Consider the following 576,716-nt stretch of genomic DNA (forward strand, 5'->3'; position numbering starts at 1 on the left):
CAACTTTGACTACTTCAATCACGACCTCAATTTTTTTATATTCAAGAAATAGCGCACTGTGCATACACGTTTTCATTTGTTTCCGGTATTGCGCTTTTTACCATTTTTTCTATTCACAATTGTTTTCTCACGTCAACTGTTCTAAAAATCTTCAAGATCATAATTACGTATTCAATTATATTGAATCGTATTACAAGTATATATATATATATAGGTACATTTTCGTGAACTAAGCAAATACTTGATCATTAATCTATCCTTCAATCTCTGTCAGCATATGAAACTACAGCACTTGACGTTGTAAACACCGCGCCGATCTTCTGGAGCTTGCAAGTTACTTCGGTTGAGCTGCTCGTCTTCGGCCTCTTCATGACTTTAGATCTTCATATTTGGATTGTGTTGTGACTTTGTGCCTGACGGTGTATGCAGTCTGGCTCATTTAACTGTTCTCTGCTTTTCGTGAACATTGTGAGACAGTGCCAAACATTGCGTGTGCCGTGTTGATGCTCGGAAGATTACGCATTACTTCTTTTAAGTGACTTACATTCCACTTCGTCTAAATTTTACAGTGCCTACCCCCGTCATTTTTATATCACCTCTTCAACTGATATTGTGTGGACTTGACCATTAACTTCTTTCTTACTTATGCATTGTTTTTCGAGTTATAATCGACTGATGATGACCCAGACTGGGGTTGAAACCGGTACCATTTCCACTTTTAATTAAATAAGAATGTAATCTCTACATCTCTTATTTACTTGTATTGAATAGGTTGAACTACCATATTTATTATTTCAATTTAACTGTGATACTTTTCAATACGGAACAATGAAATTTTTACCTTTAAAAGAAGAGATAGAATGATAGGACATATCTTTAGACATCAGGACTTGTTTGGTTAGTTTTTGAGGGAAGTATAGGTGGTAAGAATGGTAGGCATAGACCAAGGTATGAATATGGCAAGCAAATTAGATCAGATGTAGGATGTAGTAGTTACGTAGAAATGGAAAGGTTAGCACAGGATATGGTGGCATGGAAAGCTGCATCAAACCAATCTATGGACTGCTGACTCAAACAACAGCAAGCAACTGTAAGTTAATGTAACATGGTTTTATGCTGTCAGTATAAGTTTGCAAAAGCCATTGTTGAATTCTCTTGCAGCCCAACTCTAGGTGTGACCTCTTATGAAATATTTTGTGCTCCTGAATCCTCACAAATTGAGAGGAATGGTGAACAAGGACTAGAATAAGAAAAATAAGATCCTTTCATACAATTTATTATAAAATATACAGTTTTACAATGTAAACATGTTGGTTAATATAATGAAAATGATGTATTAAATTGTTTGTACCAGTAATTGGATGTTAAAAGTTTGCCATCCAACTTTATATACAAATAACAATATTTCAAGGATTATAAAATAGACTGTAATAATTTAAGCATAACTTATCTTCCTCTCCCTTTCTTCATTACATTTTTACTTGTATCTCAACACATTTAGGCTGTGTAATATGTAGTGTGTATAGAGTACACAGTGACTTAATTCAAACATCATGTGTTGCTTTTGTCACGTCTTAAAGGTAGGTGGCATTATTCATAATTGTTTCCAGCCTAGATTGCTTGCTAGTCTGATTAGTTCCACCGTAATTTGCAGGGAACTGTTAAGTTCTCAAAATTTGCTGTAATGCATTTAAGGTATTTTTACTCCTTTCTTGCCTCTGGCACATTTGAATTTGTAGCTGTTAAAATTTCCTTAACCGTCTCGTGCATGAAGATCTCATAGTTGGTCATTGGAGTTCTCATATATTTTTATGCATTATTTTTTATTTTTAATCTCAGTAGTACCTATCACCTATTCAACTTCACAGTCAGTCAAACACATACATAACTGATGCCGTGTTATTTTGTTTCATAACAGATGGCAAAATACCCCTACATCCAAAGGTACTCCTTCCACCCCATCAACATTCACGCGTACAAACCACCATTTATTTTTTCTGTGGACCACCCCTTATACAGTTGCCACAGACTTTAGGAGTACCTCTGGCATCAACCTCAAAGGCATTACAGACCTACAGTCATGTAAGTATGATGATCGATCTTTGAATGTTAAAAGCTTATAAAGGTATTCACTAAAAGTTATTTATATATTTCATTATGGTAAACCACATTATGTAAGAGTGTTTTTCATCACCAAACACAAACAAAAAATAATTCATGCACGAGAGGGTTAATAACTTTACATGCAATTATGTTGCATATTGTACTTCATTTGACTATGAAATTGAATGAGGTCTTCTTGCTTAAACTGGCAATGTTTGAATCTATATCAATATTCCTCTCAATTAATTTATACATTAATGCAAACTACCTCATGATTTATTGAGGCTAGGAATGAGAATAAAAATCAATATCATTGTGTAACATATAACAATGATACCTACCATCGGTCTTATCCATGTATTAATAGGTAAGATGGCACAGTATTGCCAAATACAATTTAAAATAGAACTCTTTAAAAATATTTCCTGTCAGCATGATAAGACTTTTTATCCATATAAGCAAAACAAGCTTTCAGCTTAATAACAATATAATAAAAATTTCCTGTTTTCAGAATGTTTTGTAAAAGTAATTAATGTTAACAGAATCTTATTCTTGAAGATGGAAGGTATATGGCAGTTTCAGTATAAGTGAGTTTTTTAGCTTCATTCAGAGGTACTTTCATGGTGCAAACCCAAGTTATTTAATTTATCATAATTATGTATAGTTTACAGTCATTAAAGCCATTTCTTTCATTAAATATTTGTCATTTTAGCCTAGTTCCATGAGAAGATGGGGAAGCTTGTTTGGAGTTGTTTGATCATTAGTTGTATTACTTGCTGAAAATGCAAAGGTATTCAGTGGTCCCTCAGCCAAGACTGGTAGATCTTCCTAGTGACTTATCTTACTTGCTCACATAAATACAAACTTCTGACTAATGGGTCTGTTTGTATTAATTATTAGTCTGCATACATCCTGGCCTAATCACACCCAGGTGACTGGAGTGGGACATTGATGATGATGATGATGATGATGATGATGATGATGATGATGATGATGATGATGATATAATATCCTGGCCAATGATGAAACTCTAACACATTGGGGGTGCATAGCATCAATAGCCTCTCAAAGGGAGTGTGTTTTGTGCCAGATTATTGTCCTAATACCAAATGAGCTTCTATAGCTCAGTAGTAGGTAATGAAGTGAATTCTGGGAGTGATGCCATATTTGATCAATTTCAACCAATGGCAATGGCTCTTCAGTAGGGATGTATGGAAATGTCAGATGATTTCTGATACTGTATTTTGTTCTGAAAATAAATATATTGGCAATGAAGATATCTCTCTCCTACATGTTATACGAGGTAAGATTTCTACCATCCACATTCCTAAAATGTGTTCTTTATTCTGAGAGAATATTGTATACCTTCACTGCTGAAATAACCTGAGTGAAGATTTTCCCTGAGGTTTACCAAAAACATCCTTGCAAATGGCTGGGATTGCTAGATAGTGCCTCATTTCAGGTCCCCTGAGTGAATGGTTGTTTTATTTTTTCCTACTCATTACTCATTCCATGCATGGGGTAGGTAGTACCTAATTTTGGGACCCAGGACACCTTTCCTAACTTGAGCCCCAACTGATTAGATATGTAGTCATTATGACAGTACATGAACATTTAAAGCATGAAGCTGATGACTGGTGTCCCCAGTGCATAAGTGAAACAATAGGTATTTCAATATATATAATTTAAAATAAAGTCTAGTAATTATAGAAGATGTGTGATCTCATAATGTAAAATCTGTCTCCCTTTCTTATATTTTTATTGCCTAAAACATTCTAGCAAATTAGCATTCAAAAACAAACAAGAAACAGTCTGAATGGCCTCAATTCCCATGTTGTTACAGACAATTTAGTTTACATCATTTAGGCTGCCTGGGTGTCAATTTTGACATTGTATTTTACTCTACCAGATGGCAAAGGAACAGTTCTCTGAGCTGTGGCTGAGTTTTAATTCATTTTGTTGGGTAAACACTAAATGTGTTACCAGAGATCTTTTACTTGTCAACATCCTATGACATAGAGTATCGAATGGACTTTCTTTCCCCCTTCAAAAATCCTCTCTGTTGGGTTTGAACATACAATCTTGGAATCCAGAGGCATTGAAGAAAGTATACCAACTTTCATTGTCAAATAATTACACTCATCTGGTAATAAGTACAGAAAAGCTATTATTATAAAACTAAAACCGAGCAAGTGGGCTTGCGGTTAGCATAATGTAGCTGTGAGCTTTCAAACCCAAGTGTCGGCAGTCCTGAAGATGGTGTTCCATCTTTTCCCATTTTCACACCAGGCAAATGCTGGGGCTGTACCTTAATTAAGGCCATGGCCACTTTCTTCCCACTCCTAGTCCTTTCTTATCCCATCAGCGCCATAAGAGCTATCTGTGTTAGTGCGATGTAAAACAAATTGTAAAAAGACATTTTTAAAGAAAAAAGACTAAAAATATGACAAGTCAGATCAAAAGCAACATCATATGATTGGTAAGTAAGGGTGATAAATCACAATTACTTGACTGGAGTTCAACGTTTCTTTATCCTTATAGACATATGGTTTTTTAACACTATTGTTACTGTAATGTGCAGGCTGTACTTAAAGTTCTCACATTGAGAACTGTAAAGAATCTTATGTTACATTGAAACAAGTTAAAATTCAAACACTGTTGCTTGTTCAGAAGTGCACTATGCTGATCTTAGGAAATCAAATATCCTAACATAATAATTATTTAATTTTGATCTATAATTAGCTACTTTACAATGTGTCTTTTGGTTTGTGTATAGTCTCTTCAGTTTTGTGAAAATATATTTTCCACTTCTTCATACAAAGTTGCCTTCTTACCTATTAGAATATATAAATCTAGGCTCTAATTTTTAATACCATTCAGTTTGAAAAATGTCGATCATGTTTACTATGACAACCATTGTATGTACCGGTATTTAGCTGCCATCATGGCAGTGTGGACATCATATTTCAAAGAATAAGAGAAATTATCTATTCTTTGGGCAAGGCACTATCACTCTTTCCTCGAGAATAAGCCCTAATAGCTGCATTTTTATTTCCCAACATTCGCTCCAGCAGCGATTGCTTGTTTTTCCTCCGCACACTCAACACTTCCCGGCACAGTTCATGGAAGGCTTCGGCAACCTGAGTCACTTGCTCTGCAGCAGCTACCTCACTGAACCAACATTCATAATCTTTGGCAAGTATTTCTCCTGGAACAAAATTAATACAAATTGAATTATTTATGGTATATGCTTAAGTGAGAAAACTGGCAATTGAAGCAAACTTTCAACGTATTAGGTCGTGTTACGTACATGTAGTACGTGTTGAAGAGATGTTAAGTACAGAACAAAAATGGCCAGCCGGACACCAGTGGGATCCAAACCCACAACCTCCTGATTTCGCGTACTACATGTACGTAACACGACCTAATACGTTGAAAGTCTGTTTCGATTACAATGCGGTCGTGAAAATTCAATATTCATTGAGAAAACTGGCATTGAAATTTACTGAATAGTGTTACCAGAGTGACGTGATTGAAGTTAACTTTAAGTGCTTACATATTTCTATGAGTAGAATGGAACTAAAGGGAAATTTTTAGCATTTCTCAATTTCTTAGACATAGTGCTTAGACATGGTTTACAGCAATAGTAGACACATAACAGAGTACCTAGGTCATGAAAGATACTGCCATGACCAAGAAATCATCAGATGCACAGTTTAAGATTCCTAAATGAAATTGCTTTGCAAAGATTACACTTCTAGCATTTATGTTTTCATGTCCAGAATACTAGACATGATTGCTGTGTGAAATTAGACAAAGTGCTGGAAAGACCTTGCTTTACTATCTCACAAGAAACCACAAATGTTAATAAAATACAGAACAATTTGAATCAAATTTCACTCCTGTTTTTTTTTTTTTTTTTTTTTTTTAAATAAAAAGATATCCTCATCCATCACAGGTCTGACACTATGTGGAGTTATACACTAGGAAGTAGTTCCTGATGCCATATTATACAGAAGTCTGCAGTATTCTCAGCAGTGAAATAGGCAGATGGACAGAGTTAAATAATAATAATATTAATATGATGATGATGATGCTTACTGAGTAAATATCTGAATTTCATAATTCCAATAATAATAATAATAATAATAATAATAATAATAATAATAATAATAATAATAATAATAATAATAATCATCATCATCATCATCATCATCATCATCATCATCATCATCAATCTACTGGGTCCTCCATCTTCTATCCAACCACTATTACTGCTCTTTAACTGTGTTCCAATCCATATTCTTTCTTATTAGACTGTTCATTATAGAGTTCAACCAGCATTGTCTTGATCTTCTTCTTGTTCTCCTTCCTTCAGTCTTAGCCTCCATCATCAACTTTGGTATCCTTCCCTCTTCCGTCCTCTTAACATGACTGTCCAAACCACCTCAATTTATTTATCTATATTCTATTGGAAAGGTTTCTAATCTGATTTCCTTCCTGACATCCTTATTTGTTACTGTGTGCTTTCTTGTCTTTCCTATTAACTTAAAAATGTCATCTTACAAGCCTGGATTTTACTCTGTTGTCCTTTTGTCAGTGTCCAGGTTTCTGTTGCATATTTCAATAACAGTGCCCTTCTTTTTCTTCTCTAGTCAACACCATTGTCTTGTTTTTCTACACACTTATTTTCATTCCATAATTACCATTATAAGTTCGCTTCTATGGTGTAGTGGTTAGTGTGATTGGCTGCCACCCCCGGAGGTCTGGGTTCGATTTCCGGCTCTGCCACGAAATTTGAAAAGTGGTACGAGGGCTGGAACAGGGTCCACTCAGCCTCGGGAGGTCAACTGAGTAGAGGTAGGTTCGATTCCCACCTCAGCCATCCTGGAAGTGGTTTTCTGTGGTTTCCCACTTCTCCTCCAGGCAAATGCCAGGATGGTACCTAACTTAAGGCCATGGCTGCTTCCTTCCCTTTTCCTTGTCTATCCTTTCCAATCTTCCCATCCCCCCACAAGGTCCCTGTTCAGCATAGCAGGTGAGGCCGCTTGGGCGAGGTACTGGTCATCCTCCCCAGTGGTTTCCCCCGACCCAGAGTCTGAAGCTCCAGGACACTGGCCTTGAGGCTGTCAAGGTTGGATCCCGCGCTGAGTCGAAGGGAAAAAATCGACCCTGGAGGGTAAACAGATAAAGGAGGAGAAGAAGAAGAAGAAGAAGAAGAAGAAGAAGAAGAAGAAGAAGAAGAAGAAGAAGAAGAAGAAGAAGAAGAATTACCATTATACTCACTCCATATCATCATCAAAAAGTTTTCATACCCATCCCTGAAGGGGAGGGGCAGTCCATCTAGAAGGTTACGCCTAATCTCTGGCCTCACTCAACATGTCTAACTGACCTTGTACATTCTCTTTGTTTTCTCTCCACATCACAATGTCACCTGCAAACAACATCACCTTCAGTTCCTTGTCCCCATATTTTTCCATTGTCTCCTTCACTATTTCATCCATTACCATTATGCACAATTGTCTGTGTAGTAAACTGTACAGCTGGTGTCTCAATGACATGGATTGTGTGGTGGTAAATAATCTTCACTTGAAATGCAATGTAATGGTACATGTAAGGGGGTTTGTTTAGAAGGGAGTGTAAGGAAGATACATTCAGGAAACAGAATGGGCTAGGGAGCAGTGATGAGAATACAGGGAGCTGGAAGTCAAGTAAGGATGTTGTAAAGTTGTACATTTTGTGGTGATATTTGTTTGCACCGGGGTTCGATGGTACGAGGCATTGTAAATTTTATGGGAATTACGGTTTGATGTGTATTTCAGTAGATATTCGTTTTTCTAGAATTCGTTACTTATACTATTGTAACATGCTTGTTACAGCACAGCTGTTTTCGTGAAGGCAGTGAACTGGTTGTCATCGGCTCGACGTTATTTTACCCAATCATTTTGAAAGCTCTTTCATTCAATGGCATCTCTTGTGCCTTTCTCCTTTTCTGAAGTCAAATTGGTCTTCTCATCTCTTTTCTCATATCTTCTTTTCTATCTATTTGGGCAATACCTTGATATGAGTAAAGGAGTGGAATCGGAGGTAAGGCTTTTTGCGGATGATGTTATTATCTATAGAGTGATAAATAAGTTACAAGATTGTGAGCAACTGCAACGTGACCTCGAAAATATTGTGAGATGGACAGCAGGCAATGGTATGTTGATAAACGGGGCTAAAAGTCAGGTTGTGAGTTTCACAAATAGGAAAAGTCCTCTCAGTTTTAATTGCTGTGTTGTAGAAATATTGTACAGAAGGGAATAGAGTTCATTGCTAAGTTAATAGCTATGTATTTAAAATGGAACAAGTTTTACAGGTAGATGGCCAGACGACTTCCTTAAAATAATAATGGTGCCTGTTCCGAAAAAAAAAAAAGTAATGCTAAAAATGTGAAGATTATCTGACTATTAGGATCATTACTCATATAACAATCAATCAATCAATCAATCAATCAATCAATCAATATCAATCAATACTGATCTGCATTTAGGGTAGTCGCCCAGGTGGCAGATTCCCTATCTGTTGCTTTCCTAGCCTTTTCCGAAATGATTTCAAAGAAATTGGAAATTTATTGAACATCTCCCTTGGTAAGTTATTCCAATCCCTAACTCCCCTTCCTATAAATGAATATTTGCCCCAGTTTGTCCTCTTGAATTCCAACTTTATCTTCATATTGTGATCTTTCCTACTTTTATAGACGCCATTCAAACCTATTCGTCTACTAATGTCATTCCACGCCATCTCTCCGCTGACAGCTCGGAACATACCACTTAGTCGAGCAGCTCTTCTTCTTTCTCTCAATTCTTCCCAACCCAAACATTGCAACATTTTTGTAACGCTACTCTTTTGTCGGAAATCACCCAGAACAAATCGAGCTGCTTTTCTTTGGATTTTTTCCAGTTCTTGAATCAGGTAATCCTGGTGAGGGTCCCATACACTGGAACCATACTCTAGTTGGGGTCTTACCAGAGACTTATATGCACTCTCCTTTACATCCTTACAACAACCCCTAAACACCCTCATAACCATGTGCAGAGATCGGTACCCTTTATTTACAATCCCATTTATGTGATTACCCCAGTGAAGATCTTTCCTTATATTAATACCTAGATACTTACAATGATCCCCAAAAGGAACTTTCACCCCATCAACGCAGTAATTAAAACTGAGAGGACTTTTCCTATTTGTGAAACTCACAACCTGACTTTTAGCCCCGTTTATCAACATACCATTGCCTGCTGTCCATCTCACAATATTTTCGAGGTCACGTTGCAGTTGCTCACAATCTTGTAACTTATTTATCACTCTATAGATAATAACATCATCCGCAAAAAGCCTTACCTCCGATTCCACTCCTTTACTCATATCAAGGTATTGCCCAAATAGATAGAAAAGAAGATATGAGAAAAGAGATGAGAAGACCAATTTGACTTCAGAAAAGGAGAAAGGCACAAGAGATGCCATTGAATGTATGAAGATCCTAATGGAAAGGGGACTAGAAGTTAACAGAGAAATGTATGTGTGCTTTGTGGACTGAAAAAAGGCTTTTGATAGAGTGATCTGGAAAAGTTATTACACATACTGAAAGACATTGGAGTAGACTAGAGGGACAAGTGCTGCATCAGAGAATTATACAAAGAACAGAAGATAGTAGTGAGAATGGGGAATGTGAGGAGATTCACATTGGCAGAAAAGCGAGGCAAGGTTGTTTATCTCCATCACTATTCAATTTATATACAGGGTGAAGCAAAATTCGCACACTCAGGCATCGCAGCGCGACTCCTCACATGCCAGCAATAAAAAAATGTCTCTCACAAAAGTTCGTCCTTCGAGTATATCCGGCAGAAAAAGGGCATTGGAGAGTGGTAATCTGGCAACACTGTAACCACATGTAGGGTAACTACCTCTGTCAGCACGTATTCTTTGTGCTGTACAGTTGGTGCAGTGGATACAGTTTTGGGTTAGCATTCAGGAGGTCGAGGGGTCGATCCTGGGTTGAAGCATATGCTTTTTATTTCATAAATGTAGTCCAGGTGGTACGGTATCTGGCAACTTAATCATCAACAGCGATTGCAGCGGGTCCTCTAGAAAACATTTGCACTTACATACTACGATCCTACAAATGGACGAACAATTGTTTTTATTGGTTAGCTTTGAAAGACGCCCTTTGAACGTCGTGGGCGTGAATTTATTCGCACCACTTCATATACTAAATGTGAAACCTGTTTTCTTTGTACCCTCCTCCAATGATCTCATAGATTAGTAGCAACTATTATTCTTGCCTCGTTCAGGTCCATTACATTTCGTTACGGTTTACGTTACCAGTAGGCCTAGCAAAGTATTTGTTGTGTTCAGCGTTACAAAATGTTGTAAATGTAGGATACATGTGACCTAAGGTACGGTGTCTTACTGTATTACAGTATGTAATGTCCGATGGAAATTAGTAAATAAAAAATTGCGCCTCAACCTAGGATCGAACCCTCGACCTCCTGCATGCCAACCCAAAACTCTATCCACTGCACCAACTGTACAGCACGGATAAGTATTGCTGACAGAGGTACTTACCGTACATGTGGTTACAGTGTTGCCAGATTGCCACTATTCAGCATCCTTTTTCTGCCTGATATACTCGCAGGACGAACTTTTGTGAGAGACATTTTTTTATTGCTGCCATGTGAGAAGTCGCACTGCGACGCCCGAGTGCGCGGATTTCACTTCAGTCTGTATAGATGTTATGAGGAAAGGAGTGCTAATACAAAGTAAGGGCAGAGTAATAGTTGTAGGGGAAAGTGAAGTATGTAGATGACCAGGCAATCACTGCAGAGAATGACAGAAAAAATCGTAAGAGTTGGAAAAGAGTTTGGCATTTCAATAAACATCAAAAAGACAAAACTAATGAAAGCAGGTAAGGATGAAAGTACAATGAATATTGGAGGTCAAAACCTAGAGGAGGTTCATTTACTCAAATATCTTGTAAGTGTGGACTCCAGGAGAATAGAGGAAAGGCAATGCCAGGTTGATGCATGTTTCAATGCTAACAGAGGGTATATAAAATATTTCATGTAAGAAAGAATTTCATGTGGTATGCTGGTACGTTCTATTCCTATGTCCTCCCCACTATGGCAAACTAGTGAAAGTGCTGCTGAATTCTTGTTACCATGGTGAGATAGAGGATCTAAATGAAAGAAAAATCCTAAGAAAGATCCTCAGCCCAAGTCAAAATTCTGAGGGTGATTATTGCCAGAGGTCAAATGCAGAGTTGTTCTCAAAATTTGAAAAGCTCTCACTTGTTACGGGGAAGCACTATCTTAGGTTTTACGGTCATCTGTCTCGAATGCCTAACACTAGAATATCTCAAAGAACTCTTGATCTTCCCATGATTTGGAAATGTACCACTCCATGGGCAACTGCAGTGAAGGAGAATCTGGCTCAGGTAACTGAGACACTGGTTCAAGAAGGAAGTATGTTCAGGACCTGGGTCTTCCAGGAAGAGTGGGAAGACGACCTGATGTAAAGAGGTCCAAAGAGTGCACTATTTTAATTAAGTTGTTTCCTTTTCAGGTATTTTAATTTTGTTCCTTTTTCAGGTATAATTCTATTACCATATGTTTCCCTTTTCAGGTAATTTATGAATTTATTTATTCAAAATTAATTTCAGCAGACTGAAGAATCTAACAGTTATAAATTAGATGAGTCAAAGCTGAAAATAGATGGTTTCAGATATCACAAAAAAAAAAAAAATCAAGTGTAGCATATGGTTTCATCTGATATGATCAAGGCATGGAACTCCCACAATCAATCTCATGACTCCATTGCCTGATGAATCTACTTGTATCTGTTTCTGATTAGTATTCTGTCCCATGGAGTAGCAACAGATGGATGACCATGTAGAAGATCTTTGACTTGGAGCATAAGAGGTTCTTTCAGTCACAGAAGATACTTGTAACTTGGTGCCACTTCATGAGTTTGAGTGTCCAGGACGTTATTGCCTTCGGTTCTCAATCAATCACTAATGATCTGCATTTAGGGCAATCACCCAGGTGGCAGATTCCCTATCTGTTGTTTTCCTAGCCTTTTCTTAAGTGATTGCAAAGAAATTGGAAATTTATTGAACATCTGCCTTGGTAAGTTATTCCAATCCCTAACTCCCTTTCCTATAAACAAATATTTGCCCCAATTCGTCCTCTTGAATTCCAACTTTATCTTCATATTGTGATCTTTCCTACTTTTAAAGACACCGCTCATGCTTATTCGTCTACTGATGTCCTCCCACACCATCTCTCCACTGACAGCTTGGAACATACCACTTAGTCAAGCAGCTCGTCTCCTTTCTCCCAAGTCTTCCCAGCCCAAACTTCGCAACATTTTTGTAACGTTACTCTTCTGTCAGAAATCGCCCAGAACAAATCGAGCTGCTTTTCTTTGGATTTTTTCCAGTTCCTGAATCAAGTAATCCTGGTGAGAGTCCCATACACTGGAACCATACTCTAGCTGGGGTTTCACCAGAGACAAATATGCTCTCTCCTTTACATCCTTACTGAAATGAAATGAAATGTCGTATGGCTTTTAGTGCCGGGATATCCCAGGACGGGTTCGGCTCGCCAGGTGCAGGTCTTTCTATTTGACACCCGTAGGTGACCTGCGCGTCGTGATGAGGATGAAATGATGATGAAGACAACACATACACCCAGCCCCCGTGCCATTGGAATTAACCAATTAAGGTTAAAATCCCCGACGCGGCCGGGAATCGAACCCGGGACCCTCTGAACCGAAGGCCAGTACGCTGACCGTTCAGCCAACGAGTCGGACACATCCTTACTACAACCCCTAAATACCCTCATAACCATGTACAGAGATCTGTACCCTTTATTTACAATCATATTTATGTGATTACCCCAATGAAGATCTTTCCTTTTATTAACACCTAGATACTTACAATGATCCCCAAAAGGAACTTTCACCCCATCAACGCAGTAATTAAAACTGAGAGGACTTTTTCTATTTGTGAAACTCACAACTTGACTTTCATCCCCGTTTATCGTCATACCATTGCCTACTGTCCATCTCACAACATTATCGAGGTCATTTTGCAGTTGCTCACAATCTTGTAACTTATTTCTTTCTCTGTACAGAATAACATCTGCAAAAAGCCTTATCTCTGATTCCACATTTTTACACATATAATTGATATATATAAGGAAACATAAAGGTCCAATAATACTGCCTTGAGGAATTCCCCCTCTTAATTATTACAGGGACAGATAAAGCTTCACCTACTCTAATTCTCTGAGTTCTATTTTCTAGAAACAGAGCCACCCATTCAGTCACTTTTTTTGTCAAGTCCAATTGCACTCATTTTTGCCAGTAGTCTCCCATGATCTACCCTATCAAATGCCTTAGACAGGTCAATCGCGATACAGTCCAATTGACCTCTTGAATCCAGGATATCTGCTATATCTTTCTGGAATCCTACAAGTTGAGCTTCAGTAGAATAACCTTTTGTTAAGTGGAAGCCAAGATAACATAAGTCAGAAGTATTGACAAGTGGGATCTGATCAGCCACAATAGTACCACACCAACTGTATGGATTACACTCTCTAAGTAGATTGAGTAGAGTAGCTTTGGCTAACAATGGCTATGTCTTTATCGCGGCTTTACAGCTCTGCACTTGGGACGTGGTGGGCTAGTCCCATTGTTGGCTGTCTTGAGAAGTTTTCCCATTACTCTCCAAGGCAAATATCGGGGGCAGCTCCTTTTATAGGCCATGGCTGCTCACCTTCTTGGCACCTCAAATCAACGCAGCACATCTCGTGGCCTGAGAAAGGGCATCACCTAGGAAATGTAGACATGTAGTAGTAGTAGTAGTAGTAGTAGTAGTAGTAGTAGTAGTAGTAGTAGTAGTAGTAGTAGTAGTTTTTTTTTTTTTTTTTTTTTTGTTTTGGCAGGGGAAAATCTTTTAAAGACACCACTCTGTGTGGGAGTTGGATTTCCACCAACTAAAAACCCCTGCCCTCTTCACTCAAACCATTCTGGAACTGCTTGTCGGCATGACATCAGAATGGAGTGATGTATGTTATTAAGTTCTTCCTTTCTCTTCTTTCTCCTTCATCCCCATAATGCTTGTCGCCATTGCCTTTACTGTGTTCCAGGCAAACGGGCTCTCTAACATAATCTGAACCAGATTCCCTGGCGTGAGTTGTCGGCCAAGTTGTTGGCAGGCTTTTCTTCGTTCTTCTTCCCATCGAACACAGTAGAAAAAGGTGTGTTCTACTGTATCCCTTTCAGAACAGTACCAACAACCATCTCCCTGCGTCTTTCCCATCTTCATGGCGTATACGCCGAATCTTCCATGTCCTGTCAGGATCTGCGACAGATAGTAATCTACCTGCCGATGTCTACATTTAAGCCAGTCTCCTATGTTGGGTATTAGCTTTTTTGTCCATTGGCCAACATCGGTTGTGCCATCCCATCGGTCTTGCCAGTCTAGTAAGAGTTGGTTCCTCGAGGCTTTCTTTTCCTCAGCAGATATAGTTGCACCCCTTTCATGCCAAAGTTTTCTCTCTGCAACGAAGAGGTCAATGGGAATACTGGTAGCTACAACTTGTAAAGCTGCTGTCGAAACAGTTCGATATGCACAGGTAACTCTGAGCAGCATTTTCCTCTGTACTCTTTCCATAGCTCTTCGGTGAATCTTCCTCCTGAGTGCATTGTGCCAGATAGGTGCAGCATAAAGTAAAATGGAATATACTGCAGAGCACATAATCTGTCTCTTAACTGTTCTTGGTCCCCCGATGTTAGGCATAAGTCTGGCTAATGCCGATGCCTTCTTCTCTGCCTTTTGGGTTACTGCCTTCACATGTGCACCAAATGTGCAATTCCTGTCAATAAGAACCCCAAGGTATCGTACAGACTTTCCTGGGATAATCACTGTATCATTTAATAAGAAACGGACATTTTTCCAATTCCTGGAACCTTTCAAAATTACAGCCTCAGTCTTATGTGGAGCCAATCTCAACTTATTATTTACCATCCAAAGGTTAACTCGTCTCAGTGATTCATTTACTCGGAAGGTCAGTTCTTCTACATTCTCTGCTATTACCACTATTGCAAGGTCATCTGCATAACCAATAGATGTTGTCCCTTTTGTCAGCTGCAGGCGTAAGACACCATCATATAGAATGTTCCACAAGGTGGGTCCTAGGACAGATCCCTGTGGAACGCCAGCACTCATTTCAAGATCTTCTAAATCATGAAATCGTATTCTTCGTCCTTTGAAGTACTTAACGATTATTTGTTGTAGATACTGAGAAATGTTCATCCTACGAAGTTCTCTCAAAATAATGCTCCAAGAAGCAGTGTTAAAAGCATTTTTGACATCTAGCGTTATCAAGGCAGCCCATTTCTCACTGCTTTCTGCCTGTATTTGAATCACCCTCTCAATAGCTTGGGTTGTGGTTCTACCCGTTCTAAATCCAAACTGGTTCGAAGAAAGTCCTCCCTGTTGTTCAAGTTCTTTCTCCAGTCTAGTTTTAATCAATCCTTCGTAAAGTTTGCTCAAGGTGTTTAATAAGCACAGTGGCCTGTATGCTGATGGATCTAATGATAGTTTCCCTGCCTTCAATAACAGCACTAGCTTGGCTACTTTCCACTCATCGGGGAATTCACGCTTTTTTAATAAATCATTGAAGACTGATAAGATCCAACCAGGTGCCACCTCAACTGCATACTTGATGGCTTCTGGTGGGATTCCATCTACACCTGGTGCCTTACCAGTCTTCATATTGCGTGCTACCTCTTGTAACTCAACCACAGTGAACGGTTCTGCAACACAAAAATCTGATTCCGTTTCAAGTCTGTCATTAGTACAAGGGAACAACTCCATTGCTATGGCTTTCCTTCTATCAGCTGGGAGCTGAACTGGTACCCTGTTGATTATTCGACCGGTCACTATCTTATATCCCGCTCCCCAGATATCACTGTCTAGATCTTCGCATAGCTTTTGCCAGAGATTTCTCTTAGAATCCTTTATTAGCTTCATTAGTTGCCTCTTTGATGCCTTATAGTCAGCTTCTAATGGTATTAAGTTGACCTGGCTGATTTTTTTCCTAGATCTTGTAAGAATTCGTCTCTTGCGATTGCAGTCTTTCCTTTGCATGTCTATTTCATTGTTCCACCAGTAAGGGACTCGTGTTTTATATTTTGTTGATCCCCTCAATCGGCTGGTCCTACAAGCATCTTTAAGAGCAGTAGTTACATCTTTTAGAGTATGTTGCACTGTATCTACAGTTTGTGACATCCACTCGATTGCAATTTTAAAGGTTTCCCAATTATAGTTCCACACCGTTTTCGTGATATCATTAAGCTTCTTCGATCCCTTAACTTGAAAGTAAATAAAACGATGGTCGCTGAGAGATTCATCTTCCATAACTTCCCAGTCAACAATGAATGATGCTATACCCTGCGTTGAGCAGGTGACGTCTATGAAAGACTCTGAGTTCCCTCTGGAAAAAGTTGGTAAGATTCCAGTGTTATGAACCACCAAGTCTAGGGTCGCTATCCATTCTGCCCAATATTCTCCCCTACGATCTGCAGTTGGTGCCCCCCACAGAGGCGACTTGACATTTAGGTCTCCGAGAATGATAGATTCAATACCTGACGCCATGCAGTCCTGAACTATTGCATCTACTTCAGCTTTGAAAATATCAAAAGGGATGTTAGGAGAGATATAGCAACAATAAATCTGATATTGCTGAAGTTGAATACACAAATATCCTTCTTCTGCCCTTATGCTTAGCACCTCCAACTTATCATTTAAAAAATATGCAGCTACATCACATCTTTTGTCCGTGAACCAACCACCTTCGGCTACTCGCCTTCTGTTTGGCTCGCTAACAAGCACTAAGTCTACTTTCTTTTCCAAGGCTGTCGCATACATGATGTCATGACTGTCGGATTTCCTCATGAGATTCGCCTGTAGTAGTAGTAGTAGTAGTAGTAGTAGTAGTAGTAGTAGTAGTAGTAGTAGTAGTAGTAGTAGTAGTAGTAGTAGTAGTAGTAGTAGTAGTAGTAGTAGTAGTAGTAGTAGTAGTAGTAGTAGTAGTAGTAGTAGTAGTAGTAGTAGTAGTAGTAGTAGTAGTAGTAGTAGTAGTAGTAGTAGTAGTAGTAGTAGTAGTAGTAGTAGTAGTAGTAGTAGTAGTAGTAGTAGTAGTAGTAGTAGTAGTAGTAGTAGTAGTAGTAGTAGTAGTAGTAGTAGTAGTAGTAGTAGTAGTAGTAGTAGTAGTAGTAGTAGTAGTAGTAGTAGTAGTAGTAGTAGTAGTAGTAGTAGTAGTAGTAGTAGTAGTAGTTTTTTTTTTTTTTTTTTTTTTGTTATGGCAGGGGAAAATCTTTTAAAGACACCACTCTGTGTGGGAGTTGGATTTCCACCAACTAAAAACCCCTGCCCTCTTCACTCAAACCATTCTGGAACTGCTTGTCGGCATGACATCAGAATGGAGTGATGTATGTTATTAAGTTCTTCCTTTCTCTTCTTTCTCCTTCATCCCCATAATGCTTGTCGCCATTGCCTTTACTGTGTTCCAGGCAAACGGGCTCTCTAACATAATCTGAACCAGATTCCCTGGCGTGAGTTGTCGGCCAAGTTGTTGGCAGGCTTTTCTTCGTTCTTCTTCCCATCGAACACAGTAGAAAAAGGTGTGTTCTGCTGTATCCCTTTCAGAACAGTACCAACAACCATCTCCCTGCGTCTTTCCCATCTTCATGGCGTATACGCCGAATCTTCCATGTCCTGTCAGGATCTGCGACAGATAGTAATCTACCTGCCGATGTCTACATTTAAGCCAGTCTCCTATGTTGGGTATTAGCTTTTTTGTCCATTGGCCAACATCGGTTGTGCCATCCCATCGGTCTTGCCACTCTAGTAAGAGTTGGTTCCTCGAGGCTTTCTTTTCCTCAGCAGATATAGTTGCACCCCTTTCATGCCAAAGTTTTCTCTCTGCAACGAGGAGGTCAATGGGAATACTGGCAGCTACAACTTGTAAAGCTGCTGTCGAAACGGTTCGATATGCACAGGTAACTCTGAGCAGCATTTTCCTCTGTACTCTTTCCATAGCTCTTCGGTGAATCTTCCTCCTGAGTGCATTGTGCCAGATAGGTGCAGCATAAAGTAAAATGGAATATACTGCAGAGCACATAATCTGTCTCTTAACTGTTCTTGGTCCCCCGATGTTAGGCATAAGTCTGGCTAATGCCGATGCCTTCTTCTCTGCCTTTTGGGTTACTGCCTTCACATGTGCACCAAATGTGCAATTCCTGTCAATAAGAACCCCAAGGTATAGTACAGACTTTCCTGGGATAATCACTGTATCATTTAATAAGAAACGGACATTTTTCCAATTCCTGGAACCTTTCAAAATTACAGCCTCAGTCTTATGTGGAGCCAATCTCAACTTATTATTTACCATCCAAAGGTTAACTCGTCTCAGTGATTCATTTACTCGGAAGGTCAGTTCTTCTACATTCTCTGCTATTACCACTATTGCAAGGTCATCTGCATAACCAATAGATGTTGTCCCTTTTGTCAGCTGCAGGCGTAAGACACCATCATATAGAATGTTCCACAAGGTGGGTCCTAGGACAGATCCCTGTGGAACGCCAGCACTCATTTCAAGATCTTCTACATCGTGAAATCGTATTCTTCGTCCTTTGAAGTACTTAACGATTATTTGTTGTAGATACTGAGAAATGTTCATCCTACGAAGTTCTCTCAAAATAATGCTCCAAGAAGCAGTGTTAAAAGCATTTTTGACATCTAGCGTTATCAAGGCAGCCCATTTCTCACTGCTTTCTGCCTGTATTTGAATCACCCTCTCAATAGCTTGGGTTGTGGTTCTACCCTTTCTAAATCCAAACTGGTTCGAAGAAAGTCCTCCCTGTTGTTCAAGTTCTTTCTCCAGTCTAGTTTTAATCAATCCTTCGTAAAGTTTGCTCAAGGTGTTTAATAAGCACAGTGGCCTGTATGCTGATGGATCTAATGATAGTTTCCCTGCCTTCAATAACAGCACTAGCTTGGCTACTTTCCACTCATCGGGGAATTCACGCTTTTTTAATAAATCATTGAAGACTGATAAGATCCAACCAGGTGCCACCTCAACTGCATACTTGATGGCTTCTGGTGGGATTCCATCTACACCTGGTGCCTTACCAGTCTTCATATTGCGTGCTACCTCTTGTAACTCAACCACAGTGAACGGTTCTGCAACACAAAAATCTGATTCCGTTTCAAGTCTGTCATTAGTACAAGGGAACAACTCCATTGCTATAGCTTTCCTTCTATCAGCTGGGAGCTGAACTGGTACCCTGTTGATTATTCGACCGGTCACTATCTTATATCCCGCTCCCCAGATATCACTGTCTAGATCTTCGCATAGCTTTTGCCAGAGATTTCTCTTAGAATCCTTTATTAGCTTCATTAGTTGCCTCTTTGATGCCTTATAGTCAGCTTCTAATGGTATTAAGTTGACCTGGCTGATTTTTTTCCTAGATCTTGTAAGAATTCGTCTCTTGCGATTGCAGTCTTTCCTTTGCATGTCTATTTCATTGTTCCACCAGTAAGGGACTCGTGTTTTATATTTTGTTGATCCCCTCAATCGGCTGGTCCTACAAGCATCTTTAAGAGCAGTAGTTACATCTTTTAGAGTATGTTGCACTGTATCTACAGTTTGTGACATCCACTCGATTGCAATTTTAAAGGTTTCCCAATTATAGTTCCACACCGTTTTCGTGATATCATTAAGCTTCTTCGATCCCTTAACTTGAAAGTAAATAAAACGATGGTCGCTGAGAGATTCATCTTCCATAACTTCCCAGTCAACAATGAATGATGCTATACCCTGCGTTGAGCAGGTGACGTCTATGAAAGACTCTGAGTTCCCTCTGGAAAAAGTTGGTAAGATTCCAGTGTTATGAACCACCAAGTCTAGGGTCGCTATCCATTCTGCCCAATATTCTCCCCTACGATCTGCAGTTGGTGCCCCCCACAGAGGCGACTTGACATTTAGGTCTCCGAGAATGATAGATTCAATACCTGACGCCATGCAGTCCTGAACTATTGCATCTACTTCAGCTTTGAAAATATCAAAAGGGATGTTAGGAGAGATATAGCAACAATAAATCTGATATTGCTGAAGTTGAATACACAAATATCCTTCTTCTGCCCTTATGCTTAGCACCTCCAACTTATCATTTAAAAAATATGCAGCTACATCACATCTTTTGTCCGTGAACCAACCACCTTCGGCTACTCGCCTTCTGTTTGGCTCGCTAACAAGCACTAAGTCTACTTTCTTTTCCAAGGCTGTCGCATACATGATGTCATGACTGTCGGATTTCCTCATGAGATTCGCCTGCAGTATGTCCATTATTGGTCGTTTAAATTCAACTTCCTTGCCTCTAATATTAGCTTCCTGTAAGTAGGGCATTTCATTTGATCTGAGCGGTGGCCCTCCACTTGGCACATGGTGCAAAACGAAATGTTCCCACAATCCTTCGCCAAATGGCCTTCTTGTCCACAATTTAGACAGCTCCGTGACCGGTCATCCTTAACGTCGCAGTGTGGCGCTTTATGTCCAAATCCAAGACATTTAAAACACCTTGCAACTGTAACTTTTTCCTTCACCATACAGGTTGCCCATCCCACATTTATTTTCTTTTTCTTTAACAGTATTTTCGATGGTTCCGTTGGCAATATTACGGTAGCATTCAGATTTCCGAACCTCCCCGGTCTTACGGACGTAATATTGATCTGAGATTCTTCGACAGCAGCTTCTAAGGAGAGTGCTGCTCTGAGATAGTTTTCATTTAAATCCGGATCCATACCGTACACTAGAATTGTTGTCTCCTTCCTTTTTGTTGAAACCTCTATTTCCTTGACGTTTTTAGTTATCTCACGTTGTAATACGTCAGCCTTTCCTTTGCCTTCTACAGTAAGTATAAGGTCATCCTTTGCTGTTTTCCTTATTCGTTTTATTTTAACACCAATTTTTTCGATGTTTACACCTTCCTTTACTGTTTTAAGCAATTCGGCGTACGTTTTTCCCGCAGCTTTGCACGTAACTGTTTCCTGAGTATTGTCATTTAAGGATTTCTTTTTCGATGTTAATCCCACAGAAACAGCCTGTTTTACCTGCGTTTTACCCGATTCCAAGCACCCTATTTCAATATCACTCTTACGAAACATCCATTCCAAGATTTTCCTTATATAATTCCGATCAAGGGTATCCGGGATAGTTATCAGCACCTTCTTTCTTGCATGAGTCTCAATTATCTCTTTCCAGTGGGTGAGACATGAATACAGGCTCTGCAGGTCATTTACTCCATCTTGATTAAATGAATATGGTATTACATATACATATCGCAGCTTCTCCCGCTCTCCTCCTCGACTCGTGTAGGTTTGCGTAACAGTGCGCAGGAATTCCGTCTTACCTTCCTCCAGATTAGAGTTCAGCAAGTCAGAGATTTCTGTATGCATATTCTTCATGCTTCTCATAATTCCATCCTCCTCTGTAAGATGTTTGGGATTTACAACCATTGATATATCCCAATCAGTCAATTTCCCTATATTTCCGGAGATGACGTGCGTGTTACTGTAAACACAGTCAGGCCATTCCTTATCCAATAGCTTCGCAAACTCGTCAAAGCACGTAGCTTCCAAAAGGGTCTGCTCTATATCTAGCACTCTATCACTGAATTGCGCCTGTGTCCCAACATCACGGGTTATTTTCTTACTGGAGGTAGTGCCCTGTTCCAAATCACTCCTAGCCTTTGGATCTTCATTCACATCAAATTGTTCCCATTCCCACGAACGACTACGGATTATTTCTGCCATTTGTCCCATTTCTTTAATACCTTTCTTTATCTCCGCTTTCGTATTGGGAGTCATCTTAACTAATGCTAATAAGTCTTCACTATGCTTGACTAACTTATCAATTTCTAGTCGCATCTCTTCTAATCCTACTCTTTGGTTTATAGTCTTCGTACTCTGTAGTTTCATGGTTACGTCCAGCTCCTCATCCGACATAGTATCTCTTTGGTTTTCTACGTCTATTTCAACCTCTTTGGATTTGACATTTCTATTCTCAGTACCTCTACTCTCTTTTCTCTTTGAAAACATAACCTTAAATCATTTAAAGCAATATAAATGGCCTATTTACCTTGTCAGAAAAGGGATGCCTCTTTAGCTCATCAAAGAGAGATAATACCGCGTTCTGAAGGGCAGCACTTCCACTTATAATCGCAATATATTTTAACCATACACAGCCTTTAAAACACCACTTAATGAAGCAAATACGCGGAGCACTAAACAACACCAGCCATTCAATAGTAGTAGTAGTAGTAGTAGTAGTAGTAGTAGTAGTAGTAGTAGTAGTAGTAGTAGTAGTAGTAGTAGTAGTAGTAGTAGTAGTAGTAGTAGTAGTAGTAGTAGTAGTAGTAGTAGTAGTAGTAGTAGTAGTAGTAGTAGTAGTAGTTTTTTTTTTTTTTTTTTTGTTATGGCAGGGGAAAATCTTTTAAAGACACCACTCTGTGTGGGAGTTGGATTTCCACCAACTAAAAACCCCTGCCCTCTTCACTCAAACCATTCTGGAACTGCTTGTCGGCATGACATCAGAATGGAGTGATGTATGTTATTAAGTTCTTCCTTTCTCTTCTTTCTCCTTCATCCCCATAATGCTTGTCGCCATTGCCTTTACTGTGTTCCAGGCAAACGGGCTCTCTAACATAATCTGAACCAGATTCCCTGGCGTGAGTTGTCGGCCAAGTTGTTGGCAGGCTTTTCTTCGTTCTTCTTCCCATCGAATACAGTAGAAAAAGGTGTGTTCTACTGTATCCCTTTCAGAACAGTACCAACAACCATCTCCCTGCGTCTTTCCCATCTTCATGGCGTATACGCCGAATCTTCCATGTCCTGTCAGGATCTGCGACAGATAGTAATCTACCTGCCGATGTCTACATTTAAGCCAGTCTCCTATGTTGGGTATTAGCTTTTTTGTCCATTGGCCAACATCGGTTGTGCCATCCCATCGGTCTTGCCACTCTAGTAAGAGTTGGTTTCTCGAGGCTTTCTTTTCCTCAGCAGATATAGTTGCACCCCTTTCATGCCAAAGTTTTCTCTCTGCAACGAGGAGGTCAATGGGAATACTGGCAGCTACAACTTGTAAAGCTGCTGTCGAAACAGTTCGATATGCACAGGTAACTCTGAGCAGCATTTTCCTCTGTACTCTTTCCATAGCTCTTCGGTGAATCTTCCTCCTGAGTGCATTGTGCCAGATAGGTGCAGCATAAAGTAAAATGGAATATACTGCAGAGCACATAATCTGTCTCTTAACTGTTCTTGGTCCCCCGATGTTAGGCATAAGTCTGGCTAATGCCGATGCCTTCTTCTCTGCCTTTTGGGTTACTGCCTTCACATGTGCACCAAATGTGCAATTCCTGTCAATAAGAACCCCAAGGTATCGTACAGACTTTCCTGGGATAATCACTGTATCATTTAATAAGAAATGGACATTTTTCCAATTCCTGGAACCTTTCAAAATTACAGCCTCAGTCTTATGTGGAGCCAATCTCAACTTATTATTTACCATCCAAAGGTTAACTCGTCTCAGTGATTCATTTACTCGGAAGGTCAGTTCTTCTACATTCTCTGCTATTACCACTATTGCAAGGTCATCTGCATAACCAATAGATGTTGTCCCTTTTGTCAGCTGCAGGCGTAAGACACCATCATATAGAATGTTCCACAAGGTGGGTCCTAGGACAGATCCCTGTGGAACGCCAGCACTCATTTCAAGATCTTCTAAATCATGAAATCGTATTCTTCGTCCTTTGAAGTACTTAACGATTATTTGTTGTAGATACTGAGAAATGTTCATCCTACGAAGTTCTCTCAAAATAATGCTCCAAGAAGCAGTGTTAAAAGCATTTTTGACATCTAGCGTTATCAAGGCAGCCCATTTCTCACTGCTTTCTGCCTGTATTTGAATCACCCTCTCAATAGCTTGGGTTGTGGTTCTACCCTTTCTAAATCCAAACTGGTTCGAAGAAAGTCCTCCCTGTTGTTCAAGTTCTTTCTCCAGTCTAGTTTTAATCAATCCTTCGTAAAGTTTGCTCAAGGTGTTTAATAAGCACAGTGGCCTGTATGCTGATGGATCTAATGATAGTTTCCCTGCCTTCAATAACAGCACTAGCTTGGCTACTTTCCACTCATCGGGGAATTCACGCTTTTTTAATAAATCATTGAAAACTGATAAGATCCAACCAGGTGCCACCTCAACTGCATACTTGATGGCTTCTGGTGGGATTCCATCTACACCTGGTGCCTTACCAGTCTTCATATTGCGTGCTACCTCTTGTAACTCAACCACAGTGAACGGTTCTGCAACACAAAAATCTGATTCCGTTTCAAGTCTGTCATTAGTACAAGGGAACAACTCCATTGCTATGGCTTTCCTTCTATCAGCTGGGAGCTGAACTGGTACCCTGTTGATTATTCGACCGGTCACTATCTTATATCCCGCTCCCCAGATATCACTGTCTAGATCTTCGCATAGCTTTTGCCAGAGATTTCTCTTAGAATCCTTTATTAGCTTCATTAGTTGCCTCTTTGATGCCTTATAGTCAGCTTCTAATGGTATTAAGTTGACCTGGCTGATTTTTTTCCTAGATCTTGTAAGAATTCGTCTCTTGCGATTGCAGTCTTTCCTTTGCATGTCTATTTCATTGTTCCACCAGTAAGGGACTCGTGTTTTATATTTTGTTGATCCCCTCAATCGGCTAGTCCTACAAGCATCTTTAAGAGCAGTAGTTACATCTTTTAGAGTATGTTGCACTGTATCTACAGTTTGTGACATCCACTCGATTGCAATTTTAAAGGTTTCCCAATTATAGTTCCACACCGTTTTCGTGATATCATTAAGCTTCTTCGATCCCTTAACTTGAAAGTAAATAAAACGATGGTCGCTGAGAGATTCATCTTCCATAACTTCCCAGTCAACAATGAATGATGCTATACCCTGCGTTGAGCAGGTGACGTCTATGAAAGACTCTGAGTTCCCTCTGGAAAAAGTTGGTAAGATTCCAGTGTTATGAACCACCAAGTCTAGGGTCGCTATCCATTCTGCCCAATATTCTCCCCTACGATCTGCAGTTGGTGCCCCCCACAGAGGCGACTTGACATTTAGGTCTCCGAGAATGATAGATTCAATACCTGACGCCATGCAGTCCTGAACTATTGCATCTACTTCAGCTTTGAAAATATCAAAAGGGATGTTAGGAGAGATATAGCAACAATAAATCTGATATTGCTGAAGTTGAATACACAAATATCCTTCTTCTGCCCTTATGCTTAGCACCTCCAACTTATCATTTAAAAAATATGCAGCTACATCACATCTTTTGTCCGTGAACCAACCACCTTCGGCTACTCGCCTTCTGTTTGGCTCGCTAACAAGCACTAAGTCTACTTTCTTTTCCAAGGCTGTCGCATACATGATGTCATGACTGTCGGATTTCCTCATGAGATTCGCCTGTAGTAGTAGTAGTAGTAGTAGTAGTAGTAGTAGTAGTAGTAGTAGTAGTAGTAGTAGTAGTAGTAGTAGTAGTAGTAGTAGTAGTAGTAGTAGTAGTAGTAGTAGTAGTAGTAGTAGTAGTAGTAGTAGTAGTAGTAGTAGTAGTAGTAGTAGTAGTAGTAGTAGTAGTAGTAGTTTTTTTTTTTTTTTTTTTGTTATGGCAGGGGAAAATCTTTTAAAGACACCACTCTGTGTGGGAGTTGGATTTCCACCAACTAAAAACCCCTGCCCTCTTCACTCAAACCATTCTGGAACTGCTTGTCGGCATGACATCAGAATGGAGTGATGTATGTTATTAAGTTCTTCCTTTCTCTTCTTTCTCCTTCATCCCCATAATGCTTGTCGCCATTGCCTTTACTGTGTTCCAGGCAAACGGGCTCTCTAACATAATCTGAACCAGATTCCCTGGCGTGAGTTGTCGGCCAAGTTGTTGGCAGGCTTTTCTTCGTTCTTCTTCCCATCGAACACAGTAGAAAAAGGTGTGTTCTGCTGTATCCCTTTCAGAACAGTACCAACAACCATCTCCCTGCGTCTTTCCCATCTTCATGGCGTATACGCCGAATCTTCCATGTCCTGTCAGGATCTGCGACAGATAGTAATCTACCTGCCGATGTCTACATTTAAGCCAGTCTCCTATGTTGGGTATTAGCTTTTTTGTCCATTGGCCAACATCGGTTGTGCCATCCCATCGGTCTTGCCACTCTAGTAAGAGTTGGTTCCTCGAGGCTTTCTTTTCCTCAGCAGATATAGTTGCACCCCTTTCATGCCAAAGTTTTCTCTCTGCAACGAGGAGGTCAATGGGAATACTGGCAGCTACAACTTGTAAAGCTGCTGTCGAAACGGTTCGATATGCACAGGTAACTCTGAGCAGCATTTTCCTCTGTACTCTTTCCATAGCTCTTCGGTGAATCTTCCTCCTGAGTGCATTGTGCCAGATAGGTGCAGCATAAAGTAAAATGGAATATACTGCAGAGCACATAATCTGTCTCTTAACTGTTCTTGGTCCCCCGATGTTAGGCATAAGTCTGGCTAATGCCGATGCCTTCTTCTCTGCCTTTTGGGTTACTGCCTTCACATGTGCACCAAATGTGCAATTCCTGTCAATAAGAACCCCAAGGTATAGTACAGACTTTCCTGGGATAATCACTGTATCATTTAATAAGAAACGGACATTTTTCCAATTCCTGGAACCTTTCAAAATTACAGCCTCAGTCTTATGTGGAGCCAATCTCAACTTATTATTTACCATCCAAAGGTTAACTCGTCTCAGTGATTCATTTACTCGGAAGGTCAGTTCTTCTACATTCTCTGCTATTACCACTATTGCAAGGTCATCTGCATAACCAATAGATGTTGTCCCTTTTGTCAGCTGCAGGCGTAAGACACCATCATATAGAATGTTCCACAAGGTGGGTCCTAGGACAGATCCCTGTGGAACGCCAGCACTCATTTCAAGATCTTCTACATCGTGAAATCGTATTCTTCGTCCTTTGAAGTACTTAACGATTATTTGTTGTAGATACTGAGAAATGTTCATCCTACGAAGTTCTCTCAAAATAATGCTCCAAGAAGCAGTGTTAAAAGCATTTTTGACATCTAGCGTTATCAAGGCAGCCCATTTCTCACTGCTTTCTGCCTGTATTTGAATCACCCTCTCAATAGCTTGGGTTGTGGTTCTACCCTTTCTAAATCCAAACTGGTTCGAAGAAAGTCCTCCCTGTTGTTCAAGTTCTTTCTCCAGTCTAGTTTTAATCAATCCTTCGTAAAGTTTGCTCAAGGTGTTTAATAAGCACAGTGGCCTGTATGCTGATGGATCTAATGATAGTTTCCCTGCCTTCAATAACAGCACTAGCTTGGCTACTTTCCACTCATCGGGGAATTCACGCTTTTTTAATAAATCATTGAAGACTGATAAGATCCAACCAGGTGCCACCTCAACTGCATACTTGATGGCTTCTGGTGGGATTCCATCTACACCTGGTGCCTTACCAGTCTTCATATTGCGTGCTACCTCTTGTAACTCAACCACAGTGAACGGTTCTGCAACACAAAAATCTGATTCCGTTTCAAGTCTGTCATTAGTACAAGGGAACAACTCCATTGCTATAGCTTTCCTTCTATCAGCTGGGAGCTGAACTGGTACCCTGTTGATTATTCGACCGGTCACTATCTTATATCCCGCTCCCCAGATATCACTGTCTAGATCTTCGCATAGCTTTTGCCAGAGATTTCTCTTAGAATCCTTTATTAGCTTCATTAGTTGCCTCTTTGATGCCTTATAGTCAGCTTCTAATGGTATTAAGTTGACCTGGCTGATTTTTTTCCTAGATCTTGTAAGAATTCGTCTCTTGCGATTGCAGTCTTTCCTTTGCATGTCTATTTCATTGTTCCACCAGTAAGGGACTCGTGTTTTATATTTTGTTGATCCCCTCAATCGGCTGGTCCTACAAGCATCTTTAAGAGCAGTAGTTACATCTTTTAGAGTATGTTGCACTGTATCTACAGTTTGTGACATCCACTCGATTGCAATTTTAAAGGTTTCCCAATTATAGTTCCACACCGTTTTCGTGATATCATTAAGCTTCTTCGATCCCTTAACTTGAAAGTAAATAAAACGATGGTCGCTGAGAGATTCATCTTCCATAACTTCCCAGTCAACAATGAATGATGCTATACCCTGCGTTGAGCAGGTGACGTCTATGAAAGACTCTGAGTTCCCTCTGGAAAAAGTTGGTAAGATTCCAGTGTTATGAACCACCAAGTCTAGGGTCGCTATCCATTCTGCCCAATATTCTCCCCTACGATCTGCAGTTGGTGCCCCCCACAGAGGCGACTTGACATTTAGGTCTCCGAGAATGATAGATTCAATACCTGACGCCATGCAGTCCTGAACTATTGCATCTACTTCAGCTTTGAAAATATCAAAAGGGATGTTAGGAGAGATATAGCAACAATAAATCTGATATTGCTGAAGTTGAATACACAAATATCCTTCTTCTGCCCTTATGCTTAGCACCTCCAACTTATCATTTAAAAAATATGCAGCTACATCACATCTTTTGTCCGTGAACCAACCACCTTCGGCTACTCGCCTTCTGTTTGGCTCGCTAACAAGCACTAAGTCTACTTTCTTTTCCAAGGCTGTCGCATACATGATGTCATGACTGTCGGATTTCCTCATGAGATTCGCCTGCAGTATGTCCATTATTGGTCGTTTAAATTCAACTTCCTTGCCTCTAATATTAGCTTCCTGTAAGTAGGGCATTTCATTTGATCTGAGCGGTGGCCCTCCACTTGGCACATGGTGCAAAACGAAATGTTCCCACAATCCTTCGCCAAATGGCCTTCTTGTCCACAATTTAGACAGCTCCGTGACCGGTCATCCTTAACGTCGCAGTGTGGCGCTTTATGTCCAAATCCAAGACATTTAAAACACCTTGCAACTGTAACTTTTTCCTTCACCATACAGGTTGCCCATCCCACATTTATTTTCTTTTTCTTTAACAGTATTTTCGATGGTTCCGTTGGCAATATTACGGTAGCATTCAGATTTCCGAACCTCCCCGGTCTTACGGACGTAATATTGATCTGAGATTCTTCGACAGCAGCTTCTAAGGAGAGTGCTGCTCTGAGATAGTTTTCATTTAAATCCGGATCCATACCGTACACTAGAATTGTTGTCTCCTTCCTTTTTGTTGAAACCTCTATTTCCTTGACGTTTTTAGTTATCTCACGTTGTAATACGTCAGCCTTTCCTTTGCCTTCTACAGTAAGTATAAGGTCATCCTTTGCTGTTTTCCTTATTCGTTTTATTTTAACACCAATTTTTTCGATGTTTACACCTTCCTTTACTGTTTTAAGCAATTCGGCGTACGTTTTTCCCGCAGCTTTGCACGTAACTGTTTCCTGAGTATTGTCATTTAAGGATTTCTTTTTCGATGTTAATCCCACAGAAACAGCCTGTTTTACCTGCGTTTTACCCGATTCCAAGCACCCTATTTCAATATCACTCTTACGAAACATCCATTCCAAGATTTTCCTTATATAATTCCGATCAAGGGTATCCGGGATAGTTATCAGCACCTTCTTTCTTGCATGAGTCTCAATTATCTCTTTCCAGTGGGTGAGACATGAATACAGGCTCTGCAGGTCATTTACTCCATCTTGATTAAATGAATATGGTATTACATATACATATCGCAGCTTCTCCCGCTCTCCTCCTCGACTCGTGTAGGTTTGCGTAACAGTGCGCAGGAATTCCGTCTTACCTTCCTCCAGATTAGAGTTCAGCAAGTCAGAGATTTCTGTATGCATATTCTTCATGCTTCTCATAATTCCATCCTCCTCTGTAAGATGTTTGGGATTTACAACCATTGATATATCCCAATCAGTCAATTTCCCTATATTTCCGGAGATGACGTGCGTGTTACTGTAAACACAGTCAGGCCATTCCTTATCCAATAGCTTCGCAAACTCGTCAAAGCACGTAGCTTCCAAAAGGGTCTGCTCTATATCTAGCACTCTATCACTGAATTGCGCCTGTGTCCCAACATCACGGGTTATTTTCTTACTGGAGGTAGTGCCCTGTTCCAAATCACTCCTAGCCTTTGGATCTTCATTCACATCAAATTGTTCCCATTCCCACGAACGACTACGGATTATTTCTGCCATTTGTCCCATTTCTTTAATACCTTTCTTTATCTCCGCTTTCGTATTGGGAGTCATCTTAACTAATGCTAATAAGTCTTCACTATGCTTGACTAACTTATCAATTTCTAGTCGCATCTCTTCTAATCCTACTCTTTGGTTTATAGTCTTCGTACTCTGTAGTTTCATGGTTACGTCCAGCTCCTCATCCGACATAGTATCTCTTTGGTTTTCTACGTCTATTTCAACCTCTTTGGATTTGACATTTCTATTCTCAGTACCTCTACTCTCTTTTCTCTTTGAAAACATAACCTTAAATCATTTAAAGCAATATAAATGGCCTATTTACCTTGTCAGAAAAGGGATGCCTCTTTAGCTCATCAAAGAGAGATAATACCGCGTTCTGAAGGGCAGCACTTCCACTTATAATCGCAATATATTTTAACCATACACAGCCTTTAAAACACCACTTAATGAAGCAAATACGCGGAGCACTAAACAACACCAGCCATTCAATAGTAGTAGTAGTAGTAGTAGTAGTAGTAGTAGTAGTAGTAGTAGTAGTAGTAGTAGTAGTAGTAGTAGTAGTAGTAGTAGTAGTAGTAGTAGTAGTAGTAGTAGTAGTAGTAGTAGTAGTAGTAGTAGTAGTAGTAGTAGTAGTAGTAGTAGTAGTAGTAGTAGTTTTTTTTTTTTTTTTTTGTTATGGCAGGGGAAAATCTTTTAAAGACACCACTCTGTGTGGGAGTTGGATTTCCACCAACTAAAAACCCCTGCCCTCTTCACTCAAACCATTCTGGAACTGCTTGTCGGCATGACATCAGAATGGAGTGATGTATGTTATTAAGTTCTTCCTTTCTCTTCTTTCTCCTTCATCCCCATAATGCTTGTCGCCATTGCCTTTACTGTGTTCCAGGCAAACGGGCTCTCTAACATAATCTGAACCAGATTCCCTGGCGTGAGTTGTCGGCCAAGTTGTTGGCAGGCTTTTCTTCGTTCTTCTTCCCATCGAATACAGTAGAAAAAGGTGTGTTCTACTGTATCCCTTTCAGAACAGTACCAACAACCATCTCCCTGCGTCTTTCCCATCTTCATGGCGTATACGCCGAATCTTCCATGTCCTGTCAGGATCTGCGACAGATAGTAATCTACCTGCCGATGTCTACATTTAAGCCAGTCTCCTATGTTGGGTATTAGCTTTTTTGTCCATTGGCCAACATCGGTTGTGCCATCCCATCGGTCTTGCCACTCTAGTAAGAGTTGGTTTCTCGAGGCTTTCTTTTCCTCAGCAGATATAGTTGCACCCCTTTCATGCCAAAGTTTTCTCTCTGCAACGAGGAGGTCAATGGGAATACTGGCAGCTACAACTTGTAAAGCTGCTGTCGAAACAGTTCGATATGCACAGGTAACTCTGAGCAGCATTTTCCTCTGTACTCTTTCCATAGCTCTTCGGTGAATCTTCCTCCTGAGTGCATTGTGCCAGATAGGTGCAGCATAAAGTAAAATGGAATATACTGCAGAGCACATAATCTGTCTCTTAACTGTTCTTGGTCCCCCGATGTTAGGCATAAGTCTGGCTAATGCCGATGCCTTCTTCTCTGCCTTTTGGGTTACTGCCTTCACATGTGCACCAAATGTGCAATTCCTGTCAATAAGAACCCCAAGGTATCGTACAGACTTTCCTGGGATAATCACTGTATCATTTAATAAGAAATGGACATTTTTCCAATTCCTGGAACCTTTCAAAATTACAGCCTCAGTCTTATGTGGAGCCAATCTCAACTTATTATTTACCATCCAAAGGTTAACTCGTCTCAGTGATTCATTTACTCGGAAGGTCAGTTCTTCTACATTCTCTGCTATTACCACTATTGCAAGGTCATCTGCATAACCAATAGATGTTGTCCCTTTTGTCAGCTGCAGGCGTAAGACACCATCATATAGAATGTTCCACAAGGTGGGTCCTAGGACAGATCCCTGTGGAACGCCAGCACTCATTTCAAGATCTTCTAAATCATGAAATCGTATTCTTCGTCCTTTGAAGTACTTAACGATTATTTGTTGTAGATACTGAGAAATGTTCATCCTACGAAGTTCTCTCAAAATAATGCTCCAAGAAGCAGTGTTAAAAGCATTTTTGACATCTAGCGTTATCAAGGCAGCCCATTTCTCACTGCTTTCTGCCTGTATTTGAATCACCCTCTCAATAGCTTGGGTTGTGGTTCTACCCTTTCTAAATCCAAACTGGTTCGAAGAAAGTCCTCCCTGTTGTTCAAGTTCTTTCTCCAGTCTAGTTTTAATCAATCCTTCGTAAAGTTTGCTCAAGGTGTTTAATAAGCACAGTGGCCTGTATGCTGATGGATCTAATGATAGTTTCCCTGCCTTCAATAACAGCACTAGCTTGGCTACTTTCCACTCATCGGGGAATTCACGCTTTTTTAATAAATCATTGAAAACTGATAAGATCCAACCAGGTGCCACCTCAACTGCATACTTGATGGCTTCTGGTGGGATTCCATCTACACCTGGTGCCTTACCAGTCTTCATATTGCGTGCTACCTCTTGTAACTCAACCACAGTGAACGGTTCTGCAACACAAAAATCTGATTCCGTTTCAAGTCTGTCATTAGTACAAGGGAACAACTCCATTGCTATGGCTTTCCTTCTATCAGCTGGGAGCTGAACTGGTACCCTGTTGATTATTCGACCGGTCACTATCTTATATCCCGCTCCCCAGATATCACTGTCTAGATCTTCGCATAGCTTTTGCCAGAGATTTCTCTTAGAATCCTTTATTAGCTTCATTAGTTGCCTCTTTGATGCCTTATAGTCAGCTTCTAATGGTATTAAGTTGACCTGGCTGATTTTTTTCCTAGATCTTGTAAGAATTCGTCTCTTGCGATTGCAGTCTTTCCTTTGCATGTCTATTTCATTGTTCCACCAGTAAGGGACTCGTGTTTTATATTTTGTTGATCCCCTCAATCGGCTAGTCCTACAAGCATCTTTAAGAGCAGTAGTTACATCTTTTAGAGTATGTTGCACTGTATCTACAGTTTGTGACATCCACTCGATTGCAATTTTAAAGGTTTCCCAATTATAGTTCCACACCGTTTTCGTGATATCATTAAGCTTCTTCGATCCCTTAACTTGAAAGTAAATAAAACGATGGTCGCTGAGAGATTCATCTTCCATAACTTCCCAGTCAACAATGAATGATGCTATACCCTGCGTTGAGCAGGTGACGTCTATGAAAGACTCTGAGTTCCCTCTGGAAAAAGTTGGTAAGATTCCAGTGTTATGAACCACCAAGTCTAGGGTCGCTATCCATTCTGCCCAATATTCTCCCCTACGATCTGCAGTTGGTGCCCCCCACAGAGGCGACTTGACATTTAGGTCTCCGAGAATGATAGATTCAATACCTGACGCCATGCAGTCCTGAACTATTGCATCTACTTCAGCTTTGAAAATATCAAAAGGGATGTTAGGAGAGATATAGCAACAATAAATCTGATATTGCTGAAGTTGAATACACAAATATCCTTCTTCTGCCCTTATGCTTAGCACCTCCAACTTATCATTTAAAAAATATGCAGCTACATCACATCTTTTGTCCGTGAACCAACCACCTTCGGCTACTCGCCTTCTGTTTGGCTCGCTAACAAGCACTAAGTCTACTTTCTTTTCCAAGGCTGTCGCATACATGATGTCATGACTGTCGGATTTCCTCATGAGATTCGCCTGCAGTATGTCCATTATTGGTCGTTTAAATTCAACTTCCTTGCCTCTAATATTAGCTTCCTGTAAGTAGGGCATTTCATTTGATCTGAGCGGTGGCCCTCCACTTGGCACATGGTGCAAAACGAAATGTTCCCACAATCCTTCGCCAAATGGCCTTCTTGTCCACAATTTAGACAGCTCCGTGACCGGTCATCCTTAACGTCGCAGTGTGGCGCTTTATGTCCAAATCCAAGACATTTAAAACACCTTGCAACTGTAACTTTTTCCTTCACCATACAGGTTGCCCATCCCACATTTATTTTCTTTTTCTTTAACAGTATTTTCGATGGTTCCGTTGGCAATATTACGGTAGCATTCAGATTTCCGAACCTCCCCGGTCTTACGGACGTAATATTGATCTGAGATTCTTCGACAGCAGCTTCTAAGGAGAGTGCTGCTCTGAGATAGTTTTCATTTAAATCCGGATCCATACCGTACACTAGAATTGTTGTCTCCTTCCTTTTTGTTGAAACCTCTATTTCCTTGACGTTTTTAGTTATCTCACGTCGTAATACGTCAGCCTTTCCTTTGCCTTCTACAGTAAGTATAAGGTCATCCTTTGCTGTTTTCCTTATTCGTTTTATTTTAACACCAATTTTTTCGATGTTTACTCCTTCCTTTACTGTTTTAAGCAATTCGGCGTACGTTTTTCCCGCAGCTTTGCACGTAACTGTTTCCTGAGTATTGTCATTTAAGGATTTCTTTTTCGATGTTAATCCCACAGAAACAGCCTGTTTAACCTGCGTTTTACCCGATTCCAAGCACCCTATTTCAATATCACTCTTACGAAACATCCATTCCAAGATTTTCCTTATATAATTCCGATCAAGGGTATCCGGGATAGTTATCAGCACCTTCTTTCTTGCATGAGTCTCAATTATCTCTTTCCAGTGGGTGAGACATGAATACAGGCTCTGCAGGTCATTTACTCCATCTTGATTAAATGAATATGGTATTACATATACATATCGCAGCTTCTCCCGCTCTCCTCCTCGACTCGTGTAGGTTTGCGTAACAGTGCGCAGGAATTCCGTCTTACCTTCCTCCAGATTAGAGTTCAGCAAGTCAGAGATTTCTGTATGCATATTCTTCATGCTTCTCATAATTCCATCCTCCTCTGTAAGATGTTTGGGATTTACAACCATTGATATATCCCAATCAGTCAATTTCCCTATATTTCCGGAGATGACGTGCGTGTTACTGTAAACACAGTCAGGCCATTCCTTATCCAATAGCTTCGCAAACTCGTCAAAGCACGTAGCTTCCAAAAGGGTCTGCTCTATATCTAGCACTCTGTCACTGAATTGCGCCTGTGTCCCAACATCACGGGTTATTTTCTTACTGGAGGTAGTGCCCTGTTCCAAATCACTCCTAGCCTTTGGATCTTCATTCACATCAAATTGTTCCCATTCCCACGAACGACTACGGATTATTTCTGCCATTTGTCCCATTTCTTTAATACCTTTCTTTATCTCCGCTTTCGTATTGGGAGTCATCTTAACTAATGCTAATAAGTCTTCACTGTGCTTGACTAACTTATCAATTTCTAGTCGCATCTCTTCTAATCCTACTCTTTGGTTTATAGTCTTCGTACTCTGTAGTTCCATGGTTACGTCCTGCTCCTCATCCGACATAGTATCTCTTTGGTTTTCTACGTCTATTTCAACCTCTTTGGATTTGACATTTCTATTCTCAGTACCTCTACTCTCTTTTCTCTTTGAAAACATAACCTTAAATCATTTAAAGCAATATAAATGGTCTATTTACCTTGTCAGAAAAGGGATGCCTCTTTAGCTCATCAAAGAGAGATAATACCGCGTTCTGAAGAGCAGCACTTCCACTTATAATCGCAATATATTTTAACCATACACAGCCTTTAAAACACCACTTAATTATGCAAATACGCGGAGCACTAAACAACACCAGCCATTCAATAGCAGCACGCGAGTAGTAGTAGTAGTAGTAGTAGTAGTAGTAGTAGTAGTAGTAGTAGTAGTAGTAGTAGTAGTAGTAGTAGTAGTAGTAGTAGTAGTAGTAGTAGTAGTAGTAGTAGTAGTAGTAGTAGTAGTAGTAGTAGTAGTAGTAGTAGTAGTAGTAGTAGTAGTAGTAGTAGTAGTAGTAGTAGTAGTAGTAGTAGTAGTAGTAGTAGTAGTAGTAGTAGTAGTAGTAGTAGTAGTAGTAGTAGTAGTAGTAGTAGTAGTAGTAGTAGTAGTAGTAGTAGTAGTAGTAGTAGTAGTAGTAGTAGTAGTAGTAGTAGTAGTAGTAGTAGTAGTAGTAGTAGTAGTAGTAGTAGTAGTAGTAGTAGTAGTAGTAGTAGTAGTAGTAGTAGTAGTAGTAGTAGTAGTAGTAGTAGTAGTAGTAGTAGTAGTAGTAGTAGTAGTAGTAGTAGTAGTAGTAGTAGTAGTAGTAGTAGTAGTAGTAGTAGTAGTAGTAGTAGTAGTAGTAGTAGTAGTAGTAGTAGTAGTAGTAGTAGTAGTAGTAGTAGTAGTAGTAGTAGTAGTAGTAGTAGATCATGTTAAGCTGCAGACTGGAGTCATCATGCTCTCTCTTCTATTGGTTGACCAGTCACTATAGTCCTGCCTGACTCTAGTCAGCATGACTGTGTCAGAGATTACATTTTGTGAGATATGTCTCGCAACAACAAGGCTCACCTGAGCTTGCCATTGCTACGGCTTGCTAGGCTATTATCTCTCATACCCAACTCTTATTCCTTTCTGGCCACAGTGGTACTCTATGTACTAAATTTTACAAGCCCAAGGGAGTATTTTATGGCCTTTATTTTTCCTTAAATGATTCTCTGATTTCTCAAGGATAAGAAATATTCCTCTTCAACTCTTTCTTTCTTTTTTATTTTTACAAGTTGCTTTATGTCTCACTGACATAGGTAGGTCTTATTGGTGACAATGGTATAGGAAAGGGCTAGGGGTGGGAAGGAAGCAGCCATGGCCTTAATTAAGTTACAACCTGGTGTGAAAATGGGAAACCACGAAAAACCATCTTCAGGGCTGCCAACAGCAGGATTCGAACCCACCATCTCTCGAATAACGGATACTGGCCACACTGAAGCGACCGCAGCTACCGACTCACTCTTCAGCTCTTATGAGAGGCTGATAAGATTATTGTTTTGTCTCCTAACACAAAGTCTACTTTTATCAATTCTGACCTTTGACTAAAAAATGACAAGAGTTAAATAAAATCAGTGAAAATAAAATTCTTCACATCAAACATTAAAGAAAACCATCAATCAATCAATACTGATTTGCATTTAGGGCAGTTGCCCAGGTGACAGATTCCCTATCTGTTGTTTTCCTAGCCTTTTCTTAAATGTTTTCAAAGAAATTGGAAATTTATTGAACATCTCCCTTGGTAAGTTATTCCAATCCCTAACTCCCCTGCCTAAAAAATAAATCAAGCAAAATGAAGAACAATTATACCCTCCTACCTCTGGAAAGTAGGCTGTGCTTGACATAGTGTTTTGCTCATACTTGTATAATATGAACGGTTCCAATAAAAACACCTAAGGTCTGCTTGGGTATAAGAGAAAGAAGACAAGGAAGAAGATATATGTATAACTGTATAGAACAAAGTAAGATCTGATGAACATAAGCCTTGAGTGAGGATACTGAAGGAGGATTACTTGTTTCAAGAACTGGAGGAAATCAAAAGAAAAGCAGCTCAATTTGTTCTGGGTGATTTCTGGCAAAAGAGTAGCGTTACAAAAATATTACAAACTTTGGGCTGGGAAGACTTGGAAGAAAGGAGATGAGCTGCTCAACTAAGTGGTATGTAATATCAATATAGTTGGTCCATTATTGGACATTATAAATTTTCCAGCTAACTCATTCCTGGTTGCAAGCATTTCGCCCCAGTGTGCTTAGTTGGGCTCATCAGTTGGTAAATAGCACAACTACCAAGTCGCATGACCAGTGCATACCATGGAGGCATGCGTGCGTGCGTGCGTGCGTGCGTGCGTGCGTGCGTGCATGCGTGCGTGCGTGCGTTTATGAAAAGTTTTCATTCCCCACCCTGAAGGGGTGGGGCGGGCCACCTGGGTTACGCCCTCCCTCTGGCTGAGAGCTTGGACGGGGAGGAGGAGATGTGTGGAAATTTGGAGTTGGGCAAAGGCGATGTGAAGAAGGCTGGATGGAAAAGGAAAGGCCTCGTCGCTAAGGGGGCTTTAGTATTATGATGAGTTTTTTATTGTGTCCATTAAATTAAAATACAGAGATGCAATATGAATGATACAGAGCAGAGATATAGCCTAATGATTTATGAGAGTGGGCTAGGGACAAGGTGTAAGGCAAAGGTATTGTAGAATGAGGAGAAGTTGGTGAGGGAAGTAAGAAGAAGGCGGAGTAGATCAAGGGTTGGTGGAGTGGGGGTGGGATAGGGTGGCAGAGGTGGGACAGTAGGTGATCGAAGATGTGGACGAGGTGAGATAGGAGGAGGGTCAGGCCTGGGACGACGGCGGGGTGTGTTAGGACGACGCAGGGGTTGTGGGGGAGAATGCGAAGGTTCCACACGATGATGGCGACCATAGATGTGAATTCCGGAAGCGATGAGGAGCTAGACGGCGTCTGAAGTGGGTAGTTGAATCCGCACCAGGAAAGTAGGTCCGTCTGAATTGTAGATGCGGAAGGTTCGCTGTACAGAGATGTCTGCCTGACGGAGGTCATGAGCAAGAACGGCAGGCGCTATGCTGGGGTCGATCCCTCGGATGACACAACTGTAGATAGATGGTGGTGAGTGCTGAGGTAGGCGTACCACGTTCTCTGGAGAAGCGACGGTATGTCCCTTGGCAGATGGCTGTGTAGAAGGAGGGTGAGATGTTTGAGCAGCAATGGGAGGGAGGGGGAGAGAAGCTTGCGAGAGGAGGAAAGGATGAGACATAGTCAGAGTAGTAAGAGAAGCAGAGGTATGAGCGACATTGGTCGTAGTGGTGGTGGTAGTCATAGTAGTGGTGGTGACAGATACGATACAAAAAGTAGTAAGGGAAGCTGGAGTAGATACGGTGATGGTAGTAGTAGGAGGAGGGGAAGGGCAGGAAGACAAGGTAAAAGGGGTGGTGGGGACTGGGGAGGCATAATGCCAGCACTAGCAGCCAGTTCTTCGTCTGCTTCAATCTCAGCTTGGATGTGAGCCGGTGTAGAAACCACGGAGTAGAGGCAGTGATGGATGAGAGCACCGGTTTTCTGGACTGAGAGACAGGCAGCGGCAGATGTGTAGTAGAGCAGGACCTCTGGTGCTGGATCGGCGCCTTGGTCGATGCGGTGAACAAAGTAGACACCGGTCGAGAGAAGGGCTTCACAGATGTCCTTTTCCGGGATATCGGGATCAATATCCTGGATGATGCAAGTGGATAACATTGCTGGGGAAGGCCGTCAACCTTCTTAGGGACAGCCAATTATGCTATTTGGCCTGGCGAGGTGAGATGTATAGTTGAGGCATCACCCCAGCCGCACAAAAATATAGGATATGTGAGAGAATATCTGAGTCCATCTGAGACTTCGACGAAAAGCCACCCATGGAGGCCACTGCGTAGGCTACTTGGAGCCACCAGCAGTGCCAATGCACTATGAGAGACTTTGTCTCATTTTCAAAAATTGATGCCTGCATGGCCTTCCAAATGAGTAAATTTATAATATCAATATAGTTGGAAAATTTATAACTTCCAATAACGGACTATACTGATATTATAAATTTCCCATTCAGAACAAATATTTCAGGTTTCCTATGGGAATCAACATCTTTGTCATAAGTGGTATGTTCCGAGCTGTCAGTGGAGAGATGGCGTGGAATGACATTAATAGATGAATAAATGTGAGTGGTGTCTTTAAAATTAGGAAAGATCACAATATGAAGATAAAGCCGGAACTCAAGAGGACAAATTGGAGCAGATGTTCATTTGTAGGAAGGGAAGTTAGGGATTGGAGTAACTTACCAAGGGAGGTGTTCAATAAATTTCCAATTTCTTTGCAATCATTTGAGAAAAGGCTAGGAAAGCAACAGATAGGGAATCTGCCACTTGGGCGACTGCCCTAAATGTAGATCAGTGTTGATTGATTTGATAGATTTATGGTATGACAGGCTTGTTTAATTCCTATATTCCAGTCGTTTGAAAGGAAAAATTGAGAGGCGTGATGATGATGATGATGATAACGATGATAGGTGAAGAGGAATAATCACAGTATGGCCCCTTGCAAGAAAAAAATGGTAACCATCTTTATATCTGAACATTGCTTGGCCTTCACAGGGGAATCGAAATTTGGGAAGATTCAGACTGCCAACTCCCTATTTGATTCTAAACTGATAATGTATATGAATACATCATAACCTGTGACAATGTTGTACAATATCGGAAGCCCCCATTATTATGATGGATCACTTCCTGACACCATTCTTACCTCCATTACCTTACATTCTGTGTTGTTATGGAGCAACGGTGGATCGTGTAGAAGAGTACAATTGCATATGAACACCCAGAATCTAGAACTGGGATCCATGTTACTCTTTAATTACTCGGTATCTAACTAATAAATTAGAATTTTGATCTGCCACATTTTAAATTTGCCGGGTTCTACACTTAAAACTTCCAGCATTGCATACATGTGCTATTGCTGTGGCATGTTTCGCACATGCCTTACGGAGTTGTTACTGTATGGAATGTGCGCACATCCAATGTGCTCTTCAGAACTCCAGCAATCAAACCTTACTGGCCTGTGCTGCCATCTCTACAGATTTTGTTTTAGACTTCAGTCTCCTGCAATATCATACTCTTTAGTATCCTGCAGCCTTTAAGCTGGTGAAGACTAGTTTGAGTTACTGTTATTGTGTAGTGTGTCATTGTGAATGTACTGGCTGCATAAAAGTGCAGAGTAATCTTGTTTGTCAAATGAGTTTTCATACAGATATATTTTTGATCAGGCAAGGCAATCATGAACTCTGTAGATTCAGTATTACATACCCACACCTCAGTTAGGCAAGTGACAAGCATTTTACTTAATACTTAATACATTATCTTCGCCTCTGTGGTGTAGTGGTTAGTGTGATTAGCTACCACCCCCCCAGAGTCCCAGGTTCAATTCCCGGCTCTGCCACAAAATTTGAAAAGTGGTAGGAGGGCTGGAAACGGGTCCGCTCAGCCTTGGGAGGTCAACTGAGAAGAGCAGAGTTTGATTCCTACCTCAGCCATCCTCAAAGTGGTTTTTCGTGGCTTCCCCACTTATCCTCTAGGCAAATGCCGGGATAGTACCTAAGTCCATGGCCACTTCCTTCCCTCTTCCTCGTCTATCCCTTCCAATCTTCCCATCCCCCCATAAGGCCCCTATTCAGCATAACAGCCTGGGTGAGGTACTGGTCCTCCTTTCCAGTTTTATCCCACGACCCAAAGTCTCATGCTCCAGGACACTGCCCTTGAGGCGGTAGAGGTGGGATCCCTCACTGGGTCCAATGGAAAACCAACCCTAGAGGGTAAACGGATTAAGAAAGAAAGACATTATTATTATTATTATTAAATTTTGTGAACACCCAATTTTCTATTTGATGAGAGTCACTCTTATGGAAATTTAGAAGTAGGAAACATCATAATATGAAGATAAAGCTGGAATTCAAGAGGACAAATTGGAGCAAATATTATTTTGTAGGGAGAGGAAATAGGGATTGGAATAATTTATCAAGGGAAATGTTCAATGCATCTCCAACTTCTTTGAAATCATTTAAGAAAAGGCCAGGTAAACAATTGACTTGCATTTTGCCACCTGGGCAACAGTCCTAAAAGCAGATCAGTGGTGATGGATACTGATATTGGTTATGGAATACACATCTGGAACAAAGCTTCCTCCCATGAACAAATTGAGTTGGGTTTCAAAGTCTTAGTCAGACTGACTACTGTTATTGGATATTCTGTGTGTTTCTCAATTTACAGAGGTGTTTTTCTTTATCAAAACTCTGCAAACCAATAGCAAGCTGCAGTAAATGAAAGAACAGAATCTGGAATTGCTTCCTATAATCTTTCCAGGCATTCCAGTTCACTGAGCATTCAGAATTATAGCACAAAATTCCTCTGTAGTTATCTTCAGATGGTAAGAGCATAACAACAAATGTTTGATTGCAGCTGCAACGATGAGAGCCATGTGCTCTGTACTTTCTACAGTTGCGAACAAGAACTTTTCATTATTTCTTCAAACTTGGAAAATTAAATAGTCACGTTAATAATTGGTAAGAGTATAACTACATAAAAAACATAAAAAACATAAATAATAATAATAATAATAATAATAATAATAATAATAATAATAATAATAATAATAATAATAACTGACCCACTGGAAACCACAAGGACTTCATATAGATAAAAGATCAACACCCACAAGTTTGCACCCAAGAAACTGATGGCAAGAAATTTGAAAATAAAAAACATGTAGACACAAGAAAGACGACAGGCCCATAGTAAAAGGACAAAGAAGTTTTGGGAAGATAAGAAGAACAAGAAGATCAAGAATACCAATGCTAAATAATGGTTCTACATGCTCCTTAGAGGGCCAAACGCATGTATATATATAATGATAATAATAATAATGTCGGTACCTAATACAGTACACAATATACCGTAATTAATTTTGTTTTAGCATGTAATAGAATATTAACAAAATGCCTGACAACTGTTTAATTATTGTTCTGTATTCATTATATTTTTAACCATTAGATAAACTGTATATTCTTGTACCAAAATCAATCATGTTGCATTTTTTTCTTTTGTCTTTTGGAGCACTGTCGCAGAGAACTTTATCAGCATTCTTTGTCAATTTTTGGCAATCTTAAGAGTTTGATAAGAATAATGAAATTCAATTATTATTATTAATATTATTATTATTATTATTATTATTATTATTATTATTATTATTATTATTATTTTAGTTCCGTTTGGGCCTGCTATGGACCACGTGGTTCTTATCTCTAGCAGCTTTCTTCTTTGACCAGTACTCCTTCATTCTTGCACTGTGAATGTCTTTTCGCTCCTGAGTCCATTTCACACCTCCTCCCGGACGTACTGTTTTTTTTGTTACTGACTGGAGAGAGTTTGATGTTCTGATCAACGTTCTGTACCTATTCCTCTCATAAATTTCACTGGGAGCAATGTCCAATTCTTGAAGGTCTTTTCTGACGAGTCTTGCCCACTTGGCATTAGTTGCTTTCCCTCTAGAGATGGTGTGGAAGATTCTGGAGGTGAGCCTCTGATTGTTCATTCTCATGACATGACCGTAGAAGTTCAATCTCCTCTTCCTCATAGATGTTGTAATGCTCTCCAATTGTTGGTACAGTTCGTTGTTGTGCCTGATTCTGTACTTGCCTTCTTCTTTAATAGGGCCATGATTTTTCTCAGGATCTTCCTTTCCTTCAGCTCCAGTTTTCTAAGTTGCCCTTTTCTTACCATGTTTAGGCATTCTGAGGCGTATAGTACTGACAGTCTCACTACAGTAGTGTAATGCCTGATTTTGAGGTTAAGGGAGAGGGATTTGGATTTGTACATGCTCTTACATAGGTGGTAGGCATTTTCCAATTTGATGTATCTGCTGTTCATGGCCTGATCTTCATTCATGTTTGGGGTTATCCATTCTCCTAGGTACTTGAAGGAGTTAGTCCTTTGTACTGTTTTGTCCCCCAGTGGGATTGATTTGGGTGCTTCTTTGATGTTGGTGATAAACTGTGTTTTGTTGATGGCGATCTTCAGCCCTACTTTAGCTGCTATGTGGTCGAGAGAGGATAGTTGATGGATAGCTTCCTCCACACTGGATGCCAGGAGTGTAAGGTCATCTGCGAAGGCTAAACAGTTGACTGTTAACTTGTCTTTCTTGTAGCCTATTCTCAATCCAGAGTCATCCTTTAGCATTATCGTCCACTCACGGAATGACTTATTATTATTATTATTATTATTATTATTATTATTATTATTATTATTATTATTATTATTATTATTATTATTATTTTGATAATTAAAAACATGTGGATGCAATTCAATCAGTTATTCACCACTGATCCACATTTAGGGCTGTCGCCTATATAATAGGTTCCCTACTGCTTGTTTCTTTTTTTTTTTTTTTTATGATATTTGTTCGTGGCGTTGTCCTCTGTAGATCTTTTGTCACTACTTGCACCATATCATAGGAACCTGCATGTAAGTGGAATTTCGGAAGTGTAGAGTGTTGAATGTGAGGCAAGGAATGTTAAGGACGACACAAACACCCAGTCCCCAGACCAGGGATATTAATCATTTACAACTCAAATCCCCTGACCCGGCTGGGAATCGAACCCGGGGCCGCTGGGTGACAGGCAGACATGTTGCCCCCTACACCACAGGGCCGGACGTTTGCTTACCTAGTCTTTTCTTAAATACTTTAACTAATTCAGTAGTTAGGATGCATAATTACTGTAGTGAAAAGAAAATAAATAATGGTACAGTAAATAAACAAATAGCGTCTGAAGAAGTACTGGGAGGACCGCAAAGCCCGAACAATCCCTTCAAAGAGACCTGAACGACGGACTGACTAAAGTGATCCTATGTGGTCATAAAAGAAGAAGAAGAAGAAGAAATAAACAAATTAAATATTCATAAGAAATTACTGTAATCTCTGGTACAGGAGACTCACCAGAAAGAATATTTACAGAGTTATGTGATGTTTGAAAAAATTATGTCACATTTAATTCATATCATGATATCAGTTTATTCATACCTTCCTCTGTGCTGACTTGACGAAGATGAACCATATCTCCCTTATTGCCCACAAGTGCAAGCGGTGCATCACAGCACAGCATCTGCTTGACACGACGTACAAAATTGAAAGAACACCTGTCGGTGATAGCATACACGAGGAGGAAGCCATCTGCCCAATGTATTGTTTCACTGGAGGGAAGGTCATCATCAGACTGAAAAACACAAATTTTACATAAAAAATAAAAGTCTGCAACTAAATGAGTTATATATTACATGAGAGAGAATAATTAAGAATATCTTTCAATACATTAAGGCAGTAGTAACTGAGTTTCAGGTGATAAAAATCATTTTTCACTTTTTTCATAGTTTGAATACTCTGTATATTGAAGAATGATTTGTTAGGAGTAAAAGTATTAATATATTTTTTAAGATAAGGTCAATTAGTCTTTAAATCATGCAAAGGGCATTCAGTTCATTTCTTTCAGTTCTCTCTTCTATGCTCATGAACCTTTCAAATTGAGGCTACTTGGCAAGACACAAAATTCAAATGAGGCTCTTCAGTTCTTAGGAAGATGCTCCAAATAATTCCTACCATAGGTGTTACATTCTTCAATCGATGAGTACATATACACTTTATTCTATGAAAACTGGAGACATTGAGACAAAAGGTAGGTTCAGGTTGCCATGCTACTGTAGATTTTTATTCTTTTATCAATGAGATAAAATGAGATAAGAGGGGTAGAAGGTGTGGGAGAGTGGGTAGTTAGAAGTAGGTAGGCAAAAAGAATGAAGAAAGTGCCCAAGATTATGTTTATAAACAGTTTTAATAGTTAACGAAAAAAAAAAAATTAAAAATTTTGCTTTACATAGCACCGACACAGATAGGTCTTACGGCTACAACGGGATAGGAAAGGGCTAGGAGTGGGAAGGAAGCAACCATGGTCTTAATGAAGGTACAGCCCCACCATTTGTGTGGTGTGAAAATGTGAAACCACAGAAAACCATCTTCAGGACTGCCAACAGTGGGGTTTGAACCCACTATCTCCTGTATGTAAGCTCACAGCTAAATGACCCTAACCACACAGCCAACTTGCTAAGTAAGGACAATTTTTTTTGAGGCAGGAGTAGAAGTACCTGTTTCAAGTACCTAGGGAATGATTTAATCCAGAATACAAGGCTGGACATGGAGATTAGCGAGAGAGTGCAACAGGTCTTATGGTGATGATAGGGTAGTACAGGACGGACTATCTATCTATCTATCTATCTATCTATCTATCTATCTATCTATCTATCTATCTATCTATCTATCTATCTATCTATCTATCAGTCAATCAATCAGTCAGTCAATCAATCAATTAATCAATCAATCCTGATCTGCATTTAGGGCAGTCGCCCAGCTGGCAGATTCCCTATCTGTTGTTTTCCTAGCCTTTTCTTAAATGATTGCAAAGAAATTGGAAAATTATTGAACATTTCCCTTGGTAAGTTATTCCAATCCCTAACTCCCCTTCCTATAAATGAATATTTACCCCAATTTGTCCTTTTGAATTCCAACTTTATCTTCATATTGTGATCTTTCCTACTTTTAAAGACACCACTCAAACTTATTCATCTACTGATGTCCTCCCACGCCATCTCTCCACTGACAGCTCGGAACTTACCACTTAGGGGATGATCTGGCAGTACCGGACGCGGACGGCGTGCAGTATCAGACAGTGTCACTTTCTGGGAATCGCCGCAAGATTGCAGCACCCTTCAGTAAGTGCTTACAAGCTTGTTGTGATGGAAGCGTGTGGTCGCCATTTTGAGGTGGTTACTTAAGAAGTGTACTTGTAGTGTGAGATTTCGTGATTTTGTGCTCAGTGTCACTGTACGAAGATAACTTTCTTGGCTAATAACGTCAGCATAGGTAAGTGCAATATCAATTAACATACGGTTCATCAATTACTATTGGTTAGTGCATGATTGAGTGGTATAATATCCTTGTGGCTTTAATACATTCAGTTTCCTGATGCATAAACTTTAAACGACTGGGTTGGGCAATATCGGACAGACGATTGGCGGGCAGTATCAGACATGAAGCTTGTAAGTTTTCTCGCCGACTATAAGAATTTTCTATTTTGTTTCAGCTCAAAATGGAGAAGAAACGTGGAAAATAGACAGAGGAAAATATGAAAATGGCCATTAATGAAGTAAAAAGTGGAAACAGAAATATCAGGGAAGCAAGTGAACTCTTTTCTGTTCCCAAAAGCACATTAGGCGACAGGGTAAAATTAATTTCTTCCGGAAATGAGCTTACTTTGAAACCTGACTTGGGTAAATTCAAATCTGCTTTTAATGAAGAACAGGAGGACACACTGTACATACTTACTAACTTACTGGTCAGCGCTACAGTCCTTGTAGGTCCTTGGCCTCCTTTATCACCTGCCTCCATCCATCTTGGTCCTCAGCTTTTCTTCTCTAACGTTTAACTCCTAACTTTCTAAGGTCATCCTCAACATCATCAATCCATCTTTTCCTGGGTCTTCCTCTCCTCCTCCTTCCATCAAGTTTTCCTATAAACACCTTTTTAACGGTGCAGGTTTCTGCCATTCTCTGAACATGACTGGCCCACCTAATTCTTCCCTGCTTAATTTTAGTAACAATGTCTGGCTGGCCAAACAGTCCTTGCAGCTCTACATTTGTCCTCATTCTCGACCCATCCTGATCTCTTACTGCACCAAATATCTTTCTCAATATCTTCCTTTCCCATGGACACACTGTACATGCATGTCAAAATGCTGGACAACCAACTAATGCCTCTCAGTAGAAGCAAATTTCTAAGATTAGCTTATCAATTTGCTGAACAATTACAAATTAATCACCAGTTCGATAAAGAAAAGTGAAGAGCTGGAAAAGACTTTTACTACTCATCTATGAAGAGACATCCTGACTTGAGTTTGAGGTTCGCAGAATCCACGAGTTTGCAACACGCTACCGGATTTAATGAACAACAGGTGAAACGATTTTTCGACAAACTCATTGAACTGATGGAAAAATATTCATTCAAACCATCGATGATTTTTAATGCTGATGAAACTGTGGTATCTGTAGTGCATGAAAATCAGTTGAGGGTCATTTCAGTGAAAGGTAAAAAACAAGTAGGAAAGTTGACTTCTGGCGAACGGGGAAAGAACTTCACCGTTCTGTAGTGCATTAATGCTTCGGGGGACCAGTTTGTTCCTCCCTTATTTGTTTTTCCACGGGTAAGAATGAACAGTGAACTAACAAAAAATGCTCCCCAAGGTAGTGTGTTTGATGCGCAACTGAGTGGCTGGATAACGAAAGATTGATTCCTTAAGAGGATGAGAGCTTTTTCTGAAAGAGTGAATCCAAGTGAAGAGAACCCGGTGCTGTTGATTGTTGATGGCCACTGTAGTCATAAAGATTTAGAGGTGATGTTGTTTTCTCGCTCCAGAAACATCCACATCTTGAGTCTTCCAGCACACACTACCCACAGACTGCAGCCCTTCAAAACTGCATACAATGAGGCGTGCTCTTTGTGGATGAGGAAGTACAGTAATTTGAAAATCTCGCTGAGAGACATTTCTGGGCTGGTAAATGCTGCATTTACCAAAGTGTTTCATATGGATCTGGCTCAGTCGGCATTCGCTTGTACTGGTATCTATCCGTTGAATCCCAATATTTTCAGTGACTTGGACTTTAACTCACCTCCCACTGAACTGACACCATGTTCGTCTGAAGTTGCCCGTACATGACAACGTTCTACCTTAGAAACATCACCCGAACCACAACCATCAACTTCAAAACATGCTGTAACTTTCGATTCCACGCCTTCCTCTTCAAGACCCGTCTTGTCAGTACCAAAGGCCACCACATCTTTAGAGATAGGCCTACATAGCTCCTCCTTGTCCCCAAGTGAAAACCTAATTCACAACATCTGTCCACTTCCAAGTGCTAAGAGTGTAAATTTCAACATATGGAAACAGCGTGGGGACCAAAGTGAAATTCTCATTTCAAGCCCTTACAAAGTTGTCTTCGAAGAAAGGCAATGAATAAAAGGTACCCATTCAGTGCAGACGACCATCAAGTCCAATATTAAATCCAGGAGAGAATTAGAAGGAAATATTCAGCGCAGTAAAACCGCAAGGAAAGCCCTGAAATTTCACACTGGAGACGACGAAACTGATTGCATCATCTGCGGGGAAAATTTTGCTGAGGACTGGATCCAGTGCAGTTTATGCAAGGGTTGGGCTCATGAAAAGTGTACAAATCTTGAAGGGAATGAACTTTATTATAAATGTGACATGTGCAGTGTGAAATAATGTAACAATATATAAGAAAGTAAGAACACTCCTTTGAAAGCAGACTGTCTGATACTGTACACCATGTTTTCAAATATTTAAGATTGTTATGTTTCCTAAATTACTGATAAATTGCTTTTGTTTAATGTTAGTATGTAAGAGTTCAATAGCAGTCATAAGGTGAATAATAAGGTTCCTGAAAATTGGTTATTTCTTTAATTCCACACTAGTCTACCTTTTTAACTTGAGCATTTGCTTAGGTGTCCGGTATTGCCAGACCTTCCACTAATCGAGCAGCTCGTCTCCTTTCTCCCAAGTCTTCCCAGCTCAAACTTTGCAACATTTTTGTAACGCTACTCTTTTATCAGAAATCACCCAGAACAAATCGAGCTGCTTTTCTTTGGATTTTTTCCAGTTCTTGAATCAAGTAATCCTGGTAAGGGTGCCCATACACTGGAACCACTCTAGTTGGGGTCCTACCAGAGACTTATATACCCTCTTCTTTACATCTTTACTACAACCCCTAAATACTCTCATAACCATGTGCAGAGATATGTACCCTTTATTAACAATCATATTTATGTGATTACCTCAATGAAGGTCTTTTCTTATATTAACACCTAGGTACCGGTACTTACAATGATCCCCAAAAGGAACTTTCACCCCGTCAACACAGCAATTAAAACTGAGAGGACTTTTCCTATTTGTAAAACTCACAACCTGACTTTTAACCCCATTTATCATCATACCATTGCCCACCGTCCATCTCACAACACTATCGAGGTCACCCTGCAGCCGTTCACAATCTTGTAACTTATTTATTACTCTGTACAAAATAACATCATCTGCAAACAGCCTTATCTCTGATTCCACTTCTTTACACATATCATTGATATATATAAGAAAACATAAAGGTCCAATAATACTGCCTTGAGGAATTCCCCTCTTAATTATTACTGGGTCAGTTAAAGCTTCGCCTACTAGGATTGGGAAAGAAGCGACCATGGCTGTAACTAAGGTAGAGCCCCAGCATTTACCTGGTGTAGAAATGGGAAATCACAGGAAACCATCTTCAGTGGTGCCAACAGTCAGCCTTGAACCCACTATCTCTCAAGTGGAAGGACACGGCGACATGACCCAAACAGTGTAGCCAAATCGCTTGGTATGTGACAGTTTAAATATTAGTAATTGATCAAATGAAGATGAGATTAAAATCATACTCTGCGAATAGGTTGTATTTTTATATTTACTGCATGCAGTTGTGTAGATGGGAATGATTATGTGCTGATTTGCAGGGCTAATTCATTTTGGGTAATACTATTTGCTCAGTTTTCATGTCATGCCTCTTCCATTGAAAGATTTATGCTGTTTGTTCAGATACCATGAATTTTGTTTTTGAAACATTAATTATCTTGCCAAATTTTTCTGCTGCAGATCTTGACATCTTTGACAATAAAACTGAGTTCTATTCATTATTTCTTTCAGAAATTGGGATACTTCAGTTAATGTTCTTTTCATTCTCACTTAAGCCTTTGACCGGTATAAAGTTATTCAGTTCAAATGCACTCTATACCATGTAATAAAATTGATGAACATACAGTTGTATCCTACCTTTGGGCATGTGTCAAGGATCTCGAACAGGACAGGTTCCCCATCCACCAACACTTCATGTTTATAGCGGTTATCTGAAAAATAACAGATTTTTAAGTTGATAAGTTTTGTAAAACCATAGGGCTTTATATGAAAGACCAATTAATTATCTTACTTTAGATGCACTGAATCTTTTGTATGATTAAATGCCATATACAGTAATACTAGGAAAGATCTTGTGAGTTGGTCATAGAAAAGAAAATCATGCAGCTATCTTAATTTAATGTAACAGTATTTCTATGTCAATGGCATTGTTCTATCCTGAAGATTCTAAAAATTCTTGTGTCCTATGAATTTGCCAACAACTTTCAGCAAGTTTCAACGTAAAGTATATCTTTCACCTGGTAGCGGATATTGTGTAATTGTTCAGTGAATCTAACACTGAGCTGGTTTCAAAAGTTTAAGGTACAGTCCCAGCATTTGTCTGGTATGAAAATGGGAAAACACCAAAAACCATCTTCAGGGCTGCTGACAGTGGGATTTGAACCCACTATCTCCCGGATGCAAGCTCACAGCCTCGCGCCTCTAACCGCACGGTCAACTCGCCCAGTGGATGTAAAGGAGAGTGCATATAAGTCACTGGTAAGACCCCCAATTAAAGTACGGTTCCAATGTGATTGAATCTCACCAGGATTACTTGATTCAAGAACCAAAGCAAAGAAAAAAGTTGCAAACTTTGAGCCGGGAAGTTTAATCAGTATGTTTTGAGCTGTCAGCTGAGATATGGCATGTAATGACTTCAGTAGACAAATAAGTTGAATGGAGTTTTTTAATGCAGGAAAGAACATATGAAGGTAAAGTTGGAATTCAAGGGGACAAATTTGCACAAATATTACTATTTAAACAGTCACTTATTGAGTGAGTTGGCTACACTGTTTGGGTCAGGTAGCTGGGAGTTTATAGGAAAAGGAATTAGGGATTGGAATAATTTACCAAGGGTACCAACTTTTGTGAAATTGCTGTAGAAAAAATAGGTAAGCAATTGATAGAGCATCTGCCACCTGGACGACAGGCTTAAATGCATCAGTGGTGATTGATTGATTGATTGATTGATTGATTGATTGATTGATTGATTGATTGATTTCCGGGATTACCTGTGGAACGCAGAGGTGAAAGAAGGTGCCGGGATGAATGGGTCTAACTACAATGTCAAGAATAGAATTTAAAATTTAAGGTGAAGGTTATATTTTCAAACACCAAAATTGACAATTTTTACAAGTAGCAAACATTAAATAAGATTGGTAAAAAGTCCAAGATTCAGAATCTTAACACCTTGGGGTTTAAGCCCCTAGCTTTACATTTTCTGAGCTACCCGCTCAAATTTACAAACCTCATGAATTTACACAAGGGCAGAAATCCCCTGATATATGGAGCACTTGCTCCTTAAACTACAATATCAGGCCTCCCAGAGGCACTTTTACAACACTCGAAAAGGCAACATAACATGAAAACCTAATAATCACTGGCCTTACAAGGCACTATTTACAATTAGAAATCTTATTACACAGAGGTATCTAGTACCCAACCTACAGGGCCTTAGTGAAAAAGAACAGGTAAAATAAACGGCCCGAGTACAACATGAATGGAGTCGAAGATTGAGCTCCAAAAAATTCTATGACCTATAGGGCACTTGGCCGATGAAACAGGGGCTAATCCCAAACTACTGAGGTTGCACGCATGGAAATAACTTTAATACATTGCAGAAACAAATGTGGCACCTCAAACCAAGATGAAGGGGAGCTCGAGAGGAACTCTCTATCCCCGATGTACAGTTTAAGATTTTATGAAGTTTTACATTAGCCGGCAGAAAGTTACATTTTTAGGAAAACTAGGTTACATAGTTAATGTTTCAGACCTTTCCCTCAGGTGAAACTGTGGAGCTAGCAAGAAATAAAGATGTTAAGTGGCCATTACCTTGTCGAAGAACTGCTGCCTGATGAAAGAGGCCTCCCGCCTCCTGCTTTGACACAAGATGTCGATCAAGTGGCCAAGAGACGAGAAAACCCGCAGTTTATAAACCCTCGGAGAAGGTTCGAGACCTTTCACGAATAAACCACCCTCTCAATTTATTGGTCAATTTAAAAGTTACACTGAAAACCGAAGAAGAAGACTATGATTGGTAGAAAATTAATTACAGAAATTAGGGATTGGCTGGATTCAAAACTGGCAGAAATAAAAGATAAATATTGCCAACCCAAAAATAAATGAACATCAATTAGTAAAAAAACCTTATGAATACAAAACTTCTTTAAATCAAAAGTTCTTTCACTTCACACCAGGGTGCATGATCATAGTTTTTGTAGTGACATCTCTGGAAGGAAGTCCAAACTTCTTGATGAATGGCAAACAAAACAAGTAGAAATACAGTCAGTTCAGGAAACTTCACAATCAGAAAATTACATTAGATTTCTGTGGTGACATCTTCTGAGTAAATTTATAAGTTGGTCTAGTTTCAATTTCATTGTTTCTCCACTAGAGGAGTTCTTTTAGGCGCTAGATTTAAATGCGCGGCGTTGGGGTGTACCTCCCGGTACAGATTGATTGATTGATTGGTTGGTTGATTGATTGATTGATTGGTTGATTGATTGATTGATTGATTGATTGATTGATTGATTGATTGATTGATTGATTGATTGATTGATTGATTGATTGATTGATTGATTGATTGATTGATTGATTGTACACAGGGTTGCCATCCTTTGCCAAATCAAATAAAAGACATGCCACAGAAAACATTCTATGGGAGTAATGGACACTGCTGCTTTGAGAACAGACTTAAATTACCTTACAAATATTTATTTCAACTGTATATGCTATTTGACTTTGCTGCCTTTAAAATTTCAGTATAAAATTTTATCACAGTATGGAATTCTTGACATGATATTTTCATAGTATTGTTGAAATTAGTTCACCTCTTATTGGAGACACTGAGTATCTACCATATGTGGCAAAACAAATGGCAATGAAATGTTATTTAATTGTGTTGGTACAGTACATTTTTAAAATATAAGGACTTCTTGTGTTCAAAATGTTTACCATCATGAGCTGCACATTATTCATAATGTTTCTGAAGATTATTAAACATGTTCCTGAACAAAGGACACAAAAAATTAAGTTATCTTTTAGCATAATTCAGAAATATTTGTAGGTAGGTCATCTGTCTTGAAAACCAATTCTTTCAACATGCTCCGTATGTAGGCATCTGGGACCTTGAGATTCAGGGAGCAGGAGTTCCATGAGAAATTCGGTAATCTCCAAAGTGTGTTTGCAGAAGGGTACGTGACTCTCCAGCAGTGTTGTCTGTAGCTCCATCTTTTTGCATCCATTGTTGTTGGAGGAGTAATCTGACATTTATGCATTTAATTATCACAGCATATCATATAAGATATTTTATTCAATAAGTTACACTCCTTTTTATGTCTTTCCAGTGCTGATGATGGCTTAGCTGAGCCCAAAACATCTACAGTTTTAAAATATAATTTTAATTAAATAATCTATAATATTATAATGTGTAGTATTGGATAGGTGGAAATTTTATACTTTAATTTAGATAACCCCTAAATGTCTCATACATACCCTTAGTGGTATAGGTACTGCAGTTTGAGAACAACTAAATTTGTTTACAATAAACACATTAATTTCTAAAAATTAATAAACTAAAGTAGACTAACATATTCATAACTAATAAAAGATCGCAAATTTATATGTTTAATTTTAAAATCAAAGAACAAATTTGAGTTTCTGTGTGGGAATCAATCGTTGCTTTGCTCGTTACCAATTTCTTTTCATACGAGCCACTTAGCAGAGAGTTGCGTTCGAGGTTTCAGTTAGCTAATTTGAAACCTTTGTCCTGTGATATACACTTTGTGACAATTATTATTGTAGGCCTACCATTTCAAAATGAGCAAGTAAATGTAGCTGGCCCCACACTCTAGTGGTTGTGAGCCTGCCTTTTACCTGGATGCCCCAGATTGGATTCCAGGTGAGATCAAAGATTTCCACATGGACCCCAGGGTTAGTTCAACGTCCACTCAGCCTATGTGAGAACAATTGAGGAGCTGTCTGGTTGTGAGATAGTGGCCCTGGTATAAATAATCAGTAATAACTACAGAGAGAATTTGCCATGTTGACCATGCGTCACCTCAATCTGTAGCCTTTCGGGCTGAGCAGCAATCGCTCGGTAGGCCAATTTCAATCTGGGCTGTAGCACCATGGCCAGTAAGGTGTAGTTACTAAATATGGATACATTTGTAACATAATTAAATAATCTGACAAAGGAACCATCCAGGCGCCAGAAAGGAGAATGAGTTCATTGACGAGAATTCAGTGCGCTAAAAAACTTCTGCTGTATTGTCAAAAGAATTAGATCACTGTGGCCATAATCGAAAGGTGTCAGGTCTTTATGGTCTGACACCGTGGTTAGCTGGTTCAATCAATATCAATCAATCAGTCACTACTGATCTACATTGAGGGCAGTCGCCCAGGTGGCAGATTCCCTATCTGTTGTCTTCCTAGCCTTTCCTTAAATGTTTGCAAAGAAATTGGAAATTTATTGAACATCTCCCTTGGTAAGTTATTCCAATCCCTAACTCTCCTACCTATAAACGAATATTTGCCCCAACTTGTCCTATTGAATTCCAGCTTTATCTTCATATTGTGATCTTTCCTACTTTTAAAGACATCACTCAAACGTGTTCGTCTACTGATGTCATGCCACGCCATCTCTCCACTGACAGCTCGGAACATACCACTTAAAGTCAAATAAGAATACTAGATTATAAATTCCACCTCTTCAATACATAAGAGCTTTTTATTTAAATTTAAGAAATAGTTCTTAACATATTAGACATAGGGACATGTTTCGCCCATAATGGGGCATCATCAGCCTAAAAATCCCATACCTGAAAGAAAGATAGATCAGGATCCTGATTGTTCTTATACATAGTTTTTAATGAAGGTTTAAAATATAAATAAGTATATAAATATAAGTCAAGCAGCTCGTCTCCTTTCTCCCAAGTCTTCCCAGCCCAAACTTCGCAACATTTTTGTAACGCTACTCTTTTGTCAGAAATCACCCAGAACAAATCGAGCTGCTTTTCTTTGGATTTTTCCAGTTCTTGAATCAAGTAATCTTGGTGAGGGTCCCATACACTGGAACCAATGCTCTAGTTGGGATCTTACCAGAGACTTATATGCCCTCTCCTTTACATCCTTACTACAACCCCTAAATACCCTCATAATTCATAACCATGTGCAGAGATCTGTACCCTTTATTAACAATTATATTTATGTGATCACCCCAATGAAGATCTTTCCTTATATTAACACCTAAGTACCTAAGTACTTACAATGATCCCCAAAAGGAACTTTCACCCCATCAATGCAGGAAGCCCCATTGGTGAAAAAAAAATAAATATAGCCATCAGAGTGTTGGCTGGCAGGGTAAGAGAGGTTGTGATATACAATTTTTAATCACTGGTTTGCATGCCAAAAGCCTGGATTAAATTCCGAATCTCTCTAGGGTGTTCATATGGAGTGAGGGCATATGACGCCTTGTTGATGATGATTCGTCCATCGGATGGAGACATTAAGCCTCGAGCAGACCCCTTAGTATTTTCCACTAGAGTAGGCTATGTGCCAACACCAGAGTTTACCCTCTCCCTACCTTATCATAATCATACATCCAGACGCCCAGGTCGCCCATCTATAGACCTAGACCAGGCCTCTCCGATGCAGATCAGTATTGATTGATTGATTGATTGATTGATTGATTGATTGATTGATTGATTGATTGATTGATTGATTGAGGTCACACATTACATTATTGTTCTGAACTTCAATTCACAAGTTTTCTCTTTCTTTCCTGGCCTTTTCCCGATCATTTGGGGTAGTTGTTAATGTGGATGAAGTCCAGTTTTATGGCCGGATGTCCTCCCTGATGCCAAACCTATGTTTTTTTATAGTCTGCTTTATGTCACACCAATACAAATAGGTCTTATAACCATGATGGGATAGAAAAGGTCTAGGAGTGGGAAGCAAGTGACCGTGGCCTTAATTAGGGTTACAGCCCCAACATTTGCCTGCTGTGAAAATGGGAAACTACGGAAAACCACCCACTATCTCCCGAATGCAAGCTGATGGCTACGTGACCCAAACCACACAGTCGCATGCTCGGTCCAACCCTACGTGGAAGGTTATATTTACTATTGCGTATTTCTATAGTGATTTGTAGCGTTGTATGTGGATGAAGATGTGTATTAAGACGATAATAATAATTGTACCGGGCGGTACACCTCCACGACGCAAATTCAAATATTGCGCCAGTCGAAACTCCTCTACAGGAGAACGCCTGAACTTTAACAAACTATATTAATTCAATGGTTTCTCGAAAGATGTCACCACAGTAAATTTGGTAATTTTGAAGTGTCTGAACGGTGTCTATTTCGACTTGTGTTTGTTTCCTCCGGATCAAGAAATTTGGACGTTCTCTAATAGATGTCTCTACAAAAACTATAATAATGCACTCTGGTGTTAAGGAATGAACTGTCCTGAAGAAATTTAACATTCATAAGTTTCGTTTTTGCTAAATTTTGTTCTGTGGTTTGAGAGTTGGCAATGTTAATCCTTTCTTCCGCCAGTTTTGAAATTAGCCAATCCCGAATTTCTTAAATTAATTTTCGGCCAATCGGGGCTTTCTTCCCCAACCTGCTTTGTAACTGATTTCTGTAACCAATAAAATTTTGTGGGCGGGTTGTAATCATTCATGAAACGTCTCGAATTTTCCACGAGGGTATATAAACTGCTGATTTTCTGGTCTCCTGGCCACTTCAGTAACATCTCTCCTAGTGTGATTATGTAGCAGGGGGCGGGAAGCGCCTCTTTCTTCGGGCAGCAGTTCATCTATAAGGTAATGGCCAGTTAATAACTTCATTTCTCGCTAGCTCAGCAGTTTAACCCTCGGGGCAGGTTCGAAACCTTTCTCATGTAACCTACCTTTAATATGTAAAAGACATTTGGTAAAATTCTGTCTCTTTAAGTACAAATTGGGATAGAGAGTGCTAAACCCTCTCGAGCTCCCACTCCTATTGTTTTGAGGTGACTTTGATTTCACAACCGTTTCCTTCTTTCTTAATGTAATAAAGTCTTCTTATACAAGTCACCTCTTTAGTATGGGATTAGCCCTTGTGTATGCGGCCTAGTGCCAAGTAGGTTTTAAAAGTGTATTAGGAGTGCAAGTTACGCCTCCAGTCAAGTTGGTATTTTGGGCCATGTAATTAACCTGCTTCTTTACTGAATAGGCTCAGTAGGTTGGGTATCATTATCCCTGTTCTTGTGTGCCCGGAGGGCAGCTTGAAGGTGGAGTTTGGTGTGGCCTTTGAATAGGCTTGAACTTTGAGAGCGGGTTGCTCTTTCTTAAAAATGTATTTTCTGTGTGCCTCGAGCAGGCTTAACTGGGTAATTGGGAGCAAGTGCTCCTTGGCATGATTGGGGTTTTCTGCCCCTTTGTTGAACTTTGTACATAGGTAAAGTTGGGCTCATTGCTCAAGGATTGCGTGTCTGGGGGCTCGAAGCCCAAATCCATTAACAAATTGCAATTGTACTTTCTTAATTTGTTGATCTGCTACTTGGTACCTGTTATATTCTGTTATTTGTTTATCTTGAAAAGAAAATATAACCTTTGTTAAAGTTTTTAATTAACTTTAATTTCGGTAGTTGAGACCTATTCCCGCCCGCACCTTCTTTCACCTCTGCTGGTCCACGGGTAACCCCGTAATAATAATAATAATAATAATAATAATAATAATTGTACCGGGCGGTACACCTCCACTCCGCTAATTTAAAATGTGCGCCAGTTGAAACTCCTCTGCTGGAGGAAGTCTGAACTTTATCTACGCTATTAATTCTCTACCTTCTCAGAAGATGTCACCACGTGGAAAAGTTTGAGTTTTTGAACTGTGTCATTTTTGATGTGGTTTTGTTTCGCTTGAAGTAAGCAGTGTGAACTTTCTCTTCTAGAGGACACTACTGAAGATCAACAATAGTGCAACCTAGTGCGGAGTCAAAGAACTATTTTGTTGGAGAAATTTTTATTTCAAATGTTTGTCCTTGCTAAAAAATTTTTCAGTTATTGTTTAAGTTGGCTGTATACCCCTCTCTTTCCCCTTGTTTTGCATTTAACCAATCCTGAATTTCTTTGAGTTATTTCCGACCAATCCGATGTATCTTCCCCCAACTTGGATATGTTTCTGTACCCAAGCCAATAAAAAGTTTGTGGGAGGGTGTTTTCATTCCCCTAACGCCTAGAACCTTCCGCGAGAGGATATAAACTGCTGATTTTAGGGTCTCCGGGCCACTTCTGTTCCATCTTTCAGTGTATAAAGTACATAGCAGGAGGCGGGAAGCACCTCTTTCCTCGGCAGCGGTCATCAATAAGGTAATGGCCGATTAATAAATTCTTTCTTTGCTAGCTCAGCAGTTTAACTCTCGGGGCGGGTGCGAAGCGTTCCTCCATGTAACCTTTTCCTAAAATGTAACGATCTTTTCTTCTATTCTCTTTTAAGCTACATACTGGGATAGAGAGTGCTAACCCTCTCGAGCTCCTACTCTTATTGTTTTGAGGTGAACTTATTTTTCTCAACCTATTCTTCGATAACGTAAAACAAATTGTTCTTTTCTTAAGTCACCTCTTTAGCATGGGATTAGCCCTTGTATTAACGGCCTAGTGCCAAGTAGGTCTTAATCAAAGTGTATTAGGAGTGCAAGCTCGCCTCCTCTCAAATTGTTATTTTAGAGGTCATTTAATTAACCTGCTTTTCATTTAATAGACCTCAGTAGATTGGGTATTTTACCCCTGTGTTTATGTCCGTTGAGGACAACTTGAAGGTGGAGTTTGGTTTAAATTTTGAGAGCGAGTGGCTCTTTTGAAAATTGAATGTTGTATGCCTCGTGGAGGCTTTTCTGTGTAATTTGGAGCAAGGGCTCCTAGGTATGAATGGGGTTTTCTGCCCCTCTGTTAAAACTCGTGTTTGGGGTAAAACTGAGCTGATTGCCCAAGCAGTGTAAAATCTGGGCGAGAAGCCCAATCCCTGTACATATTGTAACTACCCTTTTTGATTTGCTACTTTGTACCTGCCATGCTTGTTATTTCTTTGTTTTTGAAAAGAAAATATAACCTTGTTAAATTTTAAATTAATTTTGCTTTCGTAGCTGGAGACCTATTCACACCCGCACCTTCTTTCACCTCTACCTACCACGGAAAACTCCGTAACAAGTGGTAGCAGAGCGTGGTTGAATGGGTCTCAATTTAGCCCCTTTTGACGGCTAAATATTGTTTGTTCCGAACTCTAACTATTTTCCCAGTTGCTGGAATTTTTTGAGTTTTTCAAAATTGTTCTGTCACCATGCCCGGCCCTCGCGATGTTCTCCATCTTAACTATTTGCGCAAGGAGGAGTTGATCTATGAATTGACTATTAGAAATGTACAATCTGGAGGCACGGTTGCAGTAGACACAAACAAGCTTAGAGAGTCCCTAGATTTGCCCATTTCCATCCCCAATTTGGGAGAGAAAGAAATTGACGACTCTCTTTCCACGATCACGGAGAATATTACTGGGCTAGCTTCTGTAGTTAGTTTTTTGATGAAAATGATCCTTCTCCTAATCAAATTAAGCGTGTGCAAGCTAGGCTATATCATTTTTCGAATAGGGTTAACGATCTGTTGTCTCTAAAGTTGAATGACGTTCAGAAGAAGGAAGCTAGTACGCTGCTTGAAAATATGTCTGAATTATCTAGCAAGGTCACTCAATTGTTAACAGGGGAGGTTCCTCCCAACAGCGATCTACCCACCACAGTGAATGCAGGTAGTGAGGAAGCGCCTCCCAAGGGAGAAGTGAATAGGATAACCGTTGCTGCTCAAACTATCCCTGCCCCATTGGACAACGAATCTGAACGTCGTGCATCATTGAGTAACATCCGTTCTGAATTAACTTCTTTGCCATTGAAACCTTTACCTACTATGTCACCCGGGTTTAGCAGCTTGCCTCATCCATTGGCAATGTTGCTCAGAGGTATCTCTAAGTTTTCCGTTAATACCACCAGTGATGTAATTTCTTTTTTAAGATTTCTAGTTGAATTTCAGGATCATGCCCTTGTGTTTTCTCTTTCTCCATGTCAAATTTTGCAAATTATCTATCCGTATGCTATTGGTATTCTCTCAGATAAAATAGTAAGAGCCATTGCCGAGCAATCATCTATTGAGGATTTCCATGCCCATTTGCTAGCTAACTTCATCCCGGCTAGGGCCAGGTCCTCCCTTATTCAGAAGTACTATTACCGTGTACAACGCTTGGATGAAAACTTGGCTGATTTCATTCAGGACATTAAGTTTTATACTAGGGTGTTTGCTCTTCATTTCCCTGAGGATCAGATTGTACAAGCTATTGTGGAAGGGATTTCACCACCCTACAGGTCATATTTGTGTTTCGCGGCGTGCCCGCAAACTTTCTCTGAACTTGAAGCATTGGCCGTCTCAGCGGAAGGAGTTAGATACGCCGATTCTTTGCGTGTCGCGAAAGAACCCCCGCCTTCCTTTAGTAATACTCGGCCTCCACCTCGCCGACCAGTCAATCCCCGTAAATGTTATGCTTGCGGGTCGCCTGACCATCTGCGCAACAAGTGCCCACTGATCAAGTCAAGTGGGACAAGGAATGGAGCCGGGTCATCACAAGGCTGTTTTAAATGTGGGGCTTTCTCACATATCGCCAAGAATTGTCCCAATTCGAATAGCACCCCTTCCTGCTCAACTTCTGGTGCAAATTCCACCTATGCCAATAACAAAAAGTGACTAGTGGCTTCGGCTGAGTCGACTAATCCATCTTCCCGAGACTCAGCCCCGGGTAAACAGGTTGTAAATTCAGGGAACGAGCAATTTTCAAATTCATCTTTTGAAGGTCCCAAAGAGTGTCTTAGGATTGCGGCGGATTCCCCCGCACCGGTCCCCTTTCTCAAAATTGAGTTAAATAACGAGCCTATAACAGCTCTCTTAGATTCAGGTAGTGTTTGTTCTATTATTTAGGCTGATTGGTATTCAAAATTGAAATCTGTTTGCAAGCTTCCTAACTATTGTTTGTCGGCGATCCAATACATTGCGGCTAATTCCTCTCCATTAGAAATTCTCGGTTCCTTATATGTCAAAATTCGTATTTTTCAATTCACATGGAAAGTTAAATTGTTTGTGGCCAAGCATTTGTCTTGCCCCATTATATTGGGAGCGTACTTTATTTCCCACACTGGTCTTGTGCTCGATCTTCAGAGTAGGTCTTGCACTTTCAAATTTGCCTCTAATTGTAATATCCCTCTATTAAAGTGTAATTCTGCATCATGTTCTTCTATTTCGCCTACCCAGGATGAGATGTTGTTAGACCTTAGACATCTACCTGAGGAGCAGGCTGATAGTATTCGCAAATTGTGTCAGTCGTTTCCCGAGGTGTTCTCTGATACTCTTGGTGTTACTGACCTTATTGAATACAAAATTGAGGTCACGGATTCGATTCCTGTCCGTTTTCCACCTTATAGGCTATCTCCACCTAAAATGAAGGCTCTAAAAGAAATCATCGATCAGATGTTGAAGGACGGTATTATTAGGCCCTCTAAGTCAGCGTATTCTTCGCCTATTTTTTTAGTCCCGAAACCCCAAGGAGGCTTCAGGCCTGTCATTGATTACAGGGCTCTCAATCGGAAGGTGGTGTTACAATCTGTGCCCCTTCCCGACCTTCATTCTTGTTTTTCATGGTTTCGTAAGGCCAAGTTCTTTACTATCTTGGACTTGAATCAGGCCTATAATCAAATTCCCCTTGCCGAAGAGTCTAAACATCTTACAGCGTTTGCCACGGACTGGAATTTATACGAATACAACCGCGTGCCTTTCGGGCTCCCCACCGGAGCAGCTGTACTCACTAGGCTACTAGATAGGGTCTTCTCCGACATCAAATTTGAGTACTTATATCACTACTTGGATGATGTCGTCGTATTTTCAGAGACTTTTGAAGAACATCTAGATCATCTGCGAGAGGTTCTCGATCGCCTTCGTAAGGCTGGGTTAACTGTTAAGTTGTCCAAGGTTGCCTTTGCTAAGCCCTCTATGTCTTTCCTAGGGCATATTGTGTCACCTGATGGTGTAGCAGTCGATCATTCTAGAACACAGGCCATCCGTGATTTCAAACCTCCCAAGGACATTAAAGGTATCGCCAGGTTCATTGGTATGGTGAATTTCTTCAGGAAGTTTATTCCTAACTTCGCTAATAGAGCGGCGCCCTTAAACCTTCTTCGTAGGAAAGGCATCAAATTCGAGTGGGGACCTTCTCAACAAGCCGCTTTTGAAGACCTTAAATTAGCACTTTGTAATGCCCCTGTACTTGCTATGCCTGATTTCTCGAAGAAATTCATCGTCCAAACCGACGCGTCGTCGTCAGCGGTAGCTGCAGTCCTTCTTCAAGAGACTGAACTAGGGAGGCGCCCCATCGCCTATGCGTCTAGAACATTGTCGGCTCAAGAAGCCAAGTATTCCATCTATGAGCTCGAAGGTTTGGCAGTCTTATTCGCCTTAGAGAAGTTCCGTCTCTATCTGGAACATGTTAAATTCGACCTGGAGACAGATAATCAAGCCTTAAGCTGGGTCTTAGGTAGGCCGCGTCGTACTGGTCGTATAGCCCGCTGGGCCATCCGTATTTCTGCCTTCCAGTTTGATGTTAGACATATCAGAGGTACCGAAAATATTGTCGCTGATGGACTCAGCCGTATGTTTTCTAACGACGTCGAGACCCACGAACCGGTCGACAGTTCATCACCTTCCGAGTCCATACTATCTAAGGTTAATGCCATCCTAACAGATGCTCCCATGCTCTTTAGGGATATCGAGAAATACCAACGTGAAGATCCGACGCTGGCTCCGATAATGGAAACCCTTTCTTCTGGGGAACATGTTGTCCCTTATGTTCTGAGGAATGGTGTTCTATGTTGCCCTTCGAGGCATGATAAGATGATGAAGGTTGTTGTTCCAGCGGTTCTTGTACCTATGATCTTCAAGTATTATCATGAGACCCCATTAGGAGGGCATCTTGGTATCTTTAAAACTCGTGAAAAGATTCGTGAAATGTTCATCTGGAAAGGTATGGACGGTGAAATCCGTGAACTAGTAAAGGCTTGTAAATCTTGTTTGCTCAGTAAACCCACCATGTCCACCAAGGTAGGCCTTTTGTCTTCGCATCAAGCATCGCGCCCCATGGAACGCCCGTATATTGATTATGTAGGACCCTTCCCCCAGTCGAAGGGAAATGCCAACAAATTCATCTTTGTATGTGTAGATGGTTTTACCAGATTTTCCTGGTTATTTCCGACTAAGCTGGCTACCGCTCAGTCTACCATTACTTGCTTAAATTCTATTTTTGCTTCTTTTGGTCCGTGCCAATATATTGTATCTGATAATGCTAAGGCTTTTACATCTAATTTATTTCGTAAATTCTGTTTTGACTTATCCATCTCTCATGTAACTACTTCTGCTTATTACCCTCAACCATCTCTGGCTGAACGGGTTAATCGTAATCTCAGGTCCGCACTTATTGCCTATCATCATGAAGATCATTCCAGGTGGGACACGTCCCTGCATTGGTTAGCTTTTGCTTTGAATTCGGCGGTTCATGAATCTCATAAGTTCACTCCAGCTTCCTTGATGTTCAAGTTTGTTCCCAACACGCCGCTCTCTAACCTTTGGTCTCTGAGTGACATTCTACCCGAGACAATAGATCCGGATAATATTAAAGATCTTTGGAAGAAGGCTAAAGCCAATCTTAAGGTATCTCATGAAAAGGTTAGAGAAAAGTATGATCGTGGACGGAGACCCACCACTTTGAAGGTAGGTGACCAGGTGATGGTCAAGAATTTTGTTCCCGCGGGCAAGCTTGCCCCCAGATTTCATGGGCCATGCATCATTCTCGATTTTCTTACTCCGGTTACATTGTTAGTAAGCAATCCAGCCACCGAGAGGATATTTAGGGTTCACCTGTCCCAGGTGAAACCGGTGTAAATTTTGTTTCAACTTGCTTCATATAATTTGATAGGAATATGAAGGTTATATTTTTTTTGTGAGTTCCACTCTTAAGGCTTTCTGCTCCTTCTATTATATTTCTCTATATTTAAGCATTTCTTGTAAACCTCCCCCGATTTGCTAAACTGCCATCCTGTCCTTGCCACGGCCATTACCACGCTCCCGTCTCCTGCTCCACTACACACAGTGGCTGGCTTAGATGAAATGCCATGGATATCTGCACGCCGATGGCCCCTCAATCTCTCTACATGCCTGTGCCCTCAAAAAGATGATGGTCCAACACAATTCTGCCGCCTAGCTTTAATGTTTCAGTGCCCCCGCAGCTGCGCGGCGCCGTGCAGCAACTGGGGCAGAGGACGGGCCCCCTCTTCTCCAGCGAGTACGTCAGGTGCACGGCGAGCCGGAGCTGTCCTCCCGGCCGAGGCTGATGCGCGGCGCACGACCTGCTACTTGCCCGCAGCCTGTATATGTTCACCGCGGGTGCGGCGTGTTTCAACACCTCTGCTCCCCTCATAGTGCGGGCGAGCGGTATCTCAGGGTACTTGAGGGGTCCGAGCGGCCTCCTTTGGACGCAAGCTGCAACGGCCGGTCTGGCCATCCAACTTCATCAACATCAACTACATGGACAGTTACGATAAGCAATGACTACACTTGGGAATTCAACAGCAATATTTGGTGGACATTGCAAAATTTTTCATCACTTTTAAGTATTAAAAGTTTATCCTCAGAATTCTACTTCTACAAACTTAAAAACTATTCTTCATCTGCAACAACAAAATTTTGAAACTGAATCAAACCAAATTAAGAAAATCTTATAAATATTTTTTTTTTGGCAATTAATCTCCATATCTACATCAAAACTTGGACCTTGTTTTCAAACAATTTCATGTGTCACCCCGGGAGGAACTTTTGGGGGGGAAGGTCTGTATCGGGCGGTACACCTCCACTCCGCTAATTTAAAATGTGCGCCAGTTGAAACTCCTCTGCTGGAGGAAGTCTGAACTTTATCTACGCTATTAATTCTCTACCTTCTCAGAAGATGTCACCACGTGGAAAATTTTGAGTTTTTGAACTGTGTCATTTTTGATGTGGTTTTGTTTCGCTTGAAGTAAGCAGTGTGAACTTTCTCTTCTAGAGGACACTACTGAAGATCAACAATAGTGCAACCTAGTGCGGAGTCAAAGAACTATTTTGTTGGAGAAATTTTTATTTCAAATGTTTGTCCTTGCTAAATTTTTTTTCAGTTATTGTTTAAGTTGGCTGTATACCCCTCTCTTTCCCCTTGTTTTGCATTTAACCAATCCTGAATTTCTTTGAGTTATTTCCGACCAATCCGATGTATCTTCCCCCAACTTGGATATGTTTCTGTACCCGAGCCAATAAAAAGTTTGTGGGAGGGTGTTTTCATTCCCCTAACGCCTAGAACCTTCCGCGAGAGGATATAAACTGCTGATTTTAGGGTCTCCGGGCCACTTCTGTTCCATCTTTCAGTGTATAAAGTACATAGCAGGAGGCGGGAAGCGCCTCTTTCCTCGGCAGCGGTCATCAATAAGGTAATGGCCGATTAATAAATTCTTTCTTTGCTAGCTCAGCAGTTTAACTCTCGGGGCGGGTGCGAAGCGTTCCTCCATGTAACCTTTTCCTAAAATGTAACGATCTTTTCTTCTATTCTCTTTTAAGCTACATACTGGGATAGAGAGTGCTAACCCTCTCGAGCTCCCACTCTTATTGTTTTGAGGTGAACTTATTTTTCTCAACCTATTCTTCGATAACGTAAAACAAATTGTTCTTTTCTTAAGTCACCTCTTTAGCATGGGATTAGCCCTTGTATTAACGGCCTAGTGCCAAGTAGGTCTTAATCAAAGTGTATTAGGAGTGCAAGCTCGCCTCCTCTCAAATTGTTATTTTAGAGGTCATTTAATTAACCTGCTTTTCATTTAATAGACCTCAGTAGATTGGGTATTTTACCCCTGTGTTTATGTCCGTTGAGGACAACTTGAAGGTGGAGTTTGGTTTAAATTTTGAGAGCGAGTGGCTCTTTTGAAAATTGAATGTTGTATGCCTCGTGGAGGCTTTTCTGTGTAATTTGGAGCAAGGGCTCCTAGGTATGAATGGGGTTTTCTGCCCCTCTGTTAAAACTCGTGTTTGGGGTAAAACTGAGCTGATTGCCCAAGCAGTGTAAAATCTGGGCGCGAAGCCCAATCCCTGTAAATATTGTAACTACCCTTTTTGATTTGCTACTTTGTACCTGCCATGCTTGTTATTTCTTTGTTTTTGAAAAGAAAATATAACCTTGTTAAATTTTAAATTAATTTTGCTTTCGTAGCTGGAGACCTATTCACACCCGCACCTTCTTTCACCTCTACCTACCACGGAAAAATCCGTAACAATAATAATAATAATAATAATAATAATAATAATAATAATAATAATAATAATAATAATAATAATAATAATAATAATAATAATAATGTTGATGATGTCGTGTTTGGGCAGAGGCCTGATGCAGGTCAGTGGAATTGATGCGTATAGGTGACCTATGAGTCTATGCGGATAGAACCGTAGCTGTGATAAATTCTAACTCTGAAAGTGGCACCCACACCCAACTCCTAGCGATCAGACTCAAACAGTTAAGGTTAAAATCCCCGACCCGGCCGGGAATCAAACCCGGTACCGCTTGAACCGAAGGCCAGTACGCTGACCATTCAGCCAAGGAGCAGGACCGGTCAACTTCAATTCGTAAGCTAAAATGGTAAGGTTGTATGTGTCCAGAACGCAACTTTATCGTTTGTTTGAATTTATACGGCATGTTTTTACGGAAACCACCTCTGTGGTGTAGTGGTTAGCGTGATTAGCTGCCACCCCCAGAGGCCCGGGTTCGATTCCCGGCTCTGCCACGAAATTTGAAAAGTGGTACGAGGGCTGGAACGGGGTCCACTCAGCCTCGGGAGGTCAACTGAGTAGAGGTGGGTTCGATTCCCACCTCAGCCATCCTCGAAGTGGTTTTCCGTGGTTTCCCACTTCACCTCCAGGCGAATGCCGGGATGGTACCTAACTTAAGGCCACGGCCGCTTCCTTCCCTCATCCTTGCCTATCCCTTCCAATCTTCCCATCCCCCTACAAGGCCCCTGTTCACCATAGCAGGTGAGGCCGCCTGGGCGAGGTACTGGTCATATTCCCCAGTTGTATCCACCGACCAAGAGTCTGATGCTCCAGGACACTGCCCTTGTGGCGGTAGAGGTGGGATCCCTCGCTGAGTCCGAGGGAAAAGCCGAACCTGGAGGGTAAACAGATGATGATGATGTTGATGATGATGATGTTTTTACGGGCGGATGCCCTCTTTGAAGCCAACCTCAGTTGAGGAGTTAATGAAGATTGAATGAATGACGAAGAATTAAATTGGCTAAGGAGGTGGAAGTCCGCCTCTGTGGTGTAGTGGTTTGTGTGATTGGCTGCCACCCTCGGAGGTGCGGGATCGATTTCCGGCTCTGCGACGAAATTTGAAAAGTGGTACAAGGGCTGGTACGGGGTCCACTCATCCTCGGGAGGTCGACGGAGTAGAGGTGGATTGGATTCCCACCTCAGCCATCCTGGAAGTGGTTTTCCGTGGTTTCCCCACTTCTCCTCCAAGAAAATGCTGGGATAGTACCTAACTTAAGGATACGGCCGCTTCCTTCCCTCTTCTTTGTCTATGCCTCCCAATCTTCTCATCCCTCACTAAGGCCCCTGTTCAGCATAGCAGGTGAGGCCGCCTGGGCGAGGTACTAGTCCTCCTTCCCAGTTGTATCCCCGGGCCAATGTCTCGGACTCGAAGACACTGCCCTTGAGGCGGTAGAGGTGGGATCCCTCGTTGAGTCGGAGGGAAAAACCAACCCTGGAGGGTAAACAGATTAAGAAAGAAAGAAAGAAAGAAAGAAAGAAAGAAAGAAAGAAAGAAAGAAAGAAATGAGGGTTAGGAATCGGCTGTGAGCCATGAATTGGAACTGTCCCGGCATTTGCCTGGAAGTGAAAATGGGAAACCACAGAAAACCATTCTCAGGACAGCCGACGGTGGAGTTCGAACCCACCTGTCTCCCGAATGCAGAATTTGACTCCATAGCCGTAATGCGTTAACTGGCGCGGTCACTTCGCTCGGTCAGAACCAGAACATAAGTTCAGGCTACCATGGCTAAATGGTTAGCGTGCTGGCCTTTGGTCACAGGAATCCCGGGTTCGATTCTCGGCAGGGTCGGTAATTTTAAGCATAATTGGTTAATTCCACTGGCACGGGGGCTGGGTGTATGTGTCGTCTTCATCATCATTTCATTCTCATCACAATGCGCAGGTCCACTATGGGCGTCAAATCAAAAGACCTGCAATGGTGGGCCGAACTTATCCTTGGACACCCGGCACTAAAAGCCATATGCCATTTCATTTTCACTAACTACTATTTAAAAAGCTACAGTATTATATTGAAGTACTGTATGTTCCATCGCGCATTCAATAATTTTTGTTATGAGATTAGTGCTCACAAGGAACGGCCTTCAACTATTCATAACCTCGGACTACGTGGGATAGAGTGGTTAGCTCTTTGCTCGGCCACAGCTACTTCTGCCGTCAGGAATTTACCTGATGACTTACTCATTTCTAGTATAGTGTGAGTGAACTCCACTCTCCGGAAGTGGAGGTCTGAATTCTATTTTTTTTTTTTATTTTCTGACGGGGTATTGACCCCATGTTTTTCCAGGCGAACCGAGCACGTCGACCGACCTCAAATAGGCAGTCCCCTTTTCCGTACAATAATGAGAAATGAGCAAAAAATGTTAATTGTCCCTTTTCATGTGAACTGATCACTCTCAATTGAAGTCCTGGCTTGGAATACCGGTATGTTACAATGTGAATAAAATGTTAATAACAAGACGGGGGATCGGAAACTTCTTGAACCATCAGTTTTATTAATCTGTTAAATGACAATTTATATCTTCCAGAAATACTGGCATTGTTTTCCTGTTCCTCCATCAGCGCTGGTTTAGGCAAGGAAACAATGTTGATACATTCTCACAGCGTTTCTATTATATCAGCACAAAAATAAAGTTACAAAGAGTAGTCGGTTTATTTCAAGGCTCGCCAACAGCTTAAGCCATATGCTAGAAGCTAGAAGAATACAGATGCTCGATGACAGAGATGCTAGGCCTCTTCCAACTTTCAGATGGTATCCTAAAATAAACCGTGTTAGCCTTGTATATAAGACAGCTTTCTTTACATGTTTGAGAATACATTTGTAAAAAAGTAAAAATAAAAATGCTAAATCTTGTCAGTGGTCGCTACAGTAGCATAGAAGGTTCAGTATTCATTAAAGGGTGGTCTGACAAAGTAAAGTTATGGTCTCCGTCTGTTTCCAGCCAACACGTACCGTAATAGCTGCCGTGGTGGGTCAGTGTTAGAGTATCCGACTTATGACACCAGTTTACGGGTTCTATCCCGGCTGATGCAGTCGATTTTTGAAGAATGGTAAAATAATTCACTCTATATCGTTGTTGACGTGTTAAAGGTCTCTGGTGGTGCAGTCTGCGTTCCATTTCAGTAGAATTCCACTTACGTTGCTACATAGCATCACAATCACAATGTCGAAATTGGTAGGCAAGAACCTAAGTGGAACCGCTTCAGCAGCGTGCACCACGGTAGCTGAGTTCATACGTTTATTATTATTATTATTATTATTATTATTATTATTATTATTATTATTATTATTATTATTATTATTATTATTATTATTATTATTATTATTATTATTATTTGTTAACCCGATTCATTATTATTATTATTTCTTCAATTTTGGCCAGCTGTGAACCACGTGATATAACTTCATGATTTTCTTTTCCTTCCTGCCTTTCCGACTTTTCATTATTTCTTCATTCTTTCACTATGTTCCTTCCTCCCTTCCTCCGTCCAGACAGATTCCTCTTGGAACCCTCCAAACTCCTTAATGCTTTTTCTGAATATAGCTCTATTTAATATCTCATTTCTTATGATACCCAGCTCACCCATATCCTGTTTAACTTCGATTAACCATCAGATTTGGGTTTTTGCCGTGTCAAGAAAACGGGGTGAAATTCTTTACGCTTCGCAAAGAACTTTGCTTCCCATCCTCAGAAGAAAATCTCATCTGTTCATGAGTAAGACTTCTCTAATAACGAAGTTTTGAATTTAAGAATGCTTTACCGTTGGTCTGCAGTAAGTAGTATTTTCGTTCATCACTGGACGGCTCCAATAATTAAGTTATTTCTTGTACCATCGTATATGTGTGCGAAGTAAGGTCATTAGACGAATCAGGGACGAATTTGTAGAAGAAACTCGTTGCAGTACGTTCTTCTCCTCCCCCCCTTCCCCGCCTTCTCGCCTGACTCTCACTCATTTTTGTCGGGTTTTTTCTGGTACACCCTTTTCTTTCCATCTCAACTCTATTCTTCTACCCTGTTAGTCTTTCGTTGCATTTTATTTTATTTATTAATTTGATTTAATTTACTTTTTTCTACGCATTCGTCCCTGATTCGTCTAAAGACCTTGCTGTTTACTTCGCATACACATACCAAGACCGACTCCAATCCTCAGACCGTAATATTAAAAAAAAAAAAACATGGCGGCCCAAGTAGCCGGATTGCTGGTATTGGCTTACACGAAAATATCACGTACATATTATATAAACGGCCGTAAATTAACATGATAAATGTAACATCACAGGGAAAATCACTTTTACACGTATGAAAACGCTTCGCCGACAAGAATCACCTATATCCTACTAGAAAAGAGACCAACAAGCTGATTATTTAGAAATTTAAATTCGTCAAATAACGGTTTGTCTTAGATTTCACTTCGCTGCATAGATGAAAATACATGATAAAACTGTTAAAATGATACTTCTAACATCATTTTGAATGTTCCAAAATAAATTAAGGTACGGAATTCCTCTATTTATTCGCTTTCATCAGAACTGTGAAACACAATGTGTTGCCTTAGTTTTGAAGTGGTGGACAATTTCTTAAATTCAGCACCCAACGAATAGGAAGTACTCCCGAAATAATAATGTTATTGGCTTTACGTCCCACTAACTACATTTGTTACGGTTTTCGGAGACGTCGAAGTGCCGAAACTTAGTCCTGCAGTAGTTCTTTTACATGCCAGTAAATACCGACACAAGGCTGACGTAGTCTATTTGAGCACCTTCAAATACCAACGGACTGAGCCAGGATTGAATCTGCCAACTTGGGGTCAGAAGGCCAGCGCCTTAACCGTCTGAGTCACTCAGCCCAAGTACACCCTAAATGATTATGTTAACCCAATGAACGGCCCTGGTAATGTTAACATAATGTTGACATATGGCATAACAGCACTACACACAATGAGAGTAACCTTAGTAATGAAACGTTCAGACACTAAAGATATAACAGGTTTTTACCCATTAGAGAACACGGGTGCAAAAACTCTATTGACTAAACATTGATATTTAACCACATGCACGAGCTTCAGTTCGGCGCAGTCTACTTGTTAACAGATAACCACAGCATGAATCGGACGGTGTTGGTAGTGTAAAACCCTACGTTACAAACCCAGCTAATCCCTCTAAATCACTATTTCTTCTGTGCAACAGTATACAGATTGCTCCAACTGTCACACTTATAATTTTTGTTATACTCCAAGATCCAGCCAAACATTTCCGCAGGCAAAGCACGGATTATTGTAAAATAAACTTGCATCTAAATCACTCGACACTTTGAAGCACATAGACACTGATGGAATAACACAATATCAATTATATTCTATCTAAATTAATATTTTTCTAGGAACAAGAATAGTTTGGAAGTAGAGAAATGGCTTCCCTAACCTCAGACTTATTCTCAAAATGATGTATGCACGCTACAGTTTTGTCATGGACTTCAAAATAATCACGATGTATATTCCTAATCCATTTCTACCTTAATGTTCTATTCCGTAGGAAACTTAAGAATAGTTGTGTGAGAGGCATTGCCATAGACTGAAACCTGGTCCACCTAGTGCACTCATGTTCTTGAATGGGAAAAAACACGATAAAAACAAGCATATTCTCACATTACTGCGTATAATTACAGATCGTATGTGTCCACTGACTCATATAAATACACTCGTACACCTATATTCTACAAAGAAACTAACATTTATCGTCAACTTTTATAAAATTACACAGACTACATACGATAACAACAAACCACAACAACCCCAGATTTCCAACAATTCCGGCTACTCTATTCGCCATCTTTGAACGATCGAGAGTAGCATTAAGGTCTGAGGATTGGAGTCGGTCTTGCACATACAATGGAACAAGAAATATCTTAATTGGAACTTGCGCACAGTAAGCCATCTAGTGACGAAAGGAAGCAACACCTACTATAGACCGACGCTAGAGCATTCTTAAATTCAAACCTTCGTTATTAGAGAAGTCTTGCTCGTGAACAGACGAGGTATCTTCTGACGACGCGGAGCAAAATTCTCTGCTAAACGGGAAGAATTTTGCCGTATTTTCTGACACGGTAAAAGCCCAAAAGCTTATTTTCATGTCTGCAATTACGGGCCGTAAAAACATCGATCTGAAGATCAGATTTGTGTTTTGGGATTTTTATCGAATTATCAATTATTCTGTCCGTTAGGCTTGCTGGTCAGTCCGAACAAAATGGCCATCAAATGTAATAATTATCCTTTTGCAGACACTGTCTGAAAAGTTTTCTTAAAAAAAAAGTTCTTTATTGTCCGTTTTCCTTCATTCATTTTAATTTTTCTTTGGACCAATACTTTTACTTAGTACTTTCCTTTCCTTCTTTTCTGATTCATCAATTCCTCCCTTTGTTTTATTACTTTTAAGACGAAGCATTCAGTGGCATACAGGCACTTCAGTTTTATGAAGGTACTGTAGGCTAATGATGAAGTTTCGCTTTTATTGACCTTGATATTTTATTGTAAATATCTTAGTTAATTGGTGAGCTAGTTCCATTCTTTATCAAGACCATTAGGCTGAACTATTTTTCGAACTACTGGAACTTGTGTACTTCCTTAATTTTTCTTATTTCGAGCATCTGTGTTGTTTATCATACCGTCTTGTCAAAAACAACTTGTAGCCCTTCGTTTTCTGCTTTTCTCTTTCAAAATGTTGATTTGTTCCGTTACAGTACCTATATTGTCTGTCAGATATATATATATTTTTTATTTGCTAAGTTAGTGGTTTAACGCCACACTAACACATTGAAGGTTTTAAGCTACGCAAGGACAGAAAAGGGAAGAAAGCAGCCGTGGCCTTAATTATGGTACAGCTCCAGCGTTTACCTGGTATGAAAATGGGAAACCACGGAAAACCATATTCAGGGCTGGGATTTTAACCCACCATCTCCCTAATGCATTATTATCATTATTATTATTATGTCAATCTTTGTCCCGTTTCTCTACGGGGTCCGGTGTGAATTGGGATGAAATGCGTAGTTAATTTTTAAGACCGGGTGCCCTTCCTGACGTCAACCTCACCAGAGTAGTTAATGAGATGAAATATCTTACGTGATATATGACAGTATGAAGGAAGAGGGTGAAACCCGGTGCTGGCACATACTCTACTCCTGTCGAATAGCACCAGGGGGTCTGCTAAAGGCTTTACGTCGCCGTCTGACGGACGAATCACTATCAACAGCGTCATATGCCCTCACTCCAGATGAGCACTGCGGAGAGATTTGGAATTTAATCCAGGCTTTTGGCACGCAATCGAGTGATTAGACATTGTATACCACCACCGCTCTTATCCTGTGTGGTTGTCTAACCTGAGACATACAGACTTTCAGGACGTGCAATAACCCTTAAAACACTCCAACTACACTTTATATCACATTTGGGACACCTTCCCGACTTTTAACCCGATATATTGTAACAGTGGTGGTGGTGATGGGGATTTTTGTGCTAAGGAAAAGTACTGTATAGCTAGACAACTGTCCCCTAGATTGAAATACTGGTAAGTATGTTTAGTCATCAGCCCAAAGACTGGCTGGATCCTCAACAGCTCCGCCATCAGCTGCCATAGATGGCCTAAGCATCACTGAAGAGGCTTACTAGGGAAATGAGGAGTGAGGTAGTTTCAGGTTGCTTTCCTCACCGACCCAGAAGTCGCTATTACATATCAGTCTGCCAAGCCCACTAAAATGCCTGCACAACCGACCCTATGAGCAAAAGTTTCTCACCATTTATAGCAGGGACTGGCTGTATAAGGAATGGCATTACTAGCATCACTCATATCTCAGTCACTTTCATATTGTCAAAGCCAAGTATAAGACAGAGACAGATCAATGAAAGTAACAAAATTACTGTAGCCTATACCAGAAGACATAGTGCTCTGTAAACACTAGGTCCCGCTAGCAAAGGTATCGCTATGTAATTGGGAAATACTCATAGATCATGTTTATGTGATTAATGTTTGCTACATCCCAACATCAACAAGCACCATTATAACGACCTCCTAGGCATCATACAGGAATTACAAGATATTCACCAATTTCGCCATATAATGTTTCGCTGCATTGTAGATTGTTATGTAGGAATCACAGTATATCAGTTGTTAGTCGAAGAGAATCCTCAGCTTAGTTTACTGTTATGTTTAAGTAAACACAAGATTCGCATACCTGCTTGATGGTCGTACTCTCCAATGTAACGCCGGGTCAAGAAACGGACGGTTAAAGCTGCAACAGAAAGAGAAAATTTACAGTTAATGAATAAACTGGTCTATTGATTCATATTTGCAAACACAATTTAGAAGTTCTTTGTAACACTAGCTGTGTTTAATCATTAATGGCATTTTTGAAGTGACCGGGTTGAGTGGCTCAGACGTTCTGACCCCATCTTGGAAGGTTCGATCCTGGCTCAGTCCGTTGGTATTTGAAGGTGCTCACATACGTCAGTCTCGCGTCGATAGATTTCCTGGCACGCAAAAGAACTGCGGTACGAAATTCCGGCACCTCGGCGTTTCCAAAAACCGTAGAAAGAGTTAATGGAAAGTAAAAACATTATTATTATTATTATTATTATTATTATTATTATTATTATTATTATTATTATTATTATTATTATTATTATTGAAGTGACAGAAGTCAGATACACATTATCAAACATGTTTGCATCACCTTTGAAATACAATAGTTTATGATCATGACACTCAGCACAAAATGGAACTGATTCATTAAATAGGCTACATTTACATTAATACGTATTCACTAGTCCGCCTCTGTGGTGTAGTGGTTAGCGTGATTAGCTGCCACCCCCGGAGGTCCGGGTTCGATTCCCGGCTCTGCCACGAAATTTGAAAAGTGGTTCGAGGGCTGGAACGGGGTCCACTCAGCCTCGGGAGGTCAACTGAGTAGAGGTGGGTTCGATTCCCACCTCAGCCATCCTCGAAGTGGTTTTCCGTGGTTTCCCACTTCACCTCCAGGCGAATGCCGGGATGGTACCTAACTTAAGGCCACGGCCGCTTCCTTCCCTCATCCTTGCCTATCCCTTCCAATCTTCCCATCCCCCTACAAGGCCCCTGTTCACCATAGCAGGTGAGGCCGCCTGGGCGAGGTACTGGTCATATTCCCCAGTTGTATCCACCGACCAAGAGTCTGATGCTCCAGGACACTGCCCTTGTGGCGGTAGAGGTGGGATCCCTCGCTGAGTCCGAGGGAAAAGCCGAACCTGGAGGGTAAACAGATGATGATGATGATGATGATGATTCCTGTTCAACACACCCACAGCAAAAACATTCCTGAATAAGATCAAATCATTAGTTTCTCAGAGATTTTCACATCAGTCTTGACAACATTAATATTGGATAGCAAGTCCAACTTCCTCATATACAGAACATCCTTGAATCAGTCTTGGCATACCGTCCACAGAGCCAATATCCCATTTGACTTACTCATGACTGGAGATCCTACGTAAGCCTACAGTTCAATAATGATAATGTTATTAAGTACTTTTACGGTTTCCGAAGATGCCGAGGTGCCGGAATTTAGTCCCGCAGGAGTTCTTTTTACGTGCCAGTAAATCTACCGGCACGAGGCTGACGTATTTGAGCACCTTGAAATACCACCGGACTGAGCCAGGTTCGAACCTGCCAAGGTGGGGTCAGAAGGCCAGCGCCTGTCTGAACCACTCAACCCACCTAACGATAATGTTAACTAAATCATGAACACGGGAGTTATAACCTGTTAAGATGAAGTCTCTGGAAGACACTATTAGCTGGAGAATGCGTTCCAGTACTTAAGCTCGTCATACACCCGGCGATTTGGTTGACCACCGACGGCAATGTGGTCGACGGACGTTCAGATTGTCGGTCGAAAGGGGGTTTCTTGTCCCAGCGCTCAAGTAGGCAATCTCTGCGGCAATCTTTACTTCCTCAGTTGTGACTTACTGTTTATAGCGACAATATGGTTGACGGAGAGGAGGTAGCTGCCGCCATTCCGGTGGACTGACAAACATTTCTGTAATTAAATTCTGGGACCTTATTTCGAGTACTGAGAGACCAGACATCATTTGAGAGTGATACTGTTTATAGCGACAATATGGTTGACGGAGAGGAGGTAGCTGCCGCCATTCCGGTGGACTGACAAACATTTCTGTAATTAAATTCTGGGACCTTATTTCGAGTACTGAGAGACCAGACATCATTTGAGAGTGATGAGCACCTTACACCTATTCCTATAAAATGTAGCAGAAGTAATAGCAAGAAGAGCAACCATATTATTTTCCGTAATTACTTGTATGTCCGCCCCTGTGGTGTAGTGGTTAGCGTGATTAGCTGCCACCCCCGGAGGTCCGGGTTCGATTCCCGGCTCTGCCACGAAATTTGAAAAGTGGTACGAGGGCTGGAACGGGGTCCACTCAGCCTCGGGAGGTTAACTGAGTAGAGGTGGGTTCGATTCCCACCTCAGCCATCCTGGAAGTGGTTTTCCGTGGTTTCCCACTTCTCCTCCAGGCAAATGCCGGGATGGTACCTCACTTAAGGCCACGGCCGCTTCCTTCCCTCTTCCTTGTCTATCCCTTCCAATCTTCCCATCCCTCCACAAGGCCCCTGTTCAGCATAGCAGGTGAGGCCGCCTGGGCGAGGTACTGGTCATTCTCCCCAGTTGTATCCCAGACCCACATCTGAAACTCCAGGACACTGTCCTTGAGGCGGTAGAGGTGGGATCCCTTGCCGAGTCCGAGGGAAAAGCCAACCCTGGAGGGTAAACAGATTAAGATAAGATCAGAATCACTTGTATAATACAATCAATAAATGCTGCGTTTTCCACATTCATGATAAAGGACTATACAACGAAAAACCAAAGTTTTCTCCGACACTGCAACATTCATTAAGGGGCTGCCTGGCCGAGGCGGTAAAGGCGTGCTCGGTTCGCACGGAAGGACGTGGGTTCGAATCCCCGTAAGGAAGTCGTAAAATTTAAGAAACGAGATTTCCACTTCCGGAGGTGCATATGGCCCTGTGGTTCACTCGGCCTACACCAAAAATGAGTACCAGGTTAATTCCTGGGGGCAAAGGCGGCCGGGCGTAGAGCTAACCACTCTACCCCATCACGTGTCGAGGTTAACAATGGTGGAACCCTTTACCTTCCACTCCTCTAAGGGCCTTCATGGCCTGTACGGAGGTGACTTTGCTTTTTGCTTTGCACCATACATTGTCTCTGAACACTATAATTTTCAGTCCTACTGTCGAGTTTGAGTTGTGCTTATGAGTATACTGGATGGACTGATGAATCTTGGATTCTTCTCTACTCAAATTGAATAGTTCATTTTCCAGGTGAAATATTCCAAAAGACTAAGGACAGGACTCCCAAAAGATTGGTTTGCAATAACTCGAATCATTTGTAGCTCTTTGTATAAATGTACGAACACTCATACTTCTGCAAACACAGGGAGGGTTGTCTGTGAACAACATTCCGGGCCGCCACATTTCAGAAAGACACATTAATCTGGAGGGAAATGAGACATGGCGACAGAAATAAACTGTTCCCACTTTCTACGACATTGTGCGCATCTTGGCAAGAGCTCTTCACCACGTAGTTTCATGTTATCCTATGACCTGCTTTCTTCATCAAGGACTGTGATTGTTAATTCTCTGTTCTTTGTGGAGGAGCATATTCTTGGCATGTCTGAAGAGGCAAGCGAGGAACGTTATCTACACGGTTATGGGATGGGTAAGATGGCTCGTAGTGGTACCGACTTCTCACACAACCATCCTATTAAATATAAAATTTATATTAAATTTTTTACGACTATGATCACCCAGTAATGAGAAAAGTTGTTTCACACAATTTACAAGAAACTTTTTCACAAGTATCAGATGAAACTGAAACTTGGTATACAGATCAACAAGAGAGCCTCCGTGGCTCAGGCGGCAGCGCACCTGCCTCTCACTGCTGGTTTCGTGCTTCAAATCCCGGTCACTCCATGTCAGATTTGTGCTGGACAAAGTGAAAGTTCAACAGGATTTTCTTTGGGTACTCCGGCTTTCCTTGCCATCTTTCATTCAAGCAACACTATCCAATATTATTTCACTTCATTTCATCTGTCAGTCATTAATGATTGCCCCAGAGGATAGCAACGGGCTACAGCAGGCGGCACAATTCCTATCCTAGCCGCTAGATGGGGCTTCATTCATTCCATTCCTGATCCGGTCGAATGACTGTAAACAGGCTGTGGATTTTATACGGATCAGCAATAAGTTCCTTTAAGTCGTATTAAAGTTAGGTAACGATCAGATCAATACTTTTACAGTTATGAAGTGGAAATGAAAAGAAAAAAAATACAGGCACTTTTTTGTTCAACCTGCATTACAATTTTAACTGGGCAAGATAAAATTCTCTACTCCGCATTAATAAAATAAGCTAAATTTTGGTGTAGCTTGTTTCTATGTGGGACAAAGGATAAGCATTTTATTAACGTATTAATTCGGCTGCCTATACAATTTTCCACGACACAATCTATCGCCGAGACATTTATTTCACAGTTCTGTACTCCCTGAACATACATAAGCAGATAGGGTTCCCATATTTCAACGTCCCTCTATGAATCAGAGGTCCATTATCGGCCTGCGGATAACAAGATTGTGGGTTAAAACCCGCCAGAGCTAGTCGGAATTTTGAAGGGTGGAAACATGTCCAATCGGCAAAGTGCCGTATGATGTCAGCATGGAAAATATCACTAGTGACACATTTAGTGTTTATGGTACCCGACAAAATTAAAATTCAGCCACAGATCACACAACAGAGATACGTTTCCCTGGCATATGGCAGAGTAAAATGGAACGTCGGAATTGATACACAGGCAGCGTAAGTAGTGACAAAATGCATGCACATACTAGTGAGGCTATATTATTATTATTATTATTATTATTATTATTATTATTATTATTATTATTATTATTATTATAGAGCGAGTTGGCCGCGAGGTTAGGGGAGCGCAGCTACGAGTTTGCATTCGGGAGATAGTGTGTTCGAACCCCACTGTCGTCATCCTTGAAGATGGTTTTGCGTAGTTTCCCATTTCACATCAGGCAAATGCTGGGACTTACCTTAATTAAGGCCACGGCCTCTTCCTTCCCACTCCTAGCCCTTTCCTATCCCATAGTAGCCATAAGACCTATCTGTGTCGGTATGACGTAAAGCAACTTGTAAAAAAATATTATTATAGTTTTACAAAAATTACAAAAAAATATAAAAATATAATTATTATTTTACAATCAGCTTCTGGTAGAAACTTTTTTTTTTGCCATTTGCTTAACGTCGCACCGACGGGATAGGAAAGGCCTAGGAATTGGAAGGAAGCGGCCGTGTCCTTAATTAGGGTACAGCCCCAGCATTTGCCTGGTGTGAAAATTGAAAACCACGGAAAACCATCTTCATGGCTGCCGACAGTGGGGTTCGAACCCACTATCTCCCGGATGCGACCTCACAGCTGCACGCTTCTAACCACACGGCCAACTCGCCCGGTTTGGTAGAAACTAGTTCATAATGAAGTATGTTATATATGAACTCATTGAAGGAAGCTGTGCACTTGGTTTAGCTTCCAGGATGTGAAATGTGGTGGAGGATAGATTACCTAGGAGAATAATAGACTACTCGGCTATGGAGAGTAAAAGAAGCAGAAAGTGAGTTAGAGGTTTATAGTTATGGGCAGTCCGACTCGTTGGCTGGACGGTCAGCGTACTGGCCTTCGGTTCAGAGGGTCCCGGGTTGGATTCCCGGCCGGGTCGGGGATTTTAACCTTAATTGGTTAATCCCAATGACACGGGGGCTGGGTGTATGTGTTGTCTTCATCATCATTTCATCCTTATCACGACGCGCAGGTCGCCTGGCGAGCCGAACCCATCCTGGGATATCCCGGCACTAAAAGCCATACGACATTTCAGTTATGGCAGGAGGTGATTTAAAAAAGAAAGGTGAAATACCAGAGATACATAGAGTACATATACAAGATGAAGCTTCATGGAGTATGCTGCGAGTGAAGTGCGAGAGTTACAAGGAAAGCTCAACAAATGGCAGGATGCGTTAGAAATGGGCTTACGAAGATGAAGAGGTGACTTGAAGACAATTGTCCGTTCAGCTGGCCTATATCACTCTGACTGCTGGGCTACAAAGGAAACGGACGAATAGACGCGGAGGTTAAGACGGGGCCATGGAATAACCAGGGTCGATAAAATTCGAAATGACACCATCGGAAAATCTCTCAGAGTAACACCAGTATCATTGTCAGCGAGACTGAAAGAACACCGATTGGATGGTTTGCTCACCTTCGATGACGACCAGAGGAAAATGTGGCTCATATAGTGGAGAGGCCTGTGGATGGCCAACCAGCCCTAGGATAGCCCGAAACAAGATGGAGCAACAGTAATGCTAATAGCGTCCGGGATAGATGTTACTGGAGGAGGGTAACCAGAAAAGCCGACCTTACTTTGAGAAAAGGTGAAGAAGAAAAAGCGGGAGCAGAAGAAACGTTAGTCAAGGAGATACTAGTTTCCAATAATAATCGTAGGACAAAGGAGGAGAGGACCTACTCTTCGTAGATTGATGGTACCGCAAAAGGAAAGCCTTGAAAGTTATAGAAAAGAAGGGCTCCCTGGGCCTCGCTAACCTTATACCATCGAGATCGAAAGAGAACAAGAGTTGACCAAGAGAGGTCAAATAATATAGATGAAAGTAAGGAGTATGGAGTAAGTAACCTTAGCTATAAACCCGGTGTTCCCTACTTCGGGTTCCACGTTGATAGTCCCTAAGAGGAGATGCAAATTAGACCGTGTTGTTAATAATTTCAAGTTAAGGGGAGTAGAAACAAGTGAGGATGCAGTGCTACTTGGAAACACAATCTTATAAAAGGCGCTTAATCCATTCATAGAGGTTTGCAAATGTCAGAGGAAATACAGACTATATTTTTATTTATTTAATTGACCTTTGTTGTAACAACGTTTGGTCATTCTCGATGTACAACGAACTCTCTATCTATCTATCTATCTATCTATCTATCTATCTATCTATCTATCTATCTATCTATCTATCTATCAATGTTTTCATTTCCCACAATGAAGGGGTGGGGCGGGTCACCTAGAGGGTTACGCCCTCTCTTTGGCCAAGAGTTGCGGGCGGGCTAGGGAGGAGTGATGGAGGAAGGAGGTGAGTAAAGGATGCGAAGAAGGAGGAGATGAGAGGGGGTTTCGCCTCTTAGCTAACGAGTAACTTTATTTTATTTCGTTACCATTTACAGAAGCTTTTGGTTGCTTTTATTGTTTTTGTTTTTTTTGTTTCCGTCTTTGTTTTTCTGCTCTGGAGAATGAGCGTTGTTACCGAAAATTACTTATATTCTGATCTGGGGAAAAATAAAGTAAAAATAAAAAATACGTGACTGGATATCAAATAATTGAATACCGTAATACAAAGTAGGATTCAATAGATGATCCATCTGGAACTGGAGGAGCGATGGGAGTTTGCCGATGGTGTGGTGCTGGAGCTTTCTTCCCTCATCACTGTTCTGTTTGCTGACTGGATGTTGCAGTGTTCACTGAAGAAAAGAGTTAGAGGTGGGGGAAGAATGAGGGGCAGGTTTCAGACAAGAGTTTCCAATGGGGTGAAATGGAAGTATTTAGGCCTGAATATGAAGTTTGAAAGTTGACATTGAGGGTTTGGTTTGCGGCAGCTTGTAGGTGTGTTAGGACGAGAGGACGGTGGTATGGGTGAATATTGTAGAGGGCTATGGTGACGAATCGAATTAAATCCTCGACGGTAGGAGATGGGAAAATAGAGCGGCTGGGACTAGTAGGTGAATCAACTGTGCGGATAGGTGCGACGAGTTCGGGGTATTCAGGAAGAGGGGCGGGACGAGCTTTACATCTGCGGGCGTAGGTCGGGTGTGCTTCTCTACAGGAATTGCAGATAGGAGGTTGCGCAGTGTTAGGGCACTTATAGGTTGGATGTTCTTGTGAACAATGTGCGCACTTATAGGGCTCGTAGCTCGACACTTGTTGGTCGTGTGTGAGTTGTATATCAGACATCTTTCGCAGCGAGTAAGTTGCGGTGGCGGTGCACGTGAAGATTCAACATTGTAGTGACGTCGGTAGATGGACAACACCTGCGGTGGTAGGCTGTAGAATTATCAGTCACCATGTAAGGTCGACCTGTTGCATTCCCGTGTCGGTAGGCTTTACGAGCTGGAATACCATCGGAGTTTAATTCTGTGACTATTTCCTCCTCGGTGATAGTTGGATCTATACCACAAACTGCACAGCTGAAAAAGCTATGTCTGGGTGGCGGAGGTCGTGTTTTGAGCGCTGGTTGTGACAGAAGCTTGAAGGTAGTAGTGGAACCAAGCTGACCTGCACCAATTGACAGAGTGAGTTTTTGGGTGGCGAGGTCTCCATTCAATTTGATGATAACGCCGTTGGTGGTTGGCTGTATTTCTGCAATCTCTTCACGGCGCATATTAAACTTAAGGAGGGTGAAATGGATATTGCGTGGGGAGCGGATTTGCTGAGTTGGATTTTCAAGGAGATAGACCAGTAGGTGGGGTCTGAAGAGAGCGTGAATTGTCGAGAGGACGGCGGGCTCCTGAAACTGAAAGTGAGTCGCTGGTGGGAGGAAGAGGAGGTTCAGATGCAGTTTCCGTAGGGATGCTTGGAGATTGATCCAGATTGGTCTGACGAGTATCTGTCTGTCTGACCGCCAAGCATCGGGTTTGGTTGTACATCTGCTGGAGGAGTGATTGGGACGGACCTTTTATAGTGAGGGTTGTTGGTGTCCCACGTTGGAAATAGAACTTGTGGCAGAAATCTCTCCTGGTAGTTGGGATCAGCGAAGGAGGACATGATGGCAGCATGGTAGGCTACGGTGGCGGAGTCGATGGCGGCTGACGCAACAGACGCCATTGATGTAGTGGTGGTACAGGTCTCGCTGGTGGTGGTGACAGCGTAATGATACATGACGATCCAGTTCGCTGCTCTGTAATATACGGTGGAAAAGGTAGAAACGTAGACTGTCCTCTCGGCGAGCTTGGAGCAGAAAATAGGGTTCCCTGAAGTAGTAATACCAGTCCTGAGGTGAAACCTCAATTCGAGCACCACTCAGTCCACCTGTCTATACACTTATTAAGTGACTATAAATCGACGTGTTAGATTTTGGTGTACGGATGTCGACGGACGTGAAGGCTGATATAGTGGTATAAACTGTCGTTAGAGTCACTGCAGTCGACGAAGGATGCGACGAACACTCACAGCACACATACAAAAATATGAATTGTCAGCGCAAAGTACATATAAGAAATAAAAATCAAATCGTCCACATTGTTCAAGTACATAGAACCACACTGAATCTCTCTTACGGAAGGAGACGGGGAGAACAAACAAAACACTAGCAACAATGCGATGAGCACAAGTCAAATTCTTATATCCGCGGTTATCAAAAATTGTTTTCACCTTGCAACACCAATGCCGCGCTGGTTGGGAACGGCACTTTTAGATAGCATAGTTCAGGTAGAAAGCGGCGTCGAGAAGCATCATAAAGGCCACACTTACACAAAATGTGGTTGAGATCTGCATTCTCCGCATGCTGACATCGACAGCGCGGTGAATCCAAAACTCCTATGCGATGTAGATGTGAAGCGAATGATACACGATTTAGTCTCATTCGGATTAAATTTATAATACCATGGCTTAGGAGGAATGTTGGGTTGTACGAGAGCATAAGCTCTATCTTTAAATACAGACTATAACGAAAGTATAGGTGTGTACATGTATATTCATGTATGTATGAATGATAGTAGGTAAGTTTGTCTTTGCCATTAATATACTGTATATAGAAATTGGCGTCCAGCTGCAATATTCTTTTTACAGTTCACATTTGAAAGAAAATCTGAGTTTTAAAGAACTACAATTATGACACCAATTAATATGTCGTATGTCAGCTTACAGTAGCAAGGTGCATGCGCTGTCAACTGAAGTCACGTAGCTTGATTCTAGAACAGATGCTATCATCAGTAACAACATGACCTACACTCCGCAAATTAGCCAGTAATTTGGCAGGCATGTAGCGTGAATTCAAAAGCCTTGGCAAAACATTTCAAAAGCGTGTCACATCCAGGAACTATTCTAACACTGCGAACGAGGACAACTTAAATACCTTCGGAAGTCATGCATGCATGTTTGATGACGTTTCTATGTCTGGAGTCGCGAAAGAGTCTCTACCCCGCCTTGAGCGTTACGACGATTCTCAACAACTGTAGTTAGTGGAAGCTTTTCCAAGAGCGTCGCAATGTATAGTGCATTCTGATTTATTTTACAGTGTCGTATTCCTTTCCTTTACGTTCATTTATTTCGAGGCCACCTGAGACGAGGTTCATTATAGCACAATACACATTTCTTTAAATAGAAGCAGAATATTTACAGTATTTTATTTTTCAAAAAGTTGCCCAACAAAATCTCTCTCTCTGTTCTTTATACCTTTGAAAGAGTGTGGTGACATGTCAGCAATGATTAATGATTTCTCGCCATGCTCTCCGATCCTAAGCCCGCTGTGAAGACTCGTAGATGGATTTCCCAACAGGTATCCTCATCTGGTCAATCCATCTCGCAGGTGTTCGTCCTTAAGTCCGTTTCCTGGCAACTTTCCTTCCAACTACCAGCTTCTTCATAGGTTCCGTTCTTCTTGAAATGTGACCGCAGTATCTCAGAAAGGCTCGATTGTTCTTCTTTATAAGTTTTTCATACAATCCAAGCTCCTCGAGAATTGTAGGTCCGATGTTCCGTCCAAGGTATTCAGAGACGTCGACGTAGATCCACATTTCAAACACTTCTATCTTCATCTTGCCAGCTACCTTAACGGTTCATGCCTCAGCGGCTTACAAGGCAATGGAAAATATCAGAACATTGACACGCTTATTTTCTTTCCAATTCGTTTTACGTCCCTCCGACACAGACAGGTTTTACGATGACGATGGGATAGGGATGGAAAAGAAGTGACTCTGGCATTAATTGAGGTACAGCCCCAGCATTTCCCTGATGTGAAAATGGGAAACCACCGATCGATTTGACCGTGCAGTTTGGGTCACATAGCTGTGAGCTTGCACTCGGGAGATGGTGGGTTCGAATCCTACCATCGGCAGCCTTTCAGATGGTTTTCCGTGGTTTCCCATTTTCACACCAGGCAAATGCTGGTTTGTACCTTCATTAAGGGCCACGACCACTGCAATCCTATTCCTATCATTTTACCATCCTTGCGTCGCCGAAAACCTTCGATGTATTAGTGCGACGAATGCAAGCTGCGTAGCCAACTTGTTTGGTTTTAAGTTTTGTGCTTTTACTGATAGTCCTATCATGTCATATCTTTACCTGTGCGGGTTATAGCGAGGCCTCTCCTCATGTTTGAGCTGCTCTCATTATTTGAGATTGAGGCTCCCTGGTAGGAGAATGTACTATCTCGAATCCAGCTACCGGTACTTTCTTCATATGGGATAGATTATTATTCTTCATTGTGTGCTCTACTTTCAATAGACTTTTGCGAATACCTGATAAAACACTCTGGACTCATTTAAAACACGAGAGTACGAACTTCTGGGGGCCAGTATCAGTAGCCCAGGTAATACATAGTATATACGTGCTCTACATTAGCCATTATTTTAGTAGCTGTCATGAAATCAGTGTGTTATGTCAAATCAAGGCCATTTAAGAAATCCAACAAGTAGTGGAAAAATAATCATCGTCTAATTTGAAAGGTGGTTTATCAGTGTTAAGCTCACTACATCTGTAACATTTCATGATGATCGTTCCTTAACACTCTAAATTTCAATTTAATATTTCGACAGAGAGGCAGAGTTTTCTTTGGAACTTAGCCTATCACTTTTTTTTTTGCTGTTTGCTTTACGACGCACCGACACAGATATGTCTTACGGCGACGATGGGATAGGAAAGGCCTAGGAATTGGAAAGAAGCGGCTGTGGCCTTAATTAAGGTACAGCCTGGTGTGAAAATAACCACGGAAAACCATCTTCAGGGCTGCCGACAGTGGGGCTCGAACCCACTATCTCCCGATTACTGGATACTGGCTGCACTTAAGCGACTGCAGCTATCGAGCTCAGTCCTATCACATTTAGGGAGTGGGGCATTTCTAAACTTAGCCTATTGTCAATAAGAAGTAAAGGGGACATTAACCAGAAAATATCGAAAACAATCTGTTTTTAATGTAATTTTATTTCTGCACCTCTGTGTGAAATTTCAGACCAAATAATCTTAATTTCTCATGTTGTCTTGAGCATTTGAATCTGTACGTTGGTAACCTCAGCGCATCGACGGAAGTGTACAGATTCTGCATGTTATTTGTAGGGGGCGTTAATCGAAACAATTGGGAAGACATATTTTTCTGCTTTTCATGTAATTTTATTTAGAAGGATCTATTGCACCCCTGTGTGAAATTTCAGGCTAAATTAATTTTTTCATGTTGTTTTGAGCATTTGAACACTTCGATGCATCGACCGTGTCAGTGTGCTTATTGTGTAGATTATTATTTTGTATTACACATTTTCTCACAAGTTAGTTTTCCTCAAATACAATATATATTTTCTCTGGAACCATTTTCTCTATTAACTTGACATTTTTCCTGAACGGATGTATGTCCTTTCAAACAATCTGAATCATTTAGCATGTCAAGGAGAAGTTTACTTTTTCTATAAATTGTTTTTTGTCAGACTTTGATGAATATTTTAAATTTTAATTCAAAAATATTAATCATTAAACATTTAGGTACCTAATTCAAAAAGTAATTGATTCAAATTTACAAAAGAACAAATATAGAAGCCCAGGACACTGTGTTTGTCGGTTCGCTAGAAAAAATGCATTGTTTTCAGTGAAGTGATAAATTAACAGTTATTAGCAACATATGATGTAAAAAAACACTGTTTATGCACACCATTTGCAAGACAATTTTTTGCTTAAGTTCTGTCACAAAGTCTGGTTAGATTGACTGGTAACTTACTTTATGATCTTTTTTCTGATTGATATCTGGTTAACGCCCCCTTAAATTTATCCATCAGCGTGATTATTTCTAACCATACGCTATTTACAGCTGTAATGTATAATTAGAAATTATGCACCAAATAAACGGCTGTTAATTAGGAAATACAGCCTCAAATTTTTATGTAAATATTCTTCCATCCATTACTTTGCCTATACACACTATATGATCTTGTTGTCCATCACAGTTATTTAGAGAACACAGTAACTTTATATGAAACTTCTATTCATGTGATTTAAAGTTGGGGAGTATGAGAAGAGAACACCCTTTGTCATCATGCATTAGCTGTTTCTAAATACTGCGAACAAAGAGGCTAGTAGGTCATGGTAAGACAGAGTGAACTAGTTGTAGCCATGAAGTGGGACGGAGTAAACCAACATCATGTTCTTTTCGACAGAAAATATTTAAATAGCAGGAACAGTGCAATAACGGCCAGTCCGATTACTTAATAATCCACTTCGCTTCATGTTTTATTGCTGTCATCGAGAATATTTTAACTGAGATCTTCTAATAATTATGTGAAGGGTTTTGGCTCTCGTGTCGGCCTACTATGATAATAATAATAATAATAATAATAATAATAATAATAATAATAATAATAATAATAATAATAATAATAATAATAATAATAATAATAATAAAGGGGATAAACAAAAGGTTGATAACTATAGAGGCATCTCTCTTCTGCAAATTGCATACAAGGTATTCTCAAAAATATTGCTGAATAGAGTAGAAACATCACTTGACAAGCAACTGGGTGAGTATCAAGCTGGATTTCGAAAAGGTAGATCTTGTACAGGACAAATATTTAACTTAAAATCCATAATTTGCCATAGGATATTGAATTCAAAATACATTGTTGTGACTTTTGTTGATTTTAAAAAGGCCCTTGATTCGGTTGATAGAGAAACCATAGATAGAACAATTCGTGAATTTGGAGTGAAAACTAAATTGGCAAACCTAATACGTGAAACCCTTATTGACACAATTTCAAAGATGAGATTTATGGGTGAAATATCCAAACCTATTAAGATAAATACAGGGGTACGGCAAGGTGACGGTCTGTCACCCCTTCTATTCAACTGTGTTCTAGAGAAAATTGTAAGAATTTGGAACGTAAAGCTTAAAAAGCATAACATTTTGCCGGTAACTTTGGGGAGATAAAACAAAGGCATTGAAATAAATTGCCTAGCATTTGCAAACGATTTCGCCATATTGTCAGAAAACCTAACAAGTGCAACAACACAAATCAATCTCTTGGAAGAAATAGCCATCAAGACAGGTTTGAGAATCTCCGTAGAAAAACCAAAATTTATTACAAACATCAAGAATGCTCCAAACTTTTTGGCAACAGATATTGGTCCAGTGGAAAGAGTAACGAAATTCAAATATCTGAGAGAGACAATTCAAGAAAATGGTTTAGACAAATCTACACAAAATGGAAAGAGCATATGGTATCACAAAGATTTTTTATAACAAAAAGTGTCTATCTAAACATCTTAAAATAAGGCACTACACTACGGTGGTGAAACCGGAATGCTTATATGCAAGTGAATGCCTGGTACTAAACTATAGATTAGATAAACTTGAGGTACTAGAAAGGAGAATCATGAGAAAAATCTTAGGCCCTGTGAAAACAACAGAAGTATGGAAATTAAGTTCTAATGATGAAATATACAGGAACATAGAAAACATAACAGAAACCATAAGAAAAAGGAAATTGCAATTTTTCGGACATATTTACAGAATGGATGATTCCAGATTAACAAAAAGAATTTTCAATTACCTTTGGGACAAAAAGGCAACAACTAGTTGGATTCAAGAAGTAAAGAAAGATTTAGAAAGAAATAACATAAGAGAAGAAGAAACTATGGACGGAGAAATTTTTAGAAAGAGGGTAGTAAGTATGGAAGGATTCCAAGGAATATTGAACAAGAAGCCTGGTGCGAAGTGGTCCGAGGACAGAAGGAAAGAGCATAGTGAAAGGATGAAAGAATATTGGAAGGAGCGGAAGAGAAAACAACAAAGTATGAAGAACTGAATTGAAATTGGTACGTGGTCCTTAGCAGGCCTCATCGGAAAGAAGAAGAAGAATAAAAAAAGAAGCCTTCTTGTCACGCATTAAAAAAATAGAAATGGCCTACCAACAAAAGACATCTACAATAAGAGATCGATATCCTTAAACTGCCTCATGCCCGCTTTATCAGCCATATGGTACTGCCTAATAGTCCTACTTTTAAAACCTTCCTTTCTATCACAATTTATATTAATATCTACACATGGTAAAATATATAAGGAGCAGTAAGCTGAAATCAAAGGAACACGAACGAAATTACAGGAAGCACATGGTAAACAAACTACAGTCGAACATCCGTAGAATTTTCAGATCGATTTGAATACGTTCCACGTTTCCATGATGTAATATCCGTATTGAGTACGATTCGATCCCACATTCTAGTAGGATCGACTTTGAGACTCAATCCGAACTGAGGCCCCGTTTCCACGAGTATTCGATACGGAAAGCGTATTCAAATCGATTTGAATTCCCCGTGGAAACGTGGTATATAGGACCGGGATCTCTAGCTTTGAGTGGAATTCTGAACACGCCACTTCGTTCCATAAATATTACATACATTGGTCGGGATCAAATCATGGTCACCTTCGTAAGAAGTCAAAGATTGTGTCATCCAGTTATCACGCGTTTCCGATAGTAATAATCTCTACGGTACATAAAAAAGTTTACTAAAAATAGATTTGGCAAATCCGTCCGCCCGTTCTACTGGACCGATCTGCTTCATTTTTGTTTTATTTTCTCAGGAATTACCTGCCGGTGAATCATAAGACATTGATAGGTCTCTACGTTCAGCCAACTTTGAGTAATCAATAACATTAAGTCATTAAATGATCATTCCAATAATTGCAGGCGAAGGCTTACCCTAACCCGCAATACATTCTATAGTTAGCAAGTTGCTAAGCGACTAACACTTTCATTATTATTCTGATAAATGTGATTTTCATCCTTAGTAATGTCATTGCATGCAGCCATGTTTGATTACTAGGCCTACATGTAAAGCCAGATAATATACACTTCCTCTGATCACGGAAGAATACTTTTCCCTGCTAAATACTCGTTGATTCTCTAACCTTTCCCAGCTTCCAAACATATTCAACAGATGTCAGAGCGTTCCTAATCATTTACATGCTGGTAAGAGAAAAAGTCTACGTACAAAAAGACCCCATCATGACATACACTTTAGATATTATCACGGAACACCTATCGAAGGATAACCTAGCTACACTAGAAAGGCTGAAGGCCATGTATCTTAAAAAAGTTCTCTGCCTGACAAAATACGCTCCTTCGAGATTAACCTATGAGCTCACACAACAACCGTTCTATACAGAAGAACTGCGATTAAAAATACCATTGCCTTCTACGACACAATACCAAGCTTTACATCAACACCTGCAGGATAAAAAAACAGAAAGAGAATATATGGATAGATTTTTACCAAACAGATGGCATGATGACGTCAGAATGGATGAATTCGGACTACAATCTGCGGCATACTATAATGCGTGTCTTATTCAATGTTATTAAACCATTGAAAAGGACAGGCAAAACAATATCACTACGACGGGCATATCAAGAGGAGTTATCTGACCTATTTATAACGAATGATGCCGAGCAGTACGGGTCCTCTAATAATAATAATAATAATAATAATAATAATAATAATAATAATAATAATAATAATAATAATAATAATAATAATAATAATAATAATGTATGTATGTCTACCCCTTAATCCCATATCCTGATACGGAGTCAGTGAAGAAGTGAAATGAAGTTAAATGCCATGGCTTTTTACAGCAGGATGTGCTTCCTGACGCCAATCAGTTGAGGAGCTAATGAAGATAAAATGAATGATGGTGAATGAAACTGGATAAGGAGGGGTAAGGAAACGGCTGTGGCCTATGAATAGGAACTGTCTTGGCATTTGCCTGGAAGTGAAAATGGGAAACCACAGAAAATCCTGCGCGGGTACTCCGCTCGGTAATAATAATAATAATAATAATAATAATAATAATAATAATAATAATAATAATAATAATAATAATAATAATAATAATAACAATAATACAACCAAACCAAACCAAACCAAACCCCATGGCACCACAGCCCTTGAAGGGCCTTGGCCTACCAAGCGACCGCTGCTCAGCCCGGAGGCCTGCAGATTACGTGGTGTCGCGTGGTCAACACGACGAATCCTCTCGGCCGTTATTCTTGGCTTTCTAGACCGGGGCCGCCATCCCACCGTCAGATAGCTCCTCAATTCTAATCACGTAGGCTGAGTGGACCTCGAACCAGTCCTCAGGTCCAGGTAAAAATCCCTGACCTGGCCGGGAATCGAACCCGGGGCCTCCGGGTAAGAGGCAGGCACGCTACCTCTACACCATGGGGCCGGCAATAATAATAATAATAATAATAATAATAATAATAATAATAATAATAATAATGTCACCTTCGTGATCTCGTGGTACTCACTGAGATCCCGGCCCCGATGGTCTCGGGTTCGATTACCACCTCTACCAGAGGTTTAAAAATTTTATTAGAAGGGTTCTACTCAGCCTCATTAAAGAAGTTGAATCAACATTTATTGAAAACTCAATCCACGGACTTTCTCTGTGTAGTTTTCAGTAGTTTCACTCTTAAAATTCCTTAGGTGAACGGTCAGCGTTGTCGCCTTCGGTTCAGAGGACCCTGGGTTTGATTCCCGATTTTAACCTTAAATGGTTATTGTCTCTGTCTCGGGAACTGGGTGTTTGTACTGTCCCCAACATTCTTGAACACCACACACAATACTATCCTCCACTACAATAACATACAGTTTCCTATATACGGCAGATGCCGCCCACCCTCGTTGGAGGGTCTCCCTTACAAGGGCTGTACCAGGCTAGGAATAGCCAACGAAATTAAATTTAACTCTTAAACTTCCGGCAAATGCCAAGATGATACTCAACTTAAGGTGACGACCACCTTCTTCAAAGTCGTAGCCTGTTTCTTTCTCATTCCGTTCGTCTATCTGGCGGGCGCGCCATATGGGCGAAGGGCCAATTTCCGCTCCCCAGTGACTGTATTGGGGTGAGGACCCCGCTCAGTCCGAGGAGATCGGCCGAACCAAGCAGGTAAATTAAAAATTACTACTAGGCCTACTACCACTGTCTGAATCATCAGTCGATAGACTGATTTGATGCAGCTCACCTTTCTTGTACTACCTCTTCATTTCTTCGTAATTTGCCGTGTCCTCCATATACTCCAATCTGCTTGTTATATTCATGTCTTGGTCTACCTCTACCATTATTATCCCTTATATTTCCTTTCAAAACTAACAGGACAAATCCGGGTGTCTCAAGATCTGTCTTATCAGGCTATCTCTTCCTCTGGTCAAAACTTCGCCAAATGATTTTCTCACAAATTTAATTCAGTACCTCGTGATCCAATCTACCCATTTACTCTCAGAATTCCTCTGCAACATTGCATCGTAGAGGCAATGCATCCTTCTTTCATGCGCCAACACTTGTCCACGTTTCACTTACATACAGAACCACGTTCCCCACTCAAGTTTTCAGATACATCTTTCGAATACACATTGTTATCTATTTTTGAAGGGAGCAGATTTATTTTCTTAAGAAAGGCATTTTTTTGTCCTCCTCACTTGCCATCATCATTCATTATTCTACTACCCAAGTAACAATAATAATCTACTTCTTTTGTTTAATTTCTTAACCTGATATATCCTGCACAACTTGATTAAATTCAGCGATATTCCATTGCATTTCTCTTAGATTAGTTGCACTCCTTCTGGAAGACTATGTCTCTAACCATTCAGGAATTTATCCAGATCTGCCATTGACTCAGATAAAATAGTAAGTTAATATCGACGGCAATCTCAGAGTTTTCTCGTAATTCCCTTTCCAGTTTTCTTTTTATTTATTTTATTTACTATAAACATGAAAAAGGGGAGGCGACAACTAAAATAATAATAATAATAATAATAATAATAATAATATTTATAATAATCTAAAAGAAGAAGAACACGAACATCAAGAGGATAATGAGTATAAGAGCCAAGTTCAGGCACTACAATACAGCTATTAAACGGGAGGGATAAGGATGTTTCCACCTAATCAATCCAATGTTCTTATAAAAAATACAATTATATTTTAAATCGAGTCACACCGAGCTCGATAGCTGCAGTCGCTTAAGTGCGGCCAGTATCCAGTAATCGAGAGATAGTGGGTTCGAGCCCCACTGTCGGCAGCCCTGAAGATGGTTTTCCGTGGTTTCCCATTTTCACACCAGGCAAATGCTGGGGGCTGTACCTTAATTAAGGCCACGGCCGCTTCCTTCCAATTCCTAGGCCATTCCTATCCCATCGTCGCCATAAGACGTATCTGTGTCGGTGCGACGTAAAGCAAAATAGCAAAAAAAATGAGTCACAGTACTAGTTTTGGCCGTATGAATAGGCCAACCTCAGCTGAATACAAGTATACTCTTAAATTTATTCTAAAATAGTATTCTTCACTTATTAATGGATATCACTGTTATTGTTTTTAAATGTTCTTTTCATGGATTTTAAAATCTTGCTGAGCACCAATTATTTCAGTATAAAATATAAGCATGCCATCTTAAACAATAAGTCGAATATTGTTATGCTTGAGGGAGTGCCTTACAAGATGTTGTTATTATATTGCAAAAAGTTGATTACGACGGAACATCCTTAGTCACTATGGTAGTTGCTGATAAGTTAAAGAGCCGTAGATTAATTAATCGTGAATACTGTGTCTATTTCGAATTTTGGTTGTGGTTGAGGAACATCGATATTCCATGGTTCCTAGTAGGCCTGTTCCCAGCGGCTTCATTGGAGGTGCTTTCCTTAATGAATTAAAAGTTCACCAATACGGAAAACATGAAATTGAAATCATATGATACCAGACAGGGACAAGTCAGTTAAATGGAAAAAGTGGGAACGCAGAATGGGCAGGTACGATTGAGATCTAATAAAGAAGTGTACACTAAGATAGGACCAATCACAGCATCGATTAAAGCCATGGTACCACTTTACCCCTAAATTTTACACTGTTATTAATTTTACCTTCTGGGATACAGATCTATCTCAGATCTTTTTCACATTCCTGGAAGCACCTCGGTCTTGTTGACTTTGGTGTAGTGGTTAGCGTGATTAGTTGCCACCCCGGGAGGTGCGGGTTCGATTTCCGGCTCTGCCACGAGATTTGAAAAGTGGTACGAGGGCTGGAACGGAGTCCACTCAGCCTCGGCAGGTCAACTGAGTATATGTAGGTTCGATTCCCACCTCAGCCATCCTCGAAGTGGTTTCCCGTGGTTTCCCGTGGTTTCCCACTTCTCCAGGCAAATGCCGGGGTGGTACCTAACTTAAGGCCACGGCCGCTTCCTTTCCTCTTCCTTGCCTGTCCCTTCCAGTCTTCCCATCCCCCTCACAAGGCCCCTGTTCAGCATAGCAGATGAGGCCGCCTGGGTGAGGTACTGGTCCTCTACTCTAGTTGTATCCCCGACCCAAAGTCTCACGCTCCAGGACACTGCCCTTGAGGTGGTAGAGGTGGAATCCCCCGCCGAGTCCGAGGGAAAAACCGATTAAACAGATTAAGAAAGAAATAAGGATAGTAAGGAAGATCCTAGGTAACAGATGGGTCGAAGGGCAGGTACGATTGAGATCTAATAAACAAGTGTACAGTAAGCTAGAACCCATCACAGCATCGAATACGAAGAAAAAACACCTACGGAAAACATGAAATTGAAATCATATGATACCAGACAGGGACAAGTCAGTTAAATGGAAAAAGTGGGAACGCAGAATGGGCAGGTACGATTGAGATCTAATAAAGAAGTGTACACTACTACTACTACTACTACTACTACTACTACTACTACTACTACGAATACTAGATGGTAACGCCGTCTCTCTGGCCAGGGAGATGTACGGACACATTTTTAGGATTTTTTTTTTTTTTTTTGCTAGATGCTTTACGTCGCACCGACACAGACAGGTCTTATGGCGACGATGGGACGGGAAAGGCCTAGGAGTGGGAAGGGAGCGGCCGTGGCCTTAATTAAGGTACATCCCCAGCATTTGCCTGGTGTGAAAATGGGAAACCACGGAAAACCATTTTCAGGGCTGTCGACAGTGGGGTTCGAACCTACTGTCTCCTGAATACTGGATACTGGCCACACTTAAGTGACTGCAGCTATCGAGCTCGGTTTCAGGATGTCAGATGACCGACTAAGTAAAAGAATATGGAATTTCATCAGACCAAAGTCAACAAGGCCGAGGTGCTTCCAGGAATGTGAAAAGGATCTGAGACAGATCTGTATCCCAGAAGATAAAATTAATGACAGTGTCAAATTTAGAGGTAAAGTGGTACGATGGCTTTAAGATGGAATCACAACCCAAAAGACGGAGAGAACCACTACTGGAAGAGCATAAGAAAGCGCTGGCTGATGGGCTGAAGAAACACTGGGAGGATGTCAAAGCCGGGAGAAGAATAAGAGTGGTGGTGGTGGTGGTTATTGTTTTAAGAGGAAGTACAACTGGGCAACCGTCATCTATTAACACTAATCAGAGAGAAAACATAGAAGGGATCCAACACTTATTAGAAACATGAAGGTATTAGTCAAAGACAAGGGCTACGAAGGGCGTGAAATTGAAAGACTCCGCAGGATTCTCAGCCTGATACCGTCGGGGTAGAAAAGAACGAAAGTTGACCAAGGGAGGTTGGATAAGATATATGAAAGTGAGGAGCCTGGCCCAAGTAAGTGGAAGCAATGCCAGGACTCAGCTAAGGGCCACATGGTCGCCAACCCACGCTCCGAAGTTGAGAGCCCCTGAGGTCCCTATTAGTCTCCTCTTACGACAGGCAGAGGATACCGTGCGTGTTATTCTACCATCCCCTCCCAAATGGAGGAGAAGAACAAGATCTAGAAACTGTAATGAAATTGGTTACTATTATGTAGTCCAAAGAAGCTCAACTAGATAAAAATATTTTAAAAACTAATTTTCCTATCACAGAAACGTTGAGAGCGCTGTTATCGTACGGACATTAAATTCTAACTCAATATTCACTACTGAGCTTGGTAAATGACGCTTAAGAAGTAACAGCCAAGACTTATTCTTTATCCGTTCATATGCAACATGTTCTGGAGAGGAAAGTAAACTGGCTAGTTGTCAGTAGGTTATAGGCTGTGAAAGAGGTTCAAGTAGCGAATGCATTAATGACGATGTCTGCTGCATTTCTAAACACTACTTGCATCTGGCAGAGCTTAAAGAGGGGAGATTCTTTGGGAGTGAGCAATATTGGTGGCCTGCCAAGGGGCATACCACTTCGTCGCCTTGGCAGACTCGCTCACAAGTCTGTCTTAACAGATATTACTGTCATTTATTATGTTTATTTTTTAACTCAGAATTTTAATCGAGGAATGGTACATGTTTGAGCCCTTTTCATTTCAGTCTTGAATTGTCAGAAATGTACCTACAACTGCAGAAAAGAAAAAAAAATCTAAGCACTGGTTTTGTACCCCACGTAATCGAGGGTAACGTATACGGTTCTTACAGGGTGACTCGGAGTTCGATTTCCGACCCGTCCAAGGATTTTAATTCTGTAGTGAGGGCAAGAACGGGATTCACCTAGTCTCATTATACCAGCTGAGGAACTGTTTGATTTAAGTCACGAAAGCCATGCAATACAGCTGAGCATGTCATCCTCACACTGATCATGTGTAGCTATCCAATATTTGCAGGACATTTGGCAGGGCAGCTTGGCAGGCCGAGGCCACGGGAATGTTTGTTTGCTTACGAGTTAATTACGAGGTACGCGTCGTGTAGCGCAGGCAGCCTCTACTGAATGCCCTATGACGTCATAACTAGACGTCGGATTTGTATACAAATGCATACTTTTTTGCCGATATGTAGACACCCAAATCGGAAGTGCGTTTGAAGATGAAGTTGGATGAATGATTATGTTCAATAGTGCACATATATGCATATTTGCACATGTTTGAGATTAGTGCATGCGTTTCAAATTTCGGATTTATTGTGTATGTTTTCGACTTTTATTATGCTTATTTTAATGTACTTTACAAGCAGTTTTCAACAGTAGAGCCGATTGGGAATTAGAAGTCGGGAGGAACAAAACTGTATAGACAACAAAAAGTACCCGGGTCCAGGGTTAAAACCGGGGGGTAGGGTGGGTGGCGGGGGCGGGTATTGACATCAACATTGAAAAAAAAAATGCTATAAAAAGTTTTTGATGCTCTCTGAGCCAGTTTTGATAGAGACGTAAAGGTTGACAGTCTACCAACTTAAGTGCGGTAATAATCGTACTATACAATAAAACCTTCACCAAAGGAACAATAATTATGCCTGTATGACAATTAGGAATAGAAGCACGGAGTGATCATACAATTGGAAAGTAATTCAGTATTGAACTACACACTAACAAAGCAACAACTAGACAGAACTGAATAGACATATTGACTGAGAGAGACTGTCCGCCTCTGTGGTGCAGTTGTTAGTGTGATTAGCTGCTACACCTGGAGGCCCGGGTTCGATTCCCGGGTCTACCGCTGGAACGGGTTCCACTCAATCTCGGGAGGTCAACTGAGTAGAGGTGGGTTCGATTCCCACCTCAGCCATCCTGGAAGTGGTTTTCTGTGGTTTCCCACTTCTCCTCCAGGCAAATGCCGAGATGGTACCTAACATAGGGCCACGGCCGCTTCCTTTCCTCTTCCTTGTTTATACTTTCCAATCTTCCCATTCCCCCGCAAGGTCCCTGTTCAGCATAACAGGTGAGGCTGCCTGGGCGAGGTACTGGTCATCCTCCCCAGTTTTATCCCAGACCCAGTGTCTGAAGCTCCAGAACACTGCCCTTGAGGCGGTAGAGGTGGGACCCCTCACTTATTCCGAGGGAAAAGCCGACCCTGGAGGGTAAACAAGCAAAGAAGTAGAAGAAGAAGAAGAAGTCAGATCGACGAATGCGCGCGGCAAGAGGATGCCCTTGGCAAAAATACGTAGGTAGAGTCATAAGTCATGGCAACTATTTTTTTTCTCGCGAACAGAAGACACCATGGAAAATCTAAGATATGCATCTGGAAACGTACGGTATGTACTTGCGTATGATGCCACTAGATTGTATATGTAAACAATAGTGTGGGTCTAAGCATGCCCCCAAGTTCAGTGTGTGAGTGATTAATAATGTTACTTGCTTTACGTCCCACTAACTACTCTTTTACGGTTTTCTGAGACGCCGAGGTGCCGGAATTTAGTCCCGCAGGAGTTCTTTTACGTGCCAGTAAATCTACCGACACGAAGCTGACGTATTTGAGCACCTTCAAATACCACCGGACTGAGCTAGGATCGAACCTGCCAAGTTGGGGTCAGAAGGCAGAGCCTCAACCGTCTGAGCCACTCAGCCCGGCAGTGTATGAATGAGAGCGTCACAAAATGGAAGTCATCAAGTAGGAGCCGCTTTATTCGCCTGATCTGAGCCCATGTAACTATGTTCTAATCCCCAATGTCAAGAAGCCATTACGTGGACAACAGTTTGGTAACAAAGGACATCGTAACAGCATTTCGGAGAGAGGTGTCACACGTTAGCGATACACATGCAGCGAATGGTATTCAGCGCCTGCCCCACCGCTGGCAACGCACAGTGGAAACTTTGGGTGATTATTTCGAAGGTCTGTAACCAGTGGAAACCTGTCCTTTGTACACAGTCTTGTGTATTTGCTGTCTATACCATAATAACACAATGCTTTCCAACGGCCTGTGTTCTGTCACTTTCCTACGCGAATCTCCTGTAGTCAGAATTTGTCTTCAGGCACTATGCATAAGTACGTGCCCTATATTTTCAAATGCACATTTTAGATTTTCCGTGTTGTCTCCTGTTCGCGAGAAAAAAAATAGTTGCGATGACTTATGACTCGACCCTCGTATACCCCCGCTGCCCTACCCTCCGTCAAAGAACATGCTACACATTGCTCCACGGGTCTCCGCCACTTGCTGTGACGCTGTACTATTCGGTTAGCCGCGACGAACGACATTTTGTCCGTGTTTCCGCTAAATATGTTTTAAAATAATAAAACAAAATAAAGGAAAGAATTAACTGAAATGAAAATAGGGTTTATACATTTTAAAAAATAATAATGGAATAAAAATGTATTTTTTCTCCACAAAGTGGGAGGGGGGAGCTCCTAATCGCCGCTATTGGTCTTGAAGAGAATGTAAAGTAAGTAGTGCCGTGAACTCTTGCGAAATGAGTGGCCTTGCTCTGAATGGACATTACAGCTGTGGTAAGATTTCAAGGAAAAATCAAGACAAGAACACAAGTACTGTCCTATCCCATCCATGGATTTTTTTTTGGCAAGTTGCTTTACGTCGCACCGGCACAGACAGGTCTTATGGCGACGATGGGACAGGAAAGGGTTAGGAGTGGGAAGGAAGCGGCTGTGGCCTTAATTAAGGTACATTCCCAGCAAACCACAGAAAACCATCTTCAGGGCTGCCGACAGTGGGGTTCGAACCTACTATCTCCCGAATACTGGATACTGGCCGCACTTAAGCGACTGCAGCCATCGAGCTCTGTCATCCATGGATAGGGAGATCATTCTCCGAATTAAAGCTCGCTGAGCCCGAGGGAAAACCAACCCTGAGAGTAAACGGATTAAGAAATAATAATAATAATAATAATAATAATAATAATAATAATAATACCCGTGAGGGGATTTACCAGTTACCTCCATCGGGCGCGTCCCATTGGAATTGGGGAAGCTCGCTGGCTCTGCCGCCAGCAGAGTCAGAGGGTAGTAGGGAAATAAAATACCACCGTGAAAAAAACTGGTCCCTTGCCAGGGTTACGGCGAAGACTGGTAAATGACCAGAAGCCAGAAAACATCTTGGGGCAAACTCTAGGACTAACAACCCTAGTTGTAAAAGGATGGGTATCCGTCCAAAACAAAGTCAAGTCAAGAAGCATGATGGCACAACATTTCAAGAAACATACCCCAGGGGTAAGTCTTCGGATAAATCCCTCGTCGTGAACGCCACGGCGCACGATTCTCATTCGGATTCTTGGGGAGACTCGACATCATGCAAGAGACGAGTCGGAGCGTCTCAGTGTACCCCGAAGAGTCAAAAACTCAGGCCAAAATCCAAAACCTTTCTAACAACGTTCAACATAAATTCTCTTACACAAACTGGCAAGCTGAAAACCCTCACCAAAGCTCTTCACGAAAATGATATATCCATAATGGCTCTACAAGATGAAGAGATTTTTGAATCTGAAGGCTACCTATTTTTCAAGAACAAAGCGCAAAAATTAATCCTCAATGGAGCTGTGATGCTTGGAACCGCGTTTGCTGTTAGAATCAAGATCCTTAAATCGGTTGCAACTTTTGAACCAGCGAATGACAGATTGTCCATACTAACAATTAAATATGCGAACAAAACCTACGCCCTAGTTAACGCACATGCTCCTACAAACGATAAGAACAAGTCTGATCCAAAACAGGTCTGGGACCTACTGGATGAAAAATTAAACAAAATCCCCAAAAACCATGTCAAGCTTCTTTTGAGTGACTTCAATGCCCAACTAGGTCGTGAACAGAACTACAAGAAAGTTATAGGAAATTACCCTGCACACAAAAGAAACCAATCCCAATGGCAAAAGACTGGTGTCCATTTGCGAAAATCACAACCTGGAGGTAATGTCGACCCACTTTCGCCATCTACCCAGAAAGCAAATGACTTGGCGTTCTACCGTCCAAGCTCTCGGAGAGTTCCAAATATATCATGTTGCAAGCTCCAGGTGAAACAGCCCTGAGATTATGAATGTCAAGGTAAAGTAAGGCATCAACGTGGCCTCAGATCACTATATGTCTCTTATCAAATTCAAACCAATTCCCGCAAACACAAATAGAAGAAATTTGGAGGAAAGAGACCCTACCCGAAGATTGGAAAATAGCTTTGATCCATCCACTACACAAGAAAGGCGGCATGAAGAACATCAACAAATACAGAGGAATAGGCTATCTTTGCTACCCGTGACTTACAAAATTCTATCACTTGCCATCCTGGAGCGTTTGGAAGCACAAGTCGAGCATCAAATAGGTGAATACCAAGGAGGGTTCAGAAAAAGTCGCTCAACAGCCGAACAGATCCAAAATCTCATAACGATCATCAGATATTGTACACTAAGGTCCAAGCAGTATGTGTCTGTCTTTGTGGACTTCAAGAAAGCGTACGACTCCATTGACCGGGAAGTCCTGCTAAACATCTTAAATGAATTTGGAGTTGATTTGAAACTGTTGGCATTAATTAGAGCCACCCTGACCGATACAAAATCCAAGGTGAAGTTCCAAGGATGTCTCTCGCATTCCTTTGACATCAAAACAGGAGTCCGACAAGGTGATGGGCTATCCCCGATATTCTTCAACTGCGTTCTTGAAAAGATCATCAGAAACTGGCGGGCGAGATTACAGGAAACCAACTATAGTCCACTAAGAATAGGAACCAAATCCAAGGGGATCGCAACAGACTGCTTAGCATTTGCCGATGATATTGCCGTTCTCTCAAACGACGTAGAAATCGCTAGAATTCAAGTTGAAAGAAATGGTCTGCAGATATCGTTTGAGAAAACAGACGTAATGACTAACATCAAAGGTGCCCCACCAAACTCCATACAAAATACGGGGACATCACCCGAGTAGACAAATTCAAATACCTGCGTGAGATCATCATGAAAAATGGACTGGACAAAGAAGCACCTCAGGAGCGAGTACCCAAACTGGAAATAGCCTACCAAACATCCCGCACAATCTACAACAAAAAATGCCTTTCCCAAAACACCAAGATACGTCACTATGAAACAGTTCTGAAGCCAGTAGTTCTATATGCAGCCGAAACCCTGTCTCCAAATGCCAACAAAGTACTCCTTGAAGAACTGGAAAAAAAAGAGCGCAAAATTGTGAGAGGAATCGTGGGGATCAAAGTACAGAAATAGAATCCATTAAAAGAGAGCCAGCGAGGAAGTCTACAGCAAAATAGAGAAAATTACTGACACAGTCCGAAAAAGACGGGCACGATTTTACGGTCACCTGAAAAGAATGGACAGAAGAAAGTTAACTAAAAAGATCTTTCACTTTTTTATTCAAACTCCAAAACCACAATTCCCTGGTTTAGAAATACTAAAGAAGACCTGCAAATGCTACATATCTCAGCTGAAGATACCCTCAACAGAGATCGCTTCCGCAAGAAAATATTGACGAACGGGCTAAACCGAGACGAGCAACCGAAGAGAAGACACGGTGCCCCTTGGACAGAGGAGCGTAAGTAGCCTAGGCCCACTCACAAAGAATGAGGGAAATTTGGGCTCTAAAGTCGGTCAAGTTCAGTGTCAAATGCAAGAAGACTTAACGTGGTCCTTTATGGCCCCAGCGAATTATATAATAATAATAATAATGATAATAATAATAATGATAATAATAATAATAATAATAATAATAATAATAATAATAATAATAATAATAATAATAATAATAATAATGTGGGGCCTCCGGAGAGGCGTGATGCAGGTTTTTCTAGTGGAAGTCTGATAGGCGATCTGCACGTCTGATGACTTCTAATCTTAGTTCTGACAAACTGTATAGGCCTAATTACCCACCTCTTATTCTCACAATTTTATTATATTAGCTATCTGTATATTTTACTTCTTTCTTTTTAAATTAGTGTTGTTTTCTTATTTTCTCATTCTTTCCTAGTTTTCCTTTTATTTGCTATTTAAGGACGATACACATACCCAGTCCCCTAGCCAGTGGAAATAACTAATTAACGTTAAAATCACCGACCCGGTCGGGAATCGAACCCGGGGCCCCTTGAACCAAAAGGCAGCACGCTAACCATTTAGCCATGGAGCCGGTCAACTCTTAGCATTAACATCAAGGAGAAAAAGAAACTGAATATAGTGAATATAGTGACCTCGCTCTCTGCCCGGTTTTCCTTCGAGTTGAAGCTGCGTGGCGTAGCTGAAAGCTTGCATTTGGAAGACTGTGGGTAACAGTCCCCCACCCCTGTGCCTGTTGATGGGAGTAGTAGAATACATCCACGATACCTCTTGCATGTCTTAAGAGGCGATTGAAGGAGGTAACCCCAGGGGCTCTTAATAATCTCGTTAGCTGCAGTCGCTTAAGTGCGGCCAGTATCCAGTATTCCGGAGATAGTGGGTTCGAACCCCACTGTCGGCACCCCTGAAGATGATTTGCCGTGGTTTCCAATTTTCAAACTAGGCAAATGCTGGTGCTTAATCAAAGCCACGGCTGCTTCTTTCCCACTCCTAGCCTTTTTCAGTCCCAACGTCGCCATATGACCTATGATTAACTGCCACCCCCGGAGGCCCGGCTTCGATTCCCGGCTCTTCCACGAAATTTAAAAAGTGGTATGAGGGCTGGAACAGGGTCCACTCAGCCTCTGGAGGTCAACTGAGTAGAGGTGCGTACGATTCCCACCTCAGCCACCCTGGAAGTGGTATTCCGCGGTTTCCCACTTCTCCAGGCAAATGCTGGGGTGGTTCCTAACTTAAGGCCACGGTCGCTTCCTTCCCTCTTCCTTGCTTATCCCTTTCAATATTCCCATCCCCCACCAAGGCCCCTGTTCAGTATAGCAGGTGAGGCCGCCTGGGCGAGGTATTGGTCATCCTCCTCAGTTGGATCCCCGGCCCAGTGTCTCACGCTCCTGGACACTGCCCTTAAGGCGGTAGAGGTGGGATCCCTCGCTCAGTCCGAGGGAGAAACCAACCCTGGAGGGCACACAGATTAAGAAAGAAAGAAGGAAAGAAAGAAAGAAAGAAAGAAAGAAAGAAAGAAAGAAAGAAAGAAAGAAGGGGTGCCGACAGTGGGCCTCGAACCCACTGTCTCCCGAATGAAAGCTCGCTCGGTGTCATCGCATTCGAAAGCCCGTCTGGTGGCCATGATCGTTAAGGCGTCAAGTCTATAATGGTCTGACACCGTGGTTAGCCAGTTCGAGTTCCGTTTTCATCAACACAATGATGGCCGACAGGATAGGAGGGGTGGGGGTGTGCACTTTCTAATCATAATCACTAATGTGTGCGAAAAGCCTGGATTCAATTCCAAACCTCTCCGCGGTGTTCATGTGGAGTGAGTGCATATTACATTGTTGATCGTGAGTCCTCCGTCGGATGGAGACGTTAAGCTTTGAGCAGATCCCGTGCTGCTATTCCATAGGAGTAGGCTATGTACTGGCACGGGTTTCACCCTCTTCTTTCCTACTATCATGTATAGGGTAAGGGTGTATTCTTCCCGAAGGCAGGTCCGAACCTCCACAGAGGTGTGCCTGAGCTGGAGTTTACGTACGGTAGAGTGGCCAGTTCCTCTCCGCTCCTCCATTCCCTCAACCCCCACCAACAGCGCGTGGCAACCCATCCACTTCTTGACCACGCCCAATGTTGCTTAACTTCGGAGATTTCAGGGGATCCGGTTTTCATCACGGGTACGGCCATTGGCACTATCATGTATCATGTCATTAATTTTATCTCATTAACTCCTCTTATGAGATTGACGTCAGGAGGGACAACCAGTCGTAAAAACTCGCCTCACTTCATACCCCGTCTCCCATGTAGGTGGGGGCAGTAGAATAACACCCACGGTAACTCCTGCCTGTCGTAAGAGGCGACTGAAATGGGCCCCACGGTCTCTGAACTTGGGAGCGTAGGTTGGCGACCACGGGGACCTCAGCTGAGTCCTGGCATTGTTTCCACTTACTTGTGTCAGGCTCCTCGCTTTCATCTATCCTATCAGACTTCAGTCCGGCTCCACGGCTAAATGGTTAGCGTCCTGGCCTTCGGTCACAGGGGTCCTGGGTTCGATTCCCGGAAGGGTCGGGAATTTTAACCATAATTGGCTAATTTCACTGACACGGGGACTGGGTGTATGTGTCGTCTTCATCATTTCATCCTCATCACGACGCGCAGGTCGCCTACGGGTGTCAAATCAAAAGATCTGCATCAGGCGAGCCGAACTTGTCCTCGGACACACCCGACACTAAAAGCCATACGCGTTTTTATTTTCATCAGACTTCCCTTAGTCAACTCTTGTTCTTTTCCGACCCCGACGGTATTAGAGGTCTCGAAGCCTAGGGAGTATTTAATTTTTCCGCCCTCCATGGCCCTTGTCTTTCTTTGGCCGATATCTTCGTTTTCGAAATGTCGGATCCCTTCCATTTTTTCTCTCTGATTAGTGTTATATAGAGGATGGTTACCTAGTTGTACTTCCTCTTAAAACAATCATCACCACCACCACCACCATCACCACATCATACGCGGCTCCGTAGAGAAACGGAGCAAACGTTGGATATACATACATCACATTCGACGCACTCTACTATTGCATGTTAGATAGCACTTAAGGGGGCACGTACTACCTATCGTGACAATGTTCAATTTAGGTAAGCTCCGGTTCGAAGTACTTTAACCTCAGATCTGAAACTTTGCTACATTGAAGAGTATACATGTAACTAATCATTTCATTTTGAGATTATGTGATTTATTAATATTTATGCATTTTGTTCTTTGTCGTCAAAATGTAAGCAACATATTTTGGAATATGTTTCTGTCATTGCATTTATTGATGTAGTGCAACAAACAGGGTAGCTATAGATACAGCATGTTTAAAATTACTACAGGTAATTTTTCAACTTACTACCTTTCATAGTATTTTAGCTGAGCGTACCTAAATTCGAACGAAATAATAAAAGGCTAGAAAATCACTTTAAAATTTTCTTAGATTTCAACCTTTGCATCTTTTTGTAAATACGGAGTGTATGTTATCGTCGGTAAATTTCAGTACTTCCCCAGTATTACTACGCATTAGGCAGTTGAAAACACACTACTTCTATGTCTATGAATTTTATTATCTTGTGTTTCACTTTCTTCTATAGGATTATTTAAAAATGTCTGCGCTGATTGTATGAAGAGAGCTACCACGTACCGCATATCACGCTTAAACACGTTTTGTTTACAGGAAAAGCAGAAATATTAACAACAAAATTTCGTTCATTTCGGAAAAAGACATGAATAGGTTTACATAAAAAAAAAAAGTCTCAATAGTTATAATATATATATATAGTCTATTATATGATTTCAAAATTGTTCCTTAGTATTACCAATGGGGATTGCAGTTTCGTGGCTAAATGGTTAGCGTGCTGGCCTTTGGTAAGAGGGGTCCCGGGTTTGATTCCCGTCAGGGTCGGGAATTTTCACCATAATTGGTTAATTCCCCTGGCATAGGGAGTGGGTGTATGTCATTTCATTATCATCATCATCATCATCATCATCATCACGACGCGCAGGTCACCTAGGGTGTCAAATCAAAAGACCTGCACCAGGCCTCTCCGGAGAGCACACACACGCCACATCAATGGGGACTTTTAAGGTCTGTGAACAATACACGAATATAGTCTACATTGTTTAGTAAACACACACGCACACACACATCATTGGGCTCCAAAGCCCCCCTCCCCTCCTGGTATTATTAAGGTATATTGTTCTGTGAATAACTATCCTAGCAATTTGTCTAGAATATCTTTTATAGGTTTCGCTAATGAATTAATGAATAAAGATGTACGCATAAACCGGCTTCGGTGGTAGGGTCATGTGAAAAATGAAGAGGATAGATTACCTAGGAGTATGATCGACCCGGTCGTATTGGGTAAGAGAAGTAGAGGAAGACCAAAGGCGACGATGGTTAGACTCAGTGTTTAACGATTTAAATTTAAGGAGTATGGAATTAAAGGAGGCCACTTAACTAGTTACACATGGAGGTTTTTGGAGGCGTCTGGCTCATTCACATATGCAGACTGAACGCTAAAAGGCATTGAAGTTGTTTGTCGTTTGTCCAACCCTTGTCCCGTTTCCCTATGGGGTCGGGTATGAGGTGAGATGAATCTGCCGTGGCGGGTTTTTATGACCGGATGCCCTTCCTGACGTCAACCTCATCAGAGGAGTTAATGAGATGAAATGAACGACGTGATATATGATAGTAGGGAGAGGATGAAACCCGGTGCCGGAACATAGCCTGCTCCTGTAGAATAGCTCAAGGCTTAACGTCTCCATCCGACGGACGAATCACCATCAACAGCGTCATATGCCCTCACTCCATATGAGCACTGCGGAGGGGTTTGGAATTTAATCCAGGCTTTTGGCGCGCAATCTAGTGATTAGGAGTTGTATACCACCACCTCCCCTACCCTGCCGGCCAACATTCTGATGGTGAAAATTTTTTCGACCAACGGGACTCGAACCGGCTAACCTCGGTGGCAGACAGTTTAGACTTCAGCGCCTTAACGATCATGGCCACCAGGCGGGCTCCAAAAGGCATTGACGTCTATAATGAAAATGTACATACAGTACGCATGCTAATGAATTACGGAACATCTACAGTATTAACACTTCCATTGTAATTTAGACTACACGTACTTAATGCTCGATTACGATGCGCGATTATTACTAAGCATTACCTCTGTTGACGAGCTATCTTTCTTGAAAGCTCGTCCCGGCTTGCCGCGAATAGTTCTGTCCTTTTACTACCTGCAGGCAGGCCCCGATTTACAAATGGGCGGACTGGGCATTTGCCACAAATTATTCCAATTATTTTATTAGCCTATATAAAACCTTTAAACTATTCTAACTTTAAAACCTGAATTTAATTTATATATTTGAATTTTATGAAGAAAATGTGTCTTATTTCCAAAATTATTTACTTATATACAAACTATCAAACTGAACCAACGGCTTTTTAAATAAAAATAAAAACAGCCTGATCCTTATTTGGCTGTTACCTTTATTTGGCTTGATAAGTTTAATTATGAGAATTAACTGTATTTGCATAATGTGCTGTTTTAAAACTCATAATCTTGAAAACGGTTATATTTAATTTGTAAACAATTATTTTTTAGAGGAACAGAAAAACGAGCAGGGGGGGGGCGGCTAAATATTGTTTGTCCAGGGCGCTAACTACTTGAAATCGGGGCCTGCCTGCAGGGATTGCATTTCCCAGCCATTGCCTTGTATATAGGAACTTAATGTATAAAGAAGCTTCTATGCTAGGCCTTTTAAAACAACAAACATCATCATTAAAAAGGGCAATAAGATACAACTTTGACTCACTCTTTTCTACAAATTTCCTTCTTTCTTTCTTTCTTTCTTAGTCCGTTTACCCTCCAGGGTTAGTTTTCCCTCGGACTCAGTGAGGGATCCCACCTCTACCGCCTCAAGGGCAGTGTCGTGGAGCGTGAGACTTTGAGTCGGGGGATACAACTGGGGAGGAGGACCAGTAACTCGCCCAGGTGGCCTCACCTGCTATGCTGAACAGGGACCTTGTGAGAGGATCGGAAGACTGGAAGGGATAGACAAGGAAGAGGGAAGGAAGCGGCCGTGGCCTTAAGTTAGGTACCATACCGGCATTTGCCTGGAGGAGAAGTGGGAAACCACAGAAAACCACTTCCAGGATGGCTGAGGAGGGAATCGAACCTCCCTCTACTCAGTTGTCCTCGCGAGCCTGAGTGCACCCCGTTCCAGCCCTCATACCACTTTTCAAATTTCGTGGCAGAGCCTGGAATCGAACCCGGGCCTCCGGGAGTGGCAGCTAATCACACTAACCACTACACCACAGAGGCGGACTCTATGATAGTTCTTCCTATTTTACATCCCTCAATTCATGGATCCGTAAGTAACAAGTTACTGTAAGTGGATCCCATTTTTAATTTTCACGAATCTATATTATAGCCTATAAATTATCTTTCAAGCGTTTCAACATTAACATTAACATTTAATCAACATTTAATTTTTAATTTCGTGTGGCTATTTCTAGCCGAGTGCAGCCCTTGTAAGGCAGACCCTCCGATGAGGGTGGGCGGCATCTGCCATGTGTAGGTAAATGCGTGTTGTTGTGGTGGAGGACAGTGTTATGTGTGGTGTGTGAGTTGCAGGGATGTTGGGGACAGCACAAACAACCAGCCCCCGGGCCAATGGAATTAACCAATGAAGGTTAAAATCCCCGACCCGGCCGGGAATCGAACCCGGGACCCTCTGAACCGAAGGCCAGTACGCTGACCACTCAGCCAACGAGTCGGACGGTATTCTCGATAAAAATATGCGTTATCTAGATCCTGTAAACGAATCTCAGTCGTTTACCTTCATGTTAATATCAAACGACATATATTTTACAGATTGTTTTCATGTGATACCCACATAGATAGGTCTTATGGCGACGATGGGATAGGAAAGGGCTAGGGGTGGGAAGGAAGTGACCGTGGCCTTAAGGTATAGCATGGCGTGTAATTAGGAAACTACTGAAAACCATCCTTAGGGCTGCCGACAGTGGGGTTCAAACCTACTTTTCTTGCATGCAAGCTGATAATTACGTGACCCAAACCACGTGGCCATATGCTCGATAAACAATATTTTAATATGGGCTCTACTTATATTTTATACACATGTCGTTATTTTTTGAAGCTTCTATTTATCAGAGGAGAAAAATTGCTTTCCAAAAATATTGGCTTTTAATCGTCCCACGGTAGTTCATTAACGTTTAGAAACAGCTGAAGGAGAAGCGGTGGCAGAATGCCATCACACGTCTGCTGCAGACGTGTAACAGTAATAGAGATAGAGGAGTCATTGTAATTGGTGCTATTTAACCTCAAGCTGCACCGAGGAATGTAAATATCTGACAGTGTATTTGAATATCTACCTTTCTTAATGACTATAGTGCTAAAGACTGCTTCCGACGTCAGTTCGCTTTGGTCTATCCGGTTTCAGTTGCGGACTGTACAAGGTAGAACCTTGGAAGCGATCTTCTTTTCAAGACGGGTTGTAGTATTAGAAATGATGATCAATCTATCACCTCGGAGACTTGTAATCGACTGACTTGTTTATCGATAACCTTCAATAATATTCATACTGTATGTCATCAACTCATGTATCGTAACATTTTTGAACGTATATTCTAGATAGTGTAGAGATATTTGAAAAATATGTCTTAGTACATTTCTTCAAAAATTACGCCAAGTTTCGTAATTGAGCTTACTAAGTGGTATAATTACCGATGAAATGAAATGAAATGGCGTATGGCTTTTAGTGCCGGGAGTGTCCGAGGACAAGTTCGGGGCGCCAGATGCAGGTTTTTTGATTTGACTCCCGTAGGCGACCTGCGCGTCGTGATGAGGATGAAATGATGATGAAGACGACACACACACCCAGCCCCCGTGCCAGCGAAATTAACCAATTAAGGTTAAAATTCCCGACCCTGCCGGGAATCAAACCCGGGACCCCTGTGACCAAAGGGCAGCAGGCTAACCATTTATACATGGAGCCGGACATAATTACCTATAAAAATGCACCACACATTTCTTCATTGAATAATTGATTCGAAAAACTACGAGAGTATGCTGAAATTGTTTAATTGTTTAATCAATCAATCAATCAATCAATCAATCAATCAATCAATCAATCAATCAATCAATCAATCAATCAATCAATCAATCAATCAATCAATCAATCAATCAATCAATCAATCAATCATTACTGATGTGCATTTAGGGCTGTTGCCAGGTGGCAAATTTCCTATCAATTTTTTATCTTGCATTCGGCAGATAGTGGGTTCGAAACCCACTGTCGGCAGCCCTGAAGATGGTTTTCCATGGTTTCCTATTTCCCCACCAGGCAAATGCTGGGGGAGTACCTTAATTAAGGCCACGGCTGCTTCCTTCCCACTCCTAGCCCTTTCCTATCCCTTCGTTGCCATAAGACCTATCTGTGTCGGTGAGACGTAAAGCAGATTGTAAAAAAAAAAAAAAAAAAAGATGTTTATGTAGTATTTTCTTAAAAGATTTCAAGTAAGTTGGCAATTTATCGAACATCTCCCTTGGTAAGTTATTCGAATTCCTAATTCCTCTTCCACCGAGCTCGATAGCTGCAGTCGCTTAAGTGCGGCCAGTATCCAGTAATCGGGAGATAGTGGGTTCGAACCCCACTGTCGGCAGCCCTGAAGATGGTTTTCCGTGGTTTCCCATTTTCACACCAGACAAATGCTGGGGCTGTACCTTAATTAAGGCCACGGCCGCTTCCTTCCACTTTCTAGGCCTTTCCTATCCCATTGTCGCCATAAGACATATCTGTGTCGGTGCGACGTAAAGCAAATAGCAAAAAAAAAAAAAAGTCTTCTTCTTCCTATAAATTAACAGACCTAGTTGTCCAATTGAATTTCTAATCTTCGTGTTATGATCTTCACGACTTTTAAATTCGTCTACTAATAGCATTCCACACCATATCTCCACTGATGGAACACTGTTTTCAAATAGAGGAATACAGACATGTTCGGAGAAGTGAATAAGAAGGAAGCATTTGTGACGGCTGAAGATGATAAGATCGAACTGATTAATACTATGAAGGTAAGTAAGTAAATTTAATTTGTATGTTTGGCTGTGAAGAAATTTGTCTGACTCCTTGATTTTTGCCTGGTTTGTCCAGCCCTGCTCCATTGAACATTTGTGGTTCGACTTTGAGAAGCTGTTTCATGCTACAATCACTACTGTTCAGTCTGTACGCCAACTGGAGAATCTGTTTATGCTCTTGTGGTACCAGATACTCCAGGATGCATTCCGCCACCTCACTGAATGGATTCCTAGCCGAGTGGCTGGAGTTCTGCTGGCAAAAGGTGGTACTGCATCATGTTAGGTGGATGGTCATAATGGCTCATCGGAGTTTATTATTTTTGATGTCCGGCTCCATGGCTAAATAGTTAGCGTGCTGGCCGTTGGTAACAGGGGTCCCGAGTTCGATTCCCGGCAGGGTCGGGAATTTTAACCATCCTTGGTTAATTTCGCTGGCACGGGGGCTGGGTGTATGTGTTGTCTTCATCATCATTTCATCCTCATCACGACGCGCAGGTCGCCTACGGGAGTCAAATAGAAAGACCTGCACCTGGCGAGCCGAACATGTCCTCGGACACTCCCGGCACTAATAGCCATACGCCATTTCATTTATCATCATTTCATCTTCATCAAGACGCGCAGGTCATCTGCGGGCCTCAAATAAAAATCCTGGCACTAAAAGCCATACGCCATTTCATTTCATTTCACTATTTTTTATTCAAAATTTTGCTTTACGTCGCAACGATACTGAAACGCCTTATAGTGACGACAGGATAGGAATGGGAAGGAAGCTACCATGGCCTTAATTAAGGTACAGACCCAGCATTTGTTTGGTTTGAAAATGGGAAACTACGCAAAACCATATTCAGGGCTGCCGACAGTGGGATTCGAACCCACTATCTCCCGAATGCAAGCTAATAGCTACGTGTCCCAAGCCGCGTGTCCACTTGCTCGATGCTCATCGACGTAATTCAGATATAATGAAGATTCAATAACCTGTAACATTTTGATAAATATAAATAAAATCTATATATATATAAAATAACTTGTCCTGACTGACTGACTGACTGATTCATAATAATAATAATAATAATAATAATAATAATAATAATAATAATAATAATAATAATAATAATAATAAAAATAAATATAATAATAAATCGAATACTGACAACAATATCTCTCACTTCTACATATAGTGCGAGGGTGTGATATATGTACTATCACAAACCTAAAGGTCAAATTAAGTTACGCTTAGGTCTACACAGAAAAATGTCAGTTCTTTCATTATACCGATATTATATATATTTTTTACTTTTTTCTGGAAATTACAAAACATACTTTATGCTCCTGTCACTCCCTCCAGTCAATCGCGTTTAAAATAAGTTTTTGTCATTAAAATTTTTCAAAATTATTTCAAAGGCAGTGTTATATTATAACACATTACGTAATACCTATTTGATAAATCGTTATCCCGGAGGGTGGTTAGATGCCCAAATTTCATGGCCACAAGTGGAGATCGTGAAAGGTGCCGCGCCGAAGATTGAGATTTGATAGCGAATTCATGAGCAGTCGGGCGATCCCCGGTTTACGGCAATGCTGTCTGAAACTTTCACACCAAAAACATCATCATCAAACCCGTTACAGGACCACATTATAACAATTATCTCTGTTAACATCATCAGCTAAAAAGGAACTGCTTCACAATCTTTGCGGTCAACACAAATGCCACTTAATATGTATATAGGAAACACACAGAGGCAGTGAAATGCACCGACCAAAAGTAAATAGAATACGCCTGGCTGTTGACAGATCCCACAATAGATATGGAAGTGCCTCTTTGTCCGACCTGGCGTTCAGGTTTTATCCACAGCCTTCACAGGAAAATTATACTGAATCACTCACCATAGACGTCAGTAACTGCACAATCCCATTTCTAAGTAAGCCACCAGTGAATTCGTAGTCGAGAAATCTTCCAACTTCCAGAATCAACACATTTTTAACTGCCGTAATATTGAGACTGCGAGTCTGATGACGAGAACGGCACTGCACTTCAAGAATGGGCGGGGATAAATCAACTGACTCATATACATGATGTTAAACTGCCAGCGTCATTTAGTAATATAGTAGTAGATGAAGAAGAGGTTATAAATCCTATCTTACATTCAGCAGTGACGTCAGCCAACAATGCGTGAAACCAGTCTGTAGTCCAGCACCAAACACATACCGCAGATAGAAGTATATGCTGAAGTAAGACATAGGAATGTTCCTGTCCGAGGACAAGTTCAGGGCGCCAGATGCAGGTCTTTTGATTTGACTCCCGTAGGCGACCTGCGCGCCGCAATGAGGATGAAATGATGATGAAGACGACACATACACCCAGCCCCCGTGCCGGGGCCAGTCACACTCCTCTGGGGCAATGATTAATAACTGAAAGACGAAATGAAATTATATTGGAGAGTGTTGCTGGAATGAAAGATGACAGAGAAAACCGGAGTACCCGGAGAAAACATGTCCCCCTTCCGCTTTGTCCAGCACAAATGTCACATGGAGTGACCAGGATTTGAACCACGGAACCCAGCGGTGAGAGGCCGACGCACAACTGCCTGAGCCAAGGAGGCACAATAATAATAATAATAATAATAATAATAATAATAATAATAATAATAATAATAATAATAATAAATGTCATTGGCTTTATGTCCCACTAAATACTGTCCCTTTACAGTTTTCGGAGACAGCGAGGTTCCGAAATTGCGACCCGCAGGAGTAATTTTACGTTTCAGTAAACTTTAATAATGTTATTGGCTTTACGTTCCACTAACTACTCTTACGGCTTTCAGAGGTGCCGAGGTGCCGGAATGTACTTCCGCAGGAGTTCTTTTATATGCCAGTAAACCTGCCGACACGAGGCTGACGTATTTGAGCACCTTCAAATACCATCGGACTCAACCAGGATCGAAACTGCCAAGTTGGGGTCAGAGGAAGTAAACCTATCGTCACAAGTTTGGCGTATATGAGTACTTTCAAATACCACCGATCAAGTCGAAATTATTGGTCGAGATTTAAACCGCAACCACACAGTAAAAAGCCAGTAAATATGCCATACAGCTATCACATACTATAACACTGATACATTTTAACATTCCTTTACTGTTATTAAGAATAATATACTGTTAGCATTATAAAACATTTGCTGACTGGCCAGCGTCAGAAGCCACTTGAGGTACCCATTATGGAGCTATATATAGGGAAGCGTAGGTGTGAGTGTTCGTCGCAGTTTCTTAACTCATAATTCTGAATCTTTTAAATGGTAGTCTGTATCATGGAACAGATTTTTTCTCGAAGATATAAATATACAGGAGAATAAACAGATGTATGATGTACAGGTTGACAGTTGGAATACGTTTCTAGTGGCTGAAGACGCAGATAGCACCCGATAGACTTCAAATTCGTTTTCAGACGTCTTCTTTGCTTTCGCACTGCTCAACATCTCTCGTTCTTTCTGATCCCTACGCTATAAACTTCCTTTGAGGAAGAATCATTTTCACAATGCAGATACCATTTTTTGCAATTAATCACTAGTACAAAGTATTTCGTGAAGTATTTTCGTCTCGTTCATGACTGCTTTTATATATCACAATAATAATAATAATAATAATAATAATAATAATAATAATAATAATAATAATAATAATAATAATAATAATAATAATAATAATAATAATGTTATTGGCTTTACGTCCCACTAACCACTTTTACGTTTTCGGAGACGCCGAGATGCTGGAATTTAGTCCCTCAGGAGTTCATTTACGTGCAAGTAAATCCACCGACACGAGACTGACGTATTTGAGAACCCTTCAAATACCACCGGACTGAGCCAGGATCGAACCTGCCAAGTCGGGGTCAGAAGGCCAGCGCCTCAACCGCTTGAACCACTCACGCCGACATAATAATAATAATAATAATAATAATAATAATAATAATAATAATAATAATAATAATAATAATAATAATAATAATAATAATAATCACGGGTGGTAACTGTGTCGCAGATGTGGATTTGACCCTGTTTTATGGCCAGATGCCCTTCCTGATGCCAACCCTCCATGGAGGGATGTAATTACTATTGCGTGTTTCTATGGTGGTTGGTAGTGTGGTGCGTTGTTTGAATATGAAGAGGAAAGTGTTGGGATAAACACAAAAACCCAGTCCCCGAGCCAGAAGAATTAATCAGATGTGATTAAAATTCCCGACCCGGCCAGAAATTGATCCCGGAACACTCTGAATCTAAGGCCTCAACGTTGACCATTCAGTAAATGAGTTGGGCAATAATAATAATAATAATAATAATAATAATAATAATAATAATAATAATAATAATAATAATAACCGTGCCCGGTCAGCTTACGTGGGGGTCTGGTTCTGAAATGAGTAGGAGCTAGGCATAACCCTGCGTAAGACACTGGGGAGGGGGCCCTCAACCCCGACACGGCGCGTCCCATATGGCTGATAGGGGAAGCTCCTGTAGATATGCAGGAGAGGTGTGAATAAGGCTTAGCCAAATAAGCACCCGCGGATCAACTGAGGTAAACAGAGAAATGGTCAACGGCCTCGACGGCAGAAGAGGACATATCCCAATGGCAGAGAGGGCGGAAGAACCGAATCAAATCCACTTTGCGTCTGACTTGTAGCGAGCGGCAAGTGGTCAGCGTCTGATCACCAGAGGTGCGGCTGTAAATATGCTCCAGGAACTAACAATCCCTGGTTCTACACCACTAGCGAAAGCTAGAAGATTGCTTACAAGCAGACATGACTCGTACAAGTAAAGACAAAATTACCCCAGGTGGACAATCCACCCACTCTAAAGTGGCAACCAAGCATTCGGATTCTGGGGAGCTTGGGCGAATACGAGAGAGCAAATCGGAGTGCTCTGATAAACTTCCACGAAAGACTCACACTTTCATTGGCACATTCAACATTCAGACACTGATTCAAACAGGAAAACTGCACAATCTCACAACAGAACTTACAAAGCAGAAAATCCAAATTCTGGCCCTGCAAGAAACACGCTTCACCGATTCAGAAACGATGGATTACAATAATTATAGGATCTTCAAAAGTGGAACAAACAAGAAAATTGGTAAAGGAGCAGCATTGTTAGGAATGGCCTTCTGTGTAGACAAAAAAGTTTTGGATTCAGTAATAGAGGTGAAACCCATCAACAATAGGCTTATGACCTTAAGAATCAGGCATACAAACAAAAAATACACCTTTATTAATGTGCATGCGCCAACAAATGGAGACAATAAAAAGGAGCCTGAAAAAACAGAAAGATTCTGGGAAGAACTTGAAACAGAAATGGCCAAAATCCCTAAAAATGATGTGAAAATTCTACTCGGTGATTTCAATGCACAGCTTGGCAGGGAATACAAATACAGGAGGACAGTGGGAGACTATCCAGCTCACAGATTCACCAATAAAAATGGCACACGCCTCATTGAGTTATGCCAACAAAATAACCTCAAAATTATGTCAACATCACTCCGGAAGAATCCCAAAAAGCAAAAAACTTGGCGATCACCCATCCATCATTTAGGAGAATTTCAGATTGATCATGTGGCAATATCATATGATTACCAAAAGGAAATTCATGATGTGCAAGTGCGCAGAGGTGCTAACATCGATTCGGATCATTATTTAAGCAGAATCAAAATTAAATTCACACCCAAAGGGAAATTCAACAGGAAAACATCGGTGATTCCAAAATTTGATCTGCACAAAATCAAGGACTCCAAAATTTCAGAAGAATGGGAAAAACGACCTGCAGAGAGCTGGGAGAATTTCCAGACTAAAATCATCGAAACGGCGAAGGACCTAATCCCTCTTCGCAAGAAACCAAAACATCCTTGGTGGAATCAAGAATGTGAGACCGCACTAGAAGAAAGGAAAAAGGCATTTCAAAACTACAATTGTAACAAATCAGAAGAAACACAGAAGAAATTCTTCGAAGTTCGCAAGCATGTATCCAAGATTTTAAGACAAAATAAACGGAAATACGTCAATGTCCAACTGAAGTCAATTGAAGACAACTTCAAAAATTACAACACACACGATTTCTACAAGACCTTTGCGAACCAAATTAAAGGATATTCCCCACAGAACCTTTGCTTTCGGAAGCACGATGGTAAACTAGCCCTGACAAATAAGGAAAACTGCCAAGAATTAGCTACATATTTTTCACAGCTTTTAAATTGTCCAGAACCCAAAAAGAGATTCCCGAAAGTACAGCCAGAAATCATACCGGAAAATTCGTCACCACCAACTCAAGAAGAAATTTATTCACATATCAAGAAACTTAAAGACAACAAAGCATCAGGGGAAGACGGAATTGTAGCTGAACTTCTGAAAAATTTAGGCCCAAATTCACTCAGAGAAATTACACAAATAATCCAAAACATTTGGCAAACCGAAAAGCTCCCGGATGACTGGAAGATTGCTCTAATCCATCCACTACATAAAAAAGGCAGCAAGTTAGACGTAAACAATTACAGAGGAATCTCACTTGTATCAGTCACATACAAAATACTATCAGCCTGTCTCTTGCATAGAACACAACAACAATTAGAACCCAAATTATCAGAATTTCAAGCAGGATTCAGACCAAACAGGTCATGCCCAGAACAAATTTTCAACCTCAAAACCATACTTAAACTACGAGCCCTCAGACAAAAGCCGACAGTATGCACATTTGTAGATTTCAAAAAGGCATATGATTCGATAGACAGACCCTCCCTATTCCAAATTCTAGAAGAGAGAGGACTAGATCCCAAAACCCTAGAACTCATAAGACAAACACTAACGGGCACAAAATCTAAAGTGAAATTTATGGGAGAAATTTCAGAACCCTTCGACATTCAGACAGGTGTGAGACAAGGTGATGGACTCTCTCCAATTCTGTTCAACGTCGTCCTAGACAAGGTTATGGAAGAATGGGAGAAGGAACTCAAGAAACATGAATCTTGGAAACCGATCCGATTGGGCTTTCCCAAAAACAACCTCTACGTACCATACCTTGCATTTGCGGATGATCTGGCGATTTTAACAGAGGATGAGGAGACTGCCATCAAGCAGCTTGAGATACTTAAGGAATCTGCAGAAAAAGTGGGACTACAGATTTCATTTGAGAAAACTAAATTCTTCTGTTCAAAGACAGATATCACGAGCCTGAGAACAAAATACGGTAAAATCGACCGGGTCTCGTACTTTAAATACCTCGGAGAATTCATCGAACCGACAGGCCTTGAGAAGATCTCACAGCAAAACCGTCTCCAAAAAGTCAAGAAGGCATTAGGGTTAGTTCAAGACATCTACAACAAAAAATGCATGTCAAGACAGACAAAAATTCGGCATTACAACACAGTCATAAAACCAACAGTCCTTTACGCAAGTGAAACATTGTCACTTAACAGTAAACAAGAATTAGAAGAAATAAAAAAGCAAGAGAGGAAGATCATCAGGAAAATCCTAGGAGCAAGATATACCCAAGATGGTTACAGGCTACAATCAATCAAAACAACAGAAAAAGTTTCAAACATTGAAATTGACATTAAGAAAAGACGAATGAAATTCTTTGGACACCTCACAAGATTACCAGAAAATCGACTGTCAAAAAGAATATTAAATTATGTTAGCTCACTTAAGAATTCAACACCTTGGCTGGATGAACTTCGAAAGGACCTCAAAAACGCAAACATATGTGCAACAGACATTTTAGAAAGAGACACCTTCAGACACAAAGTCAACAAGTGGGAAGTTACATCAGAGCAACCAAAGCAAAAACAGTGCAGACCGAAATGGTCGGAAGAACGTAAACAAGCCTTCTCAGAGAGAATGAAAGCCTATTGGAAGAACAAGAAGAACCCAAAGAAAGCTTGATTGAGTTGTTTGCTTAACGTCTTCCATTATTGGGAGAATACGCTAATAATAATAATAATAATAATAATAATACTATATAGCTTCACCTACCATGATGCCGACTTTCTGAAGTGGTGCAATCTTGGTGGTCTGCTTAGGAATTTTGACATTCCGATTGTGCTGCTATCTATCAACGAAAGCGGAATTCTGCTCGACGGATAGTATGACTAAATTATTATTAATAATAGACTAATTTTGTCGGGTAACACTGAGTGCTCCAACACTATGACATCCTTCAAAAATCGGCTACTGAGCAAGGATCAAAACCATGTATGTAATTGGAATCACTGATCAACCGAGGCAGAAACCAGAAGTATTGGTCGGTAGACGCAGGCTGGGTCTTGGCCCGTAAGTGGCCACGACTGGTCTGTGGTCCGACAGCTCTGCACTCTGACCGGCCAACCGAGGGGGTGAGGGGTGGCCACGTCTCTACCGTGGATCTGACGCAAGTGTAATAGACTGATATAACTTGAAAGAATGATTCTTTAACCCCTGGGTAAATAATGCCAATATCGAGCTCGGATTATTATTATTATTATTATCATTATTATTATTATTATTATTATTATTATTATTATTATTATTATTATTATTATTATTATTATTATTATTATTATTATTACTTGTGAGGTATGAAGTATTTACATCCATTTAATAGTATTAGTATTACTATTATTTACGTAGTTATGTACGGACGATCATATTTTTGGTGAGGTTATGTCAATCAATCAATCAATCAATCAATCAATCAATCAATCAATCAATCAATCAATCAATCAATCAATCAATCAATCAATCAATACTGATCAGTCGCCCAGGTGGCAGATTCCCTATCTGTTGTTTTCCTAGACTTCTCTTAAATGATTTCAATGACATTGGAAATGTTTTGAACATCTCCCTTCGTAAGTTATTCCAATCCCTAACTCCCCTTCCTATAAATGAATATTTGCCCCAATTTGTCCTCTTGAATTCCAACTTTACCTTCATATTGCGATCTTTCCTACTTTTAAAGACGTCACTCAAACTTATTCGTCTACTAATGTCATTCCACGCCATTTCCCCGCTGACAGCTCGGAACATACCACTTAGTCGAGCAGCTCTCTTCTTTCTCCCAAGTCTTCCCAGCCCATACTTTGTAACATTTTTGTAACGCCACTCTTTTGTCGGAAATCACCCAGAACAAATCGAGCTGCTTTTCTTTGGATTTTTTTCCAGTTCTTGAATCAAGTAATCCTGGTGAGGGTCCCATACACTGGAACCATACTCTAGTTGGGGTCTTACCAGAGACTTATAAGCCCTCTCCTTTACATCCTTACTACAACCCCTAAACACCCTCATAACCATGTGCAGAGATCTGTACCTTTTATTTACAATCCCATTTATGTGATTACCCCAATGAAAATCTTTCCTGATATTAACACCCAGATATTTACAATGATCCCCATAAGGAACTTTCACCCCATCAACGCAGTAATTAAAACTGAGAGGACTTTTCCTATTTGTGTAACTCACAACCTGACTTTTAACCCCGTATATCATCATACCATTCACAACATTATCGAGGTAATTTTGCAGTTGCTCACAATCTCGTAACTTATTTATTATTCTATACAGAATAACATCATTCGCAAAAATACCTTACCTCTGATCATTCCTTTACTCGTATCATTTATATATAGACTAAGAAAACATAAAGGCCCAATAATACTGCCTTGAGTAATTCCCCTCTTAATTATTACGGGTCAGATAAAGCTTCGCCTACTCTAATTCTTTGAGATCTATTTTCTAGAAATATAGCAACCCATTCAGTCACTAACATGTGCTGTACATATAGTATATAATTTAGTATTACCTGTATAGATGATGTATAATCCACTACAATATTGTGCAACACACTGTAATATCCGGAATAACGCTATGTACGACGAGAACTATGTAGAAACTTCCTTACGTTGTAACTAGACTATTCGGCACTCTAGAATATACCAGAAGATATGTTGTGACACATCCTTCTAGAAGCCTGTCCGTCGCTTAATTGCGGCCAGTATCCAGTAATCGGGAGATAGTGGGTTCGAGCCCCACTGTCGGCAGCCCTGAAGATGGTTTTCCGTGGTTTCCCATTTTTCACACCAGGCAAATGCCGGGGCTGTACCTTAATTAAGGCCAAATAGCAAAAAAAAAAAAAAAAAGAAGCCTGTCCAAGCAACATACATATAAGAGGCAGTCTTGATGGTGGAGTTGAGTTATTGTTAAACAGGAGTTGTTTTGATGAGACTTGTGTGGAAGTCGTATTAGCCATGTGGTCGAAGCACTGATCTCTACACCTGGATGGCTGGTAGCTTGGGTAGCAGTAAGCCGAATAGAAGATGACTGGCGCAGTAAGATGGCAGTGAGCGCACGGTGCAATAGACCAGGAGGAGCGCGCTTGCTTTGTTTATGCTTAGTTCAGTGACGCCAGGCCTCTTGATTGTAGTTCCACGAGTGTTCTGTGCTTTGTTACTGCAAAGTAAATAGTAGTGTATTTTACGAATTTAGGTTCGTTGCCTTGTAGTATACTTGTGGATTACAACATTCAATTTAAATATGTATGTGTTTATCTGAAATATGAATGAAGAAACATTCTACGGGGTATTAACATACCGCAGTGTTCAGCTTATGGATGTACAAACAGAACCGATCAGTAGAAGGAGAAATCATTTCATCGGGGAGTTTTATACTGTACATAAGAATCTTCCTAGGGTAGTGTTTTGAGTTTTAGGTTTATTGTATCTTATTTCGCATACTCCGGGAGCAAAATGGCAATTAATTTTTGTAGGTTTCCTTTCTCGAGACCCGAACATCTAAGATCATGGATTAGGAGTATCAGGCGGGAGAATTGGGAGCCTTCTAAAACAGCTGTTCTCTGCTTGGATCACTTAGAGGAAGACTGTTTTGATAGAAATGGACAAACTATACACCTTAGAAGTGATGTACAGCCAACTGTTTTCAATTTTACTGAACATTAACTGCAAGTAAAAATTTGCTTATATTTTTTTTATTTCTCGCAATTAAACTGACGGTTTCGATGAAATAATTCACGTGACCTTATAACAATCTTAGAAAATGAAGTCTGGGGGAATCTAGACCTTATTTACATCAGTAATAATTATGGGTGGGAGAAGGGAAAGTGTGGTGGGTGTTTGGGGCTATCCCATTATACAATTCGTGGTATTTGGGACTCTTAACTGGTGTTACTTATATCTGATGATGACTATCAATATCGCTTTGCTAGCTGAATTTAATTAAAGAGGTCTGTAATAGTAAATTAAGCTGCAGGTAATGTGATATATTGACAAGTTTTGAATATTTGCTGGTTTTATAAATGTGTACATTTGCTTCAATGATATTTTAATTTGATAATATGCGCGTTATTTCATGGAAACAGGAAACAGAAATTCATTATCAAGCACCGATTACGAATGTCGAATCTAGGCCTGTATAGTGAGCTACGTTTATAGGTACATCATTTTAAGAATGCATAATTTCATGGCATACATGTATACAATTTACAGCAATGTTTCCAGAAACTGGTTTTCACTTGTATTGTGTTACCGATCGCTAATTGCATGTATTCAGCACCTAAGTTAATATTTGTCGGGGGGCCGATGACCTTCGATGTTAGGCCCCTTTAAACAACAAGCATCATCATCATCATCAATATTTGTCGGCCGTTATTATACACTCATGTTTATTGCTATCCCGGAGATTTAGTGACCTCGGAATGACGTGTCAGTGATCCCAATGTCCTTATGCTTTGAGTGAACATGTCTCTATATTTTTAATTATTCCAATGCGCCATTAATTGCGACTTAAAATTGACTATATTATCATCGCTTCCCCATAAGGAGAGTTCTAGGTTGGGTACGCCAACATGGCGAACCGCGCGCTCAACTTGGCGTACTTTCTCCTGCAGTGGAGACCTGCCATCAGCGATCCATGTATAGAGATCAGTGGGTCGAAGTCAAGTATGTGAGTTGGTTTTGTTGAGTTGGTAGTTGACATGCATTTGCTGCAGTCTGCAGACTAAGGCGAATGCCGAGACAGTAGTTCCTAGTATAGGCCACGGCTGCCAACTCCCTCACCTTCTTCGAGCATCTCCTTCACCGTAACAAATCTCTCGGCCTGGGAAACGGCATTACCGTCTAAAAGGCCCGCCTCCCCCTTTAGAGGAGGAATGAAAACATTTTAGTACTAGTAGCAGAACTATTTCGAGAGGTTTACACATGACACACTGCTTCATTAATTTCGAATGAGAGTGTGCAATTGTATTCATCAGTTTTGAAACCGACTGATGGATTGTGCTAGTCTTTATTTTCGTTACTTCTCCTGGAAAAAAAAAAACACGCAACGGGAAAAATCTAGGTCACGGCCGCAAGTTTTGACGTAGAATTTATACCGGGCAATAAGTATTGGTTTCCGAAAAAAGAGTAGTGCCACGAAAACGTTGCAAACTTTGGACTGGGAAGACTTGGGAGTAAGGATACAAGCTGCTCGAAAAAGTGGTATGGTCCGAATAGTCAGTGGGAAGATGGCGTGGAAAGATATTAGTCGACGAATAAGCTTGAATGGAGTTTTTTTTAAAGTAGGAAAGATCATAATTTGAAGATAAAGTTGGAAATGGAGATGATGAATTGAGGGAAATATACGTTTGTAGGAAGAATTAGGAAGCGGGATAAGTTACCAAGGGAGATATTCGGTAAATTTTCTAGTACTTTGAAATAATTTAAAGGACTATGTAAACAACTGATAGAGAATCTGCCACCAGTGCGACCGCCCTAAAGGCAGATCGGAGGTTATTGAATGCTGGAGTAAGTATCTAGTTAGTATAGGTTTGACATTTTTCACCGACCGAGCGAGTTGGCTGTGCAGTTAGGGTCCTGCAGCTGTGAGCTTGCATTCAGGAGATAGTGTCGACAGCCCTGAAGTTGGTTTTCCATGGTTTCCCATTTTTACACCAGACAAGTTAAGGCCACGGAGGTTATCTTCCCAATCCTAGTCCATTCCTATCCTTCCGTTGCTGAAAACCTTCGATGCGTTCGGGCGACGTTAAACAAGTAGAAAAAAAAGTCACCACTGGGGCAACAATCTGCTCGGCTGGTGCTCCAGTTGCGCGGAACTCACCTCTCGACGCTTGACCACCTTTACGTTGAGATGCTCCCGATAAGTCTTTCGATGTTGCCATTGATGCTTTCACGGCCCGTACTTATAGACATGATATAGGATTTTGGGCTTATGTCGTGTCAAGAAAATCAGGTGAAATTCTTTACATTTCGTAGAGAAGTTTGCTCTGCGTCATCATAAGAAAATCTGTCCAGGATAAAGGCTTCTTAAACAACGTGATTAGAATTTAGACGTTATAACACAAGTGGAAATGGTACGTTCGTTCGTCACCAGATGGCTCCCCGGACGCGGTATTATTATTATTATTATTATTATTATTATTATTATTATTATTATTATTATTATTATTATTATTATTATTATTTACAATTTGCTTTACATCGCACCGAAAGAGATAGGGTTTATGACGGTGAAGGGATAGACAAATGCTGGGAATGGAAAGGAAGCGGCCGTGGCTTTAATTGAGGTACAGCTTCAGCATTTGCCTGGTGTGGAAATGGGAAACCACGGCAAACCATCTTCAAGGCTCCCGACAGAGAGGTTCAAACCCACTATCTCGCGAATGCAAGCTCACAACTGCGCGCCTCTAACCGCATGGCGAACTTGCTCGGTTGACATTAGTAATGGCGTATGGCTTTTAGTACCAGGAGTGTCCGAGGACATGTTCGGCTCGTCACGTTCAGGTCTTTATATTTGACTCCCGTAGGCGACCTGCGCGTCGTGTTGAGGATAAAATGATGATGAAGATGACACATACACCCAGACCCCGTGCCAGCGAAATTAACCAATGATGGTTAAAATTCCCTACCCTGCCAGGAATCGAACCCGGGACCCCTGTGACCACAGGCCAGCACGTTAACCATTTAGCCATGGAGCCGGACTCGGTTGACACTGATGATTCTGGACATTTTTTTAAATTCTGGTAAGCCGGTCTATCATCTCGAATCCGTTTTCGATGATTTGAAAGCCATTTATTGTCCATATGTTACGACATTTTGCGAAAGAAATACTATCTTAGTACCTTTCCGCAGCACAATTTTCTCAAAGTTCACTACGTGATACTTCGCCGTATTCTTGTAGGGTTCACTGAGATGAATTAGAAGTTACCTTACACGACGTGCTTCCACGTAAAAACCCAGAGCTATATTAATTGTTAGCCGCGCGGTATGGTGACTTCAGTACATCAATATGGCGGTAGATTCAGAGGTCTTTCCTCTTTAGAATGAGATACAAAACACTGTCGTCACAATTGTGCTCTAGAAATAATTTCGATTTTAAAACATTCGTGTTTTTCAACTCTCGCCGGGCGGCACTAGTACTGTTCCCAACTACGTTTTCTACGTAAAAAACTTGGTGGACTTTTGTCCTCTTTTTTTCTCTTCTTCATACAAATTGACTTCATCTAGTATCTCTAGTTCTTTGACCCTATCTGGGCAGGCACATATAATTTATCCACGGCATTCCCTGCCTATTGTAAGAAACTAAAAGGGAGATTCCCCAGAAGATCTCAACTTGGGAGTATGAGTTGGTGACCACAGGGAACTTAGCTGAGTCTGACTATGTTTCCCTTTACTAGTGCCAAGCTTTTAATTTTCAAATTTCCTATGTGACATCGTTCTTCCAATTCGTGTTCTCTTATGAGCACTAGGCCAAGGACTCTCTCAAATTCACGCCTGTCGTGATCCTTCCCTTTCTTTCGCCGACTTTTAAAATTTCATGTACCGAGCTCGATAGCTGCAGTCGCTTAAGTGCGGCCAGTGTCCAGTATTCGGGAGAAAGTAGGTTTGAACCCCACTGTCGGCAGTCCTGAAAATGGTTTTCCGTGGTTTCCCCATTTTCACACCAGGGAAATGCTGGGACTGTACCTTAATTAAGGCCACGGCCGCTTCCTTCCCACTCTTAGACCTTCCCTGTCCCATCGTCGCCATAAGACCTATCTGTGTCGGTGCGACGTAAAGCAAAAAAAAAAAAAAAAAAAGTATGCCTATCTCTAGGCCGGTAGCAACCCTCGAAAGGTACACCCACCGACGAGGGTGGACGGCCTCTGCCGTGTACAGAAAACTGCATGTTATTGTAATGGAAGATAATATTATATGCGTGCTGTGTGATATGCAGAATGCTGAGAACAGCACAAATATCCAGTCCTCACGCCAAGGAAATTAACCATTTAAGGTTAAAATCTCCGACCTGGTCGGGAATCCAACCCGGGGTCTTTGATCGGAAGAGTACTACACCGACCATTCAGCCAAATGGCCGGACTCTTTTGCCGATACCTTCATTCTTCATACGATCAGAAGTTTTCAGTTTTGTTGCTATTTGTTTCAAGTCACACTGACATAGACAAATCTTACGGAGACGATGGGATAGGAAAGACTAAGAGTGAGGCGACCCTGACTTTAATTAACGAGCAGCCTGGTATGACAATGGAAAATCCATGGGAAAATATATACAGGGCTGCCGACAGTGGGGTTCGAGACCACTTCCTCCCGAACTCAAGCTGACAACTACGTGGTCCAAACCCTTCTGATAGGAGGAGATGGTTGCCTAGTTATACTCCCCGTTATTTACTAGGTACGCAAGGAACTCATCCCATATTCCGGATTCGGCTGCACCTCATCCGGTAACTCTGGATTCGTCCGCTATTGTTTTGAATCTATTGTATTGTGTTGTTCACATAGGATGAAAATACACGGTGTATGTAGTAGGGTTGACCACTATGTGCCTGCTCCGGCACGCTGTGCCGGTGCATAGTTATGTTCCGTTGTTCCGGAACACCGAGTGTCAGTTGTTTCGAAACATTCTCAAGCGAGACCGACACAGTGACTCGCTGTCCCGTCAAAAGCGCCACTCTTCGCTCTTTGCCTTTAGCTGACTGTCGATGCCGGCAGTGTGCCACCACGTGCTGGAGTGTTCTGTGTTCTGTCATATCCTCTTTGTGCTGTGAGTCCCGTTGCACCGGCCACTGGCCTTCGGTACATGCGAATCACTTAATGTGTTCTGTTTTGAATTTCAACTGTTCTATAAGAGTGTTTTCATTGAAGTCTGGTACCATATTTTATACCGTACAAAAGACGGTAAACTTTTGGAGAATGTCACACTGGAGTTCTGTTTGTGATATTAAACACTACAAATTTTGTAAAGACATCTACTGTAGGTGTAGGGCCTAATTGTGACAGGTGTATTTCAGAATGAATGAGAACATTCTTGTCCTAAATGTAAACATGATTTTTTGGGTCCGTATTTCAGAATTCCGACTGATTTTTCACGTGCAATGAAGCTTTATTCTGGCCCTAACTGCTCGCAATACATGCCGATACATTTCAATTAGTGAAAATATCCTTGGAATGGTTACTTTGAAACAGCTGTACTGTCGCTGTAACCGAGATATGTGTATTTCATATAGATTGAAAAATGTTTAACCTAATAACCTAAAAGCAGCCGTTAAACGTGATTACTAGACGCAAACTTCAGCGTTCCGACTGATCCTGCAGGCACTTTTTCGCTGACGCGGTGCGTGCCATGTTGCCTCACAAAGTAACCTGTTCCGCGCAGTTACAGTTTCGTGTGTCGTGTGCCGGCAGAGAGTACCGAAACACTCCAGCTCAAGCTCCTAATGTTTCGGAACAGCTGATGCTCCGATCTGCCCAACCCTAGTATGTAGGCCATTAACGCCTTCGGCATGTCAAGATGACTCCTGCCTGGCCAGGCAGTCAGCAGATATTAGTGTCACGTGGTCACAGTGACGGCACCCTCAGCCTACTACTTGGATTCTACGACCGAATCCATTGCCTCTCGCATCAGGCAACGCTTCAGTTGGTATCACGACGCTCTGAAATTGCCCGATTAGTTGGATTCATCCTTCTGGAAATAGTGAGGATGGTCAGGGGCGAGATATTATTTGATGAAAATCCACAGCCTGTTTCCAGTCATTCGACTGGGTCAGGAATGCAATGAATGAAGCCACCATCTAGCGGTGAGGATAGGAATTGTGCCGGCTGCTGAAGCCTGTCGCATTCTTCTGGGACAATGATTAATGACTGTCAGATAAAATGAAATGATATTGGAGTGTGTTGCTGGAATGAAAGATGACAGGAAAAACCGGAGTAGCCGGAGAAAAATCTGTCCCACCTCCACTTTGTCCAGCACAAATCTCACATGGTGTGACCGGGATTTGAACCACGAAACCCAGCGGTGAGAGGCCGGGGCGCTGCCACCTGAGCCACGGAGGCTATATTATTTCATGGGTTGCAATATGTTATAACTAACTAGAGAAGTTACTGGAAGCGAACAGTTATAACTCTATCTGTTGTAAGTAGCTTACAAGAATAATTATTCATTGTTAACAGTTTGGTAAGAGCTTCTAGTGCAGTACGTATTGTTGTTATACATAACAATTAACAAAAGGTATGGACTGAATAACGCTAGAACATACTCGAATTGTAATCTTCCATGTCAGAGTTTCTGTGTAAGTTGTATGGCCTCGATGGAACATTGCAACACGAGTTCAAAAATATAGGAGTCATTAATCTCCTTGCCAGATGGAGAAGTCTGCTGTTGTCAAGATTGCAATAGAGTATAGTCATAAACTTCCTTCTGATGTAAGGCCTGTCGTTCCCCAAGAGAGACGATTTACACCTGGAGGTATTCCAGAGACGATAGGGATAATGTTCAAGAGAGATGGAGTCCACATGGCTACATTCCAACTTTCTATTATCTTTTACTCTAGTGGTAGTCAGGATCTCTGGGAGTAAAACTGTCCTTATTTCGTGCCGTGAATGAGAGAGGTCGCTACTACAGTGTGCCTGTCGTATGACGCGTTCACTCTGCTGCATTCATTGCACTTGCGGTGAGCCTGATAAACCTGTACATTCTCATGCACTCACAGAGACTCAGTGACCAGATGTACGAGGGGCGTACTATATTGTTTTACATCTCATTTTTTGTACGTCCGGGTATGGTTCACATTTCACGTTTGAAGATGGTGACGTATAGAGCTCGTGCGCATCATGTGATTTTAGTTGCTGGCGCTCGTAGCGGTGACTTGTGTAGTCTTTCAGGGGGACGGTAGTAGCTTGCGCAACTATAAACGCAGAGAAGAATTGAATATTTAGATGTCGTCTCTAGATATTTGTGTAGAATTTCTTTAAGTTCAATGGGATGCATCGTATTTTAGAGCTACTTTAAAGAAGGGTGCAAAAAAAAAAAAAAAAAAACTGTGACAGTCATCGCATACTACAAACAACGGAAGCGTAGGGAGAAGAAATGACCTGCTCGTGTTTGAGAGAGACAAACATCCATGAGCCGCCTTATGCTGTTAAAATTAAAGTAAGCATATGTCTTCTCTTTCTATATAATAACGTAGCACAGTATTTGTGTCTATTGCAGTTTTAATTGTTTTTACAATTAATTTACACAAGATTAATCTTTTTACAAATTGATTGCGGCAGAAAGGTTAAATCAGATGAGTGCGATTGCAAAGCCGGACCTTCACAATGCTTAAACATATGCTGCATTGTGTATTTATATCAATACTGAGAGAGATTCTTCCCAGACTTCCTCTCTGCAACAATGGAAGGAACTTTAAAACAATATTGCGGAGTATTTTAAAGGAGGAAATGCAGAAGAAATACTAAACGGACCATCAAATAAGCGGCCAATTTATTACGCGTCGGAAAGTGAAAATGTTGAATCCTTAAGTAAAAGTTAAGGTCATAGACTGTGCTTTCTCGAAAATCTTGAAAGCAGAGTGTGAAGTTGAATCTTGCTGTACCTCTACTTGCATAGTTCAAAACATTGTTGAAAGCGTCGTAGAGCTAATGGACTTCTTATTTCAGTGTCTTAACCAGTTGGGCAAACAAACAGTTAATAAATTATTAAGATGTTATCTTGTGAATAATTTGCCTGGAGGTAACATATCACTAGCTTCCACAAAAGAGTGCATGTTTCCAAACAATATATTTAAATTTTGTTGTGAAAATTAAGTAACAAAATTGACAGAAGCGTGCAATTGCAGTTGAGACAGGGGAACAATCTTTATGTCCTTCCTGGTTCCAGAAAAGGAAGTTAAGCATTTCGGCCAGCCAGAATGTACACCAGAAGTTTGACTGTAAATTAATTCCTATAATGAGAAAACATTAAAATTCTTTGATGAACACTGTTAGGCCTTTCACAGGACACATCACTGCAATCTATAATGCACGTGCAATTTTCAAGTGTTTTTCAAGAGCATTAGGCATTGTGCTTTTGATAGTGGATCATTGTGGGCAGAAAATCCACTCCTTTGTTTTCTCAAAAATATGATGGAGAGCGAATTTAAAAATAGCAGATACTGTAGTCGTATGACAGTTAAAAATTGTGCCTAGAGTGGCGAAACTAATACCGAGTTTACATTTCATTAGCAGTAGAAGCAGCATGGTTTCTTCGGTAAATGTACAGTTCTGATGAACAGAGGGCAACAAGGATAAGAGAATACGAAACACTGCAAACTTAGCAACCTGCTATTTCAAGAGGATGCTGTTCTTTGTCTTTCACTGGTCTGTATCCATGAAATGTATATTTGGTGTCCACGAAGTCCACGTGAACACCACAATCTCTCTTAAAATAAGTGTCAGTCGTCGTCTGTATATTCACTAGAGGAATTGGAAAATTTGTTGAAATTCCACTTCACAATTATTTTTCAGAGCAGAAAATAACACGTTCACACTGGTTTTGTTACCATTTGTGGTCATTACTTCAGTCTGCGTGCTTGAATCACTGTATGATTTTGAAAAATCTTCCGTGGTACTAGTTTCAGCATTTTCGCCTCTTGTATCTAGTCGTCACTCGGTGCTGACGTTCGATCGAAACAAACGGTTTTATAACTAATCTCGGCACATAACCAGGACTGTCAGGATCTCTCGGAGGCCTTCCATTCACAAAATGCCGATTACAAACACGCGAGTTATCCATGGATTCCCATGGTTTACCATCACTAGTCCCTCGTTTCAGTGCCGCAATCCAGGCATTTCTTGTAATTTCATGCTGCTTTTTATTTGGAAACAAAAAACTTTGTGCCAGGAGGACAGTTAATATACGTGAAGTTGCAATCAACCACAGAACATTTTTTCTACTGTTTCGAGAACAGTACAAACAGTATAAACAAGCCCAACACAGGCACAGGCACTCGACTGCGACTCCCCCTGATTGTTTAAGTGACTTGCCACCAGAGCGTAGCACCCATCATGCGCACGAGGTCTATAACTAGTGTCTTGTTCCACCGTTTGGTAGCAGCACACGCACAAGGGCCAACGAATGCACTCGTCATAGGTATTTCATAACAACACTGTCAGCGTAGGAGCAGGCAACATGGAAAGCACTATACGACTTGCTTCCTGTGGAAAGAAGGCGTGACCACTTCAGAAATTCATCAGCGTTTGGTGGCAGTCTGTGAAGAACATGCGCCGTCACGGAAAACACTTTACAACTGGGTGGAAGGGTGGAAAACAGGGCGCACATCGGTGCACAAGGAAACCAGTTCTGGAAGGAATTTGACTGTCAACACCAGTCAACATTGCCTGGGTCGAACAATCCATCCAAGGAAAGAAATGCATCACATTTACGGAAATGGAGGCAGTCACGGGAATTAGCCGAAACACACTGCAGCGGATCCTGTACGGCCACTTACAGTTGGGGAAGGTGTCATTCACGTGGGTGGCTAGACTCTTGTCTGCAGACGAAAAGCAGAGGCGTGTGTACGTGTGTAGAGAATTTTGCAACGCCATGGTCAAGATCCAGCCGACTTCATCGCTAGGCGTGTGACTGGTGATGACACATGACTTCATTACCATGAGCCACGAACGAAACAACAATCGATGCAATGGAAGCATAAGGGCAGTCCACCGCCAAAGAAATGTCGAACAGTGCCATCAGTTGGCAAGCGACCTCTGTGTGGTCGCCTTTTTGTGGATTTTGCACAACTGGACACAGCTGTCAACGCATGGGTACGCAACACTCCGAAAGAATGGTTTCAGGAAGGTCTGGAGAGACTGACACATCGATGGCAAAAGTGGATACAGTTGCAAGGAGATTATGTTGAGAAGGTGGACGTAACAACTGATGTGTATTGTACTTCATTTGGGTAGAAAAAAATAAAGTGTAAAACAATATAGCATGCCCTTCATATTTACAATAGTATTGACGCGGGATTAACCCTTGTTTATGAACATCGCAGAAGATGCTGGAAATGGTCACCGTCGACGTCGATGCAGCGCTGTGAACGATTTATCAAACTGTGATACACGCGTAGCAATGGCTGTAGGATTATTAGAGTACACCTGTTGCTCCGTCTTGCTGAAAATATCCATACAGTTATTCTGTGAGCTGATCCGCATATGGATTAAACAATGTCTGGACATACCGATGAGCATTATCAGTTTGGTGAAAGAATCGTGTTACAATGCGGACACCAGATATTGCGCACCTCACAACAATCTTGAGATTATGCAGCGGCTCTTCGACATACTGATGGGGATTTTCTGATATATAATGGCGCGTGTTCTTTGAGTCCTGACAGGCTGAACCAGGCCTCATCTAAAGAAATGAAAGCTGAGGATCTAAAAGTCCTGATTCCACTTCATTCAGAAACCACCGACAGAATTCAATACGCGAAGGTTCATCTGGACGCTTTAACGCATGCATCAAAAGTAAATTTGTACTGATACAGATGAAAGTCATTTTTGATAATATTTCGACACGACGATCCCTTAATTCTCACTTGCACAGATAAACGGCGTTGAGATTTCGTCAGACTTCGTTCCAGGCTTTCCTTCACTCGAACAATGTCTTCTGGTGTTCGAACTCGCAGACATCTGACAGCAACCGAATGGTGCATCGAAATCACGGTTTCCAACATTTCCCGTGATGGGCAGTTCTCCTGTTCATAAACAAAGGTCAATTCCACGTCAGTCTTATAAATGTTTTCCGGGCCAGATTTATTTTGCCCACCCGTCACTTCCGAGCAGCCGCACTCCCTGCTTGACAATCTCTTAATATACTAGGCTTCGGCTTAACTGCGGGTATAGCTTGACCGGCGTAAGGTTGCACACGACAGCTGTGCAAAATGTTTGTCACACTGCAATGCCGTCCGATGCGATGTTGCCGCCATAACAACTGATTGCACGACACGGTGAGGTTTAAGTTTTTACAATTTGCTTTACGTCGCACCGACACAGATAGATCTTACGGCGACGGTGGAATAGGAAAGTACTAGGAGTGGGAAGGGAGCGGCCGCGTAACCACACGGCCAACTCACCCGGTGCGGTGAGTTAAAAAACAAATCAAAAAACATGCTTTCATTTAATAGCCATGGTACACAATATACAGTAAATAAAATCGGTCGTCAACAATCGCACTTTCAACATACCTTTGAAGATTATAATAAAATATATTATCACACAAAATGATACCAGATAAATCAACCACGAGATTCTTATTATCTTGGTGTTACAAAATAGAGAAGGAATCGGCCGACAAGAATCCCACTTTAAATACACCAATAAATGTAACGATAATATTTGCAACGTTTATTATGTGTGTGTATTCATTGGGTCATCCTAAACAAAATTACTCCAGTAAGACAGTTAATGTTTAATTCGCAACAATATAAATTACGTTACGAGCAGTTGGTGTGCATTTTCTTCTGTCTCTTCGTCGTGGATTGAAGGACAATAACCACTCGTTCGAGTGACAGTCTCCTCAATCTGACACAGATTAACAAAAACTTCCAAACTAAAAATATAATTCTATTATCTACCTACCATGTGCCAGTTTCTTTTATGGCAATGATTTCTCTTGAGCAGCCTAACCATGCAATCGGTTCGTGGCTGGTCCTTTGTGAAAACTCAAAATTATCTTCGCTGGTTAAACATTCCTACATTTGCAGAGATTCTCCTAGACGACAAAAATCCTAGCTAACTACTCATTATAGAGACTGGAGGGACACGCACGTTAGGCGGTGGGCCGAGATCACTTCATAGATTGTCCGATTCCATGGCTAAATGGTTGGCGTGCTGGCCTTTGGTGACAGGAGTCCCTGGTTCGATTCCCGGCAGGGTCGGGAATTTTAACCATAAGTGGTTAATTCTCCTGGCACGGGGACTGGGTATATGTGTCGTCTTCACCATTACTTCATCCTCATTACGACGCGCAGGTCGTCTACGGGAGTCAAATCAAAAGACCTGCACCTGGCGAGCCGAAGTCCTCGGACACATTCCGGCACAAAAAGCCATACGCCATTTCATTTTTACTTCATAGATTAAAACGTGTGTAGTCCGCCTTCAAGTGGAATTTCTGTTCGCCCGAGTACAACCATCACAAAAGTTTACAAATAAAATCTACTAAATTAAAAAAATAAGAAACCTTATTCTTCTTATCTGAGTCACAATGTTCGTTCCACAGTTTATTCTGTAGGAACAGAGGGATGGACGTAAATGCATATGAATTCCTTTTCGTTCTTTTAAAACCCTCGAGTTCTCCGCATAAATTCATATGCTTGACTATTATGGGGCACTCTTCGGCACGAAAGATTATCATTATCCATCTTTCATAAACACCCGAACCACATTTGAGCATGTGCTAGCAACAGCAGGCAACATGGCAACACATCAATATGGTAGTCAACTGGCAACAAAAATAAAATGAAAATGGTTCATCTGTATTTTGCAGCTAGCTTAAAGTTTACACTAAAAATAAATTCTTATATTTCTGTGAGCAAATAGAAGCACTATACGAAACTGAATACTAACTTGTTGTTTGTTACAATTTGCTTTACGACGGACCGACACAGATAGGTCTTATGGCGACAATGGGATAGGAAAGGGTTAGGAGTGGGAAGGAAGCGGCCGTGGCCTTAATTAAGGCAGAGCCCCAGTATTTGCCTAGTGTGAATATGGGGAAACCATGGAAAATTACCTTCAGGGCTGCCGTCAGTGGTTTGAACCCACTATCTACAGAATGCAAGCTCACAGTAAATTAGAAGTACTATGTATAAAATGTATAACTATATTTATATAAATAAAGTTGTAGGGGGCCCGCTATCTGTAATTTCGTTTGTTTTGCCAATTTTTCAGATATTTATCCGTTTTAGGTCAACTCAAGACCGAATCGGTGGTTTTTATTTTTCGTGTCTGTCTGTTTGTTTGTTCCACCATCACGGCGAAACGGCTGAATAGATCTCAACCAAACTTCATATTTAGATTATATTCATCCCGAGGAAGGTTTTGATATGCAAATCATATTAAAATCTTTGAATAGACGGGGGGGGGGGCGGTTATAGGAAAACCAGAACAGTTTTCCTCCATTTTCTCTTATGGTATTGATTTTCTGTAAACTCCGTGGACCGTATGTGAAACGCATCTTCATTATAAACAACTTTTGTTATGTTCATAATTTACCTTACTCTTCAAATGACGGCGAAATTTACTTTTTTCTGGGGTATCATGCTCTGCATTGAGTGACCGACAGACCGACAACGATTCTACAGGTTACCATGGCAAGGTATCTGACTGCATGCCAGCAGGGAAGTAACGTATTGCCGTTTTCCTCATCAAGCCTTTAACCCTGACAGTAACACCATACGTTTTTCTGACGTGTTGTGCGAATGAATGCCATCTATTCCTCTTAAGGAGGGGAGAGTTATCCCCTCCACCACCTCTATTCCTTGTTCATTCCATCTGGTAACTTTAAATAATAGGCTTTGAGTGACACGTCTTCGAAACGTGTGGTGTAACTAGAGCGATATTTATAGACGTGTTACTGTCAGGGTTAAATTCGTGGTTGTTCCTTGGGTAGAAGGAAAGAGAGGCGTCAATCGGCCATTCTGCGGGATATTGGCGGAATATCGTTGGAGGTTATAACCGTCCTCCAATAACTCAAGTAATAACACCATTACTCATCTTCTTATCTGTTTACCTAAGAATCCCTGCGCCTAAATTTCTCCTCTGTTACCGCTTTCTTATATCCATAACTCACACCGGCCTAATTTATTGAGGGGCATTTGATTTTCCAATACATTCACTTGGTATTTACATATTTGTCGTCATCCGGCTATCCTAGTTATAATCCATTTTCTATTAATGTCAGCTTTCTTAGATGTATTATTTTGCTTCCTTAATTACTCCGTTTGTATGCGAGTGCTAATCCCGAAAGCTGGACTCTCTTTTCTTCGAGGAAATATTCCAAGCTATGCAAATGTATTACTTTTGGTTCCGGAAAATATCGAAATGTGGATGCAATTTTAACGCGGTGCAGACCTTCGTTTCGGGATAATTAGTGGCTGATCGGTAAATCGTATCACAATTCAGAAAGCACAATCGCGTTTCATTTTGGAGAGATCTACAACTTTGGTTCTATGACTCTTTGTCGTATTTCTATCCCTTATACGTTAAATAGAGCTGCATTTCTCGATTTCATGTTAATTTTGTACTTTTACACGTATATGTTATCATTTGGCACACTTAAAGGAAAGATAGAATCATTACACTCGGCTTGCACATTAACATGACCAGTGGCCATGTGATAGCCAAATTTTATGATTCTATTTGTCAGATAAGTATCAAAAATATAAAGTAGTATGTGAAAACTGTACAAAATTTCACCCCATTCAATGACTCTAATTCTATCAAACCATACATATAGGGGATACGAGAAGACGTTATGGGACCAACCATGTAGAACACTGAACGAGTCGTCTATGGTGAAGTCCATTTGTAGGTGCAATTTAATATAGTCTTACTCACTGCATTTACAGTAATTTACGGAGAAATCCGTATGTAATGTAGAATACCGTAGCGAAGCACGGGTACATTTGCTAGTCCGAAATAAAAATGTAGGGGATTGGTCATCATGATTAACGGGTGATGTTCCTCATTTACTTTGTTTGCAGTGGTGCCAACATGAAATATAACTGTCAAGTGAAACCTTACGCCGGCCTACCTATAGTTTTATTAGGCTTTCAGTTCCACATTTGGGAGGTGGAGGGGCTGGTTCCCACCGTCGGCTGTTCTGAGAATTGTTTTCCATGGTTTTCCATTCTTTTTCACTAAGGCGAATGCCAGGACAATTAAAAAAACATGGCTGCACCCACCTCACCTTCAACGCTAATCGCATCACCCATGCAAATCTCCGTAGTCTGACAGACGGCGTTACGGTTTAGGAGGTCCGCCGTTACGGAAGAAAAACGTTTTTAGTAGCAATATCATCATCGCTGGTTGGAGAACCAAAACGCAGTCTGCTTTCGTGAGCGCACCAGGCAGGTCGTGCTAGCTGCGCTCCTCGCAAGTGGTTACACATTTGACTCGGGCAATCGGAACACAGTGTAGTAAACGTTGTTTGTTTGTGTTACGAATCTCATACTTTTTCAGTTTACTGCAGTGTATTGTACATAAGTGAACAGTGTTTTACTGATGGACGGTGGAACATACGGGGAGGGAGGCCCTCCCCCTATTCAACCGAACAATGCCATAGCGGATTTTCCCACGCCTTCTTTACATTCTACACTGAAGGCAGCTCTCCTCACCCTCAATGAAGACCACCATTACGACGTAGAAATGGAGCGTCCAAGCAATTCAGTCCAGAAGCGTCAGATGGATCACCAGCCACACAACAAGGAAAAAAAGTTAGCGACACCCACTTCTGAATTACAAGGTAAACCATCTTTGCTATCTTCAGATAAACTCCCGAGTACAGTTAACACGCGCCCCTCCCCCTATGCGAACAACAAAAACAATAGATACAAGGACGATTCTCCTGGTCCATTCTATATTTACGTAGATGGTAAGTCAGGCAATATTGGAAAATTTCATCCAGTGGGATTAGGGAAATTGCTTTACAGTAGTCTGCCAACACTTAGGCCTAGTATTTTGAACATTAGCCCCATTGGACGGAACAGAATCAAGATTGACCTAAACACAGCTCGCGCTGCTAACTTACTTGTAGAGTCCTCCCTGTTTGCTGAGAAACAATTGGAAGCTTATGTTCCAGCTCACGTAATTACTCGCCAAGGAGTTATCCGTAATGTTGATGTCAGTCTAGGTGACGAAGAGCTCATACAAAACATTTGTTCGCCGATTAGCATTCTCAGGGTACGCCGTATGATGAAGAAAATCCATCACAACGGCACACAAGAGAGTATCCCTCTTCAGATATGTGTAGTACAATTCGATTCCCAGTTTTTGCCGGACAGTGTGTCTATTTACGGTATGCGGTGTGAGGTCACCCCATACGTTGCTCCTGTACGCCAATGTTTTAAATGTTTACGGTTCGGTCACACTCCCAACGCAGCGCTCTAATAGATTTACTGCCTTCAAAAAACCTCGCCTAGCCCCACCACCTGTCTCCCGTGCTTATGAGCAACCACCTCTGTTTTATTCCTCTCATGAACTTCCACAAGGCCCCATCAGACAACACCCCTACCCACCTCAACTTCATCGTATTCCCTCCCAAATGACCGTGGATAACTCTGTTTCAAAGACTAATTCTCCTTTTGTGGTGGATGTCTTAATATCCAATGTTCACAATCTTATTGTACATATTCTACAAGGAATAACCTCATCTTCGACAGGCCCTCCAACGTCAGAAGAATTACGTGAAATGATTTCTCGGTGCATTAACAATGGCAATTAATCTAAAAATATTACAGTGGAACGCTCATTCTTTGACAGCTAACAAAGACAGTTTATTAAAGGAGATTCATGACAGGCAGATTTCTGTCGTTGCCATATCTGAAAGTTGGACATCTCCAGATCTGGAGGTGCGGTTTAGAGGCTTTAGAGTGTACAGAGATGATCGTGTGGATGGTTACGGTGGAGCAGCTCTCCTTGTTTCCTCTCAAGTACGACATAAGATGATCCATCTGAATTTTAGACAAGTGCCGTCTTTCCAGGCCGTAGCTGTACGGATAGACTTGCCTCCCAAGCCTTTTACCCTGTTATCAATGTATTTCCCTCCTCGATGTGTGATTGAGCTTAACGAATGGTACACTCTGATATCACAACTCGACCCGCCATACTTAATATGTGGAGATCTGAATGCACATTGTGAAGCCTGGGGTTGTGCGTTCACCGATACTGCGGGTACTGCCCTATTGAACACCCTCGACGAATTTAACTTTGTTAGTTTAAATGATGGATCTCCAACTCTCGTCCCTCGGCTTGGACAGCGTCCTTCTGCTGTTGATGTTACATTGTGTTCTTCTACACTCTTGAATACAGTGTCTTGGAAAACTTTGCCATATGTCATCGGTTCGGACCATTATGCGATTGAAATTTTGTTGCATACTCTTTATATCTCACCATGCGCTATTTACCCATCCACCAAATGGAATACAAAACTTGCAGACTGGTGCGCCTACACTTCTAAAATCGACAACGATCTCCAGTTATTGTGGACTCCGTTAACCCCGTTAGAAGACTATACTGCTTTCCTGAAAATAATAAATTCTGCCGCCCACGTTTCAATACCTGAAAAGCACCCATACACTCTTAAAAGAGGACCTCCAACCCCTTGGTGGGACCGAGGATGTTCATTGATGATTGCAAAGCGTAAGCAAGCTTTTGCCCAGTACCGACGCCAACCTACTTGGAATAATTATGTGTTGTACCAACAGACGAATGCCAAAGTGAAACGTTACTTAAAAGAACGAAAACGTCAAAGCTGGAGGAGTTTTTGTGAACGTATTAATAAAGATACACCTCTAACTACAATATGGTCGCAAATCAGAGGCCTCCGGAGAGATAGCCACACTACATCCTTTCCGTCCAACATTGCAGAGCTGGGAGAACAGTTTGTTGACATTATTGCACCCCCGTTCGTGCCTCCACCAATAGATACAATGGATGACGTCTGCGATGATCCCAATCATTTCCTCACACGACCATTTACATTGCACGAGTTTCAGCGGGCTCTTAAAGACTGTAACAATACTGCTCCGGGAAAGGACAACATACAATACTCCATGCTTAGTAAATTGCCTCTCTCGGCTCACATTCTCCTTGTCCAGATTTTTAATTCCATATGGACACATGGCCCACTACCGGCAGACTGGACTACTCAAATAGTGGTACCCATCTTAAAGCCCGGTAAGGATCCTCAAGATGCAGCATCTTACCGACCAATAGTTTTATCCTCTTGCGTGGTTAAAACACTAGAGCGGATGGTTAAAAACAGATTAGAGTGGTTTCTGGAACACAACAGGTTACTGCCTGTATCTCAACATGGATTTCGAAGAGGACGCGGAACCATGGATCATCTCAGCATACTCACCACTGACATCGAGCGTACTTTTCCAACTCGGGGTTATCTGGCCGCACTTTGCTTAGACATTGGTTCTGCTTACGACAATGTGGACGTATCTCTACTGCTGCGTAAGTTAGCAGCCTTGAAACTACCAAGAACTCTTATCTTCGGCATTGCAACTTTGATTAAAGAACGCACCATATACGTTCGGAACGGCCCTACTTTTATTGGACCGCGTACAGTCTCTAAAGGCCTTCCACAGGGCAGTGTATTAAGTCCCTTACTCTATGCTATCTACACCTCTGACTTGGACGCAATATTTAGTCCCGCCATCCGTGTTTTGCAATATGCTGATGACGTCTGCATTTATACATCTTCAACCAATTTGACAATTACTCTTCAGCGTCTGTACACAGCATCACAATGTCTTCAAGAATGGACTACACAGAGTGGACTTGTCTTTCTCCTACAAAATCATCTGTCACTATATTCACCAAACAGAAACTGATTCTTCCGTCTCCTACAATTCAACTTGGACCATATTCTTTTCCTGTGAAGTCTACTGTACGCCTCCTGGGGATGCATTTGGATAGCAAACTCACTTGGAGTGGACATATTGCTTACATCCAGACACGGGCACTGCGTGCACTGAACGTCCTTCGTTTCTTAACCCGCACTTGGTGGGGCGCTGCTCCCGCTTCTTTGCTAATTCTTTACCGTTCCTTGATACGGACAGTTATTGACTATGGCAGTATGTTTTACAGCAACGCTCCGAAGTATGTTCTGGAGAAATTAAATGTCCTACAATTTCGTGCTCTCAGAGTATGTCTTGGTGCTATGTCGTCAACGCCTACAAATGCTCTACAGGTCGAAGCTCATGAACAACCCCTGCACTTGAGAAGGAAACTACTGGCAACACAATTTCTCCTTCAACGTTCTACTCTGGAGGATCACCCGTTATTCAAGAGCCTACAACTTCTACATAACCAGTATCGCGAACGTCATGGAAAACATCCACCTCTACTTCTAGAATGTTTAAGAGAACTGAAGTTCTGTCTGCCCTTGACTTTGAAGTCCCACACAATTCCGGCATTCCATTTTAACTATGCCTGTTCGATATCTCCAGCTTCCACATATTATGTCCCCAGGTACCTACTAGAAAAACCTGCTCCAAATAAACACGTAATTGATTTTATTGAATCTACTTGGTCCGACTACATCCACATTTATACCGACGGTGCAAAGTTTACAGATTCAGTTGGTTTTGCATATTTTTGCGTGCAAACACAGGAATATGGCCGTTTTTCTCTTCCCTTTGAAGCATCCATCTACACTGCTGAACTTGTCGCCATCCGGGAGGCACTGTATTACTCACAATCCAGAAATTTTCCCAAGATACTTATCATTTCAGATTCTCAAAGTGCTATTAAGAAATTGGGACATCCTCGACGAAACATACGAACACACTCCTACATCTATGAAATATTAGAATTATCGTCTGTCATGAAATCGCGCGGAAAATGTGTGTCATTTTTATGGGTGAAAGGACACTCAGGACTTCCATACAATGAACTGGTTGACAGTCTGGCCAAACAAGGTGCACGTACTGGCTTATTCCTTTCATTACGTCTCCCCTGTACTAATTTTTATGTTACTAGTAGAAGGAAAACTTATGTTGAATGGACAGCTCTGTGGAACAGGACTACTCAACACAAAGGACAAAGGACGCCTGCATTCAACCAGCTATCCCCCATAAACCATGGTATCAAGACGTCAGATGGGCCCGAGGTCAAGTAACTACCATTATTCGGATGAGGTTCAACCATGCTTCATTTCCCGCTCACCTCAACAGGATTGGAGTTCAACAATCAGCACAATGTCCGTGTAGCGCAAGAAACGCGGGAGATGTGAACCACATTATCTTCGAGTGCAGTAGAACTGTATCCTTTCGCAGAGAATTGTTCGCTACTCTTGTGCACCTTCGGGTTCCCTTACCCACAAATATTCAGCTATTACTGGCAACTGGAGACTTACGTGTGTACAGTGCAATTGCAACATTCTTCACAAAAACTGGTGTTAATATCTAAAGTGTAAGTGTCTTTATTTCAAGTGTGTTTTGCTTACTTTTTGCTCTGTTCTAGGTCATTTCTGTTATTTTGTATGTCTTTTAACTTGTTGTCCGTTTTTATTTCTCTTTTCTGTAACAATTTTTATCATTGTACATTATTGATGGCCAAATGTCCTATGGACGAAGGTCAAAATAAAGAAAAAAAAGAAAAGAAAAAAGAGAACCAAAACATGTGCATTACAGAGAAAGGTATCAGAGATGTTGATATACAAAATTTAAGGGGCAACGGTCAACTGGCAGAGACACTACAGTCATATTCATGAATACTATGATTTTTCTTATGCATATATTACAATGAATGTTATGTTGTAACGTCTGACCATTGTTTTTCCGTTCAAAAACTGACTAACAAGTAAAGAACTGGTTGTCGATAAGAACGACGAACGTGTATGTTATACAAATGTACGCAATGGAAAATATCCTTTCAGAAATAGTAATGAAACTATTACAAATAAACGACAGACATAGCCTATCGTATGCTTCTGTGGTCGGCGGTTGAAAGTAGACTTCGACCTTCAAGTGGCCACGATTGACCCCGAGGTCCGACAGCTCTGCAGTCCGACCAACGAACCGAGCAGATGGCGGGTGGCCATGGCTCTAGAGTGACTCTACACCTCTGCATTCGGAAGACGGAGATATGCTGGTCGCTTCCGTCGGCTGTCCTGAGAATGGTTTTCCGCGGTTTTCCATTCGCCTGCACTAGTATAGGCCACGACCGCCATCCCCTCACCTTCTCCATACATCTCCAACATAATCACAAACCTCCTGGCCTGAGAGACGGTGTCACCGTCTAAGAGGCCCGCCTCTACCTTCAAGGGAGAATGAAAACAATTTAGCAGTAGTAGTAGAATCTTTTTTTTTTTTTTTTTTTTTTTTTGCTATTTTGCTTAACGTCGCCACCGACACAGATATGTCTTATGGCGACGATGGGATACGAAAGGTCTAGGAAGTGGAAGGAAGCGGCCGTGGCCTTAATTAAGGTACAGCCCCGGCATTTGCCTGGTGTGAAAATGGGGAACCACGGAAAACCATCTTCAGGGCTGCCGACAGTGGGGCTCGAACCCATTATCTCCCAATTACTGGATACTGGCCGCACTTATGCGACTGCAGCTATCGAGCTCGGTAGTAGAATCTTTAGAGCCTCCATGGTTCAGACGGCAGCGCGTCGGCCTCTCACCGCTGGACACCGTGCTTCAAATCCCGGTCACTCCGTGTGAGATTTGTGCTGGACAAAGCGGAGGCGGGACAGGTTTTTCTCCGGGTACTCCGGTTTTCCCTGTCATCTTTCATTCCAGCAACACTTTCCGTTCTCATTTCATAGCATCTATCAGTCATTAATAAATCACTTTGGAAGTGGCGACCCCATCGTACTAACAGCCTACTTTCAACCGCCAACCACAGAAGCATACAATGACTGGAAAACAGGTTGTAGGTTTTCATTCATTTTCAGTAGAATCTTTCTGACTCCGCCTCTGTGGTGTACTTAGTTGCCACCCCCGGAGGCCGGTTTCGGCTCTGCCACGAAATTTGAAACATGGTACGAGGGCTGGAACCGGTTTCACTCAGCCTCGAGAGGTCAACTCAGTAGACGGGGTGGGGAGTGGGGTTCGGTTCCCACATCCTCGAAGTGGTTTCCCACTTCTTCTCCAGGCAAATGCCGAGATGGTACCTAACGTAAGGCCACGGCGCTTCCTTTCCTCTTCCTTGTCTATTGCCTCCAATCTGCCCATCCTCCCCCCAAAAGGCCCCTGTTCAGCAGAACAGGTGAGGCCACCTGGGTGAGGTAGTGGTCTTCCTCCCCAGTTGTATCCCGACCCAAAGTCTCACGTTCCAGGACACTACCCTTGAGGCGGTGGAGGTAAACGGATTAATAAATATGAAAGAAAGAAAGGAAAAAAGAAAGAAAGTATCTTTCTGTTGAAACTGCATGGAAGTTTGCAACCCGATCGAATATCTTCATCTCTCATCTGAATCACAAGTTGGCTCAAAAAGGCAAAATTCTGTAAAATTGCACCGTACTATACTACAAATGGTCTTGAGCTTATTATACCTTTCTATTTGCAATGTTTACGAAATTGTCACTTATGTTCAGGAACCTTCTTCAGGAGCAAGTGTTTCTTTTTGTTTTTTACAATTTGTTTTACGTCACACCGTCACAGATAGGTCTTATGGTGACGATTGGGTGGAAAAGGCCTAGGAGTGGGAAGGAAGCGGCCGTAGCATTAGTCAAGGTGCAACCCCGGCATTTGCCTGGTGTGAAAATGGGAAACCACGGAAAACTATCTTCAGGAGAGTAAAATGATGAAAAACACAATATCTACAGAAAATTTATCCCACGTCAGTACTAATTTCGTCTACATCGACGAAGATTTGAGCGTCGAGTTCAACGGTAAAAGTCATCGCCTAGCACAGGGATGGCGAACCTATGCCACGCGTGTCACTAGGTGACACGGGAACACGATTTCGGTGGCACACCACATGAACATAAATGTTTTTATGTACGTCTTGTAATATAGATTATACATATCTCGTGTATCGTATAGTCATAGTGTTTCAGGCTTAATAAATAAATACCAAAAATCTAAATTATAGTTCCATTCGGACGTGCATTATAGCAAGACGGAAACACTGATAGGTCCGGAAATCAAGTAAGATAAAATGTCAGATGCGGTCGGCGATCCATTCGCTCACCCACATTAGTCAATTAGTGAAGTTCGACGTTTGTGTGGTTGCCAGCAGCGCGTAATTTTTCTTAGTGTGTAACTTTACTGTTTTTAATTTTGTAAGACGAATAGTTGCCAAGAGATTATCCCAATTTCGAGATTTGGAGAAACTATCGCACTTAATTTCAAACCCTCATATTGCACAAATGAGTGATATTAAGGTCAATTTTTTTGAGTGGTTAGAAATGAAGTTGACTGAATTTTAAGAAAGCAGTACATGGTTGAACAAATTCGTACAACTTGGTGAAGCATTGGTGAAAATCGAGTGTGCTGTTTATGGTTAGTATTCTCTCCAGAAGCCGGAGAAATTAATACTAGAACAGTGAAACAGCCTCCCACAAATATTTTCGGACATGAAGTAAATTGCTAAAGCGGTACACACTTTGTTTGGGTCATTATACGCCGGCACGAAGCTATTTTCTACAATGAACTTTGTGTGAAGTCAACAGAGACCGTCTTGGTTCACACCTAAGTGCTTCTTGTGTGTTACTGAAGACAAGTTATGAAGCTAACATTAATGACGTGACTACTAAGATTCATCAACAAGTTTCACACTAAAGTTGAGAACGATATTCCACTTAAAGCCTTTCGGCAATATTAGTATTTTTGATTTCTATATCTAATATTAATAACGAAGAGTGTTACAGTGGGCGCTAATGTTAGGTATTCTTAAAACTTACATATTTAAAAATGTATTTTTGCAGTATTGGTAAATACATACAACCAAGGAACATGCAAGCAAAATAATTATTTTACAAGATATATGTAATAAAGTAATAACATGTTATGAAACATAATTTGAAATTAGGGATGGAAGTCGGGGGTGGGGAGGGGCATGGTTTGTAGCTATTCCAAAGGAAAATAACTAGTGGCACAGTAGACAGTCGAGAATAATAAACCAGACGTAAAATGGCACACTGTTTGGAAAAGGTTCGCCATCCCTGGCCTAGCAAATCAAAGTACAAAGAGAGACCAATTGAGCCAATAAATGTCTCATAAACATTGGTAATTCATGTATGTCATATAAGAAAATGTCATGCCTCTGAATGTATTTATGCTGTGCAAACTAGCTAAAATGCTTTATGTATTGTTGACATGAGTACAGAACAGTCATAACAAACTCTTAAAGCAGGCTTCTGAACTACCGTACTTTTAGCAGTAGAGGTGAAATGGATACATCCACAAAAGTTGTTTACCGTTATTTTGTTGCGCTCATAAAGCATATCTCACGTAGCTCCATTAAATGTGTCAAATATTGTAATTCTCTGTCTTTTCGTCTTTTGTACACTTGCTTTCGACTCCGTCTCGTATGAACTCATGCTCTTTTGTTTTATAATATATGTTGTTATACTCAGAACTGTTCTGCTTCAACAAGGCTGCAACATAGTCACATTTTAGCTGCTACAAATATTTATTAGGATCTAGCCGTTACCTGCGTCTTCGCTGGCGTGGATTTCATAATTTGTTAAAAGTAATCATTCCTCGGTACTGTACTAAAACGTTACCGGTATATAAAAATCCCTAAAGAATAAACGCTCACCCAAAAATTGAGTTTCATTTACCCTAGAAACTCTTTGTAAATAATGTTTATGATATTGCCTTTTGGGGCTAAGATGCCCATGCGACATAGACCTGCGCACGTGAGAAACAGTATTCTCTCAAGTCGAAAACAAACAAAAAAAAACATGTTTCTTTATTTTTAAAAGAGATTCCAAATCCCTATTTCCACGTCTGTAACATCTTCAGTTTTTGAGATATAAGTATCTCCATAAAAATTATTCAACCCCTTTATCTGTACTTCCCCCATCCTCACCCCCACCTAAAGGGTTTCCGAAAACAAAACAAAAATACATGTTCCGTTATTTTTAAATAAGATTCCAAATACCAATTTTCACGTCTGTAACATGTTACGTTTTCTACATACACTGTAGATATACCGGTACTCATTTTAAAAATTGCATCCGAGAGTTCTAACCCCACTGTCGGCAGCCCTGAAGGTGGTTTTCTGTGGTTTCCCATTTTCACACCCGGCAAATTCTGGGGCTGTGCCTTAATTAAGGCCACGGCAACTTTCTTCCGATTCCTAGGCCTTCCCTCTCCCATCGTCGCCATAAGACCTATCGGTGTCGGTGCGACGTAAAACAAATACCTAGCAAAAAAAAAAGTAGCATTTTAAAAATTAACCCACTTTTTCAATTCTTTTCACCCCTTAAGAGAATTTTCCGAAAACAAAAAGTACTTGTTTTATGTATTTAATTAATTAATTTATTTACTTTTTATTATTTTTTACTTATTTTTAATTTTAAAGGAGATGCCAAAAAACAGTTTTACGTCTGTAACATCTTCAGTTTTTTAGATATAAGTATCCTGATAAAAGGAATTCAACTTCTTCACTGTTTTCCACCCCTCTCACCCTTAACTGGACTTTTCGAAAAAAATAAATATGCGTTTCTTTATTTTTAAAGGAGATGAATTCAACTCCTTTTCTTATTATCACCCTCCCCCATTTAAGTCGATTTTCCGAAAACAAAGAAATAGACTACCGTATGCGTTTCTTTATTTTTAAAGGAGATTCGAAATACCAATTTTCATGTCTGCAACATATTTCGTTTTTTTAAATGTAAGTATCCTCATACAAATAATTCAACTAATTTTTCAATTCTTTCACCCCGCCATAATTGTATTTTCCGAAAACCAAACAATACGCGTTTCTTTATTTTTAAAGGAGATACCAAATAACAATGTTCATTTCTGTAAAATCTTCAGTTTTTGAGATATAAGTATCCTCATACAAAGAATTCAACTAATTTTTCAATTCCTTCACCCCCGTCAAGTGGATTTTCTGAAAACGAATGAGATTCCAAAAAACAATTTTCACCTGTGTAACATTTTCAGTTTTTGAGATATCATTATCCTAATAAAAATAATTAAATCCCCTTTTCAGTCTTTTCAGTCTTTCAGTCTTTCAGTCTTTTTTACACCCTAAGTGTTTTTTGAAAATAATACATGTTTCTTTATCTTCAAAAGTGATCAAAAATACCAATTTTCACGTCTGTAACATGTTAAGTTTATGAGATGTTCTGTAGATATTCTCATTTTAAAAATTCACCCCTTTTTCCAGTTCCCCGTAAGTGGATTTCCCGAAAATAAATTATCTATGATTCTTTACTTTTATAGGAGGTTCCAAATACCAATTTTCACGTCTATAGCGATTTACGTTTCTGAGATAATTATACTGTAAACATTTTTTTTAAAAATTCACCTCCTTTGTCACTCCTGTTAAACTCCCCCCCCCCCCCCCCCCGTCATTAATTGAAACTTCTTAAAACACAACAACCCGTGTTTCTTTATATTTCAAGGAGATTCCAAATACCAATTTTCATGTCTGTAACATCTTCAGTTTTTTACTTTTGACTCGGCGATGATGAGTCAGTCAGTCAGTCAGTCAGTCAGTCAGTACATGTTATTTTACGTATATAAGTTTAGATTATCATTACATCTATAATTTAGTCACAGTTCATGTCAATGATCAATATTGGTCTTATTCGATAATCTAGAATCCTTGATCTAACGTTGCCATGGTTACGGCGGGTCACTTCTTCAGGTGGTGGTGGTGGTGATTATTGTTTTAAGAGGAAGTACAACTAGGCAACCATCCTCTATATAACACTAGTCAGAGAGAAAAATGGAAGGGGTCCGACACTTCGAAAAATGAAGGTATCGGCCAAAGGAAGACAAGGACCACGAAGGGCGTGAAAATGAAAGACTCCCTAGCCCTCGCAAACCTAATAGCGTCGGGGTCGGAAAAGAACAAGAGTTGACCAAGTGAGGTCGGATAGGATAGATGAAAGTGAGGAGCCTGGCACAAGTAAGTGGAAGAAATGCCAGGACTCAGCTGAGGGCCCCGTGGGGTCACTTCTTCAGCCGATTCCTAGAGCCCGGGTACTGAGGTGCCAATATCTCGAATACGGTTGGTTTCAGGGCCTCAAAATGTGGTTTTCGGGTCCCTCAGGGATACACCGAGGTTTGTTCCTCACATCGCAAGGCTTCAAATGAGCTCTGTCTCGTCCTTGTACGACAGATTCGATATTTCGCCTATGTTAGTCTATTTTGATGTGCCAAAGGGCCTAAATGTATCGAATGGCGAGGACTTAACATGTAAAACCACTTCTATAACCCTCTCCGGAGCAATAAAAACAAAGTATGAAATTTTCAGCGAAATCGGTGCAGTAGTTTTTGAGTCTATATAATACGAACAAATAAACATTCATTTTTATATATAAGAAGGAGATTAATTATTTCTTCACTTAAGATTAGGCCTAAGATGTTCGGTTCATTGGATAAATGGTCACAGTAGTGGTCTTCGGTTGAGAGGGCCCCGGGTTTGATTCCCGACTGGAACAAGATTTCAACCCCGTCTGGTTAATTACTCTGATAATAATGTTATTGCTTTTACGATTTTCGGAGACGCTGGGTGCCGGAATTTCTTCCTGCAGGAGTTCTTTTACGTGCCAGGAAATCTACTGACACGAGGCTCAGTATTTGAGCACCTTTAAATACCACCGGACTGAGCCAGGATTGAACATGCAAATTTGAGCTCTACCGTCTGAGTAATTCAGCTTGGCTTAATTACTCTAGCTCGGGGGTTGGATGTTTGTGCTCGTGGTTGGCTCTTGTAATCCAATTGAATTCTAAACTGAAAATATGAGTAGCCTATCTACGTTGCAATTGTAATTGATATTAACACATAGAAGAAAAAGTAGCCGAAAGGTGTAGGTCAGGGTCTCTCAGGGTGCATGCATCCGTGTATTCGCTGTACACGGTGCAAAAGACTACTTCGCTTGGTTGACCAGAGTGCAGACTCCCCCACTCTTCGATTTCGAGCAATAGCGCTGTCTCTCTCTTTCCTCACGCCTGTCTCCCTCTTCCTCACTTGCTCCGTAGCGCTCCAAACCGAGTCGAGTTGAGCCGAGCTTAGCCGAGTCGCCCAGAGACGAAGCGTGGGTCCGAGCCGAGCCGAGTGGGACCGATGCACTGTGCACAGGAACTCTGCGCCTCAGTTTGCACGCGTGAGATTTTGGGCGTTTGAGAGGCCCTGGTGTAGGTGGTCATGTAAAATTTATGAATCCAGAGGAGTCTGAACAATTCATATGTTGTTTAACTTCATAAATTGCGTCATATTATAACATTTAAAGTTAAAATTTCGTCTTATTGAATCACTTTTGAGTCTTTATTCTCATTCTTCCTCACGTCCCTACTAGAGACAGTCGTGAGTTTGTTTTAAATTTTTGATGCAGTTTAAAAGTTGTACTCGGGCGAACAAAAATATTCCACTTGTAGGCGGGTTGTACACGTTTTAATCTGTGAAGTGATTTCGGTCCACCACCTAACATGCGTGCCCCCTGCAGCCTCCATAGTGAGTAGTTAGCTAGCAGTCTAGCAGTTTTGTCGGTGTTGTTTTTTTTTTTGCTAGTTGCTTTACGTCGCACCGACACAGATAGGTCTCATGGCGACGATGGGACAGGGAAGGTCTAGGAGTGGGAAGGAAGCGGCCGTGGCCTTAATTAAGGTACAGCCCAAGCATTTGCCTGGTGTGAAAATGGAAAACCACGGAAAACCATCTTCAGGGCTGCCGACAGTGGGATTCGAACCTACTATCTCCCGAATACTGGATACTGGCCGCACACATATAATTATCCTTGACAAAGAATTCACTAATTAGAGGCTATTTACAAAAGTCATCTATCATCGCAGCAGTTCTTCCGCTTTCTAGTGTGTACCTGGAACGGGCGACCCCTCCGTAACCTTGATTGATGGGTCTCACCTTTCACTTCGCATGCACTGCCATCACTTCACACAGCAGCTCCTTGTAGAGAGTTTCGAACACAAGTCTGTTGAACACAACGTACGACTGCTGTTGTACTTGGTTCGATTCCAGACAAGGCCAGTAACTTGCAAAACCAGCTCACATGACTGCTGCACATAATGAATTACTCAACTCATTTCACTTGACAAGACAATAACACAGCACCAACTCAAAACCAACCACTATAGAAAGACAATTCTCCACTCGTACATGCAAGCACAGAAATGGTGCCCCGACGTAAACAATCAACACTGCCCCACTCCAGTACTGAAAGTTGGCGAGGGAGTGAAGGGGTAGTGTCGAAGGCCACTCCAGTACCGAGAAAGAGGGGAGGAAGTGAACGGGTAGTGCTGAAGGCAGAGTGTGTGTATTGCTATACATCCACCACTGTGCCCATTTCAATCACAACTGTCTTGTAGCGGGCTGTCTACCTGCAGCAATGCGTTAAGCGTGGAGGTGGGGGTATACCATGCTTTGTTTATACCGGGACATCATTTCTGTGCTCGCATGTACACTACTACCTTCGATCAACACTGATTCCAACTCTTCTCAACGACAACACCTCAACATTGGTCCCCGACCCACTACTCAAATGCACTAAATGACGACGACAACAACAACAACAATCTACTCACGGCGAGACTGCTTTTGTATGCCTGGTGATGAAGTTCTAGTTATATTCGGGGAGCGCCTGGAATAGGAACGTTCTAGCTTTGCGCTCCAGGAAATCCACGGAGACACCAGACATAAAGCACAATAAAAGCAGAGGAACGTAAATAAGCCAATGTGCCGGGCTGAGTGGCTCAGACGGGAGAGGTGCTGGCTTTCTGACCCCAACTTGGCAGGTTCGGATCTTGGCTCAGTCCGGTGGTATTTGAAGGTGTTCAAATGCGTACGCCAGCCTCGTGTGGGTAGATTTACTAGCACGTAAAAGAACTCCTGCGGGACTACATTCCGGCACCTCGACGTCTCCGAAAACCGTAAAAGTAGTTAGTGGGACGTATTATTATTATTATTATTATTATTATTATTATTATTATTATTATTATTATTATTATTATTATTTACTAAGTCAATGAAATGAAATGAACTGGCGTATGGCTTTTTTAGTGCCGAGAGTGTCACAAGACAAGTTCGGCTCGCCAGGTGCAGGTCTTTTGAATTGACGCTCGTAGGCGACCTGCGCGTCGTGATGAGGATGAAAGATGAAGACGACACATACACCTAGCCTCCGTGCCAGCGAAATTAACCAATTATGGTTAAAATTGCCGCCTCTGTGGTGTAGTGGTTAGCGTGATTAGCTACCACCCCCGGAGGCCCGGGTTCGATTCCCGGCTCTGCCACGAAATTTGAAAAGTGACACGAGGGCTGGAACGGGGTCCACTCAGCCTCGGGAGGTCAACTGAGTAGAGGTGGGTTCGATTCCCACCTCAGCCATCCTGGAAGTGGTTTTCCGTGGTTTCCCACTTCTCCTCCAGGTGAATGCCGGGATGGTACCTAACTTAAGGCCATGGCCGCTTCCTTCCCTCTTCGTTGCCTATCCCATCCAATCTTCCCATCCCTCCCCAAGGCCCCTGTTCAGCATAGCAGGTGAGGCCGCCTGGGCGAGGTACTGGTCATACTCCCCAGTTGTATCCCCCGACCAAGAGTCTGAAGCTCCAGGACACTGCCCTTGAGGAGGTAGAGGTGGGATCCCTCGCTAAGTCCGAGGGAAAAACCGAACCTGGAGGGTAAACAGATGATGATGATGATGATGATGGTTAAAATTCCCGACCCTGACGGGAATCGAACCCGTGACACGTCTGCCCAAAGGCCAGCACGCTAACCATTTAGTCATGGAGCCGGACATTAAGCCAATGACATGGGTATATTTCGAAGTTGGAGGTATTAGGATGAGAAATGTCTCACTGTATTCACCAGGTGAAAGTGCAGATAAGGATGAAGTTGACAAGTTTTATGAGGCACCGAGTTACGTCGTAGACACGGTCAACTGCAAGGATAGGATACTGACAATGGGCGACAGTGTTGCCAACCCAGAAATATTTTCTCCGCTAAATTTTAGTTGAAAATCCGCTAAATTCCGCTAAAATTTCGAAATAGCATATACCAGCTGTTTTCATTAAAGAGATTAACTCAACACTCACCAGTTTAAGAACAGTAGTTCATCATCTTCTCCTCCCTGCACTATATGGTCTGAAGCAGATGTGCTGGGCTGAGGTCCTGTGGTTTCATATGAAGCCACATGGTACCATATTTTTTCGAAGTATATGCTGGCAGTTCACAGCAGCAAAGCACATACGGAAATTTTCAAATCTATTTCAAAAGTTATTTTCACTTTCATTACTGTTTTCATTGTTTTTGATAAGTGCGGAAGGAAATAATATCAAACAATTTCGCATTTATATCGCACTGCCAATAGATGTACCGTCGGTATTTGGGATCACAGGGAAGCTCAACCAACTAATCTTTTAAAGTTTAATTATTTAACCGCATCCGGGAGATAGTAGGTTCGAATCCCACTATCGGCAGCCCTGAAGATGGTTTTCCGTGGTTTCCCATTTTTACACCAGGCAAATGCTGGGGCTGTACCTTAATTAAGGCCACGGCCGCTTCCTTCCAACTTCTAGGCCTTTCCTATCCCATTGTCGCCATAAGACCTATCTGTGTCGGTGCGACGTAAAGCCCCTAGCAAAAAAAAAATTATTTAACCACTCTTTACGAAATATCTGACTACTTTTTAACCCATTCAATCGAAATATTGACGTACCAGAAAGATCCTGATATCAAAAGAAACACGTTATCAAACACGACACTACCCGGCTCATCAAGAGTACAGTAACGATTGTAACAAATTCTGACTGAGGCTGTGGGCCAGAGCTAGTCTAGAAAACGAGTCGTAGTATGCAGCGTAAGTTCAATACAACGGGAATAAGTAGACTATTATGTCGTAGTAAGTTCTATATTATTTTCCCCTTGTGATGAAAAGTTATGGCAGCCCTGTGGTGTAGGGGTAGCGTGCCTGCCTCTTACCCGGACGCCCCGGGTTCGATTCCCGGCCAGGTCAGGGATTTTTACCCAGACCTGAGGGCTGGTTCAAGGTCCACTCAGCCTACGTGATTAGAATTGAGGAGCTATCTGACGGTGAGATGGCAGCCCCGGTCTAGAAAGCCAAGAATAACGGCCGAGAGGATTCGTCGTGCTGACCGCAAGGCACCTCGCAATCTGCAGGCCTTTGGGCTGAGCAGCGGCCGCGTGGTAGGCCAAGGCCCTTCAAGGGCTGTAGTGCCATGGGGTTTCGTTTGGTTTGGTTTGATGAAAAGGTATATCGTTACCGCTGAAAATCGCTAAAAGAAGTTTGAAAATCCGTCAAAAAGTACGCTGTCTGCTAAATGGAAAATTTGTCCGCTGTTCTATTTAAAAATCCGCCAAATTTGGCGGAAAATCCGCTGAGTTGGCAACGCTGATGGGCGATTTCGATGCGAGAGATGGAAATAGAAGCGAAGGATATCCGAAGGTGATAGGTAAATGTGGCTAAGATATGAAAGCTAATAATGGGAAGTGTTTGTTGGATTTCTGTGCTAGTATGGAATTAGCAGTTACGAATGTACATTCTTCAAGCATAAGGCTATTCATCGATACACAGAGGATGGTAGGGGTACCAAATCTATAATAGACTGTATCAAAACCAACTTTTAAGGTCCTTTGGAGGACATTCATAACGCAACTGAGGAGGCCTTGAAATGGATCAATGGACTTGATTTGGAACTATAGGCTTCTGCTTGTATATATTGTGTATATATTGTTTACTTATTTATATAATCTATCTGTGCACATCATACGATAAATAAATAATTCAGAAGTCGTGCGACGTATAACCAGTATAGTCAATCCTCAATGCTGTACTTACATCCTCTCTTTGCATAGCAAACGGCAAAAGCAAGGGTAACATCCAGGACAAACTTTCCAGAACTTCAGCTTCATTTGAAGGACCAGTAGAGAAAGCGGGAAACGCCAACTGGAAAGGAAGAGCGCCTGTCCAGCTGGCCGCCTCTGTGGTGTAGTGGTTAGCGTGATTAGCTGCCACCCCCGGAATTCCGGGTTCGATTCCCGGCTCTGCCACGAAATTTGAAAAGTGGTACGAGGGCTGGAACGGGGTCCACTCAGCCTCGAGAGGTCAACTGAGTAGAGGTGGGTTCGATTTCCACCTCAACCATCCTCGAAGTGGTTTTCCGTGGTTTCCCACTTCACCTCCAGGCGAATGCCGGGATGGTACCTAACTTAAGGCCACGGCCGCTTCCTTCCCTCATCCTTGCCTATCCCTTCCAATCTTCCCATCCCCCTACAAGGCCCCTGTTCAGCATAGCAGGTGAGGCAGCCCGGGCGAGGTACTGGTCATACTCCCCAGTTGTATCCCCCGACCAAGAGTCTGAAGCTCCAGGACACTGCCCTTGAGGCAGTAGAGGTGGGATCCCTCTCTGAGTCCGAGGGAAAAACCGAACCTGGAGGGTAAACAGATGATGATGATGATGATGATGATGATGATGACCTGTCCAGCTGGATGGAACCTACGGAATCAATAGCTCTTGGCCATACGGAAAAAATGGGCGATGTGGAACTCGTTAAACACCAGTCTAGAAAGCCAAGAATATTGGCTGAGAGGATATCCTAAGCCGACTATGTGTCACGTCGTAATCTACAGGCTCGTCCGACTCATTGGCTGAATGGTCAGCGTACTGACCTTCGGTTCAGAGGGTCCTGGGTTCGATTCCCGATCGGGTCGGGAATTTTAACCTTCATTGGTTAATTCCAATGGCTGAGGGGCTGGGTGTTTGTGCTGTCCCCACCATCCCTGCAATTCACACACCACACATAACACTATCCTCCACCACAATAACACGCAGTTACCTACACATGGCAGATGGCGTCCACCCTCATTGGAGGGTCTGCCTTACAAGGGCTGCACCCGGCTAGAAATAGCCACCCGAAATTATTATATCTAGAGGCCTTCGGGCTGAGCTGTGGCTGTAGTGCCATGGATTGATTTTGAAGTCTTTAAAAGAATAAAGAATAGAATTAAGCAGTTTCAAGGAGAACTTACTGAAGTAGAAAGGTATAATTTGATTAAGTAATGGCTTTTACGACCCGAAATGAACATACGCACTATGGAGTAAGCTTCGGACACCGTCAAGATTTCTCCAATTGACAGCAGTCACCTCTTAGTCAGGGCATAGTCTATTACCTTAATTGGTTATTTATTTCATTCATTAGAAAATCTTGTAAACACTGTAATGCATAATTAGTCAGCCTATGGCAAACTCAAGATAACATCTTTAGATTTCTCTTTCACTTACGTCACGTTGCTTTCCACTTTAACAGCATTAGCCCGCCTGGTGGCCATGATCGTTAAGGCGTTGAGTCTAAATGGTCTGACACCCTGGTTTACTGGTTCGAGTCCCGTTGGTCGAAAAAGTTCACCAACAGAATGTTGGCTAGCGGGATGGGAGAGGTGGTGGTATTCAATTTATAAGCACTAGATTGTGTGCCAGGGGCTGCCTGGCCGAGGCGGTAAAGGCGTGCTCGGTTCGCCCGAAAGGACGTGGGTTCGAATCCCCGTCAGGAAGTCGTAAAATTTAAGAAGCGAGATTTCCACTTCCGGAGGTGCATATGGTCCTGAGGTTCACTCAGCCTACAACAAAAATGAGTATCAGGTTAATTCCTGGGGGCAAAGGCTGCCGGGCGTAGAGCCAACCACTCTACCCCATCACGTGCCGAGGTTAACAATAGTGGTAGCTTTTACCTTCCACTCCTCCAAGGGCCTTCATGGCCTGTGCGGAGGTGACTTGCTTTGTTTTGCTAGATTGTGTGCCAAATGCCTGGATTCAGTTCCAAACCTCTCCGCAGTGTTCATATGGAGTGTGAGCATACGATGCTGTTGGTGGTGATTTCTCCGTCGGATGGCGACGATAAGCCTCGAGCAGACCCCTTGGTGCTATTCGACAGGAGTACGCTATGTGCCAACACCGGGTTTCACCCTCTCCTTTCCTACTACCTTACATCACGTCATTCCTTTCATCGTATTAATTCCTCTGATGAGGTTAACACCAGGAAGGGCATCTAGTCGTAAAAACTCTCTACGAACTTTAATCTCACTTCCTACTCGACCCCGTGGAAAAAGGTAAAAGCGTTGGACACACACAAGTAGGATAGCTACACCGTCTCTAGACCAGAGGTGCCTAACTTTGAAAAGGGTTATCAGTAATCACCCCCACCCCCCCGCAACTCAGAAAAGTTTCGAGGCAAGTCCAAAGCATGTCCTCCCTTCTCGATAATGATACCCCTTTTCCCTTCCCGACCGCAATTTATTCTAAAGTATACCATATTATACAATAACATTTGCACACTACCTGTTAATTCTGTGATAAAACACTTGTTTCGTATCCAGCAAATGCTCTTCAGTGTAGGTATTCTTGAAACATCCTCCCGCTGTGATGACATTTTCGTCTTCTGAACTATAAACGATTCCATTGTACATATGCTTAATGTGGTCCCCAATTCTATAGATACAACATTACTTAAAGATGCGTACTGGAGGAGAGTACCTCCTTCACTTACACAACGAATTTCACAACGCTTGGGCATATGGGTAGCAAAAGGGATCGAATAAGTAGCGTTGCCAACTCACAAGCATTGAAACGAGGAGGGTTGGTCAGAAATGTTGGAAAGGATTGAACATCTTTCCTTCTTCCTTTTTTCCCCTGTAGAAAATGGGTCTTTCCGATATTATGTCTTTGTTCCGTAATTATTTTCCCTTTGATCGTAATGCCGTAATCGTGAGATGAAATTCGGAATAATTACGGACAACCCGTGTTAGCTGGCACCTCTGCTAGACCAATCGCTGATAGGCTGTTGAGTGTGTGACGTTATAGCGCGAGAGATTTGAAAACTGTGCAGTGCGATATGGGTGTGACGTCACTTGGTGGGTGATTTGAAAAATGGTTGGCTGGCTACGTGTGCAAGCTTAACCTTACGGGCTTGGATTCGACTCCAGGCTTAACCTCACAGGGGTGGTAACTTTACAGACCTAAGCTCGATGTAAAGGCTATCTGCTTAAGAATACAAGCTTAACCTTAAGGCGTGGATTCGATCCCAGGATTAACATAACTGTTCTACTGGGCAAGATGATTGCATTGCATTACTCATATGAGTCTAACTCTGCATAGCTACCTTAGGAGCTCACAAGTTGTAACGTAGGACCTATTGGTCTTCTCGGATAAAATCTGGGGAGCTGACACAAATGCTAATGGGCAAGGTGGCTGCTATACATTGCTCTTATGGGGCTGACTGAAGAGCTACCTTAGGGGTTCGCAACTTGTAACTTAGGATCTATTGCTCTTATCGGACTAACTTTGGGGAACTGACGCAAGGGCTACTAGGTAAAAATGGCTGCTATACATTTACTCTTATGGGGAAACTTTGGAGAGATACCTCAGGGGCTCACAACTTGTAACTTAGAGTTCAAAAGGAGCAGGCTATATGCTGATACGGGGTTCACCCTCTCCATTCCCCATTATCACCATCTCACAACCAGACGCGCAGGTCACCTGTGGGCGTCAGGTAGAAAGATCTAAACCAGGCGAACCGAATAGGTCCTTGGAGACACCCTGCACTAAAAGCTATCCCGCTAAATAAATTAAAGCTCAGAAATCGCTAAAAAAATAAACAAAGGTGATTTGGAACTTAACGATTTCAATGACAAATCCAAACTGCACTGTCGTGCAGTCGCTCAAAGAAATAAATAAAATGAGTGCATGCTATTGTGTATGTTCCTTGGAAGTACACTTTTCTGAGAAACAATTTAACCTATCGATATAATGTTTGTTGCCGATATCCACAGGGTTTGTATCTACATCAGATGTGAATTATGTTTTGATATTTTTTTTACTATTGGCTTTACGTCGCGTCGACACAGGTAGGTCTTATGGCGACGATGGGATAGGAAAGGGCTAGGAGTGGGAAGGAAGCAGCCGTGTCCTAATTAAGGTAAAGCCCCAGCATTTGCCTGCTGTGAAATTGGAAAACCAGGGGAAAATATCTTCATGGCTGCCGATAATGGGGTTCGAACCCACTTGATAATAATTAAAATTAAGTGTGATAAAATATTAAATGCGAAGAACAAGCTATAATATGTACTTATTCTTTTTTCGAGCGACTTTACAGTAAGACGGGAATAGGGTATGGACAAATTTCTAATAATAATAATGTTATTTAATAATGTTATTTGTTTTACGTCCCACTAACTACTTTTTGAGGTCTTCAGAGACGCCGAGGTGCCGGAATTTAGTCCCGCAGGAGTTCTTTTACGTGCCAGTAAATCTACCAACACGGGGCTGTCGTATTTGAGCACCGTCTAATACCACCGGACTGAGCCAGGATCGAACCTGCCAAGTCGGGGTTAGAAGGCCAGCGCCTTAACCGTCTGAGTCACTCAGCCCGGCGGACAAATTTCTAACACCATGTTAGTAATTGGATCCATGACTAAAAGATCAGTGATTTCGTTCTAACTTTGGGATTTTAATCTACGTCGAATATAAACAGACACGTTTCCTAGAGTTTGTGCCATCGGCTCTTGTTTAACAGGGAACTGGCTCTATAAAACTTAACAGCCTGCATACATTTCAACAATTTGCGTGTTTATACCTGTAACACCGCTGGTCTAGTGGTCAGTGTCTCTGAGTTCCGCGCGGTTGATTCACTTTTGTTTTATATCTTCTCCCTTTTTCTTCTTAGCACGTGATACAACGATTCATAAACTGTAGACAGGAAACATACGATTGAAGTTCAGAGTGCGCGAATTTAATGATTTTTTGCTTTTTTTATTGAAATGAAAATCCTCAGCCTACTTCCAGTTTCGACCGGGTCAGGAATGAAATGAATGAAGCCCCCATCTAGCGGCGAAGACAGGAATTTTGCCTGTCGCACTCCTCTGGGACATTGATTAATGACTGGCGGATGAAATGAAGTGATATTGGAGAGTGTTGCTGGAATGACAGATGACAGGGAAATCGTAGTACCTGGAGAAAAATCTGACCTGCCTCCCTTTTGTCCAGCACAAATTTCAAATTGGAACGGCCGGGTTTTGAACCGCGGAACCCATTAGTGAGAGGCCGGTGCACTGTCGCCTGAGCCACGGAGGCTGTTATTGTATTTTTTAATATTTCCCAAAAAGCGCACGGAAAGTAGAGAGTAACCTGACTGATTAACCTACAAACTAACTCCTCTTGGATGGGGGCGGATGAAAAATTAATCCACAGTATCACCTGCCTGTCGTAAGAGGTGACAGAAAGTGGGCCAGGGGCTCTTAACTTGAGAGCATTTTGATGACTACAGGGCTTCCAGCTGAGTATGGCATTTCTTCCACTTTCTTGTCCTAGTCTCCTCACTTTAATCTTTCCTGTTTGACCGGTCACTTCTTATCCTCCTCCGACCCCGACGGTGTTAGCTTCGGTAGACTTAGGGAGTCTTTTCCTTTTGTCCCTCTTCGTGGCCCTTCCCTTTCTTTCGCCCCTATTTTCATTCTTCAAAGTGTCAGGCATCTTCCAATAGTTGGGGTCATAGCAGAGATTTATACGCCCTCTCTTTTACATCGTTACTACTTATTTTTAGTGTTGACGTAGATCAACCTTCACTTTAGGAAATCGGTACTCTATAGCCATGACTATCCGGGTGAAGTGATATTGCAATTTTTAAAAAATTTGCTTTACACCGCACCGACACAGATAGGTCTTACGGCGACGATGGGAAAGGAATGGTCTAGGAATGGGAAGGAAGCAGTCGTGGCCTTAATGAAGGTACAGCTCCAGCATTTGCCTGTATGGGAAACCACGGAAAAACATCTTCAGGGCTGTCGACAGTGGGGATCGAACCCACAATCTCCCAGATGCAATATTGCAAATCACTACCTTAAATATACCAATAATTATTATGGCATCCCTTATGTAGTTGAGAGCGGAAATAATATCATTGTTATAAACTTACGGTAGTGTCAAATTTGACTTCAACGGGAGATGTAAAAGTAGGATCATTACATATTTTTTTCAAATTTGCTTTACGTCGCACGGACACAGATAAGTCTTACGGCAACTATAGGATAGGCAAGAGTTATTAGGGATGAGATGGAAGCTATCGTGGCTTTAATCAACGTACAACCCCTGCATTTGCCTGGTGCGAAAATGGGAAAACACGGGAAACAGTCTTCAGGTCTGCCGGACAGTAAAGGTTGAACGCACTACCTCCCGAATGCAAGCTGACAGCTACGTGACCCAAAAAGCGCAGCAATTCGCTCTGTACTTGGTTTCTTGTACAAGTTGTGAACGTATCTGATACTTAAATTCGAAGTCTGATAGACCTCTAAAACAAGATGATTATGTAGAAGAATAAAGAACGAGGTGAATACGGATATAAAGCTTCAGTACTCTGATTTTTGAAATAATATTTTGCTCAATCGTACTCATTTCTGGACATGTCTCGTATTTAGAGACTTGACTGCTGTTCTGGCCCACGTGAGTTCTTTTAAGTACCAATGAAATGAAATGGCGTATGCCTTTTAGTGACGGGTGTGTCCGAGGACATGTTCGGCTCGCCAGGTGCAGATCTTTTGATTTGACTCCCGTAGGCGACCTGCGCATCGTGATGAGCATGAAATGAAGACGAAGATGACACTGAGTGGCTGAGACGGTTAAGGCACTGGCTTTCTGAGCCCAAGTTGGCAGTTTCGACCCTGGCCCAGTCCGGTAGTATTTGAAGGTGCTCGTATATGTTAGCCCCACGTAGGTAGATTTACCGGCACGTAAAAGAACTCCTGTAGGACAAAATTCCGGCACCTCGGAGTCTCCCCAAACCGTAAAACTATTTAGTGGATGTAAAACAAATAGCGTTAGTAAATCTGTCTATATGCGACTGGTGTATTCGAGCACCTTGAAATACGATTGTATCCTACTGATTGGGAGCACGGATCGAACTCGGTACCTTGGGTTAAGAAAACCAGCTCTCTATCATTTGAGCTCGGGGAATGAATACACAGTGCGGGAACCAACTCCTTATTTCTGATCCTGAAAGGAAACTATGCAAACTATGTTACTGTAACTCTAAGCTCAAGAACAATACTACATACGTACACAGTTACCATGGCTCCCAGTGACCTCGGAACTCGAGGAGTGTTGCCAAAGAATGGCCAGTAATAAAGATGTTAACAATATTATGAGCTTTGTTTTCGTGCCAACCTTTCCTAAACAACCACATTCCTTCTCTCGAACATTAGATTATATTTACCACCGTTCTAAAGAATTCAAGATAGCGATGATGACATTGAAGCATCTTCTAAATACATATTCAACTCATAGCATTTGTCAACGAAACGCTCCATTCATTGCAAATCATTAATGTTATCAGCTTTACGAAGCTTAATTCTGTCTCGACGAATAATTGTTGGTCTGTATTTTGCTAGAATATCTTACTCATAATACTCATATGGATAGGATATAGAACGTCTCAGTCAGTCACCAACGAATTGCATTTAGACTTGTCACCCAGATTGCGGATTCTCCATCAGTTGTTTACATAGTAATTTTTCTAGTGGTTTTTAACGTCGTACTAACACGTCGAAAGTTTTCGGCGGTGCAAGGATGAGCAAGGGCTAGGATTGGGAAGGTAGCGTCCGAGGCCTTAATTAAGGTAAAACCCCGGCATTTGCCTGGTGCGAAAATGGGAAACCGCGGAAAATCATCTTCAGGGCTGCCGACGGTGGGATTCGAACCCACCATCTTCCAAATTAATCTCACAGCTACGCGACCTTAACCGCACGGCCAACTCACTCGGTACCTAACATTTTAAACATGATATTAAAGAAGTACAACTTATTGGTAATGCATACGGATGCTGCCAGAGCTTTAAATATCTTGGAATTATTATTACAGATAATAACGACATGAAGCAAGAAATATAGTCCGACTCGTTAGATGAATGGTCAGCGTACTGGTCTTCTGTTCAGAGGGTCCCGGTTTCGATTCCCGGCCGGGTCGGGGACTTTGACCTTCATTGGTTAATTCCAGTGGCCCGGGGGCCGGGTGTGTGTGCTGTCCCCAACACCCCTGCAACTCACACATAACACTATCCTCCACCACAGTAACACACAGGTACCTACACATGACAGATGCCGCCCACCCTCCTCGGAGGGTCTGCCTTAGAAGGGCTGCACTCGGCTAGAAATAGCCACACGCAATTATTATTACAAGAAATATACACAAGAATAGCTGGTAATACGAGTTACTTGGCCCTGGTTAAAATATTCCAAGCAAGAAGCTTTAGCAGAAACCTGAAGTTAATTGAAGCCTCCGTGGGTCAGGCGGCAGTGCGCCGGTCTCTCACCGCTGGGTTTCGTGGTTCAAATCCCGGTCACTCCATGTGAGGTTTGGGGTGGACAAAGCGGAGACGGGGCAGGTTTTCCTCCGGGTACTGCGGTTTTTCCCTGTCATCTTTCATTCCAGTAACACTCTCCATAAATATTTTATTTCATCTGTCAGTCATTTACCATTGCCCCAGAGGAGTGCGACAGGCTTCGGCAGCCGGCACAATTCGTATCCTCACCGCTAGATGGGGGCTTAGTTTTTTCCATTTCTGACCTGATCGAATTACTGGAAAAAGGCCGTGGATTTTTATTTAATTACTGTAGTGAGATGTATGGTTCTGAGAATGACATATGCGAATAAGACACTGTAAAGGAAATGGGAAAGGAAAATAGTTCAAATAATTAGGGTCCAGTGAATGATAGTAGTTTTGGGGAGTGAGAAGCAAAAAACGGATTATAGAACATTATACAGAATTTTTTGTTGTCCGACTCATTGGCTGAATGGTCAGCGTTGAGGCCTTCGTTTCAGAGGGTATGGGTTCGATTCCCGGCCGGTTCGGGGAATTTTTCTTTTTCTAGTTGCTTTACGTCGCACCGACACAGATAGGTCTTATGGCGACGATGGGACAGGAAAGGCCTAGGAATGGGAAGGAAGCGGCCGTGGCCTTAATTAAGGTACAGCCTCCAGCATTTGCCTGGTGTGAAAATGGGAAACCACGGAAATCCATCTTCAGGGTTGCCGACAGGCGGGTTGGAACCTACCATCTCCCGGATGCGAGCTCACATCTGCGGGTTCCTAACCGCACAGCCAACTCGCCCAGTCGGGGATCTTAATCGCCTCTGATTAATTCTTCTGGACCGGCGACTGGGTGTTTGTGTTTGTCCCAACACTTTCCTCTTCATATTGAGACGACACACTGCACTACCAGCAACCACAGAAACACGCAATAGTGATTGTGATTACATATCTCCATGTAGAGTTGGCGTCAGGAAGGGCATCCGGCCATAAAACAAGGCCAAATCCACATGTGCAATACAGTTCGCACCCGCGACCCAAAGGTATGGGAAAAATGTGTTAGAAAAAGATACAGTATTTTTGTTAGCGGTTTAACTTCGCACTATCACATTGGAGGTTTTCAGGGTTGCAAGGATGAGAAAGAGCGTTGATGTGAGGAAGGGGACGGCAGTGCCCTAATTAAGGTACAGTCCCAGCATTTGCCTTGTCTGAAAATAGGAAACCACGGAAAACTATCTTCAGGGCTGCCGACGAAGGAATTTGAACTCACCATCTCTCGAATATAAGCTCACAGCTACGCGACCATAACCATACGGCCAATTTAAAGATGCATGTAACAGGCCAGGTACGGAATTAAAATTAACAAACTGCTGCACCAAATGTTAGGGTGTTCGAGAAGGTTTTCATGAAAAAAACAGAAGGACGTCGAACGAGGGGCAGGCCTACTGTATAACCAGGTCAATGAATAATGCGAAAGAAGACATGAGGAGGTTGGGAGTTAGAAGATTGTGAACTAAAGCAAGGGATGGAGAAGTCTAGGCAGAAGTTGTTGACCGAGCGAGTTGGCCGTCCGGTTAGGGTCGCGCAGCTGTGAGCTTGCATTCGTATGTAGTGGGTTCGAACCCCACTGTCGGTAGATGCTTTTCTGTGGTTTCCCGTTTTCACACCAGGTAAATGCTGGGGCTGTACCTTAATTAAGGCCACGGCTGCTTCCTTTCCACTCCTAGTCCTTTCCTACCCCATCGTCGATATCAGACCTACATGTGCCGGTGCGACGTAAAGCGAGTTGTAGGAAAAAAAAGAAAAAAAGCCTAATTTCCTATTTCCCTTGAATGTTGACAGGTCTATGAAGAAGAAGGCCGAAGTCCTTCTTACAAGCGCTGTGACACCAAGGAAGAAACGTACTCTAAAAAAAATTTTGTTATCACCAGGAGTTGTTCTACACCCCAGCCGGCATATTACCCATATTTTTACCAGCTAGAACTTCATCATCTCACCCACTACTCATCTAAAATCACGTTAACTAGTTTCAGATTTCGACAACGAACATACCAGCTGTACCTCAGTTGTTTCAGAAGATTTTATGCCATCAGGATCAGCGACGAGAGGATAGAAAGTGGATGAGTGAAAAACGACTCTTTTCAGAATGAAGTAATGAGTTTGTTAAAAGTGATTCAATTTCGTGATTGTTTTTGACAGACGATGAATGATTTAGACTCAGAAATCATCACAGAACAACAGATCAGTTCTGCCTTCTTCGTGTGGAGTTGTAAATCTGTCAGCAGTTTCCCGATATATCTCAACAAAGTGAAGGTCTTGCTTGTTAAGACGGGAAGAATGGTGGCGTTTGTGACTTGCAATAATGTAATGCACTGCTGAGTGTAGGGTTACGGGAAGTCTGTCATAAACAAGACACTTCCGAAAGAGAATTTTCTACATGTCCAGCCTTGAAAGTTGACAGGTTTGTGAAGAAAAAATCAACTGTGTTAAGTTCTATGTCTCAACCGTTATTTTACACCATAATACGTATAACTCGCTATGGAGATATCAACTAAAAGACCAGAATTTTCAGAACGAGATGAAAAAATAATCCCTTCCTGGATCTCCATATCGCAGCTACCTGAGTTAGTTATTGCAGACCAACTTCATAGCGTATTTATTATTCATTAAAGACACTGGTACAGGTATACAACATCCACCTCTGTATACAGCACACATTTTAGCTATGTAAATATAATAAATCATCTGTTATAACATGTAGGAGAGAGAGAGAGAGAGAGATGTGTTCATTGCCGAAACTAGGGACCCACCATTCCGTCCCAGAAATATATTTACTCTTATAGCAAAATATTACGAATCGTCTCACATTTTCTATGCATTCTGAATAAAGAGCTACTGCCATTGGCTGAAATGCACACGTACTTCAACAAAGTCTAACCCCTTATGACCCGGTTCGCTCCTCATACCTACTGACAATAAACCAATGGTGATATGTTTTTAACCCCTTATACTGTAGTAGGCCAATGGTCTGACACGAAACAGTTGGCAATCGTATGGGGAAGTAAGATGAGCGATTAGGAGCAAGAAAACATCGTGGTACGGCTGAGGTAGAATTGTATACCTTTACTAAGGCACCAATCATGAGCAGAAGAGTCCATTTTCTATTTCATTTCCTTGTTACTTAAACCAGTAGACACTGTGCCCATTAGCCACAGATAGTTGTGTTTTCTGTAATGATTCATCTCAGCTTACAACAATTGAAGTGGATTGTACGTGCTTATCGCCTTCATTGCCTTCTACCTATGGAAGTATGGTGGCATATATCGTACCGATGGCTTCGAGGTGCGGTGTTGGCGGAGTATGCTACGTATACCATTAACATAACGACGAACAGATGCTTCCATTGGAGGCGAACTTAGCATCAAGAAACGTCTGTCATCATGTGTAACTTTCTTGGCCACAATTTTAAATGAGAAGGACAGAATTTGGAAAAGATAATTTCGCAAGGCAAAGTCGAAGGAAGTAGATCATGAGGAAGAACGACAAGTAGATGGTTAGAACAAGCGAAGGAGATCACCGGCCTGCTTCTTCAGATTATGTTAAAAAGAGCTGAAGACCGCTCTGAATGGAGACTGGAGATATCTCGTCAGGAATTCACTACCGGTACCAAATTGATAAAAACAATCAGGTCACGGCGCTCAGCAATGATTAAAACGACTAATGAAAACTTCGTAATTAATTATATTCAGTGCTCAAGAAAGAAATATGCTCACGTCTTTAGATGTTTCTAACTAGATTGTATGGACACATAGTGGGACGGGAATTGAACTATGACGGCAATAACATAACAGAGAGCTCCACTGTCATCTAGATCAGGACCTCTCAGGGTGCATGCGCCGTGCAGTGCACGGGCGCAAGGTGCAGGAGACGACTTCACTAGATTGACCAGAGTGCAAACCCCCACTCCACTTCCCCTACACCTGTCTCACCCGTTCGGCCTGTCTTCGCCTTCTCCCCCTTCCCTGCTAATCCTCCGCTCACTGCGAAATGTGTATGTGCGGTGAGCGGTGACACGGTTGTATGGGACAATGTTACCGGTGTTAAAACACTCTTCTTTCAATTTGGTTTGAGCACACAATTTATCTTCTCTAGCTCTTCTTTTCCTTTATCTTTGCAATGATACCAGTTATGCCTGCAACAAGGGACCGGCTGACAGCAATTTGAGAGCCTTCTTTAAATTACAATCAGATATAGGCCTACTCCCAACGCAATCTAGTTTTCGTACAAGTCAAAGCAGGAAAAAAAATTCTTTCACATATGCATGTGGAACCAAACATAGAAATAATCTTAGCTGCTTCTCGATGCAGCTTAGGACAATCTTCCTTCGACAAATTCTCGCAGAATTTGAGCTAAACCTTTGTACTGGAAAATATATCATTTTGATTAACTTATCACATAATTATTGTCCCATGGATTAAGCATGTGGCTTTATCGTCACGACTGACAAAGAAATACGAAAGTTCCCAGTTCGATTGAAATGGACTTTCGGAAGTCTTTGCTTTCTTTGAAACTGGCAGCTCCATTATTGTGTTGTTGTCTTGCGCTTATCTATTTCACTGATAAACAAGCTGTCTATCACCGAACGCTTCGTCGTTCTCAGCGCACTGGACCATCCGAATCAAGCCGAGTTGAGCCGAGTCGGAACGATGCACAGTGCACGAAGTCTCTGCGCCTCGATTTGCACGCATGAGATTTTGAGCGTTTGAGAGGCCCCGATCTAGATGTTTGGTAGGTGTCAGTGTCGGTTGAAATGTACGAGTACTTCAATTCAAAGTGTGTGTGAAGGTTGGTCTGTGTGGAGTGTAGTGTTTACAAGTCATGGCTGATCCTGCGAACCGACATCAGTAATGGCGGAAGCGATATTGTCGTCGAATGAAGCCACTCGTGCACTTCAAGGCTTTTTTCACATGGAGCCACCACGTCTTTATATTAATTGAAGTGTAGTTTTTAACTCGTGGTGGCGGTGGCGCGGCCAGAATTCCTAGTGGCAGGCAATTTACAAATTTTGGAGTGGTCAAGTTGGCGTCAAAAGATGAAATTCTCATTCGTAGGAAGGCAAAAATTTTGACTGGATTCTGTCTAAGATCAATATACAGACTACAAAATATACCTTTGGTTGATCGATCCTGCAACAGTGGGTGAACCCAAAATCTTCTATTTCTCCGTTTTCGCCGTTTACATTGTAAGCTGATATATAGAAAAATAGCAAATGCTGTTTCTTCCACCTCTATTTCGAGACTAGCTCATAGCTAGTGGCGTAATTGGAGGCTAGAGAAAATATTGCAAAGACGTAGAGGCGCCACCATAGTAGCGCGGTTATAGTGCCTCCGTGTCAAAGAAGCCTAATTACACTGCTTCATGAAGGTTACTCGCAGAGGTACTTTACTACTGTAGAATGTGGAAATGCTTCCACGATACTGGGAGTGTTGCGAGACGTCCTGCCACGAGCCGCTAAAGGTAAACAATTTCAGGGCAGAATCGATTTGTGTGTCTACAAGATCTCCAAAACCATCAAATTACAGCACGAGCACTGCAGGTGGACCTACAGCAAGCTTCAGAAATACGAGTTATAGGCCAATCAATCAATCAATCAATCAATCAATCAATCAATCAATCAATCAATCAATCAATCAATCAATCAATCAATCAATCAATTAATGATCTGCATTTACGGATGTCGCCTAGTTGGCAGATCTAAGATCCGGACGACCCGCTCAATTACCTGCACTGGACATACGAGATCGTACCAAGAGACTGCATTTTGCCAGAGATCGTCTACTCCAGCATCTAAGACACTGACGTCCTGTGCTGTTCTCGGATGAATCCCGCTTCTTGTTATATCGTTCAGATCGTCGCCTGTGAGTCTGGAGAAGACCCACGATTTCACGTGACAGCTGTACATCTATGCACAGAAACGGTGTCCCGGTATAAACAAAGCAAGGTATCCCCCCACCTCCTCGCTTAACGCATTGCTGCAGGTAGACAGCCCGCTACAAGAATGTTGTGATAGAAATGGGTACAGTGGTGGGTGGATGTACAGTATTGCAATACACACACTGTGCCTTCAGATCTACCCATTCACTCCCTTCCGCTCCTTTTCGGAACTGGAGTGGCCTTCAACACCACCCCTTCACTCAATCCAGTACTTTTCAGTACTGGAGTGGGGTTTTGTTGATTGTTTATGTCGGCCCACCATTTCTGAGCATGCGTGTACAATCTACCGTTAGTTATGAAGGTGGATCTGCTATGGTGAGGGTAGGCGTAAGTCTTGGCAGGGAAACCTATATCTCCTGATTATTCGCAATGGATCCTTAAGCGCTTGACGAGATTTTCGTACCGCATGTTATTCCTCCCGTGAGGCAACTTGGAGAAAACACAGTGTTCATGCATGATAATGCTAGAGCACATAATGCCAACACCATTCGGAGATTCTTGAAAAAGCACAACGTATAACGAATATACTTGTTATCCGGAAGTCCCGGCTTCAATCTGATCGAACAAGTCTGGGATCTACTGGAGCAACGCATTCGAACGCGAAGTCCACCACCCCAGAACCACATGAGACAGGTGGTGATGGTGATAAATGTTTAAAGAGGAAGTAAAACTGGGCAACCATTCTCTCTTAACACAAATGAGATTGAAACTGGAAGAGGTCCGACACTTCGAAGAAGTATGCATCGCAGTTTTGTACTGTACCACGCTGCAGATCCGACCACAGCGACAATTTGTCAAAACGACAGCTATCTTAATTCAATTACTCATCAGTTTTGTTGTAGTAGAAAGCAGTGTTAGTTTTCTCCAGAATTCTAAATTTTCAAGTTTTCTATGAGAAAATACAGTAGTGTGCAAATTAATTGGGACAAGCTCATATTTTACAAAGAATTGAAGTTGGTTAGCTGTAACCGATTTTATCTGCCCAACTGTTGTACTGTTGGTGGAATATCGTTGCCTTGACCATGAGCAACAATTGTTGGTCCCCTCCAGTTCATTGAGTGCTTGTATTGTATAGCAACAGTGTGTGTTATTTATGTGTTCTCGAGAGGAAAACCTTGTGTTTGTTTTAAAATGGACATTTCAACAATGAAGCGGGCAAAAATAGTTGCTCTTCGTGAACACACATCTATGACTATAAAAGACATTGCCTCTGTTGTTGATGTGGGAAAATCTAGTGTTTCAAGACTTCATAGGGCATATCGTGACACTGCCTCATTGTCTCCAAAGAGAAAAGGCAGATGTGGACGGAAGCGAAAAACCACCCCTAGAAGTGACAAAATTCTACTTAGAAACAGTAGAATTCATCCTCACAAGACAAGCAAAGACCTTCAGAGAGATTTATTGGCTATTGGGGTTCTAATTAATTCTTCAGCGGTATGGCGTAGGCTTCTTGATTGTGGGCAGAAGGCACGAAAGCCAATAAAGAAGCAGTTGTTAACGCCTGCCATGAAGAAAAAAACGGTTGGCATGGGTCAAAATATATCAATCTTGGACCTCCAATGACTTGAAACGTGTAATTTTCAGTGACGAATCACATTTTATTGTTCAAGGTTACAGAGCACCGGTTGTCAGGCGAAACACCCATGAGGCAGTGCGAGCTGAGCATCTTGAATAGACTGTAAAACATCCCCCCCCCCCCAAAATGTTTTGGGGTTTCTTCACTGCAAGTGGTCCTGGGGCTCTAGTTCCAGTTGATGGCATGATGAATTCAACCAAATACATGGAAATCCTTAGGCGCAGGGTTGTGCCATTCCTACAGACCTTCGCAGATGGTGGAGGAACATTTCAACATGATCTGGCCCCGTATCACACTTCTAAAGCAGTCAAGACATTCGTGGAAGGAAACAACATTAATGTGCTTCAGTGGCCTGGTAATTCACCAGACTTAAACCCCATAGAGAATTTGTGGAGTATTGTGAAAAGGCGTCTTGGTAAAATGGACTGTTCAACAAAGGAACGCATGTTAGTAAATGTGGTAAAAGTGTGGTTTCATGACGAGGAACTACGAAACATCTGCTCTAACCTGATCGAATCTATGCCACAACGTGTTCAGATGATCATTAAAGCAAAAGGAGGACACATTACTTATTAATATTCAGTAAGCTCCTAACTGTATTATACATATAGTAATAAAACGTCTTGTCCCAATTAATTTGCACACTACTGTAGACTTTAAATCAGCTTTCGGAAGGCCGCATCGAGTTCCGAACATTTCTTAAGACCGCTCTTCTAAAGCTTTTGCAGAGTATTCAAGCTTCAAATTTATTTTCGCTAGAAGAATTCAGCAAAACCCTCTACATCCAAATTCTTGGTTTATATCCTATGGTCTTTTTTTTTTTTTGCTATTGGCTTTACGTCGCACCGACACAGATTTGTCTTGTGGCAACGATGGGGCAGGAAATGGCTAGGACTTGGAAGGAAGCGGCCGTGGCCTTAATTAAGGTACAGCCCCAGCATTTGCCTGGTATGAAAATGGAAAACCATCTTCAGGGCTATCGACAGTGGGGTTCGAACCTACTATCTCCCGAATACTGGATATTGGCCGCACTTAAGGGACTGCAGCTATCGAGCTCGATTATCCTATCGTCTTACTACTACTAAACTGTTTTCATTCCTCCCCTGAAGGGGGAGGCGGGCCTCTTAGAAGGTGACCCCGTCTCTAAGGCCACGAGATTTGTATCGAAGAAGGAGATGTGTGGAGAATGTGAGAGGGTTGGCAGCCGTGGCCTATACTAGGAACTGTCCCGGCATTCGCCTTAGTGCAGGAGAATGGAAAACCACGGAAAACCATTCTCCAGACAGCCGACGGTAGTGACCAGCCCCTCTCTGTCTCCCGAATGCAGAGACGTAGAGCCACAGCACAGCCGCAGCCACCCCTCCTCTGTTCGGTTGGTTGGTCGGAGTGCAGAGCCGTCGGACCAGCCGAAGCCCACTCTGCAACCCTGGGGATTCATTCATTTCATTTCTGACCCGATCGAATGACTAGAAATAGGCGGTGGATTTTAATTTTTACGAACAAGTGAGACAATCATACATTCATAATTTGCCACAATTCAGAATCAATTCACGCTCACGAGGGTGTATATATTTAAGTTGAAGAATTCACCCCATTAATATAGAGTTTTTCCTACGAGCAGTATATAACTCGTTCCGAGTTATATATAATAGCGTGTGGCCTCCGAAGCGGCCGGGTGTAGGTCTTTCGAGTTGACACCGTATAGGCGACCTGCGCATCTATGAGATTGGGGCCCTACCTGTGACGAATTCTAATGCTGTAGACGGCACACACACACCCAGCCCCCGAGCCATTAGAATTAACGAATGAAGGTTAAAATCCACGACCCGGCCGGGAATCGAACCCGGGACCCTCTGGACCAAAGGCCATCACAGTAACCATTTAGGCATGGAGCCGGACTCGTTCCGAGATGAAATAAACATACATCCTATGGTCCGATTGTATGTTTAATTTATCTCGGAACGAGTTAATATTGTAGGAAAAACTCTATATTAATGGGGTGAATTCTTCAAATTAAATAGGCTTATATGAACTCTCAGGAGCGTGAATCGATTGTGAATTGTGACAAATTACGAATGTATGATTATTCCACTTGTTCATGAAAACGAAAATCCACCTCTTGTTTCCAGTCATTCGATCGGGTCTGAAATGAAATGAATCTTGTCGCACTCCTCTGGGGCAATGATTAATGACTGACAGATGAAATGAAATTATATTGAAGAGTATTGCTGGAATGAAAGATGCCATGGAAAACCGAAGTACCCGAAGAAAAACCTGTCCTGCCTCCGCTTTGTCCAGCACAAATCTCACATGGATTAACAGGGATTTGAACCACAGAACCCAGCGGTTAGAGGCCGGCGCGCCGCCACCTGAGACACGGAGCCCCTTCTCACTTGTTCACAACATCACCAATTCACAATCATTGACAAGTTTACGCAACATAAACAATATTCTGCATACAGTATATGCGCATGATTTGATGGAATCTGGGGATGTTCTTGTAAAACAAAACATGACATTCTTTGTTTATTAGGGAGTTCTTTACAGGTATGTTAAATTACATAAAGTAAATTTCATCGTAAAGTCCGTATTGTCGTACGTATACTTTTAGGTTAAGTCAATATTCCACCTTTACAATACCATAAGTTTATTGTCTATTTATTTAAACAACATTATTGACTATGACGGGACATGTTTCGTCTAACTTGTAGACATCATCAGCCGTAAGATATTTAAGAAAAAAGCACAAAAAAAGACAAGGACAGAACAACACATTAAAATAAATCGGGATGTCGAACACGTCAACCAAAATAGCGAGTATATTCCAGATTATTCCAAGTACGAACATTCAAAAGCAGTTGATGAGCAAAATTAAAATCATGCACATGAGACGATACAGTGTTGTTCTGTATGCCGCCCACCCTCATCGGAGGGTCTGCCTTACAAGGGCTGCACTCAGCTAGAAATAGCCACACGAAATTACTATTATAATATAAATATCATAACGATATGGCACAGCTTGGACGAGAAACGTAATAACAATTCAACAGACCGTGCAAACTTCAACGCTAACGTAGAGATCTTTCATGGAGAGGATATTGTCAGATCTACTAGGCAATTTGACGACATCCTTGAGAAGATAAATAAATAATAGCCTCACTTGACTCACTTTTATGATGCGCTGAAGGCACTACACTGTAGTACCGACAAATGTGAAATTGAAAAATATCACACGAAGAGCCGACACGCAGTCTATTGCATATCCTCCGCGACACGAGCATGAAATACCTCAAGGAACGAACTAATAACACCAGACAGACACTGGATTTCCTCTACGGTGAACTATTTCGTCTCTATCTCACTCTTGACATCTGACATTGGCGACGATTGGACAGGGCAGTTCGAAGAGTGGGAAGAAACTGATCATAGCCTTGACTAAACTAAAACCCCCGTATTTTTCCGGTGTGAAAATGGGTATCCACGGATAAACATCCTCGAAGCCACTATCTGCCGAATGCAAGGTGACAGCTACGAGACGCAAACCGCGCAACCACTCGCTCGGTTTAAGCAGTAGTACCTAATAACATAAGGGATTGCCTGGCCGAGGCGGTAAGGGCGTGCTCCGTTCACCCGGAAGGACGTGGTTCGATTCCTTGTCAGGAGGAAATCAAAAAATTTAAGAAACGAGATTTCCACTGCCGGAGGTGCGCATGGCCCTGAGGTTCACTCCGGTTAATTCCGGGAGGCAAAGGCGGCCAGGCGTAGAGCTAACCAATGTAGGCCTACCCCACCTAGTGCCGAGGTTAGGGATAGTGGAAACCTTTACCTCCCACCCCTCTCACGCCTCCCAGCGCCTTTACAGTCTGCACGAAGATGACTTCGCGTTTGCTTTTACTAAATAAAATCGATAGAAGAGATAATAATCAAGGAGGAAGCTCCAGTTAGGTGTTCCGTATCGAATCTGCTTAGGAAAGCAGGCAGGATATTTCATAGTTGTCTATCAAGAACCGCAAAGCTGCTAAAACACTGTTTCGGGACAAAGTAACAACAACATTACCTGCAGACAAAGGCAATGATGTAATGTAATTTATTCTAAACATCGGTAACCTGATCATGAATACACGGTAGAACAACTACAGTGTCCAGCCCGGACGAGGCATGTAATGACAATGTATCAGGGGCGGTGCGTGGTATTGTTGAAATGCTGCACAACTCCCAACAATTTTACACTTCAGTTGTCATCTTTTCGTCTATTTTTTTAGTTTAATAAACCTAGCATACTCGTATTATAAAATATGGTAAAATCAACTATCTTTGCTCGTTCGATGTACCAATGCTTCGTAATGGACCAATAAACGCTGCCGACTTCGAATGAAACTCAGGGGGTTTGCTTTCCCACGGCTACTCCCAAGCGGTATCAGAATTGTACGTAGCATCAGGTAGCACGCTCGCCAGAGTCAGTCCTTAGGTGTTGCACGAGACCAGCAAACCACCTATCGAGAAAAATCTCCAAACGTCCTCGTTAGATTGCAATTGCACCACTCTGCGGAGATGACTTCATGCTTGCTTTCTCTCCCTCTCGCAACGGTACGCCATACTAGAACACCCACAATTTTATCAACATTTTGCATCAATGAAAAGCAGGAGAGCAATTTTTCTGTTCAAGTGAGGTAAGAATAACTAGTTGTACTGTATAATTAGCCTGTTATTTTCTGTGTTTTAATTGTCGGATATGCATTTCAGTTTTAATAGGAATGCAGTTCGTTACTTAACGATAAAGGAGCTTCTTGTTATTTCTGTAAGCTTCTTGTGTAAAAATGTAACATTGAAAATTTTGGTGAACACCCAGCTTGAGATACACCAGCCGCTACTGCTATGTATCCTTGATAATTACGTTTGTTTGTCATGAAATACAAAGTAATTGACTCCAGTATTAGCTATATCGTATGCAAAGACTGACCTACCACAAATTTAACTGTCTAGAAAAGAGAAGTTCCGTTAATGTGTTCTGCCTTCTCGGGAGTGGCACTGATTGAGGTTCTTGATGATCACTAATGAGGGACTGGCTTCGTCTCGTGGTCCACATGTGTGTGACATGCAGGTTATTGCCAGATTGGAAAGCTTCCAGCTGTAAATATGTAGCGAAAGTTCTTTTTTAAAGATTCCACGATACGCTGATCGTTTCTTTGAATCTGTAATAAATGAATTAATGTAGGAACTCTTTACTCTAATAAGTCAACTCTAGCTTTCTTTGCAATTAGAAACAACGGTTCAAGGGTCCTTTACCTTCACTCTATATTTCAGTCTGTAACTAGGATTAGATCAATCAAAGCATAAATAATTTCCACCTTGAAGTATGTATCGGAAGTCCCAAGAGTTTGGCGGATTAACGGCTGAAGACAGATATTTCTACCACATTTGTTTACAGGATAACTTCCACGTTAGAGGTGAAAAGGCGGAGAAGACTAAGAAACATCAATGTTATGAAGACTTTAAAAATAATGTCACAAATAAAATACTGCATGTTTTATTCGACTATTTCAAATTAGGGGACTCGAGTTAACACACACACACACACACACACACACACACACACACACACACACACACACACACACACACACACACACACACACACACACACACACACACACACTAATTAGTGGATATTTACAAAATCTCTCTAGTTGTCACAACAGGTATTTAGATTGATAGTATTCACTTGGAACGAGGGACCCTTCCGTAATGACTGCTCTTACCTTTCACTTGGCAAGCACCGCATAGCAGCTACATGCACACAGGATTATTTTTTACAATTGGCTTCACGTCGCACCAATACAGATAGGTCTTATGGCGACGATGGGATAGGGAAGGGCTAGGAGTGGGAAGGAAGCGACCGTGGCCTTAATTAAGGTACAGTTCCAGCATGTGGCTGATGTGAATATGGAAAACCACGGGAAACCATCTTCAGGGCTGCTGACAGTGGGGTTCGAACTCAACATCTCCCGAATGCCAGGTCACAGCTGCGCACCCCTAACCGCACAACCAACTCGTCCGGTGCACACAGGTTTGAACACAAGTCTGTTGGCTATCACAACACATGACTGCTATACACTTCTTTCGACTCCAGACAAGACCGATAACTTGGGCCATCAACTCATTTGATTTCTCCTCACACTGAACATATATCACTCGGCAAATCAGCACCAACCAATAAGCAACAACAATTAGCTGCTAACAATAATTCAGCAAGTCCAAGACACACTTTAACATTACTGCTCCAATACACTCAACGACAACACCAGCACCTGCTCCAACACTTGACCACGAAGACACTCTCTCAACATTCACAGCTCTGCTTCAACTACAACACTCTTGTTCACGGCGAGCCTGCTTTTATAATTCTGGTGATGAAGCACTAAAATGTTCGGGGTGCGGCCAGAATACGAACATTCTAATTTCACCTTACAGAAAGTCCATGGGGACACCAGACTAAATGCACGAAACAAGGGAAGGCCGTCGCCTTCCATCACGCCGGCTGGGAGATATCCGGCCTAACTCACTCATTCTTTTCAGGAAATACCAAAGGGGTCCCAGAGGGCTGGCAGTCGCATAGGCACGTAACAATATGTCTTTTATGACCACAAAAATTCATAACTGTACGTTCTTTGAGGATTGAAAATCGTATCTTTTAGAAAGAGGCAAGTACAATTACTAGAGATTTCACTAGCATTTGCGATAGTCTTCTTTAACCGAGGACCTTGTGTCCGAAGACGAATAATTATTCTAACTGGTTCGTATAGTCACAGTCGATTTTGCAGCACCTTTGTGTGCCCACGTACAAGTGGTTAACGGGTGCTTGGAACGCCGACCTTGTATAGTCCTATGACCCATGACAACGGAGTCGTAGTTTGCTTGCTTGGGCCTTGTAGATTGGTTTTTTATTTAATTAATTAATGTATTTATTTTGGAAACCAAAGCAGCGAGAGGCCGAACTACACAATTTCAGTGAAATAGATGTTTACAATGGAGTAGCAAAATGCAAACGTAAAAAATTTAAAAACGAATAAAACGAACGAATCAACCAATCATAAGAGTAGCGGAAGAACATTAAAAACAAATATCATAAATGTAAGGAAACAACAATTAACAATAAAAATAATTGCAAATGAGAATAAGAGGAAAATTAAGGATTTAAAGTAAAACGAAGATAAAAGCTTATAGCTAGACACAGTAAGATAAATACAGATATGACACATACGTAACGGTAGAGTACAGTAAAAAAATAAAAAAATATTACATTATTTGCAATAGAGAGAACAGCAATGAGAAGAGAAAAAAATGAATGCTCCATGAAAGTTAAGAAAGTTTCGATTAAAGGAACCGATGTTTGTAACGTAAACGCCGTTGCAACTTTTCCAGTATTTCGTGGAGGAAAGGTTGGGAGCGATAGATGAATGGCGTGGTTGAAATATGGTGTGGCAAGGTAGTATACGTACTGAAGTACTGGGTGATGGTTTACTTGGGGTGAGGCTACTAACGGACGTGGAAGGAATCTGCCATCCATATTAGCACTCTCTTGAGGGGTGGGTTTCTGGGCTGTTCAAGGGAATGCATTATTTAGAGGTTTGATGGTGGTGGTGGTGTTGGTGGTGGTGGAACCGTCTTTGCTGTCAGGGTCTCCACTACTCGATGTACCGCGTGGGGCTTGAATGGTCTGATTTAGAATGTGGATTCAAGTTTGGGGAATGGAGCTTGTATGGGTGGTTTCCTGGCGCGGAGGGATTGCTTGGGTGAGATTAAGTGGGTCTGACTTGGTAGGTGCTTGGTATAGTTGCGTAAGGGTGAGTTAGGAAGTACTTGGTTGAGTTGGAGTGGGGTATTGTCGCCAGGCCTGGGCAGGGGGAGGGGGAACTGAATGGGTCATTTCGCCCCAGACGTTGAAGGAGCAGCGACCAGGCCATCGGCTTCAGCTTTGACTTTGAGGCTACTTAAATGTACAGCTTATTATTATTATTATTATTATTATTATTATTATTATTATTATTATTATTATTATTATTATTATTTGTTCCTTGCAGACAAGTCCCAGCACAGCACCACGTGTGTTTGTGTAATAAAATCAGCTGAAAATCTACTTGGTTCTTGCAATAAGTTGCACAGTAATTCCAATATTTTCTTGAAATATGCGAGGGGAGCATTAAAAGAGAAGTATGTACTGTCGGATTTTTTTATGGACACTCGGGATTAGGCTTTAATTACTAACGCACTGATAGGCCTATTGCAAAAGGAGTTATATCAGTATTTTCTTTGTTTAATTCTGCATTAGAGTGTATAAGACAAATTGTTTTTGAAGTTCATTAATAATTTTCATTTGTGTTTGTAGTAAATATTGTCCAGGTTTTTTGGCTTCTTCTCTGGGAACCGCTCACTTAAAATATATACATGTAAAACTACTTGTCTGATGGTAATGAAACTTTTATATGTTATTGCCACATGCATTCGTAGTGTAGGCTAATACTCAAGTTACATTTCTTTTCGATATACCAAGGAAAGTTCTTATCATTTTTCTACAGCAACTTTTCTGCTTGAAGTCCTATATCAAGGCTTTGGCTTCCTCGTCTCCATGTTACGCTAGAAGAGAGAGAAAGAGAGAGAGAGAGAGAGAGAGGATGTGCCTGCGGCTATGGTGATCGGTGACGAGATTCTTATTACATAGTAGTGCGAATGTCACTTAATAACTGCACAGTTTTTTTTCCTTGTTAGAATTATGTTACGAGAGAACCTTCATATAAGTAACGTGACCCCCCGCACATCCTGCCCGCCTTGGCGAACTACTGTACATGTCTGGCCCACGTCCAAGCGCAATTCTAGCGCCGGAGTTGTCCGGCCACCCATTAGCAGTCAACTCTGATCACACGTCAACTTCAAAGCTGTAAAATATTAAAGCACTCTACTCATCTGTTCCACATGAAAGTGTAGGACTAGGAAATCCAAAAGATAATGAAACCTACGTATGATTGCTGACAGTCACTTGGCAATTGATATGAATCATTTTACCACAAAGACGTTTATTATTACTTTAAAATTAATAGGTCACTGACTCATCATTCCTCTGTGACAGAATTTTAGTTTACTATTTCTCTGCTGGAATCTTCTTCGAAGTGTAATCATGAGCACAATAACTAGTTGGCTCACGACATGACAGGTGTTGCCTGAGTGCGGTTAGTATTTATACACCAAGCTCTGGTTACTGGCACATGAGTTTGTAGAAGACAGTGACAAATACTGTACGCCATGGAAATAAATCAAAATGAATTCGTTATGGATGTTAATGTCCTTCAAATAATCAATAAGAGAGCTTCAAATTATGTGAGTATGTCCTTCAAATACTCCATCAGTCTCATGTAATGAAGGTGTGAGTGTTATTCTCTTCAAACAGTCCACAAGAGAGTCTTAAATAATGCAGTTGTAAATGTAATGTCCATCGTCGGCGGATGTAGAGTGGGTCTCGGCCCACAAGTGACCACGGCTGGTCCGTGGTCCAATAGCTCTGCACTCCGACCGGCCAACCGAGCAGAGGAGGGGTGGTCACGCCTATATCGTGGCTCTATGCCTCTGTATTCGGGAGACGAAAAGCGAACGCTCCCCACCGTCTGCTGTCATGAGAATGGTTTTCGTGGTTTTCCATTCTGCACTAGAACGAATGCCGGGACAGTTCCTAGTACAGGCCACGACCGCCAACCCTCTCACCTTCACAGTACATCTCCTTCTCCGACACAAATCTCCTGGCCTAAGAGACGACCTCACCGTCAAGGAGGCCCACTTCCCCTTCAGGAGAGGAATGAAAACATTTAGTAATAGTAGTAGTAACGTCCCTCGATACGGATACACCTGCCAAAATAAAAATTTGGGCTTCCTCAAAGAAAATATACAGCCGGCCACGTTGTGTAGGAGTAGCGTGCCTGCCTCTTACCCGGAGGCCCCGGGTTCGATTCCCGGCCAGGTCAGGGATTTTTACCTGGACCTGAGGGCTAGTTCGAGGTCCACTCAGCCTACCACCTACACTTCCTTCAGAAACCAACTGAACAAGTCCTGGTTGTCTTAAAATGTGTCCTATCATTCTATCTCTTCTTCTCATCAAATTTAGCCAAATCGATCCCTCACCAATTCGATTCAGAATCTCTTCATTCGTGATTCGATATATCCATCTCACATTCAGCATTCTTCTGTAATACAATATATATTGTCAAGTAACAAAAATAAAGGGATTATTCATTATTGTAAGACAAAAAAGAATGTTTAATCGGTTTCATTTGACTGCCTCCATGGTTTAACGGCTAAGCCGCTGAACTGACAACCATGAACCACTGAGATATTCGTAACTTAGCCTACTTAAATTTAATTGGTTTCAATTTTCAGTAACTACAGAACTATAGGCCTACTCTGCAACAAATACGGAAGTCTCTGTTATAAATCTATATATAAAATAAGAGTTTTGTCTGTACATTGCTCAGAATTTAGGAAGAATAGTATTTATGTATCGGTCATATCCACAATAACAAGGAAATATACCTTCTACTTTTCCATAATTTCTGTCTGTCTGTATGTACGCGCATCACGAGAAAACGGCTGAAGAGAATTTAATGAAAATCGGTATGTAAAGTCGGAATATGAGCCACTACAACCTAGGCTATAAATCACTTTATTCACGCTGAGAGAAATGGTAGTTTAGGGGAAGACCTAAAGTGTAATTCTCAAATATTTATGTTATTAGTGGTCTTATCGATAAATACTACATAACTTAAGTTTTATAGAATTACATTTCCGATCATTTATGTCTTCTACATTTTTTTGGCAAGTTGCTTTACGTCGCACCAACACAGACAGGTCTTACGGCGACGATGGGTCAGGAAAGGCCTAGGAACGGGAAGGAAGCGGCCGTGGCCTTAATTAAGGCACAGCCCCACCATTTGCCTGGTGTGAAAATGGAAAACCACGGAAAACCATCTTCAGGGCTGCCGACAGTGGGGTTCGAACCCACTTTCTCCCGGATGCGAGCTCACAGCTGCGCGCTCCTAACCGCACGGCAACTTGCCCGGTCTTCTTCTTCTTCTACTACATTTTTACCGTACCGGCTACGATAACAGAGACATTCATGAATTTGTATTTTTGTTGCTAAGTCCATATCAACGCCGAGCTACGAGAAAATGAGTAACAGAATTTAATGAAAATCGGTATACAGGGTAGGGGAATAAGAACCTACAGTCTAAGCGATAAACAATTTTATCCACCTTGAATGAAATCTTAGTTTGGGAGAAGACGCCTAAAATTTAATTTTTAGATTCCTATGTTATCGGTGTTAACGAAAAGTACTACATAATAAAAGTGATAGAGAATACAATTTCCGATCATTTATGCTTTACTCAGTTTTATCGTGCCAATTACGACAAGATTGGTATTTCAGAGTTTGAAGAAAACTTTTTTTTTTGCTATTTGCTTTACGTCGCACCGACACAGATAGGTCTTATGGCAACGATGGGACAGGTAAAGCCTAGGAATGGGAAGGAAGCGGCCTTGGCCTTAATTAAGGTAAAGCCTGGTGTGAAAATGGGAAACCATGGAAAACCATCTTCAGGGCTGCCAGCAGTGGGGTTCCAACCCACTATCTCCCGGATGCGAGCTCACAGCTGCGCGCCCCTAACCGCATGGAAGAAAACTAAATGTGAAGGCCTATAATATCGAAAGGTTATAAAATTGATCAACAATAACATTACTTTGACTATTGTTTGTTGTGATACTTTTTCTCTTATGCTGCCACTCATCTCCGATAGATGGGATTAGCCTGCTGCTGCGTACTGAGTTTAACAGCTTGACTGAATGTTGGCGGGAAATGGCTGGGGATTTAGATAACTTTCTTCTTTAGCATGCCATTCCTCTGGTTCGTACATTTTCTGATCCTACTGGTACGTAATACACTGATTCATCATAGTATTCCAGTTATTCGATCCCTACTCTGAGGCACTGATTGAAATGAGCAGCGTCCACACTTAACGGAATAATAGCAGAGTGTTCATGGCTCACGGCTGTCTGCGGCCTGTTCGTTCCAGCTCTGGAACATTGGACTGTTAGATCGGCAGCGTAGTACTGTTCGTTAAAATTGAGAAAATGTGTGTTTTTTCATTTGATCGCCACATTCCTACTGGCGTCATTGTAATGACCTACATTGGTTTCATTTGGGAAAACCACTAAGACAGTCTTTCTGAGGATGTAAAAATAGAAGATAGAAGTGTCTGCCATTATAATGAAAACTCCTCAACTTGATTGTGACTGGTGGTAGGGCCTACCATTACAATGAAAATTCCCTAACCCTGTCTTCACAGAAGAAAAGACATTTGGTGACTTCCCCGTCGCGTTTCTAGGGTAACGTTAAAAGCTATGCAGTTTAATACAATCTACAACGTGTACACTACCTAACCTAGAATTCTGTATACAATGTAGAATTCCGCAGCGAAGCACTGGTACATCAGCCAGTCTGTATACTGTAATGGTTGCAGCGTCCGTCATGCCAACTTGCTATGGGCAGTCACTGGCGGCCAAGGTCGAGCGAGAAAGTCCCTGCCAAGCATAAATAAAGACCCTGTATATATGTATACTGTATTGCCTAATGTCACTCTGCATGGGAAAGGTCGGGGCGATTTTGTAAGCTCGGCAATCGTGTGTATGTAAATCTGTAATTGCAGTGCTTAGTTAATAACTCTTAGAAATAGGACGCTACCAGGTTCTGTCCCATCGTCGCCATAAGACCTATCTGTGTCGGTGCGACGTAAAGCGACTAGCAAAAAAAAAATGTAGGCTGCGAGTGGGCCACCGATTTTTAATTATGATCCTCGTACCAAACACAATTCAGTAAGGAGATAACGACCTTTATGTCCATTTTTATTGTTTACTGAACATGTAGGTTTGAATCTCTTGGCCAGTTGTTTTATTGTCCGATTGATAGGAATGGGTCTCCCTGGAAATTTCGCTCGAAACTTGTCTTGTCCTATCGCATGATTTTCTGCACTTAATGTAAGTATTGTGCAGATATATACGCTCACGTAACGAATATTTCACATACATTACAGCACTATACACAATCACAATAAAACACTATACAATGCGACATACAGTACGCAGTAGCTTCATTGACCACCCTACTATCTCGGAGCTCAACTCTCAGCAACTGCAGAAGTGCCGGAAACCGCGCGCGCCAGCGGCCGGTAGCGGCCTGTCATCGGCAGCCAAGTTCGAGCGATAAAATCCCTGCCAAGCATAAATAAAGACCCCGTATTTTCCGAGGAGTCCACGGGGCCCCTTAAAGGCCCGGGTCCTCCTGCACCGCAGGCCCAACAGGCCCTAATGTTGCGCCCCTGCTCAAATAGTCAATAACAGCGCGTTAGGTTATGCGAGTATGTCTTACTAATATTCCTCTACAGAGCCTTAAGTAACGCAGCAATGAATTTTATGCCCTTGAAATAGCCCACGCCCATCCGTACATTGTCAGAACTATGAATATCCTGTAAAAGATTGTTTCAATTCCATTAAATTTCACGACTTAATCTTGAACTGACAGTATATACATTATTTTGTTCTTAATCGCTAAATTCTCACACTCTTTTACATGAAAAATAATAAATTCACATTATTTGTTACTGAACACTTTCACTGTCCGCCTCTATGGTGTAGAGGTTAATGTTATTAGCTGCCACCTGCGGAGGCCCGGGTTCGATTCTCGGCTCTGCCACGAAATTTGAAAAATGGTACCAGGGATGGAACGAGGTCCACTCAGTCTCGTGAAGTCAACTGAGTGTGGTTTTCCTCGAAGTGGTTTTCTGTAATTTCCCCACTTCTCCTCCAGGCAAATGCTGGGATGGTACCTAACTTAAGGCCACGGCCGCTTCCTTCCCTCTTCCTTGTCTATCCCTTCCAATCATTCCAAAAAGGTCCCTGTTCAGCACAGTAGGTAAGGCCACCTGTGCGAGTTACTGGTCCTTCTCCTCATTTTTATCTCCCGACCCCAAAGTCCCACGCTCCAGGACACTACCCTTGAGGCGGCAGAGGTGGTATCACTCAGTGAGTCCGAGAGAAAACCACCCTTGGAGGGTAAACGGCTTAAGAAAGAAAGAAAGAAGAAAGAAAGAAAGAAAGAAAGAAAGAAAGAAAGAAAGAAAGAAAGAAAGAAAGAAAGAAAGAAAGAAATAGTAATTATTATATTGGAAAATAATAAATAATTGAATTTGATCTGCAGTACCTCGTTGACTTTTACACAGTATATTGCAAATCTAGAGGTACGCTCTTTATAGAATCCCTGAACATAGAATATCCATTTCTGAGTAGTGTAATATGTTGTGTGTGTGCATGAAGAGCCCTGCGGTGTAGAGGTAGCGTGCCTGCCTCTTACCCGAAGGCCCCGGGTTCGATTCCAGGGCCAGGTCAGGGATTTTTACCTGCGTCTGAGGGCTAGTTCGAGGTCCACTCAGCCTCCGTGATTACAATTGATGGGCTATCTGACGGTGAGACGGCGGCTCCCGGTCTTGAAAGCCAAGAATAACGGCTGAGAGGCTCCGTCGTGCTGACCACATGACACCTCGTAATCTGCAGGCCTTCGGGCTGAGCAGCGGTCGCTTGGTAGGCCCTGGCCCATCGGGGCTGTTGCGCCATGTTTTTTTTTTTTTGGGTTGGTGTGTTTGAAGAAGACAGTACTGAGACAAAAACAAATAGATAGTCAGTCCCCGAGACAACGCGATTGATATCTCCGACCTGGCCGGGAATAGAACACAGGACCCTCTGAACCGAAAGTCTCGACGCTCACCATTCAGCCAAAGAGTCGGACTACAATGCAACAATACAATACATTACTTGGTACAGCCACCGACGTCTTTTTGATGTCGACTGCTTTTATTACGATAATAGTCCGGCTCCATGGCTAAATGGTTAGCGTGCTGGCCTTTGGTCCAGAGGGCCCCGGGTTCGATTCCTGGCCGAGTCGGGAATTTTAACCTTCATTGGCTAATTCCGGTAACTCGGGGGTTGAGTGTGTGTGTGACGTCTTCGGCATTAGAATTCATCACTGTCATAGTCGCGCAGCTTGAAATACCTGCACCAGACATCTTCGGAGGCCACACGCCATTACAATTATTATTACGGCCATCTAGCCGTTCTAATAAAGATCCTTTCCAACTGTGGTGGAAATAATAAGGCAGTGAATGCCAGTATTTACTTGACTGATTCGCAGAGTAGTGTGCATCAACTACTGGATTTAACATCCTGACATCAGCACTTCCATCATGTCTTTGGGCTGTAAATAGAAAATTCAGACGTTCACTTCAGGCCTTAGTACAGATTTTTACTCTGACACCAAGGTACTTACTATTATCTAGCTCGCTGATCAGAGGGCCAGACAGAGGTGCCGATGTTGGACGTCATCGATATGCTGTTTCGATGCCAGAAATTCAGCAAAATAAGTTCGCCGCCAAATGTTCAGGAAAGGTGCCAATCTCACAGCCGAGCTTCTTCACTACATGGGGAAGTCATGCTTCGCCACTCGTAACACAGATCGCGGACTATCCCTAGAATGTGTGAATGACCGCGTGCCAGGTTAGCACACCTTCCTCACAACACCCATATTATGCATGAATGTGCTAGGTACTGTATTAGTTCCCAAGACATCATCTCCCTGCACCATCAAGAGAGAGTCTCTAGAACTGACAAACGTATCTTCATCTTCTCAATCTAATGGGCTCATGAATCTCTCTGGCTATTACGTGTATGATCTTTGCCAACATCTGTGTCATTTTCTGTGGCATAAGGATGAAACGATTGGACAAGGCTTCCGTCGTAATTAAATCAGCCACCTACATCCCGTTAAATCTTGTTTTATTTTATCAGAGTGCTTTTGTAGTGTTCTCAAACAAAGAACTTGCACCCAGTGGCGCCGACTTTGTGGGGCAAGACTTTTTCTTCTCCCCCCCCCCCCCCCATCCCCAAATGGTCTTAGAGGGCAGAGTGCCATTTTGCCCCCCTCCTCCCCAAATATTTCCTCCTAGATGTTAAGTCCCCTTACAACGTGAAGTGTGGTAGACTTCGGAGGCTGCTAAGGCGTTAAATCTGGAGAAGGTGGTAGATGGTTTGATATCAAGAAATGAGATTAGAAAGCGGGCTTTCCTTCAGAGAACTACATTTCCCAATGGAGACTGTTCATACGGTACATCTGGTAGTAGAGCCTTTCACATTTCGTATCACGAAATTCATACTACAGTTTTCTTTTCTATGGGCTTTACGTTGCACCAAGACAGATAGCTCTTATGGCGACGGTGGGATAGGAAAGGGCTGGGAGTGGGAAGGAGGCGGCTGTGGCCTTAATTAAGGTACAGCTCCAGCATTTGCCTGGTGTGAAAATGGGAAACCACGGACATTTATTAAGAAGCAAGTTCTAATGTTTTACTTTTGTTTATTTTTGATAGCTTTATTTATTTATTTATTTATTTATTGATGTCTTTATTTGTGGCGAAGTTAGGGCTCTTGGCCCTCTCTTACACTTAACCACATTATGCGGCTTAATACTGAATCCAAACTTAATATTCAAACTTAACACAGTGTATATAATATAATAGTAATATAACTTAATAAACTCTAAAACTAAAAGATTACATCCTAAGTCTAAATTTAGAAAAATAAATTCAATATTAACTACTCTAGGTGGAAATCATAAAATATAACAGTAATTTATGTAAACTTTTGGGAACTATTTACTACAGACATTCACTCTCACATTCACACATAACTACATGATATAGCCTACGTATTCAAGAGGAAATCTTTAGACTGTCTTTTGAAGGTAATTAATGAGGAACAGTTTCTAATTTCAGGGGGTAAAGCATTCCATATTCTAGCGCCCGACACAAGGAAAGAATTACTGAAGGCAGATGTATGATGTGGAGGTATTGCAATTGTTGACCCAGATCGCGTGTCACGGTCATGAAAGGAGGATAGAAAACGGAAATTACTGGAGAGATATTCAGGTATATTTTCGGTCAAGAGTCGATAGATAAGGGTTGATACATGGTGATTCCTCTGCTTCTCTACTTTTAACCAAGAAAGTTGTGCATAAAAAGGGGATACATGCGAGGCAAAATTCAATGAAAAAATAAATCTAATGCAGGAGTTTAAAGCTCTCTGCAATTTCCTATTTTGTTCACTGGTAGCATCCAGCAACACAACATCACAATAGTTAAAAATTGGAAGTATCAATGTTTGAACCAGTTTTATTTTTAAGTTGAGAGGTAATACGGTCTGGTGAATCTTAAGGGGATGAAGTGATGAGTGAACTTTCCTGCATACGTTAGTGACATGCTCATCCCAGTTTAAAGTTTCATTTATAGTGACTCCAAGGCTTTTTACTGATTTACAGAATGGGATAGCAACGCCATTTAGTTGAATGACTGGAATTTGTAGACTGTGTAGATGGGCAAGCAGTTTCCTCTGGCCTAGTATAATAGCTTGTGTTTTCGTTGGGTTGATGGAGAGAGAATTCTCAGCTGCATAACAGCTGATCTGTTCTAAGTTTCGGTTCATATTTTCAATAGCTGCATTTATGTCATTCACTTTTGTGTGACAGTAAATTTGAAGGTCGTCGGCATAGAGATGATAGTTGCAGTTTTTCAACTTAGAAGAGATGTCATTCAAATATAAAATAAACAACAGGGGGCCGAGTATAGAACCTTGTGGCACACCATTAACTTTGTACTTCCACTCCGTTCTCTTATCATTCATGACAACACACTGTCGTCGGTTATGGAGGTAGGAAGCGAACAATTTGAGAGCAGCGTGGCTAAAATGGTAGGAATGCAATTTCGCTATTAATATGTCCGTACTGATAGTGTCAAAAGCACTGCTGAAGTCTAGGAGAATGAGCACGGTCACTTTGCGTTCGTCCATTGCTTTTCTTACGTCATCCGTAACTTTTAGAAGAGCAGTAGATGTACTATGTCCTTTTTTAAACCCAGATTGCAGGTGATCAAGTAACGAATGATGCATCAAATATTGGAGCAGTTGTTCATGCATGAGTTTTTCTAAGACTTTCGAAAGTGAAGAAAGTATACAGACAGGTCGATAGTCAGATGGAGAATTTGCTAGAGATTTTTTTGGTACTGGGAAAATTAAGGCATCCTTCCAAACAGTTGGGAAGTAGCCTTCCAAAAGACATGAGTTACATATGTGGGTTAAAATTGGCAGTACTACATCTATCAAGGTAACGACGAAGGATATCGGGATGTCGTCCACTCCGATTGCTTGCGATTTGATTGATGTTAGTTTTCTTCTTACATCGTTTTCATTTACTTTACGAAATTTGAACAAAGGCCGTTGTGGTAATGGAGTAGATTGAAGAGAATTTATTGTTGTTTGTATAATATGAGGGTGGGTATTAACTATTTCTCTAGTAAAGTGGGCATTTAATTCATCTGGATTTATGTCATGCGTATTGGAGTTTGTAGTTTGCCTCCCAATACCTACGGATCTGAGTTGTTTCCAGGTACTTTTTGTGTTTAAGTTACTGGCTAATTGTTGGAAGTACGCATATTTTTTGTTTCTGATTATTTGTTTAACTTTATTTCTAAGCACACGGTACTTTTCAAAATCTTCAGATGATAATGTCCGCTTGTAACATCTGTGTAGTGCATCTCGTTCAGCCATTGCGGACTTAATGTCATTTGTTAACCATGGAGCAGCTTTTCGAGTCACCCTAGCAGTACGTTTAGGTACGTGTTTGTTATACAATCCCAACAATAATGTGTTAAACCTCTTTACTTTTTCATCATTGTCAGTCAAGTGCAGTATTTCGTCCCACGGGCAGAGATTAGCATCTTGTATCAATTGTTGAGGATTTAAATTTTTCATGTCTCTATAGGTTATCCACTTCGGCTTTGTTTTGGGAACTTTCAAAGAATAAGCTAAATATATGAGATCGTGGTATGAAATACCAGGTACAGAAGTTTGTCCGTGTTTTAGTATTTTCTGAGGATTATTTGTGATAAGTAAATCTATTAGAGTGTGTGAGGATCCGTTAGCCGTGTGCACGTGGTGAGTGGGATTAAGTGTCAACACTGACATGTTACAAGAGGTAAGTATGTTCTGTAAACGATTTGCTTCAACGGAGTCTATTAACAGGTTTGTGTTAAAGTCGCCAAATATGAGTACATGTTCGTAGATAGGTAGGAGTCTTAGTAAATTTTCTTCGAAGTCTGTGAAGTTTCCTGCTTTTGGTGGTTTGTAAACAACTCCAATCAGTACTTTAGTCTTATCAACAGATAGTTCTACAAACATATATTCAGTTAAGGTATCGGTAGATAATGTCGAGGTATGTATAATCTTCCCCGTTAAATTATTTTTGTAGTATAGAGCTACTCCTCCTCCACGGCGCTTCGGTCTATTGTGAAAAACTGCATTAAATCCTTCTATATTTACCGAATTCAGAGGGACCGAGTCCTTCATCCAACTCTCACTAATTGCTACAACATTTACCATGCTTCCTTCAAAAATAGCTTTCAGCTCAGTGTGATGGGCAATTATAGACTGAGCATTGACATGGGCACACAATAATGAGCGGGGAAAGGACGAGAATTCTCTCTCCAGGTGAATGCGGGAGGGGTGAGAGGGGGTCAGGGAAAGAGAAGGGTGGGAGGGTTCAGTATCAAGGTGAAGGTTGTTTACCCTGCCCAGGGAGAAAGCTACGTTATTACCTGTGTTAGCCATAATCAAAAATAAACAGAGGGCAACTTACCATGGTTTCCTCTTGCCTACGTAAGCCACTTGAATCATTTAAACATTCACTCACACTAAATTTATAATAAAACCACTTATAATTAAATCGTAAATCCATGCATAAATGCATAAAACATTACTTCAAAATATTTATTTATGAATCCAGTTCTATTTTTTCTGTTTACTTGTGAATATTATTGAAACCTCCGCACATACGACTCGTTCAAAAATGTATTTGAGACATAAGAGTATATTATTGTTCTGTTGTCCGGCTCCATGGCTAAATGGTTAGCGTGCTGGCCTTCGGTCACAGGGGTTCCGGGTTCGATTTCAGGCAGGGTTGGGATTTTTAACCATAATTAGTTAATTCGCCTGGCTCGGAGACTGGGTGTATGTGCCGTCCTCATCATTTCATCCTCATCACGACGCGCAGATCGGCTCCGGGCGTCAAAACGCAAGACCTGCACCAGGCCTCTCCGGTGGCCACACGCCATTATATTGTTCTGTTTTTTTTTTCTGTTTGTGGATATTGTTATTATATAGGAATGTTTGCATAAATAGTTGTTCCTCAGTTCACATGCCTGTGTTCATCTTCTTTTTTGATCGTTATTGGACCCCGCATAAATAGCCTCCGTCCAGCCACTGACCTGTGTTCATGTCACTCATGCCCACCCCCAATAATTACCCGAAGTAGGCACGTCTGCTTACACCATTATTGCCTCTTCCCAATCCTAACTACTTCGCACGATTGTTTAGTCAAAGAGAAATGTCAAGTACCTACGTCTGTAATGTAAATACTGAGTGATTACTCAATCATATCCTCCTGCATAGTGCCCTATAGGTAAACCTTTTGTTAAAATTATTATATGTGGCATAAAAGAGCCTCCGTGGCTCAGACGGCAGCGCGTCGACCTCTCACCGCTGGGTTCCATGATTTAAATCCCGGTCATTCCATGTGAGATTTGTCCTGGACAAAGCGGAGGTGGGACAGGTTTTTTTCCGGGTACTCCGGTTTTCCCTGTCATATTTCATTCAAGCAGCACTCTCCAATATCATTTAATTTCATCTGTCATTCATTAATCACTGCCTCAGAGGTGTGCGACAGGCTTCGGCAGCCGACACAATTCCCATCCTCGCTGCTAGACGGGGGCTTCCTTCACCCCATTCCTGACCCGGTCAAATGACTGGAAACAGGCTGTGGATTATATGTGACATAACAATTCTAAATCGCATCCGGGAGATAGTGGGTTCGAGCCCCTCTGTCGGCAGCCCTGAAGATGGTTTTCCGTGGTTTCCCATTTTTCACACCAGGCAAATGCTGGGACTGTACCTTTTTTAAGGCCACGGCCACTTCCTTTCCATTCCTAGGCCGTTCCTGTCCCATCGTCGCCGTAAGACCTATCTGTGTTGGTGCGACGTAAAACAAAAGGAAAAAAAATCGACATGGTCTGACACCGTAGTTAGGCGGTTCGAGTTCCATTGGCGGGAAAGTTGTTCACCATCAGAGTGTTGGCCGGCAGGGTAGGAGAGGTAGTAGTATACAATTTCTAATCGCTAGATTACGTGCCAAAAGCCTGGATTCAATTCCAAACATATCCGCAGTGCTCATATGGAGTGAAGGCATATGCCGCTGTTGATGGTGATTCGTGTTATTCGACAGGAGTAGACTAAGTGCCGGCACCGGGTTTCACCCTCTTCCTTCCTCCTATCTTATATCATATCATTCATGATAAATTTAACTCTGCACCCTTTTCAGTATCTAAAATATAAATATATTATAATTCAGAAGACAAAAGTCCGATTCCCTGGCTGAATGGTCAGCGTAGTGGCCTTTGGTTCAGACGGACACGGATTCGATTCCTGGCCGGGTGCGGGATTTTAACTTTGTTAACTTGGGGACTTAATGTTTCAACTCGTATTAATGCACATCATACCAACAAAGAAACACCACTGGAACACGTAATAGTGAATACTTCTCTTCACGTAGGGTTGGCGTCAGGAATGGCATCCGGTCGTAAAACTGTGCTAAATCCGCATAAAGTGCCGACCCCCAGGAAATTGGGAAAATGCCAGGAGAAAAGAAAAGAAGAAAAATAAGACGAAACGAAAAGTTTATGGATGACCTTACTTACCAGCAGGCATCTCACGGCGGTCTTTGAAACCCGTAAATAAGGCTTCCCATTGCTAGTCGAGTGCCTGTCGAGGAGTGGATGTAGCTCGTAGGTGGTAATAATAATAATAATAATAATAATAATAATAATAATAATAATAATAATAATAATAATAATAATAATAATAATAATAATAATAATAATAATAATAATAAAGTCCACTTCTGCGTGTAGTTGTTAGTGTGATTAGCTGCCACCCCTCCCCCCCGGAGGCCCTGGTTCGATTTCCTGCTCTGCCAAGAAATCTGAAAAGCGGTACGAGGGCTGGAACAGAGTCCACTCAGCCTCGGGAGGTCAATTCCCACTCCTCCTCCAGGCAAATGCCGGGATGGTACCTAACTTAAGGCCATTGCCGCTTCTTTTCCTCTTCCTTGTCCATCCCCTCCAATCTTCCCATCCCCCTCACAATTCCCCTGTTCAGCATAGCAGGTGAGGCAGCCTGGGCGAGGTACTGTTCCTCCTCCCCAGTTGTATGCCTCCGACCCAAAGCCTCACGCTCCAGGACACTGCCCTTGAGGCGGTAGAGGTGGGTTCACTCGCTGAGTCCGAGGGAAAATCCAGTTAAGAAAGATGGAAAAAATAATATTTTATATCCCTTTAACTTCTACCGGTTTTTATATACCGTATGCAAGAAAGCCAGAATGTTGCCTGCGAAAAGAAGTTTATACGTGTCATTTAATTTCCTAAAAAGGGTCTTTCACATTTAAGCACCCTTAAATGCCAAAGAACTGCACCAAGAAGGGAAACTCGTAACCTTGAGCATACAATTAAACGCTCAATCAATTGCGCAACCAGCCTGGCTGAGTAGTTCCGACGGTTGAGGCGCTAGCCTTCTGACCCCAACTTGGCTGGTTTGATCCTGGCTCATTCCGGTGGTACACTGAAGAAAATCGAAATTGCAAACACCCAGAAGGAGTGGTGCTACATTGCTCCAATTGAACATGCAGGACGAGTGTTCGGTTGTGATTCGATGATTACACTTTAGGTCCCTCTGACAGCAAGTTTGGACAACAATCAATACAGGATGTGCCCACCACGAGCTGCAATACATTGATGAATTCGTCGAGGCACGGAGTCAATAAGGCCCTGGATCGCTTCCTGAGGAATTGTGGCCCATGCTTGCTGCACTGCACGGACCAGTTGTTCTAAAGTTGTGGGTGGCTGAGGACGTTTTGCCAGTTGTCGACCCATCATGTCCCACACATGCTCAATAGGACTGAGGTCCGGGGATCTGTCGGGCCATTCTAAGGTTGTGATGTCGTGGAGAACTTCTCTGGAGATGTGTGCAGTGTGAACCCGGGCATTGTCCTGCTGAAACATCCCATTAGCAATGTTCGCTATCATAAAGACAACCACTGGATTGAGTACCCTATCAACGTACTGTCGAGCAGTCATAGTGCCCTCAACAAGCACTAATTGTGATTTCACATTAAAGCCAATAGCTGCCCAGACCATAATGCTTGGTGTTGGCCCTGTGTGCCTCTCGACAATAAGATCTGGGCGGCCTCTCTCCCCGGTACGTCGGCGCACACGATTCCGGGGATCACTGCGGGCAAGACAGAAGCGCGATTCATCACTAAAGACGACCCTATGGTATTCGTCGATCCACGTCGATCTTTCTCGACACCAGGCCAGCCTTACAAGTCGCTGTTGTGGGGTCAATGGAACACCTTCTGCAGGGACACGGGCTCGTAACCCAGCTGCACGCAGGCGATTACCAACTGTTTGTTGTGTAACGTGGGGTGCCACAGCTGCTCGATTTTGTGCTGCTGTCGCATGGGGTTCCATCCGGGCCATCCGAATGATGCGGCGATCCTCTCTCACAGCTGTCTGTCGCGCTGGGCCTGTGCCAGGTTTACGAGTGTGGGTACCTTCATTTGACCACTGCTGCCATACACGTTGTACCGCAGATGCCTGTCGCCCAACACGTGCAGCGATAGTCCTTAGCGATAATCCAACCTCACACAGCCCAATTATCCGAGCCCTCTCAAATGGCGATAGTTGTTAATAGCGTGCTCTTCTCTGTCGTCGAGGCATGTTTGACGGGGAACACTTCACTGTACAGACTGCAAGTCAACTACGCTACATCAGAGTCCGTATACTGGAGTTGATTCCTCCGCGACCAATCACGTGGGGAGACCTATAGCAACAATCCAATGGGTCTGAAACTTTGATCATTTACATACCTACATAGCATCGTTCCATATATTGAAAACCAATACAAACGACCAATGTATTCATGGTGTTGCAATTTCCATTTTCCTAAGTGTATTTGAAGGTGCTCAAATACGTCAGCCTCGTGACGGTAGATTTACTGGCACGTAAAAGAACTCCTGCGGGATTAAATTCCGGCAGTTCGACGTCTCCGAAAACCGTAAAAGTAGTTAGTGGGACGTAAAGCCAATAACATTATTATTAATTTCGCAACCCAGGAAAGCTCACCGCCAGATGCTTTCGCCGACTCAGTGGCACAGCTGGTTAACCGTTGCCCTTCTTAGTTCGACCCCGACTGAATTCGAACCAATGACATGTGATGTTCTTAAAAAAGTCAAATTTCGTATCCTTGGATTCCAGCACGTTAGAGCAGTCCGGCAAGACAAAATTTCGACACCTTGGCGTGTTTTGAAATCCAGGGCAAATAGAAATATTGTAGTCAATTATTATTATTATTCAATTGCATTCGTCAACACTTTCAGAATTAGAAACCAATCTCTCCACATTCACGGTTGCGTGGTGCCCAATATATTACATGTTTGTCTAGTTGCGTTCGAAAGCAATATTTAAAGTAAACCAGAAATTTAATTTTGAGAGGGAGAAATGTGTGAACTATTGGTAGAATAAACACCGAAAATGAAAGCATAAGACATATGGTAAAAAGTAGAAGAAACTCTCCCGATAAGAAATGACAGAATATCTAAACAACCACGTTAATCACTTGACATCCTCATTATGTAAAAACTTAAAAAGACATTAAAAACTGCTAAAAGATTTGCAATCTAAGTTATCGGATTCCTTTTGAAAATCTGAACTAAAAATTGATATAGTCTGGCGGGAAATGAAATCCCAACACGAAGAAGACATTAGCTTAGAAGAATGCAGATTAGGCTAAGCAATTATTTTAAGAACGATGTCACCATCACTCGCGCAGGCGTGAAACCTGCCTCAGTGAGAGCACAAGACCGATGTGCACATGCAAGCAATGCTGGAAGTTTGCAACGTAGGACCCGCAAATTTAGAATTCGACAGATCAGAATTCTAATTAATAAGATACCAAGCAATTAAAGGGTAACATGGTTCCCAGTTCCAGATTCTGGGTGAACACGAACCGCCGCTGAGTATAGACATTTTTTAGATTTTAAAAACTTTCATATTTTTTCAACGCTCACCGGTGCAAGTAGTACAGTTCCGAAACTATAGATTCACATCAGACAGCTTTCAACGTACACTTAAGAATATGAGTTTAAAATGGGTTCTAGGGTACCAGAATAAAATAAAACAAAATAACACTTATTATACAGCATTTTATCTTCAAATTTCCTCTCTTCCAACTAGTTGCCGAAGTCCTTTCCCGCCCTTCATTGAGATGGGAAGATGTAGAACAATTGAATGAAGCCAACATCGTGCTACGAAAATAGCATCAATGACAAGCGCGCTGCATCCGCCAGCCGGTCATTACACAACCCACTCGCCTCGTGGGACGGATCTATTGTTGAGATGGGGACAACATCAACTCTTCTCTGAAATGTGAAGACTCGATTTGTAATTTAATACGTAACGGTAATCTATTTCTGTCCACTGCGAAACGTTGCATATACCTTACGAGATTTTAACAATATTTATTTGTGTTATCTTGTTTTGTCATCCTCTGCGGTGTAGTGGTTAGTGTGATTAGCTGTTAGCTGTCACCCCCAGAGACCCGGGTTCGATTCCCGGCTCTGCCACGAAATTTCAAAAGTGGTACGAGGGATGGAACGGGGCCCACTCAGCCTCGGCGGGTCAACTGAGTAGGGGAGGGTTTGATTCCCACCTCAACCATCCTCGAAGTGGTTTTCCGTGGTTTCCCAATTCTCCTTCAGACAAATGCCGGGATGGTACCTAACTTAGGCCACGGGCGCTCCCTTCCCTCTTCCTTGTCTATCCCTTCAGATCTTCCCCCCTATAAGTTTCCTGTTCAGCATAGCAGATGAGGCCACCTGGGCGAGATACTGGTCCTCTTTTCTAGTTGTATCTCCCGACCCAATGTCTCGCGCTCCAGGACACTGCCCTTGAGGTGGTAGATGTGGGATCCCTCTCTGAGTCCGAGGGAAAAACAACCCCGGGGGCTAAACGGATTAAAAGAAAGAAAGAAAGAAAGAAAGAAAGAAAGAAAGAAAGAAAGAAAGAAAGAAAGGAAGGAAGAAAGAAAGTTTTCTTGTTTTTCGTATTTTATTTTCTTCCTTGAAGTACGGTAGTACTTTTGCTGGCGAGACCTAGCTTTTACAGTGCACTTTGTCTTCTGGTATGGGCTAGATCAAATTTGTTACTTTCATTGACCTGTCTCAGTCTCATCCTTGTCTTTGGCTTTGGCGACATGAAAAACACTTAGGTCTGAACAACGCTAGTAATGCTATTCCTTATGTAGACTGTTATGAATGGTGTGAAAATATGTCACTCATACGATGCGAGCATTTTAGTGGACTTGACGGACTGATACGTAATAGCAACTTATGGATTGGTGATGAAAGCAACGGGAAACTACCTTACTCCTCATTTCCCTTGAATGACACCAAAGCCACTTATGACAGTTGATTGCAGAGCAGTTGAGGAGCAAACCAACTACACTTGTACGTTGGGAATCTTCCATAACTTCTTCTTATTCCCCCTTTCTCAATTACTTTGGGTCATCACCACATGTAGATTTGGCCCAGTTTTACGGGCAGATATCCTTCCTGATGCGTATTTCTGTGATGGTTGGTAGTGTGGTGTGTTGTGTATATATGAAGGTCACTGCGTTGAAGCGAACACAAACACCCAATCTACATGCCAGAGGAGTTAACTAGACGCGGATTAACTCCCCGGCTTGATCGGGCATCGAACCTGGAACCCTCTGAACTGAAGGCCACTACGCCGATCTTTCAGCCAAGAGCTGGACAGTTCGTAGTTCGTAAATACCTAAACACCATTTAAAAGGTATGAATTTCACTGGGAAGGTTTGCTGATATATACAGAGTCTCTCATGTAAAGCTAGACCGAACGCGCGGTGTATGCACTCTGCGGTACGGCAGCTGCAGTGTGGAAGGCGCGCGCATAGTTCTTGACCTTGCAATCCGCCTGCACGTGTTCGACCTTGCAAGCATGAGTCGCCAGTCTGAATTTCAGCTGTTAACATGGTGAGATAGTTAACATTGCAACACCGTATTTTGGTATGTACAAATTTTGGTTTCATCTTAATGGACATATGAACAGCCATAACACTCGCTATTGGTGTGCAGAAAATCCTAATGTTGTTTATGAAGGCCCTCATTATGATAGGAAGATTGGTGCGTGGTGTGCTGTTAGTGCAAGACGAATAACTGGACCTTGTTTTTTTCGAGACGACAGTAAATGCAAAGAGGTACCAAGATGACATTTTGACGCCGTTCTTCCGTCAGTTAACAGAAGAAAAAAAATCGAGTGGGTGGTTTCAACAAGATTCAACCCCTGCTCATACAGCAGAAGATTCCCTTCGTACAGTCTCGGAAGTGTTTCCAGACAGAGTAATCAATGCTGGTCTGTTCCCCCTTGTTCTCCAGATCTAACAATGTGTGATTTTTACTTGTGGGGTAAACTGAAAGAAAAAGTGTATCGTACAATTCCTCACACATTGGAGGAAATTAAATGAAACATTACGAATGAAATCAGGAACATTACAGTGGGAGAACTACTCGCGTCAGCCAGAATGTGGTTACTAGATACAGTGCCTGTATAACCCAGGAAGGACGATACTTCCAGCATCTTTTATAAGGTACCGGTGAGATTTCATATAAGACTCTGTATACGCTCAAAGCAGGGCGGCCGCACGCGACATCAGTTCGGTTGAAGTAGCTGCTGTAGCGCAGAATACAAACACCGTGCGTTCGGTCGGAGTTTGTATGAGAGACCTTGTATATATTTTATATTTTTACTATTTGCTTTACGTCGTACCGACGCAGACAGGTCTTATGCTGGTTTACTGATAAAACGATCATCATGACTTTCTCATTAGTCTCGATAAAATGTGTTCAGATCTATTAAAGTACTCCACTGCACGTGACATAAAATGGGTGATAATCAGTTAAACATGTCGCGATTTTAGGTCACACTGTCTGTCCTTGTTTATCCAAAGTATGTTTGAGTTGTTAAAGATACCATACCAGTGTCTGCATTGTAAACATGTGCGAGGGTGATATCTCGTTCCGGGAACTGGCACGGACCTCGGGGTGTAGTTCTTCTGTTGTGAAGGAAGTGTATGGAGAATGGTTTAAGAAAGGACGTGTCAGAAAGTTCTGAATGCCAGACAACTGTGATGTAAGAGAGAATCGTCACCTTGTAGGAGTGCCAGCAAGTAACTGTTGAATCGCACCTCATTACCTCCATATCTTGCTTTCTTTGCGATATCATAGGTCAGTCTGTTATGGCTGCTTAGTATTCTCTATGCCAGACTTGACGTGTAGTTCGTCCCGATTAGACAAATAGCGCATCATGTAATGGAGGATTGCCAAAGCATTTCTTTCTATCTTACCTTGGATTCAAGTAATCTCTGGTCATGTGACTGTTATAAGTTTTAAGGAAAGATGGGGACGTTGATCTGCGAGGTGGCTTTCATCTCGTATAGATGGTAATGTAAATGATTTAAACATTATCTTAAATGGCTCTGAAAGTTTAGAGTCGTCCATATGACTATTTCAATCTCGAGGTATTTATTCTACTTATCCTTTCTGTGGGTGATGTTTGTTCCAGCCATTCTCGGCTTGCCATAGTTATGCTAGTTTGTTTACAGAGAGTGTATTATTCTTTTATCATTTTGCTGCAGACTTATTTCACTGTCCTTCCTTTCTTTTCACATCTGCTTATGTGTACTCGTTCTTGCAAAGAGAGAAAGGTAGCACCGATCCGATTATACGTGTGTGTGATGGGTTTGCTTGTTGTTTTGGTTGGAGACCTTTTATTTCTCTGTATCTTCGACGTTTCGGTTCGAGCTTATGTTCTGCATTGCGGTTAACGTTGATAGTGTACGATTCATGTTCGCCTAGATGTACGATATGAATACGTGTTATGCGGTGTGTAAGTTGTGTTTAGACTGGGTGAGCCAGGCCTCTTTGCGGCGATCCAGATTTCTGATCTGTGCTCTCAAGTCAAGCTCATGAGCCGTTGACTGAATCATGTAATGCTGTTACGATTTTTGTCGTAACGTGTCTTGCTATTATACTTTTGTGCCCTCCGCTTCGTGTGTTTGGTCTTTGAGTGTGTGTGAGTGTGAAGTGGTTATCGGACCTGTGTTACTTTACAGTATCTTGTTGATATTTGTTTTGGTCATTGTTTCCGGCTTCCTCAGCCGTTTAATATGTTTATTTTGGGATTTTGCTCTCATTTTACTTGCTTTCTGAGTCATGTTTTTTTCTGTAACTATGGCAACCCCTATCTTACCTTCTTGAATTCCATATTTGTTTACTTTTCTGCCGGTCTTGGTTCACTGGCGTCTTTGATTTATGGGGATGTAGTCTCTATGGGGATATTTTTATGAAACCTTGACGTTGTCTGGGGAGCAGTTAGATTTCATTGTGTGAAAGCTGTTATTTTCACCTCGAGATAATTAATGGTCCCTTTTGGGAAAGAAATACTTTGGATCACGTTTTAATTCTATCGTCACTATCTGATAAAAAAAACTGTATCGTAGAATACGATATCTCTGTTATGACGGCGCAAAGTACGAAGAAAACGGATTGATAAGTCAAGTGATTTTTACTGTGGTTGGAGTACCGTTGCATGTTATGTATGCGAGTACTTGACTCCCTGTATCGCCATTATTTTGTTTTAATGCTAATCTTCAGACCGTTTCCCTCTGCTTTTATGTTAATAAACTTAATTCATTTAAATTGACCTCTGCTCTACGCTATTGTCTCTCTGATTTGAGTACGTGCCTTTTACACTTTGTTCATTAGTCTAAGAGGCCCGGATTCAGCTCCTGGCAGTTCTTAGCCAATTTCGACCGATCCAAAAAAGGTAGGAAGTATACTGTTCCGCTTCATCTGTAGAATTCGTACAGCATTGGTGAGCAATAGGATATTATATAGTACGTTCTGCAAGGTGGTGGTGGTGATGATTGTTGTTTTAAGAGGAAGTACAACTAAGCAACCATCCTCTATGTAACACTAATCAGAGAAAAAAATGGAAGGGATCCGACACTTCGAAAAATGAAGGTATCGGCCAAAGACAAGGGCCGCGAAGGGCGTGAAAATGAAGGACTCTCTAGGGCTCGAGTGCTCTAATACCGTCGGGGTCGGAAAAGAACAAGAGTTGACCAAGTGAGGTCGGATAGGATAGATGAAATTGAGGAATCTGGCGCAAGCAAGTGGAAGAAATACCAGGACTCAGCTAAGAGCCCCGTGGTCGTCAACCCGCACTCCCAAGTTGAGAGCTCCTGGGGTCCCTTTTAGTTGCTTCTTGCGACAGGCAGGGGATACCGTAGGTGATATTCTACCGCCCCCACTCACAGGGGGATATGTTCTGCAACAATTCATCGCTGTTTATTAGAGCATAACTTGAGTGATCATCTGTCTCTCCTAAAAGACTATCGTTGACAAACCATCACAAGACTGTCACGTTGCAGCGATGCATGACTAGAATATTGTTCTGATGAATCACAATTCTGTTTAGGCGAAAATGATACGCACAATCTTGTCAGACATGACCTCATGAGTGACTCAATCAGGGTGGCATTCCGCACCAACACAAGGTATTGAAAATGAAAACCTACAACCTGTTTTCCAGTCATTGACCGGGTCAGGGATGTAATGAATGAATCAATCAATCATATATAGGCTGTTAGTACGATGGGGTCGCCACTCCCAAAGTGATTTATGAATGACTGATAGATGCTATGAAATGAGAATGGAGAGTGTTGCTGGAATGAAAGATGATAGGGAAAACCGGAGTACCCGGAGGAAAACCTGTCCCACCTCCGCTTTGTCCAGCACAAATCTCACATGGAGTGACTGCGATTTGAACCACGGTATCCAGCGGTGAGAGGCCGACGCGCTGACGTCTGAGCCACGGAGGCTCCCAACACAAGGTAATATGATCTGGAATTCAATTAAGTATGAACACAAATAAATTCTGACGCGCATATCACGTTTACGAATGCCCATGGTGTCAATCAGGTTCTGGGAGTAGAAGAGCTTCCATTATCGCAGGTCAACTTTCAGACTATCTCAGCTATTAAACGTCCACAAAAGCCTTCTTAATGAATGCTGTTTCACTTCTGCATAGGCTTAGTAAATCGCCAGAATTGTTATCTATCATAAATGTCTGCGACATGCTGAGCTCGATAGCTACAGTCGCTTAAGTGTGGCCAGTATCCAGTAATCGGGAGATAGTGGGTTCGAACCCCACTGTCGGCAGCCCTGAAGATGGTTTTCCGTGGTTTCCCATTTTCACACCAGGCAAATGGTGGGGCTGTACCTTAATTAAGGCCACGGCCGCCTCCTTCCCATTCATGGGCTTTTCCCATCCCATCGTCGCCATAAGACATATCTCTGTCGGTGCGACGTAAAGAAACTAGCAAGAGAAAAAGAGCATTGTATCCATTTGTAAGCCTTGTGACATTAGTGAATGTTAAGTTGATACTGTTTCTCAGTGAAACGGTATTTGATTCGATGCCCAAATGAGTAGACAAGTTTTACGGACCAAATGGATACACTGTTGATTTACTTGTTTATTTATTACTGTCTAGTCGCTGCACACGCACGAAATTCTTTCCAGTCTGTTATAAATTTTAAGCAATAGTAGCTTGCGGTTTCTATTGAAACAGCGGCAGTGCTTTAGCACGCCGTACGACAGTATGTGAAGCTTGTCAGTAGAGCTTAGCTGGCGGGAGCTACACTTATCACACAGTCTCTTATCAGATCCAAGAAATGCAAAGGCGCCTGGACCTTGCAGTAGCGAATTCTTTTTCCTTACTCTCACCTTCGTCAACGCGCAAGTAGCAGAGGAAGACCGTCTGCCTCGCTTCACCTCCTTACCCGCACGCAAGCGATCTGATTCTGCATAGAAGAAGCACGTGTGATTTCTTAAACACTTCCTGAAGCATACGTTATTTTCTTTCTTAATCCGTTTACCCTCCGGAGTTGGCTTTTCCTTCGGACTCACCGAGGAATCCCACCTCAACCACCTCAAGGGCAGTGTCCTGGAGCGTGAGACTTTGGGTATGGGGATACAACTGGAGTGGAGGACCAGTACCTCGCCTAGGTGGCCTCACCTGCTATGCTGAACTGGGGCCTACTGGGGGGAGTAGGACGATGGGAAGGGACAGGAAAAGAAGAGGGAAGGAAGCGGCCGTGGCCTTAAGTTAGGTGCCATCCCGGCATTTACCTGGAGGAGAAGTGGGAATCCACGGAAAACCACTTCGAGGATGGCTGAGGTGGGAATCGAACCCCTCTCTACTCACTTGACCTCCCGAGACTGAGTGGACCCCGTTCCAGCCCTCGTACCACTTTTCAAATTTCGTGGCAGAGCCGGGAATCGAACACGGGCCTCGGAGCGGGGGGGGGGGAGGCGGCTAATCACACTAACCACTAGACCACAGAGCCGGATTAAAGCGATATGACTGACTGAAAATACATATTGTAGCATTATTATTGATCGGTAATATATTCTATTCCTTATTGCAAAGTTCAGTTTCAGAAGATTTTGGAAGTTCTCACCACCTGGTTCATGCATTTTACCTTCAGTTTTGCCAACTCCACGTTGGGCGTATGAACACCCTCGGCGCATGCTCAATATACTCCTTTAACATGTAAAAAGCGCAATTTTATGACAATCAGAGGAAAATGCATATGAGTATTTGTAAAGGAAATTCAAATCTAAATACTATGTCTATCCTCCTCTTGAATTTAAGAATAGCTGCTTACGTGAAAGAAAGGCAGACAAACAAACCAACATTGAGATTTATATATCGTATAAGAAACTATGTATTTATTTATTCTGGACAAATTGTGCATAAGACAGTTAAATCCAAAACATTTCTTCAGTCGTATACAGTATAATAAACACATCATATAGGAATAAAATGATTACTGTAACTGCTTCACATTGCTCGGATATTTAGGAAAAACAAGTGTATCCCTTACCACGGCCGAGTCCTTATGAATTTTACAGAAAGGAAATGGAAGAAAACTGTTGTGGTTTCCCTATAAAGTTGTAACAGTTACGAAATGTCGGATCAAACAAATACATTCAATAATATTTATATTTGTGGCACTATCTAGCGGCAGTATACTTACACTAAAATTTCAAACATGACAAATAAATAATAATTTCGTGTGGCTATTTCTAGCCGAGTGCAGCCCTTGTAAGGCAGACCCTCCGATGAGCGTGGGCGGCATCTGCCTTGTGTAGGTAACTTCGTGTTATTGTGGTGGAGGATAGTGTTATGTGTGGTGTGTGAGTTGCAGGGATGGTGGGGACAGCATAAACACCCAGCCCCCGAGCCATTGGAATTAACCAATGAAGGTTAAAATCCCCGACCCGGCCGGGAATCGAACCCGGGACCCTCTGAACCGAAGGCCAGTATGCTGACCATTCAGCCAACGAGTCGGACAACATGACAAATTATTTGGTACTTAAGTACGTAAGTAAGTAAGTAAGTAAGTACTTAAGTAAGTACACCAGTGATATAAACATCCAATGAAGTCAGTCACACTGATAGTATGAGTAACTAAAGCTAGTTTCTGATAACCCGTACGAAAAACGGGTATTTCTGCTAGTCAATGATATGAGTGATTGTTTGCTTTTTTGCTTCACGTCGCACCGTCACAGATAGGTTTTATGGCAACGATAGGACAGAAAATGTCTAGGAATAGGAAGGAAGCGGCCGTGGCCTTAATTAAGGTACAGCCCCAGCATTTGCCTGGTGTGAAAATGGGAAACCACGGAAAACCATCTTCAGGGCTGCCGACAGTGGGATTCGAACCCACTATCTCCCGGATGCGAGCTCACAGATGCGCGCTCCTAACCGCACGGCCAACTCGCCCGGTAATGATATGAGTAAAGAAGTGGAATTCCAGATAAGGCTTTTTTGCGGATGATGTTATTCTGTATAGAGTAATAAATAAGTTACAAGATTGTGAGCAACTGCAAAATGACCTCGACAATGTTGTGAGATGGACAGTAGGCGTTAAACGGGGTTAAAAGTCAGGTTGTGAATTTTACAAATAGGAAAAGTCCTCTCAGTTTTAATTACTGCATTGATGGGGTGAAAGTTCCTGATGGGGATCATTATAAATATCTAGGTGGTAATATAAGGACAAATCTTCATTGGGGTAATCACATAAATGAGATTGTAATTAAAGGGTACATATCTCTGCACATCGTTCTGAGGATATTTTGGGGGTCTTAGTAAGGATGTAAAGGAGAGGGCATATCTCTGGTAAGACCCCAACTCTAGTAGGGTTCAAGTGTATGGGGCCCTCACCAGGATTTTTTGATTGAAGAACGGGAAAAAATTCAAAGAAAAGAAGCTGGGTGATTTGCAGCAAAAGAGTAGCTTTACAAAAATGTTGTAAAATTTGGGCTGGGAAGACTTGGGAGAAAGAGGCGAGCTGCTCGAGTAAGTGGTATATTCCGAGGTGTCAGTGTAGAGATGTCGTGGAATGACATCATTAGACGAATAAGTTTGAGTGGTGTCTTTAAAAGTAGGAAAGATCATAATATGAAGATAAAGTTGGAATACAAGAGGACAAATTGGGGCAAGTATTCGTTTATAGGGAGGGGAGTTATGAATTGGAATAACTTACCAAGGGGGATGTTCAATAAATTTCCAAATTCTTTGCAATCCTTTAAGAAAAGGCTAGGAAAACAACAGATAGGGAATCTGCCACCTGGGCAACTGTCCTAAATGCAGATCAGTAGTGATATATTGATTTTCAAGCAACCGTATTGATACATAAGTACACAAATACAGACACACTAACAAATTACTGTGTCATTCCTTATGCCACAGCCTATGTAGCTGTATGTTCCAACCGTCATGTGTAGACCAAAACAGGTAACTGGAGCTTATCATTGGTAGGCGTTCGCAGCCCTGAGTCAGCAACGTGGGGAAGTAAAAGCCGAATGAGGGCTGTTTCTTTATTAGTGGCAAAAAGATGAGTTGATCAAGTAAGAGAGATCATGGGCTTACCATGGAGAGTTACTGTCCGGAAAACGCAAATACGTACGGAATGGTATCAGCTTATAAAAGAAACAACAAAGTCCTTGGGTCACGATACTCAGTCATGAGTGGAACGACTGGAGAGAGAGATTAATTATAAGCGATACAAAAAGACACCTATAGACCGTCTACAGTCCATCAGTGTAGTCCACAGCATTGTGTAGAACCCGTTGCCAGACGTTGTATCCCTGTAGCAGCGCCTAGTCTCTGGATGTTGCAAATAGAGCATTCTACAGCCTGCAGATCATGGGGAGCAACGATTCCTTCATCTTCGGTACTAAATCAAAATATGAGGGGTGGAAGTCCAACAAGTATGGGAAATGGTAGAGCTCGTCGCTGTCCCATCGAGCATATATATATATATATCAGTCATCTTAAAATGATGGGAGGAGTTGCAGAAAGTGCTTCTTATGTAACGCTGGTCGCAGGTGATGTTCCAAGAATGAATGGTATTATTATTCACGGTCTTTCCTTAGGGATACGGCATGCGTTAAATTAACACCATCACAGTCGTACACCAGAATCACCGTCACCTTCACACTGCTGGGGTTCTGACGCATTTTTGAATTTCTGGCGGAGACTAACTTACGTGTTGGACAGGTCTCTTAAGAGACAACTCTGTTTTTCGCAACACAGCGCATGCGCGGAAGGTTGAATGGACGGGTATGTATACTGTGCGGTAGGATGGGTAACATCCACAGACATATAGTAAATAGACTGGCAGCGCCATATCACTTAGCATTGGTACTAGTGAAGCCAGAAACTTGCGGCCGCCGCCATCTTACGTCACTACAGATTTACTGTAAACATGCATGTTACTGTGTTAGGCGCAGTTGTTTTTATGCAATTTTCACATTAATTTTCGGAAAACTACTGTGTCGCAGAATGATGAATACCCTTGTAGTGTTTGGGTGTGGTTTTTCCTATTCACGAGGAGAGAATAAGGAAGGAATAGGAGTTTCAATACACCAGTAGTTAATTCTCTACAATGTGATACTTGTAGGGAAGCTGCTGTACAAAAAGAAAATCCTTTGCCAGGCTGAGTGGCTCTATCGGTTAAAGTGCTGACCTTCTGACCCCGTCTTGGCAGGTTCGATCTTGGGTCAGTCCGGTGGTATGTAAAGGTACCGGTATTCAAATACGTCAGGCTCATGTTACGTAAAACTCCTGCGGGAAAAATTTCGGCACCTCGACATCCCCGAAAACCGTAAAAGTGGTTAATGAGACGTAAAATAAGTAACATTAAACATTATTATTAGAAAATCCTTATCCATTCATTTCTTTCCAGAATAGAGGTAATCTGTACGTTCCTACGAAAGATGTTGTTCATGTGTGCAAACTGAATGAGATTTATTTGGTCGGAAGATGCAGAGTGGGTTTCGGCCGTTTGGATTTCGTCCCTTAAGTGGCCACGGCTGGTCCGAGGTCCAACAGCTCTCTAATCTGACCGGCCAACTGAGCAGAGCAGGCTGCGGCTCTACCCTGGCTCTACGCCTCTGCATTCGGGAGACGGGACAGGGCTAGACCTCACGCATGGCCCCCATCGTCGGCTGTCCTGAGAATGGTTTTCCGTGGTTTTCCATTCTCCTGCACTAAGGAGAATGCCGGGACAGTTCGTAGTATAGGCCACGGCCGCCCCCCCCCCCCTTACCTTCTCCTCACATCTCCTTCACCGCAACAAATCTTCTGACCTGAGAAACGGCGTAACCGTCTAGGAGGCCCGTCTCCCCCTTCAAGAGAGGGATGAAAACGTTTAGTAGTAGTAGTAGTAGTAGATGTATTTTGGAGAGAATACATATAATGGTTTAAGCTCAGTCATGACAGGGAACATACTTATGAAGTCATAGCTCACTTGTATGTAATTTTTTTCAAGTTGAAACAATGAAATGGCGTATGGCTTTTATTGCCGGGAGATCCCAGGACGGTTTCGGCTCGCCAGGTGCAGGTCTTTTTGATTTGACACCCGTAGGCAACCTGCGCGTCGTGAAGAGGATGAAATGATGATGAAGACAACACATACACCCAGGCCCCGTACCAGATAAATTAACCAATGATGGTTAAAATTCCCCGCCCTGCCGGGAATCGAACCCGGGACCCCTGTGACCAAAGGCCAGCACTCTAACCATTTAGCCATGGAGCCACACTTTTCAAGTTAAAGCTCACATGTTTTAGATCTAAACTGTAAGGACATGCATTTTTATCGCCTTATTAGTGTAATTTCATCACTGAACCTGAAAATACATGGGAGAGCTCACTTGGTGCTCATGATCGTTAAGGCGCTGAAATCTCTCTATTAAATATAAATATAAATAATAATGACTAATGGAATTTGGGAGCCATAAATATACAAATAAATAATTCTTAAACTTTGCCGGCTGTTGAAACTCATCTTCAGGGTCGTTGCCTTGTGACAAGGAGATCTGAATCACTTGATACCTAAAAAATTAATATTGGAAAAGGAGTCCATCTGGTAATTTCCCCCACCCATAGAAATTAAACAGAATATATATTAATCTCATACAATATACTTATTCAATTAAACCTGTATTTACCTAGAAATCCGAGCAGAGCTCGTCGTGATACACCCTTGAACATATATAACAAAATAAAGAGAATATTGATATAAATAATAAATGTCTTAATTTATGAAATAACTCTCTCACAATAACTGGTACTCAGTTTATTCCGCAACGCAAAATATTCACACGCAGTCATGACTCATTTTTCAAGAATGGACTCCACTTTGCTGATGGCGTTGGTATAGTTTGAAAAGGCCCAACACGTTACCTTACGTAGACTCTCCGTAGAATTATATATGGCTAACATTCATAACCATAGAATGTTGTTACACTCCAGCATCTTTCTCCCTGGTTCCTTCAACAGCAGATCTCGAACTCCCCACATGGCATGGGACATCTTCCTCACAACTCGTACAAAACACCTCTCCGATTACCACCAGTATCACATCTGCACACTGCAAGCTGCAACTTCCAACTCTCGACGCGTGCTTGCACCACACTAGCCCAAGCCAACACAACAGCATCTTAAAATAGCCCAGTTCCTGGAATTTTCCACCTCAGCTCCGTCAACACGTAAACCCCCGCTCGGAGACTCGTCACGTACACAACCGGGAGATAAACTGAGTGATCGAAACACACTAGTCCCAAATAAAATATAGAGAGTATCCATAATAACGAGAGTTCCAAAAAGAGTTACTAAGCCGCGACGGCTAAATACACACATAAATGAAATATACACATGAATAAATAATAATAATAATAATAATAATTACAATAATAATAATAATAATAATAATAATATCTGACCGGGGTTTGTCAGGTTACAATACTCCCCCTTTGTTTTCCAACAGATGCAAATGTTGGCAAAACAACACAAATCAGGTGGCTGATGGCCCAAGGACAGCTCCTCAAACTACCCATCAAATATACAATATACAACATTAGGGATCCCGATGGTATCTCCTCAAATTGAACACATTATAAGTTCCAATACATTTCCTATTAGCATCAATTAAGGAATATGCACACCTCCCTATCCTTCTCGCAACAATAAAAGGACCCTTAAACAATTGAAAAAACTTAGACATGGTCTTATCCTCAGCGTTAGATGGGTGAGGCACTCGCAACAATACTTCATCTCCTACCTCTAAACTATCAGAGCACCTATTCTGAACTATCCTAGCACGTTTCTGACCAGACTTAACCAGCTTCTCCCTAGCAAGCTGTACAAATAGATCCTGAGGAACCTCCTCCACGCTCTCCAACCTCAATATCTTGGCCAACTCAAAATCAGGCTTTCTCCCAAAGTGCACCTCAATGGGTGTAAGACCAGTACTCTCATGTCTTGTGACATTGAGCCAATTTTCCATCCTACTTAAATGTTCATACTAAGAGCTATGATTATGACTTACATAGGTCCTAAACATCCGTCCAAGTTCCCTCATGACTCTCTCAGACATGTTTCCACAAGGAAACCTTATAGACGAATATGTTACCTGAATACCTCTGTCCTGTAGAGTCTTCTTCCAGATGTTCGAAGTGAACTGTGAGCCGTGATCGGATAGGATCCTCCTAGAGTTACCGAATTCCTCGCAATACTTACTCACTGCATTGGCACATCCTCTAGCAGAAGCCTTCCGAAGTGGGTATAATTTAACAAATTTAGAGAACGAGTCAAGTATTACAAATATATATCGGTAGCCATACCTAGACTTAACCAACGGTCCATAGATGTCCACACACAGTAACTCACCTATATCCTCGGTTATCACAGCCTGCCTCGGCCCGTGCATATACCTATTTGGGTGTTTACACTTCTGACACACATCGCAAGTAGCCAAAGTCTGACGGACTTGTCTACCCATATTGCGCCACACAAAGTGATACTGAATTGCACATAATACCTTCTCCGCACCAAAGTGACCTAATTCCTTATGGAAATACCAAATCATGTCTTTCCGCAAGGCTTGAGGCACTACAACCCTCCATACATCCTTATGACATATGCGAGCTACTAAACCACTCAGAAGTTTATACCTCATATTCCCTTTTTCCACAATAGTGTCAGGCTCAGCAGCCTCTAACTCAAATAAAATATCACACAACTCCTCATCCTGTCCCTGTTCCAATTTCATCTTCGAGAGTTTCCTTCTCTCCTCTCTACATTCGTCATACTTATCAGCACATACCAAGATATTCTCACTAAAATCAGTGCTGACCTCATCAGCTGTCACAGAAATATTCCGACTCAAATAGTCAGCTAACACATTATCAGTACCCTTATACTTCCCAGCCATAATCCTATCTCTTTCCCTACCCTGAATCTCCTCATCCCAAAACTTATCCATAAACAACTCCCTGAATCCCCTTAAACCCTTAATATGACCTCTATAAACATCATACCAACTCCTAGCTTCACCCGTAAACGCACTTGCTAACATATCATCTACCAAGTCCCACTCTAACACACCTTCTTCCAAGCTCCTAGTAAAACGTTTCTCCACTACCTTGAGAAATTCCAGAGGGTTAAACTGCTTACCATTAAACTTAGGCAGCTCAATTTCCTTAATAATATGCCTTTGTATGCTAGAACTCTGAACATCACCTGAGGACCTGACTGATTGAATCTTTTCGTCAACCCTCTGTAATACATCTGCCTTCCATACATCAATATGACTAGCGTTCTCTCTGACCTGATGTTCAATTACACCTTGTTTACTTATCACATTGTTAATACTGTTAAAGTTATCTAAAATTTTATCCTGACATTTAGAATTATTTTCAACAAGTTTAGCTTCAAGATTATTAGCAACGTTACAAATTACTCGGTTAAATTCACTTTTATTTGATTCAGATATACCCCTAATTTCTTCAATTTGCCTATCATGCTCAGACAATTTACCATTAATTTCTACACATTGATAGTTTAATTCCTTCCTCATCTCCATAATACCTGAATCGACTTTCTCACTTAACCTCTTTACTTGATTATCCATCCTATCACTAATTTCCTGAACTTGTTTTTCAATTTTAGCAACATTAATTTCCATTTTCTGATTATTATCCTCAAGTTTACTTTCAAGTTTCTGTGTTAACTCATCATTCTGCTCTCTAAGTTTACTTTCAAGTTTATTAGTAAATTCACTCAAAATATGAACTAATTGGTCTAGCTGCTGGTCACTATTATCGCTACTCTGCTCCGATAGAGATGATGAAGCATTGTCCCCGGTTACCATCGAATCTAACACAACATTTAAATTATTATCGCCCATTGTGGCTTCACTCTCTGAATTAATCATGTCAACGGTATAGTTTGCTCCCCCTGTACTACAATTAATATGCACTTTCCTTTCCACACTCCTATTTCTTAATTTTAACAGATTAATATTTTCTCTCGTCCAACTCATCACCTTGCGTTTCCCACATACGCAAAATTTCCACAAGACATATTATACACTCCACAGCGAACAAGAAATCTCCACAACAACTGTACATATCATGAAATCTGAGAGCAACTATACCATTTCTGTGTGCATACCCTATCGTGACTCAGATCAGTCTTGCCCCACGTTGCTAGCGACATTGAAATCTCTCTATTAAATATAAATATAAATAATAATGACTAATGGAATTTGGGAGCCATAAATATACAAATAAATAATTCTTAAACTTTGCCGGCTGTTGAAACTCATCTTCAGGGTCGTTGCCTTGTGACAAGGAGATCTGAATCACTTGATACCTAAAAAATTAATATTGGAAAAGGAGTCCATCTGGTAATTTCCCCCACCCATAGAAATTAAACAGAATATATATTAATCTCATACAATATACTTAGTCAATTAAACCTGTATTTACCTAGAAATCCGAGCAGAGCTCGTCGTGATACACCCTTGAACATATATAACAAAATAAAGAGAATATTGATATAAATAATAAATGTCTTAATTTATGAAATAACTCTCTCTCAATAACTGGTACTCAGTTTATTCCGCAACGCAAAATATTCACACGCAGTCATGACTCATTTTTCAAGAATGGACTCCACTTTGCTGATGGCGTTGGTATAGTTTGAAAAGGCCCAACACGTTACCTTACGTAGACTCTCCGTAGAATTATATATGGCTAACATTCATAACCATAGAATGTTGTTACACTCCAGCATCTTTCTCCCTGGTTCCTTCAACAGCAGATCTCGAACTCCCCACATGGCATGGGACATCTTCCTCACAACTCGTACAAAACACCTCTCCGATTACCACCAGTATCACATCTGCACACTGCAAGCTGCAACTTCCAACTCTCGACGCGTGCTTGCACCACACTAGCCCAAGCCAACACAACAGCATCTTAAAATAGCCCAGTTCCTGGAATTTTCCACCTCAGCTCCGTCAACACGTAAACCCCCGCTCGGAGACTCGTCACGTACACAACCGGGAGATAAACTGAGTGATCGAAACACACTAGTCCCAAATAAAATATAGAGAGTATCCATAATAACGAGAGTTCCAAAAAGAGTTACTAAGCCGCGACGGCTAAATACACACATAAATGAAATATACACAAGAATAAATAATAATAATAATAATAATAATAATAATAATAATAATAATAATAATAATAATTACAATAATAATAATAATAATATCTGACCGGGGTTTGTCAGGTTACAGCGCTGAAGTCTAAACGGTCTGACACCGTGGTTACTCAGTATGAGTCTCGGTGATCGAAAAAATGTTCGCCATCAGAATGTTCGCTGGCAGCGTAGGGGAGGTGGTGCTACACAATTTCTAATCACCAGATTGCGTGCCAAAAGCCTCGATTAAATTCCAAACCTCTCCGCATTACCCATATGGAGTGAGGGCATATGACGCTGTTGATGGTGATTTGTCCGTTGGATGGCGACGTTTAGCCTTGAGCAGGCCCTTTTTGCGCTATTTGATAGGAGTAGGCTATGCGCCGGCACTGGTTTTCACCTTCTCCTTTCCTAGTATCATATATCACGTTATTCATTTCATCTCATGAACTCCTCGGATGAGCCTAAAATCAAGAAGGGTATCCGGTCATAAAACTCACCTTATAACTGACCCCGTAAAGAAACGCGACGGAGAATGGACAAACAAACAAACAAACAAACATGAAAATACGTGTGAATCATGCTGTAAGAGAGTTCAATGGAAACAGATTTGACCGAAGATCAGTCTAAAACAGGTTGGTTATTTTTAAGCATTGGTAAATTGATATATCCGCTTCTGTGGTGAAGTGGTTAGTGTGATTAGCTGCCACCCCCGGATCCCCAGGTTTGATGTCCGGCTCTGCCACGAAATTTGAAAAGTGGTACGAGGGCTGGAACGGGGTCCACTCAGCCTCGGGAGGTCAACGGAGTAGAAGGGGCGGTGGTTCGATTCCCTCCTCAGCCATCCTGGAAGTGGTTTTCCGTGGTTTCCCACTTCTCCTCCAGGCAAAAGCCGGGATGGTACCTTACTTAAGGCACGGCCGCTTCTTTCCCTCTTCCTTAGCTATCCCTTCCAATCTTTCCATCCACCCATAGCATAGTATGTGAGGTCGCCTGGGCGAGGTACTGGTCCTTCTTCCCTGTTGTATCCCCGCCTCAATATCTCACGCTCCAGGACACCGCCTTTGAGGCGGTAGAGGTGGGATATCTTGCTAAGTCTGAAGGAAAAGCCATCCCTGGAGGGTAAATAGATTTAGGAAGAAAGAAAGAAAGAAAGAAGGAAGGAAAATTGAAATGCCAGTCTATTTTAATAGTAAAATAAAGGACTTAATAGGTCTAATTAATGAATGTTATTGTTATTATTTCGATGTGCTTTTAATTATTTTAATTATCTCCCGTCCTATGTTCCCGTTTCGGTCACTGTTTTACATTAATACATCGGGGTGGTGTAGTGACGTAAGATGGCGGAGGCCTGCTGCTCGTTCCCACTCTAAATCTATATATCTGTGGTAACATCCTAATGTGTGTATACGCGAGAAACGCTAGCTCCGTTTCATGGTGTACATGCAAGAGTGTTGCCACTAATAAATAAACAGCCTTCGAAGTTAATTTTTATGCCGATTAACAGAATTCATATATCTTGCTGTGGCTTTTTCTGTCTTATGGTGGGAAGAACATTTCTGAGATAGAGCAGTTGGCAACTCTGCTTCATCTTTTGTTCTGTTAATTGAAAGTGAAGTATTACACATGGTTGATAACACAGGAAATGTGATACTCGTAACGATTCCTTGTGGCTGTTTCTAGCCGAGTACAGCCCTTGTAAGTCAGACCCTCCGATGAGGGTGGGCGGCATCTTCCATGTGTAGGTAACTGCGTGTTATTGTGGTGGAGGATAGTGTTATGTGTGGTGTGTGAGTTGCGGGGATGTTGGGGACAGCACAAACACTCAGCCCCCGGCCCACTGGAATTAACCAATGTAGGTTAAAATCCCCGATCCGGCCGGGAATTGAACCCGCGACCCTCTGAACCGAAGGCCGCTACGCTGACCATTCAGCCAACGAGTCGGACAGGAAATGTGATAATCCACTATTTAAACATGGCTGTGGAATATGTATTTACTGACAGTAGCGAGCGGCTCCTCGCTATGTGGTGTCCATCAAGGGAGAAAGTAGTATATTCTCTCCTCGCTTTCTTGTTTAAATTACAGCACATATAAGCATAGCAAAGTGGTTAGAGTGTAACAAATAGCTTTTCTTCCAAATACGGTAGGTTCAAACCTTATTCTGGAACACTGATGATTCCTATAAAACCTAGGGCATGCATTTGGCTGAAGTATCTAGGCATAGCATGTCCGGTACAACTTGTGCCTGCATCCGGGAGATAGTGGGTTGAAAGCCCACTATCGGCAGTCCTGAAGATGGCTGAATGGTCAGCGTACTGGTCTTCGGTTCAGAGGGTCCCGGGTTCGATCCCGGCCGGGTCGGGGTATTTAACGTTCATTGGTTAGTTCCAACAGCCCTGAGGCTGGGTGTTTGTGCTGTCCCCAATATCCCTGCAACTCACACACCATATACACTGTTCTCCACCACAATAACACGCAGTTAACTACACATGGCAGATGCCACACACCCTCATCGGAGGGTCTGTCTTACAAGGGCTGCACCCGGCTAGAAATAGTCACACGAAATTAATTTACCAGTCAAATGCTAAGGATATGCCTTAACTAAGGCCACGGTCGCTTCCTTACCTCTCCTAGCCCTTTCCTATCCTATCGTCGTGATGTAAAGCAACTTGTAAAAATAAAAATAAAAATACCTGTTCCGTGGCTAAATGGTTAGCGCGCTGGCCTTTGGGATAACGGGTCCTGGCGTCTTGAGTTCGTTTGCCGGCCGGATCTGGAATTGTAACCTTCATTAGTTAATTCCTCTGATTCGGTGATGGATGTGTGTACCGTATTCAGCACTGGAATTCATCACGGCTAGGTGCCAAACACAGTGAACTTTCAAAAATGTAAATGGAAGTCCTCTGGAGGGAGGTTGGTATTCTCTACTCCTTCATCCCTTCCTTACAGACGTTCAGGTCGCCTATACGTCAGTCAGTTCGAAAGACCTGCACTAGGCCTCGCCGGAGACCATACGCCAAACTAATAATAATAATAATAATAATAATAATAATAATAATAATAATAATAATAATAATAATAATAAATTGAACTTCCAAAAAGTAGATGACATTTCCTGGAAGAGCGCATTCTGGATTCCCTCAACTCCTCTAAACACCTAGCGTATCCCAGATGTTAGTGCTATATCGTCGACGTACGGCTCTCGCCATATCAAGGTGAAGGTTATTAGCATACCTACCTTCTGTCAGGAATAGAACAACTAAAATACTACTGGAAGAGTAGCCGGGATGTGAACTGGGGTCAGATGATGAATGTGCTACTTCCTGATCGTGAGACAGTCGAGTTGTACTTTCTCCTAGCTGTCTTCTGTGGATCTTGAATTTCCTTTCCCAGCTAGCCGTCCATCATCCTGCCAGAATTGAGAGAGCTATGAGTCACCTCGAGGCGCTGATCTTGAACGCAGACCATACGGCGCAATGAGCTGCTATTCATTGTATCTTTACTATGCTAGCCCTTAATAGTTTATTATGCTCAAATACGCCAGAATCGTGCTGGTAAATCTACCGCAGAAACTCGTGTGGAACACTTTAACGTTTCTGAAAACATGGCACATAAAGCTATTATTATTATTATTATTATTATTATTATTATTATTATTATTATTATTATTATTATTATTATTATTATTATTTGTAAACAAATTTAACTTAAAAATGTAAATGGGTATTCTCTACTCCCTCAACCCCTCTTCAAAATACTTCATAAATACCATGTTGCTGTATCAAAACAGCAAAATATATATATATTATTATTATTATTATTATTATTATTATTATTATTATTATTATTATTGTACACTAATCAAATAATACGTAGCCTAATGCATAATCCGGATATCCTTGAAATGATATACCGAATTTCAAGAAATGCTGTTCAGCCGTTTTCCCATGATGTAATAATATAAGACAGACAGACAGACAGACAGACAGACAGACAGACAGAAATGAAATGTCGTATGGCTTTTAGTGCCGGGATACCCCAGGACGGGTTCGGCTTGCCAGGTGCAGGTCTTTCTATTTGACTCCCGTAGGCGACCTGCGCGTCGTGATGAGGATGAAATGATGATGAAGACAACACATACACCCAGCCCCCGTGCCATTGGAATTAACCAATTAAGGTTAAAATCCCCGACCCGGCCGGGAATCGAACCCGGAACCCTCTGAACCGAAGGCCAGTACGCTGACCATTCAGCCAACGAGACAGACAGACAGACAGACAGACAGACGTTTAATCGAACCCACTTTAGGCTTTTATATAGCAAATGTTAGATAATAAGTTTGACAGTCATATTTATACAATCCGACTCGTTGGCTGAATGGACAGCGTACTGGCCTTCTGTTCAGAGGGTCTCGAGTTCGATTCCCGGCTGGGTCGGGGATTTAATCACTTCTGATTAATTCTTATGCCTCGGAGACTGGGTGCATGTGTCCGTCTCAACACTCTCCTCACCATATTCAGACCACATACCACACTACCAACCACCACAAAAACACGCAATAGTGATTACATCCCTCCATATAGGGTTGGCATCAGGAAGGGGATCCGGCCGTAAAACAGGACCAAACTCATATGTGCGACACAGTTCGCACCCGCGACTCCACAGGTGTGGGAAAAGCGGTAGGAAGAGAAGAAAGAAAAGAAGACTCACATTTATACAGATTAGAATGCAGAGTACCGAGCTCGATAGCTGTAGTCGCTTAAGTGCGGCCAGTATCCAGTATTCGGGAGATAGTGGGTTCGAACCCCATTGTCGGCAGCCCTGAAGATGGTTTTCCGTGGTTTCCCATTTTCACACCAGACAAATGCTGTGGCTGTACCTTAATTAAGGCCACGGCCGCTTCCTTCCCACTCCTAGCCCCTTCCTGTCCCATCGTCGCCATAAGACCTATCTGTGTCGGTGCGACGTAAAGCAAAAAAAAAAAAAAAAATGCAGAGTGTTAGAATATTTTGTCGAGTGAATTCCTCATTTGACGACATTGAATGACATGGTGAGTTTTGGAATTTTCTTTCTCCAGAAACCAAACGCATCTGTCAGGCAGTAAACCCACGTTATCTGACCGCCAGTGCCAACCACACATGGTAAACTCCATATTAGAATCACTAGGGAATTTCGGATGCAGTAGTTAAAGCTCATGGAAGCCACCGGCGTTGCCTCAGTCCGTCGGAAATATGTTTCTCACGCAGTTTATGACGGCTTGGACGGTCTATAATTAAAACCTGACTCGGCACCCACATATCGCATATTAATATACAGACACGTACTATGTGTTTGTTGTTCTAGATGGTGGGATGTGCGACACTCCTCGGTTTAACATGGCAAGCTCAAATGCTAATATTCTTCTCTAATGATCTGGTGAGCCGCAGAGGTGTCTCTTCCCAGTGTCTGCCTCGAGGAAATGATCGACATCGTGCCTCTTAAGAGAAAGCCGACCGCTTCTCTAGCAGCTCCTGGAATACGTTCTCATTCAATTTAATAAACAAGCTATTATTACACGCGACTCGAACGGCAAAGGATCGTTTACAATCTTCTTCTTCTTCTCCTCCTTTTCTACCGCTTTTCCCACATATGTGCGGTCGCGGGTGTGAACTGTGTCACACATGTGGATTTGGCTCTTTGTTATGGCCGGATGCCCTTCCTGACGCCAACCCTATATATGGGGGATGTAATCACAATTCCGTGTTTCTGTGGTGGTTGGTAGTGCAGTGTGTTGCCTGAATATGAAGAAGAAAGTGTTGGGACAAAAACAAACACCCAGTCCCCGGGCCAGAAGAATTAATCAGAGGCGATTAAAATCCCCGACCCGGCCGAAAATCGAATCCGGGAGCCTCTGGACCACAGGTCAGCACGCTAACCATTTAGCCATAGAGCCGAACAAAGGATCGTTTACAATTTGGTATTGTCACTGCAGCTGATATTGTTTAATGAAACATGCTTGGAACAAAAGGGCTCATCAGACCCATGTAATTTACAAGAAAATATATCGATCGACCTGTATTTTGATATATTGTGAAGAGTTAAAAATGCATAGTTTTTATTTCTTAATACACGTGATTAAAAGGAGAAATCAGACACCTCACTGGAAATAGTGCAGGTTACAATAAGATTAATGCAATTTCACGTTACTCTTGAATGAAATCAACACGAATAAATTTTAAAAATAAACAAAGTAAATATATGGGTTTAAATCGTTCGTTCCTACTAAAATTTCTACACACTGCTGTTTCTGATCAACATAGAGCGTACCTTTATAAGCGTACCACGGTTCTACTTGTTCATTATTACCTCCCTGATGGTTTGTCAGCAATAAATAGGTATATTAAACGCACATAAAGACTGGGGAGATGTTTTATCTTAGGATTTAAAATGTGGTGGATTGCATGAATGTGTCATCCTGTACCCTATATATCCTCCTCACACCTAAGATCAGATGAAGTGAAGCAAATATTATTTCACTTTCTTTCTCAAAACAGAATTGTATAAAGAGTTTAGATTTAGCATTAGAAAGGGTGTTAGTTTCTTAAGATCGTTACGAAATAGAATATGTTTCAGATATAACGTACGTACCGCAATATTTACATAGATATGCAATATTTTGAATTCTTCTTCTTCTACTTCTTCGAGCCTCCGTGGCTCAGGTGGCAGCGCGCCGGTCTCTCACCGCTGGGTTCCATGGTTCAAATCTCGGTCACTCTAATGTTGACCCTATCACAGGCGGCATTCACTGTCACGCCCCTGGTGAGGAAAACAACCACCTACATCATTCTCCCTACACCTTGACCTGACACCCAGCCACTTCGCTCTTTTCGGACCACTGAAGAAGAATCTGAGCGATAAGCAAATCAACGACAATACGACCGTTCATCATGGAGCTCTTCTCCGAGGTCTTCATCGAAGAATATTGTCAAAGATCATAACGTGTTCCATATTTTCTCCTCCTCTATACGCATTTTAACCACTGAACTGCAGATTGCGTTACAGACATACGTTGGGCAGATTCTTCTCAACTTGAAATTCCTTAAAAATAAACTCGTTAGTTTCATGGTCTGTCCACGAAATTTATTACATGCATCTCCAACACCACATTTCAATTGTGTCAAAAAATCCCCGATGTGTTGAGAGCCAGCGTTTCAGCTCCGTAAAGGAAGATATGAAGGATGAATGTTCTAAATAGCCATGTCTTCAGAGAGATAGACAAAGAGCGCGTTACAAATTATTCTGATATTCCTTAGTATTGCAACTGTTCGCTCTCCTAAGCTTCACATTAGAGGAGACGAAAGTTAATACCTGGGGACACATGAATATAAATATAAACTATATGTGGCTTGCTCGTAAATTGCCACGCAAATAGAATCAATTTTCATTCCATGGTTTCCCATTTCTCTATGTAATGTTTGGGCGCCAGCGTTACCGTTTTAAACAAAACTGTAAAGCAAAATTTATATTTACTAGCATAGGGACTTATACTTAAATCACAGGGGTAGGATTTGAAATAATTAACCATTAAGTATCGCTTGAGAAAGAAAATTAACGCAATATTAAATAAAATGAATTTATTATACAAAAATGAGATGAATCGGAAAAGTTCCTTAAAGTTTGGAGGGATTTCGAATTTACGTTACTGAAAATTAACTGTTGCTTGCTTTATATAATTGAGGCTCACCAATTACAGCTTCCGTTGAGGTCATCTATATTCCGTGGTTACTCGTTCCCCTCTTCTCGTTGTAGAATTGGCTCGATGGACATCGTTCCTTCCTTCTGTGATATGGCTTGGGCTATCTGGACTAGCACTCCCTAATTTCATAGTCTTTAAATTAGATATTGGCCCTATACTAGTGAAAATTGATCAGCGTTGATCGTAAGAGGAGAAAATTCAGAGATATGAATTTTTCCATGTTAGCAGAAATCTCAATCCAACTTAGCTATTCTACTGATACAATACAGACTTGTACCAAAATCCGTGGACTTGAACTAAACGTAGTTCTTTGTCCAGAATAATTACTGAATATATCACAAGCCGTAAGCTTGTTTCGTTTCACCCTGATCCGACAGCATCATAGCAGCTAAGCACAGTGTTGAAGCGACAACACACTGTATGAAAATAACTATGTCTCGAAGCGACCACTCACTGTCTCAAGAATAATATAGTAGTTGTGGTTCTGGTAGTGTCGTGAGTCGAGGGTTGCTCCGCGCTAGATACTATATCCCCGGGTTCTCCCCACTCTTGGTAGCAGCTAAATACCAAATCTCAATACAACGAAGCATCTGATTCGTAGATCGCATTATCATCTCCCTCTCTTCATTCTTCACAAGTAACCAGTAGGTGTGGCGGTGATGTAGTCTTCCAGCTTGCTAGCCTCGCGCGCGGGTCGCTGTATACTACCTTTGCTCATGAGTTAAACCCGTGAGTCATCCAACTTCCCTGCTTCAAGAATAACTTTTCCGTGTACACAAGTATGAGATGAAATGACACCAACTCTGTCTCAATATTGACCATATTTACAATACATAATGAATTCCTATCCTACGTAATATAATAATTTAAATAATAAATGATGTTCTAATATATACAATGTGATTCCAAAAGCCTTATTTACAAATGATAGAAGTTGAATTAATATGTCTTTATGAATAATTGCCAATGGCGGATAATCTTGATATCGAGTGATATCGCGTAAAAGGATTGTACACTAATTTAATATGGCTGGAGAAGCCTGGACGGTTACAGTATAGCGGGCTCCTAATTGTTTCCTGCACATATTTCTACATGATTATTGTTACGGGTCTTCTGTGGTTCACAGAGGGATGAGAAGCGTGTGGTTTGAATAGGTGGTTAAGGAATGAACTAGAACAGATCTACATGATTATTGTTACGGGTCTTCTGTGGTTCACAGAGGGATAAGAAGCGTGTGGTTTGAATGGATGATTAAGGAATGAACTAGAACAGATCTTAACAGAACAAATTTTGTAATGTTATTTCTTTCCCGTTTTCTAGTTTAAAATTGGAGAAATAGACAATCTGAATTAATAACAACAATATTAACGAGCTCCTCAGCCCTAACAATATAGAGGACCTAGAAGTACGAATATGAGGTACAAAACCTTAAAACAATTACAAATTGTTAGTTTACATAGAAAAGAGCCGAATTGCTCTTGCCATGTGCAATGTTTTATGAGAGCAAGAAATGCTTCGGGAAGGTACCCTTCGAAGGAGTCTGCGCTCAAACTATACCATAGCCTAGCCTCGCAGAGGCAATCAGTTTCCTTTGCTAAACAGAAATTGCACTAGAAAACCCATCGGGTGATCTCACTTCAGAGTGTTCATCAATTACTCCACAATTACAATGACACTAATTACTTTTCCTAAAGGGAACCACGACGAAGAAACAGTTACTAGGGGCGAAAGTGCCCATACTAAGTGGCCTTGATGGCAAAAGGAAAGGTTGAACATGACTGGCCATGAACAAAAGGCTAGGAGGCGAAACACCTGCACTCCTTCTAGAAATAGTTAAAACCCTAAGTGGGCTTATGGCCCAAAGATATAGAGGTTATCCTATACTATACCGGGGTGCCTAAATGAGAAACATCAATGCCAAAAAGATTTACACACTTTGGAGGTTTTGAAAACTTCAGTCATCCCATGCAAGGGTGAATGGGATACGGTAGAGGGTCAACAATCTTCCTTCCCTTATGTTACATGTTTCCCTGTAGGAAATAGAACGGCTTCCACAGACTTCCAGAAATTCTACATTTGAACCAATTTTTACAAAATTACATTAAAAGAAAGAGATTGAAACCTTCCCCTCAATTTGTCCACCGGGTCTATCACATACAGTATCTAATTCTGCCATTACCTTGTGCCACTGGATCTGCCGCACGCCGGGCTTTTCCCTGCCCCCTTCAGATACGATACTGGGGAAATTCAGACAGTACGATCCTAAAGTGCCCTGCTTTTATATTGCCACAAGGGGAAGATTCCAGAACTCTTTACTGATGGGCTGGATTCCTATACACACACCCGGTTTTAATTGGCTAGAGAAAATATTTACAAGTTTTCTGATAGGTTGATTACAATCGAGGAGGAACCAGCTGAAGTGTTGACAGCTTCGGAACCTTAAAAAGAACAATCCTCAGAACCAGGTTTATGAACAACAAAAATAAACATTTCTTTATGAAATAATTAGAGTCTATCCAGCTAGAGGGAGCAAATAAACCGATGGAAGAGACATCTAACAGCTGAAGACCAAAGTTTCTTGTAGTTCACAAGTTAAAGTTTGTTTACATAGATGTCCTTATAGAAGGCGCGCAGTTGAGCTAGCCGGGGAAGATGTACCCCTGGTTCAATTATTTTTTAAATGAGTATAATCTAACTTATAAAACAACACTTTTAAAATCTTCTTGTTTTATTTTGTTTCAGGACGAGCCATTATTGATATAGGTCTATCTGCTATTTTTCTCACTGTAAAGTACAACAGTAATAATGATCTTTAGTGAGGTTGCTATTGTGAATATGGTTCTCTCCCGAGGAACTAGAAATTCTCCAGGAAATTGCTAGGGTAGTATTGTCCCCAACCGACTCGTTGGCTGAACGGTCAGCATAGTGGCCTTCAATTCAGAGGGTCCCGGGTTCGATTCCCGGCCGGGTCGGGAATTTTAACCTTAATTGGTTAATTCCAATGACACGGGGGCTGGTTGTATGTGTTGTCTTCATCATCATTTCATCCTCATCACGACGCGCAGGTCACCTACGAGTGTCAAATAGAAATACCTGCACCTGGCGAGCCGAACCCGTCCTGAGATATCCCGGCACTAAAAGCCATACGACATTTCATTTCATTGTCCCCAAAACACCTTTCAAAAATCCTCCCTTAACAGACTCGTCAATACACCCAAGCAAGACTGTGACGGCCTACAATCTCCAAATCACCCAAAACTAGTCAACAATAAGTTAAAGCTGACTGACAGTTGAGGAGTTCTGGGCAAGATGGGCTTATAGGCTAAAAGTTGGTTTTGACAAAACTGAGGTGAAACTTTAACTACGTGTGAATTTTCTTGTTGTTCAAAAGTAAGTTATGTTTTTAACAAAAATTGTTGTGCTAATGGTTTATTTAAATCAATGTGATGGGAGGAAGGTCTCCGAATTACTTTAATTACAAAGTGCAGTACAAACGTTATGCGTCCTTTTCGTATAGAAATATTTTTAGGTACTATGTTGAGAATTCCTTGCTAAACTGTCTAAGATAAGCAATTATAGACGCATGAGAATAAAATGAAAGTAACAAAACATGACATTTTTACCGTTTTTGTAACAACTTTCATCACCGCATTTTGATGGAATCTCTGGACAGAAAGGGTACCGTTCATGTTTCGCGTTATATCTTCAAGATCTTGCTTTGCAAACTTACGCGTCCATACATGAAATGCATCTATAAGTTAGGAACGGTGTGAAATGGAGCACAGTACCTACCCACCAGACTTCAAAACAGTGATTTTACACTCCCACAAAATATATATGACCAACCTTAATATATATCTATTAAATTATGTCCACCGAAAGAAATACGGGCTAAACCCTAATTATTTTGTACCGGGCGGTACACCTCCACGTCGCTAGTTCAAATATTGCGCCAATTGAAACTCCTCTACAGGAGAAAGTCTGAACTTTAAAAAACTGTATCAACTCACTGTTTCTCCGTTATGTCCGTTATCGTATACGTATTTATCGTACGACGGTAAATAACGGAGACGCTTACGAAAAATCGGATTTTTAGTCGAAGTCCCGTGGAATACTTGGTGCATGTCACTTTAAGGTGGGTTAACGGGAATAACTAAAGAGACATTTTACTTTTTTCGACTTAACATATAATAAGGGAGGTTATCATCAACCACTCCAGTGGTCAGAGTAACTACAATGTGTAACCGAGAAGCAAGGAGAATTTCGCAAATTTCGGGCCAGGAACTGTACTGTACAATAAACTCTCTGATAGTCCTCATTCTTACGTTGTTCCGCTTTATCGTACTTCACGTTACAGCCACGTGCTTTCGTAGAAATATATCAGTTTAACATGCCGTATTAAACGTTACCTATATTTTTACCCATAGGTGCCTTTGCCGGTCCCACGATGTAGGGGTAGCGAGCCTGCCTCTTACCCGGAGGCCCCGGGTTCGATTTCTGAGCGCTGGTTCGAGGTCCACTCAGCCTCCGTCCAATTGAGGAGCTATCTGACAGTGAGATGGCGGCCCCGGTCTAAAAAGCCAATAATAACGGCCGAGAAGATCCGTCGTGCTGACCACACGACACCTCGTAATCTGCAGGCCTTCGAGCTGAGCAGCGATCGCTCGGTAGGCCAAGGCCCTTCGGGGGTGTTGCGCCATGGGGTGTCTTTATAAAATAGCTTTGCTGTGCTTTTCTCCCGATTTTTTGATGATTTCTCTGCCATAAAGAACTTCAGGAGAATAAACGTACCCTCAGTTTTGCGCACTTTCCTCAATAACCACAAACAGCTGATGAAGGAAAAAGTATTAACACTACGCACTAGAGGTAACTTATTGAAATGAAAATTGGTGAACTTATGAAAGGAGACATGTTGGTCAAAAAGAAACATTTTGCGGAAAATGAGCCTAATTGCTACGGGTCCTTATTTGATAAAACTCCTTAAAGTGTTAATTGAGATGTGCCTTGTCTCTTCTTCTGCCACTCACCTCTTCTATATAACATCACTATCAGTGTTCACAGTGCGCCAATACCGTAGTATATTCAGTATATAGCCCTTTGCTATTTTTTGATAGATACAATATTGTTGCATCTTTTCTTTTGGCACAGACCAGAGCATAATATACCTTCCACTGAAGTGTATGCCTCATTTATGGCTGTGGTGGTATAGAAATTACTGAAATCCTATTAGTGGTGCTGAGTAATGACATTCAGAGGGCCACTGGTGAGCCTGGGGTTATGAAAGGTCTTACTTATATGACCGGTCGTGCTGTAGTAGCACCTTCCGGCTCAAAGAGGAAAGTAACGGCAAACTACCACACTCCTCATCATGTCTTCTTCTTCTTAATCTGTATACCCTGCAGAGTTGGTATTTTCCTCGGACTCAGCGAGAGATCCCACCTCGACCGCCTCAAGGGCAGTATCCTGGAGCGTGAGACTTTGGGTCGGGGATACACCTGGGAAGAAGTACCAGTACCTATCCCAGGCGTCCTCACCTGCTATGCTGAACAGGGGCCTTGTGGGGAGATGGGAAGATTGGAAAGGATAGACAAGGAAGAGGAAAGAAAGCGGCCGTGGCCTTACAATAGGTACCATCCCGGCATTTGACTGGAGGAGAAGTGGGAAACCACGGAAAACCACGTCGAGGATGACTGAGGTGGGAATCGAACCCGCCGCTACTCAGTTGACCACCCGCGGCTGAGTGGACCCCTTTCCAGCCCTCGTATCACTTCAAATATCGTAGCAGAGCCGGGAATCGTACCCGGGCCTCCGAGGGTGGCAGCTAATCACGCTAACCACTACAGAACAGAGGCGAATAATAATAATAATAATAATAATAATAATAATAATAATAATAATAATAATAATAATAATAATGTGTTTTATTTATCTTGGCAAAGTTAGGGATGTACTCCCTTTCTCACACTTAACCAGTCTTAACCTAGAACACCGTTAATAATAACTACTGTTGACAATAATATGAAAACAATAGTAACAAGGTCCCTGTTCAGCATAGCAGGTGAGGACGCCTGAGCGAGGTACTGGTCATCCTCCCCAGTTGTATCCCCGACCCAGAGTCTGAAGCTCCAGGACACTGCCCTTGAGGTGGTAGAGGTGGGATCCCTCGCTGAGTCCAAGGGAAAAACCGACCCTGGAGGGTAAACAGATTACGAACGAACGATGTGAAGAAATATCTTGGATTTGATTGGGAAGCACTTTGGTGAATAAGTTTAAAAAATAAGTTCTTCTTAAATGATACAAATACTAATGGTTCGAATCATGTAAAACTGCTCCCTAGAAGCAAGTACATCAGACCTGAATAAGACTCGTTATTATTTCCGATGTGAATAGTTTACATTATACACTGACTCCTTGGCTGAATGGTCAGTGTTGAGGTCTTCGGTTCAGAGGGTCCAGAGTTTGATTCCCGATCGGGTCGGTGTTTTTTAAAAACACGTTTGGCTATTCCTCTGGCTGTTTGAGCTTGTTCCAACACACTGTTCGTTATATGCACACGACATTATGTTTTTTTCTTTTTTTACGATTAACTTTACGTCGCACTGATAGCCTACAGATAGGTCTTATGGTGATGATGGGATAGGAAAATGCCAAGCATGGGTGGGAGCGAACGTGGCCTTAATTAAGATACATCCCCAACATTTGCCTGATTTGGAAATGCGAAACCACGGGAAATCACCTTCAGGGCTGACGACAATAGGGTTCGAATCCATCATTTCCCGAATGTAAGTCGACAGCTACGTGACCCAAACCGCGCACCCACTCACCACCAAGAGTGAGTAAACCCCTCCACATAGGGTTGGCGTCAGGAAGGGTATCCGGCCGTAAAAGGGATAACATAACACGTGCAACACAGATCTCACCCTTGATCCCGCCAGTGTGTGGAGAAAATGGTGGAAGAAGAAGGAAAAGAAGTACGTTCCACTATTTAAGTTTTGTGATCATCTCAGTAGCCTTAAAATCCAAATGGAAAATTAAAAATTAATATATTACACTTCAACATATACCACTAATGACTTTCAAGACACAACATTAACGTTAACAATCCATGGTTAAATGGTTAGCATTCCGGCCTTTGGTCACAGTGGTCTCGGTTCGATTCCCGGCAGGGTCAGGAATTTTAACCATCATTGGTTAATTTCACTGGCACTTGGGCTGGCCGTATGTGTCATCATCATATTTTCACCCTCATCACGACGCACAGGTTGCCGACGGGCGTCAAGTAAAACCTGAATCTGGCCAGCCAAACATGTCCTGACGCATTTCATTTCAACGTTAACAATAGTTCAACTTGTCGTAATTCGAGAGAAATGCTGCCATCGTGGAGTGTGAAGATAACTGCAAGATGTTTCGGCAAGCGGTATGTCTTCACACAGTGTATGGCGACGTAGAATGCAAACTTGCAGTAAATAAATAGTTATAAATCAATACGTTCTGTAATAATAGGGCAAACCCCGCCTGCCTCAGGCGGCAGCGCGCCGGCTTCTCCCCGCTGGGTTCCGCGGTTCCAATCCCGGTTACTCCGTGTGAGATTTGTGCTGGACAAAGCGGAGGCGGGAGAGGTTTTTCTCCAGGTACTCCGATGTTACCCTCTCATGTTTCATTCCAGCAACACTCTTCAAATTCATTTCATTTCATCTGTCAGTCATTAAACATTGTCCCAAAGGAGTGCGGCATGCTACGGCAGCCGATACAGTTCCTAACCTCGCCGCTAGATGGGGCTCCACTCATTACATTCCTAACCAGGTCTAAAGACTGGAAATAGGCTGCGGACTTTCAAATGGTTAGGTTTCTCTCTATGGGACCAACGTTTAAGTGTCACCTACTATAATCTATCAACGACAGGTACAACTGTTCGTTGAGTATATGCGTACGATATTCCATCAGCATATCTCCGAAATGAGTTCAAGAAAGCTGAGTAACTCAAAGGCTACCGATTACTTAAATAACCAACTAACTTCATGGTATTACAGCCCTGAAAGGCCTTGGCCTATCAACCGACCTCTGCTCAGCCCGAAGACCTGCAGATTAGGAGGGGTCGTGTGGTCAGCATGACGAATCCTCTCTGCCGTTATTCTTGGCTTCCTAGACCGGGGTCACTATCTCGCCGTCAGATAGCTTCTCAATTCTAATTACTTAGGCTGAGTGGACCTCGAACCAGTCCTCAGATTCAGGTAAAAATCCCTGACCTGGCCGGGAATCGAAGCCGGGGTCACCGGGTAAGACGCAGGCACGCTATCCCTACACTGCGGGGCCGGTATTACCGGTTACTTAGCGCATTAAAATTACTATAATAATAAATATAAAATAATAATAATAATAATAATAATAATAATAATAATAATAATAATAATAATGATGATGATGATGATGATGATGATGAGTAATTTTACCGGTTACTTAGCGCCTTAAAATTACACATTATTATTATTAGTACATAGTAGTAGTATTAGCTCACCTGGTAGCCATCATCGTTAAGGCGTCAAGTCTTTATGGCCTAACAACGTAGTTAGCTGGTTCTAGTCCCGTTGGACCCCTGTGGGTGGGGACCGTAGAATAACCTCCACGATGGAAACAGGCCTGCTTGTCGTAAGAGGCCACTAAAAGGCCCCCCAGAGGTTCTTACATTAGCGAGCGTGGGTTGGCGACCAGGTGGTTCTTAGCTGAGTCCTGACATTGCTTCCACTTACTTGTGTCAGACTCCTCCTGTCCGACCCCGACGGGATTGGGTGTCGAGGCCTAGGGAGTCTTTCATTTTCACGGCCTTCGTGGCCCTTTGGCCGATGCCTTCATTTTTCCAAAAGTTGGACTCCTTCCAGTTTTCCTTCTGATTAGTGTTAATAGAGGATGGTTCCCGGTTGCAGCTTACTTCCTTTTAAAACAAAAATCTCCACCACCACCACCAACAGCAGCAGCAGCTATACCACCATTCCTGTTGTGTCACCATCAGAGTGTTTACCGGCAGGGTAGGAGAGATGATGGTATACCATTTCTAATAACTAGATTGCGTTCCAAAAGCCTGGGTTCCATTCCAAACCTTTCCGCATTCATATGAACTAGCAGTTTCCCACTGGCTCCGCCTGCAATATACAAAGTATGGTGTTGTTCGTTACTATCCTCACGGATGTATTTGCAAAGTTCGAGTTAATGAAATAAAACACAAGATGTGCTGTGGTAATAGAAAGTAATATTATGTCAACAAAACACTTGAAAATACATCACACAAAGAAATTGAATTAAACGTTCCTTGGAACAACACTACGCGCCGAACTGTTAAAAAGTCCTTCGAAGATCTTCGTCATGGAGACAAATGTACTCATAACTTTTCTCAAAATTTAAGTAGTTATTACCTCAAAAGAAAGCGCTTGATCCACTGGATGTTTTTGGACCAAAACGAACTCATACCTCAATTAGAACCAAAGATATGATTTCTTTAATGACAAAAAATGTTGAAGAAATGAGACGTCAAATTGAATGTGCACTCATAACATTCCTCAGAATCAACCAATTTGAATAGTTAAGAGCTGAAATGAAAGAGCTTGATCCACTGAGTGTTCTTAAACCAAAAACGAACTCCGTACCTCAATAAGAACCAAAGATATGATTGCTTTAAAGAGACAAAAAATTGAAAAAAAACAGATAATTTGAGGAAGGCGGAAGTTAAGTACTTTATAGTGCCTGATGACAAATCTGTGCATGGAATACCTTTCAGTTAAAACAAAAATGAAGGATATCGACCGGATAGAATGGTCGGACTGACTGACTTAAGTTTTCATAAATATTTTAATGTATAGATTGGGGGCATATGACGCTGTTGGTGGTGATTCATCCGTCGAAGGGGTACATTTAGTCTTGAGTAGACCACTGAGTGTCATTCAACAGGAACAGGTTACGTGCAACACCGTGTTTCGCCCTTTCGCTACCTCAGTAACACACACACACACACACACACACACACACACACACACACACACACACACACACACACACACACACACACACACACACACGTCACAAAAACCTGCGCCAGGTCTCACCGAAGGCCACACAATCAATCAATCAATCAATCAATCAATCAATCAATCAATCAATCAATCAATCAATCAATCAATCAATCAATCAATCAATCAATCAATCAATCAATCAATCAATCAATCAATCAATCAATCAATCAATCAATCAATCAATCAATCAATCAATCAATCCATTATTATTATTATTATTATTATTAAGGGGATGGTTGCCTAATTGTACTTCCTCTTAAAACAATAATCATCACCATTATTATTAGTCGAACGAGTGATATTTTGAATTGTTGACTTTCATTACTTAGCTACTGAGTAGCTGTCTGATCAAACATTAATGATTTTTGTGAATGGCTCAGATGGTTGAGACTGACCCCAACTCGTCAAGTTCGATCCTTGCTCAGTCCGGTGGTATTATTTTGAAGGTGCTCAGATAAGTCAGCCTCATCTTGGTATATTTACTGGCACGTAAAATAATTCCTGGGGCACAAAATTTCGGCACCTCGACGTCTCCGTAAATCGAAAAAGTAATTAGTGTGACGTAAAGCCAATAACATTTATTAATTCATTAATGATTTTCGTCATTATTTCCCGATAGTCCATTGTTCAACCTTAATACGCAAAAGAGTGAAAAAAACCATTAACATTGCATATAAATAACGGGACAGGGATAATCACCTGAAGAAAGCTACTTTAGTGCGTTTATCTTTATCGTCTCATAAATATTGCCTTAATGTTATGCAATGTCTTGTATAATCCTATATTATCGTAAAATCAGGCTAATGATGAGATTTATGGGAGGAAAACTACCCACCATTTGTTCAAAATAAACTCAAATACACTCTCAGATTCATCGTTCGGCATCGTAAATTGTCATGAACGCTACCCTATTACTGTCTAGATGGAAGTTATGACTAATGCACATAAAATTAGAACATCAAAGCAGGGTATTTTCTAACAGTGTAACACAAATCGTAAGGTTAGACAGACTGCTAAAATAAAGCGACACATTCTAACACGTCCAAGGTCCTATTTTTAGGTCATGCATTATTTGCAATGCTTTATACATTCCAGAAAGCGAACTTTAGAAAACTATTTTTTTTCATGCAGAGAATTGTGAACAATAGGAGAAACTGGCATAAGTTGGTGAGCGGTGACAAAAGCAAAAACTGAAAGTTTTGATTCATATTGAAAAGTTCTGTAGCTGAACTTTGAACTCAGGTCTACTTGTTATTGTTATCTGGGTAGCACCGTTCGGTAGGCACTTGCCTTCTGTGCAACGTGTTCGTGGTTCACATCTGAGTGATCATAAAGTTTCCCTGCTGTTCGTCTTTTTCACACGGCATAAATCAAAAAAAAAAAAAAAAAACGTATCATATCCATTATTCTAGGCCGAGAAAGTATCAATCTAAACATGATTAAAAACAATGGTGTGATTTACAAAGCAGAATGTATTCAACCAATTAAAGAGTCTACTTTGTTCTTATCTTATGCACTCACCAGAAATGGATCTGAGACAGAATCAATCTGCTACTCATTTCTGTCATAGGCTGAATGGACACCAGGACCATCTGCAGCTCCAGAAGTCGAAATCTCCTTTCCAAATTAGTCAAGTACATGACTAGCGTTGAACCCGCGTTCTTCTCGGTGAAGCAAGCACGCCATCGCCGTGTTACTTCGGCGGCATTTTGTACAGGTGTGTTAATTTAAACTGCGTTCGATCGAATGGAACTTTTCGCATTTCTAAATTCAGTCTTGTCCATTGGTGTATTTCATATTATATTTGTGAAGGTAGGAAATTAGATCACCGTATGATTTGGCACTAGAAATCAAACATAATAATAATAATAATAATAATAATAATAATAATAATAATAATAATAATAATAATAATAATAATAATAATAACAATTTTCGGAGATACCAAGGTGCCGGAATTTTGTCACACGGATCGGGTCGGGGACTGGGTGTTTGTGTACGTCCCAACACTTTCCTCTTCATATTAAGACAACACACTACAATACCAGCCACCACAGAAACACGCAATAGTGATTACATCCCTCCATATAGGGTTGGCGTAAGGAAGAGCATCCGGTCGTAAAAGAGGACAATATTCAAATGTGCGACACAGATCGAACCCGCGATTCCACGAATGTAGAAAAGGAGGTGGAAGAATAATAATAACTAGAAAAGAAGTTCATGTCGATCAAACCTATTTTTACAGCCAGATTTTCTTCCTGGCGCCAACCGAATGTGGAAGAATGTGTTCACTTTTGTGTGTTTTTTGGTGATTGGTAGTGTGAAGTGTTGTATCTAAATGAAGATACGTCATAAGATGGTCGCGAATACCCGGGCAACCCCCTCCTCGCACCATATGTATTAACAAAACACACCTGAACACCCCGGCCTGGCCGAGAATCGAATCCTGGGCTCTATGAACTGAAGGACTCTACGTTCACCATTCAGCCAAAATTGGAAAGTGTATCTAGAATGCAAATTAAAGCTTAAAGTAAAGCATTTCATTTACACTATATCAAATTACAAATCCTCGGTCAAGGGCGTACACAGAGGGGGAATAAATTTCCCCCCAGCCCCCACCCTCACCTAAAGTTTGAAGTTTAGAGCTTGTGATCAATTGCGGCAACCATGTAAATGAAGATTTTAGGTAGCTCATTGTTTTGCTTTTAATCTGAACTACGTATTTGCCAACAATGTGTTGTTGCTTCCATTACAAATATAAATAAATATTTCTCTTCTAAAAGCAATCATCCTGAACCAATGGACTTAATTTCTGCACTTAACATTTTGCGACAGTGATATTTTCCGAACACTATAACGCGTACTGAAACTGTTTGCTGTTGTACTAGTAACCGCTGCCACAACGAACGCTCTTTTTCATCCCTCAAATAATTGAAAGGTTATTTGCAGAATATGACTGCACAGGATGGATTGAATGTGTTAGCTCTTTTGTACTGTACACGAAGAACATGAGACCATAGAAAGTATAAACCATGAGCTGGCCAATAAAACCCAAAGGACGTCTGCTGTTGTAATCAAGAATACAAATGTGTCTTTTTCTTTATCTGTTTACCCTCCAGGGTAGGTTTTTCCTTCGGACTCAGCGAGGCATCCCACCTCTACCGCCTCAAGGGCAGTGTCCTGAACCTTCAGACTCTGGGTCGGGGTACAACTGAGGAGGATGAGCATTAGCTCTCCCAAGCGGCCTCACCTGCTATGCTGAACAGGGGCCTTGCGGGGGGATGGGAAGATTGGAAGGGATAGACAAGGAAGAGGAAAGAAAGCGGCCGTGGCTTTAAGTTATGTACCATCACGGCATTTTCCTCGAGGAGAAGTGGGAAACCACGGAAAACTACTACCAGGATGGCTGAGGTGGGAATCGAACCCACCTCTACTCAGTTGACCTCCCGAGGCTGTGTAAACCCCGTTCCAGTCTTCGTACCACTTTTCAAATTTCGTGGCAGAGCCGGGAATCGAACCCCGGCCTCCGGGGGTGGCAGATAATCACACTAACAACTACACCACAGAGGCGGCAAATGTATCTTAATTAAATTATTTTGTTATTTTGAAAGTTTTAATTTAGTGTTTCTAATTTCACCATATGCACCCAACGTTATTTTATAGAAGTGGGTTCGAGCCCCACTGTAGGCAGCCCGAAAATGGTTTTCCGTGGTTTCCCATTTTCACATCAGGCAAATGCTGGGGTTGTGCCTTAATTAAGGCCACAGCCGCTTCCTTCCCATTCCTAGCCCTTTCCTATCCCATCGTCGCCGTTAGACCTATCTGTGTCGGTACGACGTAAAACAACCTGTTCATTTTTTTAATAGAAGTCCTCAAATTTGAATATTTAATATACCTCTCCGAAATTAATTTCTGCGTACGGCCCTGTCCTCAGTCTAGCGTTCCTTTATCAGTGAAGCAATATTCGTTTATTAACTCCCTGTTGAATTTGAAGTTATAAATCCTGGCGAAAGAGTCAAGAAGGCAAGTAGGTCTACCAGTCTGACTGATATCGCGTGTTAAGATGTTAAGCTAATACATTTGAGTGCAGCTGCATTTACACGGTACGTTAGTCCAAGGTCGCAAGGTCATGCTACGTGAAAGCTGGGCCAATGTCCTAGAGATATGTTTCTTCTCGGTCATTTCTGAATGGTGATAAGTAGAGGCCAAGGAGACAGCATTCCAGACTGTTTGGTGATTCTATAAACAAGACAGGTGGAGTAAGAAACCCTCCGTAAAATAAGAACTAACCACAACTTGTGAACAATAACACGATAAGATGCTAACACGACACTATGATGATGATGATGATGATGATAATAATAATAATAATAATAATAATAATAATAATAATAATAATAATAATAATAATATCGAGCAAGTTGGCCGTGCGGTTAAGGTCACGCAGCTGTGAGCTTGAATTAGGGAGATAGTGGATTCAAACCGCACTGTCGGCAGCCCTGAAGATAGTTTTCCGTGGTTTCCCATTTTCACATCAGGCAAATGCTGGAGCTGTACGTTAATTAAGACTACGGTCGCTTCCTTCTTACTTCTAGCCTTTTCCTATCCCATCGCTTCCATAAGATCTATCTGTGTTGGTGTGACGTACAACAAAATTGTAAAAAAATAGTAATATACTAGCAAGATACCCGTGCTTCGCTACGGTGTTATACTGAAATTTATAATTAAATGCTTAACGTTTTATATATAATCCGCCGAAATGCGCGATCTGACTCGTTTTCTGAGAGATTACGGTAAAGTTCCTCCCATTTTTCAATCTTTGCTTCCAGCAATCGATTTCCTACTTCCCGGGCTAGGTCCAGGTATTCTAAGCGGTCAGTTGGGTCCCTAAATCTTTGCCATCTTTTCTGTAAGCATTTCTAATATGGATCAAATCCTTGAAGAGATTCGGCGTGGTGTCGTCTTGGGTGCCTTGGTGGTACTGAACCCGCGGCCGGACTGCATTCGCAGTCATTACCCGGCCAGGACCCGTTTCCAGCGCGGTCCGCCCATTTTGACGACGGTCCAGAACATTATTATTATTATTATTATTAGGGTGGGTGATTTTAGTTGAATTTAGGTTATTATTAATAGGGTGGGTGTTTTAAGTTTAATTCTGATTATTATTATTATTATTATTATTATTATTATTATTATTATTATTATTATTATTATTATTATTATTATTTATTATTATACCTCTACGCCACACATTTAAATATTGCGCCAAAAAAACTTCCCCTACAGGAGAAACACTGTACTTGAAACTAGACCTATTTAAACCTTTTCTCAGAAGATGTCACTACCGTAATTTTGGTTATTGTGAAGTTTCCAGTACTGTGTGAATTTCAACTTGTTTCGTTTTCCGTTCATCAAGAAGTTTGGACATTCTCTCATAGATGTCGCTGCTAGAAAACTATGACCATGCACCCTGGTGCGAAATGAAAGAAATTTTTTGAAGAAGTTTTGTATTCATAAGTTTTTTTTACTAATTGATGTTCATTTATTTTTGGGTTGGCAATATTATCTTTTCTTTCCGGCAGTTTTGAATCCAGCCAATCCCTAATTTCTGTAATTAATTTTAGCCTATCACAGGCTTCTTCTTCGATTTTGTGTGTAACTTATATATCTACCAATAAAACCCTGTGGGTGTGTCTTGATTATTCATGAAAGGTCTCGAACCTTCCCCGAGGGTTTATAAATTGCAGATTTTCTCCTCTCTTGGCCATTTGATCAACATCTAACTCAGTGTGTGTATCGAGCAGGAGGCGGGAGGCGCCTCTTTCATCAGGCAGCAGGTCTTCAGAAGGTAATGGCCAGTTAATATCCTTATTTCTTGCTAGCTCCGCAGTTTAACCTGAGGGAAAGGTCCGAAACTTTAACCATGTAATTTTTTCTACAAATGTAATTTTCTGCCGGCTTATGTAAACACTTCCTAAAATCTTTAACTGTAAATCGGGGATAGAGACTGACCTACCCTCTCGAGCTCCCCTTCACCTTGGTTGGAGGTAACTACGTTTTGTAACTGATTTCCTTCCTTTCCGTAATGTCTTAAAATTTCTTTATTATACGAGTCACCTCCATAGTTTGGGAATAGCCCCTGTTTTCATCGGCCTAGTCCCCTTTAGTTTGAAGTGTTCATATCGAGGAGCTCAAATATTTGCCTCCTTTCATTTTGTGTTCGGGCCATTTAGTTAACTGTTATTGCTTTTACACGAAGGCCCTATAGGTTGGGTATGATATACCCCTGTTTCAATTTGTAAATTGGGCCATGGAAGGCCAAAAGGGTGTAAGATATTTTTGGTGTCGCCTTGTATAGGCGTGGAAAACTGAGAGCACGTCAGCTCTTTTCTTGTGTTGTAAGAGTGCCTCTGGGAGGCTTGATGTTGTGAGTACGGAGCTAGTGCTCCATTGCATTGAGGGATTTCTGTCCTTGTCTAAATTTGTACCTTTGTAAATTTTGAGCTGTGTGCTCACGAATTGTGAAGCGAGGGGCTGGAAGTCCGGATCACTAAATTTTGGATGTTCTTGCCTTGTATAAACTTTGTCATGGTACCTGAAATGTCATTGTTATTTCACTAAGTGAAAAGTTGTTAACATTTTGTTGTTGATTTTTGAAATTCCAAAGAAATGTAACATTTGTTATAGTTTCAAATCCATTCATGAATTTGTAGTTAGACCCATTCTCCCGGCACCTTCTCACACCTCTGCTGATCCACGGGTAGCCCCGTAACAATTATTATTGATGTTCTGGACCTAACAGCAAGATGCAAGACCACTACTTGGCTGTAAATTACATCTGCTGCCATTGTCATTACTTACAATGTGACCAGCACCATAGCCGCGCGTAGGCAAGTGCGCGGGATTTCTGGCGATACGAATGATATACTTCCGTGCATTACTGTCCTCATTATAGATGTGGACAATTGCACGGTCAATATCATTCCTATCGTTTATTTCAAATGTGTTTAAATTTTTATTTATATGCTAGGAGAATCTACTGTAATCTAACTTTAAGTTTTCCAAATGAAAAGATGGCTCTTGGAAACGAACCCAGGAAAAATTAAAAATGATCTGTTTATGATCAGAATAAGTACATTATGAACAGTAAAATCAATTGGTCTCAACTAATTTTTCACCACGCCGACGTTAATTTGAATCCCCCCCCCCTCCCCCAAGAATAAAGAGGCGTGTTTCTTTATGTTTAAAGCAGATTCCACGCCTGTTACCTTCAGTTTTGAGATATGAATATCCCCATAAAAGTAATTCATTTTTTCATTTCTTTTCACAGTCACTCACTCACTCACTCACCACTCACTCACTCCCTCCCCCCAATGTGAATTTTCTGGCAAAAATACTTGTTTCTTTTATTGTAAAGGATCCTCTAAATACCATTTATCACGACTCTAACATCTTCAGTTTTTGAAATATGTGTCCTCATAAAAGGAATTCAACTCCTTTTCACCTCCGCCTCCCAGGATGATTTCCACCCCCAAAACGCGTTTTTGTTTGTTTTTAACGGAGATACAAATACCAATTTTCACGTCTGTAACAACTTTAGTTTTTATTAGATGTACGTATCCACATACAATTAATTCAAATAATTTTTCAATTCTTTCACCTCCGCCCCCCTTCATTGGATATTCCGAGAATACGTGTTTCTTTACTGTTAAAGCAGATTCCAAATACCATTGTTCACGTCTGCAAAATCTTTCGTTTTTGTATCTTCATACAAATATTTCAACTATTTTTTCAATTACTCTCCCCCGCTTTAAGTGGATTTCCGAAAACAAAACTACGTATTTCTTTATTTTAAAGGAGATTTGAAATATTAAATTTCATGTCTGTCAAATCTTCAGTTTTTGAGATATCAGTATCGTAATGAAAAGATTTCAACCTCTTTTTCATTCACTCACCCCCCCCCCCCACCCCAAGTCGATTTCCAGAAAACAAAAAATACATGTTTCATTATTTGTAATAGAGATAAAACTACCATTTTTCAATTCTGTTTTTGAGATATACTGTAGAAATGCTCATTTTTAAATTTCACCCCTTTTTAGTTCCCCTTAAGTGGAGTTTCCAAAAACAAATCATCTATGTTTCTTTATCTTTTCAGGAGAATCCAAATAGCAGTTTTTACGTCTGTAACATTTTAAATTACTGATATGCACTGTACTTATCATCTTTCTAAAACTTCACCCCAATTTGTGGCTCCCGTTTAACCCCCATTAACTGGATTTTCCGAAAACAAAAAAAAAAAAAAAAAAAACGTGTTTCTTTCTTTTTAAGTGAGATACCAAATACCAATTTTCAGGTGTGTAATATCTTCAGTTTTTGAGATATAAGTATCTTCATTAAAGGCATTTAACCGCTTCTTCACCCTTTTTCACCCCTCCTATTGGGATTTTCCGGAAACAAATAATACTTGCTTCTTTATTTTTAAAGGAGATTCCAAATACCAATTTTTACATCTGTAAACTTTTAAAGTTTTGTGATATAGATACACTCATTTTAAAATATCACCCCCCCCACCCCTTTTAATCCCCTATGAATTGGATTTTCCAAAAACAAAAAATACTCGTTTCTTTATTTTTATAGGAGATCCCAAATACAAATTTTCAAGTCTGTAATGTCTTCAGTTTCCGAGATATAAGTATCCTGATTAAAGGCATTCAACCCCTTTTTCACACTTTTCACACCTCCTATTGGTTTTTCCGAAAACAAAAATATACGTGTTTCTTTATTTTTAAAGGAGATTCTAAATACCAATTTTTACATCTGTTAACATTTAAAGTTTTGAGATTTAGATACACTCATTTTAAAAATTCACTCCCCTTTTCACCTCCCATTAATTGGATTTTCCAAAAACAAAAACAAAAAACAAAAAAATACCTATTCCTTAATTTTTAAAGGAGATCCCAAATATAAGTTTTCAGGTTTGTAATGTCTTCAGTTTCTGAGATATAAGTATCCTGATTAAAGGCATTCAACCCCTTTTTCACCCTTTTCACACCTCCTATTGGTTTTTCCGAAAACAAAAATATGCGTGTTTCTTTATTTTTAAAGGAGATTCTAAATACCAATTTTTACATCTGTTAACATTTAAAGTTTTGAGATATAGATACACTCATTTTAAAAATTCACTCCCCTTTTCACCTCCCATTAATTGGATTTTCCAAAAACAAAAAAATACATATTCCTTTATTTTTAAAGGAGATCCCAAATACAAGTTTTCAGGTCTGTAATGTCTTCAGTTTCTGAGATATAAGTATCCTCATTAAAGGCATTCAACCCGTTTTCCACCTTTTTCACCCCTCCTATTGGGATTTTCCGAAAACAAAAAATACGTGTTTCTTTATTTTTAGAAGAGAATCTAAATACCGTCCGCCTCTGTGGTGTAGTGGTTAGCGTGATTAGCTGCCACCCCCGGAGGCCCGGGTTCGATTCCCGGCTCTGCCATGAAATTTGAAAAGTGGTACGAGGGCTGGAACGGGGTCCACTCAGCCTCGGGAGGTCAACTGAGTAGAGGTGGGTTCGATTCCCACCTCAGCCATTCTGGAAGTGGTTTTCCGTGGTTTCCCACTTCTCCTCCAGGCGAATGCCGGGATGGTACCTAACTTAAGGCCACGGCCGCTTCCTTCCCTTTTCCTTGCCTATCCCTTCCAATCTTCCCATCCCTCCACAAGGCCCCTGTTCAGCATAGCAGGTGAGGCCGCCTGGGCGAGGTACTGGTCATACTCCCCAGTTGTATCCCCCGACCAAGAGTCTGAAGCTCCAGGACACTGCCCTTGAGGTGGTAGAGGTGGGATCCCTCGCTCAGTCCGAGGGAGAAACCGAACCTGGAGGGTAAACAGATGATGATGATGATGATGATCTAAATACCAATTTTTACATCTGTAAACTTTTAAAGTTTTGAGATATAGATACACTCATTTCAAATATTCACCCTCCTTTTCACCCCTTTAGCGACGGAATGTTCAAAAATCCTCCCTTAGCGAGCACCTACATTGCAATATATAAATGTATCCTCAAAATTTCATTTGTTTATGACCAGTAGTTCGGCTCGGCGATGATGAATCAGTCAGTCAGTCAGTCAGGACAAGTTACTTTATATATATAGATTATTGATTTTATGTCCCACCCAGGGCGTATATGGAACTTTTACAAAAGAAAATATATATATATTTTTTTACAATTTGTTTTACGTCGCACCAACACAGATAGCTCTTATAACGAAGATAGGAGAGTAAATACCTAGAAGTGGGAAGGAAGCGGCCGCGACCTTCATTAAGGTTTACATTTGCCTAGTGTGAAAATGGAAAACCACGGAAAACCGTCTTCAGGGCTGCCGACAGTGAAATTCGAACCCACTAACTCCCAGAAAATAAATAGAAACTGACAATAAATGAAAATCGACTCAGTGTGTTGGCTCTTTTGAACATTCACAGAGACTGAATTAGAAAACGAACAGATCTCTCGAATCTATTCTCTAAAAAGCCTCTAAAGTTAGATTTTAAATTGTAATCAGAACACACCTTTCACCGTAAAATTATACAACTTGATCATATTTTTCTTGTTTTGTATTTTAGTGTAAGAGTTTTTGCACCGCACCGGTACTGCAAACCGAATATCAACATACAGTAGTTCACTTTTATAGTGTCCTTATAGTGACTCTCATGCATGAGCTCACCACGACATTGTGTAACTATAACTCCCTCTATCGGCCGATCCTGGCTACGCTACTGGTGTCACTATACTTTTACGGTTTTACGAGACGCCGCGGTGCCATAATTTTGTCTCCCAGGGTTTCTTTAACGTGTCAGCAAATCTACTGACACGAGGCTGACGTAATTGGGCACCTTTAAATACCATCGGATTGAGCCAGGATTGAACCTGCGAAGTTGGACTCAAAAGGCCAGCGTTCTACCGAGTGAACTACTCAGTCCGGCTATGAATATTAAGAGTAAACTCGTGTTTTTCCTTATTATTTTCAGGTAGGCCTACATCCCCGATGGTGGTGGCAGGAGAGTAACTCACGCCCATGTGAAATCTCTGGCAGTACCGCTAATCGAACCTGGGCCTGCGAGGACGGTAGCTAATAGTGCTGTCCAACTCGTTGGCTGAACGGTCAGCGTACTGGCCTTCGGTTCAGAGGGTCCCGGGTTCGATTCCCGGCCGGGTCGGGGATTTTAACCTTAATTGGTTAATTCCAATGGCCCGGGGGCTGGGTGTATGTGTTGTTTTCATCATCATTTCATCCTCATCACGACGCGCAGGCCGCCTGCAGACGTCAAATAGAAAGACCTGCACATGGCGAGCCGAACCCGTCCTGGGATATCCCGGCACTAAAAGCCATACGACATTTCAGGTAATAGTGCTAACCGCTACACTACGGAACTTGATACTACTACTACGCTACTAAATAATAATAATAATAACAATGGCTGGGTAGCTGAGATGGTAGAGCGCTAGCTTTTTGAACTCAAGTTGGCAGGTTCGATTTCAGCTCAATCCGGTGGTATTTCTTCTTCTTCTTCTTCTTGGGCTTTTCAAAATTACCTGGCGTCGGCACTTTGAACGGATTTTGCTCAGTTTTACGACATCCTGACGCCAACTTTTTGTGGAGGGGTGTACTCTATTGCGTGTTTCTGGGGTGGTTATAACCAGACGCCGTTAAAATCTCCAATCCGACCAGGAGTCGATCCCAGGGTCCCCAGAACCAAAGGTCAGTACACTTACAATTTAGGCAAGGAATCAAGTGGTAATTCAAGGTGTTTAATTACGCCACCCTCGTGCCGGTAGATTCACCATCATGTAGGCTAAAATAATACTTATGTGACAAAATTGCGGCCCTCGGCATCTCCGAAACCCGTAAAATTAGTGAAAGGGACGTAAAACCAAATAATAATAATAATAATAATAATAATAATAATAATAATAATAATAATAATAATAATCCGCCACTGTGGTGTAGTGGTTAGTGTGATTAACTGTCACCCCCGGAGGATCTGCTTCGATTCAGGGCTCTGCTACGAAATTTGAACAGTGGTACGAGGACTGGACCGGGGTACACTCGGCCTTGGGAGGTCAACATAGTAGAGGGGGTTCGATTCCACCTCAGCCATCGTTGAATTTGTTTTCCGTGGTGGTCTTGCACTTCTTCCCCAGGCAATTGCCGGGATGGTACCTAACTTCAGGCCACGGCCGCTTCCTTCCCTCTTCCTTGCCTAACCATTCCAATCATACCATCTCCTACAAGGCCCCTGTTGAGCACAGCAGGTGAGGTCGCCTGGGTGAGGTACTGGTCCTCTTTCCCTGTTGTATTCCCGACCAAATGACTCACGCTCCAGGTCACTGCCTTTAAGGCGGTAGAGTTGGATTCCTCGCTGAGTCCGAGATAAAAAGAAAACAAGCCTGGAGAGTAAACGGATTAAATAATAATAATAATAATAATAATAATAATAATAATAATAATAATAATAATAATAATAATAATAATAATAATAATAATAATAATAATTGTACCGGGCGGTACACCTCCACGCCGCTAATTCAAAATGTGCGCCAGTTGAAACTCCTCTGCTGGAGGAAGTCTGAACTTTATTGACGGTATTTTTCTACTTTCTCAGAAGATGTCACTACCTGGAAATTTTGGAGTTTTAGAACTGTGTCATTTTTGATGTGTTTTTGTTTTGCTTGAAGTAAGAAGTGTGAACTTTCTCTTCTAGAGGACACTACTGAAGATCGACAATAGTGCACCCTGGTGGGAAGTGAAAGAACTGTTTTTTTTTGGAGAAAATGTAATTTCAAAAGTTTGTTCTTTGCTAAATTTCTTTCAGTCATTAGTTAAGTTGGCAATATTAACCCTTTCTTTCCCCTTGTTTTAAATCTAGCCAATGCCGAATTTCTTAACTTAATTTTCCACCAATAATGTGTTTCTTCTTCATCTTGTGTAGGGGTTTCTCTTTTTTCTCCAATAAAGTGATTGTGGGCGGGTGTTCTCATTCCCCTAACGCCTAGAACCTTCCGCGAGAGTATATAAACTGCTGATTTTTGGGTCTCTGCGCCACTTCTGTTCCATCTTTCAGTGTGTAAAGTACATAGCAGGGGGCGGGAAGCGCCTCTTTCTTCGGCGACAGTCAACAACCAGGTAATGGCCGATTAATTACTTCTTTTCTTGCTTGCTCAGCAGTTTAACTCTCGGGGCGGGTCCGAAGTTTTTCCATTATGTAACCTTCCTTAAAATGTAAAGAAACTTGTATCTATTCCATCTTTTAAACTGCATATCGGGATAGAGAGTGCTTAACCCTCTCGAGCTCCCAATCATATTGTTTTGAGGTGAACTTATTTTTCTTAACCTATTCTTCGTTAATGTAATGTAAATTGGTCTTCTCTAATTCACCTCTGTAGTATGGGATTAGCCCTTGCTTTAACGGCCTAGCGCCAAGTAGGTTTTAAATAAAGTGTATTAGGAGTGCGGAGAGCCTCCTTTCAAGTTGGTATTTTAGAGGCCATGTAATTTTCCTTTTTTAATTAATAGGCCTCAGTAGATTGGGTATTTTACCCCTGTGTTTATGTCCGTTGAGGACAGCTTGAAGGTGGAGTTTGGTGTGGCCTGGGAGAGGCTTACAGTTGAGAGCGAGTGGCTCTTTTTTTTTTTTGAAAACTGAGTGTTGTATGCCTCGAGGAGGCTTTACTGTGTAATTTGGAGCAAGTGCTCCAGGGTTTGATTGGGGTCTTCTGCCCCGTTGTTGAAATTTGTATATCGTAAAGTTGGGCTAGTTGCTCAAGAATTGTGTTTTCAGGGCTCGAAGCCCAAATCCTGTAAATACTGTAATTGTACCTTGTGGTCTTGCTACTCCGTACCTGCCATTCTTGTTATTTCTGAATTTTGGAAAGAAAATATAACCTTGTTAAATTTTACATTAACTTTGATTCCGTAGTTTGAGACCCGTTCACGCCCGCACCTTCTTTCACCTCTACCTACCACGGAAAAATCCGTAACAAGTGGTAGCAGAGCGTGGTTGAATGGGTCTCAATTTAGCCCCTTTTGACGGCTAAATATTGTTTGTTCCGAACTCTAACTATTTTCCCAGTTGCTGGAATTTTTTGAGTTTTTCAAAATTGTTCTGTCACCATGCCCGGCCCTCGCGATGTTCTCCATCTTAACTATTTGCGCAAGGAGGAGTTGATCTATGAATTGACTATTAGAAATGTACAATCTGGAGGCACGGTTGCAGTAGACACAAACAAGCTTAGAGAGTCCCTAGATTTGCCCATTTCCATCCCCAATTTGGGAGAGAAAGAAATTGACGACTCTCTTTCCACGATCACGGAGAATATTACTGGGCTAGCTTCTGTAGTTAGTTTTTTTGATGAAAATGATCCTTCTTCTAATCAAATTAAGCGTGTGCAAGCTAGGCTGTTTCATTTTTCAAATAGAGTTAACGGTCTGTTGTCTATAAAGTTGAATGACGTTCAGAAGAAGGAAGCTAGTACGCTGCTTGAAAATATGTCTGAATTATCTAGCAAGGTCACTCAATTGTTAACAGGAGAGGTTCCTCCCAAAAGCGATCTACCCACCACAGTGAATGCAGGTAGTGAGGAAGCGCCTCCCAAGAGAGAAGTGAATAGGATAACCGTTGCTGCTCAAACTATCCCTGCCCCATTGGACAACGAATCTGAACGTCGTGCATCATTGAGTAACATCCGTTCTGAATTAACTTCCTTGCCATTGAAACCTTTACCTACTATGTCACCCGGGTTTAGCAGCTTGCCCCATCCATTGGCAATGTTGCTCAGAGGTATCTCTAAGTTTTCCGTTAATACCACCAGTGACGTAATTTTATTTTTAAGATTTCTAGTTGAATTTCAGGATCATGCCCTTGTGTTTTCTCTTTCTCCATGTCAAATTTTGCAAATTATCTATCCTTATGCAATTGGTATTCTCTCTGACAAAATAGTAAGAGCCATTGCCGAGCAATCATCAATTGAAGACTTCCACGCCCACTTGCTAGCTAACTTCATCCCGGCTAGGGCAAGGTCCTCCCTTATTCAGAAGTACTATTATCGGGTACAGCGTTTGGATGAAAACTTGGCTGACTTCATCCAAGATATTAAATTCTATACTAGGGTGTTTGCTCTTCACTTTCCGGAGGACCAGATTGTACAAGCCATTGTGGAAGGCATTTCACCATCCTATAGGTCATATTTGTGTTTCGCGGCGTGCCCGCAAACCTTCTCTGAACTTGAGGCATTGGCCGTCTCAGCGGAAGGAGTTAAATACGCCGATTCATTGCGTGTCGCGAAAGAACCCCCGCCTTCTTTTAGTAATACTCGGCCTCCACCTCGCCGATCAGTCACACCCCGTAAATGCTATGCTTGCGGGTCGCCCGACCACCTTCGGAACAAGTGCCCATTGCTCAAATCTAGTGTGACAAGAAATGGAGCTGGTTCATCACAAGGCTGTTTTAAATGTGGGGCTTTCTCACATATTGCCAAGAATTGTCCCAATTTGAATAGCACCCCCTCCTGCTCAACTTCTGGTGCAACTTCCAACAACAATATAAAGTGACTAGTGCCTTCGGCTGAGTCGATTAATCCATCTTCCCGAGACTCAGCCCCGGGTAAACAGATCGAAAAATCAGGGAAATTTCAATCTTCAAATCCATCCCTTGAATGCCCCAAGGAGTGTCTTAGGATTGCGGCGGATTCCCCCGCACCGGTTCCTTTTCTTAAGATTGAGTTAAATAATGAACCTGTAACAGCTCTCTTAGATTCAGGCAGCGTTTGTTCTGTTATTTCGGATCAATGGTATTCTAAATTGAAATCTGTTTGTAAACTACCTGACTATGGCTCATCTCCTGTCCAATATGTTTCGGCTAATTCTTCTCCATTAGAAATTCTCGGTTCCTTATATGTCAAAATTCGTATTTTTCAATTCACATGGAAAGTTAAATTGTTTGTGGCCAAGCATTTGTCCTGCCCCATTACATTGGGAGCGGATTTTATTTCTCACACTGGTCTTGTGCTCGATCTTCTGAGTAAGTCGTGCACATTCAAATTTGCGTCCAATTGTAAAATTCCCTTGTTAAAGTGTAATTCTGTATCATGTTCATCTATTTCGCCTACCCAGGATGAGATGTTGTTAGACCTTAGACATCTACCTGAGGAGCAGGCTGATAGTATTCGTAAATTATGTCAGTCATTTCCAGAGGTGTTCTCCGATACTCTTGGTGTTACTGACCTTATTGAATACAAAATCGAGGTCACGGATTCGATTCCTGTCCGTTTTCCACCTTATAGGCTATCTCCACCTAAAATGAAGGCACTGAAAGAAATCATCGATCAGATGTTGAAGGACGGTATTATTAGGCCCTCTAAGTCGGCGTATTCGTCACCTATCTTTCTAGTCCCGAAACCCCAAGGAGGCTTCAGGCCTGTCATTGATTATAGGGCTCTCAATCGGAAGGTGGTGTTGCAATCTGTGCCCCTTCCCGACCTTCATTCTTGTTTTTCATGGTTTCGTAAGGCCAAGTTCTTTACTATCTTGGACTTGAATCAGGCCTATAATCAAATTCCCCTTGCCGAAGAGTCTAAACATCTTACAGCGTTTGCCACGGACTGGAATTTGTATGAATACAACCGCGTGCCTTTCGGGCTCCCCACGGGAGCAGCTGTACTCACTAGGCTACTAGATAGGGTCTTCTCCGACATCAAATTTGAGTACTTATATCACTACTTGGATGATGTCGTCGTATTTTCAGAAACTTTTGAAGAACATCTAGATCATCTGCGAGAAGTTCTCGATCGCCTTCGTAAGGCTGGGTTAACTGTCAAGTTGTCCAAAGTTGCCTTTGCTAAGCCCTCTATGTCATTCCTAGGGCATATTGTGTCACCTGATGGTGTAGCAGTCGATCATTCTAGAACACAGGCCATCCGTGATTTTAAACCTCCCAAGGACATTAAAGGTATCGCCAGGTTCATTGGTATGGTGAATTTCTTCAGGAAGTTTATTCCTAACTTCGCTAATAGAGCGGCGCCCTTAAACCTTCTTCGTAGGAAAGGCATCAAATTCGAGTGGGGACCTTCTCAACAAGCCGCTTTTGAAGATCTTAAATTAGCTCTCTGTAATGCCCCTGTACTTGCTATGCCTGATTTCTCGAAGAAATTCATCGTCCAAACCGACGCGTCGTCGTCAGCAGTAGCTGCAGTCCTTCTCCAAGAGACTGAACTAGGGAGGCGACCCATCGCCTATGCATCTAGGACCTTGTCGGCTCAAGAAGCCAAGTATTCCATCTATGAGCTCGAAGGTTTGGCAGTCTTATTCGCCTTAGAGAAGTTCCGTCTCTATTTGGAACATGTCAAATTCGACCTGGAGACAGATAATCAAGCCCTAAGCTGGGTCTTAGGTAGGCCGCGTCGTATTGGTCGGATAGCCCGTTGGGCCATCCGTATTTCTGCCTTCCAATTCGATGTCAGGCATATCCGAGGTACCGAAAATGTTGTTGCTGATGGACTCAGCCGTATGTTTTCCAACGACGTCGAGACCCACGAACCGGCCAACAGTTCATCACCTCCCGAGTCCATACTATCTGGTGTTAATGCCATCTTAACAGATGCTCCCATGCTCTTTAGGGATATCGAGAAATACCAACGTGAAGATCCGACGCTGGCTCCGATAATGGAAACCCTTTCTTCTGGGGAACATGTTGTCCCTTATGTTCTGAGGAATGGTGTTCTATGTTGCCCTTCGAGGCATGATAAGATGATGAAAGTTGTCGTTCCAGCTGTTCTTGTGCCTATGATCTTCAAATACTATCATGAGACCCCATTAGGGGGGCATCTTGGAATCTTTAAAACTCGTGAGAAGATTCGTGAAATGTTCATTTGGAAAGGTATGGACGGTGAAATCCGTGAACTTGTAAAAGCTTGTAAATCTTGTTTGCTTAGTAAACCCACCATGTCCACCAAGGTAGGCCTTCTGTCTTCGCATCAAGCGTCGCGCCCCATGGAACGCCTGTATATCGATTATGTAGGACCCTTCCCCCAGCGAAGGGACATGCCAACAAGTTCATCTTTGTATGTGTAGATGGTTTTACAAGATTTTCCTGGTTATTTCCGGCTAAGCTGGCTACCGCTCAGTCCACCATTACTTGCTTAAATTCTATTTTTGCTTCTTTTGGTCCGTGCCAATATATTGTATCTGACAATGCTAAGGCTTTTACATCTAATTTATTTCGTAAATTCTGCTTTGACTTGTCCATCTCTCATGTAACTACTTCTGCTTATTACCCTCAACCATCTCTGGCTGAACGGGTTAATCGTAATCTCAGGTCTGCGCTTATTGCCTATCATCATGAATATCATTCCAGGTGGGACACGTCCCTGCATTGGTTAGCTTTTGCTTTGAATTCGGCGGTTCATGAATCACATAAATTTACTCCAGCCTCTTTGATGTTCAAGTTTGTTCCCAACACGCCGCTCTCTAACCTCTGGTCTCTGAGTGACATTCTACCCGAGACAATAGATCCGGATAATATTAAAGATCTTTGGAAGAAGGCTAAAGCCAATCTTAAGGTATCTCATGAAAAGGTTAGGGAAAAGTATGATCGTGGACGGAGACCCACCACTTTGAAGGTAGGTGACCAGGTGATGGTCAAGAATTTTGTTCCCGCGGGCAAGCTTGCCCCCAGATTTCATGGGCCTTGTATCATTCTGGATTTTCTTACGCCGGTTACGTTGTTATTAAGTAATCCAGCTACCGAGAGGATATTTAGGGTTCACCTGTCACAGGTGAAACCAGTGTAAATTTTTGTGTTAACTTGCTTCATATTATTTTGAAAGGAATATGAAGGTTATATTTTTTGAGCTTCACTTTTAAGGCCTTCTGCCCCTTCTATAAAATTTGGTTTCATATTTAAGCATTTTTGTAAACCTCCCCCGATTTGTTAATCTGCCATTCTGTCCATACCACGGCCATTACCACGCTCCGGTCTCCTGCTATACACACTGTGGCTTGCTTCTATTAAATGCCATGGATATCTGCACGCCGCTGGCCCCTCAACCTCTCCACCAAGCCTGTGCCCTCAAAAAAGATGATGGTCCAACAATATTCTGCCGCCTAGCTTTAATGTTTCAGTGCCCCCGCAGCCGCGCGGCGCTGTGCCGCGACTGGGTTTGAGGACGGGCCCCCTCGACCCCAGCGAGGACGACATGTGCACGGCGAGCCGGAGCTCTCCTCCCGGCCAAGGCTGATGTGCGGCGCACGACCTGCTACTTGCCCGCAGCCTGTATATCTTCACCGCGGGCGCGGCGCGTTTCAACACCACTGCTCCCCTCATAGTGCGGGCGAGCGGTATCTCAGGGTACTTGAGGGGTCCGAGCGGCCTCCTTTGGACGCAAGCTGCAACGGCCGGTCTGGCCATCCAACTTAATCAACATCAACTACATGAACAGTTACTATAAGCAATGACTACACTTGGGAATTCAACAGCAATATTTGGTGGACATTGCAAAATTTTTCTTCACTTTCAAGTATTAAAAGTTTATCTTCTGAATTCCACTTCTACAACCATAAAGACTTTACTTCACCTGCAACAACAAAATTTTGAAACTGAAACAAACCACATTAAGAGAATCTTTTAAATTTTTCGGCAATTAATCTCCACATCTACATCAAAACTTGGACCTAGCTTTCAAACAAATTTCATGTGTCACCCCTGGAGGAACCTTTGGGGGGGGAGGTCTGTACCGGGCGGTACACCTCCACGCCGCTAATTCAAAATGTGCGCCAGTTGAAACTCCTCTGCTGGAGGAAGTCTGAACTTTATTGACGGTATTTTTCTACTTTCTCAGAAGATGTCACTACCTGGAAATTTTGGAGTTTTAGAACTGTGTCATTTTTGATGTGTTTTTGTTTTGCTTGAAGTAAGAAGTGTGAACTTTCTCTTCTAGAGGACACTACTGAAGATCGACAATAGTGCACCCTGGTGGGAAGTGAAAGAACTGTTTTTTTTGGAGAAAATGTAATTTCAAAAGTTTGTTCTTTGCTAAATTTCTTTCAGTCATTAGTTAAGTTGGCAATATTAACCCTTTCTTTCCCCTTGTTTTAAATCTAGCCAATGCCGAATTTCTTAACTTAATTTTCCACCAATAATGTGTTTCTTCTTCATCTTGTGTAGGGGTTTCTCTTTTTTCTCCAATAAAGTGATTGTGGGCGGGTGTTCTCATTCCCCTAACGCCTAGAACCTTCCGCGAGAGTATATAAACTGCTGATTTTTGGGTCTCTGCGCCACTTCTGTTCCATCTTTCAGTGTGTAAAGTACATAGCAGGGGGCGGGAAGCGCCTCTTTCTTCGGCGACAGTCAACAACCAGGTAATGGCCGATTAATTACTTCTTTTCTTGCTTGCTCAGCAGTTTAACTCTCGGGGCGGGTCCGAAGTTTTCCATTATGTAACCTTCCTTAAAATGTAAAGAAACTTGTATCTATTCCATCTTTTAAACTGCATATCGGGATAGAGAGTGCTTAACCCTCTCGAGCTCCCAATCATATTGTTTTGAGGTGAACTTATTTTTCTTAACCTATTCTTCGTTAATGTAATGTAAATTGGTCTTCTCTAATTCACCTCTGTAGTATGGGATTAGCCCTTGCTTTAACGGCCTAGCGCCAAGTAGGTTTTAAATAAAGTGTATTAGGAGTGCGGAGAGCCTCCTTTCAAGTTGGTATTTTAGAGGCCATGTAATTTTCCTTTTTTAATTAATAGGCCTCAGTAGATTGGGTATTTTACCCCTGTGTTTATGTCCGTTGAGGACAGCTTGAAGGTGGAGTTTGGTGTGGCCTGGGAGAGGCTTACAGTTGAGAGCGAGTGGCTCTTTTTTTTTTTGAAAACTGAGTGTTGTATGCCTCGAGGAGGCTTTACTGTGTAATTTGGAGCAAGTGCTCCAGGGTTTGATTGGGGTCTTCTGCCCCGTTGTTGAAATTTGTATATCGTAAAGTTGGGCTAGTTGCTCAAGAATTGTGTTTTCAGGGCTCGAAGCCCAAATCCTGTAAATACTGTAATTGTACCTTGTGGTCTTGCTACTCCGTACCTGCCATTCTTGTTATTTCTGAATTTTGGAAAGAAAATATAACCTTGTTAAATTTTACATTAACTTTGATTCCGTAGTTTGAGACCTGTTCACGCCCTCACCTTCCTTCACCTCTACCTACCACTAAAACTCGGTAATAATAATAATAATAATAATAATAATAATAATAATAATAATAATAATAATAATAATATAAACGTAAGAGGCAGGGTAGTGAGCGAGGAGCAGGTCTGGTCACGAGATTTCCATAACATTGCCGAGTGCCAATTAATATATGTACACGCAAGCACATTAATGGTGTCCCGACATAAACAATCAACACTGCCCCACTCCAGTACTCGAAAAGGAGGGGAGAGAGTAAAGGATTAGTGTTGAAGGCCACTCCAGTACTAAAAAGGAGGGGAAGGGAGTGAACAGGTAGTGCTGAATACACAGTGTGTGTATTCCGGCGTTATATTGTAACATTGTAATAAGATTGCTCCTATCCTATCACAGGTGAATCGAGGCCGTATTATTGGCATGTGGGAGGCTCACATAGTCCCCCAAACAATGGCACAAGCAATACCATGCAGACAGTTTGGAGATGGATAGAAATATGGCAAGAACGAGGTGAAGGATTGGTAGACCCGATATAACGCAACTACAAAATATTCCTAACTACTATAAAATACTTTCCGGTTAAAAACCTCCTTTACCTCTTAATACTGTAATTAACAGAGTAGGCTATTTTTAATTTTTTAATGTTAAAATGCTATTTGTTCGGGGCGTCGACCTATAGAGTTCTTTTGCCCCACTTGCACAATGTATGAACCTGCATGTAATTGGAATCGCGGAAGTGTTGAGTGTTGAATGTGAGAAACGTTAGGGACGACACAAATACGCAGTCCCCAGGCCAGGGATATAATCATTTACAATTAAAAGCCCCTGACCCGGCCGGGAATCGAACCCGGAGCGGCCGGACGCGTTGGCCCGTACACCGCGGGGCCGGACGAGTAGGTAACCTAATGCTGTACTTCAATACATCCGCCACTGTGCCCATTTCGATCGCAACGAAGTCTTGTAGCGGGCTGTCTGCATGCAGTCCATGCAGCAATGCGTTATGCGAGAAGGTGAGTCATTGTGCCTTCGGCACTACCCCTTCACTCCCTTCCCCCATGTTTTGTACTGGACTGGCCTTCAACACTACCCCTTCACTCTCTCCCTTTCTTTTCAGTACTGGAGTGGGGCAGTGTTGATTGTTTATGTTGGGACACCATTAATGTGCACGTCTGTACACAATACACACACGGCTGCGCGCGTATTTGAATTCGGTGTATTTGACAATTGAAGTCCAATTTATGCATTTTACCATTTTAGGTATAAATTTATTATGAGATTTTTCCTATCAAATGATAGGCAATGGGACGGGGTTATTCAATGAAAATAATTGTATAGGAATTATTTGCTAACTGAATTTCATGACAGTGACAGTAAATGGTGTGTTATTGTTGGAGGTTAGCTTACTCGTAATCTCTCTTATAGGCATTGGATTGGTGGTACAGAAATAATTTACATTTTTAGTATATTGTATTGGTAATAGCTTGCTTGTTTTCTATCAATGTGTATGATTCGTGTGGCTATTTCTGCCCGAGTGCAGCCCTTGTAAGGCAGACCCTCTGATGAGGGAGGGCGGCACCTGCCATTTGTAGGTAACTGCGTGTTATTGTGGTGGAGGATAGTGTTATGTGTGGTATGTGAGTTGCAGGGATGTTGCGGACAGCACATATACCCAGCCCCCGGGCCACTGGAATTAACCAATGGAGGTTAACATCCTCGACCCGGCCGGGAATCGAACCCGGGACCCTCTGAACCGAAGGCCAGTACACTGACCATTCAGCCAATCAGTCGGACAGTGTGTATGATGTGAACGTTCCAGTTGACTAGAAAATGAATAGAAATCGTAAGGATATTTTAAAGTGTTAGCCTGTACTCACGGAAACGAACGGATATACGCGAGAAATAGAACGTTACGGGGAAGGATATACACTGACTGACAGAGCAAATGCAACACCAAGAAGGAGTGGTCAGAACGTTATGCCAATTGCAGGGTAGACTGACGTCACTGAGGTATGCTCATGATATGAAATGCGCCGCTGTGCTGCGCACGTAGCGAACGATAAATGGGACACGGCGTTGGCGAATGGCCCACTTCGTACCGTGATTTCTCAGCCGACAGTCATTGTAGAACGTGTTGTCGTGTGCCACAGAACACGTGTATAGCTAAGAATGCCAGGCCGCCGTCAACGGAGGCATTTCCAGCAGACAGACGACTTTACGAGGGGTATGGTGATCGGGCTGAGAAGGGCAGCTTGGTCGCTTCGTCAAATCGCAGCCGATACCCATAGGGATGTGTCCACGGTGCAGCGCCTGTGGCGAAGATGGTTGGCGCAGGGACATGTGGCACGTGCGAGGGGTCCAGGCGCAGCCCGAGTGACGTCAGCACGCGAGGATCGGCGCATCCGCCGCCAAGCGGTGGCAGCCCCGCACGCCACGCCAACCGCCATTCTTCAGCATGTGCAAGACACCCTGGCTGTTCCAATATCGACCAGAACAATTTCCCGTCGATTGGTTGAAGGAGGCCTGCACTCCCGGCGTCCGCTCAGAAGACTACCATTGACTCCACAGCATAGACGTGCACGCCTGGCATGGTGCCGGGCTAGAGCGACTTGGATGAGGGAATGGCGGAACGTCGTGTTCTCCGATGAGTCACGCTTCTGTTCTGTCAGTGATAGTCACCGCAGACGAGTGTGGCGTCGGCGTGGAGAAAGGTCAAATCCGGCAGTAACTGTGGAGCGCCCTACCGCTAGACAACGCGGCATCATGGTTTGGGGCGCTATTGCGTATGATTCCACGTCACCTCTAGTGCGTATTCAAGGCACGTTAAATGCCCACCGCTACGTGCAGCATGTGCTGCGGCCGGTGGCACTCCCGTACCTTCAGGGGCTGCCCAATGCTCTGTTTCAGCAGGATAATGCCCGCCCACACACTGCTCACATCTCCCAACAGGCTCTACGAGGTGTACAGATGCTTCTGTGGCCAGCGTACTCTCCGGATCTCTCACCAATCGAACACGTGTGGGATCTCATTGGACGCCGTTTGCAAACTCTGCCCCAGCCTCGTACGGACGACCAACTGTGGCAAATGGTTGACAGAGAATGGAGAACCATCCCTCAGGACACCATCCGCACTCTTATTGACTCTGTACCTCGACGTGTTTCTGCGTGCATCGCCGCTCGCGGTGGTCCTACATCCTACTGAGTCGATGCCGTGCGCATTGTGTAACCTGCATATCGGTTTGAAATAAACATCAATTATTCGTCCGTGCCGTCTCTGTTTTTTCCCCAACTTTCATCCCTTTCGAACCACTGCTTCTTGGTGTTGCATTTGCTCTGTCAGTCAGTGTATGTAAAATACTCGCAATGGGAAATCACTTCTCAGTTATTCCGGATCCACATAAAACTGTTGACTAAATTAGATCAATACTCGCGTAAAAGTCGCAGCTTGTTTACTTTTTGAAAGACCAACATGGTGGGGAACGTACCGACTAAGACTGAATAAATTTTTGGAAATATATGCCGACGTAGTCAGTACGCTGTACATACTTACCAACACATAAAGGTAATCCGTGCTTCTCTGTGGTCATTTAGTCGTCGCTGGAATGTTAAACATTTGTCATTATAAATACAATGTTTATGAGTAATGGCGCTTTTAATCTTCTTCTCTGAATATTAATCTTGTGCATAAGATTTATTTGACAATACTGTACTTTATACTCTAGGGCTTCTATAGTAATGGAAATGTTAATAGCTAATAAATATGTTTGTATGTTTTATATCCGACATCAAAGCCGTACGTTCTTGAGAAGCTATTACTCGTCTGTTAAATTATGTTAATAGGAGGATTTAATTTCTTAGACAAGGTGAATAATAAAAGGGAGCGTTTTCATTTAAAGCTTAATACTGAGCCGATGTAAGCGGCCAACTTCTCCCTTCAGCATTCTGTTTCCGAGAAATCTCGATAGTGCTCTTTGTCAACTTCCGAAGAATATTGGCAAAAATTTAACCTGATATTTATTTCTTATATAGACTGATTAGTTCCTGAACTATGTATCTTTCTGGAAGATGGACGTTCCGTTTCAATATTTTTCGACGTCTTGGTGATGAATTGAACCCATAAACTTTCGAGTGAACCTAGCACACCTTTACCGCCTCGGTTAGCTTCCGGCACGTTGTTCAAATTTTGTGGGATAAAATTCCGACCATCGATTTCAAATAAATCTATTATTAATAATTAATTTATTGTTTTCACGTCCCACTAACAACTTTTACGGTTTTCGGAGACGCCGATGTGCCGGAATTTAGTCCCGTAGGAGTTCTTTTACATGCAGGTAAATCTACCCACACGAGGTTGACGTATTTGAGCATCTTCAGTTACCACCAGACTGAGCTAGGATCGAACCTGCAGAGCTGGAGTCAGAAGGCCAGCGCCTCAACCGTCTGAGCTACTCAGCCCGGCTGTTTCAGAATCAGGTTGTTAATCCGGGCTGAGTATCTCGGACGGTAGAGCGGTGGCTTTTTGAGCCCAGCCTACTCAGAGGGCTTGATGCCCAGCCAGCACCAGGATGTTGATTTTTTGAATGAGGGCTGGAATAACGTCCATTCGGCTTCATGAATCCAACAGAGGAGCTGTCTGATTTGTGAGGCAGTGAAGCCGGTTACGGAAAGAAATCAATACGGCGGAAGATGTTGCTAAGTTGATCACGAGCCACCCCAAATTTTGCAGGCCATCTGGCTGGGTAGTAGCCCGAAATATGTTGAATGTACCCCAAGTTGCTTATTAACCTCAGGGTGGCCATGTGTGATGTGGAGGGGGGTGGTTAGGGGAAGCTTAGGAGGGTTGGGTTCGAACCCTACTATTGTCGGTCCTGAAAACGGTTATCTGTGGTTTCCCGTTTTCACTTCCAAACAAATGTTGGGACATTTCCGATTCACAGGCGACAGCCGATTCCTTCCATCTTCTTACCCAGTTTCATTCACCATCATTCATTGCAACTTTATCAGGTTGGCGTCAAGAAGGGCATCCGGACACAAAAAAACCATGCCATATAAATTCATCTCACCTCATCCTCGATCCCATATAAAAAATGGGACGAAGGTGTAGAAAAACACAAAACACAAGTTCTCTCAGGCCCATCTTTGTCCACTACTGTGGTGTAGTGGTTAGTGTGATTAGCTGCCACCCCCGATGGCCCGGGTTCAATTCTCGGCTCTGCCACGAAATTAGAAAAGTGGCTAGTTGCTTTACGTCACACCGACACAGACATATCTTATGGCGACGATATTTAGAAAAGTTGCACGAGGGCTGGGAGCCTAGGGAGGTCAACAGAGTATATAGGAGGGGGGGGGGGGGGTCGATTCTCACCTCAGCCATCCTCGGAGTGGTTTTGCGTGGTTTCCCACTTCTCCTCCAGGCAAATTCCGGAATGGAACCTAACTTAAGCCCACGGCCGCTTCCTTCCCTCTATCCCTTTTTCCCCACAAGGCCGTTGTTCAGCATAGCAGGTGAGGCTACGTGGGCCTCCTATATCCTCCAACTCAAATTCTCAGGCTCCAGGACACTGCCTTTGAGGCGGTAGAGGTTGGATCCATCGCTGAATCCGAGAGAAAAACCAACCCTGCAGGGTAAACGGATTAAGAAAAATAAAGTCCATCTTTTCTTTCATTTTCAGACGGGAAGTCGATTTGAAAACAGAGAAGTTTGGCCTGCGAGGTCAGTGCATTACAGGCCTGCAGGTTTTCTATTCAATTATTTCTTTCTATTTATGACATAAAATAACCACGAAGAGAAGCGTGGGTGTACGCGGCTTCTGTTCACCAAACAGTTGAATGCAGCCATCGAGTATAAGAAACATTTGGCCGTTAGAATGTGTCTGACCGACTCCCAGACGCCAATTGTCACGAACTGAAGTGCTCAGAAGAGAAACACGGGCCTATGACGCAGTTTAGCAGCTCACGGACTATTTCTGTAAGCATTACAGCTGACCGCCACTATTAATGCGTTAATGTGTCATAGTCTAAATGCCTGATGTCCAAACTACAGCTATGAAAACAAGCTCTGTTGGAACATGTCTTTCATCTCCTTCGTACGTATGACAAACTGACCATTCATGCCGAAGAAAGATACCAGTAGTGCATTGAAAGTGGTTATTTTTTCTCTATTATATCGATTTTCTTGAGGTTGTGCAGGGTCGATTCCCCGTCAAGAAGTAGAAACGAGATTTCCACTTCAAGAGAGGCACTTGGCTATGAGGTTTGTTCAGACTGCTGAAAAAATGAGCAACATGTTACTTCCTGGGGGGCAAAGACGACCTGGTATGGCGCCTACCCCTCTATTCCACTCAGTGCCGAGGTTACGATTAAAAAAAGACTTTACCTCTAAGGACCATCGTTGCCTGTTGTTAAAAAGCTTTGCTTGGCTTCGAGATTATGAATAATTCTGATTTTTTAATAGTGCCGTGAACCTAGTTGATTTATTTTATGAAAGTCTATATGTAAGTCCTTGTCGGCCGTTTAGTGTAGAACTAACATTTCTTCTTCTTGTTCTTCTACTTCTACCGGGCTGGATAGCTCAGGCGGTAGAGCACTGGCTTCCTAATTGAAGTTGGCGGGTTGGATCCAGGCTTAGTCCGGTGGTATTTGCAGGTGCTCACATACGTCAGCCTCGTGTCAGTATATTTACTAGCACGTTAAAGAACTCCTGAAGGACAAAATTCTGGCACCTCGGCGTCTCCGAAAACCGTAAAAGTAGTTAGTGAGACGTAATACCAATAATTTTTTTTTTTTCGGAAGTTGCTTTACGTCGCACCGACACAGATAGTTCTTATGGCGACGATGGGACAGGAAAAACTAGGAATGGGAACGAAGTGGCCGTGGCCTTAATTAAGGTACAGCCCCAGTATTTGCCTGGTGTTAAAATGGGAAACCACTGAAAACCATCTTCAGGGCTGCCTACAGTGGGGTTCGAACACACTATCTCCCGAATACTGAATACTGGCCGCACTTAAGCGACTGCAGCTATCGAGTTCGGTAAACATTATTATTATTATTATTATTATTATTATTATTATTATTATTATTATTATTATTATTATTATTATTATTATTATTATTTTATCCTTCCTAGCCTTTTCCTAATTACGTGGGATGAGTACTTCGTTTGGAATTTGGATTTTACGGTCGGAAGCCTTTCCTGATGCCAACAACATTTAGAAGGATGTATTCACTATTGCATATCTCTGGGTGTTGGTAATGTGATGTGTTAAATATAAAATAATGATGACATGTATTCAGGCGAACACAAACACCCAGCCCCCGAGCCTGAGGAATTAACCCGATGTTGTTGAAATCCCCGTTCAGTTCGGGAATCGAAACCGAGGTCCTGTCAACCGAAGGTTATTATTCTCACCATTCAGCCTAGGAGCCGGACATAAGTAGCATCTCTTCCAGTCAAGTGTATTCCATGGTTCGATTTCCGGCTCGTTCAAGGATTCTAATCCTCGTATGATGGTTGCAATGGGGTTCACCTATCTAAGAGAGATCTGATTCCAATTCAGAGTGTCAGGATACGTCTTCGTAGGCAAGCAGTAAGGAAGCAGGAAAGATTACAATATGAAGATAAGTTGGAATTTAAGGCAACACTCCGGAGATAAAAATATTTTTATCTAATGCATGGATTTTCACGAAACTTTGTGGGAATGTCACCTACATAAAAGTAAAGATATCACGAACATTTCTTTCATTTAAAATTAATAGTTTTCCAAATTAATTGTTTTCTTGATATTTTTAATTCCACTTTTCCGTGAAATTTAATTAACACGTTAACGTAAATTCGTAACTAGGTAGATAATACTTCTTTTAAATGCACTACGTATCGATTTTTCTCTACATAATTTATGTAATGAGATATGTCGTACTGAAGTTTGTGTAATGTTTATGTTCTAAAATTTTGGTCTTAAAAATCCCTAATACTTGAAAAAATTCTGCAATCAAAAATTTCATATGCAGGTTTTTTAGTATAGCTGTGATACATATACCATACAAATTTTGTTACATTTGGCAGAATACTATGGGAGCAAAATTGGATTTAAATGTAAAATTACTATTGGCAAAGAAAGCATTATTACAGTGATAAATTGTTTGAATTCAGCGGGATAATTTCGTGACAAGAGAAAAGAAACTCAATCCTTTCAATTTCAGTCACAAAAAATGTCACGAAAATGACTAAAATATAGATTTTTATCTCCGAAGTGTCGCCTTAAGAAGACAAATTTGGGCAAATATTTTTTTAGGCCCTATAGGACGAAGTGTTAGGGATTGGAATGATTTATCAAGTAAGGTGTTCGATAAATTTCCAAATTATTTGAAATTATTTAAGAAAAGACTAGGTAAACAACTGATAGGGTGCCTGCCCTAAATGCAGATCAGTGGTGACTATCTGAAATCCCTGTTAGGAGTTAGATAAATTGTGTGATAGAATACTCCAGTCCCCTAGTTCCGGATGGCCAGAAACTGAGGAGAGAGCATTCGTTTATTGCAATTCATTTATTCGATACATGGATTAAATTATCTTCTTACAATCTATCTATAATATATTAAAAGAGTTTACTAAAATCAGCTTTGGCAAATCCGTCCGTCCGTTCTTCTGGACCGATTTGCTTCATTTTTATTTTATTCCCTCCGGATTTACCTGCCAGTGAGTCATGAGACATTAATGGGTCTCGAAGTCCGACTCGTTGGCTGAACGGTCAGCGTACTGGCCTTCGGTTCAGAGGGTCCCGGGTTCGATTCCCGGCCGAGTCGGGGATTTTAACCTTAATTGGTTAATTCCAATGGCACGGGGGCTGGGTGTGTGTGCTGTCTTCATCATCATTTCATCCTCATCATGACGCGCAGGTCACCTACGGGTGTCAAATAGAAAGACCTGCACCTGGCGAGCCGAACCCGTCCTGGGATATCCCGGCACTAAAAGCCATACGACATTTCATTTCAATGGGTCTCGAAGTTCAGCCAATTTTGAATAATCATAAAATCAAGTCATAAAATTATCACTCCAATAATTGCAGGCAAAGGCTTACGCTAACCCGCAGTACATTCTGTACACAGGTTGCTAAGCAACTAACATTTCATTAATATGCTGATATATGATTTGTCTCCTTAGTAATGTTATTGCATGCATCCATGTTTTATTGCTTACTACTTGTCAAGCCAGAGAGTATCACTGAAGAATACTATTCACTACTAGATACTCTTTGATGCTCTAACCTTTCTCAGCTTCCAAATATATTCAACAGTTGGAAGAGCGTTCCTAATAACATATGCTGCTAAGAGAAAAAAGTCTACGTACAAACAGACCCCATCATGACATACGCCTTAGATATTATCTGGGAACACCTATCGAATTATAACCTAGCTACACTAGAAAGAGTGAAGAGTGTATCTTAAAAAAGTTATCTGACTGACAAAAAACGCTCCTTCGAGAAAACCTATGAGCTCACAAGACAACCGTTCTATATAGAAGAACTGCGATGAAAAATACCATTGCCTTCTACGACATCATACCAAGATTTACATAAGAAACTGAAGGGAAAAAAGGATAATATATGGATAGATTTTTACCAAACAGATGACATGATGGCATCAGAATGGATGAATTCTGACTACGAAGTGCGGTATACCATAACGCGCTTCTTATTAAATGTTCCCAAAACTACTGAAAAGGGCAGGCAATAAAATATGACTACGACGGGCATTTTAAGACGAGTTGAAAATGAAAACCTACAACCTGTTTTCTAGTCTTTGACCGGGTCAGGGATGTAATGAATGAAACTTATATAGGCTGTTATTACAATGGGGTCGCCACTCCCAAGGTGATTTATTAATGAGTGATAAATGCTATGAAATGATAATGGAGAGTGTTGCTGGAATGAAAAATGACAGGGAAAACCGGAGTACCCGGAGAAAAACCTGTCCCGGCCCCGCTTTGTCCAGCACAAATCTCACATGGTGTGACCGGTATTTGAACCACGGTATCCAGCGGTGAGAGGCCGACGCGCTGCCGTCTGAGCCACGGAGGCTCTTTTAAGACGAGTTATTTGACCTATTTATAAGGAAAGACGCGGAGCAGCACGAGTCCTCTAGTTACTTATTATTTGACTAAATACTGTACTTAAGCTACTAATAATTATATTCATCCCAAATATTACCGTCCCGTTTTTCTTTTCTTTTAACTTTCTTTTTGTCCTAGATGTATTACAATGCTACTGTACATATACTAGGACAAATATGTTAGATAAATAGTCACCATCATCATTATCTGTTTACCCTCCAGGGTCGGCTTTTCCCTCGGACACAGCGAGGGATCCCACCTCTACCGCCTCAAGGGCAGTGTCCTGGAGCTTCAGACTCTTGGTCGGGGATACAACTGGGGAGAATGACCAGTACCTCGCCCAGGCGGCCTCACCTGCCTTGTGGAGGGATGGGAAGATTGGAACGGATAGGCAAGGAAGAGGGAAGGAAGCGGCCGTGGCCTTATGTTAGGTACCATCCCGGCATTCGCCTGGAGGAGAAGTGGGAAACCACGGAAAACCACTTCCAGGATGGCTGAGGTGGGAATCGAACCCACCTCTACTCAGTTGACCTCCCGAGGCTGAGTGGACCCCGTTCCAGCCCTCATACCACTTTTCAAATTTCGTGGCAGAGCCGGGAATCGAACCCGGGCCTCCGGAGGTGGCAGCTAATCACGCTAACCACTACACCACAGAGGCGGACTAGATAAATAGTACATATGGATAAAACGAACATTCTTAGAATTTTCTCTAAGGGAAGTAAAGTATTACGTGACAAAGAAACGGTATTTCTTTTATTTTATTGATAATCGAGTAGGAAGATATCATGTCCAGACAAAAAGAAGAAAAATCATGTATTCATGCAGTTATTTAGGTGACATCTGACCTGTTGTTACACCTAAATTCTACCCCTAGTTGTTGTAATTTACCCTTATGTGATAGGATTTGTTCAGTACTTACCACTCTTTCCGACGGCGGGCGCTCCAAGTACGGCTACTTTCACCTCGGACAGAGACGATTTCTTGCGGCGAATTCCGCGGATTGCATTTGAGGTCATGGTCAACGCATGGAGCCGTCGGGGGGCCGGCTGGGCTGTAACAGACAAGCACTCGGTCGTGAACCTCGACAGGAAGTGGGGGAGTGTTCTTTCCTAGGAACACTCAGTTATTTTTGCTTAGTCACGATCAGGATATATCTTTATATATCGGCGATCTATTTACCATGTGGGTGTATAGACTTCCATGTCGTTATATTCTTTAATACTAAGAATAGTGACAGACCATTTCGAATCTGAATCTCTTAGTAAATTCTTTGTCTCTTCTTTTGACGTAGAATACATCTCGAGTTTCGGACCCGTATTCGGGGCAGTGAGCGTGACAAAAACATAAACATTTTAAAATCTAAATAATTTCTAGACAAGTGCGACGACAGTGTTCAGTATTTTGTAAAGAAACGGAACCAGTGTATCAAGCAACAAGAGTCTGGGTTCGGAATGACGTCATCAGGTGTTGCAACATCTTGAGGTTGTAAAATCGCCGTGCCGCCCTGGACTCTAGGTGGCAACATGTCGAATGAGGTGTAGTTTGATTCGTCTTACAAGGAGACTCTACGCACGTGTGATTTGAAATTCGGTTCATTTTTGGTGGGGTTATAAAGCATGGTCAGAAGAGTTACTTACTCACTTATTTACTTAATCTGTTTACCCTCCAAGGGTTGGTTTTCCCCTCGGACTCAGCGAGGGACCCCGCCTCTACCGCCTCAAGGGCCGTGTCCTGGAGCATGGGACATTGGGTCATGGGATAAAACTGGGGAGGATGACCAGTACCCCGCCCAGACGGCCTCACCTACTATGCTGAATAGGGGCCTTGATGGGGATGGCAAGATTGGAAGGGATAGACAAGGAGGAGGGAAGGAAGTGGCCGTGGCCTTAAGTTAGGTACCATCCCGGCATTTGCCTGGACGAGAATTGGGAAACGATGAAAACCACTTCCAGGATGGCTGAGGTGGGAATCGAACCCACCTCTACTCAGTTGATCTCCCGAGGCTGAGTGGATCCCGTTCCAGCCCTCGATACCACTTTTCAAATATCACAGAGGCGGACTTCAGAAGAGTTAGTGGTCAAAATATCAAGACGCAACTCCCTGCCTCCACCCCTCCTCCTTCCCTACCATCATCAAGAAAATATGAGGTGTAGTGGTTAGTGTGATTAGCTGCCACCCTCGGAGGCCCAGGTTCTGCCACGAAATTTGAAAAGTGGTACGAGGGCTGGAACGGGGTACACTCGGCCTCGGGAGGTCAGCTGATTAGAGGGACTTCGATTCCCACTTCAGCCATCCTCGAAGTGGTTTTCCGTGGTTTCCCACTTCTCACCCAGGCAAATACCAGGATTGTACCTAACTCAAGGCCACGGCCACTTGCTTCCCTCTGTTAGGGAATAAAACACGACACACCAAGCACACCTTCAATACATTTATTTGCTATTCACTCAACTCGATACAGAAATGTCGGAATCGATACAGATATGTCGATACATGAATAGTACTTAAACTCCCCGGTAGATGGCGGGGCACTGTCTATTCACAATCCTCAACATCCTCCCCACCCTGGTCGATCTCGAGGGGGATGACCAGTTGTATGGGCCTGCAGATAGTGGTCCCGTCAGCTGTCCGTAAGATGAGTGTCCGCACCTTCCCGTCTCGTCCGGGTCTTCTCTCTGTGATGCAAGCTCTCCGCCATATATGCCTTGGTCTCATGTCATCTTGAAGAAGGACAACGTCTCCTACTCTGCACTCCGTCAATTTTCCTTTCGGGCTCTGGACTTCATGGTAGTTCCTGAGTTCGAGAAGATATTCCTTCTTCCATCTCTTCAGGAAGTCCTCACGCAGCTTTTGTCTGAGTCTCACTTCTCTTCTGAGGTCTTTGAGGATACTGGGCTCTGGACCAGTGGGCAACGTCGTCAATTTTTCACCATTTAAAAAATGGCTTGGTGTCAGTGTCTCGGCGCCATCTTGAATAATAAGTCGAGAGTTTAGGGCGGCTTCTATTTCCACCAGTAAGGTTGTAAGTGTCTCTTCGTCAACCTGCGACCGTCCCAACACTTTCCTCAGGCACCGTTTGGTCGTTCCGACCATCCTTTCCCACCAGCCTCCCCACCAAGCCGCCCGTGAAGCGATGAACTTCCAAGAGACCTGAAGGTGAGCGAAGTGCTGGCTCGTGAGTGGGCTGGTGAACAGTTGGGTGAGAATGTCCAGTTCCTTATTAGCTGCTTGGAACGTCTTCGCGTTGTCAGAGTAGATAGTATGTGGTACTCCTCTTCTACCGCAGAACCGTCTAAACGCCATTAGAAACTTCTCTGTGCTCATATCCGATGCTAGTTCAAGGTGCAGAGCTCTTGTCGTAGCGCATGTGAAGAGGACGATGTAGGATTTCTGTGGCCGGCTCCCCACCTTGATGTAAAGTGGCCCGGCGAAATCGACACCCGTGACGGCAAATGGTTGCGTGAGTTGCACACGAGCAGGTGGCAAAGGAGCTTCAATTTCACGTCCTCGGTCGTTCTTGGCAATTTTGCATGGTAAACATCTGTGAATGACCTTCTTGACTGACTGTCTTGCCTTGAGAATCCAAAGTTCCTTGCGTAGCTCCGATAACACAATCCTAACTCCCAAATGATGTAGGCGTATATGGGTCTGTTTTATCAGCAGTTTGACAAATGGATGGGAACCATCGAGAAGAAGAGGGTGTTTTTCCTGCTGAGTCAATTCTGCATATTGGAGGCGTCCTCCTAGTCGTATGAGGCCGTCCTGTAGGAAGGGATTGAAGCGTCCAATTTTGGATTTTCCTGGGAGTTCTCTTTTGTCCCAGCAAGAGAGTTTTAGTTTCGGCACCAAGCCATGGTGGTCCCTGCCACCACATCACGGAAGACTGTATTTCTTGCGGTGACATTCCACGTGACACGAGATCTGCTGGATTACTATCCGTGGGACAATGTCGCCATTGAGCTGGAGTCAGATATTCTTGAATTTCCGTGACACGGTTACAGACAAACGTCTTCCATCGATTGGGGTCATTGCGTATCCAACCCAGTGCTACCATAGAGTCGCTCCACATCGTTGCATTCGTGATGTCATATCCAGTTGACTTACAGAAATATTTTAATAAGCGTGAGCCCATCAAGGCGGCCAGTAGCTCCAGTCTTGGCAGCGTCACTTTCTTTACTGGTGACACTCTGTTTTTGCTGCATGCTAGACGAACCGTAATATTGTCCCCGAGTTGTGTTCTCACGTACAACACAGCTCCGTAAGCCCTCTCGGATGCATCGCAGAAAACATGAACCTGGAAAGCTTCTTGCGTGCGACTAGACATCCCTAACCAACGAGGGACCATTATGACTGACAAGTGAGATAGGCTTGAAATCCAAATTTGCCATCTTGCTGCAAAGTCTGATGGAAGAATATCGTCCCATTTTATGCCCCTACACCACGTGTCTTGGAAGAGGATTTTTCCCACGATGGATACTGGAGAGAGGATGCCGAGAGGGTCGTAAAATCTGGATATAGTGTGAAGCACCTGTCTCTTGGTAGCGGGTTCGTCCTGCAGCCTGTCAGTGACATCGCGATGGTCGAAGAGCAGTGAGTCAGATTCAGTGTCCCAGCTGACGCCCAGAACTGTCGTTTCCCGTTTGATTTCCTGCCCTTCTGCCCTCCATATATCTTTGAGTGGCACGGAGTTCGTAGCCCACTTTGCCATTGGTAGGCGTATTTGCCGCAACAGCGCTGTCATCTCGTAGTACAAGGTTATAGCCTCGTTGTCGTCTTCGGAACTGGCGGCGAAGTCGTCCATGAACGTACTCTTGTCAAGCAGTTTCGCAGCCGTGGGAAATTTATCACTGAACATGGTAGCCAATTCACGCAGAGTAGCAGAGAGGAGGAAGGGACTACACGTGAGCCCGAATGGTAGACGAGTGAATCTGTACGTAATTACGTCATCTGTCGTACACCAAGTTCCATTTTCGTCCTTCTCGACGCGAAACCAGAAGAACCTGGTTAAGTTCCTGTCACACTTGTCCAAAGACAATTGCAAAAATGCTTGAGTTCCGTCCCCGATGATCGCTCGTTGAAACATTCGGAAACGGATCAGGGTCGACAGTATTTCTGGCAAGAGATTAGGCCCTGCCTCCAGACAATCATTGAGGGATGGTGAATCCTTGTCGTGGGATGAAGCATCGAAGACAATCCTCCATTTGGTTGTTTCGTGTCTCTCTTTCTTCACTGCGTGATGAGGAAGGTAGAATATGTCGTCCGTGGTGTCCTGAGTGTCGATCATCTCGACGTGTCCTCTCCCAATGTAGTCTATCATTAGAGAATGGTACATTTCGCGGAACTCGGAATTGCCATTAAGTTTTCTTTGAAGTGTTTGGAAACGCTTTTCTGCATTGCAGCGGTTTGAAGACGGATATGCGTCTTCCTTTCTAATCAAAGAAACCACTCTCCGTCCATCTTCTGTTCGGTAGGTGTCGTGAAAGTCTTGTAGAATGGCAGCGTCTTTCGTCGTTAGTGATCGCTCCTGCTGTTCCTTAATTCCCAAGGTCTCCAGGTCCCAGAAGCGGCGAATTTCGTGGTCCAATGCCGGAGGTTCGTCGTTGAAGTGCACGTGATTCACAGCGACATGGTTTACAGTGATACCGGATTTTTTGCCACTTAAAACCCAACCAAATATCGATGGAAGGAGCACTGCGGAACTTGAAAGGCGAATCAGTTCATCATCTTTCATCACCTTCCAATACTGATCTCCACCTATTAGGATTTCAATAGGATGGTCATGTCCGTCATCATTGGGATCCGCAAGCTGCAGCTTTCTAATTCGTGGTAAGGTTTGAATGTCGTGCGGGACAGCTGGATGTGGTGAGTACGTGTTTTCGCTTTCAAACGCTGAGAGGTTTACTGTAGCATTTGTCCAAACTCCGGTAATGCTGAACTGGATGAGACGACGATTTCTGGATGTAGAGTGAGGTGATTCGAAACCTGTAACGGTTATAGCCTTGTGTCCCACGACGCGTAGCTTCAATTGATTTACCAGTTCCATGCTGATGAAGCTGGATTGGCTTCCTGCGTCAAATAGGCAACGTGTACGTTTCCTTAACCCAGTCGGGCCCGTGATCCAAATACTGGCAGTCTGGAGATGCGTGAAGTGAGGCAATTCTACGTCGATCTTTCCTACTGAAACTTCCCTTTCTTCGTTGCAGATTGACACATGATGAGATTTCTTGCATTTTGAACAAGCTACCTTGCTTCTTTTGCTGCAGTCCTTTGTATTGTGTCCTCGCTTGAGACACAAGAAGCATCGATGAGCAGCTCGTAGCTTATCAGTTCGTTCCTTAATGTTGGACACCTTGGAACAGTCTTGTGCCCAGTGGTCTCGCGACTCGCAGAATACGCAGAATGCCGATGGTCCTTTCTTCGTTCTTCTGTCCACCGTTTTCGATTTCGCATTCACGTGAAGCATAGCAGCTGTGGGTGTGAACGTGTCTGAAAAGGTACAGTCTCCTCTAATTTTGTATGAGGTCACGGCACCTTCCACTTCGTCATTCAGGAATTCCATAAGTTTCGTTATATGACTTTCTGCGATCTTTTCTCTCTTAGAATATATGATCCACCGGCGGACGATTTCCTCCGGAAACGCGCGTAATATCTTGGGAGCTAGCATCCGTCCGTAGTCGTCAACCTTTTCCCCTAATGCTCGTAATGCCTGTATGCGTCTGTTACATTCAATGTAAGTGCTATTTAAGGCATCGGGAGAAGCGTGTGATATGGGTTTGAGAGCTTCGAGATAATCCAGATGAGCCTGGATTATACGATTCTTGTCTCCGTATCGTGAAACTAGGATCCGTTTTGTCTCCTCGTATGCGTCGCCGGTTATTGGTATTCCATCAACCAAATCCTTAGGCTCGTCCTCTAGGTACCCGCGGAGGAAGACATGTTTGTCGATATTAGAGATTGAAGGGTTGCTGTCTACTGATGAATGGAACTGCTCCCAGAAGCGGGACCACTTCTCTACGTCCCCAGAGAAGGGCTCTAATCTGATGACAGGGAGTTTCACGGTATGCGTAAAGGGTTGCGGTGTTTGTACTGCTGGAGTGACTGGAGTGAGATTCAAACTGGCGACCGATGAGGAAAGTCTCTCTTCGATCGCGCGTTTTGCTTTAAGAATTGCTCTCTTGGCTGTGTCGATGTACTCTTCGCACTTAGCGGCATCAGTTTCATATTCTTCGTCGGATAAAAGATCGTGTATAGCAGAGTCCAGGGTGATGATATTATCTAGTGTATCTTGAAGTCTTATGCTATTGTATTCGTAGTCAATTACTGTGTCCACAGTAGCCTCGTTAACTGCAGTGCTAAGTTTAGTTAGCAGCGCCCTGGAAGTCGTCCTTTTCCTTTTCAAATTCCTCAGTTGTAAATCAGGCTTGTCTTCTGTCATGGTGTGCTGGTCGGCTGAAATGTTTTAAGTAGTAAAGAAAGGGACCGGCTGGCTATAATCCCTTTCACTACCTGCTCGTTGGAAGAGGAGGGTAGTCGTGAGAGGGATGAAGCAACTGTGAGGGCTAGCAGCAGTGGTACTCTCAGTAGCCGTTAGATGGAGATCGTAGACTGAGATTACAGTACAGTGAATAGGTGATAGATGGCGCTAAATCTGCAACGTTCGTCGTGGAGTCGTCTTAGGCGCTAGAATCGCGATGAAAATCAGCGTGCTTGTTAGTACATCTCACTGCTACTAGATATCGCTGGTATCATGCTTTGTTAATATGAATGTATGTCTTGTTGTGATGCATTATCTTTAAGCATTAGCGATTTTTCTATTATATTTGCAATCATGCATTAGTTCCAAGTAATCTGTAAAGTATATGTCCCAAATATAAGTCCATGCGACTTAGCTCTGTGGTGATGTGTTCGTGGCGTCTGGAGTGGCTGGTTACACATTCGTCGTTTTCAACTCTTCTCTCGCTGCGTGGACGTCCAAATTCCTGGAGGTTGTCGTTCGTCTTCTCACACAGCCGTATCACGTATTGTAACAGTCACTCCCGGGTTTCGGCACCAAAATGTTAGGGAATAAAACACGACACACCAAGCACACCTTCAATACATTTATTTGCTATTCACTCAACTCGATACAGAAATGTCGGAATCGATACAGATATGTCGATACATGAATAGTACTTAAACTCCCCGGTAGATGGCGGGGCACTGTCTATTCACAATCCTCAACACCCTCTTCCTTGCCTATCCCTTCAGCATAGCAGCTGAGGCCACCTGGGCGTGGTAGTGGTCATCCTCCCCAGTTGTATCCCCCGATCCACAGTCTGAAGCTCCAGGACACTGCACTTGAGGCGGTAGAGGTGGGATCGCGCGCTGAGTCCGAGGGAAAAACCAACCCTGGACAGTAAACGGATAAGAAGAAGATTATAAATTTATTGCATTAGCACAATGTTACAATGAAACTCAATGGCAGTCGTACGTTTGCTGACACGAAAATCGCAAATAGTTTACCGTACATAAAAAGAATGAAGTACTAAACACAAATTATATCAATGACGGGACTTGATCCCAGGTCGCCGAGATAGGAGACCGACGCGCTCTACAAGTGCTATGCATACTCTAGCGCACTCATGTAGCTTTCAGTCTATTTACACCAACGCGAAATTTTTAAATCGATATTTCTTGAAATTGGGAGGGGGAGTTGCGTCTTAATATTTTGTCATGTAACTCTTCTGGCCATGCTCTATAACCCCACAAAAAATGAACCAAATCCCAGATGGTACGTGTGTATAGCCTCCTTGTCATTGAGTTTTACAAGTTCTCAAGTTCAATAAGCGAAAACTAATAAAATATTTGAGACAAAATATGGAGTGAAGAAGTATGAAACACTTTTTCCCTTTTTCCTTCCTTCTTTTTCCTTTGTTTCGAAAATTGTCGAGACATATGAATAATAAATAGCTTCAAAATGATCATAAACGCACTTGAAAGGATACGGCAAATTGTTAGAATTATAACAAGTGTTGTATTAGCAATGCTGAGCGTCAAGAACGTCGCAAATTTAAGTCGTCGTGAGGGGAGTTTCGTACAACTAGAGCTGCAGCTGAACCCACGTAGATCTTTATTAACATTTGTTTTTCACAAAAGGAAAAGTGGTTATTTATTTATTTATTTATTTATTTATTCATTTAATTTATTTATTTATTTATTTATTTAGTTGGTATTCAGTTACTTTCAGACGGCACGTAAAAATATGTGAAATAGGACTCCTTTATCGATGAAGAAATCCTACCTTTTTATTTCTCTTTTCAACCTCTTAAAGTTCGATTCACTAACAGATTTCGCGAGGAACCGTTTTTCTAACTTCACATCACCAGGCGGAGTGGTTCAAACACAAGGGAGCTGGCCTTCTGAGCTCTAATTGGCAGATTTGAACGCGAATCAATCTGATGGTGGTGATATTTAACGGTGATTAGATACTCGTGCTAGTAGATTTACCGGCACTTAAAAGAACTCCTGTGAGTTCAAATTTAGAGTCTCTGAAAACCGTAAAAGTAGTTAATGTGGCGTAAAACGTATACCATTAAATATTTATTCTAAGTTTATAGCCAGTGTCCCGGAACTGGCTCTTTCAAATAAAGATTCAACTGGCGAAGATGATAAAGAAGGTACTGTGTTCCTAACTAAATCAGTTGGTATTTAAGAGTGCTTAAATTTGACAGACCCTATCACTTCATCTTTGTCGGGCTCCATGGCTAAACGTTTAGCGTACTGGCCTTTGGTCACAGAGGTTCCGGGTTCGACTCCCGGCAGGATCGGGAATTTTAACCATCATTGGTTAATTTAGCTGGCACGGGGACTGGGTGTATGTGTCGTCTTCATCATCATTTCATCCTCATCACGATGCGCAGGTCGCCTACGGGAATCAAATCAGACCTGCACCTGGTGAGCCGAACTTGTCCTCGGACATTCCCGGCACTAAAAGCCATACCCCATTTCAGTTTTTACTTCATCTTTGAAAACATGATTAAAAATAATGTGCTCATCATAAATCGGTTGGTATTTAAGAGTGCTTCAATTTAACCCTATCACTTGATTTATTGGCACGTAGTGGAACCCGTTTTCAGAATTAAATTTTGGCATTTCCGTGTCCTAAAAGCCGACAGAAATATTATTATTGTCATTACCACAATCGCACAACCCTTCACACATGGTTGGCGTCAGGAATGGTATCTGGCTCTAAAACCACATTTGGACCTCGCTACTCCATCACTGTGGAGAAAAGCGGTAGAAGAAGAAACAGAAGAAGAAGAAGAAGAAGAAGAAGAAGAAGAAGAAGAAGAAGAAGGTAATCATAATCTTAACTACTAAACTATTTATAATTATAGTCGATAATAATAATAATAATAATAATAATAATAATAATAATAATAATAATAATAATGTATTTGTTTCAAGAGGGACATAAAAGCAAAGCATAGACACAGCGTCTCTGAACTGTCACTAAGGCGTTCGCGGTACGATAATTGAAATGAAAGGTCAGGTATTTGTAGTTCGGCTTCCACGCAAGGCTGGAGGTTCCGCGGCTATTGTTTACCTTTTATTTATTTAACGTCCCTTTAATTTCTGTGTATATTTAATAAGTTCCTGAATATCGAATTTTGTCCCTACGAGTGCTCTAAATTTCTGGAAACCAATGACTTGACTTCCTCAATTACCATTTCATTTAGCATGGATCGAACCCTCTATCTTGGGAACAGACGGACAACTGTTAACTGACTGTCACTGAGGTGTGAGATTCAATGAATTGTTGTTGCTGAATCGTGTTAGGGACCTCACGTACTTGAGCATTTTGAACTGTCAACTTATCCACATAGGATACTTGGTAGCGGAGTAACTCTGTGCTCCTAGGAGTAGAATAAGTGGATGTCTAAATACACTGCAATGAAAAATATTAGTTCAAGTACCATTCGAGCAGTTCGAAAAATGCATAATGCCAACATTTCCGCAAACTCAAGAATCTATTCGAGATGAAAAAGGCGGGGAATATCCTTATAACTGAGTAATTGTTTATGTTATTTTACATGATATTACACTGTATCAATTATGATTATGACAGTTAATTGTATTCATGATTCACAAAATTTGAGTTTTTCTTAAAAGACCTTGTACTTCCTAACGATACCAGATGACGAGAGAGTAAAGAAGTTCGGAAATCAAATATTCATATTGGTTATTTCATGTCGATGTTCATAATGTAGTAATTAGTAACGCTTCGTAGAATATTTTCTTTTATTTTCGATTTCCTGCCAGGCCAGGGATTTTTACCGGGATCTGAATGCCTGTTCGAGGTCCACTCTGTCTAGGTGATTACAATTGAGGAGCTATCTGACGGTGAGGTAACGGCTTCGGTCTAGAAAGCCAAGAACAAAGGCCGAGAGGATTCGTTGTGCCGTGGGGTTTGGTTTTGGTCAAACTCATAGATTGTGGACATGTTCCGTGATAATACTGGGAAGTCTGAAGATTCTACACTGAACAAAGAAAGCCTATATCTACTGTTCTAAACGTGACTTTCATATGAGAAATTCTAGGAGAGCATTTTGTTTCAGCTATTTTACTCTGAAGTACATTAACACTATATTGCTGGTACCACAGAATTGCAGTTCACCTCTCTCAAATACCTGAGGATGATGCCAAAAATTGATCTTTAATCCTTGAACGAATTAATGACAACATATCCCGTAAACGATAACTGGGTGAGCTTAGGAGTTTCACAATGGGTAGGAGCAGCTCTCCGGTTTAAAGTGCAAGTCAGATGTGGCCCATCCATATACGAAGGTTATTGACTTGGTCTGCAGTGACTGGTCGGTACGGAATGGCAATAAAACTAATATTTAATGCAAGTCGCGTGCTTTCAGGTTCTTATTCTTAAATGTTCCGCCGTTGTTTTGGGACTATTTACAATCTTCACTAGTCTAGAACAGAACCATTAAACTCATTATGTCCTTAAATTCGACTTTGTGAACGATCTTTCAATTGTAGATTGCTTCTATCTTAAATACCCGGAGGCCTCGGGTTGGATCCCGGTCAGGTCAGAGATTTTTACCTGGACCTGAGGGCTGGTTCGAGGTCAACTCAGCCTACGTGATTAGAATTGAGGATCTATCTGACGGTGAGATAGCAGCCCCGTTCTAGAAATCCAAGAATAACGGCCGAGAGGATTCGTCATGCTGACCACACGACACCTCGTAATCTGCAGGCCTTCGGGCTGAGCAGCTATCGCTTGGTAGGCCAAGGCCCCTCAAGGGCTTTAATGCCATCTGGTTTGGGGTCTATCTTAAATAACTCGTAGCCATTTTAGGAATTGTCAGAGACAGCAAGTATAAATTAGTCTTACTGTGCAGTTGAACCAGAAACTTCCCGGTTAATAGGTGGGCTTGTTGGCTGCGTGTGTTATAGTGACGAATTGAATCAACACTAAATTCAAGATATCATTAACTATCCAATTTAATGCTGAATTCTAAGTGATCGAGCAGACTACATTCAGTTTAATTACCCTGGTCTTACATGAAGGACCTTCCCTGTACAACCTGGTACAGGCAGTGTGTTGAAGCTGATTCTGGATACAAATTGGGAGGATGATCAATAGACCTCGGATTTTTAAGTGCTAAAATGTTATTTCGGGTGCCTGAAGTAGGCTCTTAAATATGATCAATAGTTTCTAAACAATATATTTTAGGCAGTTTCAGTTTTACATACTGTATTTTGATCAGTACAACGTAAAATTCTTTCTTCTTTCTTAATCTGTTTACCATCCGGGTTTGGTTTTTCCCTCGGACTCAGTGAGGGATCCAACCTCTACCGCCTTAAGGGCAGTGTCCTGTAGTGTCTGACTTTGGGTTGGGGGATACAACTTGGAAGAAGGACCAACACCTTACCCAGGCGGCCTCACCTGCTATGCTGAATAGGAGCCTTGTGGACGGATGGGAAGATTGGAAGGGATAGACAAGGAAGAGGGAAGGAAGCAGCCGTCGCCTTAAGTTGGTTGCAATTCCGTCATTTGTCTGGAGGACGGAAAACCACTTCGGGGATGGCTGAGGTGGGAATCGAACCCACCTTTACTCAATTGACCTCCCGAGGCTGAGTGGACCCCGTTCCAGCCCTCGTACCACTCCGGAGGTGGCAGCTAATCACGATAACCACCACACCACAGAGGCGGACCTCCCATGATCTACCCTATCAAATGCCTTAGATAGGTCAATCGCGATACAGTCCAAATGATCATATGTATCTACGGGCTTATACTGAATACATTATTTTTAACGGTATTTAAAAATACACAAACAAACTCTATTTTACGGTATCACTTTAATTATAATAAGGGTCATTATAATATCGTTTTAGAAGACAGAATAAAGTACATACAGTAGTGAAACAAGGAAAATACCTCGGTTAATACCTTTGGAAAAAAATCCATTAGTCTCTTCTGTTTGTTACTGTTAACCTTTCCTCCCTTCACGTCGAAACTTCTCGTCAATACCACGCAGTCGAGATTCCTAAATGAAGCTTGTCATCCGCGACTTCGGGGGTTGCTTTCGTACGTGACCGGTAATTCATTCACATCCGAGAAACAGCGAGGCTTCGCCGATTTTCCGATCATTAGAAGTTTTAGTTCTTTGATTGCCATCATATTAGCTCCCAGCATCATTGTAAATCTTTCTTTACTTGTTAAATGTTGCTCACAAACCGCAAATGCCGTATTGCACTGTCAATGCTGCAAAAATTCGAGTTACAGAGTATTTTTTGCTTCAAGGGAGGAAATGTTTGCTTCGAGAAATTCGTGCAGTCGAATTTCAAGTGATAGAGAAATAAATACACGTGAAGAATAGGACAAACGGCCGGGAAATTTAAGTTACTGCGTGATACTGAAAATTCGAGTAATGGAGATTCGAGATATCGAGGTTCGAGATATCGAGGTTCGACTGCATCAGGCACAAGCAAAAGAGAAGGGAGTTTCAAAGGAAGCAAATAGCCTATAGCCTATGCAAATATTACCGTTCTATCATTTGACTATGTAGACTCAGCTTCAAAGCTAATACCAAAGGTAATTACCGTTATGTCACAAGGCATTCTATACACTTCCTGACACAAAAAATAAAAAAAATGCGTTAACTCTTGTACATACCGAGTGGATTGACTACGCGGTTTGTTCATATACTGTCACCTTGTGTCTGGGAGATTCGAATCCAATTTTCGGCATCTCTAAGGATGGTTTTCCATGATTTCCCATTATCACACCATACAAATCCTAGGAGTGTACCCTAATTAAGGACACGGTTGTTTCCTTTCTATTCCTAGCCTTGCTCTATCCCATCGTCGCCATAAAACTTGCCTGTTCGGGAGATGGTGGGCTCGAATCTCAACGTCGGCAGCCCTGAGGATGAATTTCCGTGGTTTCCCATTTTCACAACGGAAAATGCTCTAGCGCTGTACCTTAAGGCCACGGACGCTATATTCCCAGTCCTAGCCCTTTCCCATTCTTGCGTCGCTGCAAACCATGTAATGTGCAGTGTTCCTTGTAGAAAGTATAAGGATACTAGTTTGTAGTAGGATATACCAACCGAAGGGAACGATTTGGACGCCCTTACCGATAATAAATGATAACATTGTCATGTTGTAAGGATATTAATGAGAGACCGTTCTGCTTCTTCTCCTGCGTTAGTACTGCATTGGTCAACGGTTAAATGTTGTCAAATGCTTATTGCAACATTTCGTCGTGGGTTATGACTAGAGCCCGGACTATATGGTCAGGGATGTGATGAATGAAGCAGATATAGGCTGTTAGTACGATGGGGTCACCACTCCCAACGTGATTTATTAATGACTGATAAATGTTCTGAAATGAGAATGGAGAGTGTTGCTGGAATGAAAGATGACAGGGAAAACCGGAGTACCCGGAGAAAAACCTGTCCCACCTCCGCTTTGTCCAGCACAAATCTTACGTGGAGTGACCGGATTTGAACCACGGTATCCAGCGGTGAGAGGCCGACGCGCTGCCGTCTGAGCCACGGAGGCTCCCGTAAAAATGAGTAATATGTAGATAAATATGTAGCTAAAATTGACAAAATATCTAATAAATAAACAATATGTAACTTAATATTTAACCTTTATTCGATGTATTCTTGCACATAGAAAAGGAAACAAAACCGAAAAATGTTAAAACTGCAGGTGTTATTCAACCTTTCATCTGGAGAGACAATAACTAAATATTTTTCCAAATTTTCTGCGGTCATCGAATGCCGTCTATCTTTAGGAAGTTCTTACTCGTATATATATATATTGAACCCGAGTGACTTAGGCCCATAGTCAGTTATGATTTGATTGGTAAAATAATATATGGTACATTTATTGGAATACAGGAGTGTAGTTGAAAATATTTCGTTTATGTAATGTCGAAATCAGAGCGAAGGAAGGACGACAGACTGGAGCCTGACGGATTAGCTCAACACGACAACTTTTAGCTACTTCACAGCAGGGAATCTCATTAGTTGCCGAACAAGGAAATACAGAGCCCACAAATAAGTCTTAGTCAGAAAGAGAAGGGGGAGAGTCATACAAAGGAAACTCACAACATGAGTAATACCTTGGGATATTTTTGGCAGGACGGAAATTCCGTGAGCTCGTGGAAAATTACAGCGGCTGCGTGTACATTCGCTAGCCTAAGTTCGAGCAGGTGGAGATTTAAATCACGTGACCGCTTGCCGGCCAATCGTAAAAATTTAATGGAAGGCTCAGGGATACCATCTTAAGGAAGGATGGATGAGATATTCTCGTAACTACAAAAGTAATCAGTAATAAATTATTGTGAGTACACGGATGGATGTAATGAATTTATTACATGTCACGCATGGAAAAATAATCAATAATTATTGGCAAATTAAATAAATTGAAGGCTGGATTTCTTGGAAACCAGACAGCTTGAATCTCATTGGCTGAAAGAAGACCACGTTGTAAGGGACGCTTACGAAGGCGCGAAATGTGAGGAGCTAAATCCACCCGTATCTCCTAAATCTGTGATCACCAGGAGTTCATATTTTATCCAGCAGATATGCTAGCGGAGTGGATTAATTTGATGTAAATTTTAACTTCCAATTCGGAGTGCAAGTACCGATATTAAAAATCCAACCCCTCCCTCAGGGGTATGACGTCAATGAATCCGCGGGAAAAAGGCTTCATCCATATATACGGGGCAAGGGATCCTCGCCAACACACTTGAAGCGAATCTCGGGAGCTGAATTGACGGTCGCGGTACACTTGAATTGAATATCGGGAGCTGAACTGTTGGTCGCCGCTAACTTAGAATTCTACGGACGTACAGTCATTTAATGGCGCGAGCATCCGCCAGTGTTTGTAAAATGTGATCGCGCTCAAGCAACATGAACTAGAAATAGTTAACGTAGGACAGTGTTTGTCATTTATGAATATCAGTGATGTAAAGTAATTACACTGCAAGAGAGTAGTATAAATTATATCACCATAAGTACGTACATAACAGACTGCGTGACGAGCAGTACTTTCAGGGAATAGTAGCCTGTACTTTGCTATATCGAACCGATATCATGAACACGTCAAGAGTGCCGTACGAAACAAGCGTATCGCGACGGGCGTAAAAGTTGACACCTCGTCGTACGTGTCCAGGTCCATTGTGCGGTAGTTGGACGAAGATTAAATAGTGTAAATATTAAATTCTTGGGTCGAGGATAGTAATTTGTTGTATCCAAGTTAAAGTATTCAGTGTTAACTTTGTAAATGGTGAAGGTTTGTGGTAATCAAGATATTAGTGTAAAATGGTAATGTGCCAGGAAATCTTTTGTGGAACTACGCCATCAAGAATGGAGGAGTAAAACGCAGAGAGGGGCCGGAGGAGTCTCTCATCTGCAAAGCTGTAATGGAATACCGATAACTAAGATGAGTACTAAACTGTAAATAATATTTGGGAAATGTTATCGTGATGGGAAAAATGGGAATAATTTGATTATACTTGGTTACCTTCTGTAACAAGATGAGTCGCTTAACGACCCCATCCTAAATTTGTAGCACGGACAGTATTAATTAATAACAATGTAAATAATCGGGTCTTTTATGTATTCAGTTTGTTGGAGATGTAAATGTTGTATATATAGTGTAGTACGTTAAGTCATGCATGCATTCATATTTTCTTTGTAGTCAATAATTTTCTTTACATTTGATTTGGTTATGATAGTTAAATAAGACCCGATATGTGTTTTTTCTGTTTTGTCATTTTAACGAGCTATGTAATGACATTGAAGGAAAATCCAGCTTCGCCATACCAGTTGTGTTTTGTTGTAATTAATATGGTCATATTTTCAAAGTGAAGTTGTTAAATTTGTGAGAAACGATTATAATAATAATTTCCAAGTAAATCATATCTGGGATTGATTAGTGCCAGAATAAATCGAGTTTGTAAAAGGGGTTATGCGTTAAACATATTACGAGTGGACTACCGTATTACAGGCGAAAATTTTTTTTAATTAATAATAATAATAAATAAATAATATAACTACTTTTTTTGAAGAAGATATTTTTTAAATATAATTTGGATATAATAATAATTCATGTGATATTGGAATATTTAGTGAGCAGTGCGTAATAAAAAATTTATGTGATCAGGTGTTGAGTTTATCGGGAATCATTTAATGACGGGATGTGGTTTTTTTAATTCGGAATTAAAGTGCGTGGTAATTTAATTTGATCAATTAATAATATTGAAATGTAGATCGGTGCTAATAATCCGTACATGTTATGAACGTGTGGTTTAAATTACGGTCCAATATTTTTTCACGTATAAATGTCGTGTCTTAAAGTTGCGATTCATTAGCCGGAACACGTAGGACTAATATTACGAAACCATGATTGTCAAATTTTGGTAAATATAATTTCAAGATGTTACGATTATTTGTGGAGAATGAACTAAGGCGTAGATCAAAATGAGATAGAAAATGTGAGAGAATTTGCAGTCAGATAATAAAAGGTCGTACGATGTCAGAAATGAATAAATAAGTCAGTTGATAATTCTGTGAGAAATAAACGAATCAAGGAATATTGAGATAGGAAGGAAAATAAATTCCGTACGAGAGACACTTAGGATATTGAAATGAGTGTAAAATGTACGGGCAGTGTCACAGAGAAATACTGAGTTACGTAGCGGGGAGAATTCGAACCCGTGACAGCATGTACGAAATAAATAGACTGCACAGCTATTCGTTGAGATACAACGGATCTAAGGATAATGGGAGTTCAGATTCCACAGAAATGGTCGTATATTGTATTCATTGTAAGGACGAGCGATGACAATCATGATGTCGTGATAATAATAATAATAAATATTGCAGATAAAGGATTGGACCGCCTTAATTAAATGAGCGTTGATAAGGATGTTAAACGGGAATCTAAATGAGAATATGCAACCGATAATAATAATAATAATAATAATGTAAGGACGATGTTAAATCATCGCGGTCAGATTAATAATAATTGTCATAATAATAACAGTAATGATGTCGTTGGTTGATTAGTGAAATATTATAATTGCGACCGATATCTTAATATATTTTGGCGGAGGTGACCGGTCCATTAATAATAATAACCTCTTGAGTGACGTGAATAATCATAATAATATCTTGAGTCACCTATTCATTAATAATAATAATAACCACGAGAGGGATATAATAATAATAACAGTAATAACCATTTGTGTTTGCATCCCGCATAATAATGACGATATTAATCAAACGTGACAGTGCCAGGAACCGTTGAGTAATAATAATAATAATAATAATAATAATAATAATAATAATAATATAATAATAATAATAATAATAATAATATAATAATAATAATAATAATAATAATAATAATAATAATAATAATTTCGAGGATGATAATTTCATGAATATTGTGACGACGGTGGAGTTAATTATTTGGTGACAACATCCCTCTATTCGTATGTTGAATAATAAGAATGATAATATTAGAGTCATTTGGTACCTCGTTTTTGTACGGTTTCCGCATGGGACGATGTTACAGTAATACTTGGCGTGTTTGTTTACTTCGCTCGCGATGCGAGGGGGGCCATTGCCACGGTATTTCCCAACCGATTCTCGTTATCTCATCTGTGTCAGTAGTCTGTTGAGGCTACTTTGCAACATTTCAAATCACATGTAAATAAATATATAAATGCTAATTCAGTGGTATGGCATCAGCTGGATATCGTAAGATAGGAACTGTCCGTGGAATCCAATTTTCGTAATTCACGAGGAACATTACCCAGTCCGAGTACCGGTCTCGGAAAAATGTATATAGCCGGAGTACGTCATCTTAGTTAAATCGGGAAGCCGACCGTAACATGGGTTATGCTCGGGCTCCCGATAGAAGGAAGCTATATCTTTGAACAACGGTTCGATTCAAATGGAATCGATCCGTAAATTATACCTCCAAAATGTCATTTTATTTCAGAAGCAACCCAGCAAGATATTGATACCACTTGCGGTATGGCAAGTGATTTGTGTATGTAACATGTGTGGAAATTTAAATGTCGTTGCCAAATGTATCAAAGTTTCATACGTCAGATGGCGTAATAAACCGCTCCTTCTGGCAATTATTTCAAAGGAAACCACTCTCATAATCTTTTTATTGTAGTTAGATGATGCCCTTTTTAAAGTTAACAGTCACTTCCTAGTCCTATCATGGAGTCCTTAAATTCAAGTTTACAATCGAGCCTTCCCCATTTTAATTTTAAATTGCTCCGTTCATCCCCGTGTTCTATTATGCCGTTATATTTATATTTGATGACTTAAATAATGAACCGACACCCCTGAGATAAATGCTAGTCTGGGACTCGGGAGGTGGACGGGTGCAAAATGGCGGGCCCAACGTGGTGCTTTAAGAACGGCAGAGAGGGCAAAATGGCTTGCCCAAAGTGGTGCTTTAAGAACGGCAGAGAGGCCAATATTATTGCTAATCAATTGTAAAATTTTTATATTTTTATACTTTTTTTCAAAGTTTATATTTTTAAATTTTTGATTTTTATTAATTGATGACCGCATCACGGTCAAGTGTGTGTTCACTTGTAACGTAATATCATGCTAGAGTAAGGTTAGTTTCGAACGGAGCTAGATTTGACTAGTTATTAATATAATCCATTGCTAATCTCTTCAAGTTTGGCAAGGATTCAAAATTCAATAAGCTCGAAGATTTGATGTTTCTCTTTTTCACATATGAAATTTAATATTATTTTGGTAATTCAGGACTCTATTTAAATGTCATTGGACATGAGATGAATATTATAAACAGTTGTTTAGGAAGGCTTGAAATGGTAAAAATATTACTGAGCACCAGTTCAAGTTATTATTTAAAAAGAGGTTGAGATGGTATAAATTAAAATTAACGTATTTCAGGGCAGGAGATTTCCAACTTCATCGTTGTTTTTAATGTTGTTGTTATCTTGGAGCGGTTTATTGTGAAATCTTAGGCGCAAGCCAGCATTCAAGTTGAATGACCGGCAAATGTAAACAAGTTTTGAAGTCAAAATTTTTTTTTTGTTAAATGAAAGTTAGTGTAGGGGTATAATGTCATAGGATAGGGCCTAGACCCAATAGCGTATTCCTTCGTGTGCAGCAAGGTGAGAGGCCGATCGGCCCTTTTGCTTTCTCAAGAAAAGTTATAATGTCTGACGACGGTGGGGAGCAATCCCAGGACATATTGGTAGAAGGACAGGGAGAGGTGAAAGCTCTCACGTTAGAGGACTTAATGCAAGCGTTGGCTTTGAATAATGTTGCAATGGAACGTAGGTTAGGTCAATTACAGGCCGATAGCGTTTTAGTTAAGCAGACAAATGACAAAATCATAAATAAAGTTGACCAAGTACCGGCCGCGAGTGTTTCACTAGAGAATAAGATCGACCGAGTACAGGCTGCGTGTGAAATTAATAAAACAGAACTCAAGGCACAAATAGATGCAGTTCAGGCCGCGAGCGTAGCGATGGGACAGGAACTTAGGGACAAATTAACTCAAGTCCAGGAAGCATGTCACTTCGCGAAAGATGAATTAAAAGTGCACATGGATGCGTACATTACCATCGTTAATGAAAAGGTTGACCGCGTTAGAGATGAGGCTCAAATGGAACGCGCAGAAATTAAGGAAAAATTGAACGCTAGTGTCAAGGAACTCGCCGCTTTACGATTAACTGATAGACAAGACATAGAATCACACATAGAGGAAATTCGGGATGAATGTCGGAAGGAGAATGACATCGTCCAGGGACAAGTAGAAGAAAAGTGCGCGCAGATAGCTGGCACCTTGGATAAGCATGACAAGGGCATGAACGAGTTACGTGGGGAAGCCGCACGTACACTTGTAATCGTAGCAGGACTGAGAAACAAAGTCGAAGAACTAACTATAAATTTAGAAGACCGTAGCCAGAGAATAACCAAGTGCGAAGACGCAAACTTAGCGTTATTCCAGCGGACGGAAGACTTAATTGAACAGGGCCAATCATTCGCCGACACGGAAGTTCGCCTATTAGAACAGTGCAAGGCGTATAATGGGCAAAATTCCGGCAATAAAGAAAGGTCAAGTAGTAATCCCGACGGAATGGATGACATCCGAAAAGACTTGGAGATGTTGAAGGCTAGGTTGGAACCGTCAGCGTCTAGCCAAGACTTTAACCTCCAATATCGCGAATACGAACCCCATGATAACCAGGGGATTCATAAGAAAGGGGGCCTATCCCAAGCTGACACAAACGGTTTCAAGTTTGAGAACAGAGATGGGTCGTCTACGTCATCGAATGCTATCCCGACATCGGTGGTACACGTCATTAAGATGTCTGATGACAAGCCACCAAGGTTCGATGCCCGTGGGCATATCACCCCGAAAGGTTTCATCCGGGAAATCGCCGGTTATATAAATGAGAATAAAATACCAGTAGAGCGACAACTGCGAACGGTCGAGAAATTCTTAGAGGGAGCACCAGCTGTATGGTTCAGGGCTTTCTTGTATACTTTTGAAGATTTTGAAGGATTTCGGCGGGCTTTTCTCCAAAAATTCTGGAGTATTCAGGAACAGGAGGAGTTAAGGCTGGAAGTATACTCCAGACGATACTCAACGTCTTCACCCACGAAATTCTCTGATTACTTTGTGGCACAATTTCACAAGCTACGGGAGCTTGATAATCCAATGAGCGAAACAGAATTGATTAGCGCCATTGGAAAGCAATTGCCATTCGAGGTCCAACGAATGATGATAGCGTCTAATGTCCAGACGGCTGTCGAAGCGGAGGCTTTATTACGTCAATTAGACCTCACAACGCATCATTCGAACCCGAGACAAATTAGGAGCAGGGACCAACAGGTGAATAATATCGAACGGACAATCGAACCGAAGACAACTAGTACGAAGAACCAGGGAACTAGTACTGATCCGGAACCTCGTCGAGCATATAATACGGAGTGGAAGCCGCGACAATGGACGAGACCAAGGAATTTTGCGGAAGGCAACCGGCAAACCAACCAAGAGAACTTTCGAGCTGACAGGGGATACCGTGGATTCCAGAGAAATAATTATAGGCCGTATCCAGCTAGGAATCAAGGGAACCCGAGATATTACCAGGGAGGATCTCGTCAGGAGAAGGATGACCGATATCAAGAGTCTAGGCGGTACATAGAAGAGCTGAACAAGAGAAAATGGAAGGAGGCGATCCATGATCGAGGCCGTGATGAGGAAGCGACAGGAGCGGAGAGCTTGGAATTCCAAAGAGCAAGAAAAGGGGGCAGCGACTTGAACCCGAATGCACAGACGTTCGATTCGGGACAAGGAAACAAAGGGATGTGACTAGAAGCAGAGGATGAACGAGAGGAAGCAGATGACGAGCCGGAAGAAGATGATGTCGAAGAAGATGATGAAGAAGAAGACGGAAGGGAAGAAGAAGTCCAAGTAATCCATACACCAATTGAAGCGAGGTCATGTCCAGAATGTGGAGAGATAGACAGGGACGTGCAGGAATTTGTCAATACGATCCATCAAATCGAAAGACGGAACGAGGAGTTAAGGTTCAGGAACCAGATGTTGAGAGACGAAATCAATAGCCGTCGCAGAACAGTGGATCTGATGTCAAATCATGATGGTGATGATATGGACACATCATTTAAAAAAATCTCATGATGCTCACTAGATTTTTTTTTACCTGGGCAAGAGGAAGATGAACCCGAGTGACTTAGGCCCATAGTCAGTCATGATTTGATTGGTAAAATAATATATGGTACATTTATTGGAATACAGGAGTGTAGTTGAAAATATTTCGTTTATGTAATGTCGAAATCAGAGCGAAGGAAGGACGACAGACTGGAGCCTGACGGATTAGCTCAACACGACAACTTTTAGCTACTTCACAGCAGGGAATCTCATTAGTTGCCGAACAAGGAAATACAGAGCCCACAAATAAGTCTTAGTCAGAAAGAGAAGGGGGAGAGTCATACAAAGGAAACTCACAACATGAGTAATACCTTGGGATATTTTTGGCAGGACGGAAATTCCGTGAGCTCGTGGAAAATTACAGCGGCTGCGTGTACATTCGCTAGCCTAAGTTCGAGCAGGTGGAGATTTAAATCACGTGACCGCTTGCCGGCCAATCGTAAAAATTTAATGGAAGGCTCAGGGATACCATCTTAAGGAAGGATGGATGAGATATTCTCGTAACTACAAAAGTAATCAGTAATAAATTATTGTGAGTACACGGATGGATGTAATAAATTTATTAGATGTCACGCATGGAAAAATAATCAATAATTATTGGCAAATTAAATAAATTGAAGGCTGGATTTCTTGGAAACCAGACAGCTTGAATCTCATTGGCTGAAAGAAGACCACGTTGTAAGGGACGCTTACGAAGGCGCGAAATGTGAGGAGCTAAATCCACCCGTATCTCCTAAATCTGTGATCACCAGGAGTTCATATTTTATCCAGCAGATATGCTAGCGGAGTGGATTAATTTGATGTAAATTTTAACTTCCAATTCGGAGTGCAAGTACCGATATTAAAAATCCAACCCCTCCCTCAGGGGTATGACGTCAATGAATCCGCGGGAAAAAGGCTTCATCCATATATACGGGGCAAGGGATCCTCGCCAACACACTTGAAGCGAATCTCGGGAGCTGAATTGACGGTCGCGGTACACTTGAATTGAATATCGGGAGCTGAACTGTTGGTCGCCGCTAACTTAGAATTCTACGGACGTACAGTCATTTAATGGCGCGAGCATCCGCCAGTGTTTGTAAAATGTGATCGCGCTCAAGCAACATGAACTAGAAATAGTTAACGTAGGACAGTGTTTGTCATTTATGAATATCAGTGATGTAAAGTAATTACACTGCAAGAGAGTAGTATAAATTATATCACCATAAGTACGTACATAACAGACTGTGTGACGAGCAGTACTTTCAGGGAATAGTAGCCTGTACTTTGCTATATCGAACCGATATCATGAACACGTCAAGAGTGCCGTACGAAACAAGCGTATCGCGACGGGCGTAAAAGTTGACACCTCGTCGTACGTGTCCAGGTCCATTGTGCGGTAGTTGGACGAAGATTAAATAGTGTAAATATTAAATTCTTGGGTCGAGGATAGTGATTTGTTGTATCCAAGTTAAAGTATTCAGTGTTAACGTTGTAAATGGTGAAGGTTTGTGGTAATCAAGATATTAGTGTAAAATGGTAATGTGCCAGGAAATCTTTTGTGGAACTACGCCATCAAGAATGGAGGAGTAAAACGCAGAGAGGGGCCGGAGGAGCCTCTCATCTGCAAAGCTGTAATGGAATACCGATAACTAAGATGAGTACTAAACTGTAAATAATATTTGGGAAATGTTATCGTGATGGGAAAAATGGGAATAATTTGATTATACTTGGTTACCTTCTGTAACAAGATGAGTCGCTTAACGACCCCATCCTAAATTTGTAGCACGGACAGTATTAATTAATAACAATGTAAATAATCGGGTCTTTTATGTATTCAGTTTGTTGGAGATGTAAATGTTGTATATATAGTGTAGTACGTTAAGTCATGCATGCATTCATATTTTCTTTGTAGTCAATAATTTTCTTTACATTTGATTTGGTTATGATAGTTAAATAAGACCCGATATGTGTTTTTTCTGTTTTGTCATTTTAACGAGCTATGTAATGACATTGAAGGAAAATCCAGCTTCGCCATACCAGTTGTGTTTTGTTGTAATTAATATGGTCATATTTTCAAAGTGAAGTTGTTAAATTTGTGAGAAGCGATTATAATAATAATTTCCAAGTAAATCATATCTGGGATTGATTAGTGCCAGAATAAATCGAGTTCGTAAAAGGGGTTATGCGTTAAACATATTACGAGTGGACTACCGTATTACAGGCGAAAATTATTTTTTTAATTAATAATAATAATAAATAAATAATATAACTACTTTTTTTTGAAGAAGATATTTTTTTAAATATAATTTGGATATAATAATAATTCATGTGATATTGGAATATTTAGTGAGCAGTGCGTAATAAAAAATTTATGTGATCAGGTGTTGAGTTTATCGGGAATCATTTAATGACGGGATGTGGTTTTTTTAATTCGGAATTAAAGTGCGTGGTAATTTAATTTGATCAATTAATAATATTGAAATGTAGATCGGTGCTAATAATCCGTACATGTTATGAACGTGTGGTTTAAATTACGGTCCAATATTTTTTTACGTATAAATGTCGTGTCTTAAAGTTGCGATTCATTAGCCGGAACACGTAGGACTAATATTACGAAACCATGATTGTCAAATTTTGGTAAATATAATTTCAAGATGTTACGATTATTTGTGGAGAATGAACTAAGGCGTAGATCAAAATGAGATAGAAAATGTGAGAGAATTTGCAGTCAGATAATAAAAGGTCGTACGATGTCAGAAATGAATAAATAAGTCAGTTGATAATTCTGTGAGAAATAAACGAATCAAGGAATATTGAGATAGGAAGGAAAATAAATTCCGTACGAGAGACACTTAGGATATTGAAATGAGTGTAAAATGTACGGGCAGTGTCACAGAGAAATACTGAGTTACGTAGCGGGGAGAATTCGAACCCGTGACAGCATGTACGAAATAAATAGACTGCACAGCTATTCGTTGAGATACAACGGATCTAAGGATAATGGGAGTTCAGATTCCACAGAAATGGTCGTATATTGTATTCATTGTAAGGACGAGCGATGACAATCATGATGTCGTGATAATAATAATAATAAATATTGCAGATAAAGGATTGGACCGCCTTAATTAAATGAGCGTTGATAAGGATGTTAAACGGGAATCTAAATGAGAATATGCAACCGATAATAATAATAATAATAATAATGTAAGGACGATGTTAAATCATCGCGGTCAGATTAATAATAATTGTCATAATAATAACAGTAATGATGTCGTTGGTTGATTAGTGAAATATTATAATTGCGACCGATATCTTAATATATTTTGGCGGAGGTGACCGGTCCATTAATAATATTAACCTCTTGAGTGACGTGAATAATCATAATAATATCTTGAGTCACCTATTCATTAATAATAATAATAATAATGACCACGAGAGGGATATAATAATAATAACAGTAATAACCATTTGTGTTTGCATCCCGCATAATAATGACGATATTAATCAAACGTGACAGTGCCAGGAACCGTTGAGTAATAATAATAATAATAATAATAATAATAATAATAATAATAATAATAATTTCGAGGATGATAATTTCATGAATATTGTGACGACGGTGGAGTTAATTATTTGGTGACAACATCCCTCTATTCGTATGTTGAATAATAAGAATGATAATATTAGAGTCATTTGGTACCTCGTTTTTGTGCGGTTTCCGCATGGGACGATGTTACAGTAATACTTGGCGTGTTTGTTTACTTCGCTCGCGATGCGAGGGGGGCCATTGCCACGGTATTTCCCAACCGATTCTCGTTATCTCATCTGTGTCAGTAGTCTGTTGAGGCTACTTTGCAACATTTCAAATCACATGTAAATAAATATATAAATGCTAATTCAGTGGTATGGCATCAGCTGGATATCGTAAGATAGGAACTGTCCGTGGAATCCAATTTTCGTAATTCACGAGGAACATTACCCAGTCCGAGTACCGGTCTCGGAAAAATGTATATAGCCGGAGTACGTCATCTTAGTTAAATCGGGAAGCCGACCGTAACATGGGTTATGCTCGGGCTCCCGATAGAAGGAAGCTATATCTTTGAACAACGGTTCGATTCAAATGGAATCGATCCGTAAATTATACCTCCAAAATGTCATTTTATTTCAGAAGCAACCCAGCAAGATATTGATACCACTTGCGGTATGGCAAGTGATTTGTGTATGTAACATGTGTGGAAATTTAAATGTCGTTGCCAAATGTATCAAAGTTTCATACGTCAGATGGCGTAATAAACCGCTCCTTCTGGCAATTATTTCAAAGGAAACCACTCTCATAATCTTTTTATTGTAGTTAGATGATGCCCTTTTTAAAGTTAACAGTCACTTCCTAGTCCTATCATGGAGTCCTTAAATTCAAGTTTACAATCGAGCCTTCCCCATTTTAATTTTAAATTGCTCCGTTCATCCCCGTGTTCTATTATGCCGTTATATTTATATTTGATGACTTAAATAATGAACCGACACCCCTGAGATAAATGCTAGTCTGGGACTCGGGAGGTGGACGGGTGCAATATATATATAAAGAAAAAGACCTTTCAACTTCACATGAATTCCCTGGCGCGTATTTCAAATTGCCCGGCAAAGAAATATGTAAATTGTAGACTTGCTTAGTCAAGGAAGCCAACGGCCGTAGCCGTGTTGAAACACCGGATCCCGTGAGATCTCCGAAGTTAAGCAACATTGGGCGTGGTCAGGAGTTGGATGGGTTACCACGCGCTGTTGGTGGGGGGTAAGGGAATGGAGGAGCGGAAAGGAACTGGCCACCCTACCGCACGTAAACTCCGGCTCAGGAACACCTCTGTGGAGGTTCGGACCTGCCTTCGGGCAGAATAACCCTTACCTTACCTTAAGCAAGGAAAGTCCTTATTACGAGAGAAGAAATTTGATCTCATCAAATACAAATATGCTAATTAGAAAAATGGTTTGGAAGACTTGTGTATGGAGTGTAGCCCTTTATGGAAGTGAAGCATGAACAATAACCGAAGAAGGACGACAGAAAGAAAGAAAGAAAGAAAGAAAGAAAGAAAGAAAGAGAAAGGGCGCTTTTGACATACGACATTAAACCGAGGACTGGCGATGGGATCACAAAAGAAATCTGAGAGCAGAACCATGTGACAAAGTTTGTGTAAGGGAAGATCGATAGATACAGCTTGAGACACCCAATACTTGCACCGTCAACACAGCTTAGGGATGCGATTCTTTGACAGAATACCTCACTTTAAATTATTAAATTATTTTTAGATGTTAGAGACGTATACGCTTTTAAACTATTTTCAAGTATTTAATTAAAAAACTGAAATCTGTGTAGAATTAGTGAAAAAATGATTTGCTCGTTCTGGTTTAATGCAGTTTGTTTGTTTGAACGTTATACATCACGAAGTCAGCTATGTAAAGCAACGGAACGCAACAAACACACAAAGATGGCAATGTGGGATTTCGAACACAAAATTATAGTTCATTATGTGGCAGATTAGTATCATGTATAGCCACCTCGGGCCCGGAGACATGCTTGAACATGACGAGAGTTTGATATACCATCAAGTAAAAGTACATTCGAGAGGGGGCTAAGTAATCTCACAAGGGTAAGTGGTTATACCGCCATCTTGACCCACGACGACTTACCTATGTACATGGATGTTCTTATGGTTTTCGATTTGGATTGTTGTTATTGGTAGGCTGTGTATCTGATCTTGTTCTATTTTGTTATGTTTGCTACATTTTATTATGAACCAGCCCTCAAATCCAGGTAGAATTCCCTGGTCTGGCCGGGAATCGAACCCGGGCCCTCCGGGTAAGAGGCAGGCATGTTACTCCCTACACCGCGGGGCTGGCAAAGATCACGTAATGGTATGGCTATAATGTAGACAAGAAAGTTCCAAACAACATTACAACTGTAACCTCACGTAGATTTTTATTTTTACTATGTTGCTTTACGTCGGACCGACATAGATATATCCTACGGCGACGATGGGATAGGAAAGGCCTAGGAGTGGGAAGAAAGTGACCGTTGCCTTAGTTAACGTACAGGCCCAGCATTTGCCTGGTGTGAAAATGGGAAACCACGCAAAATGATCTTCAAGGCTGCCGACAGTGGGGTTCGAACCCACTTTCCCCCGGACGCAAGCTCACAGCTGCGCGTTCCTAACCGCACTGCCAACTCGCTGGTGTGTAGAATTTTCTCCCGAAGAATATAGGGGTGGAAGTGAAATCTACATAGGGCCTACAAACTTTCAAAGGCTGTTCAGGAATCTTGGTTCAGTATGGTCGCTGGCGGCTCAATACTGAGTAATTATTTTTCCATCTTTTTTAAAACTCGACTACCTTTGTACTGTATTTGTTTACATGAAATTTGATTTTCGAATTGAACTACTTTTGAATATGTTTATTCGGCGTAGTATCATTTGATTAATTACAATGGGCCTAGTATTTAATGTTGTCACTTCGAACTGCAATGCGAACATCACGTTCAACAGGACTACTACGGAAGTTCATGCTGCGATCCTGTCTTTGAAAATTTTCTGTTATGCTTGTTGACATAGTAAGTCCGTAGAGGGAACCAATATTTATGACAAAATAACGACACGAGAGTAAATTATCTTTCTGATGAGGGTTAGCTGATCTATTCATTGGACACAAAATTTCAAATCGCTGTAAATCAATGAACTGACTTTTGATGCTTCCCTTTTATTTAGAATGTATACAGTTCTCAAGGAAATCTACTCGATGATACTAAACCTTCAATTGTGGATATTTTTTAGGGTTAGCCGCATTTTTCTTTGATTTCTTCCTATCTTCCCAGCGTCTCCTAGCGTGTTACGCCTTTACTGAGCCCAAGGAGATTTGAAACAGCGATTTGAGATGCGGAGAAGGCGAGGCGCTGGTGGCCATGGCCTAGTATATGATCTGTCTTAGCGCAGGAGAATGGTAAACCACGGAAAACAATTCCCAGTAGAGTCATTGGTGGGGACCAGCCTCTCTGTCTCCTGAATGCAGAGCTACAAGGTCAGTCGAAGTCTACTCTATTAGGTGAACCAAGCCAGCAAACCCCACGGCACCACAACCCCGAAGAGCCTTAGCCTACCCAGCGACAGCTGCTCAGAACAAAGGCTTCTAGATTATGAGGTGTCATGTGGTCAGCACGACGAATCCTCTCGGCCGTTATTCTTGGCTTTTTTGACCGTGGCTGCTGTCTCACCGTCAGATATCACCTCAGTTGTAATCACATAGGCGCAGTGGACCTCGAACATCCCTCAGAATCAGGTAAAAATCCCTGACTTGACCAGGAATCGAACCCAGGTTTCCAGTTAAGAGGCAGGCAAGTTACCCCTACATTACTGGTATAAATAATACATGTGGTATGCCGAAGAATTATACTTTTACTGAAATTACCCTAAATTACTGTCTGGCAACTAATCTCTGGTCACGTACGTCCAAACAGCATTGTTTTAGTTTGAATAGTTTTCATACTCCAGTCATTTTAACGGTTTTCTTTGTATTTCTGTGTAACATCTAGTTTTCAATATTGGTTAAATTATATTCTATTTTAAGGGGCTGCCTGGCGGTAAAGGCGTGCTCGGTTCGCCCGGAAGGACGTGGGTTCGAATCCCCGTCAAGAAGTCGTAAAATTTAAGAAACGAGATTTCCACTTCCGGAGGTGCATATGGCCCTGATGTTCACTCAGCCTACACAAAAAATGAGTACCAGGTTAATTCCTGGGGGCAAAGGCGGCCGGGCGTAGAGCTAACCACTCTACCCCACCACGTGCCGAGGTTAACAATGGTGGAAGCCTTTACCTTCCACTCCTCCAAGGGTCTTCATGGCCTGTACGGAGGTGACTTTGAAAAAAACAAATTCTATTTTAATAGGAACATATTTCAAAGCTACCTTGAGCAAATCTACAGTCACTGCATCCTCTACGTGGAAGGAGAAAAGGACTGACAAATGCGTTTTTATAACGTTATATTATAATTTTTCCGCCTCTGTGGGGTAGTGGTTAGTGTGATTAGCTGCCACCCATGGAGGCCCGGGTTTGATTCCCGGCTCTGCAACAAAATTTTGAAAGTGGTACGAGGTCTGGAACGGGGTCCACTTAGCCTCAGGAAGTCAACTGAGTAGGTGGGGGTGGGGGTTCAATTCCCGCCTCAGTCACACTCGAAGTGGTTTTCCGTGGTTTCCCACTTCTTCTCCAGGCAAACGCCGGGATGGGACATAACTTAAGGCAATGCCGCTTCCTTCCATTTTTCTTGCCTATCAGTTCCAATCTTCCTATCCCCCATAAGGCCCCTGTTCGGCGTAACAGGTGAGGCCACGTGAGCGAGGTGGCGGTCCTCCTCTGCAGCTTCATCTCCGACCAAATGTGTCACGCTCCAAGACACTGCTCTTGAGGCGGTAGAGATGGGATCTCTCGCTGAGTCCGAGGGAAAACCAACTCTGGAGAGTAAAATGTTTAAATAAAATCAATAATAAAAGCAATACATTTGCTCCATGCACTACAGCTGTGATTTCCATAGCCTTTTCTCGTTATTTTTCCAATATTTGAGAAACGTTTCCTTAGCCTTCTTTTAAATGCAGGGGCTTGAAATGTTATTTTTTTCTGTACATTGTTGTCATGCGCATGTTGAAATGATACTTTGGTAATAGATGAGATATTAGAAATTTTACAAGAAAACACCTGAGAAAATAATATCGAATAATTAGAAGACAAACATAGAAGAAACTTTAGAAGAGAGACAGTCCTGAAATAGTGTTAGGTGACAACGGACTTAACATCGGCACTCTAGATAAGTACGTAAGTTTTCATTATATTAATACTTGTATATATTTTATTTTTGTCATTACTGTTTCATGTTATCACTAAACTCTCTATCATTGACAAGTTTATGCTACGTAAACAATACTGTACATATATAAGCTTGTTTTTAAGTGATTTGATAGAATCTGAGGATATTCTTGTAGAACGAAACATGTCATTCTTTGTATGTTAGTGTGCTTTTTACAGGTATGTTTATAGTGTTATAATTTACATTGTATTTGCTGTGTGTTTGACAGACTGAAAAGCCTTTGTTACATTTAGAAGAGCCGATCACTTGACATAAGGTATGCATGTATAACCAGCAAAAGTTTGAAATGTGGAACTTCAAGAGATTCTGAGACAACGTTCTTTATATGCGAACATAGGGCATTCCGTGTTTTCTTGAAGTTTTCGAAACATATGCGGTGTTAGTTTTACATGAATGTTAATCGTGATCTTACCCACGGTACCTTCAATTTTGCGTGCACCGAACGAGTTGGCTATGCGGTTAGCATCGTGCAGCTGTGAGCTGCATACGGGAGATAGTGGATTCGAACTACCACTGTTGGCAGCCCAGCCCAGGGGCTCTGAACTTGGGAGCGTGGGTTGGTGACCACGGGGCCCTTAGCTGAGTCCTGTCATTTCGTCCACTTACTTGTGGCAGGCGCCTCACTTTCATCTATCCTATCCGACCTTCCTTGGTCAGCTCTTGTTCTTTTCCGACCCTGACGATATTAGGTTTCCGAGGCCTAGAGATTCTTTCATTTTCACACCCTTCATGGCCTTATCTTTCTTTAGCCGATATCTTCATTTTTGAAGTGTCGGATCCCTTCCACTTTTTCTCTCTGATTAGTGTTATGTAGAGGATGGTTGCTTAGTTGTACTTCCTCTTAAAACAATCACAACCGGGCGAGCTGGCCGTCGGTTAGGGGCGCGCGGCTGTGAGCTTGCATCTGGGAGATAGTGGGTTGGAACCCCACTGTCCGCATTCCCTGAAGATGTTTTTCCGTGATTTTCCATTTTCACACCGGGCGAATGCTGGGGCTATACCTTAATTAAGGCCACGGCCGCTTCCTTCCTACTCCTAGGCATTTTCTATCCTCCCTTTGCCATAAGACCTATCAGTGTCAGTGCGACGTAAAACAAATTGCAAGAAATTAACAATCACCACCACCACCACCCGTCGGCAGCCCTGCAAATGGTTTCCTGTGGTTTCCCATTTTCTCACTAGGAAAATGCTGGGGCTGTGCTGTACCTTAATTAAATCCACGGCCGCTTGCTTTCTACTCCTATCCCTTTCATAACCTATCTTTGCCATAAGACGGTGCGACGTAAAACAAATCGTAATATTTAAACACAACTGCGTGACATCCAAATCCCAGGGATGTGACTTTTTGATTCAAAACTCCCACATGTATTGACAGGGATTCGAATCGTAGCCGTCATCAAGAAACACGTTACAATGCCATTTGGCTATTATGTCATCAGCATTTTTTGAGTTTTCACGTTTGGTAGCACCATTGTATCCACCTTGGCTACTCGCTGATGCTCTCATAAAGCATGTCTCGGTTGCTTAACCTCGACATCCAGCATACAGTATCTCATATTTCCATCTGCTCACGTCAATCGGCCCTTGTGTAAGCTTGAACAAAGCTTTAGTGGTCGCAGCTATTTCTGTCTCTTTTGTGTCCCTGGAAGAGGAGGATCTTCTATCATCGGTGAACTCTTCCATTACGAATTATCACCTCTTCCTGCCAGGCAGATCACTGCTGTCAAACGACTGATGACTCAGTGACTTCAGTGTTAATGTCTCATAAAATTTCTGTGGTTCGAATACTCATCCACGTAAAAGTATTTTGCAATGCTGTTTGGGTAAGTAAAACTATAAGCTATGTCAGTGCGACGTAAAACAAATTGCAAGAAATTAACAATCACCACCATCACCACCACCACCACCACCACCCGTCGGCAGGATCACAAAAATGTCACTTCTGCAGATGTCCAAGAATGCTTGCGTTCGTTTCTAACTACCGATACAATAAAACCTGTATAAACCGGAAACAAGTTATATGGCACTTAAAGGAACCTGTATAAAGCGGAAACGGTCGGATATATCCAGACCTGCCAGGGAAATGTCTCGAAAAAACGGAACTTCTGTAAATAAATACTGTTATTGTTTTTACGTCCCGCTAATCACCGGTACTTCTACGGTTGTCGGAGAAGCCGAGGTGCCGAAAGTTAGTTCCGTAGATGTTCTTTTACGTGCCAGTAAATCTATCGATACGAAGCTGACGTATCTGAGCACCTTCAGACACCACCGTACGGAGCCAGGATTGAACCTGCCAAATTGGGGTTAGAAAGCCAGCGCCTCAACCGTCTGAGTCACTCACCCGGCAGAGGGAACTTCTGACAATGTAGTGTTACATGTAATAAGTACTACTTATAAGAACGGTAAGCAAGGAGTTCTACCATGCAACCGACTTCTGTTGTTATTGTACTGCAATTATTTTAGAATTCCTTAAATTGTGAAAACTTCTTCTTCTTCTTTATCTGTTTACCCTCCAGGTTCGGTTTTTTCCTCGGTCTCAGCGAGGGATCCCACCTCTACCGCCTCAAGGACAATGTCCTGGAGCTTCAGACTCTGGGTCGGGGGATACAACTGGGGAGGATGACCAGTACCTCGCCCAGGTGGCCTCACCTGCTATTCTGAACAGGGGCCTTGCGGGAGGATGGGAAAAGGGAAGGAAGCGGTCGTGGCCTTAAGTTAGGTACCATCCCGGCATTTTCCTGGAGGAGAAGTGGGAAACCACGGAAAACCACTTTCAGGATGGCTGAGGTGGGATTCGAACCCACCTCTACTCAGTTGATCTCCCGAAGCTGAGTGAACCCCGTTCCAGCCCTCGTACCACTTTTTCAAATTTTGTGGCAGAGCCGGGAATCGAACCGGGCCTCCGGGGGTGGCAGCTAATCACGCTAACCACTACGCCACAGAGGCGGACTATTTTAAGTGTTATTTTTTAAATCTATTAATCTCTGTGTATTGTGTTTTCTCTGTCTTCGGACAGCCTCTAGCTGTATGAAGATAGTAAGATAAAACGTATACAGTAGTACAGTACTTACATGCAGTGTAACATTTGTTCGCTCCAAAGAAAATTCTCCAAATTCCATTTTTCGATACATGAATTGAAATAGGAACACAGTAATCATCAAATATTGGTTAACCTTGCATAAAACGGAAACCTCCGTAAAACAAAAGATTTTCAGGTCCTTACAAATTCTAGCTCAGATATGTTTTACTGTATACATATATAAATGAAGAATATAACGTACATATTCACTCGTCACTGTGTCTCTGGAACCACAAAAAATGATGAGAGTGAAATTTGGGACAGAGATTCTGCTTGGATCGTAAGTAACAGCTAAGAAATATTTTTGAAAAATTAAACCCATAAGATAACCTTCCTATTTCTGTGTCAGATGATGATGATGATGATGATGATGATGATGACGATGATGATAATGAGGTATTGAAAGGATATGCAAATTCTCCTTAAGGTGGTGCAGCTCTTTTCAGACACACCTCCAGTAGAGGTGAGCTGCGTGCACCATTTTAACCACAAACCAGCCTCATGCCATTCTTCAATTTTTGGCGGTTTCCGGAATCGAACCCGCGCCCCTGACGACGACAGCTAATAGCACTAACCGTTAAGCTGTAGCGGTGGACATGGAAAAGGTGAAACTCGGTGTCGGGCACATAGCCTACGCCTGTCGAATAACACCAAGAGGAATGCTTAAGGCTTAAAGTGTCCATCCGACAGACGAATCACCATCAACAGCGTCATATTCTCTCACTCCATATGAATATAGGCTTTTGGCACGCAGTCTAGGGATGAGAAATTATATAGGCCCTACCTGCATTTTCCCCTACCCTGCCGGCCAACATTCTGATGGTGAAACTTTTCCATAAGGTGTAAAAATACGATTAGCCGGGCTGAGTGGCTCAGACGGTTGAGGCGCTGGCTGACACCTTCCAGAGACTCTCTTAACAACTTCTCGGGGTAGATATTATACAGTAATAGAGACAATATTCATCCTTATTGAACTCCATTACAGATTTGATCTTCTGATATTTGGTTCTCTATTCGTACTTTAGCTCTTTGATACCAGCAAATATTAGCAATAATATTGCATAGGCTAGTTTTTCAAAATAAATTGTACAATAATTCCCGTTGGAGACGACGCGAGACAAAATCTCAAGCCGCGTTCTTATCAGGAAATCTTCATGGTACGAAACGTTTCGATCGAACTAAAAACAGATTTGCCTGTAGTCGTACGCCTTTCACGCTGTTTAAGTGGCTGTGTTACTTTAGAGTTCTTTATCTGCCGGTAATTCAAACCCTGTATTGTACATAACAATGAAGCCATCTTAACATCAGTTGGAGTACTACTTGGAGAGTTTATCTATTTTCAGATGGTGGCTTTGTCAAGATGTGAGCAGTCTACTGTGAAGTAAGATAAACATTCTTGAAGAGAATTTCACCTCCCACCTCGAGTTACGTAAATTCTCAAAGTTGTTTTCACTACATTCTGTATCCTGCTGATTTACTTAGCAGGTGGTCGAGTTTCATTCATTAACACTAGGAACACTGGTGTTGAAAATATACTAAGAAATACAATAAGCTATCATTGTGATGGATGGAAAACACAAGTGTGCCAGGCCCACAGCATGGGGTACGAGAAGCGTACCTGGCCGGAAGCCTCCGGGTTCGATTCCCTGTCAGTCCAAGGATTTTAAATCTGGACTGAGGGCTGGAAAAGGGTTCACACAGCCTCGTGATGTAAACTGAGGGAAATTGAGGAACTGTTGATTTGAGAGAGAGTGGAGCTGGTCACGAAAGTCAAACAATACGCTGAGGATATGGGATTGGGCGTGTGCGTGTGTTCATCCACTACAAGTCACCATAGAAACACACCACACTGAATACTGAATAATTGGGGTTAGGAAGGGTATCCACCGTAAAACTGGGCCAAGTTCACATAACTAACAAAATTCGCATTTGTGACCTCACCAGGGTGTAAGAAAATCTGGAGAAGAAGAAGAAGAAGAACAAGAAATATGGCGGTGAATGAAAAACCTTCAAATTCAGGAGTTCCTTCCTTCTCGTGTTAACCTCGTGTTTTTGCACGATCGTTTACTGCTTGCTGTGGACCTTAGTTGAGCATGCCATTGTTATAGATATCGTGACGTAAGTGGCCCTGACCCTCGCGGAACGCAGCAGAGCTTGCCACAGGTAACAAGTATTGTTTACAACCAGTTCCCACCCACAATGACGATCAAGGCATAGCGGTCGTAACTGGGGATCAAAACTGTACGGCATTATCACCTGTAAGCATCCTTCGCAAAGCTGCTGTGTCGCAATATAATCTTCGTCCCGTGGCCAGGCTGAGCGGCTCAGACGGTTAGAACGGTAGCTTTTTGAGCCCGATCTGGCAGGTTCGATCCTGAATCTTCTGCTTGCCAGTGTTTGAAGGTGCTCAAATATGTCAGCCTCGTTTCGCTATATTTACTGGCACGTAAAATAACTCCCGTGGAAAAATGTCCGGCACAGGAAATTTATTTAATGCGACGTAAAACAAATAACATTCTTCTTCTTCTTATTAATTGGACCGGTTGTTTGACAGACAGGACAAGTCCATTGATTACTTATTTTAATATTGCAATTTAAAAATCATGTTATTTTGAGAAATAACACGTGTCCAGGGCTAACTTTTACGAAGGATATAGAAACAGAAGTAGAGTGAAAGCACCTGTGCCTATGACTGGAAATGTTAGCTATAAACATTAGCATTGTGTAGCAATAGTTTAAGTTTAAGGTTTTTTAATCGCAGATCATTATAGTCATTAGAAGTTCTTAAAAATAAAATTTAAAGCTCCTAGAAATGTTTAATGGGTTAATTTTAAGGAATCCATTAAGTATTACGGGCATTAAAAGCCTGAGAAATAGAAAATATGTAATTTACTTACGTTTGTTTGAGAAAAAGCACAACTCCGGGTTAAAAAACCTAGTAGTCTAAAATTCTTAATTTTTTTTGCTAGTGGCTTTACGTCGCTCCGACACAGATAGATCTCATGGCGACGATGGGATAGGAAAGGCCTAGGATTTGGAAAGAAGCGCCCGTGGCCATAATTAAGGTACAATCCCAACATTTGCCTGGTGTGAAAATGGGAAACCACGGAAAACCATCTTCAGAGCTGCCGACAGTGGGATTCGAACCCACTATCTCCCGGATGCAAGCTCACCCGCGCGCCCCAGACCACACGGCCAACTCACCCGGTAATTATTAAATCATGATGGTCCAGTAAAGTGAAGATGTTCTTTCCAAGGTATATCTGTTAACATTCTTGCATACTTGGGGTTTGTGTTAGGAACACATTTTTTTTTTTTAATCTTGAAAATCTACCCTTTGGACTTGTGTCGTTTCTCAAACAACCGATTCAGTTTTAGTTCTCCTTGTGGGACGTGGTGTGCGAGTACAGGGTTTCCAACAGAGCCTGGAATTTCGTCGATTTACTTGTGCCAGTCTCCTCACTTTCATTTTTGCCATCCGACCTACCTTGGTCAACTAAGTTCTCTTTCGACATCGACGGTGTTTTGTCTGCGAGGCCTAAGAATTCTTCCAGTTTCACACCTTTCGTGACCCTTCCCTTTCTTTAACTTCGAAGGTTCAGGTATCTCCATTCTCCTATGATTTCACTTCAATGCTGCCAGCATCGTGGCCATGTTCGTTAAGGCGTGAGTTCTTCCAGGTCCGACACCGTGGTTATCAGAATCGAGTACCGTTGATGGGCAAAATGTCACCATCAGAATGTTGGTCGGTAGGGTAGGTGTCGTGTACCGACCTCCCAGGGACTCGAACCGGCGGACTGCCAGGTGGAAGGCAGCCGGGGTTCGCAGCCGAGTCTCGAACTCAAGGTGTCAGAGGAGATTAATTAGTGTTAGAATGATGATCAATGACAGGAGACACCTTGTAGCATTAAGATAATTGAATAATAATTATAGTCAGATTTAGTTACTGTAAGAAAGAGAAATATTTCAAGAAGTTACATGTAGTGGAGAGAGCTTGCGAAGGGCGCTTACAAAAGTGTTGACCAAGAGCGGAGACTTGTTGATCACAACAAGATATTTACTGTGTATCGACAAACAGAGCTAGTATGCCAGCGGGCCAGGCGGCCCGCCCGATAACCGACAAAGGAACAAAGCAGGCTACAAGGCCAGTCGAGGCCAGTACAGATGCACTTTAGAAAAACAAGGATAGATGAGGACAAAGTAAGACAGAATAGCTACTTGAGGCGCTAGTGACAAGGTGATCAGTTTAGTAATGCCCATAAGACCCAACTCCTTGGTAGGAGGTGGGGATAGGACTTTGAGTTCAGGAGCGGAGATATAATCCCTGGCCAAGATGGCGCGGGGCCTTCTTCCAGCTAGTAGTTCGTACTTGTCAGAACGATATTCTTTTGGAGCATAGCCCAAGTGCCGCAGGGCAAGATTCAGAGATACGCGTAGTAGAAAAGTAGGCGCATGTAGCAAGCTCGCTCTCTCTTTAGATCATCACATTCAGACTTGTAAATATACTGTACATAGTAGTTTTAGTGTCCTCAGTAATAAAGGACAGAGAAATTTATTTCGGGAGTTGCGGGACGAGTCATACCTACAAATTACCTCCCTACATTCCGCTCGGCAGGTCAGGTAATACTTCAACATCCAACGGCCTGGTGACCAACCTACGAGATCGTCTCACTGGACAGGTAGGTCACGACATAGGAGAGGTGATGGTATACCATTTCTAATCGCTATATTGCGTGTCAAAAGCCTGGGTTCAAACCTCTCCGTAGTGCTCGTATGCAGTGTGGTCATGACGCTGTTGATGGTGGTTTGTCCTTCGGATGGGTACATTAAGCTTTGAGCAGACTTCTTGGCGTTATTCCACACGAGCAGGCTATGTGCCAACACTGGGTTTCACCTTCTCCCTACCCCATTGTCATCACCAACACACAAGACGCGCAGTTCGCCCGTGGGAGTCAACTTGATAGTCTATTCCGGACGCCACATTTCATCATATCACATAACGTCAATGCTTCCTTTATTCCAATGTATCAATAATAATATTAATAATAATAATAATAATAATAATAATAATAATAATAATAATAATAATAATAAAGTAATTGGATGTTTGTACTGCTAACTACATTTAATGTAAGACCCTATTTCTGTGGAACGTCTGCAGCTAGAACTTCTTAATTTGCAGAGCTGCTTTGGCATCATTTTTAAAGTGGCTGTACCAGAGTAAACTAATTCTTATGATCTGAATAAGATTTACGATATCCTTTCTTTGAACTATAATTTTGATGGAAAGAAGTCTATCTAATATTCCGAATTGCCAGTGGAGTGATAGCGTGGGATATTATTATTAGCCGAGTAAGTTTGTATTAAGATTTTAAAAGTAGGAAAGGTCATAATATGAAGGTAAATTTTAATCAAGGGGATAAATAGGATAAATAGCTGCTTATATAGGAGGAATTAGGGATTGGAATAATTTATCAAGCGAGATATTCCATACATTTACAAATTCTTTGAAACCATTGAAGAAAAGACAGGTAAACGATTAATAGAGAATCTTACACCTGGGCGACAGCCATAAATGCAGATCAGTGATGACTGATAATTCTGACAATGAAAATAGAATTTTCTATGATACTGGTTCTGTGGTTTCTCGTAAATGATGAAAATTTCTACAATATTCGTTTAGTTTGTCTGATACCGGCCCCGCGGTGTAGGGGTAGCGTGCCTCTTACCCCGAGCCCGGGTTCGATTCCCGACCAGGCCAAGGATTTCTACAGGTATCCGAGGGCCAGTTCGAGGTCCACTCAGCCTACGTGGTTACAATTGAGGAGCTATCTGACTGTGAGACAGCGAACCCGGTCTAGAAAGCCAAGAATAACGGCCGAGAGGATTCGTTGTGCCGACCACATGACATCTCATAATCTACAGGCCTTTGGGCTGAGCAGGGGTCGCTTGGTAGGCCATGGCACTTCGGGGCTGTTGTGCCATGGGATAGTGGTGGAGGAGGGTGTAGTTTGTCAGACACAGATACACATTATATCAAAATGTGAAATACCAGAAGCTGTGATCAAATTAATTCGTTATGAATATCAATAGGCTTTCACGACTCCAGATCAAGAAATAAGAACATTGTACCTCGATGGGGAGGACAAATTTCTGGTGATGGAGAATCATTTCTTATTTAGCAGGTTGGCAATATTTGTATGCCAATTCGGCTATGTAACGCCTTGTAAAGAGGTCCCAGTCCAACTGAAAAGCCCAAATTGTGTTTCGTTATGGATATTCGTACAAGGAAGTCCTTAATTTCTAATCAGATACTGCATCCTATGTTGTCTTTCTCGTTATACCAATACTACCTTGGTAAAAAATAAAGCTCTCTCTATATACTCATGAAAACCACGGCCTTTTGTATCGACTGATTTAGGAATTTGAGAGGTTTCAATACAATCAGGTGGAAAATGAAATCATGCAATTATATCTTATAAGGGAGTCTAGTGCGGCTGACACCTGTTTAATCGAACTTTCGCAAGGTTAATATATATATGGCTACTAAATAATTAACTATTTGGACGTTTTCTGAAATGGACTTCAATTTTCGAGATTTTGGCGTTTCAGTCTTCAAACACCAATTATAAGTAGTGATAAGTTAATGTTCAGGCAACTGTTCTCATGGCGTACTAGTGAAGAGTGTGACCCCAAATTGTAAGGTGCACAGGTTCGAGTCCTCAGCAAATTATTTATTTTATTTAAAAGCTAACTTTTACTCCCTGCTGTTATTTTTAACTACATGTACTTTTTCATAAATCCTCCTATTTAAAATTTATTTCATTCTAATATTTCATCACATGTGTCATAAATACTGTAACATTCAGTTATAAAGATCAACTATGAAAAAAGACATTTAAGGAAATGCGGAGGTGCGAAAGGAAGTATAAAACAAGGGAAAAGAAAAACAAAAGGTTCTATAAATTTAGGATTCCAACTCCATTTAATCTCCTATATCTACATTAATTTTAAGGTAATAATAATGGCGTGTGGCTTCCGGAAGATATGGGGTAGATCTTTCCTGTTGATGTCCGTAGGCTATCTTCACGTCTGTGAGGATGGGCTCCTAACTAGAATGAAATGAATGACGGTTAAAATGCCCAATCCGTCCGGAAATAGAACCCGGGTCCCTTCGACCAAAGGACAGCATGCTAACCACTTAGCAACGGAACTCAGCTAATTTTAAAATAATTCGATTATTCAAGGGCTAGTGGACTGATAGAATTCAAGGCTTAATTTGGGCACCATTTCTGTGAATTCATTCAGTATAATAATAATATTTCGTGTGGCTATTTCTAGCCGAGTGCAACCCTTATAAGGCAGACCCTCCGATGAGGGTGGGCGGCATCTGCCATTTGTAGGACACTGCGTGTTATTGTGGCGGAGGATAGTGTTATGTGTGGTGTGTGAGTTGCAGGGATGTTGGGGACAGTGCGAACACCCAGCCCCCGGGCCACTGGAATTAACTAAAGACGGTTAAAATTCCCGACCCGGTCGAGAATCGAACCCGGGACCCTCTGAACCGAAGGCTAGTACGCTGACCATTCAGCCAACGAATCGAACAATTCATTCAGTAAAGTCAGCTTTACCAATGTTCAACGTAATACGTTTTACTTGTGACAGACAGGGTCGTCAATCTCTGGAACAGAGAGCCACAGGATATGGTCTTACTCCAGCGTACACTATTTCAAGGCACATAAAACAGAATACGTGGAATTGTCCCATATTAGGAGTACCTGGAAGGCTTTTTCCGAACTTGGTCGTGCCACAGCCGACAGGTATGCAAAGTAAGCCGCTCTGGTCGAATAATATGTTTCTCTCTCTAAAAGGTTTGCAGGTCGAACGAAGGTTACAAGGAGCGTACTGAATATTAAGCAATTACATGATATTCAATACACCTGCTATTTTCTAAGAGCGGTCATTTTCTGTTTCGATGGCAAACTTCAAGTCGTAAATTGTGCCGTTAGAATCCCTCTTGATTGTGACATGTTCTTTTTTATTTTTATGCGAATTAAAATAGCATAGTTAATAATCACATATCTTGTATAACACATTCCTTGAAATGAAATACAACTTTGCATTCTATGATATTAGTATTCTCGACTTTTATCGCTTTTAACAGTCGAAAGAACGCCAGGGGCAGGCTTATTTTGAAATTCTAAGTTTGGAGAATGTTTTCCTGTAAGTTTACTTTTTTTATTAATGTACCTTTCCTCAGCTTCTACTAAATGTAGTGACTTGAAACGTTCATAGTTTGCTTATTCAAGTGTTCTACCCATATTGAAGGTCTCTAATTGCTTGATTTCAAATTTCTAGTCACCTTAATGAAAATCTCCACAATAGAATCATTGCCCGCCTAGCAAATTATGTTATGTAAAGTGTATATTCTTGTTGGCACTTTAAAAATGTATATTTATTAAACTTGAGGCACAGTTTTAATTACATACGCTTCATACACATTTCACACATCTGGCATGGATAATTTATTATTGGAGGGATAGGGCATTCCAGGTCCCCTTAAAGTGAGTGAGTCAATGTTTTAACATAAAATAGCCGCAAATTATGAGAAGAGTCTTACGTTATTTGAATTTATCTCCTGTTTCATTAAAAGATTCTTATCTTTCCTTAAGCACCTGTTGCTATTTATTGATGGTTGTAATATTTCTGCATGTATCTTAGGTACAGGCTAAGCAAAATACAGCTTCCACTGAAATTTATCACTGTGACAATATAGTAACTGCTGAGGCAGTCAGCTGACATTCAGAGCATGACTAGTACATCTAGGTGTTATGGAAGGTGCTACTCATAGGGTTGGTCGTGCCTCAATGTAACTTTCTGGCCCAGCGAGGAAAGCAATGGTAAACTATCTCAATCCTCATCATATTTTATACGCCTCATTATGGCACCACCATCGGATTTTCTGGTTTACCTACTGCATCAACTTTAATGATGCAATTTGATGATTCAACGAGCCCCCGAGTTGACAGACTGGTTATGAACCGACTGGATCTGATTAGCAGTCAAGTTTCCAATTCGAAAACCAGGACAGCCCAGCCCATCTTCAGTCGAGATACTTGACAACGTTGGATGATAGAAAACACAAGGAATACTTGAGCTGAACAAATACCTCTATTTAATTCTAGAAATGTTATTGTCCCACCTGGCACTAAATCACTGATTGTTGTTATGATTATTACTCTACAACTCACTCACTTACGCCTACGAGTATAAACAATTGATTCCCGGACTGCAACCACGTGGAGCGATGTTTGCACGCCAAGAATGCATTACATGCAGCATGTGTGTAGACGTTCTTTAGCACAGGGATGTCTGCATTCTTGGCACCATTTCTTCAGACATTACACATACGGTACTCCGTACATTTTTACGTTTATTTATTTATCTGACCGATGGCGGGTTTGCCAAAGCAACACAAAATAAAAAAATAGATGCTTTGCAAAATAATACTAGCGTTTGTTCTAGTACTAAAAAGTTAACGATTGCCATGCGATAAATACAAGTGATTTTTTTAGTAAGGATGTAGAATATTTTAAATTGTAGCCACGGTAGTGTCTTGAACAACCGAAACCATTGTAACCATGGTAACCATTGTTCGTCTATGTATACAAGGGCAGTTGCGTCATCTTCTCTCTGTGCGCTTTCTTCCTGTAACTAAAAGAGCTTGAAAAAATATCGTTTCAAGTGAACCCCGTTCTACTCCTCAGTCCAGAATTAAAATCCTAAAGCTGGCCGGGAAATGAACCCAGGGCCTTTGAATAAGAGACACCACAGGGCTGGGTAATCTATCTATATATATAAAATAACTTGTCCTGACTGACTGATTGACTGACTGACTGACTGACTGACTGACTGATTCATCATCGCTGAGCCAAAACTACTGGACATAAAGAAATGAAATTTTGGGGATATGTTCATATCAAGATGTAGGTGCTCGCTAAGAGAGGATTTTTGGATATTCCTTCGCTAAGGGGGTGAAAAGGGGGGTTAGATTTTACAATGAGTGTCTCTATATCTCAAAACTTTAAAAGTTTACAGATGTAAAAATTGGTATTTAGAATCTTCTTTAAAAATAAGGAAACACGTATTTTTTTGTTTTCAGAAAATCCCAATAGGAGGGGTGAAAATGGGTGAAAATGGGGAAAAATGGGTTGAATGCCTTTAATCAGGATACCGGTATTGATGCGAGCTGAAGAGAAGACTAGCGGGACGTGAGGTGGGACACGGGGGAGCAGCTTTCTCTCTCTGTCGTCTCGGCTATGGCTCTTCCTAAAAGTATCGTCAGCCAGCAGCCAGTCTCCCTTTGATGATACAAATGGCCAGTTGAACAGTTCGGTAGTGTTGATCTTGTCTGTGTGTTGTTAGTGTTGAACAGCGATTTATATATTGAGACTTACATAACTGTGTTATAAAACATTTATGTTATTATAGTGCTACTTTGTATTACTATTATGGTACCCTGCCGGAAGAAAGGAAAGACTATCCACAGCGAAGCTAGGGAGGTTATCAGACATGTTATCCAATAATGTGATGAATAGGCACGAGAAGGGAAACTGTTTTGTGTGTCACCAAGAAAAGTGACATAGAGACACAAGGATTGATGAAGCTAATTTAGGCCCACAGACTATTGTTTTAATGTTATTTTATTTCATAGTTTTGTCTATCAAGAAAAGTGGCATAGGGACACAAGGATTGATGAAGCTAATGTAGGCCCACAGTCTATTGTTTTAAATGTTATTTTATTTCATAGTTTTGTGTGTCACCAAGTAAAGTGACATAGGGACACAAGGATTGATGAAGCTAATTTAGGCCTAGAGTCTATTGTTTTAAATGTTATTTTATTTCATACTTTTGACTATCAAGAAAAGTGACATAGGGACACAAGGATTGATGAAGCTAATTTAGGCCTACAGACTATTGTTTTAATGTTATTTTATTTCATAGTTTTGTCTATCAAGAAAAGTGGCATAGGGACACAAGGATTGATGAAGCTAATTTAGGCCCACAGTATATTGTTTTAAATGTTATTTTATTTCATAGTTTTGTGTGTCACCAAGTAAAGTGACATAGGGACACAAGGATTGATGAAGCTAATTTAGGCCTACAGTCTATTGTTTTAAATGTTATTTTATTTCATAGTTATGACTATCAAGAAAAGTGACATAGGGACACAAGGATTGAAGCTAATTTAGGCCTACAGTCTATTGTTTAAAATGTTATTTTATTTCATAGTTTTGTGTGTCACCAAGAAAATGACATAGGGACACAAGGATTGATGAAGCTAATTTAGGCCTACAGTCTATTGTTTTAAATGTTATTTCATTTTCATTCAGTTTTGTGTGTCACCAAGAAAAATGACATAGGGACACAAGGATTGATGAAGATAATTTAGGCCTACAGACTATTGTTTTAAATGTTATTTTATTTCATAGTTTTGCCTATCAAGAAAAGTGACATAGGGACACAAGGATTGAAGCTAATTTAGGCCTACAGTCTACTGTTTTAAATGTTATTTTATTTCATAGTTTTGCCTATCAAGGAAAGTGACATAGGGACACAAGGATTGATGAAACTAATTTAGGCCTACAGTCTATTGTTTCAGGTGTTATTTTATTTCATAGTTTTGCCTATCAAGAAAAGTGACATAGGGACACAAGGATTGATGAAGATAATTTAGGCCTACAGTCTATTGTTTCAAATGTTATTTTATTTCATAGTTTTGTGTGTCACCAAGAAAAAATGACAGAGACACAAGGATTGATTAAGATAATTTAGGCCTAGAGTCTATTGTTTTAAATGTTATTTTATTTCATAGTTTTGCCTATCAAGAAAAGTGACATAGGGACACAAGGATTGATGAAACTAATTTAGGCCTACAGTCTATTGTTTCAGGTGTTATTTTATTTCATACTTTTGTCTATCAAGAAAAGTGGCATAGGGACACAAGGATTGAAGCTAATTTAGGCCTAAAGTCTATTGTTTTAAATGTTATTTTATTTCATAGTTTTACTTATCAAGAAAAGTGACATAGGGACTCAGGGATTGATGAAGCTAATTTAGGCCTACAGACTATTGTTTTAATGTTATTTTATTTCATAGTTTTGTCTATCAAGAAAAGTGGCATTGGGACACAAGGATTGAAGCTAATTTAGGCCTACAGTCTATTGTTTTAAATGTTATTTTATTTCATAGTTTTGTGTGTCACCAAGAAAAGTGACATAGGGACACAAGGATTGATGAAGCTAATTTAGGCCTACAGTCTATTGTTTTAAATGTTATTTCATTTTCATTCAGTTTTGTGTGTCACCAAGAAAAATGACATAGGGACACAAGGATTGATGAAGATAATTTAGGCCTACAGACTATTGTTTTAAATGTTATTTTATTTCATAGTTTTGCCTATCAAGAAAAGTGACATAGGGACACAAGGATTGAAGCTAATTTAGGCCTACAGTCTACTGTTTTAAATGTTATTTTATTTCATAGTTTTGCCTATCAAGGAAAGTGACATAGGGACACAAGGATTGATGAAACTAATTTAGGCCTACAGTCTATTGTTTCAGGTGTTATTTTATTTCATAGTTTTGCCTATCAAGAAAAGTGACATAGGGACACAAGGATTGATGAAGATAATTTAGGCCTACAGTCTATTGTTTCAAATGTTATTTTATTTCATAGTTTTGTGTGTCACCAAGAAAAAATGACAGAGACACAAGGATTGATTAAGATAATTTAGGCTTAGAGTCTATTGTTTTAAATGTTATTTTATTTCATAGTTTTGCCTATCAAGAAAAGTGACATAGGGACACAAGGATTGATGAAACTAATTTAGGCCTACAGTCTATTGTTTCAGGTGTTATTTTATTTCATACTTTTGTCTATCAAGAAAAGTGGCATAGGGACACAAGGATTGAAGCTAATTTAGGCCTAAAGTCTATTGTTTTAAATGTTATTTTATTTCATAGTTTTACTTATCAAGAAAAGTGACATAGGGACACAGGGATTGATGAAGCTAATTTAGGCCTACAGACTATTGTTTTAATGTTATTTTATTTCATAGTTTTGTCTATCAAGAAAAGTGGCATTGGGACACAAGGATTGAAGCTAATTTAGGCCTACAGTCTATTGTTTTAAATGTTATTTTATTTCATAGTTTTGCCTATCAAGGAAAGTGACATAGGGACACAAGGATTGATGAAACTAATTTAGGCCTACAGTCTATTGTTTCAGGTGTTATTTTATTTCATAGTTTTGCCCATCAAGAAAAGTGACATAGGGACACAAGGATTGATGAAGATAATTTAGGCCTACAGTCTATTGTTTCAAATGTTATTTTATTTCATAGTTTTGTGTGTCACCAAGGAAAGTGACAGAGACACAAGGATTGATTAAGATCATTTAGGCCTACAGTCTACTGTTTTAAATGTTATTTTATTTCATAGTTTTGCCTATCAAGAAAAGTGACATAGGGACACAAGGATTGAATAAGATAATTTAGGCCTACAGTCTATTGTTTTAAATGTTATTTTATTTCATAGTTTTGTGTGTCACCAAGAAAAGTGACAGAGACACAAGGATTGATTAAGATAATTTAGGCCTAGAGTCTATTGTTTTAAATGTCATTTTATTTCATAGTTTTGCCTATCAAGAAAAGTGACATAGGGACACAAGGATTGATTAAGATAATTTAGGCCTACAGTCTATTGTTTTAATGTTATTTTATTTCATAGTTTTGTCTATCAAGAAAAGTGGCATAGGGACACAAGGATAGATTTAGCTAATTTAGGCCTACAGACTATTGTTATAAATGTTATTTTATTTCATATTTTTGCCTATCAAGAAAAGTGACAGAGACACAAGGACTGATGAAGATAATTAGGCCTACAGTATTTTTATATATTTTGTGATTAAATAAAATTCTATAAAATTGAGTTCGTCAGTAAACTAACTCGTCGAATAACGAATAAATTACCTCCTCTCTCACCCATTTCAGATGGTACAGCGCTGGCTTTTTGAGCGTACAATATGTCTGTGGGTTCGACCTCGGCTAAGTGCAATGGTATCTGAAGGTGCTGAACTACGTCAGCGTCGTGTCGACAGCTTTATCGACACGTAAAATAACCTTTGCGGCACAGAATTCGTGACGCACAAGCGAGAACATTGTTATACAGAATAGTAGAATAGAATAATTCCATCCCCTAGTTCCGGATCTCCTGGAACTGGGGACAGAGTAATCATTTATTGCTATTTTTTTATATGAATGATCTTCTTATATATATTACTACATTAAACATCATAATTACTCCTAATCACTATTTAGCCTAGACCCAATCTCTAAATTGTAGTTTTTTAATTTTATTTCTTTTGGTCCTAGACATTAACAGTGTTATATTGTCTAGGACAACACGTATCTTACCGGTACTCCTATTATTAATTAGTGTAATTTGTTTTAGGAGTCCGAACATATTTCTCCTTAGCTTACAATAGACATTATATATTAACTGAATGGCTGAATGAGTGAATGACTGACTGATGCCTGGATGAGTTGAATGATTGGATCGTAATCATAAAATTGTTATACGCGCACATATTCAATCTGGTTCATTATTATTATTATTATTTTCTTCACGTAACGAACACGCCGGGACATGTGTTTGCTAATTTTTCTTGCTAGGGGCTTTTACGTCGCACCGACACAGATAGGTCTTATGGCGACGATGGGATAGGAAAGACCTAGGAGTTGGAAGGAAGCGGCCGTGGCCTTAATTAAGGTACAGCCCCAGCATTTGCCTGGTGTGAAAATGGGAAAACACGGAAAACCATTTTCAGGACTGCCGATAGTGGGATTCGAACCTACTATCTCCCGGATGCAAGCTCACAGCCGCGCGCCTCTACACGCACGGCCAACTCGCCCGGTACATGTGTTTGAGAGAGAATGCATTCGTAACTCGGCACACTGACGAGCGAAATTGACCTGCCTTTAGTTCACTTCATGAAACTTACTGCATTTGAAATACAGGAAATAAATATCGTCTTCTTCTAGTATTGTAACCGTCATCGGACGTTGGCGATCATTTTGTAAAAATATTATAATAATTAATACTATATATATATATATTAAAATAAAAAATAACAAAAGCTCTTTCGATCTGCACCTTGAGGATGGACTCTGCCCGTGATAAAATCTAATTCTGAAGATGGCATAAATTCCCAGTGTCACTGGAAAATAACCTAGATTGCTATTAGTTAGAAACTGCCTTGTCTTAATATTTCGCTGATCAGATGTAGTCTATTAATAGATGAATAATTTTGCCAACCTGCGGTATACAAAAATACATCAAGTGTCTTGCAGGAAGAGACCATCTGGGGACACTGCGACTGCGAGGGCGAACGTTTTCAGAAACGCAAGTACATACACCAGCTTGGTGACGATAAGACAGGGACGAGGGGAGAAGCGAGGGCTAACGCATTCCCGGCCACATTCCTAGCGAAATTCTTCTCTTGAGCTCCCATCTATACTTATATCTCAGATACTGAAGATATTACAGACCTGAAAATTGGTACTTTTGATCTCTTTTAAAAATAAAGAAACACGTAATTTTTGTTTTTGGGAAATCCAATTAATGGGAGGGTGAAAACGGGGGTGAATTTTTAAAATGAGTGAATCTATATCTCCAAACTTTTAAAGTTTGCAGATGTAAAAATTGGCATTTAGAATCTTCATTAAAAATAAAGAAACACGTATTTTTTCGTTTTCGAAAAATCGCAATAGGAGGAGTGCAAAGGGGTGAAAAAAGGGTTAAATGCCTTTAATGAGGCTACTTATATCCCAGAAACTGAAGATATTACAGACCTGAAAATTGGTGTTTAGGATCTCCTTTAAAAATAAAGAAACACGTATTTTTTGTTTCTGGAAAATCCAATTAAGGGGGGGTAAAAAAAAGGGGGTAATATTTTAAAATGAGTGTATCTATATCTCAAAACTTTTAAAGGTTATAGATGTGAATATTGGTATTTAGAATCTCCTTTAAAAATAAAGAAACATGTATATTTTGTTTTCGGAAAATCATAATAGGAAGGGTGGAAAAGTTTGAAAAACTTTGTCCAATGCCTTTCATGAGTCTACTTATATTTCAGAACCTGAAGATATTACAGACCTAAAAATTGGTGTTTGGGATCTCCTTTAAAATAAAGAAACACGTATTTTTTGTTTTTGGAAAATCCAATTAATGGGGGGGGGGGTGAAAAGGGGGTGATTTTTTAAAATAAGTGTATCTATATCTCGAAACTTTTAAAGTTTATAGATGTAAAAATTGGTATTTAGAATCTCTTTTAAAAATAAAGAAACACGTATTCTTTTGTTTTCGGAAAATCCCAATAGGAAGGGTGTAAAAGGGTGAATAATGGGTTGAATGCCTTAAATGAGGCTACTTATATTTCAGAACCTGAAGATATTACAGACCTGAAAATTGGTATTTGGGATCTACTTTAAAAGTAAAGAAACACGTATTTTTTCGTTTTTGGAAATTCCAAATATTGGAGGGTGAAAAGGGGGGTGAATTTTTTAAAATGAGTGTGTCTACATCTTAGAACTTTAAAATTTACAGATGTAAAAATTGGTAGTTAGAATCTCAAAAGGAACACGTATTTTTTGGTTTGCTGTAAATCGCAATGCCTTTAATGAGGATACATATATCTCAGAAACGAAAGATATTACAGAACTGAAAATTTGTATATGGGATCTCCTTTATAAATAAAGAAACGCGTATTTTTTAATTTTTGGAAAATCCAATTAATGGCGGCTAAACAGGAGTGACAAATTGGGGTGAATTTTTTGAAAGACTATATCTACAGAATATCTTGGAAACGTAAAATGTTACAGACGTAAAAAGTGGGTGTTTGGAATCTTCTGTAAATGTAAAGAAACATAGGTGATTTGTTTTTGGAAACTCCACTTAAGAGGAACTCAAAAGGGGAGAAATTTTAAAATGAGAATTTTTACAGTATATCTAAAAAACTTAGCATGTTACAGAAGTTAAAAATGGTATTTTTTATCTCTATTAAACATAAAGAAACGTGTATTTTTAGTTTTCGGAAATGCCACTTGGGTGGAGGGGGGTAAATGTGACTGAAAATGGTGTTGAATTCTTTTAATTAAGCTACTGATATCTCAAAAATGAAGATGTTACAGACGTGAAATTTGATATTTGCGATCTGCTTTAAAAGTAAAGGAACACGTATTCTCGGAAAATCCAATGAAGGGGGGGGGGGGGGGGTGAAATAATTGAAAATTTAGTTGACTTAATTGTATGAGAATACATACATCTAATAAAAACTAAAGCTGTTACAGACGTGAAAATTCGTATTTGTATCTCCTTTAAAAACAAAGAAAAACGCGTTTTTGGGAGGAAACCATCTTGGAGGGCGGGAGTGTAAAGGAGTTGAATTCCTTTCATAATGACACATAAATAAAAAACTGAAGAAGTTAGAGTCGTGATAATTGGTATTTAGAAGTTCCTTTACTATTAAAGAAACAAGTAATTTTTGCGGGAATATTAACTTAGTGAGGGGGTGGGGGTGGGGGAGTAGTGTGAAATGAAGTGAAAAAATAAATTATTCTTATGGGGATACTTATATCTCAAAACTGAAGGTAATAGACGTGAATATTGGTGTTTGGAATCTCCTTTAAACATAAAGAAACAAGCCTTCTTTTAATTTTTTTTTTGGGGGGGGGGGAGTGGGTGGCGGTAAATAAACTTAACGGTGGTGGGGTGTAGAAGGAGGTGAGACCAATTGATTTTACTGTTCTTAATGTACTTATAAGGATCCTCCGTTGCTCAGGCGGCAGCGCGCCGGCCTCTCACAGCTGGGTTCCGTGGTTCAAATCCCGGTCACTACAAGTGTCATTCGTGCTGGACAAAACGGAGGCGGGACAGGTTTTTCTCCGGATACTCCGGTTTTCCCTGTCATCAGCCATTACAGCAACACATAATAATAACAATAATAATAATAATAATAATAATAATAATAATAATAATGTTCCGGACTGTCGTCAGTTGTGCGGACTGCGCTGGAAACGGCTCCTGGACTGTAATGACTAAGAATGCAGTCCGGCCGCGGGTTTAGTGCCGCCAAGGCACCCAATATGACACCACGCCGGTTCTCCTGAAGGATTTTATCCATATTAAAAATGATAATAGGAAAATATGGCAAAGATTTAGGGACCCAACTGACCGGGAGGAATACCTGAGCCTAGCCCGGGAAGTACGAAATCGATTGCTGGAAAGGAAGATTGAAAAATGGGAGGAAACATGCCGTAATCTAATAGAAAACGAGTCAGATCGGGAATTTTGGTGGATTCTCGCCGAAAACGAGTCAGATCGCGAATTTCGGCGGATTATATATCTAAAACAATAAGCATTCAATTATAAATTTCAGTATAATACCGTAGCGAAGCACGGGTATCTTGCTAGTCTATATATATAAAATAACTTGTCCTGACTGACTGACTGACTGACTGACTGACTGACTGACTGATTCATCATCGCCGAGCCAAAACTACTGGACATAAAGAAATGAAATTTTGGGCATAGATTCATATTAAGATGTAAGTGCTCGCTAAGAGAGGATTTTTGGATATTCCTTCGCTAAGGGGGTGAAAAAGGGTTTGAAATTTTAAAATGAGTGTATCTATATCTCAAAACTTTGAAAGTTTACATGTAAAAATTGGTATTAACTATCTTCATTAAAAATAAAGAAACACGTACTATTTGTTTTTGGAAAATCCCAATAGGAGTGGTGAAAAGGGTGAAAACTGGGTTGAATGCCTTTAATGAGGCTACTGATATTTCAGAACCTGAAGATATTACAGACCTGAAAATTGGTATTTGAGATCTACTTTAAAAATAGTGAAGCAGGTATTTTTTCGTTTTTGGAAAATCCAAATATTGGGGGGGGGGGTGAAAAGGGGGGTTAATTTTTAAAGTGAGTGTGTCTACATCTTAAAACATTAAATGTTTACAGATGTGAAAATTGGTATTTAGAATCTCCCTTAAAAATAAAGGAACACGTATTTTTTTTTTCTGTAAATCCCAATAGGAGTGGTGTAAAAGGTTGAATGCCTTTAATGAGGATACACATATCTCAGAAACTGAAGATATTACAGAACTGAAAATTTGCATATGGTATCTCCTTTAAAAATAAAGAAACACGTATTTATTGTTTTTGGAAAATCCAATTAATGGCGGTTGAACAGGAGTGACAAAATGGGGTGAATTTTACGAAAGACTATATCTACAGAATATCTGAGAAACGTAAAATGTTACAGACGTAAAAAGTGGGTATTTGGAATTTCCTGTAAATGTAAAGAAATATAGGTGATTTGTTTTTGGAAACTCCCCTTAAGGGGAAAAATGGGTGAAATTTTAAAATGAGAATTTCTACAGTATATATAAAAAAACGTAACATGTTACAGAAGTGAAAAATGGTATTTTTTATCTCTACTAAAATAAAGAAACGTGTATTTTTAGTTTTCGGAAATACCACTTGGGAGGAGGGGGGGATTAACTGAAAATGGTGTTGATTTCTTTTAATTATCCTACTGATATCTCAAAAATGAAGATGCTACGGGCGTGAAATTTGATGTTTGGAATCTGCTTTAAAGGTAAATAAACACGTATTTTCGGAAAATCCAATGAAGTGGAGGGGGGGGTGAAAGAATTGAAAAATTAATTGACTTAATTGTATGAGAATATATACATCTAATAAAAATAAAGTTGTTACAGACGTGAAAATTGGTATTTGGATTTCCTTTAAAAACAAAGAAAAACGCGTTTGGGGGTGGGGACATCTTGCGGGGCGTGAGTGAAAAGAAATTCCTTTCACGAGGACACATAAATCAAAAACTGAACAAGTTAGAGTCGTGATAGTTGGTATTTAGAAGATCGTTTAATATTAAAGAAACAATATTTTTTGCCGGAAAATTCACTTAGTGGGGGGGGGGGGGGGGAGAGGTGTGTGAAAGGAAGTGAATAAAGTTAATTATGTTTATGGGGATTCTTATATCTCAAAAACTGAAGGTAATAGACATGAACAGTGGTGTTTGGAATCTCCTTTAAACATAAGGAAACACGTCTTCTTTTAATTTTTTTTTTTGGGGGGGGGGGGGAAATAAATTTTAATGCGGTGGGTTGTAAATGGAGGTGAGAGCAATTGATTTTACTGTTCATAATGTACTCATAAGGAGCCTCCGTCGCTCAGGCGGCAGCGCGCCGGCCTATCACAACTGGGTTTCGTGGTTCAAATCCCGGTCACTCCATGTGATATTCGTGCTGGACAAAACAAGGCGGGACAGGTTTTTCTCCGGATACTCCGGTTTTTCCTGTCATCATTCATTCCAGCAACACTGTCCAATATTTCGTTTCATTTGTCATTCATCGATCATTGCCCCAGAGGAGTGCTTAGGCAGCCGGCACAATTCCTATTGTCGCCGCTAGATGGAGCTCTTTTCATTCCATTCCTGACCCTGTCGAATGACTGGAAACAGGCTGTAGATTTTCGATGTATTATTCTGATCATAAATCGATCATTTCTAATCTTTCCTGGGTTCGATTTCGACACAGCCATCTTTTCTTTCGGAGAACGTTCTTAGATTACAGTAGACTCTTCTGACATACAGTAGAGTCTCGATTATCCGACCTAAACGGGACCTGGAGTACGTCGGATCACCGAAAATGTCGGATAATACAGAATAACTTTGAAAACGAACGGAAACAAACAGGAAGGCTGTACTGTAGTACTAAAACAATGACGTGTTTTCCGGTATTGAATTATCAATTCAATTGTACAGTACATGCAGTATTGAACGAAAACATTCCAGATTTCTTACGAAAGGAAACTTTTCTCCACAGATATTAAGCTGCCTAATGCCGTACCGTTTTTTTTTCCACCGATCAAGCCACCCAGCACTGGCAGGAAAATTAGGGTCCCGTTCTTTAAACTCCTACTGGAAATACGCAGCCCTTTCCTGTAGGATGGGGCCAGATGTTGGCAGGTCCTTTTCTCGGTGTTGAGATAACCAAAGAAATAGTGCTTCACTTACTTTTTCGTACTCACATTTTTCATTTTTTCTCTGCTCTGGTAGAGCACCACTTTTAAATTTCTTCCCTCTGTTTTTTTCAGTCTCCCACTGTAACACATCCAACATCCGTAATCTGAAGCCACATTTTAAAGAATTTCCCCTTTGTCCAGTCTCTTTAATGCACTCAACTTGTCTTCCATAGGAACAATCACATTCTTCCATTTACTCGCTATACTCACAGAGGATATGAAAACTATAACATCCGCACCCAATCAATACTACAATGAACAATGACTGAAGACTCACTGCACCTATCCTTGAGAAAAAAACTGTCCTACCGCCAGCGATCAGGCCAGTGCTTGTCCCGTGGTCGCACCCTCCACAGCGGGTGTGCCTGAATTTAGTCTCCACCAAAAGTTCAATTTAAGTCTACCAGTGTCGGATAACACGGAATGTCGGATAAGCGAAGGTCGGATGAGCGAGACTCTACTGTATAAATAAAAATGTAAACACATTTGAAATAAACGATAGGAATGAGATTGCCCGTCAAATTGTTCACCTCTATAATAAGGTCAATAATGCACGGAAGTATGTGATTCGTATCGCCAGAAATCCCGCACACTTGCCTACGCGCGACAATCGTGCTGGTCACATTGTCAACAATGACAATGGCAGCAGATGTAATTTACCGCCAAGTAGCGGTCTTGCATCTTGCTGTGGTGTCCTGATCATCCAGTAATAATAATAATAATAATAATAATAATAATAATAATAATAATAATAATAATAATAATAATAATAATAATAATAATAATAATAATGTTCTGGACCGTCGTCAAATTGTGCGGACCGCGCTGGAAACGGCTCCTGGCCTGGTAATGACTGCGAATACATTCCGTCCCCGTGTTCAGTACCGCCAAGGCACCCAAGACGACACCACGCCGGATCTCCTTCAGGATTTGATCCATACTAAAAATGCTTATAGGAAAAATGGCAAAGCTTTAGGGACCCAACTGACCGCGTGAAATACCTGGACCTAGCCCTGGAAGTACGAAATCGATTACTGGAAACAAAAATTGAAAATGTGAGGAACTTTGCCGTAATCTCTCAGAAAACGATTCAGATCGCGAATTTTGGCAGATTATCTCAGAAAACGCGTCAGATCGCGAATTTTGGAGGATTATATATAAAACGTTAAGCATTCAATTATAAATTTCAGAATAATACCGTAGCGAAGCACGGGTATCTTGCTAGTAATATATAAAAATAGTGAGTCTTGTTGCGATAAAACAGATGATAATATGAAATTATGACATTGCAACTGAAAGAAAGCTAGACATGAATTTGAATTCTTCTTGACCGGACATTTAACAATTTATACGAAATATTTCCCTCACTGATTCACTTGACTGTACCTTCAACACTTTGAGTGTAATTACGACGTATTCCTTTGATCTGGTGTTTACTGTAGATGTGTCATGTCTAACTTGGTGATACATCCTCAGTCATTAGTCTACTAGATGAAGAGGCCTCAGTCGGTCAGTCAACGAGTGTGAACGAGAGATGGAGGAGATGGAGAAGACTCAGTGAGCCATTAATCATTGGTCATTGAGAGAGTGAGGCCAAAGGTTGGTCGGTCACTTAGTTGAAGACATGGACGCAAGGGCTTACTATGGAGTCAGAGAGGGATATCACCTGCAATGAGGTAATACCAGATGATATGGAGAAGAAGCAGTCACAAGGATGTATCACCAAGTTAGGCATGACACATCTACAGTAAACACCAGATCAAAGGAATACGTCGTAATTACACTCAAAGTGTTGAAGGTACAGTCAAGTGAATCAGTGAGGGAAATATTTCGTATAAATTGTTAAATGTCCGGTCAAGAAGAATTCAAATTCATACCTAGCTTTCTTTCAGTTGCAATGTCATAATTTCATATTATCATCTGTTTTATCGCAACAAGTCTCACTATTTTTATATATTATTTAAAGAATATATTTTGTTCTATCAAACGAATTCATAGTTTTATTTCAATGACAGTAAAATATCTTAACCTCAAAATTAATGGGGAAACCGAACGCCAATCTCCTTTTCCCAGAACTTCTATGGTATATTGTCAAAAGTAAGCTTATTACCCCACACCCTAGAGATAGTCAAGATTCTCATTCTATTATTGCTGCACTGAGTGGTAGCTGGCGCCCTTCAAATAATGTATGTGTAAGTAAGCAGGTAACAAGTAAGTGTGAGTACAAGGTCCGACGAGTGTGTATTTTATTTAATGAATGCTAATTTTCATAATTTCCATTTTAAATGCAGATATTCAGATTTTTCAAGTTAAATCCAGATTTATATATGTTTCAAAAGTTAGTCAGACAGTTAGGAAAGTTTAAAGCCCAAAAGGTGTTGTACGTGGAGCAGATTCCTTATCTATCTATATAAATAAAATCGTAACGACTGTGTGCCTCTACATTCACTATTTTGGCGAAATTTTCGCACAGTTACCCGTTTAAGGGGTAATAATGACCATCTGCATATTTTTTTGGTTTAGTTTCCTGAAAGTTATAATTTTTACCCTCCTCGCCCAAAATCCAGATTGCGGTATAATCTGCCAGACGATAAAGAAAATTGAAATTTGACAAAATTATACGTTGTAGTCTGCAACGGATGGAAAACTTCCAAGATCTTTAATTTTTTCACTTTTTATTCCCGAAGAATATCGAAATATGGAGGCACTTTTAATGATGGCGTAGACCTGCGGGAAGTCCTATCACATAACGGATTGCACAATCTCCGTTTAATTTGGAGTGATCTGCAACCTTGGTCTTATTACTTTTTGTCGTATCTGTATCCCTTTTACGATTGATTTTTCTCTATCAAACGATGTTAAGTAAGTTTGGACTTTTCACATGCATAATTCATACTTTCAGTCATTTATAGGAAATATAGGATCATCAAACTCTTCACGAAAATTGGCCCACCGTAGCCATATGTGAGCCAAATGCTATGTATGTAGCTGTCACTTAATTATCCGAAAAGTAATGCAATGTGAGATAATATTACAAAAACTTTACCCTGTACAACGTTTCTAACTCAATCTAACCCAAGAATAGATGAGATATCATAGGACCAGCCATTTAGGCCACTAAATCCGGCGTCTCATGGTACAATCCTTTCTCAATATGATGTACGTTTAGCAGCAGTTAATCTGTAAATGAAGGGGTGAAATATTGTAAACACGCATGTACCTTCGTATGTCGATCTATATATATTCAGTGATGTCGGTTTGTAGCGATCGAGAACGGGTGTGTCTGCTGTTGTAATCAGTACTCCCCACACCGACTTTGACTGGCAGTAGGAATGGGGTCTTTCTCCAATTCCTGTGTAACTGGCCCACCATTGTAATGAATAGTTCACTTCTTGATTTGACTTGCAGAGGGCAGGGGAGCATGCAGTTTTGGTTAAAACTCCCCTACCTGATTGTGTTCGGCAGTAGGCAAGAGTGCCCGCCATTATAAACCAATGTCCTTATCTAAAATGTGACTGGTATTAGGCATAGTGGCCTGCTATTTTGATGAAAACTCACCAACTTGGTGTGACTGGCAGTAAGATGGCTGGCAGTGGGAAAAAGGGGCCTGTCATTATAATTATAACTGCACAACTCAATTTCGACTGATAGTAGGGTAGTTGCCTGCCATTATAATAAAAACTCCTCAACTGTTATCTGTTTGGAAGTAGGAAAGGGGGACTGCCATTGTAACGAAAACTCCCCAAATCGATTGTAACCGCGCAGTAGGCAATGCGGCCTGCAATTATAATGTAAACTTCCCAACTCGATTGTGAATGGCAGTAGGCAGGTGAGCCTGTCGTTATATCACAAATCAGTAACAAACACTTTACAATGGAAACAGCGTATGGGGACCTCCCCATGATGTTTCTCGGATAACGCTAAGAGACATGCAATTTTAAAAAAAATCTTATTTACTGAATGTACAGTATTTACTTCGATATTCTAATACAATGTAGAATACCGTAGCGAAGCACGGGTACATTTGTTAATAATACTAATAATACTACTACTACTAATAATAATAATAATAATAATAATAATAATAATAATAATAATAATAATAATAATAATAATAATAACTAGACGACCCAAGCTGCTTCACAGCATTCGTTATAAATAGGTCACATAACGCGTCTTAATATGCCAGTCGTAGCCATATTATATTGCCTGCCCTTTTCAATGGTTTTATGAACATTAAATAAGAAGCGCGTTATGGAATGACGCTGTTCGTGGTCAGAATTCATCCATTCTGAGGTGATCATGCAGCCTGTTTGGTAAAAATTTATCCATATATTCGTTTTTTTTTTTTTTTGTCCTGCAGTTCTTGTTGTAAAGTTTGGTATTGTGTCGTAGAAGGCAATGGTATTTTTAATCGCAGTTCTTCTATATAGAACAGTTGTCTAGTGAGCTCATAGGTTAGTCTCAAAGGAGCGTTTTTTGCCAGGCAGAGAACGTTTTTAAGATACATGGCCTTCACTCTTTTTAATGCAGCTATGTTATCCTTCGATAGGTGTTCTCAGATATTATCTAAGGCTTATGTCATGTTGGGGTCTGTTTGTACTTAGACTTTTTCTTCTTAGCAGTATATAAGTTCTTAGGAATGTTCTGCAATCTGTTGACTATATTTGGAAGCTTTTAAAGGTTAGATAAACTAATGGTATCTAGCAGGGAATAGTATTCTTCCGTGATCAGAGGAAGTGTATACTCTCTGGTTTGACAGGTAGTAATCAAACATGGCTACATGCAAGGACATTACTAAGGGTTATATCAAACTTAATTAAAATGATAATCGCTTAGCAACCTGCTATGTACAGAATGCATTGCGGGTAGGGTAAGCCATCCCCTGCAATTATTGGAGTGATCATTTAATGATTTTATTTTATGATTACTCAAAGTTGGCTGAACTTAGAGACCCATCATTGTCTCGTGATTCTCCAGCAGGTAATTCCGGAGAGAATAAAACAGAAATGAAGCAAAACGGTCCAGTAGAACGGACGGACGAATTTGCCAAAGCTGGTTTTAGTAAACTCTTTTAATATATCAAAGCAAAGTTATCTCTGTACAGGCCATGAAGGCCCTTGGTGGGGTGGATGGTAAAGGCTTCCACTATCCGTAACCTCGGCACTTGATGGGATAAAGTGGTTAGCTCTACGTCCGGCCACGTTTGCCCCCAGGAATTAACCTGGTACTCATTTTTGGTGTAGACTGAGTGAACCTCAGCGCCATACGCACCTCCGGATGTGGAAATCCAATTTCTTAAATTTTACGACTTCCTGACGGGGATTCGAACCCACGTCCTTCGGGCCGAGCCAAGCACGCCTTTACCGCCTCGGCCAGGCAGCCCCTCTTTTATTATATAGATAATAATAATAATAATAATAATAATAATAATAATAATAATAATAATAATAATAATAATAATAATAACAGGATTAGTATTATATTTACGTGGTCTAGAATATAATTTTCTCACAATTCATGAGCCTTGTAATTTTTGTGTGGATACACTCAGTTTTCATTTGATTCATCGGAACTCTATATCTCTCCTGTGGGTGGAATCACAGGATCTGTACCCCACTGCGTGTCGTAAGAGGCTACTAGGAGGGGGAAATCTGTACTCGTTCTCTCGTCTTCCAAGCCCAAAATACTTATTCATGATATTAGGGCCCGGATGTTTATGACCTATAAATGTATTAAAATATTACAATAAATATTAAATAAATGTTTTTGGTCACATTTTCAAAATCTTCACAATCTTGCGGCTGTTTAAATTAACATTATATTGATTACACACTTTTGAAACCTACAACATTCACTAATAATAAATAAGTAATAATATTAATTTTATTATTATATTTGGAATTTATTTAATTACTCATTCAAGAGGTAACTCTCGACTCTGCACAGAACGACCCGGCGCGGAATCGAACCCGGAGCCCCAAGGACCGAAGGCCAAGACGCTGACCATTCAGCCATGGAACAGGAAAAATTTGTGTCCTCATTCTGAGGTGGTGCAGATTTTTTCAGGCACACCTCTATGAAGGTAAGCTGAACATGCAATCATATATGTGTCAGTACTGGGAGTCGAACCCAGGCCTCCGAGGACGACATCTGATAGCTCTAATCGTTAGACTACGGAGGTGGACATTTTCTCAGAAAGGTAAATAGGTCTTCAAAACGTCTAATTTATTAACACTGACTTTTCAATGTGATATTTGGGAATGTCTCTTGGAGCACAATAATTTGATTTCTGATCTCAACTTTGATAGGAATACACATGTCCTCCAGTCGTCGTGTGGTTTTAATGTTCGCCAAGCAAGAAAATGCTTGTTCAGATAAATAATATGTGGGGAATTGAAGTAATATATTTGAACCATTCTGCAATATTGAAAGAGACTCCCTTTTTTTCCGATGGCAGCAACTACGTGTCGAATTATCAGCAAAGTTTATGAGCAACGTCCTCTGTAAAAAGACAACGGTTGAGTTATGCCTGCTATTCAAATATTTTATGCGTTTTATTGGGTATGGTGTCACGGAACCCTGGTTGAAAATAGCTGAAATGGAGGTGGAAAGCGTTTGAGTTAACTTGCTTATCAATGTATTGTCTAGCAGTCTTGGAGTCCCCAGCAATCGTTCACTGGCATCTTAGATTAGGGCCAATAACAAGTTTGACCATAATGACTGATGTCATTGCGGTTAAAATGGACCTTTCGCTCTGGATATTATCTTTTGGGGGGGGGGGAAGACTGTGACGGTAGTTATGGCTACGCGGTAATTGAAAGTCGTCCCTATGGACGGGTCTGAGTCTTCTTTGTCCATATATAATTTTTCCCGATAATTCCTTACTCTCGCTAAGGTAACGATGGAAGACATACAGTGTACACAGTGTCAGTATGAACACCTGGGTGGTTTAAACTGCGGTGTAGTATCTGACACGGTACACACTAATTACATGGATAATGTTGCAGAGTGCAATATTTCAGACTAGTGAACACATAATGACAGCGAGAAGACCATATCTTAAGTAGTTTATTTGCTTGTACCGAGGAGTACTCACTGGTTTATTCAATTAGACTGAAGAGTTTATTAGCAGGACATAATTCATGTTAAAAAAACCAGGAGTAACCATCTCATGTGAGGTATGAGCATTTAAAGCACTCATCCGAGAATTATGTTGTTATTCCTGCTTGATATTAGGTTTAAAGACACCATCTTATATCACTCAGCCACTAGAAATTGAATAGTCTTGAAATAAGAGAGCTGGCGAAACTATTGACATAGCTTAAACGCCCTAAATTATGATTAGGTCTCGGAAGTTGAGGAAAAGTCTTTTTTTTTTTTTTTTTTTTCGAATGTCTGAAGGTGAGATCAAACGTTATGTTAATTCTGGGCCATTGTCAGCTAGAAAATGGTGGATTTTATTTTTCTTCTTTTGTTGCCTTTTCTTGGCGTTGAATTATTGGTACTTTTTAGGTCTTAATGTCTTTTTTTCAACTTGACCTTCTTTTGACTATTTTTATTGCCCATTCTCAATTCGAATCATCATTAATTCATCCAACACCTCTTAAACAGCTTTTCTCTAGTAAATACATTAATAGGCTTATTTGAAACATATCTGAAAAGAGAGGAAATAAATGAGTCCGCCTCTGTGGTGTGGTGGTTATTGTGATTAGCTGCCACCCCCGGAGGCCCGGGTTCGATTCCCGGCTCTGCCACGAAATTTGAAAAGTGGTCCGAGGGCTGGAACGGGGTCCACTCAGCCTCGGGAGGTCAACTGAGTAGAGGTGGGTTCGATTCCCACCTCAGACATCCTGGAAGTGGTTTTCCGTGCTTTCCCACTTCTCCTCCTGGCAAATGCCGGGATGGTACCTAACTGAAGGCCAGGTCGCTTCCTTCCCTCTCCATTGTATATCCCTTCCAATCTTCCCATCCCCATCTAGGCCCCTGTTCAGCATAGCAGGTGAGACGAGGTACTGGTCATCCTCCCCAGTTGTATCCCCTGACCCAATGTCTCACGCTCCAGGACACTGCCCTTGAGCTGGTAGAGGTGTGATCCCTCGCTGGGTCCGAGGGAAAAACCGACCCTGGAGGGTAGACAGATTAAGAAGAAGAAGAAGATAAATGAAAATCAAACAAAAAGAAAAATGAAACTAGTGCTTGAAAAAAAACCTAGGGGTATCAAATTGTGTACAAGATAAGTAAAATACTGAAAGGAGAAAATTTTGATGCGAATGGTTTTGAAGAGGAAGATCTCACTTGCTTGAAGTATGAGTCCTTGACATCTGTTGATGAGGAGGGAAGTTTCTCGATGTTCCGCAACGTGCTGTCTGACGATACTTTACATCTAAGAACCTGGAGATGACTATTCTGTTATACTGAAAAACCAGCTGAGATGAGATTTCCGAATACCAATTCCGGCAACCCTAGTGTGGTTAAGCCAAATACCATTCCAGTTATATTCATTTCAATTTCTTTCTCCAGAATGTCCATTGCAAGTTCGCTGAATTCATTCTAGGTGGAAAAATACAGTTCATTCTAAATTCTTCAAGTACTTTTTTTTAACCAGCACTGAATTCTTTGTCTTCTTCTTCTTTATCTGTTTACCATCCAGGGTCGGTTTATCCCTCGGACTCAGCGAGGGATCCCACCTCTGCCGCCTCACGGGCAGTGTCCTGGAGCTTCAGATTCTGGGTCGGGGGATACAACTGGGGAGGATGACCAGTACCTCGCCCAGGCAGCCTCACCTCCTATTCTGAACAGGGGCCTTGCGGAGGATGGGAAGATTGGAAGGGATAGAAGAGGAAGAGGGAAGAAAGCGGCCGTGGCCTTAAGTTAGGTACCATCCCGGCATTTGTCTGGAGGAGAAAACCACTTCCAGAATGGCTGAGGTGGGAATCGAACCCACCTCTACTCAGTTGACCTCCTGAGGCTGAGTTGACCCCGTTCCAGCCCTCGTACCACTTTTCAAATTTCGTGGCAGAGCCGGGAATCGAAACAGGGCCTCCGGGGTTGGCAGCTAAGCAAACTAACTACTACACCACAGAGGCTGTCAACACTGAATTCCTTCTTTTTAAATTATGTTAATATAAAAATATATACTGTCTGGGAGGTATTTCGCTTAATATTTTTGCACTGTTTGTTGCATACCACAGAATTTAGCATTTTTAAACATTATATTCCTAAAAATTGTGAATAACTTTGGATCGCGTTTTAACGTCCTTTTTTTTGTGCCAGTTTTAGATCCTTTTTGGATACTTTTAGGTTTTGGTAGGTCTTTTCTAGCCAATTTATAATTCTTCAACATCCGAGCCCTAATTATGATAGAGGGAGAAGGGGATGATTTTATTAAACTATCCATAGTTCATTTACTTCTTGTAGGATAATTTATTTGTCAATGTCAGCAAAGTTACTGTATGACTGATTGTCTTCCCGTTCGTGCACTTCGAATTTCCGGCTAATACTCGTATTTCTCGGATAGACGGAGAATTTCAACTATGTATGGTTAATTCTCTAATAATAATAATGATGATGTTATTGGCTTTACGTCCCACTTCTTTTACGTGCCAGCAAATCTACCGACACGAGGCTGACGTATTTGAGCGCCTTCGGATACCCCCGGACTGAGCCAGGATCGAACTTGCCAAGCTGGAGTTAGAAAGCCAGAACCTCAACCGTTTGACCTACTCAGCCCGGCTTTTACATTCCTTTGACTTGGGGACTAGGTATTTGTGTTCGCCTTAATATACTTCTCTTTGTCTATACATAACACGTCACAAAACCAGCCATCACAGAAACACGCAATAGTGAATATATTCCTCCACTTGAGGTTGGCGTTAGGAAGGCCGCCCGGCTGTAAAACCAGACCAAATTCACATCAAGTGCTGATCGCAGAAAAAGTGAAGATGACAAGAAGCCGACTCATTGGCTGAATGGTCAGCGTTGAGGCTTTCGGTTCAGAGGGTCCCGGGTTCGGTTCCCGGCCGGGTCGGGGATTTTAATCATGTTTGATTAATTCTTCTTGCTCGGAGACTGGGTGTTTGGTTTTTCAACACTTTCCTCTTCATATTCAGACAATGCACTACACTACCAACCACCGCATATAAGGTCATATAAGGTTGGCACTAGGAAGGGCATCCGGCCATAAAACAGGGCCAAATCCACATGTGCGATACAGTTCGCACTCGTGACCCCACAGGAGTGGCATAAGCGGTAGAAGAATAATCTGAAAAAGACTAGAAAGAAGAAAATGAAGAAAATTTTAAGATATTTGTTTAACGTTCCTTCAACTGATATGCTGTAATCGAACAGACACGAAGATCTTGATTTTTGCTTCACCGTCAATTCTTAAACTAGTCGGAATCAATCAACAATCAGTTATCATTGATTTGTATTTAGGGTTGTCACCTAGGAGGTAGATTACCTATCAAATGTTTCCCTAGATTTTTCGGAAACGATTTCAATGAATTTGGATATTCATCGATCGTCTCCCTTGGTATTACACCGTTATATCGGTTGGGGTCTATGTTCCCGCCAGCTCCTCAGGGTAAAATATTAACTTCGCCCTTAAAATGTTATAATATTATCGCAGGTTCCGTTGAAGAGTAAGACCATGTGCATTAAAATATTGTTTAACCCCCAAACTCTACCAATGCATTTCATCATTCGTCATATCATCTCAATAATTCAAGTCATTAATAGTTATATTACCGAGCTCGATAGCTGCAGTCGCTTAAGTGCGGCCAGTATCCAGTATTCGGGAGATAGTAGGTTCGAACCCCACTGTCGGCAGCCCTGAAAATGGTTTTCCGTGGTTTCCCATTTTCACACCAGGCAAATGCTGGGGCTGTATCTTAATTAAGGCCACGTCCGCTTCCTTCCCACTCCTAGCCCTTTCCTGTCCCATCGTCACCATAAGACCTATCTGTGTCGGTGTGACATAAAGCAACTAGCAAAAATTTCAGAATAAAACTCAGAAATAATCCTTACACTAGTTTATTAGCATGCTAACTTCGTATGAAAGAAAATAACATTGAAATATATGTTGAAGAGAAAAGAAAATGAAAATACGTTAATTAACCATCTTATATACATAGATCTTTCCACTGACAGTTAGGAACATACCACTTAGTCAAACTGTTCGTCTCCTTACTCCCAAGTCTTCCCAGCCCAAATTTTTTAACATTTTCTTAACATCCACCAAACATCGTGCTGCTTTCCTTTGGACCATTTCCAGTTCTCGGATCAAGTAATCCTCTTGAGGGTCGCACACAATGGAACCATACCTTAATTGGGGTCTTACCGGTGATTTATACGCCCTTTACATAAGCTATTTACTACAACCGCAATTCCACGGAGCATTTGTATTTGAGCACCCTCAAATGCCACAGACCTCAATCAGGTTCGAACCCGAAAGCGTGGGAACAAAAGGGTAACTGCTAGCCGACTGTGCCATTAAGGTTTGCTGAAATAGAACAAAGAGAGTGAGTAACGTGAGAGCTATTGCAGGAAACTTGATTAAGTTAACCTCTGACCTATAGCTGTGGCAGTCCTTTATGTAGTTGAGATGGCAAGGAACAATAAGAGACGCAAAAAAGAAGTGCAGAGAAGCCTTCATTGTTATGCGTAGTTAACCCATTCACAAACTACGTCACCATAAGATTACTCATACCAAGCGAGTTGACTGCGCGGTAAAGCTGTGTAGCTGTAAGCTAGCATTCGGGAGATAGAGGGTTTGAACTCTGCCGTCGGCAGCCCTGAAGATAGTGTTCCGTTGTTTCCCTTTTCACACAAGAAAAGACCAAGGGTGCTTCCTCTCCAGTCCTCCTGCTATCCGTAGGAGCCACCTATCTCTAGTAGAGATAGATGGTGTGTGATTTACCGATACCGGTGTGCTCTTGGCACTCCTCTGTCAGTCTGTATGTTTATTTGTCTCTTTCTAGAGTTACATTTAATTTTAACGGAATTTAATGATAATTGGTGTTTGTGGGGCATGGTTCTGTTTTAAGAGTGTTTAATGTTAGTATAGTGTGGCAGGGGACTCTATTTGGTCTAGGCGTGACAAGACTGACACAGTTATTTGGGTAATGCGGCATGTAGTAGACATAGATGGTCACCCATCCATGTGCTGACCACTCCCGGTGTTGCTTTCGAGTGTTCAACCGGCAATTGTTACATATTTTGCGCTACTTATGTATGGAGAAGTTGTTAACAGATGTAGGGTTTGTTAATGCTACTACTACTTCTAAAGCGTTTGCAATCCGTGTCTGAAGAGGACGGTGGGCCTCCTAGACGATAACGCAGTCTCTCAGGCCAAGAAGATGAGGGGTTGGCGGCCATGGTCTATACTAGGAACTGTCCCGGCATTCGCCTTGGTGCAGAAGAATGGAAAACTATTCTCAGGACACCCGACGGTAGGGTCCAGCTCTACTCCGTCTCCCGAATACAGAGGCGTATAGCCAAGACAGACCCACGGCCATCCATCCTCTGCTCTTTTGGCCGGTCGGAGTGCAGAGCTGTTGGACCACAGACCAGCCCTTGTGGGCCCTGGGCCCCTCTGTATCTGCCGACTTGTTAATACTAGTGCTCTCCTATCCTATATTCACTGAAGGCGTCCAAGTGTTATTGCGACGTTAAATCCCTGTCACCGAGCTCGATAGCTGCAGTCGCTTAAGTGCGGCCAGTATCCAGTAATCGGGAGATAGCGGGTTCGAGCCCCACTGTCGGCAGCCCTGAAGATGGTTTTCCGTGGTTTCCCATTTTCACACCAGGCAAATACCGGGGCTGTACCTTAATTAAGGCCACGGCCACTTCCTTCCAATTCCTAGGCCTTTCCTATCACATCGTCGCCATAAGACCTATTTGTGTCAGTGCGACGTAAAGAAAATAGCAAAAAAAAATCCCTGTCACGGAAAGAAAAAGAGAATACTCGTAGGTTGAGTTGCTGTGACTTATTTCCTTTAATTCCTAGGTGGAATATACGATCTTCAAGAAATTTCTCCACCATGATTTTATCTCTCTCTATATCTTGTTGACGCCAGCTACTACCTCTTCTAGTTCCCTCTGTACAGGCAATCCCTTACGTCATGACTTAGCCCGCTCGTCCACGACATGGATGAGGGGTTGGCTTTACGTTTGACTGAATTTGCTGTATTTAAAAAGGTAATTTAATTTCGTGGGGCTATTTCTACCCGAGTGCAGCCCTTGTATGGTAGACCCTCCGGTGAGGGTGGCTGACATCTTCCATGTGTAGGTAACTGCGTGTTATTGTGGTAGAGGATATTGTTATGTCTGGTGCGTGAGTTGCAGGGATGTTGGGGACAGCACAAACACCCAGCCCCCGGGCCACTGGAATTAACCAATGAAGGTTAAAATCCCCGATTTGGCCGGGAATCTACCCGGGACCCTCTGGAGCAAAGAGCAGCACGCAAAATATTTGGCCATGGAGCCGGACTATTTACAAAGGTAGGAAGGAAGTATTGTTAGTTCTAAATATGATTGCACTTGGCAATAGTGTTCGTTCAACGCAGTGCAGTGGGCAGAGAAGGCCATTCCAAGTGGACAGCTCCCGGTTCTCAGGGCTAAGAGCGAGCCCTGAAGGAAAGAGCGAGTGTGGCGGAAAAGGACGAAGGGGAGTGAGGTGAATGGGCGGAACAATTAATGAAACACGGACAGAATTCAGGAGTTACAAAAGTCAGCCTTAAAAACTGCCTTTAAAAACTGCCCCTTTTTTTCCGTATTTAGGACTACACCTGACGTCTGTTCATAATAAATACTGAACATGGGCAGACTCATTGGAAATATACTCTAACTGGAGTCTTACCAGTAACATACAGTTTATGACCTCTCCATTAGAGCCTTATTACAACCTCATAACTATGTGAAGAGATCTGTATCCTTTATTTACAATCCCATTTGGTGATTACCCCAATGAAGATCTTCCCTTATATTAACACCTAAGTACATACAGTGATCCCCATGAGGAACTTTCACCCTCATCAAAGTAGTAATTAAAATTGTGAGGGACTTTCCCTATTACTGAAAACGACAACATGACTTTAAAGAAAGTTTATCATCCTGCCATTGCGTGCTGATAAATACTGTACAATACCATGCATTCATTATTTCTTTATGGACTATAATAATAATTATTATTATTATTATGGACTATACATGAACTAAGCACTTCTTCGTGGTCCTGCTTGAGCAGCTAATACTTTAACCGTCCCTTTCTTAATCTTCGTTTCTACTGAAAGTGATTCTAGGCAACTGCTCTGTACTTATGATGGGATTCTCCCTCAGATATAGGATCATGCCAACAGCTTGACACCGAGCGAGTTGGCCATGCGGTTAGGGGTGCGCAGCTGTGAGCTTGCATTCGAGAGATAGTGGGTTCGAATCCCACTGTCGGCAGCCCTGAAGATGGTTTTCCGTGGTTTCCCATTTTCAAACCAGGCAAATACTGGTGCTGTACCTTAATTAAGTCCAGGGCCGCTTCCTTCCAACTCCTAGACCTTCCCTATCCCATTGTCGCCATACGATCTATCTGTGTCGGTGCGATGTAAAGCCACTACCAAGAGCTCGAGAGCTGTAACACACACCTCCGAAGTGATGGAAAATATTAATGATAATGAAGCTTCACTGTAATAAAAGAGAGAAGAGTGATTATAATCCCGGAGAAAGCCTGTTCTACCGTTACTTTCTTCATATAGAAATTTGATCCTCAAGTGTAGCGGTGAAATCCCAATGTTTGAACAATGAATGAGTCCTGCATCTTCAACTTTTAACCTAGTGTCATTAAACACAAAGTCTGGTCACCCTTATACTATCTTGTCATCGTGAGGAGCTGAATTGCTTGACTGTTGGCCAGTGAACTTGGGATCGATCTCCGCTTAGGTGAACTGGTACCAGTGGGTGGCTTATTAAATAGAATGTCAGTATGTTTACTGGAAGTAAAATGATTGAAATGGAGGAACACGCGAAGCGATACTGCTTCTACATCTGCGGATAAATTACTGAACAGAGAAGAGCAATTTGCAGATTTGGGAAAGGTATTTGATAGCTTTGACTGCCCGAAGCTCAGATACATTCTAAAAGAGCTTGATCAAATAGAGAACAAGAAGGTTTGCATCCGATATACGTAAGAATCAAAATGTGGTGCTAAAATTCGCAATAATTGGAAGAAAAGTAGCTATCCATAAAAGAGACAGGGATTCGTATCCCACCATCGGCAGCTCAGAAGATGGTTTACCGTGGTTTCCCATTTTCACACCAGGCAAATGCAGGATTGCAGCTTATCTTCCAGCCCCCAACTTTTTAATGTGCAGATAGAAAACTTCAAATGAAAATAAGAGTCTAAAATTTGAAAACGATATTGTTGTTTTATCTGTGTAAACAGAGGATCTGGATTATTTACTAAATGATATGGATATAGTCCGCTCGCACTGTAATAGCATTTTCTGGCCCAGTAAAGAGAGGGATGGCAAACTGCTTCACCCCTCACCTTGCCTAGCATGTGTTCATTTTGGCGCACTATCGGGTTTTTGCGTTTTACTTATTTCTGCATAACCTATGATGGTGTTATTATTCAGGATCCAAGTAGCCACCTGGGCTAATGATCCAACAGACTTACGGAGACAGTCTTGGAGAATGAGTAAAAGTTGAAATTATGTATAAATGGTGTGGTAAGGAGAGACTGTGGCCTTAAGTAACGTACAATCCCATCATTTGGCTGATGTGAAAATAGGAAACCCCCGGAAAACCACTTTCATGGATACTCACAGTGAGGTTCGAACCCACTATCTCCTGAACGCAACAACGCATTTATGTGACCCGAACCATACATCTAACTCGGTTTTGGAAGTAGTGTGCGGGTAAGAATAGTGATAAACAGAATAGAGTATATGTAGGCAACAATAATTCTGTAGAGCTTGGAGGTTTAGCACAGGGTGGGGTAGTATAGAAGGCTGCGTAAAACCCATCCACGGACTGATGACCAAAACAACAAGTAATTCAGCTACTAAGAGTTGCATTTCGGATTTCACTGGAGATCACTGATGTTAAGTTATAAACTCCTCATCTTCTCCTCTATAAATAAATCCATTAACTAGATCAATAGTTTTCATCCTATACGACGCAAAGCTTTGAGTTGGCGCCGTTTGCTGCCAGGGGCGTCGCAACGATAGCAGCGATAAGCAAGCACGGAGTAATGAACTGACGGGGAAAGTAAATAAGCTTCACGGTACTGAAGGCATTAAATTTTACTGCCTTGGAGCAAGTGTATCGAATTAACATTTCTAATGACTGCACTGAGATGCGAATTTCTTTAAACGTTATTCATAGCAGTTTGAAATTGGTGGAACATGAAAATAAAAGAGTCACTGCGGAAAGAAAAAAAATAATTCCCGACTTTCTACCCACGCCATTTGCGATTTTCAGCTCATTATGCGAGGAGAAATCACTGCAAACGGCTAATTTGACTATTAAAGAGTTTGGTTCATAAATATGATTCACTATATTGTATAACCCCACTGTCGGCAGCCCTGAAGATGGTTTTCCGTGGTTTTCTATTTTCACACGAGGCAAATGCTGGGTATGTACCTTAATTAAGGACCCGGCCTCTTCCTTCCCACTCCTAGCCCTTCCTATTCCATCGTCGCCATAAGACCTATCTGCATCGGCGCGTCATAAGGCAAATTGTAAAAAAATATATACTGGAACCATATTTTAATTGGAGTCTTATGAGTGACATACATTATATGCCCTCTCATTTACATCCTTATTACAACCCCTAATACACTCGTAACCATGTAACGGAGCTCGATAGCCGCAGTCGCTTAAGTGCGGCCAGTAGGCCTATCCTGTAATCGGGAGATTACCCCACTGTTGGCAGTCCTGAAGATGGTTTTCCGTGGTTTCCCATTTTCACACCAGGCAAATGCTGGGGCTGTACCTTAATTAAGGCCACGGCCGCTTCCTTCCCATTCCTAGGCCTACCCAATCCCATCGTCGCCATAAGACCTGTGTCCGTGCGACGTAAACCAAATAGCATAACCATATGAAGAGATCTGTAACCTTTGTTGACAATTTCGTTTATGTAATTACCCCAATTAAGATCTTCCCGTATATTAGCACCTAGGTACTTATAGCAATTCCCATAAGAAACCTTCGCCCCATCAACGCAGTAACTAAGAACCGAGAGGACTTTTCCTATTCGTGAAACTCACATCCTGACTTTTAAGTCCGTTTATCATCATGCCTTTGCCTGCTCTCCATCTCATAACCACCAGCAAAAATAAAAAAAAAATGTTAGCTTGGCAACCTTGACTCAATTTTACTCCCTACACTGCCACCCCCATTCCCTGTGGGTGGGAGCGGTAGAATAAAGCCCACGGTATCCTCTGCCTGTTGTAATAGGCGACTAAAAGGGGCCCCAGAAGCTCTTAACTTGGAAGACAAGGTTGGCGTCCATGGAGCCCTTAAGTAAGCTCCCGCACTGCTTCCACTTACGTGTTCCAGGCTCCTTACTTTCAGCTGTGCTATTAGACCTCCTTTGGTCAACTCTTGTCTTTTTCCGACCTCGACGGTATTACGTTTGGAGGCCTAGGGAGTCATTTTCACGCCCTTCGTGCTCCTTGTCTTTCTTTGGCCGATACCTTGATATTTCAAAGTGTCCGACCCCTTCAGTTTCTTCCCTCTATTGAAACAACAATCTCCACCACCACCACTGTTCTACCATCTTAGGAGAATACACCGTCAGTCAATCACTATTCTAAAGGCTAATGCCTTGTCGATGCAACCATTCTCTTCTTTCATTGGCTGTTCGTTTCAGTTCCATATAATTGTCACAACCTAACCTCTTCTTGATGTCGTCCAAATACTTCATCCTAGGTCTTCCTCTCCCTTTCTTTCCCAGCACTTTCCCTTCAAGTATGTTAGTGATGAAAGTATTGTATCTGATGACATGTCCAATAAATTTTAATTTCCGTTTTCCATTTCCTTTAAAAATCTTCTCTCTTCTTTAACTTCCCTTAAGATTTCCAGGTTGGTTTTTCTTTCCGTTCAGCTCGTTCTGGTCATTTTCAGCCATATCCACATTTCAGCAGCTTCAGGTCGATTCCTTTCTAATTTACCCAGAGTCCAACTCTCACTTCTACACTGTACTCCATACAAATGATTTTGCAAAGGATTTTCTGACATCTATATTCATGTGTGTGCTGGTTAAAATGTTTTTCTTATTCATACATGCCTGTTTTGTCAATGCTATTCTTCTCTTTACTTCCAGCAAGCATCTATTATCCTCTGTTATCATACTACCAAGATAACAGAATTGTTTCACCTGATCAATTCTGACGTCATCAATTTTTATATTGTTTTTAATTTCCTACATATTTTTCCGTACTACCATTACTTTCGTTTTCCGTTTGTTTACTTTTAATTTCCATAGGTTTTTTTTTGCTAGGGGCTTTACGTCGCACCGACACAGATAGGTCTTATGGCGACGATGGGATAGGAAAGGCCTAGGAGTTGGAAGGAAGCGGCCGTGGCCTTAATTAAGGTACAGCCCCAGCATTTGCCTGGTGTGAAAATGGGAAACCACGGAAAACCATCTTCAGGGCTGCCGATAGTGGGATTCGAACCTACTATCTCCCGGATGCTTTCCATAGTTTAAGAGTGCCTGCGAGGACTTTCAGCATTCTATTCATTTCTTTTTCTGAGTCTCCAATTAATAAGATGTCATCTCCAAATCTGATACAATGTATCCTTTCACCATTGACTTTTATTCCCTTTGTCTTCTCTTTCATGATCTGAATAGCTTCCTCAATGAACATATTAAATACATACGGTGATATGGGACAACCTTGTCTAACTCCTTTCCTAATCCTGGTCTTTTCTTCTACCTGACTGATGATTATTTTTGTACTTTGGTTCAGATGCAGTTGATTAATCATTCTTCTATCCTTCCAGTCCAGTCTTATTTTCCTCATAGTTCTAAATAGTAGCTCTCAGTTCACATTGTAAGTAGTCTATTTGAAATTATCGATAAAATCATAATCCTTCATTACGGCCAACATACTTTGCTTTTGTACTCTGTCGTATGCCTCCTTCAGATCTACGAAATGTAAGCATACCTCTTTATTCCTTTCGTGGCATTAGTTACTACAAGCATACTGAAAATCTGGTCCTGGCTGCCCTCTGTGGTCTCGAACTTCATCAGTTTTCATCTAATTTGCTCACCACCAATCCTTCTCTAAAATGCCTGTGAACACCTTGCCCGGTCGGTCTCATGAAGTGATGATCTTCCTCATTACGTTGCCAAGCAACGGGAACTAAAATAAATCGAGTCAGAGGACATGACCTACACAATGTCGGCAAGCGTCCGTTTAGAGAAGATTAGAAAAAAAAGAATGTCGAATTCAGCTCTAGAAAAGAATTTCTGATGAAATAATGAAAACATCGAGGATGAAAATATCTGTGCAAGTAGGACGATTTTCGTAACGTTTATGAAGGAAGGATATATCTGTCCATGAGTGCTGCTTATGTAAACTTTCATGTATCTAAGTAAAAGAGCACTCCATTGAAATGTGCAACCTTGTCGTTCCCGATGCTATTCTTGTACTCGTGTGTTTAGTGTCCGTCGCCACGGCCACACAGTGCCCTTGTGACGTGTGAAGCACTCTCGCAGTGGCTCAGATGACAGTTCACCTCCTCCTTTATGTGGCTATCAGGTCATCTCCTTAAGCGAGCGCTTTAACCCACTCCGGTTGGAGATATGATTCTATAGTGCCTATCCATGCCTTTACTGGCGAGATGCGGTGTTAACAGTGCACTACGTCTTTTGGAACGAACTAGAGAATATTTTTTAATTTTTACTTTCATTGATTTGTCTCACTCTTATCCTTGGCTTTGACAATATGAAAGTGACTGTGGTATGAGCGATGCTGCTATGAATGGTGTGAAAATGTTGCTTTCTTCTTTTTACAATTTGCTTTACGTCGCACCGACACAGGTAGGTCTTATGGCGACGATGGGACAGGAGAGGGCTCGGAGTGGGAAGGAAGCGGTCGTGGCCTTAATTAACGTACAGCCACAGCATTTGTCTGGTGTGAAAATGGGAAACCACAGAAAACTGTCTCCAGGGCTGCCGACAGTTGGGTTTGAACCCACTATCTCCCGAATACTGGATACTTCTGGCGCTGTGAGGAAAGAAACGGGAAACTTTCTCACTCCTCATTTCCCTAGTGCGCCGTCAGTGATCCCTAGGCCATCTATGACAGCTGATGGTGGACCAGCCTTTGAGCTGAGGACTGAACATACAGTGCTTATCCCGAGAATGAGGTCCGACTCGTTGGCTGAACGGTCAGCGTACTGGCCTTCGGTTCAGAGGGTCCCGGGTTCGATTCCCGCCCGGGTCGGGGATTTTAACCTTAATTGGTTAATTACAATGGCACGGGGGCTGGGTGTATGTGTTGTCTTCATCATCATTTCATCCTAATCACGACGCGCAGGTCACCTACGGGTGTCAAATAGAAAGACCTGCACCTGGCGAGCCGAACCCTTCCTAGGATACCCCGGAACTAAAAGCCATACGACATTTCATTTTTTCCGAGAATGAGCATTTTCCAAACAAAGAGATCAGCAAGCAAGTTCACTACACGGTACGGGCTGTGTAGCTGTAAATTTGTATTCGAGAGAAGGTAGGTTACTACCCCGCCATCAAAATCAGCAAATTTTCCTTTAAGCCGGGATTACACCTACCGAGTAACTTATTGAGGAGTAGATGTGACCACTTGAGGTGGTGGTGGTGGTGATTATTGTTTTAAGAGGAAATACAACTGGGCAACCATACTCTATATAACACTAATCAGAGGGAAAAATGGAAGAGATCCGACACTTCGAAAAATGAAGATATCGGCCAAAGTAAGACAAGGGCCACGAAGGGCGTGAAAATGAAACACTCCCTAGCCCTCGCAAACCTAATAGCGTCGGGGTCGGAAAAGAACAAGAGTTGGCCAAGAGAGGTCGGATAGGATGGATGAAAGTGAGGAGCCTGGCACAAGTAAGTGGAAGCAATGCCAGGACTTAGCTAAGGGCCCCGTGGTCGCTAACCCACGCTCCAAAGTTCAGAGCCTCTGAGGCACCTTTTAGTCGCCTTTTACGACAGGCAGGGGATACCGTGGGTGTTATTCTACCGCCCCCACTCACAGGGGGAATCACTTGAGGAAGAGACAGTGGACGAGTCAGTGCATTGAAATATTTAAAGGGTACGGTAAAAAATTAAGAGCCTTACAAGGGCTGCACTCGGCTAGAAATAGCCCCACGAAATTGTTATTATTATTGCCTGCCATAATAAAGGAAATTGAAGACAAAATTAGCAATAATAGAAAACGATTATGGACAAGACCCTAGCTATTAAGAAGAGATAATAAAGGAGGAAGTTCGCCTCTGTGGTGTAGTGGTTAGCGTGATTAGCTGCCACCCCCGGAGGTCCGGGTTCGATTCCCGGCTCTGCCACGAAATTTGAAAAGTGGTACGAGGGCTGGAACGGGGTCCACTCAGCCTCGGGAGGTCAACTGAGTAGAGGTGGGTTCGATTCCCACCTCAGCCATCCTGGAAGTGGTTTTCCGTGGTTTCCCACTTCTCCTCCAGGCAAATGCCGGGATGGTACCTCATTTAAGGCCACGGCCACTTCCTTCCCTCTTCCTTGCCTGTCCCATCCAATATTCCCATCCCTCCACAAGACCCCTGTTCAGCGTAGCAGGTGAGGCCGCCTGGGCGAAGTACTGGTCATTCTCCCCAGTTTCATCCCCCGACCCAAAGTCTGAAGCTCCAGGACACTGCCCTTGAGGCGGTAGAGGTGGGATCCCTCGCTGAGTCCGAGGGAAAAGCCAACCCTGGAGGGTAAACAGATTAAGATAAGATAAGATAAGATAAAGGAGGAACTGCAACTGTGGTAAATTAAAAGTGAAGATTTCAAGTAACGTAGATATTATATGAGATTTGGGTTACATGAGTTTGATTTTTACTCAAAACGATAACTCCAAAATTCCAAAATCAGACTATTCCAGCAAAAGTGAAATTACAGGTTAGTGAAGAAATCGAATCAGAGAACGCTAAACAACACAAGAACACTCCTACACAATTGACTTGACTAATTACACTGAGCGAGTGAAGCGCCAAGGTGAGTGGTCAGCTGGTGGGGATACATATTCGGCCGAGCGGTTGGGGCACGTTTCTGCCCACTCGCTCGCTACTACTGTAGGCCGAGTACTGACTGTACAGGGTCTCTCTTGTAAACTAAGACCGAACGCTCGGTGTCTGTACTCTGCGCTACGGTTGTTGTTGTTGGAGACGTTTTCATTCCCCACACTGAAGGGGTGGGGCGGGCCACCTGATGGGTTGCGCCCTCCCTCTGGTCTACGGCGGTTGCCTCAGCCGAACTTATATCGCGCCCGGCCGCCCTGCTTTTAAGCGTGTACACGATCTTATATGAAATCTTTCCTTATAACAGATACTGGAAGCGTCGTCCTTCCTGGATTATACAGGCATTGTATCTGGTAACCACATTCTGGCTGACGCGAACGAGTCCTGCCACTGCAATGTTTCTGATTTCATTCGTAATGTTTTCTTTCAGTTTCTTCAATGTGTGAGGATTCGTTCGATACATAATTTCTTTCATTTTACCCCACAAGAAAATAAAATCACACACTGTTGGATCTGGAGAACGAGGGGGAAATATACCAGTACTAATCACTCTGTCTGTAATCTTCTGTTGTATAAGTAGGAGCTGAATCTTGTTGAAACCTCCCACGCGATTTTTCTTCTTCGTTAACTGATGGAAGAACGACTTCAAAATGTCATCTTGGCACCACACTGAATTTATTGTCGTCTCGACAAAAATAGGCCCAATTGTTCGTCTTGCACTAACAGTACAGCAAACACCAATCTTCCTATCACAATGAGGGACTTCATAAACACTGTTAGGATTTTCTGCACACCAATAGCGAGAGTTATGACTGTTCACACGTCCATTAAGATAAACTTTTGCATACGAGAATGCGGTTTTGCAATGATAACTGTCTCATCGTGTTAACAGCTGAGATTCAGACTGGCAACTCATGCTTGCCAGGTCGAACACGTGCAGGCTGCTTGCAAGGTCAAGAACTATGCGCACGCCTCCCATACCGCAGCTGATGCATCGCAGAGTAAAAAACGCCTCTTCGACGGTCTTAGTTTGCATGAGAGACCCCGTAAGCCTACTTATCACATTAGCCGAGCACTCGGCCGAATGCACTGTCTCGGCCCAATCCGGCTTTACTGGTGAGACCTAGTTTACAGTGCACTTCGTCTTCGGATATGGTATAGGTCAAATTTGTTACTTTCATTGTTCTATCTCAGTCTCATCCTTGGCTTTGACGAAATGAAATTGACTGAGGTATGAGCGATGCTTGTTATGTCATTCCTTATACAGCCAGTCTCTGTTATGAATGGAGTGGAAATATCACTCATATGGTCGGCTGGTGCGTTTATATCAAATAATAACATAAATACTAAATACACTACACTTTAGAATCCCAAGTCTGTACTGTGTCACTGTGGACGAGTTCGTAGGAATGACCTATTCATGTGAGCGAATTTGAGCTTGGTGCCTCCCCTCGTTTATTCCTACCTGCAGTCTCTTGTGTTATGCAGCCAAGCAGTGCATTCAGTCAGCTGTGTTATTACCGCCCGTAGTCTGGTAAGTAGGTCATGCGATTTGGTTTTCAGTCTGCACTGAAGTTTAACAAAAATTACAATACGGGTATTTTGTTTGGTATAGTGTGTTTTAATTATGTATTCATTATTGGTTGTTAAAGCCTCCGTGGTTCAGATTGCAGCGCGTCGACCTCTCACCGCTGGATACCGTGGTTCAAATCCCGGTCACTCCATGTGAGATTTGTGCTGGACAAAGCGAAGGCGGGACAGGTTTTTCTCCGGGTACTCCGGTTTTCCCTGTCATCTTTCATTCCACCAACACTCTCCATTCTCATTTCATAGCATCTATCATTCATTAATAAATCACTTTGGGAGTGGCGACCCTATCGTACTAATAGCCTATATCTGCTTCATTCATTACATCCCTGACCCGGTCAATGACTGGAAAGCAGGTTGTAGGTTTTCATTATTGGTTGTTAAAAAGCCTCCGTGGCTCAGACGTCAGCGCGTCGGCCTCTCACCGCTGGATACCGTTGTTCAAATCCCGGTCACTCCGTGTGTGATTTGTGCTGGACGAGGCGGGATAGGTTTTTCTCCGTGTACTCCGGTTTTCTCTGTCATCTTTAATTCCAGCAACACTCTCCATTCTCATTTCATAGCATCTATCAGTCATTAATAAATCACTTTGGGAGTGGCGACCCCATCGTACTAACAGCCTATATCTGCTTCATTCATTACATCCCTGACCCGGCCAATGACTGGAAAACAGGTTGTAGGTTTTTCATTATTGGTTGTTAATGGTTTTACGTCCCAATTAACCACTTTTACAGATTCTGGGCACGCCGAGGTGCAGAGATTGTATTTTATACTGAACTTTATTTCCCACGTGTCAGTAAATGAACCGACATGAGGATGGCGTCTTTGAACACCTTGAAATTGGTACCTGTCTTAATTTCATCCTTGGCTTTGACGAAATAAAAGTGATTTCACTTCAGAAAGCCAACGCTCCATCACCTTTCAGTCCGGCCTTTACAATATGATTTCAACGCCGAAAATGCATTAGGGTATCATAGAAGAGAATTCAGTAGGAACTGTGAAGCAAGGCAGAAATTAAAGGTAAGGGCAACGTGGCAATGAAAAGTAGAAGAAGAAGAAGAAGAAGAAGAAGACGAATTTAAAGGGTGTTAACTCAAATGTCTTTAATGCCTAAATTCGTTCTTTTTTCGTTAAGACTGTTCTTCAGCTAAGATGTCCACCTTAAATAACTTGTGAACCGTTAACTATATCGACATTATGCTTTCACATTCATTAATGTTACCAAGGGGCTTATAATCGAATTTGCACTGATTTTCCAGGGAGACAGCATCTGCCGAGATTACAGTACTAACTTCACTTTTTAAGTCGAACTACTCTGTTTTCTACACAAAACCTTAAACTTGCAAATTTTGAAAATCGGACAAATACGTCCGGAGAAAACTGAATGTGTTCAAACATGATTCATTTGCCAGCCGTGGGCCACCCTATCCGATTGAATCACCAAACAGACGGTCAGACGATGTACTACGTTTGATGTGTTGCTGCAGTTACAGTAGACACAATCGGCATTCAGTCTTCGGAGAGCACGTATACGACATCTCTTACCATTTCGCAGACATCATCTCTGACCCAAAGTTTTTGCACGTAGAACCACCTTCAACGATTACATACACTTTAAAAATTTACCCAGTCTTTGTGCTTCTATAGTAATTCAAATTTCAAAAATATTTCATACAATTTTTCTATACCTCTTAAATGATCCCTATGTAGGTTACCGCGACGGAAATACGCCTTGAATGTGGGGTAGGTTGCACCCGTCTGTACTAAATTCTTTGAACTTAGGCAGCAGTCTGCCAGTCAGGGCCATATTGCAGGCTATTATTTTATCATCTGTCTGTCTGTTAGGTCATCAGCCCAGAGGCTGGTTGGATCCTCAAATAGCACCACGAAAGGTTATGCGGTTATAAGGAAACCCCAAAAACCAATGGCAGCACCAAAATGAGGCGTACTAGGCAAGATGAGGAGTGAGGTAGTTTGCCATTGCTTTCCTCACTGGGTCAGAAAGTACTATTGCAGCACGACTGACCCTATGAGCAGCACCTTTCATAACACTCAGATGCACTAGTCGTGTTCTGAATGTCATTACTCAGCACTACCCATTCCCCAGCAACTTCCATATTGTCACAGCCATGGATGTTGACTGGGACTTCGGGGGAAGCTATACTTTACTCTGGCCTTTGCCAAGAGATGGATGCAAAAGTACTGCATCCATCAAGAAATGACAGCAGGCAGATTTTATCATCTATATATATATATATATACAATAAGACTTTTGTCTGTACATTGCTCAGAATTTGAAAAGAATGGTATTTCTGTATCGGTCATGTCGACAGTAACAAGGAAATGCACTTTTTACTTTTCCATAATGTCTGTCTGTCTGTCTGTCTGTCTGTCTGTCTGTCTGTCTGTCTGTCTGTCTGTCTGTCTGCATGCATGTACACGCATCACTAGAAAATGGCTAAAGAGAATTTAATGAAAATGGGTATGCAAAGTCGGGAAATAAGTTGCTACAATCTATGCCATAAATCATTTTATTCACGATGATAGAAATGGTAGTTTAGGGGAAGGCCTAAAATTTAATTTTCAAATATTTATGTTATTATGTTATTAATAAAAATTGATATGCGAAGTCGGGGAATAACTCGCTATAATCTAGGCTATACATAATTTTATTCACACTGAGTGAAATGGTAGTATAGGGGAAGGCCTAAAATTTCATTTTTAAATATTTACGTCATTAGGGGCGCTATCTCATTGAAAACTGGTCTACAAAGTCTGAGATGTGCCACTACAATCTCGGCTATAAATCACTTTATTCACGCTGAATAAAATTGTAGTTTAGGGGAAGGTCTAAAATGTAAATCTCAAATATTTATGTTATTAGTGGTCGTATCGATAAATACTACATAAACAAAGTTATATAAAATTAAATTTACGACCATTTATGTCTTATTCGTTTTACGGTACCGCCTATGATAACACAAATATTTATGAATTTGTATTTTTGTTGCTAAGTCCACATCGACGCAGAGCCACGAGAAAATGGGGAAACAGAATTTAATGAAAATCGGTATATAGAGTCGGGAAATAAGAAACTACAGTCTAAGCTATAAATAATTTTATTCACCCTGGATGAAATTGTAGTTTAGGGGAAGGCGCCTAAAATTTATCTTTTACATACCTATGTTTCTGGTCCTATCGAAAAGTACTACATAACAAATGTTACAGAGAATACAATTTCCGATTATTTATGTTTTATTCAGTTTTACCGTACCGACTATGATGAGTGGTATTTCAGAGCCGGAAGAAAACTAAATGTGAAGGCCTACAATATTGAAAGCGCATCACATTGATCAACAACAACATTACATTGACCATTGTTTGTTGTGATGTTCTTTGTCTCTTACGCTGCCTCTCAACTCCGATAGATGGGATTACTGCTGCGTACCGAGTATAACAGCCTGACTGAATATTGGAGGGAAATATCCGGGAAGTCAGAAAACTTTCTTCTTTAGCATGCCATTCCTCTGGTACATACCTACATTTTCTGATACAGCTGGTACATAACACACTGGTTCTTCATAGTATTCCAGTTATTCGGTCCCTACGCTGACGCGCTGTTTTGAATGAGCAGTGTGCATAATTAAAGCGGAGGCTGACTTAGTAGTAATAGTAGTAATAGTGGTGGTAGTAGTAGTAGTATGGCCTGGTCTAGAATAACAATTTTGAACTGTTCCAAATTATAGCACCACAATTCACTAAATAAATCAAAATTCAACCCTGAAAAGAGCCGTTTATTAAGAAAAGCTTGGATTATATTATATATAATATTCATTACAATCCAAATTATCAGTGAAGAGGTGTTTTTTCCCCTGGCATGAAGGAAAAATTTGTCTCCAAGTCAGATAGATTTTCCCGTCGCCAGTGTAATGAACTGATATTTTCCGACTCATCGGCTTCTCCTAGGAAACAGGTTAGTAAAAGGGCATAGTTTCTGCCCTGGGAATCTCCACTATTCGACCCTCACCCCACCGAAAAAGGACGAAGTGTGTTCACGAATCACGACTGTCTGCGGCTTGGTCATTCCAGCTCTGGAACTTTCGACTGTTAGATCGGCAGTGTAGTCCTGTTCGTTAAAAGTAAGAAAATGTGTGGTGTTTCATTTGATCGAGTATTTCATATGAAAGCATTGCTCTTAATCGCACCATTCCTACTGACGTCATCGTAATGTATGTTCATTTTAGTTGGGAAACCACTAAGATAGTCTTTCTGAGGATGTAAAAAGGCAGGTGGAGAGTGAGTGTCTACCATTATAATGAAAACTACCCAACCTGGTTGTGACTGATGGTAGGCAAGCGGGTCTAGCATTACAGTGAAAATTCCCTAAATCAGTCTTCATACGAGAAAAGATGTTTGGTGACTTACCCGTCGCGTTTCTAGGGTAACGTTAAGAGCTGTGCAATTTAATACAATCTTGCTCACAACGTGTACACTAGAATTCCGTATACAATGTAGAATTCCGTAGCGAAGCACGGGTACATCAGCTAGTTAAAGATAAAGCCGTACTAAGTACCTGCTCTGTGGATCAGTGGTACAGTGTCGGCCTCTGGATTCCAAGATAGCGAGTTTAAACCCGGCAGAGGCAGTCGGAGTTTTGAAGGGCCGAAAAAAGTCCATTCGATACTCCATGTCGTACGATGTCGCGTGTAAAAGGTCTATGGTGACAAATTTCATGTTTACCCGACAACATTAATTAAATCTCAGCTTTCGAAGCCCAAGAGAGTTTCGGTTTACTGTGCTGCCATCTAGTAGGCCTAGAGTAAAGCGGAACGACGAAATTGATGAGCAGTCAGATGTGAAATTGAAATGTCTGCACACGGTAGCTGAGGCCATACGATTATTATTATTTTTACCTACTTTTTAAATTCATTGCTGCACATCCAATTCTTCCAAAATCATTGGCGTGCATTAATTTCTTTTCCTTTTTTTCTTTCTTTCTTAATCCTCACCTGCTATGCTGAACAGGGGCATTGTCGGGGGATGGGAAGATTGGAAGGGATAGACAAGGAAGAGGGAAGGAAGCGGCCGTGGCCTTAAGCTAGGTACCATCCCGGCATTTGCCTGGAGGAGAAGTGGAAAACCACGGAAAACCACTTCCAGGATGGCTGAGGTGGGAATCGAACCCACCTCTACTCGGTTGACCTCCCGAGGCTCAGTGCCGCCCCCCCCCCTTCCCAGCCCTCGTACCACTTTTAAAATTTCGTGGCAGAGCCAGGAATCGAACCTGGGCCTCCGGGGGTGACAGCTAATCACACTAACCACTACACCACAGAGGCAGTTAAATGTCTTTAATGCCTAAATTCGTTAGTTATTTCTTTCGTTAAGTCTGTTCTTTAGCTAAGATGTCCACCTTAAATAACTTGTGAACCGTTAACTATATCGACATTCTGCTTTCACATTCATTAATGTTACCAAGGGGCTCATAATCGAACTTGCACTGATTTTACAGGGAGACAGCATCTGCTGAGATTACAGTACTCACTTTTTAACTAGAACTACTCTGCTTTCTACACCAAACCTTAAACTTGCAAATTTTGAAAATCGAACAAATACGTCTCGAGAAAACTGAATGTGTTCAAACATGATTCATTTGCCAGCCGTGGGCCACCCTATCCGATTGAATCACCAAACAGACGGTCAGACGATGTACTACGTTTGATGTGTTGCTGCAGTTACAGTAGACACAATCGGCATTCAGTCTTCGGAGAGCACGTATACGACATCTCACTCTCTTTTTTTGTCTTTTTGCTAGTTGTTTTAAGTCGCACCGACACAGATAGGTCTTATGGCGACGATGGGATAGGAGAGGCCTTGGAGTGGGAAGGAAGCGGTTGTGGCCTTAAATAAGGTACAGCCCTAGCATTTGCCTAGTGTGAAAATGGGAAACCACGGAAAATCATCCTCAGGGCTGCCGACAGTGGAATTCGAACCCGCTATCTCCCGTATGCAAGCTCACAGCCGCACGCCACTAACCGCACAGCCAACTCGCCCGGTACGACATATCTCACCATTTCGCAGACATCATCTCTGATCCAAAGGTTTTGCACGTAGAACCACCTTCAACGATCACATACACCTTAAAATTTTACCTAGTCTTCGTGCTTCTATAGTAATTCAAATTTCAACAAAATTTGACACAATTTTTCTATAGCTCTTAAATGATCCCTATGTTACCGTGACAGAAATACGCCTTGCATGTGGGTTAGGTTGCACCCGTCTGTACTAAATTGTTTGGACTTAGACAGCAGTCTGACAGTCAGGAACATATCGCAGGCTGTTATTTTACCATTAAAGATAAAGCCGTACTAAGTACCTGCCTCTGTAAATCGGCGATAGAGTGTCGGCCTCTGGATCCTAAGATAGCGGGTTCAAACACGGCAGAGGTGGTCAGATTTTTGAAGGGCGGGCAAAAGTCCATTCGATACTCCATGTCGTACGATGTCGGCGTGTAAATGATGTATGGTCACACATTTCATGTTTACCCGACAAAATTAATTAAATCTCAGTTTTAGAAGCCCATGAGAGTTTCGGTTTGCTGTGCTGCCATCTAGTAGGCCTAGAGTAAAACGGAACGACGAAATTGATGAGCAGACAGTCAGATGTCAAATTGAAATGTCTGCACACGATAGCTGAGGCCATACGATTATTATTATTATTATTATTATTATTATTATTATTATTATTATTATTATTATTATTATTATAAATTCATTGCTGCACGTCCAATTCTTCCAAAATAATTAGCGTGTATTAATTTCTTTCACACGTAAATACAAAGCGGCTATAGCCACGTACCAACAGAGTTCCCCTCCTTCTTCTCCTACCTTCCCTACAGACTAGTGCTGGTAACGGGGCGGTTTTTTCCGGAGCGATTGTTTGGCGCGTATTCATTCGGAGCTCCGATTTACTTACGAGTAATCTGCCACGTGGTAATTTCAAATTTACTGCATGGTGGATTGGAAAGAATTATGCTCTAACAATGTTATTGGTATAATATAAACAAAAGTAACGCAGTACAGGTGCCCAGTAGCTTACACACAGATCGCAGTGAATGAAAAAAAAAAAAAAAAAAAAAATTATATCTACATTACTGCTGGCTTTGAAAAATGAAATGAGCAAGGACCTAGGTAATATCCATAAATGAAACGAACTGTGTACATTGTTGGGTTTAATGCGTTTCGTTCCCGTTCAGGAAAATTAACTTATTAGCTGATTGTGGAGAGAGTGAATTTCGCCGATCCGTTATGATCTGCCCAGCCGTTCAAAAATTTCTTTCGGCGGGTACAGAGGTGACTGGAACAGGAAGATACCAGAGGGCTACGTCACTTAGACCTTTCGATGTATTTTCCTTAACCCAGTAAGCCAATGGGCCTCTAATCCCAAGCATATGTGGTTTTACTGTGTACTGTCGCACACACATATAGCTGCGTTAGTCGTCGGTAAGTTAAATTTGCTTGAGCATCGTTCCTCGACAGAAATTTTTATTTTTTTTATTTTGTTATCTTCTCCATTTTCTACCTTGAAAGCCTTGCAGGCGGCCATGGACCGGGGGTGACAGTGGCTCTTGATCGGCAGTGGTCTAGCGCCGGGGATGTCTTGGTATGACCGCGACAGGGTAACCAGTGCCGAAAGGAGATATGGGATTGCCTGGTGGGTTTAGGGAGGTTTCTCATAACTTCTCCTTTACGGAGGGGTGGAAGTAGCTGGCAGAAGACTAGCCTTTGCACCTCAAGTTATTCTGTACTCTTGTACTAGGCTATGTTCCTGCGTTAGTATTCGCTTGTCGGTCATTTGTCCAAACAGGTAGGTCACCACGGTCTGTGAGGCGGGGCGGAGCCTCACGGCACCCCCCCCCCCCCACCCCAAAGACACATACTAACACAGCTTTATTTTCTTTATTTCACCTAAGAAAAGGAAAATCTTGTCGAGCTGGGCTGAGCGATGACCATCCGACCAGGCCTCCAGTGATTTCCATCTCTTCGGACTGTTGATGAAGCACGACGATGAACGTCATGACGTGGATTCAGAAACTGGAAGCAGATTTCTGTCTTGCCAACATCGATATCTTGATGTAGAGCAGGGCCTCTCAGGGTGCATGCGCGTGGTGCATGCACTGTGCACGGTGCAAAAGACGACTTGGCTTGGTTGACCAGAGTGCAGACCGCCCACTCCTCGACTTGGAGCAATAGCGCTTACTCTCTTTTTCCTCACGCCTGTCTCGCTCGCTCCGCCTGTCTCCCTCTGCCCCACTTGCGCCGTAGCGCTCCAAATCCGGGCTGACTTGAGCCGAGTATAGGCGAGTTGAGCCGAGCTTAGCCGAGTAGCCCAGAGACGAAGCGTTGATCCGAGCCATGCCGAGCGGCAGCGATGCACAGTGCACGGAGCTCTTGCGCCTCTATCTGCACGGGTGAGATTTTGGGCGTTTGAGAGGCCCTGATGTAGAGGAACAAGAGCTTGTATACGAGTAGTGAGTATGTTGAATAGCAATGCGTACTACTATGTATTCCTTTATGTGCCTGTAAAATAAAGTTTCTCCGTGCAAGATCTTGTTTCCTTATTTTTTTTTAAGGTACGTTGTGCTTACAAGTTATAACACATGGTACCCGTCATCCTTGAAGGGTCTGCCTTACAAAGGCTGCACGACTATTAGTAATAAGCCATGCAAAATACACAATGGGGTGTACAAAATTCCCTGTACTTGCGGCAAGGTATACATTGGCCAAACATTCCGGTCCCATTGGTACTCGTATCAAGGAACACCAACGTAATATCCGTCTCAACCAGCCAGACAAATCAGCAATAACTGAGCACTCGCCATCCATGTCGCGTTCCAAGATGTTCGACTAGTACTAACATGTTTGCATTTCTTCCTTGAAGAACGAGGTGAGCCTCTTAGACGGTTACGTCGTCTTTCAGACGAGGAGATGCCTGGAGAAAGTGAGGGGGTAGGCGTTCGTTGCCTATACTAGGAACTGTCTCGGCATTCACCTTAGTGCAGGAGAATGGAAAACCACGGAAAATAATTTTCAAGACAGCCAAAGGTGGGGACCAGTCGCTCTCCGTCTCCCGAATACAGATGCGTAGAGCCACGGTAGAGCCGTTGCCATCCCTCCTCTGCACGGTTGGCTGGTCAGAGTGCAGAGTTGTCGGACCACGGATCAGTGGTGGCCACGTGTGGGCCCATACTCACCCTGCATCTGCCGACCCGACGTCGATGTTCGAGCTCTTACCCACACTAAACAATACAGGTCTGGGATTATACGGGAAGCTGTGGAAATACATATTTCAACAGAGACTCTGGCTGTCGTCCGCCTCTGTGGTGTAGTGGTTAGTGTGATTAGCTGCCACCCCCGGAGGCCCGGGTTCGATTCCCGGCTCTGCCACGAAATTTGAAAAGTGGTATGAGGGCTGGAACGGGGTCCACTCAGCCTCGGGAGGTCAACTGAGTAGAGGTGGGTTCGATTCCCACCTCAGCCATCCTGGAAGTGGTTTTCCGTGGTTTCCCACTTCTCCTCCAAGCGAATGCCGGGATGGTACCTAACATAAGGCCACGGCCGTTTCCTTCCCTCTTCCTTGCCTATCCCTTCCAATCTTCCCATCCCTCCACAAGGCCCCTGTTCAGCATAGCAGGTGAGGCCGCCTGGGCGAGGTACTGGTCATTCTCCCCAGTTGTATCCCCGACCAAGAGTCTGAAGCTCCGGGACACTGCCCTTGAGGCGGTAGAGGTGGGATCCCTCGCTGTGTCCGAGGGAAAAGCCGACCCTGGAGGGTAAACAGATGATGATGATGATGATGATGACTCTGGTTGCAAGCCATTAAGGATTTACATAGGTGTCCTTTCACTATTATTATTTCTTTCCGATTTTTTCCAAATTCGCATTCTCCTCATCACGAGATGGTTCACACTGCGCACAGGGAGCCATCTAGTGGCGAACGAGATTATCACTTACTATAGACAACGGTAAATGAAATGAAATGGTGTATAGCTTTTCGTGCCGGGAGTGTCCAAAGACATGTTCGGCTCACCAGGTGCAGGTCTTTCAATTTGACTCCCGTAAGCGACCTGCGCGTCGTGATGAGGATGAAATGATGATGGAGACGACACATACAACCAGCCCTCGGGCCAAAGAAATTAACCAATGGTGGTTAAAATTCCCGACCCTGTCGGAAATCGAACCCGGGACCCCTGTGCCCAAAGGCCAGCACGCTAACCATTTAGCCATGAAGCCGGACAGAGACAATGGTAAAGCATTCTTAAGTTCAAGTGATTCAAACCTCCATTCATTTTTAGAGAAGTCTTGCTCGTGAACAGACGAGATTACCTTTGCAAGACGCAGAGCGAAGTTCTCTGTGAAAAAAAGCCCAAAAGCTTATTATCGTATCTACATACAAACTATTATTATCTATGTACTGTCATAATAATTCATTGTGCAAAATTTGAATCACCAGTGTACTGTATTTCAAGGGAAGTGTGTGTTTGGTGGTTACTTACACTAATGCGTGTATTTCATGTACATCACCCTTTAATTGGTCAGTTTCATTTGTAAATGGTCTGAAGGAATGCAGTTTATCAAGTTTCTATTGACTCAAGGAAAAGTATACCTGGCCAACCATGATAAGCAAAATATGAAAAGTTTTAACAATGCTTAGAATGAATGTATTGGCCAAAGAAATACAAGCACCATAAAGGGCTTGAAAATGAAAGACTACCCAGGCCTCGGTAACCTAATACCGTCGGGACAGAAAAAAGAAAAACAATTGACGAAGGAAGGTCGGATAAGAAATAGGAAACCGAGTAGCCTGACACAAATAACTGGAAGCAATTTCAGGCTCAAAAGTGCTACAAAACTAAAAGCCTCCGGGACCCCTTTTAGTCGCCTTTTACGGTAGGCTAGAGATACCGTGAGTGTGTTCTACAGGCCCCACCCATAGGGGGAAAGTAACATTATTATTGCTATTATTATTCCTGTCCTATTACTAAATTCATTAGTCACCCCGTACCGTAGTTAGGTATAGTTTTACGGCTGAATATTCTTCCTGACGCCTACGCTGTGTGGTGGGATGTCTTCAGTATTACGTGTTTTTGTGGTGGATGGTAGTGTGATGTATTTTGTGTATATGACGTGTATGAGGATAATAATAATATTAATAATAATAATAATAATAATAATACCGGGGGTTCCCGGCTATTTAAACTGCGCGCCTTGTCTACGGCCATCCATGCCAACGGACTTGAACTTGTAAACTCCCAAAGAATTTCGTCTTCTACAGTTAGATGGCTCTAACATCGATTTGCTAGCTCACTCTCACGCACTAAAAATGAACCTAGAACATAGGAAATTTCATTTTTGTTATTAGTAAACCTTTTTCTGAAGACTTTTTTTAATGTACCGAAGTTGTCAACACTTCAGCTGGTTCCTCCTCTACTGTAATCTAACTATCAGATGCTTGTAAATATGTTCTCTAGCTAATCAAAACCGCAGTTGTGTGCAGGAATCCAGCCTCTCAGCAAAGTGTGGTTTAATTTAATTGGGAAGCTTCCCCCAACGGAACTACATAAGCAGGTTACTTTAGGGCCGTCTTGTCTGAATTGCTCCAGTGCGTGGGAGTGTGACTTGACGGAGGCCTGGGAGGCAGGGGCGCGGCCTGATTGAAGAATATCCAGCAATAACAAGGTGATGAGATAATTTTCCTAAACATGTGATAGCGCCTGCGGGTAGTTTTGGGGGAAGGTTTTAACCGTTTTCGTTTAATGTAATTTTGTAAACTGGTGGTTTAAATATAGTATTTTCGGCGAAGTCTGAGGACTCTGTTTTTATTCTCTACCGGGAAATATGTAATGTAAGGGAAAGAAGAGTGGTGACCCTCTGCCGTCTCCCATTCAACCTTGCAATTGGGTGACTAAAGTTTTCAAACTCTAAATTTTGTAAATCTCGTCTTGGCTTTAAAACTTCCTTCTTTAGCCACCCTCTTGTAGTATGGGATTAACCTCTGTATCTTTGGGCCGTAAGCCGACTTAGGATTTTAGTAATTTCTATAAGGAGTGTTGGAGTTTCGCCTCCTTGCCTTTTCTTAATGGCAAGTTACGTGCAACATTTTCTCTTTTACTCTTAAGGCCAAGTAGTATGGGTAAATATGCCCCTGTTTATCCTGTATTATCCATAAGGCAACTGTTCTTCGTTGCAGCTCAAAACGCTTAAAAGGTTTGTCATTCACTAAACCAACCATCGTAAAGGGATAACCTAAGTCTAGTGGTAGCCCATGTCTTGGACTCAGCATACGCCACTGATAAACAAGGAGTCTCCTTTCCACAGCACTCGAAACGGAAACTAACGATTGTTTACCGACATCCGTCAACAAGTTTCCTGTTATATTAGTGAGTTTTAGTGACAACCCGTGCACGAGAGGGATAATTTACGAGTAGGTCACATACTGTTCTCCCGAGAGAACGGTTGCTATAGTTTCTATCGGTGAGGTGATTTGAATAATTTCTTGCAGAAGTCCCCACTCCACCACTGTAACGGCAAATAATGATATTAATAAATTATTACTATATTAATTAATGCAAAAAGTCATGCATCTACTTATTACGCATATTGTTACTGGTTGGACAGTTAAGATTCGTGTTTGTAATGTTTAATATAATTTGCATTATTACTGTAATTATAAGCATAATCTTCCGCCAGCACCCAAGGGATAAAATACAATACACTGGAGCATCCATGCTCAGATATGACTTGTGCTAAAAATGTACTTACATAGGCATGTTTATAAGCGATTTAATAGAATCTGAGGATGTTTTTGTAGAACGAAACATCTCATTCTGTTCTTAATGTGTTTTACCTGTATTGTATAGTGTTCTAAGTGTTATATTTCATTCTTTGCAAAATGAGAAACTGAACGAGTGGTGATGGGAGGATGTTCGTATAGCGATCTGTTTTCTGCCGGCAATATATGGAACCTGTCAACACGTACAAGGGATAGTGTCTCTAAACGGAATGTTATGATTGTCCAGTAGGTCTTGAACTGTGTTCTGAATTTGCAGAGGGTCGAATGACAGTGATGGATAAAGAGCAAGTGACCGTCCATTAATATTAGACGTATGCTATTAATGACATGGTAACGCTGAATTAATTGTTGTTGAACGAACAGAACGCCACTTTATATCGTCAAGGAAAATAACGACACTCCTTTTATGCATTTTAAATGCTTGAATAATTTTAGTGATTATGCCAACATATACAGACGTGATACTGCTGTAAGTCAGTGTTCTTTATCTTGATCTATCTTTACCTGCTCACCTACAAAACATTAGGAGATTTACCGTCCTATGGTTCCAGTCAGGACGGGATATATGTATTACAACGTCACTTGCATCTCACAAAGGCGGCTAGCATTTGAATCCCGGTCACAGTCATATTCCGTCGGTTTGAATTCCGTGTGAAACAATACGTCCTGTGGCTTGTGGTCGTTAGGTTTGAAGTAAAACAAATCTATAGCAGTGCTTATTTTATTTCATTTACGGACACTCTCAAGGAAGAGAGTGGCGACGTAGTTACTGTCAATTCACACGTCGGAGAGCAAGTGATACCCAGCTCGTAAAAGGGTTTTATGTTCATTTTACGCACTTTTAGCACTCTGTTCATTCAACAATGTGTCTATGTGTTCTGCTGGCTTAACACTAACATAAGAAGGTTCCTCCTTTGAGCAGGATCACCGCTCAGTATAACTCAGCGTTACAAGTGTTTGCGGTTGTCAATTTACAAGAACTCGTGATACTGGATGGCATGGATTTAAGAACTCCATATTTAAAAAGAGGCATACTGAAGAAATGCGGAGTGAGGTAGTGTTCCGTTGCTTACTCGCCGAATGGAAGGTCTGGCAAGCTCACTGTAACGTAATCACCAAGTGACTCTTCATGTGAAACTTCCACACCGTCCATCCTTTAAAAACGCGCACAGGAAAATGAACTGATCGAAAATAGTTCTGATGGACTGCATATCAATATGTGGCTGGAAGACGTGACCAGTCTTGGGAAATAATGGATAAGGGGAGCATTGTCATATTCGCGGTTTTGGCAGAGCAGTGACGATACTTAAAGTGGGAAAGGTGGGAGTCTAACTCGTAATAAGTAATTATGAAAGAAAAAAATATATCCTAAATAAAATTACAACCGTACCCTCTTCATCTTAACTACGTATTTTCTATTATTAACGTTACCTGTCACTGTATTTGTAAGAAATTCTAATATTCTAATGTCTTTTCGCCTCTCAAGCGATGAACATAAAGCTAGATACAGTTCGAGTGTTTGAAACTGGACTGAGTCGAAAAAAAATCAATCAATCAATACTGATCTGCATTTAGGGCAGTCGCCCAGGTGGCAGATTCCCTATCTGTTGCTTTCCTAGCCTTTTTCGAAATGATTTCAAAGAAATTGGAAATTTATTGAACATCTCCCTTGGTAAGTTATTCCAATCCCTAACTCCCCTTCCTATAAATGAATATTTGCCCCAGTTTGTCCTCTTGAATTCCAACTTTATCTTCATATTGTGATCTTTCCTACTTTTATAGACGCCATTCAAACCTATTCGTCTACTAATGTCATTCCACGCCATCTCTCCGCTGACAGCTCGGAACATACCACTTAGTCGAGCAGCTCTTCTTCTTTCTCTCAATTCTTCCCAACCCAAACATTGCAACATTTTTGTAACGCTACTCTTTTGTCGGAAATCACCCAGAACAAATCGAGCTGCTTTTCTTTGGATTTTTTCCAGTTCTTGAATCAGGTAATCCTGGTGAGGGTCCCATACACTGGAACCATACTCTAGTTGGGGTCTTACCAGAGACTTATATGCACTCTCCTTTACATCCTTACTACAACCCCTAAACACCCTCATAACCATGTGCAGGGATCGGTACCCTTTATTTACAATCCCATTTATGTGATTACCCCAGTGAATATCTTTCCTTATATTAACACCTAGATACTTACAATGATCCCCAAAAGGAACTTTCACCCCATCAACGCAGTAATTAAAACTGAGAGGACTTTTCCTATTTGTAAAACTCACAACCTGACTTTTAGCCCCGTTTATCAACATACCATTGCCTGCTGTCCATTTCACAATATTTTCGAGGTCACGTTGCAGTTGCTCACAATCTTGTAACTTATTTATCACTCTATAGAGAATAACATCATCCGCAAAAAGCCTTACCTCCGATTCCACTCCTTTACTCATATCATTTATATATATAAGAAAACATAAAGGTCCGATAACACTGCCCTGAGGAACTCCCCTCTCAACTATTACAGGGTCAGACAAAGCTTCACCTACTCTAACTCTCTGAGATCTATTTTCTAGAAATATAGCAACCCATTCAGTCACTCTTTTGTCTAGTCCAATTGCACTCATTTTTGCCAGTACTCTCCCATGATCCACCCTATCAAATGCTTTAGACATGTCAATCGCGGTACAGTCCATTTGACCTCCAGAATCCAAGATATCTGCTATATCTTGCTGGAATCCTACAAGTTGAGCTTCAGTGGAATAACCTTTCCTAAAACCGAATTGCCTTCTATCGAACCAGTTATTAATTTCACAAACATGTCTAATATAATCAGAAAGAATGCCTTCCCAAAGCTTACATACAATGCATGTCAAACTTACTGGCCTGTAATTTTCAGCTTTATGTCTATCACCCTTTCCTTTATACACAGGGGCTACTATAGCAACTCTCCATTCATCTGGTATAGCTCCTTCGGCCAAACAATAATCAAATAAGTACTTCAGATATGGTACCATATCCCAACCCATTGTCTTTAGTATATCCCCAGAAATCTGATCAATTCCAGCCGCTTTTCTAGTTTTCAACTTTTGTATCTTATTGTAAATGTCATTGTTATCATACGTAAATTTTATTACTTCTTTGGCCTTAGTCTCTTCCTCTATCTCGACATTATCCTTGTAACCAACAATCTTTACATACTGCTGACTGAATACTTCTGCCTTTTGAAGATCCTCACATACACACTCCCCTTGTTCATTAATTATTCCTGGAATGTCCTTCTTGGAACCTGTTTCTGCCTTAAAATACCTATACATACCCTTCCATTTTTCACTAAAATTTGTATGACTGCCAATTATGCTTGCCATCATGTTATCCTTAGCTGCCTTCTTTGCTAGATTCAATTTTCTAGTAAGTTCCTTCAATTTCTCCTTACTTCCACAGCCATTTCTAACTCTATTTCTTTCCAGTCTGCACCTCCTTCTTAGTCTCTTTAGTTCTCTATTATAATAAGGTTGGTCTTTACCATTCCTTACCACCCTTAAAGGTACAAACCTGTTTTCGCATTCCTCAACAATTTCTTTAAACCCATCCCAGAGTCTGTTTACATTTTTATTTACCGTTTTCCACCGATCATAGTTACTTTTTAGAAACTGAATCATACCTGCTTTATCAGCCATATGGTACTGCCTAACAGTCCTACTTTTAAGACCTTCCTTTCTATCACATTTATTTTTAACTACCACAAAAATAGCTTCATGATCACTAATACCATCTATTACTTCAGTTTCCCTATAGAGCTCATCTGGTTTTATCAGCACCACATCCAAAATATTTTTCCCTCTGGTTGGTTCCATCACTTTCTGAATCAGCTGTCCTTCCCATATTAACTTATTTGCCATTTGTTGGACATGCTTCCTGTCGTTCGCATTTCCTTCCCAATTGACATCTGGCAAATTCAGATCTCCCGCTACAATCACATTTCTTTCCATGTCGTTTCCCACATAGCTGACTATCCTATCAAATAATTCCGAATCCGCATCAGTGCTACCCTTTCCCGATCTGTACACTCCAAATATATCAAGTTGCCTATTATCTTTAGAAATGAGCCTTACACCTAGAATTTCATGTATCTCATCTTTAACTTTTTCGTAGCTTACAAATTCTTCTTTCACCAGAATGAAAACTCCCCCTCCCACCTTTCCTATCCTATCTCTACGATACACACTCCAGTGCCGTGAGAAAATTTCTGCATCCATTATATCATTTCTCACCCATGATTCAACTCCTATTACAATATCTGGTAAATATATATCTATTAAATTACTTAATTCTATTCCTTTCTTTACAATACTTCTACAGTTCAACACTAACAATTTTATGTCATCCCTACTTGACTTCCAGTTCCCTGTTCCCTTATCACCGCTCCCTAGGCCATCCCGTTTCCCTGAATGTACCTCCCTATTACCCTTCCAAACAAATTTCCTAACATATACGTACCACTGCGGTTTAAATGAAGGCCATCCGAGCGCAGATCCCTTTCTCCTACCCACCCATTAGGATCTAGAGATTTCACTCCCAGTTTCCCACATATCCACTCCATAGTCTCATTTAAATCCCCAATCACCCTCCAGTCAGTATCCCTCCTACACAGTATTCCACTAATAACAATCTCCGCTTTCTTAAACTTCACCCGTGCTGCATTTACCAGATCCCACACATCTCCAACTATGTTGGTACTTATATCAGCTTGCCTTACGTTGTTGGTACCAACGTGAAACACTACCACCTTCTCCTTCCCCTCCTCCCTCTCTTCTACTTTCCTCAACAACTGCCTCAACCTAATTCCTGGATAACATTCTACCCTGGTTCCCTTTCCTGCACACACTTTCCCCACGTGTCTAACGATGGAATCCCCCATGACCAGAGCCTCAACCCTACCCACCTCATTTGATCCCCTCCCCTCCTGGTCAGCCCTATCTTTCCTGATAGCTGCAGAAGCTACTTCCTCCTCCCTTTTCTCCTTCCCATGACCCTGTTCCACCTGTCTTTTCCTATCCTCTACTCTACATTTCCCTTTCCTACCTTTTCCCTTCCTCCTACTTCCACGCATCTCAGCAACAGTTCCCTGTCCCTCATCTTCCCTCTGTTGTTCTACCTGGAGTGACTCGTACCGATTTCGCACAGACACCTGTCCTGAATTCTGATCCTGAATAGAGCCCTTGGCCTGCAATCTCCTTCCCCTTAGAACATTAGACCACCTGTCTTCTACAATTCCTCCCTTTCCTTCCCCTCCCTCTTGTACACCTACTGTAACCTGTACATTGTTTGAGGGAGTCCTATCTTCCTTCCCGTCTTCTGTGAGAATCCTAATTATCTCCCTCAAACTTTCCAACTCCTCCCTCATACCCCTCAATGCCTCACCACACCCACAATAAGTACACTCGCGCTCCTTAGCTATTCTTTCCGGGGGGAAAATTTTAAATAAATAAAAAATAACTTATTTGCAAAAAAATAAATGAACGGAGGGATATATTGTCTGGGATAGTACACAACAATAAGGTAATTAATATACGACTACACTACAATACTACTTAGTCGTGCTCTATTATTATTTTTTATTTATTATTTTTTTATCCTACAACCCCTAACAGGATAAAATCTGCTGTTAATTACTGAATATCGAAAGTAATACACAAGAAATACACAATTCCAAACTGCAATTAAGCCTATCCTAATTTCAACAATATTTTAGTAAGAGTTTCTACGGATACCTCTACCACACCAGTACTACACAAATATTTTACAATAATAAAATAAGCACACTAAATTCTAATAGGATATTACTCGTATACTACTGTACTGAATCCACTCATAGCCTATTTCTTCCTGACACCCATTGTGCTTTCATGAAACTAAAAATTATTTCGTCATTGGCACTGTGAGCGGGTATAGAATAAAAATCTCTCATATATTCATAAACTCGGAACAGAGTGGCATTTAAGTAGCACTGAAATAGTTCGCCGACTTTTGATTACACAGCGCTCTTCATCGATTTTTTAACATTTCCCTTTCTTAAATTTGAAAATTGATCAAATGGAAGCACTCCTGAAAAATAATTCCGTCCTCCTGCACTGTCGATAACTGTGCTGACTTAGCTAGCAGTGTTTTGATTGACTAACGTTCCTACCTTTTTCCCGCCATATATTCCTATAATGTAAATGTGTTTGTCACAGTAGTTAAGGTACTGATTAGTGTAAGAAAAGAGTATTCAAATGGAAAAGAGAGTGTATAAAAGTAGACACCTCAAAAAAGTACATGTACTCTTGAAAGAGTTCGTCTGGTAACCCTACTTTAAGAATCGATCGAGAAAGTGGTTCTTTATTGTGCCCGTAAATCTACCAATGAAGGTCTCCCATTTACGTGTTCTCAATAAACAAGAAATCACATGACTGGAATACATGAGCAAGTCAGATGAAAGTGCAGCAGTTTTTCCTGCGACCAAATGGTTCTACTCAATAACTTTGGCACGTGACATTATGACGCAGCCTTCTGTCGAGTCTGCAGTCAACAGGTGATAATGGGGCAAGTTAATATGGAAGCAGATTTACATTTGGTTAGTTTTTTTCTTTGCTAGTTGTTTTACGTCGCTCCGACACAGATAGGTCTTATGGCGACGATGGGACAGGGAAGGGCTAGGAGTGGGAAGGAAGCGGCCGTGGCCTTAATTAAGGCACAGCCCCAGCATTTGCCTGGTGTGAAAATGGGAAACCACGGAAAACCATTTTCAGGGCTGCCGACACCTGCTATGCTGAACAGGGGCCTTGGTGGGGGATGGGAAGATTGGAAGGGACAGACAGGGAAGAGGGAAGGAAGCGGCCGTGGCCTTAAGTTAGGTACCATCCCGGCATTTGCCTGGTGGAGAAGTGGGAAACCACGGAAAACCACTTTCAGGATGACTGAGGTGGGAATCGAACCCAACTCTACTCAGTTGACCTCCCGAGGCTGAGTGGACCCCGTTCCAGCCCTTGTATACCACGTTTCGAATTTCGTGACAGAGCCGGGGATCGAACCCGGGCCTCCGGGGGTGGCAGCTAATCGCACTAACCACTACACCACAGAGGCGTACTGTTTCCCACTTCTTCTTCAGGCAATTGTGGGGAAGGTACGTAACTTAACGTTCCTCTTCCGTGCCTATCCTTTCCACACTTCTCATCACCTCCGGAATGGATGGCTCAGACGTTTTAGGCGCTGGTCTTCTGGCCCCAGCTTAGCTCAGTTCGGTGGTATTTGAAGCTGCTCAAAGACGTCAGCCTCGTATCGGTAGATTTTCTGGCACGTAAAATAACTGCTGCGGGACTAAGTTCCGGCATCTTGGCGTCGCCGAAAACCGTAAAAGTGGTTAGTGGGACGTAAAGACAATAACACTAATTCACTAATTAATTAATTACTTTCCCATTCCCCATTAGGACCCTGTTCAGCGTAGCAGGTGAGGCCGCCTAGGCAATGTACTGGTCCTCTTCCCAGTTATATCCCCGACCAAAAGCTCACGCTCCAGGACACTGCCCTTCAGGTGGTATAGGTAGGATCCCTTGCTGAGTCCGGGGGAAAAACCATCGCGGAAAGGTAAACGGATAAAATAAAATAAAATAAAATAAAATAAAATAAAATAAAATAAAATAAAATAAAATAAAAATAAAAAATAAAATAAAATAAATTTAAAAACATTATCTGCCTATCTCAGAAGCTTCAGTTTGATTTCCAGCACTGTCGGACATTTAAGAAATGCAGGGATGATGGTATGTAGTTCATAAGGTAAATGCAGCTCTCGTCCTTTGTAGGGATGGGACAAACGGTTACTTTCCTGTATCATGTTCCACTGTATCCGTTACAGTGTAGTATTAGGTTGCAGTATTAGGATATAAATGTAACCTAATACAAGGTACAGGGCAGCTTTTGGGATGAATAGTCGTTAACCCCCTGCTGCCTCTTGCAGCTCCTAACCAGTACGTAAATAGCGGTACTCTATCTCCCTCTCGCTTTCTCCACTACCTCCATCCCTTTCACTTGGTCGTCACTTACTATTCCAAGAAATGTTTGCAGTGACCCATTTACATTCCTAGAAATACTACTACGTAGTCAAAACAGGGACCAGTTAAATGACTTTTTAACATCATACACATTATTACATTTATACAGCATAGTGATAGACAAGCAAAGAATACCCGAGCAATTGATATTAATTCATGATTATTATTTCATTTATAAAACTATACAAAATAAAACCCAACATGAGCTGCAATACTTTAGGAGAAGATTAGTCTATACTCTACGCAATAGGTACGAATTCATGTTTAAAAACAAAATCCTGCCCAAGTTCTTTGAGCTTAAGCGTGTTCGGCGATCGTTTATCACTTGCCCTGCTTTAGAGAATAATCTTTCGCAGGGCACAGAGGTAGCAAGAATGTTGAAGTTCAGCCTGACCAAGTTCGATAAAGTTGGATAGATGTAACAGTTCTCCTTCCACCATTGTAGTGGGTCCCGACTTCGGTGCAGCAATTCGTCATCCAAGTAACGGTTAATTTCAATGGCAGCAGCTGACAATGGTGTACCTAATAAAGAAAAGAACAATTATAATACTATGTCTCATAGGTGTTCATTATTATTATTATTATTATTATTATTATTATTATTATTATTATAATTATTTATCACCATCATATCAACCTACCTGTGGGTTTTCTCGAAGATGTCACATTATCAAAATCAGTCCAAATAGAGAATTCACTCCTGTTGTCATCTCTTTCCAGAACTTGTTTACCATCATCTGCGTTAGCTATAACCTGCTCTTGTTTGTTTAATTTTGATAGCAGTTCGATTGTACGCTTCTTTGCTAGTTCTCCTGCAGTCTTGTCTGTGAATGCCAGTAACTTGAATCTTGGATCCAGAAACGTACATAAGGCAATCGCTTCGTTGTACTCTAGATTTTTGAATCTTGTAGTGAGTCCCTCATATAATTTGTTTACAACGCCGATTACTGTTTCACTGAAGGGCTCAATTAACAGTTTTCGGCAAACATTTGTGAGGCCATTTGTCAAAATAAGTACTTGGCTGCCTGTTACATACTTATGGCCACTCATTATGAGTGTAACCTCTTCAAATGGCTTGAGAACAGTACAAAGTTCCTTACAAAATGTCCATTCCTCTTGCGAAAGGACCGGGATACCTCTATTTATGAGAGCTATTGAAGTTTTTATTGCGTCCTCTAGTTCACAAAACCTTTGTAACATATGGTAGGTGGAATTCCACCTCGTGGGGACTTCCTGAATGAGTTTCTTGGGATGAAAAGAACCCATGTTCTTTTGCGCTGTCAGTAGCTTCTCCATGCCCGTCGTGCTTCTTTTAAAATACGCCACTACATGTTTTACTTTCTCCAGTAATAACTGTATCTGTTTCAATGCATCCTGGACGATTAAATTTAAAGTGTGCGCATAACAGGGAAAGTGCTTCCATTGAAGTTCATTTACAACAGCATTTTTCATATTAGATGCGTTGTCCGTTACAACGGCTACAATTTTTTCGGACAAATGAAATTTGTCTGAAATACACCTAATTTCAGCAGCTAAATTAACACTTGTGTGGCTATGAGGCAAAATTGAACATTCCAGCAAAACTGACTCTAGTTCGAAATTTTCATTTATGAAGTGTGCAGTGACAGCTAGGTAGCTCTCTGAATTCCTAGACGTCCAGGAGTCTGTAGTTAAACAGACGCTGGAAGCCGACATTAAATGTTCACGAACAACTGTCATACACTGTTCATATGCTGCTGGAACAAGTGATGATGAAATAGTCTTCCTATCAGGCAAAACGTAGGCAGGGTTTAATCCAGTACAAAAAGCTGCAAAACCTTCATCTTCCACTATAGAAAAAGGCTGAAAATCCACGGTAAACAACCGTAATAGTAGCCTGTCCAGCTTCTTTTTCTGCACATCACTCATTTTCCTTTGCACTGGCAAAAATGATGACAGCGACTGTTGCTTCACTGCCCCACGGGCTGCAGGTGATGATGAAGATTCAGGAGGAGGGATAGGTACACGAGGTGGCACTTGCGATGGCTGTCCAGGACCTGATATTTGAGTACTATGAACATTATCAGACCCACATGCACTGGTAGAGTTTTGAGAGTTTAACACGGAAATATTTATTGTTGGGTGCCTTCTTTCAATATGTTTCTTCAAGTTAGAAACCGTTCCCCTGTAACTAAATTTTTGCCCACATAAATCACATCGGGCAGATTTATTTACATCGTCTGTGACAGTGAAATAAGACCACAGAGGACTCGTCTTCTGTCGTTTACTCATCTCGTACAGCACAATGTAAAACACGAAATATTAACTGGAAAGACCACGCGGAACTGTTTCGAGAAACTACACAACTGTATGTATTCCCTCTTGTAAACCTAATACAACGCTCTTGAGACAACTAATGAATATCTGTAATTCTGTAACCGGCTGACAAGTAACAGTGTAGGAATGTCAGTACTGCCTCTAAGCGGTTACAAATGTATCGCTCACGCATGCGCAGGAGTGCGCGCTTAAGTCTAGCTGCCATGCTTGCTTGCAGTCTAACATCCGTTAACCAATCAGGAGCTCCCTTGGTTTCGCTGAGACAGTTACTTTTGTATTAGGGTCTCGGATGGAACATAATATTTATGGAACAGCTTACTGCGATGGAACAGAATACAGTATCATAATACGATATGTAACTCCCATCTCTAGTCCTTTGTGGGTGTGCCTGAGCAGAGTTGCACCACCTCGGGACGTGGACACAAACTCACATTTGTTCGGCTCCCCGACTGAATGGTCAGTGTGGTGTCTTTCGGTTCAGAGAGCTCCGGTTTCGATTCCCGGCCAGGTCAAGGATTTTAATCTTAGATGGTCAATCCCATGGCTTGGGGACTGGGTGTTTGTTCTGTTCCCAACATTCATGCAACTCATACACCGCACAACTGTATCTTTCACCACAATAACACGCAGTTCGCATACACGGCAGATGCTACCTACCCTCGTCGGAGGGTCTGCCGTACAAGCGCTACGCTAGGATAGCAAGAGCCATAGGAAATAATAAAAGCAAATAATTTTCCACAGTGAAATAATGGAGCAGATATATTGCACACATATGCCGATCCAAGGGTACATTATCAAGGTAGAATTTAAAAGCTGCAGAGACGATCCGAGATTAGAAAAATGGACCTGAGGCCACACGAAACAGTAGAAACAAATTGATGTTTCTCCACTAAATTTAGTTTTCACCAGGAGTTATCCTTTGTTTTCTGAATTATGAATGTTCTTTAGATTTCCATGCCCGCCTGTTGGCCATTATCGTTAAGGCGTCAAGTCTAGAAATGGCCTGGGCGAGGTACTGGTCCTCTTCCCAGTTTCATCCCCGACCAAACCAAGCCGGTTCGAGTCCTGCTGGTCGAAAATATTTTCACCATCAGAATGTTGGCCGGCAGGTAGGGTGATATATAATTTATTTTTTTGCTAGTGGCTTTACGTCGCACCGACACAGATAGGTCTTATGGCGACGATGGGAGAGGAAAGGCCTAGGAGTTGGAAGGAAGTGGCCGTGGCCTTAATTAAGGTACAGCCCCAGCATTTGTCTGGTGTGAAAATGGAAAACAACGGGAAACCATCTTCAGGGCTGCCGACAGTGGGGTTCGAACCCACTATCTCCCAGATGCATGCTCACAGCTGCGCGCTCCTAACCGCACGACATACACTTTCTAATCACTAGATTGCGTTCCTACAGCCTGAATTCAATTCCAATATCTCTTTGCAGTGTTCGTATGGAGTGAGGGCATATGCTGCTATTGATAGTGATTCGTCCACCGAATGGAGACGTTGATTCGTCCACCGAATGGAGACGTAAAGCTTTGAGTAGACCCGTTGGTGTTATTAAACAAAAGTGGGTTGCGCGCCGATACCGGGTTTCACCATCTCTCTACGTCATGATCATCCCACATCCAGATGCGCATGTCTGCTATGGGCGTCGAATAGGAAGACCTGCACAAGGCGAGCCGAGCACGTCCTCGGACTCTCCCGGCACGAAAATTCTTAAAATAAATAAATAGGCCTAAATAAGAAAAGGTAAGGGTGTATTCTGCCCGAAGGCGCGTTCGAACCTCCGCAGAGGTGTGCCTGAGCCGGAGTTTACGTACGGTAGGGTGGCCAGTTCCTTTCCGCTCCTCCATTCCCGTTATTCCCACAGCGCGTGGCAACTCGTCCAAATCTTGACGACGGCCAATGTTGCTTAACTTCGGAGATCTCCCGGGATCCGGTGTTTCAACACGGCTACGGCCGTTGGCAATAAATAAATAAATAAATAAATAAATAAATAAATAAATAAATAAATAAATAAATAAATAAATAAATAAATAAATAAATAAATAAATAAATAAATAAATCTGGATTTCCACGGGAATCGCAATGGTTATAGACAGTTGTGTCGATATAATAAGAAGTACAATATAGGATTTGACTTTTCAACAGCTACAGTTCGAGAGATTTTCAAGCCTTCATCTCTAGGCTGGTTGGACCCTCAACTAGCACCATCAAAGTTTATGCGCTTGTAAGGAAACCACAACAATCGATGGCGACGCTACAATGAGGCATCCAAGCCATAATGAGGAGTGAGGTAGTTTGTCATTGCTTTACTCACTGGACCAGAAAGTGATGTTATAGCACGACCCACTCTATATTGCACCTTCCGGAAACATCCGGACGCACAAGTTGTGCTCTGAATGTCTTTACTCAGAACCATCCTTATCTTCCATACTGCTACGGCTATAAATAATACTGAGACCATCGAAAAAATACACAATTTGCTCTTCCTCGTGCCAAGAGAGAGAGAGAGAGAGAGAGAGAGAGAATTAAATACGGCATCCGTCAAGAAATAACAACCGGCGGAACACTTTGAGTTCGATGAGAGTATTACTTTGTATGGAGAGACAAGACAGAAGAAAGGAAATTTACAGTGAGTCATCTATGCAGCTGTACTTATAAAACACAGGGTTGTTACTTACGACGCAGCTCGAATGCCAGCCACGTCTCGTACTATACCATTTTCCAATCAAGAAAAGGACAGCCTACCTTGGGTATATTATGAGGAATGAAAAGTACGTCTCACTAAAATTGATCATGCAGAGTAAAATTGATGGGCGTAGAGGCCACGGACGAAAGAAACATTCTTGGCTGGGGAACTTACGGGATTGGACAGGACTAGATTCTAGTAGATTGATGAGGACAGCTGAACATCGTACAGACTTCACTGCGATTGTGGCCAACCTTCAGTAATGGAGAAGGTACTATAGCAAAAGTGGATCTCCCTTCAGTCTTTTCGGAGAAAATTTGAAGAGCTTATTTCCAAAGTGACGTAAATCCATGAAACGCAAAACTTCAGAAATCACATTTTTAAAATTTCTTTATATTTTATTTAAATTTAGGTATGATTATAATACAGTTTCATTCACTACTTTTATACACATCTTGACGCAGTGTTTTCAAAGATCTCTTATCAGTGGAAATGGTCGTAATTATCTAATGTTAAGTTGAAATTATGACGTTTAGGAACTAAATGATTTATGCCTTAAGTGACTAGGATTACTTGATTCAAGAATTGGAAAAAAATCCAAGGAAAAGCAGCTCGATTTGTTCTGGGTGATTGCCGACAAAAGAGTAGCGTTACAAACGTATTGCAAAGATTGGGCTGGGAAGACTTGGAAGTAAGGAGACGAGTTGCTGGACAAAGTGCTATGACATTAGTAGACGAATGAGTTGGAGTGGTGTATTTAAAAGTAGGAAAGATCACAATATGAAGATAAACCTGGAATTCAAGAGGACAAATTGGGGCAAAAGTTCGTTTATAGGAAGGGTAGTTAGGGATTGGAACAACTTACCAATCATTTAAGAAAAGGCTAGGAAAATACCAGATAGGAAATCTGCCACCTTGGCGACTGCCCTAAATGCAGATCAGTAGTGATTGATTGATTGATTGATTGATTGCATTCATGAATATTGAAATTGCTTAAACACAACGATGATTACCTAAATTTAAAATATTGATAAAAAAAGAAAGTCCATCAGTTATTGCAGCACTTACATGAGCAAAATACATTTTAAAATAGTGTTGAAAACATGGAGTACACCGTCTTCAATCATCGCCATCACTGAATATAGCCAGCTAGAGCAAAAACATGTTGATAAAACGGTATTGCAGATTAGTGATCCGTTACGTAGAGTTTATTTAGAAGCATTTGTATGCCTTTCATCTTCTCCTGTTTCACGGGGTGGGCTGACTGTTCTTGTCTGGGCTTGAAAGACGACCATTTTTTATCCCTCTTCAGTAATGTGTGTGAAAATATGCTGTCAGCCCTGAGAATGTGGATTTGTAGAAAACTTTGATTGCATTTATCTGAATAGATTTCAACTCTGAGGTATTAAAATCCAGTTTTGATTTAATATGTTCCCTACTGTAAGTTTTCAACGTATTGACATGCCAGTCCCTGCTAAGAAGAACGTTTCCGAAAACATTCTTATACTCAGTAGGCAAAATGACAGTTTTAGTTTACCACACTTTCTCTTCATCCTTTCCAAATCCGCGATCTACGTAAGTCATAAACACTATTCCTCTACCAGCTGTAAGCAGCCATATCTCTGCGTCATATCCCGTGACGTCCAGAGAGGCAACGGATTGGTCAGAATGGATATAAGACACATTGGAAATATATACATGTTGGAGTTACGTCACTTTGCAAATAAACGTAATTTCCAGAACTCTATTAACATGGGATATGAAACGTATGCGACTTCGACTTTCGCTATACAATGAAAGAACCTATAAACTATTTTATAGAGGCTAAAAATGACAAATCATCAATAATTTTGGATTTACAACTCTTTGGAAATAAGCTCTTTATTTGCCAGCTGATAAGTTGAACCTGATAATACCTATCCAATTAAGACAACATTATAGTAATGATGAGTCGAGTGTTTGATTTAACTCATTATTCTGCATAACAACGAGAAGAAAACTGGTGAAATAGAAGAGACAGAGAAAAAAGAAAGGAAAATATTGAGGAAATTTTGGGGACCATTGAAAACAAAGGAAGGAGAGATTAGACATAGGAGGAATAAAGATCTATACAAGGATGAAGAAAATGAAAGGCTGTTAGTCACAGCTAGAAAGAGGAGAATTACATTTTTTGGTCACATAATGAGGATGGATAACAGTAGATTGACAAAACGAGTGTTTAACCATGTTTACGTCCGACTCGTTGGCTGAATGGTCAGCGTACTGGCCTTCGGTTCAGAGGGTCCCGGGTTCGATTCCCGGCAGGTTCGGGGATTTTAACCTCCATTGGTTAATTCCAATGGCCCGGGGGCTCGGTGTTTGTGCTGTCCCCAACATCGCTGCAACTCACACACCACACACAATACTATCCTCCACCAAAATAACATGCAGTTACCTACACATGGCAGATGCCACCCACCCTCATCGGAGGGTCTGCCTTACAAGGGCTGCACTCGGCTAGAAATAGCCACAGAAAATTATAAATTATTATACCATATTTACAGGAGCAAGAATGGCAACCAGTGAGTCCAGAGAGTAACAAAAGATATGACAGAGATTGGAATAACAGACGATGTATTACAAGACAGAGCAACTTTCAGAATATTGATACAAAATTTCAAGGTTTTCCAGGAGAAGGAAAAGAGGAAAGGTAATAATAACATCTGGACACAAGCGAGGAGGAAACAGCAAAGTGAAAGGATGAACTATTGGAAGTCAAGAAAAGAAGGATTAAGATAAATTCACAGGATTACTTTCCGTGGTCCTTAGATGGCCAAAATCGAAGAAAGCAGAAGAGCGAAAAGAACAAATAAAGTGTTCCATTGAAAGAGTAAGTTTACATGGTATAACCACAGTGATACTACTATCTGCGCACTTTTTAGCGATAGATTTACACCCTAGTGCTGAAGCGGTCGACCTCGGCAATCTTCGTACTGGCAATCTTTGAAACACAAACTATGAATCGCTTATGCATCGCTGTGCGATGTCTGGCGTACACTTTACGTACTAGTACTGTTGTTATTTACACAGCAAAGCCAAACTATAGAATTCACCCTAGGAATAAGATTCGCATCGAGAAATGTTATATAATGTTATATAATGTGTGTGTGACACAGTTGTTGGCTTAAAATAACAAAGTTTTAGAAAATTCATATCGATCGATCATATTATCGATTCAATTCAGATTTCGTTTCCATTCAGTTGGCAGTACTAACGGAACTGGAAGAGCTCCCTCCTTACTCCTCAAACCCGTACACAAATCTATCGCTGAAAAGTGCGCAGATAGTACTACCATCGTTGTGCAGTTTCCTAACTTAACCTTAAAGTATGCCTGATACTAATTTCGTGATGTATACAGCATTCTTGCACCTGTCTCTTGGCGCGCAATGCAGTTTCAGCTCCGTCTCCGTCTCATTTACGGCCGTGACAGTTTGAAATTTCACCGAACAAGCTGAATGTGCGGTAAGGGTCACGTAGCTTGTGAGCTTGCATTCAGGAGATGGTGAGTTCGACTCTCACCGTCGACAGTACTGAAGATAATTTTCTATAACTTCTCATTTTCGCAGCAAGCAAATGTACCTAAACAGGAGACGGACTGCTATCAATTTTTCCCGATCGCTACTGCTGTGATGTAAAGATTCATATCATATGGCAGGTGTTCAGAATGATAACATTCTGATTTGTGGAGGTGTATAGGCGATGTCTTGATGTTGCAAGAGAGTACCGGGCAAGTTGGCCGTGCGGTTGGGAGCGCGCATCTGTGAGCTTGCATCCGGGAGATAGTGGGTTCGAATCCCACTGTCGGTAGCCCTGAAGATGGTTTTCCGTGGTTTCCCATTTTCACACCAGGAAAATGCTGGGACTGTACCTTAATTAAGGCCACGGTCGCTTCCTTCCCATTCCTAGGCCTTTCCTATCCCATCGTCGCCATAAGACCTATCTGTGTCGGTGCGACGTAAAGCAAGATAGCAAAAAAAAAAAAAAAAAAAAAGATGTCACAAGCGTTGTTGCAGCTTATTGTGCACAAGTCCTGTGATGGAGATGACTAAAGGACTCACTGTTGCACTTCATTTGCATACAGCACATCACACTACAAACCACCACAGAAACATGCAAGAGTGGAAACATCCCTTTATATGGTGTTCGTGTCAGGAAAGGAATCATAATACACATACAGTACCAACTCCAAGTCATTGGGGAAAAGGCAAATAAAAGAAGAAGATATCTAGATGCACTCAGCCTAAGAAAAAACAAATTAGACCGAATACGTGGCCGTGCAGGTAGGGGCTCGCAGCTCTCAGCTTGCATTCGGGAGATAGTTGGTTCGAACCTGACTGTCGGCAGCCCTGAAGATGGTTTTCCGTGGTTTCTCATTTCCACACCAGGCAGATGAAGGGGCTGTACCTTAATTAAGGCCACGGCCGCTTCCTTTCCACTCCCAGACGTTTTCCTATCCCATCGTCGTCATAAGACTGTATGAAATGTTTGAAAAGTATTATGATACATTACATTACTATCACTTTTATGCTGTTATCGTACGGTACCTCTTGTTCTAGAACAGCTATGCCTCGTGGGTTTTCCCCTCTCCCCTATGTTGGTATTTCTTCGTATATGTTGTTATGGTATGTATTCTTTGGTGTTATGTATCGCAGTTGCGTGTCTTTTGAATCACATGGAGTGGGCTATGATGCAAAATTGGCAATGATTTGTCTACAGGAACAGAAGTATATTTAATCGAATTTATCATGTACAAAATATAATAAAGTTGTTGAAATTATAGCTGCGGATTTTCGTAGGACATATCCTATATACAAGAAAACCATCTCCAGACGAGCTAAACTAAGGCACTACAATACAGTGATTAAAACAGACTGTATGCTAGTGAATTCCTCCAAATGACAGGGAAAGCGGGACTGGGAGAAGCAGAGAAATTCGAAAGAAAGGTCCTTCGCAAAATAATGGGTCCAAAGATTGTGGATGGACAATATAGGTTGCGAGGAACGGAAGAATTTTACCGTGACAATGAAAGGCTAACTGAGTCCATGAGAAAACGGAGACTTAAATTCTATGGACGTTTATTTAGAATGGATGAGAAGAGACTAACGAAAAGGATTTTCACAATACTAGACAGCATACCTAAAGTGTCGGACAAATGGTTCAGGGAAGTGAGAAAGGATCTCAAACAGGTGGGACTAAATTCAGAAGATATCTCAAACCCAACAAAGTTTAGGTCAGTGATCGGCAAATTCCAGGGATTCCATGACGAACCAAAACTTCACCGTGGGTGGACGGAAGAAAGAAGACAGGCTGCCAGAGAAAGGATGCTAAAGTTTTGGGCTGTGAAGAAGGCTTCCAGAAACATGTAACTGTTGCCTAACGTTGTCTCTAATGGCTGTAAAGGAATATATTTGTATTTAGCTATAAAAGTTGTTTCGTTGTAATGTACTTTTGTTTTTACAATTTGTTTTACACTGTCACCCCGACACAGACAGATCTTATCACAGCGATGGGGTAGGAAAGGGCTGGAAGTGGGAAGAAAGTGACCGTGGCATTAATCAGGGTACAGCCCCAGCGTGTTCCTGGTGTGAGAATGGGAAACGACGGAAAACCACCTTCAAGGCTGCCGACAGGGGGTTCGAACCCACTCTCTCCCGAATGTAAGCTGATAGCTACGTGACCCAAACCGCGTGGCCACTTGATCTGTGTCCGGCTCCGTGATTAAATGGTTAGCGTGCTGGCCTTTGCGCACAGGGGTCCCGGGTTCGATTCCCGACAAGGTCGGGAAATTTAACCATCACTGGTTAAGTTCGCTGGCACGGGGACTGGGTGTATGTGTCGTCTTCATCATCATTTCGTCTTCATCATCATTTCATCCTCATCACGACGCGCAGGTCGCCTACGGAGGTCAAGTCAAAATACCTGCACCTGGCGAGCTGAATATGTCCTCGGACACTCCCGGTACTAAAAGCCATACGCCATTTTTTTTACTTGATCTCTATAATATGTTATCATCTCTTTGTACAGTATTTGAACAGGAAATAATCACTTTGTGGTGTAGGTTCATTTTGAAGGGTGTGATGTAATTAGCGCATGAAGTGCGAGGTAAAATTAGCCTACTTTATTGCACATGTGAGTTAAATTAACTTTATTTCACAATGTCCGGAGAAGGCCTACTACTAGTTAAATTATTACTAGTTAAATTCCTTTGAGTTATTATAATCTTTCGATTGAAATCAATATTAAGATAAGGCTATTTAATAAAACTTAAAAGCACAACGTCGTTCATGTGCTTACGGTTATTGGAAAGCAAGGGATTCACTCAGAATAGATCTTTCTGAAAGGAGTTTGTGAGTCCAAGAAATTCAGTATCGGATTCTCTAAATAAATGAGATTGTTGATTATTATTTTACAGCACTAACTATAATACGAGATCTCCATTGTGAAGGCGAAAGTTTTGTGAGGTTGACTTGTTTATAATCTGTGTACTGACCCACTTCTCATCCTGTATGGATATAAAACAAACTGTGTCATGGTAGACAGACACCGGAGATGGAGTGGTTCTCTGTTCTTGTGCGCCGAGCGTGAAGGTCAGGTCAGGTCGAACACTCAAAAAACCCTTGCTCGTGATCAAACGATGAAGTGAACTTACGGACCACACGTTCGAGCTCGAGATAAAACAAAGGACCTGTCAACTGACTTTATGCCTATAAGTTACGGAAGATTTTCTCTGATGTACATAAGTGCTCTCTAGATACTTCATCGCCCGAGAACAGTATCTCTTATCGACAGCCCAAGACTACGAACTTTGTGAGCGAATGAGTTGAAGTATAAACCACTCGTGACCAGAGTGAAACTAGAAGAACATCAAGGGCGCAGCTCGTGAAACAAAATGCGTTCAATAAAAATCCATGAATAATACGTTTTCATGGCTAGCCTTCTATTAATAATAACTAGCAAATGTACCCGTGCTTCGCTACGGCATTCTACATTGTATTCGAATATCGAAGAAAATACTGTACATGCAGTAAATAAGATTGTTTTAAAATTGCATGTCTCTTAGCGTTATCCGAGAAACAGCATGGGGAGGTCCCCATACACTCTTTCCAATGTAAAGTGTTCGTTACGGATTTGTGATATAACGGCAGGCTCACTTGCCTAATGCCATTCACAATCGAGTTGGCAAGTTTACATTATAATTGCAGGCCCCGTTGCCTACTGCGCGATCACAATCGATTTGTGGAGTTTTCGTTACAATGGCAACCCCTTTCCTACTTCCAGACAGATAACAGTGGAAGAGTTTCTATTTTAATGGCAGGCAACTACCCTACTATCAGTCGATATTGAGTTATGCAGTTATCATTATAATGTCAAGCCCCTTTTCCTACTGCCAGCCAGCTTACTGCCAATCACACCAAGTTGGCGAGTTTCCATCAAAATAGCAGACCAATGTGCCTAATGCCAGTCACATTTTAGATGGTGATATTTGTTTATAATTGCGGGTACCCTTGCCTACTGCCAAACACAATCGGGTTGGGGAGTTTTAAACAAAACTGCATGCTCCCTTGCCTTCTGAAAGTAAAATCGAGAAGTGAACTATTCATTACAATGGTAGGCTTTCCTTACTAATGCCAGTTACACAGGGGTTGCAGAAGGACCCCATTCCTACTGCCAGTCAAAGTCGGTGTAGGGAGTACTGATTACAATAGCAGACACACCCTTTCTCGATCGCTACAAATCGACCCCAGTGAATATATATGAATCGACATACGAAAGTATATGCGTTTTTACAATATTGCAGACCTTCATTTACAGATTAACTGTTGCTAAACGTATGTCATATCGAAAAAGGATTGTACCATAAGACGCCGGATTTAGTGGCCTAAATGGCTGGTTCTATGATATCTCATCTATTCTTGGGTCAGATTGAGTTAGAAACGTTGAACAGGGTAATTTTTTTGTAAGATTATCCCACATTGCATTACTTTTCGGATAATTATGTGACAGCTACATACATAGCATTTGGCTCACATATGGCTACTGGGTGGGCCAATTTTCGTGAAGAGTTTGGTGATTCTACATTTCCTATAAGTGATTGAAAGTATGAATTATGCATGTGAAAGATCCAAATTTACTTAACATCGATTATTAGAGAAAAGTCAATCGTAAAAGAGATACAGATACGACAAAAAGTAATAAGACCAAGGGTGTAGATCATTCCAAATTAAACGGAGATTGTGCAATCCGTTATGTGATAGGACTTCCCGAAGGTCTGCCCCACCATTAACATTGCCTCCATATTTCGATATTCTTCGGGGATAAAAAGTGAAAAATTTAAAGATCTTGGAAGTTTTCCGTCCGTTACAGGCTAAAACGTATAATTTTGTCAAATATAAATTTTGTTTTTTGTCTGACAAATTATGCCGCAATCTGGATTTTGGGCGAGGAGCGTAAAAATTAGGAGTTTCAGGAAACTAAACAAAAAAAAATGCAGATGATCATTATTACCCCTTAAACGGGTATCTGTGCGAAAATTTCGCCAAAATAGTCAATTTAGAGGTACACATTCGTCACGATTTTATTTTTATAGATAGATAAGTATTCTGCTCCACGTACAACACCTTTCAGGCTATGTTCGCTGGACTTAACCTGCAAAACTGACCAATCATGATATCTCCCTTATTAATCCTCCTGACGAAAAAATGCACATGAAAGAAAAAAGGTTTAGAGATGAAATTCCACCGCGTTTGGTCGATTTCCAGTCAGGTTGGTCTTGTACTGTATATATTGTGGAATAGTAAAATCACCATTTCGGTTCCCTATAAGCCACCAGTCCATTCCGGGAACATGAAATGTTATTGACCTTTAAAACCTACCTTTGGATAGGTGGATGCTAAATATAAAGTTTGGTTCCAATATCTTCAGCAGTTTTCAAGTTGCAAGAAATACGCTTTACACGCACCCACTCTTGAGTTAAGTCCGATGGTACTTGTACCGAAAAACGGTCCGTTAATGATATCTCCCTTATTAATCCTCGTATCGAAATGATACACATGAGAAACAAGTTTAGAATTTAATTTCTATTAAGGCAGGTAAATTTCCATTAAGTTTGGTTGTGTATATTTTGTGGGAGTGCAAAATCACGGTTCAGAGGGATTTGCCCTAAAACCTACCCAAGGACAGGTGGATTCTAAATATGAAGTTTGGTGGAAATATATCCAGTAGATTCTAGCACTCGCGTACATACGAAGTAATTAAGGAAGTTATGGATATAATAAAGCGGTAACGGAGGAGAAATTTAGGCGCAGTGATTCTTAGGTAAACAAATAAGAAGATGACTAATGGTGTTATTACGTCTTAATCTATTCGAGGGCGGTTATAACCTCCAACGATATTCCGCCAATATCCCGCAGATAGGCCGATTAACGCCTCTCTTACCTTCTACCCAAGGAACAACCACGAATTTAAAAGCACGATGAGGAAAAAGGCAATACGTTACTTCCCTGCTGGCAAGCAGTCAGAGACGTTGCCATGGTAACCTGTACGTTCGTTGTCGGTTTGTCGGTCACTCAATGCAGTGCATGATACCCGCAGAAAATAGTAAATTTCTCCGTCATTTGAAGAGTAAGGTAAATTATGAACATAACGAAAGTTGTTTATAATGAAGAGACGTTTAACGTACGGTCCACGTATTTTACAGAAACTCAATAGTATAAGAGAAAATGGAGAAAAACCGTTCTGGTTTTCCTATATACCCCGGTCTATTCAAAGATTTTGCCCGGTCTTACAGATTTGCGGGGACGGTGAGATGGGAGGGGTATTATTAGCAAGTCAGCGATCATATGCTGAATTAAGGCGTAGGTCCCATCCCTGGAATTTGCCTAGGGTGAAAACTGTAAACCATGGGAAGAATAACCTTGGGATTGCTGATAGTGAGTTTGAATCTACCATTTCCTAAAAATTTTCATGGATCTCGCTATTTATGGCCGAAACATGGAATTTATTGGTCCCTCGTAATATTAACCAGAGGAGGAATAGAAATATCTCAGTCTCAGGCGTTTGAGGCGATGGCCTTCTGACCGCAACTTTGGTAAGTTCGATCCTGGCTCAGTCCAGTGCCATTTGAAGGTGCTCAAATACGTCAGTCTCGTGTCGGTAGATTTACTGGCACGTAAGAGAACTCCTGCGGGATTAAATTTCGTCACGTCGGCGTCTCCGAAAAACGTAAAAGTAGTTAGTGGGACGTAACGCAGATAACATTATTATTATTATTATTATTATTATTATTATTATTATTATTATTATTATTATTATTATTATCATCGCACATCCTTCAACGATTGTGACAATTGTGTAGATAAACTGAAGGGTGACGGAAGTCCAGAACATTATAAGTTCACCGAACGATTTGGCCGTGCCGTTAGTGTCGCGCAGCTGTGAGCTTGCAGTCTGGAATAGTGGGTTCGAATCGCACCGTCGGCAGCTCTCAAGATTGTTTTTCACGGTTCACCATTTTCACACTAGGCAAGTGTAGGGACTGTGTCTTAATTCAGGTCACGGCCGCTACCTTCCCATCTTAACCCATTCATATCCTCCGTTGCCGTAAACATTCGATGTGTTAGTGCGACGTTAAACAAGTAGTATATATATATTAATTACATATCCAGTATATGTATATAAAGGGGCTGCCTGGCCGAGGCGGTAAAGGCGTGCTCGGTTCGCCCGGAAGGACGTGGGTTCGAATCCCCGTCAGGAAGTCGTAAAATTTAAGAAACGAGATTTCCACTTTCGGAGGTGCATATGGTCCTGAGGTTCACTCAGCCTACACCAAAAATGAGTACCAGGTTAATTCCTGGGGGCAAAGGCGGCCGGGCGTAGAGCTAACCACTCTACCCCATCACGTGCCGAGGTTAACAATGGTGGAAGCCTTTACCTTCCACTCCTCCAAGGGCCTTCATGGCCTGTACGGAGGTGACTTTGCTTTTTGCTATATGTATATATAAGTTCTCTTGGCTCTCTAAAGCTAATACCGCACCGTTGGATTGTCAGGTAACAACGGTTGATTTTGGAAGGTCAGGGAAGAGTAATCTAGTGAAAGTGACGATCAGATAGGAAAGAACTAGGAGTGGGAAGGAAGCGGCCGTGGCATGTATTAAGTGTTATCCCGAATTATGGACACTGGCTGCGCTTAAGCGACTGCAGCTACCTAGCTCGGTCTACTACTACTACTACTACTACTACTACTACTACTACTAGTGTTACTACTGCTGCTGCTACTACTACTAAAGTAGAGGGTCACGCTCTTTGTCAGGGCAAGGAGATTTGAAGAGGTGATTGTCTTTTTCTTGCTAGTGGCTTTACGTCGCACCGACACAGATAGGTCTTATGCTGACGATGGGATAGGAAATGACTAGGAATGGGAAGGAAGCGGCCGTAGCCTTAATTAAGGTACAGCCCCAGTATTTGCCTAGTGTGAAAATGAGAAACCACGGAATACAATCTTCAGGGCTGCCAACAGTGGAATTCGAACCCACTATCTCCCGGATGTTAACTCACAGCCCCGCGCCCCTAACCGCACGACCAACTCGCCCTGTAAGAGGTGATTTGAGGTGCGGGAAAGGTGAAGGGATGGTGGCCGTGGCCTGTAAATGTTTCTGTGCTAGCTTTTGCCTAGTGCAGGAAAACCACGGAAAACCATTCTCTCTTTCGAATGCCGAGCACAAAGTTCGCATGCTGCTGTTGAGCCGAAACCCACTCAGCTTGGTTGTGTTCAGAATGAATGTTCCACTCAGCTGCGACGTCGTAATTCCAACACATGTCTTGAGTGAGCCTGGGGATTACCTTCGCGCAACAGAAAAATGTGGATATGTATTTCAAACAAAATTACCGTTATTCCTTGAGCCAGGCAAAATATTGATCTGTTTAGATAGCAAATCAAAGTTACATATTTATGGAGCGCGAATGGAACTCGAGAAAAACAAGAGGTTGAGGAAACATAGTCAGCAAGAACCCATGTTGGACTGAAGAAGAACACGCATCAGAACGAGGGGATATGTTTGTTGATATAATAGTGATAAAATATTTTTAGAAAGTATTTTCGCGGCTTGTTTTCCACCACGGTTCAGTCACTTCAGCTGCCTACGCAGTGAATCTGATCGAGCACACGGTAGGTGAAATGAAGGGCGTGTCTGTAACTCCTACCAGAGATTATTTTCAACTATTCTGTATTTTCACATGCTTATAACAAACAATTTATTCGTATTTATAGAATAATAACACACTTTTTTTGCTATTTGTTTTACGTCGCACCGACACAGATAGGTCTTTTGGCGACGAAATAACACACTTTTGCTGATAACAAAATTCACTATGACGGTATTGGATCGACGGCAAGTGAATCGAATGAAACTATTCATATTTCAAATAAATGTCCTGAGACGTAGCAGTGTATATAGTGTAGTCTCGGCGGATCGAACTGAAAGGAACTCAGATTAGCTCAAATGACAGAATACTCGGATTATCCTGAAAGAATGACAGACAACTGCTATTCTGAGAACCTTCTATTTTATACAAAATTAGAACAGTTTTAATTAAATTATTTATTAATGGCCCTTTGACTCCGATATCTGGCTGATAGGTACTCCAAGCTATTTTTGAAGATAAAGTTTGTGGGGCTTGAAGCGCCAAGTACGACAGGCTGACCCCTTCAGTGATGTAGTTCCTCAAAGTGATTACATTTTTCTTCTGTTTAGTAAATAATTTAGATTTCGTCCCTGTAGTATTTAGCACCATTCTTTTCCTTCGGTCACTACTTTCCGTTGATTGATTGTACTTGATGAATTTAACAATTACTGCCAGAGTGTAACTGTATCCTATTCAGACCCAATATCCGTATGCGAGAAGAAAATATCTGAATATCAATGTTATTCGAATAACCCAACAATTTTATTTAGAGTGTTTTATCAAATGTGTTCTATAACCTCATTGACTATTTAGCAATCTGTAGTCGCTTTGTGGCCTTTTAACAGGGCTGATAATAGAGAAGTGACAGTCTACCGTATATGTCCTCGTAGAATCTAGGCTACATTTTGTATACAAAGGCTGCATATCATTAAAGTATTACTGTTATGGTTATACAGCTTTTATAGGATTTTCTTGGACTTAAAAACTAAGAAAATCGACACTCTGTGTTTTAAGATCAAAAGTTATAAATGGCTGATTTACGGGTCTATTCTTCCTACAGATGTGAGGTCGAACCCAGAACCTGTTGACGAACAACATGTTTTCGACTATATCTGAATATAATTATTCCGCGTAAGATTATTATGAAGCCCCGTTTCTCAGGTGATAGTACGCCGCAGCTGGGTTCCATAGCTCAAATCTCGGTCACTCGGTGTGAGATTTGTGCTGTACAAAGTGGGGGCAGGAGAGGTTTTTCTCCATGTATTCCGGCTTCCCATGTCATCTTTCATTCCAGGTACACTCTCCATTAACCATTCATTTCATCTGTCAGTCATTAATCATTACTCCAGAGGAGTGCGACAGGCGGCAGCCGGCACAATTCCTATCCTTGCCACTAGATGTGGGCTTCATTCACTCCATTCTTGATCCGGTCGATTGACTGGAAACACACTGTGGATTTTAATTTTCATGATAATTATTTGGTTCATATATGATCACGTTAAGCCAGAAATCGCGCAGACCTGAGGACAACATATGAGCGAACTTTGGTTTTAGAAAAAGAATCTCCTGCTATAAATGGAGATAATGACAGTCATGGAACTGCAGAAAGTGATATAATAGTATTTACCCCCAAATGTGGGCTTCAGGTCTAAAGAGGGTGTCGATTACATTTAAAACAAGGTATATAACTACGAGAGCGGTCCACTTTAAAAGGTACAAGCGTTATAAATGACCCGCGCGCGCAACCTCGACGTGAAGGACGATTATTGATGGTTCGATGAAATGAGTCGTAGTTGCTTTCTTTCCTCCTTAATCCGTTTACGCTCAGGCTTTTTCCGTCGGACTCAACGATGGATCCTACATCTACCGCCTAACGAGCAGTGCCCTAGAACGTGAGATATTGGATCGGGGGAATACAGCTAGCGAGGATGATCAGTACCTAGCCCATGTGGCCTCTCCTGCTCTGCTGAACAAGGACTTTGAGCGAGATGGGAAGATTGGAAGGGACAGACCTTAAGTTAGGTCTAATCCCGGCATTTACCTGGGGGAGAAGTGAGAAACCACGGAATAACACTTCGAGGAAGGCTGAGGTGGAAATCGAAACCCCTCTACTCAGTTGACCTCCCGGGGTTGAGTGGACACCGCTCCAGCCACCGTTCCACTTTTTAAATTTCGTAGCAGAGCCAGAAATCGAATCCGTGCCAATCACACTAACCACTATACCACAGAGGCGAAAAAGTCATAATCGCTCAGATTCTTATTGTTTTCCATCAACTAGTCTGAGTTTCGTAAGCGAGCAGAATGGTTGGTGTAAAGGTAATGGCGTATGGCTTTTAGTCCCGGGAGTGTCCGAGGGCATGTTCGGCTCGCCAGGTGCAGGTCTTCTGATTTGACTCCCGTAGGCGATCTGCGTGTCGTGATGAGGATGAAATGATAATGAAGACGGCACATACACCCATTCCCCGTGTCAGCGAAATTAACCAGTGAAGGTTAAAATTCTCGACCTTGCCGGGAATCGAACCTGGGACACCTGTGACCAAAGGCCAGCATGCTAACCATTTAGCCATGGATCCGAGCATGGTTTGAGTGATTCGACAATATTCCAAGGTATATACATGTTTGAGCAGTTATCAGGAGTGAATTAGAGTGACAGTCAACGCTAGGATTCTTTAAGTCGTAAAGAAGTATGTACGTGTGCACGTGATGAAATAAACTGTTTGACTGTCAAACGGAACGAAATAATGGTACGAAGCGAAATAGAGGCACCTCACCATAGATGAATATTACGCCCATTGCCAAAGGTCGTGAAGGTGAAGATTAAAGAATCATATTCATAAAGTTGTTAGATATTTCAAAGAGTACTGTTCATGTAATTACCTTGGCTGTAAGTTTTCGTGAAGGAGCTCCTGGCCGAGTTCCAAAGATGCTGACCAAGGAGCAAGAGAGCGAAGATTTGAAGGCTAGAATGTAGCCTCCTCTACAGTTTTTCATCATCCTTGGGCAGAAATGGAAGTGAAAGTTTAGCGGTAAACTTCTGAAACGCTGTAGTGACTGAATAGGAAAGTAGTGTGCAGGTGAAATTTCACAATTCTCAAATTTTGTGAAATAAATAACTGTGCGCTGGTACAACAGTGATCAGTACATTGATTATCCATATCCTGTAGTAATTAAACATGTTTATCAGTCAACTGAATTATCTTGCGGGGCAGACCTGTGGTGTTCGGAGGGTCCAGGTTCGATTTTCAGCAAGCCCAAGGACTTCAATTCTTCACTGAGAACTGGAATAGGGTTCACTCAGTTGAGAGACAGCCGGCCTGGTCACGAAAACAAATGAAGCCAAAGATGTCGCCACGCTGATTACGGCGTAAGTGCCGTCAGTATCCAGTATTCGGGAGATAGTGGGTTTGAACCCCACTGTCAGCACCCCTGAAGATGGTTTTCCATCCTTGCCCATTTTCACACCAGGAAAATGCTGGGGATGTACCCTTATTAAGGCCACGGCCGCTTCCTTCCCACTCCTAACACTTTCCCGTCCCATCGTCGCCATAAGACCTATCTGTATTGGCGCGACGTAAAGCAACTTATATAAACGCTGACTACGTTGAACTCCATTATCTGCAGGAGGTCACTTGGCTGGTTAGCAGTTGTCTGGGCAAGCCAAGACCCAGCAATGGACAGCATATGCTACTAGTTGGTCTTGGTATTTAATCTACTATCAGTGAAGTCATCTTCCTAATATCCTGCTGTCGGTGGGTGATTCAAGTTACTGAAGTCTTATCAACGCAAAATGAGTCCCGCGCATCACTAAATGAACGCAATTTCACGGTTGAAGTATAAATACTCCTACCTTCCACCTCCGCTACTAGTCTGCTGTTGCAGTGTGGGTGGCCATGGCTGGTCCACGGTCCGACAGATCTGCACTCCGACCGACCAACCGAGCAGAGGAGGGGTGGTCGCGGCTCTGACGTGCCTCTAAGCTTCTATATTCGGGAGACGGAGAGGGGCTGGTCGCCACCGTAGGCTGTCCAGAGAATAGTTTTTCGTGGTTTTCCATTCTCCAACACGAATGCGAACTCCGGGATAGTTCCTAGTATAGGCCACGGCCGCCACCCCCTCACCTTCTCCGAACATCTCCTTCACTGTATCAGGTCTCCATGGTCAGAGAGACGGCGTTACTCTCTAGGATTGCATCCGGGAGATAGTAGGTTCGAATCCTACTATCGGCAGCGCTGAAAATGGTTTTCCGTGGTTTCCCATTTTCACACCAGGCAAATGCTGGGGCTGTACCTTAATTAAGGCCACGGCCGCTTCCTTCCAACTCCTAGGCCTTTCCTCTCCCATCGTCGCCATAAGACCTATCTGTGTCGGCGCGACGTAAAGCCCCTAGCAAAAAAAAAAAAAAAAAAAAAAAACTCTCTAGGATGCCGACCACCCCCCTTCAGCAGTAGTACTTCCGCTAATCAGACTATGTGAAGTCATTCCATTAGCGGTCAGTCTCCGTAGTCTAACGGTTAGTAATATTAGCTGTCGTCCTCGGATGCCCGGGTTCGATTCCCGGCACTGTCCGAAATTTAAGAATGGCAGGAAGGCTGGTATGTGGTTAAAATTATACGTATATGCAGCTCACCTCTATTGGGGATATTTCTGAGGAGAGCTGCACCACCTCGGGATGACAAGAGTTTACTTTCACTTTTTATTCCACGAGGGCAGCCCCGTGCTTGGTCCAGGGCTGTCAGGGCAGAGAGCGAGCCTCGAAGGAGAAAGACAGCGAGTGTGTGGAAAAGAGATGGAGAAGGAGCGAGGTCAGAGCCGTTATAAGTGACCTGCAGTCCGGCTCCAGGGCTAAATAGTTCACGCGCTGGCCTTTGATCGCAGGGACCCCGGGTTCGATTCCCGGCAGGGTCGGGAATTTTAACCACAGTTGGTTAATTCCCCTGACACGAGGACTGGGTGTTTATGCCGTCTTCATCATAATTTCATCCCCATCACGACGCACAGGTCGCCTACGGGAGTCAAATAAAAAGACTTGCACCTAGCGAGCTGAACATGTCCTCGGACACTCACGGAACTAAAAGCCATACGCCATTTCATTTCATCACAGAATCTTCATTACAGTTCTTACTCTGAAATGACTACTAGTAGGGGAAAGTCGGGAGGTATCGGACAGTTTAACTTTTCTGCCATAATTTGTTTATGGAATAGGAAAAAAAATCATGTAATGCATTTTATAAGCATCTATATTCTTGTATCAACGTACTCACTAGAATATATTTAATCACAATTAAAAACACGGACGATATTAACAAATCACCGAGCTCGATAGCTGCAGTCGCTTAAGTGCGGCCAGTATCCAGTATTCGGGAGATAGTAGGTTCGAACCCCACTGTCGGCAGCCCTGAAAATGGTTTTCCGTGGTTTCCCATTTTCACACCAGGCAAATGCTGGGGCTGTACCTTAATTAAGGCCACGGCCGCTTCCTTCCCACTCCTAGCCGTTTCCTGTCCCATCGTCGCCGTAAGACCTATCTGTGTCGGTGCGACGTAAAACAACTAACAAAAAAAAAAGATATTAACAAATTAAGGAGGTCATTACACTTTCGTAGGTTTGAAAAATGGAGGGTGGTATCGGACGGTCAATCTTTTTTAACAAAAATTTTTCACATTCAAAATAAAACAAATTAACGTTTAGCCATTCTGCAAATATCACACTCATTAGCGTTGAGGATTCTTGATGGACTAAACAAATATTTAGTCACAAGATCATTTAATTTATCAAAAATATGTCCACTTGCTCCTTGTTGAAGCCTACTGCTCGCTGCAAGCTGATAGACTCAGCCGTTCTCAGACGGAGGTCTTAATGCCTCTTCATAAAATCATAAAAAGGGTCTTTCCTGCCATCATTTTAGTTTTATTAAACCTATGTTCAGCTCTCAGTAAATTGATACACAAGTTTTTAAAATTTTGTTTTGATGAGTGGCATGAGCTGACTGTCGGGGCCTTGATATGCATGTACAGGTCATTCTCTTATTCATCTGAGAATGTTCTCTGAAAAGTCTTACTGTTCGCCGTACACGCTTGTATTGGAATCTCTTTACCAGCTTCAAGAGCTTTAATTCTATCATCTAACGTGCTTTTGTGGAACAGAGGAACATTGACTGGCCTCTCTAATACTCATTCTATTATCCCTGACACTATTCACGGCTAATATTATATTGCTTTCTTCCCATTATCCTCGTATCTTCCCCATGCTTACCTAAAACAAAGGATAGTACTGTCAGTAACCCGGACGGAACTGCAACCTATGTGTCCGATACCGCACGCCAGTTTCGTGTCCGATACCGCCCGAATGACTCCCTTAAGAAACAACTGGAACTGAACGAGAACGTTCGAAAAGAAACTGATTCTAAACCCACGATATTACAGAGTAAGGAATGCTGCTTCTGCTAATGTACTTAAAGTTCAATGCAACTTATCCTTGTTGCTGCTACTTCTTGGTAAAAATAAATCCGTGCCGGCCGAAAATCACACAAAGGACAAAAATACACCACCACTCATAAACGACCCTGCCTTTCGACTGAATGGGATGTACCCACCCTTCAAACATGCAGGCGGACCTGTGAGTAGCTAAACAGGTTCTGCCGCATACTGCTAACAAAGACATCTGTGAATTGTCCGATACCAGCCGCCGTCCGATACCTCCCGACTTTCCCCTAACTACTAAACGTCGGGTTCGAAACCGCTATCTCTCAAATGCAAGCACACAGCTGTGCGCCGCTAAGAGCACGGCCAACTCCCTCGGTGACACAGATAGGTCTTATGGCAACGATGCGATAGGAAAGGGTTACGAGTGGGTAGGAAGCGACCGTGGCTTAATTAAGGTATAGCGCCCAGGGGGGGGTTCGAACCCACTATCTTCCCAATACAAGCTCATAGCTACGAGTCCCTATAAGAATCACACAATGTGAAGCCAGGGATGAGAGATAGGTCAATGAAAGTAAAACAAAAAATCTAGTCCAGTCGGGCTAAGTGGCTCAGACCGTTGAGGCGCTGACCTCAACTTGGCAGTTAGATCTTGGCTCAGTCCGGTGGTATTTGAAGGTGCTCAAATACGTCAGCCTCGTGTCGATAGATTTACTGGCACGTGAAAATACTCCTGTGGGCAAAATTCCGGAACTTTGGCGTCTCCGAAACCGTCAAAAAGTAGTTGGTGGGACGTAAAAATCAAAAACATTATTATTATTATTATTATTATTATTATTATTATTCTATTCCATACAAGAAGACATAGTACTGAACCCTTGAACTTACCATTCCATCGTTGGTCGGCCACGGCTGCTACAGTAGAACAATTTAGAACTCTTAAATCCTGGGTCGTTGCGGGAATAAATTCGGTCACGATCTTAACCAAACGATGGGGTTCAGAAGAGAGCCTGACTACTTGAAATGAGGAGCAAAAATGTGCTTACTAACTTTTATTAAATTGAAAGAGCACGATAACATCATTAATTTAATATGCATTCTTGCAAAATAAAAAAAAATATAAATTATTGATTTTTGAATGTTCCAAACACAGTCACATTACACACCGTCACTTTGTTTCTTACAATGTCGAAGAGTTGCTTCGGAGAAGCTAATATGTTAGTGGACAGCGAAACTGAAAAACTGAAAAAGGGAAGACCTGAAAACCGGGCACCTATTATTCCAAACGAGAACTGAGAGTTAATCCACACGATCCGTGGAAAATCTGACTTTCAACAAGTAGAACGCCTGATTTTCTCTCAATTAAGGTTATCCACCAGTCGAATACCCTTAACGGATACGGAACACCCGCCGAATGGACCTTTAATCGAACCAAACTGACTATCAGTTGCTTTGGATAGGTTGCGAAATATTATGGGAAAGCATGGTGTTCACTACAAGTTAACAACATCATTCACAATTGAAATAAAATCCCACCATGTATTTGTCATTCATGACACCCTTAAGTGATAAGGTAATCCCGATGCTAAATGTGCATCACCCCAAACAGCTGTTCGGAAGGAACCAACAACAACAGGATCCGTGAGGATCTTACGTTATGTCGTTCTAAAGGAACAAAACTGCGAAATGCAGGAAACAATTACTAATCATGCATTTAGAAGAAATGCCAAACACTGAAGATAATTAAAAAGTGGAAAGTCACTTGAAAAATATTATTATCGAACCGATTTTCAGGTTAGAAATGGGTTTGATATGCTTAATAAAATTACCAGTCCACGCTAAAATTTACTACAACTTTAAGGAATTCTTTCCCTTGAAAAACAATGCTACCAGTACAGATCTCTCTATTTACTGTCTGTCCCAACACACTACTTGTAAAGTGATTACTTACTTACTTTAACTATGAATAAAATGAAAGTACGACAAGATTGAAAATAAAATAAAATACTGGCTGACGAATCGAAACCGCATTCGCAACTCAAGTCTCACACTAATACACTGAGTGTCAATATGCACACTATCAAACGAGAACGGACGTTAAAACGAGAAAACAATGAAGTCCGTAAAAATAAATCAACATCTCGAAGTCATTAAAGCTTAACACGCACGGAGAATCACAGTAAAAATATTAAATCTCCATCAGGTCGATATCCAACACTTGGACAACCCTCACGCGTCAACAGCTGTCCCGTTATCTCAATGGGGAGCTACGCATTGACCCTCTTCATAAAATCATATCGTACTGTAACTGCTACCTTCAAACAGGCCGCTTCAACAAAAAAAAAAAGAAACATCTAAACTGAGACTTGAGTGTGTACAGCTACCATCCCAGACCTATCGTCGGGCTTACTTGAAATCTGTACACGCTAACACTAATCATTATGTACATGATACCTTCCAAATTCTATCGTCGGGCGTGAACTAGGACGTCTCATCATCAGTGACTCCAAGAATAACATGTGACGTCCTAAATCTATCGTCGGGCGTCAAAGTGGGTCGTACTACGCCTCCCTTAACATATCAGGCGAACTAGCAATTTCAAACACCTCCGACATTTAATACAAAATCTGGTCAGACAAATACCACACGATCGGAACCACGTCTCTTACTATCAAATGAATGCAAGTCGAAAAAAAATACAGTAAGTCTCTACCATTACAATACGTGAGCTCAAAAATAAATATACGTGACGAACGATTCTCCACCTCGAACACAATCTCAGCCTGTGCACTGAAGTGTTAGGGAAGCAAATGAAAATTCCCAACACACGTTTACAATTTAGTGGATGCCTTCAAAATAATAATCATCACTACCGCATTCGAAATTCTCAAATCGCCTATCATCAATTCCAACTATATTACCAATGACCTCTCCAGTGAACAAATTCAGTACAACCCAACCATGGGTCCAAAGTGCTCTTTGATCCTTGAGGTCGCTCATTATCTTATTATCCATACGGGCTTTACGTAACAAGAATTACTGGATGTTTACTACCAAGACTTTAACATTTACTAAAGTCGTTTTCACTTGGGATCTTTCTAAATTTACGATGCTCCACACCATAGTCGTCTCAAATTCGGATTGATTGCGGAAAACAATACAGCCTGCCTCAACACAGCCTGTTTCCTAAATACTTCCTCTTTAAAAATATAGCTTGTCTCAAACTCCTTCTCCTCGCTTTATTCCAGCGGTATCACTTCATCCATCTCTCTCCTCCACATACATATAAATCCGTCGCTCTCAATCCCTTTTCCTTCAAGACCCTTTTTCATACTTCGATCCCCTGGTGAAAACGACAACCATTATTAAACACATCTCTTACTTTACTATTATTACGACTTTCGAACCTCGAGAGTCCAAGAGCACTCAGCGACTTTTCGTATCATTGATATACACGATGTCTCAAAATTTCCTTCCCATTAATGACTGTGACTCTAACAAATTTCACCGAAATCATCTAAATATGCCTGCGATCCTTGTAAAAATATACTGGTTAAATGCACTTTAACATAGAAAAATTTCCTTATCCCGCGGTAGACATTATTATTATTATTATTATTATTATTATTATTATTATTATTATTATTATTATTATTATTATCGACCAACATTTCTGAATTCAACTGACATCTGAGATTAAGATATTCGCCACGACTAATTTACACTTATAACGTTCCAAAAATCCACGCTTTGGACGATATCTCATCGAACATACAACACAAAATTTTAGGCGTCGCATTTTACCGTTCTTGACATGAACTTTACACACTGAAAATTTCACACGCTGACCAAAAATTACAACACTTTTCGCCTGATAATTACGAATATCAACCCGACAATCATCTGGAAAATTTGTTGGGACAGAACGATAACTAACTACAACATACTATAAAATAGACAGACCTGCACAATGGTGACATTCCCAGCATTCTGGTTACATCATCACCAGCTGACCTCGGGCTTAGCCGCTCATTTTCACAGATAACATTTTCATTTCCAAAATCTCACTCATACAAACACTACCCTTCACACACACGATATTAAAATTACCATATAAATCAGGCACTTTCTCTGTAATTTGCACCACGAACTTCCCTCGCTCTGCAGTCGACTACAACTGTCTGATGCGTTCCCAGCGTGGTTTCTCTCCGTTGCTTCAATAAAAACAGGTGTTCAGCAGATAAGGGAGCAGAACTACTCTGAATAGCTTCCCCAAAAAAAACCTCTTCACTTTCAAGCGTACATGAGATTATATAAATAAAACTTGCTGTGTATCTTTCAACCAGCCTACACTTTCCTAGTTTGTCGGCAAACGTTCAGAACTTTTCCAATCACTTTCTCTTCTTAACCAAGTATATGGACCTTAGCCACGGACATGTATTTAATTATTTGTCGGTCAATCTGGCGCGAAATTCTAATGACGACGGGCACAAGCTCCCGCGGCTTCAAGTTCCAGATCGACACTGCAAAATCTACGGTGGGGGGGGGGGTTTCTTTTATAAACTCAGGAGGGGCGCTATCCCCCCTATGAGGCTTGATTGTGTAATCTGCCAATTTTGCGTCTAATAGACGGATTTTGATGAGACTTGTCCCAGAACTCCGGACAGACTTGCACTTATGTTAGACGTTAATTTTATAATTTTTCTACACTCACAACAGGGGAAATAAATTATTTCTGCCCGTGCGTTTCGCGCGTTTTCTTCTTCCATTGACCTTGGCACGTGTATCTGGTTCGCTGATCTGACGCTAACCTGCACTTAGGCTTAACTACATTTATGTTTTTCCCTGGTGTCTCTGTCTTCACGGAGGGTGTACGAATAATTTTGCTTATTTATTTCTTCATTTACTATATTGCCAAAATCCCTCGCTGTATAGAATTCCATGAATTTAAAGAATTGTCGGGCACTCGAGTTCCACCGAGGTGTCCCGGCAATTCACGAGCTTGCCGTGAGTGAGAACCTTCCCACGCGACATCGGGGCTCTTAGGAGCGCAACATGGCTACCTTCAAACATAAAAGTACTTTCTTAATACCAAATAAATATTGGAGAAAAAAAATATTTTTCTCACCGTAGAATTATGGGTTCAGCACACTTTGAACAGTACGTGTCAACATATGTGGCTGGTATGAAACGAATTCTATAAAATAATTTTATAACAAAGCCTTTTCCCTTGGATGAAGGCTTCCACTATCTGTTAACTTGGCATTAAAGGGGATAGAGTGATTAATTCTATGGCGGACTGCCTTTACTCCCAGGAATGTAGGATGAGTGAACTACAGAGCCATAAACGTTTCCAGAAGTGGAAATATGGTTTCCGAAATGTTGACTCCTTTACGACGAGGCAAATGCCGGGATGGTATCTAATTTAAGGCCACGGTCGCATTGCCACTTCCTTCTATCTTCCTTATTTGTCTCTTCCAAATTCCCCATTTCCCAGAAGGTCCCTGGTCAGCATAGCAGGTGAGGCTGGTCCTATTTCCCAGTTGTATCCCCTGACCGTAAGTCTCGCGCTCCAGGACACTTCCCTTGAGACGATAGAGATGAGATCCCTCGCTGAGATCGAGGAAAAAGCCAACCTTGGAGGGTAAACAGATTAGGAAAGAAAGAAAGAAAGAAAGAAATGTAAAAGTTAAGTTATTAGTTCTTATATCTTTACCAATACAATATTTTACCTTTCTTGATAAGGGTGCAGTATATAGTGCCCAAAGGCCTTATGGGTGCAATAGATACAGAGAGACGCTAAGGTGGGAATCGAAACCCGCCCACTCAGTTGACCTCCCGAGGCTGAGTTGACCCCGTTCCAGTCCTCACACCACTTTTCAAAGTTCGTGGCAGAACAGGGAATCGAACCCAGGCCTCCGGGGGTGGCAGCTAATCGCACTCATTTCGACGTTAAGTGTAACGGATCTCTGCATTACAGTAATTTAATACCATCGGATGGCATGAGCAATCCAGACAAGAAATATGTAATTCCTTAAAAGTAGTGCCAACCCCGATCATGGATACGTTCCATATGCCTTTTATTACACATTTCTTAAAATTTCCCACAACTTTCTTATGGTAGAAATAGCGCCTTTTGTACAGACATTCCTCACGTATAAGTGTGGATGCTATTCATGTTTCACGTGATTATATTGGTTAGGAATTATATCTGGCAATCATCGATATTCTGACCTTGGGTGAGGAAAGATTAGTTCTGGTGACCCAATGGGCTACCAGACAAGAACCTGTCTGTATCCTTATCATGCACTAAGAGAAAATTTACACACTAATATAAGCATGACAGTTCCATTACATTTCCATAGTTGATTAACGCTTCACACTAGGTCAGCATTGTTGGATCATCCGAGGTTCGATTTCAGTCACTGTCAGTGGTTACTTTCTGTGCTATTTTCCCCTCATTTTCTCCATACAGAAGGAAACGTGTTTTTAAATATAGAGTTTCGAATTCGAGTGATACTAGTGATGAACTGATATCTATTTATTTATTTACAAATGGTAATAAGGATATATTTAAAACCGCCTCTGTGATATAGCGGCTAGTGTGATTAGCTGTCACCCCCGAAAGCCCGGTTTCGATTCCCGGCTCTGCCACGAAATTTGAAATGTGGTACGAGGACTGGAACGGGGTCTACTCAGCCTCGGGAGGACAACTGAGTAGAGGGGTGTTCGATTCACACCTCAGCCATCCTCGAAGGGGTTTTCCGTGGTTTCCCACTTCTTCTCCAGGCAAATACCGGGATGGTACCTAACTTAAGGCCACGGATGCTTCTTTCCCTCTTCCTTGAGTATCCTTTCCAATCTTCCCAACCTCCACAAGCCACATGTTCAGCCCTCTGGGCGAGGTACTGGTACTCCTCGCTAGTTGTATCCTCCCGTCCCAAAGTCTCACGCTCCCGGACACTGCCCTTGAGACGGTATAGGTAGGATCCTTCGCTGATTCCGAGCCTAAAACCAACCCTGGGTGGTAAACCGACTAAGAAAGAAAGAAAGAAACATACGTTTAAAGGAAAATACGTAAACTGAAAGCTAAAAAACCAAACCAAACCAAGCCCCTTGTCACTACAGCCCTTGAAGAGCCTTGGCCTACCAAGCGACCGCTGCTCAGCCCGAAGGCCTGTAGATTACGAGGTGTCGTGTGGTCAGCACGACGAATCCTCTCGGCCGTTAATCCTGGCTTTCTAGACCGAGGCCGCTATCTCACCGTCAGATAGCTCCTCAATTCTAATCACGTAAGCTGAGTGGACCTCAAACCAGCCCTCAGGGTCAGGTAAAAATCCCTGCCCTTGCCGGGAATCGAACCTGGGGCCTCCGGGTAAAAGGCAGACACGCTACGCTTACACCACGGGGCCGGCTGAAATCTAAAAAGCCAGCTGGAATTCATAACATTCCGGGGTATGTGCTAAAGACAACGGGTCAGATATACTATAGAACCATACATGAAGTAGTTATGTATTTGATTACTGTTTGCATCAAGGAGCTATCCCGAAACGAGTGGACAGTTGGTATGGTAGCTCCAGTGAAAAAAAAGGAAAAAAAATAGATACATATTAAGCGGCTAGATTAAAGGCCATTCAGCTTCACACGTGTTGCTTATATCGTATTGCTTACATTGTAGCCTACACGTTGGTGAAATTACTACCTGATTTCAAAGAAAGCGCTTCGGGTTTAAGAAAGGTTATTTCAGTAAGGCTCAGCTTGTAGAATTACAGCAAGATACAGCATATATTTTGATTCAGAAGGTCAAATGGACTGTGTCACTATTTAACTATCCAAGACCTCTGATAGGATGGAATATGGGCTAAATTTCTATAAACTGAGCTCGATAGCTGCAGTCGCTTAAGTGCGGCCAGTATCCATTATTCGGGAGATAGTAGGTTCGAACCCCACTGTCGGCAGCCCTGAAAATGGTTTTCCGTGGTTTCCCATTTTCACACCAGGCAAATGCTGGGGCTGTTCCTTAATTAAGGCCACGGCCGCTTCCTTCCAACTCCTAGCCCTTCCCTGTCCCATCGTCGCCATAAGACCCATCTGTATCGGTGCGACGTAAAGCAACTAGCAAAAAAAAAAAAAAAAAAAAAAAAAAAAAATCTATAAAAGAGAAATCGGAGTAAGTGAAGCACTATCTGATCCTGTGGTAATTAAGTGGGAAGGGGGGTTGGGAACCGCAAGACAGTATTACTAGGCTTGTATATTTTTTATACATACAGTATAAAATATATGAGTAAACAACTGCAATCACAGTTAAGGCTTCATGTGGATATTATACACTACAGAGTCTTTTAATTTGCAGGGTTGTGAGGGACTGGATAAATACCTCGACAATATTATGAAAAGGACAGCGGACGACGGTAAGATGATAAACGGGTTCAAATGTAGGGTTGAAAGTCTCACCAAGAGGGAAACTTGTTGACGGGGTGAGCGGTGAGTATCTAGGTGTTAGTATAAGGAAATATATTCATTGGGGTAATGTCATTAAATAGTTTGTAAATAAAGTTTTCAGATCTCTTCATATGGTTATGAGGGTATGTAGGGGTTGTAGTAATGATGTAAAGGAGGGGGTGTATTACCATTTTTTTTGCTAGTTGTTTTACGTCGCACCGACACAGATAGGTCTTACGGCGACGATGGGACAGGAAAGGGCTAGGAGTGGGAAGGAAGCGGCCGTGGCCTTATTTAAGGTACAGCCCCAGCATTTGCCTGTTGTGAAAATGGGAAACCACGGAAAACCATTTTCAGGGCTGCCGACAGTGGGGTTCGAACCTACTATCTCCCGAATACTGGATACTGGCCGCATTTAAGCGACTGCAGCTATCGAGCTCGGTACCAATTTATTGGAGTATGGTTCAAGTATATGGAACCCTCACCAGGATTACTTGATTCTTATTCTTCTTCTTTTCCTACAGTTTTTCCCACACCTGTGGGGTAGCGGATGCGAACGGCCGGTTGCCTTTCCTGATGCCAACCCTATACGGAGGGATGTAATCACTATTACGTGTTTCTGTGGTGGTTGGTACTGTGGTATGTTGTCTGAATATGATGAGGAGAGTGTTGAGACGGACAAATACACCCAGTCCCCGAGCCAGAAGAATTAATCAGAAGGGATTAAAATCCCCGACCCGGCCGGGAATCGAACCTGGGACCCTCTGAAACGAAAACCAGTACGCTGACCATTCAGCCAATGAGTCAGTCGGACACCAGGATTACTTGATTCGGGTACTAGAAAAGATCCGAAGGATAGCAGCATGATTTGTTCTGGGTGATTTCCAACAAAAGAGTAGTGTTACGAAAATATTAAATAATTTTAGCTGGGAAGACTTAGGAGTAAGGAGACAAGCTACTCGGTAAAGCAGTATGTTCCGCGCTCTCTGTGGAGAATGTCGTGGAATGACTTTAATATAGAATAAGCTCTGATGGAAGTTTTCAGGTGTTAAATATCATAATACGAAGATAAAGTTGGAACTTTAGAGGACAAATTGGAGCAAATATTCGTCTATAGGAAGAGGAATTAGGGACTGGAATAATTTACCAAGAGAGATGTTCGATAAATTTCCAATTTCTTTGAAATTATTTAAGAAAAGGCTTAGAAAACAATTGGCAGGGAATCTCTCAGCCTTAAATTCGGATCTAAAGCTGTATGTAAAAATATAATAGGAAAGGCAGTGAGTACGCTTGCAAGGGTCAAACCGTACAGATGAAGATCACCAGGTTGATCACGTGCACTCCAGCGTGTGAAATCTCTCGCATATATCGGCTGGGTTCCATATCACAACCACTTTGGTCAGTAGGAACTGCATCTATACGTATTACTTCATACATCGATCTCACAATAACGGCCTGGCTGGGAAGTCGAGACGGTGGAGCGCTGGCCTTCTGAGCTACAGTTGGGTGTTTGACCCCAGCTCAGTCAGGTGGTATTTGAAGGTGCTCCAATACGTCCGCCTCTTGTTGGTAGATTTACTGGCATGTGAGGGAACTCCTGTGGGACATAATTCCAACATCTCGGCAGCTCTGAAAACCATTAAAAAGGGAGTTAGTACGAGGTAAATCCGTCCCACTCTTTGACTGAATGGTCAGCTTTGAGGCATACGTTGCACAGGGACCAGGGTTCGATTCTCAGCTCGGTCGGAGATTTTAATCGCATCTGATTGGCTTGGGGACGGGTAACTGTGTTTGTACCAACACTTTACGCTTCATATTCAGACATCACACCACTCTACAAACCATCACAGAAACACGCAATGTTTTTTTCTTGGAATTTCTTTTACATCGCACCGTACGGATAGGTTTTATGCCGACGATGGGATTGGAAAGTGCTAAGAGTTGAAAGGAAGTGGCCGTGGCCTTAATGAAGGTACAACCCCGGCATTTGCGTGGTGTGAAAATGGGAAACCACGAAAAACGATCTACAGGGCTGTCGAGAGTGGGGTTCGAACCCACTATCTCCCGGATGCAAGTTCACAGCTGCGCGACCCTAATCGCACAGCCACTTGCTCGGTACACGCAATGGTGATTAGTGATTACATCCCTCCATCTCGAGTTGGCGTCAGGAAGGGCATCCCGCCGTAAAATAGGGCAAAATCCACTTATGGAGCACACTCATATCCGCGACCCCACGGGTGTGGAGAAAGGGGAAGGAGAGAGGAAGAGTACGACGCTGGCCTTCTCAGTTCAAGATCACGGGCTCGATCCCAGCTTAGACCGGTGGTATTTGAAGGTTCACAATTCCGTCAGTCTCGTGAAGGAACAAAATTCAAGTACCTTGACATTTTAAAAAACGCAACAGCGTTGACTCTGTCGAATACATTTTTATAGTTCGTGTAACATACTTTGATACAGTTTGGAAATTTTAACACAAAGTTCAGAAATATTTCATCATTTTTCACACAAATCAATCAATCAATCAATCAATCAATCAATCAATCAATCAATCAATCAATCAATCAATCAATCAATCAATCAATCAATCAATCAATCAATCAATCAATCAATCAATCAATCAATCAATCAATCAATCAATCAATCAATCAATCAATCAATCAATCAATCAATCAGTTGGTAGTGGAAGGTAAAACCAATACTTTTAAGTGACTATCCTCTTTCCTTCTGAACTCAAGCTGGCGGGTTCGCTGATTACCTGCGAAGAATCAGCTAATGACTTTAAAATATTTAGGAAAGGCCATTCCCTACTACTTGAAAAAGTGGGAAGTATTGCGAAGTATAAACGATATCCTAATTAATGTATTCATTTGTATATCCATTGTCCACTACCGGCGCAGAAGCCTCCACACGGTGTGACCACTACCTTCCGTCTGGGGCAACTGATCTGATTTTCGCGGAGACCTAGCCACTTCCACCTTTCAGTAGTTTCCTGTTTCCGCGTGACCTTCAAGCTCATATCGGCCAAACATCAGACTCTTTTATTTTACTTACTTGATAATGATATAATGCAGTAGTTTATAAATATTCGCAATAATAGTAATATTATTGGAACAAAAAGGCATAAACTAGCTAGATTCAAGAAGTAAAGAAAGATTTAGAAATAAATAATATAAAAGGAAGGAGAAATCATGGACAGAGGGAGGGTAGTAAGTATGGAAGAATTCCAAGGAAGATTGAACATGAAACCTGGTGCGAAGTGGACCGGGGACAGAAACAGCATAGTGAAAGGATGAAAGAATATTGGAAGGAACGGATGAGAAAACAACAAAGTATGAAGAACTGAACTGAAATTGGCACGTGGTCCTTAGCAGGCCTCATCGGAAAGAAGAAGAAGAAGAAATATTATCCATCCTTATGCTCGTCAGGCACATTGCGCCCGAACACGATGTATATTTCTAATGTATTGTTTTGTTTCAGGATTTATACTTCAAAAAATCGACTTTCTTATGACGATATTTACGTAAACATACGTGATAAGTATAGTGTACGTATAGGGAAATTATTAAAATAATAATATAGTTTTCTTCAGCAAATGTTGTAAAAGATCTTTGCTTCTGATTTCTAAATTGTGCCTGTCGGGCTCAATACGCCCGTTAGCGTGGAAATGGAATTGCAGTTTGACATCAAGTGGTACGGATTGTCCTGGCGTAAATATTTGAGGATTACGGGAAAATCGTTCGCAGGTAGATAACGACCTAGGTGGTACGAAATGTTCTCAAAAATCATGTGGTACGGAAAGTCCGTAGTACGAAACGTGTGGACACAGCTCAGATACGGTAGTCTCGTGAAGGTGGATTTATCGGCACGTAACGGAACTCCTAAGGACAAAATGCCGGCACCTCGACTGATTCGAAAACCATAAAAATAGTCAGTGAGACATAATACCAATAAAAATACATTTATTAAAGTATCCAGGGATTATGACCGCTTATAAAAGAGCACATAAATGCAGTGGGTATGCCGAGCGTGTAACAACAAACAATTCGCTGGGCGGAACTGCGAGAGGTTACTCACCGGTCAGCACTGTACTCTCTCTCGTGTTATGACGGCTTGGCGGTCGCGCTCACTGAACTTTCACAGCACGATACACTCAACAGAAAGGCTGTAACCGCACTGAGCGAACAGCCAGCCAGTCGCGCGGGGAGACCCGAGCCATGGCCGCTAAAAATAGACAAGCTCCTGCTCTGCGTGCCCTCTCTTCGCATGATTAATAAGCTATTTATGATGAGGAAATTCCTCGTTATCCAATAGAACACGCCTAAGAATACAGCATCACAATATATAAGGATACATGCTCACTTTCAAGATGTTATCCCTCCAACTTACGCCGAAATTAATACACTTGACATATCCGAGCACAAACAGATGTTTTAAGGATGAAGTAGACTCGTCCACGCTCGATTAGCTAACCTCAGTCATATATTTTGTTAGACGTACAAAGGAAAAAAAATCTAATAATAAAAATAACAGTAGTGTTACTTGCTTTACGTCCCACTAACTACTTTTACGATTTTTGGAGACGCCGAGGTGCCGGAATTTAGTCCCGAAGGAGTTATTTTAAGTGCCAGTAAATTTACCGACACGAGACTGACGTATTTGAGCACCTTAAAATACCACCGGACTGAGCCAGAATCGAACCTGCCAAACTGCGGTCAGAAAGCCAGCGCCTCAACCGTCTGAGCCACTCAGCCCGGAAAAATACATATCTTGCAAGAACTGTAAGGGAATAGGGAACTGATGGTAGGGGTTTGGAAGTTTATGACCTAAAGAAGTACAAAATATGGAAGCAAATAAGCCCTAAAACTAGCTAAATATGACCTAAATATACCATAACATGATGTAAATATGGCCTAAAACAAGCTAAATGTGCAATCAAACGAGTTAAATATGACCTAAAACTAGCTAAATATGCACCAAACAAGCTAAATATGGCATAAACTAGCTAAATTACACTAAAATAGCTAAATGCACCCTAAAGTAGCTAAATATGCACTTAAACTAGGTAAGTGTGACCCAGAAACTAGCTAAACATTCCCTAAAACTAGCTAAATATGACATTGAAATTAGCTAAATACGACCTAAACTAGCTAAATACGCACGTAAACTAGCCAAGTATGCACTAAAACTAGCTCAATAAAAAACAAACAAACAAAACAAACCCCATGGCACTACAGCCCTTGAAGCGCCTTGGCCTACCAAGCGACCGCTGCTCAGCACGAAGGGCTGCAGATTACGAGGTGTTGTGTGGTCAGCACGACGAATCCTCTCGGCCGTTATTCTTGGATTTCTAGACCGGGGCCGCCATCTCACCGTCAGATAGCTCCTCAATTCTAATCACGTAGGCTGAGTGGACCTCGAACCAGCCCTCAGGTCCAGGTAAAAATCCCCGACCTGGCCAGGAATCGAACCCGGGGCCTCCGGGTAAGAGGCAGGAGCGCTACCCCTACACCACAGGGCCGGCAAAACTAGCTCAATATGACCTAAAATGAGCTAAATATGCCATAAAAGCTATCTAAATATGACCTTCTTCTTCTTCTTCTTCTTCTTAATCTGTTTATCCTCCAGGGTCGGCTTTTCCCTCGGACTCAGCGAGGCATCCCACCTCTACCACCTCGAGGGCAGTGTCCTGGAGTTTCAGACTTTTGGGTCGGGGGATACAACTGGGGAGAATGACCAGTACCTCGCCCAGGCCGCCTCACCTGCTATGCTGAACAGGGACCTTGTGGAGGGATGGGAAGATCGGATGGGAAAGGCAAGGAAGAGGGAAGGAAGCGGCCGTGGCCTTAAGTTAGGTACCATCCCGGCATTTGCCTGGATAATTGGAAAACCACGGAAAACCACTTCCAGGATGGCTGAGGTGGGGATTGAACCCACCTCTACTCAGTTGACCTCCCGAGGCTGAGTGGACCCCGTTCCAGCTCTCGTACCACTTTTCAAATTTCGTGGCAGAGCCGGGAATCGAACCCGGACCTCCGGGGGTGGCAGCTAATCACGCTAACCACTACAACACAGAGGCGGATTAAATATGACCTAAGAAGGTAAAATATGACTTAAGCATTTTAGGGATATGTAGCAATTATTAGAGTATTACTCACACTGAACGTGCCAAAAAGTGATAAGCGATAATACAGCGGACACGTTTAATCATGCTAACTGACAGAGCTACAGTACGTAAATTAAAACTTTATACATTCGTTCAGTATCATAGCCCTTAGAGGTAGTTCTCACTCTGTTTTACCAAAAAAAAAAAAAGGTATTAGCATGCTTTTTGGTATCTGTCGGCGTACGTTCGTGCGTCATCTGTTTCAAGGCATCATGTGTTCTAAACCTGCTACATATCCTTTCCAGGAAAAGAAAGAAAACTAAATCTACTCCAGTATTTTGAAATCCTGTGTTTGAAGATCGACGCAAACAACATGTAACTTGCTAAAAGCAACGCCACAATTTAAACAAAAATGCTTTAAAAAAACAAATATTATCTTATATCACTAAAATCAGCAAAATACGACCAAATATTACCTTATATCACCAAAATGAGCAAAATATGACCAAATATTACCTAATATAATTAAAATGAGTCCGCCTCTGTGGTGTAGTGGTTAGCGTGATTAGCTGCCACCCCCGGAGGTCCGGGTTCGATTCCCGGCTCTGCCACGAAATTTGAAAAGTGGTACGAGGGCTGGAACGGGGTCCACTCAGCCTCGGGAGGTCGACTGAGTAGAGGTGGGTTCGATTCCCACCTCAGCCATCCTGGAAGTGGTTTTCCGTGGTTTCCCACTTCTCCTCCAGGCGAATGCCGGGATGGTACCTAACTTAAGGCCACGGCCGCTTCCTTCCCTCTTCCTTGCCTATCCCTTCCAATCTTCCCATCCCTAAACAAGGCCCCTGTTCAGCATAGCAGGTGAGGCCGCCTGGGCGCGGTACTTGTCATACTCCCCAGTTGTATCCCCCGACCAAGAGTCTGAAGCTCCAGGACACTGCCCTTGAGGCGGTAGAGGTGGGGTCCCTCGCTAAGTCCGAGGGAAAAACCGAACCTGGAGGGTAAACAGATGATGATGATGATGATAATTAAAATGAACAAAATATGACCAAATATTATCTTATATCACTAAAATGAGAAAAATATGACCAAATATTATATCACTAAAATGAGCAAAATATGACCAAATATTATCTTATATCACTAAAATGAACAAAATATAAACAAATATTATCTTATATCGTCCGCCTCTGTGGTGTAGTGGTTAGCGTGATTAGCTGCCACCCCCGGAGGCCCGGGTTCGATTCCCGGCTCTGCCACGGAATTTGAAAAGTGGTACGAGGGCTGGAACGGGGTCCACTCAGCCTCGGGAGGTCAACTGAGTAGAGGTGGGTTCGATTCCCACCTCAGCCATCCTGGAAGTGGTTTTCCGTGGTTTCCCACTTCTCCTCCAGGCGAATGCCGGGATGGTTCCTAACTTAAGGCCACGGCCGCTTCCTTCCCTCTTCCTTGCCTATCCCTTCCAATATTTCCATCCCTTCACAAGGCCCCTGTTCAGCATAGCAGGTGAGGCCGCCTGGGCGAGGTACTGGTCATCCTCCCCAGTTGTATCCCCCGACCAAGAGTCTGAAGCTCCAGGACACTGCCCTTGAGGCGGTAGAGGTGGGATCCCTCGCTACGTCCGAGGGGAAAACCGAACCTGGAGGGTAAACAGATGATGATGATGATGATTATCTTATATCACTAAAATGTGCAAAATATGACCAAATATTATCTTATATCACTAAAGTGAGCAACATATGACCAAATATTACCTTATATCAATAAAATGAGCAAAATATGATCAAATATTATCTTATATCACTAAAATGAGCAAAATATGACCAAATATTACCTTATATCACTAAAATGAGCAAAATATAACCAAATATTCTTATATCACTAAAATAAGCAAAATATGACCAAATATTATCTTATATCACTAAAGTGAGCAAAATATGACCAAAAAATATGAACAAAAATTAGTCGAAATATGCATTTATATATGCAGCATAAAATTACTTTGAACGGGGCCAGGGACCCGTCATTCACAGCTATCTTTTAGGTTTCGCGTAAAATGTCCTCAGGAATGAAATATAACGTTTCCTTAACATCCTGACCTTAGCTGATGCTAACAGTACAGAAAAGAAGAGCGAAATTCGCTAAGCACGTCTCGCGACATAATGTCTTTCTAACCGGTCTCCTGGAAGAGAAAATCACGGAGGAAGTAAAGCCGAGGATGACAGAGGGGAAAAAAATGCCTTCAGGACTTGGCACAGAATCTTCATGTTCGGCTCCATTGCTAAATGGTTAGCATGCTGGCCTTTGGTCACTGGGGTCCCGGGTTCGATTCCCGGCAGGCTCAGGAATTTTAACCTTCATTGGTTAATTTCGCTGGCACGAGGACAAAGAACAATGGTTGCATAGACAATGAATTTCCCTTAAACACTGATGACGGTATCTTCCTGTTCTATTTTCGTCGGGAGAAGTGCAATGTGCACTATTGGATTTGTATAGTGCACTTTTATCTAGCCCTCTCCAGGCCAAAGATTTCAATTGGTGTCACTAACTTCCATGATTTTTGTGAGTTTGCTAACTTATATTCCCGAATGATTCCATTTGAAATCAGTGTTCCTTTTTTTTTTTTTTTTTTTGTTGGTTGCTTTACGTTGCACCGACACAGATAGGTCTTATGGCGACGATGGGACAGGAAATAGCTAGGAGTGGGATGGAAGCGGCCGTGGCCTTTTAAGGTACAGCCCCAGTATTTGCCTGGTGTGAAAATGGTAAACCACGGAAAACCATTTTCAGGGCTGCCGATAGTGGGGTTTGAATCTACTATCTCCCGAATACTGGATACTGGCCGCACTTAAGCGACTGCAGCTATCGAGCTCGGTATGTTCCATTTTACAGAGCGAGCTGCTCGTACGCCTAGGGTCGCGTAGCTGTGAGCTTGTATTCGGGAGCCGCATTGTCGGCAGCCCTGAAGATGTGGTTTTCCATTTTCACATCAGGAAAATGCTGGAGCTGTACCTTAATTAAGACCACGGTAACTGCCTTTCCACTCCTAGCCCTTTCCTATCCCATCGTCACCATAACACCTACAGTACCGCTCAAAAGTTTAGGACCACATTGAAAAATCATGAAGTTCGATCTAGAACCTACAATTTTGCTACTAGACCTCTGTATCTTTTTTACTGAGCTCTTGAATCTAATATGATATACATAGCCTGATTTCAGTGATTTACGCCAAGTATTGTATAAGTTATACAATTTTAAATGTTATAAGGTCACATCAAAAAGTCAACATTTTTGGAAATATTATGTACTGTATCCTCTAATTGGTTTCAAGTATCACCACCAAGATTCTTGTAGAGACTTAGCAATAGTTAGGGGTCATTTTCGTATAAATATGAAAATTCCGAAAAAATGCGGCACCCATTTTTGTGGCTTTTTTTTCAAACCAGTGCTAAAATAGTCAATTTTTCCTTGTTCTTATCATAAGTCTCAGTGTGAACTGTCGTCATCAGAAACGTATTTTTGGATGCCGTCCACAGAGTGCAAATGAAACTATCAGGGCAGATCAGTTTGACGCCGATAGCTCGTCCTGAGACCTTGGGCCATACATGAAAAAGGCAAAGAAAAATCAACAATTTTGGCCCGGGTTCAAAAAAAAAATAAAACACGAAAAAAACCCGGTGCCGCATATTTTCGGAATTTTTATATTTATATTAAAATGGCCCCCACCTATTCCTAAGTCTACAGAAAAATCTTGTTGGTGATACTTGAAACCAATTAGAGTATTCAGTACATTATATTACCAAAATTTTTGAATTTTTGTTGTGACCTTCCAAGAGTTAAAAATTCATAACTTCTACAGTACTTGAACTAACTCAATGAAATCAGGCGACACATATCATGTTAGATGTGAGATATCAGAAAGAAAATTACAGAGGTCTAGTGGCACAATTTTAGGTTCTAGATGCCATTTCGTGATTTCTTTATGTGGTCCTAAACATTTGACCGGTACTGTATCTGTGTCGGTGGGACGTACAGCAAAATTGTTTTTTTAAAGCGTTCCGTTTTCCTTTAAAATTCTATGAATGTTTACACATAAACTTTATTCATACGTATTTGAAAAGAATTTTCTCTTCTTTGTGTCAAATAAATTTAGGCTGGATAGGGTTAGAAGAAACAAAAAAGACAGGTTTCTTTCACAAGTTGCTTCACGTCGCACCGACACAGATTGATCTTACGGCGACGATGGTAAAGAAAGGGCTACGAGTGGGGAGGAAGTGGCCGTGGCCTTAATTAATGTACAGCCTCCTAATTTGCATGGTGTGAAAATAGGAAACCACGGAAAACCATCTTCAGGGCTGCCGGCAGTGGGGTTCGAACCCACTATCTCCCGAGTACTGGATACTGGCGGCACTTAAGGGACTGTAGCTATCGAGCTCGGTAAAATAAACAGGTAGTGGCCGCGACACTACCTTAGGTGTTCCTTGTGTTAAATCTCTTGTTATAAGAGAGGGACGAGCATGAGTTGAAATTAAAACATTATATATATATATATATTCATTATCAATCATCTGGAAACTCGGATAGTAGAAGTGGTGTCTACTCCTGTCCAGCATCTTTAAATCGCTTTCAAGCTACAGCCTCGCATCCGGGAGATAGTGGGTTCGAACCCCACTGTCGTTAGCCCTGAAGATAGTTTTCCACGGTTTCCCATTTTCGCACCAGACCACGGCCGCTTCCTTCCCATTCCTAGACCTTTCCTCTCCCATCGTCGCCATAAGACCTATCTGTGTCGGTGCTACGTAAAGAAGAAAAAAGTAAACCACAGCCGATGTTAACTCCACGCACACGGCAAAACTAGTTGCCGTAGAAGAATTTCTGAAAGTAATGTGTAGTTGGGAATCAAAACTTGGATCTGCTTGTACATCGTCTTCTAACAATTCAGTATCGTCGCAGTCCATCGCATTCAAACCGCTGTCAGCGTTAGAGGTGGTGCCATCGTCACCACCGAGGGTTCTGAGTTCGAATCCTGGCTACTTAAGAGGGTATTTTTAATAGGACCAGCTCATGACTTGAGGATTGCCATCCAACGCCTGTCCTAGGTATAATCTGAACCGGGTGCTCCGTAGGAAGGTGGCCTTGAAGAAAGTAACTATATATTCTGCAAACATGTTCGTGACTCGCTGACTTTCTTTTGAAACATATAAAACTCTATTTAACTTGAAAAATTTGGAATTCTGCATTTAAAATGGAAATTATGAAAATGTCCGCCTCGGTGGTGTAGTGGTTAGCGTGATTAGCTGCCACCCCCGGAGGTCCGGGTTCGATTCCCGGCTCTGCCACGAAATTTGACAAGTGGTACGAGGGCTGGAACGGGGTCCACTCAGCCTCGGGAGGTCAACTGAGTAGAGGTAGGTTCGATTCCCACCTCAGCCATCCTCGAAGTGGTTTTCCGTGGTTTCCCACTTCTCCTCCAGGCGAATGCCGGGATGGTACCTAACTTAAGGCCACGGCCGCTTCCTTCCCTCTTCCTTGCCTATCCCATCCGATCTTCCCATCCCTCCACAAGGCCCCTGTTCAGCATAGCAGGTGAGGCCGCCTGGGCGAGGTACTGGTCATTCTCCCCAGTTGTATCCCCCGACCAAGAGTCTGAAGCTCCAGGACACTGCCCTTGAGGCGGTAGAGGTGGGATCCCCCGCTGAGTCCGAGGGAAAAACCGAACATGGAGGGTAAACAGATGATGATGATGATGAATTATGAAAATTAACATTCATTAAATAAAATAAACAATCGTCGAACCCTGGACTCACACTTACTTCTTACCTGATTACTTACGCATACGTTATTTGAAGGGCGCCAGCTACCACTCAGTGCAGCAATAATAGAATGAGAATCTTGACTATCTCTGAGGTGTGGGGTAATAAGCTTACTTTTGACAACATACCATATAAGTTCTGGGAAAAGGAGATTGGCGTTCGGTTTCCCCATTAATTTTGAGGTTAAGATATTTTACTGTCATTGAAATAATACTATGAATTCATTTGATAAAACAAAATATATTCTTTAAATAATATATAAAAAATAGTGGCTCTTGTTGCGATAAAACAGATGAGAATATGAAATTATGACATTGCAACTGAAAGAAACTAGGCATGAATTTGAATTCTTCTTGACCGGACATTTAACAATTTATACTAAATATATCCCTCACTGATTCACTTGACTGTACCTTCAACACTTTGAGTGTAATTACGACGTATTCCCTAAATCTGATATTTAGATGTAGATGTGTCACGCCTAATTTGGTGATGTATCCATGTGACTGCTTCTTCACCATATCATATGATTTCTTGGTAAATCTGTATGGTATTCAACTAAGTGACCGACCAACTTTGGCCTCACTTTCTCAATGACCAAAGACTACTGGCTCACTAAGTCTTCTCCATCTCGTTCACACAATGGCCAACTGTGGCCTCTGCTTCCAGTAGAATAATGACTGTCCACTTATCCATTTGACTTCTTCACTGTTCAGCTTCCGTTTAACTAATGACTGACGCTACAATATTCAGCCACCTTTTATAGACATTGCATGGCGCAGCTACGTAATCTCCAGAAATAACAATGACCTACTCCCACATACGCGACAAGTATTACATGTAATGGTGAAATCCCCTGGGGCGGCTGAGTATCTGAGCGCATTGCTAAATGTTCACGATGACGTAGCCATGACGTGGCGATGACTTGACAGAAATGTCAGCTGTAGTGCACAATATAGCAATGCCATATCCAACATCTGATATTTAATAATTCTCACTGTACATGTCTTGAGTGTTATTCTACACATACGTATATATGCATACATCTAAGTACAATCCTGCAAGCGACAAGCATTGCAAAATTGAATTGAATAAGAATGATAATTACAATAATAGTAATAATATCACAGATAAAATAATAATAATACTGATATAATAACAACAATAATAATAATACAGATAAAATAATAAAATAATAAAAATACAGATAACATCTTGTAACGGGATTTGAACCGTTACAATTCAAAGCAATTAAAAATGATGGCGCAAAAGTACTGATTTTTTTTTTTACTGAGCTGACATACACGATCCACATTGATATTCAATAATAGACGACTTTCATAAATTTGTTGTTCATAAGTTTAATATTTGTGTGTATTATTTATGTTCTTGCGTGGGGTACATTCCTCGGTTCATTCCTGGGGCAAGGAAGGCAGGACATAGAGCTAGCCATTGTAGAGTAGATATCGCTACGGTTAGGGACCAGTGGAAGCTTTTAACTTCTCCTCTAAGGCCTTTATGGAGATTGACTTTTAAAAACGGAACAAGCCATAAGAGCGAGAGTCAGAATGTGATGCGCACCTAACACCTAAAGTATCGGCTTGGGAAGAGGAAGGGGAGCACGATACAAGTAAGATGAGACAATGTCCGACCCCGCGGTGTAGGGGGCAACGCGTCCGCCTGTCACCCGGCGGCCTCGGGTTCGATTCCCGGCCGGGCCTGAGGCCTGGGTGTTTGTGTCGTCATTGGACTTGGTGTTTGTGTCGTCATTAATGTTCCTTTCCTCAGATTCAACACTTTACACTTCCGCAATTTCCAAATACACGCAGGTTCATAACATATGGGGCAAAAGATCTTCTTAGGTCGACGCCCCGAATAAATAGCATTAAAAAAGATGAGAGAATGCCAGGCTCAGTTAGCAGCCCATTCACGCCTCACAAGTTATAAATTCCTTGGTTGAGTCGGGAGATATGAGTATGAAATGGTGAATAATTCTTCCAGTGATAAATTTGTTCAACAGTATGATGGCCCTTTTCACCAATAGAGATCTCAACCTCAGGCTCCGAGTTCGGATGTTGCGAGCTATGTTGTCCCTGCCCTTCTGTATGGTGTTGAAGGTCGTATGATCAGCCCTTTGCTGCAGAAAAGCTTTCAAGTTTGAAATTTACTTGTACAGAAGAATGCGTCGAATATTCTTGGTAGAAAGGAAGACCAATGAAGAAGTCCTCAACTTTTTAAATAAGAATAAAATATCTTCTAACTACCATCAGGGAGTGAATGCTCAGGCACATCGGACACATCATGAGAGGTGAACGATATGAACTTTTGAAACTCATCATCAAGAGGAAAATTGAAAGAAAACGAACTATGGGGGGACGGAGAAATTCCTCGCTCAAAGTCCTGCGCTACTGGTATCGACGAACTTCTGTTGAAATCTTTCGAGCCACTGTTTCACGAGTTATTATAATCAATAGGATCGCCAACCTTCGTAGGGATAGGGCGTTCTATTAATAATAATAATACTAATCATCATCATAATCATAATAATAATTGTACCGGGAGGTACATCTCCGTCCAGTTAAACTGCGCGCCTTCTATAAGGCCATCTGCGTTATTAAACTTGAACTTATGTTATGCAAGATACTAGGAGATCCAACTATTAGATGTCTCTACCATTGGCCAAAGTGCCCCCACTGGCGGGATTAAGGACAATTAATTCTTAAGGGAAAGTTAATTTACAGAGGTGGCAAACCTTAAGTTTGTGAAGACTGTTTTGTTCTGGTGCAAAGATTGTCAACACTTCTGCCCCCTCCAACTCCTGGAACTAACGACCAATCAGAAATGCTGTGAGTATTGTCTCTATCCAAATAAAATTGGGGGTGTGTACAGGCATCAAGCCTATCTGTTAAGATTTCTGGAAACTTCCCCTCAAAAATGCTATAGAAGCTGGGCACTTCAAGGCCGTATTGTCATCTTCATCGCTACGGTTGTGTGTGTGGCGTGTACTAAGGAGGCAGGGGACGCTGGTTGGCGTTCGAAAGGCCCAACAACTCAAGGTAATGGCAGAAATTTCTTAACATGTGATAGCTCCAGGCAGATAGTTTGGGAGGAAGGTTTCAAACTTCTTTTCTTCATATAAAGTTCTAGATTTTCGGCAAGTCTGAGGACTCTGGTTCAAATCTCCGCTGGGAAACATATAATGCAAGGGAACAAAGTGTGATTACCCTCTGTTGATTCCCATTCAACTTGGTGTGGGGTGACTAAAATTTTCTAAAACCCTAAATTCTTAACAAACAAAGAGTTTTAAGAGTTTTTCTAGAAGGAGTGCAAGAGTTTCGCCTCCTAGACTTTTGTTCATGGCCGATCATGTTAAACCTTTTTTTTTTACATTAAGGCCATTTGGAATGGGCACTCATTGGCCCTGCTTAATTTATAATGGTTTATAGACCAGTATGTAACAAACTGTTAAGCAGAAGTGACTGTAAATACATTACTTGAAAGTTGTCAGGCATAACCTCTGAGAGGATGGCCTTTATTAACGTTTGGAGCCCAGACTCCTATGTAAATTAGTGGAGCAAACATGCTCTTATAAATAGTATACCTGTTCAGGGCTACAACAACAATAATAATAATAATAATAATAATAATAATAATAATAATAATAATAATAATAATGTTATTTGCTTTACGTCTCACTAACTACTTTTACGGTTTTCGGAGACGCCGAGGTGCCGGAATTTAGTCCCGCAGGAGTTCTTTTACGTGCCAGTAAATCTACCGACACGAGGTTGACGTATTTGAGCACCTTCAAATACCACCGGACTGAGCCAGCATCGAACCTGCCAAGTAGGGGTCAGAAGGCCAGCGCCTTAACCGTCTGAGCCACTCAGCAGGGCTACAATGCTCATCCCCTTGTATATTGTCTTGTTGATAATTCTCTTTAATTTTTTACCTGATTTTGGACTTTAAGTCATTGCTGTTGTGCGAACTGACGAGCTCATTTGTTGTTGTTTATTCAGATTTTCTATCTATCAAATTTTAAACTCAAAAGAAAAAGAGGAGAGATAAAATTTCAAAATTTAGTGCCTTAACTTACGCTCTGGTCATTTCCTTGACCGCCCATTCACCCCGGTACCTCTTTACACCTCTGCGTTCCACGATATTCCCGGAACAATAGTAATCATAACAATAATTGTTATCGTGGAACAGAGAGGTGTAAGAAGAAGCCGAGGTGAATGGGCGGACAAGGAAATGACCAGAGCATAAGTTAAATCACTAAATTTGTAAAATTTAATTTCTTTCCTTCTTTTTCTAAGTTTAAAATATGACTTATAGAAGATTTAGAACAAAGAACAACAAACGAGCTCGTCAGATCTGATAACAACAGCGGACTATAAGTCCAAAAATCAGGTACTAGAACTAGATAAAATTATCAACACGATAATCTACAAGGGATGTCAGACTCGTTGGCTGAATGGTAAGCGTACTGGCCTTCGTTTCAGAGGGTCCCGGGTTTGGTTCCCGGCCGGGTTGGGGATTTTAACCTTCATTGGTTAATTCCACTGGCCCGGGAGCTGGGTGTTTTTGCTGTCCCCAACATCCCTGCAACTCACACACCACACATAACACTATCCTCCACCACAATAACACGCAGTTACCTACACATGGCAGATGCCGCCCACTCTCATCGGAGGATCTGCCTTACAAGGGCTGAACTCGGCTAGAAATAGCCACACGAAATTATTATTATTATTATTACAAGGGATGAGCAATATAGCTCTAAACAGGTACACTTTTACAATAGCATGTTTGCTCCACTCATTTACATCGTCTAGGAGTTTGAGCTCCAGAAGTTAATGTAATCCAGCCTCTCAGAGGCACAAGTTTCTGACAAAATTATACCCGACACACTTCAGATAATATATTTACCGTAATTTCTGCTCAACAGTCTGTTACACACTCGTCTATAAACGATTATCAAATAAACAGGGGCAATGAGTGCCCATTCTAATTGGCCTTAATGTAAAAATAAAAGATTTAACACTATCGGTTATGAACAAAAGGCTAGGACTCGAAACACTTGCACTTCTGTTAGGAAAACCTCTTAAAACCCTAAATAGGCTTATGACCCCAAGTTGCAGAGGCTAAGCCTATACTACAGAGGGGTGACTAAAATGAGAAATATTAAGTGCTAAAAATGAGTTAAGAATGATTTCTTTTTAAAGTTGTTTTACGTCGCTCCGACACAGACAGGTCTTATGGCGACGATGGGAAAGGAAAGTTCTAGGAGTGGGAAGGAATCGGCCGTGGCCTTAATTAAGGTACAGCACCAGCATTCGCCTGGTGTGAAAATGGGAAACCACGGAAAGCTATCTTCAGGGCTGCCGACAGTGGGATTCGAACCCACTATCTCCCGAATACTGGACACTGGCCGCACTTAAGCGACTGCAGCTATCGAGCTCGGTTGAGTTAGGAATTCAGAGCTTTCAAGTTGAATGGGAATCAATAGACTGTAATCACACTTTGTTCCCTTAGATTACATGTTTCCCAGCGGGGATTTGTGCAGAGTCCTCAAACTTGCCGAAAATCTACATTTAAACTATGACTTTAGAACTTTACTTTAAGAAAATAAGGTTGAAACCTTCCTCTCATACCTTCTGCCTGGAGCTATCACATGTTAAGGAATTTCTGCCACTATCTTGAGTTGTTAGGCCTTCCGAAAGTCGACCTGCAGCACCTGCCTCCAAATAACGCGCCACGTTCACTAGACCGGAGCGATGAAGATGACAATATGGCCCTAAAGCACCCAGCTTTTATAGCATTTCCGAGCGGAAGTTTCCAGAACTTTTTACAGATATGCTGGATGCCTGTACACACCCCCAGTTTTAACTGGCAAGAGAGAATATTCCCGAAATTCCTGATTGGTTAATAACTAACGAAGAAGGAAGCAGTAGGAGTGTTGACAACTTTAATACATTAAAAAAAATCTACAAAAACTTAAGGTTTACAAACTTTGAAGACTGAAATTCGCTTAAAATATTAATTGTCCTTACTCCCGCCATAGGGAGCATTTATGCCGATGGTAGGGACATCTAATGGTTGAAGGTCCAAGTATCATGCATTACATTACTTCAAGTTCCTTCTAGAAGGCGTGCAGTTTAACGGGACGGAGAAAGTGTACCTACAGGCACTTGTTGTTATATAAACTCATCTGATTAGCTCATCACTGAAACAACTTCAATAATACATTTCATCAAGACCACACAATCAGCAGGACGTAACTGTATTACTTTGATGAAATCTATAGCCAACGTATTGAGAGAATAAGACCCAAAATGTTCAAATGTGAAAAAAAAATATCACTGTAATTCCACGCTGAATGTTTTGTCCTCTGTGTAGATTATGAATAAGCCTGTCTATGAATTTGTTTGTTTCATATTTATGCACTTTTATTATATTTGATTAATTAAATTAAATTTACTAGTGTCCATCTCTGTAATGTAGTGGTTATTGTGATTTTCTGCCAACCCGGAGGCCCGGGTTCGATTCCCGGCTCTGTCATGAAATTTGAAAAGTGACATGAAGACTGGAACGCGGTCCACTCAGCCTCGGGAGATCAAGTGAGTAGAGGGGGGTTCGACTCTCACATCAGCCATCCTCGAAGTGGTTTTCCGTAGTTTCCCACTTCTTCTCCAGACAAATGCCTGGATGGTGCCTAACTTAAGACCACGGCCACTTCCTTCCCTCTTCTTTGTTTATTCCTTCTAATTTTTTCATTCCCCACAAGGCCCCTGTTCAGTATAGCAGGTGAAGCCGCCTGGCGAGGTACCGGTCTTCCTCTTCAGTTGTATCCCTTACCAAAAATCTCATGTTCAGTGACACTGCCCATGTGGTGTTAGAGTTGGGACCATCCTCTCTGAGTCCGCGGGTAGAACTAACCCTGGACGGTTAATAGACTAAAGAATGAAGAAAGAACGTTATTCACTAAATAGTTACAATAAATACAACTCGAACTCCAGATTCTCTCTACATAAATTCTGGAGCTATGTTTGTATTACTGCAGATAAATACTCTTCGGTATAATCTGTAACGCCTTTATCGTTCAGTGTATAAATCCCCTTTGAATGAACTAAGCCCCTGCGCAATCATCCATTTGCAACAAGCTCCTTTTACGCAGTACGCTGGCTGCGAGGTTCGGGCCTTGCAGCATTTAATTTGCATTCGAGAGTTGGTGGGTTCGATCCCCACTCTCGCAGTCCAGAAGATTCTGTAACTTTCTGTAGTTTTCAATTTTCACACCATGCAAATATTGGGGCCGTTCTTTCAATAAGACCATTTCTCTTTTTCAGTCTTCTCCCTTTTCTGTCTCACTGTAGCTAAAAGTATTTCTATGTTTTTTTTTACAATTGGCTTTACGTCGCACCGACACAGATAGGTCTTATGGCAACGATGGGATAGGAAAGGACTAGGAGTGGAAGGAAGCGGCCCAGCATTTTCCTGGTGTGAAAATGGGAAACCACGGAAAACCATATTCATGACTGCCGACAGTGGGGTTCGAACCCACTATCTCCCGGATGCAAGCTCACAGAAGCGCGCCTCTAACCGCACGGCCAATTCGCCCGGTCATTTCTATGTTAGTGTTTCTTTAAACAACTAATATTTTAAAAAAGGCAACGAATTCCGTGGATTCATTTAGTTTCACACGACCTAGTCCTGTGTATGTTGGGTATTGAGCTCGAAGGCTGGTTGGATCCTCAACAGGTTCACCATTAGCTGTCATAGATGGCCTAGGTGTCACTGAAGAGGCGTACTAGGGAAATGAGGTAGTTTCCCGTTGCTTTCCTCACTGAGCCAGAAGTTGCTATTGCACATCAGTCTGCCAAGCCCACTGAAATGCGTGCACCAACCAACCCTATGAGCGACATTTTCACACCATTCATAGCAGGGACTGGCTGCATAAGGAATGGCAATACTAGCGACACTCATACCTCAGCCACTTTCATATTGTCAAAGCCAAGTATAAGACTGAGACAGGTCAATGAAAGTAACAATTTTATTCTAGCCCATACCAGAAGACATAGTGCACTGTAAACACTACATCTTGCCAGCAAAGGCATGACCTAGTCCTATATTTATTTAATGTTATTTATCTAATTTTGTTTCATTCGTTTACCGTTCAGTATGGGCTTTTTCCTCCGGACTCAGCGAGGGATCCCACCTCTACCGCCTCATGGGCAGTGTCCTGGATCTTGAGACGTTTGGTCGGGGATACAACTGGGGAGGCCTCACCTGCTATGCTGAACAGTGGCCTTCTGGGTGATGAGAAGGTTGTAGGAAAGGAAGCGATCGTGGCCTTATGTTAGGCACGATCCCGGCATTTATCTGGATGAGAAGTGGGAAACCACAGAAAACTACTTCGAGGATGGCTGAGGTGGGAATCGAACCCCCTCTACTCAGTTGACCTCCCGAGGCTGAATAGACGCATTTCCGGTCCTGGTACCCTTTTCAAATTTCGTGGCAGAGCCGGGAATCGAACTCGGACTTCAGTGGGTGGCAGCTAATCAATATTTAAATTATTATAAAATCTACTCTACCCATCTTTGTACTCGTCTCCCTCTGCTTCACTTATACCCCATCGCCGAGTCGAGTATTCTCTTCGGCAACCTATCCTCTTCCACTCGCCAACCACGACCGTACCATCGAAACGATTTATAAGCACAGCATCGTCCATCACTCTCATTCCTAATTTGGCTGTTATCTCCTCGATGTGAATACACAATACCCACCCCTTCTTCTCAGCTGTTGTTGTTGTGATGGTGGTGATGATTATTGTTTTAAGAGAAAATACAAACTGGGAAAACATCCTCTATTAACACTAATCAGAGATAGAGAGAGAAAATGGAAGAGGTCCGACAATTTGAAAAACGAAGGTAAGAAACAAAAAAAGGAAAATGAAGGGCCATGGCGTGATAACGAAAGACTCCCTAGGCTACGAAAACCTAATCCATCAGGGTCAGGAAGAAACAAGTGTTGATCAAAGGGTAGATGGGAAATATTTGAGGAGCCAGACTCAAGTATAGTAAGTGGAAGCAGCAATCAATCAATCAATCAATACTGATCTGCATTTAGGGCAGTCGCCCAGGTGGCAGATTCCCTATCTGTTGCTTTCCTAGCCTTTTCCGAAATGATTTCAAAGAGACTGGAAATTTATTTAACATCTCCCTTGGTAAGTTATTCCAATCCCTAACTCCCCTTCCTATAAATGAATATTTGCCCCAGTTTGTCCTCTTGAATTCCAACTTTATTTTCATATTGTGATCATTCCTACTTTTATAAACGCCATTCAAACTTATTCGTCTACTAATGTCATTCCACGCCATCTCTCCGCTGACAGCTCGGAACATACCACTTAGTCGAGCAGCTCTTCTTCTTTCTCTCAATTCTTCCCAACCCAAACATTGCAACATTTTTGTAACGCTGCTCTTTTGTCGGAAATCACTCAGAACAAATCGAGCTGCTTTTCTTTGGATTTTTTCCAGTTCTTGAATCAGGTAATCCTGGTGAGGGTCCCATACACTGGAACCATACTCTAGTTGGGGTCTTACCAGAGACTTATATGCACTCTCCTTTACATCCTTACTACAACCCCTAAACACCCTCATAACCATGTGCAGAGATCCGTACCCTTTATTTACAATCCCATTTATGTGATTACCCCAATGAAGATCTTTCCTTATATTAACACCTAGATACTTACAATGATCCCCAAAAGGAACTTTCACCCCATCAACGCAGTAATTAAAACTGAGAGGACTTTTCCTATTTGTGAAACTCACAACCTGACTTTTAACCCCGTTTATCAACATACCATTGCCTGCTGTCCATCTCACAACATTATCGAGGTCACGTTGCAGTTGCTCACAATCTTGTAACTTATTTATCACTCTATAGAGAATAACATCATCCGCAAAAAGCCTTACCTCCGATTCCACTCCTTTACTCATATCATTTATATATATAAGAAAACATAAAGGTCCGATAACACTGCCCTGAGGAACTCCCCTCTCAACTATTACAGGGTCAGACAAAACTTCACCCACTCTAACTCTCTGAGATCTATTTTCTAGAAATATAGCAACCCATTCAGTCACTCTTTTGTCTAGTCCAATTGCACTCATTTTTGCCAGTAGTCTCCCATGATCCACCCTATCAAATGCTTTAGACAGGTCAATCGCGATACAGTCCATTTGACCTCCAGAATCCAAGATATCTGCTATATCTTGCTGGAATCCTACAAGTTGAGCTTCAGTGGAATAATGTTTCCTAAAACCGAATTGCCTTCTATCGAACCAGTTATTAATTTCACAAACATGTCTAATATAATCAGAAAGAATGCCTTCCCATAGCTTACATACAATGCATGTCAAACTTACTGGCCTGTAATTTTCAGCTTTATGTCTATCACCCTTTCCTTTATACACAGGGGCTACTATAGCAACTCTCCATTCATCTGGTATAGCTCCTCCGACCAAACAATAATCAAATAAGTACTTCAGATATGGTACTATATCCCAACCCATTGTCTTTAGTATATCCCCAGAAATCTGATCAATTCCAGCCGCTTTTCTAGTTTTCAACTTTTGTATCTTATTGTAAATGTCATTGTTATCATATGTAAATTTTATTACTTCTTTGGCCTTAGTCTCCTCCTCTATCTCGACATTATCCTTGAAACCAACAATCTTTACATACTGCTGACTGAATACTTCTGCCTTTTGAAGATCTTCACATACACACTCCCCTTGTTCATTAATTATTCCTGGAATGTCCTTCTTGGAACCTGTTTCTGCCTTAAAATACCTATACATACCCTTCCATTTTTCACTAAAATTTGTATGACTGCCAATTATGCTTGCCATCATGTTATCCTTAGCTGCCTTCTTTGCTAGATTCAATTTTCTAGTAAGTTCCTTCAATTTCTCCTTACTTCCACAGCCATTTCTATTTCTTTCCAGTCTGCACCTCCTTCTTAGTCTCTTTATTTCTCTATTATAATAAGGTGGGTCTTTACCATTCCTTACCACCCTTAAAGGTACAAACCTGTTTTCTCATTCCTCAACAATTTCTTTAAACCCATCCCAGAGTCGGTTTACATTTTTATTTACCGTTTTCCACCGATCATAGTTACTTTTTAGAAACTGCCTCATGCCTCCTTTATCAGCCATCTGGTACTGCCTAACAGTCCTACTTTTAAGACCTTCCTTTCTATCACATTTATTTTTAACTACGACAAAAACAGCTTCATGATCACTAATACCATCTACTACTTCAGTTTCCCTATAGAGCTCATCTGGTTTTATCAGCACCACATCCAGGATATTTTTCCCTCTGGTTGGTTCCATCACTATCTGAATCAGTTGTCCTTCCCATATTAACTTATTTGCCATTTGTTGGTCATGCTTCCTGTCGTTCGCATTTCCTTCCCAATTTACATCTGGCAAATTCAGATCTCCCGCTACAATCACATTTCTTTCCATGTCGTTTCCCACATAGCTGACTATCCTATCAAATAATTCCGAATCCGCGTCAGTGCTACCCTTTCCCGATCTGTACACTCCAAATATATCAAGTTGCCTATTATCTTTAGAAATGAGCCTTACACCTAGAATTTCATGTGTCTCATCTTTAACTTTTTCATAGCTTGCAAATTCTTCTTTCACCAGAATGAAGACTCCCCCTCCCACCCTTCCTATCCTATCTCTACGATACACACTCCAGTGCCGTGAGAAAATTTTTGCATCCATTATATCATTTCTCACCCATGATTCAACTCCTATTACAATATCTGGTAAATATATATCTATTAAATTACTTAATTCTATTCCTTTCTTTACAATACTTCTACAGTTCAACACTAACAATTTTGTGTCATCCCTACTTGATTTCCAGTTCCCTGTTCCCTTATCACCGCTCCCTAGGCCATCCCGTTTCCCTGAATGTACCTCGCTATTACCCTTCCAAACAAATTTCCTAACTTATATGTACCACTGCGGTTTAAATGAAGGCCATCTGAGCGCAGATCCCTATCTCCTACCCACCCATTAGGATCTAGAAATTTCACTCCCAGTTTCCCACATACCCACTCCATAGTCTCATTTAAATCCCCAATCACCCTCCAGTCAGTATCCCTCCTACACAGTATTCCACTAATAACAATCTCCGCTTTCTTAAACTTCACGCGTGCTGCATTTACCAGATCCCACACATCTCCAACTATGTTGGTACTTATATCAGCTTGCCTTACGTTGTTGGTACCAACGTGAAACACTACCACCTTCTCCTTCCCCTCCTCCCTCTCTTCTACTTTCCTCAACATCTGCCTCAACCTAATTCCTGGATAACATTCTACCCTGGTTCCTTTTCCTCCACACACTTTCCCCACGTGTCTAACGATGGAATCCCCCATGACCAGAGCCTCAACCCTCCCCACCTCATCTGATCCCCTCCCCTCCTGGTCAGCCCTATCTTCTCTCACTGCTGCAGAAGCTACTTCCTCCTCCCTTTTCTCCTTCTCATGACCCTGTTCCACCTGTCTTTTCCTATCCTCTACTCTACATTTTCCTTTCCTACCTTTTCCCTTCCTCCTACTTCCACGCATCTCAGCAACAGTTCCCTGTCCCTCATCTTCCCTCTGTGGTTCTACCTGGAGTGACTCGTACCGATTTCGCACAGACACCTGTCCTGAATTCTGATCCTGAATAGAGCCCTTAGCCTGCAATCTCCTTCCCCTTTGAACATTAGACCACCTGTCTTCTACAACTCCTCCCTTTCCTTCCCCTCCCTCTTGTACACCAGCCGGACTTAGTGGCTCAGACTGCTGAGGCGGTGGCCTTCTAGCCTCAGCTAGTCAGGCTTGATCCTGGCTCAGACAGGTGGTATCTGAAGGTGCTCAAATACGTCAGCCTCGTGTCGGTAGATTTACTGGCACATACAAGAAATCCTGTGGAACTAAATTCTGGCACCTCGGCGTGTCCGAAAATCGTAAAAGGATAGTCAGCGGTATGTAAAAACCAATAAGAAAAATGTAAGTGGAAGCAATTCCAGACGTAGGTAATAATAATGTAATTGTTTTCACGTCCTCCTAACACATTTTACGATTTTCGGAGACGCTGAGGTGGCCGAATTTTGTCCCGCAGGAGTTCTTTACGTGCCAGTAAATCTACCGACACGAGGCTGACGTATTTGATCACCTTCAAATACCAACGAGCTGAACCAACATCGAACGTGCCAACTTGTGCTCAGAAAGACAGCTCCTTAACCGCCAGAGCCACTCAGCTTGGCTAGAGTTAGCTAAGGGATCCCATGCTCCCAAGCTGAGAACCCCTGGTCCCACTTTTAGTAGCTTTTCCGATAGGCAGGAAATTTCGTGGATGATATTCGTACCGATGTGGGGCGGGTGAGTTGCCACTACATTCATATCCCTTACTTTTAGCTTATAAATACGTTATCCTTAGTCCACCCAGATTCTACTGTCTTGCACCAAGGTCGGGTTGAAGCAGAGCGATAAATGGACAATTTCGCCGGAGAGTTCACTTCTTTCTTACGGAATGCTGAATGCATAAACATGAGTTTTGTTCAGCTTGATTCGGTTTCTCATATTATATTACCAACCTGGGAGAATTAACATCCAAAGTTGATGATGATGATGATGATGATGATGATGATGATGATGATGATGATGATGATGATGATGATGTTTGTTGTATAAAGGGACCTAACATCTAGGTCATAGGCCCCTAAAGGTACAAAATGTAATGACAATTTAAAAGTTCAAAATCATCCACTGACCAGAAAAAAAAATGTGATGAAGAATGAATAGATGGATATGAATTTAAAACAATCAGTGGATCAGACCCAGAAACTATCATAAACAATAGTATTACCGACCAAGGGACTGCTTCTAAAGCACAGTCCTGAATCGAGGGTGCTTGTTGTCTAAAAGAGTCCAAACCAGGTGAGCTGGCCGTGCGGTCAGGGGCACGCGGCTGTGAGATTGCATCCGGGAGATAGTGGGTTCGAATCTCACTGTCGGCAGCCCTGAAGATGGTTTTCCGTGGTTTCCCATTTTTTCTTCTTCTTGCTATTTGCTTTACGTCGCACCGACACAGATAGGTCTTATGGCGACGATGGAATAGGAAAGGCCTAGGAGTTGAAAGGAAGCGGCAGTGGCCTTAATTAAGGTACAGCCCCAGCATTTGCCTGGTGTGAAAATGGGAAACCACGGGAAACCATCTTCAGGGCTGCCCTATCTCCCGGATGCAAGCTCACAGCCGCGCGCCTCTACGCGCACGGCCAACTCGCCCGGTTTTCCCATTTTCAAACCAGGAAAATGCTGGGGCTGTATCTTAATTAAGGCCACGGCCGCTTCCTTCCAACTCCTGGGGCTTTCCTGTCACATCGTCGCCATAAGACCTATCTGTGTCGGTGCAACGTAAAGCAACTAGCAAAAAAGAGTCCAAAATCCAGGTCAACGGCCCCTCATAGTGGTACTTATCGCTAGTAAAGTAGAACCGTGGTATTTGTCATGTTGCGTAGACTTATGGTGTTCCACACATTATGGTACTACTCACAAGTATTGTAAGTAGGACAAGTAACGCAGACCTATGGTGTTCCTCATACAGTGGATACTAATAACACGCAATGTCCAGACCAGTGGTGTTTCTCACAATGTTACTAATCACGGGTACTGGAAACCCACAGTTAACCACTCTCTGCTGCTATTAGCCACAAGCATATTGTGTACCTAATATAGTGGCACTACTCCCAAGTAAAGGTGACCTATGGTGTTCTCCGCGTGATGGTACTAATCACAAGTAATTTCATGGTTGTAATACAATCATCCCTTGGTCGCCCCTTTTAGTCGCCTCTTACGACAGGCCCTTGGGTGTATTCTTCGTCTGCGTCCCCCATCCACAGCAGGTAACATCCAAAGTATACTGGGGGACAAAACATGACGACCTTGCCTCACACCACTACCCTCCAGCGGCAGCCCGCTGTCTACTAGCGGCTTACAGAATTTACTACGTCTTCTGTAGCCTGAGTTGTCAAATCGTCTACTGCACTCGACACGAAGAAAGGGTAAAGACTGAAGAGAGTGGTTTAGCAAGCTCTCCCCACTAAACAAGGTTCACTTATGGGGCCATTCAGATTCGAGCGGCTTCGCCAACCGGTCCGTGACCTCGGTCGTACTGACCTGCTCGAATGTGTATGGAGGATGGTTCGTGGTTGGGCTCGAGGTTGTGTCCGTGTTGGCGGTTCTACAAATAACCCGGTGAACCGGACCGGCCCGCCGTGCTTTTGTCTGTAGCTTCAATTAGTTTTCAAGAGTTTCTGAGTGAGTTAATTACTGAAGTCAATTACCTCGAATAACAACACGCCTTTTGTGGATATAAGCAGTTCTGGGAAGTACCCTCCGGGGCCCTGGCGGCAGCGCGTCGGCCTCTCACCGCTGGGTTCCGTGGTTCAAATCCCGATCACTCAATGTGAGATTTGTGCAGGACAAAGCGGAGGCGGGACAGGTTTTTCTCCGGGTACTCCGGTTTTCCCTGTCATCTTTCATTCCAGCTCCACTCTCCAATATCATTTCATTTCATCTGTCAGTCATTAATCATTGCCCCAGAGGAGTGTGAAAGGCTTCAACAGCCAGCACAAATCCCATCCTCACCGCATCCCTGACCCAGTCAATGACTGGAAAACAGGTTGTAGGTTTTCATTCTTCAAGCACTGGGAAGAATTTATTGAAATGTGCCGGGCGAGGCCTTTTTTCCTAATAGCTGAAGAGATATTACACTGCTAAATTTCATGTCTTCTTAAATTCTCCCTGTCGCTAGAAATCGCAATGTTTCAACAATTAACCGTTATTCAGCACTGAGTCCCATGTGAGCTTCTTGTTTCTCAATGTTTGGCCGAATCAACTCCAACAATTAGGAAAAATTGTTGTTGTCCATCCGCAGCAAGTTCTTTTAATCTGCAGGCTCTTGCACGAGCAGAGTTCTCATGAGAAAGTCGTGGTTTATCTTTCAACCATTCCTTCATTCATACATACACGTTCCTTCTTCTTCACTTCATCAACGCACGATAATGCTGCACCAGCTACAGTCACTTTAAAATGTTTTCCTTGGGTCATTGAAGACCTAGGTAAAGCACATACTATGTTCATGTCGTAGCTAACTTCCCAGATTGGGGTATATTTACAGACTGGTGGAGCAGTGCTCTAACCGGTTCGCTATAGATCATTCCATGTTAGGAAAACAGTATTGCTCTTATGGACCTACAAGGAGTGAGCACACCCCCTCTTAGGCACCCGTAATTCCTCGTGATTAAGGAATATTACACTGACTGACAGAGCAAATGCAACACCAAGAAGGAGTGGTCAGAACTTTATGCCAATTGCAGGGTAGACTGACGTCACTGAGGTATGCTCATGATGTGAAATGCGCCGCTGTGCTGCGCACGTAGCGAACGATAAATGGGACACGGCGTTGGCGAATGGCCCACTTCGTACCGTGATTTCTCAGCCGACAGTCATTGTGGAACGTGTTGTCGTGTGCCACAGGACACGTGTATAGCTAAGAATGCCAGGCGGTCGTCAACGGAGGCATTTCCAGCAGACAGACGACTTTACGAGGGGTATGGTGATCGGGCTGAGAAGGGCAGGTTGGTCGCTTCGTCAAATCGCAGCCGATACCCATAGGGATGTGTCCACGGTGCAGCGCCTGTGGCGAAGATGGTTGGCGCAGGGACATGTGGCACGTGCGAGGGGTCCAGGTGCAGCCCGAGTGACGTCAGCACGCGAGGATCGGTGCATCCGCCGCCAAGCGGTGGCAGCCCCGCACGCCACGTCAACCGCCATTCTTCAGCATGTGCAAGACACCCTGGCTGTTCCAATATCGACCAGAACAATTTCCCGTCGATTGGTGGAAGGAGGCCTGCACTCCCGGCGTCCGCTCAGAAGACTACCATTGACTCCACAGCATAGACGTGCACGCCTGGCATGGTGCCGGGCTAGAGCGACTTGGATGAGGGAATGGCGGAACGTCGTGTTCTCCGATGAGTCACGCTTCTGTTCTGTCAGTGATAGTCACCGCAGACGAGTGTGGCGTCGGCGTGGAGAAAGGTCAAATCCGGCAGTAACTGTGGAGCGCCCTACCGCTAGACAACGCGGCATCATGGTTTGGGGCGCTATTGCGTATGATTCCACGTCACCTCTAGTGCGTATTCAAGGCACGTTAAATGCCCACCGCTACGTGCAGCATGTGCTGCGGCCGGTGGCACTCCCGTACCTTCAGGGGCTGCCCAATGCTCTGTTTCAGCAGGATAATGCCCGCCCACACACTGCTCGCATCTCCCAACAGGCTCTACGAGGTGTACAGATGCTTCCGTGGCCAGCGTACTCTCCGGATCTCTCACCAATCGAACACGTGTGGGATCTCATTGGACGCCGTTTGCAAACTCTGCCCCAGCCTCGTACGGACGACCAACTGTGGCAAATGGTTGACAGAAAATGGAGAACCATCCCTCAGGACACCATCCGCACTCTTATTGACTCTGTACCTCGACGTGTTTCTGCGTGCATCGCCGCTCGCGGTGGTCCTACATCCTACTGAGTCGATGGCGTGCGCATTGTGTAACCTGCATATCGGTTTGAAATAAACATCAATTATTCGTCCGTGCTGTCTCTGTTTTTCCCCAACTTTCATCCCTTTCAAACCACTCCTTCTTGGTGTTGCATTTGCTCTGTCAGTCAGTGTATAACGAATTTTATATTTTATTATGAAAGAAAGAAAAGCATTTTTTTGCTCTGAGTTATTAGAACAACTACTTAACATTCTCTATTTCATAAATGCATTCGTAGGGAGGAAGCACTATGGCAGGAACAGCCATCGCTTTGTTGCCTTTCTTCGTTTTCCTTCTGAATTTCTGTGGTACATGTAACGCGTAATCTATCACGCTGTGAATCATCGGTAGCTTATCACTATTGAAGAGAAGTCAACTATTTATTTGTGTGTGTGTTTTTGTACTGTTGTACTGCAAAGCAGTTGTTACTGAATATTTCGATGCTCTGGTGTGCTGTGATACATCACGGCATGACTTGCACTGATACAGAAATTAGCTATGATTTTTATCTATCCCTGGTTTTCTTATTTAGCTGTTGTTTCTTAAGCGCATTTTATTTTTGCCGCCATTTTCCCGTATTCCTGTCAAAATAAAATGAGATTCTCTAACCCCTCGTTGCCTTGAGTTCCTAAAAGTAATTTGAAGCTTAGTTTCTTTCTCCTTTTATTTTGCACTAAAGTACTGAGTTTCATAAATGTATGTACAGCCGATTTTCCAAATTGCTATACAAACCAAAATTAGCTCCCTATAAAATCCTCGTGCCCTTGAGTTCATAAAATTAATAATTTTCATAATAGTTTCCTTCCCCTTTCATCTAGAAATTAAATATTGAGTTTCACCGTTTCCCCGTGTTGCTGTTGAGCAGAACCGTTCGATAGGGCAACCCTGTTGGCATAAGTGTAATACTGTTTCCTTAACATTGAGTGATCTATTGTGTATGGTAACAGTCGAGCCAGTTAGGTATGAGGCGGGGATTTATTTTGTGGACCGGCTCGCCAACCCGCTCGAATGTGAATGGGCCCGTTGAACTCGTTAACTCAGCAGTGTGCAAGGTGTGATTGACTGTTGGCTTCCAGCTCGCTTCCAGGAAATGAGGCCATCATGTTTTGTCGCCAAGCATATCGGTCCTAACAATGGTACATTTGTTCCTGCTCGTAGTTCCATACCTGACATTCAGTTTCCTTAGGTAACTTCTCAATTGATTTTTTAATTTTTTATTTTTAAATTTTTTACAATGTGTTTTACGTCACACCGACACAGATAGGTCCTACGGTTACAATGGGATGGGAAAGGCCTAGGAGTAGGAAGGAAGCGGCCGTGACGGTGGACTTAATTAAAGTACAGCCCCAACATTTGTCCGGTGTGAAAATGGGAAACCCCTGGAAACCATCTTCAGGTCTGCCGATAGTGAGGTTCGAACCCACTATGCAGGAAGAATTTTTAGAATTTGCTTTACGTCGCACCGACACAGATAGGTTTTATGGCAACGATGGGATAGGAAAGGGCTAGGAGTGGGAAGAAAGCGGCCGTGGTCGTAATTAAGGTACAGCCCCAGCATTTGCCTGGTGTAATAATGGGAACCACGGAAAACCATCTTCAGTGCTGCCAACCGTGGGGTTCGAACTCACTATCTCCGGGATGCAAGCTCACAGCTGTGCGCCCCTAACCGCACGACAACTCGCCCGGTAAACTGGTAGGATAAATAAATAAATAAATAAATAAATAAATAAATAAATAAATAAATAAATAAATAAATAAATAAATACCAACGGATCGTCTACGTAATTTTATTGAAATTGTATCTTACAAAGCTAGGTGTAAAGTATTTTAATCTTAGAAGAAATTCTGCGGTCGGCCAGGATTAGGCCGAACGGGTGGCCTTGGTGGTTGCGGTCTTCCTGGAGGTGGTCTTTGGGGCGGTGGAAGTGGTCTATACCCGTTGTTAGGTCTGCCTGGTTCTGGTCGAACTGGGGGTCTGGGTGATGGTCGTGCCGGGGGACCAGGTGGACCAAAAGGAGGCCGAGGCCGGTCCATGTTCCTCTGAGGACTTCTTACCGGTCTCTTGCCATCTGGTCCTGGATTCAGAGGTATGGGCCGCACGCCAGCTATACTGCAGTCAACATAAGAAAATGACATTTATATTACATTAGTTAAGAATGAAGTCATACTTTCGAGTGTCCACCTAGTTAAATGTAACATAAAACCTTTCTAACATGTCAAACACACAATTTCAGTATAGATTGTAAATACACATCTGAGGATATTCTTGTAGAACGAAACATGCCATTTTTGTATAATTGTGTGTATATTTTTTTATGTTGTAGTGTTATAATTTATATAGAAATTCTGTGTTTGACATAATGGAAATATTTTATGTTACATTTGACATTTATATTTCATGGAGCAAGTGTTAAACCTCAAATATCTAGGATACGTAATAACAGAGGATATGCGATGCGCCAGTGAAACAGAGAGTTTTATAAATTACATACTCATGTAAATAAGAAATGCCACAGAGCATTACACATATTACTTTGTGTGATATGTCACAAAACACTTGTCATGGAAACCAGTATCACGCCTCGTCAGTGATACTTACGCCATCTGTGACAGTTAATAGTGGATCGGTTGAGGATCCAACCAGTCTTCCGGCTGTGGACAGAACATTCATACATGTGGGATTATTTTTGTTTTTAGACTGATCGAACTTCACACATTTCTTCATGGATTAACTATACGTTGGTTATACAATCGCTATTACAAGAATTCCGGGTGGAAAAGGAAACGGGTAACGTTTGTGCGAAGATTTTGCCCAACCCTGAGGATGACGGAGAGGTAAACCAAGACGTCACATGTCTTCTAGGAGGTGTGGCTTGCGACGTTGCGCACTCAGAGGTCACTCCCAACTCCATTTTTTCGGGAACGGATTAAGATGTTTCTATAGTTAAACACTCTGGCTATACTAGCTTTTCCTATTCAAGGAAAACAATTAATTAACTGTAGTTTAATTGCGATGAAGTGTGAAGTGTGCACGATGTAATCCCACCCCAATAAATGGCATTTAATTGTTTGATCAGCGCTGACAATAACTCCAAAGGAACGGGTTTTCAAACGCCGTTTCGTGTCTGATAATCATAATTATTTAATGGCAGGTTATTTTTACTTTGGTTTCTGAGGATAACAATTATCATTATTGTTCCGGGGTATCTGTGGAACGCAGAGGTGAAAGAAGGTGCCGGGGTGAATGGGTCTAACTACAAAATCAAAGTTAATTTAAAACTGTAACAAAGGTTATATTTTTTCTTTTTTAAAACAAAACCAACAAGTAACAATGTCACAGGTATCGGTAGCAAAAATAAGTCTAGTAAAGACAAGATTGGTGTTATAAACAGAACTTGGGCTTCAAGTCCTCACTTAACAATTCCTGAGCTACACAGATTTACAAAGATCACCATTTTATGTAAGGGCAGAACACCCCTCAATACATGGAGCACTTGCTCCCAATTTTTAACTTCAAGCCTCCCAGAGGCACTTTTACAACACTAGAAAAGAGCTGACACGCTCTCAGTTTTTCAAGCCTATTCAAGGCGATATCAGAACCTTACAATTACTTGCCATCAAGGCACAACTTACAAAAATGGAACGGGGGTATTTCGTACCCAACCTACAGGGCCTTCGTGTAAAAGAAATAACAGTTAAATAAATGGCCCGAACACAAAATGAAAGGAGGCGAATGTTTGCACTCCTCGATGTAACTTCTTAAAACCTAAAGGGCACTAGGCCGATGACACAGGGGTTATTCCCAAACTATGGAGGTGACTCGTATAAGAATAATTTAAGACATTAAGGAAAGGAAGAAAACCAGTTACAAAACGTAGTCACCTCAAACCAATATGAAGGGGAGTTCGAGAGGGTAAATCACTCTCTATCCCCGAATTACAGTTACAGATTTTAGGAAATTATCACATTAGCCGGCAGAACTTACATTTTAGAGAAGTAGATTACATATTAAAGTTTCGGACCTATCCCTCGGGTTAAACTGCGGAGCTAGCAAGAAATAAAGATGTTAAACGGCCATTACCTTGCTGAAGAACTGCTGCCTGATGAAATAGGCACCTTCCGCCTCCTGCTTCACATACACACACTTAGATGTTGATCAAGTGGCCAAGAGCCATGAAAATCCACAGTTTATAAACCCTCCGGGAAAGTTCGAGACCTTTCATGAATAATCAAGCCACACCTTCTTACTTTTATTGGCTAGCGTAAAGTTACAGACCAAATCGAAGAAGAAGCCTGTAATAGGCCGAAAATTAATTACAGAAATTAGAGATTGGCTGAATTCAAAACTGGCGGAAAGAAAAGATCAATATTGCCAACCCAAAAATGAATAAACATAATTTAGTAAAGAACAAACTTATGAATACAAAATTTCTTCAAATAAAGTTCTTTCACTTCGCACCAGGGTGCATGATCATAGTTGTTGTAGTGACATCTGTTGCAGAGAGTCCAACTTCTTGATAAATGGTAAACAAAACGCGTAGAATTTTATACAGTACTGGAAACTTCACAATCACAAAATTAAGGAGGTGACATCTTCTGAGGAAAAGTTTATGTAGATCTAGTTCCAAGTTCTGTGTTTCTCCTGTAGAGGAGTTCTAATTGGCGCAAGATTTAAATGTGAGGCGTAGAGGTGTACCGCCCGGTACAATTACTTTTATTATTATTAGTATTAGTAGTATTTAACAGGGCCTATATTGACAAAAATAAGGGTCATTCTTTGTTACAGTTGTTGAGCGCGATGCCATTTGATAATGAAGTCATAGTCGAGACCGCTAACATTTCAGCCAGACCTCGCACACAAGAATTACAAAGAAACTGGAGAATTTGACCCTCAGTGAGTTGACATACACATTACGTCCGTTGCCTTGAAGGAGGGAACCCCACTGTCGGCAGCCCTGAAGATGGTTTTCAGTGGTTTCCCATTTTCACACCAGGCAAATGCTGGGGCTGTACGTTAATTAAGGCCACGGCCGCTTCCTTCCCACTCCCAGCCCTTTCCTTTCCCATCGTCGCCATAAGACCTATCTGTTTCGGTGCGACGTAAAGAAACAAGCAAAAAAAGAAAAAAGAAGCCTTGAAGAAGGCGTGTGGTTCCGTCCTTCATTACCCTCTCCCTTCATTGTCGAGCCAGTGGGACGTGTGGGCAGGCGGGGAAGCAAGTGTCTTCCCCTCCGCGTGTGTTTCGTTCACGCTAGATATCCTCGTACTTCCGTTTCCTCCACCTCCCCTCACTCTTCAGATGTGTGCATGTGTTAACACGTCTAATGAATGTAACCAATGAGAGAGAGTGTGCAAGCAGGTACTTGGTGGTTCTGAGGGCTGTACTAATTTATTGCCTGAAATTAATATTTCTGGCCACAAGATACTAAAGATTTCGAGTGTACAATGTAATAACTTATATGTACTACGAAATAATGAACGTTAAGGAAACCCTTCCAACTGTAAGTCTCCGATCTGTTTGAGATTTGGTACAATGCGTTATGCTTTATTCAGCCATATCAGAATTAGATGCCCAGTCGTATATTTACCACCTGTTTTGGGGTGTCAAAGTTGGCTCATTTAAGCACCGCATAGACAGGAGTGAGCGGTGGGAAGCAGGTTTACCACTTTTCACGAGAGTTTAATCCTGATGTAAACACATAGACGGAGCACCTTGCCTATCCACGTGGATATGGACGTAGTTGATTGGAGAAGCAACCGTCGCATTCACTCGACTATATGTGAGCTCGAAGAAAAGTAGTACGTCGCATTAATGTTATTTTATTTTAATTTATTACATTTAGAGAGTTTGGAATAGCACGTAATCAAATTAAAATATGGTTGTCATATGTACCGGTATATAGATATGGTTTTGTTTTAATGAAATGAAAAATGAAATGGCGTATGGCTTTTAGTGCCGGGAGTGTCCGAGGACAAGTTCGGCTCGCCAGATGCAGGTCTTTCGATGTGACTCCCGTAGGCGACCTGCGCGTCGTGATGAGGATGAAATGATGATGAAGACGACACGTACACCCAGCCCCTGTGCCAGCGAAATTAACCAATTAAGGTTAAAATTCCCGACCCTGCCGGGAATCGAACCCGGGACCCCTGTGACCAAAGGCCAGCACGCTAACCATTTAGCCATGGAGCCGGACTTTGTTTTAATAAAATAGTGATTAAATAACGGGAAATGAAGGCACAAGGCGTGGTGTAATACAGGAAGACTTCTCGTAGTGAGGGAAAGTCCCAAGCTGTACAGCGTGGAGATGTGTTGGATCTTGCAGCAGCAGTCAGTATTCATAGTGAGAGAAATGGAGCAAGAGGTAGGACCATCGCGTGTAGTGAAGCACAAAAGAGGAAAACCGCTCAGAAGTGACCATAGGCACTGCATTGTGAGTGTGTTCAATTAACTAAGTGAACAGAATCCAGATTTAGTCGTTTATTTAGAAGTTCAGATCTTCGCACTGTTGTCCTATGTGATGCACAGCCCTGTACGTCCGAACACGAGACGTTGACGGGGTGGAGGTCGGTACTACACGCTCAGCGAATCACAACTCATTCTTTGGCGGAGGCGTGGACATTCCATGTTTACATCAGGATTAAACTCTCGTAAAAGGACATACAGAGGTGGCGAAGTAATGTGTGTGCGAGAGAGAAAGAGTGAGAGCGTGACAAATGTTCTGACCGGCCGGCCCGCCTCTACCTGCTTCCCACCGCTCACTCTTGTCTATGCGGTGTTTAAATGAGCGAACTTTGACACCCCAAAGCAGGTGCTAAATATACGACTTGGCATCTAATTCTGATATGGCTGAATAAAGCATTCCTGGTAAAGTAGTTGTACCAAATCTCAGTCAGATCGGAGACTTACTGTCGGAAGAGTTTCCTTGTTAGCCTATTTGAATTTACCTTGCCGTCGTTACATATATTGTACTTCCCTAGTACAGCGAACCGTTTAGGTGTATACCGCACCACCTTGTACGAGTGGTTATTTTAACAGACGTCTGTTTGTCAGGTCATCAGCCCAGAGGCTGGTTGGATCCTCAAAAAACACCACCAAAGAGAAACAGCAAAACACGATGGCAGTGCCAAAATGAGGCGTACAATGCAAGATGAGGAGTGAGGTAGTTTGCCATTGCTTTCCTCATTGAATCAGAAAGTGCATTTCCAGCACGACTGACCCTGTGAGCAACACCTTTTGTAACAAACAGACACAATGGTCGTGTTCTGAATGTCGTAACTCAGCATTATTGACACAGCCATAGATGAGACTGGGACTTCGGTGGAAGCTATACTTTACTCTGGGCTGTGCCAAAAATAGATGGAAAAGTACGGCATCCATCACGAAATGTAGCAGGCGGTTTTAACAGATACTGCTGGATAATCGTTCCAGTTGTAACCGTTAACGATAAGTGCTAAGCTTCGGAAAAATATCCCGAATATTCAAGAGAGTTTAGCAAAGTACGCCACCATGGCTACTACTAAAATGTTTTCATTCCTCCCCTGAAGGGGTAGGCGGGCCTACTAGATGGTGACGCCGTCTCTCAGGCCACGAGATTTGTTGCGGCGAAGGAGGTGTGGGGAGATGGTGACAGGGTTGGTGGCCGTGGCCTATACTACGAACTGTCCCGGCACTCGCCTTACTGCAGGAGAACGGAAAACCATTCTCAGGACAGCCGATGGTGGGGACCAGTCCCTCTCCGCCTTACGAATACAGAGGCGTAGAGCCACAGTAGAGCCGTGGCTACCCCTACTCTGCTCGATTGGATGGTCGGAGTCCAGAGCTATCGGGCCACGAACAAGCCCCAAACGGCCCACTCTGCATCCGCGACACACCACTGCTCATTATCACACCACCTCTTTATCCCTGTCACCCTTCCAGTCGTCACACATTATGCTATGTAGTGGCTAATGGTGCCCAGTCGACTGCAGGTAGGCGTTATCTATTTCGTACATTGTGCATTTTCAATATTAAAACTATAACATAGCAGTTATTTATATTTCTTTTCGTCGTCTTGCAATGATGTCAGTGATATCAAGAACAATATTGTTCGACTCATGAAAGACCCAAAAATGTTTTTCAGGCTAGACCCGATCGAAGTCTTGGTTTCGTATCTTTGAGGACGGAGAAAAGTCGTTTACATTCTTAAGTGGACCCAAACATCGATAACACTTTGACTGCTTCTCGATTAAGTCGAGGGAAATTCAGCGAGGGAAAGGAACGATCAAATTCAGACAGATACCTCTCTGCGTAAAATATATCGTTGCCGAATATTACACTTAATATAGGAGTTATAGTTCCAAGTGCTGTGGTATGCCTGTTGCGTTTAGAGATAATAGCCTCACAAATTCATCGAACACGGGACGCATTTCAGCGATGTTCTGAAAGAGGAGTTCGCCGTTCAGAAATATAAATAAATAACTCAATATGCTTTTTCGTTAATAATCTTACTGTAAACTGGGAAACCACTTGCGCCCTCTTTCTCTCTCTCTCTCTCTCTCTCTGACTTAGCCGCAACCACAAATCTTCCCCTTTTCCCCACCCGCTCTTCGAAGTAGGTGCCACGATTCCACTGTGCAGTGTACAGTGGCATAACAGCCTCCACATATTCGATGTGTACCGTGCGACGGCCATGTGTTAGGCAAAAAAGAGGATGGGCATACTTCACTACGGAATTCCTTCTTTTTTCTGCTAGCACGACGGCTCCATAACCTTCAACCTTAATTCTTTACTTTTTCTCAATTTCTATAACAACTGCATGCCGTTCCTGACGCCAAATCTGTATGGGCGTGTAATAACTATTGCGTGTTCACATGGTGGTTGATAGTTCTTTTTTTTTTTTTTTTACAATTAATTTTACGTCGCACCGACACAGATAGGTCTTATGGCGACGATGTGAAAAGACAGGGCTAGGAGTGTGAATAAATCGCCCGTGGCCTTAATTAAAGTACAGTCCAAGGATTTGCCTGGTGTGAAAATGAGAAAACAGTCATCAGGGCTGCCGACAGTGGGGGTTCGAACCCACTATCTCCCGAATGCAAGCTCACAGCTGCGGGACCAACGGCCAACTAGCTCGATATGTGGTTGAATAAAAGGACATATTATGTACTCAGAAAAACACAAGAACCTACTCCCCGAGCAAGAAGAATTCACCATACGCAGTTAAAGTACCGCGGTACAGCTGGGAATCGAACCCGGGCCCTCTGAACCGAAGGTTGACAATTCAGCCAAGGAGCCGGACCAAGTAGACTCCATAACTATTTCTATTAAAAGTTTTGTACCTTTTATGGCCAATGCACGAAATACATAACTATTTTGTGGCTCAGACGATAGACATGTTGGCTTTCTTAGCCATACTGGCAGGCTCGATCCCGGATCAGTCCGGTGATGTATTCCCCCCGTGGGTGCGGCGGTAGAATATCCTCGTCCTGTCGTAAGAGGCGAATAAACGGGGCACTAGGAGTTCTCAACTTGAGAGTGTTGGTTAATGACCATGGTTCGCCTAGCTGAGTCTGGCAGTGCTTCCACTTACACAAGAACCTCGCTTATCCGGCCCTCATTAATCCGGATCTGCGGTTTATCCGGATCGAAAATTAAACAAATGTACTTGTGCAGAATTTCTTTTACGGCGTCGACTCTTATTGAAGGACAGGAATTGGAAGTAATTCGGCCACTGTCTATCAAAGGTACCGTCCCGGCGGTCGCTTGGAATTGAGAATGGGAAACCGTGGAAAACTATTCCCAGGACGACCGAGGTGGAATTCGAACCCACGCTCTTCTAAATGCAACGCACTATTAATTCACTGACGGCGAATTCGAAAATGAAACTGGCGCTCCATCAGAAGAAGCAATAACTCATGGAGAGGCAACAATGCAGCTTGACAAACTGATGGCCTATTTAGAATCCTTGACTGAAACCACATCCGCAGAAATGATATTAGTAAAACGTCTTCGTGATCGTGCTGCGCGCAAACGCTATACAAATGTAAAACAGAAAAAAAGACTCACACATTATTTTAGTGCATAAAACAGAGTCGTAAATGTAAGAAACGTGTTCTTATATTTTTTTGTACAATTGGAAAAAAAATATTACTGTACAACTTATGTTAATAGATTATAAAACACGTACTGTATTTTTCTTTAGTTTTTCGGATTATCCGGATTTTCGATAATCTGGATCAGTGTCGGTCTCACTTAATCCGGTTTAATGAGGTTCTTGTGTACTTGTGTCAGGCTCCTCATTTTCACTTTTCTATCTGACCTCCCTTAGTTAACTTTTGTTCCCTTCCGACCCCGATGGTGTCAGGTTTGCGGGGCCTAGGAAGTCTTTCATTTTCACATCCTTCGTGGCAATTTCATATATATATATATATTGTTAGTACATTCATTCGTCGAAGTGGCGGCTCCTTCTATTTTCCTTCCCATTAGTGAGAAGAACGCGTGTTTACCCAGTTGTACTTTCTCTTAAACAACAATCACAACCACCATCACCACCATCCGGTTGTCCTTGAAGGTACTCAAATACGCCAGTCTCATGTGGGTGGGTTAATTGGAAGTATAAGAACTGCGGGACAAACTTCTGGCATATCAATGTCTCCGAAAACCGAAAACGTAGTTTCTAGGACGTGACACCAATACACCCTTCCACTAAGAAAAGTCTTGGACAGAATAAAGTTCGCTTTGGATTGGTGAACACCGTACCAAAAATTTTATACTCGCGTGTAAAACTGGCGCCGGCCTCTGACCGCTAGGCTCCGTGCTTCAAATTACGGTCACTCCATGTGAGATTTGCGCTGGACAAAGCAGAGGCGGGACAGGTTTTTCTCCGGCTACTTCTGTTTTCCCAGACATCTTTCATTCCAGCAACACTTTCCAATATAATTTCATTTCAACCGCCAGCCATTAATCATTGACCCAGAGAGGAGTGCGACATGCTTCTGCAGACGGCACACTTCCTATCCTCGCCGCTAGATGGGGCTTTATTCATTCCATTCCTAACTCGGTCGAATGACTGGAAACAGGCTGTGGATTTTCATATATAACACCATAATGTCACTTCTGAAAATAATTAGCATGGTGATAATTGCTGTCTTAAGGACAAAACAACTCAAGGAAACCGAGGATTTTTTTTCCAACCCTCGAAAAATGAGGGTACTCAATCGGGTAAAGAAACTGTAGTCTCGAAAAGCGAGATAGCGATATCCACTTGTCCGGGAAAACCTTGTTACGTGCTCGTGCGGCTGCCAGCCGCCTGGAAAGCTCTTTCGGTCCTGAAAGGAATGAGTGAGTCAGGCAGGTGACCTCGCGGCCGGCCTAAGGGATGTGATGGCCTCTCCCCGTATTGTGTTTTGGTCTGGTGTCTCCGTGCATTTTCTGGAAGGTGAAACTAGAATGTTCCTATTTTATTATTTTCAATTTACTACTACAGTCCACCACTACTACACTCACTCTACAGTTATTGGATAGCGGCGACCCTCCTTTTATATACCTACTGATGTGATTCTAGTATCTTCTGGATGCTTCGAGAATAGGAACTATCAGCTTGCATTCATGAGAAAGTGCGTTCGAACCTCACTGTCGGCAGACTTGACGATGGTTCTCCGTGGTTTCCTATTTTCACTCCATGCAATTGCTAGGGCTGTACCTTAAATAAGGCCACGGAAAACCATCTTCAGAGCTGCCGACAGTGGGATTCGAACCCACTATCTCCCGGATGCAAGCCCACAGCCGCGCGCTCCTAACCGCACGGCCAACTCGCCCAGTCCCGGTCTAGAAAGCCAAAAAATAACGGTCGAGAGGATTCGTCGTGATGACCACACGACCACTCATAATCTGCAGGCCTTCGGCCTGAGCAGCAGTCGCTTGGTAGGCCACTGCCCTTCGGGGCTGTTGCGCCATGTGGTTTGGTTTGATTTGGTCTAGTTTGAGAAGGAAATATTACAGTAACCCTACATAGACTTGTCTGTGTCGGTGCGACGTAAAACAATTAGGAAAAAAACCCAGCGACAACAACAGATTTTGGGGCATAGGTTTCTCTGGTTCCAAGTTTTAAGTTTCTAGGGTGTCTAGAAGTGCCGAATTAATTGATGTTCATTTTCACTTTTAATCTTTACACGTCACTAAATTTGACTTCCATTTGTAGGTATACATTTATTAGAATAAGTCTTGAATCTTACCCAAGAGGTGGTGTCTGGGTACCCACGGGCTGTTTGATGTCGAAAGTGTCGTCCACGGGTTTGACATCCCTCGTTCTTCTATGAGGTTGAGGAGGAGGACGAGGAGGAGGCGCCGGTCTTGTGAGAGGCTGTCTAGAACGCGGAGGTGGTTCATCTCTCCTGAAACATTCGAGGAAGTTTATTATCATGAATATAAGTAAAATAAAGTTATGTAATTTTGTGGAAAACAAAAATGATATGATGAGAACAATGTGACAGAAATATTTACTAAACGGAAAACTGTGTAATGTAGTTGATTGAGTGCTCACCTCCTCTATTCAAGATTATGGAACTGAATTATAATGCAATCGTTCGGTATTTGTGTTAAAATACGACAGACCCCTGTCAATAAATTTATTGGCACGATACGAAACTTCTTTCCAGGGAACGCTCCTAGACTGGGAAGTGTCTTAAAACGTATATTAGTTGTAGGAATGCTATATTTACCAGGCATTTATACCGGTAGGTGCTCAATGTACTAGAATGACATACATAGACAATCTGTGTGTTCACTACCAGTACGCTTGTCCTGAATACATTACAATTAACCTGATTTCCACAAGTATTTGCTAAAATGACGTATGGCTTTTAGTGCCGGGAGTGTCTGAGGAAGAGTTCGGCTCGCCAGGTGCAGGTCTTTAGATTTGACTCCCGTAGGCGACCTGCGCGTCGTGATGAGGATGAAATGATGATGAAGACGACACATGCACCCAGCCCCGTGCCAGTGGAATTAACTAATTATGGTTACAATTCCCGACCCTGCCGGGAATAGAACCCGGGACTACTGTGACCAAAGGCCAGCACGCTAACCATTTAGCCATGGAGCCGGAAAAGTACTTGTTGATGTGAATTAAGAAGAACACATATTCGTTTTAAAGATATGAACAGACGATTACTTTCTCTCATTCTTAAAAATCCACTGAGAAATATTCACCAAATTTGTTGGAAAATAGCAATATAAACCCGTTCACTACTGCAATTACTTAGAACACCATGTCAATTCTGATCGCTATGGGCCATACCCTGTAAAATTTGGGTTTCAGCTTAGTCCGCTAGTGCTTTAGTCTTGTAACAGATTATTTTAAACGATCTTTCCTGTACAGTCTTTATCGTCCAATTCTTGTTCCTCATCATCATCTTCATCCCCGACAGTTTTAGGATTCAGTAAGTCATCAATGATCTGCATCTGGGACTGTCTTCCAGGTGGCAGATTCCCTATCAGTTGTTTTCCTAACCTTTTATTTAATGCTTCCAACGAACTTGATAAATTGTCCCAACCTCTTATTCCCCGTCCTGTAAACGAATATTTCCCCTAGTTTGTCGTCTTCAGTTCCAACTTCATCATCATATTATGATCTTTCCATACGTTTAAAAGCTATACCACCGAGCTCGATAGCTGCAGTCGCTTAAATGCGGCCAGTATCCAGTATTCGGGAGATAGTAGGTTCGAGCCCCACTGTCGGCAGCCCTGAAAATGGTTTTCCGTGGTTTCCCATTTTCATACCAGGCAAATGCTGGGGATGTACTTTAATTAAGGCCACGGCCGCTTCCTTCCCACTCCTAGCCCTTCCCTGTCCCATCGTCGCCATAAGACCTATCTGCAACTAACTGCCACCCCCGGAGAACCGGGTTCGATTGCCAGCTCTGCCACGAAATTTGAAAAGTGGTACGAAGGCTGGGAAGGGGTCCACTCAGCCTCGGGAGGTCAAATGAGCAGAGGTGGGTTCGACTCCCACCTCAGCCATCCTGGAAGTGGTTTTCCGTGGTTTCCCACATCTGCTCCAGGCTAATGCCGGGATGGTACCTAACTTAAGGCCATGGCCACTTCCTTCCCACTTCCTTGCCTGTCCTTTCCAATCTTCCCATCCCTCCACAAGGCTCCTGTTCAGCATAGCAGGTGAGGCAGCCTGGATGAGGTACTGTTCATCCTCCCCAGTTGTATCCCTCGACCCAAAGTCTAGAGCTCCAGGACACTGCCCTTGAGGCGTTAGAGGTGGGATACCTCGTTGAGTCCGAGAGAAAACCGACCCTGGTGGGTAAACAGATTAAGAAAGGAAGATACAAAAATAATACGAACATTCATTTGCAAGAAAACCATTTAAAATGTGTTTTATTATTATTTCATTCATTCATTCATTCATTCATTCATTCATTCATCGATGCGACCATACGTGGGCCACATTTACACAATCTACCTGCCCATTCTATCAAGCAGAAACGCCCTTCTCTTTGCACTGTCGCCAAAGATCCTTAGGGCTTTGTCTTCTCCTTTCTCACCCTTCGCGGAGATGTTCCGTTAAAATGTTGTTCTGTCCTGTATCTCTTCCTCCTTGACACCCACTTCCACTAGGTCCTTGTGCACCTGCGCAAGCCAACCAGACTGTTTTTTCCACTTTTCTTGTAATAATGCTATTGGCTGTACGTCCCACTAACTACTGTACATTTAACGGCTTTCGTAGACGCATAAGTGCCAAAATTTAGTCCCGCAGTTCTTTTACTTGCCAGTACATCTATCGACACGAGGTTGACGTATTTGAGCACCATAAAATACCACCACACTGAGCCAGGATCGAACCTGCCAAGTTGGGGTCTGAAGGCCAGCACCTCAACCGCCTGAGCCATTCAGCCCGGCCACTTTCCTTGTAGAAGGAGTATTCTGTTGACCAACATTTTTGATCCATCCTTTTAATGTGTCCATAAAAGGTCGATGTCCTATTTCTCATCGTCGTCTTAACTTTATGTATTGCAAGAGACTATCCTCATTTTTCCGTATTGAAAGTCTGTCAAAGGAGAACAATAAAACTTTGATTTCCATGGTTTTATAGAGTTCCTGGTTCGATCTCAACCGGAAAGTGTGTTGGTCATTTTGCGACTTCTTTGGACCCAAGATTTTTTAGAAAGAATTCTTTAAAAAGAAAGGTTTGAGCCTACCACCCTTGCCAGTGTTTCTGCTCCATCTCCATTCAAGCCAAATTAAAACATTACCACAAAGTGGTCAGAACCGAGTTCCGTTTTGGAGCAGGAACCATGACAAGGGTGGTAGGCATAGTCAGGAGGTCATCTCTGTAAGCCTCCACCCTCTCTTTTAATACCTCCTCTTTATTTCCATTGGGAGTGAGAATTTCACCCAGGTATTTGCATTTATGAACGCGATGGATGTCCCCAAAATGAGTTATGATTCTGTTCGTGTCATGTGATTTGCCTGAGTCTATTCTTCTTCTTAATCTGCTTATCCTCCAGGGTTGGTTTTTCCCTCGGACTAAGCGAGGGATCCTACCTCTGCCGCCTCAAGGGCAGTGTCCTAGATCTTCAGACTCTAGGTCGGGGGATACAACTGGGGAGGATGACCAGTACCTCGCTCAGGCGGCCTCACCTGCTATGCTGAACAGGGGCCTTAGTGGACGATGAGGGGATTGGAAGGGATAGACAAGGAAGAGGGAAGGAAGCGGCCGTGGCCTTAAGTTAGGTACCATCCCGGCATTTGCCTGGAGGAGAAGTGGGAAACCAAGGAAAACCACTTCCAGGATGGCTGAGGTAGGAATCGAAACCACCTCTACTCAGTTGACATCCCGAGGCTGAGTAGACCCCGTTCCAGCCCTCGTACCACTTTTCAAATTTCGTGGCAGAGCCGGGAATCGAACCCGGGGTTCCGGGGGTGGCAGCTAATCACACTAACCACTACACCACAGAGGCGGATATTATTATTATTATTATTATTATTATTATTATTATTATTATTATTATTATTATTATTATTATTATTATTATTATTATTACAGACATAATATGAGCTTTTGGGCTTATACCGTGTCAAGAAAACAAGGTGAAACTCTTTACGTTTTACAGAGAACTTTGCTCCACGTCTTCAGAAGAAAATCTTGACTGTCCACGAGGAAGACTTCTCCAATAACGAGGGTTTGAATTTAAGAATACTTTACCGTTGGAGCTGTAGTGGTACGCTCATTCGTCACCAGGTGGCTCGCTGTATGCTGGCACAGCGCTCCAAGCGGGAGCTGACGACAACATTAAGCCCTAGTTAAGATGTTCTATCAGAGCCTCAGCGGCTTAGGTAGCAGCGCGTCGGCCTCTCACCTTGGGTTCTGTGGTTCAAATCCCGATCACTCCTTGTGAGATTTATGCTGGACAAAGCGGAGGCGGGACAGGTTTTTCTCCGGGTACTTCGGTTTTCCCTGTCATCTAACATTCGAGCAACACTCCGCACTCTAATTTCATCTGTCAGCCATTAATCATTGCCTGCACAATTCCCATCCTCGCCACAAGATGGCGGCTTCATTCATTCCATCCCTGACCCGGTCACTGACTGGAGAACAGGTAGTAGGTTTTCATTTTCATAAGATGGTCTATCACACAATGTATGCGTGAGAAGTAACAGATCGGACAGTCCGGCCCCGTGGCGTAGGGGGCAATGCGTCCGCCTGTCGCCCCGCGGCCCCGGGTTTGATTCCCGGCTGGGTCAGGGATTCTTAATTGTAAATGATTAAAATCCCTGGCCAGGGGACTGGGTGTTTGTGTCGTCCTTAACGTTCCTTTCCTCACATCAACACTTTACACTTCCGCAATTACAATTACAGGCAGGTTCATAACATATTTTGCGAGTAGTTGCGAAAGATCTTTAGAGGTCGTCACCACGAACAAATAGCATTAAGAAAAAGAAGGGAAACACACACAGGACATCAGACAAAGAAATAAATAGAAACTAATAAAGTAAAATGAAACGAAAGACACCGGTATAGAATCGAACAGAGCTGAAGAATGGAAATAAAATATGTGGAGAAAACCAGAGGATGATAGTGATGTGAGATGGTGTGGGAGGGAGGGGAGGGGATGCATAGCTGGTGTACACGCGATGAAAGTATGACACTTAACACGTAACACATAGCTTGGAATGAACTATAAACCTCAAATAAATTATTTGATTTCTAAACTCTGTTAGCCATCAGACAACTCAGAATTTTCAGATTTTCTTTACGTAAACTGCACTTACCTTGGGGGTGGTCCAGGCACTGCTACTACAACAGCCAGCACGATGAGCAGGGTCGTGAGATAGGGCAGTATCTGTGAGTACATAAAGAAAGAAATGTAGAACATATCATAACTGTTCCATTATAAATTCCGTTTCTGGTAGTTTTACGTCCTATGCGCACATACTACACACATCTATCCTATTAGTTAATCCTTGAAAGCAGCCGACTCAGTGGTTCACGATAACTTCAGTGCGAGAACTGAAAAGAAATCAGTAAACCAGGCGAGGTGTTTACATGCAATTTACAAACGTGTGTGCAGTCAAATTTGAGGAGTAAATTGCATGAAAACATTGCGGTTATAGACCATATATGGGTTATCAGGACCAGATTTTCAGTATGCGTCAATTGATTGCGACAGGAGGAATGGACAGTTATACACAGTTCAAAAAATTAGGGAAACATGTTTTTGAACGTTTGTCATGCTCCAAAAAACGATACCTCACACCCAGATAATATTACCAACTAAACCTTTATTCTTTACCCTATAAGTATACAAAAGAACATCGATGGATTCGCGTTCATTTTCAGAACACAAACGGAAATGTCCAAATAGGGGCAAAAACAAAGTGATAACAGTCCTCCAGGGTGGATTTTTATCACAGTTCGAGAGCGTCAGTATGGTGTGTGTCCTCTACGGGCATTTGTCACAGCTTGGCACCTACGTGGCATGCTCCGTATAAGTCGACGGAGGACACGTTGCAGTATCAGGCTCAATTAGAGAGAATCTTGGAGAGTCTGTGGTGGAACAGGACGCCCACGAACACTTCTGTCAAACCTATCCCATACATGATCGATAGGATTAAGGTCGCGACTCACTACTGGCCATTCCATCTCTTGAATGTCCAGTTCTTGCAAGACAGCTCTGGTGATGTGCGCTACATGAGCCCTGGCATTGTCGTGCATGAGTACGAATTCAGGACCAACACCGTATGCAGCAACCAACACATGCTGTAGCAGTATCTGCTCGGTGTACCCCGCAGCGGTAAGATTACCACGGACGACGACAAGATCCGTACGGCCATCAATACTGATGCCACCCCACACCATCACAGAACCTTGTCCGAATCGGTCGCCTTCCTGGACAACATTTGGCATGTACTGCTCACCACGGCGTCTCCATACACGTTGACGTCCATCACGCTGTGTCAGGGGAAATCTGGACTCGTCTTTGTACAACACAGGTCTCCATTGGCGAAGTTGCCATTTGACGTGGGTACGGGCAAAGAAAAGGCGAGCTACGCGATGTTGCTGCGTTAAACGGGGCACTCGAACAGGACGTCTGGGTCGTAAGGGCACTTTTCTTAACCTGTTCCTTACTGTCTGGTCAGACACCGTGACTCTAGTGATCCTCCTGAGGTCTTGTTGCAGTTCTCTCGCAGTTGCTGAACGACGCCGCAACGCACAGATGGCCAGACATCGGTCATCCTGTGGGGTTGTTATGCGTCTTCGGCCTGGTTCAACCCTCCTTGTGAACTGGCCTGTCTCATTGTAGAGATTCCACAGGCGTTTAATAAATGACGGAGATACATTGAGATTCACAGCAACACGACGAAAAGTCCATCCTTCCTGGATCAAAGTGACGGTCCTTGTGACTTGAACCTCGTTAAGATGTCTCATGTGGTACGCTGTTTTACGTACAACGTGCTCAAATGATCGCAGTAGTCTGTGTACCTCACAACGACACACGGACGCACCGCTATTCACTTTGTTTTAAGGGGTCACCTGACAGTTTAATGCATAGCTACGCCTACAGATGGAGTTTAACTTCGATTTGATATACCCTGAGTAGCTAAGGTCTCAAGGTATGCTGTACGACCATTGGAACCCCATCCACCAAATTAACATTCACATACCAGACGTTAGAAAACATGTTCCCATAATTTTGTTGAACTGTGTACTTATGTTTTGTAGAAGTTGAGAATGCATAAGACAGAGTACCAAAGGGGGAAAAAAAAGTTGGTCATATTGAGGGATTATGGAATCGGGGTTTTATGCAGAAAGCCGGGCCATAATGAGAATTGGTTCTTGGCTGAAAGTGGTTGCAGCTGTTAGGCAAGGCCTTAATATTTCATTCTTATTATTCATAGTGTACAGTCGTGGATTACTCAAAGGTGTACAATAGTAGGGAGGGATTCAGCTGGGTGTGTAGTGGGAAGTTTGAGCTATGACTTGGCCTTAATGGCAGACTGCGTTGAAAACTTGCAATGGAATTTGGAAAAAATCAGCAAATATAATTAAAAGCTTTTTCAAGACTAAAATGACGACGGTTGGGAAGAAACCTAAGAGCATTAAATGATAGGTAGGAAATACACAAGTAGAGAAGTTGGATCTCTTCAGGTACTGAAATGAATGAAATGAAATGGCGTATGGCTTTTAGTACTGGGAGTGCCCAAGGACAAGTTTGTTTCGGCAGGTGCAGGTCTTTTCATTTTACTCCCGCAGGCGACCTGCACGTCGTGATCAGGATGAAATGATGATGGAAACGACACATACACCCAAACCCCGTGTCAGCGGAATTAACCAATAATGGTTATAATTCCCGATCCTGCCGGGAATCGAACCCGAGACCCCTGTGACCAAAGGCCAGCACACTAACCATTTAGCCATGAAGCCGGACTCTTCAGTTACTGTTCTCCTGCGATAGTTGTAGGGTAAGTAAAATCGAGTCAATGACAAATGTCTTCATATGGTTATAAGGGTATTTAATGGTCGTAGTAAGAATGAAAACGATAATGTGTATGAGTCACTGGTGAGGCCCCATTTAGAGTATGGTCCCAATGTATGGGAACCACTTCAGAATTACTTGATTCGAGAACTGGGAAAGATCCAAAGGAAAGCAACACGATTTATTCTGGGCGATTTCCGACAAAAGAGGAGTGTTACGAAAATATTGCGAAAGTTTTGGCTAGGAAGACTTGGGAGTACGGAGACGAGCTGTACGACTGAGCGGTATGTTCGGAACTGTCAGTGGTGAGATGGCGTGAAATGACATTAGTAGACGAATATTCTTGAGCGGAGTTTTTGAAAGCAGGAAAGATCATAATAGGAAGACAATGTTGGAATTCAAGAGGAAAAATTTGGACTAATATCCCTTTACAGGAAGAAAAATAAGGGATTGGAATAATTTACGAAGGGAGATGTTTGATACATTTCTAACTTCTTTGAAAAAATTTAGGGAAGACTAGATACATAACTGATGGGGAATCTGCCACTTGGGTGGATCAGTGGGGATTGATTGATTGATTGATTGATTGATTGATTGATTGATTGATTGATTGATTGATTGATTGATTGATTGATTGATTGATTGATTGATTTAGTGATCTAACATGAAAATTAAAATCCACAGCCTTTTTTCAGTCATTTGACCGGGTCAGGAATGGAATGAGTGAAGCTCCCATCTAGCGGCGAGGATAGGAATTATGCCGGCTGCCGAAGCCTGTCGCACTCCTCTGGGGCAATGATTAATGACTGACAGATGAAATGATATTGGAGAGTGTTGCTGGAATGAAAGATAACAAGGAAAACCGGAGTACCCGGAGAGAAACCTGTCCCGCCTCCGCTTTGTCCGGCACAAATCTCACGTGGAGTGACTGGGGTTTGAACCTCGGAACCCAGCAGTGAGATGCCGGCGTGCTGCCGCCTGAGCCACGCAGGCTTAACATTATTACTACTATTAACATTTTACATACGCACATCTGTCTTCATTATTGAGCGTTATGCCTTTCAGTATTCAGTCTACAAGTTTCTCTGATTTATCCAATCCTTCATTTTCAACTAGCTCTTTGAATCGTTTGATTCCAATTATACTATCTCTTATGAAAGTCCTTGTAAAATAAAGTCATATATGAAATAACAATATACTTTTCTTCATTTAAACATTCGATTCTAACTATTTTCAATATGATAGACCCTATATATTTCTACCTGAAAATTACATTAAACAGTTTTCAGAAAGTACGTGCGTAGACTATTAAATACTGTTTGTGACTATTTATCTCTCTCTGTGGGTCAATGTTCGAGTGTCGGCCTCCGGATCCCAAGGTCGCGGGTTCAAACCCGGCACAGGGGGGGGGGGGGGAGGGGAGGAATGTCATTTCGATGCTCCATGTTGTACGATGTCGGCATTTAATGTATCTTTGGCGACACATTTCCTGTTTATCCGACAAACTTGATTAAAACTTAGCCATAGACGCCCGCGAGTAGGATTCGGTTTATTCTGTCGTCTAGAAATAGAAATATACTTATTTAAAGTTAATTACAAGTAGGACCAGAGGTCCCTTTGGCTGTAACTAACTACCACTTTAGTTTAAATGTATCAGTTAATATACACAATCTAATAAAAAGAATACATAAAAAACGTAAGATACATTTTCCTACTGAGGATATAAGAATAAGAATAAGAATAACAACTCAACATCTAAGAGATTACAATAATACTTTTACCATTTCATACATATAGACTATACTAACAAGGAAGAAAAGGCATAAGAGAAACCTAAGAATTTTAATGCCGAGGATGAATTGAGAATAAAACTGAGCATCTAAAATGTACCTAGGAGATTACGATATTTCGTACTGTTTAATTAATTTGGTGAAAATTCACTTATATGGCTTAATAAGTGGAAAGGTCTAGTAATCAATCAATCAATCAATCAATCAATCAATCAATCAATCAATCAATCAATCAATCAATCAATCAATCAATCAATCAATCAATCAATCAATCAATCAATCAATCAATACTGACCTGCTTTTAGAGCGGTCATCCAGGTGGCAGATTCTCTATTTGTTGTTTACCTTGTGCTTTCTTGTATAATTGCAAAAAATTTGGAAATTAATCGAACATTTCCCTTGGTAAATTATTCGAATCCCTAACGCCTCTTCCTATAAAGGAATAATTGCCCCAATGTTTCCTCTTGAATTCAAACTTTATCTTCATTTTATGATACTTTCTACTCTTAAAATCTCCACTCAAGCTCATTCATCTACTAATGTCAGCTCTTCACTGACAGTTCGAAATATTCCGCTTAGTCGAGCAGCTCGTCACCTTACTTCCAAGTCTTCACAGTCCGAGGTTTGCTACATTTTCGTCTATATTTTCGTAACACTACTCTTTTGTCCGAAATCACACAGAACAAATCGTGCTGCTTCTCTTTGGATCTTTTTCCAGTTCTCGTATCAAGTAATCCTGGTGAGGGTCTCGTACACTAGAACCATACTCTAACTGGGGTCACACCAGTGACTTACGCCTTCTTCTTTACATCCCTACTACTACCCCTAAATACTCTCATAACCAAATGAAAAGATCTGTAACCCCTATTTACAGTATTTACAGTCCTCATTAAGTGATTACTCCAATGTAGATCTCTCCTCATATTAACGCCTAGATACTTACTGTCATCCCATCAACACAGGAATTAAAACTTCATCTATTTGTGAAATTTACAGCCTGACTTCTCACGCCGTTAACCATCTTACCATTGCCTGCTGTCCATCTCGCAACTTTGTCGAGATCTTTCTTCAGTCGTTCACAATCCTGTAACTTGTTAATTACTCCATACTGCATAACATTATCCACAAAGAGCCATTATCTGTGATTCCAGTTCCTCACTCAGGTTATTCATATATATAAGAAAACACAGAGGTCCAATAACACCACCTTGTGAGAACCCCTCTTAATCATTATCCGTCTTACTAATAAAAAGTCCTTATACAGTCGTTTAACTCTTGTTTAGTTAAACAGTGAATAAACCCTGTATAAGCGTTTTACATTTTTCTTACTAATAAACGAGGTATACGCATTGCATTACTATACAGCACGTATACACTCGTTCCAAGGCGTAGGAATCTCTTCCTGCAGTTCACTGGCGTATTTTGCACGTTCACCGCCTTTATGATCGCTTCTGCTGGTTATCTACGAGCAAAACTTTCCGGAAAGTCGCACAGTAGCACGGCATATCGAAAAGGCAGTGGCAACACTAAGTGAGACAGCTGGAAATTGGCTTATACTGATATAAACATTTCTTCAGCTTGCTTGTGTCTTGAACGCCAGAAAAAGAAATGGGAAGGCTTAAGAAAAGATCAATAGCTCCTAACTGGGATAGTACGGAAAACACAAGCAATTGTAATTGAATCGGCGAGTTGAAAAGGGTACACATTCCAAAATCCTTAATTTTCAGGAGAAAGGAAAACCTGTTTTGTAGCTAAACGAAAGGTTTGATCAAAAAAGTTTCTATTAGGCATTTATACATCATATTTCTGCGTATTCAACTACAAAGTATGGAAATCATATTACGTACCGTATGGTTTTCAAGTTATGCCATTTTTTATCTCGAGCAATGTGTCCCATTTTATAGGTACCGGTACTCAAATTTGAGAAAGATCTTTGTAGGGCCAGATAATGTATAATAAACTCGCAACTTCAAAAGTCTATTAAGCAGGAGGCCTAATACATTATTACACAAACATACGCCCAACCATCATTTCTTTTATAACTTAGTTACTCATTGTCATTCCATGAGACAGCTGGAAATTGACTTATATTGATATCAACATTTCTTCAGCTTGCTTGTGTAATGAACGCCAAAAAAGAAATGGAAAAGCTAAGATCAAAAGCTCCCAACTGGGGTAGTACGGAAAACATAAGCAATTGTAATTGAATCGGCGAGTTGAAAAGGTTTCACATTCCAAAATCCTTACTTTTTAGGAGAAAGGAAAAACAGTTTTGTAGCTTAAAAGAAAGGTTTGACCAAAAAAGTTTCTATTAGGCATTTATACATCATATTTCTGGATATTCAACTACAAAGTATGGAAATCATATTACGTATGGTTTTCAAGTTATGCCATTTTTTATCTCGAGGAATATGTCCCATTTTATAGGTACTCAAATTTGAGAAGGATCTTTGTAGGGCAGATGATGTATAATAAACTCGCAATATCAAAAGTCTATTAAGCAGTAACACATTATTACACAAAAATACGCCCAACCATAATTTATTTTATAGTTATTCATTGCCATTCCGTCTCTTTAAAGTGTTTTACTTTACGAAGATGTCTAGCGTCCATAACCTCTGAACGGTGTATGTCTTCTATGTTTAAAATATCGTGAAGATCATCAACGTTATCGTCCATTCTTTCAATGTTAAATGGATAAGTCGAATATTTCACCACGATTATATTACTGTAGACAATAAATACCACGAAAATAAACTGCTCACTCGTTTTTTTTCCGCTACTCGCTGCTATACAACGCTTATACAAGGGTCCTGGTCTGTATAAGCAATCCAATGAATAACTATAACAGATGTATACACAGGAGGCTTATACACGGTTTATTAGTAACGAATTTCACATAAACGGCGTATAAACCTTGTATAAAAGTTATACACCGTTTATTAGTAAGACGGTATATGTTCAGCAATCTATTTCACCTACTCTAATTCTCTGAGTTCTAGTTTGGACAAATTTAGTAGGCCTAGACTAAAATGGAACTTAGGCGAGCAGGCAGTCAGATGGTATCACATTAAAATCCGTGCGCACGGTAGCTGAGGACGGTAGGGCCTAGTTGGACATAAATATAATGTACTGATAGAGGAGGCGGCTAATAATGGCGAAATACTGAAATTTACCTATGATAATAAAGATATTTATAAACATATACAAAAGTTGAAAGCTAGAAAGGCAGCTGGGGTTGATAAGATTTGATGGGATATGTTAAAGGCTGCAGGTTGGTTTACATTGTCATATCTGAAATATTTGAATACTGTTTGCATGAAGGAGCTAAACCAGATGAATGGAGAGTTGCCATAGTAGCCCCAGTGTACAAGGGAAAGGGTGAAAAACATAAAGCCGAAAATTAAAGGCTAGTCAGCGTGACATGTGCTCCTTGTGAGCTCTGGGAAAACATTCTTTCTGATTAAATTGACGCGTTTGTGAAATTACTGACTGGTTTGAAAGAAACTCATTTCGGCTTTAGGAAAGTTTATTCCAGTGGAGCTAAAATTATAGGATTCCAGAAAGATATAGCAGATACTGTATTTTATATTCAGGAGGTCAAATGGACTGTATCGCTATTGACCAAGACAAGGATTTGATAGGGCAAATCATGGAAGATTACTGACGAAAATGAGGGCAAATGGACTAGACAAAACATTTCTAGAAAATAAAACTCAGAGAATTAGAGTAGGTGAAGTGTTATCTGATCCTGTAATGATTACGGCGAGGGTCCTACAGGGCACTATTATTGGACCTTTATGTTTCCTTATATATATAAATTATACGATTAAAGATATGGAATCACAGATAAGGATATTTTCGGATGATGTTTTACTGTGTAGAGTAGTAAATGAGTTGTAGGATTGTAAGTGACTGCAACAAGACTTCAACAATTTTGTGAGATGGACATCAGACAATGGTATGAATGTAAATGGGATAAAAAGTCAAGTAGTACGTTTCACCAAGTCCTCTCAGTTTTAATTATTGTGTTGATGAGGTGATAGTACCTCATGGGGAACAATGCAAGTTCTTAAGTGTTAATATAAGAAATTATCTTCATTGGGTTAGTCACATAAATATGATTGCAAACAAAGGTTACAGATCTCTTCGCATGGTTTTTACGGTATTTAGGGGTTGTAGTAAGGATGTAAAGGAGAGGGCATATAAGTCTCTGGTAAGACCGCAGTTAGAGTATGGCTCTAGTGTATGGGACCCTCAGCAGGACTCCTTGATAAGAGAACTGGAAAAAAAATCGAAGGAAAGCAGCACGATATGTTCTGGGTGATTTCCGACAAAGGAGTAGTGTTACTAAAATGTTGCAAAGTTTGGACCGGGAAAACTTGGGAGTATGGAGACGAGATCCTCAACTATGTGGTATGTTTCGATCTGTCAGTGGAGAGTTCATGTGGAATGACATAAGTACAAGAAAATGCTTGAGTGGGGTTTTTAAAAGTAGGAAAGATCATACTATGAAGATAAAGTTGGAATTCAAGAGGGTATATTGGGGCAAATATTCATTTATAGGACGAGGAGTAAGGGATTGGAATACATTATCGAGGAAAACGTTCGAAAAATGTCCAAGTTCTCAGGAAAAATCTAGGTAAATAATTGCAAATAAATGTAATTTTGAGGTAAACAACTGAAAGGCAATTGGCCACCTGGGTGATATTCCTAAGTGAAGATCACTGATGATTGATTGATTGATTGATCGATTGATCGATCGATTGATTGATTGATTGATTGATTGATTGATTGATTGATTGATTGATTGATTGATTGATTGATTGATTGATTGTTACGAAAATTTTCTGGCTAAACATTCAGGACACATTCCTCGCACATAGAGGAAGACAGGATGTTATATGGATATGGGTCCGAAAACGCATTTCTTCCGTGTAGAACACGTTTTCTTCAACTCTTTCTAGTACATTAATAATGGAAAACACACAGGACAGGACAGGACAGAACAGAACAGAACAGAACAGAGCAGAACAGAACAGAACAGAACAGAACAGAACAGAACAGAACAGAACAGAACAGAACAGAACAGAACAGAACAGAACAGAACAGAACAGAACAGAACAGAACAGAACAGAACAGAGCGGAAGATAGAATAGACGAACAGTTGTAGACAAACATTTTAAAAAAACGGACAGTGGACTTAAAGTTTGGGATATGTGATTTCAGCTTGGAAATGACTTCAGGACGGATGGACTAGAGCGAACAGACATCTCAGATCAAGCATAGTACAAACTGAAAAGTAACAACTTCAAGGTTTTTTTTTTTACGTCGCTCCGACACAGATAGGTCTTATGGTGACGATGGGACAGGAAACGGCTAGGAGTGGGAAGGAAGCGGCCATGGCCTTTGCCTGGTGTGAAAATGGGAAACCACGGAAAACCATCTTCAGAGCTGCTGACAGTGGGGCTCGAACCTACTATCTCCCGAATACTAGATACTGGCCGCACTTAAGCGACTGCAGCTATCCAGATCGGTATCAATGGTTTCATAAAGAACGCAGGCCGAACAGCCGATCGGCGGAGGAAAGAAGAGAAGGAATGCAGCGATTCTGGGCTGCTAAAAAAGAAAAAAAAAGAAAAAAAGAAAAAGCTTCCAGAATTATGTTACTAGTATTTTAATGGGTCTCTTATGGTCCGAAACAAACTTTAGTAGTAGTAGTAATAATAATAATAATAATAATAATAATAATAATAATAATAATAATAATAATAATAATAATAATAATAATAATGAGGAATTTCATATGCGTCATAATTTTAAGCTCTACGAACATATAGAGAGGCTCTCTGATTGTGCTAGGAAAAGGAGAGGAGCTCACTATGGCCGTATAGTAAAACTGCCTCCCAAATCACCTGTTCATCCTGTGGCAGAACAAGAAGATTCGTACAACTTGGATGACAGAAGCTGAGAAGGACATTAAAGAACTGAGAATATCAGATCTCAAAACAGACGGTCTGTACGACATACCCTGAAGGAACTTTATGAATTAAAAAAAAAAAAAAAACGGAAGAAAGGTACCCCATGACCGGCATAAAACGCTTCAATACTGCGCAGAGATCAAGGCACAACAGTTGAACAAGCGTGGTCCAAAGTAGGCCCATTCGAACCAGTAATAATAATAAGAAGAAGACGAAGAAGAAGAAGAAGCAGAGGAGGAAGAAGAAGAAGAGTGGACAGTCAATTTAGAAGGCGAGCTAATCAAGAACTGTATATCAAGACAGAGAAAATCTCAGACATCGTACGGAAAAGAAGGAGCGTATTCTTCGGACATTCCTGAGAACGGACCAGGGGAACACTGCAAATAATACAATTCTTCCGTGAACAAGACAACCAAAGTACTCTGGATCCAAGAGATACAAGGGGATCTTGAAGAAATGGGAATACAGGAACTACAGATATACAAGAGAGTGCTTTCAAAATATTAAAAAATCAGGCTTGCACAGGTTTTCAGGACAGAACTAGGCTCAGAACAAAATCATCATGGCCAGAAGTGCGAAGAAAGTTGTAAAATATGAGAGTGAAAGAATACTGGACAAGGAGAAAGACCAGAAGAAACAAAGCTGATACGAATTAACACGGTCCTCAGAAGGCCAAATGATGATGATGATGATAATAATAATAATAATAATAATAATAATAATAATAATAATAATAATAATAATAATAATAATAATAATAATAATAATAATAATAATAATAATAAAAATAATAAATGCTCACCCTTACCTTCGGCGTCATTCTCTGCTACTGACCACTTGCGTATACCGTGTCGATATTTATACTGTCCTTATATCCTATCTGTATTCCTAGAAGCCCTATGACAGGAAAGATGTCGTTCTTCAGTAACCAACAAGTTGTTTCTTGAGATCACTGTGTGAGGAGTTCAAATAACAAGAATTCTCTATGTAAGTCTCATGTTCTTATACAAGGTCACGAAGGACAATTAACGAAAATGATGTCATTTCTTAGCACCCATCGTTGGCTTTTAGACTGAAGGACGGATCACTTGACATCAATATGTGTTTAAGCATGCAAATATATTAGTCTACGTGTAATAGTTAGCGCTGTAGCACAGAGATATTAATAACATTATTGGTCTCACTAACTACTTCCATTGCTTTCAGCGACGTCGAGGTACCGGACCCGCAGGATCTCTTTACATGGTACCGAGTGAGTTGGCCGTGCGAAGAGGGGCGCGCAGCTGTGAGTTTGCATTTGGGAGGTAGTGGGATTGAACGCCACTGTCGGCAGCACTGAAGATAGTTTTCCGTGGTTTCCCATTTTCCAACCAGACTAATGCTGGGGCTATGCCTTAAATAAGGCAACGGCCCCTTCCTTTCTACTCCTACCCCTTTCCTATTCCATCGTCGCCATATGACCTCTCTGTGTCGATGCGACGTAAAAGAATACAGCAGAAAATATTTTACATGCTGGTAAATTTTCCGACACGAGGCTCGCATATTTGGACACCCTAAATTACCAACGGACTTCAAAACCGTTCTCCTGCCAGAAACCTTGTGGGCATAGTAAATCATAACGTTAGGAGTTCATTATAAAATCACAGAAATGAAAAAAAGAACGGAATATTCTCGGAAAAATATGCGGCTTGCCACGAAAAAAGGCCTCTGAATCAAGAGGATAACTGTAGAACTTTACAGCCTAACAGACAGATTCATTAATATCGCACGCTCGAGAGGTTTAAAATTCTGTGGACGTATCTACTGAATAGAAAAGAATAGATTCACTGAAAAATAATTATTAATAAGCAAACAGAATACCAGGATAAACAACGGAAGACCTGCAAGAAATGAACATCACAGAGCACATCATAAGATCATGAAGACTTTGTACCATCCACAGATTTACGGAGACATTAAAAATGGTGAGAAATGATTGGAAGAACGCAAGAAACAATGTAGCGAATTTATAACAATTTCGTGTGGCTATCTCTAGCCGGGTGCAGCCCTTGTAAGGCAGACCCTCCGATGAGGGTGGGCGGCATCTACCATGCATAGGTACCGTCTTTTGCTAGTTGCTTTACGTCGCACCGACACAGATAAGTCTCATGGCGACGTTGGGATAGGAAAGGGCTAGGAGTGGGAAGGAAGCGTCCGTGGTCTTAATTAAGGTACAGCCCCAGCATTTGCCTGATGTGAAAATGGGAAACCATGGAAAACCATATTCAGGGCTGCCGACAGTGGGGTTCGAACCTACTATCTCCAGGATACAAGCTCACAGCTGCGTGCTCCTAACCGCACGGCCCGTTCGTCCGGTGAGTAGGTAACTGCGTGTTATTGTGATGGAGGATGGTGTTATGTGTGGTGTGTGAGTTGCAAGGATCTTGGGGACAGCACAAACACCCAGTCCCCGAGCCAAAGGAGTTAACCATTTCGTGTTAAAATCTCCGACCTGGCCGGGAATCGAACGAGCGTCCCTTTGAACCGAAGAGCACTGCACTGACCATTCAACCAAGGAGCCAGACATGTAGCAAATTCATGCAGAGATTTTGGAAGGATAAGAAAGGGATACCATGCGGCCAACTGGCAAGTTCCAACGCCCCTTTGAGCGGTTTAAACGAATAATAATAATAATAATAATAATAATAATAATAATAATAATAATAATAATAATAATAATAATAATAATAATAATAAAAATTAAAGGATGGAAAGTGCAACCAGAGAACGAAGTGAAAAAGAAGACTGGAGCGAAGTGGACAGAAGAACGAAAAAGGATCCACGGAGAAAGGATGAGAACTGTTTGGCAACTCAGAAAACATAATAATAATAATAATAATAATAATAATAATAATAATAATAATATCACATTATTGGTTGCAGGTTGCAACAACTATATTTGTGGTTTTCGGAGCACCGAGGTGCGAAATTTTAGTCTCACAGAATTTTGTTAATCATCATCATCATCATCTGTTTACCCTCCAGGTTCGGTTTTTCCCTCGGACTGAGCGAGGGATCCCACCTCTACCGCCTCAAGGGCAGTGTCCTGGAGCTTCAGACTCTTGGTCGAGGGATACAACTGGGGAGTATGACCAGTACCTCGCCCAGGCGGCCTCACCTGCTATGCGGAACAGGGGCCTTGTGGAGGGATGGGAAGATTGGAAGGGATAGGCAAGGAAGAGGGAAGGAAGCGGCCGTGGCCTTAAGTTAGGTACCATCCCGGCATTCGCCTGGAGGAGAAGTGGGAAACCACGGAAAACCACTTCCAGGATGGCTGAGGTGGGAATCGAACCCACCTCTACTCAGTTGACCTCCCGAGGCTGAGTGGACCCCGTTCCAGCCCTCGTACCACTTTTCAAATTTCGTGGCCGAGTCGGGAATCGAACCCGGGCCTCCGGGGGTGGCAGCTAATCACGCTAACCACAACACCACAGAGGCGGACGAATTTTGTTAATACACTAGTAAATCTTCTGGCAAGTTGTTGGCGAATATGAACGCTTTCAAATACCAATGGACTGAGCTGGAATCGAACTTGTCAGGTTGGGCTTCGAAGGCCAGTGGTTCTACCGTCTGAGCCACTCACCCCAGCTTGTTCATTACTGGTTGAAATGTGCTCAGCCTCTTCTTCAGTAACTCTCTTCCGCTATTGCTGAATGGATGATAAAGGTACGTTTTCTACATTCGTGCAAAAATAATGAAACTGTCAACCGATGGCACCACAGCTAGTTACTATTATTACTCTGTAGTTGAAGGTCATCGGAACATATGGTTCCGGGTTCTATCCCAGCCCGGATGGGATTATAAACGTGTATAATTAATTTTTGTCCGCCTCTGTGGTGTAGTGGTTAGTGTGTTTAGCTGCCACCCCCAGAGGTCCGAGTTCGATTCCCGGCTCTGCCACGAAATTTGAAAAGTGGTACGAGGGCTGGAACGGGGTCCACTCAGCCTCGGGAGGTCAACTGAGTAGATTCCCTCCTCAGACATCCTCGAAGTTTTCCGTGGTTTCCCACTTCTCCTCCAGGCAAATGCCGGGATGGTACCTAACTTAGGGCCATGGCCGCCTCCTTCCTTCTTCCTTGTCTATCCCTTTCCGATCTTCCAATCCCCCCACAAGGCCCCTGTTCGGCATAGCAGGTGAGGCCACCTGGGCGATGTACTGGTCCTCCTCCCCAGTTTTATCCCCCGACCCAATGTCTGACGCTCCAGGACACTGAGGCAGTAGAGGTGGGATCCCTCGCTGAGTCCGAAGGAAGAACCAACCCTGGGGGGGGGGGGGGGGGGTAAACAGATTAAGAAGAAGAAAATTAATTTTTATGTCTCTGAAGCTTGATATTTGTTCCGCTCAAAACATGCTTGCAACTCGTGTATTGCACTCCTCACCACTACACCAACACCCGGGTTTCAATGCACTCCACGACAGACACCATTCACACTCATTGGGCAAGCTGTCTTACTAGTCGTTTAAGCTCAACTGTAACAGTCACACCAAATTATTATTATTATTATTATTATTATTATTATTATTATTATTATTATTATTATTATTTCTTTCCTTCTTTCCTTCTTTCCTTCTTTCTTTCTTTCTTTCTTTCTTAATCTGTTTACCCTCCAGGGTTGGTATTTCCCTCGGACTCAGCGAGGGATCCCACCCCTACCGCCTCAAGGGTAGTGTCCTAGAGCATGCGAATTTGGGTCGGGGGATACAACTGGGGAGAAGGACCATTATCTTGCCCAGGCGGCCTCACCTGCTACGCTGAACAGGGTCCTTGTGCGGGGATGGGAAGATTGGAAGGGATAGACAAGGAAGAGGGAAGGTAGCGACCGTGGCCTTGAGTTAGGTACCATGCCGGCATTTACCTGGAGGAGAAGTGGGAAACCACGGAAAACCACTTCCAGGATGGCTGAGTTGGGAATCTAACCCTCTCTACTCAGTTGACGTCCCGAAGCTGAGTGGACCCCGTTCCAGCCCTCGTACCACTTCTCAAATTTAGTGGCAGAGCCGGGAATCAAATTCGGGCCCCCAGGGGTGGCAGCTATTCAGGCTAACCACTATACCACAGAGGAGGGCAATATTATTATTATTATTATTATTATTATTATTATTATTATTATTATTATTATTATCATTATTATTAATCATTAGTAGGGACTAGATTTCTGTGACGTAAAATACCTGGAAATATGCATGAGCCCTACGGACACCTGAATATAACATACACATTTGGAAATATGTCCTAAAAAATTAAATATTCTCCAAAATTTGTTTAGAAGATCATCAGTAACCTGATATTTCTGACATATTTTGTTCTTTCTATTTTGACTACTTACTGTTCGCGAAACCCAATACCCTCGAACTTCATTTAACAGTCAAATATTCTAAGGAAAGAAATTCAAATTAACCAGACACAAACAAAATCATTTGGCATTATCGGCATAAACATATGAACAATACCTGGATAATGGGTTAATATATTATTACATGACCAAAAACATGCTTTTCTACCATTTGTTTGGGTAAATTATGGCTTAATTTATATGCATTGATCTTCTTCTCTATTTTATTAATCTGTTTACCCTCTAGGGTTGGTTTGTCCCTCGGACTCAGTGATGGATCCCACTTCTACCGCCTCAGGGGCAGTGTCCTGGAGTGTGAGACTTTGGGTTGGGGTGATACAACTGGGAAGGAGGACCAGTATCTCGCCCAGGCGGCCTTACCTGTTATGCTGAACAGGGGCCTAGTGGGGGGTGGGAATATTGGAATGGGTAGACAAGGAAGAGGGAAGGAAATGGCCTTGGCCATAAGTTAGGTACCACGCCGGCATTTGCCCGTAGCAGAAGTGAGAAACCATGGAAACTAACCCCTCTCTACTCAGTTGACCTCCCGATGCTAAGTGGACCCAGCTCCAACCCTTTTACCACTTTTTAAATTTCATGGCAGAGCCGGGAATCGAAATTGGTCCCTTTAATCATGCTAACCACTACACCGCAGAGGCGGAAATAATAATAGTAATAATAATGGCGTATGGTCTCCGGAGAGTCTTATAGGGGACCTGTATGTCTGTCAGGATGAGGTCCTACTTAAGATGATTTTTAACGTTGAAGACATCATAAACATCCAGTCCCCGAGCCAGGTTAAAATTAAAATTCCTGTTCTAGCCGGGAATCGAACTCGGGACCTCTTGGACCAAAAGCCAGCATGTGTTAACCATTCAACCTTGGAGCTGGACATAGGTTTTAATAACAAGAGACCTCGATATCATGCAGTCTCGACCGAGCACTTCTACATCTGAGACGCTTAGCCCAAAGAAGTTAAATTGCACACAGATCTGAGCATCATGACTGAAGACAGAATCTAATGTGTAATAGCTCCGAAAGTTTTAAAGAGCTCTCTCATAATTCTGAGAAGCTATTGTGTATTTTGATCGTCAAGGAATGCCTGTTAGCGAGCAGTATTTTAAAAATAGCTTTCGCAAGTGTATAACTGCTTGACGCCCAGGCTACCGGACGATGATAAGGTCGACACGAAGGATCACATTTCTATCAATATCAGTGTACTACACACATATCACTATCATTTCGAACAACATTACTTTTCAAATGTTCTCACGAGGCTAAGATATAATGTCAAATAATTATAAGAGATAAATTTCATATTTAAGCCGCCGGTATTAAGTCAAACATGGACGATAACTTCCTCAGAAAGAAAGAGAATAGAAAAATGTGGTGTTACAGAAGAATGCCGAAGGTGAGATGGATAGAGCGTATCTTGAATGACGAGATACTGAATCGAATTGGTGAGAGCAGATCGATTTTGCTACATTTCACGAGAAGAAGAGATGGAATGATGGGACACATCTTAAGACACCCAGGATTTGTTCACTTTTATTTGGGGAAGTGTAGGCGGTAAGAATGGTAGGGGTAGACCAAGGTATGAGTGTGAAAAGTAGATTACAGCAGATGTAATATGCAGCAGTTATGTAGAAATGAAAAGGTTAGCAAAGGATCGGGTGTCATGGAAGGCTACATCAAACCAGTTTATGGACTGATGACTCAAACAAGAAGAAGCCCGTATTACAACCTTAACAGCGTTATGGTATTTCAGGTAAAAATTCCACTTTTGTCCGCCTCTGTGGTGTAGTGGTTAGCGTGATTAGCTGCCACCCCTGGAGGCCCGGGTTCGATTCCCGGCTCTGCCACGAAATTTGAAAAGTGGTACGAGGGCTGGAACGGGGTCCACTCAGCCTCGGGAGGTCAACTGAGTAGAGGTGGGTTCGATTCCCACCTCAGCCATCCTGGAAGTGGTTTTCCGTGGTTTCCCACTTCTCCTCCAGGCGAATGCCGGGATGGTACCTAACTTAAGTCCACGGCCGCTTCCTTCCCTCTTCCTTGCCTATCCCTTCCAATCTTCCCATCCCTCCACAATGCCCCTGTTCCGCATAGCAGGTGAGGCCGCCTGGGCGAGGTTCTGGTCGTACTCCCCAGTTGTATCCCCGACCAAGAGTCTGAAGCTCCAGGACACTGCCCTTTAGGCGGTAGAGGTGGGATCCCTCGCTAAGTCCGAGGGAAAAACCGAACCTGGAGGGTAAACAGATGATGATGATGATGATGAATTCCACACCTGGTTTTATTCTTTATAGAATAATAATATTTTAATAAAATGGAACATGTTTCGTCCCATCGGCACATCTTTATCCATAATCGTAAGACAAATTATACACGGATACATTAAAATTCACACGTTAAAAAACACTGGTTAGTTCTTGATATGTTCTGTCCAATGGAGATTAAAAACATAACCGTTGTCAACTTGCATTCAAGTGGTGTTGAGAATGTATAGAAGTCGTTTATACAAGTTTCTTGAAAGAATTATAGCCTACAAGTAAGCCGGTAAGATAGAATTAAATGACTTAATTTACAACTATATGATATAGCACAGAGATAAAATAATAATAATAATAATAATAATAATAATAATAATAATAATAATAATAATAATAATAATAATAATAATAATAATTCCCGCTGGCTCTGCCAGCAATGTACAAAGTATGGTGTTGTTCGTTACTATCCTCACGGATGTATTTGCAAAGTTTCGAGTTAATGAAATAAAGCATATGATCTGCTGTGGTAATAGAATGTAATATTATGTCAACAAAACACTTGAAAATACATCACACAAAGATGTTGAATTAAGCATTCCTTGGAACAACACTACGCGCCGAACTGTCCTTCAAAGATCTTCATCATGGAGACAAATGTGCTCATAACTTTTCTCAGAATCTACCAGTTTAAGTTGTTATTACCTCAAAAAAAAAAAAAAAGCGGTTAATCCACTGAGTGTTTTTAGACCAAAACGAACTGCGTACCTCAATTAGAACGAAATATATGATTGCTTCAAAGATACAAAATGTTGAAGAAATGAGACGTCAGATTGAATGTGCATTCACCGGGCGAGTCGGCCATGCGGTTAGAGGCGCGTGGCTGTGAGCGTGTATCCGGGAGGTAGTGGGTTCGAATCCCATTGTCGGCAGCCCTGAAAATGGTTTTCGGTGGCTTCCCATTTTCACACCAGACAAATACTGTACTTTAATTAAGGTCACGGCCGCTTCCTTCCAACTCCTAGGCCTTTCCAATCCCGTCGTCGCCAAAAGACCTATCTGTGTCGGTGCGACCTAAAGCCACTTGCAAAAAAAAAAAAAAAAAAATGTGCACTCAAAACTTTCCTCAGAATCAACCAATTTGAATAGTTAAGAGCTGAAATGAAAGAGTTTGATCCACTGAGTGTTCTTAAGCCGAAACGAACTCCGAACCTGAGATATAACCAAAGATATGATTGCTTAAAAGAGACGAAAACTTGTAAAAATAAATTAATTTGGGGAAGGCGGAATTTAAGTGATTTATAGTACCTGATGACAAATCTGTGCATGAATACCCTTCAGTTAAAAAAGGAATGAAGGAAATCGACCAGATAGAATGGCCGGACTGACTGACTTTAGTTTTCATAAATTTTTTAATATATAGATAATATAGGCTAAGGGAAGAAAAAAAAAGCAACAGAGAGAGAGATTTTTGGAAAGAAAGTGTAAAAAATGGAAGGATTCCAAGGGAAAGAAAACGGGCTCAAAATCGTCCGAGGAGAAGAAAAGGAGACATAGTGAGCACAGATGAAGGAGTATTGGAGGAAGAAGGAGGAACAACAGGGGATGAAGCATTGAAATTGTCACGTGGTCCCTAGAAGACTCTAACGTAGAAAGAAAGAAAGAAGAAGAAGATTATTATTATTGTAATACTTGAGATTACGCATCAATAAATTAGTTTGTATGTCGCTTATACACTGACTGACAGAGCAAATGCTACACCAAGAAGGAGTGGTTCGAAAGGGATGAAAGTTGGGGAAAAACCAGAGACGGCACGGACGAATAATTGATGTTTATTTCAAACCGATATGCAGGTTACACAATGCGCACGGCATCGACTCAGTAGGATGTAGGACCACCGCGAGCGGCGATGCACGCAGAAACACGTCGAGGTACAGAGTCAATAAGAGTGCGGATGGTGTCCTGAGGGATGGTTCTCCATTCTCTGTCAACCATTTGCCACAGTTGGTCGTCCGTACGAGGCTGGGGCAGAGTTTGCAAACGGCGTCCAATGAGATCCCACACGTGTTCGATTGGTGAGAGATCCGGAGAGTACGCTGGCCACGGAAGCATCTGTACACCTCGTAGAGCCTGTTGGGAGATGCGAGCAGTGTGTGGGCGGGCATTATCCTGCTGAAACAGAGCATTGGGCAGCCCCTGAAGGTACGGGAGTGCCACCGGCCGCAGCACATGCTGCACGTAGCGGTGGGCATTTAACGTGCCTTGAATACGCACTAGAGGTGACGTGGAATCATACGCAATAGCGCCCCAAACCATGATGCCGCGTTGCCTAGCGGTAGGGCGCTCCACAGTTACTGCCGGATTTGACCTTTCTCCACGCCGACGCCACACTCGTCTGCGGTGACTATCACTGACAGAACAGAAGCGTGACTCATCGGAGAACACGACGTTCCGCCATTCCCTCATCCAAGTCGCTCTAGCCCGGCACCATGCCAGGCGTGCACGTCTATGCTGTGGAGTCAATGGTAGTCTTCTAAGCAAACGCCGGGAGTGCAGGCCTCCTTCAACCAATCGACGGGAAATTGTTCTGGTCGATATTGGAACAGCCAGGGTGTCTTGCACATGCTGAAGAATGGCGGTTGACGTGGCGTGCGGGGCTGCCACCGCTTGGCGGCGGATGCGCCGATCCTCGCGTGCTGACGTCACTCGGGCTGCGCCTGGACCCCTCGCACGTGCCACATGTCCCTGCGCCAACCATCTTCGCCGCAGGCGCTGCACCGTGGACACATCCCTATGGGTATCGGCTGCGATTTGACGAAGCGACCAACCTGCCCTTCTCAGCCCGATCACCATACTCCTCGTAAAGTCGTCTGTCTGCTGGAAATGCCTCCGTTGACGGCGGCCTGGCATTCTTAGCTATACACGTGTCCTGTGGCACACGACAACACGTTCTACAATGACTGTCGGCTGAGAAATCACGGTACGAAGTGGGCCATTCGCCAACGCCGTGTCCCATTTATCGTTCGCTACGTGCGCAGCACAGCGGCGCATTTCACATCATGAGCATACCTCAGTGACGTCAGTCTACCCTGCAATTGGCATAAAGTTCTGACCACTCCTTCTTGGTGTTGCATTTGCTCTGTCAGTCAGTGTATCTGTTTGGTTAGCTCCGAATTTCCTCTGTTATGTTTGTATTTAGATATCGGGTCTGCCAACTGGTCTTTTTCCTTTTACTTCTCTTTCATATTCTCTTTTTGCAGTCCTGCTTGCACTAATCCTTCTTACATGGCCAAACTAATTCAGTCTAGCTTTCTGAATTCTCTGTAGTAGGGAGTCTCCTATTCCCACCTCCTCTCGGACTGTTTCATTCCTGAATTTGTCCTTCCAGGTCTTCTGTATCATGGTGCGTAGGAACATCACTTCTGCAGCTTGAAGTTTTGAGTTGTCTTTTCTCGTGAACTTGCTAGTTTCCAAGCTATACGTGAGGATGGGTGTATAATATAACTTATACTGTATATTGCCATCTTTGCTTTTAATGGTACTTGTTTATCCCACATCAGTTGTCTTACTTGGTGGTAAAATTGAGTTGCTTTGCTAATTAGACCGTCCACCTCATACATTGCAAAGTTGTATTTTGATACTATACTATCCAAGTCTGCCTGCTGTCTTTTCTTGATGGATACAGTACTTTTGCATCCATCTATTGGCACAGGCCAGAGTAAAGTGTAGCTTCCACCGAAGTCCCGGTCAATATCCATGGCTGTGACAATACGGAAGTTGCTGGGGTATGGGTAGTGCTGAGTAATGACATTCAGAGCATGACTATTGCATCTGAGTGTTATGAAAGGTGCTGCTCATAGTGTCAGTCGTGCTACAATAGTACTTTCTGACCCAGTGAGGAAAGCAATGGCAAACTACCTCACTCCTCATCTTGCCTAGTACGCTTCATTTTGGTGTTGCCATTGGTTTCTAGCATTTCCTTATAACCGCATAACTTTTGGTGGTGCTATTTGAGGATCCAACCAACCTCTGGGCTGATGACCTAACAGACAGACTACCCAAGTACTTATACGTTGGAACACTGTCCAGTTTTGTGTCATTTATTCTGATTTGTGGTTTGTCATCTCCCCTCTATAACTTCATCATCACCTTCTTAGTTCTGTTGATATTTAAATCATACCTCTTAAACTCTTGACTCCATTTCTGCAGCTTTTTCTCCACATCATTTTCGGTTTCGTCCCAGACCACCACGTCGTCTGCGAAGATGAAAGATGGCAAGTCCTGCTGCTCCTTCATTTTTAGAGCCTTTATTATGGCATCCATCACAGTGATACATAAGAGGGGTGACAAAGCACTGCCTTGCTGTACTCTTCTCTTCGTTTCAAACCATTTGGACAGCCCGCAACCCACTTGCAAACAACTTCTGGTTTTATCATACAGCAACTTCACTTCTGCAACAAAACTGTCCCGAAGTCCCAGCTCTTTTAGGCATTTCAAGACATGCTCTCTAGGTTCGCTATCATAAGCCTTTTCGATGTCTAGGAATAGTAGAATAAGTGGTTTCCTTTTTTCTCCCAGTGCTTTTTCACTAACATCCTGACAGCAAAGATAAGGTTTGTAGTTGTTCTTCCAGGCCTAAAACCACATTGTTTCTCTTCTAATAAAGATTCTACAATTTCCCTTAATCTACTCTCTGTGATATTTTCCAGAAGTTTTAGACTATGAGAGAGCAGAGTAATTCCACGGTAATTGGTGCATATTCGTCTACTCCCCTTCTTGAAAAGAGGTACGATTACACCCTTCTTCCAGTCTTCTGGAATAGTGTGTTTCTGCCATACTGTGTTAAGGAGTCTATATAACCACTGGACTGCTGGAGTTCCTGCTGCTCGCAATATATCTGTACTTAACTCATCCATTCGAACTGATTTTCCTTTCCTCATACTTTTCATGGACTTTTCTATCTCCAGCCATGTAACTGGGGATTCTATGCTTCTACTTTCCTCGTTACTACTACAAGGTTCCTCACTGTCTGCTGTAGTGCTCGCTACTCCATTTAAGAGATTATCAAAAAAGGTCTTAAATTCATTCCCTATTTCATCTTATTCTCCCACTAAAGTTCCGTTGTCCCCTTCTATTGCCGTTATATCCTCTTGTTCACACCTTCTTTTCTTGGCTACACTGTACAATAATTTCCTATTTTCTCTGTTGTCTAATTCTAACTTATCCAAAAACTCATTCCATGCTATTTCCTTCTCTTACTACCCTCGTAACTATGAGTTTCTTTGCTGTATAAAGTTCCTGTAGTCTATTAACATCTTGGCTTACTTGGTCTTGGATAGTTTTTGTTTTTCTTTATCTAGCATCTCTTTTTCTTGGTTTGTTGCTTTAATGGCTGTTTTGACTATCGTTCCACCGAGGTGTCTATTTTTTTTTCTTGGTTGATCCTGTTAACCCACAGAGTTCTTTAGCTTCTCTCACAAATGCATCTTTCGTTGTTTCTCCCCGTGGTAGGTTTTCTGATATTCTCCTGGAACTGAGCTTTTTCTAGTTTCCATGTCTATATTTTTCGTTTTTTCGTTTTTTTCTTCAGAATTTCATTTGTCATATGGCCCAAGTCCATGATAAGCAATCTATGGTCGCCGTTCATACTTTTGCTGGAAATGACCTTGTTATTTTGTAGCTCTACCGTTTTCTGAAGAAGGTGTTCTTGATGATTATGCCATTTCTTCTACAAAGATCAATCAGGTGTTCACCTTCTGCATTTCTGTTTCCAAACCCATGTGGCCCTACGATATCCTCACAGCCTTGTCTGTTTGCTACATCTTGTGCATTTAGGTATCCAATAATGATAAGGTTTCCTTAATCGATTACATCATCTAAGAATTGAAGAAATTTTTCTTTATCATCAGCACTGCATCCAGTGTGTGGAGCGTACACTTGTACAATCACGTAATTAGTTGACTCTTATTGTATAGATAATTTTATGATCCTGTCGTTCTTGTAGGAAACGTTTGACACGGCATCCATATCTTTTGTCAGTAAAAATCCCATGCTATTTTTGGCCTCCTTTTCCAGTCCACACCAATATAATCTGTAGCCACCTCTGATAACCTTGCTACCTGTCTTTCTCCATTTCGTTTTGGTCAGACCCAATATAGATATGTTTCTCCTTTGCATCATATCTATGAGTTCTTCGGTCTTACCAGTTAGGGTCAATATATTCATGGTCCCAATTCGTACTTTTCTCTTTTTGCATATCTGTCTATCATCGGAACCATGCTGGTCATCATGCCTGATAGATCTGCTCAAAGATTGTGTCACATTAGGTAATAACTTCGATCCGAGGCACTTTCTACGTTTGAAAGCGATAAAAGCCGCTATCCAATGGCTTGCTGGCCCTGTCGTGGATCTTTGAGCATGTGTTTCGTTTTACACTAGATGGTCAGTGCCTGACAAGCATTTCCTCATGACAGCTAGATCTGTGGCTTACCCACCAATACTCGGGAGGCTGACTGCAGTGGTCGCCAAGTCCCTACGCCTGTATATGCCTGACATCATCTACGGAAATATTTCTTATGCTGATGATCCGGCATAAGTTACTCAACACTCTTATGAGATTGCGATAGAGGCAAACTTAAATACAAATATTGAAATTCGGATGGAGAACTTCAGGAAGTGATGCTTAACATCAAGCACCAGTAAAAGAGACACTTGCTTTTTCCACATAGGCAATAGACAAGCATATGCTAAACTTGATGTTACACTCAAGGGTACTCCCCTCCTCCACAACACCAATCCCAGGTACGTTGAATTAACAACAAACATATAAGTATTAGCGCTGCTAACTTAAGAACCATAAAGAGCGTATCACATAACTGGCTGATTCCACATGGGGAGCTTCTGCACCCACCCTCCTACGTCAGCTTGGAGTCCAGTATATTTCTCACCATAGTATTGGTAATCAGTCTGACTGAACAGTTCCTAAGGTGAAACAAAGTGGTATAGCCGAACCAGACTATGAGACTGTTAAATGGGTCCCCCTCTACTGGCTGCCTATACTGTGTCACATGAAACTCCCCTGTTTGAGAAGACTAAACTATCAGTTGCAAGATTATTGTAAAATATAATTAAATAGGATTCTTCCCATCCATGTAGGATTCCAGCGACTAAAGTATAGATACTCGTTAAGTGCTTCCAGCAGGGTACAGCACCTGTATGAGTGGAACGAGTGATTGTGTGTGAAAATGATATATTATTGCACAATAAATTAAATATTGGTTTAATATGATTATGGAATAATAACAATATGTGTGTGGTTAAGTGTAAGAAAGGGCCAAGAGGCCTAACTTCGCCACAGAAAATAAAGGCTTTATCTATCTATCTATGCCTAGTAGTCTAAACAGCGCAAGATTTTTATTGCAGAGACTAATTGCATAATTTTTATGTTGTGATTATGTGTAAGAGAGGGCCTTTAACCCTAAATTCACCACGAATAAAGACGAATTACTTACTTACTTACTTACTTACTTACTTACTTACTTACTTACTTACTTACTTACTTACTTACTTACTTACTTACTTACTTACTTACAAAGAGGCAACTTAGAGGAAATTGGTATGTGTTTTAGGACCTCACAAGAATGGCAATCGCTGTTGAATGTCCAACACTTTTGTGATCTACTACAGAGAACCTGGGTTGCCCTCAATAGAATCCGAACCAATCATGCCCTATGTGGCATTGCAGAAGAAGGGGGATGTAAAGGCGCGTGCACACTTGCGAGCATCTTGCGAGCTGAGCGGCTCATGCTCGCAAGTGTGTACGGGGTACTGAGCGAGCATGTTGTGAGCTGAGCGGCTCATGCTCGCAAGTGTGTACGGGGTACTGAGCGCGAGCATCTTGCGAGCTGAGCGGCTCATGCTCGCAAGTGTGTACGGGGTACTGAGCGCGAGCATCTTGTGAGCTGAGTGGCTCATGCTCGCAAGTGTGTACGGGGTACTGAGCGCGAGCATCTTGCGAGCTGAGCGGCTCATGCTCGCAAGTGTGTACGGGGTACTGAGCGCGAGCATCTTGCGAGCTGAGCGGCTCATGCTCGCAAGTGTGTACGGGGTACTGAGCGCGAGCATTTTGCGAGCTGAGCGGCTCATGCTCGCAAGTGTGTACGGGGTACTGAGCGCGAGCATCTTGCGAGCTGAGCGGCTCATGCTCGCAAGTGTGTACGGGGTACTGAGCGCGAGCATCTTGCGAGCTGAGCGGCTCATGCTCGCAAGTGTGTACGGGGTACTGAGCGCGAGCATCTTGCGAGCTGAGCGGCTCTTTTTTTTTTTTTTTTTTTTTCGGGGGGGCCCCCGAAGCCCGCTCCCCCCGCGTGACCAACGACTCAATCTACATGGCCTCCGACATGCTATTATTTCTAAGAAGAAGAAAGAGATAGCAGGGAGGAGTGGGAAGTGATACAAGGAGTATCTGCCGGTTTCCGAGTCAGACTCGCTACCACGGCAAAGTTTGTATTGGTTGGATAGTGTTAAGGTATGGTATTGAAGGGTCAGGGAAAAACCACATAGGCAGAAAGAAGAAAGAGCCTACATGTAAAACCTGACATCTTTTGATAGCACATGCAAGGATGTGGGCTGGAAAAAGACCAGAGGTTGTGTTAGTTAGGAACAGGTAACATGCACAAAACATAAACCAATTCCTCGCCATTCCATCGCCTGGGGATCAGTCCGTCTGGGCACTGCTGGGACTAGCGCGGTCCTTGCCGGCTGCGGAGCCATGCGTCAAGTACCACTAGGGCCTGTCGCACGGCTCCACCTCCTTGGGGTACCTCGTACTCAGTCTCCGATCCCGGAGAATGAGGCCAAGCCCGCCGAGGCGGGGGCCTCCTGGAATGGGGTGGGTCATGGCGCCGGGCCTCCCTCCTCTCTGCCCGCGCCATGGCCCTGTAGACTGGGCAACTGCGGTGGGAGGCCGGGTGGCCCCCCGCGCAGTTGGCGCACACCGGCGCCTCCTTAAGTGTTGCGCAGGCCGTGTAGTGGTGATCACCACCACAGTGGTTGCACTTGACTTGGAGTCCACAGCTAACTTGACGGTGGCCCCACCTCAGACAGCGGAAACACTGCAAGAGCTGTTGAGGGGGACGTTTTACTCTTACCTGACTGCCGCTACCCGCTGAGGTCCTCTCCTGATTGGCTCCTCGGTTGACTGCTGTCCTGGGAGCAGTCTTGGGTTGCGGCTGGGCGGCCTTCTCCTGGTGGGCCGGCGTCGCCTTCTGCTTCGTGGTCCGGCGTCGTCTTCTTCTTCTTCCCGGGCGTGTCTTCTCGGCAGGGGAAGAGGCCTCGTCCTGGTGACGCTCCTCCCGGCCTGGTGACCCCAGGGTAGCTGATGGTTCCGCTGCGTCGCCGTCTTCTTCCTTCTCCTGGCTGGCGGCGGCGGCGTCGGTCGGTGCTAACGCTTGACTGCGTTCCCTGTCCTGTGGGGCGCACATCGAGGTCTGCAGCTCGACAGACGTGCTGTCAGGCTGGGCCTGGACAGCAACCTCAGAACGCCAGGGGGCGTCCTCCTCCACAGAAGTCGCACAGTCGCGACGCCAGGGGGCGTCATGCCCCACCTCCGTGGTGGCGTCGCTGGTCGCCGGCTGTGTGGCCAGGACTAGGTCGGTATTAACCGCCCTATTCCTTAGCCTCCTCGGCGTCTCCCTGGTCTCCGTCGCGGCCCTGACTGCGCCGGTGTTCATCCCTGGCACTCCGTCCCTCCCTGGTAGACGGATGACCTGGAACAGAGAAGAAAGCTCCCTCTCTGCGTCGCGCATCCGCTCCTGGTCGTGATGCCTGATGATGAGGCCTCCTGGTAGGAAGCTCTCGACGGCCATGGTTGTCGAGATGATCCTGCCTCCTCGGCGAGGGCGCCGCATTCTGTCCAGGACGAGGCTCCGTTCAGAAGTTACAGGGCGCCCCGGCCTGTAGTACACGAGCAGCGCTTCGTGCGCCGGGTCGGTGTAGCCTTCGGAGAAGAAGAAGCCGTTAGGGGGGTCACACCCGTCCCTGTAAGGCTCCGTCTCCACCTCGATCTCCGGGTCCTCCTGTGGCAGCTCCGGCTCGGGTGCCGGGGTCTCCGGCACAGGTTCCAGCGTCTGCGGCTCCGTGTTGCTCTCCGGTGTCGGTGTCATGCCGGTGAAGAGATCTCGGAGCAAGTGCCCGATCGCCACCGCCCGTTCCTGGGTCGTCATCGTATCCGCCTGGTTGTCCATCCTGGTCCTCCTGTAACAAACTCTGAAAGAGAAAGAGCGAGCACTGAGAAGTGCTCAGCTCAGACAATGCTCTTTCGAAGGTGTACTAACAAGTACAGCTGCCTGACTAGTACTGGGAAAGTACAGAGCGCCTGGCAAGGAGAGAGAGAGCGAGCGGGAGGAACACGTCCTTCCACTACGGCTGTCGAACTCGTCCTTTGAGCGGCTCATGCTCGCAAGTGTGTACGGGGTACTGAGCGAGCATGTTGTGAGCCGCCCACTGCGAGCCGACTGGAGTTGGTTTTCTAGGCGAGCACAAAGGGATGCTCGCGCTTAGTGTGGACGGCCAAGGAACGTGCTCGCAAGTGAGTACGGCAAAGTGAGCATCCCGCGAGCATGGCGGCCTGGTCGGATGAAGATGTGCTTACTTTAATAGACACTTGTGTCTGTCTGTTAGGTCATCAGCCCAGAGGTGGTTGGATCCTCAAACAGCATCACCAAAGGTTATGCGGTTATAAGGAAACCGCAAAAACCAATGGCAGCACCAAAATGAGGCGTACTAGGCAAGACGAGGAGTGAGGTAGTTCGCCATTGTTTTCCTCACTGGGTTAGAAAGTGCTATTGCAGCACGACTGACCCTATGAGCAACACCTTTCATAACACTAAGATGCACTAGTCGTGCAGCTTCCATATTGTCACAGCCATGGATGAGACTGGGACTTCGGTGAAAGCTACACTTTACTCTGGCCTGTGCCAAGGGATGGATACAAAAGTACTGTATCCATCAAGAAATGGCACCGGGCAAAATAGACATGTATCGCACTCATTCTGTTTTATGGGACCCGAAAAGTGGCGATCACTTGACAAAGAGGATGCATGGCGGGATATTGGTACAACAATTGGACGACCTCGGATGAATGTGAGAAGAAAATTATTTGTTTGTTGGGATCACACCGGAGGGAAAGGAGCAAAGAGAAAAGCAGTCGCACTGCTGGAAAAGGTTTCTCGTGTTTAAATAAAATGAAGCTTCAACTTCCTTTTTGTATTTGATGTATTCATTTATTATCTTTTTAAAGCAACAATTGTTGTAAACAAGTAATGATATAATAACCAATAAATATCAAAAGTGAACACATGTTGCAATTCAATAGGTAGTACTTATACAATACCGTATTCAATCATACATATTTTGCACGATTTTTTTCTTTTTTCTTTAAAGGAGCTACGGAAATTTACAAAAGCCGATGGTTTGCGTATGAAGCTTTGGTTCCTCAATGAAAGATATAAACCAAGACAGACGCTAAACACAGGGCGTATTTTTCCTTTTCTTTATCTTTTTCAAGCGTACGTATTTTGCCATGGCAGAGCTCCTTCTTTCGTGCAATAGTTAGCTATTTCATCTCCAATTTTGTTTACGTAAGCAGAAGATATCATAGAAACATTTCGTAGCTGTCTCATGGAAAGTCATCTCTTCATTGTGTCTCCATGTTCCTTCAATAATCTCTCCGTTCGCTTAAAGGTTTAGTGAACCGGATGTTGTGTATAAGTTAGGGGAATGAATCCTCAGGTAATTATGCAAAACTACTACAGACATAACAATGATTTCAGCTTTAGGGGGCTCCAAAAGCATTCGTTTTCTTAAAACTCGAAACACTCAACTTGATATTCCACTACTCGTCGAGCTCTGCTCAATCGATAGTTGAAGATTCTCTTGTAAGTTCCAGAGGCATGATCTCACGGGTATGGCTACATAACATTTTCGCTGAGTGCAAATTCACTATCACCTACGAAAATGTACGGCAACTTCATTTGACGATCCGGAAGTTCTTCTGGTAATGGCAGACATCTTTGTATGGAATTCACAGACTGATCCTGCGAGCAAATGGCTCAAGAAGTGCTCGCGAGCCGCTCGGCTTGCAAGATGCTCGCAACTGTGTACGCACCTTAATGGAGTTGAATAAAACGTATGACCAAACGTATGAGGGGTAATAATTCTGGTGACAAACTCAGTGTCACCCGATAAAATTAAATTAACTTAGTCATAGAAAGCACTCAGTAGAATTCCATATAGACCTACCTAAGCCCATTTTTATACAGTTGTAGCACAATACGATTAATTCAAATTTTCAGGTTTTATAGAGGACTTCTTGAAAACTTATGAAGTGGCTGCAAAATGTAGATGTTATATTATGGGTATTTATGTAAATGTAGATATATGTTTTGCTATTATTATCAATAAATAAATAAATAAATAAATAAATAAATAAATAAATAAATAAATAAATAAATAAATGTACGCCTCTGTGGTGTAGTGGCTAGTGTGATTAGCTTCCAACACCGGGGCCCGGGTTCGATTCCCGGCTCTACCACGAAATTTGAAAAGTTGTACGAGGTCTGGAATGGGGTACACTCAGCCTCGGGAGGTAAAATGAGTAGAGGTGGTTCGATTCCCACTTTAGCCATCCTTGAAGTGGTTTTCCTTGGTTTCCCACTTCTCCTCCAGGCAAATGTCGGAATAGTATCTAACTTAAGGCCAGGGCCGCTTTCTTTCTCTTCCTTCTCTGACCCTTCCAGTCTTCCCATCCCCCTACAAGGCTCCTGTTCAGCATAGCAGGTGAGGCCGCCTGAGCGAGGTACTGATCTTACTTCCCAGTTATATCCCCCACCTACAGTTTCACGCTCCAAGACACTGCCCCTGAGGTGGTAGAGGTGGAATCCCTCCCTAAGTCCGAGGAGAAACCACCCCTGGAGGGTAAATAAATAAATAAATAAATAAATAAATAAATAAATAAATAAATAAATAAATAAATAAATAAATAAATAAATAAATAAATAAATTGTATTACTGGGCTAAGAGGAAGAAAAGAGCTCACCAGAGTTAAGAACCACGTGGTCCATCGTAGGCCTAAACGAAGAAGAAGAAGAAGAAGAAGAATAAATAAATAAATTGTATATAACGTAGACTAACACTACATGAAGGGTCTCATTAGCCTCGGTGTTAAATTGTAACTTATAAGTTCATGTCCATTCCGTGCATCACCAGCTCCCTCAAACCTTTACAGAATATGAACAGTTAAGCGGCTTGTCTAATGTTAAGAATAACTTCGCTGTTCTGTGTAACTGGACTTAACTACACAGCAGTTAGTTATCAGTGTCAGCACTAAACCTGTTGAGCGTGTAGCAATATGAGAAGCTCATGTACTGAATGACGTCATCTGTCGAGTACTGGTTGGGATCAATGTTCAAGTGGCGGTGAGCGGTTTCGGTCAACGCCAACGATACGTGCACAGACGTCTTGTACTCAAGGTGAAAATTAAATTAACGAAATTTTTCGAGATTGGTTAAACAAATTGTCCAGGTTATATCCACATCTTCGACTTTGTTACCTTATTGTAACTCTCCTTCCACGCGAATATGTCACCTTATGCTGAGTGTAGCAACGAATTAATGTACTGATTTCCTAATTCATCCGAGACGAATGATAAATATAAGTTTTGTAGTTCTTAGTCGATGACGTAAATATCTTCTAACCTATTCAGCTAGTATAGAGACTGTTTCTTTCTTCATCCGTTTACCCTCCAGGGTTGGTTTTTCTCTCGGATTCTGCGACGGATCCCACCTCTAAACTTACTGCCTCAAGGGCAGTGACTGGAGCATGATACTTTGGATCGGAGGATACAACTGGGAAGGAGGACAAGTACCTGGTCCAGGTGGTCTCACCCTCTATGCTGAACAGGGGCCTTGTGAGGGATGCGAAGATTGGAAGGGATAGACAAGGAAGACGGAAGGAAGCGGGCGTGGCCTTAATTTAGATACCATACCGGCATTTGCCTGGAGGAGAAGTGGGAATCGAACCCCTTCTACTCATTTGACATCTCGAGGCTGAGTGGACCCAGTTCTAGCCCCCGTACTACATTTAAAATTTCGTGGCAGAGCCGGCAATCGAACCTGGGCCTCCGGCAGCTAATCACACTAATCACTACACCGATGTTACGGAGACTGTTACGGAAGCAAAAGGGATGTAATGGAGTTGAATAAAACGTATGGACTTCAACATCAGCAAATATTTTGTTAGACATACTAACCAATAGACTATACATATTTTCTATGTATGTAAGAACGAAACATAGCCTAAAGTTTATATCAATAATACTTCTCGGTATCTTCATCATTGTGGAGGGTGACGGATTTGTGACATTAAAGCTAGTTTATCGCCAAGACGGCTGCAGCCCGATTGCTACCCAATGTAAATGAGATTTTTGATCTGGACAGTAATACTCGTACGCCTCTGTGGTGTAGTGGTTAGTGTGATTAGCTGCCACCCCCCGGAGGACCGGGTTCGATTCCCGGGTCTGCCACGAAATTCGAAAAGGTGGTACGAGGACTGGAACGAGGTCCACTCAGCCTCGGGAGGTCAAATGAGTAGAAGTGGGTTCGATTCCCACCTCAGCCGTCCTGGAAGTGGTTTTCCGTGGTTTCCCACTTCTCCTCCAGGCCAATGCCGGGATGGTACCTAACTTAAGGCCACGGCCGCTTCCTTCCCTCTTCCTTGTCTATCCCTTCCAATCTTCCCATCCTTCCGTAAGGCCCCTGTTCAGCATAGCAGGTGCGCCCGCCTGGGCGAGATACTGGTCATTCTCTCCAGTTGTATCCCCCGACCCAATGTCTCACGCGCCAGGATACTGCCCTTGAAGTGGTAGAGGTGGGATTCCTCGCTGAGTCAGAGGGAAAAACCGACCCAGGAGGGTAAACTGATTAAGAAAGAAAGAAAGGAAGAAAAAAAGTAATACCCTTAGTTTGAATTCCTCGTACTGTGGTAGTATTGTGATAAAACTGTATAAATTATAGGTCTAGGTCTGTGGAATTCTGTTGGGCACTTCATGTGATTAATTTAATTTTGTCGGATGTACCGAGTGAGTTGGTCGTGCGGCTAGGGTCGCGTAACTGTGAGTTTACATTCGGGAGGTGTTGGGTTCGAATCCCACCGTCGACAGCACTGAATATAGTTTTCCGTGGTTTCCCATTTTCACACTAGGCTGTACCTTAATTAAGGCCAAGGCAAGTTCCTTCACAATCCTAGCTCTTTCCCATTCTTGTGTCGCCGAAAGCGTTCAAGGTGTTAGTGCGATGTTAAACCATTAGCAACATTTTTTTCCGGATAACACTGAGGTTCTCATCAGAGTTCTTACCCTTCAAAGACTACATTTCACACATCTGTAATCGGACCCCCTCCTGAAATATTTTTCACTCTTTGTGAAAATAATACTATAATTTCTATTGTGAAAAAAATCTGTATAAAATAAAGGTCTAGATCTGTGGAATTCTGTTGGGCGCTTCCTATGACTAAGTTAATTTAATTTTATCGGGTGTATCGAGTGAGTCACAATACCTATATTCTGAATAGTGGCACTCCGGAATTTTTTAAATTCAAAGTTCATAACCCTTTGGGGTGGGGGGCGAGGGGTAATGAGATATAAAATTAATCGGAAATAGTGACGAATCTACAGTATAGTGTTCGGCGTCGCTGAGATGTATAGTGACACTCCGGAATTTTAAAAGTCCATGTTCAGCATTAAGAGATAAGAATTTCGTACTGTTCCCTATTGAAGTGAGTTCAGCGACCTTGAGGGGCGGGGGTGAATGAGACATAAAATTAATCGAAAATAGTGTCGAATCCATACTTTTCGGGATGTCTGAAATGAATAGTGACACTCCGGATGTCGTTTAAGTCCAAGTTGATCCCCAGTAAGCAGGGTTGTGAGAAGGGGTGAAGAAAAGAAAATGTGCAAATGACCGAGATTTTGGGTGTTTGTATGCATGTTCCAGCATAGGTGTCAACTAAACTTGGTACAATACTAAATTTATTTAATAAATCACACTATCTGTAAAAAATACTGCAGGGGCAAGACACCCCTAGAAGCCCTAGAGATGGGGGCGAAATATAATTATAACTAAAAACGACCGATATTAGTGTTGAATCCATAGTTTTCTGGACTACGGGAGAGATTTCAGCCAAAATTGGTACATTTATGACTTACTGTCGTGAGGCAAACTGCGAGGACGTATGGTAGACCTAGCACGCTAAGGGTGGGGTGGGAAGGGCTGAGATGTAAAAATAATCGAAAATAGTGTGGAGCAGTGAGATGAATATTGATACTCCGGGCGTAGTTCTGTGTATGTTTCTTCCAACATAGCCCTCATACAAAATTGGTACATATATGACTTACTATCTGAAAAAAAAAAATACTATTGGGTAAAACGCCAGTAGCACTCCTCGTGGAGGTGGTGAAATATAAAGATAAACGAAAAAGACTGATATTAATGTTTACGAGTTCATTGAGTTGAACTGTGACACTCTGGATGGATAAGTCATACCTCACCGCAATTGGTATGGAGGTTGAGCAGAGGTGAAAATGAATGTAAAAATAACCGTCAAAAATTTAAAAAAATAATAGAAAATAACCGATATTAATGTCGAATTCATTGTTGTGACTCCCTGAATATCGTTTAAGTCGACGTTCAGCCTCCATTGGGACGGTGCACTGAAAGGAGTTTTGTAGTGTATAGTATAAAATGACCGAGATTAGTGGTGAATCCACTGCGTTTGGGGTCTCAAAGCTGATTGGTGAGAGTCTCAATGACAGTTGAAATCGTGTAGATCATATCTATACCGTGACTGATAAACACATGAAGTTATCACCTATTATCGTTTTGAAAGGATCAAATACTTCCCAATCAATTTGAGCTTCCACAAGGATAAAATTTTACCCAAAAATGAAATCATTTAAAACTTAAAATCAAACACATCTAGATAACTCTAAAACTATATAATAAATGGTAAAAATCCATATCCCAAAAAGGAATTCTATAAAAATTCACTTTAACTTAACTAACTGGTGATACTAATCTTAAAAGTAAACATCCTAAACCAACCGGTCTACGCCAGGTAGTCAGCTAGTATAGTATAGAGTTCAATTCGGAAAATATATTTTTTCGAGAGGAGAGGTGAAAAGAAAAGATAGGATAAGGTAATAAAGGAGGAGGATTAGTAGATAAGAGAAGATTAACAGAACTGGACGTTAAAAGAAAATGGGAAAGGATAGGATAGGAAATAAAGGTGGGGTAGTTTAGAGTGGGTTAGGAGGATGAATTATTGGAGATATAAAACGTGGGTAGGAACTGTGTAAGGCATGGGAAATTGAATTCGTGTTTAGAAATTTAGCATTTTTGAGAAGAAGGATTAGGAAGTCGAAAAGAATAATGGGTTTTACAGATAAGTCGTTTAAATTGAAATTGGGGTTGAAATATTGATCAAGGTGAATAAAACGATTTTCAGTAGTGTTTAGAAGGGGGCGTTTGTTAATGATTTTAAGTATTTTTATGTCTTTTTCAATATTGATGAAATTATGTTTGGAGTCTTGTATGTGTTGTCCTATAACAGAGAATCTGTTGTATTTAATGGCGTTGATATATTCGGAGTATCTGATATTAAAATTGCGTCCAGTTTGACTGATGTATGAGGAGCTACAGTTGTTACATTTGAATCTGTATACTCCAGATTTATATTTATTTTGTGATTTAGAGTTGTGTAATATATCAAAAGGCCCCCTGGTCGCCAACCCACGCTCTAAGTTAAGAGCCATGTTCTTGTATAAGCTTCACAGAAATTGTGAAAGTATGTGATGGAGAGTTAAAAAAGGTTAACTGTTATACTAATGTGAGATGTAGCTCGTGGGGGAAGATTTTATATAGCAATGAAAGGTAGTGTTTAGAATTTATGGGACATGCATGTGGACTCTCGGGTGGATGAAAGCCTCGATACGGCCTGTATATCACGAAGGAAGTTCTCTGAATAACTGGAAATGATATTACGGTTCAGTTTTTGGAAGCTTGACATGTCGGATTTGTTTCTAAGGAAACGTATAATCTCATTATTGTCACAAAAACGTATTAGGCTAATATATGAGAAAGTGACAGCTTCTCATACATGCGACACATAGTAGTCACTGATCATTGAGCGTGATGCACCATCTCCAGGACTGAGGTAGAAACTTTACTACAGTATTTGATATCCTTAAAGGAAAAAGTGTCCAGAACAGAATGCGAGGGCAGAAGTGTCACAGCCCAATTCAACAATCCTCCGGAAGGAAACAATATAATATACGAGAGAAACTGAGTTCTATTTTCTTACGACCCTATTCCTTAGTGTAATATACCTATAATTTTAAGTTCTGGTAGGAAATAATGGAACTGGGAGAAGCCTTCATTCTGCTCCATAATCGCAACACATTCGGTGCACAGTCAACAATAAGACACGACAGAAACATACTATCATGGGCGCCCGCAGGATCTTTTCCAGGGGGGAGGGGCACATTAACAATTTTCTTGAATATAAAAGCCAATATAACGTCAGCAACATTAAATTGTTTACAGAAACTTCCAGTTATAACATATGCTAGATGACTGTCAGTAATTTCAGTTTATGAAATAATCTGGTATGATATTAAACAATTGAACATCAACATCTTTAGAATTCCAGGGGGGGGGGCAAGTGCCCTCAGAACAGGGGATTTCTCTGTTTGGGGATTCAGTCCCAAGTGTCGGAAACGACTGAAACTTCGGAGATATTAACAAATACGCGGGATGAGGTGCGCGTCCGAAAGGATTCCGGGGGCGACAAAGCGCATCGACTTACTGGATGGTCGCCACGGGTGATGGCGGGGAGGAGCCATCACCTCTGCGAAAGCTTCCTGCGTTAGGTCAAGGAGGCATGGTGAAGAAGTTCTACCCACTATCTCACAAGAAAGAAGAAACGTGCGGTGAGTCGACAAAATGACGCATGTTCAGTTGATGTGAAGAGTTTCAATTGTAAAATGTTGGTATCAATGGATGGTAATAAAATCTATGTATGGATAATTTTGTATATCCCTGTGATATTCGCTAAATAAAATTCATCATCACTGTTCTTAACTGCAGTATTTTTTAATATTCAATCAAATAAAGAAGGCTAAATGTATTTACACTGATGGGTTATTGAAAAGCTCACAACCATAGTGTTAACGGGAGATTTAAGATAATACACACCTCCCATAATTTCGGAAATCATAGAGCCGGGAGATGGTATTGATTGTTTTGATCTTAATTTTCGATACATGCAGTTTACACAAATGATTATAGTATAATTGTAAAAACGTGCACTAAAAGCACAAACAAAGAATAACCTGTTCGGAAATACGATGAATAAAAATTTAATACAAGTATTCGTGAGTAATTGAGAAGTTGAACAGAAAAAAGAATGGGCTGAAAAGTGTGTTATAACTATTATTGTAAGAAATGGAACTTCTCGGACATGCTATCGAGGAAACATGGCACCCGCCCCAAAGAGGTCAGCACAGTAGTTATTCTCAGTCCCTCCGTGTGTCCGACTCCTGAAATGAATATTAATATTGACTCTCGAAAGAAAAACAAAAAATCGTGCAGACTGATAGAACTATTACGATAAAATTATTATATGCTATATCTATAATCTACGTACCTAACTGCTCTACTCTTCAACGGAGTTATATTTTCTAGTATATATATAAATGAATGTTTGTTTGTATGTCACAAATGAACTCAAAACCTTCTAGACCGAAATGTCACAATGTTTTCTTATTACTCTTGGGAGGGTTTAGGAATTCATTTGAACGAAATCCGAGGGGTAGTATTTTTATAATGAGTAATTTTATGTAATTAACTAGCTGATGTACCCGTGCTTCGCTACGGAATTCAAAATTTTATACAGAATTCTAGGCTAGGTAGTGTACACGTTGTGAGCAAGATTGTATTAAGTTGCATAGCTCTTAACGTTGCCCTAGAAGCACGACGGGCAAGTCACCAACGTCTTTTCTCATATCAAGACTGGGTTAGGGAATTTTCATTGAAATGGTAGGCCACCTTGCCTACCGTCAGTCACAATCAGGTTGGGGAGTTTTCATTATAATGGCAGACACTCACTCTCCGCCTGCCTTTATAGATTCTCAGAAAGACTCTCTTAGTGGTTTTCCCAACTGCAATGAACATGGGTCATTACAATGACGTCGGTAGAAATGGCGCGATTAAAAGCAACGCCTTCATATGAAATACTCGATCAAATGAAAAACCACACATTTTTTCACTTTTAATGAACAGTACTATGCTGCCGAACTAACAGTCCAAAGCTACAGAGCTGGAATGACCAAGACGCTAAACATCCGTGATCCGTGAACAATCTTCGTCCTTTTTTCGGCGGGGGGGTTGGGGGTGGTGTTCAAATAGTGGATAGTCCCAGGGCAAAAACTATGCCCGTTTACTTATCGGCTTCCTGGGAGTACCCGATGAGTCGGAAAATGTCAGTTCACTACACTGGCGGAGGAAAGAACTATCTGACGTGGAGGCAATTTTCCCTCCAAGCCAGAGAAGAAACCACATCTTCGCTGCTAATTTGGAATAAAATTAATGTGGATTTAATGAAAGTGAAGAGGAAGAAGCTTTTCCTAAGAAACGGCTCTTTTCAAGATTGAATTTTGAGTTATTTAGTGAATTCTGGTACTATAATTTGGAATAGGGCTAAACTGTAATTCCAGACCACTTCTTACTACTACTCCTACTACTACTAACTGAGCCTCTGACAAGTGCGCACACTGCTCATTCAAAACAGCGCGTCAGAGTAGGTATCGAATCGAATAGCTGGCATACTATGATGAACCAGTGTGTTACGTATCAGCAGTATCAGAAAATGTATGAACCAGAGGATTGGCTTGCTAAAGAAGAAAGTTATTGAACTCCTCAGCTATTTCCCGCCAATATTCAGTTAGGCTGTTATACTCGGTACGCAGCAGTAATCCCATCTATCGGAGTTGAATGTCAGCATAAGAGACAAAGAACATTACAACAAACAACGGTCAGTGTAATGTTATTGTTGATCTGTGTTACGCCCTTTTGATATTGTAGGCCGTCACATTATTAATTGTCTTCCGGTTCTGAAATACCACTCTTATCATAGTCGGTACGGTAAAACTGAATAAAACATAAATGATCGGAAATTATATTCTCTATAACTTTTGTTATATAGTACTTTTCCATAGGACCAAGAACATAGGTATTTAAAAATTGAAATTTAGATGCCTTCCCCTAAACTACCATTTCACCCAGGGTGAATAACATTGTTTATAGCTTAAACTGTAGTTTCTTATTCCCCGACTCTATATACCGATTTTCATTAAATTCTGTTTACCCATTTTGTCGGGGCTCGGCTTGATATGGACTTAACAACAAAAATCCAAATTCATGAATATCTCTGTTATCATAGCCGGTACGGTAAAAATGCATAAGACGTAAATGATCGGAAATTTAATTCTACATAACTTTAGTTGTGTAGTATTCATCGATATGACCACTAATAATATAAATATTTGAGAATTGAATTTTAGGCCTTCCCCCAAACTACCATTTCACTCAGCGTGAATAAAATAATTTATAGCCTAGATTGTAGCGGCTCACCCCCCGACTCTACATACCGATTTTTATTAAATTCTCTTCAGCCGTTTTCTCGTGATGCGTGTACAGACAGACAGACAGACAGACAGACAGACAGACAGACAGACAGACAGACAGACAGACAGACAGACAGACAGACAGACAGACAGACAGACAGACAGACAGACAGACAGACAGACAGTCAGACATTACGGAAAAGTAAAAACGGCATTTTCTTGTTACTGTGGACATGATCGATACAGAAATACCACTCTTTTCAAATTCTGAGCAATGTACAGACAAAACTCTTATTTTATATATATAGATTTAATTGCAAACCCGCACCAAGATCGGATCGACTTGATCGACAGACTGTCGCTAGGCGACAGCAGTTTACGCTAAATGAAATGAAATGGCGTATGGCTTTTAGTGCCGGGAGTGTCCGAAGACACACACGCATATTCTTTTTTTCGGAAGATCCACTTAAGGAATGGGAGGAGAGGTGTGAAGAAAATGAAGACTGGGTTGAATTATTTTTATGGGGAAATAAAACTGATGTTACAGACATGGAAATTGTTATTTGGAATTTCCTAAAAGAATGTATTATTTTTCGACTTGAGAGTGGGCTGTTTCTCACATGGACAGTTCCATGTCACAAGATCCAATGCCACACGCGGTTTTCAAAAAGCTACTGGGGTAAATGAACCTCACTTTTCCGGTAAGCTTTTGTGCCTTAGGAAGTTTCAGAAAATCTCTTAGTGCAGTAGCGAGGAATGATTACTTTTATCAAAGTACGAAATCCACGCGAGCAAAGCCGCGGATAACAGCCAGTCTGATATAATTTTATTTCTGTTTCAGTGAAGATTATGGTGGTAGGAAATGGAAATAGAATGGAATGATCATCAGTGCTTGTACCCCTTAATCTATATATTGGGTAAGGTATAGTGTAGAATCACTATTTGGATCGAAGTTTAGGATAAATACTTGGGTATTTCATGTGATGACATTTAATAATTCATATCAAGTGAGCGTGGGGCAAATTGGTTAAATCAACACTAAGAAAAAAGCCTTTAAAATATTCAAAAACTTTGATTTTCCTAGTCCTCCCACAAGACTCATTCTGCCTGGAGTGAGCGTTGAACAAAAAGCCTCGAAGACTCGAAGGTAAGTACACTGAATTCTTTACATGTTTTTCGATCAGTAGTTGGTTTAACGTCGCACCAGCGATGAATACTGGATAAGAATGGGTTAGAACGGGGTAGGGAGGAACCTTGGCCTTGATTATGGTACAGTCTTGGCATCTGTTTGGTGTAAAAATTGGAAACCACGAGAAGACATCTTCAAACCTCCCGATAGTGGGATTCGAATCCATCATCGCACGAACGCAAGCTAATAGCTTCACGGCGCGAGCCATGTAGCCAACTCTCTCAGTACTGGAATGTTTTTGTTGCACAGACGACAATAAGAACAGAAACAAAAAAAGACCAAAGAGCTAACAAGAATTGCAAACTAAGGAGAGGAAAGCATTAAAAGTAGAAATAGAAGCACACACCAATAAAAATAACTTCAACAATATGTACGTCTACCCACCTCTTTAATGCTATTTGTTCGGGGCGTCGACCTATAGAGATCTTTCGCCCCTATTTGCACCATATGATATGAACTTGCGTGTAATTGGAAATGAGGAAGTGTAGAGTGTTGAATGTGAAGAAAGGAACGTTAAGGACGACACAAACACCCAGTTCCCAGGCCGGGGATATTAATACTTTACAATTAAACACCCCTGACCAGGCCAGGAATCGAACGCGGGGCCGCCGGGTGACAGGTGGACGCGTTGCCCCCTTAGTCCCGTTTTCTGATACGGGGTCGGAAATGAAATGAAATGGCGTATGGCTTTCAGTGCCGGGATGTGTCCTCGGACTTCGGCTCGCCAGGTGCAGGTCTTTTGATTTGACTCCCGCAGGCGACCTGCGCGTCGTGGTGAGGATGAAATGATGACGAAGACGACGCATATATCCAGCCCCCGTGCCAGCGGAATTAACCAATGATGGTTAAAATTCCCGACCCCGCCGGGAATCGAACCCGGGACCACTGTGATCAAAGACCAGCAAGCTAACCATTTACCCATGAGGTGAGACGAAATGATGTGGCGTGTTTTATGACCGGATGCCCTTCCTAACGCCAACCTCAGTTGAGGAACTAATGAAGATGAAATGAATAATGGTGAATGAATTAGGCAAGGAGGTGGAAGGAATCGATTGTGGCCTATGAATAGGAACTGTCCCGGTATTTTTCTGGAATTGAAAATGGGAAACCACAGAAAACTGTTCTTGGGACAGCCGACGGTGGGGTTCGAACCCAATTGTCTCCCAAATGCAGAGATGCGCTCCATAGCCGTAGCGTGTTAGCACGCGTAGTCACTCCACTTGGTAAAAAAAAATCAACAATATATATATATTTGTTGCTTTATGTCGTACCGACACAGATAGGTCTTATGGCAACAATGGGACAGGAAAGGTCTAGGAGTGGGAAGGAAGCGGCCGTGGCCTTAATCAAGGTACAGCCCCAGCATTTTCCTGGTGTGAAAATGGGAAGCCACGGGAAACCATCTTCAGGGCTGCCGACAGTGGGATTCGAACCCACTATCTCCCGGATGCGAGCTTACAGCTGCGCGCTCCTAAGCGCAGGGCCAACTCGCCTGGTATCAATAATATTAGGAGATAATGAAACACACTGATAAGAGTCCTTGCGCTCTAGTATGACTGCCATCTAGGAGACACGGTGATCACGAAGCCGTAAGCAGACTATTCTCCGCAATAATAAAATAAATATTAGCACACATTCCACGCTAGCTTTGACGTCACTCTACAATTCTCCTTCATGTTAACAGGCTGTCGTCAGTCGTTTGAATACACTACCCACGGCTTTGAGTGTATTATTATGTTTACATAAATGGAAAAATTGGTCACGCAACTGATGAAAATGTATTTCCAGACAGAAAATATGCATGTCTACCACTCTATAAGATAATTTCTCTGAAATGCCTAAGGCATTCCAATCTCTTGGGATGAATAACATATACACACTCACTGCACATATTTTAATGATACGACATTCCGTATCTGTCATTAACATGCGTCATAATTTCTAAGATTGCGTTTATTCTGTATAAAGAAAATGATAATTGCGTCTGTACACTTCAATTATTTCGCCTCGAATTTCGCATTTATCTCGGATTACTTATATATAATCCGTCAATCTGTTCTGTTCAAATTTTCTCTGTCAACCCTTTTGCATGATTTTATGTTTGTTTGTTTGTTTGTTTGTTTGTTTGTTTGTTTGTTTGTTTGTTTGTTTGTGTCAACATAGGCAAACAGCTCAACATAATTTCTCGACACTTGGTATATAGGATTGCCGATAGCCAGGGTGTACACCGGCATAGTAAAATAACGGGGGCCCAAACAGAGAGCTTCTAATTTCTCTGTATCAATACTATAAACATAATAAAACCTGTGCAAAACGCAATTTCGAGTCCTCACGGTATTCTTTTTACCTTGAGATGAATAATAGCGGAGAAATTTATGATTACAGTGTTCTCTGCTAGGCCCTTTTTAATGGGCGCACCGCCCTGCCGGTTTTACAGGCCGCCCGGCTAACATACCCTAGATATGTGCTAGTTACATAATATTAAAGCATATTTGAGACATTGGATGTTCCAAATTATAACGTAAATACTGTAAAACAGTTTGTTTAAATTATAAATCTTCATTATTGTCAGCATAATTGTAATAATTAAATATTTCAAATATTTAGCTTGTCTGTCACGTAGAGTCGTGTGCGAGCGGTGTCTGGATTAGCGTGGAATCGCACGAGAGCGCTCGATTCCACATGACGCTTTGAACCCGTATGGCACTCCACATGTCCACAGCAACCGAGTGGTAAGCCCCAGTGATACTCTGTTTTGTCTTGTTCGTGATAATAACACTAAAATAGTTCAATTATACAGTTAATGTTTTCTGCCTTGTAGAGCTGGGAACGGTAGGAGCGGAGCGGAGCAATTGTTTTCGCTCGTCCTCCGGAGACCTCCGGTAGTCCTCCGATTGAATTCACGGGCGGAAATTTCAAATGCTTTAATGTGGGCAATGTTATAACGGTGATCTTAGGAGGAATTACAATTTAAACTTCATTACTAATTCTACAGATGCATGTGTTCCCCTACGTTTGTCATTCAAATGCTGTAGTCGTTTCAAGATCGCCGCATTATTTGTTACGTTATGAACAACAGATTTTGATATGCTGACATTCAGTTTGCAATAGGTGCAGGTGGATAGAATACTGTAGATTGAATATTGGCACATATTATACTATTATTATTATTATTAAATGAAAAGCGCACAATGTGCAAAAACAGTTTTTGTACAGATGGTCAACTATGCTAATGCCATTCTTATTATTGAGTTTGTCCTCATTTTGCAGTTTTGTGCATGGTATCTTTCACAATGATCGTTGCACAGGTTACATATACAGTCTTCGTTCGGCTGGTGGAAGGTTTTGGTTTGGCAGAATCTGTGGTGAAATCCATGAGTGGCGTAACGTGTAATTACGTGCCGTAGCTCGTAATTTGCTTGCTTCCATTCTTCCGTCATTATAGCGTCCGTGGAATAGAAGTCGGACCAAATAGCATTCCTTTTCTCGTTTAAAATTTGGCGTGCATTCTCGTAGGGCTTGGTGTTTGGTAGACAAAACTGTGTTTTGATATCGTCAATGAAGTAGTCCTCCTTGGTTAGAACATACGTTAACCTTGAAGGGGCTGACTTCCCAATGCCTAGTATTCTCTTGAGATATCGGGCCTTGACTTTTTCTATTGTCATCAGGTCGCTGAGTGTGAGTTTTTCCCAGGTGATGCTAATCCCTTGGTTGCTATTGGTGATATGGCTGTCCTGAACAGTAGCATTGCTGTACCCAATGATATTTGTTGAGGTTGTTGAATGTTGTAGATGGCTTTTATTGCTGCGGCTGCTCTTTCTTTGACGTGGATATTGTAGGATGTTAGAGTAGTTTGGAGGGTGACTCCAAGGTACTTGAATTTCGGCACTACTTCCAGAGGTTTGTTGTGCATGGTTATTGTATTTTTAGGTGCATGTTTTCCTCCTTTCCTAAAGGTCATTTGTTTAGTTTTGTTGTGGTTTATTTGCAAACCCTTTCTTTCTGCCCATGATGTGAGCCTATTGAGGACCTCTTGGAGCTCTTCTATGTTTTCTGAGCCTATTGCCATATCATCTGCGTAAAGTATAAGCAATACTGAGGTATCTGTGATTATTTCTGTGATGTCTGCTGTTGAATAAAATTGGGCTGGTTGGGTCACCTTGTAGGACTCCGTTTGTTTGGGTTACGTTTTTGGATAGGGTTATATTGTCTGATATTTGGACATAGTTATATTTGAGGATGTTCGAGATTATGATTGCTATCGGATGTGTAGCTCCTATTAGGTAATTGAGTTTCCGGATGAGTGTTGCTCTATCAACAAGGTCAAAAGCCTTACGATAGTCTACGAAGACTACAAAATATTTCTTTCCTGGATGCCTCAGTGTATCTTGGACCTGTTCTATTAGGTATTTTACGGCATGTAGTGTGCTTCTTCCCTTTCGGAAGCCGAATTGATTTTCTGGTATCTGGGAGTCTATTTCTTCTGCAAGCCTGATTGTTAAGATTTTCATGAAGATTTTGAATGATGTATTTTCGAGGGCTATACCTCGATATGAATCCGGATTGTCAGTTTCTCCTTAAATATTATTTTGATTGTTGACAATCTCCATTGCTCTGGAATTTCCCCAGTGTACATGCATGTGTTGAATAGTTCTAGGCAGTAGTTTAGCATGACAGGTAGAGAGTCTTCGGGGTGTTCTCTGCAAATGCTGTCTGGGCCGGGGGCCTTTCCATTTTTTGTTGCTGTTATTGTATTATATATTTCCTGCCTCGTTATGGGGATGTGATTTCCCGTCATTGTTACTGGAGTTACTTCAAAAGCTGTTGATCGGTGTTGGAGGTTGAGAATGCTTTTGAAATGGTTTTCCCATGGCTCCATTGAGATATTATTTGTTACTGAAGTTTATGGTTTCTTAAGCACTAGGAATGGGTCATTTTGGGCGTTTGCAGTACGTCTCCTGGAGTCTTCCTCAATGTACTCCGTTCTTGTTTTCTTTATTAGTGATTTATATTTCCTTCTTTGTTCGGCGTATTGGGCCAGGTGACTCGGGTTCGATGTGTTCTTCGCTCGATGTAGTGCCAGGAGGGTCTTTTTCCGTTCATTGTAACAGTCTTTATTGAACCATGGTTGTGATCTCCTTACTTTCGTGTGAGTTCGGCATGATTGAAGGGTTCTTGTACACATTTCCACTGCTTCAGTTAGTTCATGTCGTTGAACTAATAGCCTTGCTTTATCTATCTCATCACCGATATGTCTTAGTTTCTCTGGATCTAATTTCCTGGATATTTTCTTACTTGGTTGTATTGGCAATTGATCTTTATGAGTAATTTCAAAGACTGTCGAGATTGGTATATGTTTCCTAATCGGAGCTATGGCTGAGGTCCATAATGCGTTTTGACTGAATATCTTAATGTCTGCACCTCTGTAAAAGACTAAATCTATGGCGCTGCTTCCATTCGAGGCTATGTACGTTTTCATGTAGGGACTGTTAACAAGGACATAGCCGGCTTCTTCCAGAGCCTCTTTAATCAATTCTGTTCTGACGGTTGGTTTGTCTATTCTTGCATTTAGGTCGCCTGCGAAGATTACTCTATCATCTGTTTGCGTTTGTGACAAGGCCTCTGTTATTCTTTCGATTGTGTCCTCTGTTGACATATGTGGTTGAACATACATGCCAATGATTGATAGTAGGCTGGTCTTTACGGTAATTGTGTTTTCTTCTTTTATTATTTGTTTTATTTTCCCTAAGTTCGGTTTGAGAAAGATGGAGACCCCTCCTGATGGTCTTCCTGTGGTCTGACGAGCGAATGAATGGATTCCGTAATATCCTTGAATGTTGAAATCCTGTGTTAAGAATGTTTCTGTCAGTATAATGGCGTTGTAGTTGCTTAATGTCTCTATTGGAAAGAGAGGCAGAGCGTTTTTTATGCCTTCAATGTTCCATAGGAGCATATGTGTATGTTTATTGTACTTCTCCTCCTTCAGCACGGTTTGCTCTCCGAAAACGAAATCTTCTTACGATTGTTCTATTTGGCCAGAATTCCGGTCGTACAGCATCTTCAAGGAATTTGAAAGGGAAACCTATTTTGAAGGCCTTGTTTTCACTTCGTGTGTGAAGTTCTTCGCAATGGATATTATCTTTAATTCCATTTTTCTCTAGGTACTTCTTAACCTTCTCTTCTGTTGCGTTTCCTTTCAGATTGCCTAGGTAAAGCCATGCCATTTTGTCAGCAGCTTGTAGATCATCTTCTTGAACCCTTGTCCCTCTGATGGTTTGTGTGTTTCTTTTATTTATTACAGTTGTCCATTCTGTTTCTCCTCTATAGTTATGATCGTTATCCCTTCCGTCTGTTTTGTTATTGAGTACATCATTATCCTTGCGAGTAAGCACTGCATTTCTATTCAGGGTCTGCGTAACTTTTTCTTCAATAATTATATTTATTTTATTCGTTATGAAGTCCATCATATATCTTACGGTTTCTTTTAAATCCGCTAGATCCGTAGTTTCATAGTTCACGGCTTTCTTTTGCTGAATGAGCTGGGTTGTCCGTTCAAGTAAATGCGAGCTTTGCATTCCGCCGTCAGATGGTTGAAGTTGCTTGTTGTTGCTGTTTGTAGGTTCTTGGTTGTGGCCGGGAGATGAAGCTATTTGTTCCGAGGTCGAGCTACCTTCTCCTGCTTGGGTGTGGCCGCTAGATGGAAGTAGCTGCCAGTTGGAGTTACTTGCAGGTTCTTGGTTATGGCCATGAGATGGCGCTAGTTGTCTCGGAATCAAACTGTCTTCTCCCTCTGATACGTCTTCTCTTTGGTATTCCATAACCTCGCTTTCAGAAACAATCATTTCGTTGTTCTTGTCTTTCACTACATTAGTTAATATATCAAAGCAGTTTCTCAGATCGCTTACCGCTTTTAGTATCTCTTCTTTCTTCTCATTCTTAAGGTAACCACCTGCTTCTGTAATATAATAATAGTTTTATTGCAGCCAAATGGCCATGTAAGTAAGTACATTAATTCTAACATTTCCACATAGGTCTCATTCTTCTGAACAGAATTTAGTCAATGATTTTCCTCTATTCGGACATGTTAAGACGTGGTATCTGTCACATTCACGATCGCACAATTTACACATGCATCCGAATTCAGGTTCATGAAATGTTTTGGTTTTGCAAAGCTTAAAGTGAAAGCCACGAACAGCCAATCTAATTACAATATGTCTTAATTCGTAGTTCGCTTCCATCCATCCCCGCGTTGTCATAGCATCTGTTGCATAGAAATCTAACCAAATGTCTTCTCTTTTCTGCTTCAGTTCCGTAAGTAGTCGATCGTAATTTGTCGTGGATGGTAGTGACATCTTGAAGCGTAGCTCTTCGATCAGGAAAGATTCCCTTGTCAGAACATACACAAGTCGAGATAGTGTATACTTCGAAAGCCCCAGAGCTCTCTTTAAGTAGTATGCGGCTTTGACTTTCTCTATTCGTCGTAGACTATTAATATTTAGGTATTCCCAGACGAGTTGTAGACCATAGGTGATTATAGGCACAACTTTAATATTGAAGAGTTGTATCGCTGCTTTAACTGACATCTTACATAAATCTTTGATTTCATTCACTGCTTTAAATGCCAAGATAGTCCTATTCTCTACGTGTTTTGTGAAAACATCACCTCTGGTTTGGAATATGACTCCCAGGTATTTGAAGTGACTAACCCTTGTTAGTTCTTTACCATTGTAATGGACTCTGTCAGTCACTGCTGGTCTTCCACCTTTTCTGAAAATCATGTGGACAGTCTTTTGGAATACGGTTCGATGAACTAGAACGAACAAGCTCACCCGCTTTCTGGCCTAAAGGAGTGCTCGTAAGACAGTATCGGTTTCGGAGTAGGAGAACTGAGGGAATCAAACTTGACTAGCAGTAATTATGTTGCAAATAGTGGAAGCGAATGCACAAGATGCACCACACAGATACAAATTAGGACATTACTTTGGAATATAGAAGGCCTGACAAATGCAAGCAATATGCTCCCTGATAACTTCTTCATGACTTACGATATTGCTATCTTAACTGAGACAATGCTGACATATGAATGGTCCACAAAAGGCATGTATACAATCCATAATTTCGCCTCCCAGGAGCATGTAGGCAGACCGAAAGGTGGAATCACGTGCCTATTAAAATGCGATTTCTCGCCTTTTCAAGTAATACACTCTTCAGAGCACATCTTGTTTATAAGAACTAAAATATGTTCCATAGCATGCCTATATTACCAACCACACTCCCCAGTGAATGACATAATAGAAGGATTAGGTACTATCTTAAACAAGTTGGACCCAGATGAACCATTGTTACTTGCTGGTGATATGAATTGTAGAATTGACAAGCCAGATTTTAAAACTACGTGTGTGATGGAATATTTGGAAGAAGAAGGCTTAAAATTAATCAACCAGCGAAATCAGTTTACATACGTAGCATATAACGGGAGGAGTACAATAGATCTTATATTTACGAACTTGCAAAACATCCATCCAACGCACCAACAGGTCATCCCTATTGCTATTAGAAAACATTTGCCAGTAGTAACAAACTTTAATCTTTTATTGCAAGATGGAAAAAAGAAAATGCCAGCACTCTACCCCACAAGGACACTTGACTCTGCCAAAATACAAGAAGCAAATTTTGAAATAGTACAGGAACTGATCAGGGACGGTATGTTGGACGAAGCTGTTCTAGAATTAGACCGCCAGATGCAGGAGGCTATACAGTATACAGATCCATACAAACGGAAAGCAAAGCCCCGGTTCGACTCAGACTGCTATGCTGCTAGGAAAGAAACGCTGAATAAATTACACATTACCTTGAATTCTCCGTCTCCAGGAAACCTTGAAATATACACACTCTCTCGCAGGCTCTATAAGCAGCTAATAAAACAAAAGAAGAAAGAGTACCAAGAAATGCTAGATATAAAGAAGATAGAAGTTGCTAAACGACATCCTTATAAAATACTGAACCCAAGAAAACCAAAATTCCCTAGGGACATACCAATAGAAACCTGGGAAAAACATATGTGTCAAGTGCTTCAGGTTAAAGATACTCGACCGCTACAGACACAATTAGAAGATGTAAGTGAGTTTTTGCCTGTAACTGTAATGAATATCGAGAACGCTATACACAGCATGGAAAATGGAAAGGCTTGTGGACCTGATCAGATTTACTACGAACATTTAAAAACGGTGACTCCAATTTTGAAAGAAACGTGGTCTTATTTGATGAACGAATGTCTTCGGAGAGGTAGAATACCAGATAGCTGGAGGAGATCCTACATCAAAATGGTATACAAGGGCAAAGGGGACATGGGAGATCCAGACTCGTACAGAGGTATCGCACTCTAATGCACTCTTTTTAAGGTAATGACCAAAATTCTCACTGACAGGCTAACAACACTTGTGGATCAATATATACCAGAGCAACAGTTTGGTTTCAGAAGAGGTAGATCTACCCTGCAAGCGGTGGAGTGTTTAAAACAAGATATCGAGGAAGCACTAAGAGTACCAGGTGGAAAGCTCCACGCAATCTTTGTTGACTTCTCTAAAGCTTTCGATATGCTCAATAGGAACATACTCCTGACAAAGTTGGAACAATTAATTGGTAAGAGTCACTACCTGCTTCTGTAATATTAACTATCGTTTTGAGAGCGTTCTCAATTCGTGTTTTCATCTGGTCCGCCATATTTCCACTTTCCCTTACCTTCCCTTATAGTTGGGGACAAATCATGACGACCTCGCCTCACACCAATACTTTCCAGCGGCAGCTCGGTGTCTATTAGCGACTTATAGGATTTACTACCTCTACTGCAGCCAGAGTTGCCAAATCGGCTACTGCACTTTACACGAAGAAAGGGTAAATACTACAGAGAGTGAGGAAGAAAGTGGTTTGGCAACCTCTCCAAAACAAACAAGGATCACTTAGAACTCGTTATCTCAGCAGGGTGCAGGGTCTGATTGATTACTGGTTTCCAGCTCGCTTCTAGGAACTGAGGTCGTCATGTTTTGTCCCCAACTATACCATTGCAAATCCATTTGCAATATTATTAATAGAAAAACAGTTTAAGCAATAAGTATATTCCAGTGCATGTAAACATGTATTACATACGATGCTCTTACATTGTGTTATACGTGTAGCTTCATTTATTACGGAAGAGTACGTCCGGCTCCATGACTAAATGGTAACCGTGCTGGCCTTTGGTCGCAGGGGTCCCAGGTTCGATTCCCGACAGGGTCGGGAATTTTAATCTTAATCAGTTAATTTTGCTGATACTGGAGCTGGGTGTATGTGTCGTCTTTATAATCATTTCATCCTCATCACGACGAGCAGGTCGCCTAAGGGTGTCAAATCAAAAGACCTGCATCTGGTGAGCCGAACTTGTCCTCGGACACTCCCGGCACTAAAAACCAAACACTATTTCATTTTTTAATGAAGAGTATGAACTGATTGGTATTGGTTATATGCTGTACCGGGCAGAGTAGTTCAGACGGTAAAGCTCTGGCCTTCTCAGCTCAAGTCTGCGGTTTCAATTCCGACCTTGTTCGGCGGTACTTGAAGATGCTGACATACGAGAGTCGCATGTCGGCAGGTGTACCGGCACATGAAAGAACTCCTGTGGGACAAAATACCGGCGCCTTAACGTCGCAGAAAACCACAGAAGTAGTTATGGGAGTACAATAATAATAATAGAATAATAATAATAATAATAATAATAATAATAATAATAATAATAATAATAATAATAATCTTTCTATCAATTTACCCTCCAGGGTTGGGTGTTCCCTCGTTCGCAGAGGGGATCCCACCTGTACCGCCTCAAGGACAGTGTCCTGGAGCATGAGAATTTCTGTCGGGGATACTTTTTTGTTTTGTTTTGCGTCGCACAGACACAGATAGGTCTTATGGCGACGATGGGATAGGGAAGGTCTGGGAGTGGGAAGGAAGCGGCCGTGGCCTTCAGTTAGGTACCATCCCGGCATTTGCCTGGAGGAGAAGTGGGAAACCACGGAAAACCACTTCGAGGATGGCTGAGGAGGGAATCGAACCCTCCTCTACTCCATTGACCTCCCAAGGCTTAGTGGACCCCGTTCCAGCTCTCATACCACGCCTCACATTGCGTGCCAGAGCCGGGAATCGAACCCGGGCTTCCGCGGGTGGCAGCTAATCACATTAACCACTATACCACAGAGGTGGACAATAATAATAATAATAATAATAATAATAATAATAATAATAATAATAATAATAATAATAATAATAATAATAATAAATTATTATTATATTGTCCACTACGCCACAGATGTGGACAATAATAATAATAATCATAATAATAATAATAATAATAATAATAATAATAATAATAATAATAATAATCTGTCTTTCCATTTTCTCTCCAGGGTTGGTTTTTCCCCCGGACTCAGCGAGGGATCCCACCTCGACCGCCTCAAGGGCAGTGTCCTGGAGCGTCAGACATTGGATCGGGGATACTTTCTTTTTTGTTTTTTGTTTTGTTTTTGTTTTTGTTTTACGTCGCACCAACACAGATATGTCTTACGGCGACGATGGGATAGGAAAGGCCTGGGAGTGGGAAGGAAGCGGCCGTGGCCTTAACTAAGGTACATCCCCAGCATATGCCTGGTGTGAAAATGGGAAACCACGGAACACCAACTTCAGGGCTGCCGACAGAGGGATTCGAACCCACTATCTCCCGGTTGAAAGTGGGTTCGGACCCCACTGTCGGCAGCCCTGAAGATGGTTTTACGCCGTTTTCCATTTTCACGTCTAGAAATCGCCCTCCTTAGCCGTTCCTATCACATCGTCGCCATAAGACGGCATGACGTAAAGCAAATTGTTACAAAAGTAATCGCAAATGAAACAAGAAAGATAAATGAGAATGTATATATTTCATACTAGCGAATGTACCCGTGCTTCGCTACGGTATTCTACATTGTATTCGAATATCGAAGTAAATAGTGTGCATGCAGTAAATAAGATTGTTTTAAAATTGCATGTCTCTTAGCGTTATCCGAGGAAGAGCATCGGGAGGTCCCCGTACGTTGTTTCCAATGTAAAGTGTTTGTTATGGATTTGTGATATAAGGGCAGGCTCACTTGCCTACTGCCATTCACAATCGAGTTGGGAAGTTTACATTATAATTGCAAGCCCCATTGCCTACTATCCGGACAGAATCGATTTGGGGAGTTTTCGTTAAAATGGCAGCCCCCCTTTCCTACTTCCACACAGATTACAGTTTTTATTATAATGGCAGGCAATTACCCTACTATCACTCGAAATTGAGTTGTGCAGTTATCATTATAATGCCAGGCCCATTTTCCTACTTCCAGCCAGCTTACTGCCAGTCACACCAAGTTGGTGAGTTTCCATCAAAATAGCAGGCCACTATGCCTAATGCCAGTCACATTTTAGATGAGGACATTTCTTTATAATGGCGGGCACCCTTGCCTACTGCCAAACACAATCGGGTAGGTGAGTTTTAAACAAAACTGCATGCTCACTTGCCTTCTGCAAGTCAAATCGAGAAGCGAACTATTCATTACAATTGTAGACCTTCCTTACTAATGACAGTTACACAGGAGTTGGAGAAGGAACCCTTTCATACTGCCAGTCAAAGTCGGTGTGGGGAGTACTGATTACAATAGCAGACCCACCCTTTCTCGATCGCTACAAATCGACATCAGTGAATATATATAGATCGACATACGAAAGTATATGCGTGTTTACAATATTGAAGACCTTCATTTACAGATTAACTGCTACTAAACGTACGTCATATCGACAAAGGATTATACCATAAGACACGCCGGATTTAGTGGCCTAAATGGCTGGTCCTATGATATGTCGTCTATTCTTGGGTCAGATTGGGTTAGAAACGTGGAACAGGGTAGTGTGTTTGTAAGATTATCTCACATTACATTACTTTTCGGATAATTATGTGACAGCTACGTACATAGCATTTGGCTCATATATGGCTACTGGGTGGGCCAAATTTCGTGAAGAGTTTGATGATTCTGTATTTCATATAAGTAATCGAAGGTATGAATTATGCATGTGAAAATTCCAAATTGACTTAACATCCATTAATAGAGAAAAATCAAACGTAAAAGGGATACAGATACGGCAAAAAGTCATAAGACTAAGGTTGTAGATCATTCCAAATTGAACGGAGATTGTGCAATCTGTTATGTGATAGGAATTTCCGAAGGTCTGCATCATCATTAAAATTGCCTGCATATTTAGATATTCTTCGGGGATAAAAAGTGAAAAATTTAATGATCTTGGATGTTTTCCGTTCGTTACAGGCTAAAACATATAACTTGGTCAAATTTCAATTATCTTCTTTTCCTTCTGGCAGATTATGCCGCAATCTGGATTTTGGGCGAGGCGGGTAAAAATTAGGACTTTCAGGAAACTAAACCAAAAATTATGCAGATGGTCATTATTACCCCTTAAACGGAAAGCTGTACGAAAATTTCGCCAAAATAGTCAGTGTAGAGGCACACAGTCGTTACGATTTGATTTACATAGATAAGGAATCTGCTCCATGTAAAACACCTTTTTGGCTATGTCCGCTGGACTTGACCTGCAAAACTGACCATTCATGATATCTCCCTTATTAATCCTCCTGATGAAAAAATGCACATGAAAAAAAGGTTTAGAGGTCGAATTCCATCACGTTTGGTCGATTTCCAGTCAGGTTGGTCTTGTTCTGTATATATTGTGGAAGAGTAAAATCACCATTTCGGTTCCCTATAAACCGCCAGTCCATTCCGGAACATGAAATGTTATTTACGTTTAAAACCTACCTTTGGACAGGTGGATGCTAAATATGAATTTTGGTTCGAATGTGTTCAGTAGTTTTCAAGCTGCAAGGAATACGCTTTACACGCACCCGCTCGTGAGTTAAGTCCGATGGGACTTGTACAAAAAAAACGGGCCGTTAATGATATCTCCCTTATTAATCCTCGTATCGAAATGATGCACATGAGGAAATAGGTTTAGAAATTAATTTCTACCAAGGCAGGTAGATTTAAATTAACGTTGGTTGTGTATATTTTGTGGAAGTGCAAAATCACTGTTTCGGTTTCGTATAAACCCCCAATCAGTTCAGGGATTTAGAAACAATATTTTGCCCTAAAACCTATCAAGGACAGGTGTATTCTAAATATGAGTATTGGTGGAAATACATCCAGTAGTTTGTAGCACTCGCGTACATACGGTGTAATTAAGGAAGAAAATAATACAGTTAAGAAAGTTGAAAGTAATAGAAAATGGATTATAACTGAGGACAGCCGGATAACGACAAATATGTAAATGCCAAGTTAATGTATTGGAAAATCAAATGCCCCTCAATAAATTATGCTAGTGTGAGTTATGGATATAATAAAGCGGTAACAGAGGAGAAATTTCGGTCCATTGATTCCTAGGTAAACAAATAATAAGAAGATGACTAATGGTGTTATTACTTAATCTATTCGAAGGCGGTTATAACATCCAACGATATTCCGCCAATATCCCGCAGATAGGCCGATTGACGCCTCTCTTGCCTTCTACCCAAGGAACAACCACAAATTTAAAAGCATGATGAGGAAAATGGCAATACGTTACTTCCCTGCTGGCATGCAGTCAGAGACGTAGCCATGGCAACCTGTAGGTTCGTTGTCGGTCTGTCGGTCACTCAATGCAGAGCATGGTACCAGCAGAAAATTGTAAATTTCTCCGTCATGTAAAGAGTAAGGTAAATTATGAACATAACGAAAGTTGTTTATAACGAACAGACGTTTCACGTACGGTAAACGAAGTTTACAGAAAATCAATAGTATAAGAGAAAATGGAGGAAAACCATTCTGATTTTTCTATAAACCCCCCGTCTATTCAAAGATTTTAAAATGATATGCATATTGAAACCTTCCCCGGGATGAGTATACTCTACATATGAAGTTTAGTTGAGATCTATCAAGCCGTTTCGACGTGATGGTGGAAAAACCATTCTGGTTTTCCTATAAACCCACGTCTATTCAAAGATTTTAAAATGATATGCATATCGAAACCTTCCCCGGGATGAGTATACTCTAAATATGAAATTTGGTTGAGATCTATCGAGCCGTTTCGACGTGATGTTGGAAAAACCATTCTGGTTTTCCTATAACCCCCGTGTATTCAAGGTTTCTAAAATGATATGCATATCGAAACCTTCCCCGGGCGGAGTATACTCTAAACATGAAGTTTGGTTGAGATCTATCCAGCCGTTTCGACGTGATGGTGGAAAAACCATTCTGGTTTTCCTATAAACCCCCGTGTATTCAAAGATTTTAAAATGATATGCATATCGAAACCTTCCCCGGGATGAGTATACTCTAAATATGAAATTTGGTTGAGATCTATCCAGCCGTTTTGACGTGATGGTGGAAAAACCATTCCGGTTTTCCTATAAACCCCCGTGTATTCAAAGATTTTAAAATGATATGCATATCGAAACCTTCCCCGGGAGGAGTATACTCGAAATATGACGTTTGGTTGAGATCTATCTAGCCGTTTCGACGCGATGGTGGAAAAACCATTCTGGTTTTCCTATAAACCCCCCGGTGTATTCAAAGATTTTAAAATGATATGCATATGGAAACCTTCCCCGGGAGGAGTATACTCTAAATATGAAATTTCGTTGAGATCTATCCAGCCGTTTCGATGTGATGGTGGAAAAACCATTCTGGTTTTCTTATAAACCCCCCGGTGTATTCAAAGATTTTAAAATGATATGCATATGGAAACCTTCCCCGGGAGGAGTATACTCTAAATATGAAATTTCGTTGAGATCTATCCAGCCGTTTCGATGTGATGGTGGAAAAACCATTCTGGTTTTCGTATAAACCCCCGTGTATTCAAAGATTTTTAAATGATATCCATATTGATACCTTCCCCGGGAGGAGTATACTCTAAATATGAAGTTTGGTTGAGATCTATCCAGCCGTTTCGACGTGATGGTGGTATAACCATTCTGGTTTTCCTATAAACCCCCCGTATATTCAAAGATTTTAAAATGATATGCATATCGAAACCTTCCGCGGAATGAGTATACTCTAAATATGAAATTTGGTTGAGATCTATCCAGCCGTTTCGACGTGATGGTGGAAAAACCATTCTGGTTTTCCTATAAACCCCCCGTGTATTCAAAGATTTTAAAATGATATGCATATGGAAACCTTCCCCGGGAGGAGTATACTCTAAATATGAAATTTCGTTGAGATCTATCCAGCCGTTTCGATGTGATGGTGGAAAAACCATTCTGGTTTTCGTATAAACCCCCGTGTATTCAAAGATTTTTAAATGATATCCATATTGATACCTTCCCCGGGAGGAGTATACTCTAAATATGAAGTTTGGTTGAGATCTATCCAGCCGTTTCGACGTGATGGTGGTATAACCATTCTGGTTTTCCTATAAACCCCCCGTATATTCAAAGATTTTAAAATGATATGCATATCGAAACCTTCCGCGGAATGAGTATACTCTAAATATGAAATTTGGTTGAGATCTATCCAGCCGTTTTGACGTGATGGTGGAAAAACCGTTCTGGTTTTCCTATAAAACACCGTGTATTCAAAGATTTTAAAATGATATGCATATCGAAACCTTCCCCGGGAGGAGTATACTCTAAATATGGAGTTTGGTTGAGATCTATCCAGCCGTTTCGACGTGATGGTGGAAAAACCATTCTGGTTTTCCTATAAACCCCCCGTGTATTCAAAGATTTTAAAATGATATGCATATCGAAACCTTCCCCGGGAGGAGTATACTATAAATATGGAGTTTGGTTGAGATCTATCCAGCCGTTTCGACGCGATGGTGGAAAAACCATTCTGGTTTTCCTATAAACCCCCCGTGTATTCAAAGATTTTAAAATGATATGCATATCGAAACCTTCCCCGGGATGAGTATACTCCAAATATGAAATTTCGTTGAGATCTATCCAGCCGTTTCGATGTGATGGTGGAGAAACCATTCTGGTTTTCGTATAAACCCCCGTGTATTCAAAGATTTTTAAATGATATCCATATTGATACCTTCCCCGGGAGGAGTATACTCTAAATATGAAATTTGGTTGAGATCTATCCAGCCGTTTCGACGTGATGGTGGTATAACCATTCTGGTTTTCCTATAAACCCCCCGTATATTCAAAGATTTTAAAATGATATGCATATCGAAACCTTCCGCGGAATGAGTATACTCTAAATATGAAATTTGGTTGAGATCTATCCAGCCGTTTTGACGTGATGGTGGAAAAACCGTTCTGGTTTTCCTATAAAACACCGTGTATTCAAAGATTTTAAAATGATATGCATATCGAAACCTTCCCCGGGAGGAGTATACTCTAAATATGGAGTTTGGTTGAGATCTATCCAGCCGTTTCGACGTGATGGTGGAAAAACCATTCTGGTTTTCCTATAAACCCCCCGTGTATTCAAAGATTTTAAAATGATATGCATATCGAAACCTTCCCCGGGAGGAGTATACTATAAATATGGAGTTTGGTTGAGATCTATCCAGCCGTTTCGACGCGATGGTGGAAAAACCATTCTGGTTTTCCTATAAACCCCCGTGTATTCAAAGATTTTAAAATGATATGCATATCGAAACCTTCCCCGGGATGAGTATACTCCAAATATGAAATTTGGTTGAGATCTGTCCAGCCGTTTCGACGTGATGGATGAAAAACCATTCTGGTTTTCCTATAAACCCCCCGTGTATTCAAAGATTTTAAAATGATATGCAAATCGAAACCTTCCCCGGGATGAGTATACTCTAAATATGAAATTTGGTTGAGTTCTATCCAGCCGTTTCGACGTGATGGTGGAAAAACCATTCTGGTTTTCCTATAAACCCCCGTGCATTCAATGATTTTAAAATGATATGCATATCGAAACCTTCTCCGGGATGAGTATACTCTAAATATGAAATTTGGTTGAGATCTATCCAGCCGTTTCGACGTGATGGTGGAAAAACCATTCTGGTTTTCCTATAAACCCCCCGTGTATTCAAAGATTTTAAAATGATATGCATATCGAAACCTTCCCCGGGAGGAGTATACTCTAAATATGAAGTTTGGTTGAGATCTATCCAGCCGGTTCGACGTGATGGGGGAAAAACCATTTTGGTTTTCCTATAAACCCCCCGTGTATTCAAAGATTTTAAAATGATATGCATATCGAAATTTTCCCCGGGATGAGTATACCCTAAATATGAAATTTGGTTGAGATCTATCCAGCCGTTTCGACGTGATGGTGGAAAAACCATTCTGGTTTTCTTATAAACCCCCCGTGTATTAAAGATTTTAAAATGATATGCATATCGAAACCTTCTCCGGGAGGAGTATACTCAAAATCTGAAGTTTGGTTGAGATCTATCCAGCCGTTTCGACGTGATGGTGGAAAAACCATTCTGGTTTTCCTATTAACCCCCGTGTATTCAAAGATTTTAAAATGATATGCACATCGAAACCTTACCCGGGAGGAGTATACTATAAATATGAAGTTTGGTTGAGATCTACCCAGCCGTTTCGACGTGATGGTGGAAAAAACATTCTGGTTTTCCTATAAACCCCCGGTGTATTCAAAGATTTTATAATGATATGCATATCGAAACCTTCCCCGGAATGAGTATACTCTAAATATGAAATTTGGTTGAGATCTATCGAGCCGTTTCGACGTGATGGTGGAAAAATCAATCTGGTTTTCGTACAAACCCCCCGTGTATTCAAAGATTTTAAAATGATATGCATATCGAAACCTTCCCCGGGAGGAGTATACTCTAAATATGAAGTTTGGTTGAATCTATCCAGATGTTTCGACGTGATGGTGGAAAAACCATTCTGGTTTTCCTATAAACCCCCCGTGTATTCAAAGATTTTAAAATGATATGCATATCGAAACCTTCCTCGGGAGGAGTATACTCTAAATATGAAGTTTGGTTGAGATCTATCCAGCCGTTTCGACGTGATGGTGGAAAAACCATTCTGGTTTTCCTATAAACCCCCCGTGTATTCAAAGATTTTAAGATGATATGCATATCGAAACCTTCCCCGGGATGAGTATACTCTAAATATGAAGTTTGGTTGAGGTCTATCCAGCCGTTTCGACGTGATGGTGGAACAAACAGACACGAACAATTTTATTTATATAGAAGATACTAGCGAATGTACCCGTGCTTCGCTACGGTATTCTACATTGTATTCGAATATCGAAGTAAATAGTGTGCATGCAGTAAATAAGATTGTTTTAAAATTGCATGTCTCTTAGCGTTATCCGAGAAAGAGCATGGGGAGGTCCCCGTACGTTGTTTCCAATGTAAAGTGTTTGTTATGGATTTGTGATATAAGGGCAGTCTCACTTGCCTACTGCCATTCACAATCGAGTTGGGAAGTTTACATTATAATTGCAGGCCCCATTGTCTACTATGCGGACAGAATCGATTTGGGGAGTTTTCGTTAAAATGGCAGCCCCCCTTTCCTACTCCCACACAGATTACAGTTTTTATTATAATGGCAGGCAATTACCCTACTATCACTCGAAATTGAGTTGTGCAGTTATCATTATAATGCCAGGCCCATTTTCCTACTTCCAGCCAGCTTACTGCCAGTCACACCAAGTTGGTGAGTTTCCATCAAAATAGCAGGCCACTATGCCTAATGCCAGTCACATTTTAGATGAGGACATTTCTTTATAATGGCGGGCACCCTTGCCTACTGCCAAACACAATCGGGTAGGTGAGTTTTAAACAAAACTGCATGCTCACTTGCCTTCTGCAAGTCAAATCGAGAAGTGAACTATTCATTACAATTGTAGACCTTCCCTACTAATGACAGTTACACAGGAGTTGGAGAAGGAACCCTTTCATACTGCCAGTCAAAGTCGGTGTGGGGAGTACTGATTACAATAGCAGACCCACCCTTTCTCGATCGCTACAAATCGACATCAGTAAATATATATAAATCGACATACGAAAGTATATGCGTGTTTACAATATTGAAGACCTTCATTTACAGATTAACTGCTACTAAACGTACGTCATATCGACAAAGGATTATACCATAAGACACGCCGGATTTAGTGGCCTAAATGGCTGGTCCTATGATATGTCATCTATTTTTGGGTCAGATTGAGTTAGAAACGTGGAACAGGGTAACGTTCTTGTAAGATTATCTCACATTACATTACTTTTCGGATAATTATGTGACAGCTACATACATAGCATTTGGCTCATATATGGCTACTGGGTGGGCCAATTTTCGTGAAGAGTTTGATGATTCTGTATTTCATATAAGTAATCGAAGGTATGAATTATGCATGTGAAAATTCCAAATTGACTTAACATCCATTAATAGAGAAAAATCAAACGTAAAAGGGATACAGATACGGCAAAAAGTCATAAGACCAAGGTTGTAGATCATTCCAAATTGAACGGAGATTGTGCAATCTGTTATGTGATAGGAATTTCCGATGGTCTGCATCATCATTAAAATTGCCTGCATATTTAGATATTCTTCGGGGATAAAAAGTGAAAAATTTAATGATCTTGGATGTTTTCCGTTCGTTACAGGCTAAAACGTATAATTTTGTCAAATTTCAATTATCTTCTTTTTCTTCTGGCAGATTATGCCGCAATCTGGATTTTGGGCGAGGCGGGTAAAAATTAGGACTTTCAGGACTCTAAGCCAAAATTATGCAGATGGTCATTATTACCCCTTAAACGGAAAGCTGTACGAAAATTTCGCCAAAATAGTCAGTGTAGAGGCACACAGTCGTTACGATTTGATTTATATAGATAAGGAATCTGCTCCATGTAAAACACCTTTTTGGCTATGTCCGCTGGACTTGACCTGCAAAACTGACCATTCATGATATCTCCCTTATTAATCCTCCTGACGAAAAAATGCACATGAAAAAAAGGTTTAGAGGTGGAAATCCATCACGTTTGGTCGATTTCCAGTCAGGTTGGTCTTGTTCTGTATATATTGTGGAAGAGTAAAATCACCATTTCGGTTCCCTATAAACCGCCAGTCCATTCCGGAACATGAAATGTTATTTACGCTTAAAACCTACCTTTGGACAGGTGGATGCTAAATATGAAGTTTGGTTCGAATGTCTTCAGTAGTTTTCAAGTTGTAAGGAATACGCTTTACACGCACCCGCTCGTGAGTTAAGTCCGATGGGACTTGTACAAAAAAAAACGGGCCGTTAATGATATCTACCTTATTAATCCTCGTATCGAAATGATGCACATGAGAAAAAAGGTTTAGAAATTAATTTCTATCAAGGTAGGGAGATTTCCATTTGGTTGTGTATATTTTGTGGAAGTGCAAAATCACTGTTTCGGTGTCGTATAAACCGCCAGTCAGTTCAGGGATTTAGAAACAATATTTGCCCTAAAAGCTATCAAGGACAGGTGTAACTAAATATGAGTATTGGTGGAAATACATCCAGTAGTTTGTAGCACTCGCGTACATACGGCGTAATTAAGGAAGAAAATAATACAGTTAAGAAAGTTGAAAGTAATAGAAAATGGATTATAACTGAGGACAGCCGGATAACGACAAATATGTAAATGCCAAGTTAATGTATTGGAAAATCAAATGCCCCTCAATAAATTATGCTAGTGTGAGTTATGGATATAATAAAACGGTAATAGAGGAGAAATTTCGGTCCATTGATTCCTAGGTAAACAAATAATAAGAAGATGACTAATGGTGTTATTACTTAATCTATTCGAAGGCGGTTATAACATCCAACGATATTCCGCCAATATCCCGCAGATAGGCCGATTGACGCCTCTCTTGCCTTCTACCCAAGGAACAACCACGAATTTAAAAGCATAATGAGGAAAATGGCAATACGTTACTTATCTGCTGGCATGCAGTCAGAGACGTTGCCATGGTAACCTGTAGGTTCGTTGTCGGTCTGTCGGTCACTCAATGCAGAGCATGGTACCAGCAGAAAATTGTAAATTTCTCCGTCATGTAAAGAGTAAGGTAAATTATGAACATAACGAAAGTTGTTTATAATGAACAGACGTTTCACGTACGGTAAACGAAGTTTACAGAAAATCAATAGTATAAGAGAAAATGGAGGAAAACCATTCTGGTTTTCCTATAAACACCCCGTCTATTCAAAGATTTTAAAATGATATGCATATTGAAACCTTCCCCGGGATGATTATACTCTAAATATGAAGTTTAGTTGAGATCTATCAAGCCGTTTCGACGTGATGGTGGAAAAACCATTCTGGTTTTCCTATAAACCCCCGTGTATTCAAAGATTTTAAAATGATATGAATATCGAAACCTTCCCCGGGAGGAGTATACTATAAATATGAAGTTTGGTTGAGATCTATCCAGCCGTTTCGACGTGATGGTGGAAAAACCATTCTGGTTTTCCTATAAACCCCCCGTGTATTCATAGATTTTAAAATGATATGCATATGGAAACCTTCCCCGGGATGAGTATACTCTAAATATGAAATTTGGTTGAGATCTATCCAGCCGTTTCGACGTGATGGTGGAAAAAACATTCTGGTTTTGCTATAAACCCCCGTGCATTTAAAGATTTTAAAATGATATGCATATCGAAACCTTCCCCGGGATGAGTATACGCTAAATATGAAATTTGGTTGAGATCCATCCAGCCGTTTCGACGCGATGGTGGAAAAACCATTCTGGTTTTCCTATAAACACCCCGTGTACTCAATGATTTTAAAATGATATGCATATCGAAACCTTCCCCGGGATGAGTATACTCTAAATATGAAATTTCGTTGAGATCTATCCAGCCGTTTCGACGTGATGGTGGAAAAACCATTCTGGTTTTCCTATAAACCCCCCGTGTATTCAAAGATTTTAAAATGATATGCATATGGAAACCTTCCCCGGGAGGGGTATACTCTAAATATGAAGTTTGGTTGAGATCTATCCAGCCGTTCCGACGTGATGGTGGAAAAACCATTCTGGTTTTCCTATAACCCCCCGTGTATTCAAAGATTTTAAAATGATATGCATATCGAAACCTTCCCCGGGATGAGTATACTCTAAATATGAAATTTGGTTGAGATCTATCCAGCCGTTTCGACGTGATGGTGGGAAAACCATTCTGGTTTTCCTATAAACCCCCGTGCATTCGAAGATTTTAAAATGATATGCATATCGAAACCTTCCCCGGGATGAGTATACTCTAAATATGAAATTTGGTTGAGATCCATCCAGCCGTTTCGACGTGATGGTGGAAAAACCATTCTGGTTTTCCTATGAACCCCCCGTGTATTCAAAGATTTTAAAATGATATGCATATCGAAACCTTCCCCGGGAGGATTATACTCTAAATATGAAGTTTGGTTGAGATCTATCCAGCCGTTTCGACGTGATGGTGGAACAAACAGACAAACAAACAGACACGAACAATTTTATTTATATAGATTCGCCTTCGTCATACTTATAATGCAGTATTTACTATGTCGCTAGCACATCCACTGCGCACCACGGATGGAAGGGCAAGGGAGCACACATTCAGTACTGTTCCTCCGTCCTCCGCTCGCCCTCCGTTCGCCCACGGAACCACCGATTGGTTTCCAAGCAACAGTTTACTACCAAAGAATACCGGAGGGAGCGCTGCACTCGCACTACCGATAGCAATCATAGGGGCAACAGCTCCGTTCCCAGCTCTACCTTATAGGACTGTTAATGCCCAGAGGGGAATAAATTGGAATTTATTTTTTACATAGTTTACCCCACCCGGCTCCTTATTCCTGCTACCCGGCTGACGAAAATTTCTGGGGAGAACACTGGATTATAATATTTTTCACAAATTTCCATATGTCCGGAAATATTAGTGTACATGACAATAATTATAACCAAAAACCACACCCCATGGCACTACAGCCCTAGAATGGCCTTGGCCTACCAAGTGACCGCTGCTCAGCCCGAAGGCCTGCAGATTACGAGGTGTCGTGTGGTCAGCACGACGAATCCTCTCGGCCGTTATTCTTGGCTTTCGAGACCGGGGCCGCAATCTCACCGTCAGATAGCTCCTCAATTCTAATCACATAGGCTGAGTGGACCTCGAACCAGCCCTCAGGTCCAGGTAAAAATTCCTGACCTGGCCGCGAATCGAACCCGAGGCCGGCTAAGACAATAATTATAAGAAATATAATTTCCAATCTTTATGTCTATACATCTTCACCTTACGAGGTACAATAATGAAATAATCACCAATTTAGGTTTTGATTGCAAAATCCATCAAAGAAGAGCATCGCTGACGTGGAAATTCTGTTCAGTCATCATGGTAACTAACTGACAGGCAATGGTGGTGGTTGTTGTAATTGTTTACATAAAATGTAAAACTACTAATGATCCTTAGTCCCAATTCACCAGGAAAGTAATGAAGTAGACTGTCTCGAAGTGAGAAATAAAACGTGAAGGAATGAACACTCGAAATATTAGGGAAGAATGTATCAAAAAGTAAGGGAGATTGAAAACCATAAAATTGCAGGTCCGGGAGACAACAAAATGTAAAGACATACAATGTTCGTGGAACTAAACCACAGTAAAATTGGAGTGACTGTTTCTGTTGGTTGATAGAAGATAGTTAATCTCTATCCACTCGCGTGAGGGGCAAATCACCACCCTTTTATGAAAGAGGCCCTCACATCTTTACTGAGAGTTAGAGCATCAGGAAGCGATATTATTCTCCACGTACACATACTTCCATGAATAATAATAATAATAATAATAATAATAATAATAATAATAATAATAATAATAATAATAATAATAATAATAATAACTTTTACGGTTTTCGGAGACGCCAGTTTCGATAGATAACACACTATCCCAACATCTAGTTTAATTCTTTCTAGTTTTCTTTTATTCTTTCCTTTCTAGCTTTGTATTTTTCTACCAAGGAGCCTACTTTCTTCCTTTTGTGCTATTTTATGGTATACTTATAGGCTATACACGTTAATTTTAAATTGCTCTGTGATTTATACTGTGATTTAAAATGTCAAAGAAATTTAATCGCTAGCAAGCCAGAGGTAATCGAGTTAATAATTTGCTGTTCTGTGTTTTGGGGATGGAAGTTCTTTTTTCAAAAATACATATTTGAATTTATTTGAATGTCCAAGAATTCAGCCTAGTATCATTTATTGGGCTAAAGTATAGAAAATCTCATAAAATATAAACAAAATGTGAAGGGCAGCTGGTAGCCGCCTTGCGAGCGCTTGTGCGGTATTAAATGGTGTGAGTGGACGAAGGTTAACAGATAGAGCGAGATGTTTTCTTATATACATAAATGATATGAGTAAAGAAGTGGAATCAGAAATAAGAATTCTTGCAGATGATGTTATTCTGTATAGAGTGATAAATGTTAGAAGATTGTGAGCAACTGAAAAATGACCTCGATAATGTTGTGAGATGGACAGCAGGCATTGGTATGGTGATAAACGGGGTTAAAAGTCAGATTGAGAGTTTCGCAAATAGGAAACGTCCTCCCAGTTTTAATTACTGCGTTGAAGGGGTTAAAGTTCCTTATGGGGACACTATAAGTACGTAGGTGTTAATATAAGGAAAGATCTTCATTGGGGTAATCACATAAATTGTATTGTAAATAAAGGGTACAGATCTCTGCACATAATTATGAGGGTGTCTAGGGGCTGTAGTAAGGATGAAAAGAAGAGGGCATATAAGTCTCTGGTAAGACCGCAACTAGTGTATGGTTCCAGTGTATGGGACCCTCATCAGGATTACTTGATTCAAGAACTGGAAAAAATCCAAGGAAAAGCAGCTCGATTTGTTCTGGGTGATTTTCGACAAAAGAGTAGCGTTACAAAAATGTTGAAAAATTTGGGCTGGGAAGACTTGGGAGAAAGAAGACGAACTACTCGACTAAGTCTTATGTTCCGAGCTGTCAGCGATGAGATGCTATGGAATGACATTAGTAGACGAGTTGGTTTGAGTGGCGTCTTTTAAAAGTGGGAAAGATCACAATATGAAGATACAGTTGGAATTCAATAGGATAAATTGAGGCAAATACTCGTTTATAGGGAGAAGATTTAGGAAATGGAATAACTTACCAAGGGGGAGATGTTCAATAAATTTCCAATTTCTTTGCAATCGTTTAAGAAATGGCTAGGAAATAAACAGGTAGGGAATCTACCACCTGGGCAACCGGCCTAAATGCAGATCAGTATTGATTGATTGATTGATTGATTGATTGATTGATTGATTGATTGATTGATTGACTAGAAAGACCACCAGTCCTATGGAATAAAGACATTCGTAAGGTCGCTGTAGCTCACTGGCAGAGAACTGCCTTAAACTATTCCACATGGAAACGACTTAAAAATAACTACTTGGACTTAAGAGGGGCTGCCTGGCCGAGACGGTACAGGCGTGCTCAGTTCGCCCGGAAGGACGTGGGATCGAATCCCCGTCAGGAAGTCGTAATATTTAAGACATGAGATTTCCACTTCCGGAGGTACACATGGCCCTGAGGTTCACTCAGCCTACCCCAAAAATGAGTACCAGGTGAATTCCTGGGGGCAAAGACGGCCGGGCGTAGAGCTAACCACTCTACCCCATCAAGTGGCGAGGTTACGGATTGTGGAAGCCTTTACCTTCCACCCCTCTAAGGGCCTTCATGGCCTGTACGGAGGTGACTTTGCTTTGCTTTTGCTTTTTACTTGGACTTTAAGAGGCCACATTATTTCCGTAGAATTGGCTGATGATCTTCTGCGTTGTGCGTATACTGACAGTGCAACTTCCACCTTCTCCTCCAAGAGGTCAATGATTAACGGACTGCACCACTGAGATCAACAGGTACCCACTTAGGGATATTTATGAGTTAGGTTACGAATTATAACAATCAATCAATCAATCAATCATTCAATCAATCAATCAATCAATCAATCAATCAATCAATCAATCAATCAATCAATCAATCAATCAATCAATCAATCAATCAATCAATCAATCAATCAATCAATGCTGATCTGCATTTAGGGCAGTCGCCCAGGTGGCAGATTCCCTATCTGTTGTTTTCCTAGCCTTTTCCTAAATGATACAAGTTACAGCGGCGTTTTTGAATTCCATACTTCATTCATATTATAGACATTCACTCGCTGGCCAGTATAATATAACCCGAGCACATCAGAGTCGCCGGTCATGATTCCTAGCCCCACACGGCAATAGTGCTGAGGTGACATAAAATAATAATACAATGTATCATAGTTGCGCCTAGAAAACTCGCTATATGATAATCCTTCAGCTTAGAACTATGGCCAGAAAGGTTCTGTCATCAAGTTCAGTATTGCATGAATTTCCGTTCTAATTGTAATTGATACATGTGTTGCGGGTCAGTGTATCTCCCCTCAAAATTATCACATAGCGGTATTTCGACGTGCAACGACGATATATAGCATTTCCGTTAATTATTGGGTAATTCGTCCGACTCGTTGGCTGAGCGGTCAGCGTACTGGCCTTCAGTTCAGAGGGTCCCGGGTTCGATTCCCGGTCGGGTCGGGGATTTTAACCTTAATTGGTTAATTCAAATGGCACGGGGACTGGGTGTATGATTTGTCTTCATCATCATTCCATTCTCATCACGACGCGCAGGTCGCCTGCGGAAGTCAAATAGAAAGACCTGCACTTGGCGAGCCGAACCCGTCCTGGGATATCCCGGCACTAAAACACATACGACATTTCATTGGGTAATTTTAGAACCATAAAACTTCAACAAACTGTGATGTATTATTTGAACACTAAGTTACCATAAATACAAATAAGATCTCTTGTGCAATTTGGTGGCATGCAATTTAATGCTCAAGCAATTAGTAAATTAAATTGTTTCTTTTTATGTTGTAAAATTACTTTAATGAAAATATTAGTACGTTTCTGAATTCCGAAAGTGTTACTCGCTTTATACCTCTGACATAAACAGAGTTAATGTACTGAATATAGATTTAAGAATATATCAGTGACAACTGAAATGTAGCCACAAGTACAGAACATTTGGTGGTAATCGAAAATTTTAGTTATTGACATAGTTGCACCAGGAGAAGTTAATATCAGTTCAGGAAAGTTATCGTTTGCTGGCAGGTAATAAAAGCTTCTAGCTGATTTAAATTTCGCACTAAAAGTGAGAGTCTGTCATAGCCGGTGCCAAGCCTGATTGGGAAAGGAAGAGAGGAGTGACACAACGTGAAAATGCCAGTGTTCGTCTGATGGTCTCTAATACTACATTCCATTAAGAGTTTTGTCCATTTCTCATCTTTTATGCGAACAAAATGACTTGCGCCCTGCCATTTTACTAGACCTGTTCTCTCCAGGATGTTGTTAACATGTGTAAGTAATCTGATATATTATGCCCTCCTCCTATCATTTCGTGTAAAACCCAGCATTGACCTCTCCATATATGATTGGGTGGTTCTCAGTTACCCTTTTGTAAATTTATTCTGAGTCTGAGTTTCAGAGTCATAAGTCACTACAGGGAGAACGCACTGTTCAAAACCGGGTTTCTTCACATTTAGAGGCATGATTGATCTTGCTAAGGGACTCGCAAAGCTCGTATTTAGTCAAGATGCCACCGAGATCACCGTTATCAGAAGGAGATGTAGCGGTGATTATGAGCGCAATTTTTTTTAAATGTGGAGGTTTTGAAGCAAATTATAAGAGATACAATGTTTACCAGTAGGTTTCGGAAAATCTGGGTATCTCGTATGGGTCTATGAAGAAGATCATACCAGAACGATAGCTGCAGTCGCGTAAGTGCGGCCAGTATCCAGTGTTCGGGAGATAGTGGGTTTGAACCCCCCTGTCGGCAGCCCTTAAGATGGTTTTCCGTGGTTTCCCATTTTCACACGAGGCAAATGTTGGGGATGTACCTTAATTATGCCACGGTCGCTTCCTTCCCACTTCCTGGCCTTTCCTATCCCATCGTCGCCATAAGTTCGTGCGACGTAAAGCAACTTGTAAAAAAAAATAAGATCATAGCATCAGCTAAAGACGATGAAGAAAACCAGGCGCTTATACATGGAAAGATACAGTGAGGGGGCCCCTTTCAATTCCTTTAGACGATCTTACTCTTGGACTCATTAAGAAAACCATATATTAAATTTTATTTTAATAAGATTTTTCCGTACTATTCAAAATTCTCAAGAATTACACCTTGCCTCACCATGAATTAAAGTCATAACACCCATTTTATTATTTGATAAAGCCATTTCATCACTGCTCAGACCTCGCGCCCGTCTGCTGGTCGCAGTGCACTGATCTTAAGACACATTGACCATGGAGGGGAGGGCAACTTGGGAAAATCACAGCTGCATTGACGTTCTGTTTAGGTGAGAGGAGTAGCCAGTGCCTATTAACTTCCAAAAAACATTGACCGAAGCTTTTTGATTTATTTTCTACACTAAGACTGGAGTACATCTTCCACCAGCAGTCAAAATGATGTAGGCCTACCTCATATCAGTTACACCATCTATACCAGTGCGTGGGAGTTTATCACACAGTTAAGTTCCGGCAAAAGAGCTAAGAGAAAACTATTGGTAATATTTTCTTGCCATGGTTGTTCAATGACTTCATAAATATCAACAATTTATGAGCCCACATCAGCCATTGTCGAAACATCCTGAAGAACCTATGATGGGACATGCTCTTGAAAAATGAGAAGGTTAATCTCGTTAATGTACAACACATTGGCTATGATTTCTGCACGTGTAATTTCCAGCCGACGAATGATATCCTGAGAGTATAAACACCTACTACACAGTACTCGAGACTTCATGCATGAGACTATAACGCATAATAAGTTATGAAGGTCCACTTAAAGAAGTTACACTTAACACTGAACAGTACAAAAAAATGGGGCGAATTCACTTTCGGTTACCAGGCTACTTCTTGCTTGTGTGTTGGAAGTGTATAATATAAAGGTGTAATTCCTTTTGTTATAGGAGGTAGGTTTGCAAGTTTTCACCCGCGATTCTCGGCATTAATTGCTGACTGAACGGACTACTTCATTTCGTAGTAAAATAAAATAAAAATGATCAGAATTAATGAAAATATTCCAATGGCAGGTCTTAGCTATGCAACAGATGTACGTTTTAGGATAGGTAAACTGATTACTGAGCAAGTTTAAAACACATAAATATCTAATTCACGCCTATTAGGGAATCACTGAGCTCGATAGCTGCAGTCGCTTAAGTGAGGCCAGCATCCAGTATTCGGGAGACAGTGGGTTCAAACCCCACTGTCGGCAGCCCTAAAGATGGTTTTCCGTAGTTTACCATTTTGACACCAGGCTGTACCTTAATTAAGGCCACGGCCGCTTCCTTCCCACTCATAGCTCTTTCCTGTCCCTTCGTCGCCAAAAGACTTATCTGTGTCGGTGCGACGTAAAACAACTTGAAAAAATTAGGGAATCGAAATTATCGGCCTCCTAATCTGTTCATATGAGCAATATTTCTTTTATATGATGTGTGGGTGTAAGAAAGGTTTGAGTTAATACTCATAATAAAATTATCAACCATCAGGCGTATTTTCCCTTTCAGATTTTCTTGGAAAAAGGAAAAGCAATACATGGTGTTTCAGGTGCGGGAATGCAGATAGTGAATACGATCGCCAATGAACTTTTTAGCACAAAGTCCGCTATGGTCTGTTTGATGGTTGTATTATTATTATTATTATTATTATTATTATTAATATTATTATTATTATTATTATTATTATTATTATTATTATTATTATTATTATTATTATTGTTGTTGTTGTTGTTACGGGGTTACCCGTGGACGCAGAGGTGAAAGAAGGTGCCGGGGTGAATGGGTCTAACAACAATATCAAAATTAATTTAAAACTTAAACTGAAGGTTATATTTTCAGAACTTCAAATTTAACAATTTTTCATCGTAATAATGAAACATCAGGTACAGTGATAATCATAAAACAAGTCTAGGAGAAGACAAGATTAGTGGTCTTAACAAATCCTGGGCTTCAAGCCCCTCACTTTACGTTTCTTGAGCTCCTAGCTCAAAATTACAAGAAGCACAAATTATTCAAGGTCAGAAATCCCCTTAATTCAAGAGCACTTGCTCCCTAAATACAATATCAAGCCTCTCAGAGGCACTCTTTACAACTCTTGAAAAGAGCTGACACGCTCTCAGTTTTTCAAGCCTATTCAAGGCAATATCAGACCTTACAATTACTTGCCAGCAAGGCACAACTTACACAAATGAAACGGGGGTATCTCGTACCCAACCTACTGGGCCTTAGCAGAAAAAGAACAGGTTAAGAAAATGGCCCGAAACACCAAGTTGAATGGAGGCGTGTACTTGCACTCCTAAACATGCATTCTTAAAACCTAAAAGGCACTAGGCCGATGAAACAGGGGCTATTCCGCAACTATGGAGGTGACTCGTATAAGAACAATTTAGGACATTACAGAAAGGAAGAAAACCAGTTACAAAACGTGTCACCTCAAACCAATATGAAGGGGAGCTCGAGAGGGTAAATCACTCTCTATCCCCGAATTACGGTTACAGACTTTATGAAGTTTTTACATTAGCCGGCAGAAAATTACATTTTTAGAAAAGTAGGTTACATGGTAAAAGTTTCAGACCTTTCCCGCGGATTAAACTGCTGAGCTAGCAAAAAATAAAGATCTTAAACGGCCATTACCTTGCTGAAGAACTGCTGCCTGATGAAAGAGGCACCACCCGCCTCCTGCTTCATATACACACACTCAGTTAGATGTTGATCAAATGGCCAAGAGACGTGAAAATCCACAGTTTACAAACCCTCGGGGAAAGTTCGAGACCTTTCATGAATAATCAAGCCACACCCTCACACTTTTATCGGCTATCTTAAAGTTACACACCAAATCGAAGAAGAAGCCTGTGATAGGCCGAAAATTAATGACAGAAATTAGGGATTGGCTGAATTCAAACCGGGCGGAAAGAAAAGATCAATATTGCCAACACACAAATGAACGAACATAATTTAGTAAAGAACAAACTTAAGAATACAAAATTTCTTCAAAAGGGTTCCTTCACTTCGCACCAGGGTGCATGATCATAGTTTTTGTAGTGACATATGTTGCAGAAAGTCCAAACTTCTGATCAATGGTAAACAAAACGCGTAGAATTTTATACAGTACTGCAAACTTCACAATCACAAAATTAAGGAGGTGACATCTTCTGAGGAAAAGTTTAAGTAGATCTAGTTCCAAGTTCTGTGTTTCTCCTGTAGAGGAGTTCTAATTGGCGCAAAATTTAAATGTGCCCGGTACAATTATTATTATTATTATTGTTATTATTATTATTATTATTATTATTATTATTATTATTATTTGATTCGTTGTGCCCAACTGTGGAGCGCGTTTAAACTTATTTTGCACAATGTTTCTTCTTCTTTTCTTCCCAATATCTCTTCATTTTTTCACTGTGTTCCTTTCTGCGTGTTTCTGTCCATCCTGTATTTTTTCTTGTTGGTTTCTTTGCAAATTTATGTTTGTTTACTAAGCTTCTAAATTTCATTCTATCTTGAATGGTTTAGTCCTCAATACCCATTTCTTGTAGATCTTCATGAATTTCTGCTGTTGCGGATTTTCAGGGTTAGAGCTAGATTTAGAATTTTCTTTGTCAGCCTGTTGTTATCCATTCTATGTAGGTGTCCGTAGAATTTTAGTCGTCTCTTTCTGATGGTATCTGTGATTTTTTTCCGTGAACTGAAAAATTTCGTGTGGTTTCTTTTTCATCCAAATTCCATTTTCGAACGTTGGTCCTAGGATTTTTCTGAGAATTTTCCTCTCTTGTTTCCCAATGCTTTCCGTTTGTGACCTGCCGCCAATGATCAGTGTTTCAGATGCATAAAGTGCCTCTGGTTTGATGACTGTATTGTAGTGTCGTAATTTTGCATTTTTTGATATACATCTTTTGTTGTATCTGTTCCATGTGATTATGTAAGCCCTTTGCAGTTTAGTAGTTCTTTCTTTGTTAGCTTCCTGATTTAACCCTGCTGGCTGAATAATTTCACCTAGATACTTGAATTTGTCTACTTGGGAAATTATTCCACAATTGGTGATTAATGGTTGATTGTCGAATCTTGATTTAGTTCCTTCCATAAACTGCGTCTTTTCAAATGAAATTTGAAGTCCGGTTTTTGCGGCTATTTCATTTAATTTTTCTATGGATTGGATTGCTTCTTGTCTGTTGTTCGAAAGGATCGCAAGGTCATCTGCGAAAGCTAAGCAGTCAAGGTGAATTTTGTCTTTAAGAAGTCTGCGAATGTTTATACCTTTAGTTTCTTTTCTCCATTCACGAATCACTTTTTCCAAAACTAAATTGAATAGTAGTGGGGATAGTCCATCTCCCTGTCGGACACCAGTTCTGATTTCGAACGGTTCAGAAATTTCACCCAAGAACTTAACTTTTGATGTTGTGTTGGTCAAAGTTTGTTTAATCAATTCCCTCGTTTTCCTGTCGACCTGAAATTCCTCTAGTATGTTGAACAGGGTATGCTGATCTATGGAATCATACGCCTTTTTGAAGTCAACAAAGGTGATTACTGTTTGTTTGGTTTTGCGAATCTGTAGTATGGTTTTTAGGTTTAGGATTTATTCTGCGCAGGATCTCCCTTTTCGGAATCCAGCCTGATAATCTCCGATCAGGCGGTCTGTCTGTTTCTCTAATCTATTAAGTAGAGCTTTAGAGAAGGTTTTATATACGAGTGAGAGGAGAGAAATTCCTCTGTAGTTATTAATATCTGATTCGTCTCCTTTCTTGTGAAGTGGGTGAATCAATGCACATTTCCAATCCTCCGGAATTTCTTCAGAAAACCAGATGTCCTGTAAGATTTTTTGAATACTCTGGGCCAGTTTGTCACCACCAATTTTCAACAGTTCAGCGATTATTCCATCTTCTCCTGGTGCTTTGTTGTCTTTTAAATCTCTGATTATTTGTTTGACTTCTTGTAATGTGGGGGGTTCTGAATCTGGATTAGGTGTTGGTTTTTCATAGGTGAATTGTTGTTTCGGAGATTCACAGTTTAAAAGGTCCATGAAATGGTTTGCTAGGAGTTCATAATTTCCCTTATTACTTGTTTCCAAAGTCCCATCTGTACGTTTGAAACAGAGACTAGGTGCCCGGTAATTGGATAATTCTTCTCTGAATGTTCTGTAGAAGTTCCGTGTATTGTTTTTCTTGAAATCTTCTATTTCTGCCAGTCTGTTTTGATCATATTTTCGTTTTTCAGATCTGATGATTTTTGAGGTTTGTTTCTGTGTTTTGAAGAATTCATCACGATTTTGATCAGTTTTATGGGAACTCCAGTTTAGCCAGGACCTAATTCTGACTTCTATGGCCTTGTCACAGGTGTCATTCCACCACCTGTGTTTGCGTTTCCTTGGGGGGTTGCTGATGTTTTGTGAAGCTTTCAAGAGTGTGTCCTTGAGTTCTAGCCAGTTTGAAAAAGCATCGTTGGAGATATTCGCAAGGAAATTGTCTGAGTTCTGTCTCAGAAATTCAGGGTCGATTCTTTTGTTTCTGATTGTTTTGGTTTTCTTCCTGTTGGGTTGAAACTTTACTTTAACAAGAGATAGGTGGTGGTCGGAGTCAATAATTCCCTTTTTGACTTTAACGTTCATAATTTCTTTTTGGTTTTTCTTGGAAATAGCCACATGGTCTAGTTGGAATTCTCCTAAATGCATGTTCGAGGATCTCCATGTCATTTTCTTTTGTGGAAGTGCCAGGAAATGGGTTGACATCAATTTTAGATCAAAATTCTCGCAGAAGCCAATTAAACGTTTTCCATTTTTATTGGTTCTTTTGTGAGCAGGGTTAAGTCCTACAGTGGTCCTAAACTTCTTCTCTTTGCCAATGTGTGCATTGAAGACATGATGTTTTGGAATTTTGACTGTAGTTTCTTCTAGTAATTCCCAGAAGTCATCTACCTTCTGTGGGTCTTTTTGATTGTAATTGTTTGTAGGTGCATGCGCATTGATTAGTGCATAAGCTTTGTTTCCTGATTTGATTGTCATTAGCGAAATTCTTTCAGAAGGAGATGTAAAGTATAATACCGAATTTGTGATATTTTTTCTCACTGCAAAACCAGTGCCAAATTGTAATATTTTGTTAGGGAGGAGGGTAGCTGGTTTACCTTTATAAATCCTATAGTTTCCTGATTCAAAATGATTTTCGTCACTGTACCTAGTTTCTTGGAGTGCCAGAATTTGGATGTTGAGTTGGTCTAATGTGTCTGTTAAGTGCTTCAACTTTCCAATTTTGCGAAGCGTGTTGATGTTTAAAGTGCCAGAAAACATCTTGAGGCAACCTCTGGGGCTCAATATCTTAGTTGTAACTACGAGATTGACAATGATCAATCTCCCCATTATCTTCAACTTACTAGCATGATGGCAACGTCAGTTAATGATACTACTACCCCAGGCCCTAGTATTAATACTAGGTTTTCTCGGTCATCGGATTCTGGGGGACCGAGAACATCATGCGGGAATGTATCGGAGCTTCCCAAATCTCTTCGCCCAAAGGAAAAATATTATTATTATTATTATTATTATTATTATTATTATTATTATTATTATTAATATTATATTATACTTAAAATGACATTAAATAAACACATACTCTTCATTAAGGAGATGAAGAATACCATTATAATAACTTGTGGTTTAATAACAACATTTACTAAATATTGATAAGGAATGAATTGAGTTTCTTCAATAGCTTGATGTACATCTTGGTTATCTTTCTCCCACTTGACGATATCCTTTTCTTACAAGATATAGACTTGCTACCTGTCAACTGTGGCTCTGCCCGCGTCGATGAGGTTTTGCGAACCGAAACGATAGTACAAACACTGTTATTGCAGACAACCCTTTATGTGGTCCAGCGGACCTTCTTGTAAAACTTTTTATGTTCTACAACGTAGTTTATGAATATTGTTAATGATTTAGGCAGCCTAAACCGAGAAAATGTTCGTGTGCCGTCACTTTCCTCAAGTTGTTTCGCTGATCGGCTTCCTTCCATCATATTATAATAACTAGTATACAGAAACCTTCTTCGCTAGATCCTCTAGATCTAGGCAGAAGTGAAAACCGGACAAGAATATGTCCAGCGGCTCTCAAGTTATAACGGAACACCAATACATAGATACATAAATAAATACATACATACATACATACATACATACATACATACATACATACATACATACATACGTACGTACGTACATACATACTGAACCCTTGAACTTACCATTCTATCGTTGGTCGGCCACGGCTGCTACAGTAGAACAATATAGAACTCTTAAATCATGGGTCGTTGCGGGAATAAATTCGGTCACGATCTTAACCAAACGATGGGGTTCAGAAGAGAGCCTAACTACTTGAAATGAGGAGCAAATATGTGCTTACTAACTTTTATTAAAATCGAAATGACACGACAACATTATTATTTTAATATAAATCCTTGAAATAAAAAAATTCATAAATTATTTATTATTGAATGTTTCAAACGCAGTCACATTGCATAGCGTTGATTTATTTCTCACAATATCGAAGAGTTGCTTCGGAGAAATTAGTACATTAGTGGACAGCGAAACTGAAAAACTGAAAAAGGGAAGACCTGAAAACCGGGCACCTATTACTCCAAACGAGAACTGAGAATTATTCCACACGATCCGTGGAAAATCTGACTTTCAACAAGTAGAACGCCTGATTTTCTCTCAATTAAGGTTATCCACCAGTCGAATACCCTTTACGGATACGGAACACCCGCCGAATGGACCCTTAATCGAACCAAATTGACTATCAGTTGCTTTGGATAGGTTCGAAATATTATGGGAAAGCATGGTGTTCACTACGAGTTAACAGCATCATTCACAATTGAAATAAAATTCACCATGTATTTGTCATTCATGACACCCTTAAGTGATAAGGTAATCCCGATGCTAAATGTGCATCACCCAAACAGCTGTTCGGAAGGAACCAACAACAACATGATCCGCGAGGATCTTACGTTACGCCGTTCTAAAGGAACAAAACTGCGAAATACAGGAAACACTTATTCATCATGCATTTAGGAGAAATGCCAAACACTGAAGTTAATTAAAAAAGTGGTAAATCACTTGAAAAGTATTATTCTCAAACCGATTTTCAGGTTAGAAATGGTTTTGTTACGCTTAATAAAATTCCCAGTCCACATTGAAAAATACAACAAAAGGAATTCTTTCCTTAAAAAACAATGACTACCATTACAGATCCATCTCCTTCTTGTTTGTCCCAACACACTACCTATAAAGTGATTACTTAATCGAATTCAACTACGAACAAAATGAAAGTACGACAAAGATTGAAAATAAAATAATATTACTGGCTGACGAATCGAAACCGCATTCGCAACTCAAGTCTCACAGTGTCAATATGCACACTATCAAAACGAAACGGACGTCAGAACGACAAAACAATTAAGTCCGTAAAATAAAATAACATATCGAAGTCATTAAAACTCAACACGCATGGAGAATTACAGTAAAAATATTTATTTCCATCAGGTCGATATCCAATATTTGGGCAACCCTCATTCACCGATAGCGGCCCCGTTATCTTAGGGAACACCTTCCAGCTGTTGGAGCTACGCACTAGTTGGCCTCATTATTATCGATCTAACCCTCTTCATATTTCATATTTTACTGCAGATGCTACATTCGCCCCGGTCACTTCGCAAAAACAAAAGAAACATCTAGTCTGAGACTTGAGTATGTACAGCTGACATCCCAGACCTATCGTCGGGCTCACTTAAAATCTGTACATCCTAACACTAATCTCTATGTACACAATACCTTCCAAATTCTATTGTCGGGCGTGAACTAGGACGTCTCATCATCAGTAACTCCAAGGATAACATGTGACGTCCTAAATCTATGGTCGGGCGTAAAAATGGGTCGTACTACGCATCCCCTAGCATATCAGGCGAAATAACAATTTCAATCCAACTCTGACATTTCAATACACATGGGACCACGTCTCTTACTATTAAACGAATATAAGTCGGAAAATGCAGTAAGTCTCCATCTCGTTACTATAAGTGAATTCGAAAATAAATATACGTGACGAACAATTCTCCAACTCAAACACAATCTCAGCCTGTGCAATGAAGTTTTTAGGTAAGCAATGATAATTCCCAACACACGTCTACCATTTAGTGGATGTATTCAAAATAATAATCATCACTACCGCATTAGAAACTCTCAAATCGTCTACCGTCAATTTCAAATATTTATATCAATGACTTATCCAGTGAAACGAAATTCAATACAACACCAACCATGTATTCTAAATGCTCTTTTATCCTTGAGGTCACATTATGTTAATATTCATACGGGCTTTACGTAACTAGTCACCTGACTTTTACTACCAAGATTTTTAACCTTTACTAGTGTCGTTTTCACTTGGGATCTTACTAGAAATCTACGGTGTCTCACACAGTAGTCGTCTGAAATTTCGGATTGGTAGCGGAATACTCCACAGCCTGTCACAATACAGCCTGTTTCCCAAATACTTCCTCGGCAAACATAGCCTGTCTCAAACTCATTCTCCTCGCCTTATCCCAGCGGTATCACTTAAAATCCAGGCTTCCTTTCTAACCTTCAATATTCCTATCCCTCTCATCTCCACATATATAAATTCTTCGCTCTCAATCCATTTTTCTTACATTTCCAAGACCCTTTTCATTTTTCAATCCTCTAATGAAAACAACAACCATTATAAAATACACCTCTTTACTTTACTGTTACTACACTTTCGGACCTCAAGAATCCAAGAACACATCGCGATTTTCCGTATCATTGATATACACGATGTCCCAAAATTTTACTTCCCATGAATAAATATAACTCTATCGAATTTCACTGAAATTTTCTAAATGCCTGCGATCCTTGTAAAATATCCTGGTTAAATGCACTTCTAACATAGAAAAATTTCTTTATCCCGCGGTAGACATTATTATTATTATTATTATTATTATTATTATTATTATTATTATTATTATGATTATTATTATTATTGACCAATATTTCTGAATTCATCTGACATTTGAAATTAAAACATTCGACATGACTATTTTACCATTATAGCTTTCCTAATTTTCTTCACTTTGGACAATATCTCATAAAACATTAACACCAGATTTTAACGTCGCATTTTACAGTTTTTTGACGTGAAATTTACAAACTAAAATTTTCACACGCTGACCAAAATTATAACACTTTTCGCCTGATAATTGCAAATATCAACCCGACAATCATCTTGAAAAATTTGTTGGGACAGACAATGAAATCTAACTACAACATAATACAATATAGACAGACCTGCAAATGGATTCATCCTCAGTATTCTGGCTACATTGTCGCCAGATGACCTCGTGCCTTTAGCCGTACATTGGTACAATTAACATCATCTTCTTCAACATATCAATCTTACAAACACTGCCTTTTTCACACGATATTAAATTACAACACAAATCACGCACTTTCCTCGTTATAATTTGTACCACGAACCTCCCTTGTTCTGCAGTCACGTGCGACTGTCTGCTTTCTTCCCAGAGTTGTCTCTCTCTGTCACCCACATATATAACAGGTGTTCAACAGATAACGAAATCAGAACTACTCTGACTAGCTTCCCAACTCTCTTACCACTCTCAAACGCACATGAGGTGATACAATAAAATTTTGCTGTGTACTTTAACAGACGCCTATACTTTCACAGTTTGTCGGCAAAAGTTCAGAAATTTTCTGTCACCTTCCCTTTCTAACCGAATATGTGGACCTCAGCCACGAACATGTACTAAGTTGTTTGTAGATCAATCTGGTACAATTTTCTGCTGACGACGGGCGTAAGCTACCACCGCTTCAAAACCCAGATCGACAGTGAAAAATATGCAGTGGGGGGTTCCTTTTATAGTCTTATGAGGGACGCTACACACATTACTAAGCTTGATTGCGTAATCTGCTAATTTCGCGTCCAATAGACCGATTTTTATGAGTCTTGTCCCAGAATTCCGGACAGACTTGTGATTATTTTAGATGTTAATCTCATAATTTTACCACACTCGCAACAGGTGAAATTATTTCTACCCGGGCGTTTCGCGGGTTTTCTTCATCCATTGACCTTGGCACGTGGAGCTAGTCCACTGATCTGACGCTGACTTGTACTTAGGCTTAACTGCATTTATGTTTTACCCTGGGGGTTCTGTCTTCACGTAGGATTTAAGAATAATTTAGATTATTTATTTATTTATTTACTGTATTGCCAAAATCTCTCGTCACGCAGAATTCCGTGAATTTAAAGAATTATCGGGCACTCGAAGTCCACCGAGGTGTCACGGTATTTCACGAGCTTGCCGCGGGTGAGATCTTTCCCACGCGACATCGAGGCTCTTAGGAGCGCAACATGGCTGCCCTCAAAAATAAAAGTAGCTTGTTGATTTGAAATAAATATTGAGAAAAATAAAAAAGATTTTTCTCATCGTAGAATTTTAGGTTCAATACATCCATCCATCCATCCATCCATCCATCCATCCATACACACATACACACACACATACATACATACATACATACATACATACATACATACATACATACATACATACATACATACATACATACATCGAGGTTTATTCTAAACCTGATAGTGGAAGTATCTGCTGTACATGGTAGGAAGGTACAAAATTAAATACTCATTTACTTAAAATGTATTTTTGAAATTTTATTATAATTGTACTGTATCACAATACATCGCTAATCTAATCACATAATCACTTTTTTTATTTCCACAGTTACAGTCTTGGTCAATCACAACGGCCTTTCTTGCGAGACCATAGGGAAAAGGAACGATGTAAAGAGGTTTAATTATTTTTTCGAATGGTTGCGCTTCTTGAATCTCTCAATCGTAATTCAGTCCCCAGTATTCTGAACTTCACTTTTTGTTCTGTCCGACGGATGAAATTCACCTTAGTCGGATTCGTCCGAGCTCTGCGACTCCGATGACCATTGTGGTGAACGTCGTATTCTGCTGGGCGTTGTCGCTGGTTTTGGTTCAGTAGAGGAACTGTAATAAAAGAAAATGAATTGAAAACTGCTTGAAGATTCCAGCATGACAATAAAGAATGCGATAAACATTATTCTGTAAAAATAAGCGTGCAAAGTGCCTTTGCATTATACTTTGGCCTTTGTGAGGCGTTCTGAACCAGTGGGTGGAGGATCAAATGCCCATTATTGAAGCTTAATATCTAATGAAACAGCGTTTGTGATTGTGTTCCCTCGTCTCCAGATTCAAGTACGGTTCCTACATTTTAGTTTAGACGTATGATGGTATTTCCAGGGAATTTTCTCCCTCTGTAAACACGCTCTATTAATTGAATTCAGAGTGATTGATTTACTGAATAAATGTGAAATGACAGTTAAATGCTACGTCACTGCTCTTCATCTGTTTCCTACACATTATTTTGTATAGCTAAAATAGAAAATAGCTAGGATTGACGTTTTTGACGTTCCCAGAATTGGTGGAAAAATGGGAAGAAATCACATTTAAAATTCTCATTTCACTTTTACCCCTAATAACAGAACCACCCAGTCCAAGATATAGCACTCAAACTTCCAGCTGAAGATATTATAAGTATGAGAAAAGCAGGTCCGCCTCTGTGGTGTAGTGGTTAGCTGCCAACCCCGGAGGCCCGAGTTCGATTCACGGCTCTGAAACGAAATTTGAAAAGTAATACGAGGACTGGAACGTGGTCCACTTAGCCTCGGGAGGTCAACTAACTAGAGGTGGGTTCGATTACCACCTCAGCCATCCCCGAAGTGGTATTCCGTGGTTTTCCACTTCTTCAGACAAATGCCGGGATGGTACCTTACTTAAGGGCACGGGACTTCCTTCCCACTTCCTTGTCTATCCCTTCCCATCTCCTCATCCCTAGCACAAGGCCTCTGTTCAGCATAGCAGGTAAGGCGGCCTGGGTGAAGTACTGGTCCTCCTTCAAGTTGTATCCCCCGACCCAAAGTCTCACGCTCCAGGACACTGCCCTTGAGGCGGTAGAGGTGGGATCCCTCGCTGAGTCCGTGGAAAAACCAACCCTTGAGGGTAAATAGATTACGAAAGAAAGAAGAATCCTTGAAAACAGACGTGTGTGTAAATGTTAGTCACCGCTCTCTTTCTCTCCTTCATTCTTTGTAAGTCCAGTCTCCTCTCCTGTCGAAGGGTCAGAGAAAGTATTTGTTGTGGTATGAATGCGGAAGAACAGTTCTTGCCTTTCTCTCCTTGATCTTCTAAAAGATTTTTAACCGGGCGAGTTGGCCGTGCGCGTAGAGGCGCGCGGCTGTGAGCTTGCATCCGGGAGATAGTAGGTTCGAATTCCACTATCGGCAGCCCTGAAAATGGTTTTCCGTGGTTTCCCATTTTCGCACCAGGCGAATGCTGGGGCTGTACCTTAATTAAGGCCACGGCAGCATCCTTCCAACTCCTAGGCCTTTCCTATCCCATCGTCGCCAAAAGACCTATCTGTGTCGGCGCGACGTAAAGCCCCTAGCAAAAAAAAAGATTTTTAGCGTCATGCCTTCAAATAATAGGATGTAAATATATTAATCATAATAATAATAATTAATTAATTACAACAAAGTAAGCTGAAAAGAAACCTATTTATTTTTATTGCTATTTGCTTTACGTCGCACTGACTCAGATATGTCGTACGGCGATGATGGGATAGGAAAGGCCTAGGAATTGGAAGGAAGCGGCCGTAGCCTTAATAAGGTACAGCCCTGGCATTTGACCGGTGTGAAAATGGGAAACCACGGAAAACCATCTTCAGGGCTGCCGACAGTGGGGCTCGAACTCACTGTCTCCCGATTACTAGATACTGGCCGCACTTAAGCGACTGCAGCTTTCGAGCTCGGTGAAAAGAAACCTAAGGTGATGGAATTTCTTATAGGAAATATTAAACTGGAACAAGTGGATCATTCCAAGTGCTTAGTAAAATCAAAGCAAGGTGCAGAAAAAAACTAATAAAGTGATCTCCTAGTTGCAATTAATGTTATTCTGTAAGAAGGAAGTCAGGTCTCGGATGAATGAATTTTCAATGTCTATATTTATACCAATTCTGCTGTACTGGCCGGCCTCGCAGTGTAGGGGTTACGTGCTTGTGCGTTTTACCCGGAGGATCTGGTTTCGATTCCCGGCCAGATCAAGGATCTTTGCCTAGATCTGAGGGCTGATTCTAGGTCCACTCAGCCTGTATGATTACAACTGAGGTGCCGTCTGACGGTGAGATGGCACCAAGAATAACGGCCGAAAGGAATCGTCGTGCTGACCGCACGACATCTCATAAGCTGCAGGCCTTCGGGTTGATCAGTGGTCTCTTGGTAGGCCATGGCCCTTCGGGGCTGTCGCACAATAGGGTTTCGTTTGATTTGGTTTTTACCTACATCTTTACTATAGACTGTTATACTTTTCATCGTTCAGTCAGCACGCCTCTGTAAATTAACCAGCACCTCCACAGTCCTATTTCTAACTAGATCTGTGGCCTCGTTTGGTCCCGAAATCCTTAAATTTAAATAATTAAAAGCTGAGTCTAACCGTCATCGCCTTAGTCTCCTTCCTGCACTCCTCTACTCCTTCATTCGCTTCACATGAAGACGGCCCATACGACGCATACTCTCATCCATCGAGTTACTTGCTAGCTTTATCATTTATCCTGATCGCAAGTACCATCTTGTCATTGTGCCCACATGTTTGCAGTAACAATCATTTTCGTGGTGGTTCGTGATGTGAGTTCCTGTAGTGTAGTCCTAGTGCATGGACCACAGGCAAAGGCTTAACATCCAAGTAACTGGTCCTGAGAGTCGGGATGCCAATTGCTGTAGAATAGGAGAAGGCATCTCAAATATGTTCTGAGTGCTGTCCCTTCCTGTGCTCAGGCGGCTACGACTGTACAATCCACCAATGGTTAGAACCCTGCGCGGATATACAAAATATTTTCCGCATCCACACTTCCTACATCCGCACCCGCATCCTCATCCTCATTCGCGCATAGTTATCCGCATCCACGAATGGTTATCCGCGGATACTGTAAATATTTAACTACAGTATATTACAAAACTTAAGGTATTGAAACGGATAGATCTGTTAAAATGCAATAGGTCTGATACCTGGCACCAGAACCCCCTAGAGGCACAGGTTTATGAGGGATTTCTCTGCGACGACTTCCGACGTATTGACTTTTGTTCCTTCCTTTCATTAATTGCGGGCAGAGGCCAGTTAGGTTTAGATCAGATTTACAGCTTTATGGTCTCAAGAATATTTATATATCACCATTCTCTCATGCCAAAGTCAAGGTTCACCTAACCACAAGCCAAAATAAGAGTATACCTGAGTGAAAATCAATAAACTTCATTATTCAGAAATTATTAGCAAAATTATTCGCATTGCCATACAGTTTGTATCCGGCTAGAAAGTAACTTCGCGAATATCCGCGGATAAATCGGCGGATATCTGCATCCGTGCAGGGGTCTACCGATGGTCTCTAGACAGCTGTAGTTTTAATACTCACTGGTAGATTACCACCCTATTTCGCTGAAATGCGCAGAATGTAATACAATTATTTTCAAGGACTAAATATCCTAAATCAAGAACGCAATGGAATGAAAAATGACCTAATTACCCGATATTTACTTCCCGAAATACCATAACCAATCAATAAATACAACATGGTTTCCAGGGAAACTAGAATATTGACCTTCTTAGTGAATTTTCTCTACTTACGAGCCAAGAGTTTTCTTATTACCTATCATCGTCCTTCTCATCGCTGCTGCTTAGATCTAGAGGAGAACGCCTAGCCTTTCCCTCTGTAGTAGGAGCCGGTCGTGTAAGAAGTGCTGGGCTGAAACAAACGACGGGACAGCATTAGAGAGAAATAAGTACACTCATGCTTAATTACATACAGCCTGACTTTGTAATTTATTTTGCTAATTGCTTTACGTCGCACCGACACAGATAGATCTAATGGCGACGATGGGATCGGAAAGGCCTAGGAGTTGGAAGGAAGCGACCGTGGCCTTAATTAATATCGGAAATTACAGTATATTGTACACCATTTCTATAATGTGTAATTTTCCATACAGCTAATGCTTCTTATTCTTCTTATTTATCTGTTTACCCTCCAGAGTAGGTTTTTCCCTCGGACTCAGCAAGGGATCCCATCTCAACCGCCTCAAGGGCAGTGTGTTGGAGCTTCAGAGTCTGGGTCGGTGGATACAACTGGGACGATGACCAGTACCTCGTCCAGGCGGCCTCATCTGCTATGCTGAACAGGGGCCTTGTGGGGGGATGGGAAGTTTGGAAGGGATAGACAAGGAAGAGGAAAGGAAGCGGCCGTGGCCTTAAGTTAGGTACCATCCCGGCATTTGCTCGGAGGAGAAGTGAGAAACCATGGAAAACCACTTCCAGGATTGCTGAGGTGGGAATGGAACTCACCTCTACTTATTTGACCTCGCAAGGCTGAGTGAATCCCGTTCCAGCCCTCGTACCAGTTTTCAAATTTCGTGGCAGAGCCGGGAATCGAACCCGTGCCTCCGGGGGTGGCAGCTAATCACACTAACCACTACACCACAGAGGCGGACTATGGCTAATGCTAACAGATAAATTAGTCTTTATTTGCTTGGCTCTCTTAGTATTGCTACACCAAGTGTGTTGGCCCTACGGTTAGCGGCGCGCAGCTGTGAGCCTGCATTCGGGAGATAGTTGGTTCGTATCCCACTATCGGCAACCTTGAAGATGGTTTTCCGTGGTTTCCCATTTTCACACCAGGCTAATGTTGAGGATGTAGCTTACTTAAAGCTGCTTCCTTTCCACTCCTAGCCCTCTCCCAGTCCATGTTTACCTAGCCTTTTATTAAACTGCAAAGACGTTGGAAATTTATCGAACGTTTCCTTTGATAATTTATTCTAATCCCTGACTCCTCGTCCTGTAAATAGATATTTGCCCCAACATTCCGGCTTAGTCTGGTGGTCTTTGGAGGTGCTGAAATACGTCAGCCTCCAGTTGGTAGATTTTCTGGCACGTAAAAGAACACTTGAAAGACAATTTTCCGGCATCTCGGCATCTACGAAAAACGTAAACATAGTTAGTGGACCGTAAAACCAATAACGTCATTATTAAACTACTTACGATCCAAGTGTCTTCGTCTTTTCTTCTTCGCTGTCATCGTCATCTTTCTCATCGCTGCCACTGTCGAATAGGGAACGTCTTCTTCGTTGAGGGGGAGGAACTGGTACTGGGCTGTAACAAATAATATTAGATTACTGCACTTACTTATAACAAGAGACCAATTATAGTACCTGTCTAAATTACCTTAGGCCAGACGCCCATACTGAAGTAGAAGCTGATGGAGTTATAAGTGTTGAAAGTGTTGAAGAGTTGAAATGGTCCCCATATCCCGATAAAAAATTATTACCTTTTTTAAAACAGTTGTAATTTTCATTATTAATTTATTAGTATGCAAATGTTTCATAAAAGCAAATGTTCTTATAAGCATTGTAATAAAATAAACCCACCGAGCTCGATAGCTGCAGTCGTTTAAGTGCGGCCAGTATCCAGTATTCGGGAGATAGTAGGTTCGAACCCCACTGTCGGCAGCCCTAAAACTGGTTTTCCGTGGTTCCCCATTTTCACACCAGGCAAATGCTGGGGCTGTACCTTAATTAAGGCCACGGCCGCTTCTTTCCCAGTCGTAGCTCTTTCCCGTCTCATTGTCGCCATAAGACCTATCTGTGTCGGTGCGACGTAAAGCAACTAGCAAAAACAAAAAGAAAAAAGAAAAAGTAATCCTTGTGGTCTGTACAGGGTCTCTCATATAAACTCAGACCGAACGTACGGCCTTTATACTCTGTGCTACGGCAGCTGCACTATGGGAGGCGCGCACATAATTCTTGACCTTGCAAGCAGCTTGCAAGTGTTCGGCCTGGCAAGCATGAGTCGCCAGCCTGAATCTCAGCTGTTAACATGATGATACAGTTATCATTGCAATAACGTATTTTCATGTAGAAGTTCTGGTTTCATCTTAATGGTCGTGGGAAGTCATAACTCTCCTTATTGATGTGCAGAAAATCCTAATGGTGCTTATGATATCCCTGGCTGTGATAGAAAGATTGGTGTTTGGTTTGCTGTTAGTGCAAAACGAATAATTGGCCTAATTTTTTCGAGACTACAATAAATGCAGAGAAGTACCAGGATGACATTTTGACGCTATTCTTCCATCAGTTAACGGAAGAAGAAAAATCGCCTGGGTGGTTTCAACAAGATCCAGCCCCTGCTCATCCAGCAGAAGATTCCAATCTCGGAAGTGTTTGCAGACAGAGTGATCAGTGTTGGCATTTTCCCCCCTCGTTCTGCAGATCTAGCAGGGTGTGATTTTTACTTGTGTGGTAAATTGAAAGAAAAAAATGCATCGAACAAATCCTCACACATTGGAGGATCTGAAATAAAATATTACGAATGAAATCAGAAACATTACAGTGGCAGAACTCACTCTCGTCAGCCAGAATATGACTACCAGATACAGTGCCAGTATAATCCAGAAAGGCCGACACTTCCAGCATCTTTTATAAGTTAAGATTTCATACGTTCGCCTCTGTGGTGTAGTAGTTAGCGTGATTAGTTGTCACCCCCGGAGGCCCGGGTTCGATTCCAGGCTCTGCCACGAAATTTGAAAAGTGGTACGAGGGCTGGAACGGGGTTCACTCAGCCTCGGGAGGTCAACTGAGTAGAGGCGGGTTCGATTCCCACCTCATCCATCCTGTAAGTGGTTTTCCGTGGTTTCCCACTTCTCCTCCAGGCGAATGCCGGGATGGTACCTAACTTAAGGCCACGGCCGCTTCCTTCCCTCTTCCTTGCCTATCCCTTCCCATCTTCCCATCCCTCCACAAGGCCCCTGTTCAGCATAGCAGGTGAGGCCGCCTGGGCGAGGTACTGGTCATACTCCCCAGTTGTATCCCCCGACCAAGAGTCTGAAGCTCCAGGACACTGCCCTTGAGGTGGTAGAGGTGGGATCCCTCGCTAAGTCCGAGGGAAAAACCGAACCTGGAGGGTAAACAGATGATGATGATGATGATGATGATGATGAAGATTTCATACAAGACTATATACACGCTTAAAGCACGGCTACATAAATTCGGCTGAGGCAGCTGCCATAGCGCAGAGTACAAACACCGTGTGACCGAGCTCGATAGCTGGAGTCGCCTAAGTGCGGCCAGTATCCAGTATTCGGGAGATGGTGGGTTCGAACCCCACTGTCGGCAGCCCTGAAGATGTTTTTCCGTGGTTTCCCACTTTGACACCAGGCGAATGCTGCGGCTGTATCTTAATTAAGGCCACGGCCGCTTCCTTCCCAGTCCTAGCCCTTTCCTCTCCCATCGTCGCCGTAAGACGTATCTCTGTCGGTGCGATGTAAAGCCAATAGCAAAATAGAAAACACCATGCGTTCGGTCGAGTTTATACAGGAGACCCTGATGATGTCAAGTTCCTGTACCGAGTGAGCCAAATATTTTCAAGTCAATGTTTCTGTGAAAATCTAACTTTAATTGAGAATGTTATGCCCCCTTTCACATCAGTTTATGCATACAATCACTCATTTTCATCATAGATATTTATAGCTTTTCAGTAATCTGTCTGCAATGTTCTGCTAAAGAACAAACAGCTTCTGCAATCCTCTATTAACACCTTGCATTATGGCTTCTTACCTTGAAATCACAAAAGAACTATGTCTAACCATTATCTTCTAGGTTTATATTTCTCTTACTTTCCATGGTATAGTTCATAATTATCTTATGTAACGTATCGTTCTGCATTTGTCTCATATACCCTCACCATTGCACAGCTTCATTTATCGAGTGCAATTCTAAACTGCCTTTATCTCTTTATTACGAGAAAACTCCTGTCATTGTATTTGTAGCAGAAATCATTGCTCCTACTTTTAACTCCAGATTATGTATAAGATAATATGATTTTATCACTCATATTAAACAAAAATGCTTTTGTTGGCGGAACCTAGTGTTTACAGTGCACTATACACTTCTGGTATAGGCTAGAGCAATCTTGTTACTTTCATAGATCTGTCTCAGCTTTATCCTTGGAATTGACAAAATGAAAGTGACTGAGGTATGAGTGATGCTAGTAATACCATTCCTTCTGCAGCCAGTCCCTGCTATGAATGGTGTGAAAATATTGCTCATAGGGTCGGTTGGTGCATGCATTCCAGTAGGCTTGGCAGACTGATATGTAATAGCAACTTCTGGCTCGGTGAGGAAAGCAACGGGATACTACCTCACTCCTCATTTCCCTAGTACGCCTCTTTAGTGATGCCTAGGCCATCTATGACAGCTGATGGCGGAGCTGTTGAGGATCCAACTAGCCTTCGGGCTGAGGACTAAACATACATACATACATTAAACAAAAACTCTCAGATAAATAGAGCGATATAAGGATAGTTTCGTATGCAAAATCACTACCTTCTTGCAGATTTCTGTTAATCGCAACTGCGAATTAAATGCATTGACTTTGCTACAGCAGGATTCGATTTTACGTACTGTGCTACCATCTTTGGAGAATACAGGTCTTAAGTATTTTAAGTAATACTCTTCTTCAAGTTTTATATTCCCTATCTGACTCAATTTTCTTAAATATTACGGTGATTGTTGCATGCCAATGGCCGTAGCCGTGTTGACACACCGGATCACGTGAGATCTGCGAAGTTAAGCAACATTGGGCGTGGTCAACAAGTGGATGGGTTGCCACGCGATGTTGGTGGGGGTAAGGGAATGGAGGAGCGGAAAGGAACTGGCCACCCTATCGTACGTAAAACTCCGGCTCAGGCACACCTCTGCGGAGGTTCGGACCTGCCTTCGGGCAGAATACACCCTTACCTTGACGATTGAATACAAATAAAATCATTAATTGCTAATACTATTTTCATATTATCACTAAACTCTCTATCACTGACACGTTTACGCAACGTAAACAATACTGTACATATACAGGGTGGTCGGAAACAATGTGAACAGGCCATTTGAGTGCTAGATGGTTGGTGATGCTGATAAATAATTTGAAAGAAATAATTCAATATCTCATACCGTTGTCATTTTATCTGCTACAGAAGTTAGCCAATCAGATCGCTTCGCGGGCGAATTCAAATGGGCTTTGCGCGGCGATGTTGCTAAATCTTCACGTGACTTAAGACCGGCTTCAGAACCATGCCGAGCAATCAGCTGGGTTCAGCCAGTGTCACCATAGCGCATTTGCTATGGCAGATCCTGTCAAGTCAAAGGTATGTAATCAAACCCCTCCTCTAGCGAACTTTTATTCTTCGATTGCTGCTCTCTTACCCATGAATGTAAATTGAGACCTCAGAGAGTTAAGGATTACAGCCTACTTTGAATCAAGACGTCGATTTTGCATTTCTCACAGGAGTCCGATAAACACCATTGATTGGTGTAATACCATAATCCCACGTAAGACCGAAATATTATCTCTCCGTACTCTGCCATTTATACCTTCCTTAGATCTACGAAACGTAAGCATATTTGTCTATTCCTCTCATCGCATTTTAAATTATAGTACGCGAACCTTTTCTTGAGCCCTAGTTCCCATTCTGCACTATGGAGCTCAGGGCTCAAGAAAAGTTTCGCGTACTATACTTGATGGCATATTAGATCTTCTTCAGCTTATCCTAGCTATTTGTGAGGTAGCTGGAGCCATCCAGGGCCATTTTGATTTTGGACGTGAGTTTTTAGGCCTGATTCCCTTCCTGACGTCACGTGATTTTAGAAATGAAAATCGCAACCCAGAATCGACCGGGATTCGAACCTCAGATTTCTGGGTGGGAATCCAGCAGCTAAATCATTGAGCTAATCCATCCACCTTGGTCGCATCTTGGATAGTTGTTTATTCATTTAGATAGTTTTGATGTAATTAATTAAATTATTAATTTAATTATTTACTTGTTCACCTCTGTGTTGAAATGATTAGTGCGATCAGCTGCCATCCCCGGTGGCCAGGGTTCGATTCGCGGCTCTGCCATGAAATTTGAAACGTGGTACGAGGGCTAGAACGGGGGTCAATCATCCTCGGGAGGTCAACTGAGTAGACGGGGGTTCGATTCCCACCTCAGCCATCCTCGAAGTAGTTTTCCGTGGTTTCCCCACTTCTCCTTCGGTCAAATGCCGGGATAGTACCTAACTTAAGGCCACGACCGCTTCCTTCCCTCTTCCTTGCCTATCCCTTCCAATCATCCCATCGCCCCACAAAGCCCCTATTCAGTATAGCAGGTGACGCCACCTGGGCGAGGTACTGGTCCTCCTGTCTAGTTGTATTACCACGACCCAAAATCTTACTCCCCTTGAGGCGGTAGATGTGGGATCCCTCGCTGAGTCCGGTGGTAAAACCTACCTTGGAGGGTAAACGGATTAAGAAAGAAAGAAAGAAAGAAAGAAAGAAAGAAAGAAAGAAAGAAAGAAATAAAGAAAGAAAATTAAAGAAAAGTATTAATTAATATTTTGGAATTTCCCATTTACTCCAACTTACTAGCCAGCAGGTTTCCTCTGTTCATCACTATCACTGTCACTATCGCTGTCACTGTCGCTATCACTCTCATCACTCTCTTGTGGCGATCGTTCTTTCCTTTCTTCCTTAGGAGCCGGCCGTGTCAGAAGTGCAGGTCTGGAACAGATTTTTCACCATTTCATTATAATTATGTGCACGCACAAAAATATTCCAGAACTGTTTTATGATTCAACTAATAAATTTCTCATTCGCAGGCTTACGCAACCCATGACATTATCTAATGTTTCTTCCAGCGTCGACCGCGTCAGTTTATTTACACTAATCAGATGTTTTGTTCATGCTATAAAGTGGCATTTTCAACGATAATTATCACACTGAAAGAAGCATTGGGTAATAATTTTCTCACTTTACTATCACACCTCGAGTTGCAAAAACAAACACTGGGCCATGAGTAAGAAGCTCATAAATGTATAAACGGGCTTGATAGTGACGTTAACTCTAATACAAATGTCTGTGTATATGAGTGAGAGAAATACATATTGTAGTGCGTGTGTGCAGCAGAATAATATAAGTGAAGAACAATATGATATTCTGCTTTATTATCTTACAATGTTTTACGTTGAGTTTACGATAGATTGGCGATGTGGTACTGTAGTCTATACAGGATCAGATCCTTTTATATTGTCACCTGTAATATAATTATATTACGGAAATAAAATTATAGTAATGTCATACACTTCAATAAAATTTTGGAGTGATATTGTAAATATGCTCTTGGCTATGATGAATTGCATTGAATTCCCTGCTGTATTCCGTAATACAGATTATCTTCCATTATTGAATCCTGAAATAAATTGAAGGGCTCATTTTCAAAACTCGCATTTTCTGAATTATTCATTAGTATTTTGTTTCAGAGACGCAAATATTATTTTTGCTACCTTGGTAAAACATTTCAATTGGTAATCTTACAACTCACGTAAAAAAAAAAAAAAAAAAAAAAAGTGAAGGAATTCAGTAAGAGTTAGTGTGAGGAATTATGGTTCCAATAGATGGAATGCTTCTTCCTCAGCTACTGGCGTTCTGTAGCTGTAGGCTGAGAGCATTAATTAATTAATTAATTCAATAACGAATGCTCTTTCCTCAGTTGAACCAACGGCCGTAGCCGTGTTGAAACGCCGGATCCCGTGAGATTTCCGAAGTTAGGCAACATTGGGCGTGGTCAGGAGTTGGATGGGTTGCCACGCGCTGTTGGTGGGGAGTAAGGGAATGGAGGAGCGGAAAGGAACTGGCCACCCTACCGCACGTAAACTCCGGCTCAGGAACACCTCTGCGGAGGTTCGGACCTGCCTTCGGGCAGAACAACCCTTACCTACCTTTCCTCAGTTGGGGGCTATCCGTGACTGGAAGACAAGAGATTTTGTTCATTCATGCATGCATGAATTCAGTCATTCATTCATTTATTCATTAAATCATTCATCTATAATGGAATATTCTCTCCTCAGTTGTTGAGGCTCCGTAGCTGTAGGCTTAGAGCATTAATATGTTAATTGAAATGAAATGGCGTATGGCTTTCAGTGCCGGGAGATCCCAGGACGGGTTCGGCTCGCCTGGTGCAGGTCTTTCTATTTGACTCCCGTAGGTGACTTGCGCGTCGTGATGAGGATGAAATGATGATGAAGACAAGACATACACCCAGCCCCTGTGCCAGGGAAATTAACCAATGATGGTTAAAATTCCCGACCCTGCCTGGAATCGAACCCGGAACCCTTGTGCCCAAAGGCTAGCACGCTAACCATTTAGCTATGGAGCCGGACATATGTTCATTAATCAATTAATGAATTCATTCATTCACTCATTCATAACCTATGTTGTAATTTATTGGAGGCTAACTCTGTACAAACTTGTGTCATAAATAAATTATAAATAATGGTCCATTATCAAACTGGAACATGTCTTCCGAAAAGGAGTCACAATCTACTTAACTCCCTCGTACCATTTTTTCTGTTAATAGTATTTGCTAGGTTAATATCATTGTTTCTTTTTAACTCAGTATTTTCACCTGTCCATAACTTAGGCTAGGGATCCAGTGCACCTTTAATATTAGAGATGAGCCGAGCAGTTCTCGGAGCAGAAAATTAAAAGTAAAGTAATGCAATGCTGTCACTTCTCTTATTCAACATTTATTCTGAGGCAATATTTAAGGAGGTATTGTTGGGGGAAAGCAGCGGGATAGTTATAAATGGACAAGGCAATTAACAATATCAGGTACGCAGATGATACTGTTGTCATAGCAAATGAATTACCTGTGCTCCAACGCATGATAGACAAATTAGTCCAGCGCAGTGAAGAGTTTGGCCTGTTTGTCAATGCTTCCAAGACCAAAGTTGTAGTCTTCTCTAAAAGAAAAATTCCAGCAACCCTGTCAATAAACGGCAGTAAGATTGAACAAGTATCCTCCTTCAAATACTTGGGTACTGTGCTAGATGAGGAATGTGATTCCAAGAGGGAGATAAAATCTAGAATAGAACAGGCCAGGAGGCAATTTTTTTAGCATGAAACAGCTATTTACAAAATCGGACCTAAGTGTGCAATTAAGAATGCGAATGATTCGGTGCTATGTATTCTCCATAGTTCTCTTTGGATGTGAAAGCTGGACCCTTGACCAAAATCTAGAAAAAAGAATTGATGCTTTTGAAATGTATCTATATCGCCGCCTACTCCGAATACCGTGGGTGCTGAAAATTTCAAATGACGAAGTCCTTCATCGCGTGAAGAAACAAAAAGAACTATTACTGTTAAAAAAAGAAAAACCCAATACCTAGGGCACATTATGAGAGGCGAGAAGTACCAGCTATTACAACTCATCATTGAAGGTGAAATACAGGGGAAAAGGTCTGTTGGCAGGAGGAAGAATTCATGGCTGAAGGACATCCGAAGATGGCACAACTGCACTTCAGAAGATGCTTTCCATGCTACAACATCACGTCCAGAGCTGGCTACGTGGACCGCCAACCTCCGCTAGGAGAAGGCGCTCAAGAAGAAGAAGAAGAAGAAGAAGAAGAAGAAGAAGAAGAAGAATGCAATGCTGTTGAATATACTGGAACTATGAATGAAAACTATGCTGATAGCTTCACACAATGCTTAAATGACCATACTTCCGACCTGCACGGTTCTCGGGTTCGAATCTCCTCGTTTTCCATCAGACCTTTTCGCCTCGCCTTTTTCTCTGGTGGCTAGGCCCGTAGTGCAGCGGTAGCATCTTGCCGCTTACTCGGAGACCCTGATTTCCGTTTCAGGCCAGTCCTTTGATTTTAATTCCGGACTGATGGCTGGAACGGTGCTCACTCAGGATTATGAGGCCAACTGTGGAGACCTCTGATATGAGAGAATGAAGAACCAGTCATAAAAGCCAAGCAATACGACTGAGGATGTCTTTGGATGACCGCATATCCCTCCCTGGACGATCTGACTGGAAAGCCAAGGTCCAACATGGGTTAGGTTGATAGGAGAAATTAGTCCACTCCTGCTCAGCTAGAAGTGATCTCACCTGAAATTAGCTGAGATTTGCAATATACATCATCAAGTACTTCTGAAATTATTCTGGGTGTTGACGGAATTTTGCATAACGGGTTTGTGTCTGCTTTCCCCGTCTACCGTCTCTCCTGTACATGAATACACATGCCAAATATTTTTAGACCGAGCGCGATAGCTGCAGTCGCTTAAGTGCGGCCAGTATCCAGTATTCGGGAGATAGTAGGTTCGAACCCCACTGTCGGAAGCCCTGAAAATGATTTTCCGTGGTTTCCATTTTCACAGTAGGCAAATGCTGGGGCTGTACCTTAATTAAGGCCACGGCCACTTCCTTCCCACTCCTAGCCCTTTCCTGTCCCATCGTCGGCGTAAGACCTATCCGTGTCGGTGCGACGTAAAACAACTAGCAAAAAAAAAAAAAAAAAAAATTAGGACACTACTTTCCGCTGACAATCTTCTATATATTAACAGTGTTTACTAAAAACAGATTTGTCTAATCCGTTCGTCCGTTCTACCGGACCAATTTTCGTCATTCTTGTTTTATTCTCTCAGGAATTACCTGCCGGTGAATGACCAGAGGAAGGATGTTAAAATGGTGAAAAAGAGACGTAAAGAAAGGCTAGGGGACAGATGACTGCCAGAAGTTATGGAGGGGCAGAGGCAAGAGGATTCGAATTATGAGAGATCAAAGAGTCCGCATCTGTGGTGTGGTGGTTAGAGTGATTAGCTGCCATCCCCGGAGGAGAGGTACTGGTCATCCTCCCCAATTGTATCTCCGACCCAGAGTCTGAAGCTCCAGGAAACTGCCCTTGAGGTTGTAGAGGTGGGATCCCTCGCCGAGTCCGAGGAAAAAGCCGACCCTGGAGGGTAAACAGATGAAGAAGCAGAAGAAGAATCGCCAGGCATTGACAGGTCTCTAAGTTTAGTCAACTTCATCCTAAAATGAAAATCCACTGCCTGTTTCCAGTCATTCGACCGGGTCAGGAATGGAATGCATAAATCCGCCATCTAGCGGCGAGGATAGGAAATGTGCCGCCTGCCGAAGCCTGTCGCACTCCTCTGCGGCAATGATAAATGACTGATAGATGAAATGTTAATGGAGTCTGTTGCTGGAATGAAAGGTGACAGGGAAAACCGAAGTACCCGGAGAAAAACCTGTCCCGTCCCCTGCTTTGTCCAGCACAAAACTCACATGGAGTGACCAGGGTTTGAACCCCAGTATCCTGCGGTGAGAGGCCGACGCGCTGTCGCCTGAGCCATGGAGGCTTCAACTTCGTCCTAAAAACAAATCACTGAATGACCCCTCCAGGCGATGGCTTGCCCTAGCCCACAATATATTTTGTACTTGGCGGGTTATACACAGTTAAGGGGCAATATATTTACGTGAAGATATCGGCGAAGTTAACGATTAAAAATGGTGGCGACTATTAGCAAACCTGTAATTTCAACCAAACTTGGTACACACATGAATACTATCTGGTAACGAATACTGCAGGACACCTAGCACCCCTTGTGGTGGAGCGGAGAGAGAGTGGCACGCAAAAATGATCAAAAACGACAAATATTAGTGTCGAATTCATTATTTTCGGTGTCGCTGAGATGAATTGTGACGCTCTTTGATGTCGTTGAGGTCCATGTCCAGCCTCCATCGGCATAGGGGGTGGGGGAGGGGTAAAAAAAGAAATGTCCTAAATGATCGAGATTAATATTGAATCCACAATTTTCGGGTTCGCTAGGCTAATTGGTGATACTCAGTAACTGTTGGAATCGTGTACATCATATCTGTTGGGCAACGCGTAAATACATACAGTTATCACTTAGTTTTATTATTTACAAATTATGCGTGTCCCTTTAACAGGAGATTCCAAATACCAATTTCTACGTTTGTAACATATTACGTTGTTAAGATATATTGTAGATACACTCATTTTAAAAATTCAACCCATTTGTCACTCTTATAAGTAGATTTTATAAAAACAAAACAAGTTTCTTTATTTTTAAAGGACGTGCCAAATACCAATTTTCATGACTGTAAAATCTTCAGTTTTTGAGCTATATGTATCCTCATAAAAGGTATTCAACCCCTTTTTTCACCCCGTCTTAAGTTGAGTTTCTTCTTCTTCTTAATCTGATTACCCAACAGGATTGGTTTTTCTCTCGGACTCAGCAAGAGATCCCACCTCTACCTTCTCAAGGGCAGTGTCCTGGAGCTTCAGACTTTGGGTCGGGGGATACAACTGGGGATGAAGACCAATATCTCGCCCAGGCGGCCTCACCTGCTATGCTGAACAGGGGCCTTGCGAGGGGATGGGAAAAGAGGGGATAGACGAGGAAGAGGGAAGGAAGCGGGCGTGGCCTTAAGTTAGATACCATCCCGGCATTTGCCTGGAAGAGAAGTTGGAAACCACTTCGAGGATGGCTGAGATGGGAATCGAACACACCTCTACTCAGTTGACCCCGTTGAGTGGACCCCGTTCCACCCCTCGTACCACGTTTCAAATTCCGTACCAGAGCCGGGAATCGAACCCGGGCCTCCGGGGTTGGCAGCTAATCACACTAACCACTACACCACGGAGGCGGGCTTAAGTTGATTTTCCGAAAACAAAAAAAAGTTGTTTCCTTATTTTTAAATAAAAATCTTCACCTCTTTAAACTGTTAAGTTTTTGAGATATAGATACACTCATTTTAAATATTCACCCCCCTTTTCACCCCCTTAGCGACGGAATATCAAAAAATCCTCCCTTTGTGAGCACCTACACTGTAATATAAATGTATCCTCGAAATTGCATTTCTTTCCTCAGTAGTTTTGGCTCAGCGATGTTCAGTCTGTCAGTCAGTCAGTCTGTCTGTCTATCGGTCAGTCAGTCAGTCAGTCAGTCAGTCAGTAAGAACATGTTATTTTATATAGGGATTAACTACTTTCCAGACAATATGGACTGCAACAAGGAGAAAGCCCCACGCGAAACAAAACAATCTAAAACTAAAACTTTGAATTAAACAAAAACAACTCTAAAAATTCAAAATGATTCGTAGAATATCAGTATACATTACAATAAAGAAAACTAAAAAAAATACTTGACACACAATTAAAAGGTAATACAAATCCTAAAAGTAGAGCTTCAAAAACTTACTCGGGCAGTGCGTGGACCAATTTCATATCAAGATACGTTATCTGACCTATTTATAAGGAATGCTGCGAAGCAGCATGGCGACTCTAGTACTTTCTCAATCTTTATCCACAACTTTTTGTTACGAACTGATAGAAAATATAACAAACAGTATCTAATTTCTCGATTGGAAATAATCAAATGAACATGAATATATCTTGTATGTCTTTAGGTCATGGCCATACATCAACGGTTGCTAATTTCAGACGACAAACAGCCATTGGACATAGCCTGCACGGTTGCTAGGTAATATTGTGCGGCATCCATCTATACTTTACATCACAGGGGCTCTGAACTCGGGAATGAAGAATGGAGGAATCGATAAAAGAAATGGAAGGTCCACAAAGGGCGTCAAAAGGAAAGTAGACAATTATATGTTAAGAAAATAGTACTGCTCTGGAGCTACAAGGAGCGAACAAACCCTTGTGATAAAGGAATATTGTGTTTTACATTATATTGCATTATGGAAGAACGTTATTAAAATAACTACTGAAGCTTTTCTACGAAGGTCGATCAATTATAAACAGGATTTTTGTTCCTGAACATCAACAGTTGGTAGGACTGGCCCCGCGCTTCTGCTATACTTAGGCGGGACCGTTAGGAGTGCGGAGAGCGTGCTGTTATGTATTTCCCGACGTTTCGTCAGTGACGCTCACGATGTCGGAGCAACAGGTGCACCCGTCCACTGCGCAACGCATAATTATAAAATTTCTTGCTCGTAAAGGGGTTACAGCGGCGGAAATTTGCCAGAGATACATCGCACAGTTCGGTGATCAAACATTGTCAAGGAAGCATGTGTTTGCCTGGCAATAACAAGTTCAAGGAAAGACGAGAACGTGTAGAAAATCAGCAACACGATCGCCTTCTTCGGACCAGCATTACAGACGTAAATATTCGTGTGATTAAAGACATTATTGCTGATTGATTTTTTTTTTTTTTTTCTTTCATGAGAGACGCACAATCAATGCTGCTTACTACTGCGAACTGTTGAACAAGGCGAGGGTTGCATATTGCCGGAAAAGACGAGACCAACCTCCTCCACGACAATGCGTAGCTCCATTCTGCAATTCTAACTGTCTCCAAGCTACAGGAAATGCACTGGACTATACTGCTAACAATAAGAGTTGGTGTCTGACAGGTAAGGTTGGAGGGAGGAGCACTCTACGTGCCATTTCACGATGTTGCCACATTCCAGCATTCCTTTCTACATACTCTTACCCCTCGCTTCCGGCTCACTTGTTCCCTCCTTCATTCTGGCCGCTGTGATCTGTTGTAGACTACCTGGCCAGGCGGTGTCGTCCCCTTTGCGATCACTCTTATACAAACAATCAGGTTCTTATCAGTGACAGTGACCGGTTTGGCAACTCCCAGCAAGACGAGCTGCCCTGAAATCTCCATGGCAACCGCAGTCGCCCCACCCTCGTTTCCATGGCAACCACACAGCCACTCCCTTTATCCCGCCTCGGCAGGCAGTAAACGGACCTCCCTCTAAGAAATGTCAGATGCCAACTCTTATTATTAGCAGTATAGACTTGATCATCCTCCTTAGTGCCCGGACTTATCACCCTGCGATTTCCATTTGTTCCGACCGTTTAAAGAAACTCTAGGAGGGCAACGATTTGAAGATGACAACAGTGTGGAAGACTTCGTACGCAACTGGCTGATCACACGACCCTGTTCTTTTTACAATGAAATGAGGGCTTTGAAAAGCTGCCCATACGCTGGGACAAATGCACTTCCAAAGCAGGAAACTATGTGGAAAAATAAATTGTAATTGTCTTGTGTTTTTCAATAAATGAATTTAAATAAAAAATAAAATCCCGTTTATATTTGATCCCCTCTTTATGGATGAGGCTGAGGAAGAAACAAAAGTAAACTGTGCTGAATTTGCAGCTTATTTTCTTCCCCCTTTTAAAAACTTAAAAACTGAGTTTCACAAAGTTATGTACCACCGTTCTCCCGTGATGCTGTTGAGCAGAGCTCTTCGATGTGGCAACCCTGTTCCCATAAGAGCAATACTGTTTTCTTAACATGGAATGACCGATAGGCATCGCAAACCTAATATTGTCGGGAGTCGGAAGAGAACAAATGTTGACCAAGAGAGATAGGATAGGAAAAATTAATGCGAAGAGCCTGACGCGAGTAAGTAGAAGCAGTGCCAGACTCAGCTAGGGGGACCATGGTCACCAATCCCTAGTTGGGAGCCTCTTATCCCCCCTTTTTGTCACTTCTTACGACAGACAGGAGATAGCGTGGATGCATTCTCCTACCCGTACCTACAGGGAGAGCTACAATAGAGTAATTACATCTGTGAAAAGAATTCAGCCTCGCTCTTCGTTGATGAGTCTTTAGATACTTGAATGAAGAGGAGTAAACAAACACTCACATGTGAAAACCGGCACAAGAATACATGATACGTAGCGTATTCCGATATCTACTTACGATATTTTTGGTTCTTGGTCCTCCTCCTTCTCTTCATCTTTCTCTTCTGCCGAGCGTAATTTTCTACCTTGTTCCTCTTTCACTTGCTCCTTATCTTCGTCATTTTCAGTATATTTCTCCGTCTCCGAAGTAGGTGTTGGTCTTGTAAGTACAACACATTCACAGATTATATTAAAGGAACACAACGGCGGAGATCTCCGCCGTTATAATATGAATACTTAAATGTTTCTTTACATTTTGGAAAAAATTCAGGAAGCTAATGTAGCTTAGCCTACATATAATTTTACTATTAGAGTTGCATAATTCCAGAATAAACAGAGGACTACCATAGACTAAGGTTATTTCGTCGTTGAATCTATTCAACATATACTCTAAAATGTCAATAAGTACTACTCACTTTACATCCTCTGCTTTCGTGTCGCTATCCTCTGTAACCCCTTGTTTCTCCACAGGTGTAGATGGAGCCGACGACTCGCTTGGTTTTTCCAACGCCGGCCTGGAATCAGTGTTTTGAGGAAGGGGCCCAGTCAGTGCAGGTGGTGGAAGTGGAGGATGCTGCTCCAAGGGATGATTTTCAGGAGGAGGAGGTGGGGGAATACCTGCAGTTGGTGGAGGAGAATGTCCAGGAGGTGGAGGCGGGGTAACACCAGGTGGTGGTGGAGGAGGAACACCTGAAGGTGGAGGTGGTGGAGGAACACCTGGAGGTGGTGGAGGTGGGGGTACACCTTGAGGTGGTGGTGGGGGAGGAACACCTGGAGGTGGTGGTGGAGGAGGAACATCCGGAGGTGGCGGAGGGGGAGGATGTCCAGGAGGTGGAGGTGGGGGTACACACGGAGGTGGTGGTGGAGGAGGAAAACCCGGTGGTGGTGGTGGAGGGGGTGGATGTCCAGGAGGTGGTGGTGGTGGAGGAGGAACACCCGGTGGTGGCGGAGGGGGAGGATGTCCAGGAGGTGGAGGTGGGGGTACACACGGAGGTGGTGGTGGAGGAGGAACACCCGGTGGCGGTGGTGGAGGAGGAACACCCGGTGGCGGTGGTGGAGGGGGAGGATGTCCAGGAGGTGGTGGAGGAGGAACACCTGGAGGTGGAGGAGGTGGGGGTACACCTGGAGGTGGTGGTGGAGGAGGAACACCCAGAGGTGGCGGAGGGGGAGAATGACCAGGCGGGGGAGGAGGAACACCTGGAGGTGGTGGTGGAGGAGGAACGCCTGGGGGTGGTGGTGGAGGAGGATATCCAGGAGGTGGAGGTGGAGGAACACCCGGATCTGGAGGTGGAGGAGGAACACCCGGAGGTGGTGGAGGGGGAGGATGTCCAGGAGGTGGTGGAGGAGGAACACCTGGAGGTGGTAGTGGAGGAGGGGGCTGTTCAGGAGGTGGAGGTGGTGGAACGCCCGGAGATCGTGGAGGAGGAGGAGGTTGTTCGGGAGGTGGAGGAAGATGTTGACTCAATGGAGCATCTGGAGCTTGTGGAGGTTTACCAACCAATGGTGGTTTTGGAGGTGGAGGTGGTTCCTCTAACGCAGGTTTTGGTTCATTTCTAGGTGGAATTAATTTATTTAGGATGAGTGTGTTTGGTGGAAGAGGAGGCTCATCTGGTTTTTCTGCCACAGGTGTTGGTTCAGACCCTGCTGGAACAGGGAATGCCAACAAGGAGAAGCTGGGTGGAGGCCTGAAGGAAGGGAGTCACAACAATTTGTTAACGTCAGTGAATTATAACTACTGACGTAGACTCCTACTATAATATGAGCTCGAGGCCAGGGATCACCAATTTTTAACGAGCTATATTTAAGCAGCTTGCAGATCTTAACCTTGAACGTAGACTGATTTCATACATCTTCAGGTTGAAGCCTTCGCTTTCCATTCTTTCTTCATGAACTGTACGGAGATGGTTTTATTTACTTTACTTTCTTTTTATGGCTCTGCACCAGACATGTTCTTAGGATACACGGAGAATGCATAAATACCGAGCTGAAGGAGAGGAATAAAAGGAATGAAAACAAGATTGTATTCAGAAGGAAAACAGGATGGGGAGTTATCTAAAGATATAATTTGTTAACAACTTTTTTTTTTGCTGTTGGCTTTACGTCGCACCGACACAGATAGGTCTTACGGCGACGATGGGACAGGAAAGGGCTAGGACTGGGAGGAAAGCGGCCGTGGCCTTAATTAAGGTACAGCCCCAGCATTTGCCTGGTGTGAAAATGGGAAACCACGGAAAACCATCTTCAGAGCAGCCGACAGCGGGGTTCGACCTACTGTCTCCCGAATACTGGATACTTTGTTAACAACTGGTGTACCGGAAATATAGGCCTATACAAATATTCCTGAGTGGATAGTAGTTAAAAGCATACTAGATATTTTTGAAAGCAGTGGGAGTAGCTCTAAATAACTTTTAATTAGATTAAAATTTCGATTTCAGTAGGGAAATGAGTTATGTGCTTTATATTGACAGTTTTCAGTGCCAATCCAGTGAAAAATTGCACAGCGTAACTCTATCTTCGCCATCAAATAATAAACACCAAAAATGCTACAAGTATGTTTTCAACATTTCTATTTGTGTTATCAAAAATTTAGAGCTTGGCACATATTGACAGTACCTAAGTTTATAACTTTAATACGAAAAATAATTATAAATAGTGTTCAAGAATGTGTGTGTTTCGTCTGCAAAACGAATCATTCTATTTTGCATTGCATGTTGCATGAACACTAAAAGGTGCACGATTTTCACATCAATTGATTGGTGACCCCTGTTCTGCGCCATTACGCCAATTTCTGTCATACTCACTCTTGCGGCCTTGGGGAAGCTGCGACCAGCGCAGAAACAAGCAGTGCAACTGCCAGAACCTGGGGACAAATGAGAAACTCTTAAGAAACAAAGGATTATAATACTCTTCTTCTATATCTAGCTTCTACTTTTCTTTGCAGAATATCGAAGATTTGTTGGAATTAAGCAGCTGCATGGTAATAGGAATATCATTGTAATGCGTAAAATAGTCTATAATCAGTCCTACGAAATTTGCGGTAGAAATATATTTTCAACAGTCTCATGAAATCCTGCCGAAAACAATAAAACGGGGCAGGTCTCCTATTCCTACATATTTTATTCAAATGAGTCCGGTTTCATGATTAAATACCTTTGGTCCAGGGGTTACTGGGTTCAATTCCCGGAAGGTTTAGAGATTTTAACCTTTATTGGTTCATTTGTTTGGGTCGGGGGCTGGGTGTGTGTGTGTGCCGTCTTCATAGCTAGAAATCACCTTAGGTAGGGTCCATCCTGACAGACATACAGGATACCTATTTGTCATCTATTAGAAAAAATATGCACCTGGCCTCTGCGGAATTAATACGCCATTATTATTATTATTATTATTATTATTATTATTATTATTATTATTCCACTGAGACATAAATTTCAATAGAACTAAACAACAAAGAAACGTAACTATCTCATGTACTGTAGGTGCTGAACGAAATGTACCTCTAAAAAATAGAAGTTTTGTTCTTTTACTATATCAGCTGACCTGTTCAAAACATTTGTAGATCACTTGACGGAGTTATCTTCCCTTCAGCAAGAATGCAAAGATGCTATTTCAGGTTCTGAATAATGCTACACATTAAGTGCGATCAATGACTGTGAATAATATACAAACAAACAAACAAACAAACAGAAAGACAAATCCCATAACACTAAAGCCCTGATGGACCGTGGACTACCAAACGACCACTGCTCAGCCCGAACACCGCAGATTGTGGGATGGCACGTGGACAGTGTGACGAATCCGACCAACAGTCCATCTTGACTTCCTAGACCGGGGTCACTATCTCACCATCAGACATAAGTTTTCTCATGTAGGCTGAGTGGACATCGAACCAGCCCTCAGATGTCGGCAAAAACCATTGACGTGGCCGTGAATCGAATTCGAAGCCTCCTGGTAAGAGGTAGACTAGCTACCCCTAAACTGTGGGACCAGCTCTGGCAGTTAACACTGCCCGATTCAAAGAATCAGACTCTCCACAAAGGAGGTTTTTACAGTCTATTATTATTATTCTTTCTTAATCTGCTTACCCTCCAGGGTTGGTTTTTCCCTCGGACTCAGCGACGGATCCCATCTCTACCGTCTCAAGGGCAGTGACCTGGAGCTTCAGACCCTGGGTCGGGGGATACAACTGGGGAGGATGACCAGTACCTCGCCCAGGCGGCCTCATCTGCTATGCTGAACAGGGGCCTTGCGGGGGATGGGAAGATTGGTCGGGATAGACAAGGAAGAGGGAAGGAAGCTAGCTACCGTGGCTTTAAGTTAGGTACCATCCGAGCATTTGCCTGGAGGAGAAGTGGGAAACCACGGAAAACCACTTCCAGGATGACCGAGGTGGGAATCGAACCCACCTCTACTCAGTTGACCTCCCGAGGCTGAGTGGACCCCGTTCCAGCCCTCGTAGCACTTTTCAAATTTTCGTGTCAGAGCCGGGAATTGAACCCGGGCCTCTGGCGGTGGCAGCTAATCACACTAACCACTAAACCACTGAGGCGGACATTATTATTATTATTATTATTATTATTATTATTATTATTATTATTATTATTATTATTATTATTATTATTATTTAAAGTAATGCGATATTTACTCTATTGTTTCCAGGTTCAGATGCTCAGAATTTGCCTGAAGTGCCAGACTGATTTACAGTATTTTGCAGCTCCCTATTTAAAATTATAGTTTAAATATAAAAACAACCTTGCAAGTGGTAGCGCGGTTTGAGTCACGTAGCTTTCAGCTTGTATTCGGGTGACAGTCGGTCTGAATACCACCGTCGGCAGCTCTGAAGAAAGTTTTCTGTGGTTTCCCATTTTCACACCAGGAAAATGCTGGGGATGTACCTTAATTAATGCCACGGTTGTTTCCTTCCCACTCCTAGCCCTTTCTTATCCCATCGTCGCCATAACAACTACGTCGGTGCGACATAGAACAGATGGTAAAAGATAAAAATGTATATATATATTTTTTTTCCGGCGATAGGACCCGAGAGATCTCAAACTTTCTCTTGTATTAATAAAACCATGATTTTACTACTGATACTGAATTATTCATAGAGACAAACCTAATTGTTTAAAAAGAATTAAAACACTTTGTTGACATGAAGTAATAACATTTCAAGAACAGAATGGCAAATAACGTCAAAATTCAACTCGTATATGAAATATCTCAAATGCTCTGTAATATATATGCTCATGTGAGCAATTGCAGAAAATATCACACACAAATATGGGTGAGTGTAGGTGTTTTTCTAATGTTCGAATCATTGTGTCACTATCACTTACTCTATAGCAGGTTGTCAGCTAATTACGTCATCTTGCATTCGGAATATAGTGTGTTCGAATCCCACTGTCGACAGCCCTGAAGATGGTTTTCCGTGGTTTCCCACTTTCAGAGCAGGCAATTGCTTGGGCCGACTCCTAGTCCTTTCCTATCCCATCGTCGCCATAAACCTTTCTATGATATCCAAGAAGGATAAAAGTGACTGATATAAAGAGAGAAATATCGCAGTTGCTGAGGATGTCTTCTTTTATTTTCAGTGTTCTAGTGCAGCCAGTGGTTGAAATCACTGGACAAGTTTGAAATTATTTTTAAGAAGGTACAACCTCAAAATACGCCGTATATCCCTCTGTACACACATTCATTATATGGAAGTTGGTACTTGAATCACAAACGATCGAGTATAACATTCTAGGCTTGCACTGTAAATGTTAATGTGTTCAATAGAAACAACTAAAAAAAGATCCATGATGATGATGATGATGATGATGATGATGATGATGACCATGCTCCTCCTTCTTCTTTCTCTTCTTCTTATTTCGAATAACCCATTTGGAGGGTACGATGAATCAACTTTGGTTACTTTACATTGGGTTCGATTTCTTTTACTTCCAAATTCCCTTCATCCTTCGAGAGTGTCGTTCCTTCTCTTCTTGAGTCCACTTTCTTCTAGTTGTTTGTTTCTTCCGCTCCTAAAACGCTGCCTTTTGAACTGCTTCTCTAAAAAGAGTTCTGTTTTTTTATTGTATCTGCTTTAATTCCAGCATTTTTCATGTCTTTCTCAATTTCAATGAACAATGTGGGTTTAGATTTGTAACTATTCAGAAGGTTGAAGATGCGCTTGGTTAGTCTGTTGTAATCCATTCCGTAAACGTGTCCACAAATTGTAGTCTTCTTTTCCTCATTACGTCAGTTAGTTTTCAATTTTCAAATACAGCTCTCTGTTTGGACTTAACCTGTATTCTGCAATATTATTTCGCTTAGCTCCCAGTATTTTTCTCAAAATTCTTCTTTCAACCTTCTCTAGTTTTTCGAGCTCCCCAGTTCTTGTTAGTGTTTCTGCCGTATATAAATGTTCAGGTCTGACTACTGTTTGGTAGTGTCTCAATTTTGTGTTCCAGGATAAGGATTTTTTGTCGTGTGAAATATCCATTCTAATTTGTGCACTCTAGTTTCCATAGCTGTTTTTTCTTTTGTGTCATTCATTATTATTATTGTTATTATTATTATTATTATTATTATTATTATTATTATTATTATTATTATTATTATTCATTTTGTTTTCCTAGCCTTTTCTCAGTTCATTGGTGCGGCTTTAGGTATGGATATGGCCAAGTTTTACGGCCGCTTGACATTCCTAATGCCAACTTTATATGGTGTTGTGTACTAACTATTGCTTGATTCTGTGATGGTTGGTAGTAGAGATGGGGAATCTGATTCTTTTAGAAGAATCGATTCATTTGAACCGATTCACTAAAATGATTCGTTCATTTGATTCGTTCATTCCAATACCACGTGATGGAGAGCCGAAAGCGAAACCGTGGACTCAGATGATCCATTCCGTTATGTTCTTTATAACTGCTACTGCTTTACATGCTTACAGGTTACAAGAAGTGAAATGTTCAAGGTATAATAATAATAATAATAATTGATAGCATTTTAACAAGAGTAATATCCTTTTTAGAGGTTACAGTAGAAAAATGCTACACAACTGTCTGACTAATCCTTTTCAAACTTAAGTAGCTACCATTCGAAGCTATACGAGAATCGAATTTGAAATTTATAGTAGATATGAACATTTTTGTGGCCATGTTTCGCCGTTAGTTCACGAGAACAAGAACGTGAACGGGAACCTTGAAGTAAACTTAACCTAACATTTCGCAACGAGCCGGAAGTTGAGTGTATATTAAAGTTCCGAAAAGTATGTGACTTGAAACTACGTGATAATTTCTTATTAAACAATATGTTTTTTCCTGTAAGGTTAGGTTAGGAGTATTTGACTTGTGGACCGACTTTTATTTCAGGTGAAATAAAAAATAACAGAGTCGTTCTTCACAAGTAGTCATTGATTCAAAAATGGTGGATACCCGATTTGGCGATATGAATCAGAACGAACGAGGAACCAAGGAACGACTTGCCGCGTTGCGGCTGCCATCAATCAATCAATCAATCAATCAATCAATACTGATCTGCATTTAGGGCAGTCGGCCAGGTGGCAGATTCCCTATCTGTTGCTTTCCTACCCTTTTCCGAAATGATTTCAAAGAAATTGGAAATTTATTGAACATCTCCCTTGGTAAGTTATTCCAATCCCTAACTCCCCTTCCTATAAATGAATATTTGCCCCAGTTTGTCCTCTTGAATTCCAACTTTATCTTCATATCGTGATCTTTCCTACTTTTATAAACGCCATTCAAACCTATTCGTCTACTAATGTCATTCCACGCCATCTCTCCGCTGACAGCTCGGAACATACCACTTAGTCGAGCAGCTCTTCTTCTTTCTCTCAATTCTTCATCTTTCGATTCAGATTTCGATTCACAAACGAGTCGATTCATTTCGTTCACTGAATCATGATTCAATCGTTCAGTGCAATGATTCGTTCATTTTGAATCACTCGTTCAGAATCTCCCCATCTCTAGTTGGTAGTATAAGATGTGCTCTGCGTAGGTGAAGAGAAGAATATTAAGATAAACACGAACACCCAAACCCCAAGGCAAAGGAGTTAACGACATACATTTCGTCCTGGAATCGGCCTGGTGGCCCTCTGAACCGAAGGCTAGTATGCTATTTAGCCGCAGTGCCGGAACAAAGGAGATCTATAGTTTAAAATCTATGTATATGTGGTGAAACACAATACTTCTATAAATTATTCTCCAGTGCTTAGCAAGAGTCACTCTAGTGACTTCGGATACAACAGATTCCTGTCTAAAGTGATGACCATGTATTTGCTGAGTTAATAAGAGAGGAGACAAGAGTAATAGTATCTGGTATCTGAAGAAGATGATGGCCTGTTGTGAAAGAAGTTCTCGTTCGCTGTAATGCGAACTCTTAAGTGTGGTTGTAGTTTGATCAGACCGGTTTCCTTTCATAACCACTCGTTGAAAGAAGGGAAACATGTTTTTTAGAAGTGAAATATCAAAACAATGCGACGCTTGTGAAAGCTCTTTGAGAGCTGTCTTTCAGCCAATCAACATAACTATCTGACATATATTCTTCTTATAGGCAGGCCAGCGTTCACTTGGTTGCTACGCGTTATCTTGACTTTCTAAGATTAATCTTACAAAGCCAAGAGGTCTGAGCCCCCAAAATCTCCATCACTGAATCAAATCTCCATCCCCCGTCATCCAAATCCATCAAATTTCCAAACCCCGCCGCATCTCCTGGCCAAAGAAAAGGCGTCACCTTCTGGTTGTTGGCGTTTCCTAGGTCCTAGGTCTTGACTTTTCTGTACTAGTAAGTACTTCGACAGTTCAGCCCCGCGGTGTAGGGGGAAACGCATCCGCCCGTCACCTGGCGGCCCCGGGTTCGATTCCCGGCCGTGTCAGGGTTTTTAAAATTGTAAATCATTAATATCCCTGGCGTGGGGACTGGGTGTTTGTGTCGTCCTTAACGTTCCCCACATTCAACACTTTACACTTCCGTCATTTCCAAAATACACGCAGGTTCACAATATATTGTGCAAAGTAGGGGCAAAAGATCTTCCTAGGACGACGGCCCGAATAAATAGCATTAAGAAAGTACTTCGACATCGCCGGTAATAATAATATTTCAACAGAATTTGTCTAGTTTTCTGTAAACTAAAATCATCTAGTTCCTTTTACTGAGTCTTTTAAAATCACTACGTATTCGCAAACACCCTTTTAGCACTGTTACATTCAAGTAGTAGGCGCTTCCTGGCTGAGGTGGTAAAGGCGTGCTCGAACACCCGGAAGGACGTGGGTTCGATTCCCCGTCAGGAAGTCAAAGAATTTAATAAACGAGATTTCCACTCCCGGAGGTGCTCATGGTCCACTCAGCCTACACAAAAAGTGAGTACCAGGTTAATTCCTGGGGGCAAAGGCGGCCGGGCGTAGAGTTAACCTCTCTACACCATCAAGTGCCGAGGTTACGTATAGCGAAAGCCTTTACCTTCCACACCTCCAGGGCCTTCATGGCCTGCACGGAGAAGACTTTGCTTTGCTTTTACATTCAGGTAATGGAGGCAACTCTACAACATTTAGGAAAAGTAACGTAAACAAGAATACAGGTGGTGCTGATAGCCGTTTTAAGGGGAAGTGCAACAAGGGGACTATCCTAATTCAAACTCGAATAGAGTAGTGTTACGAAAAGGTTTGCACACCTTGGTATGGGAAGAATTGAGAGTAAGGAGACAAACTAATAAAGTTATTGGCTTTACAACGTGTCTGAAATATATCCACAAGAGGTGACGTATGTGAGCACCTTCAAATAACACCGAACTGAGCCAGGATCGAAGCTACCATGTTGAGTTCAGAAGGCCAGGGCCTTAACCGTCTGAGCCACTCAGGCCGACAGGCAGACAAACTGCTCGACTGAACAGTATGTTCCGAGTTGTTAGTGAGGAGCTGGCGTGGAATGATATTAGTGGACGAATTTGACGGGAGTTTTTTTAGAATTTGCTTTGCGTCGCACGACACAGATAGTTCTTATAGCGACGATAGTATAGGAAAGACCTAGGAGTGGGAAGGAAGCGACCGTGGTCTTCATTAAGGTACAGCTCCAGCATTTCCCTGGTGTGAAAATGGGAAACAAAGGAAAACCATCTTCAGGGCTGCCTCAATATGTCCTTGCCCGACTTCACGCCGCCTGATGCGGGATGCAAAACCGCGCATGCTGTTCTTATTTATATCTCAAAAAATCCGATTTTGAAAATACTTACATATTTGAACTTGTACGCAGATGCACGTTTAAATTAGCTGCATAAATTTGTGCCGTTCCATTTAAAAATATGGAGTTACTATATATATCTCGGTTGTTAATCACCCCATGACACTAAGTAGTACGTTATTTTACAAGACCCTGCGTACCATTTACGAATATGAAAACAGAATGCTGATATCTTTAATGTTTTAGAAGTTATTTGCGTGTAACATGTTAGGTGAATAACCCTGTATATAGTGAGCCAAAGTGAAACTCCTGCACCACTGTAACTGGTATGTGTTCACGAATAGAAATGTGGACAATAATTTATGTTCGCATTTTGTGTGTGGAACAATAAACGTATGTCTTGAATTATTAAGTCACCACAGGCTAGCTAGCGTATCCCTTAACTTAGTAAGATATAACAGATTATTTGTCTATATGTTACTGGGGCTCGGAGAAATTAAACTCATACAGTCCTACATGGATAGACAAGAGGACAGTGCAAATGGTGTATGTCTATGTTTCGTCACCACATTCAGTTTGTTCTGAAGTACAGACAAGTTCCGGTGCTAACTCATACAGTCCTACATGGACAGACAAGAGGACAGTACAAATGGTGTATGTTTATGTTTCATCACCACATTCAGTTTGTTCTGAAGTACAGACAAGTTCCGGTGCTAACTCATACAGTCCTACATGGACAGACAAGAGGACAGTACAAATGGTGTATGTCTATGTTTCATCACCACATTCAGTTTGTTCTGAAGTACAGACAAGTGCTATCATGTGGCGTCCACCATAAGAGAGGAAAATCACTCCAGGAAATTGGTAAACTTGCAAACAGCGGTCATGTAACTGTACAGTGCGTTATAAATATATATAAATGTACACGAAGCATTGAAAATAAAGACAAAGTGAGTGGGAAAAAATCAACCTCAGGGAGGAAAGTTGGACAGTAAGACAGGTGAAGAGAAATCCGGTGTTTAGTACTACGAAACTGGCTCTGATGGCTGAGGAACATACCAACAAGAGAACGCATCTAGAAACTATTCGACTTATCCTAAGGAAAAGTAACAGGTATGGACGAATAGCTAGGAAGAAACCATTTGTTAACAAGAATAATAGGAAGAAAAGTTTGAGCTTCGTTAACGAGCATATTGAAAAGGATTCTGACTTTCGGAAGACCGTTACTTTTGCAAATGAAAGAAAATACAATCTCTTCGGATTAGATGGAAAGGTTAATGTTTGGAGGAAACCAAATGAGGAGTTGAAACCTAGCAATCTACGTCCAAGTATCAAACATGGTGGGATAACTGTCTGGGGGTGCATGTCAGCTAGTGGGCCAGGAGAGTTGACTTTTATTGATGAGACCATGGATCAACATGTGTCTCTAAATATACTGAAAGAACATTTACAACCTAGAGTCCAGAAGCTTGGAATACTTGATCAATTTGATCAATGTAAATATTACCAAGATAACGACCGGAAGCACAAAGCTCATAAAGTACGGATGTGGCTGCTATATAATTGCCCAAACGTACTCGAGACACCTCCATAGTCACCAGACTTAAATGTGATAGAAAATCTATGGCATTACTTGGAAGTAGCGATAAGAAAACACCATATTTATAACAAAGATGATCTGAAAATTTCTTTATGTAAAGAATGGAAGAAAATAGATCCCTCTTATTGCGAAAAGTTGGTACAATCTATGCCTAGCCGTTTAAGAGACGTGAAAAGTGCTAAAGGGTATCCTACAAAGTATTGACAGTTAAAAACATTGTATTATTAGAGATTGCTCAGAAACTATTTGAAGGTGTGTTAATTTTACTTTGACCTGTTTCATGCATATTTAAGAATAATTTATTAAGTTTCTTTGTAAGTATAAGTAATATGAGTTAATTTACTTTGTACCTTAGTAAAGAAATGCGTATTTGTTAAACCAGAACCAAGACTAAAATAAAGTAATAGTTATATGTTTTTTATTCCAAATAAACTAGCTTTCCTCTAGTGTATGAGTTTCATTTAGACTCACTGTATTTGTGTTGATTTTTCTTTTGAATTCCAGCTGCATCTTCATATAATGATATTTCCTATTTTTAAAACTCCATTCAGCTTATTTGTCTACTAATGTCACCTCACGCCATCTCTCCACTGACAATTCGGAACATCCCAAGTCTTCCCGGCTCAAAGGTTGCAACATTTCCGTAACCATTTTTTTTTTTTTTTTTTTTTTTTTTGTAAATCAGCCACAACAAGTCAATATTTTGCTATGGACCTTTCGCAGTTATCCTGGTATGGGTTTCATACACTGGAACCATTCTCTAATTAGGTTCTTACCAGAGATTTGTAGGCCCTGTCCTTTACATCGTTACTTCTTCTTCTACCGCCTTTTCCCACACCTGTGGGGTCGTGGGTGCGAAATGTGTAGCACATGTGGATTTGGCCATGTTTACGGCCGGATGCCCTTCCTGACGCCTACCTTCTATGGAAGGATGTAATCACTACCGCGTGTTTCTGCGGTGGTTGGTAGTGTGGTGTGTTGCCTGAATATGAAGAGGAACGTGTTGGAACAATCACAAACACCCAGTCCCCAAGCCAGAAGAATTAATGAAACACGATTAAAATCCGAATTAAAATCGAATCCAGGACCCTCTGAACCGAAGGCTTCAATGCTGACCATTCAGCCTACTCCAGTCGGACTCCTTTACAACCTTACTACAACCCCTAAGTACTCTCATAACCATATGAAAAGATCTGAAACCTTTATTAGCAACTTCATTAATGTGATTACTCCAATAATTGAACGTAACAGGCTTTCGCCCAGTTAAAATGTTCCCCTATTCCAAATTCAAAATAACCACAGAAATGAACATTTATAAACAAATAAAATCAAACTCAATCTACTATGTGACGTCTCACATGGGCGGTTAGCCAGTCCACATTCAAGACGCCAGCCCTACATACAGAATATTTATTAGCTAAGAACTAACTACTTACTTAACTACCACTAAATCTACTATGTAGCATCTCACACATGGGCAGATAGCCAGCTCGATTACTCCAAAAGAGATTTTCATTTATGTTAACACCTAGGTACTTACAGTGATCCCACCCCAACAACACATTGATTTAAACCGAGATGAATTTTCCTTTCGGTGAAAATTACAACCTGACTGTTCATCCCGCTTACGAGCATACCTTTATCCGTCGTTCATCTCACAACATTGCCGAGGTCGTTTTGTAGTCACTCACAATCCTGTAACTTGTTTACTACTCCATAAAGTGTAACATTATCTGCAATACCCTTACCAGTCTTTACTCATATAATTTATATATTTAAAAGAAGATATCCAGGAATACTGCCCGTACTTTTCATCGCTACAGGATCAGATAATGCTTCGCCTGCTTTAATTCTCTATGTTCTATTTTCTCGACTAAGGTAGTTGCCCCAGGATTAACTCTTCCAGAGTTCAGTATCTCTATCTTAGGCACGCCACTGGGACAGACATATCACTTCTCATATCTTGCAAGCGTCTTGTCTAAACGGTGTACCTGCGAACAAGACGATGATAAAAGAATTGGGGCTGCTCATGCAGCATTCAGACGGTTAACGCACAGAGTCTTCATGAATAATGACCTAAAACTGCACACCAAACTCATGGTGTACAAAGCTGTTGTCAATTCCACGCTGCTGTATGGCTGTGAAACTTGGACACTCTATCGCCGTGATATCAAAAACTTGAGCGCTTTCACCAACAGAAAATGATATTCATCCTGACAATTAAGTGGGAGGACTATGTGACCAACACGGCAGCTCTCGACAAAGCGCAGCTATATAGCATTGAGGCAACAGTCATCGCTCAACTGAGATGGTTAGCCCATGTTCACCGCATGGGTGTACCAGACTTCCCCGCCAAATTCGTTATGGTGAACTTTGCTCCGGCAGTAGACCTTATGGAGCCCCTCTTAAGCGTTTTAAGGACCAGCTGAAACACATCATGAAGACGACTGGTATAGATATATAGACATGAGAAGAATGCACTGTGGACCGTTCACTGTGGCGGAACACTCCATTCACTGCTGTCAACTTGTTTGAAGAAGAACGCCGCGGACATCAAGAGGCCAAACGACAAGCAAGAAAACTCCGTCAATTATAACCCCGCCCTCCTCCATCCTTTCAGTGTGATTTGGGTGGACGTATGTTTTATGCCAGGATTGGTCTGTTTAGCCATCGCAAACACATCCATAAACTGAGCTGAACAGGTCAATGTATGCAGGAAGATGTTATATATACTCGGATCGAGTTACAGCTAACGACGATGATTTGAGCAAGTTATCTTTACTAGAGCCTGGAGTTTCATTCTAGACATATAGTAAAATCTACCTTTAGAACGGGATCTATCGTCCTTTTTCAGATTTATCTAGACTTTTCACTTAGTGTAATCTCAGCCATTGTAAACATAGCAGAGCACCAGGGGCAGGAAAAAATTGTATCTTATATAACAATAAAGTATGACTGGTTGTTGTAGGCCTACTAGATTACAAAATTTTTGTCCACAGATTGGTTCGATAAAATATCTCCTTTAAAAAGGACTTAATATTTACTTATGATTCCTAGAAGACGGAAATAAAATAAGTCGTCATTTAATAATAGTAATAACAATAATAATAATAATAAATTAATAATAATAATAATAATAATAATAATAATAATAATAATAATAATAATAATAATAATAATAATAATAATAATAATAATAATAAACTACAGATGTTAGACAGCTTCTAAAATTTTGGAAAATCCAGGAAAGTGGTAGAAACAGGAGGGAAATAAACGAACGGGCCAGAACTGCAGACCAACAATCTTTACGAGTGCGAACAGCAGCTGTTTCCATGTTGAGTTATCCATCTAATACATGGGTGAATAAGGAAAGGGATAAAATTAGGATACAGTCCTGCCGGATTAAGCACTTTAGGAGTAGAATTGAAGAGAGAAGATGGGACAGATGGAGGAATGAAAAAGTGAAATAGATAGTGAAAGAGGAACCAATAACAGCTAGACTTGAAAGATCAAATTGACAGTCGTAAGGCACATGTGGAGAATAAATGAAAATGATTGCCGAGAAGAATATTAAAATGGTGAGAAGGAGACGTAAAGGAAGGCTAGCTGGATGACTGCACGAAGTTGAGGAGGGGGCAGAGGCAATAGGATTCGAATGATCAGAGAACAGAATGTGGACAGACAAGAGGACAGTGCAGAGGTTTACGCTCCCAACAGAACTAGCCGAAGTCTGGAAACTGTTTAATCTTAATAATAATAATAATAATAATAATAATAATAATAATAATAATAATAATAATAATAGACACATGGAGGAATGAGTGAGAGACATAGTCAAAGAGGAACTCACAACAGCTAGAATAGGAAGACCAAAGTTACAGCGTGGCATGGCACACAAACAATGAAGGAGTTCTGGGCTCAAACGACAGCAAAGTTCACTGCCAAAACTCGTGAAAGTAAATTTATGGGTGAAATATCTCGACCTTTCAAAATAAATACAGGTGTCAGGCAGGGCGATGGTCTATCTCCCCTCCTTTTCAATTGTGTCATGGAGAAAACTGTAAGAATTTGGAATGAAAAACTGAAAGGATCCAGAATATTGCCATTCATGCTGGGGAAGAAGAACAAAGGTGTTGCAATAAATTGCCTAGCATTTGCAGATGACTTTGCCATACAGCCTTACAGATGCAGCAATTCAAGTCAATCTTCTTGAAAAGACAGCCAACATGACAGGCTTGAGAATCTCCGCCGAAAAAACAAAATTTTTGACGAATAGAAAAAGTGCCCCAAAGTTTTTAGTAACGGATATTGGTCAAATAGCAAATGTAAAAAAAAATTCAAATATTTGGGTGAAACAATTCAAGAAAATGGTTTAGAAAAATCTGCTATAGAGGAGAGGATACAAAAGATGGAAAGAGCGTACGGTATAACTAAGAATACTCACAACAAAAAGTGCTTATCAAGAAAACTTAAAATAAAGCACTAGAACACAGTAGTGAAGCCAGAATGCCTGTATGCCAGCGAATGTCTAGCACTGAACTACAAGCTTGATAAATTAGAAATATTAGAAAGAAGAATTATAAGGAAAATAGTAGGTCCTCTAAGAATTGCAGAGTTTTGGAAATTAAGAAGTAACAATGAAAATTATCAGAACATAGAAAACATATCAGAAACAATAAAGAAAAAGAGATTGCTATTTCTTGGACACATTTACAGAATGGATGACATTAAACTAACTAAACGAATGTTCAAGTACCTTTGGGAAAAGAAATGAACTACCACCTGGATTCAAGAAGTCAAGAAAGACCTGGAAAGGAACAACATACGAAAAGAAGAATTATTGGAAAGAAAGATTTTTAGGAAGAAAGTCTTACAAATGGAAGGATTCCAAGGGAGGAAGGAAAAGAAAACAGGCACAAAGTGGACTGAAGACAGAAAAAGAAGCACAGTGAAACAATGAAAAAATACTGCAAGAAAAGGAACAACTAAGTAGGAAGAATTGAAATTGTAACATGGTTCTTAGAATGATCTCTTACCCGTGTAGTGAATCCAATCATTTTTCTCTTACTGGATAGGACAGCCATCATCTAGAGAGATATATATACCCCATTCAGGCGAATGAGTCAGCTGAGATGACCCCGACATTGGTACAGCCCGGTACCAAGCGCCGGAACGCGCTAATAGAAATATTGTTATCACTTGGCTATTCATATACGTTGACTCAATGATTAGAATAGCGACCACTTAGCATTTCGTTAATAATGTGACGGGCTGTGGACTACAAGGATGGCGAACTCTTCCTTGATGCTAGATAACAATGGAATATCCAGCGTGTTCATCAGTACTTCTTACATAATGCGAACAATATGTCTTATGAGAAAACGGTGATATAGTCGTCATTGTCTTATAACCAGTGCAGATTTTCTGACGGTACACTGCGGGATGCATACCGTTCCATTTTTCCAATCATCAGGAACAAAGAAATACTCAGCCTAATGGGTACATTATAATGAGAGAAATTTAGATAACACTGACATTATTAGCAAAAATGGCAAATCTTAATTAATTTCGTCTACATTTGGAAAATGTTTCATTTAATAGTAATCAGATACAAGTACGAAGTAATCTATTTTACATTGACTGCATAACAATATTCAGGATTCTCGGATTCAGGAGGTCGAATTGACCTATCTAAGGTATTTGACATGGTAGATCATGGGAGACTACTGGCAAAACTGAGGGCTACTGGACTAGACAAAAGAGTGATTGAAGGGGTGGCTATATTTCTAGAAAATAGAACTCAGAGAATTAGAGTAGGTGAGGCTTTCTCTGATCCTGTAATCAATAAGAGTGGAATTCCTCAAGGCAGTATTATTGGACCTTTGTGTTTCCTTATAGTATATTTAAATGATATGAGTGAAGAAGTGGAATCAGAGATAATGCTTTTTTGCGGATGAAGTTATTCTGTATAGAGTAATAAATAAGTTACAACATTGTGAGCAACTGCAACGTGACCTCGATAATGTTGTGAGATGGACAGCAGGCATTGGTATGATGATAAACGGGGTTAAAAGTCAGGTTGTGAGTTTCACAAATAGGAAAAGTCCTCTCAGTTTTAATTACTGCGTTGATGGGGTGAACGTTCCTTATGGGGATCATTGTAAGTACCTAGGTGTTAATATAATGATAGATCTTCATTGGGGTAATCACATAAATGGGATTGTAAATAAAGGGGACAGGTCTCTGCACATGATTATGAGGGTATTTAGGGGTTGTAGTAAGTGTGTCAAGGAAAGGGCATATATGTCTCTGATAAGACCCCAACTAGAGTATGGTTCCAGTGTATGGGACCCTCACCAGGATTACTTGATTCGAGAACTGGAAAAAATGAAAAGAAAAACCAGCTCGACTGGTTCTGGATGATTTCCGGCAATAGAGTAGCGTGACGAAAATGTTGCAATGTTTGCGATGGGAAGACTTGGGAGAAAGGAGACGAGCTGCTCGTCTAAGTGGTATGTTCCAAGCTGTCAGTGAAGGTGCGGAATGGCATTAGTAGACCAATATGTTTGAGTGGTGGTTTTAAAAGTATGAAAAACCATAATATGAAGATAAAGTTCAAAATTCAATAGTACAAATTCGGGCAAATATTCGTTTACGGATAGGGAGTTTTTGGGATTGGAATAACTTGCCAAGGGAGATGATCAATAAATTTCCGAATTCTTTGCAATCATTTAAGAAAAGGATAGGAAAACAGCAGATTGAAAATCTGCCACCTGGGTGACTGCAGTAAATGCAGATCAAACTTGATTGATTGAATGTAAAATATTAACAGTAAGAAAATTAACCATATCACTTAACACACACGGGACTTAATATTAATAAATTTTTTACAAATAAAATTAATAACATGGGGTATAAACATATTAAATAATGTCCGTGTCACCAGTAATGTTCATGGCCAGGTTGTCAACAGAGAAACGGGAGCTAACTCCTTTAGTATACGTTTCAGTTTGATTTTCAAGAGTTAAGGGAATGACGATGTCAATTTCATGCAGGGCATTTGCAGCTGGGGGAAGGTGATAGAATATGGAGCATGACCAGAGTGTTAGAGGTACAGGAGGAATATAGAATTGTCGTTTATTTCGCATCCTACGTGGATGTACATGTAACGGGAAATGAGGTAACAAAAATGTGCGTTTAAGAGTACCATTAGGAATTCTGTAGAGAAAGCAGAGATCTGTAGACCTTTACTCAGGTCCAGGATGTTGAAATATGACGGAATTTAGTTACTATAGTGTCTCAGGGGCTATCACAATGCACAAAAATAATTAATATCGTGGTTAATTTTATTGATATTTGTGGGGGCAGCTGATGACCAGGCGGGAGGGGGAAGGGCAGAAATCAATGATACGGATGACATAAGTATAGAAGTATAATTTAAGAGCGTTTGTCACGAATTTGAGAAAATCTGAACAAACGTCCAGGTGACTTCATGGCACATCCTTTCAGGTATCATGGCAGCCAATCTTACATCCTTCTGGAATGGTCGAGAATAGTGACACGACAGCAGATTACAATATTATTAAAATCTAGAACATATCGATGCTCCAAATTATCGTTTTGAATAGTACAGACTACAGCCATGTCTAGTCACTTATTTCAATATATTTTGAAATGACAAACAATGCACCCGTCTTCGATACGACGTATTCGATGTTTGAAAGAAACCATAAATTTCAATACGAATGTGCTCGAGGAGCTAAAGTGTGCGCTGGAAGAAAGAGACACGGCCATAAGGGAATTAAAAAGGGAGCTGAAAATGAAAACAGACAGTTTAGAGCAGTATCAGAGAAGACAGTGCCTGCGTGTGTTTGGTGTGGGAGAAGCTGCAGGAGAAAAGACGGAATTTATTGTAATTGATATCGCTCGTGAAATAGGGGTGTAACTCTCAGTGGACGAAATAGACAGATCGCACAGGGTTGGGAAAAGTTAAAATGGCCGTCCAAGACCCATAATTGTGAAGTTGTTGTCGTACCGGAAAAGAAATGCAATGTTTGTAAACAAAAAGAAACTCAAGGGTACAAACAAAACAATTAGAGATGACCTAACCCCGGAGAGACTGCAGCTTCTGCAGGACGCTATAAAAAGTTCAGTGTGCGGAACGTGTGGTCGAAGGATGGCATAATTTATGTTAAGCAGGGAACTCGTAAAATACCTGTGTCAAACCGCGAAGATCTCGATTCTATTCTTTAACCATGAGCCGACTTTCTGTAAACTAAATACCGCTGTATAGAACTTTAATTAGAATTTCAACTGTAGCTATAGCCTACATTTTTATCATTAATTTCAGTTTTTAGTTTTTTAAATTTATCTGGTGTAGTTTTTTCTTTTATATCTACAGTTAAATTTCAAGTTGGCAGCAACAAGCAACCAGGAGACAAATGCCTCTAGTTTCAGCCTCTCCAACTCACAGTCCCAAGCAGATCACTACCTGTATCTCCCAGCCCCCACCCTAAGTACAGCTTATCACCTTCAAGACATTCTTTCGCCTTACCCTTACTCCACACAAATAGCTCATGTAAGCACTCAGAGCATTCTCCCACATTTCCTGTCATTCTATGAAATATTCTCAGCCTGAAAACTGCATGCCAAACTATTCTCCGAGTCTATCCCTTCATCTCTTGTTAGTATGAATGGTTATTCATTAGTTAGGAATGACAGGAGCGGTAAGCTCGGTGGATGTGTCGGTATATATATACGGGATGATGTGAAGTATAAGGTTATATTAAAATCCCCCAGTGAGTTCTCCAATAGCCCTAAATTCTTGTTCGTTGAGCTCATAGTTTGCGGTACGAAGTGCTTGTTTGGTGTGGTGTTTAGTCCGCCGAAGACTGGTAACATCACAAATCTGGAGGAAGCCCTACATGACCTAACACCCACGTATGAGCATCTGATTTTAATGGGAGACTATAATACAGACTTGACAAACAAATCTACGGAAACAAAACGATTGACTGAGATGTTTTCATCCATTAATTTGACAATACTACCCCTAATACCTACACATCATGTTGCCAACCCTTATACGCTCCTTGACCTAATAATTACTAATAATACTAACCGAATCCTAGCTCATGGACAAATGCCCGTTCGCGGTCTCTCCTGACATGATATTGTTTACGTTGCGTATTTTTTGAGGTGCCATAAATTCAAGCCGAAATTAATTATATATAGAGATTTTAAACACTTTAATGAACACGCATTTTTTTGAAGATGCTCTTAACACACATTGGCACAGCATTCAGTGCATAAATGACATTGACGGAAAAATAAATCACTTTAACGAACTACTTCTGACTTTGTATGACAGATATGCACCACTACGCACTGTTAGGGTAAAGAGACCTTCAAACCCATGGCCTTCCCAAGAAATACGCGACCAGATGAAAATAAGGGACGCAGCCTATAATTATTACGTGAAATACTACATCTGACAATTTCGGAAAGTATAAAAAAACTCCAAAACAGAACAACACAATTAATTAGAAATGCTAAAATACGCCACTCTTATGATATTTTGAACACCCATAACTCTAGTCAGATGTGGAAATCTCTTCGCGAAATGGCATTATGCAAAACAAGACAAATGACAACAACTGTAATGTACCACTAGCTGACGTAAATTCATATTTTAGCTCACGATCCTCTCAGATTGACGAACAGACCAAATCAGCAGTAATTAACATAATATCCTCAAAAGTAAGACACAATGGCGAGCAGTTCTACTTTTCTCATGTAACCCCCAGTGACGTTAGGGGCGTCTTCAGAGAAATAAAGTCAGGGTCCACTGGCCATGATGGAATCAACCTATCTCTTTTAAAAAGAATCATAGACATCATACTTCCAACGGTCACGCATAACATTAATAACTCACTCATGACTGGAGTCTTTCCTTCGAATTGGAAATATGCAATCATCCGACCTTTCCCTAAAAACAACAATTCCAACAGTCTCGACGATTATCATCCTGTTAGTATCCTTCCTATATTAGGAAAAAGTTGGAGAAAGTAGTACATAAGCAAATGGCTGAATATCTTATACATTACAACTTACCTGACAAATATCAATCGGGATTCAGACAAAACTACAGTACTACCACGGCATTAGTTAAAGTGACAAATGCCATGCAACTAGCGATAGATAAAGGACAAATGACTATACTTGTTCTCTTAAGCAAATCCTTCGACTGTGTAAACAGAGACATATTACTCGCTAAACTTCAGGCGCTGAAATTTTCTTTCAGCACTTTAACCTGGGTACAATCCTATCTTGGTGGTCGTCAGTAGCGTGTATCAGTGGGAAACGATACACCTTCTTGGCAAACCACTAAGGTGGGTGTGGCACAGGATGGAGAATTGTCATCACATCTGTTCTTATTATACATGAACGACTTATCTGAGACGCTGACCAGTTGTAAATATCACCTGTATGCAGATGACATTCAATTATAAATTCACACAAAGCCTAATACCTTAAACAATTAAATCAAATGTTAATGACTGAACTAGCAAACATGGCCTGAAAATGAACCCATCAAAATCACAGGCCATCATAATTGGTAGGTACGTATACATCTCATGCTAAAAACAAAACACATCTATACCCAGTGTTACGCTCAATGGAATACTATCAAATGCCTTAGACAGGTCAATCGCGATACAGTCCAATTGACCTCCTGAATCCAGGATATCTGCTATATCTTTCTAGAATCCTACAAGTTGGGCTTCAGTGGAATAACCTTTTCTAAACGCAAACTGCCTTCTATTAAACCAGTTATTAATTTCGCAAACATGTCTTATATAATCAGAAAGAATGCTTTTCCAAAGCTTACATGCAATCCATGTCAAACTGACTGGCCTGTAATTTTCAGCTTTATGTTTATCACCCTTTCCTTTATATGCAGGGGCTACTATAGCAACTCTCCATTCATTTGGTAAAGTTCCTTCATGCAAAGAATAATCAAACAAGTACTTCAGATATGGTACTATATCCCAACCCATTGTCTTTAGTATATCCCCAGAAACCTTATCAATTCCAGCTACTTTTCTTAGTTTTCAACTTATGTATCTTACTGTAAATGGCATTGCTGTCATAGGTAAATTGTAATACTTCTTTAGTATTAGTCACCTCCTCTATCTATGTTTATGTTGGCAATGGTTGGTTAAGGTTGTGTGGGAATAGTGCTCCGGTAAATGTGAGTTATTTTATAAAAAGTATGTAAGTTTAGTGATTAGTACCTGGACCCACAGATTCTGTAAGTGTTATGGATGCTATGGAACTATAAATATTGTAACTAATCCTTCTCTATGAGTTAAATTTGGGATCATTATTGTCAGGGTTAAGGTCAAGTGTATGTAAACAAAGGCATCAAGGCAGTTTAATGTGCTTTTGAAGGGTCACGACACTTTCATATATTATCTTTGGTTTCGATTCGATATATCGAGTCAAGGTAACTTGAACGTGTGGTACCGGGGTCACAACACACTACTCACATCACATCACTTGTTCATCGGTGAATATTATATTAAAGAAGAGTTATGAGTACCTGTGTGAAGTGTGGGAAAGCAGTACCTAGGAAGGACATGGCATCTAACATTGAGTGTAACACGTGTAGCACTTGGTTTCACAGTAAGTGCGTGAACCTTAACGATCAAGATGTGGAATATTTGAAGTCGCAGGATCAGACATGGAGGTGTGATCAGTGCAATTCACAGCGGCGTAGGAACATGCAAGAAGAAGGGGAGTCACTTGCGCCGGCACCATCAGTTGGGGACATTTATAAACTGCTGCAAATTTTAACTGAAGACATGGCTACATTGAAGAAAACAACTAGTGAAATAGAAAAGCAGTTGGGTACGTCCATTGATGTGTGTCATGAAAGGCTGGACGAGCACAAACGAATTATAGAAAATCAGCAGGAAATAATTAATAGACATCAAAATATTATTGATAACTTATTGTCTGAAAACAATCGGCTTGCGAAAGCATTCAGTAAACTTAAAATCAAGTGCGATGATAACGAGCAATATTCTAGGATTAACACACTTGAGATATACGGTGTTCCGGAAGTACAGAACGAAAATGTCTGTCAGACTGTCATCAGTGTCACCAAGGCGCTAGATGTAGAAATAAAAGGCGATATGATTAATGCGTGTCATAGAATGGAAAGGGTTAATAATCGTCCGACTCGTGGCATTATTGTAAAATTTGTTAGAAGATGTTATAAGGAACAGATCTTAGAAAAACTTAAGATCAAAAGGAATTTGTCCACAATTCATCTTGGTCATACCGTCCCTAGTCCCATATATGTTAATCAGTCTTTGGCTCCTAACAGACGAATTCTATTTGCTAAAGCTAAACAATTGCAACGTGATAGGGAATATAAGTATCTATGGGTGAACAGGAGTGGCAAAATTTTGATGAGAAAGATTTATGGATGTCAAGTGCGTGCTATTCGTTGTGAGTGAGATTTGGATAAATTGTAATTTTTTTCATCGTAATGTTGTTACTCATTCAATTTTGATTTTTCATGAGCCATGATACTGAGTTTTTCGTTTATTATCAAAATGTAAGAGGACTTAGAACTAAGGTTGATATATTTATCCAAAATCTCCTGTGCTCTTCATACGATGTTGTTGTACTGACTGAGACTTCTCTATCAAGTAGTATAAATGATAGTGAATTATTTGACAGTAGATATTTAGTGTTTAGAAATGATAGAGATCCTTTAGTAACCGGTAAGGAGCGGGGCGGGGGAGTTTTGATTGCTGTCAAAAATAGTTTTAAGACGAAACTGTTATCCAAGTACTCTAAACAACATTGTGAATCACTTACTATTTGCATCTCAAATAATAATAGGAAGTTTTTATAAATGTTGTATACATTACTCCTGCATCATCTTTCACGGTTTATCAGGACTACTTTGGTTATTTAGAAAGCACTGACAGTCTTATTATTTCGGACTGCGTTATCGTGGGTGATTTCAATCTTCCTGAAATTAATGGTACTGGTTATTCATTTACAGAAGGAACTGTGACTGGTAAAATATTGGGTCAATTGATATCATACTTAGGTTTAACATCGTACAATAATATTCTTAATTACAATTCTAGGACGCTGGATCTTGTTCTGGCCAATTTCATGGTTGACGTGAAACGTAAGGAATTTGTTCTTGTGTCTGAAGATTTACATCATCCCCCATTCTGTTTATCATTACCTCCAGTAATGAGGTGTTCGTTACCAAGCAATATAAATAGAGAATACTATGATTTCAAGAAAGCGGATTTTCTACAACTGTATTACGAGTTAAGAGATATTGATTGGAACCCATTGTATACGTATCAGAATGTGGACGAGGCTGTGGATTTCCTTTACTCGTCAATATATAGATGCTTCGATAATTGCATACCTAAGGGTCGAGTCATTAAAAAATCAAAATTGCCAGTCTGGTTTAATCATGACATCATTCAGATAATCAGAAAAAAAAGGAAGTGTGCCAAGAAAAGGAAATTCTCCAGGTACTATGACGAACGATTCAAACAGCTCAGATCTGAATTGAAAGTAAAAATAAATTCCGCATATCGAGATTACATCAGTGAATTAGAGGTTATTTTAAAATACGACATAAAACATTTCTGGAGGCACATCAAAAATAAGCGACTCACGAGATCAGGAGGAACTACGTTTGAGTACAATGGTGAGAGCTACGAGGGCGGTAATGTTGTTCATGGCTTTGCTCGATATTTTTCGTCAGTTTACGCCAGAATAGATTTTAATTATATATTGGATAATTTGGCTTTGGATGACATTCCTCTTTTTTCCCTCTGTTGATATATTACATGTCAGTGAGATATCTGTTGAAGAGGTGAAAAATGTTATTAATGGTAAACTAAAGCCTAAAAGATCGAGTGGTCCTGATGCCATACCTCCATATATAATTAGGGCTTGTGCCGATTTATTGGCTAATCAATTAACTTTTATTTTTAACCTTTCTATTCGAACTCATCCTTTCCTGAGAAAGGGAAAGTCGCTAAAGTTACGCCCATATTTAAGACAGGCAGTTTTTTAACGATATCTAATTATCGCCCAGTGTGTATTATCAACGCCGTAGCTAAGGTATACGAACATATATTGCACCATAAGATTTATAACCATGTTAAGATTGCTCTATCCGAATTTCAACATGGATTTGTACTCAACAGATCAGTTATCACCAAACTTTTAAGCTATACTCAAAATTTGTATGATACCATTAATACTAACGGAAGGACTGATGTTGTTTACATGGATTTCGAGAAAGCATTCGATAAAGTCGATCATAGAATTTTAATTACAAAATGTATAAATTTGGTTTTTGTAAAGAGTTGCTGCAGTTAATGTGTTCATATTAAAAAATCGACAGCAGTTTTTTAATTTTACCAATGAAATTTCAGATAATTTTATCAGTCCTTCTGGTGTTCCGCAAGGTTCAAATCTTGGGCTCGTCTTGTTTCTAATTCTAATTAATGATTTACCAGACAATATTTGCCACTCTGTTTATTTTTTGCAGATGATTTGAAACTTTACAAATATATTAGCGACCACAAAGACCAGGATGAGCTGCAAAAGGACATTAATAATGTCATTACTTGGTGTGATATTAACAATTTGTCTTTGAATGTTAGTAAATGTAAATATATGACGTTTACCAGGAGGAAGGAATTTGAAGTCTCTGCCTATCATATACGGGAGGAAAACTGGATAGGATTTTAACGTTTAAGGACCTTGGTATAATTTTTGACGGTAAGCTAACTTTCAACAATCATATCAGTACAATAGCAAAGAATGCTAACCGAATACTAGGATATTTGATAAGAACTTCGAGACCATTTACCCACCCCTCTGTACTGAATAAATTATATATTGCCTTAGTACGGAGCATACTGGAATATTCCATAATAATTTGGAGCCCGTATACAAAGCAACAAGTGAATTCTATTGAAATTGTACAGAATAAGTTCCTACGTTATCTTTATTTCAAAACTTTTAATACTTTTTGCCCTTTCGACACATCAACACAGTTATTAAGGAATGTATTTCAATTTCCTTCATTGAAAACTAGACGATCCCTAATTTCTATACACATACTAAGAAAAATTATAATAATAGGACGATTTGATTCTTTGGACCTATTAAAACGCATTACATTCCACGTTCCAAGACAAGATCACGTCAGCTCCAATTATTTCACATTCGAAGGTCAAAAACATTGCATCAGTCAAATTCACCTTTCGTAAAAATGACAACGCTTTATCACACTTTAACAAAAGAAGTCGATATATTCACTGCATCGGATAATGAATTCATGAAACTAGAAGCCTGCCTTTACAATTTGTAAATTAACAATTCGAAAATTTTTAATAATTCCTTCTTTCTGGTATTCATCATATTTCCCAGTGTACTCATTCGTGTTTTAAGTTTTTTGTTTTTGAATTGTCTTTTGCTTTGTATTACCGTGTGATTTCTTAGGGAATTTTTCATTTCTCTTGAAATTGTAAATGGTATCATTATATAATGTTAATTTTGTTCTATTTTGGTTTTTGTTGATTTTTAACTTTGTTTTCGTTATACTTTAAATTCATATTGTTACTGAATGTTAAGAAGGTACTTAATTGGGGGTAAAACCTGTGTACTTTCAGATAAATAAATAAGTAAGTAAATAAATAAATAAATAAATAAATAAATAAATAAATAAATAAATAAATAAATAAATAAATAAATAAATAAATAAATAATCCTGTAACCAACAAACTTTACATACTGCTGACTGAATACTTCTGCCTTTTGAGATCCTCGCATACACACTCCCTTTGTTCATTAATGAGTAATTATTCTAGATGTGGTGGTAGTGGTGATTATTGTCTTAAGTGAAAGGACAACTGGGCAAGCATTCTATCTTAACCCTACAAGGAGCTCCGAGGTCCACAGTCAGAATAAATTGCTTCTTGTAATAAGATTTACTCTTTGCAATAGTTGTAAAGATATTATCAATCAATCAATCAATCAATCAATCAATCAATCAATCAATCAATCAATCAATCAATCAATCAATCAATCAATCAATCAATCAATCAATCAATCAATCAATCAATCAATCAATCAATCAAATCAATCAATCAATCAATCAATCAATCAATCAATCAATCAATCAATCAATCAATCAATCAATCAATCAATCCTGATCTGTATTATATTGTTATTTGAGTCATAAATTAACTGCCTTAAAAAACTAAATAATTTTGAAGCTCTTTTCTTACCTTAGAATGGTAATGAAAACCGCTATGGGCCTGTGAGGCCCTCCCTTGGTCCGAATGGAGACCAATTTGTCTACTTACGCGGGTTGTAAATAAAGTTTTGGTAACGAAGTCCCGACACTCGCAGGAGATCGGGCATGCGCAGACTGGATATGGGAGTGGTCAGGTGGCGCTGTTGCCTATGTGTAGTCTGCATTTGACGGGATTGTTGTTGCTGTGTGGCGTTGAAGTGAGAAGTGTCCATTTCACCGCTCTAAGGCATGTTTTCCAAAGGTGATTTCGTGGATTAAAATTCAGGCTGCCCACGGCAAAAAATGCGACAGAATGTTATCGAGGATTACGTGAAGTCTGTGGCGAGAATGCATTACGGTTTAGGACGATTACACGTTGGGTCAAGGAGTTTCGTGCGGGTAGAAATGAGACTGTGGATTTGCACCGCACAGGTCGGCCGTCCATACCTCAAGATAAGATTGACATTGTGAGTGGTCTCGTTTCCGTAGGCCATCGATGGACTTGTCCGTGAATTTCCTGACGTGGCATCTGTACTCCGCACAGCAGGGCACTCCGTCGCTGTCATCAACATAGAACGCCTTGCCAACGGTCCCCAAGGGCTTCCCGAAAGTTGGAAAAAGATAAGACTTTGCGGGTGACTACATTGAGGGAATATTATACTTGTCAGTTCATTAAATATTGCGTTCGAGTTTATGTACAGTCCACGTATATATACCATTGATTTTTACGTCAGCCTTGCCCTAGTAGGTACCAATAATGCATAAAAATAACAACAATGGTAATAAAACCAAAAATGACAACAACCAGATTACTGAACCAACAAAACTGGTTATTGTTTGATTAGCAGTTAGAGTGTGCTTGCATTGTTGCAGATAAAATAGTCTGTTTACGTATTGTTCCTTAGATGGTGTAAGTTGTGAGTCAACATGAGTCGAAATAAATCTAGTGTTGAAGAAATAAAGAGTGTCGGAAGATAAGGACGATGTGGAGCAAAATATTTACGATTCTTCAGACGAAGAAATTCATGTCTGATTTGCATTTGTGACTAAGTCCGGCTCCATGGCTAAATGGTTAGCGCGCTGGCCTTTGGTCAGAGGAGTCGCGGATTCGATTCCTGGCAGGGTCTGGAATTTTAACCATCATTGGTTAATTTCGCTGGCACGAGGGCTGGGTGTATGTGTTGTCTTCGTCATAATTTTATCCTTATCATGACGTGCAGGTTGCCTACGGGAGTCAAATCAAAAGACCTGGCGAGTCTAACATGTCCTTGGACTCTCCCGGCTCCAAAAGCCATACGCCATTTTATTTTCATTTGGGTGAATGTAATTTTGGGGTCAAATGATGTAATGATAAAGATGATTATAATAATGAGAGGCATTCCCTGACAGATAACTCTGCGACAACAGCGATAAAACTGTAATTTGCTTAAAATATGAGCCCGGATATATCACTGACCGACAAGAAAAGATATTTGTGATCGATTTGTGTTTGTGACCAATATCTGGGGGAATAGAATTTCAGTTAATTATTTTATATTTATCTTAATTTTATACATATTAAACATTTTTATATATTTGTATATTTTCTTTCTTTTTTAATCTGCTTAACCTCCATGGTTGGTTTTTTCCTCGAAATCAGCGAGGGTTCCCACTTCTACCGCCTCAAGGGCAGTGTTCTGGAGCGTGAGACATTGGGCCGGGGGATACAACTGGGGAGGATGACCATTACCTCGCCCAGGCGGCCTCACCTGCTATGCTGAACAGGGGACTTGATGGGGGATGGGCAGGTTGGAAGGGACAGACAAGGAAGAGGGAAGGAAGCGGCCGTGGTCTTAAGTTAGGTACCATCCCGGC

The 576,716-nt window shown here is 41.6% G+C and overlaps 3 protein-coding genes across 4 annotated transcripts; all 3 read right to left on the bottom strand.

Annotated features, from left to right (window-relative positions):
- Nucleotides 1–1,259: 1,259 nt before the first annotated feature.
- Nucleotides 1,260–402,180, bottom strand: LOC136884290 (ras-related and estrogen-regulated growth inhibitor). Its single transcript, XM_067156363.2, has 6 exons — nucleotides 402,083–402,180; nucleotides 265,696–265,827; nucleotides 75,615–75,671; nucleotides 50,811–50,884; nucleotides 44,915–45,107; nucleotides 1,260–5,311 (listed from the first exon to the last, which is right to left on the bottom strand). Exons 2-6 carry the CDS (start codon nucleotides 265,790–265,792, stop codon nucleotides 5,091–5,093), a joined length of 642 nt encoding a protein of 213 aa, XP_067012464.1. The 5' UTR covers nucleotides 265,793–265,827; nucleotides 402,083–402,180; the 3' UTR covers nucleotides 1,260–5,090.
- A 27,188-nt stretch (nucleotides 402,181–429,368) lies between these two features.
- Nucleotides 429,369–456,296, bottom strand: LOC136861857 (proline-rich protein HaeIII subfamily 1). 2 transcript variants are annotated; one of them, XM_067138850.2, is made up of 4 exons: nucleotides 456,139–456,296; nucleotides 444,855–444,925; nucleotides 439,811–439,969; nucleotides 429,369–429,707 (listed from the first exon to the last, which is right to left on the bottom strand). In XM_067138850.2, exons 1-4 carry the CDS (start codon nucleotides 456,148–456,150, stop codon nucleotides 429,431–429,433), a joined length of 519 nt encoding a protein of 172 aa, XP_066994951.2. In that variant the 5' UTR covers nucleotides 456,151–456,296; the 3' UTR covers nucleotides 429,369–429,430. The 2 variants fall into 2 exon arrangements, with proteins under 2 accessions (XP_066994951.2, XP_066994950.2); XM_067138849.2 differs by having other exon boundaries at nucleotides 456,133–456,296.
- A 70,711-nt stretch (nucleotides 456,297–527,007) lies between these two features.
- LOC136857190 (uncharacterized) lies at nucleotides 527,008–563,583 on the bottom strand. Its single transcript, XM_068230650.1, has 8 exons — nucleotides 563,536–563,583; nucleotides 549,525–549,583; nucleotides 547,140–548,408; nucleotides 546,743–546,883; nucleotides 537,623–537,757; nucleotides 532,214–532,324; nucleotides 530,832–530,927; nucleotides 527,008–527,104 (listed from the first exon to the last, which is right to left on the bottom strand). The coding sequence occupies exons 1-8, from the start codon at nucleotides 563,581–563,583 to the stop codon at nucleotides 527,008–527,010; spliced, it is 1,956 nt and encodes a 651-aa protein (XP_068086751.1).
- Between the last annotated feature and the right edge of the window lie 13,133 nt (nucleotides 563,584–576,716).

The sequence above is a fragment of the Anabrus simplex genome, chromosome 1, assembly GCF_040414725.1.
Source record: "Anabrus simplex isolate iqAnaSimp1 chromosome 1, ASM4041472v1, whole genome shotgun sequence".
NCBI classification, from domain to species: domain Eukaryota; kingdom Metazoa; phylum Arthropoda; class Insecta; order Orthoptera; family Tettigoniidae; genus Anabrus; species Anabrus simplex.

Coding starts and splice junctions, on each gene's coding strand:
- LOC136884290 (XM_067156363.2), bottom strand. CDS start 265,792: ATGACCTCAAATGCAATCCGCGGAATTCGCCGCAAGAAATCGTCTCTG. Junction 50,885..75,614: donor AGAGTACGACCATCAAGCAG/GTATGCGAATCT, acceptor GTTATTTTTCAG/ATAACCGCTATAAACATGAA. Junction 5,312..44,914: donor TCAAGTCAGCACAGAGGAAG/GTATGAATAAAC, acceptor ATTTTGTTCCAG/GAGAAATACTTGCCAAAGAT.
- LOC136861857 (XM_067138849.2), bottom strand. Junction 439,970..444,854: donor GTGCCTGGACCACCCCCAAG/GTAAGTGCAGTT, acceptor CGAATGTTTCAG/GAGAGATGAACCACCTCCGC. Junction 429,708..439,810: donor ACCCAGACACCACCTCTTGG/GTAAGATTCAAG, acceptor TGTTGACTGCAG/TATAGCTGGCGTGCGGCCCA.
- LOC136857190 (XM_068230650.1), bottom strand. CDS start 563,583: ATGGCTGTCCTATCCAGTAAGAGAAAAATGATTGGATTCACTACACGG. Junction 548,409..549,524: donor GCTTCCCCAAGGCCGCAAGA/GTGAGTATGACA, acceptor CCCTTCCTTCAG/GCCTCCACCCAGCTTCTCCT. Junction 530,928..532,213: donor AAGACGAAGACACTTGGATC/GTAAGTAGTTTA, acceptor CGTTTGTTTCAG/CCCAGCACTTCTTACACGAC.